Below are 576,716 nucleotides of genomic sequence, written 5' to 3' on the forward strand. Positions count from 1 at the left end.
TTATCGATATCTCGCGATCCGCGCGCAGTCGCCACGTCAAATATCGACCGTTGGCATTAAAAAAATGTGTTTTAAAAATGTTACCAAACGGGAGTGCCTCTTTAATTGATATCATTATTTTCTGCCAAAATCAATAATTCGCTAAATTAAAATATTCACCGTGTACTAATGGTATTAAAGTACTAAGTATGCAATATTTCAGTATTTGCTCAACAAGATGTAATGTCCATGACTTTTCAAATCACAATAATACCTTTCAAGATGTGCACACACACCATATCTTTGAAATGAATGCCCATTGAACACAGTGACCACATAATTCTCACTTTGATTCATCAATTAAGTGTCAGTATTCCTCATCCAGCAAATCGTGTGAACAGCATGGTTAATTCTGTTAGTTTTTGATTTTTTTCAAGTAAAGCAAATGTATTTAACAACTTGTTCATCTATAGGTGTCGTTCCTTAAATAAAAAACCCTGGTATCTGAACTTCGGACTATTTTTAGCATTTTATTCATTGTAACAGATACAGTGTCTTTTTCAATTCCCTGAAGATAATGAAATCCGGAGACTTTTTCTTCACAACATAGTGTGTACAATCAGCACTGGTTCATTACAAATTGAATTGAAATGTGGACTTGAATATGACAACAATAAAAAAGATTATTACTAATATGTTCGCTGTGTTAAGATACTAAAGAATAGGTTTTTCATAGTGCAGTAGGAAATAGAAATCTAAACTTTAAACACTGAACAAAATTACCGAACATCATGGCCAACAATCACAATTAATATTGAATACACTTTAGAGGGGATGGTTGAATTTAGCACTGGTTCTTATAGTGCAAGCAATGGATGCTGCACTCAACAATTAAAAAGTACTCAACATGAAATCTTTGTGAACGTAGGAAATATCCCCTGAAATATCAGCAGTGCATGCCCTTTATTTGTCAGCACAAGAACGAGCTCAGTAAGAAGAGCTAGTTTGAAAAAAATCTACTTGTATGACTGATCTCAGAGTATGTTTTCTTCAATAAATTGCAGAGAGTAAATCATCTTGCTATATCTCTTTTTCCTTAGTCCTTAAATAAAGAGAACTTTTCTTGTAAGGTCTTACTTTGAACTGTATTACTCTCAGTATACGTATGGTCTCGCTCTCCACTTCAGAACATACTCTCACTTATTGCAACTTTAATTTTGTGACTGGCTCAAACAATGTTGGCAGAATGTAGATCTTTTTTGAAGTTTTTAGCTCACTTTTCAGTGTGTATGTACATACCAAAGAGAGCTTATATGGTGAGTTGGTATGTCTCTATGTCTATAATTATGTATGTATGTATGTATGTATGTATGTATGTATGTATGTGTATGTATGTATGTATGTATGTATGTATGTATGTATGTATGTATGTATGTATGTATGTATGTATGTATGTATGTATGTATGTATGTATGTATGTATGTATGTATGTATGTATGTAATTATGTATGTTTGTATGTATGTATGTATGTATGTATGTATGTATGTATGTATGTATGTATGTATGTATGTATGTATGTATGTATGTATGTATGTAGTATGTATGTATGTATGTATGTATGTATGTATGTATGTATGTATGTATGTGTGTATGTACCTATGTATTATAGTATGTGCGGATGAGTGTCCATCTACATCAAAAATTCACAAAAACACAATACCTACCATCTTGTTATTTGGTGCACAGGTGCACGCGGGGGTGGAGATGGGATTGTTCAAATGAACATGAACATGCAAATGAGGTAGAAAAATGGAAATCCTACAAATTGGTAATTAAAAACTTTGGAGCCACACACCAGATTTTGTTCAATCTTGGTATGCAGGTTCTTTAGTGTTACCTTTAGTTAGATTGTTTCGTGGTGAAATTTGCATAGTGGTATTTTTAAGGCAATTTTTTGTCATTTAGGCCGAAAAATCTTTAAAAATATTCTTCTTCAAGACTGCAGGTCAGATAGCATTGATATTGGAATATACGTTCCTGCGAATGGCCTTTTTCAGATTTGTAAAAGTTGTGAGGAAATACAAGTCGCCTGTGGTTTGTAGTGTAGTATTCTACCTACCTCATCGTACTTGCACTTGGTAAAATATACTCGATAAACGTTCTTGTATAAATACGTATATGAAAGTATACGGAACACCACATTAGACTTTAAAGATCCAATAGCTGTAACTTAGGTCATTTTTTTGAAATTTGTTTGTTTTGTATATCATCTGCAGTTTCTGGTTTGAATCCCTAAACAATGGAGAAATTCCTAATATTTAGCTCATAAATATACCCTATATGAGTATAATCGATATCTGCATTGTTATTGTTTAAATTTTGTATTCAGCTTGATCCGGACTAGAATACATTTATCAACAATAACAATGGTCATTTCACATATACAAGCCGTGTTGGCAACCAGGACATCGAGCATTGGTCATGATGATCAGATATATAGTAAAATTCTGTAGTTGATACATCAAAACAGAGTAGTTAAAAATTAGTCAAAAGTTACAGCTAATGTCCCTTTAAAGTAAATTTTGTCAATTTATGTAAAAAAATGTTTCACCAAAAGCACTGTCTGACAGCTGTTATATTTGGTATAAAGGTCCGAAGGGATGGGCAAAATTTGAGATATTCAAATTATAACGAAATCTACAATTTTCAGTTTTTGGGTACTTTTTCATTTTGGTAAAAAAGTGTTTCCCAAAAAGTACTTGTCTGATAGCTTTGGCATTTGGTGTACAATTTTTACCGGGAATATTTTTGCATTGTCAAAATGGATTTTTAAGGTTATTCAAATTTTCCATAACCTAATACCTGAGTAAGCACTTGATACATCATAAGCACAGATTTCTTGGTTAATATCTTAGCTTTAGAATATTAAATGGTTCATATGCTTTCTATATAATTATTTATCAGAGATTCTTAGGGACTGGACATAAATTACAGGGGGTGGGGGTGGGCCGGTGTTTTTTGAAACACTGCTGCATCAAAAAAAATGACCCTTCAAAAGTTCATGCACGAAAATTAATGACCCTCCCCCTTATCCGTGCATGAAAATAAGTGACCCTCCACTGTTATTCAATACCCGCAACAAACCCACAATGTGTTCAAGACCTCCTTCTGACTTGATATACTTTTAAAGTCCCCTCCCAAAGGAAGGCAAAATGTGGCCGATATAATGCTTTGTCAAAAATTATCAAAAAATCTTATATGTGTGATAATGCATGTAAATGTACTTTGCTTGAATTGGCAGGTAAAAAGTGCATGCGCGTACAAACAATGTAACTTTTAGATTTCATTGATAATGTTGATTCACTATACATGGTTGTCGACTATAAGAAAACTATGAACGTGTATTTTCCAATATAAAACTAGCAATATTTGTTCATTTGTAGATGTTTAATAACTGATATGAATATACTTGATGAGCAGGGGTTGTTAACAAGTGCTCATGTGAACTAGAAATTTGATTTTGGAATTTCGCTCAAAATGTTGATCCACCATACATGGGAGTCTATGACAAAACTGTAACGATTTTTTTTCACGATTAAAAATATGCAATATTTGTGCATATATGGACCCTGAATAATTGATATAATTGTACTTGATTAGGAGAGGGTGGTAACACGTGCGTCTGTGTACAAGAAATTAGTTTTTGGAATTTCGCATAAAACGTTGATCCATTATAAATTGTTGTCTATGATGGAATAATTATTTTTAAATACAAAACTTGGCAAATCTGTGTATTTATGTATGCTTGATTATTGACATTTATGGTCTTGTTTACACTAGAGTGGTTACAAGTGCATGTATGTGCAAGCAATGTGATTTTTGAATTTCACCGAAATGCTGATTCATTATACATGGCAGTCTATGATGAAACCCTATGAATAATTTTTATCCAATACGAAAATAGGAAAATCTGTCCATTTATGTACAATCGATTATTCGTATTAATGATCATGATTAAAATAGAGTCGTTTCAAGTCAAATGTTGTGCAAGAAATTTGATTTTGTAATTTCACTGAAATGTTGATTCACTATGCATGGCAGCCTATGATGAGAGTATGAATATTTTTTTCCCAATACAAACAAGGTAAATCTGTGCATTATGTACACCTTATTATAGGGTTTAATGTTTATGACAAGACAAGAGTGGTTTCGAGTCAACAGTTTTGAAAAAAATTTGATTTTGGAATTTCACTGAAATGTCGATCTATTATGCATGGCAGCCTATGAGGAAAGTTTGAATATTGTTTTCAATACAAAACTAGGTAAATCTGTGGATTTATGTACACCCAATTGTTACAAACAAAAGGGTGAACTCATCATTTTCCGTTTAAACAAAATTTATTACGAAAATAAAACTAATTGTTAGTTAAGTCAGGGATAGAATATAAGCTTTAAAAGTGTACAGACTGCTTATCTTAGCTGGGACGGCAAAGCTCCAGTCTCAGAGTTGTAACAGTCAGTCGGATGAATGAACAGTCCTTTGGCTTGCAGGCTTGATTTTGCACAAAGTCCACAGTGTAGATTCAGCGTTGGCAGTGAAGGTCTTGAGAAGTCTTGAAAACTACTACTGCTGGAGTTTTCATAGACTTGAAAACTTTAAAGCTTATATTCTATCCCTGAAGTAACACGCAAGAGACACGATCCCAATAGTCTGACTGGAAGCATCGCACGTCCCTTTTTAAAAACATTGGCTCACAGGGCATATAAGAACAAGCTAGAACTTTTATTGACATGCTAATTACTGTTCTAAAAATAATCTCTCTTACACAGCTAACTAAATTTCCAGAACATTCCAAATGACTAATTGAATTCAAGGTTGTGGTGTCATTAAGGGCAGTGACCTTAAGAATGTTCAAGAGTAATAAACTCGGGTCATTATGAGTGTGGTGGACAATGACCTACATAACACACCCCCTCTTCAAAGAGAAAATTTTAGAAAGGAAAAAAATCTTTTACAAATGTGATATTAAAGTGTGAACAACAATAAACTCTAAATACGAGAGAGACAGTCTGCAATTAAATTGTCTCTGCCTTTATATGTCTAATATCAAGATTAAACTCCTGTTACATTAAACTGCATCTTATCAATCTCTGATTTTTGTCTTTAAATTTCTGCAGAAAAAACAAGAGGGTTATGATCAATATTAACCACTATTGGCTGATTGAAGAAGTAACATAAACTTCAATTTGTTGTAAAGCTTATATCAAAGATAAACACTCTTTTTCAATTGTAGAGTAGTTTCTCTGGGATTGTTAAATATGCGTGAAAAATAGCAAACAGGATGATCTATCCCATGACTATCCTCTTGCAAACAAAACAGCACCAGCAGCCGAATCACTAGCATCTACAGCTAATTGAATGGCAAAGTGAAATCTGGTGCAGACAACACTTGAGCACTTTGCAGTATTGCTTTAAGTGTATCAAATGCCTGTTGGCATTGCTCTGACCAAACAAACTTTACTTTCTTTTTAAGTAAGTTAGTCAAAGGCTCAGTAATTGTTGAGAAATTTAGACAGAATTTTCTGTAGTAACCAGCCATACCAGAAAGCGCATCAGTTGTCGTTTGCAGTTTGGTATTGGAAAACTTGAAATGGCACTGATTTCGGCATCAACAGGTTTTACCTAATCCATGTCCAGGTAAATCGCCCTCGCTCAGCCAAACTCAGATTTGGCAAGGTTGACAGTCAACATTGCTTTGCTCAGTCTCTCAAAGAACTTCCGCATGAGCTTGATATGTTCCTCCCAGGTGTCACTATACAGGAGGACGTCGTCGACGTACGTTTCAAACCCGTCTAGCCCAGATATGACGTCGTTGATCATCTGTTGGAATGTTGCCGGAGAGTTCTTCATTCGGAATGGCATCACCTTGTACTGGAACAATCTGTCTGGTGTAACAAAGGCGGATATTTCACGAGCATGATCCGTCACACTAAATTCGTCACATACTTGGCTTTTCCCACTTGGTCGATGCAATCATCAATCCTCGGGATTGGGAAAGTGTCTGTCTTTGTTAAAGTGTTCACTTTCCTGTAGTCCGTGCACATACGATAACTATGATCTGATTTTGGAACAAGTATGCACGGCGAACTCCAGTTACTTTTACTGGGTTCAATAAAGTCATTGTCCAGCAGGTATTTGACTTCTTCCTGGAGATATTTCGCTTTCGTTGGATTCAGTCTGTATGGATGTTGTTTTACAGGCTTACTGTCCCCAACATCAATGTCGTGATAAATGACGTTTGTCCTCATTGGAACATCTTGAAACAGGTGTTTATATTCATATAACAGTTCTTTCACCTGTTGTTGTTGTTGTTCTGGCTGGAGTTGTGCCAACTTTGTAGACTCCAGCTTCTCCAGAATTTCTGAGTTCTGAAGCTTGACCGAGCCCAGCTTTGAATTTAGAGTATTTTCACTCAAGTCAGTTTCAGTATCACTATCTTCATAATGGCCAGAACTGACTGTACTGACAGGCTGAGTTATAGTAGGATTATCCCTATCCAATATGGCTTAAGCATATTTATGTGACATAGCTGTTTTGTTTCGATGTCAGGTGTTTTTATGATGTAATTTTAATCACTCAATTTCTTATCAATTAGATATGGCCCAAAGTAACGAGCATGGAGTGGTTTGCCAGGAACCGGAAGTAGAACAAGAACTTTTTGACCTGGTTCAAACTTCCGTTTTGAGGTGTTTTTATCATATTTGATTTTCATCGACTGCTGAGATGACTCATGTTTTCTCAGGCTAATTCACATGCTTAAGAGAGTTTTGTACGAAAATCTGATACATATTGTAAAATTTTCAGACAATCATCGTCGTTTGATAGGAATTTCTCTTTAACGAGCTTAAGTGGGCCACGGACTGTATGTCCAAATACAAGCTCAAATTGGCTAAAACCAAGACACTCTTGAATTGACTCTCTAATAGCAAAGAGCAGAAAATGAATTCCTTCATCCCACTGCTTCTCTGTGTCAAAAGAGTGGGTCTTAATCATGTTTTTCAAAGTTTGATGAAATCGCTTAAGAGCACCCTGACTTTCTGGATGATAGGCGGATGACCTATACTGTTTAATGTCTAGCTGATCCCTTACTTGTTGAAAAATTCCAGACATAAAGTTGGAGCCTTGATCGGACGGGACACATTTAGGGAGGCCGAAGAAAGTGAAAAATTGACCAAAGCTATCACTATAGTATTTGTCTTTCTATTTCTCAGGGGTATGGCTTCTGGGAACTGAGAAGATGTACACATGATTGTCAACATGTACTCATTTCCTGATTTTGTTTTGCTAGGGGCCCAACACAATCTATTAGTATCCAACTAAAGGGTTCTTGAAATGCTGGAAACGGCTGTAAAGGGGCCTTTGGAATGGTCTGATTTGGCATTCCTACCATTTGACATGTGTGACAAGTTTTACAGAAATATGCTACATCCTGCCTTAGATTAGGCCAATAAATGTGACTGAGAATTTTATGATAAGTTTTCCTGACTCCTAAGTGACCAGGGTTTTTTTATGGGCCAGGCGCAATATTTCAGCACGATAGGGCTTTGGAACCACAATTTGATGTTATGTTGATGTTATGTGTTTGTTTGATGTCAAACAAACACATGATATCTGGGTCTTTGTGTTGTTCTGCAATGAGATTGATCTAGAAAATGTCTGACTTTGGTCAGCAGAAGTTTTACTGGAAGTTTTAAATCCATGAGGGATAACGGAATGACCATGTCAAACACCTGACTGAGAAAGGTGTCATTTAAGTCAACATCTGTGACATTTTTTTGAGAGTATTTTGATTCTCGGAAGTTTTCTTTGACATGGCTCGAGTAATGCACATGAAGGAAATAATCAGTATGAAGGAAATAAATGGGTATCTCTTGTTCAATTGGCTCTGGATCCTGATCTAAACTAGGATTATCAGTCACAAGTGGATTAGTAATGACCTTGTCCCCAGCAAGGTCGTTTCCAAGAAGAAGGTGAATCCCTTCAAAAGGCAAAAAAGGTCTAATACCTAAAGTCACAGGTCCAGAAACAAAGTTCGAAGACAAATAGACTTATGGAGAGGAACAGGAATGTAGTCATTACAATCTACCCCCTAAGTAAGAACTTTAGAACCTAAAATGACTTTTCAGAAAACGGCAGGGTATCTGCCAACAAAAGAGACTGGGAAGCTCCTGTATCTCTTAAAATTTTGACAGGGGTAGCGGAAGAGAAATCATTAGAAAGTGATATAAAACCATCATGAATAAATGGTTCGAAAATACCCATAATGCTATCTTGAGAAAAATTGACTTTGACCTCATTAATTGGGGATAAGAGGGGTTAAACCTCAGTAAATGTGTTGCACACATTATTAGACTCTAATTGAGATGATAAAGAAATAAAGCCGGTGGGCTTAGATTCGCTTTGACCCCTTTGACCCTCACGTTTTCTTTTCAATTTGAAACAATCTGACACTAAATGACCGTCTTTCTTACAATAATTACAAGAAACTGTACCGTACTGTTTGTCAGAAGGAGATGAGACTTAGGATCTGATGATGTGGGAGTGTTACTTGAACTCTGTGAACTGTTGTCATTTGGTTTTCTACTCTCCTTTGAGAAATTCTTGGATGAAAAGGAGGAGTTACATTTCCCTGCATTGTTTCTGTATGAAAAGGACTGGGATGGTTTGCCTGCCTGTCAATGAATAATCATCGGCCAAACCTGCAGCAACCTCCAATGTATCTGCCTTTTGTTCATTGATATATGTCTTGATGTCACTCCGGATGCACCTTTTAAATTCCTCAATCAAAACAAGCTGTCGTTATTTGTCCTAATTCTGACTGACATTTTCAGAAGAACACCAACGATCAACAGTTGTTCTTTTGTTCGAGCAAATTCAACATAAGTTTGATCCTTCACCGCCTCACAATCCATACATTTCTGACGGTAAGGTTCAGGCACCAACTCATAGCCCTTGAGAATTAATTCCTTCACAGAATAATAATTTGAAGCCTGATCTACTGACAACTGTATATAAATGTCTCTGGCTTTACCCACCCAAGCACTCTGCAAAAGCATAGACCAGGACTCCTTAGGCGAATTCAAACTCTGAGCAATTCTCAAAATGAAGAAAATATTTATTAACATCCTTTTCTTGGAAAGGGGAAACTAACCGAAAATGCTTAGTGATGCCAAAACTGTCGGTAGGGAGAATTTTCCTGACAGTACAAGCTTTAAACGTTTCATTTCTAAGCTTTCTTTCGTTTGGAATTCTCTCTCTTTCTGTCTTTCTTCCATTTCTAATCTTTCCTGCCTATCTTCTCCTCTCTGTCTTTCTTACATTTATAATTCTAGTTTCTTAATCTCAAAATTTGTCTGCATTTCTAATTCTAATTTCTTAGTTTAGAGGTAGGCCCGGGCTCATAATCTTTCAGGGTGGATTCCTCAGATTGGCCTTAATCAACTAGATGTTTGGCAATATGGTACTGTATTTCCCTCTTGCGCATAGATCTTTTGACTTCTACTTTAAGGAAATTGGCCAGTGTTATGAGGTCGTCTTTTCTGAGGGAATCAAATGTGTCCTGATCAAGGTCATTCATTTCCTCTGGTTTAAATTCCGCCACGATTAAATTTCGCTGAGTTCATGGTTAACAGTTGTTTTGAAAAGGCTGGCAAAATGTTGTCAAACGGCTCAAAATGTTCGTATCCCGGACAAGCCCCCAATTTTGTTACGTGAACCAAAAGATGAACTCAGCACTTTCCGTTTAAACAAAATTTATTACGAAAATAAACTAATTGCTAAGTCAGGAATAGAATACAGGCTTTAAAAGTGTACAGACTACATATCTCAGCTGGGACGGCAAAGCTCCAGTTTCAGAGTTGTAACAGTCGGTCTGATGAATGAACAGTCCTTTGGCTTGCAGGTTTGGAGTTGCACAAAGTCCACAGTGTAGATCCAGCTTTGGCAGTGAAGGTCTCGAGAAGTCTTGAAAATTACTACTGCTGGAGTTTCCAAAGACTTGAAGCAACATACACGAGACACGATCCCAAAAGTCTGACTGAAAGCTATGCACGTCCCTTTTTATACACATGTGCTTACATAAGGGCATATAAGAACAATCTAGAACTTTTATTGACATGCTAATTACTGTTCTAAAATTATCTCTCTTACACAGCTAACTAAATTTTCAGAACCTTCCAAACATGACTAATGAATTCAAGGTTGTGAGGTCATTAAGGGCAGTGACCTTGAGAATGTTCTAGACTAATTGAACTCAGGTCATGATGAGTGTGGCGGACAATGACCTACATAACATAATTATAAGTATTAATGCTCATGATTAGACTAGAGTGGTTTCAAATCAATGGTTGTGCAAAAAATGTGTTTTTAGAATTTCACTGAACTGTTGATTTTATTTATTATTTATTTTTTTTATTTTATTTATCCAGATCCAACAGGCGAAAGGCCCACTTATAGGTCTGTCAAAAAGAGCAAGGATAAAAATCTGATACAAACATACACGTATACGAACCTATTACCACAAACATTATCTGTACAAATGTCTTTGATGGTCCGACGAAAGGCAGACCTAGTAGTAAAAATGTCAACAGTATTATAATCGTTATAAGCGGACATGGATCTTGGGAAAAAGGAATACTTCCTAACGTTTAGCCGAGATCTTGCGGGTTTTAAAGACTCAGAGTGACGAAGTGTCCTCATTGGAAAGTTGCAATTAACCTGTTTTACAAGATAGGGTGAGTCGACCTCGGAATGAACGCACTTGTGTAAAAAGTTAAGATCAGCGGCCTTGCAACGAGAGAATAGCTGGAGGAGGTGAAAATATTTACATGTCTGTTCATATTGTTCTGATACATAGGGAATGTTTTGTTTAAAAGAGAGAAATTAATAAATTTCAACTGAACAGTTTCAAGTCTTTCAACGAGATATTTTTGGTTCGGAGACCAAACAGTGGAAGCATATTCAAGATTTGATCGAACTAAGGAAATGTACAAAGTCCGCAAAGCCTGTATATTGGTGAAAGATTTACAGGAGTTAATATGAGTGTTAAAGTTTAAATCGGATGTCAGGGTTATACCTAAATCTTTAACTGAAGACACCCATTGTAGCATAGAGCCGTTCAGTGAATAATCAGCGACTATTTTGTTCTTTTGTTGGTGAATGATATAATATAGCATTTAGAAACATTAAGATTCAGTTTCCATTTTGCACACCAATTCGATATATTGTTCAATTCTTGCTGAAGAAATATACAGTCATCAGCTGAGTCAAGACATTTGAACAATTTTGTATCGTCTGCATAAATAGACAAGGTTGAATGGGAAATAACAGTAGCCACATCGTTTACATAAAGAATAAAAAGAAGAGGGCAAATTAAAGAGCCCTGGGGAACACCAGAAAGAACTGGCTTCCAGGAAGACTGTTTACCATTTAAAAACTACTCTTTGAGATCTACCTGAGAGATAGGATTTCAGCCACATTAGCACTAAACCTGAAAATCCATAATATTTCATTTTATGAGTTAAAAGTTCGTGAGACACAGAGTCAAAGGCCTTACTGAGATCCAGATAAATGGAATCGACTTGCTTAGAGTCAAAAGCTTTGGACAAATGGTCAACATATGAAATGAGGTTAGAAACGGTGTCTCTGTTCTTAATGAAACCGTGTTGCTCAGAGATGAGAGTACTCTTGACATGCTCAAAAAGTTTTGTATATACAGATTTTTCAAAAATCTTGCTTATTAGTGACAGCAGGGATATCGGTCGATAGTTCATAACATCATGACAATCTCCTTACTTAAAAACTGGCATGACATTGGCTGTTTTAAAATGATATGGAAAAACACCAGATGATAAAGATATGTAAAATCCATGGTCAGTGGTAAAGCAAGTTCTTCGGCACAATTTCGTAAAAAGATCCCGGAAATGTTATCCGGCCCACAGGCTTTGTGTATATTAATATCTTTATGGTGGTTTTGTACTGTGTCAACCGTAACAGACAGGTTAGACAGTGCGTCTTGTGTTAAATAGTTCAGTTCAGGAGGGTTTTCGGATTCTGGCGTTGTCAAGACGCTGTAAAAGAATCGTTGAACATTTCTAGTATTCAATCTACATGCCAGAAAATGCTAAGACGTTTTGACCGGTTGACCTCGTTGTTAATTTTATGCATGAAATTACAATAACAGTGCTTGGTCGAATGACGTATTGCCTTGAGGGCGGGATCGCCAGTGGTATAGGGGGAGGAGTACCTTCCCGATGGTGATAAGTGGTGCAGATTACCGTCACCGAGGTGACTGGCATATACGCGTGCCAAAAGACACCTATGGTTGATTTCCTGTTGACCAGTTGGATGGCAGAGTTGCAAATACCTAGACTGAACCATTTGGTTTTTTGTTGGTGTTGGTGGTACTTTGACAATAAAAGTAAAGATGCACAGATATTGAGTTTATTGTCTTGTTTATGAGCGGCCAGTATTTCCAACAGCATGAATCACGTGCATTTGCCTTAGGAGAAATCGAATGTAACCACATTCCTTAAGCTCGACGTACACTTAAGGGCCCCAAAGAACCATGGAATCACCCGACTTTTGATTGAAGAGATGAGTTTTGCCAAACCGCGTATACAGAAAAATTGGCAGATGACTTTATTTTTAGAATCATAGACAGTAGAGCGAGATGTTAAAAATGTGAAAGAGGCTCCCCACCTAACTATTCTAAATGTTTTGGTGTCGAGTTTGTGTTTGATTCATTTCGAAAATGTGTTCCTACATTCTTATCCCATTGTGTGTGTTAATAAAATTGTTTGTTTCGCTTTGGATATTTGTAGAAAAGTTGGATAAGTGTGTACGGTAATGTTTTGTTTGTGTGGGGAAAGCTTATGGCGAGACGCAGCCGGGCTTATGGCGAGACGCAGCCGGACCTATGTTGTTACAAAGTTGATAGAGTCGCCCTTTGACGCTCGCGTTTCGAAACCCGAGTGTGGTTTCTCATCAGTCGCAGTGTGGATTCATTCCTTAGTTTGTGTGTTGTGAAAATTTATTTTAATGCATTTTAGTGGTCTTGCTTTTCGATTAGCGAGGCAAGTATATTAAGGGACTGGTCAGTTTCTTCAGCCTGGGGGGGGCGGTGGATTCATGGGGGGGGTCACCCTGTTTTGACTTTGGTGATAGGGGGGGTCACCGTGTTTTTGAAATGCCCAATAGGGGGGTCAGTGTTTTTGAATTTTGAAACAGGCTCATCATTGCCTAAAATGCTAGTGTCAGCCACAAATTTCATCATTCAGTTGTATTTTTCGGCGCGCCCTTCGGGCGCGTAACTTTAATAATCAGTCATATTTTTCAGCACGCCCAACTTTAACATATCAAGCATACATACATCAGAGATATCTGTATGTTCAATATTTTTCAGCGTGCTCTTCAAGCTCATTACTTTAATACTAGTATATCAGACATTTTCAGCATGCCCTTCAGGTGCATGACTTTAATATACAAGGCATATATATCAGAGATATCAGGATGTTTCATATTTTCGGCGCGCCCTTCGGGCGCAATACTTCAATAAATCAGAGATATCTTGATGTTTGCTGAGTGAAAGTGTACCATTATGAAATCTGCACTTCATATGAAAAGGATGACAAATTCCTGATACTTTTCTGTTCTCTCTATGAGAATTCAGTATGAGAAAGCAACATGCACAATATTTCACAATATATATTTGATACAGTGACTTAATTTAGGGACAGAAAAATGACAAGATATCTTTCCTTCTCATTGATGCAATTATTTTCCTTTGTGTCACAGGTTTTCTGTAGAAAGATGCTTTTTATGAACAAAATAACAGTTAAAAAAGGCAGTTTTTGTCATTATTAGCTGTGCTTTTATGGTTTCAATGTTACAAGAGAAGGTCCTCTCAGACACTGTACACATCAGATTTGGCTAAAAAAGCTCTCTATGGCTCCTCAGGAGATTTAATTGGATGGTTGGCAAGTCTTAACACCCATCAAAGTTTTTGATTCACTGCTTTTTCCTCTTTGATATTAATGATTGTCATCCATTTCTGTACAACAGTTCAGGACATCTGGTTAAGCATAGAAAGTGTGAAATACATTCACAGCTCATTCAAAATGCAGCTCATTCAAAATGTACTGTATTCAAACTTTAAGATTGACACTTTGAAATTCCTATCTTACAACTGACATGTCAACAATGCCATTAAAACATAGAATGACTATTTAAAATATGAATATATGTAAAATGTAAATATAATATATATACGCATATAGATATATGTATATACCAGTATAATATATATATATATATTATATTATATATATATATATATATATATATATATATATATATATATATATATATATATATATATATATATATAATTTATGTCCACCTTTTGTTTTACCTATGTCGGCGCCGGGGGGGGGGGGTCACCCTGTTTTTGAAATTTGGAATAGGGGGGGTCACCCTGTTTTCAAAAATTGGAATAGGGGGTCAGCCACTTTTGACGTCGGCAAAAAATAATCCACCGCCCCCCCCCCCCCAGGCCGAAGAAACTGACCAGTCCCTAATTTTTGGTCACGCTGTGAGTCCGTTTGGTGGTTCGGTTTGTTTGTTCTATGTTTCTTTACTTAGGTAAATTTTGTTTTGACTGATGTGTCTTATAGATTTTTGCGGAGGTTTTTGAATTTTTTGGTAATAAGTACCAATGCGGGGTATGGATTTTATGTTTAGATACTTACAAGTATCCTGGTTGATGTGCTTGTTCTCTTACATTTTGATTAATAGTTCGTTTACTTTGTTTACTGTTTGTTCTGGCTTGTTGTGTATAATACTGAGTGTTGCGTAATTGCCTTTCGCATTCGAGTACGTAATCGTTTGTGTTGACAATGACGAAAACCCGACCCTTGTCCAAGGTTTTTTTTCCCCCCCCGAAATTTGTCTATTGTTTGCAAGCTGGTTTATCGCGATTCTTTTAGCGCGCGACATGTTTTGTTTCCTTGTTTGAAAGGGTATCTCTAGAAGTGCGAGTTTAGAAGCTTCAGATAGCTTTCAAGTTTTTGTTTTTGTTGTTCGTGGAGCCCAATTTGACTTTTCTTTGAATTGGTGTTGTTGCGATTGTTTGTGTCTCACGATGTACCGTAGTTACATTTTACGACTTTTTTTGTTCAAATCCAGAGGTGGTTTTATTCTGTTTGGTTTTGTTGGTGTCTGAATTAATTTTAAGGATTTTGCCTAGTACTATTTTAAGCAGTTTCATAGTTTGAGCATGAGTGATGATAGGTTGTTGTTGAATTTCATGTTGCTGTCGGCTTTTCTTTGGAAATAGCTGATTTATTTCCACGGCCATTTTTTCTGTTACGTTACGGTGTTTGTTTATTTTGTATTTAATGTTGTGTTACAGTTGTTTGTTATGTGTACGTTTTTTGTTATTTCTTTTAAGTGTTTGTGTGTTCCATGTAATTTTATGGGGTTTTTTTGGTAGTTCTCTCTTTGGAGTATTTGGTGGCCCTGAAAAGGGCCGCTTGGTATGAGTTTTTCTTAGCGCTTGGGGCGTTTGTTTTGGCGATAAGCCTAGCTTTTTTATGCTTCTTTTCCCCGATTCGATGTGCTTGGTGAGTAGGTGTTTGCCGCCTTCTTGTCACTGTGTGTGCGTACATGGACGGTCTGCATAGCCCTTGAATGTGGTCTCGATTTTACAATCAAACTTACAATTTAGGAGTATATATCAAAACTGATAAACGATTTATGTTTTCACATGGGTTCACAAAAGTTTCGCCCCGGTGTTCATTTTGGCCTAGGAATTCCATCTACCCACCGGGCCCACCCTTTGCAGAGTAGTAAGCTTATGGGGCAAGTAAACATGGATGCGCCGGTGCGATTCAACGATCAGCCTGTATATCGGATCAAACGTCAACAATTTTATGGCTCGGACTATGATTTTATAAGTTTATACACAGTCCCTCGTGGATAGAGGGACTGTGGTTTACTTAAAAAGTATAAGGCGCGGGGTATTATATATTGACTGTAGATAGGCTACATTCAGGACGGGCAGCGACGGGCATTAGTAGGCAAAACTGATGGTTTTCACCGTGGGCAGAACTCGGTGCAATGATACTGAACATTAATAGTAAGCCTGTCATATTGAAGGTAATACTGTAGGTGAAACAAGGACTTCAAACGCACGATGATACAAACAACGCCACAAGTGAAACGTACACAAAGAAATACACGCCTTCCTACGTTGTGCCCACCCGGCAACGCGATTAAAATATGACTGATACTGCTGGAAGGTGTTAATTGGGTCGGTAAACAGTCAATTAATAGTTTAATTGACTACCTGGGTGATTGGAAGGTCGTGTCCAACGACGCATATGCAAAGCAGGCCAAAAGACAAAAGCCCACAAAGTTATTGACAGCTGGCCAGGGGTCACCATGAATACGTAATGAAGCTTCACTACGCAGAAACTGCGTAGTCAAGCCCTTCTTAACCGGTCATACCTTGGCATTTTCCCTCATGATCACTTGTTTCCTTGTCACAATATTTCATGTGATTCGGGATAGATGTAGAAGAACGCTTCGTTTTGACAAAACTCCAGAAGATGTTTGGGTTAGTTACAGAAGTGGATTCTATGTTCTCGATATATTCAGCATATTTATCGCATTTTGAACGTTTAAAATCTTTCCGCAATGCAGAAAAGTGGTTGTATGCAGTTGTTGACTTGAAACGTTTATAAGCGTTGTACGCTGTTTCCTTGTCTTTTAGGAGTGCTATGAGATCATTGTCGAACCATGGGGGTATTTCCGTTTTCGCGTCCTCGATAGGGGTACGCATTCTTGAATAATTGCATGTATAATGTCGTAGAAGTTGGAGACGCTTATTTCTATATTATTGGTTATGTGGGAATTCCACGCTATTTTCGACAGAAGGCTATTGATATGATCGTAATCAGCTTTGCGAAAATTATATATTTTCCTGTCTTCTTCACGGGGCTTGGAAAGACAGGGTATGTTGAGTAGACAGTGAAGGGCATCGTGCTTTGAAGTTACAGCTTTGTCTGTGACAGAAACCTCACAGTGTACACCTGTCGTACAGACAAGATCGAGTACGTGACTGTTGCATGTGTTATGCGTGTTATATTGCCGCAATCCGTATTCATCGAAAGTGTCGAGACAAACATCCGACAGGTGATGACTCCATCGGCGAGCTGTGGCGTAACCACATTCCTCGCTCCATTGCATGTCTCCACGATTGAAGTCGCCACAGATGACAATGAGCTCCTGGTCAGGGTTGGCTGATTCGTATACCTTTGACAGCGAGAGGTCAAATTCTTTCCAGGTGTCGATGTTGGACCATGGTGGTATGTAGACTGATCCGAGAAAAAGATTTCGGTTTCCGAGATAAATTTGCACCCATACAAGTTCAATATCTGTTTCAAAATCGGCCCTTTTCCTAGTATTAAAGCGTTTATGCACTGCTACCATGGCTCCTCCGCCTCGCAGTTTTCTTGAACTAGCAGTTTCTGTAGAATCTCTGTCCTTTCTGTATACAGTGTAGAGTCCATTTAGGATTTCATTATCGGATATAACCTCAGTGCTTTAACCTCAGTTATTGATGAACTTGCTCCAGTCGTGAAAAAAACAATTCTTAGATAAAGTGCGGGCTCCGTGGTTCACAGTAGAACTGATTGAGTCACGTCAAAATCTGCGCCAATTGGGAGAGACGATGGAGAAAATCCGGACTTGTGGTTCATGAACAAATCTTCAAATCAGCCAGAAGTGAATATACAGTTAAACTTCGTAATGCACACGCGACCTACCATCGTGATCGTATTGTTGGCGCTGACACCAAAAGCCTTTTCGCATCATCGATAGTATCACTGGCACAACAGGCGCCCTGTCTTCGAACGTCCCGGACTTTGATCCATCCACCTTGCCGGACACCTTTGTCAAGTTCTTTCGCGCAAAGATTTTAAAGATCCGTGAGACTTTACTTTATGTTCAACCGACTGATCCTGTCATTAATTCAAGCTTCGGTTTGAGTTCCTTTGATCCACTGACTGTTGAACACATTGAAAAGCTTATTCATTCTCTACCATTAAAATCCTCGAAGTTAGATCCAACCTACGATATGATTAAGCAGTGCTTGCATCAAGTTGCTCCCACTGTTACACTTATAATTAATTCTTCGTTTGCGACAGGTGAATTCCCTCATTCATGTAAATCTGCAATTGTACGTCCACTTTTAAAGAAGCCTGGTCTTGATAAGAATTCTCTTAACAACTACAGACCAGTTTCTAATTTAACAGTTATTTCCAAATTAATTGAAAAGGCAGCACTTCTTCAAATTAATTCATATTTATGTAATAATAATTTATATGCGAAGTGTCAGTCTGCTTACCGAGAGGGTCACAGCACTGAAACTGCTCTCCTTCGAGTGCACAATGATGTGCTGCGTGCTCTAGATCGGCGAAGTGATGTCATTTTAATTCTCTTGGATCTTTTTGCTGCTTTTGACACCATCGACCATAACATTTTAATACAAAGGCTAAGTTGCAGGTTCAGAATTGATGGTAGTGTTTTACAATGGATCACTTCCTATCTAAGTGACAGGACAATGAGGGTGGTGTTGGGTCGGTGGTGTCAACAGCACAGTCGCTTGACTGTGGTGTTCCTCAGGGATCTGTCATTGGACCTGTGCTTTTTAGTTTGTATACAGCACCCCTCGAGGACATCATAGAAAAGCATGGTTTAGAATCCATGTTCTATGCTGACGACTCCCAACTGTACATTACTTGCTCCCGTGTTTCCACACCAACAGCTAAAATGAGAACTGTATCGAAGAAATCAGACAGTGGATGTCTGCCAACTTGTTGGCTCTGAATGATGGCAAGACTGAGGTGATTAGATTCTCGTCGAAATTTAGTGATGGAGGTCAACCACGTGCTTGTGATCTGCGGGTTGGGGGAGTTAGCGTTCATTCATCCCCAGTAGCTCGTGATCTTGGTGTAACAATTAATGCAACAGCATCCATGTCAGCTCATATCACAAATTTATGTAAGTCTGCTTCATTTGCTTTATGGAAAATTGGAAAAATCCGTAATCTTCTTGATACAAGTTCTGCAGAAAAATTAGTACATGCGTTTGTTACATCAAGACTCGATTACTGTAATAGTTTAATGTTTGGCCTTCCGAATTATCAAATCAGGAAGTTACAACTGATACAAAATTCAGCTGCGCGTCTAGTACTAAAAATAAAGAAAGCAGATTCCATTCAACCAGTACTACGTAGTTTACACTGGCTACCTATTTATAAGCGAACAGAGTTTAAAATTTATGCTTAACGTACAAGGCTTTAAACGATACGGCGCCGAGATACATAAAAGAGCTTGTATGCGTTCGTAATTTGGGGCGCTCTCTTCGGTCGACTGCTGATGGTGCAGCGATCAGGTTACACCAGCCGATCGCTAGCACTGTGTTTTACGGTGATAGGTCGTTTTCTGTTTGTGCTCCGCAGCTGTGGAACAGGCTGCCATCGAAACTCCGATGTGTTGATAATTTCAACGTTTTTAAGTCTCATTTAAAAACTTACCTTTTAAAGAGAGTTACTTGTATGATTTTTAACCATTTTCCATTGCTCTATTTTATAACTGAAATGTAATGCGCCTTGAGATGTCTTTTACATGGAAGGCGTTTTTAAAGCAATAAATATTATTACTATTATTACTAGCATGGAGCCAGGTTTCCGTAATTGCAATAAAGTCATATTCAGCACTACTGAAGTGGACATTAAATGTTTCCAGCTTATCAGTACCTGAGAAACTTTCAGCATTTTGATAAAATAAATTGAAGGTTGGTCCAGGACAGCGTTCAATATCACCACTCAGCATAAGTGTGACCATAACAAGATACCAGTAAGCAGTCTTGTTACTTACTATATGAGCCGTAGTACGGTGGTCAGCATTCATCTGCAAAGTGAGATTGCTGTATATTTCAGTGACAGCTGAGATTTCGTCATGAACTGAAGCAGTTGTGGTGTCTATGGGTAGTCTGTTGTTTGCTTGTAGTTTGACATGACGTTTCATAGGGGAGGATGTTAGAAAACTGCAGACAACATAGAGAGCGACGACAGCGAGGTGCCCACGTGGCGGCGCCATTGTGATGCTGGACAATGACACCTGATTCACTATGCATTGCAGCCTATGATGAAACGATGACTATTTTTTTTCCAATGCAAAACTAGGTAAATCTGTGCATTTATGTACACCTGATTATAAGTAATATTATATAGGGCTCAGCCCTTGGTGTCGCGCCAGGGGTTAAGATTGGCAATGTTATTTGTATTGATTCATGATAAAATGTAATTAATTGTTACTTCATAAACGTTTATATGACAACTATGCCCAGTTTCCCTCTGATGAAAGCAGTTCACGATGTCAAACCCTGCAGCAGTGCAGGTAGGCCTATAGATTTTCTGTAACGTGTAAAAATTTTGGACAAAAATTGGCAATTTTTACAATGATAACAGCCTATTGCGTTAAACAAGGGACGTATCATGCAATCATTATCATTGCAATGGTAACCGCACTGCCCAACTTCCACTTGCAAGCTGAAAACTATAGCGTTCCGTCTAAAAACTGGCAATTTTTGAATTTAATTATTGACACAGGGGGCGCTTTTCTAAAATTCAATCCCAGCATTCTTTGCGTATGCCACCGTTCATATACACGACAGTTTTCTCCCTTTATCTATACGGACAATATTTTGTATCAGCGACAAGTGCATAATAACATTTACTGGCTAATAAAAGAGGTATATTTTATAAATGGCATGTTATATAATGATAATTTGTTTCGTATTTGTTTATTTACGAGTACTCAAAAAAAACATGGCGGCGCCCATGAAAGAAGGGTACACTTCCGGTTACTCGCATAGTATATTATGAATAAGCGCATGCGTAGTCAGTAAGCCGCTGGCGCGACTATTAATGTTCATGATTAGACTAGACAGGTTTCAAGTCAATGGTTATGCAAAAATTTTGATTTTTGAATTTCATGGAAATGTTGATTCACTATGTATATTTTTTTCCGATGCAAAACTAGGTGAATTTATGTACACCTAATTATAAGTATTAATGTTCATGATTAGACTAGAGTGGTTTCAAGTCAATGGTTGTGCAAGAAAGTTTATTTTTGAATCTTACTGAAATGTCGATTCACTATGCATTGCAGTCTATGATGAAACTATGAGTATTGTTTTTCCAATACAAAACTAGGTAAATCTGTGCATTTATATACACCTAATTATTATTATTAATTTTAATGATTAGACTAGGGTGGTTACAAGTCCATTTAGATGCAAGAAATTTGATTTTGGAATTTCACCGAAATGTTGATTCACTGTACATTGTAGGCTGTAAGGAAACTACAAATAAAACATAGGTTATCCGCTCCCACATTGTTAATCAAAGGCTGTTCGACCTGAAGCTTTCAGTTGTTATTGGTGACATTTGCATTATTCTGAATAGTTTGTATTCTGTCAAAGTCCTCAAACTATAAAAAATGTACATACAGCGACATGAATATTTGACACCGACCTATACCAAATGTATTGTCAATGGGAGAATTATATAAAATAAGTGATCTCCCAAATTGTTATTGAAAGCGTCATTATAGGGGACAGTTTATTGCTCAATGGAGAATTGAATAAGTAGAAATCATGACAACTTAAATCAATGTGGCTGCTTGGATCATCAATACATTGTTTATTAACCATTCAACTTGCGCCCGAAGAGCGCGCCGAAAATGGAAAGTGCCAGGAGGTATTTTTTCTTTTTTCAGTATTCCGTATGCTTCAATACGTGCACATGCAATGTCAGCTTTGATGCATAAAAAGGTGACCCTCACCAATAGGCTTGCACAACATTTTATGACCCTTCAAAAATTCTTGCGCGAAAAATGGCGACCCAACACCCAAAAAACACCCCCCTGTAATTTGTGTCCAGTCCCTTAGTGTGAAAGGGGGCCGTTTCTCTCAGCGACCCTGAAACATTGAAATACCTCATTGCTTATGTACTCTTATTGTCATGTGTTACAGATCGCTTTTTATCGTGGCATAATCTTCAAGTTTAGAGCTGCGTCTTTAAGTAATTCAACGCTTAGTGTTTCTCGTCCTTAATCGTGGACTACAATTTGTTTCGTCGGGGCGTCATCTATGGTGATCTTTTTTATGTTTGTGTAATAACATGATCCGTTATATCACTGTAGCAGTGATTTCGTCAGTCACAGTCGCAATCTCATTTTTGTCAGTTTGTCCTATCCGTCATGGTGACCTCGAAGACGTCAGTATATTTGGACTTGACCACTCGGCAGATCTCATTCGCGGCTTACAGAACCACCTTGGTATAGTACAAAGGTTTTGATTATACTCGGTTTATTCGAATAGAATAAGAATGGCAACAGATATTTGATGTATAACGTTTGCACCGTGTTACACGAGGCACAACTCTGGTTGCGTGGAAAATAGTGAGACCGTCCCCCAATCTTTTGCATGAAAAATAGTGGCCTTGCCCTAAATTAATGACCCCTACAGTCTCAATTTTAATGCCGGTACAAATAAAGTGTTCATTATGATTTTCTGACAATTATTACTTATTCAATACTGACCCCCCGCCCGGACCATAGTGAAGGAAAAGACACTTTGCACAAAATAATGTCTGGTATGAAGCCGATTAAATTATGGTCGGGGAGGGGGGTTACATAATATATCTTTATAGTTTTGACAGAAATGTCCGACAGCGATCCAATCCTGGCCCATGCTGATCAGTAAATCACCAAATAATGACATAGTAACATGCACAGAGTGATTTTTTAAATAATTGCAAAGTAACTCGGACAGTTTTGGGTTTGCCAAAGTTGTTAGGAACTCGTTACCTGAAGTGACTAACGTGTGAATGACGACATACTGTACTTAGGTGAAACACTTGATTCAGTCAACCAAGCGTACCATGAACCATAGCAACAATAGAAATTACAGCGACGAGTAAGTGTAGGTACAGCGACACTAGAGGTTAGTATAAAGTCATCAGTCCAAAGCACGCGTGCTGGGAATCACCCCCGAAAAACATAAGTGTTTTATAAGCATCTCTGTGTCTTTGAAAAATTTGCATGTTTCCAAAAATTCAATAGGGGGGCGGGGCAGCTGTCCCCCGTCGTCCAAGCCCCTTGCAGGCTACGGCCATGTAGTTTTGTTTGGTAACCTCTCTGCTGCTACAGGAGAAAGATAATTCACACTTTGGTATTGATAATATCTCCGAAAATAAAACTAAGTAAAATAATCGCAATCATACCAATCCATAATCCAATGACATTAGGTCAGAATTCGTAAGACAATAGTTGTAAACATAGACATAAAACAGCACAGAAAAGACAGTAAATAGACAGTACACCAACAAAGTCATATTCATGAAAGAAAGATATATGGACCTCTGGCCAGAAGACAATGAAGTGATGTCAAGTGTTTCGAAAGACTTATATGGAAAGAGCCTAGATTCATCTTTGTAAAGAAACTGACCATGTCATAAAGTATCGGAGATCAAAACCTCATTCAGGAGTTTCAGCTTGCAACTGGACTGAGAAATAAGGTCAAATATTCAGCTTTCTGACAACATTGTGTGTTCGTATAATGGGGAGTCGTGTTCCGGCAAATTTCAATATAGCGTAATACAGGTTTAACTATGCCATGTAAAGAGTGCTGCTCCACCTGTGGAAAGTTACTAAATATCAATTTCTGCAGTTTAAATTGCACTTTGACTTTGAAAAATTACAGCGCTGTATTGCCCAAGCATTGCATAGATGGCCTAATTTTGTAGATACTTAGATTGTGTTTTGGGCTTTTTTTTCCAAAGGTATATTATATAAGCCATATAGCCTTTCCTCCTTTTCCCTAAGAAAGTTTTTTTCGACAGAGCACTGCCTTGGCAACGACCCTAAGTAGGAATGACCATGACCTTCAATGACCTATATTTCGATAGCGATTAACTTTCCAGCTTCAAATACCAACAAATACATATACCTTTAGTGTCATGGCGTTTTCGGAACTGTCAGATTTTCGCTATTGCAGTCTCATGGCAACAGGACCAACACTCATTCCCATCGCCAGATTAATGACAAACAAGCACATTATGATAACCGAATACCCTAGCTAACTGGAAAACATAGTGACGGGAAGTGCCTAGGGGACGATGGTATTTTGGAGATGATAGACTGTGATGGCCAATTGACTATATTGGTTATACCAATAGGTGATCCCACACCATGCTTGGTTTGACAACATTTCTGCGAAGCTTTTAGTCAATGCTGCCGAACATATTGCAGCTTCACTTTGTCATTTTTTCAATCTTTCTTTTGCAAAATGTAAATTTTCAGATGCTCTTAAAGTTGCTAGAGTAGTACCCATCTTTAGAAAGGTCCAAAAGAGATTCCTACAAATTATTGCACTATTTCAGCGTTACCTGTTATTAGCAAAATTCTGGACAAGACTGTCAATAATCGGCTATTAAATTATTTTAACAATCATGACTTTTTTCCTATAGCACGTATTAAAAAGGCTATTTCATTGATTTTAAGTGAAAAGTATATTTATTTGGCATGGGTACACAATTTAGATGTTCTACACAGGCACTTACTTAATTTGCATAAATCCAATATGGCGACCAACATTTATACAAAGTTGTGAAAAATAGACTCTCTTCTTCGGTTTCATTTGCTTCTTTTCGTTCCACTTGCCTTCTTGCTTAATGCGATATTCCTCGATGATATGTTCTATATTCTGTTATTCGGTTTTGTCCGTCTTTAACTACAGTATGTCACTTTCTGTGAAAAGTCATTTTTGTTTTTGCATGTTCTAATGTAAATGTTTCACTATTAATGAATCCCTTCAAAGTTGCCGTAGCGGGACATGGTTTTCTGTGTTTTTACTGGATTGTGTCAATTCCTTTTGTGTATTCCGCTGCCGAGAATTTTCTTTTTTGTGGTGTGACCTTCATAATAGACAATTTGGCCCGAATATGTTATTTCTTGATAAGAGTTTCAACCGAAAATTTAACAGATGTTGTATTTTGTTGAAGATGTTCGATTTAAATTCAATGAACATGTGTTGCATTCGATGAAAAGTTCCATCTCAGAATGTCAGCCAAAATAAAGTTTTTACCCTCGTTGCAGTATTATTCTTATTCCTGTATCGTGAAATGCAATATCAGCTATGTCCAGTGAAGCTTGAGATCCCATACAGCATCGTCCCAAATATTTTTTTTCAGAATTCAATGTTAAATTCTAATCAGTGTTTCTATAATTTATTTCTAGCATGGCTGGCATATAGCTTTTGTGGTTTCCGATCATGCAATCGTTTCGTAACGTTTCCAGATTTAATTCCCTATTGACTGAGTAAAATGCTTCATTTTGTGATGTACTAGTACTTCCATTTACTCTTTGTCTAATGTTACTAAAGTCCCGTTGCTTAGAACTTTGATTTTCTCAATTTTCTATATAATATGTTTGTGAATGTTATGTATTTTTATTAATTTCCATGTTTGTTTCGAAATGTGAAACGTTAAGACTTTAGAGTACACTTATCGAGCGTTGTATGAACTTTACGCTTCGTGATAGAGTTTTTGCGTATTTTTTGCAGGAGGTCTGAAAGTGATGTCTGTATTTACTGTTTACTATATTAAGATATTTATGTGACAATCAATGTGTTTTCATTGTACCTTTTGTCAATTGTTAGATTGTTTTTTTTTTGTTTTTCGTTTTGTGCCTTCTGTTGTTAACTTTGTGTAGTATCACTGCTCTCTCATTTGTTGCTAATATTTCCTTATGTTATCATCAGCATCTAAAGCTGCTGTTTATCAAATCTTTAATTACTATCCTCTTATTCCTAGATATAACTTTTAATGCCATGCATTCTGTAAGCATCATGTGATCCTTGGTTTTAAAGGGGATTTTCACAAGTGCAAGGAACTTAGCTTTCAAGGAGTCTTCTAAACTTTATGTTTTTTGTTGTCCTGTGGTCAATTTTGATTTCAATATGAATGGGAATTTCATGATTTGTTTAAGTCTCATAATATACTTAAGTGTCATTTTTCCGGATTAACATGTTTGCATCGCATGACAGTTGGATTCTGTTGGGCTGATAAGGTGTTTGAATGAATTTTAAGCCTTTGCTTAGCATGCAGTTTTCATTTTTATAAGTTTGACAGTAACATTTTAATGAATCGACATTGTTTGCAACAACGCTAAGTTTAATTTGTGTGTATTGTGGCCTTTGTTATTTTTGATCAAATTATTTTTGTATATGCATTTTTATCAGTGCTTTTTTTATTATTGTAGTTTAGCTATTATATGTGATTACTCCTTGCCTATCATCTAGGGGGTCTTCTAAAGATGCACTCGTCTATAAGAAGGGAGTTCAGTATAAAAAAAACTAAAGATTTTGCAAACGTCTTTGTAAATAAAAATCCATAAAAACATTATATACAGATTACATATTTTGACAAAGTACAATGTTAAGCATTAATACAAATTACAAATAATGCCGTACACAGATGAATTCAATGTTACTTTCAGTAAGAGAATATATTCGGACGGCTAACAACCATTGACTGTTTCGATATATAGAAAAAACATTATTAAAATCGCATTACTTTCTTACGTCTCAATAGTAAAAGCGCATCAGCATATATGTAAATCGATTTTAAGTCGTAAGAGTAAGTCTGTCAATTCAGTTTCACATTGTTTTTTCTCAAAATACATTATATTTATGGAGTATTTCAACACATTTAGGTACCACAAAACACCTATTTAAATAAACGTTAATTCTGAAATTGATAGTTATTATAACTTTATTTATAGCATATTTTTCACATTTCGTAAATAAGAATGTCAGATGATTTAACACTTTCTTCTGATAGATTCGCTGTGCTACAAATTATACCAGAACCTTAATTATATTAAAACCTATTAAACAGTAAGACATTAATTTGGCAGCCATATTTAATTTATACAAATTATCAATGAGCCTTTTTATAACACTGAACCACCACAAGTGTTCCTTCATGAGCAAGAAATATATTTAAACTTTAAAATCACTGCACTAGCTTATTGTACACATAGCGTATGACCTCAAACATACTTTGTAGGTAGGTTGGCCGCCATATTGGATTAATGCAAATTAACAAAGTGCCTACTCAAACATTATATCTCCAAAACTGTTTGTCCGTACTAAAGAAATATACTTTAAATCTAAAAATCACTGATATAGCTTGATATAGCTTGTTTAATACGTACTGTAGGACCAAATCTGTATTTTTAGGAATGTTAGCCGCCATATCGAACCAGATGTACGTAACTGTGGTACAGTCCCCCAAAATGGGAAAGTCCAAACACGCTTGCAAAGGACATGCACCACTTCATATATCATCCCTGGCAATACAAGCCCGGTTGTGTATGGTACCATTTTGAGGCGCGACGTCCTGTATGTAAATCCAGTTGCGACTATAAGTGCGTTTAGAAAGTGACTGATCTTGTTTCGAAATCGAGGATAAATAATGCAAATTAACGAAGTACCTATACACAACATCATATCTCCAAAATGATCCTCGTGCCAAAAAAAGTAGTGTCAGACTTGAAATCACTTAAATAGCTTGTTTAACATGAGATATTTGACCAATTATGTGATTTTGTAGGACGGCTGGCAGCCATGATTTATGCACATTAGACATTTTTATCCAGGGTAGATTCAAGTAAACGTTTGATATGTTGTTTCGGGTACCTCTCAAAACTGCATTCTGAAGAAAACAATTCTGTTGCAATTTGTGGTGGGTTGGGTGCAAAAATCTCGCAGATTGACTGGACTAATAGGTATGTCGCTGAGGCAGTAGTGTCATATGCCACTTTCTTTTGTGTGTTTACAAAACACAAAATGGGAAAAGTCCAAACACGCTTGCAAAGGACATGCACTACTTCATATATTATCCCTGGCAAATATAAGCCCGGTTGTGTATGTGCACCATTTTGAGCGCAACATTCTGTATGGAAATCCAGTTGCGACCAGTTACATTTAGAAAGTGACCATCTTGATTCGAAATCAAGGATATATAATACACAATTTTTACAGTCCATGTATCCTTGTCGAGGCTGAATGTATAATTTTCGAAGTCGAATCTATTTGTAAAACTTACCTGCTGTCACCAGGATGAGTCTGACAATGTAAAATTTTGAAGCTGTATGAAATCGAGGCTGATGGAAACTTTTACAGCTGTATTAATCGAAGCTGAATGTAAACTTTTGCAGCTGTATGAAATCGAAGCAGAATGTAAACTTATGCAGCTTTATGAAATCCATGCCAAATGTAAACTTTTGAAGCTGTTTGAAATCGAGGTTATAGGCCCTATATAAATTTATTTACAGCTGTGTGAAATATGTTGTTTGAAAACGTTTGCAGCAGTTTGAAATCGACGCTGTGTATAATTTTTTGCAGCTGTATGAACTCGTATGTATGTATGTATGTATGTATGTATGTATGTATGTATGTATGTATGTATGTATGTATGTATGTATGTATGTATGTATGTATGTATGTATGTATGTATGTATGTATGTATGTATGTATGTATGTATGTATGTATGTATGTATGTAAATATGTATGTATGTAATATGTATGTATGTATGTATGTATGTATGTATGTATGTATGTATGTATGTATGTATGTATGTATGTATGTATGTATGTATGTATGTATGCATGCATGCATGCATGCATGCATGCATGTATGCAGTATGCATGTATGTATGTATGTATGTATGTATGTATGTATGTATGTATGTATGTATGTATGTATGTATGTATGTATGTATGTATGTATGTATGTATGTATGTATGTATGTATGTATGTATGTATGTATGTATGTATGTATATATGTATGTATGTATGTATGTATGTATGTATGTATGTATCTGCGTACGTGGGTACATATGATGTGTTTACGTATGTATTTTATATGTATGAAATAATACACTATGTCCGTTTGTGAAGTTTATGGGTATGTATCCGTATGCCGAAATATGTGTGGCCAACGTATGTGTATATATCTTTGCATTTGCGCCCCGTAGAGCTCCACTGTACCCCATCTAATGCTAACTTATGCTTGTTCTTTACTATTTTCATGATCATGGTTCATGATGGATGCTTTTCTAAACGACTAGTCATAGCCATCCTTCCCGCCATTACCAGTCTTCGCAAAATGCGCGCATTCTTTGATATATATGGAGTCAATGTGACCGGTTCAGGCTTTGGTCAGCTTTTTGATGTGGAGAGGACAAATCAAGTTATATCATCGCTGACAAATTCTGCTTCTCTGCTTCATCAACGAGCCTTTTGGAGGTAACAAATCGGGAATGAGGAGTTGTTTTTGCCTCTGCCAACCTTTTATGCCTTTAGCGCTGTCTGGTTTCACCCTGTGCTGCGTGGTTTCAGTGCCTGCATCTGAGAGGATACTTTTCCCAGTGCTTCCGATAGAGGGTTGAGCTCAGAGCAGTTGGCCGTGCTTTAAGCCATATATATCGGAGGCTTCCTTTGCTTTATTGAATAACTTCGATTGAGGTGAACTGCTCGTACAGCAGTCCCTAGTTAGTATCATTCACTAAGCCGTGTTCTTTGCACAAGCGAAGGGAGTCTTATGATGGTTCCATTTAGAGGAAAGGTTGCTGAGGATATAAACTGTCTGCTCTAGCACGTATAGCAAGTGATGATGAGGACCACGAGGTAGCCTAGTCCAAGGGTAACAGTAGAGGCATAACTTTTCCCCCGGCTACTCAAATGATAATAAAAACAGGTTGTTACTGTGCACAAAAGGAATTCAATGAATGATTTGTTGACACATACATGAGGGAATACTCATAGTATTCATTGCAAATGTTGTCTTTTATAAAAGTCTCACAATTCGTCCATACTGAATTCAAAGAATAGGCTTTGAGGGATTGCGTTCGTCATGTTCACGGGCAAATGAACTATAGAACATGCTTGCTTTTGTCTTTCCCACTAATAATTTGCAAATCAAATACCCTTTAACACTTGGCAAAATGCTTGATATACAACAATACATACACATATACTGATTCTGCACATTTGTCAAATATGTTAAGTATACGCTTACGTTTATTAATATAATGCATACGTACAGTGTACACAAATTTTGCAAAGATCTGCATTATGTATACTCTTGATCTACATAGATATATGCTATGTATATCAGCGTATTGAATCATTCCATTCACAAAAAATATACGTTACGTATGGAATGAATATTTTGTTCCATATAGTCAATATACGTTAATATACTGAATATATATCAAGCATTTTGTCCGGTGTAAGTGACGTATAGTATTATTTGACCAAAAATTAACTGAAATTATCATCAACTCTTTGTGCACATAAATGTGTACTGCTCATATATACAGGCTTTCCTTTCGAGACTGCTAAATCAATATGTCATTCCGGAGGGATTGATAATACAGTTTAAGTAAATGATTTGTGACTAACCAGTTGCTGTCACTTTATTATCACTACATCGTAACATTAAAGGACTTGTTCTCAGTTGATGATCTCTCGATAAAAATACGTTCAAATTTTGCGAGACACTTTATGCAACAATATCACACGTTGAGTCGTATAGTATTATCAAAACGGAAAGAGAAGGGTGGTTTGGACAAACCAGTTTACTTTGGCTTGTTCATGTAAGGTGATGAATAGGAGCGGCTAAGTGTCGCAACCGTTGCCTTTCCCTACAGTTATTGTTATGTTTTTCATAATAGTCTTTGGCATTTTCGTTATTGGAAAAACTTAGTAAAACGTGTTTATGTTCACAATCCATATTATTGAGAATCGGGGGGAAACAGTTTTTTTCAAATGTGGTTGTGCAATGTACAAAAACCTATATCAACATTTTGAATTTGTTTCTTTGTTTGTTGTTTTCCATTTAGGGCATCAACCACTTCAAGCTCAAAGACCTAAGCAATTCTGTATGCCAGGTAAGCTACTCTTGTATGCAATGATGATATAAATCCGTTTTCTGTGATCCTGTTTCGTCTTTAGGCTGTGCTTACAAAGACTTGGTAAGGAGTTAACGGGAATATTAGACCACATTACGAACGTAAAAAAATAGAGAATGGTAATGGCCCAATGTTAACTTTAAAAATGTTCATAGCTTTGTACATACTTGACATTTTATTTCAAATACGGCAAAAACTAGTTTTCAATCGGGTTTGAACTCACAGCATTTGGCATCCAGTCGCCTATCGAAGAGGCAACAGTGAGAATTGTTCGGCCAAATTACCACTCTCAAGAAGTGGTTAAATAACCGGGCTAACTTAAGTTGTTACATAAAAATACACAAAAATACAGACAAACACAAATTTGATGCAAAGAACAATAACAAAGAACATACAAATCATGAATAAAAATAATTCTTCACACGTGTTTTAAAAAGAGTAAATCTGTTAAAAATGTCAATACTAGAGCGCAATTTTGCAATATCGTTATAAGTGCTTAAAGCACGTGGCAAAAAGGAGTGTTTACGAACAATTATTCTGGAAAAGGGTATCCGAAATGGAAGGTTTACCCGTAGACTACGTTGAATGTTCAGTGGAATTTAAATTAACAAGAACAATTTACCACAGAATGCACACATTTGTTTAGAAGCTTATATCAGAAACCTTCCTACGACGGAATAAAGGAGGCAATATCAAAACTTTACATAATTCTCTGTATCCTGAAGAACAGTAACGCATATTCAGTTTTAAACACAAGTACTTAATAGATTTCTTTTGGACACCTTCAACCTTATCAACAAGATTCTGCTGCCATGGATTCAAATAACAGAACAGTATCGAGGCAGCTGCGTACCAGGGCGATATACAGAGTCTTTAAAGTTTTACATCACAGAAAGCTTTAAAGTAACGCTTTAAAAAGCCAAGGTTACGCATTGTTTTCTTAACTGCATTATTGATATGCTCAGAGAAGTCCATGGGGCTACTACGGATAATGCCCAAGTCCTTTACAGATGTACATCGTGCAATAGGTACTGTATCAATAGAATAATTAAAAGAAAACGTCTTACTTTTATTCGAAAATGTAATGCAACAACATTTCTCAACATTTAGTTTCAGCTTCCATGTTGAGCACCAACAAGTAACCCCTGTCCAAATATCATCCTGCAACAGTGCGCAGTCGGAAATTGACTTGATTGTTTTATAGAGCTTTGAATTATCAGCATATAAAATTACATTCGAAGACTGAGCACATAGTGACAAATGATTAATGTACAAGATAAATAACAGGGGGCCAATTATGGACCCCTCACAAGCGTTTCGTACGTACTGAATGAGATAACTTAGTTGGAGAAACAACATATGAACAATCGAACGCGAACATCTCGCGAGAGAGCCCTGGTTATGCGAGTAAGAACGAGACAGCTTTTGTCAGTCTTCAGAAGCGTGGCGAAGGTCGTGGAAGTTGGAGTGAACAGCACAAAATTCCAAAGTCCCTGATAAGTATCACTGAAATCGCTTGATTTCACATATTTTGAAATGCCTTGTTTTACAATGGATTAGCATTTGATCGTTAGAAAGTCAAAAAATTTGATCGGAATGCATGGGTGTGCATCACGTATGGCGCCATCATTCAATTATTGTTGTCAAGGGCCACGGGTGTATGACGTGAAATTTGCAGCTAAATTTACCATAGTAGATCAATTTTTATCGTACTCAAACCAATTTTCTTACGTTCCTTATTATCGGAAGAGCATTTTTAGTGTAGTCTCAATGTAGGGGTGATTTTTTTGTGCTTTGGGCTTTTTTTTTCTCGATCGTGCTTTACGTGTAAACCTATGGAGAGCCGTATGTTGCACGGCAATAGTGCTGTGAACGCGTCGAACGCGACGGTCGAACATGACGTATGCGCCGTACATACGTTACTACAACGTTGTTCACTTCAAAATTTCTGTCAAATTTACGCTAAAAATCAAAAAATCGAATTGAAATCATAATTTCTCAGGTTTTTGTCGATTTTTTATTGTGTTGAGTGTGGTCGAATTGATCGGAATTTCTTACATTGCTTCAGTCGTATGACGCCTCCCCGTGCAGTCCCGGCCGATCATGAAAACTGGGTCAGATCACAACTGCTATTCAACGTTGTTCAAAAATAACGTGTATCCACTTATAATATATGACCAAGGTGACTGATGTGACAGTGGTACGATGTACAATTGTTTACAATAGCTGTCCGAGTCAGAATCAGGTTGTGGAGTGACCGTGGTTGAATGGACAGCCACAAGTCTAAGACATCGCGGCCGCGAATATAATTTACATGTCTGCCTAAAAATCAGTGGCAATCAGTGGCATGTTTATTCAAGCAAAACAAAGGTCAATTGGTAGGTAACTATGGTAGATCATTCCTTACTTGCCCAATGAGTTGAAGAAAGTGACAGAGTTGAAACACGGTCAATGTGAACAAAAAATTTAAATTTGACCTTTCATATTTTGGTGACTGGCTATGCCCTTTCAAGGTCATTGTGATAATATAGCCTTGCTGTTTCAGTAGTTAACCGAACAGAGGGATGGGAAGTTATGTCACTATATATATTCAAGCTAACGTTTTATTTCATAAGAATATTTTTTGTATTTGTGTCACAGCTGGTACTCTAAAATAATAAACCTAATAATTGGCAGCTGACTATTCGTCCAGTTGTTTGAACTTTTGACCAACATGTAATTTTTTTTTTCAGAATTGTTATAAATTCTTAGAAATTATTCCCTGTTTCACACTGCACAGAGGGGGTTATTTCCAAATTTACTTTGCAATGAATTCAAAAATATTTTGGAGAATGATGGGAATGTGTCCATGCCAACATGTACAGTGTTTTGAGCATGTGATTTTATTTTTTGACAACACAGAGGCTTATATATACTTAGTAAAGGATTTCTTAGACTCACACAATCACATTGTTGGATAAATAACATTTTTGGATAAACACAAATAATAACACGCCATACTGTTGTAATAAACACTTAGTGGGTAGCCAACTGAATGTTCTACAACAGGGCAAACTGATTACTGTATAATTTCACTTTTATTAAAGTGTCGCATCAGGGTTATAATTTTAACACGGTGTAGCCACTGTCTGTTCTTTTATGTTTACTTTTCTGATGGCTACCATGATGTGATGCATATAATTAAGAGACATGTTTATGACATGACACAAACCACGATTACATTAATCCCATACCATTTCAGTTTTTTCAAGTGATATTTCAGAGTTTCATTCCAGAAATGCAAAATTAATACCTAATACTGCAGACACAACAAAGATGTGGTATTAAAAAAAACACTTCAAACATAAGATATCATATCAGTTTATTTCTCAAATGCAAAATATTTTTCCCATAGGTGGGCAATGATACTGTATCATACACACCTAGTTTTTCATAATGATATATCCAACATTCCTCAAAGGTGTTGGTTAATGTTTTTTCTCTTTTGAGGAAATTTCTTTATAATGCAGACACAACACAAATATGCAGTATTTATCCTTGCTGTGATGAATGTCATTTAACTATTTCATTATGGGGTGAAGAATGATATAATATAATATAAATGTATTTTATGAGGAAAATAGTGTGTATAGACATAATGGCTAATATTTACCTCCACGCAAAAAAATCCTAACTGCACATTCCATTTCTTTGCATGTGAAATGCAAAAAACCAGCAATTTAATATTTTAGTTATGTTCACATCTTAGCTGAAGACTGAAATTAAGAATTATTTGAAAAAAGAACTTTTCAAAAAATGGTGTCAAAATGCCAGATTTCACAACAACAGAACAAAACCTCAAAACTATTCCATCATCTTTCAACAGCATTGGAAAATGCTGATTCAGCAGTTTTCCTTTTTTGATAAACATATCATTATGTACCTTCTATGTTTGATATTTAGAATACACTTTTTCCAAACAAACAATAAGTCATTTTTGAAACAATATTTCAGAACCTAACACTGGTGGAAGGAAATGGCAATGCTTCAGTCTCAATTGATATCCAACGTTTCAGGAACCAAATATATCATAACGCAGGTTGAGTACCTATTTTAGTAAAAGACAGTGTATTCTATGCAATTCAATTCAGAAAGTGACAGAGGAACAGTGTTTCTCCTCATCTGATTTCTTGTCTTACTAACTTCTACAAAGTATGCATTTATACAAAATGGAAATATTTGCTCTGAATTTGCACTCAATGCCACTACTTAAAGATTGCTAAAAATACTGTTTAACAGATTCTTTTCAAATTTCTCTTGTGATATATATCATAAATTGCATTGCAATTATAATTTCAACTTTTATTTTAATCATAAGATATATTGTGAATTTATTTAGGGCAATTCTTTTAACAAGTACCATAAAACAATAACTACTGTAACCTCCAGGGCTCTTCTATCTGTTATATGTTACGTTGACCGCTAAGGGCGCTTTTCGACAGAGCGAAATTTTAATTGTTTGGTATTCTTTCCTCCAATTAAGTTACTACAGTTCAAACTCCTGTACTTTGAGCTACATCGGATAAAACGTCCTTCAACAACAGTTTTCTGAGAGCGATCAGACAAATATGACTCAAGCAACTGAATGAAATGTCCGGTGAATCCGAAAAAAGGGGGGTTTATGAATTAGTAATTTATGTGATATTGAATCACAAGCTTTGCTGAAGTCAATTTAAATTGAATGAGATTGTAATTCGTTGTTGAATACAGTTGAAATAAAATCTGTATAAGTGACAAGATTAGTCTCAACACTCCTCCCCAAAACAAAACCATGTTGATCATCTGAAATTGCATTTACGACGTGACTATACAAGCTTTTAAAAACTATCTTCTGAAAAACCTTATTGAATAAAGGTAACAGTAAAAGAGGCCTGTAATTTTATTATCCTGCTTGTTTCCCTTTTTAAAAATTGGTACTACATTACTACGTTTAAAAAACGTTGCAAAAATTCCAGCTCTGAGAGATTTATTAAAAATATAAGTCAGAGGAAATACCAGTTCCTCTTCACATTGTTTCAGAATAACACGTGATATATTATTAAATCCACATGCTTTGTTGACATCAGTAGAAAGTAACAATTTCAATACATCATCATAACATGCATAAATATTACTGAGGATGTCATTTTTAACTGGAATTATGTCAGTAAGTGTGGATTATCACATCTGCTAAAAACTGATTCAAAAATACATTTAAACCTTCAGCAATTAAAACTGGCGAGTCGTACACAGTATCAGAGTGTTTCAGTACTTCTGAATAGAGGCAGACTTTGATTTAGTGTAGTGACAAACCCCCAGAAACGTTTGGGATTGTTCCGTACGGACGATTCAATCTCTCCTATGTACTCGCAATATTTGATGTTTTGTGTCTACTCGATTTGCAAACTTTTTAAATCTACGATGGATATCTGACTTCTCTTTAAGCAGAGCAATCAGATCCGCATCAAACCATGGAGGATATCTGCGCCGTCTAAGCTTTATTTTAGGAACACATTCATCTATTGCACTATAAAAAGTGTCGTAAAAACATCTAACACATTGGTCAAGGTCTTCAATGTCAAGCATTGCTGACCATGGTATGCATGACAAAAGAGATTTCAAATGTGTAAAGTCGGCCTTTCTGAACTTGTACACGGATCTTTCGGATTTTAGTGTATGGCGCTTACCAACAAGTTTGAGTTCACAATGAAGAGCGTCATGATTATATTTGACGGCATTCTCGGTTATAATTGTCGTACATGATCCACCAAAGGAAAACACTAAATCCAAAAAGTGATTGTTGCGAGTTCTTTGAGCGTTGAACTGGGTCAAACTGTACTCATTCGTTATATGAATACAACGTTCCGACTGGTGTTCATTCAAGGATATTGGCCGAACAATGGACCATTCGATGTCACAGCGATTGAAATCACCGCAGAGAAATATACAATCTCTGTCGTTATTGATACAGCCGTAAACCAACTCCAGGGACTATTCAAATTGCTCCCATGTGTATTTGTCGGCCCATGTTGGAATATAGACACATCCAATAAATATGCTACAGTTCTTCATATATACCTGCACCCACACATTTTCTAGATCTGTTTCAAATTCATATCGGCGACGAATCTTGTATATATCTTTCGTGGCAATCAATGCTCCACCTCCGTGTTTTTTCTTAGCCGTCGCAGTAGGTTCTGACTTTCTGTCACAAAGGAAAATGTTGTACCCGCAATTAAGGAGGACTTGTGGTAGATTCGGTGTTTACTAGTAAACAGCAACACAAAGTTTTACAGTGGACAGTTTATTATAAATGAGTCATCGTTTATGTAAGGTTATAAATTGTTTATTAAAATTTTCATTTTCCTGTTGCTCGTTATTATGTAATCACAAAGACTGAATAAAATAGAACTTCCATATTTAGAATCATATATATTGCTTGTTGACTATTGTCCAATATATATTTTCGTCTAGTTTAATCGTTGGTGTTGTTAGTCGATATGTTTAACAATTTTTTTCGATTGAACAATTTAGTTTTACTACCTTAACGTTCGCAAGAAATTTTAATGTACAAAAATACTGTCATTTTAGGTTCAAGGACAAGAAATCGACCATTTTTAGGTAGCAATTCTCTAGTAGTTAATAACGTCAGAACACCAGGTCCTGTAAATTATACATTTTCTATAAGCCAAAGTATAGTAACGTAGAATTATGCTAGTCTATTATTCATTATGTATGTATGCATATATCTGTGATGTATGTATGTATGTATGTATGTATGTATGTATGTATGTATGTATGTATGTATGTATGTATGTATGTATGTATGTATGTATGTATGTATGTATGTATGTATGTATGTATGTATGTATGTATGTATGTATGTATGTATGTATGTAATGTTTATGTATATATGTATGTATGTATGTATGTATGTATGTATGTATGTATGTATATATGTATGTATGTATGTATGTATGTATGTATGTATGTATGTATGTATGTATGTATGTATGTATGTATGTATGTATGTATGTATGTATGTATGTATGTATGTATGTATGTATGTATGTATGTATGTATGTATGTATGTATGTATGTATGTATGTATGTATGTATGTATGTATGTATGTATGTATGTATGTATGTATGTATGTATGTATGTATGTATGTACGTACGTACGTACGTACGTACGTACGTACGTACGTACGTATGTATGTACTAGATTTATGGTCAACTCATATATGTTTCTATTTCTGCCAACAGTAATCCATTGTGATGCAAATCTCCAATTACTTGAAAGAGTAATGACGGTGGAGACTGCATGTCGTGACGAAAGAGATAGGAAACATTTTGCACTGCAGAAGGAGAAAGACCAATTTGAGTTTGATAAAAGAAATTTGGAAATATGTCAGTCTAAAATCACAGAATTATATGAGATTGAGAAAAATGACATTGTTAAAAACAAATCTGGTAAAATATCACTGTTAGAAAATGCCTTCGATAAGTGTCAGACAAGGTTATGTCATATTAGTAGCGTCGGCTCATTTTTGAAGATACGGCCACGTTCAAAGGAGGACATTCACTCTTTCATTCAACAAATTAACTCTGGTAAAGTTGATGACAGTCTAAGTGATATTTTAATAACAACAGAAATGAGATCACTTGCGGGGAAATGTGGTTTTGATGTCAAAATCAAGGCGAAAATTGAAGATAAAGAGTATGAAATATTTCAAGGTGAGTATTATTATTAAGTTTTTTTAAGGAATATTAGCGACTGAGAAAATAATCATTTTAAACACAAAGTTACATAAGTTTCAGGCGTGGTTTTGTCTATCAAATTTCCATAATATCGACTTGAGGGTAACATAGTTATTAAGACATTTTTCCTGCCCATGATGCTAAATATATTTGAAATGTTCAAAGAAAATTATACATAAGGCTTGTTTTTCTTGCATGTATGCCGCAATAATAATCACTGCCTGAATCAAGGCTCTCGTGTTCCACGAGGACCAATGGCGCCCGCTGGTGTGCGTGTCGCTTAGCATATTCCTGCCGTATTTTACCTTTTGACTCTTTCTAAACGCTTGATTATGAGGGGACTGCACCTGTAATACTTGCTAGTCAGCAAGCCTCTTTTTTATTGAAAGACCACGAAGAAAACTTCGTGAACAACCCAACATGTAGACTTATTAACCCGACCAAGATCGCAAAGTAAGTAAACAAAATATACTTTGCGCAATCTGCTATGATATTCGATCACTTACGTGTGTGAACCAATAGAGGGATTCTTCAGTCGTAATTGACTTGTTTAGGGGAATAAGGAACACGTCAAAATTTATATTCATTACATTTGCCTTTACCACATGAACCGCCCGTATCTCCACCTGTGTGACGTATACCAGCACAGATAAGAAATCCGTATTACCACTGTTGTACGTCATCCAGCCGGTACTTTTCAGTCTCCGAGATATGGCACCCCCCTCCCCCAACAACAGTCTTGACTGTGTTCGCTTACCCTGAAAAGCCCTGCATATTTTCATATACACTGCTTGTATTTAATTAAATAACATGAAAATGTGGCGTTGTTTAATCAGCTAGTTCAGAATTTGAAAGTTAAGTGTTCAACTCAAAATTCAACTTTTATTCCATTTTTCCCGGGTAAAAATTAACGCGGGAAGACAGCGACACTTTTTGTCGTCTGCAGCTCCGGAGGTTGCGATAGATCTCATACCAGCGGTAGTGTCCAGACGTCCTTCAAGTCGGACGGAGTGGCCTGCTCACTATGGCTCATCAAACTCAAGTCGAACTGGACGAAGACATTTGCGAAATCTTTCGCTTTGCTGAAGAACTCGGCGTGACGAAAACCGATGGGTTTTTACTGAGAAACACTATTGGAACTTTTTTATGATTACAAGATCTTGAGCATTTTGTTGTAGTCTATTTAAAAATCATCAATCTAACAGTGTTTTTGTGTGAAGACGAGGGCAAATTTTATAAATTGTTGATAATTGCACAATCATCAAATACATCTCTAACAAATTTTACATTTTTGTCTAGCTTTTCGCACTCTCAGAAAAGGAGAACCCAGTAAATGTAACTGATTTGTCAATTTTGTTTAGGTTTAAGTGAAAATACAAATTCCCTTTTTCAAGGTTGATTTGTAGGCATTTGCTTTTCTCACCGAACGATGCATGATAACATTTTAAATTTTCGATGGTTAAATGGCCTTCTACCTCTACCAAATCAATTCTGCTGTAGTGTATGTTTTTTTGGTGATCTCTCTTTCAAATGATTTGGTAGATGGTAAGAAAATGACTTGTACATTTATTTATTTCATATACAAGGAAATGAGACCTCGTAAATTTGATAAAACTACCCTTTTTTGTGTGTGTGCTAATTAATGCTGGAAAATTTTTAAAAATCACTGAACTATTTCAGCCCTTCTATTAAAAATGAACTCTCTTTGGTAGATGCAAAGAAATGCAATCAATATCATCTGTCTGTTGAAACCTTAAAATATTAACGGCAAAAACCACGTTTTTGTCTGGAATTTTTAGGGCCTGTACAGAAATGTCTTTGCAGCTTTCACGGACCACTCCGAGGAGACCCTAAACCTGTTAGAGACCACACTGACATGACCTGGAAAATTTCAGGGACCACCCAGATGAGTCCTTGAAACTTTCAGGGACCACCCAGATGTGACCCTGAATCGTTCAAGGACTATCCTGGTGTGACCTCGAAACTTTCAGGGACCACCCGGATGAGTCCTTGAAACTTTCAGGGACCACCCAGATGAGACCCTGAACCTTTCAAGGACTATCCTGATGTGACCTTCGCTCGTCAGCTTGTGCATTCACAAGCATTACTTGGTAAAGCTGACAGGCAGACCAATCACTGAAATGATTTGGTCCAACATCCTGCACATACAGCGTCAATATTCATGACAGTCAAAGTTAAAATTATGTAATGGCTTAACACAGCGTCCTCATCGCTCCCATATGTGACTGGTCAGCCAGCTCCAAAACACGTCTTTGCATATTTATCACGCGACGAGATCTACAAGGCATGTTCTTCTCAGCATAAATGTGATAAACTGGGCAGTGGCTGAACCTTCAGTCGATTTAGACAAGCAGTCCTTGACGATTAATGGTAATTTACTCGCTGGTTGAAGTATGCTGTCACTAGCCTATGCGCCACTGGTCTGAACAATAAACAATTAATTATTCACAAACGATCAGTTCATGATGGCACATTCCATTTAACCTACAGGGGCATCTAGAATTGTGCGACTGTGTAAGGTTCCGGGTAAGGTACGGTACATGTTGCTCTTTTATGCTGTAAAGTTTTCCCACCATTTAAAATACTATGGTTGTATGTTACAGTCTTCATGATTAATTTGGCGATGTAGTCGATGATACTTTTCTCATTAAGCGAGACACTGAATCGTACACCAACTAATATGGTCCTTGCTAATTTACACAGTAAAGGCCACGGGTCACATTGTTTCAAGTCGAGTGTGTAAACAGCGTGATGTTCGAGTGGACTTTGACTACTGCACTAATTCCTTCGTCGGGAAAGGTTGCCAATTCTGAATGTAGGAAGTCCAGTACCCCAATTATTTAATGACAGGACTACATGGAAAGCAACGGATTACTGGATATCTCCGACGAATTTGATGTCTGTTACCACGGTCCTTTGTGGAGTGACACTGACAGTGCTGTTCCCGATCTCGACAATGATGTCAGCAACTGTGATTGAAGTGTGAACATTACTAAGACTATGAGTCCTTGAAACTTTCAGAGACCAACCTGAGGTGCCCCGAATCTTTCAAGGACTATCCTAATGTGACCTTGAATCTTTCAAAAACTGCCATTGCAAGACGAGTCCTTGAAACATTCAGGGACCACCCTGATGTGTCCCTGGATCTTTTAGAGAACACTCTGATGTGACCTTGAAACTTCCAGGGACCACCCGGCTGAGTCCTTGAAACTTTCAGGGACCACCCGGATGAGTCCTTGAAACTTTCAGGGACCAACCTGAGGTAACCCTGAATTTTTCAAGAACTATCCTAATGTGACCTGGAAACTTTCAGAGACCACCCAGATGAGTCCTTGAAACTTTCGGAGACCACCCTGATGTGTCCCTTAATCTTTTAAAGGGACCACTTAGATATGACCCCCTAAACATTTTTAAGGACTGGCCTAGAGGGCACTTTGAAATAGTAAATAACCAATCAGATATGATCCCGAAACCTTCAAATGCATCCAGGTCCTTCAAGAATGTGTATCAATGAGATGAATTATCCTTAAAAATTTGTCAACAAGGATAAATTTACAATTTTTGAAAAGCAGATGGCTTTAAATACTACAATTTTTTGACACTACTTTAACATTTAATGCAATAATTATAGTTTTGATGTTTTCACTTGAAAAATTGATAATTACTAAATGCTTTGAGTAAACCCTCACTTAGACAGCACATTCTGTGACTTTTACTGTTCATCTTATAATCACAAAATAGTTCCAATTGTGTTCGAGGAGGAGCGAATACAACTGGCTCCGACTGTGACCACAGCTCAGCTTCCGACCACGACCCAAAGTTTGAGATACGTCGATTTTTTGGAAATCGACAAAACATCTCGTCGAGGAACAACGTAAGAAATACACCGTAAGAACTACGAGTTGTGCTGTCAACCAGTTTCAAAAATGGATGACAGCAATGCGACAAACTGAGACGAGACCTGTACACGAAATTCCTCCAGTCGAACTGACGGCTACCTCGGCAGTTTTTGTAGGTGTTCGGCGAAAAGACGGTGCGGAATATGAACCTGACACCTTGACATCATATCAGAGGGGAATAGACCGCTACCTCAGTGAGAACGGATACACGTATTCCATCTGTCACGATCTGCAATTTCGACATTCACAGGAAACACTCAAGGCGAAACGTTCCCAGTTAAAATGGCAAGGTAAGGGAAATAAGCCAAACGCTGCTGAAGAGCTCTCCGAACATGAAGAAGATACTCTGTACGAGAAAGGCGTCATAGACACGCACAGCCCGGAAGCGTTGTTGTTTCTTATTTGGTTGAACAAACAAAAGCACTTCGGCTTCCGGGGATGTCAAAAAAGTTCGCAGATGTTTTGGGGTGACGTTGCCTTAAAGAAGACTGTCGACAACATCGAGTATTAAGAGTTTAATGAACGGGTAAACATAACAAGATCGTCCAGCAAAGTTAACGAACAACCGCGGGCGTATCCACTGAAAGCCTTCGCGGCTCCCGATGACCCCACTCGATGTCCCGTATTTGCATACAAACAGTATGCACTCCATCGGCCTCCATCACACCTCGGTAGAGACGCAGATTTTTATCTAGCGATAAATTACAAGTCTGAAACCAATCTCTGGTACAAGCGTCAGCCGATGGTGCAAATAAACTGGACACCATCCTCAGCGCAATGTGTAACAAGGCGGGCATAGCCGGTAAAAAACAAATCATAGCATTCGGCGTTCTACCTTCCGGCGTTTACACGACAGCGGCATTCCACCAACGAAGTTGATGCAACTTTCAGGCCATAGAAACGTCCAAAGCATAAATCATTACGCTGTCAATTCTATGGACGATCAACATCGTATATCAGAGATTTTATCGCGGCCGAGGGGTTCTCGCCTAAGGGACTGGACACAATTACAGGGGGGTGCGGTGTTTTTTGGGGGTGGATCGCCATTTTTCGCGCAAGCATTTTGAAGGGTCATAAAATTTATGCATCCCTATGGGGGAGGGTCACCTTTTTTATGCGTCAAAGCTGAAATTGCATGTGCACGTATTGAAGAATATGGAATACTGAAAAAAGAAAAAATACCTCCTGGCACTTTCATTTTCTGCCATTTCCCTTTGGGCGCAAGTTTAAGGGTATAATAAACAATGTATTGATGATCCAAGCAGCCACACGGATTTAAGTTGTAATTATTTCTCCTTATCAAACCCCTTCTATTGTGCATAACTGTCCCTATTATGACTCTTTCAATAACAATTTGGGAGATCACTTATTTGATATCATTCTCCCATTGGCAATACATTGGGTATAGGTCGGTGTCAAATGTTCATGTCGCTGTATGTACATTTTTTGTTTTTTGAGGACATTGACAGAATACAAACTATTCAGAATAGTGCAAAATGTCATCAATAACAACTGGAAGCTTCAGGTCGAACAACTTTTGAATAACAATTTAGGATCAGATAACCTATGAGTTATTTGTAGTTTCCTCATAGCCTACGTATAGTGAATCAACATTTTGATGAAATTCCAAAATCAAATTTCTTGCACAACCATGGACTTGAAACCACTCTAGTCTAATCATTAACATTAATACTAATAATTAAGTGTACATAAATGCACAGATTTACTTAGTTTTGTATTGGAAAAAAAATATTCATAGTTTTGTCATAGACTGCTATGCATAGTGAATCGCCATTTCAGTGAAATCCAAAATCAAATTTTTGCACAACTATGGATTTGAAACCACTCTGATCTAATCTGACCATTAATACTAATAATTAGGTGTACATAAATGCACAGATTTACTTAGTTTTATATTGGAAAAAAACTTATGTTTTTCAGATCATATTTCTTTTACTGTAAATAAATCTTTTAGAATGCTGGGTTTATAAAACGAAACTCTCAAAATTTTACTCAGGTTCAAACTTTTAAATCTCTTTATAGTTCTCTTGTAAGGAGCTGTCTCGAGTATGGTTCTGTTGTCTGGAACCCTTGGCAAAAATCAGATATGGAATTACTTGAAAATGTTCAACGTAAATTCATAAAATATTTGTGTTTCAAAACACATATTTCATATCATGCTGACCAGTATGAAGCTCTCTGTACCTTGTTCAACTTACCAACTTTGAAGAAACGTCGCTGTTATCTTGATATGATGTTTTTACACAAGTGTGCAACTGGAGTTTATAATTTACCAGATGTTTTATCAAAGCTATGCTTTAATGCACCTGGCACACTTTTGCGCACCTGTCCCACATTCAGACCACCTAATAGCCGTATCAATGTTTTTAAATTTTCTCCTCTTAACAAATGTATGAGTAATTTTAATGACTTGTTTCATAATAATCATAATATTGATATTTTTAATGACTCATTTAAGTCTGACATTAGACAAGTTATTTTTAATGACTGGTCTTGTGTGTTGTTTGCTTTGCTTTTTGTCTGTGTGTGTCCTACACTTGATTTAGTTTTGTAAATATTTTCTGTTTGGTGCTGTCTTGTTCAGTGTTTTTTAACCGTTTTCTTTTGAGCTTTTGAGAAACCTGTAAATGGGACTTGATCCGTAGGATTTCCGAATAAATAAATAAATAAATAAATAAATAAATAAATAAATAAATAAAATAAATATTTATAGTTTTGTCATAGACTTCTATGCATAGTATATCGCCATTTCAGTGAAATTCCAAAATCAAATATTTGGCACAACCATGGACTTTAAACCACTCTGGTCTAATCATGACCATTAATACTAATAATTAGGTGTACATAAATGCACAGATTTACTTAGTTTTGTATTGGAAAAAAATAATAGTTTTGTCATAGACTGCTATGCATAGCCAATCGACATTTCAGTGAAATTCCAAAATCAAATTTTTGCACAACTATGGACTTTAAACCACTCTAGTCTCATCACGACCATTAATACTAATAATTAGGTGTACATAAATGTACAGATTTACTTAGTTTTCAATTGAAAAAAAATATTCTTAGCTTTGTCATAGACTGCTATGCATAGTGAATCGCCATTTCAGTGACATTCCAAAATCAAATTTCTTGCACAACCATGGACTTTAAACCACTCTGGTCTAATCATCAACATTAATACTAATAATTAGGTGTACATTAATGCACAGATTTACCTAGTTTTGTATTGGAAAAAAATTATTCATAGTTTCATCATAGACTGCCATGTATAGTGAATCAACATTTCAGTGATATGCCAAAATGAAATTTCTTGCACAACCATAGACTTGAAACCACTCCAGTCTAATCATGAACATTTATACCAATAATCGAGTGTACATAAATAGGCAGATTTGCCAAGTTCTGTATTTTAAAAACAATTATTCTTAGTTTTGTCATAGACTACAATATATAATGGATGAATTATGCGAAATTCTAAAAACAAAGTTCTTGTACACAGATGCACGTGTTACCACCCTCTTCTGATCAAGTACAATTATGTCAATTATTCAGGGTCCATATATGCACAAAAAGTGCATACTATTAATTGTGAAAGAATTTTTAACAGTTTTGTCATAGACTCCCATGTATAGTGGATCAACATTTTGAGTGAAATTCCAAAATCAAATATCTTGTTCACATGTGCACTTGTAAACAACCCATGCTAAGCAAGTATATTTATATCAGTTATTAAACATCTATAGATGAACAGATATTGCTAGTTTTATATTGGAAAATACACGTTCATAGTTTTCTTATAGTCACTACCATGTATATAGTGAACATTATCGATGAAATCTAAAAATTACATTGCTTGTACAGGCATGCACTTTTTACCTGCCACTTCAAGCAAAGTACATTTACATGAATTATCACACACATATGATTTGACATTTTTTGGACAAAGCGTTATATCAGCCACATTTTGCCTTCCTTTGGGAGGGGGGATTTCAAAGGTATAGCAAGTCAGAAGGGTGGTCTTGAACACATTGCGAGTTTGTTGGGGGGGTATTGAGTAACAGGGGAGGGTCATTTATTTTCATGCACGGATAAGGGGGAGGGTCATTAATTTTGGTGCATGAACTTTTGAAGGGTCACTATTGTTGATGCAGCGGTGTTTCGAAAAACACCCCCTTCTGTAATTTGTGTACAGTCGCTAATGCCTTCTGCTTCGGCTAGAGCACCACCACCACCTCACCACCACCAAGCCGAGTACATGCATCAGAGCAACAGTGACAGTGTGTTATCGGTCACAGACAATGTCCGCGCAGAAGTTGTCGCTTTGACATCAACTCGAGCCCCGGCCGTCGCCAAAAATATCAACAACGTCGTGTCTGCTAGTGAAAATCGTCTTAAAACAGCTACCGGTGGGGGTTTTGGAGGCGCAACCCTGAACAACTGTAAAATAAACGTTGCAATCAACATAGGTGCATCGAGGTCTCCAGCACGAAAACGCCGAAGAGTTGCTGTCATTTATGACAGTAGCGACGACAGCAGTCAAAGTCAGCCCAGCTAAAATCTCAGTTGGCTGCAAAAACAGTCCTTTTCAGGACTAGCAATCCATACCATAAACGGCCCTTTTCAGGGCCACCAAATCCTCAAGAAAGAGAACTACCGCTACGTTTATTTGTCCCCGTAATATTTATTTTTGATCTTCATTTGCTATGGGCACGTACAGGACCCACAGCGCGACAAAATGATTAACATATTTGTCCTGAAAGTATCATGCCCACATAACTGATCTCGATATTGTGATTGGTAGTAATGACGCAAAAAGTATTAAACTTCCAAATAAATTGGATTTATGAATGAAAGCGCTCATAGTTTATTTGCATATCTCGTCGGCGATGCACTTATCTTATATACAAACAAAGTAGTTCCATTGCAGAAAATTAGCGTTCGCTTGGTCAGTTTAGCAAGCTAATAAAATAATAATATCTCCCATTTTTTAACGAAAAGTAAGAAGACTGTTCATGTGATAAATATATAATCCCATGGTATTTTTCTCTGTTTGACGTCATCGTATACTCGTGTTTTTTTTTGCGGAGCCGCACAACTTTCGCCTTCGACTCGAAGTTGTACGGCTCCGCGAAAAACACGAGTATTAACGATGACGTCAAACAGAGAAAAATACCATGGATTATATATAATTGTCAACTTCTATACACCTAATACGGAAAATATCTTTCGCAAACCCCTTTATTTTATAAGGAATACACTTTGATTTCTTATATAAAGTGGTTCATATCATACTGCACTCAAGAAAGACCCCCTTCTTTGACGACATTACTCACATAGATTAAAAGACAGAATATGAGGTTATTACGAAAATACCACAAAGGATGCACGAGGACATTGGCGCAGCGTATCGCCGACGCGAAGCGGAGGGCGATGCGCTGCGCCAATGTCCGAGTGCATCCTTTGTGGTATTTTCGTGATAACCTTATTATTATACATCTTACATTCGTGACTTGGGCATCAAATTGTCATAGTAGTGACCATATTCATGCAATGTCGACAATTTTTCTTCCGATTTTATCGCACCAGTATGGAACACCATCTCGGACGCGCTTCTGCATTTTTGGAGTGTGTGTACAACACACGTACGTACGTATAGAGCGAGCGCGAGACATGTTCTTGCACTCGTCCAATGGGTCCCTTGAAACCGTTCAACAGTGAACGCGCAGGTACAGCCGTAGGAGATGGGGCGCCTGGAAACCGCTCGTGTTATGGAACGGGCGTTCCGTATGGCTTTTTAACTCACGCAAAATTCTATTGTTCTCGATGGTAGATGTATAATAATATGAGGTTATTAAGAAAATACCGCAAAGGATGCACAAGGACATTGGCGCAGCGTATCGCCCGACGCGAAGCGGAGGGCGATGCGATGCGATGCGGTATTTTCGTAATAAGCTTATTATTATACATCTTACATTCCTGATCGGGACATCAAAATGTCGGAGTAGTGACCTTTTTCGTGCAATGTCAAGAATTTTTCTTCCGATTTTATCGCGCCAGTGTGGAACGCTAACTCGGACGCGCTTCTGCAAGTTTGGAGTGTGTGAACTACACACATACGTACGCACTCTCGGAACCAGAGTTCTTATCACGCGTACGCTAATAAGTATCTCTGGCACAGGCAGATTAATATTCATGTGACCTCGAGGTCATTGGAACGTCAATGAACTACTTTTCACCTGTTGCGCACTGTAACTATGGTATTGCCACAATAACGCGCGGCAGTTCGAATTTGCTCCAGCACGCGCACAGTTATCTACAAATTCAAATAAAAACGCCATTTTGTCTTTTCAGTGTTTATTTATTGTTCTTTCTTGAGTATTCATATATACGGCCTTGATAAATAACTTCGAGTGCAGGAGAGGTCACAATTCAAGAAAATACATCATCAGCAGACGATACAGGGGATTCGCCAAAAGGTCAAACAGGTTCAAAGCTTTGTTTCTTCCCAAATAATTACACTATTTAAAAGTAGTTCCAAAGCTATTATATGTTTCCAGTTCATGTTTTGCTATAAACTTAAAGTAATTAGTTTTCAAACCGATGAACATTTTTGCATGGAGGATGGACTTTGTATTTTGAGCGAGTTCGTCACAGTGTCGGTTTTCGAGCTGACTTCCGGTTTGCGGATCGGTATGTGGTGATTTACCAGGTAAACAAGACACCTGTGGCAGAGTCATTATCGGCGACAGCGCAAGGAATTGTGGGAAATACACGTCTATAAGAACTCTGCGCTGGAGACTGATACGTACGTACAGAGCGCGCTAGACTTGTTCCGGCACTCGTCCCAGGTGTCCATTGAAACCGTTCTACAGTGAACGCGCAGATACAGCCGCAGGGAATGGGGCGCCTTGAAACCGTACATGTTACGGAACGGGCGCGCGTTCCGTACGGCTTTTTTAGCGCACGCTAAATTCTATTGTTCTCGATGGTAGATGTATAATAATAAGGTTTATTTGATGTCGCAATAGGGAGCTTCTACAGTGCTGAGATATGAAAATGGTGGGTCTGTATATCCTTAGCACATTCCCCAAGGAGTGTGATAAAGATGGAATTGGCTTATACCTGGATGACGGGCTTGGTGTACTAAAATATCGGCATTTCTGTTTCTGTTCTTAAGGTAGATTGCGGCTAACAGTGACTTTAATAAGGATTTTTCTTAAACTTTAAGGAGATGTCTGGGATGAGATGAAATGTTAAAAAATAAGAATAAAAGATGGGGTCCCCATGCACATTTTGGAGATATGGCGCCCTTTATGTTGTCCCGCGAAAACATTTAGCTGAAATTGGTTAAAATGTATTATTCGATTAACTAGTGTTATTGAATAATAAAACTGAAATGTAGTAAAAACAATTTGACAGATTTTATACAACACAAGTCCCTGTATTGTAATGTATTAGTTTTGTGATCTACTTTTAAGAATATCAGAAAATATAGCTACGTTTCCATGAATAGTGCTTTTATAGAAGAGCAAAGTTTGGCCAAATTTTGATATTTTCATTACAAATGTCATGATCTGAAATCTGATCTTTAAATTAAGCCCAACAATATATAGATTTCGATTCAAACGAAAAAATCGGGGTCACCACACAATTTTTTGAGATATGGGCATTTCTAGTACAAAAAATGTTACACTGAAGCGCCCTCTAGCGACAGATCCCTTTTTAGTTTGATATATACGAAATTTGTTAATAGGTATTTAATAAAGTTGAGTTCACTTAAATACTGCAAATAATCCCACATTTGTCACACTTAAAACGGGCCTGTTACACAAAGGTTTCTATCTTGGTGTGAACTATTTTTACAAACCAGATTGAAATTCGCACCTCAAAGTAATTGTATGCCATATGGCGACAAAAGACCACTTCCAGAAAGAACGCTCGCGGAAAGAACGTTCGTACACGTGCGCAGATACGATGCGCAGTACGAAAATTCGCATTACCTGCAACCTACTTAACATTTAAATTACCATACCAGCAGACCATGGAAAAGTGCAAATACTTTCAATAAAATATTTATGAAATAACGTCATCAGACACTTATTTACATTCAATCAGTTCAACTTGCTCAGGAAAAACAAACGTTGTTGACCTTTAATACAAATAGCCTCGACATTTTCATCCCAGCATAACTTATTATCCACTGTAGAACCAAGATAGTGGATCTCAATTTCCGAGCCGTCTATGACTTTTGGTTCCGGAGAAGATTTGTCCTTCTGAAATCAATACACAATTCTGTTTTACCAACACTCAATTGTGAAAAGATCTATCACACCATGCAATAAAATCATGTACTATGGGACCGTGGCCGGTCTCACAATTTTTCAATAAACTGGCAATAGCCGAGTTGTCGGCATACTTCAGAATATGTCTATTCACATGTTGACTTCTACAGTCGTCAGTGTACAATATGTATGACATGGGAGATGGAGCACAACCTTGCGGTTAACCCGTAGAAGTAAAGCACATTTGTTGACATACACCTGTTGACCCTCACACACTGAGATCTTGTTAAAAAATCTAAAATCCACCCGACTAATTTAAAATGCAAATTGAAACGTGACATGAGTTTCTCGGCGAGCAGGTGCGGTTGAATGGTGTTAAATGCCAAGGAAAAGTCAACGAAAAGGATGAGTGCATGTGTTTTGTTGCCCTCCAGATGTTGTAAATAAAATTTAACAGGGTAAGGGTGGCATCTTCAACTCCCGTCCTGACCTATATGCAATTTTAAAGGGTCTAGCAAAACTTGGATTTTCTCCAGAATTTTGACTTTGATTAACTTTTCAAACGATATTATGGAAATAGAAGTGAGGGCAACGGGCCTGAAATCATTGAGAACTTCGGGACACTTTTCCTTGCAACAGGAACAATCACAGCCGCTTCCAGAGCTTTAGAAGTATTTGTGAGGTCAAGGGACAGCTGGAAAATGCTTTGAAATATCTCACACAGCTGCTCTGCACAAAATTTCAATACATGGCCACTAATATTATTGGGGCCTGGGCTTTTCCGAATTTTATTGCTCTGCAGAGATTTGAATCACTCTCTTTATTGATCAATATTCTATCATTGGTAACAACTTTATGTCGAATGTTCCTGTGTTCATTTCGGAAATCGGTGGGCATTAAATCTAACATAGAATGTATTTAACTTTTCGGAGAGTTCAGAGTCACTACACTTGATGTTGTCCTATTTGAATCCCCATTTCTACTGGTCTGTTTTTCCAACCAGCCATTGCTTTTGTACAATCTTTCAATGTCACTACAACAGTCTATGAACATATTCCAGTCTTTACAATCAAAACAATCACACTAACAAACACTGTATGCCCACTGGATAAAATCCTTGGTATACGTTCAGTATGTTTACGTATATCTTTGTATGAAACAATATTAATTGCATACTTAACGTATACCTTTGTATATGGAACATCATAATACGTTGATATACGTAGCGTATATCTTAAAAGATCATGAGAATACGTAATGTAGATCTTTGCACACCAAGTGTACACTTTAGCTTTTGCATATTTTAGTGGTATACGTGTGTGTATACTTAACGTATTTTACACATATACAGAATTTGTATAGTGTATATATTGTTGCATATGAAGCATTTTGCCCAGTGGCTGTCAATTGTCCAATCACATAGGTTTCTTCTCTGTGGTTTCATACTCCGTAGTTTTAACTTATAAACTGGTATGAGACAGACAGTGTTATGATACGCTGAGCCGAGGGGAAGTTTAGCAATGAACTTGTAAGCACGAGTAATCGATCCATAACAAAGATCAATAGTCTTGTTGAATCTTGACTTGACTGACTGCATGAAGGTAACGATTACTTCAGGGAACACTGATTAAAGTCCCCAAGTATCAAATTTGGAGCATCTGGGGAGATTGACTGAAGTTTTTGAGTCACATGGAAGATCACGTCTGTAGCTTTGTTAACATTTGCCTTCGGATGAATGTAGACAACAGTGACGAATAGTTGAGGAAATTCGCGGGGAAGGTAGAATGGTCGTAGAGAGACAGATAACAGCTCTATATCAGATGTACAAATACTTTCCCTGATGATAACATTATTGCACCAACGATCATTCACATACAGACAAACACCACCACCCCGTGCCTTGCTGGTCACGTCTTTGTCGCGATCAAGTCGGAACGGATGTCCGAAACCATTTATTACTAGCTCTGAATCGGCTACGTTGTCATTTAGCCATGTTTCTGTGAAAGCCATTAGACAAGCATCTCTGTACTCCGGTTGAAATCGCACCACAGCCTGTAGTTTATCGGTTTCTCTTGTTAATGAAACAATAATGGGCAGAGGAATGCGACGAAGTCCCTGTTTTTTCAATCTCTTGCGGATACCTCCTCTCTTACCTCTCTTTCTCAATCTTGATTTACCGTCTCCAGATTTACTATCTGCATGAAAGTTACTGTTGGCGACTAGTTCCGGAGGGATCAAGTCTACAACATCTGTTTTGGTTCCAAAGTGACGACACTGAAGAACTTCGGAAACTCGCGATTGTATTGTAGTCGGCCATCTTGTTGACTGTATACTGTGTACTGACTGTGTACGCCAAAAACAAACTGGCAGAACATCCCCAAAAGGACTGCAACAGCAAAAATCGACCTTGCAACACTATCCATGATCATTCCGTCAAACACACTGGGGTAATCCAAAACAGGATGGTTGAAGATTAGTATAAAAATACACGATACAAACAAGCACTAGTGACACTGCTGCTGGTCGCCGAAAACAGCGCCCGCCTATGCTGTAGATGTAAACGGTCAATTCTCTCCAATACAAGTTTGTAACCTGTTTCTTTGTCTCTTCACGTTGTACGGTATTGCAACTACTTCACAGGCACAATATTGTTCGTTTCAATGTTATGCTTAAAATAGTCCGTCCTATCTGTCCATTCTATAAATATCAAGTTATCAATGGTTCCCACAGCTAAAGTCATCATGATCTTTTGTCAAACTCTTGACAATCTTGCCCTGTTAATGAGAGGGAGATTCTTGAAATCATAGTGTACAAATCTACCAAGTAATAATGTAGGGTCAAATTTTCCTCATTCACAACCTTTGACCCATTACCACCATATAAACACTTGCACAGTCGCCATAACACCATCTGTACTGGTTCAGAAGATTTGACACCTTTAAAGGATACATTGGTCTCTTCATAGCAAACCAACAAAAGTATCAGCCTTCACGTATACAGTTTCATTACCCCTATTAGCACCCTAACAGGCAAGTTTGTAGATCTAATAGACACTGATGTACCACAGATGACCACACCCATTTCCGGCAATTTTCCCCCTTAAACCGATTCAATGATTGCTACTCTGTTACTCTACCAGTGTCTCTGAGACATGCAGTAGCACCCTTTGCACATGTCGAGTGATTTCTTATCCCCTGTGAATGAATATCCTCAGGTCTTGCAGGCTTATGATACCCAGCCTAACCAACGTTGGTGGCCATGTATATTTGGGTAGGACAATTACCTCATGTCCTGAAGGAATAGCAACGTCTCTTAATATTTTCACCTGACAGACACAGGCTTTAAGGTATTTGTACTGTTAAAATTTAGTTGCTTTCGATCTATTGATATTACCCTGTCCCATCATCAGTAACACAACTAACTGCATGCAAGAAGCTCCTACTAATCATGCCATCAATGTTATACCAGCCGCTAAAACCGGAGCAAAAGTTTAAGGACTCACCCACACGGTAACATCTTAAAACACATTTTTTAATGCCAACGGTCGATATTTGACGTGGCGACTACTCGCGGATCACGAGATATCGATAAAAAAGAGTCATTTCCCCAGCGTATTTTTCACATCCCGAAGTTTTACGATCATTTCTAATTATGACCCGAAATCCCCGAAGGTTTGTTGTTGTGCTGATTGACGTTATTCTAGGGAGTCCATAATAAGTTCGAACGACGCAATTAACTTACCTCCCACTGCAAAGACTTTTTAAGCATCATTATGCCTTTAGCTCAGGTAAGTTTTTAACTACGCTGTTAGTGATGCGTAGCTTATCAAATAGGTTGATTTTCTGTCGTCGTCCGTCGTCGTTCGTCGTCGTCAACTAGTACAGAAATTTGCGAGAAATTTGCGAGAAATGGACACTTTCTCGCTTTTTGCGAGAAGTAAGCGAGAATACATAACTTTCTCGCAATAACTTAGCGAGAATTTAATTTTCTCGCAATCAGCTGGCGAGAACTGTGTTTTCTCGCTCAGCATCTGCGAGAAACTGAATTCTCGCAATCAGTCAGCGAGAAATTTGTTTTCTCGCTTTGCATCTGCGAGAAATTGTATTCTTCTGTGTAAGCATTTCACAAAAATTTCACAATTTCTCGCAGATGCAGAGCGAGAAAACATAGTTCTCGCTGATTGATTGCGAGAATTTAATTTCTCGCAGATGCATGCGAGAAAGCACAGTTCTCGCAGATTGATTGCAAGAAAGTATGTTTTCTCGTTTCTCGCAATACAGCTAGAAAGTGTCCATTTCTCGCAAATTTCTCACAAATTTCTGTACTAGTGGTCGTCGTCTGTTTTCGTCCGTCAACAATTGCGTTCTTCTCTGAAAGCGCATGTCCAATTGCTCTAAATTTTTTTATGCAGTTCACTTGGGGTGCCCTCACTTAAGTTTGTTCAACTCGTGGTGAATTTTGCATATTTGTGTTTTCGAGGCATTGTTTGGTGTTTTTGGTAAAAAAAATCTTCTCTGAAATCGCTTGCCCGATTGCTTTGAAATTTGATGTGCAGTTTACTTAGGGTGACTTCAGTCAGATTTGTTCAAATCGCGGTGAAATTTGAATATTTATATTTTTAAAGCAATTTTTGTCATTTTCAGTAAAAAAAATCATTAAAAATCTTCTTCTTCAAAACTACAAGTAAGATAGCTTTGATATTTGGTTCATATGTCCTTAGGGATGATATATTTCAGATTTGTTCAAATTGTACAGGAATATGCAAATTTGCATTTTAAAAATTGTATTTCTCAAAAAGTACTCGTCTGTTAGTTTTGAAATTTGGTATACAGGTTTCTATAGATGAACTAAATAATATTTATTGAAATAATGATGAAATCTGCAATTTTGAATTTTGGGGCAATTTTTTTCCATTTTTGGTCAAAAAAATTGTTTATCAAAAAGTACTGGTCTAACAGCTTTGAAATTCGGTATACATGTTTTATGATGAACCGAATTTTATCTTTGAAATTTTGATGAAATCTGCAATTTTTATTTTGGGGGCAATAGTTGCCATTTTTTGTCAGAAAATTTTATTGTCAAAAACTACTCATTAGATAGCTTTGGTTGACATGTTCTTAGGGATGATCCGATTTGATATATTCAAAGTATGATGAAATCTTCAATTGTGTATTTTGCAGCTGTTTCAGCTACTTTTTTCTGACAACTGCATTGGCTATCGAAGATTTCCACTTCTTCATCAACATGTGTAAAAATAGTTATTCTCTACATGCACACAGCGGAGCTATATCGGCCGCCAGGTCGATTGTTTTAAAACTTCTTCTTATTTTATCGTTTCATTATTTCAATCGGTTTTATTACCACATAAATATCAGTTTTCACGTGTAAAATATTAGCCTCTTCTGATGACTACAGTTTGTCGTCTGCCACATAGTTACATGTGATTCGCCGCGAGGTTTGCATCGATGCATACTACGCGATGGCCGCTATATATCAACCGCACGTAACTGTGCTAGTCACCTATGCGAATTCTGGTCGAATCAGCAAAACGTGTTTTTCGGGGTTTTTTTTCGCCAAATCAGTAAAACACAGCTTTCTTCCATGGGAGCTTGACCGATCACCAACGCAAGTGGTAGTGTCGCATACAGCGTTGTCAGCGTAGACTCGTACTCCATATCTTTGTTGACAATGGCCCCAGTGCCGAACGTTCGATGTTCGAAAGCTAAATTTAGGTGGGCCACCAGTATTTAAAACTTTTACTTTTTGAGGACCTGTTTTTATTGATATTGATCAGCGCGCAGTCGCCACGTCAAATATCGACCGTTGGCATTAAAAATGTGTTTTAAAAGTGTTACCAAATGGGTGTGCCCTTTTAAGCTCTACCAAGATAGATATTCAACTCTGCCAGGTCTAGTGTTAAAAAATTACTGTTTTAATTGGAAGCTGAACCAAACACAGCGTATTTTGTTCAAATTTCCAATTTTCCAATTTTAACTCAAGTTTAATTAATTTGTCAATTCACGATTAGTGGGCGTTCAGTTATTATGGTCGGGTGTGGGCCGGCAAATTCTTCCTTCGCATCGGTCAAAATAAGTGAACCCCCTACCCATTGAACCAAAAAATTATGAACCCCTTTGAAGATAACAAAAAATTCATGAACCCTCCATCGCTTGAGAAAGCTGCACACACAAACACCTCGTGGGGTGTGAAAAAATGCAAACACAGATTCTCAGATTTTTTTTCAAATGACCCTCCTAACAAGCTCACAAGTTGTTATAAATGTTCAAATTTCCTCTTCTGACTAGCTATAATGTTGAAATGACCCCTCAAAGAGATTTGAAAGAAATTGCTGGTGGATCGCATTATATTTTTGCGCAAGCATATATGTACAAAATTTTATATTTAGATTTAACTGATAATCAGCTGTTGACAACGTTGATTCACTTTACACGGTAGTCAATGAGAAAAGTATGTAATTCTTTTTCAATACAAATCTACGCACCATTTATAGATATTTGATTATTGACCTAATTGTATTTATCCATAATTGGAATAGGGTTTTTACGAGTGATATGTTGACAAAAATTTGTTGTTGACGTTAGAATTCCACAAACACTGTTCATCAACTGTACATAAGAGTCTATGATAAAATTGTGATATTTTTTCCCAATGAAAAACTTGCTATACTTCTGCATATATAGATGTTCTATGATTAACACAATTTTACTTAATTAGAATATGATGGTGTATGTTATGTGTACAAGAAATCTGATTTTAGAATTTCACTAAAATGTTCATCCACAACATAATGGAGTGTATGACGAAACATGAACAATTTTTTCTCTAATACAAAACTATAGGTAAACCTGTGAATTTATGTACACTCCATTGTTAATATTGATGTACTTGATTAGACTAGGTGGTGACAAATGGATTTGTATGCCGGAAATTGGATTTTCGAATTTTACAAAATGTAGATTAACTATACATGCGAGTCTATGAGAAAACTATGAATACTTTTTTCAATAAAAACTATCTCAATCTGTGTATTTATGGATGTTTGATAATTACTTTTCAAATACTTTGCTGGACTAGGATAGTTAAAGGTTGATATGTGTGCAAGAAATCGGATTTTGGAATTTCACTTAAATGTTGAATCACTATACATTGGAGTCTATGAGAAAAATATGAATATTTTTTTACAATGCTAAACTAAATTAATTTGTGGTTTTATAAGTGTTTGATAATTGATACAAATGTACTTATATAAAAGTATTAGTTTTCAGTTTCATGGTACTAGTAGTCTACAGGTAACTGTTAAATACAATTCCCTGACATAACTTGCTTAATCTCTAATATGTAAGTAAGAGAAATTGTTCGTCGCCCTCAGTTAGCTTGATTTACAATAAGACAAGCCTCGGAATTGCCAAGTCAAGATGTTCATGTTACAGATAATTAAACTTTTGTTCAGAGTCAGTTAACTGACTTCAGTGAATGATATCATGCAGCGAATCATTTTTATCTCCAGAATATTTCTGAACACTGAAACTGCTTTTTGACGGGACAGATACTTATGAAAATTAAGTAACATTCTCTGATCTGTTTAAAAATACATGATCCCTTTTGTAGTTTTCAAATTTAAGGTGACCCCCGGATTTTTCCGGCCCGACCCTGGCCGTTATTACTAAACGTTCCCTTAAACTATTTAGATTAGATTAGATTAGATCGGATAACTGTATTGCCACTATATACATTCATGAACATTAGGAAATTGTCTTGCTGTCGTCACCCAAAACAACACAACATCAGATATTACATGTAACTAAAAACACTTTAAAAACCGACTATATAAAAGCCAAAACGTAATACGAAGGAGGCATGAGTAAAAAAGAATATAATCTTATGGATACAGGTAATAAAAAAATACAACTGCAAATTAAAAATTGTGATCTGAAAGTATTTAAGCAGCACGTGGATAAAAACTTTTGCTAAAACGTGCGGTATTCACTTCAAAGGACCGATAGCGCCGTCCAGAGGGGAGTAATTGAAATAAATCCTGAGCTGGATAAGTGTTGTCATCGATGATGTGTGAGGCCCTGTAGCCACACGCCTGCCAATAGATATTGTCAAGTGAGGGTAAATCTGTGCCAGTAATCCTTGATGCAGTAGTAACAATTTTGTTTAATTGTCCTTTCTCTTGCTGAAATAATGAGCCAAACCAAATAGTGATTGAAAAAGTTAATGCACTTTCGATCACAGCCCTGTAAAATTGAATTTATTCTTACTGATTCCAAATTTCTTCAACTGCCTCAAAAATAGAGGCGTAGCTGAAGCTCGTGTTAACAGTGTTTTCTGTGCCATTTAAGTCATTTAAATGGTAGTTCCCAGGAACTTAAAACAATCAACAATCTTTATGGAAGTACCATTAATAACAAGAGGTTTAGGGACAGGTTTTCCGAGTACGTTAAGGTGAGGCTTGAGAAAGTTCTTATGAGTATGCAAATTTGCACCAATAAATATTCATGTTTACACGAGCGCTCAGCATGATTCAACTGGATCGCGGACATGTATGGTGTGCGAGTACTCGCTAGTGTAGCCTTCGAGGCTTCAGCTCACGTTGGCAAAAGACCCAAACGGGACATTTGGAACGTACGGCTATTTACGTCAACCAACTTCACCGTTTTCGGTCTTTGGCATATCAAGAGCCAACGAAGACGTATACATATCAAAATGAACGCAGTTTGACGAAGGACATTGTGGCTACGCCATCATGGTTGCCGCCCGGGGTTGCCGCCATGCATATGTTGATCCCTGATACGGCCCGCCACTTGTTTACGCCATCATTCATTAAGGACGGACAGGGGTGTTTGCAACAACTGGTGGTCACTACTAACGACATGTACAAAAAACCGTCAGAAACAAAAGCGAGGTTAAGTATTTTATCGATCTCCAGAACTGCTCTCGCACCGACGCGATTGCTGAATGCGTGCTGAAATGGACGCGACCCTCTCGCTTACAGTCAGCTGTCTCTACCCATAAAGCATTGTATGTGGTCCCTGGACGGGCTTCCCCAGTGGTCTGCATAGGGAGTACCCGGGCCGACTAGAGTCCCAAATTACGACAAGGAAAATGCCAAAATCCAGCCACTTAACTTGTTTTTTTTTTTTAAATCGCTGATTTGGATATTATATTGACATGTTTGTCAATATCATGCCGACAATTCTTTATCCCAGAAAGCAAGTGCAGGCACAGTCTGACCCAAATTACGCTCGTACTGGAGGTCGTCCGTCAAGGGTCAGCTGATATTTTGTGGCGAGTCTTTAATACAGGGGCGATATTTCTTACAGTATAGGTCGCACTAGTGATGGAAAGCGGGGCCAACGGGGACAGTGTGGTTATTTACAGGATATGGGGGAGTCTACCGGCTGGATTCTGTGCTCGAACAGACAATACCATTTTCGAACCAAAATACCGTTATTTAGTGAAATTAATAATTATTTCGGGGATTTTATCAACATAATACTATTTTGCAGAGTCGTTGTAAGTTTGACTAATACGGAAGGATGTGCCGATTTAGCCAGTAAAACCGAAACGCACTCGTCGATAGATGGCGCCCTTGCGGGAGCCGTGCCTTAACGTACTCGAGTTATTTTTGCGAAAGTCGATGACCATTTCTTTGGTTTTAGAAACATTAATTTCAAGGTGATTTTCTGAACTCCAACTGACAAGACTGTCAACTTGTTTGCGATATGAAGTTTTGTTGGAGATGTTTATGAGCCCTTCAATGGTTGTAACGTCTACAATTTAACCAATGGAGAGGTATCACGAGGAGAAACGAAATCATAAGTATACAGGGAGTAAAAGAACGGTGACAGAACGCATCCCTGAGGTGCGTCTGTATTGAGTACAAGATACGAAGACATGGCATCACCTGTTTTAACAATTTGTGGTGTGTTCAAAAGAAAATCAAGAATCCATATCGACAAAACCGATCTGTTTAAGTTTGCCGAAAAGCTTGTACGGGAGTAGTATCGTATTGAAGGCCGAGCCGAAATCTGCAAACAACATTCTAACATCTATTTAGTTTATCCAAATGTTGAAGTGCGTAATGGATACCTAGAGAGACAGCGTCTTCAACAGATCTGTTTTGACGATAAGCAAATTGAAAGTGGTAGGACAATGAACTGGGACAGGACTTCAAAAATGCCAGAATCAACGCTCAAGGTTTTTCATTACAACTGAAGTCAGTGCGACTGACTATTCGTTGGGTTCATCTTTCAGCTTGTCAAGTCGTCGTATCAATTTATGCAACTGTATGCAAATAACCCGATTCCTGGCTTCTCTTCACTTAATTTTTTTAAGATTTCCAAAGAATTTAAGTCCACTCTGGCTGTGTCGAATCTGAGTAAGAGGCATTTTTATTTCCCTAACTCCCATCCACCCTCTGTCATCAAAAAAAAGACACAAACATACAAATGCAACATTGCTGCTAGGTAGCAGCTCACAAATAAAGAGGACTGTAACTTTGCTTTTCATAGTTAGGCAACTAAAACTCAATAAAGTTCTATGGGATTACTGTCATAGGCCCAAGAGGGTGCCCTTAGCACTTTGCCCGATGTGCGTTTGGATCCGTGGGGGACCCCATACTGCCTTCTAGGCCGCTTTGAACCCTAAACTCCCACATCATCGCAGTCTAGCGTCCTGTGGTAACATGCTGCCCTCCCCCTGAGGCCATTCAAATCTGCGAGTGGCCTCAAAGTTGAAGGGTATTGACGACGCTGGATGTGCCATTGCCCCTTGATTTTTGTGTGACCGTGTCGTTTCTTTGCCTGAAAGACGATATATTTAGTTGAAATAGATATATTGACATATCAGTACTCCACCGATAACAGGATGTCCGATTTTATTTTCATCGATATTTCCGGTGGAACCCAAATATACCGATGTTTTGATATCCTTTTTGACGATCGACATTGGGGATATTCTTGATAGTCATTGCTCCTTAATTGTGAACCAACCTCAATCAGTCTAACTTCTTAGAAATTACAGGCTGTGTAATACATTTTCGCCCCTTCAACAGACGGAATATGAAATCTAGTTATGTAAATTTCAAGTAGTGTGAGAATTGTGAATGTTTCGGTCACATGTTGCAGAATGTTTGATGCTCACTTTGCCATTGATCGATTGTTTGATATTCTAATCAGGGTATCCCTAGAAAATAAAGATTATAGCGAACTAAAGGTACCCACAATGTGATCATGGACATTTTTGAGCAGATAAAGATGAATGATGTCATCATCATAATTTTCATACCGGAAACCATCAAGGCTGCATTTTTACGCTTAATTAGTCACATCCGTGAGCACGTTTTCTAACACATATCTAGAAGTTGCCAGATGTCGCTATTGCAGCTTAGAGACAAGTGGCTACGCCTCTAAATATAAGTTTACATTACCTCTCAGCTATGAAACTAATGACACCTAAATGTCACAAATTTGCTGTTACCTAAGATTTTAACCACAATGACTTTCAGCATACATAATTTTCTGAATAATCAAGAAGCCAATTTGGGCTTACTACTGGAAAATTAGTTACATTTGCTTAGCAAATCGAATTGCACGCGCAACGAGCCACGAGACATACAACCCGTAAACGAAAGTTATGACAATCAAGTTTAGCTTTGATGAATCTGACAGCAAAGGTGTAATGGCAAATCCTAATATCGACCTTTTATACACCATTTCATAAGCATTGTGATTTTGTTCCACCAACATCGAGACATAGTGGAGTTATCGCTGGTTTAGGTGCCACTGATTTCAGGAGAAAATTACTGCCGATCGCCTTTAATTCACGCATGCACAATAGCAAGTTCAGATGTAAAGACAGCGTAGTTCTGAATTTGCTGCGATCAAATATTATAACCATTGCCTCATAACTTGCAGAAATTACTTTATTTAACATAAAACCGCCCTGAACCAAGTCTAGAACACTGTATAACATCTCTTATACTTTTTCACGAGATACAGTAACTTGCTATGGCCATTGGTAAAAATAGGCCATTCCTGCCATCTTCACCACCTTTGTAGGTGACCTGGAAAGGAACGTTGTTATTAAAAGTCTCATTGGCAGTTATAGCAAACACAGGAACCATGACTCATTGAAAATACAATAGGGGAATGTGGCTCCATACATCGTCTATTAAATTATGTCGGGAGATGTGTGGTTTATTGTTTTGTGATATGGTATGAATGTAGTTGTTTAGTGATCTTTTGAGTGTCTTATGTTCATGTTGTGCACTATGTTGCGTGTCGACCCTTTGGCATTAGACATTTGCCGTGGTTAGACGAAGCCTGATCATGGATCGGCTATGTCTAGGACACTGACATCCTTTGATGCTTTCGTTCCGGAACCCAGAGTAGTTCCTTCATCAGTCGCTTAAATATATGTGTTTCATTTGGATCATGTTGATTTCTTTGCTCTTCTTACAGTGTTGTGAAACTCTGTAACAGCGTCGTTTCTGTTAGTTTGTCTGTTTATTTTTGCCTTCACTAATGTGCCATTAATGTTTTTTGTTTCTTTTGTACATGATGAATATTTGTTTCGGAAATATTAGTTTCAGTATTTCGTAGGATATCTGGGCATAATGTCCTAACCCACGCATTGAAGTCAAAGTGATTTTATTGAGCGAGTTAGTAAGTGAGTGAAGTATATTTTCAAAAAGAAGATTTGCATCTTAGTAGCTGTCGTGAACTTCACAATAGAAAGACGTTTATATAGGAAAGTTCAGGTTCGGCTACTCTCGATCTTTTCCGATAATCTTGGGCTACTGTCAACTTAGCTAATACACCATAGATTCGGTACGGTGTGGACCTCTGTGTACATGTTTCGTTCACTGCATTATCCACCACCACAATGGCGGGAAACATATTGAACGAACACAATTCACCGTGCATAGACTTAGGTGGCTGCAAATTTCGCCAGGACTACATGTACAATAAACAAAGGCCCTTGGTAGCTACTCTGGCGTCTGCACGTGCGCTTGTCCGCATTGTGTGGTATGGCTATAATACGGGTACGGTGTAGTTATAGCCGAGCACTCCTTGACTCGTACCAGCCGTACAACTAATAACTCACCATCACGCATCATTTAATACCATGACAAAAAATAACGTTTAGTAAATACTAGTAGTAACCTCCGTTGTTTTATTTTTTCACTGACGCAAACATTAGTCCATGGAGGTAAAACAGTACTATTTACCTTCATGGTTAGTCGCTCGCTACGATTGTACCGCTCTGCACGGTCACTCCACAACCATGCTATAAGGCTAGAATTGTGGAATAGTTTGGACATTACATGGTCAATATGTTTCGAATGCTGTAACAAACGGCTTTGCTTTGTCTGCATAGTTTGCCCTGCTGTTGAACGTTAGTTTTGTATTTATTGGGAAATTTGTGAAATTGACAAATTTATCCTGCTCTATTCGGAATCGTTATGATCTTACAAAGAGTAATCTTAATTCGGTTCCGACACGTGGGGTTTGTCAACCTAATAGTTATTTCCAAAATCTTCAGTCAAGATAAGTGTGCGCGTAATAAAGACGCGTGAACTCAACTGGCTGATCATGGGCCCGGCCAATTCACTGCGAGAAGAGATTATAATACAGAATGTATTGACCCTGTATTTAAGCTGTATTTTCTGCAAATTCAGACAGATACAGGTGAATACAACAATGTATTTATGGTGAATACAGGGAAAGACAGCCTGTATATACCTGTATATATACAGTTCATACATGGTAAATACATTTCCCCTATATTTACTGTAAATAAAGGGCTACATTCGCCTGTATTTACGTGTATTTCTAGCCAATGTACTGGCAGCGCTTCATGACTATTTTTCAGGATTTACATAAATTCCAGTTAACACAGTTCTGTATTCATAGACAAGTCTAGAACATTATCAAGGTCACTGCTTTTAATGACCTCACAACCTTGGATTAAATTAGTCATGTTTGGAATGTTCTGGAAATTTACTGAGTTGTGCAAGAGAGATAATTTTAGAAAAGTAATTAGCATGTCAATAAAAGTTCTAGATTGTTCTTATATGCCCTTATGTTAGCACATGTGTATAAATAGGGACGTGCACAGCTTGCAGTCAGACATTTGGGATTGTGTCTCTTGTGTGTTACTTCAAGTCTTTGGAAACTCCAGCAGTAGTAATTTTCAAGACTTTTCAAGACCTTCACTGCCAACGCTGGATTTATACTGTAGACTTTGTGCAACTTCAAGCCTGCAAGCCAAAGGACTGTTCATTCATCCGACTGACTGTTACAACTCTGAGACTGGAGCTTTGCCGTCCCAGCTGAGATAAGTAGCCTGTACACCTTTAAAGCTTGTATTCTATCCCTGACTTAGCAATTAGTTTTATTTTCGTAATAAATTTCGTTTAAAACGGAAACTGCTGAGTTCACCCTTTTGTTCGTTTTCTCTGCACGTAACACCATATATGGCATCTGTAATTAATCATATTTGGTTTGAGCTTCTCAAAGATTAGAATATAGGCGGTGAACAGCACTGGATTTTCATTGACTAATTTTGACCACTGAATCAATGAAAGCCAACCGAGAGGCGTGTACCAATCTACAAGGCACATTATTTCATTTCATCAGCCTAGGACAGTAATTGTGTTACTGCTGCAAATAAAAACATTGCACCAGATTTTAAAGTCAGGCTGCAAGATCACTTTGGCAATTAAGTATTTAAATCATGTGTGGGCAAAAAGAACTCATCCGGTTAAAAGTTGATTTCTACATATCTTTTACCAACGTGATGACATGATATTTTCTCTTTTAATCACTAAATAGCCAGAAGCAGTGTCACTTATCATACACAATCGACAAATATTTTTCACGGCAAATGTTTACAAAGAAAAACTGAAATTTTATTTCAAAACTGGAATTCAATCAGAGTTTTAAAATAAATCCATAAAGAAGTAAAGAGAACCACTAGAACTGTAAACAATATTTCAAAACAGTTGTATGTTAGTAGTAATAAATAGTTGTTTTCTGAGACAATTTTTTTTTACCAGCTACAGGTGGTAGAGGAAATTCCCCTCCCTGTAGCTCCCTTCCATAACAGGACATGTTGCTACATGTCAGTGCGGTAGCCATAGCAACCCCTGCCGGACTGGGTTCTGATAGGCTTTGGAATTTCCAATGATATATGTAACAGATGGTGATCTAAAAATAATTCAGTGGGGAATTCCGTGGCATGTATAGACATGTACGTGATTGAAATAAAGGGGAATTCCGTGTGAGTCATCAAACTAGTCTATATAAAGGGCTTTTACCCCGTGTTGTCAGTCAACGGAAGCACACTAACGTAAGTAGCTACCTCTTCAGAACCGGAGTCTAGCTGAAGTGAATTTTTCCTACTGCATGACTGAGGTCTGCAGTTTCTATGGAATCGTTCCGGTGGGTTTTTCTGAACTCAGGAGTTAACTAAAATAGTATAGACTTTAATCTACTATTCTCAACGGAGACCATTGCATCACTGATAACATAAACATGAGCAAATATATTATCATCGCGAGCATCGTCGACACTGAAGTATCCATTTTTATTATTTCAAGTTTATACCATCTTTTGTGTTCATTACTCTTAGACCATTTCCATGAAATTCAATATCTTTAAAGCTTCGTAGATCAATAAACAGACAGAATTTATTCTTCAAATAATCGACCTCATCTATATCAATTTCACACCAATCTTTATCTTCAGCAAAATACCGTCTTGTTTCTGTCCAAAATTGTCTTGGTAACATCTTCTGAGCGTATATTTTGTTCGCAATACCCTCAATCATTACAGACACAGATTCAATGGATGGATTAAAGAAAAGTTCACTATTCAGTTCTGACTGATTCTGATTTTTAGTGAAGAGTATAACAATACCTCTCATGCTACGCCGTGGTACATTTATATTTTCATTGATAACAGTGGTTGATTCTTTGAATGGGATTGTTCTAAAATAATGTAAATGTTCGTAAAGATAACTTTTACCGTTGTTGTAATAACTAGCTGTAGACATCGCGAGTGTTTGATCAGAGATTGTTTCATATTCCATTTGAATGTTTTTTAATTTATAATTGGGTGTAACAACATGATTACTAACAAGTAATTGGGAGGCGGGTGCCAACGTAATTTCCCATTCAATATGACTCCCTAACGCTGATGGATATGCAACTCCATGACCTGTTATGAGGGGATGAGACAGACGAATAGCATATTTTGTTTTATATGTGTCAAAAAGTAAAAGATCGTCCACGACAGCGGCATCTGCATTGGCTGCGCCACTTCTCAATTTTCTTAGATTTTCATTCTGAATTCCGTACAGTGTCATGTTTGTTCTCTCCTTTTTATGTTTGAAGAGATCGCGATAACATTCGATAAGATTACATTTATTCAAATTGAAAAGTGCCTGACCCTCAAATGTGAGAACCATATGCTCGATTATATTTTTTGCAACATTTTGTACTACTCGGTTATCTTCATGTCCCGTTACTTCAAGATCAAAAACCAGGTCGAAAGTATCTGGAACTAGTACTACTCCGCTTTCTAACTTTGGACATCGTATGATAAGTGTCTGGCCTGGATCTGCCTCACTTGGATTATGAGCAATCACATGATGAGTTCTTTCTGACTTCGTTCCCTGTGGTATTCTGTTGCTGAAATTCGGTAATAATGATCTATCGTACCCCATTTTCGTGTAATGTATATAGTAGAAGAAAAAATTACAGTTAAAAAGAAAATAAATCACATCTTAAGTTTCACTTCGTGTATATAGTAACTCAGAAGAAAAAATAAATCACATCTTCACATAAATATTTCCATCTGACTGAAAGATAAATCGATTACCTGTGTCGCGAATCAATCGAAGAACCCAATATTCTTGTAGATGCTGACACTCCATGTCATCATCAACCTCCTGAAAGACGTTTATGAATTCTAGTCGCTTAAAGAAGTTAGTCTTTTGACATTCCTTAATGAAAGCTAATATGTTATGATATAGATTATCATCTTTGAGTCGGACACCTGGATTTGCTCGAAGGATATGTCGATTTACTCGTTGGAGTTTGCACCATTCCAATTCGACAGAGAAACCAAACAGGTCTTTATTTTTAGAAAGAAACTTTGTAATATTCTTTTCACCAAACATGCTTGGTCATATATTAATACATAATTTTATTTATTATGACTAATGTTAAACCTGTCAAAAATATCCATAGCTGTTCTCCAATAAATCCGACAACTGATCCTGCTGTTTTTAATAGAAAACTGACAAGGGAGCCGATTAAACCTGGTATTGCAGCAGCACTTTTTGCGGCCAATGTTTTTAACCATTCGCCAAATTGCTTTACAATTTCTTTCGCTTTTGTATATACTTTGGGCGGACCTGCTCTAGAGCCGCCAGTTCCTGCTGATCTTTCTCGTCCTCCTTTAGTCACAGCTAGGGCAATTGTTGATATTGTCATTCCAAGGGCAGTCAGTATTGCAGCGATTGTAATACCATTTCGTTTAAATAATTCTGTCAGCTTCAGCCTGAGTGACAATTCTGGATCGGAAATTACATCACGAAGAGACCTAGTTGACGCCAGACTTTCACGTGCCTCACTTATCTTATCATGTTCACATTCAATTTGATCAACATTTTAGCTTCTCTTGTTATGAGTTCAGCTTGTAGTTTTTCGGCTTTTTCTTTTGCTTTGGGCCGTTCTTCAGGAATTTCCTGTAACTGTTTTTCAACTTCTCTTTTCTCTAGCCTTATTTTATCTTTTTCGTTGTTAAGCTCGCCAAGACGCATATTCGCAATCCTTAATTCGTCATTAATAGCTCTATATTCGGGGTTTAGATTGTTCCATTTTTCGATTTTATTTTCAAAAGCTTGTATTTTATGTGCATTACCACTAGCATCTTGCCGTAAGAATGTCAGTTCATCTTTGTATATACCCATGTCTTCTGGTGTCATCTTCTCAGCTGGTATTTTATCGTTTTTCACATCTTCAGAATGCAATGTAGAACTTACAAAGTCAGGCTCTGCGCTAGAGCAATAGCTGTCCCCCCTCTGACTGTATACTTTAGTTACAATTCATATCCTCCTTCTTCTCTTTTTATTGTCTCGAGTGATCTAAATCCACATCCTGTATTTTTGATAGCCTGAGGTTTTTATAATACAGCATCCACGCTCCCTAATATTAGCATTATGTTGTGTGTTCGAACCCGATTGAAAACAGCCGTATTTTCTACCCAGGGTTGGTAACTCTGCTGGTGGACAGAATTGTCCCCGAGGTTATCATTGCCCAGTTAAAGCGACGAAATTCGTCTTCTTCGCTTCAATAAAGTTTGTATGTGCGATGTATGATAGTGAGCATGCGTGCGTGAGTGCTTCACGAACTCTACAACGTATGGAGCGGTCTCAGTAAGAAAAATGTAACAACTTAGCCGGCTATTGAACCACTCTTTTTTGGGAGTGGAGATTTAGCCGAGTGGTTCTCTCTGTGGCCTCTCAGCTAGGCGACTGATACGGTATGTTGTGGGTTCGATCCCGATTGAAAACTAGCCGTATTATTAATCAATTCAATTTGGGCTGCTTCATCAGTAATATTATTCTCGTCTAAGAATTGTTCAGCCATTTGCTTTACAAGTTCTACTCTCTGTTTAGTTAAAATATCCACCTGTGGGTTATCCACTGAAGGATCGGGGTTTGCAAAGGCATCATAATCGAACAAAGATGTTTCAGAAGTAGCAGCATCATCATCATTTAAATTTGCATCATCGAAATCCTGGAGTGGTATATCTTCTCCTCCTTCTGCCATATTGTCTCTCTATATTACTGCAATCATTTTTTATCATCCTTACATATACAGTAAAAAAATGCACGTCTCAGTTGTTGAAAGCGTTGAACAGTTTACTGACTATATCGAAAGAACTAGCGCTGCATATCGCCACAGTTATAAATTAATTGGCCGAATTGATATGGCTCTTAATGTGAATAAGGGGATTCTTGTAAGTTCTGCTGTCATAGCAGTAATTCCGACAGTTCCAGTTTTTTTAGCTTTAACTCCTATACCAGGTGTTATTATTGATGTAATACAAGGAAAAACAGGAGTATCAAAAAGGCGAGAGAAATATAAACATTATTACGTTCAATATAAACAGCTGCTTACACAAATACAAGAAAAAGGCGCAATAACAGAAAACGCCTCAGAACTTATTCAGGACACATTTCATCAGGCACTAGAAATACAAAAACAAGAAGGATTTAGTCCACCGCTAGAACGATACATGCGATATTACGGATTAAATGGATATGAAAGTTAACTCCGTTAGGAACTCTGTCCTATCGGCCATGTTTCTGCCAGCCATTCGCCCGTGTCTGGATTGTATAACTGTACACGTTTGATATCATTTGGCGCCATCATGATTTTACTACGTTTTTCACTACGGATTTCACCAGGTTTTTTCCGTACAAACTGTACAAATTGTGCCCGCTCGGTCTCCTTCCTTCGGAATGCACCAGTTTCAAACAGATCTTTATAATCTTCAAAGTTCAAATGTTTTCTAACACAAACATCTTTTATCCCTTTATTTTTTTTCGTCTCCGAAGTTGGAGTCCGAAAAGCATACACTTTCGAGCGTATGCCGACAAAATCAAGAATAGGTTCACCATTCAACTCATCTTTAAATTTACCTATCACCTTTTTATTAATCTTTGGAACTCTAATCCCGTCTTTCATCCCACTAGTATCATATATAGACTTCTCACCATTCTGTTCTACATCTTCTTGGACTATATCATTGAAAGTTGTGTCTGCAGAAGGAAGAGGCACACTGTAAATAAAACTATCAGTATCTATGTAGGCTAATCGTATTCCTTTGAACCGCTTTCGAAAGTAATTGTAATGTGTCTCATACCTAGAAAGTTCAAGCACTGCCGCGCCAATAAAAACTGGCTTTTATATTCATATTTATCCCTTTTCAGTTCCAGTAGGGCACTGTTGCAGGAATCGCTATCCTCTTCGGAAGTTATGAGAGTTTATGTTTCATCTTTGGATTATACTTCTGAATAATTTTACGACCACTATCGTACTACTGTGGCCCGAAACAAATTTAAAATCTCTGTACTTTCGAACGTCTTCTATTGTCTTGCCGAACATTGCATTATTCATAAGCTTATAGAAATTCTTTTCAAAATCTGTCTTTCCCTTTGCCCTCATTTTAGTGTTTAAGTCAATATATTGTTTTAGACATGGAGCCTCTTCAATGCGAGCGCCTGATGTATTTGTTTAAGCCGCATTCCCATCTGAAGATATAATTCGAGTAACTTATAATGTAAGACGTATCTCTCTCTGTCCATTAGACTTGTAATCAGTCGACTCCCTCCGGCGGTAGCTCCCTGCCTCGGAAATTTGTAGTGATTTGGTGCGAGAGGTAGATCGGAATGTTCTTCATGTAATTCGGTAGGGTATTCTAAGTCTACTTCTAGAAAACTTGGCGGAAATCTAGCGCTGGGTCCCAAATCCAAGCCTGCTCCACCATTCTGAGCAGACCATTCTAACAATTCTTCCATCGTCATCCAATGAAGTCCCCCCATTGGCATTGGTTGACTCATTGCATATCCGTAAAGATTATTAGCATCGAGATATTTTATTTCGGTTAACGGTTTCTCCGGATCGTAATTCCCGTAAGCCGGATGATTTGTCTGTAAGTAATGAATTTTACACTGACTGATACCACCTCGAATTCCCCTCTGAATGACATTCATCAGCATCTTGAATGAGTTTAAATTTATTACCTGTGTAAAGTAACATAGCATCCCATGTCAAGCCGGGCGCTGACATATAGTGAGCTGGGTCTAACTTATATGCTTCTAAACATGTGTCACGGAAATTTTCGAATATATTCGCAAGAAGGAGAACGTCGTCTCACAATAGAATTCCATATAATCACGATTCCGACGATTCCGACATCCAACTTCGTCCCATACTCGCAATGCATGTTCGTGATCGGACTCCGAAATCCCCTCTTCCGTCAGTTCGCTATGAAATTTTTTTCTTGGTGGGAGCTCCTCTTCTTCCAATCGCTCGGGAGAATCTAAATATTCGTACGGGAAGAAACCTTTCGCCCGCTGAATGTCCGGGTACGAAAGTGGTACTGCCGTCCATCCATCCTCTGGCACAGTCTTTGCCAACTTTGCGAGCGACCCAGACATCAACTGAGCACTGTCCATAAACTTTATAGAAAAGAAACGTTTCTTTGTCTCCCTCTCTCCACCAACAACAATTGTGGCACTAAAGATAAATGTTTTCATAAGACACATAATTCCACCATTACCCGTCTTAGCTATGATATTTGGCTCTGGTCCGGTACCCCCTCCGGTGTCGGTATCAATTTCATGTAACTTTTTCAAAATAAAAGAACCATCGTATCCCTTGAGGTTGTGAAAGTAGATAGGAATGGTTCTCGACGGGCGGCACTTTTCACAATAAAAAGTATCTTTATCCTTCACTATTCAGTATCCGGCTTGATCTCCACATGCAATACAGTCTGGATCGTTGTAATTAGATCTATCTTTCATCAGTTTTATTTTCCAATAATACGATTTCGAATAATTCTCAGCCCTTTTCTTCATATCCTTTAGAAATTCTGTAACACAATCTGTACCTGTGAATGTTCTTTTACTAAAAACTTTCGGCTTACTGCCTGGCCATCGTTCAATCATAACATACGAAATACAAATTGGAATGTGCAGGCCGGTGCCCCGCTCAATAATTGCCTCAGTATCTGCATACACGACGTAGGGACAAGGAACCTTTTTCCGGTGGCCTTCGAATTGGCACACTTCCTTAGGAAAAACTGGCTGAGCCGTGTCTGTTCCACAGTATACCTGATGTATTTCTAATTCTTCTGTTGACGCAAAACCTCGCTTACAAACCATGCACATACACTTCCGGATCCGTCTGTGCACATTCTTACGATTATTTTGAGAATTAAGCAATTTCATTTAGTAATGGTACATAGTGGCTGCCGTCTTCGCCGACTATCAGTAAGATATTTGCTATTTGATCAAAATCGCCTTCGGTTCCGCTACAGCCACTATATAACACAGGTATGTCGGACGGGGCGAGATCATTCTCGTAGATCTGAAATACTTGGAGTTTGATGCCTGGATTTTGCTGCTCGAAGCGCTTGAATACAGTCTCATCGGCGGGCGTAGGAAATGGTATTCCATCAAAAGAGTAATCGGCCATAAATTTGTCATACGTCTTCCAGTTCCTCCTTACCTGACCACATTTCTTTTTGCGAAACGCTTCGTCGCCCAACTTTAAACTTGAAACGACGGCATACTGAAAACAATTCTCGCTGCCGAAAGGAAGAATAAGATCGCTCACACAATGCTTATTTTTTAACCATTGGGGAAGTTGAATCGGGCTGTCATGTGTGCGGCCGGCCCCGAGTAAAACTTCTACTAGAATTACTTCAAAATTAAGTATCTCCTCGAGAACGAGACCAGAACCCTCAACATTTTCAATTGTATCAAGCATATGGTCGTAGCGATCTATTAATTGTTGTTTTATATCCGATCCTCTTACATCTTTTGTGTATGTATCTTTTAATTTAACAGGCAATGTACGAATTTGTGTATTACCGTTTTTCGGATCCAATAATTTGACTTCCATATCTGCATAAACAGAGTACATCTTTCTTATTTTGGTCATACCTTCAATATCGATCGTTTCGATATCCTCGACTCGCTTGACTTCAGGAAATTCTTTTCGTAAAACTGCCCCGTCGAATGCTTTTCGTAAGCGGCGGGAAACGACAATATTCTCTTCCATAATAATCTTTATAATATATACTATCCTAAACATTTTAAAAAAGAAAAATATCTATGATAGAACATCAAAATCCACCATAATATTTCTGCCAGCATTTATTTGTTTATATATCTTACCTAATCTTTCTAAGTCGACTTGTTCTTCCGCGTCTTGATTTTCTGGTTTATAAGGCGTGGCACAAAATAACCTCTCTATAGTGAAAGAAAGATTACTTTTAAATAAGCGCGGTTTAAATGCTAAGAATTCTATCTTACTACCTTTTCGGATATTACGAGGTACAATAGCAGGATTTTCTCTGGCTTTCAATCGGCTCACTGCTTTAAAACCACAGTCGATTTCTTGAACTATATCAATACATGTAGCGAAATCGTCTCCTCTTTTAAACCGAAATTTAAAATACTTTGTCTGTTTGTCGCTCCCTCGCTTCTGATACACTTTAGAAGGATTGTAAAATAATAAATTATTCTTAGAGGAAAGGCTTGCAGCATAACTTTTAGCAGTGGATGCATCAAAACTTTCACCTAAGGTACATGATACTATTAAATCGGTAAACTTTTGAAGACTTTGTTGCCAACGGACACACATTTCATCGCATGTAGCAGGATCTTTTGAACCATATTTAGGTCCGATATTGAAAACCACTTCTAGCTCACTATCTACATATATAATAGGATCTACATATTCACCAAATACTAATTTGCCGTCACTGATTTGGGTATTGTTTTCTCCACTTTCAAGTATTTTTATTGCATCTGAAATAGAAAGGATTGCCTTTGACTTGTGTGACGTGAGCAAATTAAACACGTGCGCATGCGTATTTTGCTATATGTCATTCCGCCATTTTTGTTTTAGTTGGAGTTTGAGTTAGCTCCACATTTACTTTATATCTGAGCCATCTACCATGGTCAGATGCCGTCAGAGTTAATCGATATGCAGATATCTTTGGTAAGATGTTGAACTTTAATCCGATGTGATTTTGTCAGTTGTTTCCAAGTTATTTCTGAGATATTTACAGTTTTCGTACTGTAGTATTTGCCTCAGTGAACTGCCATAATACATAGCGTTTTCCAAACCATGTGACTTTGTATACATCGCTGCTGTGAAACTTATTCAAACTTTTCTAGTTCATTGTTTGAGAGTATTTCAGAGTTTACTGCTAGGTTTTATCGATTCGAGAAGTTCTTATCGACTCCGAGTACTTACCGATTGAGTTTTTATCATGTTTGATGGATTTGAAGAGTTTTATGCAAACACTGTATAGTTTGTGTGTAACCGCGAGTGCCATAGCTTTACACTGCATTTACCATTTGCTTTAGGTAAGACAGTCGATCGATTCAGACTAGAGTTGCTGTCATTCAAAGCCTTACCTGTCACAGTCAGGGTGAGTGTTTGTGAAATGTATTTTTGTATCACATTTTACAAGTATTTAGCAGTGAAGTTTATTCATCTGTATGCCTATAGAGGTTATGCTATACATTTCTATATACCGTGACTCGCCACTGAGGGCGCACAGTCCTTTGCTTGTCCGTATAGTGCATCTACCTGGTGTTTGACTTGTATTGTAAATTTCCTCTATGAGACTGATATCACTGTTGTGCTAGTGTTTCACAGCATGCTATATTGAAGTGATATTTATACAGAGTTTCTTTCTATTTTTCCTTCAGGTTTTTATTGTAGTCTTATGTTATAAACTACTGTGTTTGTAAACAAACCAGTGCTCTGCCTTAGTTTCTGTGGAGTCGGAAATAAAAGAACGTGTTGGATTCAGTGATCGTGTCTGTGTCCAATAAATGAGCGTTACATTTTGGCGTAGTCGGCAGGATTTCCGAAGAATTACAGTGTGATCTCTGCAGCAGGCTCTGCACTGGACAGACTTATGTAACCCTGATTGTGGATGTGAAGTAGATATCAAGCCAAAGTAGATTATAGCTGATTGGTATTCTTGATCAACTGATACTGGATGATTGCAGCATCGGACATACATTTTGAATTGGATATACGGACACTGAAATTCAAATTGTTGGACTATAGTCTCGTTTGCCTGCAGTTATTATACAGTTAGTATGGGATGTGATCCCTGTTACATTGCAGAACTGGCTCATGATTTTTATTTGAATTTTATAGAGACATTGTATGACACTGCCATTGTACATTAAGGTTGTACATGCTTCATTTTTGATGAGTAGCATTAAGGTTGTACATGCTTCATTTTTGATGAGTAGCATTAAGGTTGTACATGCTTCACTTTTGATGAGTAGCATTAAGGTTGTACATGCTTCATTTTTATGAGTAGCATTAAGGCTGCACATGCTTTATGCTGATATAACTGTTCACATAGGTGACTGTTACAGTTGTATGTACTGCATTTTTGACACTATATTGATACTTTTGCATAGACACTTTTAATAGTTGGACACTATTTCAGTGCAAGTGTTTTATCAGTAAGACTTCATGGTGTATTGCTGCCACTGTGCTGTGCCACTGTATTGTGCACTGTTATTGTATTGTGTTACTCAATACTCTTGTGTTGCTCCTGGTGCACTAACCATGTCTGATGAGGAAGAGATTGCACAGTTGAAGCAGGAGTTGGATAACTTGAAAGCAGCTTTCTCCCGTAAAGAAGATGAAGTTGCTGCAGCGACTGCTGATGCCAAGGCAGCTGAGCAAGAGGTCAAGCGACTGATTGACAAGGATAGAGTGAATCATAATGCAAGCAGTAGCAGTGCAGGTGGTACTCAAGGCAAGATGGTGTACATGGCACCAAGTAGAAAACTCGACAGGTTTAAAGGGAAACCAGAGACTTCTACAGAGCTTTCTGTTGATGATTGGATTGAGGATGCCAAGGCTATCATTTTATCCAGGAATTTGACAGAGAGTGAGCAAGCCGCTTTTATCATAGAACACCTTGCTGGTAAGGCGAGACGTGAAATTCTGGAAGGGGAAGAGCATAACTTCAAGCCCACAAGAAATCTTCACTGTGCTTTCCAGAGTGTTCAGTGACAGTGACAGTTTGCCTCAGTTGCAACAACGGTTTTATTCCTATAAGCAAACAGAGAAGGATGACATTATTGCATGTTCACTTGAACTAGTTAATTTGTATGACCGCATCATACAGTTGGACCCTTCATTCAAGCCTGGCCGCGAGACTCAACTGAAGAATCGCCTTGCCGAGGCAGTGCATGAGGAGTCCATGCAAATGGAGTTGCGAAGACTTAATGATGACCAACCAGACCTTTCCTTTTTGACGCGAGAGACCAGATTATACGGCTGATGGGACAGAAAGGGAAATGCCAGAAACAGAAACGGGACGCAACAGTTCGTGAAGCTACAGTGGAGGGTGATGTGTACAGTCTAGTCTTGAAACAAGGGGAGCAGATCGCCGCTCAACAGAAACAGATAGAATCACTCCTCTCTGTGCTTCAGAACAAATCTGGCAAGTCCACTGTCAAGCAACAGGTTGTGGCCACAGATGGGAAGCGTCACTGTTGGATTTGTAACTCTACGGACCACCTACGGAAGAACTGTCCCAAAAGAAGTCACGTAGTGATCTGTCTACGGTTACACTTCCGTCCCAATCTGCACCAAAAGCCCAAGATTTAAACGCAGACAGCCTACTGCTGTGAGCCGCGTGGTAGGCGAGTCGTTGATAGATGGAGGCTCACTCATACGCAAAGCTGTTGGGGATTGTCCTGAGATTATTGTCAAGTTGGGGCATGCTGAAGTTGGATGTTTGGTTGACACAGGTGCGGAGGTTAGCACCGTGACTGAACGTTTCTTCAAAGAGCACCTCGCTCAAGATGGAAAGTTAGTAGATGTCACGTCTTTTATCCAGATCTCAGCATCCCAAGGCTTGGAAATTCCCTTCATCGGATATGTCGAGCTTCCTGTCACAGTATTGAACCACACTTTTCATGATTTAGGATTTTTAGTTGTACGTGATCCTGTAAACACCCCAGTCGAAGCACGCAAGACACGAATGCCAGGTGTTATTGGCTGTAATGTGTTTAGAGATATGAGACAGACACTCATTGACAAGTATGGAAATGACTACATGGACAAGATGTCAAAGCTAGTCAGACCTGATGAGTTTAAACTACTACACGCATTGGAAATATGCAAACCTTTAACAGTAAATGAAGAAGCTGTTGCAACTACCACAAGTTCAAGTGTCAAACCTGTATGCATCGCTGGTAGGAAGCCTGTATTACTCCCTGCCCGTTCTATCAGAGTCATTGAAGGATCTGTTCGATCAGCAGCAGCAGGACAGACATACCACGCACTGATGGAGAGACATGTAGCACATGTTGCAGAACTACAGAATGGTGTAGCTGTAGGAGCAGCATATGTATCTGTGGATGGTAACGGTAGAGTCCCTATGCAGCTGGCAAATTTCAGTGATACTGATGTGTACTTATCGCCACGTACCCCAGTTGGTGTGATCAAACCGGCAGTGATGCAGCCCCTTATCAGGTTTTGCGCTGTGAACGAGAACAAGGTAGAGATCAAGGCAGCTGAGACTACTGAGTTAGCGACACCTATCATAGACAATCTTATTTCTAGGATGGATGTTGGTGACATCAGTGACACCGAATACGACGAATTGTACAAAGTTATTCAGAAACATGAGACTATATTTAGTAAGAACGAAGACGACATTGGTTTCTGTGATGTTGTGGAACATAGGATCATAACAATAGATGACAAACCAGTTAAAGTACCACATCGCAGAGTACCCCCACACCAGTGGAGTGAAGTGAGAGAGTACATTCGCAAGTCATTGGAAAGAGGTATCATTCGCGAGTCGTCAAGCCCATATGCCTCACCCATTGTTCTAGTACGCAAGAAAGATGGCAAGCTGAGACTATGCGTTGATTACCGTTCCCTTAACGCGAAGACCCACAAAGACGCATACCCATTACCGAGAATAGACGAGGCATTAGATGTAATGAAAGGAGCCAAATACTTCTGTAGCCTTGACCTTGCTCATGGATTTAACCAAATCCCCGTGGCAGAACGCGATGTAGAGAAAACCGCATTCAGGACAGGCACAGGAGGATTGTACGAGTATACAAGAATGCCTTTCGGGCTTTGTAATGCCCCGGCGACGTTCATGGGATTGATGGACAAATCTTTCGGAGATTTGAATTTTCAAACTCTCCTGATCTACTTAGACGACATATTGGTTTTCGGATCCACATTCGAGGAAACCTTAGCAAGACTTGACTTGGTTCTTTCACGCCTATCAAGCCTTAACTTGAAGGTCAAGCCTGAGAAATGTCAACTATTCCACACCACTGTTCACTTCTTAGGACATTTGGTGACCAGTGAAGGGACAGGCCCTGATCCAGAGAAGGTACGAGCCGTACAAGAATGGCCTCGACCGGAGTCTGAGCGAGAACTCCGTGGATTCTTAGGTTTGTCCGGATACTATAGGAGGTTTGTGAAAGGATATGCCAACATTGCAGCACCCCTGCAAAACCTGCTGAGGAACCCCTCTGCAGATGAGAAGACCGGCAAGAAAGTCAAGCAGAAGCGTACTGCATGTGTGATTCGAGACCGCTGGGATCTGTCGTGTGAAGATTCCTTTAATACTTTGAAACAAGTCTTGACTACGGCACCTATATTGGGCTACCCGGATTTCAACCTACCTTTCATACTCGAGGTTGATGCAAGCCTCCAAGGTTTAGGAGCAGTGCTTTCACAGAAGCAAGGTGACAGAATTGTTGTCCTAGGGTACGCCAGCCGCAGTTTGAAGCCTAATGAACGCAACATGAACAACTACTCCAGTATGAAGTTGGAGCTGCTAGCATTGAAATGGGCAGTAACCCAGAAGTACCGTGACCTTTTGATTGGATCTGAGTTTGTAGTTTATACAGACAACAATCCTTTGAGTTATCTACAATCAACAGCCAAGTTGGGAGCCACTGAAACACGTTGGGCCGCAGAACTTGCACAGTTTACGTTCACTATCAAGTATCGCTCCGGTAAGAGTAACAGAAATGCTGATGCGCTTAGTAGGAAGGTCAGCCATGGTAATGAACCAACATCTGTACGGTTAGAGGAAACTACAACCATACTGCAACCATTAAACTACCCCAGCCTTTACCAGATGCTGTCAGACTACAGGTTCATCACACAACTACAGATGTGTTACTTGATGAGATACGTACAAGATCTGCTAAGGTGGGACCAATGACTGTTTCTACTTTCCCCACAGTTCAAAGGGACGAACTTGCCAGACTTCAGAAAGCGGATGACCACATATGAAGACTATGTTACTATTGGGAGAACAAACACCCGCCAACAAACAGACAGCTGATGAAAGAGACCAAATCAACACGTAAACTACTCAGAGGTTGGAAGAGAATCAAAGAAGATAATGGTGTTTTGTACCGCATTGTACATGAAACCGGACGTGAAGTTAGACAGCTATTACTTCCTGACTCACTCAAGAGTAAAGTATTGTTTGCTGTACACGACCAGGTTGGACACCAGGCGTCTGAGAAGACGATTGCCCTTCTCCGGAGTAGGTGTTATTGGCCCAGCATGGTCTCTGATGCAACCGATTATTGTCACAGATGTAAACGCTGTACCTTGGCCAAAGCAGGGAAGAGACTCCACCCAACTATGGGATCCCTCACTGCTACGAAGCCTTTGGAGGTACTAGCCATGGATTTTACCGTTTTAGAACCTGGTACCAACGGTATCGAGAACGTTCTTGTGCTTACAGATGTATTTACGAAATTCACTCAAGCCATCCCCACGCGAGACCAGAAAGCCACAACGGTAGCGCGAGTCCTGGTTCGTGATTGGTTTGTGAGGTTTGGAGTGCCACGTAGAATACACAGCGACCAAGGTCGGAATTTTGAGAGCAACATCATCAGTGAACTCTGTAAGGTGTATGGCATTGTGAAGAGTCGCACGACCCCATACCACCCAGAAGGGAACGGGCAATGCGAACGATTTAATCGCACCCTGCACGAGCGTTTACGCACTCTACCCCCCGAGAAGAAGCGTAAATGGCCAGAGTTGCTGCCAGAGTTGGTATATGCATATAACAGTACACCCCATTCGTCTACTGGGTATTCGCCGCATTACTTATTCTTTGGTAGAGAACCTTCACTCCCTGTGGATCATTTACTAGGAATTGAGGTGGATGCCGACGACAATAGTCAGGTGGAAGAGTGGATTGCTGAGCATCACCAGAAGTTGATGGATGCATATGATATGGCCTCAAAGAAAACAGAGCGTGAAGCCCTGAGGAGGAGAGCCAGAAATGACCGTAAGGCTGATAAGACAGACTTACCAGTCGGTGCTCGAGTGTTTCTGCGGAATAGAAATACAAGAGGACGGAACAAAATACAAGATGTATGGAGTCCGGAACCATATATAGTGGTTGATCGACTTGACACAGGTGGGAATACCTACGTTGTTGAGCCCGCCGATGGAGGACGACCTAAGAAGACTGTTCATCGTGGAGAGATGTTGGATTCCAGAAGCCTTGCAAAAGACATGGAACTTGACAGTACTCCCACTGATGTGGTTAAGTCTGAAGATACGTCCTGTAGTGAGTCAGATAATGATGAATTTGACTATGGCGTTGATTGTATGCGCTGGGAGCAGTTATGTTCCGCATCACCAGAAGCAGTACCTGATCAGACCGGAAATCCAGAGGAGAAAGTAATTTCAACCTGTGGTAGTGAGCCTAGTACTTCAGTCAAAGCAGGGAAGCAGCCCTCTGACATGAATACTCATAGCTCTGCACAACCTGGTACTGAGAAAGTGGTGAAGAATCTTACAGACAAGGTGGATATCAGACAGAGTCCAGAGCCCTTGCCGACAGAAGAAGAAACTGTAAGACTTCGACATACAAGTCGTGAGAATGCTGGATGTCATTCTAACCCTTTTCATTTGCCCAGATCTGCTGTGAAGGAATCTACTGTTGCTTTTCAGATTGACTCGCAAGTGTTGACTAATATAGCACAGTCAAATCTTTTGATTATGCAGATGATTTCTCAAACTAAATGTAATTAGCTTGTAGCTTTTGCTTGGTTGTTGAGACACCAACCATCAAGCAGGGAAGTGTGTGACGTGAGCAAATTAAACACGTGCGCATGCGTATTTGCTATATGACATTCCGCCATTTTTGTTTTAGTTGGAGTTTGAGTTAGCTCCACATTTACTTTTTATCTGAGCCATCTACCATGGTCAGATGCCATCAGAGTTTAATCGATATGCAGATATCTTTGGTAAGATGTTGAACTTTAATCCGATGTGATTTTGTCAGTTGTTTCCAAGTTATTTCTGAGATATTTACAGTTTTCCGTACTGTAGTATTTGCCTCGGTGAACAGCCATAAAAATACATAGCGTTTTCCAAACCATGTGACTTTGTATACATCGCTGCTGTGAAACTTATTCAAACTTTTCTAGTTCATTGTTTGAGAGTATTTCAGAGTTTACTGCTAGGTTTATCGATTCGAGAAGTTCTTATTGACTCCGAGTACTTGCCGATTTGAGTTTTTATCATGTTTGATGGATTTGAAGAGTTCTATGCAAACACTGTATAGTTTGTGTGTAACCGCGAGTGCCATAGCTTTACACTGCATTTACCATTTGCTTTAGGTAAGACAGTCGATTGATTCAGACTAGAGTTGCTGTCATTCAAAGCCTTACCTGTCACAGTCAGGGTGAGTGTTTGTGAAATGTATTTTTGTATCACATTTTTACGAGTATTTAGCAGTGAAGTTTATTCATCTGTATGCCTATAGAGGTTATGCTATACATTTCCATATACCGTGACTCGCCACTGAGGGCGCACAGTCCTTTGCTTGTCCGTATAGTGCATCTACCTGGTGTTTGACTTGTATTGTAAATTTCCTCTATGAGACTAATATCACTGTTGTGCTAGTGTTTCACAGCATGCTATATTGAAGTGATATTTATACAGAGTATCTTTCTATTTTTCCTTCAGGTTTTTATTGTAGTCTTATGTTATAAACTACTGTGTTTGTAAACAAACCAGTGCTCTGCCTTAGTTTTCTGTGGAGTCGGAAATAAAAGAACATGTTGGATTCAGTGATCGTGTCTGTGTCCAATAAATGAGCGTTACACTTATCATAATATATCTTTACGAAAAAATAATTAAAAAAAAATTTCTATGATATAGATAGCACAAAAATGTCATACATATTCATAAATGGGCCAACTGGAAGTGGTAAGAGTTACGATGCAGTAAATTTGGCGGCGACTCACGTACCAGAATTTGACACTAGTTTTTCTGGCAACATTGCCGACTTTTATAATGGGAAAGTTTCGATTGCCGATTTTCAGAACCAGTTTATAGAACATACTCTTAGTTTACAATGTCGGGCTGGTACAGACTCCGCTGGGAAAGCCAACTACATTATTTGTGACTCTTCCATAATTCAACATCTGACTTTTTCTCGAATCCGGGGTGTTTCTGTTTCGTCGCAAGAAAAAAAGATTGTTTCTAGAGCATTTGACCATTTACATAGTTTCATTATCATATTCAAAGATATGAAATTTGATTATTGCAGGCGGAATATTCTGACTCGAGCAAGACAATATGAAATAACCGAGTCCGCCTTAAAAGAACTAGAAGAGATTCATGATAAGTTCAAAAAAGTTTTCTTAGAAATTTTCGACGACTACAGACTTTCATGTTTGGTAATTAGTCAGCCACTCACGCCTGAAGTTCTCAAGAATATACTTAATCCAACAATTGATACAGAGACAGTCGGGCCAGTAGATTTTCCACGAGCTTTTGACTTTGGAATTGCCTGGGGCGGCCCTTCGGTACATGATGGCGGCAGCCAGGGATTTTTAATAGACGGTTTTTCCGAAGATGAACTTGAAAAAGCATATTATCCACCTAACCAAGAACAACTAGAACAACCTCGAATCTCACTCAAGAACCTACACAAACTTCTTAATGTTTGTGAATCAGTGCACGCTTACAATGCTCCGTTTGACTTACAGGCACTTGATATGATGCCAAAGGAGCCCTATGGTTACGAGCAAGACTTTAAAGTTACTTGTCTATGGCTCATGTCAGTTGTGTACATTATACTTCAGCCAGAACTTATCGATAAAGCTGAACATTTTGGACTCGAAAGAACAGATCATGGCAACATGAGAAGTCGCTTTGAAGATCTTGCAAACTTAATATGTGAAGGATCCGGAGGGAACATACCACCTCATCCACATACAGCCAAAAAAGATGCAATAAGTGAACATTACTTACGACAATACATGATAAATACTTTGCCGGGCGGATGGAAGAATAATGGTAAACTGACACTTTCTTCTTTCAAGAAATTAAGACTTCTTCCATGGTACTTATTGAATAACTTTCGTAATTACTTACGTTAGTACTTATGTTAGTACTTGACAAGTACCTGCACAGGAACTACAGAGAGAAGTTACGAAGTTCTTATAACATTTTCCTCTGGCTCCCAACTATTGAAACTTTCTGGATAACCTTTCCATTTTATCAGATAGTATTTCTTTCCTCTAATTTTTTTCGTCTTCAAAATTCATTCTACTCTGTACAGCTCGTCGGCACCAGCAGCACTCTGCAGTTCATAGGAATAGAAAGTGCCAAGTATTTTCTCTCCATTCAGATCTTTTATTTTGTAAACAGGCGAAGTACCCAGTCCAGCTGCGTACACCACTTTTGAAACTATGAAAATCTCCTCTGTGCACTTTGGTAAATATCCTTTCCTGCATGTGGTCTTGTATTTTGTAATTCGGGCCCATTCTCCCGGCTTGAATTCAGGGTTAGCTTCCATGGCTGCCAACTCAGGGTAAAGTGTATAAAATGCCTGCCAATTGTTGTCCTCTGTTACATCACGGGTTTCATTTTGATACTTCCGTGAACGGTGTTATTATAATTCTCAAGAAGAAGTTGTGGTAGAATATGTGAATGTGAAGTATTTCCACATCATCGTTTTAAGTGTCCGATTAAAACGTTCAACGACGCTAGCTATTTTGTCACTGTAGGTGTGAAACCAGTGAATTCCCGACTCCTCCAACCATTTCTGCATTTTTCGGTTAGTAAATTCCCGCCCCTCATCTGTCTGAAGTTTGTCGGGTTGCCTCCTGGATTTCTTAATTATGTCTTGTAGTGCCTGCAGAGTATCATCAGCCGTTTTTGACTGTATCGGCCTGGCCCATGCATATTTGCTGAGCACATCGATTACTGTTAGCATGTATCGAATGTTTTTATTCTCTTTTGCGAACGGTAAAGGAAACTCCACAAGATCCGTCTGCCAAAACTCGTCTATCGATGATACGAAAACGCGCCTCCCGCCCGTAGCACCGCGAGTACGAGGTACCGGTTTATGTAGATTATAAGTTAGCTGAGTTTTTAACCAGTCCTCTACCTCTTTCTTAGTAACTTTTAGTCCGCTGGCATGTGCTGAAAAATATAATTTTTGTACACCTCCAAAACCAGTTTTCGGGTTGTAATATAATTCTCTAAGAGTTCCTTCGGGATTCCTATCAGTGAAACCTTCGGGCGAAGCCATGATTAGCTATATTATACGAAAAAATGAAAGTCGTACAGATGCCGTAGATGAAATACTAGTTTACTGAATGGTGTATTTTTCATTGTCTGATTAAGGAAGTGGATTCCGTTCTGACACCTCCATTCAATATTCTTTTATAATAGTCTTGTTGTCTGTCTTGCTCGGTGTGTAAAAAAGTACTAACATCTGTATGTTTTCCCTAAATGGTTTACTAATACGAGTATATTAAGTCAGAACCCTGACAGATAATCCGTCGTGTCTTGCGCTGAAACCAAGTTTGACTAAAACGTCACTGCGCTTCTTCATATCATTGGACGAGGCGCAGTCGTCAAGTATTATTAAAGTCTTCGTGCCTGAAAATTCCTTATGTACGAAGGCTAGTGTATCATCCACAGCATCGAGTCCGACCAGAAATATAACACATTATCATCGGCGAAAATGAATATTTTATTATACGTTTTATTGTTCATGAATGTCGGGCAAATGAAAACTATATATTCAAATTTTCCTAGGTACGGACCGGTGAGGAGATCCATTACATTTTCTGTTTTGCCAGAATTTGTCGGTCCAGTTATAATCATGTTGAATGATATGGTTGCATACATAGGATCTATATACTGTTCATAAATGCAGTGAATATGGCTAAAGGTAACAAACAAATTTTGCTGTATTCGTGAATAGGATCCGCGCCGGCGGCGACTGTATCTGCTGCCTTCGGAATCCGACTCGTGTCAGCAGCATCTGCCGTATTAGGTGGCTCATCCTGCCACTTCACAGCATCCTTGTCCCCTTCCATCTCATATTTAGCACTTTCTTTAATTTCCGTGTTTATATCGAAATTCACCCCGAAGGTCATAGATTCTGTTGCGTATTGCAATTCATTATTATAACCTGCGATTCCCGGGCCCGAAAGAATAACCATTTTAGACGGCAAGAGAAGTAAATTGGGCGAAACGGCCATATCAAGTTTGACACCAGTATTTGTTATTGTGTCTTGATATCGCCTATAACTGATTACTTTGTCGGTATTACGAATTTCATCTTCGAGGAGAACGCCGAATTCTTTTCTTACTTGCTCTGCACTGCCAGTATCACCCACTATGGTACTACGAATATTTGCTTGCGTGCCAGTATGCAATATACGTAGGCTTCAAGGCTTTCATTGAGGCGGGCGAGACCGGCCTTTGTTAGACCCCTGTCTCCTTCAGAGGGATGAAACTATTATATTGCCCCTCCGATCCGTCATTTCGGAAGAAATAACCCTTACGGAAAATTGAGATCTACATCTAGTCCACATTAGATCTACAGTAGACTTTATTTTAATTGGGCAGTAGATGAACTGCTTCATCTACTTTTGTGCATACTAATGAGGTCATAGTTCAGAGAGTAGATGAAATGTAGACAAAATGTGGATGAAAAATTAGATGAAATGTAGATCTCAGGTAGATGACATGTAGACAAGATGTAGATCTATTGCTTCGTCTACTTTTGTGCATATTAATCATCAGGTCATAGTTTAGAGAGTAGATAAAATGTAGATGAAAGGCAGACAAGATGTAGATGGAATAAATTACGTATAAGATGTAGCTAAGACAAAGAACAAGAAATTAGTGAGGCATGGAGATCTTGCAAAAGTGTTGAAAATGAAAATGTAAGTATGTTAACATGTCAATCAATTTTTAGACTTTAAAAATTGACCAATGGTCATGGTGTAGCACAGGCTAGGGCTGCAGTTCATGATGAGTATCACAATATTGCATATCACAACAACATCCTCTTGATGTAATTTGGTGGCAACTTCACTGAGCACCATGGTATCGATGGACCTTTGCATAAGATATCTCACGCTGGAAAAATCAATCATTCAATGACCGATCATGAGTGGTATTCAGGTCGAAATAGAGAGTAGAACATTGTGCATGCTTAGGCCTACTCAAATTTTTCAAAATCTTTCTCAACTGTACATACATCATTACATGATTAACAGAATAAACTGCATACAAAGCATTTCAGTACATTCAACGACGCTTTATTAAAAATTTAGAACTGAAATATTCTACATGTTACACAATCAAAATTCATATGGTCGTGGTATTAAAACAGGCGATCAACAAACCTTGCCTACCTCAAGCTCACGGGCCTACCTTACAAGTTGCATTACAATTACCGCAGTACCAGTACAGCTATATACTGGCAGTGTAGAGGCACTGCCATCGTCGTCAAGTTATCGATGCAAACCTATGTCTCAACCCGATGTAATTCTCGATCGGAACACTTTCTATGCATATCAGAATTGATGTCACATTGTTTCCAAGGTGTACAGATGACGAAAATGTGCTTGAAAAATAAGATTTGTTGAAGTACGAATGGTGAGCAGGCTGGCTTCTCTCCCCGATATGCATTGATATGATGAACCGTTGAAAACATGGCGCCTTCTGATTGCGCATGCGCATAAGGTCAACTCTCACAGTTGACCCGGAAATCGAAGCCAGTTACAAGGTCATTTGCTCTAAAAGAGCAAGAGGTGGAGGCTGAAAGGTGGTGGGGAGATCAGTCCATGCGCGAACTCTTCATGAAAATGCAAGAAAATACGTCGCTCAGGTGAAGAAATTACTTAAAGCAGTACTGGTAATTTTAAAGCTGACTCGTGTTATGCATGTGTACTGAAATGCCATTGCCAAAATAACACTGTAACGTAGTCTTATCTGTTACGTGGCAATGATAACAATGTCAATACAATTATTTGTTAGTTGACTGAGAGATAGGGCCGTGGCTGCTGATTTTCACACGATTCAGAAGTGACTTAATGATACTCAGAAAGTTTTATACGAGGATAGTTTTGATTTTATTTTTTACAATTAAAAGCAGCTGGGATATCAAACAGGTTCGTTTGATTGTTTGTTGGATATGAAGCCGAGGAAATAACGTTGCAGTTAACAAATAGCTCACTTGCATATTTATGAAGTTTTGTAATAGTCACATAACTAAAAAAACAACTTATGAATTAGATCAGTGTCCGGCCCGCGGTTAGATGCTACTGTATTGACCAATCTGAAGAAAGTATCAATGAAAACATTGATTTTTTTATTCTTTTTATTGTGATTCACTTTAAAGTCACTTTTTCAAAAATTAATTACTGGATAATCTTTCATTTTTAACTTTACCACAAAATTGTAGTTTGATCCTGTGATATTTTGCATTTGTGTTTCTCGAGTTAAACAGGAGTGCCTTAGGATGAAATGAAAATTAATTCACTAATTTCTTCTCTCTATTGTTGTACAGTATATATTCAAATGTAAGGTAAAATGTCTTGTCTTTTACTCATGCCTTCTCGCATGGAGCCTGCAGTTTGCCAATCATAGAATTTGAAGAGATTGGATTGTTGGACATAGTATACAGCAAGAAACAATACATTAGATTAAATGTAGACAAGATGGTGATACGTAGATGAGTCTATGTTTGCTTAAGTGAATTTTGTAGATGAAACTCCCTTAGATTGGATGGTAGATCAGTGTAGATCAAGCGTAGACGAAGTTAGTGCGAAATGTAGACATAGTCATGTCTGGTGTGGACAATATCTGTAGACAAAGCTTCATGTAGACAAACTGCTGTGGCTGTTCATCTACAAAACCCTGATGTAGATCTACATAAAGTCTACTGCAGACGGTCCGTAGATCTACTCTCATCTACTGTGGACATAGGTTTTCCGTAAGGGAATAGTGTGGTCTGTCTTTGTCGGGCAGTACATGTTTTTTATTTCCAAAAATTGTATGTGTATAGAAAACGCCTCCGTCGGGGGAGAGGAAAAAGTCATGTCCATTGTATATTGCTTTTGGCTGACGAACGGGCCCACGATTAGTATAATATTCATAGCCATAACCAAGACCTTTATTTTGGCCTTTTTGATATCGAAAGTCGGACTTCATTGGGCTTCCAAATTCTGCACAGAGAAGTTCATATTGGACGAGATTGTACGGATTGTCGCCGGCTTTGAAGACAGTATCGTCTGGAAGTGCAACGGAAATTTCATGGAGGATACGACGTATTGTAAAATATACATGAAAACGGCAGAATGATCGTATTTGCGGCGGAAATTTCTTATCGAAGAGATGGGCGAATGATATACCACAGCCAGTAGTGCTGCACCATACAGCGAAATTTAATTGCTGGTCCCAGTATTTCATGTCGGGCCGCCCAGCCATATATTACTTTCTTTAGCTGTTCGATGAGTGATTACATTATCTTTAAATATATCCCGCGGATGAAAAGTAAATTTTTCTGTCGGCGTTACATATATTTCTAAGGAAATGAGAATAGGTTTTATGTCGTCCGGTTTGGAAGGAATATCAGCATGCTGTACTGTCGGTATATGTTTTTTATTCAGTTGAAAAGCAACCGGGAATAGGTCTGTACTCATGATTCATGTTTCTATATACAGATAGATTTTAATGGAGGAGAATTTTCCATAGTTTCTTGTCATATTCCAGACCATGTTAATACTATATTTCGGATTCAGGTTTAAACGAATTTTTTATTTTTTACTAAGAATAGATAACATACTAAAAACAATGGAGAATTTAATAAAGTCATCGGCAGCGGCAAATACGACAGCGGCACTACCAACCGCAGCGTCGGACGCTCGATCCATAATAGAGACGAAACGTGAAAAAATACTCTGTGTCATCGCAAGTGGTCAAAGCAAGTTATTTTTTGGCAAGGAGATTTCAGTTGCGGACGTGGAAAAATGGGGAGATGAGACGGTAAATAAAGCCTTCAAAATGTACGAAGCGAAATACAGTTCTCTTATAAGTGATAATATCACTCAAAGTTTCATAGATCTAGGAGCAAGAGCAATAAGTCAGGTAGTTCCAATCGATGACCGAGATAACTATGCCACTGATCTTAAAAAGGATTTTATTCTAAACAGTGAAATAAAACGATTATCAGGATGGATAGCCTACACTTTTGGGCCCATACTTGCTCTAGTTTCCACCGGTTTAATTACGGGTAAACATTTAGATTTTAAAAAATCGGGTTTAATATAATACCTGAAATAAATGGATTCAACTTTGAAAGCACCACGTCCCGAAGGGACTCAGCAAACGGAAATGACACAGGAAACGGAAACGACTCCGTCACCACAAGCTCCGACGACTACCATTCGGAACAAGCCACAGCGCAACATAGAGAAAATTACATTACCGACGAAGCATCCAGGGAGAGTGGCTGCCGGCAAGAGATTAGCAGAATGGAACAGGCAAAACAAGAAGAAGAAGAAGCGTCAAGCTATAGTGCAGCATCAATCGATAGCAATGACTGAGGTAGACTGTGACAGCTTACCCAGCCCACCACAACAGTGTGATGGATGGTATAATAAATGTTATCTTGTTTTAGGAATTATAGGAGTTTCATTGACTGCATTAGGGCTATATTTTGGGCGTGCTCGACATATTTGTCCTCTTAAGCAACCAAGTTCCCTCCGGAACGCGCCTACATGTAAGCCAAATCAGAAAGCAACAAAAACAGAGCCTGGAACAGTAGCGGAAAGTAAGTTTTCCCAACCAAGTCAAGGTCCCTCTACATTGTATGAGATGGATTAATTCTGTAATTATTTTATTTTTCTATTTTATATACTTGTCAGCAATCATGGATACTAAAACAGTTGTAAACACAATGTATGATGGCATTGTAATCCTGGACTTACGATGGGATATCTTATGATCTCCAGCAAATTTCTGAAAATGGATATTGGCGATCCAAGCCGACCAAATTTAACTCGATTAGCAAAATTAGGTGGTGCGACTGCTGCCGCGGTTGCGACTAAAGATCTCCTTGAACAGAAAAATATTATTCCTGCAGAACCTTATACTTTGTAATGTATATACAACACGGAGATGATCATTTGGATTGAAAGCAAAACAGGCAAACCGGTTATTGTTAATTTTAACCCTTGCATTGACATAGCACAGTTTACTGAAATAAGACTGCTAGAGTGTGGACTATATAATTCATGGCATAACATAACATCGACAAATAATGTAATAAAGTATCAAGAAGGCACGACCCAAAAAATAAGACGACAAAATCAATACGTCCAGGTCACTACAATATCGATACACTCCACAAAGCAATCTGGTTGCAGCAGAAAATAATTTCGAAAAACATCTCCCACAAGCCGCGTTATCTAACTTTGGCTAAAAATGTTAAGTTTATTTTAATGCCACAGGTAGACTTTGCTAACCTCGTCGGCTTTTCAGATAGACCAGATGACAACCCCGTAACAAAAAGTACTATGAGTCCAGGTCGAGCAGATTTCTTAACAGTCACTAAATACATAGTTCATTCAGATGTCGTTGATGTTACTGGAAATTATGTTTAATTTGACTCCGGTGAATACATACAGGGGAAAGTATCGGACTGTTTACAAATACTTCCCATCCGGGATACAAAACAAATAAGTGAAAAGGTCACCTATGACTTAAAAAACGGGGGCTCAATTTCCATGCCATTGAGAAAAGGCTCAGATTGGATGAGTTCAATGCGTATTTGGATAACAGATCAGGATGGAAACATAGTCAATTTCAATAACTGGCCAACTAGCTTTTGTATTGAATTGCTGTAGCTAACGCATCAGCAAAGCTAGCGAAGCATAAACCATCCCACGACCAATCCTCCAGCAATATAAATCATTTCATATTTCTTTTGCCTCTGACTGGGCTGATAATAATCTGAGAATTGAAACTGCCTGATTTTCTCTTTCCCAATCAGCCTGGAGTAATCTTTTTCTGACCAGACATTTTTGTCATGTTCAAATTTTTCTAATGCTTTATCATGTCTAATTTTCTCTTCAATAAGAGCCTCACAATTCCCGGAAAAGCTTTTGTCCTGTGAATGCCGTTGCATTTAATACAGCACCGAGAACTGTCATTCCTATAGCTGAAGCCATGATTGTATATTATTACAAGGTATTATTTTAATTTTCACTGTATATATGATAATTATGTCTGGCCCAAGTAACTACGGTCTAGGTGCAATTCACAGACAAAATCTCGAGCTCGAAGATCTGAGTGATGTTAAAATTAACAATAATACTAAGATAGCAGGTAATCATAATAAGGATTACGTCCTTCATTACAAAGACCATGAAAAAACATTTCGTTTTATCGGCCGCAACAGTGCAGAAGCACGAACATGCTGTAGAATTTACCGAACTGAAAGATGTCGATGAGTCCATAATAGACGCTACAAAGGCTTCAAATGATCCTACTCCTTTTGCTCTGACATGGGATAAGGCTAGTCAGCAATTTAGGCCTTATAATGTACCGCGTAACATCTTAGACATATTAGATAGTGAAATAGCAGGTGGGGTTGATGAACCGCCAGGAACTCCAAATGTGATTTATTTTGATAGCAATGTTAACAAATATAAATTGTCCGATTTTCGCCTTTATCTTAAACCTAATAACCCATACATTACACTACTCGGTATACCGGTTCACCTTAAAATTAGTCCTCTTAATACAATAATGTCTTCAGATAATACACTGTGAAGGTGGATAAATAATGGGGAGAATTATTGTTCATATACAGCTAGCGGAGTTCCAGTAAGATTATTTTGGGACACAACTTTAAAGAAACTGGGTCTGAAAAGTGTGGGGGAGGGGACAGCTGAATTAACTTTACAGACTGCCACTCAACAGATGACTGATAATATGAAAATAATTGAACATAGTACATTTTTTATCAAATGCATAAAGTTAAGTACAGGAACAGATTTTGACGATTTAATTGGAAATATCGCTTTAAAAACAGATTCAAGAACACCTTGTAATATTATCATAACTATAGATAAAGATCAAAAAGATTTAGATATTTTTACTCGTACCATTCCGACAGGGGAAGAAAGTCGTTCCGGCAACATTTCATTTGTTAAAAAAGATACAACTACTTACACTTTAGATATCAGTACCATTTATCTAAAACGTCTCATTTTGTTTGAAGTAATGGTCTTCCGACACATTTTAAGTTCAGAGGAAATTTCTAAAATTTTATCTATCGCGTGAGCAAGTTAACTCCCGAGTTCAGAAAAAATTCCGTAGCGTTCCGAAGGGAAACTGTAGAATGTCAGACCTCAGTCATGCCGTAGGAAAAAATTCACATCTTACTTACATCAGCGTTCCAAAAGAGGTAGCAGAAGCCCACTTACTTCCACCTCCAATTGATGGTAGAAACTGTGTGGGGATCTGGATTTGGGTTTAGTCCGTGGGCTGGAGGGCCCACCGTGCACCCCCCCCCCATAAACCTACTACATGGATATTTTTTTCTTCTTTGGGATCTGCTGAACAGAAAAAAAAATGTTAACATTGGATATTTTGGGATGCACTACCTGTCTGCACTGGTTTTTGATTTGTATGTACCGCAAAAAATGGCGAAAAATGGGTAGGGGTAGGGGTACTATATCCTCCCCTAAATTGAGTAAACTAGCATGAAATAGCACAAACCTTACATTTTTGGAAAACTCAGATACTGCTCTTTCTGAGGTAATACCAACTTTAGCAATATTAATTTGTGTACACAGAATAGGACGGCTTTAAAATGATTTTTTTTGACAATTTTGAATTTTTTACCCAGAATACCATGTAACAATTGTGATTTACTTTTATTAAGCAAATTTTCACAACTTTTTGTGTTTAAATTATTTATTCCGACATATTAAACAAGAAAAAAGTGGTTAACATCAGATATTTAACTTTACCCTACTTCTCCAGAGTCAATTTACAATTGCGTTTATCTGTATGGGGTGTACAAAAGCTGTGGGTAGGGTAAAACATTCTTTCCTTGATGAAGTAAACTGGCTTGAAATGCCATATACCTTATAGTTTTAGAAAGCTTAAATACTGGTCTTTCTAAATGCATAAGTTTTAGTAAAAAAATATGACGTCATAGAATTGGATAACTTTAAATCGATTTTTTCCGGTAATTCAGCATTTTTAACCGGAAGAAATACGATAACTATTGTTTCCTCCGAAAGAAGCAAATCGAACAGATTTATGGATGTTATTTACTAATTCTAATGAGCTGAAGAAGAAAATTAATGTCAAAATTGGGAATTTACAATGCATTATTGTCTCTACTCACTAAAATTGCAAGTTTTGCTACATTGGTATATCGTGAATGGGCATGTTATTGTTATGTAATGAACTAATGCAAAACCTTAAAAAGAAGACTTTAAAACGCGCACACATAGTGATATTGCCATTTTCTCCTTAAAAAAGTAAATAGATTGTTGATGAACTGTCTATTTTTATAATTACCTTTTTTAATATTTTTTATAAAATGATTTTGATAAGACGTATTTGGAAATTGTCTATGCTTCCTTGTCTTACTTATACAGCAAGCATTACTAACGATCTATTAGGTCATGGGCTAGAGGGGCGTCAACGTGCATCCCCCCAACCGCACAGGATAACAAACCTGTATTTTTCAGAAGCCTTGGGATCCCTAGAATAAGAAATAGGATTTTAACAGACAAAATATAGGGACTCAATAGCTGTTACGGTCATGTTTTGAAGAGTACCGCAAAATCACGATTTTGTGACCCACGTGGATTTTTGTCAAACCTGTCTTCATGTACGTCATTTGCTGAGCTTACTGTTAAACATGACCTAGCTTATGGGGTATCATTAGAAAGGTGATTTATTCTTCTTGAAAATGGTATATATTAATATGCAATATCGTCTATAGTTTTTATGAAATAGGGCCATAATTTACCCCTTACCCCAAAGTTTATGTCACAAATTACTGTCAAAACTAATCTAAATTTTAACAATTATTTACCTAGACATAATACAAAGGCAATGCTGTGTATTAACTTTATGTCATTTGCTACAGGTACATGTTAAGAAACCTAAAAAAAACTTTTGACAGAAAAAATATTGGGATCCTGCAGCTGTAACAGTCATGTTTTGAAGGGTCCCGCAAAATTACAGTATTACTGAATCACATTCGTTTTTGTTAAACCTGTCTTTCTTGTAAGTCTTCTGCTGAGCCTATTTTGAACATAACGAGGCATATGCGGTATTATTTGAAAGTTATTTACTTTTCTTTAAAATGATATATTGCAATATGCAATATCTTCTATAGTTTTCATGAAATGAGACCAAAACTTACCCCATACCCCAAAGTTTTATGTCGCAAGTTACAGTCAAAACTAATGTCAATTCTACCAATTAGAATTACCGTTTGATATTTGAATAAGAAATATATCAAGCATTTTCATGGCTGAAAAGGCTTAAAATCATTGGATTACACCATGCATTCATGCAGTATCTCAGAGCTGGTAGACTGTTAGACCATTGATGAAAAATTACTCTTTTTACATCCATGGTCATGTAAATATCCAAAATGTGCATGTGAAAGTAACACACATTTCATTTTCATCAGAAACAGAAATAATTTAGAAAGTTAAAAAATGAATTGATGCAAAATAAAATGACATATCATGTTTTAGGTAAGATCAGAATTAATCTAATGTTAACCCAAAGCCACCATGGCTGTATTTTCTAGCATTGTTTTTATGATTTTACTTTAAAGCCGAAATAAGTCTTTGAGAATGTTCTCATTTGGTGATGTATACACTTATTATTACTACACACTGGGACTGTACATGCAATTTTCGACAAGATAAAGATTGTGCTGTGATTAAATATTTGCCGAAATATTAAACCCATCACGATGCATACAAGCAAAACCCCTGGTTACTGTGCATATCTGCACTAAAATCTTCACACAAAACTGCACAATGTAGTCCAATGAAATGCACAGAGCATTGTGAAATTCATGCGATAAAATGTTGAATGGCCCTTACTTCACCGCTTGACACGCCACTCAGGGCGCAACATCTCTGAATTGTTTGGTCACACAGAGTTCATGCAATTACATGTAGTTCATACATTCGCGCAGTAAAGTTGGGCTCACTCATAGTGTGAATGTTAAACAATTTTAATACACAACACTGCATATAAGGTGTTACTCAGGAAATTGGGTAGAAAGGACTATTGTAGGGGCAACGGTGTAGTGGAGCCGTGCGTATGTGGTACGGCCGATGAATGTAAACAACAGCACTAGCTGCTGCGTATTGGCGAAAAGCTAGTCACACTTGGATTTTAACGCCAGTATATATGTATAGTTGATGAACCCCTTGTTTAGAAAAAGATGATCGGCAGTCCTTAAATCGAAGCGTTTGCAAATTCAACAGTCCATTAAAACGAAACATTGAACACTTCAAGGTACGCATCCATGATTGGCCTGGTGATCGTTTGAAGAGCAACATTTTAGGTCATGACGCGTCGGACACTATGTCTTTGCCTTTTTCTAGCGTAGCCCGTTCTATGCATAAAAAAACAACAACACTACTGTGTAAAACCCTTTGGTAAGAACAAATCGTAGTAAATTTGCTAATACATACAAGTTATCTTTAAAAGTTGATGTATCGATCACTTAATGTAGGTTGTACGCACAGGTCCGTGGAGTTGCTGTGTAGTATACATAGAAAGAAGGGCTATATGTATACTTCACGGCAACCCACGTATTTGTGGTTTTAGGGTAAGACTAATAAACGTGCCCCAAGCCACGAACCACAATCTGCGTGCCGGGAGCCAAAGTTTATAATGCATAGTAGCATGTTAAGCTAGAAATAGGTGCATTTTCGCTCTAATTTAATTCATTGATACATTTTCATGGATAAATAAACATTCGGGCTTCAACGTCGCCTTCTAAATGCATGAACCGGTAACCAGCAAATGTGTTTTTACGAATCCTACATCAAGGGGCATATGTGGAAGGGAATCGAGAGAAATTATAGGCAGAGAGGCCTGTATTTTTTTCAAAATCACACTGCCTGTAAAATTGTAGCATTAAAAATTGATCAATCAAATTTCTGTACATTAGTTATGTAGACCATATAGTAAGGTTGCTATATTTCAAATATCTAGGTCTTAAGCCATGATAGTATTAAGAAGATTTTTAGAATATTTTTTTAGAATTTATTTCCTTTGACCTGCCCTATCCCCCTGCAACTAAGCTACATGACTTATCCTATGAAAGAGTCAAAGACCGGTGGTGTCTATCGAACTGTGACTGGTATTGCACACCATACTTCGACTCTCAATTCATCCTGTACCTCACTAAATATGCACATCTATAAATTACTGGTAATAAACGGCAATCGAGGGTATTTGGTTGCAGATATAAGACCTCGGGGGTGAAAATTAGCATATTTGGCGGGAAATAATCACCTTGCTTTGTTCGGTGATTATTTCACCCAAATATGCTAATTTTCACCCCAGAGATCTTATATCCGCAACCAAATACCCGAGCGCACCGTTTTCTAACCTCATTATAATATGCTTAAGTTCAAAACAAGTGGGCAGTTTCGTTATTTAGGACCGAAGTTGGAACATGAGTTCAGGAGCGCCCAGCGTCATACAAACTCTAAAAAAGAACGTTTCAGAACGCGCGCGCGTGCACAGTTGAATTCATAAAATACCGTTACGCAACGCATCGATATCGCGATTAGACATTGAACTTGAAGAATTTTACTTTAAAAAACGCTCAAAAAACTTTAAAAAATTATGTTGTTACATAGCCTCCACTCCTTACAGAACTGTTCATTTGTTGGTTCGTCAAGCTGCGCTAGACTAAAATTTAACCATCAAAATCAATCTGAAGCCATAGACTTGTTCAACATTTTGGCGCGTTGAGCTCTCAAGTTGGCGTTCAAAATTTGCGCGAGCTTAAAAATGTTACGTGGCGCGCAGGTCTCTTGTTGAGAATATAAACCCCGGCTCAAGCCAATCAGATTGCCGTATTCCAGCTAAGCATATTATAATAATAGTCTAGCTAAGAGAAATAGCGGTTTTAAGTTTAGTGGAAAGAGATGATTATGTTAACTTAGCTTTCTGCTAAAATATCAAGCGGCAAAGATGACATTTGACCTTGCCAATATGCTATAGGTCTGATTTTTGCTGGACGGCCATCATGGGAGGAAAGTGTACAGCAAAAGTACCAAATAACCACGATGACCTGTGACCTGAATTTAACTTATTTGCCAGTATTAGTGCAACAGCCTTCATATTTGGTGGATGAGGCGTCACATTGTGAATTAGTAAAGATCTGTAAATAAAATATTCTTGATGTTGACTATAGCACGTACAGGGACAGCATAACGATTGGGGAGAGTCACTTTTCTCAGCATCATTTTGAAAAAACTTGCCCTCCTCGCCTGTAATTTTTTTCAGTTCCTTACCGGCAGCACAGTTGAATTCGTGAACACACATATCACAGGTCACCACTTTATGCACATACAAGGCCTCATAAATGTGATTTAACAGTGAAGATGAATCGTATCGATAACTTGAATTCGAGTGAAAATGCACCTATCTAATCGTGCATCCTGAACTTTGCTCGCTGACTGCTGGCTCATGGCATGTGAATAAGGCTTATCCGTGGTCGTACAGGTAACTTTCCTGTGCTGCAGTGTATGAGTAATTGCCAATGTGTGAAAATCGGGGGCACTCTCGGGGATATCCTACCGGTGCGCTAAGCTTTTATTGTGATCGTTTGCACAGTCAAAATCACAGTACTTAGCAATTTGTAGAGTTGTTCAAGTCAAGCATATTAATAATTTGTCACATAAGTTACATAAACAATAGAATCAAATCAAACGGTTAGTTTGCTATTGTTAGCCTGTTGTGTACATACAGTGGAGAACTTTGCAGGAGGCTTGGCTGGTTACAGGGGCCCGATCTCTAGTATTCTCCTTTTCTTTACTTGGCCATTAGTTTTTTACATCCTAGAATGAACTCTGTATGTTGATGATGGCCGCCCTGGTTTCTTAAATTAACCCCATTGGGACAGGAGTACAGGCCCACATGCCCCCCCTATTTTGACATTCCAGATTGAATACTGACAGTGTTGAATGTTTTCAAATGTGACATTGTATGTTCTCTTTCCTTGGTAATATTACCATTTTTGAAAATGGGCGAAAATCAAAGACTGTTAAAATTTGAGTATACTTTTAATTTTTTTTCTCAAAAAAATGTTTCTTAATGCAGTAAAAGCCAATATCTCTTCAGAGGGTAGAATTCAGAGAAAACCCGGACAAAATTGGGAGATTTTTTGAGGTCAACAAATTTCAAGACCTACAACTAGTTGGGCTTTAAACATGCTACGTCATGTAACCTTGCATTATTTATAACCCTCTAAATTAATACTATTGTTGTGATAAAGTAAACAAATTGACAGCATGGATATAATGTCTCCAATGACTATAGAAAAAAAAGGTCAAAAAATATCAATCGGCTCTATTCTGTCCTTGAGCCATAGTACATACATAAATTCGAGCTGGAATTAGTGGACTTGTGGAATTGAATTCAAAATCTACCACATATTCAACTGATTAAAGTTTCAAAAAAAACTAGAAAGCATTTGCAAGCAAAAGCGAAGTTCCAGAGACCGAGCATCTGAAGAAAAGAGAATGTGTGACGAAGATTGTGCAGAATGAAAGAGTGCTTGGTATTTTAATATGCATGCACGTACCTATAGTGAGGGCTTAAGTTCGTAGAGCAGTGCATCATGGTAACTGTAGTATGTCTGTATGATATGGACATTGTAGAGGGCAAGTGTGGTAGACTTGACATACATATGGTCTAGGAGGCTGCCTTTGAGTGTGGTTGTTTGGTGATAACTTGAACAAAATAATCGCAATCATACCAATCCATAATCCAATAACACTAGGTCAAAATTTGTAAGACAATAGTTGTAAACATAGACACAAAACAGCACAGAACAGACAGTAAATAGACGGTACAAACAAAGTCAAATTCATGAAAGAAAGATATATGGACCTCTGGCCAAAAGACCAAGAAGTGATGTCAGGTGTTTCGAAAATAGTAAGCGCATCCTGCCCCACATGTGGCACCCGCCATATATCAATCTGTAAGTCAGATAGGTAGTGGTCACTAACTAAGGCCCAATGTCACCGATGCCATCAGTGATCATTTGTCGAAGAGAGATATTGTATTTATCTACCAGCTTGCGATACCTGCCAAAAAGCGTTTGAATGTAGAGACAAGTCTTGCTCTGGTGTAACCTTGATTTAACAGTTTGAAAGAGAGATGGCCATGTCTCTCTACAAAATCACCATATGAACTGCATGCTCTTGCATATCGATAAGCTGGGAAATGTATACCCCATAAGCAGGTGAGAGTGAAATATTACTGATGAGGTGTGGAAAATTAATTATACTAAAGTTGAAATCATCTCTCTTGTCATATAGCCTAGTAGAAAGGTGACCATTGGAGTCAAATTCAAGTAAAATGTCCAGATATGAAGCAGAAGAGGCCGTTTCTGTAGTTTCTTTAATCTCCAATTCTGGAGGATAAATCATAGCGAGATATTTACTGAATTCAGAGTTATTCAATGAAATAACATCGTCTATGTATCTAAATGTTAGGTTGAAAGTACGAGCTACAGAGACCTTTTTCTGCTTGATAAGGTTCTGGATAAATTCTGCCTCGTATGAGAACAGAAATAAGTCGGCAAGTAAGGGAGCACAGTTAGTGCCCATGGGAATTCTATACACTGTTGGAAAATGTGTCCTCCAAATTCAACAAATATGTTGTCAATGAGGAAATCAAGCATACTGATAATGTCTTTCTCGGTATAAAACACTTTAGCATTAGTTGTATTTTTAACAAAATATGTAGAATTATACCCTAATACCACATATTTGTAACGGCGTGAACCGTTTTTGTAGAAAAATGCTTGGTTGATGATGTTTTTCAAGCGTTCTTTTCAATTATCATGTGGTATTGTGGTATACAATGTGGAAAAATCGAAAGTTTTAATAGATGTTATTTTTGAAACAGATCTTGATTTCAAATTTTTCTTTTTTTATCTATTTGTTATTGTGGTCAATGTGAAAAATCGAAAGTTTTAATAGATGTTATTTTTGAAACAGATCTTGATTTCAAATTTTCCAAGAGTTCCTTCGAATTTTTTAATATCCACATTTGATTTATACCACTCCGAGAAAAGACAACATCACAGTATGATTGAAGTCCCCGTTTAACAGTACAAAGAACAGAAGTCAGTATCTTCGATAACTCTGTTGTTGAACATTTTGAAGATCCTGCGATAAACCTAGCTTTGTAAGGTGTTTTGTGGAGCTTTGGTATCCAGTATAAGCTAGGCAACTTATTATGGTCATCCTTTGTTGTAATATTAAAATTATCCATGAATGACTTATGGTTTGCCAAAATTTCAGATTTGTTGAACATTGATGTCTGTAAGTGGAGTTGGTTGAGGTCTTAGTTACACCAAGTTCGTCTATAAGACATTCAAAATAATACTTCTTACAGACAAATACAATGTTATTGGCAGCTTTATCAGCAGGGACGACAACATATTTGTCATGGATATCATTCAAACACTTAACAGCATCAGGATCTTTAAATACAGAATAGGGTCTTCTGCAAACATGTGATCTTAGTCGACCAATACGGCCACGCACTATTTTCCTCACAGATTTGACCCATTCTGACAGTGTGTCCAACTCTACATCCTCCCTTTTAGTCCATTTCCTGGCATAATCTTCAACTGAGTCCATAATGATCTTAAAATTATGGTTCCAGTTGATCCTGTGAGGTTCTCTGAACTTGGGTCCACAAGATAATATCTTACGAAGGTGGTGATGTTCAACCAAGTTCAGATCACCAGTGATGACATGGCCAACTGGAGTATATTTGAAGGGAGATGTAGAGCAGTCACAGGATGCTGGTGTTTGAAGGAATTCATCAATTTTTAAGTGCCGCAATGCCTTATTGTAATTGAATATTTTATTGGAGATTGTCTTGGTGTATTGATATGACAGAATAGGTACAGACTGGTTCTTAAAGTATACAGGTATAGTTGATGTAACCTATTTGTTGTGTAGTATATTGCTGATATTAATGGCATCAATTCCTTTGTTAGTAAATGGAAGATGTATGAAATGACGATGATCATCAGTCATAGGTTCAGCACGAACAGGCTTGTATAGTCTGTATAGTGCAATGTCAGCAATAATATTAACCAGTCTGTACGGTTGTTTGTTCGGATTTGTCAAAGACAATCCCAATGCATAGACATGCAACCTTCTCAAGTCCTTGATGGAAAGAGTTGAAAGTTGAACTTTGACATAACCTATTGATAGGGTGAACTTGTTGTACAAGGGGATTTTCATTGAAGTCTCCACAAACTATGATGTGGTTGACTTTGATAATGCTGATAAAACGAAGTAGTTGAGTCAAATTGTTTAGAAAGGAGCATATTTGGTATGTAGGTGGCCGGTACAAACATATCACGATGATAGATATGTTAGGGATACATAAAGCAACATACTCTATGTTTGTGGAGGTAGTGGGCTTGATAACGTCACCTGTTATGTTATCTTTGATATAGCTAAGATCTCGTCCATGTGTAACTTCAATGAATTGAATTCAGAAGCTTGATACGAGTCAACTCTGTCTTGGCGGAACATTTTATATCCAGGTATTTGAATATTGGTACTTGGAATTTGTGGTTGTAGTTAAGTTTCAGCGATACAAATGACAGTGGTGTTGTGAGTTTTTGCATTTATAAGTATATCTTTGAAGTGTGAGTGCAGACTTTCAATATTGTGATAGAACAGAGTGAAATCTTCAGAAATGGCAGGAACATTTGTGAAGTTTAGTTGTAACATCTTTTCACATGCCTGTATAACAAGAGTATTGCAATAGATGGCTTTGGGATTATAGTCAGTGATATATAAACCAGACAATGAGATGACACGACTGAGTGCAACATATGCCATTCCAGGTTTTAAAATGCTCTTTAGTGACACTACCAGCTTTATCCATGGTCATTCCTTGTACTTTATAGTTGTGCATGCCCATGCCAATTTTACTGCGTACTGAGATCTTGTAGCATTATTATCAAGCAATGGCTCTTGAAATGGGTGTATCACTGTTAATGATCTGGGTACATGTAGTGTTGTCTGTTTTTGTCTGTGGTGTACACCGATGCTTTTGTTGTCAAACTGAATGGCTATACCTGAAGGGAGTTGGTTAGGACTAGGATTGTCAATGATAACAGTAGTGGTGCCAATAGCACCATTAACTAATTCATCCTCAGTATCAATATTATGGGTGAGAATAACTCTTGCTCCTACTGCAACAGAGATGATAGGTGGGAGACGGTTTTGTGATGATGGGAAAGGTGTCTTCCTATGGTAGGTGAGTTTGGTTTGGGAATGGACTTGGTGGTCTATGGCTGTTAACTGCTTGATGTTTGTGCACTTCAATTTAAGCATGTTGTCGTTGTGGGCCTTAGCCATTTGGTTGGTTGCATATATGTGTAGAGCTTCATTTGGGAAAACTAGGGTTGTATTGTCAGTGGACCCTGACGTGAGAATAGCGGAATCTTCTGGTGTAAGAGGTGTTGTCTTGGGCTTTACACGGAGTCTGTTTAGGAGAGTGGTAAAGGATGCATCGTCTTTTTGCCTCATTGTTTGTGTAAGCAGAACACTCTGAAAATGGTGCCAGAGGTTAGCAAAATCTCACCGGTCTTCCTTGTATAATGGATCTCCTCTAACTGGGGGTATTTGATTGAAATCCCAACAGTAAGAATAGAGACATTTCCAAAGATGGAGGCTGGGTTATTGATTTGTTTGAGCTGATTAAGGCGGCAATTGATATATGCTATCAGCCTCTTATTGACCATTGATATTTCATCAATGATTAAGATGTGAAGATTTGATAGGTTAGAGCGTAAAGTGTTCAGATTGTCCTCACTGAGTGGTATATATGGTAGAGTTTGTCTTGGGTCAATACGTAATGCACCATGTACTGTATGTGCCCCAATGTTAAACACAGCAGTACCAGTTAGTGCTGTTAGCATCACTGTTATATCCTCTTGGTTGGCAGTTGTTGAGGCAAGTATTATAGTGGCTTCGTATTGAATACATTTAATGACATGGCTCTTTCCTGTGTCTGCTCCTCCTGTGAGAAAGAGATGGAATGGAGGTGGTGAAAGGTTCTGAGCTTTCTGCATACACCACTGTCTGACATAGTAAAACACTGTGGACTGAGTTGTGTTCATGGATTGCAGTAGTGGAAGAGTAGTAGAATGTGATAGCTTTGCAGGTCGTATTTCAATGTATGTTTTCGAAGACTTTGGAGATTGATGTGCTTGTTTATTAGGAAGGAGATCAGGTGACTGATCTAGCTAGAAGTCATCAAGGTTCACATCAGCTTTGTCTATTTCAGCGTCAAGTCTTCTGCTCAACTTAAGGTGCTATTTGAGCCCATGTGTCTTCTTGTAGCACACCTTCTTGATATGACTCCATGGCATCATCAATGATATCTTCTTGAGGGTCAAAGTGGCATTTGTTGGATTGTACTGTCTCATGTACTTTGTGTGAAACACCAGACACAGTAACAATACCATATCTGAAAAAGACTTCATATTTGTTGTATGGGGATGGCAACAAGTGTGTGTCAGTACGGTGTGGTAGATATAATCTGAGTTGAGTTTTGAAGTACTCTTCTGGATCTTTATTGTGAGGTTCTCTGTGGTATCTAATAACAGCAGGATTGCTTTTGGTACGTTTTTGTATCTTGCCCACGTTGTTTTGTAGTTTATGTATTTTGTCACCCTTTTGGGTGTGAGATGAAGCTAGGACTCGGTAATGAGATACAGAGACTGCAAGGCACATGGTTTCAAATTCAGGTGAATTTGGTCTCGCCTTATACTTCTCTATGATACTTGGCATCCATATATCTAGGCTACCAGTGGGTTTGGCTTATAGAACAGCTAATGGGAGACTGAGTTTACCTTTATCATCATCAGTAGGAATAGGGATTACTTCTCTGCTGCAAGCTTTAAGATTCAGACTTGCAACTCGGTATATAGCTTCCTGTGCACTTATTTCACGATGATGGAGATAGATAATGCCTAGTTTGCGCATTTCACCATGGATACTTTGATTACCTTGACGAGCCTCTTCTTGTGCATGTTGTAAGAGATTTCCCATTACTTGTTCAGATTTGCTGATATAAGATAATAAGTATCTGGCACAGCTGTAGGGATCAGTGATATATTGTATGTCCATATTTGCATTCCATGCTAGCAGTAAATGCTTGGGATAGTTGTTAACCCAGCAGTCTTGTGTTCCTGCTTTAATGCAATTGTTGTTCTTTTGGTAACTGTACCAATACTGTCAATGTAGCTTTCATAGGTTAGCTTTGCTTGTTCAAGCAGTTGGTCAATGGTAAGTAGTTCTCGATCTCGAGTGGTATTCATGATATTCCATATTTCTTTAAGTATTGCTTTGGCCAGTTTAATTGCTTCCTTTGCATTTTGGGGTTATCTGGAAGTGGTTTTTGTCTGGATACATATGTATCCGTATTGATGGCTTTTGGAACAAAAATCGGCATGTATTGCCTCCTTTCCTGCATGACTTTGTATGTGTTTAACTGTGTATCTGTATCTCACTGACGATTTATGCAAAACAGGGTCTTCATCAGCATTTGGTAGCTGACATGAAACATACTGATCAATGTATGAGCAGACTTCCTCATCAGTGTTGATCTCCAACTTTGGGGCATCTTTTATTCAGAAAAGAGAATGGATATGGGGGATCCACGCCGTTGGAATTCTGTTCGCTAAAAGAAGTCAATTACGTGACCTATTGGTTGAGCTGGAGAACATATTAGATTTTGTATGAGTAATTGTACTCTGTGATCGAACAAACAGCACATTGTGACAGGGTTGCTACGCAAGATAATGACACTTTTCAGTATATGTCAGGTCATGTGAATGCTGTATGTCTTGTTGTGCTTTGATTTATCAAGAAACTCTGGCCAGTGTAGTTCAGCTGCTGAAAATGTTGCAAACCAAGTGGGTATGCCAAGTTGCCTTATCACAGCAAAGAGGTCTTTGAGTGTGCACTGCCAGTATGGAGGTGTGCCACGGACCGGTTGTCAAAACCGGTATCCTTGGTCTAACTTTAACAATGTAGTTCTTTGGTCTGGGTTGGTTAGCATTCTCTGTGATTGTGTGACCTGTTGAGGTTTTACAGCTACCCTTTCTTAAGGCGATAGATATACTTGAACTAACAGAGTGTATCTCTGTTAAATATTGTGCAAAGAATATGTAAGATGTATCATTAGCAAATCTTGCGTCAGCACCAAATAACGTTGCATTGAAGTATTTTGGTAATCCAAGCTTTACTTGTCGCTCATCTGTAAATGAACCTTTGTCTGTTGGAAATTGAATTGGAAATGATTTACATTCAACTTCCTTGTCTTGAAAGAGGCTAACAGGAGACTGGTGCTCTGAAGGTGCCAGTGAAAATATTTTGTAATCATAGTGATCTAACATAGTTTGAGCTATGTCTACAGGCTGGAGGCAGGTATCTAATACAGTTGATGAAATTTGACCGTCAGTGGAATTATGGTCAGTGTTTGCATCATGATGATCTGCAGTAACATGTGAGTTCTCATTAACAGCATTCAATCAATCAATCAATCAATCAATTCAAATTTATTCATCCCTTAAGGGCAATTCGGATTGGCGGACAACACACAAAATATCACAATAAAACAATAAAACAAGACTGAAACTAAAATAGTGAAAACACACAACGACCGTTAAGATACATCATTTAGCAGTAGGAATAAAGGAATTCTTGAGCCGGTTTGTCTTGCAAACTGGACACTTAAAACGTCTTCCCGAAGGAAGCAGTTGGAATCTGAATTTAAAATATGCTCTGATGAATTTAAAATGGAACATGCTTTCCTCAGACATTGTTACTTGTAAAATTACAAAATGCTCCTCTGTGGTGCGCCAATAATCTTTGAACTTAAAGTGACAATATTTTCTATGGAAATCTTGTGTTTTAAACTTAAATTCTGGAACAAGCAGATAAATGAGAAAGTTATGATGCTTTCGATAAAAGACTTATAAAAGAGATATAAAATTGTCCTGTCCACTGAAAAGGATTCCAATTTCCGTAAAACATACATTCGTTGTTTCCCCTTCTTTAAAATCGCTTCAGAATTCGCATCCCAACTCAATTTATCATCAAAAATCGAGCCAAGATAAGTGTAAATATGAACAATTTTAAATTCCTGATCATGAATAATGCTCTCCACAGGTTTGTGTTTTTGTCTAAACAATTTCCTTGGTTTTGACTACGTTCAGATTATGGTATGAATTGTCAACCAATTAACAAATTCGTCTAGGACGGGACCATGTTTTTCATCAGGCCCTACAAGAAGCGAGAGGAGAGCCGAGTCATCTGCAAATTTTACAATGTGGCGACCTTCGTAGTTACTTCTACAGTCATCTGTATAGAGGATATAGAGCAGAGGAGACAAAACACAACCCTGTGGAGAACCGGTAGATGTTTGTAAAGAATCAGACAGCCGGCCATTAACAAGCACACGCTGAGATCTGTTAGTTAGAAATTCAATAACCCATAATATCAACTGACTGTCGAGTCTAAACTTCGAGATAAGTTTGTTCGCAAGAATATGTGGCTGTATCGTGTTAAAGGCAGATGAAAATCTGCAAAAAGAATTCTAGCATGGACACCAGGTTTCTCAAGATGTTTATACAACTCATTCAAAATAAAAAGCTTGGCATCTTCAACACACTTTCCAGTTCTATATGCAAATTGAAGAGGATCCAACATATTTTCAGTCTTTGATAGAATGAAATGTTTGATAATTTTCTCGGATGTTTTCATTACAAGAGAAGTGAGGGCAACAGAATGAAAATCGTTTTGCCGCTTTGGATTGTTGCACTTGGGAATTTGAATAACTGTTGAGGTTTTCCATAAGGCCGGAATAGAAACATTATATAATGAAAGTTGAAATAGGTGTTGAAGTACGCTGCTCAGTTGATTGGCACACAATTTAAGCGTTCTGTCACATATACCATCAGGACCTGGACATTTCCTCACATTGATCGTTCTCAATGACTTAGCCACTCGATCCTTACTGATAATTGGTAGTTGAAGCAGTATTGGAAGTGGAAACACGACAACTATAGTCTTTAGTATTATGTGGTTGTGATATGTTATCTGGACTATCACTGTGTGTTGGACGGGTATGTACTTGTGACATCCCTTACGAAACCTGCAGATCTGAAAAGAGCTGATTAACAGCTTAGGCAGATCTGCACAACAGACTCACTGCAGCTTTCCTGGACAGAGCTGCAGTAAGCTGATTCTGTGAATATATAATTAGTTATTGCAGCTCTGAGACAGACCATTGCAGACCACCCACAGCTCTGAGACAAACCTCTTGCAGACAACCCACAGCTCTTGGACAGACCTTGCAGACATCTTGCAGCTCTGAGACAGACCTCTCACAGACAACCTGCAGCTTGGGGGAAGGGGATAGACATCAAAGGTCAAGGAAGCTAACAGGCCGAGCTCATGACAATGAGGTCACAAGTAGTTAGCTAGATGGGATTAAACATGGCTCTACGGCAAATCAGTGTACACCCACTGCAGCCAACAACAATTTGTTGGCTTTGTGTGGTGGCATATGTATAATGCCCTACAAAGAGGCTCCAAAAATGGTGCATGGGGAAATGCAATTTTATTGGGCCATTTTCTTTACTGATAAAGCTGATGCAATGGATTTCATATTTGTACTTTTAGGATTCAGCATACAAAAAATAACCCAGTGCATTCAGCCTTTGATAAAATGTACCTTAACTTTTTTATCCAGTGATTTGATCAAAGTCCATATTCTCTCTGGTACAGTTGGACCTCTACAGAGGAGAAAGAAGCAATACAAGTGTGGTAAAATCAGCAGACAACACCTTCATACACAAATAAAACAAGTTGAGAGCTATATGAATTTTAAACAAAGTTTGTATTAATAAAATAACATATATTTTTAAAAAAAGTGTTTACATAAAATGTATCTTTCTGAGATAACTGAGCCGAGTTGACTTATGAAAAATATTGCATTAAAGGCCAATTACTTCTAGTAAATACTGATATGTACTTTAAAAGTAGCTGTAACAATTGGTTTCTGCCCTATTTCTGTTCTTTGTATTAACTACATTTCTTGTTCTATTGCCAAAAGCAAGTTGAAATGTCTACTATTATCATGTTAACAGTCTATTACCTTTATAGTCAAAATTGTACTAGTTGACCGATGCATTGTATGAAGTCTGGATCTATATGATAATATACAGATCATGCTGATAGGCTAACAAGTGGATATTTCAACAAAATTCAGGGAGCTGAGCAAGAAAGTGCAGTTGACAAACTGAACAACAATAGTAGCAAAGTCATGAAAGGACAATATTACTGTCATTTCAAATATTGCAATACAGAAATATGTTACAACTATTATCTTTTACAGTTTAAAATTATTAAATGCAAGTACTACATTATGATTAAAGAATAAAATAATTTTAAAAATATATTTTTCAACTGAGAAGTCCTTCTTTAATGTACCTAAAAGCAATGAATATTTAATGAGGCTGTACTGTGGACAATATGAATGGCAAAATTGAAAGAACAAGTTGGCATAATAAATAGGAAAACGGTACAGTTGGGTAAAATGTTGAAAATGTCATAAATAATGCAATGTATCTCTTGATTTTGTTGTCATGAATGAATGACAGTAGTTGAAATTCCTCTGGTGAAAATTCTCAATATTGCAAAAAATGTAATGTGGTTTGTAACTTAGTCTTTATGACAGAAAGATGTGGTAATCCATTAGAGTGTACTCAATATTACCATTTCTTCTTTCTTAACATGACCATGTCCTCAAAAATATTAAAATTGAAGTACCAAATTTTGACAGGGGTGTAATTATGGTGTGATCAGAACATCCAATGGCTTTGCAATAGACACAATCTGTGGACCTTTTATATCGAACATACCTGGGTATCTTATAATGAAAATTTATCCGATTACTCTTTGTACTAATCAACTTTGTAACTTGAAGTCTATATAACATGCTAACAGTAACCATCTTTACTATAATTATCTTAAAGGGGAAGGTTACCCAGAGATTGTATGTTCAGCAATAAAAAATCTATGAAAAAATGGTGCGACACCTGTCTTTGTTATCAACTTTCACTTACCAATGGCGTGATGGCACCCATTTGAAAACTATAGGTATAGGTAGAAGTGACGTAAGAGCCTAGGACTGCACGGGCACTTACAGGGGTTCCCCGTAGTCTTCAGCCGAGGAAGCCCCACAAGTGTCAGTGCAGTTGTATGCTCTTACGTCACTTCCACCTATAACTAAAGGTTTTCAAATGGATGCCATCGTGCTATCAGTAAGTGAAAATTAAGAACAAAAACAGATTTCACACCAGTTTGTTATAGATTTCTTAGTGCTGAATACATAATCACTGGGTAACCTTCCCCTTTAAACGATATCAAAGTAGGTGCATGCCAATCAGTTGCATCGTAACTATAAATCTCACAAAGGTGAGAACTGAATTTCTATGCCTTTCACTAAATGAATCCTATCATGTATGAAAATCACTGAAAAGTAGAAAAATCAGTATAAATTTCATCTATAGAAAATTAGCATATTTTCAGCAACAAGCTACAACGGGATTAAACACATTTGAACACAAACTATATTTAATATCAAAACATCAAAACATGTTTCCCTTAAAGGACAATAAAATCTACTGCAATAGTTCTGAGCAAAAATCTAAAGTTTAGTTAATAATTATCAGTATACTTAATCATCGTCTCTGAATTAAAATTCTATTGAAAAATTACATGAGGTGCTATACTGCAGGAAATTTTTGACAAAAATTATTATAGTGAAGTAAGGAAGCATCTATCTCAATATTCATGCAGATGTACATGCAAAAAGATTTCTTTTTTTTGAATTGCTGAATGATATGAAATTGGCCATAGCAATTATTTTCTGAAACTTTGTTTTTGAATGACTTGGTTTCTGAACAATCTGATAATGGAATACACAAAAAAATTGTAAAATCTGTCCTTTGAAAGACCCACGGTAAGATCAACAGATCACAATATTTAAAATGTGTATCAAATAGAAACTGTTCAGTTAAAAATATTATGTTAAATTCACATATATATAAAGAAATTTAACCATGAAAAACTTATTCAAAAACTTTGAAATTATTGTTATATGTACTTTGTTGACAAATAAAATTCACTTTATATATTTCAAAATGCCTTTCCTTAAAGTGAAGTGTACATGGAAAACATGAGAACTTTGATTTATGTTTTATCATTAGATGTTGAGTTTCAGCCAAAATAAACATCATGGTAAACAATGTTCAATGGCTACATGTAAAAATCAGGATTAAGGCTGAATCTGTGGTATGTGTCCTTCATGATAAGAGCGATAATGAACAATAAAACATGCAAAAGAAATGAATCACAGTACAAACCAAGCCACTACTGGCACTACTTGGAGAGAGAAGTTGTATCAAGTCCGAAAACATTTCTTCCATCATTAAGACATCGAATGGTTGGCAACTAAGACGATAAAACTGTATCATGTCCGATTTATACTATGTTATTCCTATGCACTGCATGCAGTAGAGTTGCTATCATAAGTACTAATCCATAACGATCGAAATGAACATAGATCACTTCTTGTCGCCATATGTTCTCAACTTCTCAAAGAACAGTGGTTGGTTTGAAATAGTCCCCTACGATGTGGAAAGTGTCGAAGTAGCAAACTCTCAGTTCAAACCTCACTAAAAGGCTGAAAAATTCAAATGTCCACGGCCATTACACTGTAAATAACGGACATCCACTGATCGAAGTTTAACTTACATAAACTCTAAGTGTCTAACGCAGGCAACGTCCTTCAAACATTACAGTTGTTCTCCTAAACCTCGTCTGTGTTCCCTTCATCGTCCACTGAGAGAGGTAATCGACGATTTCTCCCAAAAACCGTGGCTTAATGGAGTGAATGATACCTGCAGACTCACACATTCAACTGTTCAACACTGGAATTCAAAATGGCAGCCTTGACAAAATTGGCCAATCAAAAGTCTTGTTTTACAACATGTGATGTTGTAATGACAAAGTTCGAATACATGATGATCTGTTTGACCTGTGACCTCCTGGCTGCTGCCATAGCCTTTCAACATTAGTTTTGCGAGAATGGGAAGTATATTACTTTTACTCCAATTTTACACACTATAAATCGGTCAGTGTATCTCTATGGCCTTCCGACATGTATGATTATGCAAGTAACGATCGTGAGTAGTCAGATTTTAAGCCAATTACCCTTCTAAATGTGTTTGCATGTAGATTCAACGTAGGACTCACTTTCTGATCGCCACATGACTGAGGGCAATGGCCTTATTTAGTGCACAGTGCTACACGGCAACACAGAAAAACCTTGAACAGGGCCCATGGGCTACATTGCAGCTATTCGGTGGTATGACTTGTAAACCAAACCAAAAAAATTGTAGTTTCTTTTCCAGAAATTCGTCATGGCTTTTTTGAAACTTATCATTTCAAAACAATGTCCAGAGAAATAACCTTCATGCATTGATGTTTTTCAGTACATTTATTTCATAAGGTAATGTTGCATGGTTTGATAAATTTGCGCATTCCACACACTATTTGACCTATCTAATTTTTTTTTTCAAAAAATAGTATTTCTCAAATCATTAATCCTTTGACTTTTCTTTTTCTTAAGGATTATGTGGTATTTACAGTACATACCACATATAACTTACCATGTAGATTTTTGTTTATGTATTGAGTGATTATGATATTTGGTATCCTGTTGTTTTCATCATTGGACGACTGTGTTAAATTCTGCCTGAAAATATTCTTTATGACTTGTTGAAGAGAATTTTGCAATATTACAATTTAACCAAAATAAAAATTTAAAACTAAAAAAATCATGTATCATTTTGTACGAACATACTGGGGTTTCTAAGCTTTCTTTCATTGTAATATACTATAGGGTTATTCACAAAATACGGCCCTGTATGGACGAGGGCTCAGTGAGTGACGTATTGGACGAGCCGAAGGCGAGTCCAATACGTCACTCACTGAGCCCGAGTCCATACAGGGCCGTATTTTGTGTATAACCCTATTATTATACACCTCCCTCCATTAATCGTCCGTATAAACTAATTCTATGGTAAATTTTGAGGGATGCGGCACGCGCGATATGAGTGGAACGCGCGAGATCTACTGCTCCGTAGTACAAGTCCCTTGCGTTGGCACGAAGCCAATTAATTTTCAGTGCAGCTCAAGCTAACTTCGCTGAATATTTTCAATTTAATTTGTTTTTTGAAATAAAAATCAATTGCATTTAGACTCAGTTTTGTGTTTAGCGTGTTTTAAACCTTATACTACGAATACATTTTGGTGGAAGATGTTATTATGTCTATAACTCTCCGTAAAATAGTTTGTTTACATCCGATAATCGCTAGGTCAAAGGTCAAACAGGTGCGTCGCGCGTCTCCTGTATTCGGGACTCCGCGTACTATACAAAATACGGAAAGTTATTGGACGGTCAAACTCCCATAGGTTACGGCAGAAGGTGTATAATAATGTACATTATACACTTAGGACAGTAAAAAATCTGGTTAGTACCAAACAAGATATATATTTCACATATATCTACATGTTCAGGGTGCAAATTTCACCATTATCATTGCGATATTCCCATTAGTGTTTACCAAACTAGAACAAACTTGGTGCAGATTAAAAATGATCCAGCAGAGTTTGCTTTGAATACCAGTATCAGTCCAACCAGGTATAGCAACACCAGCGGGTCTGGAGACTTGGACTTGAATAGGTCATAATCGAGTTTGTTAAATAAACAAGTCACTCTTAGTCTCTGGTTGTACTTTGACTCCTTTTATTTCTAAAGCCAACGTTTCGAACCCACACGGGGGTCCTTCTTCAGGGCACTAAACAAATGAAAGAAAACATATTCAAAGCGTATATACAACGATAACAAAGCTATTTGTGAAAAACGTACAGAAGTGGTAAAAATGAATACAGTATAGTGGTTGCCAAATTAATGGATACAATATGCAATATAATAGTTGCAAAAAATAAAGAAGATGAACTGATAAGGAATACACTATTTACAGTGGTAAACTTACATTGTAGGAGCGTAGAGCCGGTAGTGTGTGGCTCAGACTCTAGGTGGAACAGAGTGTAAATGAGAGGGCTCCCTAGTAGCTAATACAACGGTGAAAATTGATATGGAGTTAGGGGGTCACCAGTCTTTTTTGTTGAAACCATAAGGGTGTAGGGTATTAAGTTGGGATATGATTTTCAGTTCGAGTGATTTTCTTATTTTATCTTGTTTCGAGTAAACTTTGCAAATACCGATGAAAGTGAAATGATTATGTGTGATCCGGGCTATTGAAATGTTGGGCGATTAGGGTGAGTTTATTTGGACGTATGCTGTACAGGTGTTCATAGATTCTTTTCCGGAGTTCGCGTTTTGTTTCTCCAACATACAGAAGGTGATATTTGGAGCATTGTATTGTGTAGATGACATTCCGGGTGCTGCATGATAATTGGCCAGTTATTTTGTATGAGTTATCAGTGGTGTGGTTGATAATGACATCATGGTCCTGAATTAACATAAATTTGCATTGATTGCATTGTGTGCATGGCTGACATTTTCCTGGGGATGGGGTGTTAATAGTGGTGTGCAATTTTGATCTCACAAGTGTTTTTCTGAGATTAGGCGGTTGGCGATAGGCTACAACGGGAACAGTTGGGAAGGCTTCTTTTGTTATTTTGTTTGACTGAATGATGGGTCAATGTTTTCTTATGATGTTAGATATTTTTGGTAGCGCTGGGTTGTAAGTGGTGATGAATGGTATGCGATTTTGGCCGGTTTTTGTAGGTTTGGAAAATGTGATGAGATCTGGGCGTTTTATGTTTTTGGCTTCTTTAATGGCGGTGTTGATTAGAGGGGCTTTGTAATTTCTGTTGAGGAGGTGTTTTTTTCAGGTTTATGACTTCGGAATCATAAGATGATCTGTGGAACAAATTCTCCTGTATCTTAGGGCCTGGCTCCAGGGGATTGAACGAAAGATATGGTGTGGATGGCAGGAAGTTGTTAGAAGATACATATGTTTATCTGTGGGTTTGTTGTATATAGTGGTTTCAATTTTGTTACCTTGCAAGATCATAAGTGTGTCCAGAAATGGTAATTGGGATGAGCTATGCTCTATTGTAAACTTTAGGGTGGGATGGGCCGCGTTACTGTACTGGTGAAATTCAATGAGCTTTTCCAGCCCGTGTGACCAAATAAACGGATGTCGTCTATGAAACGTTTCCAGTGGGCTGGTTTAGGGTTATAGTTGGCTAGAATGTCATCTTCCAGTCTACCCATGGTGATGTTGGCATATGATGGAGCAACTTTAGAAATAAAAGGAATCAAAGTACAACCAGAGACTGAGAGTGACTTGTTTATTTAACAAACCCAAGTAGAGTGTTTATCAAATTCGTCACGAAGATAATGCTTATATTGTAAGTTTTGATTTAACTGTGGTCATCAACAATGTTTGTTGGCCAACAGAGATATACTTACAATTTGACATGGCATCCTTCTTTGAGCTGCAAGCAGTCTTCAGAATGATCCATTTATACAAATGTAAACGAAGTACATTAGGGAGAGCTTAATTAGGTCTGCACAGAGCTGACAGTTGTCTGCATTGACTTAGTAGACAGCTCAAATTATCAGTTTTGTCTGCTGCCAACAAACTACAGCTAAAGACAACCAAAACAGATCTGCAGTTGAGCTGCACAGAGCTGTGGCAGACTGAAATCAGAGCTGGGGCAGAACAATACAGATCTGAAGGTTTGGTAAGGGATATTGTTCGGATCATCACTGTGTGGAAGAGTGGTATGTAGTTGTGACGTGTTGTCAGGATGACTACTGTGTGTATCACTGGTATGTGCCTGTGACAAGTAGTCTAGATCACTGGTATGTAGTGTAGTGAGTTTTCTGGATTGCCGCTGTATGGAGCACTGGTATGTGGGAGTGATGTGTTGTCTGGATCAGCACTGTGTGGATCACTGGTATGTGGCAGTGATGAGTTTTTTGATCACCGATGTGTTGATCACAGGTACGTACCTGTGATAACTTATACGGATTACCACTGTGTGGATCACTGGTATGTGGCAGTGATGTGTTGTCTGGACCACCACTGTGCAGATCACTGGTGTGTGGCAGTGATGAGTTGCCTGGATCACCACTGTGAGGATAACTGGTATGTGCCTGTGTTGACTTCTCTGGATTACCACTGTGTGGATCACTGGTATGTGGCAGTGATGTGTTATGTGGATCAGCAGTGTGTGGATCAGTGAAATGTGCTTGTGATGACTTCTCTGGACCACCACTGTATGGATCACTGGTACGTCGCAGTGATGTGTTGTCTGGACCACCACTGTGTGGATCACTGGTGTGTGGCAGTAATGAGTCCTCTGGATCACCACTGTGTGGACCACTGGTATGTGGCAGTGATGTGTTATGTGGATCAGCACTGTGTGGATCACTGGTATGTGCCTGTAATGACTTCTCTGGATTACCAGACTGGTTTTTTGTCACTGTACTGTGTGACAGTGTCATTGTCATCACACATATTGTCATGGACATCATGAGAATAATCAATATTTATATGTTTGTAATATTCATTATTGCTATTTAGATAATGTAATGCTTGTTAAAGATGATTGGGATTGACAGTTTGAAATTTATAATGCCCTCTATACTCTAGTTTTCTCTTTAATTTGACATTTATAATGTCATGCGAATGCACTGGCCAGGGAAGCTTGGTGGTAGTATGAGCAATATTTGCAGGAACACAGATTACAGGGCCGTGAATGCCATACTGTCCACCTTTCGGTAGCGAATGAATCTTCATGAATGGTATTGAAGGGCTGACAAGATGGCGTTCAAGTGTGTTTATTGAAGATAGCTGAGTTGGTATAGGTGGTAACTGCATTGAATTGTACTGGGCCTGAGGAGGAATCCTGGAAGCCAAAATTAACCGGTCACAGTTGTGACAAATCCATTCAGTTGTGTGGGGTGTATTTCTGTGATGGCATGTAGCTTTGCAAGTTTTGTCACATTTATGACAGTACGTTCCTGTGAGGCAAACAGAGGCTATGTGCTGTACATTGTTACTTTTTGATGCATATTTTCCTCGGTTGCACATTTTGACTTGATTTTTGAATAGAAGTCTATGGCAACATGTACATATGTATTTGGGTGCAAGTTTGCAGTTGTGTGCAAATTCTTTGACAGCATAATTTATATCTGCAAGTCTTTTTTGTTTCAAAGAAGCTGTAACTGCCGCTTTCTTACGCTTTGTAGCTTGGTACTGCTTATTATGATGATACTTTGTTGTGCTTTGTTTCTGTACTTTTTTCCTTTTAATTTCTCTTAGTTCCTTTTGACTGTATTTTTGTTTTTGATATTGAGCAGACTGTTTCTTTTTAGCCTCTCTATATTCCTTTTGACTGTATTTTTCCTTTTGACATTGAGCAGACTGTTTCTTTTTAGCCTCTCTATATTCCTTTTGACTGTATTTTTCCTTTTGATATTGAGCAGACTAGATTTCTTTATAGCCTCTTTATATTCCTTTTGACTGTATTTTTCCTTTTGATATTGAGCAGACTGTTTCTTTTTTAGCCTCTCTATATTCCTTTTGACTGTATTTTTGTGTTTGATATTGAGCAGACTGTTTCTTTTTAGATTCTCTACATTCCTTTTGACTGTATTTTTGTTTTGCATATTGACGTCATCGCTTCTTTATAATTTTTTTGTCCTCACTTTGGCTATACTTGCGTTTGAGGTAAAGACATGACTGCTCCTCTTTCTTAGGTCTTACATCTGTCTGGACATAACTCTGTTTCTGATATTCTCTGTCTGTGGCTTGTAGATTTTTGTTTGTTCTGTTTGGGCACTTTGTTGCTTACACTGAAGGGGATCTTGTGTTGTGTGTTTTTGCTGGTGTGTTTGGGTTGAACTTCGGTTTTTAGTTGCTTTGGGGGATTTCTGCAAATTTTGGCTACTGGTTCTTTCTATATCTGAGTGTGTGTGAAGCCTTCTGGTTTTGTTGCTTACTGTGAGATCATCACTGAGTGTAGTCTCTTTCTAGTCTTACAGTATTGTACAGATTGTGTAGTTTTGGGTTTAACAGGATCACTTGAGCTGTCAAGTGTAACATTTCTATTTCTTTTGAGCTTTGCACGTCTTTCATTGTCAATAAGGTACTGATAAAACCAGATTTGGGCTTGTGTACCTGGACTTGAGATTACAGTACTACCTGTACACAATATTGGTTGGTTTGGCAAATAAGATGAACCATGAGAAGTGTTGATCAGTGGTGGATTTTTTAGTTGGTGGTTAGCACCTGTGCAGAAAAATACAATGAAAAGAAACTATAGATACATACAGGTACTAAAATAAAAAAATATAAATACTTTATTAACACAATGACAATAATATGTGGTTACTGATGACGTAATAACAGTAAAAGGTCATCATTGGTAGTAAAATAACAGTAACAAGTTACGATTGAAGACATAACAGTTCGAAAATGATCATTGATGTATAATACGAACAAGTAATGATTTATAAGTCATGACTGATCAGAATAACTGCGAATGTTAACAATGACGTTATCATTAATGTTAACAGTAAAAGTCAAATCCCTGCCATAACAGGAACAAGTCACGATTGGTGACATAACAGTAACAGGATATCTTTAATCTTTATTTTGATGTCAAAGTTGCAATCTGATCAGTTTTTTTTGGTGAGAGCCATGTAGATTCGAAAGAAATATCGCAGTGCTTTCGGTATGCTGACATACTGCCAAGGTGTTACACTGTGCTTATTGGTATACCGGTACTGAGACATATTGTCAAAAGATATGACAGAGATAGGAGACTGTGACACAGACAGTGCAAAGGGCACAAAGTTGCAAAGTGTAATTCAAAGAAATGTTCGTGTTGCAATCTGATACATTTGTGATATCAGCCATGTAGATTTGAAAGAAATATTGCAGTACTTTCAATATGTTGACATACTGACAAAGTGTTACACTGTGCTTGTTATACTGAGATATATTGTCAAAAGATATGACAGAGATAGTAAACTTTGTCACAGATAGTGCAAAAGGTACAAAGTTGCTAGAATAGTAATTTTTTGTGGCTTTACTAAACAAACAAATTTGCAGACTGCAAAATGTGTAACTGTAGCACAAAGTGTAATCATTGGCAGAATATGGTCATGTTGGTTCATAGGGGCAATACAATGAGCTCACGGTCACAATGGAAAGTGACTGGCTCAAAAATTCACAATACGTGGGCTAGAATGTCTTCTTGAGTGTTTGACTGAAACTCCTCAGTGGAAACATTCAGCAGTTTCGGCAATATATCTGTATCAACATAAATTAGTTTGTCAGCTGAATTGGTACTGATTAACAAAGAGGTTGTCATCTTAAAGGCACAAAATGTCGGGGAAAAACATTTGACAACGACTGCAGTGTACAAACTTTGGGCAGTCATCAGAAATCGGGATTTGAAAATTGCAACGGCGGCAGAGGTATTTCTGGTTGATATTTTCACAGTCAACGATTTTACCTGTTACAGATATGTCAGCATACTGAGCACTCAGTTCTGGCAAATCAGTGAGGTCATCAATAATATTGACGGTGGTTTCTTTCGTTGTGTTAAAGCACTTGACCGGGTAGGCATCTTTAACGCGAACTGCAGTGAATGCATATGATTTACCAAGCTCTGCATTGGTAGCTTCTTCCCAAAGTGTACGTTTAATATCAGCAGTCATGTCCTGTAAAACAACAATTTTTGCTTTAGTTGTTTTGATCCCCTGGGTACAGTGTGACAGTCCTTGATGACTTTAGCAATCTTGCCTTTAACACTAACAATGTTATTAGACTCGATAGAGCTAACGTCCTATATGTTTTCAGCGCGGACACTTTTGTAGCTGCAGACTGGTATTCGATATGCACATCACACAGGGAGACTTTAGTTTTCTTCGTAAGCTTGATTTCCAATGGACTGGTGCTTTTAGTCCAGAAATTTTCGCTTCTGAGTATTAAAGGTGCTTATTGTACAAGTCTTTTTAGGACTGTCTATCACCCGTTGAAGTTCTTGATGCTTTTCTCATGAAAACGAGACACTTCTTACAACTTCTGTGATGTCACACATGTGACAAGTGAAATATTTGTAATCTCCTTTCTGCTTTACGGGTGAGAGATTTCGGACGCCAATCTGGAGCTGCTTGTGCTCCTCTGAAGTCTCTTGAAGGTCAGCAATATGTATGGCATCTGTAACAATGTAAATGAATAATTCAGAAAAGCGCTTCATACTATCTGCAGTGTGTGTAGAGACAAATGAATGAACTTTTTTCTCCTAGGTAGTAATTTCTGTCATGATTTCGAAAAATGTTTGACCCAATATGGGAAATGCACTGCCAAAGATAGAATCTTGCATGTAACATCACTATTTGATTAGTCTTACTAATATTATTCCTAGGAACTTTCATATGTAAGTTCAAAGCAATTTGACAAGCCCTTTCAGAGGAAATGGACAATGTTTAACCAAAAATGAAAGATGCCTCAGAAATGCAACTTTAACCACAATTTGAACAAATGTGACTAAAGTAATGTCTAGGAACCTGTAGGTAGTGGTTTAAGGGGATAAGTTTTTATGTTTTTACCCTAACTTGAGAAACTTACCCAAACATGCAATCTTGCCTTTATCAGCAATACTTGATGATATCTTACAGAGATGGTGGCTATTTTCGATACTCAAATATCACTAATCAGCCAGCCATATCACTGAGTGTTTAGCAATATACCCAGGCAGTATGAACTTGTGCTTTGCCAAGAGTAAACATTACCCAGACACGAGCACACTAGAGTACTGGGACCAAAAGTGATACTTGGGATAAACTTTAAATTCTGGGGATGATCAAGGAATAGTTAAGTTTGAAAGAATGGAAAAATCATTTTACACCACAATATATTGTACTTAATTTGTGCTTTTTCCATTTGACAACAATGCCAATTATCAAACTCACCTTTGGAAGCCATTTTGATAAGTTCTGCAGGCAATATATTTTTCTACGCGATCAAACTTTGAAATCTGCAAAGGAAATGCGCAAAAGCTGCTTTGGCAAACTTTGAAAAATAAGTTTTTTTTACATGTGGCATACTGAGAATATCATCATATATACCTGATTTTTGATTACCTTTGACATGAAAGGACAAATTATCCTACTGTGTAAAGATGGAAACAGTTGTGAAACTCAAATAAATTTACAAGTTTCATTTCCCTAAACCAAGTTAGAATTGCCTGTGAGAGCGAGACAATATACCCAAGTCGCGGTACTGACACTTCATTACACAGCGACAGCATGTTAGCACTGGGAAAAGCAATGCTTGCATCAGTCACAGAACTGATACGAGACGACAACACGTTAAAGCGATAATTGAACAGTTCTAAAGGTCTGTAAGAAATTAGGCAATCTAGTGTATGAGATACAACGTTCGCAACTCTAAAATCTGACCAGGAATACTTGGTACACTAGGAAGCACTAGGAAAAAATTCAGAAAAGGACATATCTTTACCTACCAGAGCAAAATAATTTGACCTTACAGCATTGATGTATCTTTTCACATTCATGCTTACAGATGGCTGTTGTACCGATTTACTTATATGGAAACTAAGACTATGGTAGGTTCGCTTTGAGCGTATTTCAAATTACGGGTGCCATCAGCTACAGCAAAGTATTTTCAGTATTGTCGATTCTGTGTTCAGCATTTAATTTTACTCAGCATTTTAAAACATTCCTTGTTCGATTTTGAAAGGAAGTCGATTCGCCAGATTATTGCTATGCACCAGGGCACAGACGACTTCATAGTAACTATGCGAAACCCCCACGATGCAAGTGAAAAGTTGTATCATAGCGTTTTCGTCAAGCCACAGACCCTCTGCCCACAAACAACGATTGAAGCATTCATGCACCGGAGTGTTCATAACATTATGCCATACACGTAATGTGGGAGGACATCAGGCAGCCTCTCCACATTCTGATATTGAGTCCACGTAATTAGGGAAGTCCCTGCCCTGACAATGCTTGTTGCTCACAAAAACAAATAATTCCCTTTGTCTGTGTTGCACACTTCACCTTGACTGTACTGCATATGCATTGTGGCTACAGAGCGCATACAAGGGGTCCTGGTTCGACCACTTAATATCGTAAAGGACACCGAATCATCTGGATAAAATGACCGATACATTTACAAGTTTCATTGCCGGACGACCGAACTGCATCAAAGAACTGTAGTTTACAAAAAAAAAGTGTAATTCCAAATAAAATTTTTAGCTCGCATTTGGTATATGCATATATACAAAATAGAGGTTATCGTAATAGGGAATCAGTTCATTTGCATACCGTTTGCATGTCTATATGTATGTATGTATGTATGTATGTATGTATGATACATGTATGTATGTATGTATGTATGTATGTATGTATGTATGTATGTATGTATGTATGTTTGCATGTATGTATGTATGTATGTATGTATGTATGTATGTATGTATGTATGTATGTATGTATGTATGTATGTATACGGCTAGTTTTCAATAGGGTTGGAATCACAGGTGTACGGAACGTTTCGTAGATCGTCGTCGGATGGGAAGTGACTGACACTGTGAGGCCGAAGGCCGAACCTCGGTACTGTATAACATTACAAGGTATGACGCGGAAAAATCGACCGGTGGCCCGAAACAAACGAAATAAAGCATCTACCTCAAAAAAATTACATCGACCGGTCGGAAATACCTTCAAACTTTCAAATCTTTACTCTGGTTACAGCATTTCTTTCAAATCTGCCAGTTATGGGCGATAATTAACTGTCCGGCGAGTACTCGCACTTGCATTGCCACTTCGCCATTTTGAATAGCTTTTTCACTCCCGTAAGCCTTTGCGAGTGGAAGAGTGACCCCGTGACCCCACAACCGTTAAATTCAACCGTTAACCATTAGGTAAATTTTATACTGTCAGTGAATACAACTTCAGCTATCTGGCAACAAGGCAATCAACGCAAACGATGGGAAAGTTTATGCTTGTGAATCCCGCTATCTGACATTTGTAAACAAACTCTTCACAGGGTCACTCGTCCACTCGCAAAGGCTTTCGGGAGTAAAAAAGCTATTTAAAATGGCGAAGTGGCAATGCAAGTGCGAGTACTCGCCGGACAGTTAATTATCGCCCATAACTGGCAGATTTGAAAGAAATGCAGTAACCAGAGTAAAGATTTGAAAGTTTGAAGGTATTTCCGACCGGTCGATGTAATTTTTTTGAGGTAGATGCTTTATTTCGTTTGTTTCGGGCCACCGGTCGATTTTTCCGCGTCATACCTTGTAATGTTATACAGTATCGAGGTTCGGCCTTCGGCCTCACAGTGTCGATGTCATGTCAGTCACTTCCCATCCGACGACGATCTACGAAACGTTCCGTACGCCTGTGGTTTGAACCCACAACATACGGCATCAGTCGCCTAGCGGAGAGGCCACAGAAAGAACCGCTCGGCTAAATCTCCATTCCCATAAAAGAGTAGTACAATAGTACTAATTTGTTACATTTTTTGACTGAGACCGCTCCTCATGTTGCTGAGTTCATGAAGCACTCACGCACGCATGCTCACTATCACACATCGCACATACAAACTTTATCGAAGCGAAGCAACGAATACATCCCTTTAACTGGACGAACGATAACCTCGGAACAATTCTGTCCACCAGCAGAGCTACCAACCCTGGGTAGAAAAGATTTCCTCCTTCAGCAACACATGTGTCACAAAAAGCTATTCTCTACATAACACACTTAGTTAGTTAATATTTTATTATAGTGACACAGTTTCACATACCTTAATACATACATAGAATTAAATCCTTCAGAATATATCAAAAGTAAATAATGTGAAACTCCAGCTGAGTATTGGCTTATGAGTCACTTTTCACATAAGTATAGCTTCCAGTGTGCATGGTGTTCTCTCAGGGAACTGAAGTTACATTTTTCCTTTAGATAAATATTTCATAAATACATTTAGAAAATGTATTAATGTGATTAATGGAAAAAAGTTTTGCAAGCTTCTCACTTGGTGGTAAATTAGTGACTGCGTTTGCAAATCGTGATCGAATATCATTATACAATCTACACTCAAAGACAAAATGGAGTTCATCTTCTCCAACATTTTTCTTTCTTCAACTTGTAAGTTAGAGTATCGACCAGTTTCGATTCTCAGAGGAAATGTTCCCTTGCGTAGTCTTGCGATCACTGACTAATATAGCTGACTAATATAGCTATGTTTAAAATTGCAGTAAGTCCTCAATTTTGTTTTTTTTTTAAGCAGTAACATCTCCGATTAACATTTTTTTTGCTTTCCATTTCTGTTTAACTTGCTCTAGAATATCATTGATATTGACACAAAGGAATATTTTCAGCTGCTAGGTCACTAATTTTAAATTTTCAAAGAAATATCTTCAAATTTGTGTTTTGGTAAACTTTTTTCCTAATTGTTGATGGAAAAAAGTTAAAGAAATAGTCTGCTGTACAGTATTAATTTGAAATTTGGTTTGTCAATCCCTAAAAATGATCTCATACATATATATTGCCATGTCAGAATGAGATGAACAAATGGAAATTGTTGTTATTTTTCTTTGTTAGTGTTGGTAAAAAATATCTTTATGTAAGCATTTGTTTCATACATGGTTTGAGTAAGGCAAATGCTCAGCAAAAATTTCTGTACAGAGATTGGGGCCGTTTGGATCAGACTGACATAGTTAATTTTGATAATAGAGGTCACTTGGGTAAGCATAGATGGAAATCACTCACAACACACACTGAGATGTTCTGTTGAATTCTTATATTAAAATAAAACAACAATCATGAAATTTGTCTAAGGACAATACAAATGCTCGAACTCGAGTGCAAAACAACTTAACTTAGAAAAGCTAACCCTATACTAGACAGTACTTTGTATGATGATCAGTGCTGATGAAGTTTTACTGTCCGATCAGCAAGTGTAGGCACTTAATGTTCTGTTCCAGCTGATTAGTGTCCGTTATGCAATCAGCCACTTAAACGTTACTGATACACGCAGGACAGCCTTGTACATTCTCCACTAGAAACTTCTTTGACATAAAGTAGTTATCCAAATGCTGCAGCAGAGCATCCGACAGTTCTATCGTACTGTGGTTCACAACCTACAACACCTTTTGCTTCATTGTTTTGGAATGCATCGAGTCCGTATAACACAAAAAAAACTCTGTATGGCCACTTCCACGGCTAGCGATAGCGAGCCCAGTCACTGAGGGCGCCTATTCTGGAGCAATGTAAACATAAGTGAAATGGTTGTATGCAATCCTCGGTGTCTTTGTCCAAAAACGTAAATCCAACTTAGAAATAGTTCCTTAAACATACCAACATCCACTGGATGAAAACCTGTATAGTAAAATGCGCTTGTACACAAAGCTTGGTCAGTAAATATCGAACGGCAAACGCACCAATCGTACATGGAAGCTGCCATATTGGGAAATTACGACATCTCTGAAGGAAATCGCGCGAGATTGGAATGACCAGTGGAGGTGCGTGACAGCAAGTAAACGACGTCATTTGATCTCCCGCAAGCGATGGAAGCGGAATTTCGCCCAACGGAGCCAATTGCCGTTGTTTTTTAGGTAAGTCTGCAAATGATGATATAGTGACTCATTTATCTATCGATATGTAACCGTAGACGAACGTCAGACGCTATGTAAAGGACAAATTAGGTTATTCCCCTTCCATTGACATCAAAAAAAGCGCTATCGGTGATTGCGCATTTCAGCGCCAGTCAAATTTCCGGCGATGGAACACTTTGCGAACAAAAGAACATCGGTAGGGCAGGCAGAACTTTCTGATTTAAATGACAATGCCATCTGAAGTACAGCGTGGAAAGTTGTATAGATGTACCCAAAAATTAAAGATGTGCAAGCAGGTGTGAAGTGTTGGCACCAAATTTTATGTTAATATTTGCAAATGATATGCAAATGAAGTCATGATAAATACAATGATGCAGAAATTGTTTTCTCACATTATATGAAGACAGCTACATGTATGCATGCATGTGCACTGGTGAGTGTTGTATTGTACGTTACACACACACTCTTACAGAGACACACAACCCAACTAACAAAAGCATTTTCTTTTTAAAACACAGTAAAATAATGTAATAGTTATAGGACAAAGGTTTTTGTGTCATAAGTATGAAGTGGTAGGTGTAGAAATGTTTTTTATGATTTTTTAGGTTTAAAACACAATTTCATACTTCAAAAGTGTTATTTTTGTACTTCACCAGGTTAAGCACCTTCACAGTTACAAATTGACTCTGAACAAGACTTGATAGGTGGTAATGAATACTTCCTAATATGTAAATTTTTACACGCTCATTTGCATATCAAAAGACAGCCATTTTGGAAATTTGTCAGAATGTTCAGCCCAAATACCACGTTTTAAATCAGCGTTTCTCACTCATTATACCTCAAAATGCTTTCTTTTTTTCAGATCCCAGTACTTTTGGGACCACACTTCCAGAAGAAGTTGTCTGATCCTGTAAAACTTCAATAAAAAATTTCCAGTGGGATAGCTACTAGCGACTTCCCCGTGAAATGCACTGAGCGTTTTCACTCACAAGTGTCAAATACGCTCAAAGTTACTTGCTTAGAAAAAGGTCGAATTGTGGAGCTTCCGTCCTGACACTCTAGCTTTAACATGGATCGCCTTACATGAACTGCTTGTCAATGTCTCTGTGTTTGACAACGGCAGACTGTCTCTCAATATGAGTGTTCGTGAATCGCTCAACTGATCACATGGCAAACACAGTGACTATGGGCGCCGTAGACAGTGTACATGCTTTTCCTACCTCCTTGGATAAAATCGAGCGAACAGCCGTTATCTGTGTTCAGTCTCTCTGTCGTCGATCCCACACAATCTTGGAATGTTACTCTAATATAATTTTACTATCATGTTGTAATCTGGAATATTTCTTGACTCGGCGATCCATTTGTTTGGGAGCTAAACCTCAGGACGGCCAAATTTTTTCAAGCCTCCACGCTTCTTCTTCTCACTTACTTGTATATTAATACACTACTGTAAATAAGCGTAGCAAACAATAAAGTGTCATATTAAATGTAACAGTAATCACTCAAAAAAGTACATTTAAATCTAATAGATGACTCTACCAAGAATGAAAATCAGATTACGTAGCTTGGATGATAAACAAGTCGCGTAAAAATGCACTACTTCAATATGGGCGGATAACCACATATGAAAGGCAATGTGTGATACTGGCTCAACCTTGGAGAGTTGTCTTACACGCGAACATTACTATAAAACACAACACACAGTTAAACGACAGTGTGTCCTATATGAAAGGCTTTGAATTCTCTAAACAGGTAATGCAAAATTTCACCTGGTTACACCCTCCCCCGGTTTGGAAAAGGTTGTCCCAACTAAATAAAATAATCATTTACTAAAACTTATGGCAAACACAAAACAAAATGCATCAAACCTGTTGCACTGACCGAGCCATATTGCTATGACATGTAGGCAATTGGGAATACAATTGTCTAGATGTAATGAAACGGGATATAGAGGCGGACGAAGCCACTCCAAAGTGAAACATGTTGTCTTACAATACACCCTCAATACAGTGATGGGGGTCATACGGATCAAGTTGACAAATTCCTTTCAAAATCCTTTGATAAATTACGTTTAAACAATACCCCAAGGCCGAGAAGTTGTTTAACTTAGTATCACTCCACAGCTTAACGAGCTATCACTGAAGATAATGCTCCTTCCATCCAGCAAGGTTTGTGTCCATCATAGTTGGGAGTCTGGCATGAGGTCATCTCCATGGAAGATAATTATCATAAGAAGCAACTATTAAGTAGCAACTATTAAGTTAGGGCGCGCTTCGGACCGTAACATCGTGTCCACAAAACCTGCACGTTACGCAGCTGAAAACCCACGCAGATGAGTATGCCGGTAATGACAATTACCCTGAGATGTCTGTAAACTACCTGGGTAAGATTTGTGCCACTCTATATTTACTACAACGGTCTTAACGTGGAAAAAAACGGACATTTTCACGTCAAGGGTGACGGCTGTCAAAAGTCACACAACTCTTTGTTTGCGAGCTATTGTATTAATGCTAATGTAGGACACGAAGCCATCATCACAATGCCGAAGTGTCATGATTGCAGTAGAACGCGAAATGTGAGTTTCTCGCAAGGTGATCTGTTCTTTGCCCAAGATGCAAGGAGAAACGCTTCTCGACTCCACGTACAGAAAATCATTTAGAACCTGCTGATAAGAACCTCAACCTTCTCTCACGGCTATAGCCGCACAACTTCAAGATATACAACGACAACTGGTATGTCTGCCATCTGTATTGACGGCTGTACAGGAGATCAAAACAACTCAGAATGCCATGTCAACATCGTTAGATTCATAAACGAACTTGTTGAAGAAATGAAGAACTCAATCAAAATGCTACAAATTGAAAATAATGGATTAAAGAAAACGAATGAAGAACTACAGAAGAGAGTGGGATGAACTAGAGAGAACACAGGAAGAACAGAACAAGTACAGTAGACGGGAAAATCTTGAAATCCATGGAATTCCTGAATTACCCGCCGAAAATACTGATGAAATATCGCTAATGGTGCTGAAAAGAATAATTGAGGACACAACATCTGAAGATATTGAAGTGACTCATAGAATTGGAAAACAAGACCCACAAGCGATGCATTCTGCTAGCAAATCAAGACCGCGACCAATTATCATCAAGTTCACCATCGAACAAACGCGATAAAGTCTACAAGGAGAGAAAGAAGATCAGAACGACGACAACGGACATACTGGGGTTTGCAACAAAGAACAATGTATATGTAAATGAGAACTTGACACCCTTCAGACGAAGCCTGATGCGACATGCCAATGAAAAGCGCAAATCCTGTAAGTACAGATTCCTGTGGACGTTCAATGGCAGTATATATGTCAGAAAAGAACAAGGCTCACGACCTATTGTCATCCGCAATGAAGCGGACCTTGCAAAGATTGTGTAAATTGTATTTGACTGAGCTTTATATCAATATCTCTATCAATATCTTTTCATGGAATCTCCTGTAAACACAGATTTATTTGATGTCACCTGTACCAGTGGTGCCATCACGCCTTCTGAATTCATCAACGTGTACAACCCTTTCATTAAAAATCGTTCACAGTGTCCCATGTAAATGTTCGTTCATTAAAAAAGAATTTTGATGATTTTGCTGTGATGTATGACGATATTTTGCATGAAAAGTTCAAAATCATTGGAGTGTCCGAAATCTGGAACGTAGGTTGTAGTAATTTGTTTAATTTGGACTCATATTCATTGGAGTTAAATTGTCGTGAAGTCGGAAGGGGTGGTGGTGTTGCCGCCTATATCCACAACTCTGTTAAGTGCAAAGTAATATCATGTAATGTTGTACATTCAGAATCTCTTTGGCTAGAAGTAATCGATAGAAAACAAACATTTGTCCCAGGAATACTGTACAGGAAGCCAAATACAAATGTACCAGAATTTAGAAATAGTCTTTTAGAGGTCCTAAAAGATATCAAACTTGATAGGAAGCAGTGCATCCTTCTTGGCGATTTCAATATTGACCAGTCAAAACGAGATGATATTGTAGAAGATTACTTTGACACTGTAATGAGATGTATGAAGCAGTTGGTATAAAACCCGACTCAAGTCACAAATGTTTCACAAATTAACCCTTATAGATCATATTTATACAAACATAAATAAGTGTTCCATTTATACAGGTACAATTGCTGGTGATATTTCAGATCACCTGCCAGTCTTTGCTATATTCAATAATTTGTTTTCAAATGGAAGTCTATATGGCAAAATTTTTTACAGGGATTACAAACATTTCAGATTGGAAGATTTCAAACATGATTTATCACAGCAATCATGGAACGATGTTTATTCATGTACAGATGTTAATGATGCATATAACTGTTTTATTCAACCTTTAACTATTTCTGTAATAGACATGCACCTGTTTGCTCACGATCTGTAAAAAATGTCATGAAACGCAAACCATGGATTACCCGTTCCATCAAAAATTCAATTCACAGTAAACACATCTTATTTGCTGATATGGTGCATTCGAATTACGAAGCTAGAACTGTGGTCAAGCATAAAAAATTCAGAAATATCTTGACAACCGTGCTAAGAGTTTCCAAGCGTAATTATTATGAGTCCTTGTTTATTGAAAATAGTAAAAATTCCACAAGAACATGGACGATCATCAATGAATTACTTGGTAAACGTAACAGGAAACCTGGTATGTCTCTACCAGAACATTATCATGTTCTGCAGGCGATAATGAAAATACGGTTACTTATAGTACAAAAAATGAAATTCTTAATGGGTTCAATAAGTTTTTCACTAGCGTTGGACCGGATCTTGCCAGAAAAATACATACACCTCACTCTTCCTTTGCAGATTATCTGTCAAATCCCCTAGAAAATTTGTTCTTTTGTATCCCACCACAGAAACGGAAATTGTTAATTTGTTGACAAGTCTTGATGTGAAGAAGGCAACCGGTTATGACGACTTACCTGCAAAACTTATTCTCCATGCAGCAGAGTATATTGCTCAACCTCTTTGTTATATTTTTAATCTTTCTTTTAAATATTGTAAGTTTCCTGAAGCATTAAAAATAGCAAGAGTGGTTCCTATCTTTAAAAAGGGTTCGAGGGACATACCAGGAAACTATCGTCCAATCTCGGTATTGCCGCTCATAAGTAAAATTCTTGAACAAACTGTGAATAACCGATTGGTTGGCTATTTGAATAATCACGGTGTTTTCTATAAGCATCAGTATGGTTTCCGAGAAAAATATAGTGCCAAACTTTCTCTTATTAGTTTAAATGAATAATTTACTTGAACAAGTCGACCAAGGGAATTCTACCATTGGGATTTTTATTGATTTCGCCAAGGCATTCGATACCATAGATCATTCTATTCTTCTCTCAAAACTTCAACATTATGGTGTTAGAGGAATTCCACTACTTTTGTTTACAGACTACTTAAATAACAGGTCACAGTATGTTTTTGTTGACGGATGTATGTCTCAACATTTACCATTACATGTGGAGTACCCCAGGGCTCTGTACTTGGCCCTACACTATTTTTGATGTACATCAATGACCTTCCTAATTCTTCAAATTTTTTGACTTTAGGCTTTTTGCCGACGATTCCAACCTTTTCCACGCTTTTTCACGTGAAACACGCTCTGTAAATCTTTCTTTTGTGGATGTACATTTACAAGACGTTGTTAAATAATGCGATGCTAACAAGCTGACAATTAATATAAGTAAAACAAAGTATGTACTTTTTCACAGCAATCGTAACTCTGTAACACTACAAGGCAATTTATCTGTAAAGAATGTTATCATAGAAGAAGTTCTACAAGCATCTTTTGTTGGGGTTGTTTTTGATAAACATTTGACATGGAAATTTCATATTATGAGATAAACAATAGTATAAGAAAAAAAAGTAGGAATCATATTTAGGCTAAGAAACTGTGTACCACAGCAAATTCTAGTACTGCTCTACAAAGCTTTTATTGAACCAAATATTACGTATGGTCTTGAGGTATGGGGAAGTACATATCCATCATATTAACATCAGATTTTTATCACCCAAAAAATGCTGGTACGACTAATTACGTTTTCAAGATTTCGAGAATCTACTGCACCTTTATTCTTCAGACTAGGTATACTGGATGTCTATAAACTTCATAAATTACTTTTGGGAAAATTCATGTTTGATTTGCATCATAAAAATATACCACATAATTTGAGTGATTACTTTAGATTAGCTGATCATGCTATGACACTCGATTTAAACTGGGTCAAAACTTGCCTTTACCAAAAGTACGTACAACTGCAGGACAGTTTGCAATTTCATATATGGGTGCCAAAGTCTGGAACAGCCTACCCAATATTATCAAACAAAGTGCAACAAGAGATTTATTTATAAACTCATTAAGACAGCATCTCTTAAGTGAATACCAAGATGTGTGAATATCTATCTATTTTTTTTCATTTAAAATATAGAATTTTGATTAACAATTGACATAATTAGCCCTTAAAACAATATTGCAATGTAAATTTCATGAAAATGGGTCAGGCTCGATTAGCTTTAAGCTATTATTCCTGGCTCCAACTTGCCTCTTTCCTCGTCATTGTATACTTTGTATACCTTGTATACTTATACTTATATTTGGAATTGGCAATAAAGTAAAGTAAAGTAAAGTAAACAATTAAGACACACTGTTCCCAATGCCATAACAATGTGGAAGATAATCTTGAAAAACGGAAGATGGTAACGTAGAATGTTCTTCCACTTCCCGATGAAAGATGTTTCCACTACAATACACAGTGCTTGTCACTTAAACTCAATCAAGGTGCAAAAGTTAAAATGCCACTCCTCTATCAGCTGTACTTGCTTCTGACATCTGGTGATCAAACCGGCTGTATGCCCGACCACTCCTGGAAACACAGCCATTAATCCAGGTTTTCGATACAACAAAGGGCTAGTTTTGGTTGATATGATATGATGCTCTAGCAAAGTTTCTGATGAGTATTCCTCTCGCTCACTGTACTCTACACACACAGTCAATGAATTCTCTTCCTTACTTCTTCGATGAGCACTACTTTGAGCTCATCCCACCTCCTATCAGATACAGACAACATATCTGGTATCTTCAGTGGCCTGTATTTCCGTCTATTTGCGCGAGTCATCTGGCTCCATCCATACCTCCGAGGGGGCCTTATTGTTCTCTTTGAACGCCTAAGAGGTTGGGCACCAGATTCTTCTCCTGACAAAGATGATTCAACTTCTTCATTGTCCACGGAAATACCAGGATGCTCTGAATTGTCCTCTCCAGACGCATCTCCTTGAGGTAAGGACTCATCATTGACTTCTGTAGTATTTATATCCATATCTTGTGCACTGCAAGTATCGAGGACTTCTGAGGATATTTCTTTACTACCCCTCTCCGGCACAGCAATGTAAGTTTCACCGGTGATACTTTCAACAGTTTCAACACTACGATCTGGGTGTGATCGCATTGAATTCTTACATGACTCAGATCTCTTCAGCCTAAAGGGTAATCTATGTGGGTTCAGACCGATTTCATACTCCTCTTCTGTATCTGACTCACTCTCGCTTTGAAGAGTTGATCTATCTTGTGATGGATCTTCCTCACATTTGGCAAGTTTCGGTCTTCATGAGGTTCTTCTGCTGGAAGGCTGTGGCATACGCGTAGTAAATTGCAATGCAGCATTCTCTTCTTTTTGCTTTACTCGCCCTCAACGACATAAACGGGCAAGCTGTCATCAAGTTTCTTAACTACTCTGTATGGTTCTGCCTCCCAACGATCAGCAATTTTGATCTTGCCTCGTAGATTAACGTTCTTCACTAGCACTCTGTCTCCTTTGTGTAGTACTGCATCATGTACATGCTGGTCATATCTCTTTTGTTTTCTTCTGCACATCTACTGGCAGCTTTTGTGGCTTGATCATAAGCAAACTCAAGACGATTTCTTAAGCCATTTACATATGACCCTGGAGATTCTAGAGTAGTGTCTTCTGGTTGCACACCAAGGTAAACATCCATAGGTAGACGCGGATGTCTGCCGAACATTAAATAGTATGGTGAAAATCCTGTACTGTCATGTCTTGTGCAATTGTAGGCATGCACCAGGGAGAAACGTAGTCTTTCCAATTACTTTTCTTCTCGTTCTCCAATGTTCCTAACATCTCAAGGAGCGTGCGGTAAATCGTTCACAAAGCCCATTGCCCTGGGGTGATAAGGCGATGTTCTAGATTTCTCCACACCTGTTATCTTACATAATTCCCTGATAATGCGTCTTCAAACTTACGACCTTGGTCGGAGTGTAGTCTGCATGGGAATCCATAGTGTACCATAAACTGCTCAAACAAATGTTTCGCAGTGGTCTTTGCAGTTGGTTACGTGGTGGGTATTGCGACAGCATACTTGGTGAAGTGATCCGTTATGACGAGAATGTCCTTGATACCTCCTTTGGATTCCTCTAATGACAAGAAGTCCATACAGACCAACTCCAGAGGCTGATTGGTTTGTATATTCACTAGTGGGGCTCTTGTCTTGGCGCCAGCTGGATTTTTCCTTCTGGTACACCTTTCACACGTCAGAACTTTGTTCTTCACATCTTTGGACATCTGGGGCCAGTAAAATCTCTGACGCAGCAGATCCAGTGTACGTTCCTGTCCAAGGTGTCCAGTATCATCATGAGCTCCTGCCAATGCAATCTTGTGGTAGGCTGAGGGCAAAACAAGTTGATAGTGCCTTTTACCATCTACCCCAGTTCTGCTTCTGTACAACACACCTTTCCTGAAGGAAAGTCGATCACACTCCTTCAGAGCAAGTCGTACTTCAACATCTTCCATTTTCCTTCTCTTTTAGATGAAAGTTGTCCTCTCCTCTTAAAGTATATCAATCAACTCACTACAGGATCCTCTCCTTGTAGTTGAATCAAACCATTCATTGTTCAGGTAGGGAAGTGAGAATGCCCTGGCTTCTCTGGTGGGTCATCTAATGTCGTGGGCACAGCCGTAGCCGAGGCAGCAATAGCTTCTATCCATGGATTATGCTGATCCAGACAGTTCTGACCCACGGCTTTGACTTCCTCAGGACTCATCCTGATCAAAGTATCCACCACTGCGTCCCCTTTTTTTGTCAGAGCCAATACACCGGGTCTTCTAGACAGTCCATCGGCGTCTTTAATATGGCTACCAGGCTTGTATTCAAGTTAATATCATAGTTTGGCAGGGCAGCCAACCATCTAAGGCCGGTGGCATCCAGCTTCGCTGACATTAAAATGTATGTGAGTGGATTATTATCTGTCATTACTTCCACATGATTACCTGCCAGGTAATTGTGAAATTTTTCAGTGATAGCCCACTTGAGTGCCAAGAACTCCAATTTGTGGGCAGGATAGTTCTTCTCACTTATACACAAACCATGGATTGCATAGGCTACCGGTCTAATGACTCGTTTTCCCTAGACAGTGTCTGCTTGATACAGCGCTGCATCTAAACCTCCCAAACTTGCATCTGTATGCAGCTCGAATGGTCTGTTGTAGTCTGGGTAAGCCGGAACTGGAGCTGTAGTCAGTTTCTTGATAATATTATTGAATGCTTGGCTGCACTCATGTGTCCAGACATATGGTGGGGGTTTCTTCTTGGATCGATTTTGACTCCTTTCTTTCGTTTCAAGGACTGGCCTACAGTGAGCTCATTCAGCGGCTTTGCAATTGCTGAGTATCCTGGCACAAACCGTCTGTAGTACCCTGCAAAGCCGAGAAAAGTTCTCAACTCTTTGACGTTCCTTGGCTCAGGCCATTTCTTGAGTGCGGCAGTCTTTTCAGGATCTGTTTCCACTCCCTCCTCAGACACGATGTGGCCAAGGTATTTAAATCTGTTCCTAAACAGTTGACATTTGGTGTGTTTGATCTTCAAACCAAATTCACGTAGTCTCCTGAATACTTTCTCGAGTCGATCTAAGTGCTCTTCAAAGGTGTCAGAGAACACAATAATGTCATCCAAATAGGCTAAACATATCTTCATATTATAATCACCAAGGCAACGCTCAATGGTCCTCTGGAAAGTTGCTCCTGCACACTTTAAACCCATTGGCATGGCGACGCACTCATAAAGCCAAGAGGTGTTGCCTCTAAAGCCAAGAGGTGTTACGAAAGCAGTCTTTTCGATGTCTTTTTCTGCCATGGCAATTTGCCAATATCCGCTCTTCAGATCGATTGATGTAAACCAACGAGAGCCTCTCAAGATATCCAATCCTTCCTCTATCCGTGGGATGGGGTAGGAGTCGCGAACGGTAACATTGTTTAGTTTGCGATAGTCCACGCACAGTCTAACTCCTCCTTTTTTTTAACAAGTACGACTGGAGAAGCATACGGGCTCTGTGACTCGCGTATAATTCCGCTACTCAACATGTCCTTCAGGAGAAGTCTCACTTCCTCATAGTGTGCTGGAGGTATCATACGATACGGTTGGCGTATCGGCTCTTCACTGGTCAAGCGAATTTCATGCTTTACTGTGGTGCATCTACCAAAGTCATTTTCAGCCTTGGAGAAGACTTCACTGTTACGGTCAAACATTTCTTTGACATGATACATCTGTTTTTTGGTCAAGATCGAGTCACTCATATCAAAATTTGGGCTCCGCTGGTCATAACCCTACGCTCGGGTTTTGTATCCCCAGCCTGCTGAGACTGTGTAGCTGAGATAGAGTCTGGGTCAATTCGTCTGACTGCTTTGGCATATCCAACCACCTCTCCAGGTCGAATCATTACTGGATCCGGAGAGTCGTTGTGTATCATCAATGGCACTTTTGACTTTTTACGCCCACACTCAACAGTAACTATCATTGGGTCGATCATCCATCCACCAGACTCACTCCATTTCCCCTCCGGTTCCACTGTGACATAAACTTTGTCCCCAATTGGTCCTGGTTTCATCCTTCCAGTAACCCAAGCTGACTGATAGTGCTCCACGACAAGTGGAGTTTCCAATGAAGTATGGACCATTCACAGACTGCCTGTCTTCCCAATAAATATGTCTCCTGCGTGTAGCGTGTGTAAAACACTGTGACCTGTAGGGGTAATCCTGCAACTCCTGCCGACTTTGTGTTTTTCAGATTTGTATGGGGTCTTCTCATATGAGTTCAGCCAATTAGTGCCAGCTGTTATCGGTACTCTGTGATTATATGTATTATCGGGTACCACTAATGCCAAAATCAGCTTTTCTTCTGGATCTCCAAAAACTTGGACTGGAAAAGACACTTTGACTTCCGACTCCTAAATATTGCAGTATATGATCAGTAGCACCTCTAATCCCCAATAGTTCATCTAAAGAGGAAAATGGGGGCGAACCCAACTCTCTTCCCAGAAGGTTTGGCTGACTGTGGTCACTTGAGAACCTGTGTCTACTAAACATTTGCAAGTCACTCCATTCACACTGGCAGTTTCCTCATTCAAGGGACCTAAGACCGCACTGTTGATAGGTCTAGCCTGTCCATTTCACTTTTGGTTTTTGTTGCGATGAGGTCTTGCCTTGCTTGGTGTCGTCTGGACTGTGTCAAGTCATTTTTGTTTGCTTTTTATTGTGACCTTTTGAGGTAATTTGGCTGTCACCATCCTGCTGGCTGTCAGTAGGTGAATTGCTCTTTGGGATGGTACAGTCTCTTGCTCTGTGACCTGGTTCACCACAGTTGAAACAATTAAATGGTTTCTTGTTCTTGTTATTGCCAACTCTCTTATCAGATCGTCGCGAATTTGATATTTTGGTTTTTGCCTCAGATAAGTCTCTTCTGGTCTCATCTAACTTTCTTCGCTCTTCACTCAATTCTCTGCGCAACCTCTCAACTTCACTTCCACTCCTGTTGTTGCGATGACCTTCAATCTCTCTTGTTGACAATTTTGTATTCAGATCATTGACCATCTTTTGTAGAGACTCTACTGTGCTGTGGTCTGACTTGTGCTGTTCTTGAATCAAGCGCAGTGTCTTTGCCATTTGTCCCATCAACCCCATGTTTACTGAACTCTGAGCGTTTTCAGTTTTTGTGCTGTCAGCCTCAGAATCATCGTCAGGGTTGGTGGACTGGTGAACTCTACCCGCTGGCAACCTTTCACCCTCGTGCTGGTTATCTTCTCTGTCCTTTATTTCTTGTTCCGCATTTCTGGCTACTCGAAATAGTTGCATGTAAGTTTCGCATCTATGTAATTCATGTCTGGTTATGTCAGCAACTCTTTCATCTCTCAGTCCTCTGAAGAAAGTTTCTCTCAACATCCCGTCCAGTGCGTCCCTGTTCACTGCACCTCTACCGCACGTGGCATGTATTAAATGTTCTAAACGAGGCCCATATACAGCTACTGGTTCATTTTCTTCTTGGCGACTATTGTAGAACTTGCGAAGCAGTGATTGCCCTGTCTCAACTTGACCGTAGATACTTTCGAGCTTTTCAATTATCTCTGGGATCATTGTATGGTCAAGGTAGAGTACCGCAGCTCGTGCTTCACCCTTTAAAGATCTTTCTACTGCCTGTGTAAGGACCCTATCATCATATGTACTTGATTCCACCGTTCTCTCAACTTCGCGCTTCCACACTTCAAAGCTTACAACGTCTTTACTTTGGGGTTCACCGGTGAAAGTCGACACACGTGGGAGGTGAAAAGCATGTGGGGTGAAATGGCTAAAATCAGACTCCCCCCCCCCGCCCACTGAAGGGATATTAATAATAGGTTCCTAAGGTCCCAAATCATATCCTTTTGTTTCATTTTGAACCGGTTGGGAAGGTCCCTTACGTTCATACCTCTTTGCCTCTGCTAAAGACATGGCCAATCTTTCCCGCATACTGACACTTTTTTTTGGTAGTGTATTAGGGGTCAATTTAGACTCTAATTTAACTTTGACGGGGTCAATGAGAGGCGGGATATCGGTATTACTGTCCCTTGGGGTCTGAAACTGCATACCCTTGTGGTCTGTCCATGCTGACTACTATATATGATATCAAACAATAAATGTAGTATAGCAGTAAAGCTCATCAGATGCAACTTAAATGTACACTGCGTACTATTACTACACTTTTCTTACACAGAAAATTCAAAATTATTTTCCATTTAAGTACTTGTATGTGTGTATGATTTCCAAGCACAAGTGTCCTCTTAATCTCAGTAAAAACTGTCAATACATCTGTAGGGTATCAAATCCAACAGCCCCACGTCTGGCGCCATTTTGTAAGCATTTTGTTTCAAACATGGTTTGAGTAAGGCAAATGCTCAGCAAAAATTTATCTACAGAGAACGGGCCGGTTGGATCAGACTGACATAGTTAATTTTGATAATAGAGGTCACTTGGGTAAGCATAGATGGAAATCACTCACAACACACACTGAGATGTTTTGTTGAATTCTTGTATTAAAATAAAACAACAATCATGAAATTTGTCTAAGGACAATACAAATGCTCGAACTCGTATGCAAAACAACTTAACTTAGAAAAGCTAACCCGTTACTAGACAGTACTTCGTATGATGATCAGTGCTGATAAAGTTTTACTGTCCGATCAGCAAGTGTAGGCACTTAGTGTTCTGTTCCAGCTGATTAGTGTCCGTTATTCAATCAGCCAGTCAAACGTTACTGATACACGCAGGACAGCCTTGTACATTCTCCACTGGAAACTTCTTTGACATGAAGTAGTTCTCCACGTGCAGCAGCAGAACATCCGACAGTTCTATCGTACTGTGGTTCACAACCTACAACACCTTTTGCTTCATTGTTTTGGAATGCATTGAGTCCGTATAACACAAAAAAACTCTGTATGGCCACTTCCACGGCTAGCGACTTCCCCGTGAAATGTACTGAGCGTTTTCACTCACAAGTGTCAAATACGCTCAGAGTTACTTGCTTAGAAAAAGGTCGAATTGTGGAGCTTCCGTTCTGACACTCTAGCTTTAACATGGATCGCCTTACATGAACTGCTTGTCAATGTCTCTGTGTTTGACAACCGCAGACTGTCTCTCAATATGAGTGTTCGTGAATCGCTCAACTGATCACATGGCAAACACAGCGACTATCGGCGCCGTAGACAGTGTACATGCTTTTCCTACCTCCTTGGATAAAATCGAGCGAAACAGCCGTGATCTGTGTTCAGTCTCTCTGTGGTCGATCCCACACAATCTTGGAATGTTACTCTAATATAATTTTACTATCATGTTGTAATCTGGAATGTTTCTTGGCTCTGCGATCCATTTGTTTGGGAGCTAAACCTCAGGACGGCCAAACTTTCTCAAGCCTCCACGCTTCTTCTTCTCACTTACTTGTGTATTAATACACTAGTGTAAATACGCGTAGCAAACAATAAAGTGTCATATTAAATGTAACAGTAATCACTCAAAAAAGTACATTTAAATCTAATAGATGACTCTACCAAGAATGAAAATCAGATTACGTAGCTTGGATGATAAACAAGTCGTGTAAAAATGCACTACTTCAATATGGGCGGATAACCACATATGAAAGGCAATGTGTGATACTGGCTCAACCTTGATAGTTGTCGTACACACGAACGTTACTATAAAACACAACACATAAGTTAAACGACAGTGTGTCCTCTATGAACGGCTTTGAATTCTCTAAACAGGTAATGCATAATTTCACCTGGTTACATTTACAACAAGCACTTGTAATGCTTGTTTGAAGTTTGGCACGAAGGTTTCAGTCAGTGGTAGTACCATAACTTTTTCAGATAATGTTGATATATATAAAATTAATAAATTTTGAGAAGAGATTTTCTTAATTTTGATGATTTTATACCAACAGAAACTTATGTGGTGATTTAGTTAGTAGGTAAACTGTAGGTTGAGTTGAAATTCAGTAAACAATTCACTAGTAAGCAAAGGTGAATGTGATTTTAGCTGGTTTGTCTCCAACAAAAATAGTCCATAATTTTTTCATCGTTGAAGAGTATCAAGGTTGTAAATAGTCACTTCCTGCCATCTGGCCATGGAAGCCAAAATGTTTACTTTTCCCTGTAGGGTTTCTGAGTTAATGGTTGTAACTTGAAACTTCTCCATATGTCTGGTATATAGGCAAAGTGTAAACATTGGTTGCAAGCTATGTATTTCAGTCTATGTCAAATATTGTTCATGAGAAATCAAGGAAAGTTTGCTGTGTGCCTGTAAAAGATAAAATATTCGTCAATGCATATAAACTGCCTTGCAGGTTTATTGCCTTAAAAATAATCACATAAGTGGAAAGAGGACAAGAAACTAATGCAAACTGATGTAATACATTCACCCTGAGTGCCTGTATACCAGCTGGTTTTTTTATATCTTTATTACTGCCGATTGGTCAAGGCACACTAGGCGGCCAAGAAGAAGCTTTTGGAACTTATGACTTCATAATTTCCGCATTATGTGGTCAGCTTCAAAATGTGGAATGCTTAGATGGTGATTTATAACAGAATGGAATCTTGTAGATGTGGATAAAAGAATAAGAAGAAAAAATAGTTTTTCAAAATCTGCAATATTTCTCTTGTTGAGAGAATTATTACTTATTATTGGGTTCATATCTTTGGAGGGATAATGTATGTGATATGTAAGCATAAAATTGGTATATGTGTATTTTCGAGGGAATTACATATCAGGTAGCAGGTATCAACTTTGGATTTTTAAGTTCAAAATATTTGGCTAACTAAATATGAGCAAATTAGAACACAGAAGTCTGTTATTGTTACATGTAATATTAACCAATGTAGCTGACAGACTGTTTTACAAAAGATGATCGTGGAAATATCTATATTTTGTGTTTAAAAGAATTTTGGGGTACAGATGTTGTAAAGATTGCCTGTTTTAGTTTAGCAGGCTGCCAACACACCACATCTTACAAAAAGTGTTGCATTGAAGTCACCATGAGTGAATATACAATAAGTTGTATATGGATCTTGTAAACAACAAGTATTTCATTTACAAGGTCCAGGATAACATACGTATATTCACAAAATGAGTCATCAGACAGTAAACTTTTCTGTTTTATCCAACAAGTCAGGTTACTAATCACAAACTCTTACAACTGGAGATGTAATATGACAACTTTGTATGAAAAAGTGCTTTGAAATTTGGTTTGACAGTTTTGTCTTTCCAATGTCATATATTTATGGAATTGTTGTCTCTGTAAGTCAAGTAACGGCTTCTATAAAAATTCCTGGCTTGATGCTTTAAAATTTGGATTGACGTGGGCTTTAAATAGATCTACATATGTGATGACACAGGCTCCTTGATAGGTTTGTGCTTGGAAGTTTCCCCATTTGTCTATGATACTGCAACACTTGTTCAACGTGCTGGCAGTTTGGGATATACCATTATCATGAAAGTGTGGCAGCATCATTACCAGTGGAAATCTTCAGAACTTAGACAGTTTGATATTGAAAGAGGCATATCAATGTCAAATGTATCAGAATAGTAATAAAATACCAACCTAAAGTCTTTTTTTGCAATAATTTCAGGTGCTGAAACGAAAATACCAAAGGCCAATTCTGAGGAGGAAATAGTCCATGGTGATGACATTAAGGTAATTGTAAACATTTAAATTCATGAAGCTACGAAAGATGAAATGTCTTGCATCTCTTTGTATAAAAATGCTGAGTGACACCTTTCATATTTTGTCTGGAATGTTTCTTCTTTTTCCTACAGGTTTGTTTGTCCATTTTTAGCTCCTCTGTCAGCGACGCGGAGCTTATCAAATAGGTTGATTTTCCGTCGTTTTCCGTAGTTGTCCATTGTCCATTGTCGTCCGTCGTCCATCAACAATTGCTTTGTCCTCTTAAAGCGCGGGTCCGATTGCTTTGAAATTTTGAATGCAGTTGACTCTGGTTACCTCACTTAAGGATGTTCAAATCTTGGTGAACTTTGCATATTTCTATATTTGGGGCATATTTTGCTGTTTTTGGTAAAAAAAAACATCTTCTCTGAAAGCGCTTGTCCGATTGCTTTGAAATTTGATATGCAGTTTACTTGGGGTGAGTTCATCTATATTTATCCAAATTGTGGTTAAATTTGCATATTTGTATTTCTAAGGCAATTTTTGTCATTTTTTGAAAAAAATCTTTAAAATCTTCTTCAAAACTACCAGTCAGATAGCTTTGATATTTGGTACATAGGTCCCTAGGGATGATTTATTTCAGATTTGTTCAAGCTGTGTGCAGAAATATTAAAATTTCCAATTTTAAGGCAATTTTTGTCATTTTTGGTCAAAAATGAGTCCTCAAAAAGTACTGGTCTGATAGCTTTGAAATTTGATATTCAGGTTTCTACAGATGAACTAAGTAATATATTGAATTTTTATTGAAATCTGTCATTTTGTATTTTTGGGCAATTTTTGCCATTTTTGGTCAAAAATATGTTTCTTAAAAACTACTGGTCTGATAGCTTTTAAATTTGATATGCAGGTTAACTATATGTGATATTTTGAAACTATGACGAAATCTGTAATTTTGTATTTAGGGCAATTTTTGCCATTTTTGGGTAAAAAATGTGTTTCTTAAAAAGCACTGGTCTGATAGCTTTGACATTTGGTATACAGGTTTCTTCAGATGAACTAAATGTGATATATTGAATTTCTGATGAAATCTGTAATTTTGTATTTTGGGGGCAATTTTTTCCCATTTTTGGTCAAAAAATGTGTATTTCCAAAAACTACTCTCTGATAGCTTTGAAATTTGGTATAAAGGTTTCGACAGATGAGAAGTAAATGATATTTATTGAAATTGCAATGAAATCTGCTATTTTGTAATTTTGGTGCAGTTTTGCGACTTTTGGTCAAAATATGTGTTTCTCAAAAAGTATGGTCTGATAGCTTCGAACTTGTTATACAGGTTTCTACAGATGAACTAAGTAATATATATTGAATTTTTGATGTATTTTTATTTGTATTTTAAGACAATTTTTGCCATTTTTGGTAAAAGAATGTGTATTTCCAAAACTACTCGTCTGACACAAGCGTTTCGTACGTACGAGATGAGATAACTTAGTTGGAGAAACGACATATGAACAATCGAACGCGAACATCTCGCGAGAGGGCCCTAGTTATGCGAGAAAGAATGAGACAGCTTTTTTCAGTCTTCAGAAAAGTGGCGAAGGTCGTGGAAGTTTGAGTGAACTGCACAAAATTCCAAATTTCCTGATAAGTATCACTGAAATGGCTTGATTTCACATATTTTGAAATGCCTTGTTTTACAATGGTTTTCATTTGATCGTTAGAAAGTCAAAAAAACTCGATCGGAATGCTCGGGTATGCATCGCGTATGGCGCCATTGTTCGATTATTGTTATCAAGGCCACGGGTGTGTGACGTGAAATTTGCAGCTAAATTTACCATAGTAGATCAATTTTTATCGTACTCAAACCATTTTTTTACGTTCCTATTATCTGAAGAGCATTTTAGTGTAGTCTCAATGTAGGGGTGATTTTTTTTGTGCTTGAGGCTTTTTTTTCTCGATCGTGCTTTACGTGTAAACCTACGGAGAGCCGTATGTTGCACGGCAATAGTGCTGTGAACGCGTCGAACGCGACGGTCGAATATGACGTATGCGCCGTACATACATTACTACAACGTTGTTCACTTCAAAATTTTCAGTCAAATTTATGCTCAAAATCAAATAAATCTTATTGAAATCGTAATTTCTCAGGTTTTTGTCGATTTTTTATCGTGTTGAGTATGGTCGATTGATCGGAATTTCTTACATTGCTTTAGTCGTATGACGCCTTCCCGTGCAGTCCCGGCTGATCATGAAACCTGGGTCAGATCATAACTGCTATATTCAACGTTGCTCAAAAATAACGTGTATCCACTTATAATATGACCAAGGTAACTGATGTGACAGTGGTACGATGTACAATTGTTTACAATAATAGCTGTCCGAGTCAGAATCAGGTTGTGGAGTGAACGTGGTTGAATGGACGGCCACAAGTCTAAGACATCGCGGCCGCGAATATAATTTACATGTCTGCCTAAAACTCAGTGGCAATCAGTGGCATGTTTATTCAAGCAAAACAAAGGACAATTGGCAGGTAACTTTGGTACATGTAGATCATTCCTTACTTGCCAATTGCGTTGAAGAAAGTGACAAAGTTAAAAACACGGTCAATGTTAATTCAAACATTTAAATTAATCTTCCATATTTTGGTGACTGGCTATGGCCTTTTCAAGGTCATTATGATAATATAAGCCTTGCTGTTTTAGTAGTTTATCAAACAGAGGGTTGGGAAGTTATGTCACCTATATATATTCAATAATCGCAATCATACCAATCCATAATCCAATAACACTAGGTCAAAACTTGTAAGACAATAGTTGTAAACATAGACACAAAACAGCACAGAACAGACAGTAAATAAACGGTACAAAACAAACAAAGTCAAATTCATGAAAGAAAGATATATGGACCTCTGGCCAAAGACCGAGAAGTGATGTCAGGTGTTTCGAAAATAGTAAGCGCATCCTGCCCCACATGTGGCACCCGCCATATATCAATCTGTAAGTCAGATAGGTAGTGGTCACTAACTAAGGCCCCATGTCACCGATGATATCAGTGATCATTTGTCGAAGAGAGATATTGTATTTATCTACCAGCTTGCGATACCTGCCAAAAAAAGCATTTGAATGTAGAGACAAGTCTTGCTCTGGTGTAACCTTGATTTAACAGTTTGTAAGAGAGATGGCCATGTCTCTCTACAAATCACCATATGAACTGCATGCTCTTGCATATCGAATAAGCTGGGAAATGTATACCCCATAAGCGATTAACACAATTGGAACTATTTTGTGATTATAAGATGAACAGTAAAAGTCACAGAATGTGCTCTCTAAGAGAGGGTCTACTCAAAGCATTTAGTAATTATCAATTTTTCTAGTGAAAACATCAGATCTGTAATTATTGAATTAAATGTTAAAGTAGCATTTAAAAAATTGTAGTATTTAAAGCCATCTGCTTTTCAAAAATTGTAAATTTATCCTTTTTGACAATTTTTTAAGGATAATTCATCTCATTGATACACATTCTTGAAAATGTCAAGATTAGAGGTCAAAACTTGATGATTGCTGTATTGTTTAGAGGACCTGGATGCATTTGAAGGTTTCGGGATCATATCTGATTGGTTCTTTACTATTTCAAAGTGCCTCTTTAGGCCAGTCCTTAAAAATGTTTAGGGTCATATCTGAGTGGTCCCTTAAAAAGATTAAGGGACACATCAGGGTGTCCCCGAAAGTTTGAAGGACTCATCTGGGTGGTCCCTGAAAGTTTCAAGGTCACATTAGGATAGTCCTTGAAAAATTCAGGGGCACCTCAGGTTGGTCCCTGAAAGTTTCAAGGACTCATCCGGGTGGTCCCTCAAAGTTTCAAGGACTCATCCGGGTGGTCCCTGGAAGTTTCAAGGTCACATCAGAGTGGTCTCTAAAAGATCCAGGGACACATCAGGGTGGTCCTTGAATGTTTCAAAGACTCGTCTTGCAATGGCGGTATTTGAAAGATTCAAAGTCACATTAGGATAGTCCTTGAAAGATTCGGGGACATCTCAGGTTGGTCTCTGAAAGTTTCAAGGACTCATAGTCTTAGTCATGTTCACGCTACAATCACAGTTGCTGACATCATTGTCGAGATCGGGAACAGCACTGTCAGTGTCACTCCACAAAGGACCGTGGTAACAGACATCAAATTCGTCGGAGATATCCAGTATTCCGTTGCTTTCCATGTAGTCCTGTCATTAAATAATTAAGGTAATGGACGTCCTACATTCAGAATCGGCAACCTTTCCCGACGAAGGAATTAGTGCAGTAGTCAAAATCCATTCGAACATCACGCCGTTTACACACTCGACTTGAAACAATGCAGAGCCTCACAACAATGTGACCCGTGACCTTTACTATGTAAATTAGCAGGGACCATATTAGTTTGTGTACGATTCAGTGTCTCGCTTAATGAGAAAAGTATCATTGACTATATCTCCAAATTAATCATGAAGACTGTATAGTGGGGAAACTTTACAGCATAAAAGAGCAACATGTACCTTACCCGGGACCTTACTCAATCGCACACTCCTAGATGCCCCTGTAGGTTAAAATGGAATGTGCCATTATGAACTGATTGTTTGCGAATAATTAATTGTTTACTGTTCAGACCATCGGCGCGTCGGCTAGTAACAGCATACTTCAACCAGCGAGTAAATTACCATTAATCGTCAAGGCTTGCTCGTCTAAGTCGACTGAAGGTTCAGCCACTGCCCAGTTTATCACATTTATGCCAGGAAGAACATGCCTTGTAGATCTCGTCGCGTGATAAATATGCAAAGACTGTTTTGGAGCCGGCGGACCAGTCACACATGGGAGCGATGAGGACGCTGTGTTAAGCCATTACATAATCTTAGCTTCGACCGTCATGAATATTGACGCTGTATGTGCAGGAAGTTGGACCAAATCTTTTCAGTGATTCGTCTGCCTGTCAGCTTTACCAAGTAATGCTTGTGAATGCACAAGCTGACGAGCAAAGGTCACATCAGGATAGTCCTTGAAAGGTTCAGGGTCTCATCTGGGTGGTCCCTGAAAGTTTGAAGGACTCATCCGGGTGGTCCCTGAAAGTTTCGAGGTCACACCAGAATGGTCAATGAACGATTCAGGGTCACACCTTGGTGGTCCCTGAAAGTTTCAAGGACTCATCTGGGTGGTCCCTGAAAGTTTCAAGGACTCATCCGGGTGGTCCCTGAAAGTTTCGAGGTCACACCAGGATAGTCCTTGAACGATTCAGGGTCACATCCGGGTGGTCCCTGAAAGTTTCAAGGACTCATCTGGGTGGTCCCTGAAAGTTTTAAGGACTCATCTGGGTGGTCCCTGAAAGTTTCAATGTCATATCAGGATAGTCCTTGAAAGATTCAGGGTCACATCTGGGTGGTCCCTGAAAGTTTCAAGGACTCATCTGGGTGGTCCCTGAAAGTTTTAAGGACTCATCTGGGTGGTCCCTGAAAGTTTCAAGGTCATGTCAGTGTGGTCTCTAAAAGATTTAGGGTCTCCTCGGAAAGCTGCAAAGACATCTCTGCACAGTCCCTAAAGATTCCTGACAAAAACTGTTGGTTTTTGCCGTTAATATTTAAGGTTTCAACAGACAGATGATATTGATTACATTTCTTTGCATCTACCAAAAGAGTTCATTTTTAATAGCAGGGCTGAAATAGTTCAGTGATTTTTTAAATTTTCAGCATTAATTAGCACAAGCACAAGAAAAGGGTAGTTTATCAAATTTACCAGGTCTCATTTCTTTGTATATGAAATAAATAAATGTACAAGTCATTTTCTAACATCTACCAAATCATTTCAAAGAGAGATCACCAAAAAAACATACACTACAGCAGAACTGATTTGGGTAGAGGTAGAAGGCCATTTTACCATCGAAAATTTAAAATTTTATCATGCATCGTTCGGTGAGAAAAGAAAATGCCTACAAATCAGCCTTGGAAAGGAAATTTGTATTTTCACTTAAACATAAACAAAATTGTAATTCAGTTACATTTAATGGGTTCTCTTTCCTGAGAGTGCGAAAAGCTAGACAAAAATGTAAAATTTGTTATAGATGTATTTGATGATCGTGCAATTATCAATAATTTATAAATTTGCCCTCGTCTTCACACAAAAACACTGTTCGATTCGTGATTTTTAAATAGATTACAACAAAATGCTCAAGATCTTATAATCACAAAATAGTTCCAATTGTGTTAGATGAGAGTGGAATATTACTGATGAGGTGTGGAAAATTGATTATGCTAAAGTTGAAATCATCTCTCTTGTCGTATAGCCTAGTAGAAAGGTGACCATTAGAGTCAAATTCAAGTAAAATGTCCAGATATGAAGCAGAAGAGGCCGTTTCTGTAGTTTCGTTAATCTCCAATTCTGGAGGATAAATCATAGCGAGATATTAACTGAATTCAGTTATTCAATGAAATAACATCGTCTATGTATCTAGATGTAAGGTTGAAAGTACGAGCTACAGAGATCTTTTTTTCTGCTTGATAAGGTTCTGGATAAATTCCACCTCGTATGAGAACAGAAATAAGTCGCAAATAAGGGAGCACAGTTAGTGCCCACGGGAGTTCCTATACACTGTTGGAAAATGTGCCCTCCTAATTCAACAAATATGTTGTCAATGAGGAAATCAAGCATACTGATAATGTCTGTCTCGGCATAAAACACTTTAAAGCTAACGTTTTATTCTCATAAGAATATTTTTGTATTTTGTGTCACAGCTGGTACTCTAAAATAATTACCTCATAATTGTCAGCTGACTATTCGTCCAGTTGTTTGAACTTTCGACCAACATGTAATTTTTTTTCACAACTGTTTATAAATTCTTAGAAATTATTCCATGTTTCACACTGCACAAAGGGGTTATTTCCAAATCTACTTTGCAATGAATTCAAAAATGTTTGGAGAAGGATGGGAATGTATCCATGCCAACATGTACAGTGTTTTTGAGCATGTGATTTTATTTTTGACAACACAGAGGCTTATATATACTTAGTAAAGGATTTCTTAGACTCACACAATCACATTTTTGGATGAATTACATTTTTGGATAAACACAAATAATAACACGCCATACTGTTGTAATAAACCCTTATTGGGTAGCCAACTGAATGTTCTACAACAGGGCAAACTGAGTACTGTATAATTTCACTTTTATTAAAGTGTAGCATCAGGGTTATAATTTTAACATATTGTAGCCACTGTCTGTTCTTTTTATGTTTACTTTTCTAAAGGCTACCATGATGTGATGCATATAATTAAGAGACATGTTTATGACATGACACAAACCGCGATTACATTAAACACATACCGTTTCAGTTTTTTCAAGTGATATTTCAGAGTTTCATTCCAGAAATGCATAATTAATACCTAATACTGCAGACACAACAAAGATGTGGTATTGAAAATAACACTTCAAACATAAGGTATCTTATCAGTTTATTTCTCAAATGCAATTTTTTCCCCCATAGGTGAGCATTAATACTGTATCATACACACCTGGTTTTTCATAATTATATATCCAACATTCCTCAAAGGTGTTGGTTAATGTTTTTCTCTTTTGAGGAAATGTCTTTAAAATGCAGACACAACACAAATATGCATTATTTATCCATGCTGTGATGAAATGTCATTTAACTATTTCATTATGGGGTGAAGAGTGATATAATATAATATAAATGTATTTTATGAGGAAAATAGTGTGTACAGAGATAATGGCAAATATTTACCTCAAAGCGAAAAATACTAACTGCACATTCCATTTCTTTGCATGTAGAAATGCACAAAACCAGCAATTAATATTTTAGTTATGTTCACATCTTAGCTGAAGACTGAAATTAAGAATTATTTAAAAAAATTCAAAAAATGGTGTCAAAATTTCACAACAACAGAACAAAATCTCAAAACTGTTCCTTCATCTTTTAACAGCATATGTGGGAAATGCAGATTCAGCACTTTTCCTTTTTGATAAACACATATTGTGTACCTTCTATGTTTTATATTTAAATACACTTTTTTCCAAACAAACAATAAGTCATTTTTGAAACAATATTTCAGAACCTAACACTGCCTTAAGGAAATAGCAATACTTCAGTCTCAATTGATACCCAACGTTTCAGGACCCAAATATATCATAACGCATGTTGAAATTCCTACTTTAGTAGAAGAAAGTGTATTCTATGCAATTCAATTCAGAAAGTGACAGAGGAAGTGTTTTCTCCTCATCTCATTTCTTGTCTTACTAACTTCTACAAAGTATGCATTTATACAAAAAATGGAAATATTTGCTCTGAATTTGCACTCAATGCAACTACTTAAAGTATGCTAAAAATACTGTTTAACAGATTCTTTTCAAATTTCCCTTGTGATATATATCATAAATTGCATTGTAATGATAATGTCAATTTTTATTTTAATCATGAGCCAAGATATATTGTGAATTTCTTCAGGGCAATTATTTTAACACGTACCATAAAACAATAACTACTGTAACCTCAAGGACTCTTATTATCTGTTATATGTTACGTTTGACCGCTAGATGGCGCTGTTCGACAGAGCGGGATTTTTATTGTTTGGTATTCTTTCTTCAATTAAGTTACTACAGTTGAAACGCCTGTGCTGATAGCTTTGAAATTTGGTATACAGGTTCCTACGGATGATCTTAATAATATTCCCGATGTAATGATGAAATCTGCAATTTTGTATTTTGGGGACATTTTCCCATTTTCGGTCAAAGAATGTGTATTTCCCAAACTACTCGTGATACCATTGAAATTTGGTGTACAGGTTCCTATAGATTAACTTAATGATATTTGTTGAAATTAAGCTGAAATCTGCAATTTTGTATTTTTAGGACAATTTTGGGGGCAAAAAATGTGTTTCTTAAAGCTACTGGTCTGATAGCTTGATATTCGATATGCAGTTTCCTACAGATGAACTTAATGTGATATTTTGAAATTATCATATACCTATGCCCTGTATTATGTTCAGTGACATGATTTATAATGTTGATTTACGTGTCAATAATGTGATACGCCTTGTTTATTTGCATATGAAAGGAATGATCAGCGCGTCTTTCTTTCATTCAATTGAATATTTGCATATGAAAAAGTGATACGACCTGTTGATTTACATAACAAAGCCTGATACGGCCTGTTGATTTGCATACCGGACTACTTACATGGTGGCGCCCTAATCAAAACAAACCATGGTGCCCGTCTATGATTTTGACTTTGACTACGATTATCATGTCCGATCTCCAAAAGTGGCAGGGTTTTGAAGCATAGGGAAATGCGGGGTAACTAAATAAAACACATGTGTCGATATCGGATTAACCTGCTAGTAGTGCTACCAATTTGAACAAATTAAAGAGCAGAGCATCACACCGTACGGGCACTGACAGATCGATGGCAGACCAGCTGTCCGTCCGTGCCAAGCACAGACGCGCAGACGACGAGCAAAAGTGCTATCGGACATGTCGGAGGACCGGAAAAATTCAAAAGCACAACTTTCAAAAATATCATGTATTCATGGTAAATGCATTCTGGAAAATAATACCAAACATAACACTTGCATGTACCGTACGGATTCGGTAGATATCCTACATGTTTTATGACAGAGTTCAAGCATTTCTCTGCTCAACAGTAAAATAATTGTCAATGAGCCAGCTGATAGATTACGTCAGACGCTAGTATATCACTCCACCGTAGCAAGATGACGCAAACAAATGTAGTCCATCAAGAAAAACCACAGTGAAACGTATAATATTTTATATACGAGATTTATTCATTAAATAACGTGGGTATAGGTATATGATAAAGAGGTATCCCTCGATATCACCTCTAGGTAGGGTCGTATTGCTGTTCGTGCGGTTGTGGGCCGCATCACACGAGTCGAAGACGAGTGTGATGCGGCCCACAACTGCACTCGCAGCAATACGACCCCACGAAGAGGTGATATCAAGGGATAACCTCATAATATGATGAAATCTGTAGTTTTGTATCTTTTGGGCCATTTTAGCTACTATAGACTATAATGTGTAGAAGCTATTGTGATGAAATATGTAAATCTGTATTTTTAAGGAGTTTTTTTTGTCATTTTTGATCAAAAGTTTATGTCATCAAAACCGCTCGTCTGACAACTTTGATATTTGGTATGAAGGTTTCTACATATGAACTAAATATGATATATTGAATATGTGATGAAATCTGCAATTTCGTATTTTTGGTGCAATTTTTGCCAATTTTGATCAAAAATTTGTTTCTCAAAAACTACTTGTTTGATGCCTTTGATATTTGGTATACAGGTTCCTAGGGGTTGTCTTAGTGTGATATATATTGAAATTCGATGAAATCTTCAAGTTTTGTATTTTTGGATCAATTTTTGCCATTTTTGGTCTGAATATTTGTTTCTCAAAAGTATTCATCAGATAGTTTTGATACGTGTATACAGGCTCCTAGGCTTTATCTTAATGTAATATATTGAAATTATGATGAAATCTTCAATTTTGTATTTTTGCAGATAATTTTGCCATGTTTGGTCAGGCCATCCTATAATGAGCTATCAAAGATATCCACCTTCTTCATCAATACATGTGTCACAAACAGTTTTTTGCCATTTTTGGTCAAAAAAATGTTTTTCAAAAACTGCAAGTTGATAGCTTTGATATTGGTATACAGGTTCCAAGGGATTGTTCGAATATATGATACATTGAAATTATCTTGAAATCTGCCATTTTTATTTCGGGGGCAATATTTGCCTTCTTTGGTCAGAAAATTTCATTCTCAAAAAACTACTTGTCAGATAGCTTTGGTTGACATATTCTTAGGGATGATCCAATATGATATATTCAATTACGATGAAATCTTCAATTGTGTATTTTTGCAACCAATTTAGCTACTTATTTCTGGCCACTAAAGTGAGCTATCAAAGATTTCCACCTCCTTCGTCATGTGTCAAAATAGTTATTCGCTACATAAACACAGCAGAGATATATCAGCCGTTAGAGCGCTTGTAGAAATATATTTTGTCAAAACATCATTGCAATATAAGTAAAGCTAATTGCAAATAGCTGAACATTCACTCACGGGTGCTGTTGTTTCAAGTCAATTCAAGACTGAATTGAGCAATCTTTACTTTTTCCAAAGTGATATCAATCACATTGTTACTCATTTACTTTCACCATCTTGATAATATCACTATGGTATCATGAAACCATTGCCTGAATTTTCCTCATCAGTGTATGTCTGGATCACACTACAGTCTTATTAGCTCTGCTGTCAGCAACGCGGAGCTTATCAACTAGGCTGATCTTTCTTTGTCATCATTTGTCATCATCAGTCGTCATTGTCCGTCAACAATTACTCTAAAACCGCAAGTCCAATTGCTTGAAATTTGATATGCAGTTCATTTGGGATGACATCATTTTAGTTTGTTCAAATGTGTTGAAATTCGAATATTTTAATTCTGGGCAATTTTTTGTGTTTTTGGTAAAAGATCTTCTCTAAAACCACATGTTTGATTGCTTTGAAATTTGATATACTGTTTACTTAGCATGACTTCAGTCAGATTTGTTCAAATTATGGTGAAATTTGCATATTTGTATTTCTAAGGAAATATTTGTCATTTTTGGTCAAAAATTCTTTAAATATAGTCTACTTGATAACTAAAGGTCAGACAGCCGTGACATTTGGTACATAGGTCCCTACTAATGATTTATTTCAGATTTGTTCAAATTGTGCAGAAATACAGAATTTTTTAGTGTTAAGGCAATTTTTGTCATTTTAGGTAAAAAAAAATTGTTTCAGCAAAACCGCTTGTATGACAGCTTTGATATTTGGTATACAGGTTTATAAATATGAGCAACACATGATGTATTTAAATTATGATGAAATCTACAACTTTGTCATTTTGGGGCAATTTTTGCCATTTGTGGACAAAACATTGTTTCTCAAAAAGTACTGGTCTGATGGCTTTGAAATTTGGTATACATGTTCCCACACATAAAAAAAATATGACATATTGAAATAATGGTGAAATTTGCAATTTTGCATTTTTAAGGCAATTATTGCCATTTTTGGTAAAAAAAAAGAAATGTTTCTTCAAAACTACTTGTCTGAAGGCTTTGAATTTAAAATACAGCACCTGCAGATAAACTAAATGTAATATATTTAAGGTGAAGTACTACGAATTACGTCAAAATAAGTTGTGGTGTCATTTTCTTGAAACTTTGCACAAATATTTTTGGAAGTTGTGCAAGTGAAAAAATAAAATAAAAAATGGGGGTCACCACGCTCGTTTCCATGGAAACGGACGTTAAAATGGCGTCGTTAGAAATAAATAAAAATGATATAATTCACTTAAACTAAAGAAAGCAATTATAAAAAGCTTAGCAAATGAGTTAATTTTAATAAATACGAAGACTTAAGATCCATATCTATCGAATGTATAGTTTTCATGATGTTTGTAAAGAAATTTTACATATGTATCGATTACAAAATGACGATATCGAAATTATATCACTACATAATTTTCAAACTTTCTTCCTGTCGCTTTGAATGGTGTCATTTTGACCAAACTTGGCGAATAAAATCCTGACATAATACCATTTAGTTTACACTTTTAATAAAGGGTGTCACCACGCTACTTTTTACAATATCTCTACGTGAATGGGTAATATGCGCCATGTAAATGGAAGAGAAATATTTTTTTCGCTCATATTGAATAAAAACCAGCTTCCTAGGGGGTCAAATATGACAAGGTTATAGGTAACATGTATTTCTAAGAGACTGGGTCAAAAAATTAGGTAAAAGCGCAATTTCAACAATGACAGGTGTGATGTTAAATACATGCGCTACAAAGTAACCCATTTGCGACAGGCTGGAGTTAAATCTGCGCAGAAACCGTTCTAAAGCGTGTGCGCGTCCGAATTCGTCGCCCTTTACCTTAAATTATGATGAAATCTCCAATTATGTTTTAAGGGGCAATTTTTGCCATTTTCTGTCAAATTTTTCTTTAATACTACTTGTCTGGTAGCTTTGAAAGTATGTATACAGGCTCCCACAGATAAATTCAATATAATTTGACGAAATTATGATGAAATCTGCAATAATTTTGCAGGGACAATTTATGCCATTGTTGGTCAAAAATGTGATGCTCAAAAAACTACTCACCACGTAGCTTCGTTGACATGTTCTTAGAGATGATCTTAATGTGGTGTGTAAAAATGATGATGAAATCTCCAATTTTGTATTTTTTGCAGCTATTTGTGCCACTTTTTCTGGCCACTGAAATGAGCTATCAAAGATTACAACCTTCTTCATCTACAGTACACGTTTGTCAAAAATAGTTCTTCTAAACATAACACAGTGATGCTATATTGGCTGCTTGGTCGCTTGTTAGCATATACATATGATATCTATGTGTTTTCAAGGATGATGCTTTCTCTCTTGATATCTCGAAAAGAGAATTTGTTCAAAGCTATGAATGTATCGTTCTATATTTAGTAATGTATGGAAAATGGTCAATGTACATTAAGATGAAAACTGTATAAGTCATAATTTTACGGCTAAATTAATGTTTCACTTTTGCAGATGCCTGTCAACATGGCCGCAGCATCATCAGTTGTCAGTAAGAAAGTTTTGATGGACATCAATGACCAGATACTGCTGTGTACAATTTGCTTGGAAAGATTCAAGTCACCAAAGATACTTCCATGTTATCACACTTATTGTGAACCCTGCCTGACAGAATGGGTTAAAACCAACAATGATAAGCTGATCTGTCCAACGTGCAAAGAATTGTTCCCTTTGCCCTCTGGAGGAGTGTCTGCTATTGATAATAATCGATTTATAAATGATTTGCAGCAGATTTTAAGTGATGTCAATCCTGATTCTGAGAAATCATTTTGTAAAGTTTGTCAAAAAGATGCAAACTTTTGGTGTCAAGACTGCGGAGAGTTCTATTGTAATTATTGTGTGAAAACACACAATAATATAGATTAGGCAAAAATCATAATCTGATTACTGTTGATGAATATACAGAGAAAATGTCATCTGAACATTTCAGACTGATTCAGCCTAGATTCTGTGAAAAGCATCACAACACACAGTTAGAATTCTACTGTACTCTTGTCAAGTGCCGACATGTATTAAATGTACTGTTGTTGAACATGTACCACCTGAACACATAACAATATCAGTAGAAGCAGCTCTGGAGAAGTACATGCCAACCATGAAAGAGTATGAAGAGAAAGCTGGTCAGAAAGTGAGTGATTTAAAACAGGCAAGAGATGGAGTTCTTGATGTAGGGAAATGCTTTGAGGAGAACAAAACAACAATTGAAGCACAAATTAAAGACCTGTCGAAAACTCTAGTTGTTAAAATCAAGGAGGAGGAAAACAGATTGTTATATGAAGTTGCTGATACATATTCACCAAAGCGCAAACAAATTGATTCCAAGGTGGAACGATTGGAACATAGACTTATTGGTGCAGAAAGCATGCATTCATATCTGAATCATCTTTTGAGGTATGGTGGTGCAGTGGATATAATGGCAGCAAAGACTGAAATATGCCTGAGACTACAACAGGATGATATGACACAAGAAGGCAGTGATGACAATGACAGCAACATTGTTTTCACTGAATCTCAACCATGCAGACTGGTTTATCTTGGCAGTGTTGGGTCAAAAGTAATTCATGCTGATGTGGTGAGTTAATATAGTATTGTTTCCTCCAGGTTTATCTTACAAGAGAGAATGCCAACCCATGCTTCCAAATTCAGGGCGCATTTGGTGTTGATGGAGGGGGGCATCTAGGAAATTATGCACATTCAACTTTTGCAAATGAAGATTTTTTCACCACCATAAAGCATTTGTCAAAAATCAAATAAAAGACACACATTTTTCTTTTATTTCTTTCATCCTGTAAATATTCATTAAATTAGAAGCCTACATACTCATTCACACTTCATTCATTTCAGTGCCAATTAAGACAGTTTTGTAATTTTGAGGCAAATTCTTGTTGATAGTCTGTTAGCTGTATCACATCCTTCTGCAGATATGAAGCTCATATCACTTGACTGTGCTACAGATAATGTCACGCCTGCGGCGCCCCACTACAAAAAACTGACTGTAGTAATACCCCATGACCATGTTAACGGCCGGAGGCCTTCAGCGGCCCCGCCCAGTCAAGTTTACTTTATGCAATGGTCATGATCGACCCTCTTTACCGGCGGGCCACCTTTGGTGGCCCACTAGAATAAGTTGACTTTACGTAATGGCCCACGACCCTCTGAACCGGAGGGCTGCCTTTGGCGAACCACTCCAATAAAGTTTACTTTATACAATGTCCATGGACATAAGTCTTCTATGAAAATGAAGTTATAAATTGCCTTACAGTTTTCCTAATTGACAGACGTTTGCATGGATGTGGCTTAAAAGTTTGTGCACTGGCATCTCTGCTACACGAATACAGTGTGCTGGTACTGGAGTTCAAATCCAAACCGTTCGGGTAAATTTGACATATGTGTTTTGGTTATTTTTCAAAGGGGGGGGTCATCAATTTTTTTCGTCTGACAAAGGGGGGGTCGTCTTTTTGTCACAAAAATTGCAGGGGGGTCTATATTTTTTTGAACATCGGCGACAAGATTTTTGCTTTCCCCCAGGCCGTAATAACTGAACGGTCCCTTAAAATCAAGAGATGCGGTCGATGATTGGTTGCTTGTGATGTTCACGTAGACACAGTCTGACCTTGATCTAGTATTGTAGCTAAGTCGCCATTTTAATCTGAACAGCGTTCTGTCATAAATATTCTTACATAGTTATCTGTCATCATCAAAGTTTTTATTTTCTTATAAGCTTAGTATATTCAGACTATCAATTCAGAACAACAGAGTGCCCGTGATAGTGAATGATGTTTCATCATAAACAGTAATGATTAAGTGCAATGCCACTGTGTAAATATAACTCTGTGTAATCATAATCTCAAACCTCAGCGTAGAAGGGGGTGACATGTCAATGCTGTTGTGATTCTTTGAAGGGTGATTTTATTTAGCTAGAGGAGATTTTGAAAATTGTGTGTCAAAATGTTATGCAATTTGGTATAATAGCATCATTTTGAAAAGAGCAAATCCTGATAAGATATAAGTGGATATGGTAGATGCATCATTTGCATAATTTATCAATGTATGCATCAGGCTACTGCATATCTGAAGTATTACCAACCCAAATTTGATGTAACAGTACAGGCACTCATATTGTTCTTCATGTTGAATGAATTATTGAACATTAGGCATTACATCATTGCACTGAATTTCATCAAGTGTGTTGGCCGTGCATAGGTCAAGTCATGCTGAAAGTTTGAAAAGTGTGACATTCTGATTATAAGCTCATTTGCATATTTAATGATTTTGTGTAGGTCAGAGCTAAATGCACTGGCTTGATTGGTTCTCTGCTTTTCCTTGATTTTAGGTGTACTTAAGTTGACAATTTTGATGAGCATGACATTTTGATTATTTGTGCATTTGCATGTTAAATTTATTTCCGAATTAAAACTGAATGAGCTGAATGTTATTGAACTTTTAAAGTTTATTGTATATACTTAGATTTACATGCTGACAGTTTGGTGAATATCCTACGTATCTTTAATTTTTGATAAGGCCATATGTGGATTTTCAATGCACTGAAATTGACAAAGCTAAAATCTAAAAAGTCGACTTCTTCGATTTTAGCTTAGTTTAATTATGCCCGTAATGTAATAGCCATGACATTCTGATTAATCCTCTTTCTACCCAGCTCCATACAGGCCTCCAATTTTTTCAAATTTACTAGCCGTGGGACGAGTGAATTTTCGGTTTTACCTGCCCAAGCAAAAAAATTACTTGCCCTCAATGTCAAATAACTGCACCAGTGATTTTTAATAAAGAGCAACAGTTAGGGCATATCAAGTGAATTCAAAGAGGGAAAAAGCAGATTAAAACATGAACTACATTTTGAAAGAATGAAGGACTATTATCAAATCTGAAATGTAGCAGAAGAAATTGAGACCATATACTTTTGTCTTTGCTGTATACTTTGACCATCTCAAAAACATCTTTGAATTGCAATTTTTCCACAACCTCATCCAAATTAAAATCATTACATAAAAAGATTGTATGCCTTTTGAATTTTCTCCATAAAATAATGTCTATAATTTGTAATGAGCATGACTGGCTGCCACTCTTTGTTATCAAGCTCAGATCACAAACAACTGCTTACTATAGTGTTTATATGCCCATGGCATATGCACATGTACATCTGAAACCCTTTACCTGTTTACAACATGTGCGACACTTTTTTTCTCTTTTTGGCCTTTGTGTCGTGAGTTGGGTTCGTACGGGGGGCTTTACACAGTGAGTATATCTTAACAGGAAAGTGGTAGCCGGCCTGAGTAATACTACACTGCTTAGAGGCCCCTTAGGGTTTCTGACTTAATGGTACCTGCCGGCGAAGTTCTGCTGGGGTTAACGGCCCAACCCAGGCCAATAAAACACTGGGAGTCGTGTATTACAGCTCTCTGCCATTTGGCTTATATTCTTTAATGGTTAAATACAGCATTCAACAGGAACTACAGCAACAGCTTACTGGAACTAAAGCGACGGCTTTACTGCTGAACTTCCTGCTCTCTAAACTCTCTGCTTACTTTACTCAGGATCGTACGTAGCTCCACTCAGCGGAATGAATGTTGGAATGCCACGTATGCCCACTGAAACTAACGACAGCAACAGAGTACTGTTACGAACTGTCTTCTGTTAAAACAGTCTAGCAAGGCTAGAGCAGCAAAATAAGAGTTTAAGGTGATACTCTGGGAACAGGAACGAGCAGCATACAGCCATTAACCAAGTCCTTAACTGGACTTACCCCTCCGCTCGCTCAGCAAGAATCTGGTCTCAGTGGGGTTGGCTGCCGTCACACTGGCCGCCGGTTCAATGCTGAAGCCCCTCAAGGCTAAGTCAGCAGCTGCTCAGGATATCTGCAAGCCTTGCCGTCGATACGTCTGAGATGTCTCGTAAACATATCGTTCTATCAGCAACTCCGTTCTATCTGCTTAGAAAACTCTAATTCCAGAGCTTAGAGATTTCCGCTAGTACTGCTAGGCATAACAGCTCTCTTCCCCAGTGCGTGGAGTAGCGCCGGATGCTACCTCAACAAATCACACAAAACACTGGCTTAAGTATGACTTCTCTGCCAATCAGAAGCTACTTTTGCACACAAACAAAGCCTTAGGCCAATGACATACAATATTAGCATTGTCTTATCTGTATAATAACATCCCTACTGAATATCATCTTAATACTAATACTGCCACGTTGGCAAAAATAATTGTCAGAAGAAGTGATAAATTACTACACACGCTAAGACAAAGCGACGAATTGAATGCAGTCCAGTCATGTCATCGGATATGTCTACTGACCTCTTAAGTGCATGTACCAAGGACAGTACGCTACTCGCTACTATAATTAAACGTAAACACAACAATTAAAAGACACTTTACCAATTAAGAAGCTATTAAAAAGATGTTTACACATCCAGAAACGTCACATTACCCCCTCCTTAGAGTTCTATAACTCCCGTTGGAACTTTCTTTTGTTAGGCAATACACAAATGGAACATGTGTCCACTAAAATTTAAAAGTCAGTCTACTCAGTAGTAAATGTTTCTCTACATAAAGTACCAAAGTTAAACGTAACACAAAAAAACACTCAAACTCTTAAAGTCTTAAATGTCCACTAAATACTGTTCAATGAAAGTTCAAAAAAACAAAAAACAAACAATTGTCATAAAACACAATGTTAAACACTGAATACACGATTGTGACTCTTCCAGGCTCACACAAAAAAGCCTATCACGATAAATATCGACGGATTCCCTCTCAGCTGGGAAAGTTCACGCGAGGTCAAAATGTTCAACGTACAACCGTTCACTGCAAATAGTTTCTAAATGAAGTCAAACAGCGATTACCTACTTCTATGCCAGGGTTGAAAACCTAATGCTTTCCTGGTAGAAGGAGCCGGTGCTGGTGAATCCCTCGAGTTATGGTTTGGTCGACGCAGATGAAAGTGCGTTGTACAATTACTTCTTGTACTTAAGGTAGCTTTCCGCCTTAGGTTTGGTATTTTGAGTCAAAAACACGATTTTTTTTATCCCTGAAAAGTATTCCTATAATATTGATCTTCCTGTGTGTAGAATATCTTGGTCGTGAAGTTCCTGTTTTGGGCTGAATTTTTGGAATAAAATGTACGAGGGGCACAGGTGTACATTTGGCGTTTGAGACGACCGTTAAGTCTTGATTGACAAGGGATTACGCTAAGCAAGCAGCGTCACAGTATTCACATGCACTTAGACAACATCCGCTGTGAAAATCCCATTAACACCTACCGTTCACTGCGTGGGTCAAGACCATAGTGTGTACCTGGCAATTAGGCGTCGAAAGGTGGGTCTTACCGTTTTTTTCATAGGGGTGGCCGCTCCAAAAGATCACAATTTATTGACACAATCGGACAAGGTCAGACTTATGACATTGTTGACGGTACAATTTCAGATTACACAAATGGCCCACACACTAAATGTTTTATCTTGGACATTTTTGTGCTTTTGTAAATGGTATGTTCCACTGGCGGCCTTAGTGACAGCGGGAACACTTGAATACCGCAACAGACACCCTTCACATCTTCAACATTCAAGCAACATTCGGCCTCTTTCGGCCGAAGTTTCGGCTTCTTTTGGCCCCAAGACATTTCGACACCCCCGTTACGATTTATTTTTTTCCCTTCAAACTTATTAGAAACTGACAGACCAGTCATATTCATAAGAGTGACCTTTGCGTTCTGACCGGTATGCCTTTTACAGTGCCGTTCAGGCGCCGCTTTTCAAACTTTGACAGTGTCGGCGGCTATTTCTATTGAAAATGATATGAAACCTTTTTCTCACGGTTTTTCACCATGTTCTCACAAACTTTAAAGCATGTGAATGCTGACACTATACTTCTCAGTGTTTTGATTTGTAATATTTGGCATGAGTTCCCCCAACCAGGTAGGTATTACCCAATAATCGTACAATGCAACCACCCTACCACTAAATGAGAACCGACCTTGACAAGGTAAAAACATACGTCGACTAACAAATGTTCATCGTACACCGGATGTGAATCAAACGATTTATGGGAATGGACACGACCACATTGTTATCAGTTATTATGGCAGTAGCCAAAATGCTGCAGGACCGAAGACAAATTTCAATATGAATTTGATCGTCACAACGTAATAATGTAATCGCCCTGAGTTTTCATCAACATGTCATCATTGGTCGGTAAACCATTGAATAAGACGCTTATGGGCTAACTACTTGAATACAGTGCAAAACACCATCCTAATCCTGAGATTTTCTTGTAATGAAGACGGGTCTGATATCATATTCGCCTGGAATCGATGGTAATCATGTTGGATACGAACAACAGCAGAGATATATCTATCTGTGACGTATGACGCTTGACGAGCGGTCTATCGCATGCAACTTGCGCTTGATGAAATGACGTACTTTTCTCTATGTTCATGTTTTCTAAACTTCTCTCCTTTGACTTTAATGCTGCCGACAGGCGATTGTTCATTTTAGCATAAATGACTCCAGAAACGGTCTTCACCCACAGAAATGCTGTACAGAGTGAGGACGAACTATTGTCTCAGAAATGCTCATAGTTTGATTAGTGTTAATCGGTTTTCAAGGCGCGTGAAGATCTAAAAAATGACTGCTCACTGAATCCTCGGTTACCCTAACCATAATGAATTACAGCATGAGCTGTTCTTTATTATCTCCATGATCACAGACACCGCAAATGTACATCCACATACAAACGCAGATATTTTTATAGTCAGCCAATATTGTTTTCCCTATATCACTCATCGGGCTCTCTTTCACTCCGCAGCCGTCAGTCGTTTCCGAGGTCGAATCGAATGCTGCCATAAACTTAAACTGTAGTGTACGCTTGTCATGAAGGTAATTAGTCCAAGCACTTGGAGATGCCATAGCAGTTCCGACAGTTAGGTCGAACAGTTAATACTCTATTTAAACCTTACAACTAATCAGTCAACAGATTATGCATAATCCCTTCCCTGGCACTCTCCAAGTTTATTTACTCATCAGCTACTACCGGTATGTAAATTCTCTCTGGAAATAGTACAATCCCGGAGTACAACGCTCCCAAAATTCACCATTTTAGCCTCATTTCGACTGTTGACACTGATTTCAATGAGTGAATATACTGTTGAAGTTGAAAACTTTGATTTCACTATCTGGTTTTAGTGTTTTGTCGGTTGAGTACATTGTTTATTGCCATTCAAAAGTAAAAAACCGAACCAGTTTACTAAATCGCTTTTCTCAGTTCGGCATTTTGTCACATTGCAGCATGTTCAAAAGAGTTTAACTCGAGAATGCATGAACGGAAGTTCACCAGATTTTCACAGACGTTTGTCAAGTAGGTTGTTTCCAAAACTGTGTCTCAGTTTTTTAATAAAGATTTTAAAGTCGAGTTATTGCTGCTTAATTAGGCGGCATTGTTAGACTAATCCGTGGATAAACTTTGACTCAACGATGTGTAAAAACTAAAGCCTTTTTCAAAAATATGAGACAAGGTTTTGTAGCCAGTATTCTGAAGACCAATTGCCCCTTAACACCTAAACAATAGCCCCTCTCCACTCAGACTTAAACTTTTTACGTGAGACCACCCATTTTCTTTACACTTTCACTAAGATCTTCAAAAAAATTCATCAAACACTAATTTTCTTCATAAAACAAAAAAAAATCATAGAAATAGCTTTCAGGTGATATATAATACTTGGGTAAAAGTACCCATCTTGATGGCAAAATTCACGTTTGAAAATAGGTCGTCGCAAAGGCGGAAAGATACCTTAAGTCACTCTTTCTACCAGGTCCGGAGTCAGATGCAGTAGACTCTCTTTAGGGGAGGTGAATCTACTACCGGCAACTGAGGCCGCCTCAGGCATTTTTGTATCGCTACTACATGTCCTCGGATCAGGGCCACTTATCTCCATGGAGATCAGCTTATACTCTCGTCTCTGCTCTGCACTGACAAACACTGCTTTGTCCTCAGATGACCTCTCTCCGCAACAAGTTGTCGAGCACACTGTATCAGACTCACCCCCACACCCAGGTCTCTCAACTTCAGCTGGGATTTCCCTGGGTGACTTTTACACCGCTGGTCTGTCCACTGGAGTGTATTTTCATCTCAGCCTCCATAGCTTTGCTGTCCCTCACCACCGCCGTCTTTGATTTCACAGCTCTGCTATCTATGTCAGACTGCTTGCTATCGTTCAACACTCCACTCCGCCCGACATTACCCGCTGTGTGCCTAAGCTGCCCGTTGCCATGGGCACGCCTATGATGCACATCCAGGCCTCTCTGACTCGCCCATTGAGTCCCCTGGTCGACTCAGTGCATCTCTTATAGCGTCCACCCTCTCTCCAGTCTCGTTTACAGATCGACTCGTGCTTTCTCAGTTTTCTCCAGTCATGAAAAACACAGGCCACATTGCCTACATGAGAAGCGAGTTTGGGCATGTTTTCAGCTCAGCAACATCAACTTGAATAAAAACTGTCGTCCACAGGCTCGTTCAACCATGACTTCAGATGGCAGGAAGTCAGATGAAAAATCCCTGTCATTACCATGGTGACATCTACTGGAATCAGAATCCTGGCCAGCTGGTTCTTTTTGTAACACATGACAAGATTGTCATAGGTATACTTTAAGTCCACTATCTATCATCAAACAATTAAAGTCTACTCACAGAAGTTCAAAGTCTGTCATCAGTTCGTCATAAATCTGGTTAGTTGTTTGTTTGTGTCCTATTTCACTTTAACTTCTGGGGTGAAATAAGGTCACAGCTGAGTGTCAGTCCTGTTAAATTGGAGGCATAATGCCAGTCGCCATAGCGATCAAGCACCTTCCTGTTTCTCCTTGTTGCATACTGATGATTTCTTTCTCAGTATGATCAGGGTCAAAGTCGATGTTTACATCTGTGTCCTCTGCCTGGTAAAGGTCATCTAAGGACATACTACCAGGGAATGTTTCAGAGTCACCAAGATGGTTGTCTTTTTTGCATGGTATTGTCTATCAGCTCAGGTGAGGCAAATTTCTCACCATTGGGTTGTTTCTGGTCCTGCTGACGCCAATCAACTGCTTGTGTCCCCTCATAGGGTTTGGAGTGCTGACTCCACTGAATACGGAAAGTGACATCAGAAAGTTTGTCGATAATCAGAAACGGTCCTTCCCATCGATTTGCCGCTAATTTCTTTGATTTTCCTCTCTTGCAGGTTTCAGCATGCAGCAATACAAAATGACCAGTTGTCAATTCACTTCCATGCTGCCCTGGTTCATAATGTCGTTTCTGGGCGATTGCACTTTTCTGCAATGCAATTCTAGCTCTGCGATGTGCTGATTGTAATTTCTCTCTCAGCTGCAAGGCATAATCAGTACGCTTGGCTCGGTCTGTCGGTAGGGGTTCAACCATCAAGTCTACAGGCAGATCTACCTGACCATATTCAGTGTCTTGCCCATTACTTTCTTGGGGTGAACTTCTGTATGCCATCATAGCATAGAGTATCACCTCATCCCAGTTCGATTGATCAGGATCCACTAGTACTGACACTGTCTGGGCTAGGGTTTTAATTTATCGTTCAATGAAGCCATCAGACTTTGGATTGTGTGGGGTTGTTCTCGTCTTGTCAACGCCCATAAGTCGACATACCTAAGCTATCACTGCAGACTCAAAATTTCTGCCTTGGTCAGAGTGGAGTTGCCTGGGCACTCAAAACGGCTTACAAACTCGTCGGTGAGTTTTGCTGCAACTGTCGTGGCTTCCTGGTTCGGGATAGCATAGGCTTCTACCCACTTTGTAAAAAAGTCACCTATGACTAGTGCCCATTTGTTTCCATGTTCAGTCTCTGGAAATGGACCTATGATGTCATAAGGCACTCTCTCCATCGGGACGTCAATATATTGTTGTAATTGTGCACGCCGTGTCTTACTTGGTGCTTTTCATGCAGCACAAACATCACACTGTCATATCATGGATTTTATATCGCCTGTCAGACCATACCACCCTTACGAAAAAGTCCTATAGGACCAAGTGGGATTGACCGTGGTCCAATAGGAGTACCACAGGAACGGTGTAGGACCAGGCTGGTCCTATAGGAATGATGATTTTAAGTCCTATTGGACAATCCCATTGTAATGAAATTCCAATAGGAACTATGTGGGACAATTCTTGTCCTATGGGAACAATTCCTGAATGTCCTACAGGACAATCCTTTTGTAAATGACATTCAAATAGGATTTATTCAATTCTGTCAGAATCATTAGCTTTTGCTATTGCTCTGACAAAATTATTCTTACCATTCTCAGAGAGCAAAATATTTTGCAAATTAATTTGCAATTAATCTTTGGACTGGTACTGAAGGAAACATGGTTTGTAAAAATATTGCATTTTGCTATTCTAGAATTAAATGAAAAAAAGTATACAAGCAAGCAAAATACATAAATAAATAAACAAACACTTAAATCAATAAAATAAATCAATAAATAGGCCCAGCAATCAAGTTTACATGCTGGCTCATGCATACATATGAGTAACACATAGTTACAATATCATTGAGTTTCCACAGACTGAAGACTATTACAACTACCAGCACTTCAAATTCATAAATGAGAATCAATATCACCTCATTATCTTAGCTATAATGTCTGATCAACACATATTTTGTACACCTTTTTAAAGTCCTATTAGACTGTCCTATTGGAAAACCTAATGCCCAGAATGCATTTGGGTGGCTGCAGTGCATTATGGGCTAGCATCATCAAAACAAGATGGCCACTGCAGAACAGACAAAAGGGGTCAGTTGTAGCTCTGAAAAAGGACTGTGTGGCAGCATAACCGGGTGTTTACAGCTTTTATATCACTGTAGTACAGCAAAGTTAGGTAGGAAAGATTATTATATGTCAGTGTTTTCCTTTTGAAGACTGAATAGTTACGGAAATAGCCAGGTTTACAATAGTCCTTTGTCTACTTGCCTGCTCATGATCCAGTGTATACCCATTGTGTGACTTCTAGCTTGTTGACTAGGCATTTCAGTCCACACAAAGAATATAAACAGGAGTGAAGTTAAAGCCAAGGTAGTAATGTAGTTAGTGATTGGATACATATGGTCAAAATGCATTGATATTTATGTGAGACAAAGGAGCAATGGAACAACGGGGTTGGACCCCTGTTACATAACAAACAGGAAGTTGATATCTCAACGATTTCTACTCATGTATTGCCATCATGAAACCTTAATTCTTTCTATGCTGATAGAGCTCATTTGGCTTTTGAATTATTAAAATTATGATACTGAAATTAAATGTTTTGTGTAACTTTTGGATACATTACATAGCAGCATCAAATTAACTTATCACCTAAAACAAGAGCCAGCCATATAAAGCTACAACTCAAAATTTCATGAAGGCAGACCTTAATTTCTATGTGGATATGCTTCTGTAGTCTCAGCCATAATAGTTTAATTAGATAATGTTACACACAGCTTTGTATAATATTTTTCTGATTATAGAAATAAAGCTTCTTTGTTCAAAAGTATATCCATTGTAAGTTCTTCTTTGCTCCCTAATGAACATTGAAACACCCACTATATAGTTTGTCTTCTTAGCGTCTGTATGTGTTAAATGCAAATGTTATTGTTTACATTTTAATTCTAGTCCAGACCAGAATTCATTCCTCAACAATAACAATGTCTACACATGTACAGGCTGAGTTCAAGGAAACGTTCTAATGTTCAAATTGGATTACCATAGGACTGTCTAATAGGACATATTATTATTAGACTACCATAGGACTGTCTAATAGGACATGTCTAATGTTCCTATTGGACTACTATGGGACAGTCTCGTAGGACAGGTGTCGCATTCCTATTGGACTACTATGGGACTGTCTCATAGGACAGGTGTCACATTCCTATTGGACTACTATGGGACTGTCTCATAGGACAGGTGTCGCATTCCTATTGGACTACTATGGGACTGTCTCATAGGACAGGTGTCGCATTCCTATTGGACTACTATGGGACTGTCTAATAGGATATGTCTCAAAATACTATTGGACAATCCTATCAGACTGATTCCTATTGGAGTCCAATAGGACTTTTTTGTAAGGGCAATAATACTGCTGCTTTATTTTCTCCTTGGTTTTGAACATGCCAAAGTTGACCGCATTCTTTGCGGAGTGTAACTCTGCAAACACTTCTTGCCGGAATGTTCATGGCAAAAGTAGCTGCCATTTACAGGTGTTTCCATTGACAGACTCATATCTGCGATGCAGCACTCCATCTCTCAGTTCAAGCTGCCTCAATTGACTCCTATATGCTTTGGTTGCCAATGATTGTGGTGATATTTTCTTCCAATGTGGTGGATCTGCACTCAGCTCTTGTGTGTTAATGATCGGGCCAATATCAGGATCGTCAAGCTGTAATTGACGAAATTGTGTTGTTGTCCATTCTGGAACTAGACTGATGCTCTTTCTGCTACCACTGGTGTGCTGGTATGCCCGGGTAAGTCTCTGTCCTGAGTACTGGCATTTTCAGGGTCAACGACCTGTGCAACTAAGGATGATGCAACAGGTGGTTGTAGTTTTTCTACAGAGATGCTGCTCTCCTCTGTTTGTGTAGCAATGGTACACTGTGTCTCTTCTATGTTGATACACTGGCAGTAACTGCTCCCACAGTGTGATTGTATGGTCCTGTTGATCTGTGTGTGACTGTCCACATTGTCTGCATGGCCTCTGGGACAGGCTATCAGCATTTGGTGTTTTCTGCTGGGCCAGTGGAGGATTTTAAAGTCGTACTCACTGAATACTTCTAGCCATCGTGCTAGCTGTCCCTCTGGATCTTTGAAGCTCAGCAGCCAGCGTAATGAGCTATGGCCAGTACGCAAGGTGAATGGCTGCCAATACAGGTATGGACGGAAATACCCCATAAAGTGGACAACTGCTAACAGCTCCCCCCTCGTCACACAGTAATTTCGTTCAGGTTTACTTAGACTTCAGCTGGCATAAACAATAACCCGCTCTTCTCCATCAGTATTTGAGACAGGACTCCGCCTATAGCGTATAGGCTTGCATCTGTGTCCAGGATCAGTGGTGCACCTGGTATCGGGTATGCCAGGACAGGTGAGTTAACAAGTCTGTTTTTCAGCGTCTCAAATGCTGTGTTGCATTCGTCATCCCACTGAAAAGGCCGGTTCTTTTCGATGAGTTGTACCATGGGTCTGGCGATAGCTGCAAAATTCTGCACAAATCGTCGGTAGTAAGATGCCAGGCTGTATTTCCAGCAGGAAAAACACCCTCTCTGTAGCTACCTTCATAGGCTGCTTTATTCATACAGCTTAGCCAGGGGTCTCCCTGGTGACCCCCTCCTAATATTCGGTAATCTTAGATAGTCACTGCTTTCCTTGGTCTAGCCCAAGACATATAGTGATTTTTGCCCCAAAGTGCGCCCTCTCTGATCTGTCTCAGGAAACCGCTTTCTGGTCTGTATGGAGACTGCATTCCATACTCATTCTCACTATGCAGCCGGTTTCCTAAATTTAACCATGGCCGCACATTAGGGGTGCTTGTGCCTAGAGCACTCCCTAAAAAATGCTGCCAGGGAAACGATAGTCAGGGCCTTTTATTTCTCCCTTTCTGTAGTTTCTCTGCTCATTCTGCCCCAGTCGCACCAAAATCTAACGTGTCATATCCACTTTCGCCTACTACAGCCTTCCACTGTGCTCTAGTTTCCCCTGTGATCTGACGTTCTGCTATTGGACTGTTGACCTTGCGTTGGGGTCGGTCCTGTTCACTTCCAGTGAACTTAATGACTCCCTCAGTTTTATCAGACTGCTCAATTACCACTGCCGTAGCCATTACTCATATGTCTGCACGTGACCTCAGTTAACCCTTTCTTTTGTCTGCATCAATTTCTCTAAAACTCCTTAGTTTTTCGCCCAGTGTTACTCTGTACCATTTATTCGCCTAAGTCAGAGTATCATCCCTCCGCTGCTACCGATACGACTCTTTTTTCTCTTTCTGGCCTTTGTGTCGTGAGTCGGGCTCGTACAGGGCTTTACACAGTGAGTATATCTTAACAGGAAAGTGGTAGCCGGCGTGAGTAACACTACACTGCTTAGAGGCCCCGTAGGGGTTTCTGACTTAATGGTACCTGCTGGCGAAGTTCTGCTGGGGTTAACGGCATAACCCAGGCCAATAAAACACTGGAAGTCGTGTATTACAGCTCTCTGCCATTCGGCTTATATTCTTTAATGGTTAAATACAGCATTCAACAGGAACTACAGCAACAGCTTACTAGAACTAAAGCGACAGCTTTACTGCTTAACTCTCTGTTCTCTTAACTCTCTGCTTACTTTATTCAGGATCGCACGTAGCTCTACAGCGAAGGAATGTCTTGAATGCCAAGTTTGCCCACTGGAACTAAACGACAGCAAGGGAGTACTGGAACGAACTGTCTTTCTGTTAAGACAGTCTAGCAAGGCAACAGCAGCAACACCAGAGTTTAGGGTGATGCTCTGGGAACAGGATAGAGCAGCATACAGCCATAAGCAAAGTCCGTGACTGGACTTACCCCTCCGTTCGCTCAGCGGGAATCTGGTCTCAGTGGGGTTTGCTGTTGGCTCTCTGGCCTCTGGATGCTGAAGACCTTCAAGGCTAAGTCAGCAGCTGCTCAAGTTTCTGCAAGCCCTGCCACCGAGACATCTGAGATGTCTCGTACACATACAGCAACTCCGTTCTATCGGCAACTCTGTTCTATCTGCTTACAAAACTCTAAGTCCAGAGCTTAGAGGTTTCTGTTACTACTGCTGGGCATAACAGCATCCTTCTCCTGTGCGTGGAGTAGCGCCCGATGCTAACTCAACAAAATCACACAAAACACTGGCTTGAGTATGACTTCTCTGCCAATCAGAAGCTACTTTAGCACACAAACAAAGCCTTAAGCCAATGACATACAATAGTTTGCTAATTATGATTGCCTACTCTGTATATCAACATCCCTACTTATATCATCTTAATACTAATACTGCCACGTTGGCAAAAACAACTGTCAGAAGAAGTGACAAATTACTCCACACTCTAAGACAAAGAGATGCATTGGAATGCAGTCCAGTCATGTCATCGGATATGTCTACTGACCTCTTAAGTGCACGTACCAAGGACAGTGCGCTAGTCGATACTATAATTAAACGTAAACACAACAATTAAAAGACACTTTACTTATTAAGAAACTATTACAAAGACGTTTACACATCCAGAAACGCCACACATGTTTGCTCACTGAGCACGGCCGTGTTTCAAGGTTTTATTTTGATACATGAATTTGTGAAGAAAGAGTTAGTTTTCGTCACTCTTACGCACAGATTTCCCTCGACAGTTGATTTTTTTGACGTGAGAGCCGATCCCTAACAACAAAGGTCACGTAATTTGAAACTATATCTGTATCTCGCACACCACATGCAGTAGCTGAAATATGTAGCCTCCTTGGTTCACTTTGCCCATCCCAACTATAATCCAAGCTTTACTTTTTCAAAAGGTGGTTGATTAATGCATTTAACGTAAGCATTGCCGAGATCCATGGCTCCGATTAAGTTAACATTCATTTACCAAGCACACAGTGCAATTACATTGTCGAGTGAAGCTGACCATTATACACTTGCGAAAAGAAAATGGCAACCACTATCAAGGGCTTACAACCTATGGCACACATAGAAAAGAGTGAGTGAACTCTGCGTACGTCAGAGAGAACATGTCACAAATCTCTATTTTAATGACATTTCTTGTTAGCTCCTCTGTAAGTGATACAGAGCTTATCAAAAAGGTTGATTTTCCGTCGTTGTCCTTCGTCCGTCGTCTGTCGTCGTCGTCCTTCAATAATTGCCTTCTCCTCTGAAACCACACGTCCAATTGCTTTGAAATTTTATATGCAGTTCACTTGGGATGACCTTACTTAAGTTCATTCAAATCGTGGTGAAATTGAAACCGCTTGTCCGATTGCTTTGATATTTAATATGCAGTTTACTTAGGGTGACTTCAGTCAGATTTGTTCAAGTCGTGGTGAAATTTCATATATTTATTTTTAAGGCAATTTTTGTCATTTTTGGTAAAAAAATCTTTAAAAATCTTATTTACTTAAAACTACCAGTCAGATAGCTTTGATATTTAGTACATATGTCCCTAGGGATGATCTATTTCAGATTTCTCGAAATTGTCCAGAAATATGCAAATTTGCATTTTTAATTCATTTTTTTCCATTTTTGGTTAAAAAACAGTATCTTTCAAAAAGTACTGGTCTGATAGTTTTGAAATTGGTATACACGTTTCTATAGACGAACTAAGTAATATATGTTAATTTTCTGATGTGATCTGTAATTTTGTATTCTTTGGGCAATTTTTGCCATTTTTGGTCAAAAATGTGTATTTTCAAAACTACTCATCTGATAGCTTTGAAATTCGGCATACAGGTTCCTATAGATGAATTGAATGATATCAATAAAATTATGAAGTCTGCAATTTTGTATTTTTGGGGGCAATTTTTGCCATTTTTTGTCCAAAAAATTGTATTTCCAAAATTATATATTGGCCGTTATTGTCGCTTGTTTCTAGTGTAATAAAGGGAAAGTGCCTTCACACATCACTCATCTCGTCTTTGGACGTGCTTTGGTGTGTTTAGTGTCTGAAATGTTTTGGCTGTTAGTGTAAAATTAATAAACGAATCGTTAATTTTAAAATAAGCCATGGCGAGACATGGGCGTAGTCAGATGTGTCTTTGACAACCATGAATCTCTTTTATCCCCACATTTCGAAACCAGAGTGGTCTCTTCCTCAGTCGCCTAAGATATATGTATATCTTTTTTGTTTCATGTCACGTCGACATTGTTGATCTCCTGTTCTTCTTGCAATGAAGCCAGAATACTTATGTTTGGATCATCATGTGATCGTTCGTTCATTGACTTGTGTTTTAATACAAAGGACCTTGGCCTTAATCAATGTGTCACTGATGTTCGTATTTCTTTCGTAAGCGACGATCGGTTGTTTGGGAAATAAATTCCTTAATGTTTCGTCCTTTTCTATATGCTCCCAGTTTTCACACAGAGCTAGTTTAATAGCTTGTGTCTTTATATATGGGCTATATCTTGTTGTGAACACGTGTGTTTTTCGTTCTGTTTTTTGTTCGCTGGTGTTCTAGTTGCGTAATTCTGGTGGCGAACTTTGTCTGTGATGTAATTCTAGAGATTTCTTCCTGTTTGTAGCCACGTTCAACTAATCTTGTATTGAATGAATTGACTTTAGCACTAAAGTCATTCTCATTGTTGCAAGTTCTGATGTATCTTAGTGTTTCGGCTTTGATCAGGACTTTAGAGGTAGATTTTGGGTTGCATGATGTTCTACGTAGGAATTGAAACGTATCTGTGATTTTCGTGTACGTTCTTATGTCCAGTATTTTCTCACTGTTATGTCGTTGACCTTTGTAAACCACGAGGTCGAGATATGTTATCTCATGTGTCGAGCTTTCGAACGAAAATTTGAAGGAAGGGGGCATTTTGTTGATGCCTGATGTGATTTCGTTCAGTTCGTGTTCTGTTCCCATAAAGATCATGAAAATATCATCTCTGAATCTAAGCCCAAGTAATGTTTTCGATCTGTATTCACGTATTATTTTCATTTCCGTTTCAAGGAATGTGATATCTGCTACTTCCGGCGAGACGGAGAACCAATTGACACACCTAGGATTCGTTTATAAAATTCGTTATCGAATTCGAATGTGTTGTTTTTGAGAAAAAGTGTTAGCATGGCTAACACATATTCTGTTGGTGGCATTTTCATTGTTGTTACCTGATAGCTGTTCTGGGATCGTTCTGCGTCTAATGCTTCGCCTATAAGTTGCCTGGCTTCGTCATGTTGTGTGTCGGTGTACAAAGACACTACATCTAATGTGACTAATATTGCATTATCCGGAATTCTGATAGTTTCAATTTTCCAAATAAATTCAGTGGTGTCTCTGATGTATGTTGGTTTTTTATCACGACTTGTTTAAGGAAATGATCGACGAATACTGATATGTGGAATGTTGGCTTGAGCATCCACTTATGATAGGGCGACCTGCGAATTTCGTCTTTGGTGATGCCGGTTTGTGAATCTTAGGTAATAGATACCATCGTGGTGTTGGTATTTTGAAGTTAAAACGGATCAAGATATTTGAATGTATGATAATCTATATATTTGTAACATACATTTCTGCTGTCAGACTATGTACTTGTTCGATAGTTCTTGGTGTGTCGTCCGCTAGCAGTTTTTGTAAAGTATTGTTATGGAAATGCTAATGTGATACGTGATCAGTATATCGCTTCATTTCAGCTTCACTTCGTCACTTGTCGGCCGTGAGTGACCGGTTTCCTTACATGCTGGACAGGGAGATTGTGGCCAATCAGTAGTGCATTAGTGGCCAATCAGTAGTGCGTTAGGAGTCATGTGATTCGTGGAATGTTAGCATGCTTTTAGAGAGAAGATATTTTCATGGCGTTGTGTTGCCATCGTTGTCGCTCAGCTCTGTTGAGTTTTAGTTAATTTCAACCCTTCCTTGCTGTGGTAGCCAGTCCGAAGTTCAGCGATCACAAGATCTTTATGTTATTTAGCTTAGGACGTTGGTTGTAGTCGCTATTTCTACCTGGGACGTTTTTCCGGGTCTTTACCAGGTGGCATAGCCAGACAGGACATTTAAAACAATGTGTATGTGGAACAGTTGTGGAGCGGGATTACCTTGGTTGGATCAAAGCCACGTTACCAGATATTGATCTGATCCTGAGCGGAGTCCTGTCCACCGCATAGGTTGCAACACAGGGATTGTCATTGTTATATCAGCTACAGCTAGAGACGACATCTCGAGACTTTCAACTTGCTGTCGAACATTCGAGAACGGGCGCATTTACAGGTTGGTCGGATGATCGTACACATTGGGCACGGTACTCCTCACGGGTTTGAATTTAATCAGCCAGTGTCGATCATCTGACTTTTGTTGTCTGATTTAATTATTTTCTCAGTGTTTGAATGCTTTAAGTTTGAAGATGCGGTCGTCAGGCTGGACGTTTTTGCGCAAAAAGATAGAGTGAATTACACATTAGCTTACGTTGTTGGTGTTTTAATTAAAACATTAGTCTTGTACACAATGGCTACGCCTATAAGGGAAACGATGCTATCGCAGTCTGAAAACAGGGAGGTTGTTTTTAACACCAAATTCGACAGTGGGATCAACAACATGTCTAAGCAAACAGCTATAAATTCTACTGTTAGTTCTGATCAGGGTTTTAGTACTCCGCCAGTGTATGTGCGTAGAAAAAGTTTCTTCCGGGCACAGGGCGGGGTCAGAATGTGTCGCTTAGAGTGGTAGGCAAAAGTAAGAATGATTTAGAAATGAGTAGACGGTAATAGATACCATGGAAAGATCGGTTTGTGATATTGCAAATGAAGTGCAGAAATTCAAAGGGGAAGCCGATCAGCTTCAGCAAATGATGCAGACGTTTGTTGGGTTGGGTTCAATGTCACAGCATAGTACACCTATTAGGCCGGTTGGGGAGGACAGCGCCCTCACACGCCAATTAGTGGCAACGCCTATAGTTATGACAGGAAGTGCTTTGGGTGGACCTTCTCATGCCTGGTGAAATGAATAGTAGCTCGTTGGCTTTAAATAAACAACTAGAAGTTCGTTCAGTTACAGCTGCCACAGAGCAGTTAGGGATGACGAGGTCGGTTAGTTCCCAGGGAATGGATTGGATGCCATTGGCAACACAGCCAATATTTTCATCAGTATCAGCGAGTACTAGGTAACAACCGTCTCTTGTCCTATCCCTATCGTTACAACTGATAGGGTTCGGTTGCCCTTAACATGTCACAGTCAAGACCAAATTACACAGCTTTGAACGTATCAAATACGGGTACAGGGAAATTTAATTTTGTGAAGCCAGAAACCTATGATGGCAGTGTTGATTTCTGTGAGTTCCAAACGCACTTTGACATTTGTGCAGAACTCAGTGTTTGGTCGCCAGAACAGAAATATAATGTTCTTATGTCTCGTCTTTGAGACAGGGCTTTACGTTTTGTTACTCACGCTTGCGGTAATGCGAAAACTCACAAAGAACTCTGTTCGATTCTCAGTCAGCGGATTGGCAGCACAAACATGCAAGATGTATACAGGCTTTCAGCAAAAACAATTGTACGTGGTAAGAACCAGCTTTTGCGTGAGTTGGCACAACAGGTCAATGAAATCATAATAAAAGCTTACGCTGGTATGACAGGCTCAATTTTTGAACTATTGTTTATTGCGGCATTTTTTGAAGCAATTCCAGATATGTCCTTGCAGAGAAAGATTCATGAAGCTGGTGGGTTGCCCAATGCTACACTAGAAAGTGTCCTCAAGGCTGCCTTGTTAGAGGAAATTTTCAGGCTCTATAGAGGCAAAGTAGGTCAAAGGGTAAAGTGTCACAGGCAACTGATGATGATATAGGTCAGTCTTATGAAAAACAAAATGATGTACAGGAGATGTTTTCAAAGGCCATGAAACGACTAGACAAGTTAGAAAATGGCAAATCTAGGAAAGAGGCAAAAGTTGACAAAAAGAAAAGCTCTGCCGGCTTTGTAATAGCCTGATCATTTGAAAAGGGACTGTCCAGATTTTCAACCTAAACAAAAAGGAAAGTCTATGAATAAGCAGTTAAACATAAGCGGGCTGTTTGGGCGGACCAACGAACAGTCCCAGCGAGTCAACCTGGAAATATAGAATCCCAGGCAGGGTCGAAGTTCAATAACAAGGGCAAAGGTCAAATTGGTTTGCATACTGTTATGGCAAATGACAAAGGCAATGGCTCTGCAAGACCCATGCCTTGTAATTCTGAAACAAGTGATATGAATAAAATAAAACAAGTTGGTAACAGAAGTAGGGATTCTGTCAGCAGTATGATGCTTGATGTGAAATTTCAAGGTATGTCAGAGAAAATGCTTGTTGAAACTTGGTGTACACATACATTGATATCGCTTGACTTTTACAACACTATCCCAGACAACGTGCGTCCCACTTTGTTTGAAATGAGTCATCATTTGGTCCAGGCAGATGGATCTCAACTTGATATACCAGGCAGTATTTCGGTTCAAATTGAAATTGGTTCCAGAAATTGACATTTCTGTTCTTGTCGGGAATGATCTTAATGGGTCAGCAGGTATTCTCGGTATGGATGTATTGAGTCAGTTTGGCTCTAAATTAAATTTGCAGAACGGTACAGTGATTGTTGGTAATAAAGTTTTGAAAACCAACCCTGAAAGTTTGAAACCATTCTCGTGTAGGCTACAGGCTGTCTCTCATGAAATTATTCCGGCAGGACATGAGTCAATTATACCAGCTAGAAGATGAAGAGATTGACAGACAAGTTCAATCATTGATAGACAAGGGTATGTTGGTTGAGTCAGGATCACCTTGGAGTTCGCCATTTCTCTTGGTGGGCAAAAGGATGGAAGTCAAAGGTTCGTTGTGGACTATAGGCATCTGAATGCAGTCACTATTCAAAATGCACAACCTATTCCTAGGATACAAGATAATTTAGAAGCAATGTACAGAGCTTGTTGGTTTTCCACCTTAGATTTGAATATGGGATTTCATCAGGTTAAACTTGACAAAGATAGTAGGGAAAAGTCTGCAATAGTAACTTCCTCGGGCAAACTGTTAGAATGGACTACAATGCCCATGGGTTCATGTGGTGCGCCTGGTACTTTTGAAGATTGATGGAAAAGGTTTTCCAAGGATTGCAGTGGGAAATTTTATTACCCTATTTAGATGACCTCATCGTGTTTGGTGAATCCTTTGAGCAGGAATTAGAACGGTTGCAATTTTTTTTCGACAAATGCGTTCGACTTGATTGAAGTTAAAGGCCAAGAAATATACTTTGTTTGCAGTTCAGGTAGAATTCCTAGAGCATATTGTGTCAGAAAAGGGTATGTCAACTGATCCAAAGAAAATAGAAACACTAAAGAATTGGCCCGTGCCGATAACATTGTCTGAGGTACGAAGTTTCTTTGGACTTGCTTCTTTTATAGGAGGTTTATACAAGATTTTGCAGAAATTGCAAGACCGCTTACAAACTTGACAAAGAAAAATGAAATCTTTGTGTGGAGTGATGAATGCCGGCAAGTCTTTGACAATTTGAAAGAACTACTGATATCTCACCCTGTGTTGGCCTTCCCGTCTGAGAAGGGGGAATTCGTTTTGGATACAGATGCATCACAGTCCTCAATCTGTGCTTTCTTAGTCAAATTCAGGATGGTGTGGAGTGTCCATATGTTTTGCAGATCATGTATTGAGTCCACCGGAACGGAATTACTGTGTTGCACGGAAAGAATTGTTGGCAGTTGTGTATTTCACAAGGTATTTCAGACATCACTTGTTAGGGAGACCATTTACCATCAGGACAGATCATGCATCCCTAGTTTGGTTACTATGGTTTAAAAATCCTGAAGGTCAGCTAGCCCGTTGGCTAGAGTCCTTAAGTCAGTTTGATTTTAAGATTGTCCATCGTCCAGGCAACAAGCATACAAATGCTGATTCGTTGAGTAGAGTACCATTTCGTCCAGTGTGGTAGACAGCACTGTGGAAATTGTTCTATGCAAGTCATAGGTCAAGATGCTGAGAACAAACAGTTTGACTTACTGTTGGACCAAGAAATTGGTCAGTTACCGGTAATTGATGGTGATGTTTCTGGTGATTATAGGTCTTTTGATGGAGCAAAAGATCCTGTCCTTAAGGGAGTGGGAACTCGGAAAAGTCAGGATAATGACGAGTTGAGGTTGGGGGACGCCTCGTCCAAAAAAGTTTTGTGCACAGGTCATCAACTCAGGAAAATCATCTCAATGATGAGAGAATGTGCAGTGATGCCATGTTCAAGCATGACCCGTTGAGGTCACGGGAAGAATTACGGAAGCAACAAACGAGTGACCCGAACATTGGTTTTCTTATGCAAGGTGTTGAACTGGCTAAAGAAAGGCCGTTGTGGTCTGACATATCATCCCGCTCGCCTGCATTGAAGTCATACTGGTCTATGTATGAGCTCTTGCCTGTTCATGATGGCATTCTGTACAAATTATAGGAATCACCAGATGGAAAATAGTCAGGTGGCAGATAGTTTTGCCACAGTTTTTGTAGGGCTAGTCCTGCAGACTCTCCTTGATTCGTTGTTTCGGGGACACAGCAGCACAAGTCGTACTCTGAGCAAAATGAGATTGAAGTATCACCGGTTCTGCATGTCAGTAGATGTGCATCCCAATTTGAGTATGTGACTTGGGTGCTCAAAACAAAACACAGAAGGTTAAGAAGTATGCACCCTTGCAGTCATTGTAGTGTTGGTGCTCCGATGGAAAGGATAGCGATTGATGTGTTGGGACCTTTCCCAGAATCAAGTTCAGGAAATAGGAAAATTCCTGTAGTTGGAGATTATTTCTCTAACTGGATGGAGGCATATGCTCTGCCGAATGAGGAAGCTTCTATGGTTGCAAGGGTACCGTTGGACAACTTTTCGAGTCGGCTTTGTATGCCACTAGAGTGTTATAGCGACTGGGGTAGGAATTTTGTGTCACATGTATTCCAGGAGGTGTGCCGACTGCCAGGGGTAAATAACACATACACAATCCCTGGACACCCTCAATCTGATGGCTTGTGTGAGTGTTTAACCAGTGTATTGTTAGTTATATTCGTACATATATGGATCACGAGAAAATCAGTCAGATCGGGATAAGAATTTGAGTCTTGTAACCTTTGCATAACCTGTGCCACCGGATAGGTCAAAGGAGACAGACTATATCACCGATTTAAGGGAAAGATTGCATGAGGCATATGAACATGCCAGGGCTAATGTGCAAACTACAGCTCGTAGGCAGAAGATTCATTATGATCGTTTTTCTGCAAAGCACGGGTTTGAGGTGGGAGCTTTGTGTGGATGAAGGATGAAAGGAGGAGAAAGGGCTATTCTCCAAAGCTTCAGTTGTCATATGATGGTCCATACTTGGTTAATCAGTAAATTGACTGACGTTGTTTACCGCATACAGAAAAGCCCATGAGCTAAACCTAAGATTGTACATTATGAGAAATTAAAGGCTTATCAGGGAAAAGATATCACTTCATGGTTAGACCGGGTGAAATTGTTGCCAGTTTATCAAAGACAGCAGATCGGTAAACGATCCAGTGGGGTATTACCAACAGTTAAAATTAAGGATAGTAAATCAGATGTAGTCATTTCCAAGAGTTTTGAACCTGAAAGAGAGATGGTGAGAACAAAACTGAAGATGACACTGGTCATTTTGCTGAGTCAAAACCTATGGTTTATCTTGCTCAGTGGTGGAAGAGTCCGTTGAGGTGTTTGGAAAAAGTGAAACTCCAGATTTAGCTGAAGTAGATAGCGAAAGTTGTAGTCATGTTAATCCTGTGGTTGAGAGTCAGAAATCCACAGAGCAGACTAGGTATCCAAGACGACAAAAAAGTCACCTAAGTACTATGGATACAGTGCAAAGTCGTTGTATGTGTTGAGATGAGAATTTAGAAGTTGAATAAGAATTCCTTATGTTTCAAAGATTTGTGAATTCAGGGAATTGGTGTGAAAAAAAGGAAAAAAAAAAGATGAGGAACCATTTTTAAAGTTTTGACGCCAGTCTTAATGTTTTTGAGCTTTGACAGATTTGTATCAGAGAGGTTTCATTACTTGTTCAGCGAGGGTTTTGCTGGTGATTTTTCACACAGATTGTGTGACCAAACCTTGTAGTTAGCGACTGCTCTTAGAAGCATTTCTTGTGAATTTTTCTGAGATGAAGATTTTCACGGTTGAAATTTTGACTGACCGTGTAAACATTTGTGGTGTGGCAGTTCACAGAGATTTTTACACTTGATACAGTTGGTCTGAAACAAAGTAAATGTAGTTTACTGTTTTTGACAGTCATTTTTGCTGACTGTTTTCTGGTGTTGTAATGTTTTCCAAGTTTTTGTAGGTAGTGTAGGACCTATGACAGGGCAGCAGTTGTTGGTTAGCTGCCCAGACAGACTACAGACAGGTGACAAGGTACGCATTTTGCACATGGCAGCGGATTTTAGTTGTGTTACTATGACGATGGTTTTTGTTATTGACAGACGATAGGGACCTTGCAGATATCGCAAGGCTTTCCCTGATTTGCAGGACTTCGGGACGGCTATCCTCTTTTCTTCTAGTCTTTGCTGTCTTTTTGTTATTCCGTATTCTAAAGGGACTTCGAATGCTAAGGTCAGGGGAGATGTTATGGAAATGCTAATGTGATACGTGATTGGTATATCGCTTCATTTCAGCTTCACTTCGTCACTTGTCGGCCGTGAGTGACCGGTTTCCTTACCTGCTGGACAGGGAGATTGTGGCCAATCAGAAGTGCGTTAGGAGTCATGTGATTCGTGGAATGTTAGCATGCTTTTAGAGAGAAGAGATTTTATGGCGTTGTATTGCCATCGTTGTCGCTCAGCTCTGTTGAGTTTTAGTTAATTTAACCTTTCCTTGTTGTGGTAGCCAGTCCGGAGTTCAGCGATCACAAGATCCTTATGTTATTTAGTTAGGACGTTGGTTGTAGTCGCTATTCCTACCTGCGACGTTTTTTTCGGGTCTTTACCCGGTGGCGTAGCCAGACAGGACATTTAAAAGAACGTGTGTGTGTGGAACAGTTGGGGAGCGGGATTCCCTTGGTTGGATGGAAGCCACGTTACCAGATATTGATCTGATCCTGATTTGAGTCCTGTCCACCACAGTATTGTGTGTCGCTGAGTTGCCGTTCACACTCATTGATGTAATCTATTGTGTCAATAATGGCTGTCCCTCTTCCTTATTAAAGGGCTTAATTGTCATGTTTTGCCCAGTGTTATTGATGGGAATATTCACTAGAGCTAATTTTGTAGCTTATAGGTAATTCTCTTGCTTTGTGTTTTCACTTCTGTGTGGAGTCCACATGGACTTAATTTTAAATTTGTGATTTTCAGTTACTTTGTGTCGGATTATGTATTGGAGCCTGATTCTCCTAATGAATTTGTTTGCGTCTTGTGCGAGATGAATTCTATGAGGACGTTTTGGTGTAGGGATGAATTTCAAACCTTTGCAAAGTGCATTGGATTCTGCGGGTGTTAACTTGTGTGATGATAGATTCATGATGAATCTAAGATTCAAGTTGTTATTTATGTTTCTCTGCTTGGCTTTTGTACGGCGTTTAATTATGTTTGAGACCTTATGGTGTCTTCTTTTGTACCGTGTTTTTGGGCTTTTTTCTTTTTGTCGTATTTTCTGTTTCTGTGTTTGGTGACACTATTTTGTGTGTGTTTGAGTTTTGCCATGATAATTGTGTTATGGTTGTTCTCTTTTCGGAGAGTGTGGTGGCCTTGAAAAAGGCCGCTTGGTATGGGTTTTTAAAAGACGGACCGATTATGTTCGTTTCCTGGAACGTTTGTGTTTCGGGTTTTGTTTTGCCTTCTTTTTAGCCAATTCAATATATTGGCTTAAAAGGTTCTTGGCCGTCTTTTGTGTTACTTGATCTTGACTACTGTTAATTTCTGTGCGCAGTTCGGTGATGAAGGTCTCTATGGATTGGTTATGCTGTGTCTGATGTTGTTGAATGTGCTCCAAGTACAAGGTGACAAATAAATTGCCACACTTGCGCTCGAGATGTTGCCACTTCTTGATGAAATCAGTACTCGGTTTTGGACCTGGTAGATACGCTTTAAGGCGTACTTGTAGGCTCCTCGGTGTAGTATTCGTGTTAGAGAAGCGTTCGAAAACTTCTCTTTGCCTGGTTATTGCTATCTGCGTTGAGTAGAGTGAGTCGAGCTTGTGTGGAGACTTCTTGATTTTCAGTATTACGTCTGGCTTTCCTGTGCTTGTTAATTGGCTGAGTGGACTCGACGGGGGTGTCAGGTCGATGTTGTCCAGCTGTTGTGGTTGTGCCGATGGAATACTGTCATCCATGAAGAAAGCCTCTAGATCAAAGTCGTTCGTATATTGTGGTTCGTTGTGTTTGAAGGCTATTGTCTGGTGTTGAGTCGTTATGATTGATCTCGCATCATTTTGATTGGTCGTCTTGTCTGTTTTATTAGCCTTCTGATTGGTTGATATTGAACGTTTGTGATTGATTATTTTGTTGTTGGCTTTAGCTCGTTTGTGCTGTCGTACGATCCTCGTGTCTCATATAAAAGCTCTGAGGTGGTGATGTCTCCATATGTGATAATATGGATAGTCTGGTTCTGTAATACCACAGCCGAGTGTGTAAAGCACGGTGTTTTATTGTGCCACCGTCCCCGTGGATCGTCATGTGTTCGTTCGTTCGAAATTAATGAGAATTCCAGCACCAGCGAACACCAGCGAACAAAAATCAGAACGAAAAACACAATTGTGTTCACAACAAGATATAGCCCATAGCTTTACACAAGCTATTAAACTTGCTCTTGTGTGAAAACTGCGTGCATATAGAAAAGGACGAAACATTAAGGAATTTATTTCCTAAAAACCAATCGTCGCTTACAAAAGAAATACGAACATCAGCGACACATTGATTAAGGCCAAGGTCCATTGTATCAGGAACAAGTCAATGAACGAACGAACACATTACTATCCAAACATAAGTATTCTGGCTTCATTGCTAGAAGAACAGGAGATCAACAATATGGACGTGACATAAAACAAAAAAAATATACATATATCTTAGGCGACTGAGGAAGAGACCGCTCTGGTTTCAAAACGTAGGGAGAAAAAAAGAGTCACGGTTGTCAAAGACACATCTGACTACGCCCACGTCTCGCCATGTCTTATTTTAAAATTAACGATACGTTTGTTAATTTTCACACTAACAGCCAAAACATTTCAGACACTAAACACACCAAAGCACATACAAGATGAGATGAGTGATGTGTGAAGCGACTTTCCTTTATTACAGAGCAAGAACGATTAGTTTGCAATGTCGGGCCGATTTTCAAGGGTTTTCAGAATAAACTTGTTAGATTTGAAGGACTTACAATGACTTTAAGGCGTGAACTGAGCTAATAAAATACGTTTTCACGCTTGAATTTTCCAGAGCTTAGTTAAGTCAACTGCTGGCATTTGCCTGTCGGATGGGAAGAATATGAATTTTCTTGCCCGAACACAAAATTTACTAGCCACAGGCGTCTGGATAGGAATTTTGAGCCCAGTCCATAGACAAACCACAGAAAAAAATACAACTTGAAAGACACAGGATTATAAGCTATTAATTACATATACCTGTATTCAGTAAAATTCTATAGCAAGACCTTTTACACTAAAAAGTCCGTTTTTAGCTCACATTAGGTATAGTATATATACCACAGAGAGCTTAAAAGATGAGTCAGCAGCGTCTCTAGGTATGAACATGTTCCAAAATATACAAATGAGGTAAAAAGGGGGAAATCCTGCAAAATGCTAAAATTCTGTACCCACAGGCCAGATTTGGTTGTAACTTGGTATGTAGGTTCTTATAGTTACTTTAAATACATTTGTTCAAATTATGGTGATATTTTGAAAGTTGTTTTTTCGGAGCAATTTTTTTCCGTTTTTAGTTCCCGCGGACACTGTCCAGGGGGACTTATAGGTTTGGTCATGTCCGTGCGTGCGTCCGTTAACGCAGATATCTCAGAGATGCTTGGAGCGGTTTCATCAAAGTTGGTACAAGGATTACTCCTTATAACTTACATATGCATGTCAATTTGTTTTGTAATACAATTGAATATGGCCACCATGCGGCCATTTTGTTACAATTTTTTTCATGTACGGAGCCATAACTCAGGCAGATCTCAACTGATTTTATTATAAGTTGGTACAAAGCCATCAATCTTTGTCATACATATGTACGCCATTTTGTTACACAATACTATTAAATTTGGCCGCAGGGCGGCCACTTTGTAAGATTTTTTTATGTACAGAGTCATAACTTAGGCATATCTCAACCAATTATATTGTAGGTTGGTACAAGGACATTGACTAATGCCATACATATGCACTTTGATTTGTTTCATGATACGATTCAATATGTTGTTTACTGCAATATGTTGGTAAGATTTTTCCATGTGTTAAGCCATAACTCAGGCATATCTGAACCAATTTTATTTTAAGTTGGTACAAGGACATCTACCTTTGTCATACATATGCATGCCAATTTGTTTCACAATACTATTCAATATCACCGCGTAGTGGCCATTTTATTACGATTTTTCAGTCCCGCGAAGCGAGGACTAGTAGGTTAGGTTTCGTCGGGCGTTCACATGTCATCATCAATTCCGGAGTCGTCTTTGAAGCGATCATTGTATAACTGATCAGAAATATAGTACCCTATTGCCTCTTGATGCACGCTACTTATTTTCATGAAACATCCTAATTTGGTGGTAAAGATTCACTTTTTTTGGATATTCACAGCTACATTTTCTAAATCTGAATCCAAAATTATACTTTGATTTGTGGTATTCAAAGCTAAATCTGAATCTGAAGTCACTCTAAAGTAGCTGATGACGTAATTTTTTAGGACTGTATCATTATCAAAAGGGGCGACTGTCAACAAAACGACTTTTAACAAAAGTGTTATTGACGTTTTTCTCGAGGGTCTATGTACTGACCCACTTTACCCCACGGTGGCATGTGCCCACTCTAGCCTGTACATACATGGATGTGTGAAGGACATTTTACCCCCGCATTATTGTGACAGATAAAAAGGTGGGTACATTTTCATTTCACTAATATTCCCTTCACTATATATACATCATATCATTCTGTTATTTAATTTTGAGACATGAATGGCGACAATGCGTGTGGGAAATTGTACCGCACGAGTTAAACCTAGTATCGTGTTAAAAATAAATATGAATCCAACAGAGTTACTGTTCTGTGGTGTCTTTAGGAACACATAACTATGCCGACATTCTTGACATGTTCAAGAATGTAGTCTGCCGCGCCAAGCTATCGCCTACATCAGTACATGTACCGCTTAAATGCCGTGCACTTGACATCAGAAAGTAAACATTGTAAATACGATTGCATCGCGATGAGCTTGCTAAACGAGATGGCGTTCGTAAAATGCACAGTTTATCAGTCAGGTTGTAATTATTTATGGTCCAGCGGGTTTTATGTAAGAATTATTCATTTTTTGCTCTCATTGTACGATTTTGCCGACATGAAGTCAGGGGTCGCGTCGTTTCAAAGTATGCTGCATGTACATGTACTATCGGACTCGACTGCGCTGTACGTGTAAATCATTTCAATGTTTACATATAGGCAGTGTCTGAAAGGCGATCGATCGCCGGTTGAATTCATGGATTAAATTTCTCCTTTGTCTTACTTTCATCCTATCAAAAAGTTTAATTTCTTGCGCTCAGAGCGATTCTCGTGCAGAGAATTTAGCCAGTTCCGGTTGCTGCCCTTGAATGCAATTGTAAATTTTTTTCATTTTCACCAACATCGATGTTCAACGTCTTGTTATTGTCCTGTTTTTGTTGTATAATGCGGCACATTTACACCCTGTTTTTGTTGTACAGTAGTTCAATTTCAAAGGATGTGAATTTCGAAGGTGTTAATAGACGTAATTTGTTGTTGGTAGTAGTAGTGGTAGTAGTAGTAGGTGTTCTTTTTTCTGTATTTCCTAGGCCATCGGCCCAATATACAAAACATAACTCAGATAACATTATTAAAGGACAGGAAAAGAAGAAAAACAACAATTCTTGCGGGAAAAAAAATTATTTTACATTTCGATATCTTTTCTGCATATCATAGCATGAAATGTAAAGGATGCTAATCTCTGTAATAAATTACTATTACTCGAAGACATCAAATCTACAAATTTCCTTCCTGATGGTGATGTGATATCAATAGGTGGTAAATATTTTCTTCTTAAAGTATCAAAAAATGAACAAATAAAAACAAAATGATACTCATTTTCAATCTCATTTCTTTCACATAATACATAAATTCTGTCTGTTCTATCAAATTTAGTTTTCTGTCTGTTTCTTTTTTTAAGTACTGAGAAGAGCACCTTAATCGTGCCAACATTTTCATATGCGTTTGAACTTTAACAGCTGAAAGGTATTTTTCTGGAACAAGTAATGTCTTAAATTCCCTGTAAGTTGGAAGTTTATCAATTGTACAAATTTGGCTAAACCAATTACAATACAAAAATATTTAAGATTTTCCACAAATAAATTAAAAAAATATTTCTCATTAACTATTTCTTGTCGTTCTTACACATCTTGGAGATTACATTAAAAGAGCATGTTTTTAATGTGATGTATCCATTTAGGTTTTGTTCTTATTCCTGATTTATCAATTTGATAAAGCATTTCATAACACTTTCTTGGGTATCTACTACCTGGCATTTTTAAAAGTGTTACCCAATATTTTATACATCTCTTAGCTGTGTAAAAATAGCTGGGATACCGCCCACATTCTCCAAGAACAGCAGCATTTGGAGTGTTGCAGGATACACCTAAAAACATGTTACAGGCCAAGTATTGTACACGTTCTGGACTTTCATATGTTGTGTAACCCCACACTTCGGAACCGTACGTTATAATAGGCAAGACCATAGCATCAAAAATTTAAAAAAAAAAACATCATAAATAAAGTAACAAGTCTATTTACCAGCTCTGGTGATGCCCATTAACACTTTTTTGGCTTGCTGGGCAAGAGTTTTTGTTGCAACAGACCATTTCAATCTGGTAGAAAAAATAACCCCGAGATACAATAGGTGTTCAAACAATTCAGAAGGCGCTATAAACCAATGACAGTATCAGCAAAAAGAACTACGTCATCTGCAAACAATATATTACTATATCTGATAAAAGTTGAATACCACGGAGACCGCTATTTTGTATATCTTGGATCAGCTCGTTAATAAAAAATGAAAACAAGAAGGGGCTTAACATACACCCTTGTCTAACTCCTATTGGACAACTAAAATAATCTGAATAACTGTTATTTGTGCGTACACATGATTTGACATCAACATACATAGCATGGATAACCTTTGCCGCTCCACAGTATCGAACGCTTTCGAAAAATCAACAAAAGCACAATAAAACTTACCCCTTTTTTGAGAAAGATATTTCTGAATAATAGATTATAAAATAAAAATATTATCCACGGTGGAATACCCTCTCCGAAAGCCTGCTTTGGTTTCATCGATTTTTGCGAGTGTATTTGCCCAAAAAGACAGGCGGTTATTCAAAACAGAAGTGAAAATTTTACTAAATATGTCGAACAGGGATATACCTCTATAGTTACAAGGAGAATCAGTCGGACCACTTTTATGAAGTGGAATGATGATTGCTTTAGACCATTCCTTTGAGAAAATACTATTAAAGTCTATTAAACAAAACATTCAGAAAAGGAAGAATAAAGTGGCTCGTAGATTTCAAAAAATTAACCCAAAATGTCATCTTGAACGGCTGATTAACCATTCTGAGTTTTCGTATGGCTATTTCTATCTCGTTATTTCTGATTGGAGCATTTAAAATATCACAACCTATCTCACACTCTCCCCCAAATAATTCGTCTACACAAGCTGAAAGCTCTTGCGAAAAACTTGAAAAATTGGGATCGTCATCCATAGTAACATTTTGTTTGAATAAATTACTGAAATAATCATAAAAAAATCTGGGGTGGAACATTATTTTGAAATCGGCGTGTTGTAACTAAACGCCTTACACTTGCCAGAAGCTCTTTCGATCTGTTGATGAGCAAATTGAAAGTTTATCCCTTGCGTCATTTAAAAATAACGTTTTTTGCGACAAAGTTTTCTAAAATCAGCTCTAGCCTTTTTATATAAAGTTAACTCTGTAGTGCCACTAATGTTTCTAAACCGTCTCAGTAAATCATACTTTTTCTGTTTCAATAAAACACACTTCCTGTCAAACCATGGTGGTTGCTCTCTATGACATGACTTAGTTGGTGCAACTATTTTACACATATTACACTGATCGGCTACTTGTATTAACATATCACTGAAATCAACAACTACATCATTTACATCCGAAAAAGGACTGACAATTTCATCTTCAAGGCCATGACTTGACAGTTTTTTTTAACAAGCTTAGAAAACTGAATGTCTTTCTCGGGACACCACACATATTTATGAAATACATCAGTGTAATTTTGCAGGTGGTTTGACAAGTTGGTTTTACCGAAGTGTTTACTTTGAAAGAAAATGACAGAGGAAAATGATCTGATTCGCAACGCATATCCTTAGAAAATGACATGACATTTGGAAACAGATCAGTTGATGCCAATGTGTAGTCGACAGCAATAAAACCAGCATTTGCAATGCAAGTAAATTCACCTTTGTTTGCGTCATCGCCAATTCTACCATTTAAAAGATGTATATTATATGTACAGCGAAGTGAAAGAAGGAACAGCCGTGGCTATTAACAACTTTATCTTTAGATACACGGGGCATGTGAAAGGAATCATTAGCATAACAATAGGAAGAATCAACTGTGTACTCTGTACTGCCATCGATGAAGTAGTCAGGATCTTCACCCGTGCGTGCATTCATATCACCGTAATGATTACGTAAACGTCATGTAAATCTGCAAGAATACTGAAAAATTAATTTTCTAATAATTCTATGCCATCTGCCGAAGGCAGACTATCATATGTGGAGGAGTACTTCGGTGAAATGTATGTGCTACAGAACAGAACATGTTTTCTAATGAAAATAAACAACCCTTAAGAAGTAAGCAAATACAATCATAAAGATTTGATTTATCTTGAGTTACATTCGGCATCAACCTATTACGTATAATGGTACAAACGCCACCAGGATAGCGGCAATGTTCAGATTTTTCGTTACGTGTAGTATTGAACAAATGAAAGTCTGGAAAACACTTATCAAACAGTAAGTCTTTATCAACCCACGTCTCTAGAAAAGTAATAATGTCATAATTTAAAACAAAGTTGGCAAAATCAAAGGAATGCAACTTGTTTTCATTCCTTGCACATTCCAAGTTAAAATGTTACAGCGTCTGGGCGGTGGCCGAATCCCTAGTCTCTAGGATTGAGACGACTTTGTAAACGAGTCCTAGGACGATGTGAGTTTCTGTCAGCGACACTTGCTTCTTAAATACTTCCTTAGTTTTCGAAACCAGTCATGTCTATGATCACAAACTTGCCGTTTTTGTAATAAGCATTTTTCCCTTGTCTTTTAAGATGAGATATATTTCTTCGTTTGCGTTTGGTGAAATCATTTCCAATACCTATACCGGCCTCCTTTAATTGTTGTCTTGCTTTCAGGGCAGAAAATTTGTCTTCAAAGTGATGAAACTTAACAACAATCGGACGGGGCTTGTCTTTCACGATTGATGGCACTCGGTGGGCTCTGACAATGTGTCTACTCACCCATAATTGAATTTTCACATTCTGGTTTAAAATTTCCACAACTTTCTCCTTACATCGTTCAAAATTCTCTCCCTCTTCTTCTTTCACTCCATACAATCGAACGTTATCTCTCCTCGAAAATGATTCCAGTCTATCGGTATCATCTTCCAGATCATCCAGGCGACTGACAATTTCATCCAGTTTCTGAGATACGGCTGCCATATCATAATTTGCCTCACGATTTTCTTCTTTCAGCATATTTACTTCTTCCTGCACTGAGTCAACTGATCTCTTTATATCTCGAAATTCGTTTTTCAAATCAGTGCATGAGGATTTCAGTTCTGCTTGGATAGTTTTCAGATCTTGAAGTTCTTCTCTCACCTCATTTCTAGTAGCTTTCATCTCTTTAAGTAATTCAGACTTTAAGGATTCCATAGCTTCAAGACGTTCGTGTTGTGGTCCTGGATTTAATTCAACATCTCCTGCTAATTGTAACAAACGAGTCACAAAGGGACCAGCAATGACCGTGTCGAGGAGATCTGAAGTTGTACACGTCGATAGCCGCATACCAAAGTCAAGCACCTGTGGTCCGTCACATTCCGACGCTGTGTACTGACCGTTGACGTGGACCATGTTAGAAAAGCATTTCTCGTTATCCACAAACAAGTCGTCACCATTTTGCACTGATAATCTACCAGAATCTTCTAGCAATTGCCACCAACAAGCTGTTGCAGACATTAACAAGTTCGCACCAGCAAAAGTATACAAACATACCATTAGACAGGCCATAAGTCGATACGCCAGCTCATTACCATATCCCCACGTTGTTGTTGGGTTGTAGAACTCAACGGAGATATTTTTCCAGTTTTTGGGAAGCACAAAACAACCAATGCGGCATCTCCAGCAGGATATATCTACACCCATCTTTGGAAATCTTAGCGTAACAAGTTGGTAACAAAAAATGAAAATATTTCACCAAAAAAGAAACTTTTCTCCACAGCGACGTCAACGTGTGTCCTGTCACTTTGACTGCAATCACGTGACCCCTAATTTGTTGGTTCACAGCAAAGTTTTAGCGGGCACGAAACGCGCTCAAATTCTCACATCCTGAATTGCTGTGTATGATCGATCGAAAGTAAGTCTGGCTTTGACCCTAAATAGCAGTCCCACCTAAATGGAATCTTCCAGCCTTTACCAATCAGCGATCTTGTACTACACGTAACTATTTGTTTACGCTCATAATGCTAAGGTTTCGTTGCTGCGTCTGCTTTCGCTATGAAATACACCTTTCTATTGGACAAAGGTACTCTCGCCTATAAGCCGTGCAGCGATGTCGAGCTTGCTACTGTCGCGGCTATCGATAGCAGTTCGATCATCTGCGAAAATATTTCAGCACTGGAAGTTAAGGTTATACAGACTAGGTAGGAGACGGTGTGGTTTGAACTGCTAAAACTTGAAAACTTTGAAATCGCGGTAGACGTTTCCGAAAACCATGCCTCGGGTAGGAGATGTTGTTTCCTTGCACAGTCACTTGAGATCTATTCTGCTCTCGGACTATACGCTCATACACGTGCGTATATATGCTTAGAAATTGACTCAGGGACCAGACCTGTATGAAGAGCGTTTTAGCTTTACATTTTTGCAAATCGACTGCGATGCACAATTACCATGGACGATGGGATACATGCTCAGGATACATGCGTTTTGCTTACCGAATTAATGTCCATGCCCCAGATTTGGAGATCGGAAAGTTCATTCGCCTGTTATCAAACGATATGGATGTTGATATGGCACAAGAAATAGGCAATATTGCGTAATGACTTATTACTGACACACACACTTACTGACTTTTTCAAATGATTGAGGAAACCTCAAATTTGGGGGCTTTATTTTCATTGTGCCATGCATCTATACATGGAAATATTTCATATCTGTAAATAGGTTTTATTCATAAACTATATGACATATCCATAGGAGTCAATACACAGCAGTTCCTCTATGTCTCACCAAACACCACGAGAACAGTTAAAGGCTAGGGCCGGGTATAAATAGCTAGCTGCCCCCCTTGGAGTTAGTTCATGCAAAGCGTGGCTTGGGTGGCGTCACGCTCGATCGCTCCGTAAAAACCATGCCAAAATGGTCACAGGTGAAGAATTTCAGGCGCCCATGCACCTATACCTAACTATGAATGTCTAGTGATTGAATGTATCGATAAAATTTTATGATTTGAGCATAAATAAAGCTGATTTTGATCGATGAAGGTATTTCTCTTTGTCTTCAACTAGCGTGGCAAGCGGCCGTAACAAAGGTCTGCAAGCTGTCACTCAAAAAAGGACGCGATAAAGGTGTGAATCGGTAAACGTTTGCGACGTCAACATGTTAGATACGGCACAGCATTGTAATTAGATGGAGCGACCGCAGTGCAGGCATTTAGGTAACAGTGCAGGCATGTCGACTACGGGAACGATAGACCGAGCCGAAAAAAAAGATCTATTTAGCAGACTACCCAGCTCGAGCGCCTGTGCCCGCTAGTATGTCACTCAAGCCATAGCGCGTTCTTGCATAGACGCCGTACCACGACACGCCGCTATTTCCAATCGTTTCTTCCACAGAACTGTCATGTAAAGTTCAGATTCAAGTTCTTTTAGATTTTGCTGTCGTACGGTGAAAAGTATTATTATTATCGTCTTGCCGTATTAAAAGATTTCTGAGGACCTAAACGACATCGTGTGTTGCTCCATTGCCATGGAATCCGATGTCAAGGAAAAGCGGTGACTTTTTCAAGTTAATATAATTTCCTTTCTGTTTGCATTAGTCAATTCATCGAAATACTTTTGTTCACAATTGAGTAAACTATAGACAGTGGACTGTCTCGATTCTCCCGTCTATGATTCGATATTCACTGACTCATTCTTTCTCTTCTTGTCAATCGATGAAAGTAATTTCATCAATACTCTGTCCTAATATGACAGATGTAATATCCAAACCTATATTGTCATTTATTTTTGATTAACGTACAAAACTTGGTCCGTTCGCCAAAGCATATACGAGATGTTTGCGAAACAGTGAAAAATATATTGGATGAACAGCCGTACTCTATGATTAGGGGATATTCATGTTGCAGTCTCTCCGAAAAAAACCCGGGGATGTTTAGGCGATAACAAAGGCGATGACTCAGTATATAGTTGAATAAAAAAAATTTCGGACATCATATTTTTATCTATTAAAAGCGTACACTTGTCGGTTTGATGTGCTAAACTTTTGTTGTTAGTTTACATGTACATAACCCAGTACACGGGGTAAAGCTTAATGCAAAGCTTAATGCAAAGCTTCGCCCAGTTAAAGCGATGAAATTCGTTTTTTCGCTTCGATAAAGTGTGTATGTGCGATGTATGATAGTGAGCATGCGTGCGTGAGTGCTTCACGAACTCGACAACGTGTTGAGCGGTCTCAGTCAGAAAAATGTAACAACTTTATAGCCGGCTATTGAACCACTCTTTTTTGGGAGTGGAGATTTAGCCGAGCGGTTCTGTCTGTGGCCTCTCAGCTAGGCGACTGATGCCGTATGTTGTGGGTTCGAATCCGATTGAAAACTATCCGTACTTAATACTTACCAGGTTGGAAAATTTCTGCGAGTCGTTCTCATCAGCGGTCGCGAGGAAAAAATAAGTCGATATCATCGATCCGCCATGTTTATTGTTGTTTGTACGTCTAGTTTGAAAGTCATAGACTTTCTCAACTGTAAAATTCATATTGCAATTCAATATTTTACGCACGAAGTCACCTGTGCATTTAAATACGTCCATTCGGGAGCAGAAACGTTTACAGACTTTCGATGGTGACATCTAGCTCCATGTCGTGACAAGTCTCCAGTTAGGAAGTTTATCCGGTAAACTTCGTCAAATCGAAATCGACATTCACATTGAGCGGTGATCGTGAAGCTTAAATAAATGTCAGTGAAATAAAACATCAAATGGCTAGACTTGGAAGAGAGAGAGAGAGAGAGAGAGAGAGAGAGAGGAGAGAGAGAGAGAGAGAGAGAGGTGGTTATGCACTCGCGAACTGATCATGGTCTATAGGATGGATGGATGCAGTGTCGGTTTACACATTTGCGCTGCACAGATATCGAAAATGTACAGATACTTTCCCGAAATTTGACTTATTTTATAACAAGAGTAGAACAAAACCAAAAGTGTTGAAGATACTCTTCAGATACTTGATTCGCAAGTTTGCTTAAGTTATAATATACTTACTGAAAATAGTCGCTACAGTCTTCTCTTCAAAGAAATATGTTCTTCAACACCACGTTTCTTATGATCGGTGATGTTACATTTTATTATTTCTGTTAATAATCTTTATAGATTAATGCACCACGGTGTCAATTTCAGATTAATTCAACTATTTCAAACCGTAATTATTTTTTTTAGTGCGAGGGCTTTTAGTAGTTCTGTGGACAAAACGATCGGTAATAGCAGAGTATCTTGGCTATGGCACAACGTCTACGCTATCGTTTAGCTGCAGCGAGATTGTACTGTGGCAGCCCGCGCCCGGGCCCCGGGTTGGCCTAATTCAGCGGCGTCGTGCTGTACCTTTGTCATTACTGTTGAAGTACACCTGTTATTGCTACAAGCAACGCGGGCCGCTTCATGAAACTTTTCTCAGTCTGCTCAGTGTGCTGGTCTCGCCGTTATATTCAGTTACGTATAATCTGTTGTTTGCATGTCAACACATTGGTTGTTTACAACCTCCTGTGCACACTAATGGTGACCGTAATTTACAAAGACATAAACATTCGATCCCGCCCGTGAATGTCAAAGGTGAACGGGATTAAATTGATCCCGGGTATCAAGTCCCTGGCCTTTAAACATATTTGACTTCTGTTGATAAAAAAATATCCTGCGCTTAAGGGTGATTGAGTCACTTCCTATGTCGTCATAGCTGCAAAAAATAGAACGTGCACTCTACGATGCGCGCGTCCACTGCTCACTCACTATAAAAACATAAATTTTTACTATAACCCAAACGGAATTGGAACCCCCACACACTCACAGCAACATCGCCTAGCTGCTAGGCCTCACACAAAACCAGTCGGCCACCGCTTCCAACCCAAAAGAGTTGGTCGCAGTAACCGACTTAGATGTTACAATTCTGTGCGCGACCGAGCAACACAGTGTGCGTGGAGCAGACGACACACAGACACAGTACACACACATAGTAATCGGAAAAGCACGAAGCTTTTTACTGAGCTATCAGACAGACTCGGGGACAAGTAAATATCCACCAGCAATACTGTCCACTCAGGTTAAAGAAACATAAATTTTTACTATAACACCATGGTTTTCATGGGAACTTGTCTTCATACAACTTATTGTCAGAGCTTTTAGCATGAAAGCAGAGTTTGTTAGTGATAATTGAATGATCATTATATTATCTTCGAGTTGTAAGATTAAATGTTTGAATGTCGATAAGTAGTAAGAAATACTTGGTCTTTGGGATGAATCTTTTTTTTTTCTACAAAACATCTTGTTTTTCCTACAAAACATCTTGTTTTTTAACACAGGGAACTCCCTCTTACGCACATGCGCGTAAAGAGGGAGTTCCTGAGTCAGCGCTAGCTATGACTGCACCTAACATCAATATATACTAAAAATAATTCCCCAGAACTGCTCCAATATGCGGAAACCCCCGGAGACGGAACGGGCTTTGTCATTGATATAGCTAACAGATGGTTATCTAAAAATAATCCACTGAGACATGAAAGCTGCTGGTAGGTACCCTACATGAAGTGAGGGTGACCTCACGTACGTGGACAGTTGGCACTGACGTCACTCATTGACAGATTACTCATTGTAATAGCTACCGGAAACTGACGTCAGTGTTTTCCTGATATTTCAACATCTGTATAGAAAGAAATAGCCACATTTCAGGACGGAGACTCTTCAACACAGACTGGCACTTTCAAGATCTACAGACGGAGTCCAGCAGCTCTGAATGAGCGAATTAGGCGTGTGTGATATAGTTATTGGAACCAACACTGAAAGAACCGGTAGAATTTGAATGGTTGTTATATTTGATGACCAGTGGATCCATCCTCTACAGTGTACATGTAATTTATGTGCAGCTACATACCCTACCGGAACCGTAGGGATGTTGCGCAATACCCCTATCGGGACGTTTCCAGAAGGACTTTCCAGTGGGACTTTCGCAATACCGTTCCGGTTGCTTAGTAACTTGTGATGTCATGATTGAGATGAAACATTCTAGGTTTCATATCCATTTAATCCATAATATCGTAGGTATCGTTCCAGCGGCGGACTAAATCCTTCTTGTTTTTGTATTTCTAATGCCTGCTTGAAAATGTTCTGAATAAGTTCTGACCCGTTTCTGTTGTTGCGCCTTTTTCTTGTATTTGTGTAAGCAGCTGTTTATATTGCACATAATAATGTTTATATTTCTCTCGTCTCTTTGCTACACCTGTTTTCCCTTGTATCACATCAATAATAACACCTGGTATAGGAGTTAAAGCTAAAAGAACTGGAACTGTCGGAATTGCTGCTATTACAGCAGAACTTACAAGAATTCCTTAGTAATATTAAGAGCCATATCAATTCGACCCATTAATTTATAACTTCGTCGATATGCAGCACTTGTTCTTTCTATGTAATCAGCCAATTGTTCAACGCTTTCAACAACTGAGATGTGCATTTTTTACTGTATATGTAAGGGATGATAAAAAATAATTGTAGTAATATAGAAATACAATATGGCAGAAGGAGGAGAAGATATACCACTCCAGGATTTCGATGATGCAAATTTAAATGATGATGACGCTACTGCTGAAACATTCTTTATAGAAGATGATAATGCCCTTGCAGAAGTCGATCCTTACCGGGATAGCTCAAGCGCGCGGAGCCCGAAGGTGGATCGTGTGATTGGACAGAGAGTAGAACTTGAAATACTAATGGCTAAAGAATTCTTAGATGAGAATAATATTACTGATGAAGCAGCACGAAATGAATTAATTTTGTATGCTAAGATTAGGGATGGAAAGCTGTATTATAAAAACCTCAGGCTATCAAAAACTACAGGACGTGGATTTAGATCACTCGAGACAGTAAAAAGAGAAGAAGGAGGATATGAATTTGTAAGTAAAGTATACAGTTTGAGGGGGAGCAGCGCAGAGCCCGAATTTGTTAGTTCAACATTGTATTCTGAAGATGTGAAAAATGATAAAATACCGGCTGAGAAGATGACGCCAGAAGACATGGGTGTATACAAAGATGAACTGACATTCTTACGGCAAGATGCTTCTGGTAATGCAGACAAAATACAAGCTTTTGAAAATAAAATCGAACAATGGAACAATCTAAACCCTGAATATAGAGCTATTAATGATGAATTAAGGATTGCGAATATGCGTATTAGCGACCTTAACAATGAAAAAGTTAAAATAAGGCTAGAGAAAAGAGAAGTTGAAAAACAGTTAAAGGAAATTCCTGAAGATCACACCCAAGGAAAAGAAAAAGCCGAGAAACTACTAGCTGAACTCATAACAAGAGAAGCTAAAATTGACAATCGAATTGAATACGAATATGGTAAGATTAGCGGGGCACGTGAAAGTCTGGCTACGACTAGGTCTCTTCGTGATGTAATTTCCGATCCAGAATTGTCACTCAGGCTGAAGCTGACAGAGTTATTTAAACGAAATGGTATTACAATAGCTGCAATACTGACTGCCCTTGGAATGGCAATATCAACAATTGCCTTGGCTGTGACTAGAGGAGGAGGGGGAGGAGGAGCGGGAGCAGGAACTGGCGGGTCTGGTTCAGGTCCGCCCAAAGTATATACAAAAGCGAAAGAAAATTGTAAAGCAATTTGGCGAATGGTTAAAAACCTTGGCCGCAAAAAGTGCTGCTGCAATACCAGGTTTAATCGGTTCACTTGTCAGTTTTCTATTAAAAACAGCAGGATCGGTTGTCGGATTTGTTGGAGAACAGCTATGGATATTTTTAACTGGTTTAACATTAGTCATTATAAATAAAATTATGTACTAATATATGGCCGCGCATGTTTGGTGAAAAGAATATTGCAAAGTTTCTTTCTAAAAATAAAGACCTGTTTGGTTTCTCTGTCGAATTGGAATGGTGCAAACTTCGGCGGGTAAATCGCCATATCCTTCGAGCAAATCCAGGTGTCCGACTCAAAGATGATAATCTATATCATAACATTTTAGCTTTCATTAAAGAATGTCAAAAGACTAACTTCTTTAAGCGACTAGAATTCATAAACGTCTTTCAGGAGATTGACGTCGACGATGAAATGGAAGTCCAACATCTCCAAGAATATTGGGTTCTTCGATTGATTCGCGACACAGGCAATCGATTTATCTTTCAGGCAGACGGAAATATTTACGTAAAGATGTGATTTGAATTTTTTCTTCTAAGTCATTATATACACGAAGTGAAACTTAAGATGTGATTAATTTTCTTTTCAACTGTAATTTCTTTTTTTCTTCTACTATATACATTACACAAAAATGGGGTACGATAGATCATTATTACCGACTTTCAGCAACCGAATACCGAAGGGAACGAAGTCAGAAAGAACTCATCACGTGATTGCTCATAATCCAAGTGAGGCAGATCCAGGTCAGATGCTTATCATACGATGTCCAAAGTTAGAAAGCGGAGTAGTACTAGTTCCAGATACTTTCGACCTGGTTTTTGATCTCGAAGTAACAGGACATGAAGATAACCGAGTAGTACAAAATGTTGCAAAAAATTTGGTGGAGCGTATGGAACTCAAATTTGAGGGTCAGACACTTTTCAATTTGAATAAATATAACCTCATTGAATGTTATCGCGATCTCTTCAAACATAAAAAGGAGAGAACGAACATGACACTGTACGGAATTCAGAACGAAAATCTAAGAAAATTGAGAAGTGGCGCGGCCGATGCAAATGCCGACAGGCTTTCAAAATGGGACGATATTTTACTTTTCGACACATATAAAACAAAATATGCTATTCGTCTCACTCACCCCCTCATAACAGGCCATGGAGTTGCATATCCATCAGCGTTAGGGAGTCATATCGAATGGGAAATTACGCTTGCACCTGCCTCCCAATTACTTGTCAGTAATAATGTTGTTACAGCCAATTATAAATTAAAAAACATTCAAATGGAATACGAAACAATAACTGACCCCGAACTCGCGGGGTCAACTGCTGGTTATTACAACGGTGGAAAAAGTTACCTTTACGAGCATATACATTATTCTAGAATGATCCCATTCAAAGAATCGGACACGGTTATCAATGAAAATATAAATGTACCACGACGTAGCATTAGAGGTATCGCTATACTCTTCACTAAAAATCAGAATCAGACAGAACTGAACAGTGAACTTTTCTTTAACCCATCCATTGAATCTGTGTCTGTATCAATCGAAGGCATTGCAAATAAAGTGTACGCTCAGAAGATGATACCAAGACAATTTTGGAAAGAAACACGACGGTATTTTGCTGAAGATAAAGATTGGTGTGAAATTGATATAGATGAGGTCGATTATTTGAAGAATAAATTCTGTCTGTTTATCGATCTGCGTAGTTTTAAAGATATTGAGTTTCATGGAAATGGTCTTAAAGTAATGAACACAAAGGACGGAATTCAACTTGAAATTCTGAAGAAAGATACTTCAGTTAAGGGTGCCGACGACGCTCGCGATGATAATATATTTGCCCACGTTTATGTTATTAGCGATGCCCAGGTCACTGTTGAAAATAGTAGATTAAAGTCTTTACAATATTAAACCGTAACTCATTCCTATCGGCCGTGTTTCTGCCAGCCATTCGCCCGTGTTCAGATTATATAACTGCACACGTTTGATATCATTTGGCGCCATCATGATTTTACTACGCTTTTCACTACGGATTTCTCCAGCCTTTTTCCGTACAAACTGTACAAATTGTGCCGGCTCCGGCTTCTTCCCAGTTTCAAATAGATCTTTATAATCTTCAAAGTTCAAATGTTTTCTAACACAAACATCTTTAACCCCTTTATTTTTTTTCGTCTCGGAAACGGGAGTTCGAAAAGCATACACTTTCGAGCGTATGCCGACAAAATCAAGAATAGGTTCACCATTCAACTCATCTTTAAATTTACCTATCACTTTTTTATTAATCTTCGGAAAGTTGGGCCCACTCATCCCACTAGTATCGTAGATCGACTCCTTACCATTCTTTTCCACATCTTCCCGAACTATATCATTGAAAGTTACGTCCGGGGAGGGTATCGGCACACTGTAAACAAAACTGTCAGTATCCATGTAGGCTAATCGTATTCCAGGGAACCGTACGAAAGTAATTGTAATGCATCTCATACATTAGCAGCTTAGAAAGTTCCAGTACTGCGGCGCCGATGAAAACTGGTTTTACATATCTGTGCTCATCCGTTTTCAGTTCCAGTAGGGCACTGTCGCAGGAATCGCCATCCTCTTCGGAAGTTATGAAAGTTATATGTTTCGTCTTTGGATTATACTTCTGAATCTTTTTACGGCCACTATCCGTACCGTTCCAGTCCAAAACAAATTTAAAGTCTCTGTACTTTCGAACATCTTCTATTGTCTTACCGAACATTGCATTATTCATCAGCTTATAGAAATTCTTTTCAAAATCTGTCTTCCCGTTTGCCCTCATTTTAGTGTTAAAGTCGATATATTTCGCGAGACATGCCCTCTCATCGAAAGCAAGCACCCGATAAATCTTTTTCAATCTCATTCCCATTCGAAGATAGAATTCCAGCAACTTGTAGTGTAAGACGTATCTCTCTCTGTCCAACACACTTGTAATCAGTCGAGTGCCCTGCCTCGGAAATTCATAGTGATGCGGCGCTAATGGCAAATCGCTGTGTTCTTCATGTAATTCGACCGGATATTCTAAGTCTACTTCTAGAAAACTTGGTGGAAAGGTGGCGCCGGGTCCCCACGCCCCGCCAGCTCCGCCGGCTCCGCCTCGGCCCCATTCCTCCCACTCTTCCATCGTCATCCAATGAAGTCCGCCCGTAGGCATTGCCTGACTCATTGCCCAGCCGTAGAGATTGTTTGCATCGAGATATTTTATTTCGGTCACCGGCTTCTCTGGATCCCAGTTCCCGCCAGCTCCGTCAACATAAGCTGGATGATTTGTCTGTAAATAATGAATATTACACTGGCTGATGCCGCCTCTAATTCCTCTCTGTACGAAATTCATCTGCTCAGCATCTTGAATGAGCCCAAACTTATTACCTGTGTAAAGTAACATAGCATCCCATGTCAAGCCGGGCGCTGACATGTAATGGGCCGGATCTAACTTGTACGCTTCTAAACATGTGTCACGGAAATTTTCGAATATATTTGCAAGAAGTAGAACGTCAGTCTCACAATAGAATTCCATATAATCACGAATCGTCTTACATCCAACTTCGTCCCACACCTTCAATGCATGTTCGTAATCGGACTCTGAAATCCCCTCTTCCGTCAATTCGCTATAAAATTTACCCCTCTCCGGGAGCTCCTCCTCTCCCAGTCTGTCAACCGAGTCTAAATATTCGTATGGGAAGAAACCTTTCGCCCTTTGAATGTCCGGGTACGAAAGTGGTACCGTCCACCCATCCTCCGGCACAGTTTTTGCCAACTTCGCGAGCGACCCCATCATCAACTGAGCACTATCCATAAACTTTATAGAAAAGAAACGTTTCTTTATCTCCCTCTTCCCATCAACAACAATTGAGGCACTAAAAATAAATGTTTTCGAGAGACCCATAATTCCTCCATTGCTCGTCTTAGCTATGATTTTAGGCTCTGGTCCGGTACCCCCATCATCTCCTTCGGTAACGATTTCATGTAATTCTTTCAAAATAAAAGAACCATCGTATCCCTTGAGGTTGTGAAAGTAGATAGGAATGGTTCTCGACGGCCGGCATCCCTCGCAATAAAAAGTCGCCTCCTCCTTCACTACTCGGTATCCTGCCGGCTCTCCACATGCAATACAGACTGGATCGTTGTAATTAGAAGGATCTTTCATCGGTATTATTTTCCAATAATACGATTTCGAATAATACTCGGCCCGTTTTTTCATATCCTTTAGAAATTCTGTATACACAGGAGAGACCTGTGAATGTTCTTTTACCTGTGAATGTTCTTTTACCATAAACTTTGAAAGACAAATTGGAATATGTCGACCGGTCCCCTTCTCAATAATTGCCTCAGTATCTGCATAGACGACGTAGGGGGAAAGGACCTTCTTCCGATGTCCTTCGAATTGACATATTTCTTAGGAAAATCTGGCTGGGCGTCGTCTGTTCCACAGTATACCTGATGTTTTTCTAATTCTTCTGTTGACTTAAAACCTCTTTTACAAACCGGGCAAATACACTTCCGTCTGTGCTCATTCTTACGATTAGTATGAGAATTAAGAAGACGATTTAACGAAGTAATTGGCACGAAGTGACCCCCGCCCTCCCCACCAACTATCAGTAATATATTTGCTACCCGATCCGCTCCCGGAACGGGTCCCGCTCCCCCCTCGGCTCCGCTATATAACACAGTTATGTCTGACGGGTCGGGATCGGACTCGTGGATCTGAAACACTTGAAGTTTCGTGCTCGGATTTTGCTGCTCGAAGCGCCTGAACACAGTCAGATCAGCGGGCGTGGGCGTGGGTATTCCCTCCCAACAGTAGTCAGCAATAAATTTGTAAAACGTATTCCATTTTCTCCTTACCTGGCCACCCCTCTTTTTGCGAAACTCGGGATCGCTCAACTTTATACTTGCTACGACGGCATACTGAAAACAATTCTCGACCCCCACCGGTAGAATAAGATCGCTAACACAATGCTTATTTTTTAACCATCCGGGAAGTTGGACTGCGCCAGCCCCGAGTAAAACTTCTACTAGAATTACTTCAAAATTAAGTATCTCCTCGAGAACGAGACCAGAACCCTCAACAGCTTCAATTGTATCAAGCATACGATCGTAGCGATCTATTAATTGTTGCCCCACATCCGACCCTCCTACATCTTTTGTGTATGTATCTTTTAATTTAACAGGCAATGTACGATTTTGTGTATTACCAGTTTTCGGATCCGATAATTTGACTTCCATTTCAGTATAAACAGAGTACATCTTTCTTTCTTTGGCCATACCTTCAATATCCACCAGCTCCCCGATATCCTCGACTCGATTGACTTCAGGAAATTCTTTTCGTAAAACTGCTCCCTTGAATGCTGTATGTAATCGACGGGCCATCTTTATGATATATACTATCCTAAAAATTTTTAAAATGAAAAATAATTATTCTATGATAGGTCATCAAAATCCACTATAATATTTTTGTCAGCATTTATTTGTTTATATATCTCACCTAATCTTTCTAAGTCGACTAGTTCTTCCGCATCTTGAATTTCTGGTTTATTAGGCGCAGCACAAAATAACCTCTCAACAGTGAAAGAAAGGCCACGCTTACTTAATCGCGGTTTAAATGCTAAGAATTCTATCTTACTACCTTTCCTGATATTACGAGGTACAATAGCAGGATTTTCTCGGACTGGCAATGGGCTCACTGTTTTAAAAGCACAGTCAATTTCTTGAACCATATCAATACATGTAGCGAAATCATGAGGCCCTCTTTTAAACCGAAATTTAAAATACGCCACTGGCTCGCTCCCTCGCTTCTGATACACTTTAGATGGATTGTAAAATCTGCAGGTATTCCCTTCGGTGACGGTTCCGATAGTATTCTTGGAGTGAGCGGCCAGGCTTGCAGCATAACTTTTAGCAGTGCTTGCATCGAAACTTTCACCTAGGGTACGGAATATTATTAAATCAGTAAACTTTTGAAGACTCGGTTGCCAACGGACACACATTTCATCGCATGTAGCAGGATCTTTAGAACCGTACTTAGGTCCGATGGGGAAAACTACTTCTAGCTCACTGTCTACGTATATGAAAGGATCTACCAAATATTCACCAAATATGAGTTTGCCGTCACTGATTTGAATATTCTCTTCTCCGGTTTCAAGTATTTTTATTGCAGTTGAAATAGAAAGGATTGTCATTGTCTTATCGTATATATCTTAATAAAAATAATTTAAAAAAAATTTTTTCTATGATATAGTATCACCAAAATGTCATACATATTCATAAATGGACCAACTGGAAGTGGTAAGAGTTACGATGCAGTAAATTTGGCGGAGACTCACGTACCAGAATTTGACACTAGTTTTTCCAGCAACATTGCCGACTTTTATAATGGGCGCCACGTTTCGATTGCCGATTTTCAGAAACAGTTTATAGAACATACTCTTAGTTTACAATATCAGGCTTGGGTGGAGGGGGGGGAGGTGGGAGGGGTACCCCTCCCTTCGGAACGCTACATTATTTGTGACTCTTCCATAATTCAACATCTAACTTTTTCTCGAATCCGAGGCGTGGCAGCGGAAGAAAAAAAGATTGTTTCTAGAGCATTTGACCATTTACACAGTTTCATTATCATATTCAAAGATATGCCCTGGGATTATTGCAGGCGGAATGTGTTGACTCGAGCCAGACAATATGAAATAGCCGCCTTAGAAGAACTAGAAGAGATTCACAACAAGTTCAAACAGACTTTCTTAGAAATTTGCCACGACTACAGGCTTCCATGTTTGGTAATTCGGAACGCTCTTACGCCTGCCCTTCTCAAGAATATACTTAATCCAACAATTGATACCGAGACAGTCGGACCAGTAGAATTTCCACGAGCTTTTGACTTTGGAATTGCATGGAGCGGCCCGTCACACGCAGCGATAGCGGCAGCCAGGGATTTTTAATAGACGGTTTCAGCGAGGAGGAACTTGAAAAAGCGTACTTCCCACCTAATCAAGAACAACTAGAACAACCTCGAGTCTCACTCAAGAACCTACACAAACTTCTTAATGCTTGTGAAACAGTGTGTGCTTATAATGCTCCGTTTGACTTACAGGCACTTGATATGATGCCGAAGGAACCTACGTTCTGTAAGGGCTTTGAAGTTACTTGTCTATGGTTCATGTCAGTTGTGTATATTATACTTCAACCAGAACTTATAGATAAAGCTGAAAAAGGGGGACTCGAAAGAACGGACTATGGCAACATGAGAAGTCGCTTTGAAGATCTTGCAAACTTAATATGTGCCTCCGGATCCGGATCCTCCCCCTCCCCTGTACCACCTCATCCACATACTGCCGAAAAAGATGCAATAAGTGAACATTACTTACGACAGTACATGATAAATACTTGGCCAGGTGGGGGGTGGAAGCGAGGTGGTAAACTGACACTTTCGGCTTTCAAGAAATTAAGACTTCGTCCATGGTACTTATTGAATAACTTTCGTAAATACTTGCGTTAGTACTTACGTAGTACTTACGTTAGTACTTGACAAGTACCAGCACAGGAACTTACGAAGTACTCCTTCGGAACGTTACGAAGTTCTAATAACATTTTCCTCTGGCTCCCAACTATTGAAACTTTCTGGATAACCTTTCCATTTTATCAGATAATATTTCTTTCCTCTAATTTTTTTCGTCTTCAAAATTCGTTCTACTCTGTACAGCTCGTCGGCTCCCCGTTCCGAAAGGGCGCTCTGAAGTTCATCGGAGTAGAAAGTGCCGAGTATTTCCTCTCCGTTCAGATCTTTTATTTTGTAAACTGGTGGCGTTCCCAGTCCAGCTGCTTACACAACTTTTGAAACTACGAAAATCTCCTCTGTCCAATTTGGTAAATATCCTTTCTTAAAAGTGGTCTTGTATTTTGTAATTCGAACCCGTTCTCCCGGCTTGAATTCAGGGTTAACTCCCCCGGCTGCCAACTCAGGACCGAATAGTGTATAAAATGCCTGCCAATCGTTCTCCTCTGTTACGTCCCTGGGTTTCATTTTGATACTTCCGTGTACGGTGTTATTGTAATTCTCAAGAAGTTCTGGTAGAATGGGGAGCCAGGAACGTGTCTGTTTATATGTAAAGTATTTCCACATCATCGTCTTAAGAGTCCGATTAAAACGTTCAACGACGCTAGCTTTTTTGTCACTGTAGGTGTGAAACCAATGAATGGAAGACTCCTGGAGCCACCCCTGCATTTTTCGGTTAGTAAATTCCCGCCCCTCATCTGTCTGAAGTTTGTCGGGCCTTCTCCCGGATTTCTTAATCACGTCTTGTAGCGCCTGTAACGTATCATCAGCCGTTTTTGACTGTATCGGTCTGGCCCATGCGTATTTACTGAGTACATCGATTACTGTTAGCATGTATCGAATGTTATGATTCTCTTTTGCGAACGGGGGAGGGAATTCCACGAGGTCAGCCTGCCAAAACTCGTCCACCGATGTTACGAAAATGCGCCGGCCGCCCGAACCACCCCCGCGAGTACGAGGTACCGGTTTATGTAGATTATAAGTTAGCTGAGTTTTTAACCAGTCCTGTACCTCTTTCTTAGTGACGTGGAGTCCGCTGGCCCGTGCTGCGTCATATAATTTTGTACACCTCCAAATCCAGTTTTCGGGTTGTAATATAATTCTCTAAGAGTTCCTTCGGGATTTCCTTCAGCTTCCATAATTGCTATATTATACGAAAAATTTTATGCCGTACGAATGCCGTAAACGAAATACTAGTTTACTGAATGGTATCCTTTTCAATTGCTTGATTAGGCCCACGGCTTCCCGTTCTGACACCTCCATTCCATATTCTTTTATAATAGTTTTGTTGTCTATCTTGTTCGGTGTGTAAAATAGTACTAACATCTTTATGTTTTCCTGAATGGTTTACTAATACTAGTATATTGTTGAGTCAGAACCCAGACAGATAGTCCGTAGTGTCTTGCGCTAAAACCAAGTTGGACTAAAACATCACTGCGCTTCTTCATATCTTTGGACCAGGAGCAGTCGTCGAGTACTATTAAAGTGTTCGTGCTGACCCATTGGTCCCGTACGTAGGTTAGTGTATCACTCACAGCATCGGGTCCGACCGGAAACACGAATACGTTGTCATCGGTCGAAAATGAATCTTTTATTATACGTTTTATTAATCATGAATGTTGGGCAAATGAATATCACATATTCGAATTTCCTTAAGTACGGACCAGTGAGGAGATCCATTACATATTCTGTTTTGCCAGAATATGTCGGTCCAGTTATAATCATGTTGAATGGCGGGTCTATGTATATTGACATTTCCTCTGGATCTATATACTGTAAATTAATGAACTGATTCTCTCTTCTAGTTCTTTTAAGGTACTGGCTCGAGTTTTTGAAACATAATTTCCAGTCACATCGACAGCATCTGAATGAACTATATATTTAGTGACTTTATTCCAGTACCTACAATAGTAATGAATATTGCTAAAGATAACAAACCAATTTTGCCGAATTCGTGAATAGGGTCTGCAGATGCTGCCCGTTCCGAAGGCGGGGGAGGTGAGGGGAGGGAGGACCCCCGACTCGTATCAGTCGCTCCGGGCTCGTCCTGTCACTTCACGGATCCGGACCCCCTCCTTCCATCTCATGTATAGCACTTTCTCGAACTTCCGTGTTTATATCACCATTCACCCCGAACACCATAGATTCTGTTGCGTATTGCAATTCATTATTATAACCTGAGATTGCCGGGCCCGAAAGATGACCATCTCAGACGGTAAGAGAAGTAAATTTGGTGAGACTGCCATATCAAGTTTGACACCAGTATTCATTATTGTGTCTTGATATCGCCTATAACTGATTACTTTGTCGGTATTGCGAATTTCATCTTCGAGGAGAACGCCGAATTCTTTTCGGACTTGCTCTGCACTGCCAGTATCGCCCACTATGGTACTGCGAATATTTGCTTGTGCGCCGAGTATGCAATAAACGTAGGCTTCAAGGCTTTCATTGAGGCGGGCTAGGCCAGCCTTTGTTAGTCCCGAGTCTCCCTTCAGAGGAATGAAACTATTATATTGCCCCTCCGATCCATCATTTCGGAAGAAATAATAGTGTGGTCGTTCTTTGTCGGACAGTACATGTTTTTTCTTTCCAAAAATTGTATGTGTATAGAAAACGCCTCCGTCGGCGGAGAGGAAAAAGTCGTGTCCATTGTATACAGCGGCAGGCTGTCGAACGGGCCCACGATTAGTGTAATATTCATAACCATAACCAAGACCCTTATTTTGGCCTTTTCGATAACGAAAGTCGGACTTCGTTGGACTTATATTTCCAAATTCTGTACATAGAAGTTCATATTGGACGAGATTGTATGGATTGTCGCCCGCTTTGAAGGTGGGGAGGGGGTCGTCTGGAAGTGCAACGCCCATTTCATGAAGGATCCTACGTATTGTAAAATATACATGGAAACGGCAGAATGATCGTATTTGCGGAGGAAATTTCTTATCGACGAGATGGGCGAATGATATACCGCAACCAGTAGTGCTACACCATACAGCGAAATTCAGTTGCTGGTCCCAATATTTCATATGCGGGCTGCCCAGCCAGACATTACTTTCTTTAGCTGATCGATGAGTGATTACATTATCTTTAAATATATCCCGAGGATGAAAAGTAAATTTTTCTGTCGGCGTTACATATATTTCTAAGTCCATGAGAATAGGTTTTATTCCTCCATTCGGTTTGGAAGGAATATCAGCATGCTGTACTGTCGGTACGCTCGTCTTATTCAATTGAAAAGCAACTGGGAATAAGTCTGTACTCATTATTCGTGTTTCTATATACATATAGATTTAAATGGAGGAGAATTTTCCCGGAATCCCTGTCGGTACGTTAGGGGTACTAACATTCCAGACTATGTTAATACTTTATTTCGGATTCAGGTTTAAACGAATTTTTTATTTTTTACTAAGAATAGATAACATACTGCAAACAATGGAGAATTTAATAAAGTCATCGGCAGCGGCAAATACGACAGTGCCCTATCTGAACGGTTCTGAAGGGCCAACCTCAGCGTCGGACGCTCAATCCATAATAGAGACAAAACGTGAAAAAATACTCTGTGTCATCGCAAGTGGTCAAAGTAAGTTATTTTTGGTAAGGAGTTTACAGTTAGAGAAGTGGAAAGGTGGAACGATGAATCCATAACACGAGTCTTTAAAGTCTATGAAGCGAAATACAGTTCTCTTATAAGTGATACCATCACTCAAAGTTTCATAGATCTAGGAGCCCGGCAATAAGTCAGGTAGTTCCAATCGATGATCGAGATAACTATGCCACTGATCTTAAAAAGGATTTTATTCTAAACAGTGAAATAAAACGATTATCAGGACGGATAGCCTACACGTGGGGACCCCTACTTGCTCTAGTTTCCACCGGTTTAATTACGGGTAAACATTTAAATTTTAAAAAAATCGGGTTTAATATAGTACCTGAAATAAATGGATTCAACTTCGCAAACGGTTCCGACTCAGCAAACGGAAACGACGACGGGGCCCACACCGCAAACGGAAACGACTCCGGCTACGCCACAGCGCAACATAGAGAAAGTGACGTTACCGACGAAGCATCCAGGGAGAGTTGCTGCTGGCAAGAAATTAGTGGAATGGAACAGGGAAAACAAGTGGAAGAAACGCCAAGCAATGGAGGGGGAGGGGAGTGATGCGGTAGCGAGTCCCTTTCGAGACCCCTCACGGAACGGTTCCGGGGGGAGGGTACCGCCACAACAGTGTGATAGCTCACGCGATAATAAATGGTATAATAAATGTTATCTTGTTTTAGGAATTGTGGGAGTTTCATTGACTGCATTAGGGCTATATTGGGGGCGTGCTCGGCATAATTGTCCCGTTCGGAAAGATCCTCCCCAGAAAGCGGAAAAAACAGAGCCCGTAGCAGCTCCCTCCAGAACAGTTCCGACAGGGGTGCCGAGGGGAGGGGAGGGGGGACCCAGCTCCTCTACATTGTATGAGATGGATTAACTCCGTAATTATTTTATTTTTTATTTTATATACTAGTCAGCAATCATGGATACTAAAACAGTTGTAAACACAATGTACGATGGTATTGTAATCGCAGGACTTGCGATGGGATATCTTATGATCTCCAGCAAATTTCTGAAAATAGAGGTTGGCGATCCAAGTCGACCAAATTTAATTCGATTGGCAAAATTAGGCGGTGCGACTGCTGCCGCTGTTGCGACCAAAGATCTTCTTGAACAGAAAAATATTATTCCTGCAGAACCTTATACTTTGTAATGGACACCTTCGGAATGGAGAGTCGAATAATAATAATAATAATAATAATAATAATAATAATAATAATATTCATCGAACACTTATACTTAGTAATATATACATACAACGTACAACGATGATCATTTGGATTGTAAGCGAAACGGGCGAACCGGTTACTGTTAATTTTAACCCTTGCATAGATATGGCACAGTTTACTAAAATAAGACTTTTACAGTGTTCACTTTTTAATTCATGGCATAACATAACGAGGGCGAATAATGTACTAAAATATCAAGAAGGAAACGACCCAAAAAATAAGACAACAAAATCAATACGTCCGGGTAACTACAATATTGATACGTTAAACAAAGCAATCGGGTTGAAGCAAAAAATTAATTTTGAAAAAAATCTACCGTCAGGCCATGTTTATCTAACACTGGCTGAAGATGTTAAAGTCTATTTCAATGCCACAGGTAGCTTCGCCAACGTAGTTGGTTTTTCAGATAAACCTGAGGACAACCCAGTTATAAAAAGTACTATTAGTCCGAAGAGAGTGGATTTCTTAACAGTCACTAAATATATAGTTCATTCAGATGTAGTCGATGTTACTGGAAATTATGTTTCATTTGGTTCGGGTGAATACATACAGGGGAAAGTATCGAACTGTTTACAAATACTTCCCATCCGGGATACGAGAGAAATAAGTGAAAAGGTTACTTACGATTTTAAAGACGGAGCAATTTCTATACCATTGAGAAAAGGGGGAGATTACATGAATTCAATTCGTATCTGGATAACGGATCAGGATGGAAACATGATCAATTTCAATAACTTTCCAATTGACTTTTGTATTGAATTATTGTAGTCGTTCCGCCTACCGGTGTAACATAAACCATCCCACGACCAATCCTCCAGCAATATAGATCATCTCATATTTTTTTTGCTCTTGACTTGGCTGATAATAATCTGAGAATTGAACTGCTTTGCTTTGCACCGCTTCTGCTTCTTCCAAGATTTCTGCATCTGTATCTCTTAATTCAGCCGCAGCATGCGCGTCCTTTGCCCGATTTTCTCTTTCCCAGTCAGCCTGTAGTAATCTTTTTTCTGACCAGACGTTGCGATCATGTTCAAATTTTTCTAATGCTTTATCATGTCGGACTTTCTCTTCAATAAGAGCGTCACCATTCCCGGAAAGCTTTTGTCCGATAATATTTCCACCTGTGAATGCTGTTGCATTTAATACAGCACCAAGAACTGTCATTCCTATAGCTGAAGCCATGGTTGTGTATATTACAAGGTATTATTTTAATTTTCACTGTATATAGTATAATTATGTCTGATCCAAGTGGCTTCGGTCTAGGTACAATTCATGTACAAAATCTTGAGCTTGAAGATTTAAGTGATGTTAAAATTAACAATAATACTAAGATAGCAGGTAATCATAATAAGGATTATGTCTTTCGTTATAAAGACCGCGAGAAACATTTCGTGTTATCGCCAGCGACAGCACAGAAAACACATACATTCTGTAGAATTTTCTGAACTTAAAGACGTCAATGAAAACTGTAATTGACGCTACAAAGGCTTCGAATGATCCTACTCCTTTTGCACTGACGTGGGATTCGGTTAGTCAGAAATTCAGACCTTATAATGTACCACGTAACATCTTGGATATCTTGGATAGTGAAATTGCGGGTGGAGTTGCTGAACTGCCAGGAACTCCAAATGTTATTTATTTCGATAGCAATGTTAACAAGTACAAGTTGTTAGATTTTCGTAGTTGGCTTACTCCTACGAATCCATACATTGCACTTCTTGGTATACCGATTCACCTTAAAATTAGTCCTCTTAATACAATAATGAAGGCAGATAATACACTAAGAAGGTGGATAAACGAGGGGGAGAATTATTGCTCGTATACAGCTAGCGGAGTTCCAGTAAGATTATTTTGGGACACAACTTTAAAGAAACTGGGTCTTAAAGTGTCGGTGATGAGGCAGCTGAATTAACTTTACAGACAGTAAATCAACAGATGACAGACAATATGAAAATACTTCAACATGGTACAGTTCTCATTAGATGTGTAAAGTTAGCTACTGGAGATGAATTTGACGATTTGGTTGGATATTATGCTATGAAAACAGATAACAGAACAACTTGTGATATTATCATAAGTATTGATAAAGATCGCAATGAAATGAGTATTGAATGTTTTGTTGGTGGGAATAGAGTAGAGAACGACTTAGGAACTACATTTGTACGTAGAGATAAAAGAGTGAACACTTTAGATATCAGTACCATTCATCTGAAACGTCTCATTTTGTTTGAAGTAATGGTCTTCCGACATATTTTAAGTTCAGAGGAAATTACTAAAATTTTATCTATCGGGTGAACAAGTTCGCACCGATAGGTAGCCCGTTCCGTCTCCACGGTTACCGCATATTGGAGCAGTTCTGGGGAATTATTTTTAGTATAGTATATATTGATGTTAGGTGCAGTCATAGCTAGCGCTGACTCAGGAACTCCCTCTTTACGCGCATGTGTGTAAGAGGGAGTTCCCTGTGTTAAAAAACAAGATGTTTTGTAGGAAAAACAAGATGTTTTGTAGAAAAACAAGATTCATCCCAAAGACCAAGTATTTCTTACTACTTCGATATATTTAAAAAGTATTTTAAAATCACAAAAAAATAATTTAAAAGGACATATTTCTCATCAAATTTTTAATCAAATTTTTCCCACTTCACATATGGGGAGGGGATGATGTTAGCGATGTGGCATTGTAAATAGGTGGGTGACACCATATTGAACCAAAATCTCAAAGAAGTCCTAAAGGATTCTCCATCTCCAGCATTTGGCATTGATCCTCAAAATAATGTTATTTTAAGGCACTTTTACAAATATAAAATCACAATTGACTGGAAACAAGAGCACCCATCTTTGTTTTGATCATGAAAAACTCCTAAGGGACTGGACACAAATTACAGGGGGGGGGGTGGGCCGGTGTTTTTTGGGGGTGGGTCGCCATTTTTCGCGCAAGCATTTTTGAAGGGTCATAAAATTTTGTGCAAGCCTATGGGGGAGGGTCACCTTTTTTCATGCATCAAAGCTGAAATTGCATGTGCACGTTATGGAATACTGAAAAAAGAAAAAATACCTCCTGGCACTTTCATTTTCTGCCATTACCATTTTCGGCGCGCCCTTCGGGCGCAAATTTCAGGTATAATAAACAATGTATTGATGATCCAAGCAGCCACATTGATTTAAGTTGTCATGATTTCTACTTATTCAACACTATTGTGCATAACTGTCCCCTATAATGACTCTTTCAATAACAATTTGGGAGATTACTTATTTGACATCATTCTCCCATTGACAATACATTGGGTATAGGTCGGTGTCAAACGTTCATGTCGCTGTATGTACATTTTTTAATTTTTGAGGACATTGACAGAATACAAACTGTTCAGAATAGTGCATAGTGTCATCAATAACAACTGGAAGCTTCAGGTCGAACGTACAACTTTTGAATAACAATTTAGGATCAGATAACCTATGAGTTATTTGTAGTTTCCTCATAGCATAGTGAATCAATATTTTGGTGAAATTCCAAAATCAAATTTCTTGCACAACCATGGACTTGAAACCACTCTAGTCTAATCATGAATATTAATACTAATAATTAGGTGTACATAAATGCACAGGTTTACCAAGTTTTGTATTGGAAAAAAATTATTCATAATTTCATCATAGACTGCCATGTATAGTGAATGGACATTTCAGTGAAATTCCAAAATCAAATTTCTTGCACACCCATTGACTTGAAACTACTCTAGTCTAATCATGAACATTAATACCAATAATCAAGTGTACATAAATGCACAGATTTTCCTATTTTTGTATTGGAAAAAAATTATTCATAGTTTCATCATAGACTGCCATGTATAGTAAATCGACATTTAAGTGATATGCCAAAATCAAATTTCTTGCACAACCATTGACTTGAAACCACTCTAGTCTAATCATGAACATTAGTACCAATAATATATTGAGTGTACATAAATGCACAGATTTACCTATTTTTGTATTGGAAAAAATTATTCATAGTTTCATCATAGACTGCCATGTATAGTAAATCGACATTTAAGTGATATGCCAAAATCAAATTTCTTGCACAACCATTGACTTGAAACCACTCTAGTCTAATCATGAACATTAGTACCAATAATTGAGTGTACATAAATGCACAGATTTACCTATTTTTGTATTGCAAAAAAATTATTCATAGCGTTTCACCATAGACTGCCATGTATAGTGAATCAACATTTCGGTGAAATTCCAAAATCAAATTTCTTGCACACACATGGACTCTAGTCTAATCAAGAACATAAATATCAATAATCAAGCATACATAAATACACAGATTTGCCAAGTTTTGTATTTAAAAAAAATTCTTCATAGTTTCTACAATGTATAATGGATCCACATTTCATGCGAAATTCCAAAAGCAAAGTTATTGTACACAGATGCACGTGTTACCACCCTCTTCTAATCAAGCACAATTATGTCAATTATTCAGGGTCATATATACACAAATAGTGCATATTTTTAATTCTGAAATTTTTTTTTTACAGTTTTGTCATAGACTCCCATGTATAGTTTTGTCATAGACTCCCATGTATAGTGGATCAACATTTTGACAGAAATTCCAAAATCAAATATCTTGTTCACATGTGCACTTGTAAACAACCCATGCTAATCAAGTATATCTATATCAGTTATTAAACATCTGTATATGAACAGATATAGCTAGTTTTATACTGGAAAATACACGTTCGTAGTTTTCTTATAGTCGACTACATGTATAGTGAATCAACATTATCAATAAAATTTAAAAATTACATTTTTTGTACAGGCATGCACTTTTTACCTGCCACTTCAAGCAAAGTACATTTACATGAATAACACACATATGATTTGATATTTTTTGGACAACACGTTATAACGGCCACATTTTGCCTTCCTTTCGGGAGGGCGACTTAAAAAGTATAGCAAGTCAGAAGAGGGTCTTTAACACATTGCGGGTTTTTTGGGGGGTATTGAGTAACAGGGGAGGGTCACTTATTTTCATGCACGGATAAGGGGGAGGGTCACTAATTTTTGTGCATGAACTTTTGAAGGGTCACTATTTTTTACGCAGCGGTTTTTCGAAAAACACCGGCCCACCCCCCCCCCTGTAATTTATGTCCAGTCCCTAACAAATACAAAAGTTCATTGAAACACCGTCTTTGACAATGTTTTGTGTTTTGATATGTTTGGAAAGCAAAATGTTTTTCAAATAACCATTGGCTATTGATATGTTTTGAAAATATATAATTGTACAATCGTGACCAGTTACTAACAACCTGAAGAACCTCTACCACAAGTATTTTTGAGGGGCTCTATTTTGGTAATGTCAATGAATTGGCTAAGATAAGGCTTCTGTTCTTGCCTACTTCATTTATTTGCATTGCAGTGAGTTACATTTTAATGTGCCTACTTTGCTTCAAGTGTCTTATGAAGAGAATCTTCGATTTTGCTCATAGATGCCTCACTTTTCATTCACTCCACCATTTTTACTACAAAACAGTTTTGCACACAGAACAATAATATTGTTCATATCTGTGAATACACATTAGCAAATGATAAGAAGTATTTACAGCACTATTAAAGGCTTAATTTGAACTATTCTGCTTCTCTGTTCTCATTTCAGTTGCCGTTGATTTTGCATTACATTTCATAAAGTAATGAATGGTCTTGTTTCAGATTAGCCATCTGGGATTGCCATTTTACGCCGTGTGTTCATTACACTAGAAACCAAATTAACTCACAGAGCCAATGGCATATTTGAAAACAATTTTGCTTTCCGTACCATTTAAAATGCCTGAAGAAGTTACTCCCATGACGGGTAGAAATGATTGAATTTAAGAGTAGCTTTTTAAATGGCCTCTGAAAACCAAAGTACTTTCCATAGTAATAACAGGTTGCAGCTCACCTACATCTGAAGCACTGCTTGAAGATAGTACTACACATAGTGTAAGGCAGCTAATCTATATCTAAAACATTGATGTACAGCCCTACCTTAGTGTAAGGCACCAATTTACTTTTTATTTAGGTACTGAGTTCAAGATCAAATATTTAATGCCTTTTCTGTTATCTTTATGTCTAAAGAAATCAACTTTACTTTTCCTAACAGCTCTATATTTCATTTTTACAGAAACTGGATTCTAGGTTTACCAGTCCAGAGAAAAAGGAAGATTTCAGTACAGTAGATGAGGTAGTGTACCTACCGTCAAAATATTTACATCATTTTGAACAAACATTTTTTTTAAATTAAGCATGTTTAGCAATGTTTTAAGCAACTTTATAAATGACTCACACTGCCTTAGGGAAAAAAAGTTGTCGGAAAGTGGCTTTGTTGACTCTTAAACAGTAAATCAAATGTAGCATATGTCATCGATATGGAAATATACCGGTACGTAGTGGGACTAAGTAATACCTCGCAAACTACATTCCCACTGTGGCTAGTTGACTAATTTTTATTTCCATGCTATGCCCAAGTTTTTAATGCTTTTGGTTTGCCAAGCATGGTGGCATAACACTACTGTTATGACAGTTGCAAGAATAAATCATGCTACAGTGACAAAGCCTACATGAAAGGTATAGAATGTTATTCATTCACCAAGCTGTGAAAATGCCATCTCTTTTCACCCCATCTGTCAGTTCAATGAGAAATATCATAAAATAAATACTTTTCTATAGAAGTTTTGACAAGAACGATAAATAACAACACAACAGAAAATAATAATACACAGTTGCACCAATGTGGCTTCTACTTTTGTGTTCCAATGGGCACTTATAGATCACAGGGGCCATTCTGATGTCCAAACAGATAAATTGCAAGAGTGACAACAAAATTACTGTAATTTCAGACATTGTGTAAATGTTTGTCAGTATGTTTCGCACAGATAGGATTTAGTAGACTATCGACAGTCCCTTGTACCTTTTCTGTCATGATGTTGTGTCTTGAACGTGACAGTGTGGGGAATTGTAAGCGTAGCGCTGGGCGTTCTGAAAGCATATATTTACAAAGGGGACTGTTGTCTGTTGCAGGACTTTGGTTGCCATTAATCATTCATGAGATATGACTTCGAGAACAGGGCAGAAGCAAGGGAAAAAAATGCATAGAGTTCATATGTGCAAGTGAGGTCATACAGTATGCTAGCCCTACGTACGATGCTGCGTGTTCCCGGCATTATAGAGCAGGAGGCCAAATAACATTGGGAAAACACAGCATTGTATCCAGGGCTTAACAGTTAAATGCATGTCATACATTCACAATTCCATTAAAATTTTTTGAACAACCTTTACAACAATGGCTATCAGATTTGAACATTTTGTTTTTCCTCTAATGTGTTTGCTGTGTTGTAAATTTGATATTAACAAGTAATATAAATCTTATATTTCAGGACGGCAATACATATCTACACATTGCTGCAGGATCTGGTGACATCAACAAAGTAAATGCTGCTATCAAGGCGGGAGTTGATGTGGAATGTAAAAACAAGGTAAGAGAAAAATATTCAAGAGAATATTGTAAATAATGAAAGCTATTTAAACAAAGTTAATTAAGGAGCTAAATGCAATAGTAAAAATTATAAATGGCAATGATTGAGATTGCTGGCTATTTTTAGGGATAGTGCGATCTAACATTATTGTTAATGTTTTTTCTGTAATTCATTTTGACCATGCCCATAGTGTTCATTTACACAAAATAAGAACTAACAAATGCAGTAAAATATTAAACCTTTTCCCTACCCCAGGTTACAAATCCTTCAGCGTACAAGACAATGTATCATCAAATTTATATTGTTTTGGTAATTGATTAAGTTACATTTAAAGGATTACATTAGTCATGGTAATCATACAGCCTGCTTGTTCTAGACATAAATTTAAAGAATTAGTCAAAATTGCATAGAAATTTGCATATACCATTATCATAGAAACATTTTGATGTGATTAGCTCTTGGTGAATTTTTCAATCTTTAATTTCTATTTACATGTATAATGAATGAACATATCTCAAGAGAATTACTGAACCAAATATGATATTACTCAAATACTCAAACTGCTTTATGTATAGGTGAGTTGGGCTTACAGATGTGGACTCATCTGTTTATGTAAAAAATAGATGTTACATGACTGTACATAAATATTGAAGTCACTGAATGTCACCAGACCTCTGATGTAGTTTGGCTTTTTTTGGTCAAATGATGCTGCTGGTAAGATAAGTGTGCCATACCACGTATAATGGCTGTTTTACATGTTCAACAACCTTATGTCATGTATCAAAAACTGAATGTCCTGATTTTGATTGGCCCTGAGAGGTACATTAGTCACACTAAAGTTAAGCATGAAATTTATATGTGCAACCTATTTGCATATTTTAATGATTTTCTGGAACTAGGCAATTTATGAATGCCGGCAGAATGTACTAAATTTAATGGATCCAAACAGGTCATACTCAGACTAAATCATGAAGAACACAATTACTCATTTTACAAGAACCTCAGAGACATATTAGCTCTAAGTAGGATAGGTTAGGTCAATAGGTAAATGAATATGGCATTTGAATTACTAGCTTATTTCTATATTTAATGAAATTATGTAATATGGCCAGACATCAAACTTGAATGTACTGAAATTTATCAGATTTCTCAGTCTAACAGGCCATACGTGGTAACACTAGCTGAAAGTTTTATGATCAAGACAGATAATAATGTAATTTGCATATTTTGATGACTTTATGTAATGGAGTCATGTATAAAACTGAATGCCTAGATTTAGATCACACTTCTCTAGGTTTTGCTAAGAGTAAAATATATGTGACACTGCATAGTAATTTGGTAACATAATTAATGCTTTCTCATGATTAAGCCATAAATAAAACCTGAGTTTGGAATTTAAGGAGACTTGCAGAGACTGACCTCCTGATAAGTCATTTGACGATTTGATGAGTATTTGTGATAGCCACATAACAACACAAAGAGGGCTCCCTTTGACTTTATATAGCAGATAAACTGCCGCACAAGTGATAGTTGAGTTGAAATTTTTGATAACCTTTAAATACTGATCAATAGCTCATTTGCATATGAATATGTTATGTAATAAAGTTAAAGCAACTCCATATGTCCGTCATACCTAAATTGCTTGTATTTAGTGTTAGATAGTGTGTATCTCAGTCCACCCCAGAACTTCTCATTTGGAGCAGGATGTGTCTGGTATTATGAATTTGATTAGACCATGGGCGATTTTACCTGAGATTCAAGTGTCACTCAACTACTCGTTACACCTGAAATTTTAGCAATCATGCAATGGACATTGGTTATGGTATCTATGTGACACAATGATGACAAAATTGATTTCGTTTCTGACAAAAAGTACAAGCATGCAAAATTGTGCTTGATTGTAACCCCTGGAAATTGTGCTACAGATTTTATTGTCAACATGCCAGTAAACTGACATACGCCACAGATGACTTTGTTTTAAATGTAGTATGTTAACTGTGATCTTATTTTTAGATTAGATGTTACATCAATGCTCTGATGAGACTAGATCATATCATCAAGTACCTTTGAAATTGGCAAATATGACCAAAATATGGCCCTGGCTTATGGCAAGGAAATGAAACATTAGACTGTGTCACTGACAGAGCTGACCCTGTAACAGGTAGTAAGAAAGCTGCAGATTAAATTTGAAGACTTATGTTGGCATCTTTACTTTTTGACAAAATACACATTTTTGAACTTGTTTGTTTACAAAATATGCATTTTCAGTGACGGTGATTAAAAGATAGGTCATGCCAATACAAGTCCATAATTTTGTCTTATTGACTTCAGGCATACTCTTCTGAACTTAAACCAAACTTAAATGTATAAAGTATGGATCACTGAATGATGTAGCTTAGTGTGGACGTACTGAGTTGAACAAGTTGTTCAGTATTCTTCAAAGTGTTTGCTCTCGTTCACTGGCGAATACCATAAAAGGGCCAGATTACCCATGATGCAATTGTACTGCAATTTGGGGATTTGTGGTAGACTGTCGTGTAAGTGTGTTTCATATTATTCTTAGACTACTGGTTAGCCACTGCAAGAAACAGATCTAAGCTGCATGTCATTGCACAATCTCTATAACACTGTAACCATTTACAATGATTTGTTTACCATTGACAAGCACAATGAAGTCGCAGGCAAGAGAGTTCAAACACAACAAATTCAATGACAGTTAGATGCAGGTTGTCATATGAAAATATGGATGTGGGTGTTTCTGCAACAACATTATAATGCTAATATCTGCATTCCTTTTGACATGACAGCATGCACTAGATTATTATAGGGAACCCTATATGACCTACAGACCTTGTATTGGTTTCCCATGGGGACTCTATCCAGTAGTGGAATGTATAACATAAGCACTCACAAATTCTACACAAAAATAATATAATTGTTACATGTTGTCGAGGTAACAGGATTACAGTGTCTTTGTGTTGTACGTTTAACATTTACCACTTTCTGTATGATGGGAAAGACAATTGGTCCTTAATGTCCTATTGATCAAGGTATCCCAAGTTGGACTCATTTATGGAAGAATGCAATTGCTGATTGACTCATGCCACTTGAATAACTTGGGTTTTTAACCCAACCAGCCTTTAGTGTTTGACTCCGTGGATTGGTATTGCAATGATATAAGGATATATTTAAAATCCTTATTTAAATATGAAGCAAGCAATTGCAGTACAATTTTCTGATGTCAGTGGTAATTGTAAAGTTTTTTGTGGTAAAAAGGACAACTACTGCATGCTTACCAAATGGTAACAAGAAAATTTGACTCTTACAGGATGGGGACACAGCCATTATTTTAGCAGCACTATGGGAGCATGTGGACATTGTGAAATGTCTCATTGATGAAGGAGCCAATGTTAATGCAAGTGGTGAGGTAAGTTTTTGTTACGGATATACTTCAATGCCTTGGGAGGTCAGAGTACATGTTTAAGGGTAATATTTCAGTCTTGTTTCCAAAGCTTATATGCTTTCTTGTTATTATTATGTAAATACATATCAATGTCAGGAGCCACTGGCTGCTTAAATGGCACACCCTCATACAGGAACATTTTAGTAGGACCTATATTTCTGAATTACAGTTTCATATGAGGAATGATAAAATCAACTCATCTCTTGTGCTACCTTCAATTTCATGTATATGTTTAAAATGTAGTCATTACTTATTTGATCTGTCATTTATAGATCACATTTATATGTACCAAAGAGAGCTTATATGATAAGTCAACAGGTCATCTGTATGTCTGTATGTACAGTATGTATGTATGAATGTCTATCCACATCAAAATCCACAAAAACCGCAGCACCTAGAATCGTAGTATCTGGTGTACAGTTGAACCCAGGGTTGGAGTTGGGAATTTTTTCAAATGAACAAGCCAGTGTCAAACATATGCAAATGAGGTAAAAAATAAGCAAATTGCTAAAACTACATGACAGCAGGACAGATCAGATTGAAACTTGGTATGCAGGTTTCTTTAGGCATGCTAATTTTGTATGTTTGTATTTGTTGGGTAATCTTTTCCTTTTCTGGTCAAAAATCCCCTGAAATGGCTATCGAATTGCATTGAAACATGGTATGCATAATCCATGGAGTGGCCTCAGTAAGTACATGAATCTTATCAGAATCTTATAACATTCTTGTATGTAAGAAGCATGGTGGGGAGCTTGTGGGAAAAATACTTATCCACAACATGTACTTTTGATAAACATGATGTACCTTCTTTGGTTAGTATTTAGCATACTCATTTTTCAAATAAACAATTAACATGTAATGTAATACTTCATTTTCACTGAAAGGAAATAGCAATGCTCCAGTCTTATTTGATACCTTACATGTTTGATGAATCAAGTTTATCATAATGCAGTTTGAACTATTCTGCAGAAGGGCACTGCATATTCTGTAGAACTTAATTCAGAAAGTGGAATAGGAACACTACTTCTTCTCATCATATTTCTTGTTTACTAACTCGCACCTACATTGTGTTTTTTCATGGAGAAAATAATATTCGGAACATCATTGTGCTTTTAGTAACCTACTCGGTGTATGCTAAACTACTGTTTTACTCATTCATTTCAGATTTCCTCACTTACGTATGTTTAAATTTTTTTTACAATGATACTTTCAATTTCATTCCAATCATAGGTCAAACTTATTGTTAATTTGTTAAGGTCTATACTTAAACGACTATTTTGAAACAAAATCAGATCTTGTACGTCTCAAATGTTATATGTTTTTACATTTCAAGGGACTGTGCAGCAGAGTAGAATTTTGCTTTCTCTAACATAGTGTAGAGCGTGTTTTAAAGCAAACTAAAAAGCTAATCTGCAACATTAATAATTACACCAAATATACGTATTTTGTCTTTGTTGCAATGACACAGCCTTGGTAATTATGATATTTTGGAAAGATTTGATTAGTGGTTTTTGAGCTATCTGTGCCAATTGTATATGTCTCAATGTTGCTTTTGCTTTGCGTTATCACTAATTGTTATGATGTGTTGTGAATCTTCTGTAGAAAATTGATGAATTGTAAATTTATGTAATTTTGTAATTGGTTAAACAGGATAAGTCTTTCTTTGTAAACAAACTGATTTAAATTTGTGTTTTGTTACCGGTATGCTTTTGACACAGGGAGGATTAGTCATTTTGAGTTGCAAGTGAGTAGAAATACTTGGTAATGTGTGCATCTGGTACTAAGATTTGCACTGTTACCACTTAGTTTTATTAGCGCTGTTGACAATGACATGGAGCTACAAGAAACTACTGTTAAATTGCTTTGAAATTCAGTATGCAGTCTCTTAGGGGTGACCTTAGTAATTTTGGCAGCATTTGCATACTTTGCCCACTTTTGGTAAAAAAATCTCTAAAACTGCATGTACCGTTGCTCTAATATTTGGTATGCTGCAGGGATTACCTAAGTAAGGTTTGTTCCAATTTGACAAAAAACAATCATAATATGAACTTGTTGGGCAATTTTTCCCATAATAAAAGGTTTCTTTTCTGAATACCACTGCTTAGCACCATTCAGGTGAGTTTTAGATTGGTATGTGGAGTTTTAATATTTGAATTTTTGCACAATGTTTCCTGTTTTGGTCAAAACATCTTCCCTGAAACCATTATTTAACTTCTTCAAAACTTAGTTTTGAAGTTCTTTGGATTGTTTTCAGTATGATTTGTGCAAAACATGGTAAAACAAGTCATCGTTGATGACACAGTCCCGCTGGATTAAGGTGTTTGAATTGTATCTGAATTAATTATTAATCTTACTGTTAAAACGGTTCACAGAGAACTTGGTGAAAGATATCGAGTTTCATGGATTCATTACTTACATAATGATGTGAGGACTCAATAGTGCTGATAAAAATTAAAACTGAGAATGTATAGTCAATTTAACTTTCTTTTCTTGTGAAAGGTATTTGATGGATATAAAGAATGTAAACTGCAGGATATTGATTACAAAGCTCTGTATTTCTGATCGCATTATAAGAACTTTGAGAGAAATTCCTGTACACAATGAGTTTTGGGGACAAGAAGCCTCTTAAGGTACATTTCTTTCACTACAGATTCAGACTCTCAATTAGAGGAATTTTTGGAGATCTTGTTTGAGTTTCTATGATACATTTTGTTGCATCACCTTTTAAATCAGAATCTCTATTGACGTCACCAGGTATGAATGATGCACAAGTTATAAATTCTGTACACAAATTAAGATAGTCACGAGGTAAACTGTCAGGGGCATGAAGAGCAAGTGATGTAATTTCAAAGGGCACAGCTTCAAGAGGTTTGTCTGTTAATGTGCAAACTAAATGGTGTAAATGGCTACAAAGCCCAGTCACAGAATCAACAATAACTAGGACTGCATGTCCATTGTACTGGAGGTACCCTTCATCATTTCGACTATGAGAATCAAACAGATAAAAAGACCATTCTGCTTAAATAATGCAATACCATATTCTTTGATAATAAGAATTGCTTGTGAAGAAGTTTGAAAAGCAGTATGAGCAGATTCTAATGAATAGATAACATTATCAATCGTACAGAAATTATCCCCAAAATAAGCTTAACTAAACATGGACATGGTGGTACTACAAGTAAAATGGCACAGTCCAAATGAAAAACTTGTTTTCACATCCGTTGCCTGTAAGTATGCACATGAATCTTTATTATGCCTGTGTGGATACAATTTGTCATACAATGACTTTCCAAGATAAAGAATTGAATCAATGACAGTACTGTCCCAAAAATGTATGTCCAAAATTTTTAAATACGCCAGAGCTATAAGGCTATTTGTCATGCATGTACTGGTACTAGTTGCACTGAGTGAAAATATAGGTGAACCCTGGTGAAGGTTACCAGTAGTAACTTTTTTCATGACTTCCCTTGGAAGTACTGGTGCAGTCTCAGGCACTGGATTTGTTTCAATATCACCTCCCAAAACCAGTAGTAACTTCATATATTGATTACATAATCAAAGTTGGATGATCCATGTTATAGAAAAATACTGTTCCTTTACCATTTTTAAATTTACAGTGAACACAATGAAAACAGCCAATTGATATTCTGTACTGCTGCAGAGAAAGACTCATGAATTTGAGAAGTTGGTCTTGTATCAAAGAACTTTCAAGTTTTTGAAGGAAAATAGATATTTTGTTACAAAAGTAACAGCCCACACTGTGTATTTTACTTTATGACAGTTATTAAGCAGGCAGTTTATCTGTATGTCTTTTTGTCTTTTCTACTCTGTTGGCGAAATAAGTCAGTAACTTGTGCTTGGCAAGTGACAAATTATATTACTCCTTGTTTTTTACTCCATACACCTTACTGATGACTCCTTTATGTGTTACTTTTTAGCTCTTTTTATGCTTTGTTTTAGACTTCTTGTTTTTAGCCTTATCTGGCCAGTGACTGGCTTGGCGCGATTGCCAAGTCTCAATCTTATCCCTTATGAAGGGAGGAACTCACGCTTGAGTCTGTTTTTTGTAGTGGTGTCTGTGCTGTAGAATGTATGTGGTATATAATGTTTGTATGTATGTGAAGCCAGACCAGTTACCAATCACAGAAATTTACACCTGCAAAAAATAAAAATAGAAGCATATTGAAATGGCAACTATTTCGAAAATTCATTGTGTCTGCAATTCACACAGTGTGTTGCCATTTAAAGTACTGAACTAAAATTACTATTGACAATTCTTGAGCCCAACTGGGGAAAAGAAGGGTTTATGTATTATTGGATTTTACACAGAAAAACCTACAAATTGTTCAGAAAATATCACAGAGAATTTCCAACACAAAAAGGACAAACGTAATATTATATAATAGAGAGAAACTGTGTCACTGACATTTGTTGCTGATAAGGAATATAAATATTGTTATGTGTATCAAATACGTCATGTAATTTTAGCACGTCAGCCATGCCGGAAATCAGACTTGATTAAATTTCCCCATACAGATTGACAGGTAAAATCTTGCAGTCAGAGCACAAAAATGAATCACTTTTTCAGAAACTTGCAGCACTTTAAAAATTACAAGATTGCTGATGAAATTTCGTCTAGTCTAGTAACGCAATCTGGTTTGGGCTAGCTCATCGCAATCCGATGGCAAGTTGTATTCATACTCGTATGGCCTTAGAAATGCAATCGCCTCTTATGAAAACGAAGATGGAGAGTGCAAAATCACGACTGGAAAAGAATTGAAAACTACCAACTACACATATTTTTTTCTGTATGGGTCATTCTGAAATCCGAAGTTTGTACAGATCACTATATACTGCAGACAGGACCGGTATTTTTGTGATCAGTTTGTTATTAGAAGGAACTCTGCACACCGTCATCACAATCCATTGCGAGCTAGTCTACAGAATAAAAATGAACCAATCACAGCATCCGGTAGGTACGTCAAATGTATGCAGACCAATCACAGGATCCAATAGATAGAACAGTGTATCTCCCCTGAAATTTTTGCCAGTGGTGGCTTATTAGCATAATATTTTACGTAAGTTAACCTATAACCTTCAGATTATTGTAGACACAATACAGTGTTAATGAGAAATGTAACATTCAATTGCAACAGCCTTTCACATATCCACAGACTAAATACCATGGCAATGCTATTGGATCTTGTTAATAAAGTAGTTGCCTTTCTGTCAGAAAAATCAAGTAAAAAGGTACCCACCACAAGAAGCAATGCTGGTAAGATTATTCAGGGATTCTTATCAGGATGAATGAGGACTGCAAACTACTTCAAAACAATCGTCTTTATTTTTTCGTTGGAAAATGTATTCTCTAACTATTGAACAAAGACAAGTAATATCTTTTTCTCAACTTGCTGACCCTCCGTTTCAAGTGATTATAGTTTAAACAAATAAGACTTTGAAACATTGAAGGAAATCAGTCTTCCGCTTGACTGTTTATGCTCACAGGCGAATGAACTTTCCGATCTCCAAAGTCTGGGGCATGGACGTTCGGTAAGCAAAACGCATGATGTATCCTGGGCATGTATCCCATCGTCCATGGTAACCGTGCATCGTCAGCCGATTTGCAAACAGTTGGAAAGAGTAATGGAAAGGGCTAAATGTAAAGCTAAAACCCTTTTTATACAATTCTGGTCCCTGTGCCATAGAGCTAGTACCGAGTTACGAGTAAGAGTTGAAATATACCGGTGAACTCGCTCCCTATTGCAAACGTTCGCACCGAGCTGTGCACAACTTTCTAACACGAAAACAACATCTCCTGCCCGAGGCATGGTTATTCAGAAAAGTCTACCGCGATTTCACAGTTTACAAGTATTAGCAGTTCAAACCACATCGTCTCCTACCTAGTCTGTGTAAGCTTAACTTCCAGTGCTGAAATATTTTCGCGGATCGGACCGCTATACGATAGCCGCGACAGCAGCAAGCTTGAAACAGCCGCCATTTTTTACATCTCTGTACAGGGTATAGGAGTACCTTTGTCCACGGTCCAGACCGTGCTTTGTCCAATAGAAAGGTGGATTTCATAGCGAAAGTAGACTCAGCAACGAAACCTTAGCATTATGAGCGTAGACAAATAGTTGTATAGTACAAGATCGCTGATTGGTACAGACTGGAAGATTCCATTTAGATGAGACTGCATCTAGCTGATCAATTCTGGATACGTTGGAGAAGAGAATATCTACAAAGCCGTCAGCCAAGACCAAAATGGAACAAATCTACAATCAACGTCAAAGAAGGAGACATGGTTCTTTTGAGAGAGAAAGAATACGCAAGAGACAGCTGGCCCCTCGCTCGCATAGTGAAGGCCAACCCAAGCGACGACAACAAAGTACGCAAAGTAGACGTCATGATCTACAAAGATGGCGAACATCGAACCTACCTCAGACCTATTAGACTAGTGAATTAGTTTTGATTGAAAGCACAATTTGAACTCTGTGATTGAATTCAATGAACACTATATACGGAACCTCTCAGTATGAACCCTTTCGTATATACTCTTAGCTTTTAGCATTTATTTAGACCTAAAATATTAGTAGGAATTTATTCTATTTGAAATTTATGATTAGTAAAAATTCAGCTTACCACGCATTTTTAGCCGGGGAGTGTGTTGAATTGACCCTTCGTAACCATTACTAGATTTTCAGAAGATCGCCCTCTATCTTTCTTAGGGCCTCTGACACAGAGGTCAAGAAACTTCTTGGTAAAACATTTAAAAGGTTAACGATTAAATTACACCCAGGCAGACACGTTTTTCTTCCACTGTCTTAAAGCAAGTAGACATGCCACGTGGATCTCACAAACACTCCAGCCAAAAGTAGGACTGTAGGCGCAACGATGTAAGTTGATTTCCTTTTATGACTTTCCAATTATTTAGAGGACCATTTTGAATGCAGTGCTTAGATATTTTTTGTAGAATTTAGTTCTTTTCTTCCGTTTACTTTGAACTTGATTTGCCTCGACTCTCCGATGTAGACAATGAATGACCTTGTATTTTTAATCTCTTTATTTACCAGTTTTCACCGCTTCCTGAATAAATCTACTCTAAACTAAAGCAACGGAGGGTGGATATTTCTTGGAGTGGATGGCAATTAGCGGATACAAAGTAACTGGACTCCACCACAATCATATTTAGAATGTTTACTTTCTGATGTCAAGTGCATAAGTGCACGGCCGGTACTGATGTAGGCGATAGCTTGGCAGACTACATGCTTCGAAACGTGTCAAGAATGTCGGCATTGTTAAACATGTGTTCCGATAGACACCACAGAAACAGTAACTCTGTTGGATTCATATTTATTTAACACGATACTAGATTTTACTCGTGCAGTACAATTTCTATGCGGTTAAGTACATGTTATTGAAATCTTTTCCAAAACCAGTCTGTCTCAAAAAAAGGTCAGGATTTCCCACACGCATTGTCGCCATTCATGTCTCAAAATTAAATAACAGAATTATATGATGTGAAGGAATATTAGTCAAATGAAAATATACCCACCTTTTTATCTGTCACGATTATGTGGCGGTTAAATGTCCTTCACGCATCCATGTATGTACAAGATAGAGTGGGCACATGCCACGTGGGGTAAAATGGGTCAGTATATAGACCTTCGAGGAAAACGTCAGTAACACTTGTTAAAAGTCTTTTTGTTGACAGTCGCCCCCGTAAATATAAAGTCTAAAATCGCCCCTATAAATAATGGTACAGTCCGAAAATTACATCATCAACTACTTTACAGTGACTTCAGATTCGGATTTAGCTCTGAATACCAGACAATGAAGAGTAATTTTGGATTCAGATTTAGAAAATGTAGCTGTGAATATCCAAAAAACGTGAATCTTTGGCCACCAAATTAAGATGTTTCGTGAAAATAAGTAGCGTGCATCAAGAGGCAATAGGGTACTATACTTCTGCTCAGTTATACAATGATCGCTTCAAAGACGACTCTGGAATCGCTGATGACATGTGCACGGACGGACGGAACCTAACCTACTAGTCCTCGCTTCGCGGGACTAACTAGCATAAATGTGAAAAAAGAGGAAATTCTTAGTATTTCATAGGTGAAAGATATTATCTGAGCCTGCTTGTCCTTTTGGTTTGGAATTTGATATGCAGGTTACAATGATTGACCTAAGTCAATTTTATCAAATTGTAGTGAAATTTACATATTTGTATTTTTGGGCAATTCTTCTGTTTTTTAACAAAAAATCTTCCTCTCTGACATTACTTGTCATTTTCTGAATCTTGACTTCAGTAAGTTTGGTACTATTTATAGGTAAAATTTGCAGTTTGGTGGGTTGGGGGGGGGGGTAATCAGTTCCATGTTTTAAATCTGGATTTTGAAATTTCAAAGTAAGTTCTGTGTGGATCATCTATCTGTTTTGTGCAGAAAGTGACGTAATGTACTAAATTGTACTTATGGGCAATTTTTGCTGTTTTGGTACAAAAATTCTAATAATTCTCCTTATCCAAATGCTTTTGTGTGCAGGTTTGTTGAGAATATGATAAAACCTACCAACTATATATATTTTGGGTGACTTTTTCCCGGTTTTGATCAAACTTTACACTTGACAGTTGAGCTATGGCCAGCTGTTTGTACTCAGATAGAGTATGCCAACAGTCACATCAAATACTGTGTGCAAATGATCAGAGGCTGGACTTTCCCGTCTTTATCCCATGTTCATCAGTATTTCCTTAATTGATAAACAATCCACATGTATTTCAATGTGATTGTCTAGAAATACTGTAGCAAAACTAGGAAACTAGGTCCAGATGAGGGTCATACAATGTTATGGGACGATGCAAAAATGTTTGGCCCCATCCTGTCAATTTAGTACAAATTGAGCTACAACCTTTCATGTTCAGCGTCGCTGTCCAAATTGGCTTAACATTTTCACCACCATGTTATAGACCAACCCCATTGTTTTCTGTAGTAAACTTTGGCATGAAACCAGAGAAACAATGTTTGTTCCTAGCAATCTGTATCCTAAATGACTGCATTAAAACTGAAGGCAATAGCTGCAGATGTTGATCCTACAAAAAATAACAATCAAGAGAGGCATTAAGCAATATCAATACCTAATCATAGTAAGTATATTCTGTAATGAACATGCAAGCATTTTTGGTTCATGTATGGCAATGTGATATTTTCATGTAAAGAGCCATTACTCTGATATGTGATACCAGTTTCTTGCAGATCAGTTGAATTTTGACATTTCAAGAGCCAGTACATGGTAAACCTAATTCTAAAGAGCATAACATTCATACTTATGTCTCCTCGTTTATAATACAATCCAATATGGGCATCAGTCACAGACAGGTCTTTGGTACCTTCTTTTTATAATGTTCGTCATATTGACTTCAATTTAGTTACTTCCTCTGACAAGTTCCCAATTGCAAGTGGGGAATATGTCATTGTCAATGACCAAAGTTTTACATACACTCTGGTTTCAAATTAGGTATTACATTTCATGAAGTATCATATTTTGACTGATATTAACTTTTTTCATTGATATCAAAATTTTGGTTTTCTAAAATTCATACCAACATACTTGTGATCATCCTAAAGTTTAGATTCTATGCCATTAGGAACAGACTGCATTAACTTGCATGGTACCTGAAACCCGGGTCCTTGTCTGACCAACTCGGGTGACAAACAGAAGACTTTTAATCCCCAAAGTGTGAATGTTCCATTGTTATGTTTATCTAATCCAGCTGGTGCTATTGTAGTGCCATTATAGGAAAGGCAGGTCTGTGAAATTGATCCTCTGATAACGAAGTAGGTAAGTTGGGTATTCCTAAGTTAATGGAGCTTTCCCGTAATGCTTTTTGATAACATATATTTTAGGTGGTTTATCATGCTATCTTGATAATGAATATTTAAGTTTGAATGTTAAAAACTTAAATAATTCTAATTTACAATCAGGTAAGACTTGTAATCTGACCAAAACAATGTCTTCATCAGTTTTAAGTTTCCATGACCTCCTGGAGCAGCAAACCCGCTAATGTATGTGTAAAGGGCCATTGTGACAGGTTCTGCAAAGTGATTGGATGCAAAGTGATTGGATACATATTTCAATGTAGTAAAGACTACATGTGTTGATTGCTTACAGAAATATGAAAGCTATATTATATAGTTGTTTTATGCATCATGGTGACATTTCATGAACCAAGTCCTAAACTGTTTAGCAGTATGCATCCTTCTAAAATTCTTGGAATGTTTTTTCTCTCTTGGAATCTCCTAGTAACTCATGGCAGTATTATCCAAAGATATTCATCAGCTTGTGCAGATTAAATGTAGAATGAAGTTTCTATAACACAAGCAGTCAATATTTTCAGCGTATTGAGCTTGCGATCTGTCATTGACAACAATGTTCATCAGAATGACAAGAACATAATAATATTGAAAATAAGGAACTTGACGAAGCACTGGCCACTTGTGGTTATCATCATGGACACTTAAACAACAACAGCCTATGATTACTTCATCCTCCCAAACAGGGGATAGTCAAAAAGTCAAGAAATCAACAAAAGGCATGATACACTGCCTTATGCACAAGGTATCTCACAGAAACTCTGCAGATTCTATAGAAAACACAGCATATCCGTTGCTTTCAAACTCCATCAAACTTTACGACACCTTCTGTCTCCAAAGAACAAAACAGCCCCTGAACAGTGATGTGGTACAAATTACAGTGTAAGGATAATGACCAAATTTACATTGGTGACAAAGGTAGCCAACTTAAAACAAGAATAGACGAACATCGGAAATCTGTCAGACATAAGACAATTTCATCAACCTTATCCCAACTTGCACAGCAATTCCATCACGATATCAATTTGAATTCCATTACTTAATCATTGATTCAGCACAGTATGACTTGCCAAAGTAGATCAGAGAAGCCATTAACATTAGACGTCACAATCCACAAATAAACAGGGATGGGGGTCTTGAAATACCCCATATTAACAATCAGTTGATCACACCGCCATCTAGTGGTCAACTATAAATTATTCATTTCTTTTTTGTCATTCTGATAAAGATCGTCGTCAATGAAAGATCAAAAGCTCAATACGCTGAAAAACATTGACTGCTTGTGTTATAGAAACGTTTTTCTACATTGCAGTATTGTTGGGTTCATATCAGAAGTGAACATCCTGAACAGCTTGTGATAGCATATCTGGTCATCACAGCAGTACAGGTTTAAATAGTAGTGGAAGAGCCTGATGCAGCTGTTGGTGATTATGAATATGAAAAGGAACATATTCACATAGAAAAGATCTTCATAAAAGGGTGCAAAATAAAAGCATTCTCATTGTACATGATTTTAGTAATTGATGGATTTGGCATTATTACTTTCAGATGGAATTCACTGCCCTCCACTGTGCTGCTCAAGAAGGGCATGCAGATCTTGTGAAGATTCTTATCAATGCAACAGCAAACTTAGAAGCTCTTACAGAGGTAAGCAAAATCTTACACTGAATTATATCATATGTGTGGAAAGGTAATTTAAACGGGAATTTTAAAATTAGTTTCAAATGCATGTTGTCCATGACATCTGTGTTTTTGAAGCATTATCAATCTCATTATCTGATGGATACTACCATACAGATGTACTGTGAAGCATCTATTTATGGTTAAGTATTCAAATAATTAGATCTCAAAGCAGTCATACATTTTCAATTTTTCTAAAAGCAGTGCCATGGTTTCAGGGACAACTTCAAAAGATTCATGTCCGATAAAAATGTTAATTTTTTAAGTTTTGCACAGCCCCCAGCCCATCCCAATGAAACTCAATTATTGAATGTTGATTACAGGTTCTCATTATTTCCTTACTGTGACACTTCCAAACATATTTATAAATACTCAGGATGGGAGATATTGAAAAAGACAACATTATTCAAATGAAAAACATTGTAAACTTGTAAACTTTCACTGTAAATATATATCACCAATATCAAAGTATCGTCTGCCGCAAAAGGAACAAACATGGGTAATTACTACGCAATTTTATAGAATTCTTAACCAAAACACATTTAAGAGACAATGAATTAAACACGACACTAATGGTACAATTGGAACAAAATAGCAAAACTTAGTATACCTAATTGAGAGCCTTTTGTTTGCAGTGTTTGTTGTTAAGAAATTTGACATTTTAGATTTAAAAGATGAAATGTATCAGACAGATCCCAAACTGTACAAGCTAAAGAAATATTCAGGGTAAAAGAATATTAATAAACTGGAAGTCATGATTTGATATCAAAATCCTTAGAAAGCCAACAAAAATTTTGGAGGGAGATTGAAAGGTTAAAGATAAAATATATTTGAATTAAAACCATACATCAAAACTTGCTCTTTAATTTATCAGGTTTTAATTTTTTCTGTAAAGACGCCCATTCATTGTAAATATCGGACTAAAAGAAAGGACACACACTATGCAAAGAGACGCCATACAAGTAACATGAACGAACAACACAAAGATTGTGGCGTTTTGATTTTTTAATGAAAAATTATGAAATGGCAATGCTTTATAAATCAGGTTGAATACCTTGTCAATGTGTAATGACTCCAGATCTTTCAAGCCGATAAATTGTTGAGGTAATTTTAGTGATTGTGTGAGGCCAGCGAGAAAGGTGATTTTAATATCACTGTCAATCAAACCTGTGCAAGTTAAGTTTTACACAAATCAGCCAGATGAGTTCATCATATGGATTTAGCTTTGCCCTCATCTGCTAAAGTTGACAAAACATTAATGTAATAAAACACATTTCATTTGTCCAAAGATATGTGCAACAGTTTCCTTCTCAATTCATCGTTGGCCAACACTTTTACCTTCCTGCCATAATTTTAGTGACAAAAACTGTAGCCACAGACTACATGTTAGTATAATCGTGAAGAAGAAAATGTATTGTTATCCGGTATTCCATTTTTGGAAATTTTGTCGGCGCCGAAAAGGACCGTTTAGTTCTTTGTTTGGTGGTGGCTCTTACCCTACACCCAACAATGGCAAACTTACATGGTGTAGCAGGCAAATTGGGATACAGTGATTGGACGAGAGAAATCGTTGGACCACAACAGTTTCTTTGCCTCTAAAACTTTGTTTGTCCATGGACCACAGCAATAATAGACTCAGGTGTTTTGACATACTGTAGGATTATTTTATTTTGTCACAGTCATTTAATCTCCAGTACAGAGAAGGGACCATGCTATGGTGAGTACCTTAGCAGCCTCAAGTCACTATCCTGGCAGTGAGTGGTTACTTTGTTTCAGACCCAGCATACTTCTCCTATTTTTTCTGCATGCAATGATCCGTCAAATTGGTAGCTTTTGTCCAAGGAACAAAATGTTCTACTAGTCGAGTCATTTCATTAACAAAAGTCCCTCTCATCATGTTTGTACTCAAAAATGTTATTTAATCTATTTCTATCGAACAGTTCACACTTATATTCAAAATACCCGATCATACAAGTGATGCTAGCTCTTCTTTCAACGCATTTTGTTCATGATTCACATAGCAAATGTATGACATTGCTATGGCTGCAAATGTAATCAACAGTTGCCCACAAATATCATTTCTCAAGCTTATCTCAAATTTATGACTGAAACAAATAGTGCATGAAGCAGCTGCAATAATTGTTGTTGTTGGCCCCTGTGATACTGATGATGTCAGCAACATATTCCCATTAATGTGTGCAAGAGCCATTGACAACCGATGCACTTCCAATGTGCATGTTGCTCAAAGTTCACATGTTTGACAGCAAATCCATGCCTACTTTTGAGAAATGTATCTGTAATTTCTTGTCCAGCTTTTTGCAGTGCATCCAACTTTTCTATTTCCAAACCAAACAAAATACTGTTATACACGAAAATTCTGGTTTGTTTTCTAACTTTCTTCCACCATCTTCTTGGCCACATAAAATTTACATATACTGGTTAGTATGTCAAAATCACAATTAAAAGATGCTTCAAACACCAATATGCAACATACCTGCCCTATTGAATTTTCCCAGATGAGGATCATCTCAATATTTCTAAACCATTTTGCAGTTATTAACAGCTAAACCATTATAAGTGTATTGCTTGATGAGAAGCTCTCTTAAGATGGACGCTGTTGTCAACTTAAAAGTCTACATAATAACTAAATAAACAGAATGCTTGGGACATCAAGGAATTTAAAGTTGACATTTCAGACTTTAGACTCATGAACTGACATGATAGCATTTTTGTGGCAATATTAAGTTTAAGTTTAAGTTTATTTGCAAAGCAATGCTGGGCCTTAGCCCATCGCACAAATAAATTACAAAAATTGACATACAATGAGACGGTTCACAACCACAAAGTTTAGACAGAAACGATTCAAAAAATAGCAAAGACAATTACAATGTGTTTAAATCAGCAAGGAAAATCAAAACACAAAAGTACATGCAACTAGGAAGCTGCCAGACCTAGAAAGTCTTCTCGTTTCTTAAATGCTTTTAAAAGATAGAGTGATAGACAGGATAGAATTTGCTTATTTTGTGAAGCTAGTATTTCTGAAAGTCTGTTCACATAAATATTTAACCTCCATGGTAAAGGAAAGTAAGTAGTTCTGATGTCTTGATAAAGCGGGCAGATAAACACAAAGTGAAATTCATCTTCTAATGCAGTATATTTTCCTCAACTCTACAGTATTCCCAAATTCTTTGTTGAATTGGCAAATTAAGGTGACGACCTTTTTCAATATTAAGTTTATGAGAGAACAACGAAAGTTGGCTAAAATTCTCTTTCTTTCATAGCTCAGAAAATTCAAATACCTCTCTGGTTCAAGTAAGGATTTAAAAGTACAATACAAATTTAGACGCGAAGAACTAGTTATACTAGTATGCCATTCTTGATAACAACAATCCTTCACCCTTTGTGAAAAATTTAACAAAAATAATTCTGTGTTACCAACTTGTTGTTCAAACCATACAATTCCAAAACCATATTTAAAAAGTAAATTTTTAACACGTGTAGCCCATGTAACTTTACCAGATTCATCCAGTTGTTTTAACATAAGGTAACAAGCTTTAGGGTACCTATTATTTCCATTTCAATCAATTTTAACCAATAAGCAATACATCTTTTAAAATAAAAACAACACAATGGATTCCTGCCACATTCACCTAGTACAGCCGCAGTGTTAACACTACTGTTTACACCAGTTAAAAATTTACAAAACTTGATTTGAACACGTTCAATATTCTCCGAGTACTCAAAACCCCATACTTCACTGCCGTAACAAATTGCAGGTACAATGATGGCATCAAATAACTTAAAGGCGCTTTTAATTGACATCCCACCAAGTTTCCTGATTACTAATTGAACAGAAATAAAGCTTTCATGGCCTTGGACACTAAATTCGATTTTGCAGGCGACCATGACAATCTAGAGGATATAAGTAAACCTAAATAGTTGTAATGTTTTACAGTTTCAATTTTTTGCCCACTAAAGAGCCATTTTTCGTACTTTCTCAGTACCACCCATTGCGAAATACAACGATACTTGTTTTCGAAAGATTGACCTCCATTTGCCAATGTAAACAAAATTTCTCCAGTTGATTTATTTTACGTTGTAAATGGATTTGAAGATCAGCCGCATCGGCAATATCATCAGCATACATTAGTAAGCTGACTGACTGAGCATCCTCATTTACATAAATACCACGTGTTTGTTCACTACTCATGTAAGTTTGACAATTCATTAATAAATAAAGAAAACAAAAGTGGGCTTAGCATGCACCCTTGTCTCGTTCCTATAGTGCAATTAAAATACTCTGTCAAACCTTCACTGCATCTCACACAGGATTTCAATTGAGAGTACATTGACCTCAACACTTTCAAGATGTTACCATGAATTCCATATGAAATCAATCTGTGCCACAAGAGGTCGTGGTTGATTCTGTCAAAAGCTTTTGAAAAATCTATAAAAATTACATACAGTCGACCACCCTTTACAGAAAGATATTTTTGTACTAAAGATTGGAGGGTAAAAATATTGTCAATGGTACAATAACCCTTCCTAAAACCAGCTTGGGCTTCTACAATTACATTATTTTCTTTTGTCCACTCAACTAGTCTTTGATTTAATCGTCCAACCATGGCTTATCAAAATTTACAGCATTCGAATGTTTGTTACCTCCAACGTTGGTCTTCAAACATATACAAGCTTTAGCAATAATATCATTGAACAAACGCAGGGACTCATTAACATTAAAATGTGTAATTGCTACCTTGAATTCATCAAACATTCTACCATCTTGTGGCAATATTTATAATCTGGTGAAGGCATAAAAACCGAATACATTCTTTCGTCAATCAAGTTTGGAGATACAGTAAATTTCAACATGTATCTCTGGTTAACTCAATAACTTTGCTCAACGATACTGTGATGTCAGCATATTAACTGTATGTTGCACGAATTCCTCCAAGTCGCCCGGATTATTCAGTCTCTGACGAACTGACTTTGATTGTCTTGACACAAAGTGTAAATTGATTACTTCAGAGTTGAACACAACTGAAAACTGTTAGAGACTACTTTATTTGGAAATGCTGATTATTTTATTGACCATAAGCTTCTATGTAAGTTTCTCAAGAGTGCTGAAAAGGCTCTGTTTTATCTACCTTTTTTTAGAAGACAGGTGTCAAATTATATACTTGTGTGCTTCCTTAACAGCTTGAACGTGTTATTAACAACAATTTATAATGAAATTTTATTTCTATTTATGTTAGGTTTCTTCATGATATTTTAAAATTTAATAAATGCATTGAATGATGTTGAATACTTGTGAATTACATAAAAAAGTTGCATGTTTTCAATTGATTCAATGGAAATATTTTCTTGTTTTTAGAAGGCTCCAAGTTCATGCAACTATTTCTGTAAACAAAGCATGCAGCGAATTATATATAGACTTTCACATTGGAGAGTATAAATGCTTCTAAATTGCAGCTATATCATGAGTTATATAGTCCAATAGTGCCCTAAATCAAACCATGCATTTCATTAAGTATTATCACATGCATAAGTCGGTCATTCCACTTCACCACAGCCTGTGTCTGTGACATTAATTTTAGTGTGTTGGGACATTTTTACGTTGATATTCGATGTGCCTGTCAATAGAACAAGGAACATGGAAGCCAGTATTTCTCCTATGATTGAAATTTGTGTCGTGATGTAAAATGTCGGAAAAATTTCATAAAAATTATTGATGTCTAACAAATTACATCCACTTGGCAAATTTGCAGATTCCTTAAGTTTAAGTTTTGTTGCCAAATAAGGTTCATATTTGCATACATAGACTCAACTGCCTGAATTACCAATTTACGCATGAGCTATAGCTAGTATTTGCATGCTGTAGACCATATACAGATACTGCATAGTTTCCTCTACAACAACAGGGATCAAGGCGTTGCATCTAAGGTGCACGCTGAGACCTAAAAAGTCAAGTTGTAAAATCAGTATTTCTATGGACTGTGGGATTAACCATCCAAACAGATGAAAATTAACACACAAGTGTAACGTCTGTATAGTCAGATGGGATTACGCAAATAACTTTTATAAACACGGGCTCAAAGTCAGTTGAATTAGTGTTGAGCCAGTGCGTGTCTATGCAGTCTTTGTAATTCATCTGAAACTTTGTGGAAGGTATAAATGTGTAGACTGAGTGATCATTCAGTATTTGCCTCTTACTTAAGCGGGAATGCTGTTCCTCACAAAGTGAGCAAAGAAAATAAATTATTGGCAATTAGCTTGCAGGGTAATGATATTATTCCAAAAGTAGTTCAACGGTTTCAACGTATTCCCAAAGTAGTTCAACGGTTTCAACGTAGGTTCATTTAGGATTTTTTGTTTGCGAGAAAAAAATGAATTTCGAGCGTAAAGAAATATTAAGAAGAGAATAAAGACAAAAATACCAGATTAGGGAAAAATTACATCTCATTATTGGTGTAGATCAGTGCAATATGGTAGCAGACTATGCTGTGCCATACCAGGCAGTCTGTGACACAGTAATGATATTATGGCAAAGTAGTGCTACCGGTACCGGTATGACACAAGTAAAATCAGAGGGCATTCTTTACCAATAAAACTTAGTTAGTTGAATACGCAATGCATAACATAGGAAGTTCAAAGAATAGGTTAAGTTTAGATGCATAAATTCCAGTTATTTTAGGTAAATGAAATGGTGTGTATGAACCTAATGAATACAATATTCACTTATTAGTACTTTTAATAACCAGCACCAATGTTTAATCAAATATGTGAAGTATAGATGACATGTAAGCAAAGGGTTTGCTCACTGATTTTGACTGGATAGAGATAGAGTTGCTCAAAAATTGGTCTGATTTAGAAAGAATACTGATGTGTGCAGATTTTGTCCTGGTAAAATAATGAGTTTCCCACATTAAAAGTATGTTGCGAGGTCAACAATTTGGAACATCCTACAGTCTGCATTTTGTAAAAAAATACTGGTGACTGGTATAGCCACTTGTATCATTAGTAAGACAGGCAATGAAATCAAAGTCTACAGCACATTGAATGTGAACAATTTTAATTTTAGCAAAATTCAGTCAAATTAAAATAAAATCTGCTATTTCTATCATTTATTTCAATTCACCAAAAATTATCCCTTCTCATTCCCTGTGTGTGCATGGAGGCACAAAAAGCTTTCAAAACGTTGGTCATTGAGAGAGTTGCTTAGTCTGATAATTTAAAAATGTTCACAATAAAATTGCTGACTTTGTTTCATTTGAAATTTTACTTAAACTATTTGACTTTTCCCTAATTAGAGTAAATATATTATCATTGTCGTTCTCACATGCAATAACATTGGGTTCATTGAGTAGGAGATTGAATAATTTGTCAAGTGACTTTGTTAACATCAGAAATTGAACAATTGCCTAAGGGGACATTTGGCAATAAACAAATATGTTTAAGCATGGCAAATGTATGTAAAAGAGGAATTTGACGTATACCCTGGTACACTTAGATTTGTAAGTGAATGTTGAGAGTTTAACCACGGTCCCTCCACAAACGGTCAAGAAACGCTTTTGTTCAAAGGTGCTAATCACCTACACAGTTGCAACAGTCCGAATTGCGGTGGACACAGGAAGCGAATGACGTCATAGGCATGTCAGCGTCTTGTTTCAGTGGCGTCTTGTGACACGGTCCCGCTCCGGTATTTTACGATTTTCAGTCAATCAAGCTACTTTATTTTCATCTTTCTGCACGATTTCGCATGTATTTGAAGACTTTTGTGGCTACGTGAGAAGATGAGTTAAAACAGTTTCTTAAAGATCTAGGTCACTATCGAGAAATCTTGGATGATATTTATGGCGGAGATCAGCCTAGCTGCACTACAGTAGCTCGAGGTTTTGCCTAGGTATTTGGGTTGGACAGCAAAACCAGAGCTACAGATCAGACCGTCCAGAGAGAGCGCAGGTGCCGAACGTCTGGCCGTTGCAAAGTTTATTCGGTGAATCACAGTCCTCCACAAAACGGTCAAGAAACGCTTTTGTTCAAAGGTGCTAATCACCTACACAGTTGCAACAGTCCGCGTTGCGGTAGACGCAGGAAGCGAATGACGTCATAGGGAAGTTAGCGTCTTGTTTCAGTGGCGTCTTGTGACACGGTCCCGCTCCGGTATCCTACGATTTTCAGTCAATCAAGCTACTTTATTTTCATCTTTCTGCACTGTTTCGCATGTATTTGAAGACTGGTGAGAAGATGAGTAAAACAGTTTCTTAAAGATCTCGGTCACTATCGAGAAATCTTGGATGATATTTTATGGCTGAGTTCAGCCATGAGGTGATCTTGACCGACGCCATGCATTTCGGAAACACTGTGAATTTTACTCCCCCATTTGTTTTTCACCTTCATCAAAAAAGTAAGTCATGCACCTCCTAACAAGGCAAAGACTTCGAAAAAATAGGGAATCGTGTTGTGTTGTTATTTTGAAACCTAATTCGACAAGAAAACTAGTCTTTTTTGCCGCGTTTATATTTTCAACTGAAAACAAAATGGCGTCGCTTGGGATCGACGAGTCGTATCTGCATTACATGGGAAATCCTAAAATGTCTTCCTTAACTCCTTTTGATATCGATTTAACATGATAATTCCTCAGTTGCAAACTTTGAGAGTTCGATTTGAAATTTTTGATCGTTTTCAACAAAATTCAATGCACGAAATCAAGGAACTCTTACGATGACCTTGTTTTTGCAAGGTGCTCCCGTCGACCGTGCGTCGACCCATTGAGAGTTGGCGTTATGGTAATAGTGCAACGTTTTTTCCGACCCTTTTTTTCTCCTTTATCGATCGTTCAGAAGTGTCAAATGCGGCCCTACCGATCGTTCAGTCTTCTCAAAAGTAGGCAATCAGGTTCATGACGGAATCTGTTCTTTCTTAAAGACACAAGTTACTGCCGAACCCAATGTTTTGATTTTGTCGATCTTTCGAATTCTCAGACCGCCAAATTTAGAGAATCTAGAAACCCTACAAGTGTCGCGACATTTTGGTGACATGACCTCCCCAAGCCTGGGTGCCAAACTCTCATGCCATGGATTTTCCTGATTGAGGATCAAGTGAGATACAAATCATGTCGTGTATGGGTTTCGTATGTTACCACGAGAGACCGTGGTCAATCCATCGATGGGTATTTATATACAAACTGATTGTATCGGTTGCTACACTGTGGACATTGGAAGACCACGCAAGGCTTTGGTTTTGCAGCAGTACGTGTCGACGCAGGATTTTTATCTTCCAAAATGAAGTCCCAATCAACATGGGAGTCGTCAAAATTGACGAAATCGTCTCCGAACTTGTACATAGTTCACGCTGCATGACTCCACGGCAGGCAGATGTAAACAAACTTTGGCCTTTAGACTCATGCGCAGACAATAATCAGAATGCATTCTGGGAGAATAAAGTTTCTGCTTACGATAATTTTATGCACGTAACTGTTAACACCTCCCGCCGCACGCGTGATAATCCGGGATTATCCCCATCAGTAAAATCAACAGAAAGCCCATCGAAACCCGGACCATAACAAAAGAAACTGGTGGCGTTTCTTGACCGTTTTGTGGAGGGACTGTGGGTGAATCCGGCGTTCTTCTCCTTACCGGTTTACCTTCTGATACTATTTTGCACCTACCCGCTCAAGGATGTCTCGCTATTTATCCAAAGTACTGCCGTTCGGCAGGTTTTGTGTGCCGATCGCGGGTTACTCACTGAATGGGACGCCATGTTTGAAAGGGATGACGTCACAGTCTCGCACATCCACGTTCCTGCTATTAGCATAACAATTGCGATATCAACAAAACTCCATCAGATAGTTACTGCGCTATAAAAAGTTACGCCAGATTGACTTAATGTTCGTGAATAAAAAATCTTTGTATAAGCAAAACTATGCTAAAATAAACAAAACATAAGTAAAAATCAAACGAAATAAATACCGGACGGTTCGGTAGTGCATCTCTTACATAGTTGCTTTTATGTACATAACAGAAAGGAAAGTATTTGTACATCTGATATAGAGCTGTTATCTGTCTCTCTACGACCATTCTACCTTCCCTGCGAATTTCCTCAACTATTCGTCACTGTTGTCTACATTCATCCGAAGGCAAATGTTAACAAAGCTACAGACGTGATCTTCCATGTGACGCAAAAACTTCAGTCAATCTCCCCAGATGCTCCAAATTTGATACTTGGGGACTTTAATCGGTGTTCCCTGAAGAAATCATTGCCTTCATTCAGTCAGTATGTGACATGTCCTACAAGATACAACAAGACCATTGATCTTTGTTATGGATCGATCACTCGTGCTTACAAATCCATTGCTAAACCTCCCCTCGGCTCAGCGGATCATAACACTGTCTATCTCATACCAGTTTATAAGTCAAAACTACGGAGTGTGAAACCACAGAAAAGAACCATACGTGATTGGACAAATGACAGTATACAGTGTTTGCGGGACTGCTTTGATTCTACAGACTGGGATATGTTCATAGACTGTTGTAGTGACATTGACGAACTAACGGAGGTTATTTGTAGTTATATTTCTTTCTGTGAAGATTCTATTATACCAAAAAAATATCACAAAGTCTTTGCAAATAACAAGCCATGGGTAACTAAATCACTGAAATTCTCCTTGAACAAAAAGAAAATTGCGTTTCAAGAAGGTAACATGGCGGAATATCATGAAGCCAAAAAAGAAGTGAGACGGGAAATCAGAAAAGCAAAACATGCTTACAAAGAAAGAATGGAGCGGAATTTAAGCTCAGGGTCATCAGCTTCAGCATGGGATTGTATAAAAGTAATGGCTGGTTTGAAAAACAGAACAAGTGGAAAAGGGGAGTTCAAATTGGACAACATCAAGTATAGTGACTGTGAACTCGCCGAAAAGTTAAATACATTCTATGTTAGATTTGATGTCCATGATTTCCGAAATGAACACAGGAACATTCGACATAAAGTTGTTACCAATGATAGAATATTGATCGATAAAGAGAGTGTTTTTAAATCACTGAGAAGCAACAAAATTCGGAAAAGCCCAGGCCCCGATAATATTAGTGGCCATGTGTTGAAATTTTGTGCAGGGCAGCTGTGTGAGATATTTCAAAGCATTTTCCAGCAGTCCCTTGACCTCCAGAAAGTTCCAAAGCTCCGGAAGGGGCTGTAATTGTTCCTGTTGCAAAGAAAAGTGTCCCGAAAGTTCTCAATGATTTCAGGCCAGTTGCCCTCACTTCTCTTGCTATGAAATCATTTGAAAAGTTAATCAAAGCCAAAATTCTGGAGAAACCCAACTTTTGCTAGACCCTTTACAATTTGCATATAGGTCAGGACGGGGAGTTGAAGACGCCACCCTTACCCTTCTAAATTTTATTTACAAACATCTGGAAGGCAACAAAACACATGCACGCATCCTTTTCGTTGACTTTTCCTCGGCATTTAACACCATTCAACCGCACCTGCTCGCCGAGAAACTCATGTCACGTTTCAATTTGCATTTTAAATTAGTCGGGTGGATTTTAGATTTTTTAACAAATAGATCTCAGTGTGTGAGGGTCAACAGGTGTATGTCAAAAATGCGTTTTACTTCTACGGGTTCACCTCAAGGTTGTATTCTATCTCCCTGCTATACATATTGTACACTGACGACTGTAGAAGTCAGACACGTGAATAGACATATTCTGAAGTTTGCCGACGACTCGGCTATTGTCAGTTTATTGAATAACTGTGAGACCGGCCACGGTCCCATAGTAGATGATTTTATCGAATGGTGTAATAGATCATTTCTACAATGAATGTTGGTAAAACAAAAGACATGTGTATTGATTTCAGAAGGAGCAAATCTTCTCCGGAGCCAACAGTTATAGACGGCTCCGAAATTGAGATAGTCAGCAAGTACAATTATCTTGGCTCTACAGTGGATGATAAGTTATGCTGGGATGACAATGTCGATGCTATTTGCAGTAAAGGTCAACAACGTGTGTTTTTCCTGAGGAAGTTGAACGAATTTAATGTAAATAAGTCTCTGATGACGTTATTTTATAAATCTTTTATTGAGAGTATTTGCACTTTTTCAATGGTCTGCTGGTATGGCAATTTAAATGTTAAGAACAGAAACAGAATTAGTAAGATAGTTAAAGTCTGCAGCAATATTATCGGAGAACAACAAGTTGGCCCCACTGACTTGTACGAGAAACATGTTTTACGTAAGGGGAATTCCATCATACATTCCAAGTTTCAGCACCCTCTACAAAACGAGTTTGACTTGCTACCATCCGGCTGCCGTTTCAGAGTACAGGCTTTTAAAACCAATAGAACCAAAAAACTTTTTTTATCAACAGAGCTATTGGTCAACTGAATAGATTGTTTAAATATACTTCTTTTATCTCTCTGTGATTTTACTTGTTGGATGTGCTGTTGGTATTTTAACCTTTTTTAGTTTGTCATGTTTTTGATTGATGTACTGTGTTTGTCACTGCTGCAATGTCAATTGCCCAGTCATGGGATAATAAAGATTATTGATTGATTGATTGATTGTAACTTCATTGTTACTAAATATAGCTGCACACGCGATATCGGACACAGCTGCCTGAAATTATAACAATTTTTATTGATGCATGCTCGCCTTGTTGCTGTTGCAGTTTGTAGTCTCGGCTATTAATTCGTTTGACTTTTCGTAGTATCCATTGTAACACTGTAGATTTTATTTTTGTCGTTTTTGCGGAAAATGCGGACAAGCATTTAATTTTGTGCAATGGAAAGTTATGCGCGCGCGAGGACTTAATTTTCGGGAAATAAAACTCCGCGTATCAATAAAACGAAGTTACACATATGAAATACACTGAAGCAAAATTCAATTAAAAATACACCGAAAATTAATGTCGGGCGTTCTTGCTCGGTCATATCTCCGACCACTGAGTCAATGTACGAGATTTTGTCGATAGAATGTTCAAATATAAATTTGAAGTAAGGTACATGGCCCTTTCCAGCGTAAATCATAGAAATGTTGTGTCTTAAACATTTACATCGGAATATTTGACCGGAGTGGAGATTTAACATAATTTTTTCCGTTTCACGGAATGTTATGCCAGCTATTTCTGTTGAGGCTGCTTGTGAGCGCACGTTCCATTCACAGATGTGTTTATACTGTATTCTCCGTTGAATTTAAAAAAAATATAGAAAAAAATACCAGGATTTGATATGTTTGACTGGAACAACCAGTAACTTGGGAACGTTGTGATAATAGAGTGTCCGATAAAGATTGTTCATTTCGTTATTTGTATAACGTATTATTTTCATTACGGGATTGGAGAAACTGCAACTTACCTCATCATAATTTTGTCCCCATATCCATCGTGTACTTAAGTCGCGCTGCGTTGGTTTACAGTAATACATGTGTAGTTTGAATTTTCAGCGGTCTATTATTTTCTTACAATGTAATCTTTCGCATTCATAATTGCTATACCCCTTCCTATATTGAAGGGGTTTTATTGTTTTCCTTGTTTTTGATTAGCTTCTACGTGTTCCGTGTCGTTTAATACGTTGTTTATTTTTTTTGCTCTCTTCGTTAGAGAAACTTCGGTTTTTTTTCCTTTGTTGAAATTTTCTGTTGTGTTGGTCTTTACGTCGTCTTGTTTGCGGTGATGGGTAATGGTTTTGTTCAACGGTAGTTTGCTTTAAATATGACGTGGGAGCCTTTGAAAAAGGCCGTCGGGTTTGGGCTTTATTCAGTTCAATTCAACTCAGTACAACTTTATTCATCCTAAACATGGGCAATTAAAAAGTGCGAATAAAAAACAATACCTCAAAATATTGAATATACAAAAAGTACATAGATACAGAACGGTGAACAAAACCAAACACATGAAACAGTTTACAAATCATTTAAAAGCCGCAAAGTAATGGAGGAAATGAATAAAAACTTGGGCCGGTTTGACCTGCAAGCAGGTTCCCGCGTGTAAAACGCCTACCGGAGGGTCGAACTCCGAACAGAATATGATGACTATGACAGAATATGATAGTAGTAAGATTTTATTGACCTCCAGGACAAAATAAGAATTTTACACCCCATTTTATTCATTTATCTACATGGAGCGAAGGAAAAATTAACCATCCATGTAACTAAAGTATGACCCTGACCTATATATGAACTCACGCGCAGCAGTGCATTGTCCTGAACTAAGCAGGGAAATTTCCCGCTGAGTCATTCACATTCCAAATGGAACTTGCGCAATACAGTAGCTATGACTCACCCCCACTGGGCAAAACAGAACGACATTCTATTCTCTCTCATTTGTTAGATAGATTCTGACTGAGCCGTACCGGAGCTCTTACAAAGACCCGTATCGGAGCTGATTCTCGTTTATGGATGTGAATTTTATCTGCTGGCTGGTCCTTTTCACTATGTTGGAGTCGTCGGAACGAGATTTTCCCCTACCGGAACCATAGGGATGTTGCGCAATACCCCTATCGGAACGTTTTCAGGCAGGGGACTTTCAAGTAGGGAATTTCGCAATACCGCTTTCGCAATACCCTTCCAGTTGCTTAGCAACTTGTGATGTCATGTTCAATGTCTGTCATTCTACAGTTTTCAGAAAATTTTCTGTGGAATTTTTTCTGAATCTAACTTTCATATCCATTCAATCCATAATATCGTAGATATCGCTCCAGCGGCGGACTAAATCCTTCTTGTTTTGTATTTCTAGCGCCTGATGAAATATGTTCTGAATAAGTTCTGACCCCGGAGCCTCTGTTGTTGCACCTTTTTCTTGTATTTGTGTAAGCAGCTGTTTATATTGAACGTAATAATGTTTATACTTCTCTCTTCTTTTTGATACTCCCGTTTTTCCTTGTATTACATCAATAATAACACCTGGTATAGGAGTTAAAGCTAAAAGAACTGGAACTGTCGGAATTGCTGCTATTACAGCAGAACTTACAAGAATTCCCTTAGTAATATTGAGAGCCATATCAATTCGACCCATTAATTTATAACTTCGTCGATATGCAGCGCTTGTTCTTTCGATATAATCAGCCAATTGTTCAACGCTTTCAACAACTGAGATGTGCATTTTTTACTGTATATGTAAGGGATGATAAAAAATAATTGTAGTAATATAGAAATACAATATGGCAGAAGGAGGAGAAGATATAACACTCCGGGGTTTAGATGATGCAAATGTAAATGATGATGATGACGCTACTGCTGAAACATTCTTTATAGACGATGATAATGCCCTTGCAGAAGCCGATCCTTTCCAGGCTGGCTCACGCGATAGCCCGCAGGTGGGTCGTTTGGATGAACTTAGAGTAGGAAGCAAAATATATAAGGTTAGACAATTCTTAGACTATAATAAAATTACTGATCCGGATGCACTAAATATATTGGCTACGGAATCTGAGATTAGGGATGGAAAGCTGTATTATAAAAACCTCAAGCTGTCTAAAGATAGAGGAGGTGGATTTTATAAGCTGTCCACATTAATGAGAGAAAAAGGAGGACATGAATTTATGAGAGATGTACTCGGAGGTCGATCTAGCGCAGAGCCCGAAAATGTGAGTCGTACATTGTATTCTGAAGATGTGAAAAACGATAAAATACCGGCTGAGAAGATGACGCCAGAAGACATGGGTGTATATAAAGATGAACTGACATTCTTACGGCAAGATGCTTCTGGTAATGCAGACAAATACAAGCTTTTGAAAATAAAATCGAACAATGGAACAATCTAAACCCTGAATATAGAGCTTTTGTTGATGAATTAAAGATGGCAAATATGCGTCTTGATGAGCTTTACAGTGAAAAGATAAAATTATGTCAGGGCAGACAGAACTTACACCTGAACTAAGAACAAGACTAGCTAAAATTAATGATCGAATTGAAGTGCAACATGATATGATCAGTGGGGCACGTGAAAGACTGGCGCCGACTAGGTCTCTTCGTGATGTAATTTCTGATCCAGAATTGTCACTGAGACTGAAGCTGACAGAGTTATTTAAACGAAATGGTATTACAATCGCTGCAATACTGACTGCCCTTGGAATGACAATATCAACAATTGCCCTGGCTGTAACTAGAGGAGGAGGGGAGGAGGGGGAGCAGGAACTGGAGCAAACGCAGGAGGTTCAGGTCCGCCCAAAGTATATACAAAAGCGAAAGAAATTGTAAAGCAATTTGGCGAATGGTTAAAAACCTTGGCCGCAAAAAGTGCTGCTGCAATACCAGGTTTAATCGGCTCCCTTGTCAGTTTTCTATTAAAAACAGCAGGATCGGTGGTCGGATTTGTCGGAGAACAGCTATGGATATTTTTAACTGGATTAACATTAGTCATTATAAATAAAATTATGTATTAATATATGACACCCCTACGGCATCGACATGTTTGGTGAAAAGAATATTGCAAAGTTTCTTTCTAAAAATAAAGACCTGTTTGGTTTCTCTGTCGAATTGGAATGGTGCAAACTTCGGCGGGTAAATCGACATATCCTTCGAGCAAATCCAGGTGTCCGACTCAAAGATGATAATCTGTATCATAACATATTAGCTTTCGTGAAGGAATGTCAAAAGACTAACTTCTTTAAGCGACTAGAATTCATAAACGTCTTTCAGGAGATTGACAATGATGAAATGGAAGTCCAACATCTCCAAGAATATTGGGTTCTTCGATTGATTTGCGACACAGGCAATCGATTTATCTTTCAGGCAGACGGAAATATTTACGTAAAGATTGATTGAATTTTTTCTTCTAAGTAATTTATATACACGAAGTGAAACTTAAGATGTGATTAATTTTCTTTTTTCTTCTACTATATACATTACACGAAATGGGGTACGATAGAACATTATCACCGACTTTCACCAACCGAATACCGAATGGAACGAAGTCAGAAAGAACTCATCATGTGATTGCTCATAATCCAAGTGAGGCAGATCCAGGCCAGACACTTATCATACGATGTCCGAAGTTAGAAAGCGGAGTACTCTTAGTTCCAGATACTTTCGACCTGGTTTTTGATCTCGAAGTAATCGGGAGATGAAATATAACCGAGTAGTACAAAATGTTGCAAAAAATTTGGTGGAGCGTATGAATCTCACATTGAGGGGCAGGCACTTTTCAATTTGAATAAATATAACCTTATTGAATGTTATCGCGATCTCTTCAAACATAAAAAGGAGAGAACGAACATGACACTGTACGGAATTCAGAACGAAAATCTAAGAAAATTGAGAAGTGGCGCGACCGATGCAGATGCCGCCGTCGTGGGCGATAAGTTACTTTTCGACACATATAAAACAAAATATGCTATTCGTCTCACTCATCCCCTCATGACAGGTCATGGAGTTGCATATCCAAAAGCGTTAGGGAGTCATATTCGAATGGGAAATTACATTGGCACCCGCCTCCCCAATTACTTGTCAGTAATCAGGTTGTTACAGCCAATTATAAATTAAAAAACATTCAAATGGAATACGAAACAATTTCTGACCTCGATCTCGCGAGGTCAACTGCTGGTTATTACAACAGTGGAAAAAGTTACCTTTACGAGCATATACATTATTTTAGAACAATCCCATTCAAAGAATCGGACACGGTTATCAATGAAAATATAAATGTACCACGACGTAGCATTAGAGGTATCTTATACTCTTCACTAAAAATCAGAATCAGACAGAACTGAACAGTGAACTTTTCTTTAACCCATCCATTGAATCTGTGTCTGTATCAATCGAAGGCATTGCAAATAAAGTGTACGCTCAGAAGATGATACCAAGACAATTTTGGCGAGAGGTGCGACGGTATTTTGCTGAAGATAAAGATTGGTGTGAAATTGATATAGATGAGGCCGATTATTTGAAGAATAAATTCTGTCTGTTTATCGATCTGCGTAGCTTTAAAGATATTGAGTTTCATGGAAATGGTTTAAAAGTAATGAACACAAAGGACGGAATACAGCTTCAGATCCTGAAGAAAGATGCCTCGTGGGGTGGCGATGACGCTCACAATGATAATATATTTGCCCACGTTTATGTTATTAGCGATGCCCTGGTCTCTATTGAAAATAGTAGATTAAAGTCTTTACAATTTTAAACCGTACCTGCCCGTCATTCCTATCGGCCATGTTTCTGCCAACCATTCGCCGTGTCTGGATTGTATAACTGCACACGTTTGATATCATTTGGCGCCATCATAATTTTACTACGCTTTTCACTACGGATTTCTCCAGCCTTTTTCCGTACAAACTGTACAAATTGTGCCGGCTCGGCTCTCTTCCCAGTTTCAAACAGATCTTTATAATCTTCAAAGTTCAAATGTTTTCTAACACAACATCTTTCACCCCTTTATTTTTTTTCGTCTCCGAAGTTGGAGTTCGAAAAGCATACACTTTCGAGCGTTATGCCGACAAAATCAAGAATAGGTTACACCATTCAACTCATCTTTAAATTTACCTATCACTTTTTATTAATCTTCGGAAAGTTGGCCCCACTCATCCCACTAGTATCGTATGATCGACTTCTCACCATTCTTTTCAACATCTTCTCGGACTATATCATTGAAAGTTACGTCCGGTCCGGGATCGGTACACTGTAAACAAAACTGTCAGTATCCATGTAGGCTAATCGTATTCCAGGGAACCGTGCTAGAAAGTAATTGTAATGCGTCTCATACATAAGCAGCTTAGAAAGTTCCAGTACTGCGGCGCCGATGAAACTGGTTTTACATATCTATGCTCATCCGTTTTCAGTTCCAGTAGGGCACTGTCGCAGGAATCACCATCCTCTTCGGAAGTTATGAAAGTTATATGTTTCATCTTTGGATTATACTTCTGAATCTTTTTACGTCCACTATCCGTGCCGTTCCAGTCCGAAACAAATTTAAAGTCTCTGTACTTTCGAACATCCTCTATTGTCTTACCGAACATTGCATTATTCATCAGCTTATAGAAATTCTTTTCGAAATCTGTCCTCCCCTTTGTCCTCATTTTAGTGTTAAAGTCAATATATTTCGCGAGACATGGAGCCTCATCGAAAGCAAGCACCCGATAAATCTTTTTCAATCTCATTCCCATCCGAAGATAGAATTCCAGCAACTTGTAGTGTAAGACGTATCTCTCTCTGTCCATCACACTTGTAATCAGTCGACCGCCCTGCCTCGGAAATTCATAGTGATGCGGCGCTAATGGCAAATCGCTGTGTTTCTAATGTAATTCGGGGGGATATTCTAAGTCTACTTCTAGAAAACTTGGTGGAAAGGTGGAACCAGGTCCCACCCTCCGCAACCCCGCTCCCCATTCTTCCCACTCTTCATCGTCATCCAATGAAGTCCGCCCGTAGGCATTGCCTGACTCATTGCCCAGCCGTAGAGATTGTTTGCATCGAGATATTTTATTTCGGTCACCGGTTTCTCCGGATCGTAATTCCCGTAAGCAGGATGATTTGTCTGTAAATAATGAATATTACACTGGCTGATACCGCCTCGAATTCCCCTCTTGTACGAAATTCATCTGCTCAGCATCTTGAATGAGCCCAAATTTATTACCCGTGTAAAGTAACATAGCATCCCATGTCAAGCCGGGCGCCGACATGTAATGGGCCGGATCTAACTTGTACGCTTCTAAACATGTGTCGCGGAAATTTTCGAATATATTTGCAAGAAGGAGAACGTCCGTCTCACAATAGAATTCCATATAATCTTTAATCGTCTTACATCCAACTTCATCCCACACCTTCAATGCATGCTCATAATCAGATTCTGAAATCCCCGCTTCCGTCAATTCGCTATAAAATTTGTGCCTCGGTGGTAGCTCCTCTTCTTCCAATCGCTCTGGAGAATCTAAATATTCATACGGAAAGAAACCTTTCGCTCTTTGAATGTCCGGGTACGAAAGTGGACTGCCGTCCATCCGTGGTCCGGCACAGTTTTTGCCAACTTCGCCAATGACCCAGACATCAACTGAGCACTATCCATAAACTTTATAGAAAAGTGGCGTCTCTTTATCTCCATCTCCCCATCGACAACAATTGAGGCGTGAAAAATAAATGTTTTCGAGAGACCCATAATTCCACCATTGCCCGTCTTAGCTATGATTTTAGGCTCTGGTCCCCCTCCGGCGTCGATTTCATGTAATTCTTTCAAAATAAAAGAACCATCGTATCCCTTGAGGTTGTGAAAGTAGATAGGAATGGTTCTCAACGGACGGCACTTTTCACAATAAAAAGTATCATCACCGTCTAGGTATCCTGCCGGCTCTCCACATGCAATACAGACTGGATTGCCGTAATTAGAAGGATCTTTCATTGGTTTTATTTTCAAATAATACGATTTCGAATAATTCTCAGCCCGTTCTTTCATATCCTTCAGAAAGTCTGTAACACAGGAGAGCCCCGTGAATGTTCTTTTACCATAAACTTTTGGCCTCGTTCCGAAGGAGCCGCCCATCCCCCGTTCCACCATAACATACGAAAGACAAATTGGAATATGTCGACCGGTCCCCTTCTCAATAATTGCCTCAGTATCTGCATAGACGACGTAGGGGGCGGGGACCTTCTTCCGATGTCCTTCGAATTGACATACTTCCTTAGGAAAACCTGGCTGGGCAGTGTCTGTTCCACAATAATTCTCATGTTCTTCCAACTCTCCTGTTGACGCAAATCCTTTTCCACAAACCGTACAAATACACTTCCGTCTGTGCACATTCTTACGATTTTATTAGAATTAAGAAGGCGATTTTCCGCAGTAATTGGTACATAGTGACTCGAAGGGTTGCCATCGGCGCCGACTATTAGTAAAATCTTCGCTGTCTGGACGGTTCCTGGGACGGGTTCCACCTTCCCTACGGAACCGTTCCGTTAGGGGCTCCGTAAAACACAGTTATACCGGACGGATCGGGATCGGACTCGCAGATCTGAAATACTTTGAGTCTGATGCCTGGATTTTGTCGCTCAAAACGCCTCGAACACAGTCAGATCGGCGGGTGTAGGAAAGGGAATACCTTCCCAACAGTAATCGGCTATAAATGGAGAGTACGTATTCCAATTTTTTCTGGTATTACCAGCCTTCTTTTTACGAAACTCGGGGTCGGCTAACTTTAAACTTGCTACGACGGCATACTGGAAGCAGTCCTCGGCGCCTCTGAGTAGGACCAGATCGCTCACACATTTCTTATTTTTCAACCATTCCGGCAGTTGGGGGCCGGGGCCAGCCCCAAGTAGTAATTCTACCAGTCTTACTTTAAAATTAAGTATCTCCTCGAGAACTAGACCAGAGACCCTCAACAGCTTCAGTTTTATCAAGCCATTCTTTGTAGTCTTTTACTAATTGTTCTTTCACTGCCGCCCCTCCCTTATCTTTTGTGTATATACCCCCTTATAGTTAACATAGTGTGTACGATTTTGCACACTTTGATCTTTTGGATTTTTGAATTTGACTTCCATTTCTGTAAAAACACGGTACATCTTTCTTTCTTTGGCCATACCTTCAATATCAATCTGCGCGATATCCTCGACTCGCTTGACTTCGTAGGAAAAATCTTTTTCTATAACTACATCTTTGAATGCTCTCCGTAAGCGACGTTTTTTTATGCTGTAATGCACAGTAAGTCTCCTTGGAATAAACTGCGGCGGCACCTTCTCCCATTTCTTCACCAATTCTTCTCTAAGATCATTGAAATCTATCCATGGTTTTTTACCGAAAGGATTTTCTAGAGTAAAACCTTTACCTGAAGAATCTGTTAAATCTGTGTGAGTCATGGTATACAGATAATTCTGAGTGTCTAGCCCTCTATTTAAATCGAGGTCAAGTATATCGGCCAATGGTTTATCTTATATTCATTCACGATTGGATCCATTGTACTGTCCTATATATATCATAAAAAATTTTCTTAAAAGAAATATCTATTCTAATTCATCAAAATCCACTATAATATTTTTGGCAGCATTTATTTGTTTATATATCTCGCCTAATCTTTCTAAGTCGACTAGTTCTTCCGCATCTTGAATTTCTGGTTTATTAGGCGCAGCACAAATATAATCTCTCAACAGTGAAAGAAAGAGCACGCTTACTTAATCGCGGTTTAAATGCTAAGAATTCTATCTTACTACCTTTCCTGATATTACGAGGTACAATAGCAGGATTTTCTCGGACTGGCAATGGGCTCACTGTTTTAAAAGCACAGTCAATTTCTTGAACCATATCAATACATGTAGCGAAATTGGAAGCTCCTCTTTTAAACCGAAATTTAAAAATACGCAACTGGCTGCGCCCCGCTCCCTCGCTTCTGATACACTTTAGATGGATTGTAAAATCCGCAGTATTCTTGGAGTGAGCGGCTAGGCTTGCAGCATAACTTTTAGCAGTGCTTGCATCGAAACTTTCACCTAAGGTACGGAATACTATTAAATCAGTAAACTTTTGAAGACTCGGTTGCCAACGGACACACATTCCATCACATGTAGCAGGATCTTTAGAACCATATTTAGGTCCGATGTTGAAAACTACTTCTAGCTCACTGTCTACGTATATGAAAGGATCTACATATTCACCAAATACTAATTTGCCTCCATCATCAATTTTGATGTTTTCTCCGGTTTCAAGTATTTTTATTGCATCTGAAATAGAAAGGATTGTCATTGTATTATCGTATATATCTTAATAAAATAATTTTAAAAAAATTTTTCTATGATATAGTATCCCCAAAATGTCATACATATTCATAAATGGACCAACTGGAAGTGGTAAGAGTTACGATGCAATAAATTTGAAAGAAGAGGGAGTTGCTACGATGACTCACGTACCAGAATTTGACACTAGTTTTTCCAGCAACATTGCCGACTTTTATAATGGGCGTGTCCCCCGTTTCGATTGCCGATTTTCAGAAACAGTTTATAGAACATACTCTTAATTTACAATATCAGGCTTGGGTGAGGGAGGAGTGGGAGGGGGAGGGCCTCCCTTCAGAACACTACATTATTTGTGACTCTTCCATAATTCAACATCTGACTTTTTCTCGAATCCGGGGCGTTTCCGTGGCAGCGGAAGAAAAAAAGATTGTTTCTAGAGCATTTGACCATTTACCCAGTTTCATTATCATATTCAAAGATATGCCTTGGGATTATTGCAGGCGGAATGTGTTGACTCGAGCCAGGTCGTACGAAATAGCCGCCTTAGAAGAACTAGAAGAGATTCACAACAAGTTCAAACAGACTTTCTTAGAAATTTGCCACGACTACAGGCTTCCATGTTTGGTAATTCGGAACGCTCTTACCCCCCTCGTTCTCAAAAATATACTTAATCCAACAATTGATACCGAGACAGTCGGACCAGTAGAATATCCACAAGCTTTTGACTTTGGAATTGCATGGAGGGCGGCCTTCGGCACGCGATAGCGGTAGCCAAGGATTTTTAATAGACGGTTTCAAGGAGGAGGAACTTGAAAAAGCGTACTTCCCACCTGGTCAAGAACAACTAGAACAACCTCGAGTCTCACTAAAGAACCTACACAAACTTCTTAACGCTTGTGAATCTGTGTGTGCTTATAATGCTTCGTTTGACCTACGAGCACTTGACATTATGAAAAGGGGGGACTTTGAAGTTACTTGTCTATGGCTCATGTCAGTTGTGTACATTATACTTCAACCAGAACTTATCGATAAAGCTGAAAAAGGGGGACTCGAAAGAACGGACTGTGGTAACATGAGAAGTCGTTTTGAAGATCTTGCAAACTTAATATGTTCAGGAACTGAGATACCACCTCATCCACATACTGCCGAAAAAGATGCAGTAAGTGAACATTACTTACGACAGTACATGATAAATAATTGGCCAGGTGGGGGGTGGAAGTGGGGTGGTAAACTGACACTTTCGGCTTTCAAGAAATTAAGACTTTTTCCATGGTACTTATTGAATAACTTTCGTAAATACTTACGTTAGTACTTACGTTAGTACTTACGTAGTACTTACGTAGTACTTGACAAGTACCAGCACAGGAACTTACGAAGTACTTACGAAGTTCTAATAACATTTTCCTCTGGCTCCCAACTATTGAAACTTTCTGGATAACCTTTCCATTTTATCAGATAATATTTCTTTCCTCTAATTTTTTTCGTCTTCAAAATTCGTTCTACTCTGTACAGCTCGTCGGCTCCCCGTTCCGAAAGGGCGCTCTGAAGTTCATCGGAGTAGAAAGTGCCGAGTATTTCCTCTCCATTCAGATCTTTTATTTTGTAAACTGGTGGCGTTCCCAGTCCAGCCGCATACACAACTTTTGAAACCACGAAAATCTCCTCGGTCCAATTTGGTAAATATCCTTTCCTGAAAGTGGTCTTATATTTTGTAATTCGGACCCTTTCTCCCGGCTTGAATTCAGGGTTAACTCCCCCGGCTGCCAACTCAGGACCGAATAGTGTATAAAATGCCTGCCAATCGTTCTCCTCTGTTACGTCCCTGGGTTTCATTTTGATACTTCCGTGTACGGTGTTATTGTAATTCTCGAGAAGTTGTGGTAGAATGGGGAGCCAGGAACGTGTCTGTTTATATGTAAAGTATTTCCACATCATCGTCTTGAGGGTCCGATTAAAACGTTCAACGACGCTAGCTTTTTTGTCACTGTAGGTGTGAAACCAGTGAATTCCCACCTCCTGGAGCCACCCTGCATTTTTCGGTTAGTAAATTCCCGCCCCTCATCTGTCTGAAGTTTGTCGGGCCTTCTCCCGGATTTCTTAATCACGTCTTGTAGCGCCTGTAACGTATCATCAGCCGTTTTTGACTGTATCGGTCTAATAGTACTAACATCTTTATGTTTTCCCTGAATGGTTTACTAATACTAGTATATTGCTGAGTCAGAACCCAGACAGATAGTCCGTAGTGTCTTGCGTTGAAACCAAGTTGGACTAAAACATCACTGCGCTTCTTCATATCTTTGGACCAGGCGCAGTCATCGAGTACTATTAGAGTGTTTGTGCCGGCCCATTCGTCCCGTACGTAGGTTAGTGTATCATTCACAGCATCGGGTCCGACCGGAAACACGAATACGTTGTCATCGGTGAAAATGAATCTTCTATTATACGTTTTATTAATCATGAATGTTGGGCAAATGAATATCACATATTCGAATTTCCTTAAGTACGGACCAGTGAGGAGATCCAACATAAATTCTGTTTTGCCAGAATCTGTCGGTCCATTTATAATCATGTTGAATGGCGGGGTAGCGAATATTGACATTTCCTCTGGATCTATATATTGTACATAAATGTAATGAATATTGCTAAAGATAACAAACCAATTTTGCCGAATTCGTGAATAGGGTCTGCGCCGAGTGTTGCAGATGCTGCCCGTTCTGGGGAGGGGAGGCCCCCCAGAGTCGTGTCATTGTGAGGTGACTCTCCGGGCTCGTCCTGCCACTTCACGGGATCCCCCTCCTCCCCTCCTTCCATCTCATGTACAGCACTTTCTCGAACTTCCGTGTTTATATCACCGTTCACTCCGAAGGACATAGATTCTGTTGCGTATTGCAATTCATTATTATAACCTGAGATTGCCGGGCCTGAAAGAATGACCATCTCAGACGGTAAGAGAAGTAAATTGGGTGAGACTGCCATATCAAGTTTGACACCAGTATTCATTATTGTGTCTTGATATCGCCTATAACTGATTACTTTGTCAGTATTACGAATTTCATCTTCGAGGAGAACGCCGAATTCTTTTCGGACTTGCTCTGCACTGCCAGTATCGCCCACAATGGTACTGCGAATATTCGCTTGTGCGCCGAGTATGCAATATACGTAGGCTTCAAGGCTTTCATTGAGGCGGGCTAGGCCAGCCTTTGTCAATCCAGAGTCTCCTGTCAGAGGAATGAAACTATTGTATTGTCCCTCCGATCCATCATTTCGAAAGAAATAGTAGTGTGGTCGGTCTTTGTCGGGCAGTACATGTTTTTTCTTTCCAAAAATGGTATGTGTATAGAAAACACCACTGTCGGCGGATAGGAAAAAGTCATGACCATTGTATATTGCTTTTGGCTGTCGAACAGGGCCACGATTAGTATAATATTCATAACCATAACCAAGACCCTTATTTTGACCTTTTCGATAACGAAAGTCGGACTTCGTTGGACTTATATTTCCAAATTCTGTACAGAGAAGTTCATATTGGACGAGATTGTACGGATTGTCGCCCGCTTTGAAGTGGGGAGGGGGTATCGTCTGGAAGTGCAACGCCCATTTCATGAAGGATCCTACGTATTGTAAAATATACATGGAAACGGCAGAATGATCGTATTTGCTGAGGAAATTTCTTATCAAAGAGATGGGCGAATGATATACCACAACCAGTAGTGCTACACCATACAGCGAAATTCAGTTGCTGGTCCCAGTATTTCATCTTTGGGCTGCCCAGCCAGACATTACTTTCTTTAGCTGATCGATGAGTGATTACGTTATCTTTGAACACATCCCGAGGATGAAAAGTAAATTTTTCTGTCGGCGTTACATATATTTCTAAGTCCATGAGAATAGGTTTTATTCCTCCATTCGGTTTGGAAGGAATATCAGCATGCTGTACTGTTGGTATGCTCGTCTTATTCAATTGAAAAGCAACTGGGAATAAGTCTGTACTCATTATTCGTGTTTCTATATACATATAGATTTAAATGGAGGAGAATTTTCCCGGAATCCCTGTCGGTACGTTAGGGGTACTAACATTCCAGACTATGTTAATACTTTATTTCGGATTCAGGTTTAAACGAATTTTTTATTTTTTACTAAGAATAGATAACATACTGCAAACAAAGGAGAATTTAATAAGTCATCGGCAGCGGCAAATACGACAGCGCATTCCGAAGGGCCAACCGCAGCGTCGGACAATAATCGATCCATAATAGAGACAAAACGTGAAAAAATACTCTGTGTCATCGCAAGTGGTCAAAGTAAGTTATTTTTTGGTAAGGAGTTTACAGTTAAAGAAGTGGAAACGTGGAAAGATGAATTCATAACACGAGCCTTTAAAGTCTATGAAGCGAAATACAGTTCTCTTATAATGATACCATCACTCAAGTTTCATAGATCTAGGAGCCCGCGCAATAAGTCAGGTAGTTCCAATCGATGATCGAGATAACTATGCCACTGATCTTAAAAAGGATTCTAAACAGTGAAATAAAACGATTATCAGGGCGGATAGCGTACACGTGGGGGCCCCTGATTGCTCTAATTTCCACCAGTTATTTACGGGTAAACATTTAAATTTTAAAAAAATCGGGTTTAATATAGTACCTGAAATAAATGGATTCAACTTCGCCGACTCAGCAAACGGAAACGGGGCCACACCGGAAACGGAAACGACTCCGTCAGGGACGATCCTACCACCAACACCGGAACCTCCGACACAGCGCAACATAGAGAAAATGACGTTACCGCCGAAGCATCCAGGAGAGTTGCTGCGGGCAAGCGACTAGCGGAATGGAACAGGCAAAACAGGGAGAAGAAACGCCAAGCAATGATTAATGATAGCGATGCGGTAGCGACTGAAGCAGACCTACCGCCTACAATGAAAGAACAGTGTGATAATAATCACGCTGGTATAATAAATGTTATCTTGTTTTAGGAATTGTGGGAGTTTCATTGACTGCATTAGGGCTATATTGGGGGCGTGCTCGGCATATTTGTCCTCCCCCGGAAAGATCCTCCTCAGAAAGCGGCTCCGGGGGCCAGCTCCTCTACATTGTATGAGATGGATTAACTCCCCATATTTTTTATTTTTATTTTTCTATTTTATATACTAGTCAGCAATAATGGATACTAAAACAGTTGTAAACACAATGTACGATGGTATTGTAATCGCAGGACTTGCGATGGGATATCTTATGATCTCCAGCAAATTTCTGAAAATAGAGGTGGGCGATCCAAGTCGTCCAAATTTGACTCGCTTGGCAAAATTAGGCGGTGCGACTGCTGCCGCGGTTGCGACCAAAGATCTCCTTGAACAGAAAAATATTATTCCTGCAGAACCTTATACTTTGTAATGGGCACCTTCGGAATAATAATAATAATAATATTCATCGAACACTTATACTTAGTAATATATACATATAACGTACAACGATGATCATTTGGATTGAAAGCGAAACAGGCAAACCGGTTACTATGTATTTTAACCCTTGTATTGACATATCAAAGTTTACGAAGATAAGACTGCTCGAGTGTTCACTCTTTAACTCATGGTATAACATAACGAGGACGAATAGTATATTAAAATATCAAGAAGGTGGACAACCGAAGAAGTCTATAACAATACGTCCAGGTAACTACAATATCAATACACTCAACAAAGCCATCGGGTTGAAGCAAAAAATTAATTTTGAAGAACATCTGCCGACAAACCGCGTTCTTCTAACTTTGGCTAAAGATGTTAGAGTATTTTTTAATGCCACAGGTAACTTCGCTAACCTCGTCGGCTTTTCAGAAAAAATGAGGACAACCCCGTCGAAAAAGTACTATGAGTCCAGGTCAAGCGGATTTCTTAACAGTCACTAAATACATAGTTCATTCAGATGTAGTCGATGTTACTGGAAATTATGTTTCATTTGGTTCGGGTGCCTCCGGAGGATACATACAGGGGAAAGTATCGAACTGTTTACAAATACTTCCCATTCGGGAAACAAAACGAATAAGTGAAAAGGTCACCTATGATTTTAAAAACGGCTCAATTTCCGTGCCACTGAGAAGGGGGGAGGCTTGATGGATTCAATGCGTATTTGGATAACAGATCAGGATGGGAAGATGATCGATTTCAATAACTGGCCCGTCACCTTTTGTATTGAATAATTGTAGCCGTTCCAAAGCGTTCCAAAGGGGGCCTACCGGAAGATAAACCATCCCACGACCAATCCTCCAGCAATATAAATCATTTCATATTTCTTTTGCTCAGGACTGGGCTGATAATAATCTGAGAATTGAACTGCTCCTTCGGAACCGTTCCGAAAGGGGCCTGACGTAGAGTTGCTTTGCACCGCTTCTGCTTCTTCCAGGATTTCTGCATCTGTATCTCTTAATTCTACCGCGGCATGTGCATCCTTTGCCTGATTTTCTCTTTCCCAGTCAGCCTGTAGTAATCTTTTTTCTGACCAGACGTTGCGATCATGTTCAAATTTTTCTAATGCTTTATCATGTCGGACTTTCTCTTCAATAAGAGCGTCACCATTACCAGAAAGCTTTTGTCCGATAATATTTCCTCCTGTGAATGCCGTTGCATTTAATACAGCACCGAGAACTGTCATTCCTATAGCTGAAGCCATGGTTGTGTATATTACAAGGTATTATTTTAATTTTCACTGTATATAGGTTAATTATGTCTGGTCCAGGTCTAGGTGCAATTCGTGTACAAAATCTTGAGCTTGAAGATCTGAGTGATGTTAAAGTTAACAATAATACTAAGATGGCTGCTAATCATAATAAGGATTACGTCCTTTGTTATAAAGACCGCGAAAAATATTTCGTTTTAGCCAATGCCGCGGCGCCACCCCACGAACATGCTGTAGAATTTTCCGAACTTAAAGACATTGATGAAACTGTAATTGACGCCACAAAGGCTTCAAACGATCCTACTCCTTTTGCTCTGACATGGGATTCGGCTAGTCAGAAATTCATGCCTTATAATGTGCCGCGTAACATCTTAGATATATTGGATAGTGAAATTAGTGGTGGAGTTGCTGAACTGCCAGGAACTCCAAATGTTATTTATTTCGATAGCAATGTTAACAAGTACAAGTTGCTAGATTTTCGTCGTTGGCTTACTCCTAAGAATCCATACATTGCACTTCTTGGTATACCGATTCACCTTAAAATTAGTCCTCTTAATACAATAATGAAGGCAGATAATACACTAAGAAGGTGGATAAACGAGGGGGAGAATTATTGCTCGTATACAGCTAGCGGAGTTCCAGTAAGATTATTTTGGGACACAACTTTAAAGAAACTGGGTCTGAAAAGTGTGGGGGAGGAGGTGGCTGAATTAAATTTACAGACTGTAAATCAACAGATGACTGATAATATGAAAATAATTGAGCATGGTACAGTTGTTATCAAATGTATAAATTAGGTACAGGAGACGAGTTTGATGATTTAGTTGGAAATATTGCTATAAAAACAGATTCAAGAACACCTTGCACTATTATCATAACTATTGATAAAGATAAAAAAGATTTAGATATTTTTACTCGTACTCCGGAAGAAAGTCGTTCCGGCAACATTTCATTTGTTAAAAAAGATACAACTACTTACACTTTAGATATCAGTACCATTTATCTAAAACGTCTCATTTTGTTTGAAGTAATGGTCTTCCGACATATTTTAAGTTCGGAGGAAATTTCTAAAATTTTATCTATCGGGTGAACAAGTTCGTACCGATAGGAACTAGAGTCGTTCAGAAAAAATTCTGTAGAAAATTTTCTGAAAACTGTAGAATGACAGACATTGAACATGACATCACAAGTTGCTAAGCAACTGAAGTCCGGTATTGCGAAAGCGGTATTGCGAAATTCCCTACTGGAAAGTCCCTGCCTGAAAACGTTCCGATAGGGGTATTGCGCAACATCCCTATGGTTCCGGTAGGGGAAAATCTCGTTCCGACGACTCCAAACATAGTGAAAAGGGACCAGCCAGCAGATAAAATTCACATCCATAAACGAGAATCAGCTCCGATACGGTCTTTGGAAGAGCGGTACGGCTGAAGAGCTCCGGTACGGCTCAGTCAGAATCTATCTAACAAATGAGAGAGAGAATAGAATGTCGTTCTGTTTTGCCCAGTGGGGGTGAGTCATAGCTACTGTATTGCGCAAGTTCCATTTGGAATGTGAATGACTCAGCGGGGAATTTCCCCGCTTAGTTCAGGACAATGCACTGCTGCACGTGAGTTCATATATAGGTCAGGGTCGCACTTTAGTTACATGAATGGTTAAATTTTCCTTCACTCCCTTTAGATAAATGAATAAAATGGGTGTAAAATTCTTATTTTGTCCTGGAGGTCAATAAAATCTTACTACTTATGATTACTAGAGTTAACAATTGATCGGGCTTTTCCTAAGTACTTACTGATCATAAAATGACAGACTTCTCTTGATATTCTAATTTTGAGGTAGGCCTAAGTGATAAAATTCTGTGAAGTTATGTAGTTGATTGTCAGATGAAGCCAGCAGATGAGCGAGAATGAAACAACGCTTTCACTGTAATGGATAAGATTTATCTATCAAACCTGAAGGAAAGCAGTTTCCTTAAAAATACAATCGCTGTTGCCCTTCCTTCAAGATGGCAGTGTTTAAATCCATCTAATTTTTTTATAAGAATTCAACCAAAGGTGGGTACACTTAGAAACAATTTCGATTTCTTGATCGCGTACAAAGGTTGTCGGAGGGTTTCGTTCTTGCTCCTCGGACATCGATAAGGAATATCACACACAAACACCACTTAGGAAACAACAGATGACTTTATTTTTGTGCCTTTGAAAAGTAGCTTACCTTGTTCTTGGCGACTTCCCTCACTTTTATGAAAACCTTGTTTGCTTTTCGTTTTCCGCCTGCTTTTGCTGTTTCGTCGATGCTGTCGTTTGTATTGTGGCTTTAGGCCCTAATAGCTTGATCAAATAATCATTTACAATCACTTTCATGAATAACATGCACGTACGTATTTACACATTATAACATTTCTCTGTAATTTTGTTCATAAAATATTAACATATTATGTCAATCGTCTTCATTTCGGAGTTCGGCCGGTCAATAGTTATGAACCAGCGCAGCGTACGCGTACAACGTAAATGTGTGCATTGTTATGCTAATAGATAGGAACGTGGATGTGCGAGATTGTGACGTCATCCCTTTCAAACACGGCGTCCCATTCAGAGAAAAACCCGTAATCGGCACACAAAAACCTGCCGAACGGCAGTACTTTGGATAAATAGCGAGACATCCTTGAGCGGGTAGGTGCAAAATAGTATTAGAAGATAAACCGGTAAGGAGAAGAACGCCGGATTTGCCGAATAACTTTGCAAGGCGCGCCGAACGGCCAGACGTTCGGCACCTGCACTCTCTCTGGACGGTTGGATCTGTAGCTCTGGTTTTGCCGTCCAACCCGAATACCCAGGCAAAACCTCGAGCTACTGTACTGCAGCTAAGTTCAGCCTTGAGTGATCTGACCGACGCCATGCATTTCGGAAACACTGTGAATTTTACTCCCCCGTTTGTTTTTTCACCTTTCATCAAAAAAGTAAGTCATGCACCTCCTAACAAGGCAAAGACTTCGAAAAAATAGGGAATCGTGTTGTGTTGTTATTTTGAAACCTAATTCGACAAGAGAACTAGTCTTTTTTGCCGCGTTTATATTTTCAACTGAAAACAAAATGGCGTCGCTTGGGATCGACGAGTCGTATCTGCATTACATGGGAAAATCCTAAAATGTCTTCCTTAACTTCCTTTTGATATCGATTTAACATGATAATTCCTCAGTTCAAAACTTTGTGAGTTCGATTTGAAATTTTCAATCGTTTTCAACAAAATTCAATGCACGAAATCAAGGAACTCTTACGATGACCTTGTTTTTGCAAGGTGCTCCTGTCGACCGTGCGTCGACCCATTGAGAGTTGGCATTATGGTAATAGTGCAACGTTTTTCCCCCTTTTTTCTCCTTTATCGATCGTTCAGAGGTGTCAAGTGCGTCCCTATCGATCGTTCAGTCTTCTCAAAAGTAGGCAATCAGGTTCATGATGGAATCTGTTCTTTCTTATAGACACAAGTTACTGCCAAACCCAATGTTTTGATTTTGTCGACCTTTCGAAATCTCAGACCGCCAAATTTAGAGAATCTAGAAACCCTACAAGTGTCGCGACATTTTGGTGACATGACCTCCCCAAGCCGGGCGCCAAACTCTCTGCCATGGATTTTCCTGATTGAGGATCAAGTGAGATACAAATCATGTCGTGTATGGGTTTCGAATGTTACCCACGAGAGACAGCCCATCGATATACAAACTGATTGTATCGGTTGCTACACTGTGGACATTGGAAGACCATGCAAGGCTTGGGTTTCGCAGCAGTACGTGTCGACGCAGGATTTTTATCTTCCAAAATGAAGTCCCAATCAACATGGGAGTCGTCAAAATTGACGAAATCGTCTCCGAACTTGTACATAGTTCACGCTGCGTGATCTCTCTTGGAAGATATGGCAGGCAGATGTAAACAAACTTTGGCCTTTAGACGCATGCGCAGACAATAATCAGAATGCATTCTGGGAGAATTAGGTTTCTGCTTACGATAATTTTATGCACGTAACTGTTAACACCTCCCGCCGCGCACGTGATAATCTGGGATTATCCCCATCAGTAAAATCAACAGAAAGCCCAATCGAAACCCGGACAATAACAAAAGGAAATGGTGGCGTTTCTTGACCGTTTTGTGGAGGGACCGTGGTTTAACAGGCATTGCAGTGTGAACTGTATCACATCCAGCTAAACTCATCATTTAGAGAAGGCAATACTTTTGGGAGTATTTTCTCAGAATTGTATATCAATGCCTAAAATATTCTGCAAAAAACACTGCTTATTTTCTCTTACATTTTTATAATTTTCATTCCCATAAAAACAGACAAATGAGTGCCTTTTGTTGTACTATTTTATCACTTTTTTCAAATATCAAAATAGAAAGCTGGTTGAACTACGAGGAGTGCTTTTCTAGAGTTCAACAAAAATGCCAAATAATATTTTCAAGAATGTAATATTGCCAATTTTGTGTATTTGATAATTTAATAAAAACCATTCAAACTATTTTTGTTTGCTTCTGATAACATTATTCAGAAAGCAAAGTCCCATTACAATAACCCTGGCTGAATTTCATTTTCTCATCATTCAAATTACGAGAGATTATGAACATTCTGTGTAGAACAGTAAACATACTGTCATCTTTCCACCCACCACTAAGATAAAACAACAGTAAAATTGTTCAATCTGATAATGGTTTGTTTAAATAGTAAATGTTTGATACTAGCAAAGTGCATAGCAGTCCAAACTAAAATAATACCCATATAAGGAAGATAAAGTATCCTTGACGCAAAATATCTTTTAAGATACCATGTTCAACAAAATAAACTTGTTTGTCGTCTTGATCCATCATAATGTATTTTTGCTATCTCTCTTGACTCATCAAGAAAATATTTGTAGGCTATTTTTTCTGGCCAAAGGGAAATGAGTTGCTGTGTATCTTTGTTTTGTTTTCCAATTATTTTTTCAACAGATAGAAATGTTCTTGAATAAAAACTAATCCCAATGTAAGAGCATATCTTTTATTACACAGGGGGATTGTGCCTACTCAAGTAATGTTTAAAGAGTTCAAAAAGACTAGTTCTTATATAGTCATGCTATATAATTTCATTTGTGAGAATTTTTGTCCCTCAGATCTACCAATAATGCCAGTAATCTTTTCAAAGAATATATATTATTTGTATTATCGAAGGGTTCTGAATTTATTTTCATAATTGTATACAGATACGTGTACTTCATTGTTTTCATATTTCACTCTTCAGGAAGGTTATACTCCACTGCACGTGGCTGCCCACGAAGGCCATAAAGATGTTGCAGAGATTCTCATTGGTGCTAAGGCAAACATAGAAGCTGTCACAAAGGTAAGTGAACTATCACCTTAAAGTCCTTTATTACCTCTGAAAACATTTTTTTTTACTATAAACTCTTATTGGAGTCGTGTGTCAAATGCTGGTGTCATTTTATTCATTTCTGTTGATAATTGCGATAAATTCACGGCTTGAGAAAAAAAAATCTCTGTTTGAACCACGCCATCACCTGTGACGTCACGTGAGGCAATCGTTGTGCAAATCAATCTATGCCTCTTGCTGTACATACACAAGCAACAATGGCGTCAAATTTAAACTCGGCGAGCGCGAATGAAGAGATAGTTTTTGGACTCGGAGTGTATGATTCAGATGATAATGGGGAGTCTTGGGCTCTACGGTACATGACTATTGTTCAGGAAATTCAGAGCCACGGCCGTATAGGTTTTGAGCCAGCGAGGTGCGAGTATCTCCCCAACCTGCGGATCAATGGGCCAAGCGACGAAATACCTTCAGACCCATGTTCACCCGAGCCTTCACGAGTGGGAAACACAGATAGGTAGTAATAAGAATCATTTAGGCCTTCGATTTTATGATAAATATACCCAAACGAAATATTCTGAAAGCGGCTGTGTGAAACTCGAATTCATAACTCTGTCTGTCATCAGATGCCGATACGAGTCTGACTAACAAGCCTGGGTAACGAGAAGAGAGCACCCGGTATACGCGCCACGTTGAACTCAGCATCGCACTAAAATGTCTTGCGTATGCCCACTTTTTTACAAACGCTTAAAAAATCATTTTTGACATTTATGTAGTAAACAACGAGATGAAACCACAATTATTTATTTCCCTTGTTGTTGTCCACTGTGCCATGGACGTAAAATAAACCTACACTGCTGTATGCACAGAACATACACGCTATTTGTGTCGGAAGTTTACCGGTACAATTAGTCATCATCACCTTCCCTGCAGCTGTAGTGGCCCGGGGCCGTTTTGTCCGTGATGTACCTGAATATAATCATCGTTGCTGGAGTTTTGATCTGCTTCTCCAAAGTTATCAGACGGTACTGGCACAGCAAACGACCTTCCCGCGTTCCGGAAATAATTACTGATATTCGCGCTGCGTTAGTTCCTTGAACCTTCATTTCTTGTTGAAAGACCAACAAAACGATCTGTGAAAGTTTTTTTTCTCTTGACCATATTTGTTTGTATCGCAGGATTACTAATTTTGTAATGGAGTCAGGTTGATTCGTGTATCTCCACCGATCTTACAGTATAGTTGAGCCTAGCTGGACCAGGTACGCGGGCTCTCCGACTCATTGATACCTACCAGACACTGTACACCGTCGTACGCATTTCGTGACATCGACACAGCCTTGATTTAATCGTGTCTCGCAGTCCTACCGTGTTAGTCAATCTGTTTTCAAAGTTGGATCACGTATTTTGACAAGCATACCAAAAGTAGTCATCCCATACGAAACAGATTTTTGCGGTAAACATACTGCAAGCTCTGGGTAAACATACCACGCACAAGTTTGTTTGTCACAACACTATATTCATCCTGCGCCGATAGTCACCACTAGTGGTGCACTTGTGGTGATTACCAATCTTTCTCTTGGTATGTATACCACAAAACTAAAGTAACAAGGTTGCAGATTGCGTTGTGGTATGTTCGCCATGAAAGGCTTACGTAAATACAACGGTCACAGCACTGTACAGAATGGCCTAAGAATTCAAGGCTGCACGGTTACAGGGCAAAGTTAACTTGTGCAGCCAAATGACATCTATGAACATGTGATGGTAAAACGTGTATACACATTCGCAAGACAAATCTTAGTCAGTTTCCAAGATATTAGGAAATTCACATACAAAAGTAGGCCTACCTGACTCTCCAAATGATACTTCTATACACAGTGACAAGATTTTACGAATGCAGATTACATCAACAATAGCACATAAAGGTGCGTGATCGCTGGATTGCCAAAATAGCTTAATTTGAGCTATTTAGCAGCTAATAATATTGTGTGGTCGAGGCGAGAAAAGTGACGAATTTGATATAAGACGGGTATTCTGTTGATAACAATGTTGTTCCATACTTAGGCCTACACTGTAGGCAGCCACATAAAAAATCCCATGACACCATTTTCCCTGTCCATCGGAAACGTTTTGAGCCAATGATCGGCACGAATCACGGCAGCAACGACAATCTCTCGAAAATCGGCCGTAATCCACGAAGGAAAAGAACTTTGCAACAGTTTGGGTAGGCCTTATAATGAGCCGACAGGCATGTCAGTCACCGCGGTCGTAGAAAACACACATTCTATTGGCGTCTTTCGGCAGTTATTTTCCGAGGCCATCATATGATCAGTATAGTTACTCAATCGCTGACTTAGAAAGACAAGGGAATTATTAGTCGTATTGTCATCCACTTTACAAATGATTGACATCTCAACCTGCCGATGGACGTCCCTGCACACGTACGTACGTGTTTCAAGAGAAACGCGCCCGAACAAAACTTTGGACATTGTTGAACTGGTATGTTGGATTTTTTGTATCTCGCGCCTGTCGTGTAGAACACAGTTTTCATCGAAATTGAAGTCCCGTATCTCTGGGAATGCACACTATAAAAAATTCTACTGTAGTGCCTATGAAGGGTTTGCACGGTTAGCCCTGAGGCGCCACTGCTGTGCTAACTGCTATGTAGTACATAGTGTGGGGCTATGTCGGGTCATAGCCACTGGTGCTCTCAATACACTTTTGCTTGGATAGTCCGTCGAAAGCTGCAACTTTTCAATGAATTGCTTTTCAATGGACTTCCACAACATCATGCTATATAATTTTATAATAATAATTTTTTATTTATTATAATAATTTTATTGAGCTCTACGACCCCTTTCGAGGTATGAGAGTACATTGACATCAAAATCTCTAAACAGGAGATAAATACATTGAAAAAATTCTGATAAAAGACTTTAAAATGTATTTAAAATAGCACAAGAAGTAGAACAATTACATGCACATATGGAAAAATACATAGATAAAGCAGAAAAAAACTACTAAAACTTGTTCATAATGAGGTTGGCGAATTTCGCTAATTTTGAGAGATCATGCAAATTCTTACTTTTGAAGAGATTCTCGAACATGAGTGTTAGGACTTGTATAGTAATAACTTTTTACATAATTTTTTCTTTCATTATTTAAAGCAGGACATTCTAATATATAATGAATTTCATCACCAATTTTGCCTGAATTACACAAAGTACAAATATTACTAATATTATTTTGGTAACGGTTGGAAACAGGAAGTTTGTGGCTACCAAATCGAAATTTAGTGAAATTAATTCTGTCCGTTGCGTTGAGCTTAGATAGGTAGTATTCAAAGACGCACTCATTCTTGAAGATACGATGCTATGTTACGTACGCGTACAGGGATCGCGATTGCGAGGACTTTGTACCGGAAGTAATAGTATCACACCTGATGACATCATAGAACATGTGAAGACTTCGTTGTGATTGGTCAGCTTGGCGTGTCACAGGTCAAATCTCAGCGGCAAATTGATATCCGAACGGCAGTTACGACCCTTTTGAATTGCGTAGTGCATTGTCGCTGTTTTTTCACTCGATTTTTGACAAAATTTCACTGAAATTTGCCGTCGGACATCGTCGTGACAGCTTCACATACGCTGGTATGAATGTACAACCTATAGGCAATGTTCAAGACGCGTTAATTTTTATGTCACCGTCGTCACGATCAGCGTGTGGAGATCGGCTTTGAACAATGGTCACCATTTATAATATACTAGTAACACCTGCACCCTGTGGATCAAGGCGATCGTTTAAATTTCGGTAAGTAAATTTTGATTTCGATTATCCTTCTCTGGAACGTAACGACGAATTTTATCTGTTTTTGTTCTGTGCAATTCTCGAGTAACACTGTCCAATTGTCTGAATAACTCCCGAGGTTGAAAGTTGAGTGAACAGTGTAGACAATTACAAACAGTGGCCTTCATCTGTTCATGCCGATAACATGTATTGATAGTGTCTATGTCTGGGGAATAAATACTTTGAGACACTCTCTTGCTTTGGCGAGGCACAGTCTCTCGGGGACTGTGGCCAGGGTTAAACTTTTGCTTATATGTATACAAATTTCCCTCGATGTACGATATAAAACAATGAAAAAACAATACATTTAGGAATTGTTGGTAAGAATTAAGTTCTTAAACTCTGACCTAGTATAGTATTGTTTGTACATGTCTTTGATGTCATGAAATTAAGTATACGTCATCTATTTATAAGATCATGCTGGAGGATGCAGGACGTCTCTGTCTCTGACACTTAAGTTTCTTTTGAAGTCTTCATTAATGTATTTTGACATTTGTTCAACGTTACCCGTTATATTTTGCTGGCATTATATCGAAAGGCGAAATCCGAATCAATGATTGATTTACGATATTTCATTGAAGTTCTACATGAAATTTGCAACACAAAACATGCATACAATATTTTCAGTCCTAATTTTCTGTAGCTGTGGGTCACTGGTAGAATTGCCCTCACCCATCTAAAATTAATTTGAATTCACAGATGTAGTATTAGTTAACTAGTTTTCATGTCACGTGTACATGATATGTGAAAATTACCAAACATTATTGCTAGGACTTTTTCCTTTACATTCCTTTTTATTCCATAGCATTTTCTTATTTGTAGCCGGAAGTGATGACATGTCTTTGTGGCAACGGATGCTGAGAAAAAGCAATGCTGATGACAACTCTACATCACCAATCTCATAAACCAACATTGGTCAAAAAGAGTAACCAAAATTGCCACGGCCTTCAACTATATAAGTGTAAGTACCATTTGAAATATTTTAGTGACCTGGACTCCATTTCATGATATGTGCAAGACTAATTGTGAAAGGTATGTCAAGGCAGTTGCAATTACATACTGACTAGCAGATTGTTCTCTTGGCATTTTGTCTACTGTACTGTGCTAGTATACAGTTCGTGTTCACTCTTAATTTAGAGATGTATTTTGGAGCATTGCGCATGCGCAGTTCTACATTTGCATAAGCGACCCGTTCAACACGAAAATGGATTTTTCTCAGGGTACGCACACCGCACCGGTGCTTTCGGCTCTTGTGTAAAGGCGATGGAGAGACATATTCGGGTCAAGCTTGGAAGCAGAAACAGTTTGGACTTTCAGTTAACGTCATGGCTACCAGCGAGGGTGGAAAGTTAGGATTTCCGGTAGATTTTATGCAATACTTTCAGCGATCCTCTCAGGGTTTCCGCCATGTTGTTTCTGTCAGAATATCCATGATTTCATTCAGCTATATTCAAATCCATCGTACAGTGTCTTTTCGGCCGATTTTTTCATCCCACGTGAACAACACTGTCGATGAACAATTGGTGGACACAAAGGCCAGCATTTTATGGCCGTTGCGCCTTGGGGGACATTGGGGGACACTCGGCATTTCCGTACATGCATCGCGGCCTACTTCTATTTTTGAAATTCCGACGTTTTAGCTTTGTATACGTACCAAGAATATAACGATCTCATGCATGGCGACTTATAGAACAGCCCGCGAAGGAATTCTTTTAGTGAAAAAAATACAGCCTTCAATTGTCCATAGTTTAATCCAAGTGTTCAGCTGCGTCAAGTGGTAGCCCTGCGTACAATAGTGTGTGTTCCCGGCGCTATACGTCCTCCCATCCGTGTAACGCCAGGAACATACAGCGTTGTACGCAGGGCCGGCTACGTCTAGTGGCAGTATACGAATTGAATCAAGTCATTGGTACGTACCGCACTTTAGATGGGTTCAAACTTAAACTGAGTTCGATGTTAAGTGATAAGAGGGGAAATACACCATTATAAATATTTAGGATTTTGATCTCGTTTGAAAATAAATATTGCATGTATCAGATATTGTAGAGTACAATAACAAATTGTCTTCTGGAGAGTCAAAACATTTTGATGTTAGGTTGCCAAGCAAAGTTTTTGTTTTTTAGATGATATATGTATGGGGTCACATGGATAAGTAACCTGGCCCTGTGATTAGTCAATTTGGTGATGCATCTTCAAGGTCTGCAGTTTGGGTATTTCTACAAGAGATACCTGAACTTAGTATTGTTATTACAGTAATTTTGTATTGCTTTTCATGACTGAGGATCTGAATTAAAAAACACTAAAAAGACACTACTTAATCATATTGCAGTATCTTTATTATATTTCACAACACGATGAACATGTATAACAATATAAGTATTATAATTTTCAAATAAATACTCTTGCAGTAAATAAATGTTTCTCTGTCTTGTTTTTGTAGTACTTTATAGTGCTGCATGGACAGTCCTGTTGAGTAACTAACTATGAGTGATATTCTGCTGACATGTGTCTTTTATATTAACCTTATAAGAACAATGCTTTCATTGCACTGTGCAAAAAATATGACGAGAAAAAAATAAGAACAAAACCGAAAGAAAACCCTCAAACTAGGTTTTTGGAGGAAATGGTTTTCCCTAAAACAAGAGCAAAATCAAAACAACCTGAAAATCAGCCTATAAGCTTGACTAGACAAACGTTATAATGCACATGAAGCAAATTTTATTTAGGCAAATTTTATCATCCTGGTGTCGTACATCTGACTAAAATTCCCCTTCAATTGGTTTCCTTCCATTAGTCCAGATCCTCCCAACCGCTTCATGGCGAGACTCCTTTGGCGTCGTTGGCGTGTAGCAAAAGACTGAGGGGAAGGGAAATTAAATACAGTTTTAGAAACCTATGTCAGTTATGGAAGCCTAGCCCCCGAGGGTCATTGCGGAAGCTTTAGGTTTTGACGATCACCTGAGACGTACCTCTGCAGACTAGAGTGCAGTCGTCCATCGGAGCATCAACGTACGTTCACCGTGGCGATGGCGGAAGAAGTTTCTACCTCCATGCAGCATCATATTTATTATAAGCCATACACAGCCCCATGGCAATATATTCGAAATGATCAACATTAACAGGCAGGGAGGGACAAACAGTCGACGGTACAATGGCGAAGTTTAACACCAAAAGAAATACAACTGCCGTGCATGCAAACATGAAATACAAGTCCGGGCAGCGGGCTCTGCGTCGCAGGGTACCGGCGTTTTGTGGCCCCAACGCCGGTAAAACACACAGCCCTGCCACGCAGGCCTTGCATCGTGCTCCCAGGAAAGTTAAAAATTAAGCGCTGGTTCCACAAATTTATCATGGGATCACTGTAAAGAGGTTTATTAACCGTTGATTCCTGATCAATTGTAACTGTGGACCTGATTCGGCAAGTTTACCGTATACAGCAGAAGCTTCCGAAGGAGTACACACGGTGTAGACAGTCAGGCAGAAAACTTAGCGCGATCCGCGCGATCGGAAGCTAGCTCTGACCTCTGACATTTAGGTACGATCAACTTCCTGCTCTACGCACGCGCAGCAAAGGGTCAACGGGTCAAAACGTTACTGCGAGTGCGCATAATACATCTCTAAATTAAGACTGAACACGAACTGGTATATGCGATTACATTGATGTTTCTTTTCTTGTTTTTCTTTTTTTAGCCCTTTTGTAGTCAACGGAAAGTAAACCAAGACACTGAACAATCAACTGGATCAAAAGTAACTGTTTCCAATATATGGTTGGATATGCTAAAACTTTGTTATGAAGATGCTATTGACTAAGGAAGATATCCTGTGAAAGAACTGTTGATGAACTTTTGATTTCTTTTGTTTTAAATGTGTCGTTTGTTAGCATTCCATCTGCAATAAATGTAAGGTAGGAATTCAATGAAAAACCTGGTAAGATTTCTTTTGTTTGTGAATGTGTGTGAGTGTTTGTACCTGTGGCTACATTCCGAAAACTTACATGAGCACAAGAATGAATAGCTAGAGTGTTAGTGGTCGTTGCAAAGTGTGAAGGGTAGGGGTATGCTACTGGGGGCTACCCATGGGGTCAGCTTCAAGAGCGGTATGTATACCGTAAATCCTGTTTGTGGCAAGTATACCGCAAAAAAATCTGCAAAGCCTAAACTTTTGTGGCAAACATACCAGGACATGCATGAATGTCGTGGTAAGAATACACAATGTGCGCGCCGCAAAATCCATCAACATGCGAATATCTCAAGCTATGCGTAAGTTTACCACAACTTGTTGTGGTAAACTTACCAGGCAATTATGAAGACTTTACCAGAACTGTTCGCCGCAAGGCTTTAATTTTCGTAAGGGATCAGATAGAAAGAAACCACAAAGTATCAGAGATAAAAGTTTCATGCCCAGTTTATTTAAGTTAAACAAAATGTTTTCAATTGGCTTCGAACACACACTTTACTGTTTCCAGTCACCTTGTGGAGATGCAAGAGACACACGGCAGACGCGACCCAACGTAGGAAATGTGTCAGTTGTCACGATGTCAACAGTAACAACACATAAATTTGTAAACGAAGTAGGTCACGGCTCTCTCGCTACAGGCTGGATAAGGCACGATATCAACAGTTTGCATGAGCTTATCGATTGCAAGTCACTTGAAAATCAACAGAATACACTTCAGTATAACTAAAATCTTACAAATTTTTTCATCATGCACATTGAAAGAAAACCTCAACCACGGGGACCGGAGCATTCAGCATCACGCAATGCAATGGCCATGCTGCCATCCAACACTAAGTTCAATCGCAATCAACTTGGCTAGCAAATCGCTCGATTTTTCCATAGAATATTATCAAAAAAGAGGTAAAAGCTACCGTTTCTATCACTCAGAGAGCAATAGCTGTACATGATATAATCGTCTTCTGTGTCTGAGTTGTAGAAAGGCCATCATAAAGTCTCTCGACTCTCGTTGAGTGCACGGCATGGCAGCGGGGCAGCCGATCTGATTAAATATTCAGGTAAACCACTAGCACTGACCCCTTCTCGGAAAGTTCGCATAAATTACTGGATCTCTCTGCTGTAAGGGTGGATGATGTCATTCTTTTAGTCCTTATTGGTGCTAAACTGGGTTCAAAGGGTAAACAAAAAGTTTTATGGCTTGCCGAGTTCTGCAATGCGTACCTAAGATGGACAGAACGCATAGTACGCACCATTGTCGGGTATCGTAAATTAACGTGGCGCTTAGAGCGAGAGTATTGTCACATTGATTTCATCACCTGATAGTATCGCATCGTCCACCGTGAATTCGACCAGGGTCTTTTAGTTTGAGGCCAGTTCGCCACACTTTCATGAGCGTGGCGAACCAAGAAGACATTTTATTCGCCACCCAGCACTTTCTGTCGCATTTTGCGAATGTGGCGAGCGCTAGTCCGACCGTGTCACTGCACACTGCACTGATGGCCTCGCATGACGTCATGTCACGTGAGCATTTTGCGGCCAATATGAATTCAGATTTTTTCTGAGGACCGGTATTTCGAGTGTTTTATGTATGAAATATAATATTTTAGAAATGAATACCAAAAAAAATTAATTATTTGAGTATTGTTTACTAAACAATAGTATTAAGTTCAAATTAAACAAAATCAGGTAATATATGGACTTTAAGCAGAAATCAATGTGTGTAATTCAATTGTTTGCCACTTTGTTTACATGCTGACATTTAGTATTTTATTCAAATACGCTGTAAACAATTGGGATAACTTTACCTAGGGTCTCAAATAGAGTATGATTTACTATATCCAAATAATTAAAGTTGAAGTGACACATGAACTATCACAAAGTTTGTCATTTTTTGAATATTTTTGTTGATAAATTATGGCCTTCTCAGAGTCAAACTTTTATTTATATTGTCTGTGAAAAGAAACCACTGTATTTTCAGATAAGCTGTAAGATCATTGGTAAAGGTGTGTCAAAGAATTGCACACAAAGAAGATTTGTTACATTCAACAGAAACGGCATAATATTGCAGTTATTTAGTGTAAATGGAAAATATCTTAAAATATCACTGGTTAAGCATTTGGAATATGAGTTGATGTGTCAATCTGCATCGTAGAGCTAAATACGGTATATGCATTGACTCACAAGTTGTTTGTTGTGTCAAAGCATCACTTTTAATCTGTATCACAAGATGGCAGTGTCGTAAATGTTCCTGGTCTTGATTCTCATTTTACCCTTTAGTCAAGGCATACAACTGTATGTCAGTTTGTTTTATGATCTAATATGGTCATTTATCAGTACGTAACACTGGCAATTGGTTCTTTAGGAAAAAACATTTTTACCGAAAAATGAAGAACAATTCGACAACATAAATAAATGCTATCTTACAAACTCAATGAGCCAACAATAAGTACACAAAAAACATGGCTGCATCGCAACAACATGATTGTCTCTTATGTAGTTTACAAAAATGATTATCTTTAAAAAGAACCCTTTCAGTTTTGCTGTCTCTTATTTTTTGTACATTATACCAACTAAATGAGGTTGTCAAGAAATATGCCATAGAGTTTGAAATGTGCTCAATCGTGAATTTCTGGTACTTCACATGTAACATTGAAATGAAAATAGTGTCAGTGAACTAATGACAATATTTTAGCTATTACAGTTTCTTAAAGATTGAGGTCACTTGGATAGTACTTTACGGCTAAGTTCAGCAATGAGGTGATCTTGACTGACGCCATGCATTTCGGAAATACTGTGAATTTTACTCCCGTTAGTTTTTTTGCTTCTCATCAAAAGTAAGTCATGCATTTCCTAACAAGGCAAAGACTTCGAAAAAATAGGATATCGTGTTGTGTACTTATTTTGAAACCTAATTCGACAAGACAACTCATCTTTTTTGCGGCGTTTGTACGTTCAACTGAAAACAAAATGGCGTCGCTTGGGATCGACGAGTCATATCTGCATTGCATAGGAAAATCCTGAAATGTCCTCCTTAACTCCCTTTTGATATTGATTTAACATGATAATTCCTCAGTTCCAAACTTTGATAGTTCGATTAGAAATTTTAATCGCTCTCAACAAAATTCAATACAGTAAATCAAGGAACTCTTACGATGACCTTGTTTTTGCAAAGTGCTCCCGTCGGCCGTGCATCGACACATTGAGAGTTAGCGTTATGGTAATAGTGCAATGTTTTTTTCCCCTTTTTCTCCTTTATCGATCGTTCAGAGGTGTCAAGTGCATCCCTATTGATCATTAAGTCTTCTCAAAAATAGGCAATCATGTTCATTACGGAATCTGTTCTTTCCTATAAACGCATGTTACTGCCAAACTCAATGTTTTAATTTTGTCAACTTTCAAATTCTCAGACCGCCAAATTTAGAGAACGTAGAAACCATACAAGTGTTGAGATGTTTTGATGACACAGGTAACCTCCCCATGCCTGGGCGCCAAACTCTCTGTCATGGATTTTCATCTTCCAAAATGAAGTTCCAATCAACATGGGAGTAGTCAAAATTGACAAAATCGTCTGCGAACTTGTATATAATGTCACTCCCGCTGCGTCATTCCACATGATCTCTCTCAGAAGACGCATACGTAAATAAACTTTGACCTTTTAGACGCATGCGCAGACAATAATCAGAATGCATTTTGGGAGAATTAAGTTTCTGCTACGATATATTATGCACCTAACTGTTAACACCTTTCGCCACACACATGATAATCAGGGATTATCCCCATCAGGAAAATCAACAGACAGCCCAATCAAAACCCGGACTATAACAAAAGAAAGTAGTGGCGCTTCTTGACTGTGGAGGGACAATGTTTTACAACGGCTGCAGTTCTGGCACCACAAATTACAAATTACTACAAGTTATGGCCAAAGGAAACAAAGTTAGCATTTAGTTTTAGAATCGATATGAAGTTACATAGTGAACAATTGTCTATAACATCTGCACACAGAGATAGAAATGTAAGTGTACCTAACTTATGATTCATTGAGTCCCTTTTGCATTAATGATACAATACTGACAATTCTAACACATTTGTGCTACATATAACTGCAATCTCATGTAGACTGTTGCAATAGTTGTTGTCTTTAGCCCATTATATGCTCTTTGTCAGTAATTCATGGTACTTGAGCTTTACCATAAAGCTTGTAAATTTAAACACTGCTTTTAAGCATGCATGCAAATGTATAGTTGTGTATCTTCTAACTAAAAGAGCTGGTTACAGAATATTGAAAAGACCAACAGCAAAACTGAAAAATGATGCTTTACATAACAGGTTAATTAGCAGTGAATGAAATATCATTGTAAGTGTGTCACTAGTAAAATGCACATAGGTCCTTTGAAAAATGAACTGATTTTTTTTTTCAAATTTGATCGCTGTGATACTTTGTGCATTACAATACGGTAATGTTCTACAATTTGTGCATTGAAAGTAAAATACAAATATGAGCTCTTCTTGTAAGATTTGCATTAAATTTTGAATAGCTTTGATGATGTAGGATATTTTTAGCGACTTGTGAATATAAATTTATATTAAATCTTACGCCATATTGTGTGACACCTACTGTATCATAGAATTTTAAAGAGAAGTACGGTAAGCAACTGCAAAAAAGGAGACTAGCAGTAAATAAGAGTCTACAAAGAATACCTGATAGTCCTAGGTTGCGTCAATGGTTTTACTCAGGAATAAAAAGGACGCGATCTGTTCTACAGACTGAGTACGCCCAAAAGATCACGTGATTGCGGTACAAACAAACCCTTATGTGCACTAAGGCGTGTGGAAATACACGTTTGTCTATGTGTGTTTACACACGTGAGTTTGTTTGTACCATGGTCCATTCGAATTCCGGGTTTGACCTATTTGCTTCAGTAATGTCTGCAGACTAAACTATACATAAATGCAATGGTGTGCACTTACACTATGTTATCTGATATATCCGTCGTATGAAAAACACCAATGCTGCAAAACTTGGCTTAACACCGTTCATTTTACAGTAATAGGTGTGTTTTCTCACAAGTAAACTAATAAAGTTAACTAACAGAGATTCATTCGGATCTGAAATAACCAAGCACAGTTTGTTTGGTGGTGAGCTCAACTCTAGAGCGTCTCCCCTATAAAGTAATAGATTCTCCAAAGGGACACTGAAAATGAGCATGCATAAAATAAATGTTCATAGCTTTCATCTTCGTTCATGCAGAATGTACACAGAGGGGTTGGAAATTTATTGGGATTTAGTTTGTGAAGTTTTTCTTTGGTATAAAGAATATTATGTAGTAATTTAAATTGGAATTCCCTCATTTGCTGTCGATGGTCATCTTCATAATTAATTTATACATTTTTTTCCAATCCAGAGTACCTGAATTAAAAACTTCTTCCAGTTTTGCTTGGCTAACCGGTGCGGTAAAGATCCTGCTTGTCAATTCATTCTTGATAATGTGTCTTGATAGGCCCTCTAATACATTTGGTGTCTCGTTTATCAGAATGTGAATATCGTCTACTCCATTTTCTTTTTGTTGAAGGTCGCCGGAATGGTGGAGATTAGACCGATCCACTGAAGTTTGTGTAACAAGGAGAAATGTGCCCCTTCAATTATTGGCCATGGTTTTACTTTGTCCATATCGAAGAGATCAGAGATTCTCAAAATTCCTTTCGAAGCAAATTCTCTGAAATAGACTGATTTACCCCTAAGAGTATATTTTTGTTGTTCCACACAATCTGATTTTTTCTTCATTTTGCGTTGCAGTTTCCTCGGACCAAAACATCAAGACATTCTGTGACAAAATCTGTAAACCGCACCGGTAGCCTATGTGTGTTAAAGTTACATTTAAATAAGATATTTCCTCCCAAGTCTTCCAATTTCTTTTCTATGGAAAGCTTCCATGGGTGTGAAATCTCTTGGTTGATCAAACGTTGTATCCATATGATTCTTTGTTGTTTTTTTCATTATATTTAGATTTGGCATGTTTAAGCCCCTTGCCCACGGACCCTATCATTGTTTTCCTTGCTATCTTATCTTTTCCATTCCATAGAAAGTCATACATTATTTTGTGCACTTCATGAATGGTGTTTTCTCAACAGCAGTGGAATTTAGAATATATGTGAATTGTGAAATTCCGAACGTTTTTATCAGTTGGACTTTGCCAAATAATGAGAGCTTTCTGCTCTCTTATGAGTTGAGAATAGTTTTCAAAGCCCGGTATAATTTCTATTTGTTGGTTACATTCTGTAATTCATCTGAAATGATAAAAAAGTATATTCTACTTTGTTGAATAAAGGGGCGTCTCCTTCGCCATGTATAATGTCGTTTGTTTTCATTTCTTACACGCCAGATGTCCACTAGACTAAATTGCTCATGTATATCATCAAAAATGTCTAGCGATTTTTTCCATGGCCGTGAGTTGCTGTACGACCTGTTAAGGTCATTGTTTAAAGTAAAATTAAAATCCCCTCCCCAAATAACAGTACAATCCGGGTCTGGAATTTGATCTGTGAGTCTATTACCAACATTCCTTAAATAATGATGGTTCTTCGATTCTTTGTTTGGGGCATAAGTATTAATAAGAATGCATGGGGACCCATCAAGTTCAGTCTGGAGTATTGATAACCTCCCTTCATCATCCTGTACTATATTAGTGATTTTTAGACCTGTATTTCTTACAATAATCATTACATCCTTACTGTCGTTAGAGCCGTATGAAACCAGCACCTGCCCCTGAATTGGGAGGCCCAAAAGGGTTCGTCTGCCGGAGTGCTATGTGTTTATTGTAGATAAATGACATCAATATTTTTATCATTTATCCAGTTAGCTATTTTTTTTCCTTTTTTTGAAATCTCTGAGTCCCCTTGTATTGAAAGTCATTAACGATAATTGTGTGTCCATATTATGTTCGTACTATGGTCCTTGTTTGTACACGTTAATAAGACATTGGTACCCATTTTTTAAAAAACACTATCGAAAGAACAAAAATAAAGTAATAATGAGGAAAAAAAAACAAAAAAAAAGCAAAACCTAAGTCAAAAGCGGGAAAAAGGAACTATAAAAGACAAAGACTGAGCTCAAAGGTACTGATCTGCTACATGGACGGCTCCATTTATCACTGTGTTAACCTTATTTTACCCTGAGGTTGTATCAGGGCCTCTAGAAGTGTCACACTTCCAGCGGCCGTGTCTGTGTACGTGTAATACGGTACAGCTAGACAGTTACGTCATTTATACACAATGTTATGGATCGTATTACCCTAGTAGTATAATAAAGGTGGTCAACTGTGATAAATTTTGTTTTATTTAACTACAGGGAATTCCCCCTTACGCGTTTGCCTATTGTGCATGCGTGGAAGAGGGAATTCCCCACTGAGTCAGAAGGGGTATTCCCCCTTACGCGTTTGCGCATGCGTGGAAGAGGGAATTCCCACTGAGTCATTCAGCGCTAGCTATGACTCACTGGGTAATCCCCCTAACAGAACAGTATTCTATTACCGGATGGAAGGGAGATCATTTGCTAGATAGATTCTGGCTGCAGCTCTGTACCGTTCCATAAGGGTTCCAGTGCCCGTTCCGGAGGTGCTTCTGGATGTAAGTATATACTCGTTTTCTGGTTGTGTGAATTTACTATGTTTTTCCTACGCCTATCGGAACAAGATTTTCACCTATTTTAGTCCCTACCCTACAGTAACCGTTCCGATCTTGAACACTGTTGCGCAATACCTTTTCAGGCAGGGACTTTCCGGTAGGCTTTGCGGAACAGTTGCTTAGCAGCCTATGATGTCATGACAGAGGTCTGTCATTCTACAGTTTTCATGAAAATTTTCTGTGGAATTTTTTCTGAACGACTCCAGTTAACTAAAATAGTATAGACTTTGATCTACTATTTTCAACAGAGACCTGGGCATCGCTAATAACATAAACGTGGGCAAATATATTATCATCTCGGCCTTCAATTCTATTATCATCACGAGAGTTGACACCTTTCACTGAAGTATCCATTTTTATTATTTCAAGCTGTATTCCATCCTTTGTGTTCATTACTCTAAGACCACTTCCATGAAACTCAATATCTTTAAAGCTACGCAGATTGATAAACAGATAGAATTTATTCTTCAAATAATCGACTTCATCTATATCAATTTCACACCAATCTTTATCTTCAGCAAAATACCGTCGTGCCTCTCGCTAAATTGTCTTGGTAACATCTTCTGAGCATATATTTTATTTGCAATGCCTTCGATTGATACAGATACAGATTCAATGGATGGACTAAAGAAAAGTTCACTATTAAGTTCTGACTGATTCTGATTTTCAGTGAAGAGTATCGCAATACCTCTAATGCTTCATTGATAACCATGGTTGATTCTTTGAATGGGATTGTTCTAAAATAATGTATATGCTCGTAAAGGTAACTTTTCCCACTGTTGTAATAACCAGCAGTTGACCTCGCGAGTACGGGGTCAGAAATTGTTTCGTATTCCATTTGAATGTTTTTTAATTTATAATTGGGTGTAACAACATTATTACTAACAAGTAATTGGGAGGCGGGTGCAAGCGTAATTTCCCATTCAATATGACTCCCTAACTCTTTTGGATATGCAACCCCATGGCCTGTTATGAGGGGATGATTCAGATGAATAGCATATTTTGTTTTGTACACGTCAAAAAGTAAATTATCGTCATGGACAGCGTGATCTGCATTGGCCGCGCCACTTCTCAATTTTCTTAGATTTTCGTTCTGAATTCCGTACAGTGTCATGTTCGTTCTCTCCTTTTTATGTTTGAAGAGATCGCGATAACATTCAATAAGGTTATATTTATTCAAATTGAAAAGTGCCTGACCCTGAAATGTGAGAACCATACGCTCCATCAAATTTTTTGCAACATTTTGTACTACTCGGTTGTCCTGTTACTTTGAGATCAAAACCAGGTCGAAACTATCTGGAACTAGTACTACTCCGCTTTCTAACTTTGGACATTGTAAGATAAGTGTCTGACCTGGATCTGCCTCACTGGATTATGAGCAATCACATGATGAGTTCTTTCTGACTTTGTTCCCTTCGGTATTCGGTTGGTGAATTCCGGTAATAATGATCTATCGTACCCCATTTTCGTGTAATGTATATAGTAGTGAAGAAGAAAAAAATTACAGTTAAAAAGAAAATAAAGCACATCTTTACATATATATTTCCGTCTGACTGAAATATGCGATTACCTGTGTCGCGAATCAATCAAAGAACCCAATATTCTTGTAAATGTTGGACTTCCATTTCATCATTGTCAATCTCCTGAAAGACGTATATGAATTCTAGTTGCTTAAAGAAGTTAGTCTTTTGACATTCCTTCACGAAAGCTAATATGTTATGATATAGATTATCATCTTTGAGTCGGACACCTGGATTTGCTCGAAGGATATGTCGATTTACTCGTCGGAGTTTACACAATTCCAATTCAACAGAGAAACCAAACAGGTCTTTATTTTAGAAAGAAACTTTGCAATATTCTTCTCACCAAACATGTCGATTCCGTAGGGGTCATATATATATATAATATACATAATTTTATTTATTATGACTAATGTTAAACCAGTTAAAAATATCCATAGCTGTTCTCCAACAATCCAACAACCGATCCTGCTGTCTTTAATAGAAAACTAACAAGTGAACTGATTAAACCTGGTATTGCAGCAGCACTTTTTGCAGCCAAGGATTTTAACGATTCGCCAAATTGCTTTACAATTTCTTTCGCTTTTGTATATACTTTGGGCGGACTGCTCCCCCTGTGTTTGCTCCAGTTCCTGCTGCTCCTCCTCCTCCTTTAGTTACAGCCAGGGCAATTGTTGATATTGTCATTCCAAGTGCAGTGTATTGCAGCGATTGTAATACCATTTCGTTTAAACAATTCTGTCAGCTTCAGCCTGAGTGACAACAGTGTTCAAGATTGGAACCCGTTCGGTTATGGTTCTGGTAGGGTAGGAACTAAAATCTCGTTCCGATAGGTAACATAAGTCGTTCCGATAGGCGCAGGAAAATACATAGTGAATTCACACAACCAGAAAACGAGTATATACTTACATCCAGAAGCACCTCCGGAACGGGCACTGGAACCCCTTACGGAATGGTACAGAGCTGCAGCCAGAATCTATCGAACAAATGATCTCCCTTCCATCCGATAATAGAATGCTGTTCTGTTAGGGGATTACCCAGTGAGTTATAGCTAGCGCATTCCCTATTCCACGCATGCGCAAATACGTAAGGGGGATTACCCCTTCTGACTCAGTGGGAATTCCCTTTTCCACGCATGTACAATAGGCAAACGCATAAGAGGGGAATTCCCTGTAGTTAAATAAAACAAAATTTATCACAGTTGACCACCTTTATTATACTACTTACCCTGTAATGTCTTTCACTGTGACTGGCTTCATCCGACCGTCCTCGGTCTCTATCATACAAGTAGCGGGAACTTTCCATGCGATGTAACTTTTTCTGCCTGGTTTTTCAGATTGGTAATGCTTCCGGTACGCCATCAGCCATTTTCTTTCATCCAGGATTTTCCTGCTGACATCGTCGGTGACGAAGATGTCTTTCCCTTCGAATTTGTTTCTTCTCAGGCATCCCAGAGCAGCAAATAGCACTGTTCTGGCTATATTGGCATCCACAAAAGCGACTTTTATGGGTCTCGGTTTTCCCGTATGTAGTGGTTGCGTTAGCACTCTGTGTGCGCGTTGTATGGCCATACGCCCGGTAATCCTTTTCACTTTCATTTGGCTCGTGATGAAATGCTGTATAAAGTCCGAGCATGACCCGTTATGGTATTAAATCATCAATGGGCACAGTCAATGACATTTGTAAAAATAGTGATGTGTGTCTTCTTCAGGAACATTGGCTGAATAAATCTGAACTCAGCTTATTGTCACAGATAAACAGTGATTTTTATGCTGTTGGAGAAACTGCCATGGATGAGGAAGCCGGTCTCCACTGAGGTCGTCAATACAGAGATGTCGCATTGTTGTGGAGGAAAGTTAAACAGTTTAATGAAAGTCGCTTGATTGGCCTCGAGATTTCACATTCTGGTGGTATTCTTACAATTTTAAATGTTTACATGCCGACCTCTATTGTGATAATCTTCATCTATTTGTTGAATATTTAGCCAAAATTTATACTTGTATCGATCTAATAGTGTGTTTGTCATAGGCGATTGGAATGCCGATATCAACTCTGAATTTGGTAATGAGATGAAAGCTTTCTGTGATGCAAATGATTTAATTTGTTCAGATGTTAAACTTTTAGATGAAAAACAGAGTAATTTTACTTATTATAGCGAGGCTCACCATACAACATCTTGGCTTGATCATTGTATTTCCACTCATAGAGCGCATAGTAGTATTCATGAGATCAAGATTCTTCAAGAGTATCTTGAGTTAAACCATTTTCCACTGAATGTGCCTTGTAATATGAATTTTCTTCAAAAATATGATTTTTCATCCAGTGAGCAAGCCTTCTCCAGGCCCATTGATTGGTCAAAAATCGATAATGAGCCTTTGCATTGTTACTTTAATTGTTCAAACAAGTATCTGAGCAATATTGATATAAACAGAGACGCTTTTATCTGTCATAACCCGCATTGTAAAGACCCTGTTCATATTTCGTCTATTGCTAAACTTTATGATGATATTAAGCATGCTTTATCTTTGGCTTCATCACACTCCATCATCTGTAAGTCTTATTCTAAATGCAGAGAGAAATCTATCCCTGGTTGGAATCAGCATGTTAAAGAGTATCATTCCATTGCCCAGGATGCCTTCCTTTTGTGGAGAGAAAGTGGCAGCCCTCGGTACGGTCCAATTTTCGATCTTATGAGAAAGACTCCTGCTAAGTTCAAATTTATGTGTAAGATGTGCAGAGATAACGAGTCGGATGAGAGCGGATGCTCTGGCTGACAATCTTTCAAACAAAAATGTTAAGCAATTTGGGAAAAAATGCTAGTTGCAAAAATAAGTCTGCACCTTTGTCTTCTTCTATTGGAGGTTGCAATTGGCACAATGATATAGCCAAAAATGTGGCGTGATCATTTTGCAGAGCTACTATCGTCTGTTTCAAACTGTAGTAATGAATCCTATGTAAAAGGTAGTTTTTCATAACTACTGTTGATGATGAAATGATTACTTCTCCAACTGCCATCAGTGAGTGTGTTTTTAGGCTAGCAAGTGGCAAAACTTCTGGACCCGATGGTTTAATGGCGGAGCATCTGAAATATGCACATCATCATCTTCATGTTCTCTTTTCTATCTTGTTCACTGCTTCACATGTTCATGGGTATTTACCTTCCCGTATGCTTGATACCACTTTGATCCCTCTTGTTTAAAACAAAAATGGTCATGTGACTGACCAGTATATTATCGTCTAATTGCCTTGCTACAGTTATTTCTAAGGTGTATTAAATATATTTATTCTTAAAAAATGTGACAGGTTGCTTGATACCACTGATCACCACTTTGGGTTCAAAGAAAGTCACTCAACTGACATGTGTGTTTTCCTCTTGAAAGAATTGTTGATTTTTACAATCGGCAAAATAGCCCTGTGTTTCTTTGCTTTGTAGACGCCACTAAGGCAGTGTGCGAAATTAACGTCGGTCCGACGGTCCGAGACGACAGATTTCTGGTCGGGCTGAAAGTTTTTAGCTACACGTCGGTCCTTATGACCTACTAGAATTGGAATAAATTATGACAATGTCTCAGTCAAGACCTGTAACAGCTTCTAATGCAGACGATGACCACGATTCTGACAGGGGTGAGCAAATCCAATCGCATTTTTACCGCCGCCAAGTGATTTTTGGTGCTTACTGATTTGACAGGCTTATGTAAAGTAGGAGAGTATCAAAGTAAATCGGCATTCAACCATATAGAGATCCGAAATGCATAAAGGCAAAACAAACACAATTCTTCAGCCTGGTTCATATTTAAAGAACGTGTGCAAGTCTTGAATGTAGGAACACGTATTTCTGAGAAATTATAGCTAGAACTTTTTCTTGCATGAAAACATCATGCGTCTTAGTAAAAAATTCAACTGATGTGGGTCCAGTACCAGTGCATGTACTATGCAGTGTAAGCTTTTGTAGCATGGAAAAACACAGACCTTTCAAAGATCAAAATAAAAACAATATGGCAGTAAAATTTCTGTAGTCACTAGTGAATAAGAAAAATTTTGACCGTACTGTGAGAGATGAAATCGCCCGTGTGAAGAATGCATAAATACCCGTCGTGACGTTGAGTTATAGCTACACTGGCATGGAGGATATGACATCAAAATGACTCTTCTAGTAGGGAAAGGGGACAGAGGATTAAAAATAATGCAAAGAAATTTGACTGTACTAGCAGTTCGGTCACTTGAACTTCCGTTCTACATCATTATTATCATCCTTCATTGCTTCATTTCATCAATAAGGTAATCTTATCAAACGTTATGAGTTTGTAAATCTGCCTGATGATATACGCTCACCTCTTTTCAACAAAAAGTCTCCTTATCATAGCCTGCAACACTTTTCATAAAACACTTTGAGGATTGAAAAGTCAACTACCAAAGGACATCGTGATCGATACCACTTGGAAGCATGTGCATGCAATGCTATTTTGTTTTTCGCTGTAATATCATTCCTTTCCGCAATTATTACATGGGTATCCAGGAGCAGAATGCTTCTAAAGCATCGGGTCATTGAGGTCACCTAGATATTCACATGGCAATAGCAGGGATCACAAAAGGATCACAGTACTTTCATATCATATATGCTCAAAGAATGGTCATGCACTACGCTAAAAAGAAGTGATTGACATCATGCTATATTTTTGGTTCAAAAGTTTCGTTAATTTAGGTAAACTCCTTATGTCAAACGCATTTTTCCCGTACACTCAGCCACAGTCCCGCCACACACACTGGACTGTGTGATTTTGCAATTTGTAAATAGCCCGGGGGCTAGAGATTCAATAAATAATTTGCTCACTCTTGATCTGTTTCTGACTATCAATCACATGATTCATACTTCAATTACAGTGAAGAAGATGACGGCATGATCTTTTTGAGATTACAGATAATGTAAATGAATGATTCATGATCATTAATTACACTATCTGCAATTCATATAAACAATAGTCTTTTTGAGTGAATACTTGCTGACTCTATTGATAAGGGACTGGACACAAATTACAGGGGAGGGGTGGGCCGGTGTTTTTTGGGGGTGGGTCACCATTTTTCGCGCAAGCATTTTTGAAGGGTCATAAAATTTGTGCAAGCCTATGGGGGAGGGTCACCTTTTTTATGCATCAAAGCTTAAATTGCATGGGCACGTATTAAAGAATATGGAATACTGAAAAAAGTAAAAATGCCTCCTGGCACTTTCATTTTCTGTCATTTCCATTTTCGGCGCGCCCTTCGGGCGCAAGTTTAAGAGTATAATAAACAATGTATTGATGATCCAAGCAGCCACATTGATTTAAGTTGTCATGATTTCTACTCCTCTATAGTACATATAAACTGTCCCCTATAATGACGCTTTCAACAACAATTTGGGAGATCACTTATTTGATATCATTCTCCCATTGACAATACATTGGGTATAGGTCGGTGTCAAATGTTAATGAAGCCGTATGAACATTTTTCATTTTTTGAGGACATTGACAGAATACAAACTATTCAGAATACTGCAAAATGTCATCAATAACAACTGGAAGCTTCAGGTCGAACAACTTTTGAATAACAATTTACGATAAGATAACCTTTGGTTATTTGTAGTTTCCTCATAGCCTACAATAGTGAATCAACATTCGGTGAAATTCCAAAATCAAATTTCTTGCACAATCATAGACTAGGAACCACTGTAGTCTAGTCATGAACATTAATGCTAATAATTAGGTGTACATAAATGCACAGATTTACCTAGTTTTGTATTGGAAAAAATATTCATAGTTTCATCATAGGCTGCCATGCATAGTGAATCGACATTATACATAAATATCTAAAAATTACATTTTTGTACATGCATGCACTTTTTACCTGCTTCTTCAAGCAAAGTACATTTAATTAATTATCACACACATATGATTTGATATTTTTTGGACAAAGCGTTAAATCGGCTGCATTTTGCCTTCCTTTCGGGAGGGGACTTCAAAGTATAGCAAGTCAGAAGGAGGTCTTGAACACATTGCGGGTTTGTTGGGGGGTATTGAGTAACAGGGGAGGGTCACTTATTTTCATGCACGGATAAGGGGGAGGGTCACTAATTTTTGTGCATGAACTTTTGAAGGGTCACTATTTTTGATGCAGCGGTGTTTCGAAAAACACCGGCCCACCCCCCCCACCCCCCTGTAATTTATGTCCAGTCCCTAAAATGACATGAACAATTAAAGATTAGTTCCAAACTCTATTATTGCCGTATGTTTAAAAGAATTATATATTTTCATACAACCTTCAAAAGCATACTATCGAGGTAGAGAGGGTTGACTTTGAGTATACAGGTCGTTAACAACAGTATATAGTAAGGACCTGAAGCTTTGGCTTGGTACAGGTCCTTATGACCTGAAGCTATTTTCTCTTAATTCCGCACACTGCACTAAGGCGTTCGATATAGTGAATCACTGGACATTATTTCGAAAATTGATTGATAGAGGCGTACCTATTGTCATAGTTAGAATCTTAACTTATTGGTACAGACATCAAGAGTTTCGTGTTAAATGGGGGTCTGTTTTATCAGAATGTTTCCCAGTTCGCAATGGTGTTAGACAGGGTGGTATTCTATCTCCCAGTCTCTTTCTATATACATTGATAACCTAAGTAATTTGCTCATCAATACAAAAGTTTGTTGCCACGTTGGTGGTATGTGCATTAACCATCTGTTATATGCTGAGGATATTGTTTTGATTTGTCCAACTGTTAAGGTCTCAATAGCCTTTTGAAAACGTGTTCTAGTTATGCTGTTATTCACGATATTATATTTGATCCGAAAAAATCGAAATGCCTTGCCGTTATTCCAGATCGACTTAAAATCGTCCATATATCCAGTATTTACCTTAATAATACCATTTTGTCTTTTGTTGATAAGCATTCATACCTTGGAGTAATTTTGAATTGTATGGGTAATGATATTTACGACATGAAGCGTCAGTTGAGGTCGTTTTATATTAATGACAATTCTCTTGTTCGTCAATTGTCTACCTGTTCCTATTTAGTCAAATAACTTTGTTTCAAGCATATTGTACTATGTATTGTTCGCATTTATGGCGTCTCTTCACGAAAAATGCATAAATGATGTCCGAGTTGCATACAACAACGTTTTCAGTATCCTGTTATGGGTTGACCGAAAATTGAGTATAATGGGTACTTTTGTAAATAATAATATCATGACCTTTGAAAGCAAGCAACGCACCTTGCGTTCCAGGTTTTATTTAAGATTGGTAAAAAGTGAAAATTCATTAATTGCTGCTGCGTTGTCTATGTATGTGCGTCTAAATAGTGCTTTTTGGAAAATATTGTACAGAGATTGCTTTAAAATTGTCGCTCTGTTGGTTTGTTTTAGTCTTTTTTTTAGTTTTTTTAGTGTGTCATATGAGCTGGTTCTCGAAATAAAGTTTATTATTATTATTATTATTATTATTATTATTACAAGTTTAGGGGCTATAAGTATTATATAGAAATCTAATAACAGTTCATTGAAGCTGTGGGAATTCTGAAAAAGAGGTGTTGTTTATTTTAATTTTGTCAATAGGGGTGACTTCTAATTGTCGTACGTATATTCTCTCCGCCCAGTTAGGTGTTCCTTTTGACATCACTACCCTTATGAATATTCATATACTTGCAAAAACTGACAGTCGCTGTGTCTGGCAGCGCGTGCTCACAGCTGCTGAGCTGCACAGCGTAGCCTTCGAACGCAGGCCCATCGTGGCAGTCGTGGGCGTGCACAAAACAAGGCACAGCGACTGTGGAGAGTCTATGCCGGTGTAATTGGCCTTGTAAACGTATCTTCATTTGTAGGCGTGGCATTTGTAGTTGTGGCGAAAACCATAAACCCTTTCCCTATGCTGACGTTGTTGGTTTTATTTGTTCATGTGCATTAACTGTCAGCAATCAAGGAAGTTTTGGGAAGGATATAGAGCAAATGCATGAGTTTCCGCGAGATCTGTGCTACAAATATAACTTTACGCATGCGCACTCTTTTGCCAGTGTAATCTGCCAATATGAGCATGCGCAATTGAGTGAACGTGCTCGTGAATGTGTAGTCTGCACACTACGTCTCGTGCTATAATCATGTCGTTCAGCTTTGCATGTTGACAGAAACTGGAATTACTGCAGAGAATACTTTTCAGGACATCATATGTGAGTCTCTAAGGTAACAAGTAGGACGTTTAGGAAATCCTTTCAGAAAGTTCACGCCGCCTGTGGCCATTTTGTGGAGTATAAGCTTATAGTTATACGTACCTGGAGCGTATACAGTATTTCTACTGTACAGTGTACATATTGCCGGATAATATGCGATGGAATTTTGCGTTTCACGTCGTTCAATCATTCAGATGGAAATGCTGCCCTTCTCCAAACTTTGAATAACAGGGGGACAGATTTGGAATGCTAACTCTTGTATATCAAGAATGACGTATTTAATGAGAAGACATTTGTATTCGAGCACGGCTACAGTTTTTGATTCGAGAACTCTCATCATGTTGGACCGTGGTTGTATTCAACAATCGAGAGGGCAAGGGTGAGTCGAACTTTTTCCGTTGTCCATGTAGCACTTGTGCAAAAATAAGCGAATCCACAGGCCTTTGGCGAATCAATAAATGCGTTTTCACCATGCTGAAAGGTTGAAAGATCCGTCTGTCACTTTGGGACGAGGTAGATAAATGTAGTAAAACCAAGCGGGGCATATAATGTGACTTTGTTCTGGAGATTACGAAGACGACCGGCCGTGCGGTGGAACTTTGCAACAAAGTTTCAATATCTGAACTGACGTACTTGAATGACAGGCACAGGAAACGATGGCCAATAAAAACGCATTCTCGTTGCATTTTGATAATAATGTATCAATCACAATGACACAGAAATTATGCCTCCTCCTGGCAGAAGGGCCATGGCCAATTTTTAGCCCTGCTACAGTATGTCTCAGTGCTGAAAAGGCCATGTTGTTGTCAGGTTGTCATGGCGACTTTTAAAATTTGCATACAACTCTGAGAGTGAAACGGGTTGTTAATAGGTCACAGAACTTTGAGTCCCACTGTCGTCCATTATACCTTTTTCCTTGGGTATTAAAGGTGTGCAAGTATACACATCAAAAGACTAGAAAATTCACTTCATGGGCAGAATATCGCAAAGGCTTTTCTTGTCTGGTTAACGAAAAAAGATACCCCTGATCTAAAATATGCATGATTTTAATAAAAAAAACTGTGGTTGACTAAATGGTTACCATGGCAACATGCAATGAAACAAAAATGAACATGGAGTTCATGCTGTGATAAATACACTTAGGAGAGCATTTGTATAGTAACTGGGATTACTTTTAATGGAATTTCGAAAAAAAATTGAAATTTTAAAATGCAAATAGGTTACTATGGAAACACAGGGCAGTAAAAATGAATATCATGTTTTGTCTTTCTAACCCAAAATAACCCTTTGGTATAATTTTCTGTGGATTACTGAATTTTTAATGGATATTTGGTCTTTCTAACCCAAAATATCCCTTTGATATAACATATTCTGTTGGTTACTTGATTTTAGGTGGAATCTTTGAAAAACTGGTAATTTTTACTCCTGAATGGTTGCCATGGAAACATCTCACATTAAAATGAGTGTGATTTTTTTGGTGTGCTAACAAGAAAAACCCTTATTATCAATTTTTTTACATCAATCAATAGTTCTTTAATAGGAATTAGGGAAAAGTAACATTTTCAATCCCAAAATAGTTACCATGGCAACTCGAAACATTAAAATAAGTCTTGTTTTTGTGTTCTCTTACCGAACTCCCCCACTAGGTAATTTTCAAGTCAATAAAAGTAACTTTTCAAGGGATATTAGAAAAACTGAAATTTTCAACCCCTAAAATGGTTATCATGGAAACATGGGGCACTAAAATCGATATCATATTTGGTCTTTTCGACCCAAAATACCTTTATAGAGTGACAGATATGTATACAGTATAAGTGGCTTAGGAAATAAATTACTTAGTGTACAAGAAAAATCAATATGAGGGTAATAATAAATATCTGACAAACATGTACACATGGAAGGATTGTGATAAATATTGTGATTTATAAAGTGACATGTCACGCTTTTTGAAACAAAAATTAAAAAAAACATTGACAAACCTAAGTACTTTGTAGCAGCTAGTACAACGTCAATAAACAGACTATAATGTATACCATTCATTGCAACACATGCTGCAAAATGAAAGGACTCAGATGATTCAACTATTGCTTGATTGTAATTGTGCATTGGACACTCCTGTATTTGGTATCACTTTGATTAATACTTTCACACACTGCTTCATTTTATAGCAAAAGTGGTGTGCACATAATTAAAGATGCCATGTGCAATATGCTGCAACTGGTAACTTACTGAATTTTCCTTAGCTGTACCATACATCTGTAAGTTTACATTGTTTTTAGTTTAGGTTCAGAGACAATGAAGTATCCAGTCTTCAGACTGAGAGTGCAAGGCAGGTGTGTATATTATCATTTATAGGATATTAAAAATTCTCTGTCGTGGCAACATGACTGATTTGCCTTTGGAATTTATCATGTACAATAATGGATACATGCAGCATGTGATATGTGAACAACAACCTACACATCGCCTGTTCTGATTACCTAATGATCAGTTGATTACTGTAATTACACAGTTTCTTCCTGTTTCCAAATCTGCACAAAGTCATTAGATGACCTGTCAATGGATGATGTGATTTGACCTATTTGTATTAGCCAGTCACTGACTTTCTCATGCAGTTATATTATGGATACTTGTTTAATGCGGGGATTTTGCTGCTTGAAGTAAACGAATATGACCATTAAGGTTTCCCGAATCGCCTCTCCACTTATCTTATATCATGAGTAAGGCAGGCACTGACACTAAAGCTAACATTAAATAATCTTGTATAATGATTTTTTTGATATTGACCCACATTTCATCGTTGCTATTACCTTGAAAAAGCCCATACAGGAAACTTAAATTCACAATTGTTATGTTACACCTCAATCTGATGTTGAATTCCTCCAAATTAGTTTAAATTGGAGAAGACCCTCTCAATGTATACAAGTGTACATATAAACTTGATTAACTTAGATGATGCTATAAATTTGAATAGCTTTAATGATTTAGGGTAGTTTGTGTGACTTGTAAATATCCACTTTATGTTGAATCTGCCATGGTGTCGTTGAGAGTTACAATCCTTGTGTCATTGAACTTTTGAAGAGAAGTAAGCAGCTGCATAAAGGAGACATGGAGTAAATAACAGTCTATTAAGAATACTTGAAAGTGCAGGTGACATCAATTTGCTTCTGTAATGTCTGCAGACTAAAAAAATACAAATGCGCTGGTGTGCACTGGCACTTTGTTCTTCGCACTTGTTAAAGGTATGACAATCGATCCCCTTGGGCCTAGGAGTGGCACATGTAAAACAGTGTGCATCTTTGCGTCAGAGGCGGAATAAACTATTGAGTGTATCTATTTATCCAGGAAATCTTAATCCTGACAGCTATGTGTGTACGCAACATAGAGCATAGAGCCAGTCGACGTTGGGGACATACACACACACACACACACACAAAAACAAAAACACGAGGAGCAAACAGGTAGAGGTTTTGAACACAACCAATGTACCCGGTACTTCACCAATGTCTGTAACTCTGCGCTTTGAAAATGGCTCGTAACAAGGAACAGTGGAAAGCAGGTGGGACGTGTAGACCTATAAACAGCCACTAATGTAGTTTGTGCACAGTAAAGATTTTGCAGATCAACAACTTTGACGGAAAATTGACCGACCTTAACCGTAACTTTTAACTCCTTCAATTTAGCACAAGATTTTCGTATGGAATATTGATGAGGGATTACAGTCGTTACGTGGTGGCAAATCCTAGTCGTATTGATGACTTTACTGGGTAAACAGTCGCTGAATAAACTTTGCACGCATTTACGAGGACTGAATTTTTTCACCGTTTTTAATTTAAAGCCGTCCGTATACGCGTATTAAGGTGGCAAAGACAACACAAGGAATCTGGCATACATTATTACGGAATTACTTTGTCCAAAAAATTTGAGTGAAAACACCCAAATACCGAACGATGATCCTACAGAACTTTGCAGATTTCTGGACAAAACGACCCCAAACCGACCGGACCTCAGTCAACGGGCCCGACGTCTACTCTATCAGCGTCAACCCAACCTTTCACTCTAGACAACTTTATCCCACAAACTGGGAATATACTAAATTTACCTCGAAAAAAATCAGCTGTGTATCATATGGAAAAGATTTTACCGGGGCCACGGGGCAAGTCATAAAATCAACAAACCCCAACAGAAACAGTGGAATGATCATTAGTGTGCAAGGTCACTGTGTTATATGTCACGGTAAAATTTCTAGCTTTGAAATTTCTAGGCCGTACAAAAGACGGGGCAGAATAAGAAAAGATTACGACCATTGTGTAACTGCCGATGCCACAGCTGACTCTATAACTTTCAGGGGCGTACATTGGTACATAACGTAATGTTGATAGCAAGGTAGTTCTACGTCCAGTGATAAACTAGATTCCCCATAAACCATGGCTGTTGATTTGAGCTGCTGCCTTCAATCGAAATTTTCAACACAAAGACATAACTTCAATAATTTTGCGAGGTTATAAGAGCCCGCTGTATACTCGCCTAATAGCTGCGATCAAGACTATTATAATACAAGCAATTGACTGCCGAACACCTTGCTTTCTTATACACAATGCGTAAAATGGGTTATTCCTGTTGAGAAATACGACAGCAAATATCGCAATGTCAATTCCTTACTATCTTCCTCGCAATGATTTTTGCACACAAGTCTATTTTATCACGGCCACTGGACCATTTCTGATGATTTTTACTAGCAAAAAATCAGTTTACACTCATCGTGAGAACACATTGAAAAGAGGTTCACAAAATTTTCATCACAGGAAAGATTACCGTTAATCCCCGTTTCAAAGATGTAGGAAATGTATAATGGGTTTTTTATCTTGAGAAATCCCGGGCTGCAGCGGCTAAATGCAAATGCTTTTTCTTCTGAACAACTTCCCGACAACTTTACAAGGACACACCGGTGATCACATGACGGTTGTAACTGTACATGTGCTGCCGCCAATGGAGAATCAAAAGACTTCAAATCAAAAGTAAAAAAATATAGAAAAAATGTCGATATCCAAGCAATGTAAAAAATCTTGATAGGGTTAATTTATTGTATATTATAAAAATTGCCCAGGCCACTCGGAACAGCGTAAGATTATGATCTCAGTTGTTCGAATACTACACCACACTGTAGGGTAAAAATGGGAACTCAGATCGTTATACCGTATACTGCTTCCGCCAAGCGAACCCGCTTAGGCTAAAGAGGATAAAATTACCATACATGTAATTATTGTTGCTTGTTTCTGTAAATTTTGCAGACTATTCGTTAGTAGCTGTCAAATTTCATGAGTTTGACCGAAAACTATTTCAGGGAATAACGTAAGTTTCAAGACACGTGAGTGCAAACGCAATATCGATATTGGGATAGTAAAGTCAGTTACAGAACAGAAGAACAGAAGAGTCTATCAATCAGCGAATTAAATGAATCCTAGGTTACTATGAAAGTAAAAAAGGTAATGTTGTGCCCTGGTCCGGAAAGAAAAGCTGATAACGATTTCAAACAAATGTCAGATAATATTAGAGCAATTTAGTCAAAAACAAGCTAAGAAAAACGTATAGAGAAGAACGAATCACAGCGATCTTCAGACGTTTCATCATGTTTCAGTCTGAACGGTCAACATTTGATGCTATAATCTATGGCAAGTGTCTCTTTTTTGACAACTCCAACAGAGATGAATGGATCGCGATTTAGTTTCATTGCCCCGACCTGACAGCCGGGAAATAATGCAGCTCATGGGCACCTATATAATCGTCGCATGAACGTATCCAATGGCTAGCCACTGCATTGGCCTTTGACCGTGCATCGCCAGCAAACAACGGTTTTGGACGGCACGAGAGCAATGTTTCACCGTCTGTGAACGGTCGAGTGATTTGGGTAGGCCATGGAGCTACTACTTTGGTAGCTTCATGTGAAGGCATAGATCGGACTAGAGCTAATTTCGGCTGAAAGTAGTTAGAAAAGTAGTTCTTCGTGCTCGATCCAAAATGAGTCCGCATGTCGCCGGTTTTGTCCATAGAATTAACCGTCAAGTATTTTTTCTCAGTATATAGTAAGAATCGTTTATTCATTGTTGACATCGTAGTTGATCCGATGTACACAACAAATGTTTGATCGTTTGCACCTTTGCACATCCCCTCGTGATTGGCAGCTGTTTAAATACTTTCATCTTTTGTTCTTTAGACGCTTCGAAAACAGCATCGAAGTAGTTTTGGTATCAAAAACCAACTTAAAATGGAAAAAATGAAAGAATTTCGCCAACAAGGTGACTGCACAAGTATTTACAAAACGTAATATGTTGGAACAGTGCTTTAATTTACACCATGGTTCTTGAAAGATCCACATTTTCGGGAGCATTCGTTGACGCTGCTACCATGTGCCACCCATGTTGGATCAAGAATGCCCACGGAGATAGGGGGTATTTATAGGTTCCCCTGCCTTTAATATAGTACAATATTTTAAACCAGGAAATTGAAGCACAATTACATGGACATTTTTATGGATATAATGCCCTATTGACCTTGAATAGCTCTATCTTTATTTTCATGCTGTAAAGTAAGATACATGAATTCACAGTGGCATTCTAGTTTTGTAACACATAGATCTTGTTTACCATCATATTAATGCACATTTAACATTCTTGCCTGACTGCATGATAAATCAGTTATTACCTAGTATAACATTTTTCTTATATAGAAAAGTAGTATTTTCTTCGTTAGACATCTGCCTCGTTGATTCAGGAGTCAGAAATGAATACAAGTCTTTGGCTTATGGTCAGTATAACACTTTGGCAACCTATTAGGGTGAGATTCTGGCAGCTTTTTCTTTTTCTTTTCCAGAATACTTCAGTGACTAAAAAGGAAATATTTAATGCTCTAAAAGATTGTTGTTTAAAAGAATAAAATTTTGATCATTAATCATTATACATATACATAATAAACAATACTAAAAGTTAAGTGAAATTGCTCAGCCACGTGAATATGTTTGAAAACTTAAATTATGGCTGTCTGATCACTGTCTGATTTGTTCTCTGTATGATTTACTTCAACAAAAATTGACTACATACACATACTTTTCCAGATTTCATTCAATGCATCGATACAAATAGAGTGCCAGAATAGTAGACTGTAATGAGGAAAGCCAATATCGTGGTAATTCTCAGACAATTAAGTCTGATCCTTTGAAGAGTGATTGTTAGTAATAAGTAAGCATGAAAAATATGTGACACTTAGCACATATATATGAAAGTATTTATATAGATAGTATAATTTTTTTACTATAACCCAAACGGGATTCGAACCCCCACACACTCACGGCAACATCGCCTAGCTGACATGACAGCTTTTTGCCATACAAATTTCTGCGAGAGCGTTTGCCAGCTTAATGAGTTAGTGGGTGTGTGTATGTGTCAATATGTATTGACTGATAACAATGAATTTTAAATTTCACGCCTAAACCAAGCATGGCCAGTGACAGGACAGAAACGCCGTTCCACTTATCACGAACACCCCCACCAAGTGTAACATTTTGTTTATCGGGTCCTAAACGCTATTTTCTAAGTTTTCTAGACAAAGCATAAAGAAAATTTTCACTGGCGCTTTACACAGTGTTGCATGACTATGCTTTCTCAAAGAAGCAGGTCTTTGATGCTGAAGGAATATGACTAGAAAGTCTATTCCATAAGGAAGCAGCGGCTTTCATCTGTGTAGTCGTAGCTCTCGTTTTTCTCGGACGAATATGGATTGCAAAGGGAAACTCCGAGTCGTGCAACGGAAAAAAAGAGTTTTTCCGTCGCAACGTACGAGAGCTAGCTATGGCTGCTGCTACGGCGACATATGAGATAGAAAGATCATCATAATTTGAGTCTTGTTGGTTGAGTTTTAAGAGAAACTTCGTCACTTAAACAGAGGGATCTGAATTCTGGTTTATGAAATCGAAAACTTTAGTGTATACACAGTTCCTCATAACAAGACTGGTTATTAATAGCGTAATACTGTCAGTAAAATTGTCTCGGGTTTATTGGAGGAGAAAGGAAAAAATTGAGCCATGATTTTTGAAGTTGACCGGCAATGTTAGCCGTAAGTTGCGTACAGCCTCTGTGTGTTCCCGGCGTTACAAGGGCTAGCCGGCATGTGAGCATTTTTTCAGTTTGTATGTGAATAAGTCAGCATATCAAAATTAGACTACAGTATATCAAAATTTGACCACATATATATCTCACATGGATTAATATTAGGCTTACATTAGATAAAAGATAAAAAAGTTAACCGCCACTAAGTAAAAAGCATGCAGGGATCGAGGTACTGGCCCGATACTGGCTGAGCGACTCCTTGTCCCCAGGAATGCTAGTGCTTACAAACAGGCGAAATTGGTCAGTTTTTGTTTTATTGTTATGTCCCATTAGCCGAAATGTTCTGTGTCTTTGAATGCCGGACCCTTGTCCATAACAACGGAGAAAACATCAGTTTTGTAGTCATTCAAGTCACTTGAACTGGACCATTGATACATGTCATAAGAGTAGTAGAGAAAAGGTGGTCAACTGGGATTAATAAGAATTTTACACCCATTTTATTCATTTATCTACATGAAGCGAAGGAAAAATTAACCATCCATGTAACTAAAGTATGACCCTGACCTATATATGAACTCACGCGCAGCAGTGCATTGTCCTGAACTAAGCAGGGAAATTCCCTGCTGAGTCAGGTCCTGGACTTGCGCAATACAGTAGCTATGACTCACAGGTAATCCACTATCAGTACAATATTACCGGATGGAAGGGAGATCATTTGTTAGATAGATTCCGACTGTGCTGCAGCTCTGTACAGCTCCTTAAGGATTCCAGTGCCCGTTCCAGTGCTGATTTTTGTCTTCTGGATGTAAGTATATACTCGTTTTCTAGTTGTGTGAATTTACTATGTTTTTCCTACACCTATCGGAACGAGATTTTCACCTATTTTAGTCCCTACCGGAACCATAGGGATGTTGCGCAATACCCCTATCGGGACGTTTCCAGTAGGGACTTTCGCAATACCCTTCCAGTTGCTTAGCAACTTGTCACGTGGTTTCAGAGGTCTGAAAGTCTACAGTTTTCAGAAACATTTTCTACAGAATTTTTTCTGAACCTAACTTTCATATCCATTCAATCCATAATGTCTTAGGTATCTTTCCAGAGGAGGACTAAATCCTTCTTGTTTTTGTATTTCTAGTGCCTGTTTGAATATGTTCTGAATAAGTTCTGACTCGTTTTCTGTTGTTGCACCTTTTTCTTGTATTTGAGTAAACAACTGCTTATATTGAACGTAATAATGTTTATACTTCTCTCTTCTTTTTGATACTCCCGTTTTCCCTTGTATTACATCAATAACAACACCAGGTATAGGAGTTAAGGCTAACAGTACCGGAACTGTTGGAATTGCTGCTATTACAGCAGAGCTTACAAGAATTCCCTTAGTAATATTGAGAGCCATATCAATTCGACCCATTAATTTATAACTTCGTCGATATGCAGCACTTGTTCTTTCTATGTAATCAGCCAATTGTTCAACGCTTTCAACAACTGAGATGTGCATTTTTTTTACTGTATATGTAGGGGGGATAAAAAATAATTGTAGTAATATAGAAAGACAATATGGCAGAAGGAGGAGAAGATATACCACTCCAGGATTTCGATGATGCAAATTTGAATGATGATGATGCTGATATTACTGAAACATCCTTTATAGACGATGATAATACCCTTGCGGAAGCCGATCCTTCCCAGGCTGGCTCACGAGATAGTCCGTATATAGATCGTGCGACTAAACAGAGAGTAGAACTTACAAAGCAAGAGGCTGAACGACTCTTAGACAAATATAGGATTACTAATCCAGATGCACGAAACGAATTGATTTTAAATGCTGAGATTATTGGTGGTGATCTGTATTATAAAGAAATCAGAGTTACAACAGATAAAGGAAGTAGATTTTTAGAGAAATCAACATTAAGGGGGAGGAAAGGAGGACCTGAATTTATAAATAAAGTATACACATGGAGTGGAGTCGAATATCACTCAAGCGCAGAGCCCGAAAATGTGAGTCATACATCGCATTCTAAAGATGTGATAGCTGATAAAATACCGGCTGAGAAGATGACGCCAGAAGACATGGGTGTATACAAAGATGAACTGACATTCTTACGGCAAGATGCTTCTGGTAATGCAGATAAAATACAAGCTTTTGAAAATAAAATCGAACAATGGAACAATCTAAACCCCGAATATAGAGCTTTTGTTGATGAATTAAAGATGGCAAATATGCGTCTTGATGAGCTTTACAGTGAAAGAGATAAAATTATGTCAGAGCAGACAGAGCCTGCGGCAGCTCTTACACCTGAACTCAGAACAAGACTAGCTAAAATTAATAATCGAATTGAAGTACAACATGATATGATCAGTGGGGCACGTGAAAGACTGGCGTCGACTAGGTCTCTTCGTGATGTAATTTCTGATCCAGAATTATCACTGAGACTGAAGCTGACAGAATTATTTAAACGAAATGGTATAACAATCGCTGCAATACTGACTGCCCTTGGAATGACAATATCAACAATTGCCCTGGCTGTGACTAGAGGAGGAGGAGGAGGAGGGGAGCAGGAACTGGAGCAAACGCAGGAGGTTCAGGTCCGCCCAAAGTATATACAAAAGCGAAAGAAATTGTAAAGCAATTTGGCGAATGGTTAAAAACCTTGGCTGCAAAAAGTGCTGCTGCAATACCAGGTTTAATCGGCTCCCTTGTCAGTTTTCTATTAAAAACAGCAGGATCGGTTGTCGGATTTGTTGGAGAACAGCTATGGATATTTTTAACTGGTTAACATTAGTCATTATAAATAAAATTATGTATTAATATATGACACCCCTACGGCATCGACATGTTTGGTGAAAAGAATATTGCAAAGTTTCTTTCTAAAAATAAAGACCTGTTTGGTTTCTCTGTCGAATTGGAATGGTGCAAACTTCGGCGGGTAAATCGACATATCCTTCGAGCAAATCCAGGTGTCCGACTAAAGGATGATAATCTGTATCATAACATATTAGCTTTCGTGAAGGAATGTCAAAAGACCAACTTCTTTAAGCGACTAGAATTCATAAACGTCTTTCAGGAGATTGACAATGATGAAATGGAAGTCCAACATCTCCAAGAATATTGGGTTCTTCGATTGATTCGCGACACAGGCAATCGATTTATCTTTCAGGCAGACGGAAATATTTACGTAAAGATGTGATTTGAATTTTTTTCTTCTAAGTAATTTATATACACGAAGTGAAACTTAAGATGTGATTAATTTTCTTTTCAACTGTAATTTCTTTTTTTCTTCTACTATATACATTACACGAAAAATGGGGTACGATAGAACATTATCACCGACTTTCACCAACCGAATACCGAATGGAACGAAGTCAGAAAGAACTCATCACGTGATTGCTCATAATCCAAGTGAGGCAGATCCAGGCCAGACACTTATCATACGATGCCCGAAGTTAGAAAGCGGAGTAGTACTAGTTCCAGATACTTTCGACCTGGTTTTTGATCTCGAAGTAATGGGAGATGAATATAACCGAGTAGTACAAAATGTTGCAAAAAATTTGGTGGAGCGTATGGTTCTCACATTTGAGGGGCAGGCACTTTTCAATTTGAATAAATATAATCTCATTGAATGTTATCGCGATCTCTTCAAACATAAAAGGAGAGAACAAACATGACACTGTACGGAATTCAGAACGAAAATCTAAGAAAATTGAGAAGTGGCGCGACCGATGCAGATGCTGCCGTCGTGGGCGATAAGTTACTTTTCGACACATATAAAACAAAATATGCTATTCGTCTCACTCACCCCCTCATAACAGGCCATGGAGTTGCATACCCATCAGCGTTGGGGAGTCATATTGAATGGGAAATTACATTGGCACCCGCCTCCCAATTACTTGTCAGTAATCAGGTTGTTACAGCCAATTATAAATTAAAAAACATTCGAATGGAATACGAAACAATTTCTGACCTCAAACTCGCGGGGTCAACTGCTGGTTATTACAACAGTGGGAAAAGTTTTCTCTACGAGCATATACATTATTTTAGAACAATCCCATTCAAAGAATCGGACACGGTTATCAATGAAAATATAAATGTACCACGACGTAGCATTAGAGGTATCTTATTACTCTTCACTAAAAATCAGAATCAGACAGAACTGAACAGTGAACTTTTCTTTAACCCCTCCATTGAATCTGTGTCTGTATCAATCGAAGGCATTGCAAATAAAGTGTACGCTCAGAAGATGATACCAAGACAATTTTGGCGAGAGGTGCGACGGTATTTTGCTGAAGATAAAGATTGGTGTGAAATTGATATAGATGAAGTTGATTATTTGAAGAATAAATTCTGTCTGTTTATCGATCTGCGTAGTTTTAAAGATATTGAGTTTCATGGAAATGGTCTTAGAGTAATGAACACAAAGGACGGAATTCAACTTGAAATTCTGAAGAAAGACACCTCAGTTAAGGGTGCCGACGACGCTCGCGATGACAATATATTTGCCCACGTTTATGTTATTAGCGATGCCCTGGTCTCTATTGAAAATAGTAGATTAAAGTCTTTACAATTTTAACCATGACCCGTCATTCCTATCGGCCATGTTTCTGCCAGCCATTCGCCCGTGTCTGGATTGTATAGCTGCACACGTTTGATATCATTTGGCGCCATCATAATTTTACTACGCTTTTCACTACGGATTTCTCCAGCCTTTTTCCGTACAAACTGTACAAACTGTGCCGGCTCCGGCTCCTTCCCAGTTTCAAATAGATCTTTATAATCTTCAAAGTTCAAATGTTTTCTAACACAAACATCTTTCACCCCTTTATTTTTTTTCGTCTCCGAAGTTGGAGTTCGAAAAGCATACACTTTCGAGCGTATGCCGACAAAATCAAGAATAGGTACACCATTCAACTCATCTTTAAATTTACCTATCACTTTTTTATTAATCTTCGGAAAGTTGGGGGCTATTGCGGAGCTCATCCCACTAGTATCATATATAGACTTCTCACCATTCTTTTCAACATCTTCTCGACTATATCATTGAAAGTGACGTCCGGGTCCGGGATCGGTACACTGTAAACAAAACTGTCAGTATCCATGTAGGCTAATCGTATTCCAGGGAACCGTGCTAGAAAGTAATTGTAATGCGTTCTCATACATAAGCAGCTTAGAAAGTTCAAGCCTGCCGCGCCAATGAAAACTGTTTTACATATTTATGCTCATCCGTTTTCAGTTCCAGTAGGGCACTGTCGCAGAATCACCATCCTCTTCGGAAGTTATGAAAGTTATATGTTTCATCTTTGGATTATACTTCTGAATCTTTTTACGTCCACTATCCGTACCGTTCCAGTCCGAAACAAATTTAAAGTCTCTGTACTTTCGAACATCTTCTATTGTCTTACCGAACATTGCATTATTCATCAGCTTATAGAAATTCTTTTCAAAATCTGTCCTCCCCTTTGTCCTCATTTTAGTGTTAAAGTCAATATATTTCGCGAGACATGCCCTCTCATCGAAAGCAAGCACCCGATAAATCTTTTTCAATCTCATTCCCATCCGAAGATAGAATTCCAGCAACTTGTAGTGTAAGACGTATCTCTCTCTATCCATCACACTTGTAATCAGTCGACCGCCCTGCCTCGGAAATTCATAGTGATGCGGCGCTAATGGCAAATCGCTGTGTTCTTCATGTAATTCGGGGGGATATTCTAAGTCTACTTCTAGAAAACTTGGTGGAAAGGTGGTGCCAGGTCCCCACGCTCCGCCAGCTCCACCGGCTCGGCCCCCTTCTTCCCATTCCTCCCACTCTTCCATCGTCATCCAATGAAGTCCGCCCGTGGGCATGCATTGCCTGACTCATTGCCCAGCCGTAGAGATTGTTTGCATCGAGATATTTTATTTCGGTCACCGGTTTCTCTGGATCGTAATTCCCGTAAGCAGGATGATTTGTCTGTAAGTAATGAATATTACACTGGCTGATACCGCCTCGAATTCCCCTCTGTACGAAATTCATCTGCTCAGCATCTTGAATGAGCTCAAATTTATTACCCGTGTAAAGTAACATAGCATCCCATGTCAAGCCGGGCGCTGACATGTAATGGGCCGGATCTAACTTATATGCTTCTAAACATGTGTCACGGAAATTTTCGAATATATTCGCAAGAAGGAGAACGTCAGTCTCGCAATAGAATTCCATATAATCACGAATCGTCTTACACTCAACTTCGTCCCATACTCGCAAAGCATGTTCGTAATCGGACTCTGAAATCCCCTCTTCCGTCAATTCGCTATAAAATTCCCCCCTCTCCGGGAGCTGGTTCTCTCCCAGTCTGTCAACCGAGTCTAAATATTCGTAGGGGAAGAAACCTTTCGCCCTTTGAATGTCCGGGTACGAAAGTGGGGCCGCCGTCCACCCATCCTCCGGCACAGTTTTTGCCAACTTCGCCAATGACCCCATCATCAGCTGAGCACTGTCCATAAACTTTATAGAAAAGTGGCGTCTCTTTATCTCCCTCTTCCCTCCGGCAACAACAATTGAGGCGTGAAAAATAAATGTTTTCGAGAGGCCCATAATTCCACCATTGCTCGTCTTAGCTATTATATTTGGCTCTTGTCCGGAACCCCCTCCATCTATTTCATGTAATTCTTTCAAAATAAAAGAACCATCGTATCCCTTGAGGTTGTGAAAGTAGATAGGAATGGTTCTCGACGGGCGACATCCCTCGCAATAAAAAGTCGCCTCCTCCTTCACTACTCGGTATCCTGCCGGCTCTCCACATGCAATACAGACTGGATCACATCCGTCACGCTGGTAATTAGATCTATCTTTCATCGGTATTATTTTCCAATAATACGATTTCGAATAATACTCGGCCCGTTCTTTCATATCCTTTAGAAAGTCTGTAACACAGGAGAGACCCGTGAATGTTCTTTTACCATAAACGGTGGGTCGCCGTTCCGAAGGATTCGATCCTCCGCCCCACCGTTCCACCATAACATACGAAAGACAAATTGGAATATGTCGACCGGTCCCCTTCTCAATAATTGCCTCAGTATCTGCATAGACGACGTAGGGGGCGGGGACCTTCTTCCGATGTCCTTCAAATTGACATACTTCCTTAGGAAAAACTGGCTGAGCCGTGTCTGTCCCACAGTATACCTGATGTATTTCTAATTCTTCTGTTGACTTAAAACCTCGCTTACAAACCATACAAATACACTTCTGTCTGCGCTCATTCTTTCGATTAGTACGAGAATTACGAAGGCGATTTAACGCAGTAATTGGTACAAAGTGATCCCCGGACCCGTCTTCGCCAACTATCAGTAAGATATTTGCTATTTGATTCCTATCGGCTTCGCCTTCGGAACTGGCACTATATAACACAGTTATGTCGGACGGGGGAGTGGGATCATTTTCGTAGATCTGAAATATTTGAAGTTTGACCCCTGGATTTTGCTGCTCGAAGCGCCTGAATACAGTCATATCGGCGGGCGTAGGAAAGGGAATACCTTCCCAACAGTAGTCAGCAATAAATGGGGCGTACGTATTCCATTTTCTCCTTACCTGACCACATTTCTTTTCACGAAACTCGGGGTCGGTCAACTTTAAACTTGCTACGATGGCGTATTGAAAACAATTCTCGCTGCCCGAAGGTAGCACCAGATCGCTAACACAATGCTTATTTTTTAACCATCCGGGAAGTTGAATCCCAGCCCCCGGGCCAGCCCCGAGTAAAACTTCTACTAGAATTACTTTAAAATTAAGTATCTCCCCGAGAACGAGACCAGAACCCTCAACATTTTCAATTGTATCAAGCATAAGGTCGTAGCGATCTATTAATTGTTGCCCCACATCCGCCCCTCTTACATCTTTTGTGTATGTATCTTTTAATTTAACATACAATGTACGCGGTTGTGTATTACCAGTTTTCGGATCCGATAATTTGACTTCCATTTCGGTATAAACAGAGTACATCTTTCGTTCCGAATGGCTTTCTTTGACCATACCTTCAATATCCACCAGCTCCCCGATATCCTTGACTCGCTTGACTTCAGGAAATTTTTTTTGTAAAACTGCTCCCTTGAATGCTGTATGTAATTGACTGGCCATCTTTATGATATATACTATCCTAAAATTTTTTAAAATGAAAAAATAATTATTCTATGATAGGTCATCAAAATCCACTATAATATTTTTGTCAGCATTTATTTGTTTATATATCTCACCTAATCTTTCTAAGTCGACTAGTTCTTCCGCATCTTGAATTTCTGGTTTATTAGGCGCAGCACAAAATAACCTCTCAACAGTGAAAGAAAGAGCACGTTTATTTAAGCGCGGTTTAAATGCTAAGAATTCTATCTTACTACCTTTCCGGATATTACGAGGTACAATAGCAGGATTTTCTCGGACTGGCAATGGGCTCACTGTTTTAAAAGCACAGTCAATTTCTTGAACCATATCAATACATGTAGCGAAATCGTGAGCTCCTCTTTTAAACTGAAATTTAAAATACGCAACTGGCTGTGCCTCGCTCCCTCGCTTCTGATACACTTTAGATGGATTGTAAAATCCGCAGGAATTATTCTTGGAGTGAGCGGTCAGGCTTGCAGCATAACTTTTAGCAGTAGATGCATCGAAACTTTCACCTAGGGTACGGAATATTATTAAATCAGTAAACTTTTGAAGACTCGGTTGCCAACGGACACACACCCCATCGCATGTAGCAGGATCTCTAGAGCCGTACTTAGGTCCGATGTTGAAAACCACTTCTAGCTCACTGTCTACGTATATGAAAGGATCTACCAAATATTCACCAAATATGAGTTTGCCGTCACTGATTTGAATATTCTCTTCTCCGGTTTCAAGTATTTTTATTGCAGTTGAAATAGAAAGGATTGTCATTGTCTTATCGTATATATCTTAATAAAAATAATTTAAAAAAAATTTTTTCTATGATATAGTATCCTAAAATGTCATACATATTCATAAATGGACCAACTGGAAGTGGTAAGAGTTACGATGCAGTAAATTTGAAAGAAGAGGGAGTTGCTACAGTGACTCACGTGCCAGAATTTGACACTAGTTTTTCCAGCAACATTGCCGACTTTTATAATGGGCGTGTCGTTGTTTCGATTGCCGATTTTCAGAAACAGTTTATAGAACATACTCTTAATTTACAATATCAGGCTTGGGTGAGGGAGGAGTGGGAGGGGGAGGACCTCCCTTCAGAACACTACATTATTTGTGACTCTTCCATAATTCAACATCTGACTTTTTCTCGAATCCGGGGCGTGGCAGCGGAAGAAAAAAAGATTGTTTCTAGAGCATTTGACCATTTACCCAGTTTCATTATCATATTCAAAGATATGCCTTGGGATTATTGCAGGCAGAATGTGTTGACTCGAGCCAGGTCGTACGAAATAGCCGCCTTAGAAGAACTAGAAGAGATTCACAACAAGTTCAAACAGACTTTCTTAGAAATTTGCCACGACTATAGGCTTCCATGTTTGGTAATTCGGAACGCTCTTACCCCCCTCGTTCTCAAGAATATACTTAATCCAACAATTGATACCGAGACAGTCGGACCAGTAGAATATCCACGAGCTTTTGACTTTGGAATTGCATGGAGCGGCGGCAGCCAGGGATTTTTAATAGACGGTTTCAAGGAGGAGGAACTTGAAAAAGCGTACTTCCCACCTGGACAAGAACAACTAGAACAACCACGAGTCTCACTCAAGAACATACACAAACTTCTTAACGCTTGTGAATCTGTGTGTGCTTATAATGCTTCGTTTGACCTACGAGCACTTGACATTATGAAACCCTACGGTTCTGAAAGGGACTTTGAAGTTACTTGTCTATGGCTCATGTCAGTTGTGTACATTATACTTCAACCAGAACTTATCGATAAAGCTGAAAAAGGGGGACTCGAAAGAACGGACTGTGGTAACATGCACAGTCGTTTTGAAGATCTTGCAAACTTAATATGTTCAGGAACTGAGATACCACCTCATCCACATACTGCCGAAAAAGATGCAGTAAGTGAACATTACTTACGACAGTACATGATAAATACTTGGCCAGGTGGTTGGAAGAATAATGGTAAGCTGTCACTTTCTTCTTTCAAGAAATTAAGACTTCGTCCATGGTACTTATTGAATAACTTTCGTAAATACTTACGTTAGTACTTACGTAGTACTTACGTTAGTACTTGACAAGTACCAGCACAGGAACTTACGTAGTACTTGACAAGTACCAGCACAGGAACTTACGAAGTTCTAATAACATTTTCCTCTGGCTCCCAACTATTGAAACTTTCTGGATAACCTTTCCATTTTATCAGATAGTATTTCTTTCCTCTAATTTTTTTCGTCTTCAAAATTCGTTCTACTCTGTACAGCTCGTCGGCTCCCCGTTCCGAAAGGGCGCTCTGAAGTTCATCAGAATAGAAAGTGCCAAGTATTTCCTCTCCATTCAGATCTTTTATTTTGTAAACTGGCGGCGTTCCCAGTCCAGCCGCATACACAACTTTTGAAACCACGAAAATCTCCTCTGTCCAATTTGGTAAATATCCTTTCTTAAAAGTGGTCTTGTATTTTGTAATTCGGACCCGTTCTCCCGGCTTGAATTCAGGGTTAGCTCCCCCGGCTGCCAACTCAGGACCGAATAGTGTATAAAATGCCTGCCAATCGTTCTCCTCTGTTACGTCCCTGGGTTTCATTTTGATACTTCCGTGTACGGTGTTATTGTAATTCTCAAGAAGTTCTGGTAAAATAGAAAGCCATTCTCGTGTCTGTTTATATGTAAAGTATTTCCACATCATCGTCTTAAGAGTCCGATTAAAACGTTCAACGACGCTAGCTTTTTTGTCACTGTAGGTGTGAAACCAATGAATTCCCGCCTCCTGGAGCCACCCCTGCATTTTTCGGTTCGTAAATTCCCGCCCCTCATCTGTCTGAAGTTTGTCGGGCCTTCTCCCGGATTTCTTAATCACGTCTTGTAGCGCCTGTAACGTATCATCAGCCGTTTTTGACTGTATCGGCCTGGCCCATGCGTATTTGCTTAGCACATCGATTACTGTTAGCATGTATCGAATGTTACGATTCTCTTTTGCGAACGGGGGAGGGAATTCCACGAGGTCTGCTTGCCATTGAGAGTCTATCGATGTTACAAAAACGCGCCGGCCGCCCGTAGCACGAGTACGAGGTACCGGTTTATGTAGATTATAAGTTAGCTGAGTTTTTAACCAGTCCTGCACCTCTTTCTTAGTAACGTGGAGTCCGCTGGCCCGTGCTGCGTCATACAATTTTTGTACACCTCCAAAACCAGTTTTCGGGTTGTAATATAATTCTCTAAGAGTGCCTTCAGCTTCCATAATTGCTATATTATACGAATAATTTTATGTCGTACGGATTCCGTAAACGAAATACTAGTTTACTGAATGGCCTACTTTTCAATTGCTTGATTAGGCCCACGGCTTCCCGTTCTGACACCTCAATTCCATATTCTTTTATAATAGTTTTGTTGTCTATCTTGTTCGGTGTGTAAAATAGTACTAACATCTGTATGTTTTCCCTGAATGGTTTACTAATACTAGTATATTGTTGAGTCAGAACCAGACAGATAATCCGTCATGTCTTGCGCTGAAACCAAGTTGGACTAAAACGTTACTGCGCTTCTTCATATCTTTGGACGAGGCGCAGTCGTCGAGTACTATTAAAGTGTTCGTTCCAGCCCATTCTTTATGCACGTAGGCTAGTGTATCATCCACAGCATCGAGTCCGACCGGAAATATAAACATGTTGTCATCGGTGAAAATGAATCTTCTATTATACGCTTTATTATTCATGAATGTTGGGCAAATGAATATCACATATTCGAATTTCCTTAAGTACGGACCGGTGAGGAGGTCCAACATAAATTCTGTTTTGCCAGAATATGTCGGTCCAGTTATAATCATGTTGAATGGTGGGGTTGCGAACATTGCCATCGGATCGGATCTATATACTGTACATTAATGAATCTCTTCTAGTTCTTTTAAGTTACTGGCTCGAGTTAGAGTATTCCAGTACCTACAATAGTAATGAATATTGCTAAAGATAACAAACCAATTTTACCATATTCGTGAATAGGGTCTGCGCCGGTCACGGCTGCTGCCTTAGGAATCCGAGTCGTGTCATTGTGAGGTGACTCTCCGGGCTCGTCCTGCCACTTCACAGGATCCGCCTCCCCTTCCATCTCGTGTACAGCACTTTCTCGAACTTCCGTGTTTATATCTCCATTCACCCCGAAGACCATAGATTCAGTTGCGTATTGCAATTCATTATTATAACCCGAGATTGCCGGGCCCGAAAGAATGACCATTTCAGATGGCAAGAGAAGTAAATTGGGCGAAATTGCCATATCAAGTTTGACACCAGTATTCATTATTGTGTCTTGGTATCGCCTATAACTAATTACTTTGTCAGTATTACGAATTTCATCTTCGAGGAGAACGCTGAATTCTTTTCGGACTTGCTCTGCACTGCCAGTATCGCCTACTATGGTACTGCGAATATTTGCTTGTGCGCCGAGTATGCAATATACGTAGGCTTCAAGGCTTTCATTGAGGCGGGCTAGGCCAGCCTTTGTCAATCCTGAGTCTCCTTCAGAGGGATGAAACTATTGTATTGTCCCTCCGATCCATCATTTCGGAAGAAATAATAATGTGGTCTGTCTTTGTCGGGCAGTACATGTTTTTTCTTTCCAAAAATTGTATGTGTATAGAAAACACCTCCGTCAGCGGAGAGGAAAAAGTCCCGACCGTTGTATATCGCTTTTGGCTGTCTAACGGGCCCACGATTAGTGTAATATTCATAACCATAACCAAGACCCTTATTTTGACCTTTTCGATATCGAAAGTCGGAATTCGTGGGACTTATATTTCCAAATTCTGTACATAGAAGTTCATATTGGACGAGATTGTATGGATTGTCGCCGGCTTTGAAGATCCCCCCAGCATCGTCTGGAAGTGCAACCCTCATTTCATGAAGAATACGACGTACTGTAAAATATACATGGAAACGGCAGAATGATCGTATTTGTGGTGGATATTTCTTATCGACGAGATGGGCGAACGATATACCACAACCAGTAGTGCTGCACCATACGGCGAAATTTAATTGCTGGTCCCAGTATTTCATGTTTGGACCGCCCAGCCAGACATTACTTTCTTTCGCTGATCGATGAGTGATTACGTTATCTTTAAATATATCCCGTGGATGAAAAGTAAATTTTTCTGTCGGCGTTACATATATTTCTAAGTCCATGAGAATAGGTTTTATTCCCCCATTCGGTTTGGAAGGGGGGGTATCAGCATGCTGTACTGTCGGTACGCTCGTCTTATTCAATTGAAAAGCAACTGGGAATAGGTCTGTACTCATTATTCGTGTTTCTATATACAGATAGATTTTAATGGAGGAGAATTTTCCCGGAATCCCTGTCGGAATCATACTAACATTCCAGACTATGTTAATACTTTATTTCGGATTCAGGTTTAAACGAATTTTTTATTTTTTACTAAGAATAGATAACATACTGCAAACAATGGAGAATTTAATAAAGTCATCGGCAAATACAACTGTGGCACTACCAACCGCAGCGTCGGACAATAATCGATCCATAATAGAGACTAAACGTGAAAAAATACTCTGTGTCATCGCAAGTGGTCAAAGTAAGTTATTTTTTGGTAAGGAGATTTCAGTTGCTGACGTAGAAAAATGGAAAGATGAAACGGTGGTTAAAGCCTTCAAAATGTACGAAGCGAAATACAGTTCTCTTATAAGTGATAATATCACTCAAAGTTTCATAGATCTAGGAGCCCGTGCAATAAGTCAGGTAGTTCCAATCGATGATCGAGATAACTATGCCACTGATCTTAAAAAGGATTTTATTCTAAACAGTGAAATAAAACGATTATCAGGACGGATAGGGTACACGTGGGGGCCCGTGATTGCTCTAATTTCCACCGGTTTAATTACGGGTAAACATTTAAATTTTAAAAAAATTGGGTTTAATATAGTACCCGAAATAAATGGATTCAACTTCGCAAACGGTTCCGACTCAGCAAACGACTCCGTCAGAAGCCCCGCCGACGGAGCCCACACCGCAAACGACTCCGTCAGGGACGACCTTACCTACGCCACAGCGCAACATAGAGAAAGTGACGTTACCGCCGAAGCATCCAGGGAGAGTTGCTGCGGGCAAGAAATTAGCGGAATGGAACAGGAAAAACAAGGAGAAGAAACTAAAAGCAATGGAGGGGGAGGGGGAGGGGATTGATGCGGTAGCGAGTCCCTTTCGGGACCTACCGCCTACAATGAAAGAACAGTGTGATAGCTCACGCTGGTATAATAAATGTTATCTTGTTTTAGGAATTGTGGGAGTTTCATTGACTGCATTAGGGCTATATTGGGGGCGTGCTCGGCATATTTGTCCTCCCCGGAAAGATCCTCCTCAGAAAGCGGCTCCGGGGGCCAGCTCCTCTACATTGTATGAGATGGATTAACTCCCCATATTTTTTATTTTTTATTTTATATACTAGTCAGCAATCATGGATATTAAAACAGTTGTAAACACAATGTACGATGGTATTGTAATCGCAGGACTTGCGATGGGATATCTTATGATCTCCAGCAAATTTTTGAAAATAGAGGTTGGCGATCCAAGTCGTCCAAATTTGACTCGCTTGGCAAAATTAGGCGGTGCGACTGCTGCCGCGGTTGCAACCAAAGATCTCCTTGAACAGAAAAATATTATTCCTGCAGAACCTTATACTTTGTAATGTATATATAACGTGCAACGATGATCATTTGGATTGAAAGCGAAACAGGCAAACCGGTTACTATGTATTTTAACCCTTGCATTGACATATCAAAGTTTACGAAGATAAGACTGCTCGAGTGTTCACTCTTTAACTCATGGTATAACATAACGAGGACGAATAGTATATTAAAATATCAAGAAGGTGGACAACCGAAGAAGTCTATAACAATACGTCCAGGTAACTACAATATCAATACACTCAACAAAGCCATCGGGTTGAAGCAAAAAATTAATTTTGAAGAACATATGCCGACAAACCGCGTTCTTCTAACTTTGGCTAAAGATGTTAGAGTATTTTTTAATGCCACAGGTAACTTCGCTAACCTCGTCGGCTTTTCAGAAAAAAATGAGGACAACCCCGTCGAAAAAAGTACTATGAGTCCAGGTCAAGCAGATTTCTTAACAGTCACTAAATACATAGTTCATTCAGATGTTGTTGATGTTACTGGAAATTATGTTTCATTTGGCTCTGGCGAATACATACAGGGGAAAGTATCGGACCGTTTACAAATACTTCCCATTCGGGAAACAAAACGAATAAGTGAAAAGGTCACCTATGATTTTAAAAACGGCTCAATTTCCGTGCCACTGAGAAGGGGGGGAGGCTTGATGGATTCAATGCGTATTTGGATAACAGATCAGGATGGGAAGATGATCGATTTCAATAACTGGCCGTCACCTTTTGTATTGAATTATTGTAGCCGTTCCAAAGCCCTGTCGGAACGGTTCCGAAGCGTTCCGAAGGGGCCTACCGGAAGATAAACCATCCACGACCAATCCTCCAGCAATATAAATCATTTCATATTTCTTTTGCTCAGGACTGGGCTGATAATAATCTGAGAATTGAACTGCTTCGCCTGACGTAGAGTTGCTTTGCACCGCTTCTGCTTCTTCCAGGATTTCTGCATCTGTATCTCTTAATTCTACCGCGGCATGCGCGTCCTTTGCTTGATTTTCTCTTTCCCAGTCAGCCTGTAGTAATCTTTTTTCTGACCAGACGTTGCGATCATGTTCAAATTTTTCTAATGCTTTATCATGTCGGACTTTCTCTTCAATAAGAGCCTCACCATTCCCAGAAAGCTTTTGTCCGATAATATTTCCTCCTGTAAATGCCGTTGCATTTAATACAGCACCGAGAACTGTCATTCCTATAGCTGAAGCCATGGTTGTGTATATTACAAGGTATTATTTTAATTTTCACTGTATATAGGTTAATTATGTCTGGTCCAGGTCTAGGTGCAATTCGTGTACAAAATCTTGAGCTTGAAGATCTGAGTGATGTTAAAGTTAACAATAATACTAAGATGGCTGCTAATCATAATAAGGATTACGTCCTTCGTTATAAAGACCGCGAAAAATATTTCGTTTTAGCCAATGCCGCGGCGCCACCCCACGAACATGCTGTAGAATTTTCCGAACTTAAAGACATTGATGAAACTGTAATTGACGCCACAAAGGCTTCGAATGATCCTACTCCTTTTGCTCTGACATGGGATTCGGCTAGTCAGAAATTCATGCCTTATAATGTGCCGCGTAACATCTTAGATTATTGGATAGTGAAATTAGTGGTGGAGTTACTGAACTGCCAGGAACTCCAAATGTTATTTATTTCGATAGCAATGTTACCCCGGCGAAAGTGTCGGTGGTCTAACATGGACTACCATGTTAGTTCATGGTCATATGATCATGGTCAACCTTGGTAGTTCATGGTCGACCATGTTTGTTAAATGGCACAAATTACCATGGTTGTCCATGGTCACCAACCATGGTCAACCACGGTAAACCAAGGTAGTTAACCATGGTTAACCATGGTTAACCATGGTTGACCATGGGCATCAAACGTGGTTGACCATGTTATTACCATGATCACCGACCAATGGTATTTGATGGTTTTTGAACCAAACCCTGGGTGGAAAATTGTCAGAACGGAAAAAATCTTGGTATAAACCTCACCAAAACTCTGCAAAACACCAGTGATCCCTGACTGGTGTCATTATAACTTGACAGACTCGCTTAAGGATCAGCAAACTTAGCCTCCATTATAGTGTCCACTTCAATAACAGCCAAGCCCTTCAGATTCTATCAAAGATCATCCTCCAACATCTTCTGAGTGTTTCCCTGAATGTTCGATGAGCAAAAAACCCCAAAATTCCTCCCAAAATCAATGTTAAAAGCACAGCTACTTTACCAGTTGTTCACAGAACAGACAATCTGTTTGAAGTGAATTTTGAAGATGGCTGCTTCAAATGAGCCAATCAAATGCATTGCTTTATGACATGTGACAGCATGGTAAAGGGTCAAAGGTCGAATGACAATGGACCTATGACCTAGCCTATGTTGATATCATGTTTCGAGGCAAACATTGAGTGAGACTGAGATAGTCTTAACTTCCTGCCATTGTAGCAGTGCTTTGATGCCCTCCATGTCAATAATTCCAAGAAATTCAGCTCGATATTTGTCCACAGTCTTCTGACATGAACAAGAATACAGCAAATTGGTCTAAGCTTCCCGGGCAACTACATTAATTCTCTCTAACAACTGTGAATGATGTCAAGAGACTCATCTATGTAAATTAGAAGTGTATATACATACAGCCTATTATCAATATGATCATCAAGAAAATTGGGCATCAATATTAAACTCATGAGTCATCAAATATCATGGTCAACCACAGTTGACCATTGATAACCATGGTCATAAATACAATCAGTCATCAAATACCATGGTCAACCATGGTAGCTGATATCCATAAACAGGTCAGCCATGATAGACTGTGGTTAACTGTGGTAGACCATAGTATTGGAATGCCTACTGTGGTCTCATATCATAGCCGACCATGGTAGTTCACGGTCAAACATCAAAAACCATCAAATACCTTGTTGACCATGGTACACCACAGTTGACATTTCGCCGGGGATAACAAGTACAAGTTGCTAGATTTTCGTCGTTGGCTTACTCCTAAGAATCCATACATTGCACTTCTTGGTATACCGATTCACCTTAAAATTAGTCCTCTTAATACAATAATGAAGGCAGATAATACACTAAGAAGGTGGATAAACGAGGGGGAGAATTATTGCTCATATATAGCTAACGGAGTTCCAGTAAGATTATTTTGGGATACCACTTTAAAGAAACTGGGCTTGAAAAGTGTTGGTGAGGAGGTGGCTGAATTAAATTTACAGACTATGAATCAACAGATGACTGATAATATGAAAATAATTGAGCATGGTACAGTTGTTATCAAATGTATAAAATTAGGTACAGGAGATGAGTTTGATGATTTAGTTGGAAATATTGCTTTAAAAACAGATTCAAGAACGCCTTGCACTATTTTCATAACTATTGATAAAGATAAAAAAGATTTAGATATTTTTACTCGTACTCCGGAAGAAAGTAGTTCCGGCAACATTTCATTTGTTAAAAAAGATACAACTACTTACACTTTAGATATCAGTACCATTTATCTAAAACGTCTCATATTGTTTGAAGTAATGGTCTTCAGACATATTTTAAGTTCGGAGGAAAATTCTAAAATTTTATCTATCGGGTGAACAAGTTCGTACCGATAGGAACTAGAGTCGTTCAGAAAAAATTCCGCAGAAAATTTTTCTGAAAACTGTAGAGTTTCAGACCTCTGAAACCACGTGACAAGTTGCTAAGCAACTTAAGTCCGGTATTGCGAAAGCGATATTGCGAAATTCCCTACTGGAAAGTTCCTGCCTGAAAACGTTCCGTAGGGGTATTGCGCAACATCCCTATGGTTCCGGTAGGGACTAAAATCTCGTTCCGATAGGCGTAGGAAAAACACATAGAAAACAAGTATATACTTACCTCCAGAAGACGAGAATCAGCACTGGAATCCTTAAGGAGCTGTACAGAGCTGCAGCACAGTCGGAATCTATCTAACAAATGATCCGATAATGTTGTTCCGACAGATGTACTGATAGTGAGTCATAGCTACTGTATTGCGCAAGTTCCATTTGGAATGTGAATGACTCAGCAGGGAATTTCCTTGCTTAGTTCAGGACAATGCACTGCGCGTGAGTTCATATATAGGTCAGGGTCACACTTTAGTTACATGGATGGTTAAATTTTCCTTCGCTTCATGTAGATAAATGAATAAAATGGGTGTAAAATTCTTACTTAATCCCAGTTGACCACCTTTTCTTTACTACTCATAAGCTTACCGTCATACAGATCGACACGGTTGCAAGCGTAGCACTTGGAGCTTACGGACATAAGCGAGCGCGTTCATCTATGCCGTGGTTTGAGGGACTGTGGGGCTTAAATACTGGAAATTATCGTGTGTCGCAGCGCATTTCTTTTTATTTTCGACCAAATATGGTGACTTTGGTATTTTACAACAAAAAATGCGCTTTTAATAATTTGCTAGTATCCGTTTCAACTCACATCGTTTGGTGTCGCCGTTCTCAGCTACCGAAAATCCAGTCGTTGTGGACTGGCCAGGTGGGAATGCAGAGAAATACCTAAAAGAACCAAGTGTAGAATTCGGGACTCAGTGGAGATAATTTGTTTGCGTTCCTGCCAGCCTTATCCGAAGCAGTCTTTGTAGTTTTATCGCCCTCGTTCACGCTGAATATTCATAGACGTGGGCACTATACGGTTCTAATGTGTTTTGGTAAAGTGAACTTACTGAATATTTCATAGCTGTGTTATACATCTGTAAGGTTGCATTATGTTAGTGTACCGGTATGTTCAGAGACAATTAATATGCAGTTTTCAGACTCAGGGTACAAGAGGGGCATCGTATGTGTATCACTCAGTTGATATGGAAATACTCTGTCATGGCAAGATACCGTTGTACTCACTCAGTATTTGTACTATCATGATTGGCCTGTTCTCAACTATTATTACCAGCAAATTATGCCTGTGTGGGAACTATTCCGCGAAGCTCATGTCCTATCTGCAAGCGCTTTCAGTCAGTTGCCATTGACGACAGAGAACATTGTATCAATTTATTTTCATTAAAATATCGATCGAAATCTGCATGCACATGTTGCTCGAGTGTTCAGGTCACGTCGAGAATATTTCAACGATAACCCCTACATTGACTTATATGCCAATAACGTCAACGACTTAGTCGGTTTCTTGTACTTAAATTAAATCGACAACTTTATTCAATTTTTAGTTATACTTTCAGCATGTTTTAGCAGACTTTAGCCCCGGACTTTAGCTAAGTTTGGCGCCATTGTGAGCTTGGAACGACATGCAAGCGTGCAAGACAACACTGTACCAATTTACGATAAAAGAATATCGATCGATAATGTTAACTACACGATTACAGCAGAGACTCTGCACTGTGTTTGCCTCTGTTCTGTGATTTTTCCCTTTTTCTGCAATTTTCATCGTTCATATTCACCCAAATTGCGTATACATTAAAACAACATGACAGGTATTTGGTCTGTACGACTTGCGAGATGCTTGCTGATTAAAATGCATTGATTTCAGACCCATGTTCTGTATATGCAAAAACTATCAGATCGCCATTTTATTAGGGGCAGGAGTATATTTCAGTGATTGGAATAAATTCCATGCAAATAACATAAGTTTCGTCACGAAATTCAAAAATTTAAAACCATAGGAATTTTGCATGTCAATCAAAGGATTGAAGAATTTGAACCAGCAAGAAGTGTGCAATGTGTTCAGTACATTAGACGCCATTGTTTTCAATGGGAACTCGAGCTTATTCGCCCTGATGATTAAGTAAAACTTACATTGTTATAATGGATTGGCTAGTGGGTCTAATTTTGGGAGTCATCATCAACAAAGTTATAAATGTATATTAAGCATAGTATGTATCATTAAAATTGAGTGTTTGCATGTGTGTGATTTTTCTTAACCACTAAAGAGGTTTGTTGTGTTGATTTTTTTCCAAAAGTTTAATTATTAAGATAACATGGCATTGGTGTTTAAAACCTTGTAAATGTTGCATGATCAATCGAAATCCAAACATTTAATTCTTGCATGTTCATACTTTATCGTATCAAAACAACTTTAATGTCTACACGACACAACACCTGCAGAAACGATGCATGTGCAGATTGAAATATGTGCTCTATTTGTGGCAACTTGCATTGATCGTGGACAAATTTCAGATGACCATATTTGAAGTCATTTCTATAAGACAACATTAACCAGTCCTTATTATTTAAGACTTGTGCCGTGTAAATTGATTTTTCTCTTGGAAATATCTTTTCAACAAAACCCTCTCTTGTCACTTTTGTCGACTCAGTGAGGACTAGTCGTATCTATTTTCTCGTCATGTGACATATTCTAGCAAATTTTCAGTTGATCCCATGACAGCTATAGTTGTGTTTTCTTCATGTTAATAATACTTTGCAATTTCACCACTGAATTGAAAAAAATAATAAATAGAGGTAATAATGCAAACAATCACATTTATTGTAAAGTTATATGATTGTTAATTGATTTATGCCATTGACTTACTGCTTGAGGCAAGTGAATTAGGAGTAGGTCGATATCAACTTTATGCCACACTGACAGCCGACAAGGGTGGGCCGCGGTTTCTAGTTAGCTTACAACTCAGGTATGTAATGGTGCCGGAAATCGACAAGTGCGTGGCCAAAGTGAGGGCTAGCCCAATCAAAGTGCGAGCGAATGTGAGGGCTTGAAGTGAGGGCTCTCACAATCGAAGTGCGAGCAAATGTGAGGGTTTGAAGTGAGGGCTCTCACAATTGAAGTGAGAGCGTATTTGAGGGTTGAGACTTGCGAAAATCTGTACTAAATTCACCTTGATCGAATGAAGACTTGTGATCAAAGTCATTTCTAAAAGCGCGATACAATCTCCACTGAAGTGTAAACGGCGCAGCCCTGTGTATGAGCATGCATGGAGCTACAGCATCGACCGAAGCTTCACGATATGAGCGAACGGCTATTAAGTACATGACGTCCCTGATGGAAAAAAATTGTCAAACACCGTAAAAATATGAATGAGGCATTTTGTAATCTTTACATCGTTGAGTTTATTTAAGAATATAATGTCTGTCTGGCTGATTTTTAAAAAATGGCGACTGACTGATCTGGCAGGGATCGCACATTCAAAGTGCTTGTCAAAGTGAAATCGAACGCTATATGTGCGACAGGCAGAAATATTAAAACATCAGTCATCGCCATGATTAGGTTATACACTGTCAGGACTGAAAAACACTTTCCTGTATAACTTTTAAACTTGAGACAAGCCCATCGGGCGATTATCGTTATTGAAATTAATGCCATGACAATGACACATGACTGATCACGTCGTTCAAAATCTCAAGTGTCTCTCGACTCACATGAAGGCACGACTTTGCACAATTTTTAAATAACGGATATTTACAATCTAGTATCAAAGTTTGACATATCGACGATTTCGGGACTATAAAATCGATACTAGACGGTACTAGAATGAACTGCAGTTGTCCCATGGGAAGCCTCCTCTGTGTAACCGCCGATATTCACCGGCGTTTTTTGGGACTGTAATATCGATACTACACGATACCAGGATAAATTGCTTGGTGCCATGGCACGCCCGGTGTGTTAAATCGATGATATTTACCCGATATTTATCAGCGATTTGGGGATTCTAATATGTCGGGAATGGAAATCCGACAGAAATAATGCAAAACAGATAGTATATTTTCTGTTTATTATCCAAGGTTTGTCATCCGTTTTTAAAGTCTATGGTTCTGTACACATACTAATGACGATTTCACAGCGTAAGTTTATCTACTAGTTTGTGTAGTTGTTGTCGTGTGGTGCTGAGCAGAATTGACGTGCTGGCGAAAACGGGAGTGTTTTGAGCTTCAGAAAAGTGAGTTTTACTGTTTTAAAAATTCCTCTCATATTTTTATGAATATATAATGAGTGTGTTTGAACCAAATTTGAAAGTCTTTCATCGATACTGTCTGGTTTTACTCAATGGTTTACGGTCAGTCATACCCTCTTTTACACGTGCGTCAAGGAAGGACATGTTTATGAAACTGCTGGCGTGTTATGTTTTGATTGGCGTGAAGCAGTGTTTCTGGCCTGAGAGCTCACAAAGTAACTATGGTTGCTACACGACTGGCAGTACGTTGCCACCTCGTCGTATTTTTCGCATAATCTCGTGTAATTATCAACCACAAACAAAGCCTCCTAAAAGTGTAACACCTTTGAAGCTCATTTTAATATGAAAAGCCAATAGTCTACTGAGACGACCATGGAACAAAAGGCATGCAAGTGTTGCGACTCTGTCTATGTTTCTCTGTGGTTAAATGAAGCCATAATATGCAAATCTGACCTTTCCGTTGTTTTTTTTTATTTTATGTCAACTTTGACATTTAACTTTGGTCATAGACCCTCGAGAAAAACTGTGATCTTCATCGTTACCAGAACATTCACCATGACTGGTATCAAAAAACCCTCAAAATTCTGTGTCATTACTTGGAACGTGCCATGCAAGAGCAAAGTGTACATATTCAGAACGTCAGATTGATCGTAATGAGATTCAGTGTTAAGTACAAGGTATTGTTGTTGGGGACCGCTTGGCAAAAAAAAACATAATATAGTCCACGATAGATCACACAAAAAAACACAGCAGTTGCCTGTCCCATTTTTCTCGAGGGTCTATGCTTTGATGTATATATAGAAGAAGAAGCACGGAATAAAATGTGTATATCGTAGCAGAATTACAGAACACATCGTGTCTGCTTGTCTGTCCATCAGTCACACCAAGACGAATTTCCCTTCACCACAAATATCGATACTAGAATGACTTGCCCTATGCCTTACAGTTCTGGCCAAACCCGACTTCAAAGAACTGACTCTAGCTTTGATACTAGACGATACTGGATTCTGTCAAATCGCAAGTAAATATCCGAATGTATCAGAGATTTCACCATCTCACACTTATTGCCAAACCCGACTTCCAAGGACTGAGAGTCTAGCTTCGATACTAGAGGATACTAGATTTTGTCAAATCGCAAGTAAATATCCGATATATATCGGAGATTTCACCACCTTACGTACAGTTCTGGTCAAACCCGACTTCCAAGGACTGACTCTAGCTTCTATACTAGACGATACTAGATTCTGTCAATCGCGGATAAATATCCGATATATACAGGGCTTGACAATTCATATCGCCCGATGCCCGGGACAAGTGAAATTTACGTTCGGGCATGTCAAAAATAAAATCTGGTCGCCCGCCGGACAAGTTGTTTATACAACTTCTGGTGCAATCAACGCGAACCTAAGTTGGGGTTTGTGCACGTGTCGCCCGATTTGCGTTGTCATTCATAAAAAATAAATGTCAATCACTGAATTTTTTAGATACAATTGTGACAGTCTTCTGCGATTCACTTGCCGACTCACACAATATTGCAATTTTCGATGATCGACATGACATTGTTTCATCGTCCAATTAAAAAGTCGCTTAAAATTTCGCGTAAACAGCATTTCTTTGTTGTATGCTGACTGCTCCGCCTAATAAATTAGGTAAAAATTGCAAAACCCAATCATATTATTTATCGGCGATCGACCGTGCAGTACTTCAAAATTATTTATGCGGCCTCGCGAGGTAGACGCACATTGTTGGCAGATAGTTTGTGGAGTGATCGCTGAAAATATGAGCATTTTACGGTAATATTTCCACTAATGCAAACAAGGCATTGTGCATTTTCGCAAGCCAGAGCATAACTTCCGCTCCGCAGACCTACGCAAAAATCAAGCAAAGCTGTTGCTGTAAAGAGGCATGTAGTTTACGACGATTGGCAATGTGTAACTCTGAAAAACGACGTTGTGATGATTTACGTCGGCGCCACGAGGGCCAGCGTGTGTGGTATCGTCTGAGAATCGACGACTTGATGTGATGATTAGAACGATGTTTCTGACAAAAGATCTAAACATAAGCGTTATGATGAGGAATATGTTTTATCTCCCAAAATGGAAAGCACAGTGGCCTTGATTGAAATATGACGGTTCAAAAATGTTCTGTTCGTGGTGTCTCAAATACTCCACTATTCCAAAACCATGGAGGTAGAAAGAGACTATACCTCCATGACCAAACCAAGCGAAATGCTTTCTTGACAGATTCGACATGTTTCGCGTTGAATCGATAAGGTCTCACGAGTTTAGTCAACCGCATTTAGACTGTTTGGCGCATCCCAGATGAGATTGTGACGGGGAGAATGATTGTGGTTTGTGGGTCCTGCTGATTTCACTTGCCAACACTGCGATCGCATGCACTCCATGGATGTAACATCCATGTGCACTCGTAATGCGTGAACCGAATGACAACGACCAGCGACAGAAACTGAGCAATCTTTTTACGACGGCATTTATGCTTGCCAAACACGGGAAGCCGATGTATGATATGTACCTTCAAATTCAATGTTAGCCCTGCATAGAGGTCTGTGTGGGCAAAGTGAAAAACCCAGGCCTAGTCGGCCTAGCCGGGCCTAGCCGGGCCCTCTAGGTTGGCGATCTAAAATTTAGAGCGAATTCATGTGTGCTCGTGCTCCCTCGCTAGTTGATCGCCCAGCTACACGGTTACACACGTAAACATATCAATACGCCTGTCTGAACGTATCCCGAGAACGGCCCACGCTACATAGGTTCGAGAAACAGTCCCGGACATAGAGCATGTCGACCACACATGAATCGTCGCCACGCGAAGTCTGCTTTTACCCGGAAGAGAATTATCTGAAAAACCGTATCAATTTGACCAACCTTTTACGACCACCCTATTTTTTGCTCAAATCATATAATTTTATTTTGCCCATATCAATTAGACCACCGAGGGAAACTGTGACTTTCTCAATCCCTATTAATTCTACTGAATGACATAGCTTGCAAAAAAAACCTTCAGTTGGTGAATGAACGACATTTCAAGACATCGAAAACAACAGCGTTACGAATATAGACTCTTTCTGTGTGTGAATCAATTCCTTCCTAGTTTGACAGATATTATTTTCTAAACCACATGTTGCTTGTTCCTAAAACACGTAGATAGATATGCCCCCCTTTATCATATTTTATCGTTTTTCACATATTCAGAATACAATGAACGACTCACATATTCAGGCTCTGCGCTAGAGCGGCCTCCAAATACATCTCTCATAAATTCATGTCCTCCTTTTTTTCTCTCATTAATGTGGTGAGCTTATAAAATCCACCTCCTCTATCTTTAGACAGCTTGAGGTTTTTATAATACAGCTTTCCATCCCTAATCTCAGAATCCGTAGCCAATACATTTAGTGCATCCGGATCAGTAATTTTATTATAGTCTAAGAATTGATTAATCATACTTAATTTTTTATCTACTCTAAGTTCAGTCAAACGACCCACCTGCGGGCTATCGCTTGAGCTGACCTGGAAAGGATCAGCTTCTGCAAGGGCATTATCATCGTCTATAAAGTATGTTTCAGCAGTAGCATCATCATCATCATTTAAATTTGCATTATCGAAATCCTGGAGTTCTATATCTTCTCCTCCTTCTGCCATATTGTCTTTCTATATTATTACAATTATTTTTATAATTCCTTACATATACAGTAAAAAATGCACTTCTCAGTTGTTGAAAGTGTTGAACAATTGGCCGACTATATCCAAAGAACTAGTGCCGCATATCGGCAAAGTTACAAATTAATGGGCCAAATTGATATGGCTCTTAATGTGACTAAGGGAATTCTTGTAAGTTCAGCTGTCATAGCAGCAATTCCGGCAGTTCCAGTTCTTTTAGCTTTAACTCCTATACCAGGTTATTGATGTGATACAAGGAAAATAGGAGTATCAGAAAGGCGAGAGAAATATAAACATTATTACGTTCAATATAAACAGCTGCTTACACAAATACAAGAAAAAGGCGCAACAACAGAAAACGCCTCAGAACTTATTCAGGACATATTTCATCAGGCACTAGAAATACAAAAACAAGAAGGATTTAGTCCCCCTTTAAAACGATACATGCGATATTACGGACTAAATGGATATGAAAGTTAACTCCGTTTCTGATCCATATATCCTATCGACCTAGTCTTTTCCAGCCATCTTTTTGTGTCTGGATTATATAGCTGTATACGTTTGATATCATTGGCCGCCATCATGATTTTATCACAGTCTTTGCTCTTAATCTGCTCCGGCTCCTCCAGTGTCAAACAGATTCTTATAGTCTTCAAAGTTTATATGTTTACGAACACAGACATCTTTTATCCCCTTATTTTTTTCGTCTCCGAAGTTGGGGTACGAAAAGCATATACTTTGGAACGAATGCTGACAAATTCAAGAATAGGTACTCAATTCAACTCATCTTTAAATTTACCTATCACCTTTTTTTAATCTTCGGAATTCTTATCTCTCCGCCGACAACGATTGAAGCACTAAAGATAAATGTTTTCATAAGACCCATGATTCCATTGGCAGTTTTAGCTATGATATTTGGCTCTGGGCACCGGTATCATATTCATTTAACTTTTTTATAATAAAACTGCTATCATACCCCTTTAAGTTGTGAAAGTAGATAGGAATGGTTCTTGATGGACGACACATTTCACAGTAAAAACTATTTCATACTTTGCAATTCGGTATCCGGCTTGATCTTTACATGCAATATAGACTGGATCGCGACCGTCATTGCTGTATATGGTAGGATCTTTCATCGGTTTTATTTTCAAATAATATATTCTCGAATAATACCCAGCCATTTCCTTCATTTCCTTGAGAAATTCTGTAACACAATCTGTACCTGTGAATGTTTTTTATCAAAAATTTCGGCAGATTGCCTGGCCATCGCTCAATAATAACATACGAAAGACAAATTGGAATGTGTCGGCCGGTTGTCCTTCTCAATAATTGCCTCAGTATCTGCATACACGATGTAGGGACAAGGAACCTTCGAATTGACACACTTCCTGAGGACAACTGCCTTTGCCATTTCTGTCCCACAATACACCTGGTGTATTTCCAATTCTTCTATTGCTGCAAAACCTTTCCCACAACTTATACAAATACACTTCCGTCTGTGCTCATTCTTACAATCATTACGAGAATTAAGAAGACGATTTAATGAAGTAATTGGCATAAAGTGGCCATCTCCGCCCGTGGCACTTACTGTTAGCAAGATATTGGCTATTTGCGCCTTTTCGGAACATGCATCATTGTTACCATGATATATGATTGGTATGTCGCACAATTCAGTATCATTTTCGTGAATCAACCATACTTGTAACCTAACTCTCGGATTTTGCTGCTCGATCTTCTCGAATATGGATATATCTTCTATATGTGTAGGAAATGGAATACCATCCCAACAGTAATCGTAATTCACAGTTTACTACAATAAGACTATTACAGTGTTCACTCTTTAATTCATGGTAAAACATAACGAGGACAAATACTATAATAAAATATCAAGAAAATGGGCAACCGAAGAAGACTAAATCAATACGTCCAGGTAACTACAATATTGATACACTCAATAAAGAAATCGGGTTGCAGCCGAAAATCAATTGAAAACCATCTGCCGACAAACCGCGTTCTTCTAACTTTGGCTAAAGATATTAAAGTATTTTTTAATGCTACAGGTAACTTCGCTAACCTCGTCGGCTTTTCAGATAGAGGAGATGACAACCCCGTGAAAAAAGGACTATGAGTCCGAAGACAGCAGATTTCTTAACAGTTCATTCAGATGTCGATGATGTTACTGGAAATTATGTTTCATTTGGCTCTGGCGAATACATACAGGGGAAAGTATCGGACTGTTTACAAATACTTCCCATCCGGGATACAAAACAAATAAGTGAAAAGGTCACCTATGACTTAAAAAAACGGGGGCTCAATTTCCATGCCATTGAGAAAAGGCTCAGATTGGATGAGTTCAATGCGTATTTGGATAACAGATCAGGATGGAAACATAGTCAATTTCAATAACTGGCCAACTAGCTTTTGTATTGAATTGCTGTAGCTAACGCATCAGCACGTTCAGAAGGAGCTAGCGAAGCATAAACCATCCCACGACCAATCCTCCAGCAATATAAATCATTTCATATTTCTTTTGTTCAGGACTGGGCTGATAATAATCTGAGAATTGAACTGCTTGTGCTGACTTAGTTGCCGCTGCTTCTTCAAGGATTTCTGCATCTGTATCTCTTAATTCAGCCGCAGCATGAATATCTTTAGCTTGATTTTCTCTTTCCCAATCAGCCTGGAGTAATCTTTTTTCTGACCAGACATTTTTGTCATGTTCAAATTTTTCTAATGCTTTATCATGTCTAATTTTCTCTTCAATAAGAGCCTCACCATTCCCGGAAAGCTTTTGTCCGATAATATTTCCTCCTGTGAATGCCGTTGCATTTAATACAGCACCGAGAACTGTCATTCCTATAGCTGAAGCCATGATTGTATATTATTACAAGGTATTATTTTAATTTTCACTGTATATAGGATAATTTTGCCTGGCCCAAGTAACTACGGTCTAGGTGCAATTCAAGGACAAAATAGCAGGTAATCATAATAAGGATTACGTCCTTCATTACAAAGACCGTGAAAAACATTTCGTTTTATCGGCCGCAACAGTGCAGAAGCACGAACACGCTGTAGAGTTTTCCAAACTCAAAGATATCGATGAAACCGTAATAGACGCTACAAAGGCTTCAAATGATCCTACTCCTTTTGCTCTGACATGGGATTTGGCTAGTCAGCAATTTAGGCCTTATAATGTACCGCGTAACATTTTGGATATATTAGATAGTGAAATTCTAGGTGGGGTTGATGAACCACCAGGAACTCCAAATGTGATTTATTTTGATAGCAATGTTAACAAATATAAATTGTCCGATTTTCGCCTTTATCTTAAGCCTAATAACCCATACATTACACTACTTGGTATACGGTTCACCTTAAAATTAGTCCTCTTAATACAATAATGTCTTCAGATAATATACTGCGAAGGTTGATAAATGATGGGGAGAATTATTGTTCATATACAGCTAGCGGAGTTCCAGTAAGATTATTTTGGGACACAACTTTAAAGAAACTGGGTCTGAAAAGTGTGGGGGAGGGGACAGCTGAATTAACTTTACAGACTGCAAATCAACAGATGACTGATAATATGAAAATACTTCAACATGGTACAGTTTTTATCAAATGTATAAAATTAGGTACAGGAGACGAGTTTGATGATTTAGTTGGAAATATCGCTATAAAAACAGATTCAAGAACACCTTGCAATATTATCATAACTATAGATAAAGATCAAAAAGATTTAGATATTTTTACTCGTACCGTTCCGACAGGGGAAGAAAGTCGTTCCGGCAACATTTCATTTGTTAAAAAAGATACAACTACTTACACTTTAGATATCAGTACCATTTATCTAAAACGTCTCATTTTGTTTGAAGTAATGGTCTTCCGACACATTTTAAGTTCAGAGGAAATTTCTAAAATTTTATCTAACTCCTGAGTTCAGAAAAAAAACGTAGCGGAACGATTCCACAGAAAATTTTCATGAAAACTGTAGAATTTCAGACCTGTGTTATGACATCACTGGCTGCTAAGCAACATTCGAAGCCTATCGGAACGGTATTGTGAAAGTCCTACTGGAAAGCCCCTGCTGGAAAGGTATTGCACAACAGCGTTCCCTTCGGAACCGTTCCGGTAGGGTAGGGAAAATCTAACATAAGTGTTGCTCCGTAGGAAAAAACATAGTGAAAAGGGACACAACCAGAAGACAAGTAAGGTATAAAATTTTATCTATATACTTACATCCAGAAGATAAAAATCGACCTGGCTCCCCTGTCGCCTTCGGAACGGGAACGGAAGAGCTGCAGCGCAGTCAGAATCTATCGAACAAATGAACTCCCTTCCATCCGCTGTTGTAATGGGGGAATTCCCCACTGAGTGCTGACCTAAATATCTATTATTATCAGTGAGTCATCTGTAAACGGGAGTGACGTCAGTGCCAGCTGTCGCGGAGGGAATATATAGGTCAACTCACTTCATGTTATTTTTAACTACAGGGAGGGGAATTTTTCCTTCCCTCCCCTGTAGTTATTTTTGAATAAAATGGTGTAAAAATTATGTCATTGTATCCATATATATCTAACTACTTCTCTCCCATAAAATTTCAAAACTAAAGGCCAGCACTTGTCGTTTCGATGCACAGCGGTACACAGATGACCAAATATTGTATGTTCTTAAAACTAGTCTAAGCAATTTTACGACTGTCTTTGTCATCGTGTCTCCCCATGAATGTCCTTGAACCTGTGGCTGTGACAATTGTTTTACTGTATCTGTTAGAGTGTAAACCCCTGCTCGTCCCAAGCAGAGGACTTTTTTAAAACATTATGCTGTACATCCGTGTACACTGTGTGCATAAGCCCCTAAACCTAGTTTAATTCTATTATGGAAAGGTAACTTAAAAGTAACTTTAAGACTAAAGGGTCGTTACAGTTGCTAAAATCGCGTAGCTTTATAGTTCTGTGCTTTCCGTCCCCGTCACTAGAATAGAAAAGTCCCATTCCCGAGCGCTAATTGTTTTAAAAGACGTCCACGATGTGCTGTTGATTTTCATTCTTTCGTTGTGCAATTTCATTTGTTGAAGCAATTAGCCTTTCATTTGACTGCTCTGTGGGACTCCTCTGAAAATATGTTTTAGATAAAAACAACTCTACAATGAAAGACATAAACTTCAACGGTGATAGGCATACAACATCGGTTCGATCTGCGAAGAGTACACAGATTTTAGAAGTTCTCAAAATAGTAAAAACAATTCTGCGCGCCACTCATCATTGATAGTGTCTCCTGTGTGAACGTCCTTGAATCCGTGGCCGCGACCATTGTTTTTGATGTGTTCGATGGTTGATGATTGGTAGATTAATGTATCAAAATTGAAGACTGAACACTTTTGTGATTGATTGTTGGCATGGTTAGGTAATAGACGGTGTAGAAGCGAGACGGCGAAAGTCAACGGGCCAAGGGAGCTCGAGCAAGAGCAGTACATCGCATGCTTTCTTACAATGAATGACCATCGGTTTCCATAGCTACTACGTGAAACCCGGCAACTTTCAAACTCCCTGTTGAGGTTAAGATGTCCGATTTTTTCATATTCAAAAGGCTTATTGATCTACAGAGAACGCCTTTCTTGATTTTACATGTAGCTGTATTTATCACATGTGGGCAATTGAAAATTCAAAGCCAAATAGCCATAGGGAAAAAATTCGATGATTTGGTCTCACCATATTGATTGCTTTCTTAGGTCACGTTACAAGCACGGACACTCCATTTTATGAAAAGACCGTGTGTGATCTAAGTCGAGGGCTAACAAACACAAGAATACCCGCCGGGGTATCCATCGACTACCTCATATGTAACGCAGTAAGAATCAGCAAAAACATGGATCATTTCAACCATTATCTTTGTGTAAAAAAAATACATATTTTAACCGTGGCTCTTACACCGAAACCATTGGGACAAAATAAACTTCATCAAAGTTGGTGCCTGAAACCACCATTACAAAAAAGTCCTATTGGACTCCAGTAGGAATCAGTCTGATAGGATTGTCCAATAGTATTTTGAGACAATGTCCTATGAGACAGTCCCATAGTAGTCCAATAGGAAAGCGACACCTGTCCTATGAGACAGTCCATAGAAGTCCAATGGGAATGCGACACCTGTCCTATGAGACAGTCCCATAGTAGTCCAATAGGAATGCGACACCTGTCCTACGAGACTGTCCCATAGTAGTCCAATAGGAACATTAGACATGTCCTATTAGACAGTCCTATGGTAGTCTAATAATAATATGTCTATTAGACAGTCACATGTGGTAATCCAATTGGAATATTAGAATGTTGCATTGAACTCAGCCTGTACATGTGTACACATTGCTATTGTTGACAAATGAATTCTGGTCTGGACTAGAAATTAAAATGTAAACAATAACAATTGCATTTTACACATGTAGACGCTAAGAAGACAAGCTATATAGCGGGTGTTTCAATGTTCATTAGGGAGCAAAGAAGAACTTGCAATGGATATACTTTGAACAAAGAAAATTTATTTCTATAATCAGAAAGAATGACAGGAAATTGAAGAGACGTATTAGATATTATACAAAGCTGTATGTAACAATTATCTAATTAACTATTATAGCTGAGACTACAGAAGCATATTACACAGAGAAATTAAGGTCTGCCTTCATGAAATTTTTGAGTTGCAGTATATGGCTCTTGTTTTAGGTGATAAGTTAATTTGATGCTGCTATGTAATGTATCCAAAAGTTATGACACAAAACATTCAATTTCAGTATTATAATTTTAATAATTCAATAGCCAAATGAGCTCTATCAGCATAGAAAGAATTCAGGTTTCATGATGGCAATACATGAGCAGAAATCATTGAGAATCATTGAGATATCAACTTCCTGTTTGTTATGTAACAGGGGGTCCAACCCTTTAGTTCCATTGCTCCTTTCTCTCACATAACTATCAATGCATTTTGACCATATGTATCCAATCACTAACTACATTACTACCTTGGCTTTAAACTTCACTCCTGTTTATATTCTTTGTGTGGACTGAAATGCCATAGTCAACAAGCTAGAAGTCACACAATGGTATACACTATGATCATGAGCAGGCAAGTAGACAAAGGACTATTGTAAACCTGGCTATTTCCGTAACTATCAGTCTTCAAAAGGAAAACACTGACATATAACAATCTGAAAGCTGTAAAACATCCGATTATGCTGCCACACAGTCATTTTTCAGAGCTACAAATGCCATTTGTCTGTTCTGCAGCGGCCATCTTGTTTTGATGATGCTAGCCCATAATGCACTAAGCAACCGCTCGAATGCATTCTGGGCTTAGACTTTCCAATTGGACAGTCTAGTAGGACTTGAAAAAGGTGTTCAAAATATGTGTTGATCAGACATAGATAAGTAATGGGGTGATATTGATTCTCACTTATGAATTTGAAGTGCTGGTAGTTGTAATAGTCCTCAGTCTGTGGAAACTCAATTATGTTGTAACTGTGTGTTACTTATATGTATGCATGAGCCAGCATGTAAACTTGACTGCTGGGCCTATTTATTGATTTATTTTATTGATTTAAGTGTTTGTTTATTTATTTATGTATTTGCTTGCTCATATATTTTTTTTCATTTAATTCTAGAAATAGCAAAATGCGACATTTTTACAAACCATGTTTCCTTTAGTACCAGTCCAAAGATTAAGTGCAAATTAATTTGCAAAATATTTTGCTCTCTGAGAATGGTAAGAATAATTTTGTCAGAGCAACAGTAAAAGGTAATGATTCTGACAAAATTGAATAAATCCTATTTGAGTGTCATTTACAAAAGGTTGTCCTGTAGGACATTCAGGAATTGTTCCCATCGGACAAGCATGGTGCCACAAAGTTCCTATTGGAATGTCATTACAATGGGATTGTCCAATAGGACTTAACATCATCATTCCTATAGGACCAGCCTGGTCCTACACCGTTCCTGTGGTACTCCTATTGGATCACGGTCAATCCCACTTGGGTCCTATAGGACTTTTTCGTAAGGGCAATTAACCTATCAAATAACGGTCTACTTTTACGTTGACGTAATGTAAATATATTCAAACCAGTAGTCACATCATGGCATGCTACAAATAGAACAAGCTCAAAGTCTCATCAAACCAGTCTGAGACGAGCACAGATAGGGATGTCTCCGTATACATTACAGTCTGCTCGCTTAAACTGAGCACATACGGGAGGACTCTATCATAACAGGAGAGGACTCTATCAACACAGGAGAGTTTTTTCAGCAAATTCTGTTTTTCATGAAAATTGGTTTTACAATATCTTGAGACTTTACATACCAGATAATCAACACAGGAGAGTGAACAAAAAATCACTGCAACTGAGCTTACTTCTTGGATCAACTCTCAAGTCGTTTTCCAACAACACTCCTCATGGTCTATAAAACTAGCATCTGAAACATCCTTCTTACAAAATCATAGCTCGCTTATATATAACTTTTACCAACATGAGAAGGAGTACTAAGCATTCCGTCGATATCAGGAACGACAACCGAAAAATCGACCCAAATCCGGTGAGTTAATTCAAACACACTTTGTCCACATCGCTCAAACAGTTAAAAGGTTAACAATAGCGGTTTTAACAACGGGGACTCTGAATTTTTTTTTTGCTTGTCTCAATTTTATGCCAAAACTTATCGTATGTCATCGAATTGGTACTACAATCAACCAAAATAAAAATATTGCTGAGCAATACAAAGAACATCATCTGGCAAAGAAAATCAAGAACTGAGAAAGCTGCCATATTACTAATTAAGTTGGCGGCATGAATTAAATAAAGCAATACTCTCCTCAGACCAAACCGATTTCAAAGGCCGTTTACAGCAAGTATTGTTTACGAAACCATGAAACCTGGGAATGGCTAAACACAGAGAAATAAGAATAATATTTTTGACACAGCCCTTCACAACATGCTTTTCAAACACCGGAAAGCAGGCACCAATATCAACCAAAAATCTATTAAAAGTCCATGAAAAATTGACACAAAACCAAAAGTTCGGATAATCGATTTAAATGCCTAAGAAAAACACGTGTTGTCAGATAAGTACAACATTTACTCTTAACATAACGAGCACTAGCAACACTCAAAATATGCCCTACAACAAATATCCTTATAAGCGTCCAGAAACTCCGGTCGATACTGGGTCATGTTGATTATAAATAATATGACTCACACACCGTATTGGTCACTATAGAGTCAGTCAATAGTGGCTAACTCTGTAAATAATGAATCTGGCTTCTCCTCTTCGAGGACGAAGATGACTTTATCACGCAACCAAGCAGAGGGATACAGAACAAGAGAGCGACTGATGAAGAAATCCCATTTTTGGTTCCGAAACACCGTTAAGACGAATTACTCAATCAACAAAGCGGTTTACCGGGGACCCAAAACACATGACTAGGGTCAAAGCACTATCGATTCACTGGTGTCTCGCCATGTATTCCACACAAAATAAATGCAATGATCATATTATTCACCATATCGTAATATTAAACAAACTTGGTGGAGTTGCCCTCATTTTCCTTTATGTCGACCACTAAATTATTTCGGCAGTTTATAATAATTTCCTATTATTTCTACGATTTCAAATCGTAATTATTTTTTCTGGTCGAATTGATAGGGTTTTTACGGTAATCAACCCCGCGCTCGCAGAGGCATGGCAGGCTGCGATCGATGAAAATTGCAAGTGGCTATTTCGCCGCACGAATTCAATAAAACCAAGAATAGCAATAAGCAAAATCGAACCTGCACAAACTGTATTCTGTGTTCGGTGGCAAAAAAGTAATCATCAATCGAGGGTACGCAAAATGCTTGATTTTGGCAGCGATCCCTGGCGTCGCGACAGGGCCAGCTGATGCACAATGTAGCTTTGCGAAACTCAGTCTCTGCTGCGGGAATTTCCAACGTGTTGAATTCGCGCTAAATTTTAGATCGCCAACCTAGAGGGCCCGGCTAGGCCCGACTAGGCCCGACTAGGCCAGGGTTTTTCACTTTGCCGTCTGTGTGTTCCCGGCGTTATACAGCCTCTTGTGGTGGAGGCCGTATAACGCCGGGAACACACAGACCGTACGCAGGCCTACTTCCATGTAAACTTTTGAGAAAAATCGGCGTCAACATCGGCGAAAATTACCAAAATAAGAAAGCCCTACGCAAGTATTTTGGTCCTTGTTATTAAATGAAGGACAAGTAAAATTTTTGTTAGGACAAGTGAAATTGAAAATCCACTTGTCCGACGGACAAGTGAACTGAAAAAAAAATTGTCAAGCCCTGATATATCGGAGATTTCACCACCTTACAGTTCTCGTCAAACCTGACTTTCAAGGACTGACTCGAATGTAAAGAATGTGAAAGAGGCTCCCCACCTAACTATCCAAAATGTTTTTGTGTCGAGTTTGTGTTTGATTCGTTTTGAAAATGTGTTCCTACATTCTTATTCGATTGTTTGTGTTATTGAAATATTTGTTTCGCTTCCGATGTTCGTAGGGAAGTTTAGATTGGTGTGTACGGTAACGTTTTGTTTGTGTGGGGAAAGCTTATGGTGACACACAGCCGGGCCTATGGTGTTACAAAGTTGATAGAGTGGTCCTTTGACGCTTGCGTTTCAAAACCCGAGTGACGTGGTTTCTCATCGGTCGCTGGCTTAGGGGGCAAACACTGCAAACCTAACTACAACTAATTAACAGACAACTAACCTATGGACTAAAGTCCCCAAGACCCAAGATTCCTGTAGACATTGGGTGTATTAAGAAGTAGGTAGGTTTTTTTGCAAAAATACTGATTGCCTCAATGCCGAGGGGAAGGGAAAGGTGTAAATAGTTTCTAAAAGGATCACATTTACGCTGACCTATGTCTCTTGTCCGGTCAGCCTGATGCTCCTGAAATGGGAGACTGTAGTTGAACTGTTACGACCTGTGCAAGGGGACGATGAGCAGCGTGCAGCACATCGCATGCTCTTCTCGGAAAAAAGGTTGTTGGTGTCCATGGTTACAATACCGTTCTGTCGTACAATGTCCAGTCTAGACCGATAATATAGCTAGCTGCATAGCTAGTAGCGTCAGGCTTCAGGTGTCCGAATTTAACATGTTCATCGGGTCGATGGCATATTCAAGCAAATACCGTGATGTAATATTTTTAGACTCATACTCTCGCCATTGCTGCATTGGTAAGGTTGAAAAAATACGCGGAGTTATCGTTGACAGTACAATTTGAAAGTCAGAAAATTTTCAACGGTGTTTAGTTACACGTTCAGTATTTACGCGTGCGCCCCTTCGGAAGCAAAAACTTTCGACTTTTATACAAGCTGATAACTTGCTCCAGACGATGACAAGTGTCTAGTTATGACATTTGGCCACTTTCAAGATTAAACTGCAATGATCATTCCATCTAACACAAATTAGAATGACGGTATGCTGAGAGACCACACCCGATATTGACACAGAGAGAGAGAGAGAGAGAGAGAGAGAGAGAGAGAGGAGAGAGAGAGAGAGAGAGAGAGAGAGGGAGAGAGAGAGAGTTACGTATTTTACTGGGAAATAGTAGCAATGCGTTCAGTTGAAATATGTTTCAACACCACCTTTCTTACGATCGACTAAGTCTTTTATTAAGTTGTAAACGTAAATGCACAAAATTTCTTTGGCATCCTACATGCCTGTCACAGAGTTAATGTTTATTTCAAGGCTGATACACGATGCATACATACACTGTCCCTCCACCCACGGGAGGGACGGTGATGCATATTCGTTTTACAGCAAGTGATTCGGTCGCGATGTGTTGCTCACCGATAGATTGCTTGTTCTAATCATCCAGTCGTTGGCTTAAAAGTTTCAGAGCCGGAGACGGCACAATCATTTCCGCTACAGACAAACAACGTATGAATGTTATGCAAGGTCGCAGAGCTTTCCGATTATATAGTATGAAACAAAGGTGACAGTCAAATTTCTATTTACTGACTGGTCAATCGCTGACTACACAGAGATTATAGCTATGATTTCTGTGACAATATAATTGACCATGGGATTGATTCAGTGAACAATATTCAAGGGCTCCGTTGACCAAATGGCATACTTTATTGAGGTTAGAATTATCCAACATTGTTAACAAAATGTAAAGGTTACAAGCATTCATGACCCTGATATTCTGATGCAATTTATCTTTTGAAATTATTATCAAACTTTGTGTACAGAGAAAATAAAAAGCATACTGTAAGTACAAACGTAAAAAAGAATTGTCATTTGCTGTTGTCTGATTTCTCAGAGTTTTAGTAGCTATTGAGTCTTTTTTATCCTCAAAAATCGATCATAGAGAACCAGACAAGTCTCCAAAATACATTTTCATTTATCTTACTTATCTGGTGAACAAGCCACTCTAAAATTTCTTCAAAAAATTTCCTCTTTCTTCGAAAATTCTCCGGCAAAAACTCGCATACGACGCCATGTCGGATAAACAGTACCAGAGTTCACGTGCCCAGGTTGTGAACTGGTTTGACTGAAGTGACATTTATCAGTCGCGCTATAGTCGTACAATGGTACCAGAAGAAGTATCGCTCGCTTGAGTTGCATGTATTATAATAAAAAGGATATCTGTGATATTTGAGATGCAATGACTAAAAAACACGAAAGGTTAACGAAAAAGACGGAAGTGATGTAATGGTTCACGATCTGTACGGAGGTCATTGTGCGCTCAACCGTTCAACTGTTCACAGACCTATGCCGCGCCGCCGCGACTGTGTTCTGGAGATAGATAAGTTTTCATTCAATGTTGAAAACGACTTTGACTCTCATTTTTCGTATGCCTGATCCCAAATTTGATCGGTTCAAGGCGCTCCTCACTTCAAGCCCTCGCATTCGCTTGCATTTCGATTGTGAGAGCCCTCACTTTAAGCTCTCACATTCGCTCGCACTTTGATTGTGCTGGCCCTCACTTTGGCCCCGCACTTGTCGATTTCTGGCACTCTTACATACCTCTACAACTAGTTGAGTTGTACTGAGAGGAAATTTTTAGTGTTTTTAGCTACTATAGACTATAGTCTATAGAAGCTATTGGGATGGGTATCCGTCCGGCGTCCGTCGTCAGTCTGTATGTCTGTATGTATGTATGTATGTCTGTATGTATGTATGTATGTATGTATGTATGTATGTATGTATGTATGTATGTATGTATGTATGTATGTATGTATGTATGTATGTATGTATGTATGTATGTATGTATGTATGTATGTATGTATGTATGTCCGTTTGTGAGGCGTCCGTCCACTCAAATATCTTGAGAACCGCAGTACTTACTGATTTGATATTTGTTGTGTTGATGAAAAATATGATTTTGAGAAACTGTTTTTTTTTTAATTTTTTGATATTGTTGAAAATAGGCAAATTAATGCCAAAAAAGGCGTTTTTGGTAAAAATCTTCTCTTCATAACCGCTGGTCAGACAGCTTTGTTATTTGGTATACAGGTCCCTAGGGACAACCCAACTTAGATTTGTTCAAATCGTGATGAAATATGCAAGTCTGTATTTTTAAGAATTTTCATTTTTGATCAAAATTTGACTTACATTGTATGTAATTCTTGTACTGTATAAACCCTATCAATTCACCCAGAAAAAATAATTAATATGAATTTAAATTAAGCAATAACCCCCGCCGCAGGAGGGTATACACGAGATTTTGGTACAATGCGCGACATATAGCACGAGCCGATAGGCGAGTGCTATATGGAGCGAATTGTACCAAAATCGAGTGTATACCCGACTGCGAAGGGGGTTATTGCTATTATATTATATCAACTTGCGTGTATTTGTTGTCTTACTTGGGTATTTTCGTCACTCTAAGCGCCAAATGCAGAAAACGGACGTCTGGGAGATCGAACGTCGGAAATTCTGCGCCCGAGACCCAGCATTTTTATAAGTTGGGATTCCGTACAGGCACACAGTATCCTACGATAAATACGCATTACGTCCATATCGACATTGCATTTTATTGGCATGCAACACGAACGATACTTGTCGAAAATACCCGCTGCACTCACACAGAAAATGGGTCAAGAGTTCAAATCAAGAGAAAAAAGTAACAATTTCTTTCGTAAATTTACATAAAAACAATAGTCCTGGCTTTTTGGCATACTAAAACTAGATTTGTCTCATTCTGTACCGCATACCGTCGCGACATTCAGTGGTGGCACAGTGAAGTTACAGGATCTATTTTTGGTGGATAATTTGGACGTTAATTGTACCAGAAAACAAGCACTTTTAAAATAACCCAGACTTGCGATGACTGCAACTGTGATGAACAGTTGTGCAGATTCTGAGTTGCCCGATGCAGGGACAGCTGGACGCTGACACTGCTCGTTGCATATCGTCGCAGTCGCCAGGAGTCATCCCATTGTTATTTTGAACTTCTTGGTCTACATCGTTAGGAAATCCCGATCTGTTATAGCCCAAACTTCGGTAAATAATATCTGACATACCGTTACTGTGAGGAAGTGTCAATTTATTTGTATATGAACGAATACTATCTTCATTTTAAAGAGCGGTACTAGGATATATCGCGTCTCGACTCCCGCAAAGTGTACGGTGCGCTGTCGCCCTAATATTTGTGTGCATCATACCCCAAACGTGCTGCTTCAGAGATGTCTCTCATCATCGATCCCAACTTATTTACGCCAAGAGGTGAGTTACAGACCCACACTTTATCTGTGTATCAAAATTCTGTCTTTGGTCTTTGAAACAAAGTGGACTGTTTCGGTCTTTCTCGAGGGTCTATGGTTGATAGGTACGTTCAAATGCACAGACCAGGCAGTTTTCGAAAATGCTGGTTTAGGGGCCCGTTTTAGCACTGCTAGCAGTGCTAAAACAGTATTTTAGCATCGGTGGAATGAGCTCTCGTCCAATCAGAATGGCGCATGGTAGCATGATATAATATAATAATTGTTTTAATTAAGAAATCATCAAAGCCAAAATAATTTTAGTGTAGAATTATCAGAAAGTTCAACTTTTTTTGACAGTTCATAGTGAAATGCTTTCCATCTTGGAGGATTAAAACATGTCAAGCAACTTTCCTGGATCCCAACTTTGACATATTCTGAACTGTCATTTATTGTGCCCTGTATGTTATCTAAAAGAAATTGTTCAAAATAGTTTGTCATTATAGGGTGGTGAAATAAATAGGATAGTAGAAAGTTCTAATTTCCATTTATGGTTGACTTGGTAAGGATAAAATAAAATTACTTTTTGAGGAAAAAATAGAGTGGTCAATTGAAAGAGTGGTCAAAGTGAAAGGCTTTTTATGGTAAAGCTGGGCTGTAAGATTCCTCATGTGCTATTTATAGCAATTATGCAATCTGTGTAAACAGTTGTAATGAAAGTGTTACATGATGCTTTTGATGACCTTGAACTTCTTAAGTTTCAAACATTTGTCTCTTAAGTGTGCTTTCTCTGAGTACGTACAGTCTCAAACTTATTCAACAGAACTTACTTACAATGTTAATTTGAAAGTTAAAATGTGCTTTGTTAATAGGATGAACTACTGATAAAAAGATAACCAGCTTAAGATTCTTATAACCTGACAGATATGTAGTTTTTTATGACGAAAATCTTGATTTAAGCAAGTCTTGTTTACTTTAATTAGAATGTAATTAACTCTTCTTTATTAGGTACTATAGACTAATATAGTCTATAGAAGCTATTGGGATGGGTATTGTATGTATGTATGTATGTATGTATGTCCATTTGTGAGGTGTCCGTCCACTCAAAATATCTTAAGAACTGCAGTACTTACTTATTTGATATTTGGTGTGTGATATGATTTTGAGAAACTCTTTTTATTAATTTTTGATATTGTTGAAAATATGCAAATTGGCACCAAAAAGGCGTTTTTGTAAAAAATCTTCTTCATAAAAACTGGTCAGACAGCTTTATTTGGTATACAGGTCCCCAGGGATAACCCAACTTAGATTTGTTAAAGTTGTGATGAAATATGCAAATCTGTATTTTTACGGATTTTTTTTTTCCATTTTTGTCAGGCCATCCTGGAAAAAGCTATCAAAAGATATCCACCTCCTTCATCAATACATGTGTCACAAAAGGTTGTTTTCTACTTAACACAGCAGAGCTCTGTCTACTGTTGAGTCACTTGTTTTTTTTCAAAACCGCTGGTCAGGCAGTTTTAATATTTGGTTTACAGGTCCCTAGGATGACCTTAGTGAGATAATTTCATACAGTCAGGAATACTTAATTTTGTATCCATATCTATAGTAGCTTCAGGGACTTTGGCCCTATGTTTTATATCTGCATTTGAATAGTCTGCATGTTGAAAAGACCAAATCAACGTTAATTTAGTGACCTGAGAACAATAAAATGTGAATTAATAATAAATGTTCTATTCAGCTTGATTACAGACACTCCATTTAGAGTTGACATGTCAACTTTTTCCAGTAATCATAATTGTCTCTCAAATTTCAGCCCCATATGGCCATGGGGAAACTGTGCTTGAATATAACTTAAAAACTATCTACTGTTGATTGACCAATCAGAGTGCTCAATTCAGGGTGTTTTATTTACTCGTAAAGCCTTGGTCACCAAATTCCAGAAACGAATGACAGCGCCGTAGTAAAGTACTGTCCAATCAAAGTGAACATGTCATATTCTGTAGACATCTGGTACGTTTTAATATTCAAATTGGTAACACAGCGGAAACCAGCGGAAACCAGCTGCAACACAGCTGTGCCCTAGGGCATTTATATAATGTGCCCTGGGGCATTTATAGGATGTTCCATTACATTGGAAGGCTATTTCACAAATAAAGTTTTAATTCATATCCTAAACATGTTACATTGACAAAGGGGACGGTTGACGTAAACACATTGAAAACGAAATATATCAGTTAGGGACAATAGTTTTTAAGTCGGATAAAACCCTCGTACTCGGGCTCTTCTGGAAGATAAAGTCCAACCCCCGGTCCAACCCTACGATAAATGTCTCGGTCTGCGGCCTCGACATTTTATCATTTGGTTGGACTTTATATACCAGAAGAGCCCTCGTACTTGGGCTTTATCCTATACTCATAAATCCGTCATTCTATTTCCCTTTACTATATCATTTGTTTGAAATATCAGGTTTTAACTCCTGGAGTATATAAGCGCTGAATTCTGGCCCAAAGCTGTAGGCTTTAAGGTAAAATCTGCCTATTGTGCAGTAACTGCATACAAATGCCTATTAACAATGCTGTATGAGGGTACTTATCTGATCCCAAAGGGCATAAATTCCTCAAATAAACAGGAACACTTTTTGTCAGTAAAGGTGAAGCCAGTACTGAGTGAGGAATTCTGATAGGTGGCATTTAAATATGGTGAAAATGGCCTATAACTTTACAGTTAATGGAAAAAAACTGTAATTTATCATAAAATAAACTCTAATTTCTCATCTTCTTTTACCATAGATGTGCCATAAGAAAATGTATTGTTGAGTCTATCACATCAATCTGTAGATATTGAAACAGGATTTTGAATGGTTATATGTAATCTCATTGGAGTACAATATAATGCATCTGTTATATTTGTGACCATGGCGAATACTTTTACTTTTTGTCACACTGGGAAAATGTGAAATCTATGTCACAGCATACTGTCAGTGTGCATGAATATGTAATTATGTTGTGTTCTTTCAGTTGGTGGAGCTAGTAAGTGACTTACCTCCTTGTATCTATACTCAATGCATATTACTGAATTCCATTGTATGTACCAATTTCATCATGTATCAAGACTGTGTATTTCGCCACACTGTGCACAGCAAAGGCTCATCAAACCGTCCTCACGTGTGCAATCACTGTAGACATGACAGATACTTCAAAGATATTTGGATCTTAGGTTCCAAGGAAGAGCCATAATTTGGTTAACTTTGAAGTAAAGGTTTCTGGAGACATTTCTTATTTTAACAACGTGTCATATTCATCTTTTCAAAAATAAGCAGCAGACTTATCTTAGCAAATGGTCACCATCACACTTTGTTTGAAAACACTGCCATATACAGTATGGAATGTTCAATCTACTTAATATAACATATTGAAATGAAAAACAGATGTTTGATATCCATTACCTATTATATTGATGATAGTACTTGCAAGTAAAAATAAAACTGTGAAAACTAAAGGTCATTAGATTCATGGAGAAGAAACTTTTATTCCATTTCTTTTGTGCATGTACCAGTAGAGGCAGAATATCTACAAAATGTATGGATATATTTCTTCATTTTATCAGTTCAAAGACTGCTGGTGCCTAACCACTTCTTTTTGAAATTTGTTTTTTCCAAAAGTCCATCTTGGTAATGCTTCTCACCAAAGCTGCTTGACGATGTCATTATAAGTCATCTAAATTAGAATTGTTTTGCATTGTGCTGATGGCATAGTAAACATGATATAATCACAAACAACCATCAGGGACTAGACTCTTAGCCTCATCATCAGCTTGTATTTTGATAGGCACAAAATTAACTTGTAAATCTAAAAGGAGGAAAAAGGTACATTTTCTGTTTAAAAAGAAATAAATTGAATAATAACTAAAAATTACACGACTGCCCCTTTAAGGTAATTTAAGTTGCAGATGTGATCTGTTCGGTGTTTTAATGAAGAACTGTATAAGTCATTCAGGGGGGTACTGTTTCCTTTTTATTATTAGTCCTTTGGGCCTTTGGCCCAAAGTACTAATGTGATGACGCGCGCGGCCTCTGTTGTTGCATACAGTGGGCCGTATGCTGTGGACGCAGGTATCTCAGAAACGCTTCAGTAACTTTTTCTGAAATTTGGTCTGGTGGTCACTTTGGCATGTATCTCAAACGGTCTTTTTCTTTTTTGATTGAATCATTTTAAAGTCACTTTTTTAGCTTTTTTGTGAAAACCACTATTTTCAATTTTTCCTCAAAACCACTGATTTGATTATTGTGATATTTGGCATGGGTGTTCGTATAGTTGAAATGCCGTCAGAAATGTTCAAAATTTGGTGATACATGCCTTGTATTATTTTTAAACAATATTTTTATCCATTTTTATTTAATTTACTTGATTTTGACTCGCTTTCGTTAAAGCTACCGTCTGCGCATGCGCACAACTCTAGGACAAAATCTGAGTTGAGAATCGAATCGGACGCCATCTTGTTTCTCGGTGTGGGCACATTTTTACTTTGTGAACGTTTCACTGTGCATTGCAATATATTCTATAGTTATGACGTTGACAGTGATGCACTTTTGCGGCTGTCGTGTATTTTTTGGTACGAAAGGCGCCTTTGATCGACTGAAGAATGATGGTACCGGCAGGCATATCAGTTCTACTGAGGAAGTAATCCACTGGCCCGCATAGGTCAGGGACTCACTTAGGGGAGAACCACTTGATTTGTGGGGGGGGTATGGAGGATTTTGAGAAAAAAAATTGTCACCAGGTGAAATAAAAGAAAAAAATAAGCCTGTAATGGCTTGAGAAAAAAAATTCTCATAACAGACAGAAATAAATAAAAAAGGAATTGTCATAATGCAGTTGAAATGAGCAAAATTTTGGAAATTCATTCTCATGTGTTCTTTGCTAGCATGCTGCCATAGGCAGCGCAAATGTTTTACCACAAGCAATTCTCATGTGTTTTTTTTTCCCAGCACTTATGATATAAGCATTCACTACTTTACACCTCAGTGCACTCGATGTTTTCCTTCCCTTTTCTGACCCAAGAAATCATATTTCTGGATTTCTGTTGCAATATCTCAATGGTACAGGCAATATCTAGATGGGAATATTTGACTTCTGTACATTGTGAAAATTGAAAACACAAGACAGGAGTCAATAAACTAGTGTAAAAACCAATATATTATTCTCTCAACATAAATATGTTAGAAAGATTACACGTTGTCAAAGAAAAATTGAGGAACAACAAATATAATGAAATACAATGTGTGAGCTTTGTTTCTCTGACCACAAAAGATGACATCTCCCCTGAGAACTTAAAAGGAATTGACCGTTATAAAGAAAAGCAGGTATAGTACTGATCACTGTTGATTTGCCAAAAAAGTGTTCTATAATTTAAAGTTGTATATATACTAGACTTTCCATTTTGTTTTCATTCGTTGGAATGTAAAATGAATATATAAAACCATCCTGTGATATGTGAAACACTGGTTTAAATTTGAAAAATTGCACTGCTACTCCATTTGATAAAAAAATTGATGCAGGTGTGACAGTTGAAATTAAAAAATGCTGTCTCTCTGACAAAAAAAGTTCCCATACCCACTTCCAGCATACCCCCCCCCGAAATCAAATGGGTCTCTCCTTAATATGCGCATGCGCATATGACAAGTTAGCGTTGTTTTGCAAGGACCAGCTCCTGGGAAGGACTTTGAAAAATCATAGACTTTAAAAACGGACCGACGCTGTCTTGTTTCTCGGTCTTGTGCGAATTTTGACGTTTTGAAGCTTTTAGCATTTATTTGATGATGTTTTGTAAATATGAAGTTCACGGTGATTGTATTTTTGTTGCTGTCATGTATTTTTTTGGCACGAAACGCTCCTTCGTTACCGGCGAATCCATTGCTTTAGCGAGGCAATCCCACCGGCGGCCAGTTAGTAATAGCTGGGTGAGAGCGAGAGAATTCGCTCTGTCCTTCCATGGATGTAAAAAATAGACATCCATGTTTAGACTGTCGACAGTCCTCGTGCCTTCTTTTGACCGGATCCGGAGTCACTTGCGGTAGTAATCCAACGTAGGCGATCGAGCGCCGAAGCATCATTGTTGAAGACAGTGTGTGCTTTAGACTGTCGACAGTCCTCGTGCCTTCTTTTGACCGGATCCGGAGTCACTTGCGGTAGTAATCCAACGTAGGCGATCGAGCGCCGAAGGCGCAAGGTCGAGTGCCGAAGGCACGAGCTTGTATAAATACCGAAAGCTACGCGAGACCAAGCAGTACAAGCGACTGGCGAGAGTCTATGTGTGCTTATGTTGACCGATTTACGCGCACTTCAGAATCACGGGCATAATCCGACATGGTAATTTGGCATGATCATCAGATCATACATGATCCGAGATTGCACTTTAGCAAGGTCACGATAACTAATGTTGTTTGTTTCACTGTGTTTATGTGTTATACCTATAGGGCCTATTTCCACTAAAAGACTATTAGAATTTCCTCCTGGCTACTTTGAAATCGTGCACATGCATGCATGTAGTTGTCAAAATCACTATGCTTGAATGTAGTAGACTCTTACTATGAATATATCGACTGTCACTGCATATTGCATATGTGTGCAAGTCACTCCATATCATTTCAAAAAATGTAGTATTGCGACGTTTGAGCTGCCACAAGCCAGACTTTACAGTTTATGATAAGTAAAGGCCAAAACCTTTGAGTCTTTTTTCATCTGACCAGCATCGAAAGTCCGCAAAGTTAGTGTATCGCTGCCACCATCGAAGCGCGTTCTCATTTTCGAGACCGTGGAAAATGCCCGGTCCTAAACAATCGCCGTTTCCAGAGACGATGTCCTGTAACTCTGCCAACCTGGCCGTGACATCGCGCTGCCATTCAGCCACATTTATACCTTCGTTCTCGGCTGCATCCATCGTGCTGTACGTATTTTTCGTTCGGTGTTAACTTTTCCAACTGGAGCTTGCTCTGTATGTTCGGATTCTGCCACCATGTGTTGCCATCGACAATTATCCTCCTCGGGGAATCGCCATGCGAGAGGATATCGGGATACAGAAACAGCGTAGAGACTCCAAATCTTCAAAGATAACACCGTTTATTTCTTATAAATGGATGTTACATATTGCCAGATAGGTCCTTCTCTCAAGATGTTGTCCCTTCGTCTGAGCTGGTGTACGTAAAGACACCGTGTATATACAATTCATTGAAAACAATCCTTATCTACATACAAATAAAATGCAATCTTTCCCTGACGTATTTGGTGCCAAGGTACCTACGTGTATCAATCGCCAAGACCATAAACACGAGAACAGTATGTACTTGTTAGATTTCTCACATTAGGTAACAGTATGTACTTGTTAGATTTCTCACCTAAGGTATAATCATCGCACTTAATTAATAAAGTCTGAACCTGTCTGAACCCATTCTCGCAGGCCAGAGCAATAATTTCCGCTCCGGTGACCTTCGCAAAAATCAAGCTCTGGCATATTACGCCGGGAAACTGCGGAAGTATGAATGGGGGTTAATTAATTATTCATGAGAACATATCATCAGAATTAGCCAATCACGAATACGTTTTACAAAGTCATGTCGGGTCGTAAGCTCCTCATTGTCTGTGTGTACACAATCGAGCTTTCAGGGCCTGAGATCTAGATCCTCTGTTTCTGTAGCACCTCTTCCGATATATGTTGCATTAAATCCGACAGATTTCAAAATTTTGACTGTTTTTCTGTCATGATCGAGAGCAACGGCGACACCATGTGAATACTATGGCTTCGATAGGTACACAGACTACGGCCATCAACGAACCCTACCCGGTCCCACTGCAAGGTCGTCCCCGTACACTCAGTGGTGACTATTTTCGGACGATCTCGGTTCGGACATTCAAAGACATGCTGTTCGTTGTACTCACTTTGCTCCGTATTGATAGCGTTTAACAAGTCATGATACCGCATATTAAGTCAGGTGACGCTGCTGTCCCGTTTGAATAGTTAGTTTTTTCGGTAGAAGCTATTCGGGCGCTATAAACTTACGATCTAAAGCAACACACAGAGACAGCCCATATCCGATGTAAGCACCATACACGTCGAAATATAGTTGCGCCGTCAATGGGTTGAACGTAACTAATTTATCACAAAATTTTTACAAACAGTTTTCTCAAGACATCGAAATTGAAAATCGATGGTTTGAAGTTTCAAAATATCAATATTTAGCCCCTATTCACATTCCAAATACGACGTCCGATTACTACGCACTCACTATGGAGTCAACAATTTGGCAACTTTGACCCCCCAAATACCACTTCCGTCCTGTTAACAGTTTTAGGATAAACACAATAAAGTTTCGAAGGGTATGGTAAAAGATTTCGTACTGCACGTTATTTGTGAAACGGCTTTGGGCGAAATTCACTATACTCTGTCCGAAAATTGTCACCAGCATAAGCTTATACGTGGTTCGTACCCCGCTGAACTGCAAACCCATGGAACAAACTAAACCTCTCTTGGTTTGATTCTGTTGTAAGCGTAACTTTTGTGATGAATTAATGAAACATAATCGGACTTGAACAACTACGCAATTTCCCGAGATCTGTGATTTAGGCAGTGTTGAGACGATCGGGAGCCGAGCGTACATTTGTGATTTGTATCGCGGAGCACCAGCTCGAATGAAAGGGCCCAATCAATAATGCAATATGCCATTCATACGTTTCTAGCTCCATGTATACCCACAGCACGATAAGAAAGTTTTAAGTGTGAACCTTAATGAAGAGATCGATACATAAACGTTTATACATAACTTGTGGTAAAGTAAATTTATGATCAATAGTTTTGACCAACGGGTTTTACACAGCGGTGTTGTTCTACGTCTGGGTCAGACACAGTGCATAGCGAGGCGTGGGGCCAGCTGCTCCAGTTATGCGATACCCTTCGATATAACGCCCGTGAAACACGGATGGGCTGGACGGCCTGTCATGCCTGGTAGCATACAGACTTGCCACCGCACCGCTGGTCCTTGTGCAAAGAAACCCATCTTTTCCTTGTAAAATAATTATCAATGGCGTCTTTTTGGTGTGAATAGAGCGGTTGAGTCCAAAAACATTAAACATTTACACATTGCGCGCTCTTCGTCGACAGTGAACGCTGTGTGGTAAGCACCAAGGTCAGCTCTGTAACGTGCAATCTTATTGGCTCGTATGTTTTTCCTCGACTATCATAGAGCCTTGCAGCAATGCGTGAACGCTAAACGTGGCCAGTGATACCACGGCCTTTTCGGCGTTGGGTGATAAGACTCGCCGAAGAGGGCGTGGTTTACGACGATGGTCTGAACCTGATAATTAACCTTTATGCAGAATTGACGTCAGAGTCAATGAACTCTGTAACAAATGTTTTTTAGTCAATGGCCCAAAATAATTTTCTATTTGATGGACAATAAATACATGTGTAATCATGCCAACATTCCAGTTTAAGTAATTTGGTTTAGATTAGCCATTGTCATAATAAATTGCAATAGTTTGTGGCTAAATTCTCTCCCCTTCTGTATCATATAAGTTCACCGTTTCCTGTTTTAGATATTGTTGATCCTATTGAGTTCCATCTCTTATTCTTGATTCACTTTCACATTAACTTTCATTTATGTCCAAACAATTTGACTTTTTGCCAGATTTCACATTTATGGCAAATAATAAACAGTAAGGAGGCACAAAGGACGTCGGTGCCCCCGGGCCCCATGTTTACACTCATGAACCAATGACTTTCTTGTAACTAAGTCATTCAAGTATTTGGATTAAGGATATGGACACAATCTTGAAATCATGGCAATATACAAATGTTTTTAAGTTTATATAATTTATTTTTACGAGCTTCCTTGACAATTTGTGACATGGTTCAATCAACCTGATGTCAATTTTAAATGAAACTTTGTACACCTGAAAGGATGAAGACAAAAATGTACTTCTCAAAATGTAATGATTTTGATATCAGACTGCGTTGTGTATGCAAACAATTTATAAATAATTTTTGTTACCTGTTTAAAACAACTTCTGATCAACATATCAAATTTCAATATTTTGCTCAGAATATAAGTCACACATAATTTGAAAATCAAATCGGAAAAAACACGATGAGGATGTCAGACATCAGCTATCCATTTTTAGCTCACGTGTGTAATGTCATAGCGATGTCTGTCTGTCTGTCCGTGTGGTTGTGTGTGTTAGTGTGTGTGTGTGTCTGTCTGTCTGTCTGTTTACACGATAACTCAAAAACGCCTGAACGGATTCAAATCAGATTTTCTACACATGTTTCATATGTTACTTGCAAGAACTGATTAGATTTTGGTTAGTGTGGCTTGTATATTAATGAAGTTATGCAATATCGTTTTTTTCCGTACAATGGTTTCCTATGGAGACGGTAATGCAGTGTAGACATATATCAAGAAATACTGCACAAAATTTCATGGCACTTTTCACAGATGACCATCTCAGAACATTGTGATGATACTCTGAGTGTCATGTCGATTACTTCTCATTTGCATATTTAATGAACTTTTGTTATTAGTGACATAACTCTGAAATTCCTGCACCAAACTTGATGATACTTGCAACAAATATTGATCTGATATATATGTAATTATACTTTGAAGCATTGGGCAGTGTCAAGTTATAAAGAGTCCAATTGCATATTTTACGAAGTTGTGTTGTAATTAGTCATATAACTCCAATATAATACACCAAATATGATGAAATCTGCTGCAGATACTGATCCGACTGATATCTAACTGTAGTGTAAAGCATTTAGTAATGTGAAATTAATTAAGGGTTCATTAGCATATTTAATGAACTTTGAAATTAGGTATATAACTCTGAAATTACGGTACCCAAGTCTTTGAAATAGGGTACAGATATTGTTTTGACAAATATCTAATTGTATTGAGAAGCATTTGGCAGTGTCAAGTTAACACATAGGTCATTTGCATATTTATGAAGTTTTGTAATTAGTTGACATAACTCCAAAATAACTGCACCAAAGTGATGAAATCTCTTGCAGATACTGGTCCGACAGATATCTAATTGTGGTGTAGAGCATTTACTTGTGTGAAGTTAATTAAGGGTTTATTTGCATATTTAATGAACTTTGAAATTAGTAATATTACTCTAAAATTACAGCGTTAAATTTGATGAAACTTGCTACAGTCTACATATGTTGATCTGATAAATATCAAATTGTACTGAGAAGCATGGAACAGTGTCAAGTTAATAATTAGCTAATTTGCATATTTCATGAAGTTTTATAATTAGTCATATAACTCCGAAGTAACTGCATTATATCTGATGAAAATGCTGCATATACTGATCTGACAGATATCTTACTGTGTTGTAAAGCATTTAGTAGTGTAAAGTTAATTAAGGGTTCATTTGCATATTTAATACACTTTTAATCAGGTATATAACTCTGAAATTACGGCACCAAAGTTTGTGAAATGTGTTTACAGATATTGATTTGATAAATATTTAATTGTGCTATGAATCATTGAACAGTGTCAAGTTAATTTAGGGTTTATTTGCATATTTAATGAACTTTGTAATTAATGACATTACTCTAAAATTACAGCATTAAATTAAATAAAACGTGCTACAAATGTTGATCTGATGGATATCTAATTGTCCCATGAAGCATTGAGCAGTGTTAAGTTAATTAACAGCTCATTTGCACATTAAATAAAGTTTTGTAGTTAGTGATTAAAATCTGAGAGTACTGTGCGATGTTGAAAAACCTGCTTCATATAGTGATAACAATATCTTATTGTTCTATGAAATGTACTACTATTAATGAACCTGTTGTAAAACACGTGAGCATATTCAGTTCATATCTGGTTTACAAAAAGGGTTCAGAGCAGATTTGAATCATCTCTGAACTCTGAAAGTTCATTCTTGAGTATAATGATCTTGACTCTAAAAATATTTATGCTACCAATACATAACAAGTGATAAGTTCAATTATGATACCTACATGAATATCAGTTGTTTAAGATCCGCTTAAGCTCTGTCTTTCTTGAGTTTGGTGGCATTACGTTCATTCATCACCTTAAAATAATTTATTACCAATGCCCTACCCTGCTACACAATGCATTCACCCTGCCTGATAAAAAAATATTGAGTTCAATGAATATTTGTTTCAATGCAATCTTCCATGTATGTAAACAATTTCTTTAACAGTTACTTTAATGGGGACTAAATATATATCAATGATTTTTCATTTTCACTTGTAGGACATGCAATGCCAGTGCATCTTGCTGCTTTGAATGGACACCTTGATATTGTGAAGTATTTTATTGAAACTCTTGATATGGACAAAGAAGTCAAAGGACAGGTATGTAAAATATTCATTGATATCATTGTTTTTTTCAGAAAGGGAAAATGCTTTGGTAATTCTATACCATTATATGACCATCTTAAATATTTGAACACCTAATTTTACAAAACAATCTTATTCTTCTCAAGTCGATGATACCTATATTTCCAGTACATGAAATGCTCAGATTTTGTAAGAAGTTTTGTGTCCTATTTTTTGATATGTAGATGAGAATAATTGTCTGACTGTCCATCTGCCTGCCTATCTGTCTGACTGTCTATCTGTCGGCCTGTCCGTATGTAGTATGTGTGTTTCTGTGCGCGTATTGATAGGTCGATCGATGTCCGTCCACTGCAGTTCAATGTATTCATCATGGCGCTGCAAACATCTGGCCTTCAATTAGTCTATGGGTTATGTAAACATGGTAAAAGGCCTTTGAGTATCTCCAATCTGTAGAACAACATAGTGTCTAAAAACCATTATAGCGTCCAACCACAATGATATCAAAGAACTTCATTTCAAGATGCATTTGGTTTTGGTCATGTGAAGGGCTGCATGATGATTGTATTTTGTGAACAAGTGTTTCCACAAAAACATTGGTATCCCTATTTCATAAAATATGTGTAGTTTAAATTTGTTTGAGGTTGGAAGAAGCATGACCCAAATTATTTTTTTACTATTATAATGCATGCTCCCTTCCACCCCCAGAACTTTCAAATCCCACCACCCTGAATTATTACAGCTACTCTAGGTATTGTGAATGCAGGCAAAGTATTACACTCTCTTTGTTTTTCCAACACAACATGAATTGGCCAGTTTCATAAAGTTTCAGACTGAAATAGCTTGATATAAGCAGTGGTCTTAGCCTCATCCAACAATTGACAGTGATCAACACAGGACTATAGTCCTTTAACAAGGAGTTAAACTGTCAAAAGCATTTTTCAGTCCCAGCAAGACCTGCTGAATTTAAATATTAAATGTACTTATAGTCTTTACTGATTTTAATATTCTGAACACAAGTTAAGTGAAAATTAAGATAATATGAAAATAAAGATACATCATTCAAGGTGTTGACAGAAACATAACCTTGGTTGCTCAAACTTGACATAAATGCAACAGAAAAAGCTGACAATAATATCAAAACATGATGGCTTCAGGAAGTCACAGCAAAATGAACATAGCGCCTATATTTTTTGAAACAGATATGAGCTGTTTCAAGTTTAGCTGTTATGAAAACAAACCAAAGTTACATCTCTCATGAACTAAATATACGTATGTCTACAGTACATTCAGATCAGACATTTATGCCTCACTTGGATGACATTCTTGTTTTTGTTGAAATGATTAGAATGCATTATGATCGAGCTATGCAGATGTCTATTACATCAAGACCATTAGTTAACATATTTTAAGTATTCAATATATTTCCTCCCTAAAATCTAGTCTGTGAAATCTGACATACCTGAACATTTGTGTTTTAACATATACCTCATGCATTGAACACACATCTATCTGCTTAACTCTCAACTGTAGATCAATAAAACAAGTGTCTCTTTGTTTAACTTTTCGATTAAAGGACAATATAACACCTCTAATAAATGCTGCTGAGGGTGGTCACAGTGAAGTGGTAAAATATCTACTTGGTATCGGTGCTGACATTGAAGCTGTTACATCAGTAAGTGTTTGATAAGATATCATTGAACATTGAGTTTGTTATCTCTGATATTTCAAGGTAAATTATTAACATTAATGTTGATTTCAGATGTTGTGTCAAATCGAAATGTGATATTCACAGGTAAAACCAAACCTATGAATTGTGTTAAATTGTAAAGCCTGGTCATATCAGTCAAGAATGAGGGAAATTGTCTACCATTGCAACCATTGCAGTACGGTAATGTGAATAGCATGACAAGCAAAGGGGAAATCAATTACAAAGTAGTGCCGCATCATGGCAGTTATGTGTGATGTCATCTATGTCAGAATCACTGTGAATCAAACAATTGTCTTTACATGCATCACTTTTAATTGTTAAATAAATTGCTAAACTAGTTATGAGTTGTTGTGTGGGTCAGAGACAGAGAGTTAATTATGAATTCTAGCAGTAATTAAAATCCTAATAACAACGATATTTGCATGTTAATGCTTTCAAATACCAGCCCCAATAAGCTGTAGTTGACATGTAAGCAAAACGTTTGATCACATATTTGACTGGCTATAGATAGATTTGTGATCGAAATTTTGTCTTACTTAGAAAACGAATGTACGCCGATTCATCCTGGAAAAACAAAGATTTTCCCATATTAGAAATATGTTGATTTGGTTAACAGTGAGGAACATCCTACTGTCTGCATTTTGTCTGCATGGTATTGCCAACTTGCATTATAAGTAGGGTGAGACACTGACATCAAAGTTTACATAACATAATATTCACTTATTAACAGTTAGTCATTTCAATATTAACCAATTCAGTCGAATTTAGGAAATAAATAAAATAATCAAAAACCTGTTGTTTCTATTGTTTATTACAAATCAGACAAATAGTATTTCCTATGTGTGACACAAATAATCTATGAAACTTCTGTTATTGAGCTGACAGTTGCTAAGTCTAATAAAATTTTTACAATGCAGATAGCGGTCTTTTGTCTTAACAAAATTGCCTGAACAGTTAGACTGTTTCATGATTATAGTACAAAATACAATTATTTCAGTTGTAATATGCTATTGCATTTGGTCCTGGAGTAGCAAATTGAAATATTTGTCACATGACTTTGTTAACACCAGAAATTGATGATTTCCCTTACCAAAACTCACTCAACATTTTGTGATACTTTATGTAGCCCATGAAGTGTACATATGTCTCGAGACTATGTATTATTTTTGTACAGAATCAGTAGAGAAAAAAGGTACATGTTTTACACATAGAGTGTACCTATATAGTAAAAAGAAACCAACGTGATGCTACTTACAGCTATCCAATATTGGAACGCTTTTGTATACGTAGAGCGTACTTAATTTGAGGAAAACTCTGTGGAAAAAGTATGCATGGAGTACACTTGCTGTGGAGGATAAAAAAGTGTACACGGGGCGTCCTTGCTTTCGTCGAACATAAACAAGTACACATAATGTATATGCTAGTCATCCATCATCACATTAGCTGCGAGGGGGGGGGTGTTTGATGGATAGGGGTTACTCTTTCATACAGTATTGGTAAGTTACCTAAGTCTCTTGATGTTGATTGTCAACAGCAACACTCACCTTGTTTCTTGTCTCTTATTCAAAACACACACTGAAACAATCATGTTGCTCTATTAACAACAGTGATCATACTTTAATAACAGTGTGAAAGATATAAACAACAACAAAGCATATTTTGAAAGATGAAAATACCATTACTGTTGTGTGCGTTCAACTATTTGTGTCCTAAAAATTCTAACTCTTGTATTTTTAGAAAATTTGTGATGAGCAATTTTGGATATTGTAAGTGACAGACTAACTAATAAACCTATACATTTTAATATGTGTCATTATTTTAGCACTTATTGGCACTTGTGTAATAAAAAATCTTAAAATAAGCATGCATATTTAAAACAGCAGAGTTAAACACATTATAAATGAAAATTTCAGCAAAAAACTTGAATGTAAGAAATTATGTGAATAAATCAGTGTGGCACTGTTGGAGCTGCAGCAAGAAATAAAATGTTTGTGTTCAATTTTAAAGAAAGAGGCGAATACGGTTTCTCACAGGTTTGTTATATCAGCATGAGTACTGTATTTTGACTTCATACATTATCAAAAATTAAGCAAGCTATCGGAAGTGAAAGGGTTTAACAAAATATCCAAACATGCATTGTTGAGCATGTTGACGAATAGTAAAATTGCCTATTGTACTGTCCTGAGTGATATCACACTTCATTATAAGGTAAATGTACATACCTTTTCAGTAAAATAGTGAAATGTGAAAACAGCAGTCCAGAAAAAAATGATTGCACAGTTTGAGATGATTTGTTCTAAGGACAGGTTTCACTGTAATTGCATTGTGAAAAAATTAATGATAAAATGTTCTCTGAGTATGAAGTCTCTGTTGTGATGAAACAAGTTTGACAGATTCATGGAATGCTTCACTCACTGTTGGTTATATCAATCAATACCAGTACCCATTTGTACACCAGAATGCTGAGGAACTGTATTGCCATGGATACTGCAATCTCCATCGTCACTTCTGCTTCCATCAGTATCTGTTGATCAATAGTTAGATAACAATAGTCAACATGGACTTCATGTGAGCAGAATTACGAAATACGTTAATTTCACATAATGTTACATCATTGCACTCTGTGAGGTGCTTGCAGGGAAAGAGGAAGGAATATATGAAACTTACCAATAATTGCAGAAACAGTATTAGGATCAATACTTTCACGACAGTTAGCTCCCTTCAAGTTTTTTTCCAACCAAATCCTTTGTTTTGTAGAAGCATTGCAGCAGGAAGAGTGCTGCTTTGGTCCCAGATTCTTTCAGTGTATTCCTTGCATTGTTCATCTGCTGTTCATAAGTAAATACTCTTGAACCAGGTATAACTGCCAGCATCTTCATTGTAAGAAATATTAAATGCAATAAAAATAAAATTAGTATGTGACCTCGTTTATTACAATATTTATGTAATCAAAGTACTTAACAACTTTCACAAACATGCAGTTTTTAAAAAAATGTAAAACACATTCACTATGAAGAACTTCATCAGTAAACCTGTACTGCTCAGAATGACACAGGCAGGTAAAATGTTTGCTACCAAATAGAAAAATAAGTACTGTCTTTAAAAGCAATTACAGTATTTGCAGTGTACTCTTTCATAATTTTCACATTTATTATTGAAGATGGGCATGCAGCAGCCACTTTTCCTGCTGTGGCCATGCACTCCACCGGAACTGTCACAAATGATAGATGGGCTAGCTCGGAATTAACGGACAATCACTGATACCGTGGAATTTGAATGGTCTGTCATTACGTAACCCTTCCTTACATTTTGGAGACAATGATACAAATTTTCTAACTTATAATCACTCGAGTATGTTAAGGCTAGGCTCTAAAAATTTCTCATGAATATGCAAAATAGTGCTAATAAATATTCATGACTTCACGAGTGCGCTCAGCCGGCGTGGATCAACTGGCTCGCTGACATGCGTTTGGTGTTCGAGTGTAGCCTTCAAGGCTTCGGCTCACGTGGGCAAAAGACCCAAACTGGAGGTTTGGAACGGCTATTTATGACAACCAACCTCACCGTTTCGGTCTTTAGCATATCCAGAGCCCACTAAGTTAAGACTTATACATATCAAAATCGCGAAATGGACTCAGACGAAGGATATTGTGGCTACGCCATCATGGTCGATCGCGGCCATCAGCACATGTTTCATGATGTTGATTCGCCATCATTCATCAAGCCAGGCCAGGGACAGACTCAGGTGCCGCTTTTGAAACTACATAATGAAGGTAAGTATATATCAAATATTTTCAAAACGAATTCCAGGGGTCACACGCATACGATAACAACATGTTTTGCCGTGTGTCTTTTAACGGGGGGGAGACTTCGAACTGCAGATCATGCAAGAAATTTTAGAAACATGTGATCAGTTTTTACTAAATTCCTTCGGCTAAAGGCTGCCAGGTTATCGATATTTTGAAACGAATGTACTCGTAGGGCTTCTATTACCATGTAAGCATTAAACTAATACAAGCTGACGAAGCATACAGCTTTCGTTAGATGTAGAGGACGTCGTTTAACATTTACTTGTTCCAAGTTGTCTCACTGACGTTTTTATGTTTGCATAATGTAATGACCTTCAAATTCCAATGTCGTCTAGAAATCACTTACGTCGTCTAGAAATCGCCTAGAATCGTCTAGAAATCACGTTTACGTCCCTACTGTCTAATAATTTGTAGTCTTGTCGTATCTTATGAAGTGCATCTTTTTTTCCATTTCTATCTCGGTTTTAAATGTTGGGTTAGACAATATTTACTGACAGTGATTGGTTGTAGTGGTAAGGAAGGGGGTAGTTCATTCCATGTGAAGAGGGGTATTTTATATGGCAATGAAACAGGAAGGGGAAGAATATTACTCATGCCAGTTGTGTGTAGATATTAAATGGCTTTCTCCTTATGGAATACAGGAAACAACCAGTGCATTGCAGTGGCAGTTTAAAACATTTTGCTTCATATTTGCTATTGCGGAAACGAATGAAAGCAGTATTCAGGTAAGATCATGATACCCCATGAACAAGTTCAATACATATTTATTAGTCAGTATTCTCAAAGACTGTATACAGCACTACAGGAGTTGGTTGTTTTTTCCCAACAAAATTCAATATTCCAAGAATATAAGAACAGTGCAACTTTAAATGCATTAATTAAACATTATATTGCCAAGATTATGTATTGTGCAATTTAACAAAATAGCAGCTCTAATATTGCTGCATGGAAATGCAAATATATATTTTGGATGAAAATTGATAAAACCATTTCGCCAATTGCCCATGCAAAAAAAAATGCACAAGGCTCTTTACGTCTCTCTTATTATGCAGTAAGCTTTAAAATGCAATAATATGTAGGCCTAAATGTACAATTGTAAACACAGTATTTGCCTTCATTAAAATAAAGATTCTAGCAATAATTCCATGGTTTTAGGAATTGAGCAGCTAATTTTGTTTGTTTGTACAATGTCAGTATATGTTTATTCTTTTCATAATCTTCCAAATTCGGAGCACTGCCCCCATGATTTACACAATATTTTTGTTCCAACTCCTTGATTGACTGTCTGGCTATTCTTTATGATTTTAACAGCTTCGTTCCTACTTGCATTTTAGCCTCTATGTATTCGTCATTATTTTCTGATTGTTGGGATAGGCCCTCAAACGATTACGTGTTTGTCAAATTTGTCTACTTCTTTTGTCTGTCCTAGCACAAATATTAGACTGTCAATCGTGGCGGAGTTGTTGTTAACCTTCTTTGATCGTTCTTCTTGCATGGCCATGCTTGAATTTGTGGTTTCTTTCGACATGAGGTATACTTGACTGATCTGCATGCAAATAACATTTTTATGTTCAGTATTAGAAAGTACAAATTATAAGTGTATACCAAAATTTAATAAATTATTAAGCAGTTTCATTTGATATTGGAAAATCATATAATAGATATAAATTTCATGACAAGAAATTCAGTGCCATACTTTGACAGCTCTGATGCTGCTTCCATAATTTCAGATGCTATTTGATTTTTTGACAAGTAAATGCCCTCAGTGTGGATTGTAAATAAGCTCAGAGATATCATAGCACACTTGCTTAGCATTTGCAAGATCATTTTTTTAACATGATTCAGGTCCACACCAGTTGAGTAGCATTAACTTTAATAGTCACAAACAGGTAAGTCATTGGTGATCCTGTCGTAAACCATGTCTGTGCAATTAATCTATGAAATAATGTCAAACTGCATACATATTTCACATGAAAGGTAGCATATGGATCAGTTTCTGTTGTGTAGATGAAAGCTGTGAAACACAGCTACATGTACATGTGGTGGGGAAGGCTAGGCTATATGAAGTCAACTCCAACATTCATATTGACCTTTTGATTACCCTCATAGACACAGCCTTTCCTGTCACAGATAGCTGCATTTCCTTAGCTATGTAACTGACTGAGAATTATTTGCACTGCTATCTGGTGACACAGCCAAGTGTTAGGAACATCTACTGCTTTAACATGTCAAGTAATGTATTTGCCTTTCAGGTGAAACTGATTACTTTCTTGATGTTTCTACTACAAATGATTACCCTGTTGAGTGTAGCCATTGTCCATATCATCTGTTTCCATGTCTTTAACTTCAATTTTCTTCTTCTCAGGTACACCAGTAGGTTCAGGATCGTCAGAGGTCATTGTTATTCCAGGAGCAAGTACATCATCCTCAACTGATACGACATGTTCATGGATACCATCAAACACGGAATCATCATCATCATCTGCTTTTGGAGAGGGCATGTGCTCTGGAGTTTCCTCTGTATCTGCAAGGTATATGTAAAAAATACCCATATTAATGTGTAGAACATATTTCTTCAATATATGTTATTATGCATAATGAGCAATTGGTACTAACAGTCAGAAAATCATTACCTTAGTTAGCTATTTTACACTGTTGTTGTGTCTTTCATGCCGTATGTTGTGGGTTCGAATCCGATTTAAAAACTATCCGTATTTTCAACTTCATGGATTCAAGAAATACATTGCAGTTGATACACACGACAAAATCCCTCAAAATAGCCGAAAGTTACACAATGTATGGCTAATTTAGGTTAAAGTGTGATATAAACCACTGATTCATTCACATATATACTCTTACCTCTTATGTCATCATCTTCAAAGTTTGTGGTAATGCTGCTATTTTTTCACCATTGCTATCATAGAGCTTCTTTGGTAGAGTGGAATGGTAATTGCACCATTTCTTACTCCATTCAAACAATCCAACCAACATCTGTTGATATACTGTTGTTCCATTTGCAGGCAAGATGAACGGAAATGATGCAGATGTGGTCCTGAATCCTATGGGAGTATAAAGGTAAGCATGACGGGATGCTCGCATCTAAAAAACAGTACACTTTTTTGGGCTCTTTCTCCACTGATAATATGCAATCTAACGTAGTTATATCAGATATAATCAGACATTACATAACGCTTAGTCAACAACTTCAGATACCAATAGCTTGGCCGGTACTACTTTATGCCAAGGTATTGTACAGTGAAGCGGCACAAACTCAATCTCGTGTAAACCTGAAACAGTATTATCATTTCAGGACATCGGAATTTGTTCCTACTTTTATTAATTTGAACTAAAATATGGCTTGTAGTATATTTATAGGTCCCAATCTGTGAAAATTAGGGTACAATGTTCAAAGAAGTTCAAGGCGAACGATTATCTGTATGAGTGAAGTGTGTAAGGCAAAATCTCTCCCCGCACACTGGCTTTAATCGCTATATCTAATCACATTTTGCAAACAGCTTACGAGATGGCAAATAACTTTAATTAGAAGCTCCATACCCGTTGAAAAGCCCATTTGCCGGGGTGAATATGCCTTGAAAGTGCAATGTTATTTAGATGGGAACGTCCCGTCATGGTATAGATTATTCAAGCATGTTTAGCTTTAAAACAGCTGTAACATTTTCAGTGTAAGGCCAGTGTAAAAGTTAGTTCCTGATACTGTATATATGTGATTACTGTGCTCTGGGATAATCGTGTACGTTAGAAATTTATTCGTGATTATAATGTTCCTAAAGTAAGTGATAATTCTGAAAAGTCATAATTATAAACACAAGTTCCAATACCCAATCAAGGAGTGAAATAAATGCAGCAATGATAGTGATCCAGCAGCTATGTGTGTGATGACAATCATCACAAATATATCAGGAAGACTGCATGACAGTATATATATGAAGCTGTAACTTTTGGAGATATAATTTCAACATGTTCTCTTTATTAAACAGTGTTTTCTCAAATTTCCCAAGGAACACTGCAAGCCTGGTATCCATCTTATCAACACAGCCTGTTTGTTTGTTGTCAACATTGGTCAATATCATGGACAATGATTATACAGGTAAACCTTGTAATTTTTTTGAAAAATAAAAGAAAAACTTTACGTACCTTGAAATCATCCTCAGTATCAAAAAATTCAACACCAATGTCATTCCACTGCCACCAGACACCTTCACCTTGCATCAAGAAATCTGCTATTCTTCATAGTGGCTTTGCAACAGTGTTGGTCTTCGTCTTATTGTTTCTGCTGGGATAATGGTGTTTGGTCTTTTGGGAAGTTGTTTTTGCAATTTTACTGATGTCTGATTCAGTAATTTGAGATGGATCTCTCTCCCTTGTAATTTCCTCTTCAGTATCCAGGCGTACCATGGGCGTTTCCTATGATGCCTCCAGGCCGCTTCGATGATTTTGCTTTGGTAACTCTTCTAATTCTGTTGTACACTCTCTCCTTGTTTTCAGCATTGGTTGATCAAAGAGAAACCACTTGAAGTTGATCCGGCTGATGAAAGTTATATTGTGGAAGTACCTTCTGAACATCTTTTGTTTGGTAAGTTTCTTAGGATAACTGAAGATCGCTTTACACATGATTCAAAGTAGAAAGGCAATATTATACAGTCGAAGAATCAAGCGAAGCACCTTTCATGATCATGTCCATAAGCTTTTTCACTTATTTCAGCAAGCGTGTCTATAAGCTGACTGTGTTGACTACTTACACTACTTTGACCACCCTTACCGAAATGACACCCATTTACATTGTGTTTCTTACTTGTAAGAAACATGTGTCATATACATGCTACCTACAGGTTTCAAACATGTGTCTGACCATATTGATTTTAACTTTCCGTTATGTATTGACAACATGAACAATACATGTTAGAAGCATGTATGGCTTGAAATCCAGGCAGCTACACCAAAAATCTGTGCTGTTCAATGCAACATGTTTGTCACATGAACACAACACCTCTCTGACATGTTGGCAATCAAGAATCTATCCTCTTCCATGAAGGTCCCTCAAGGGCACAAGAGCTCCTGGAAAATCTTTCCCGAGAGCCCAGGATTAGATTTTCTGGATCTCTTCTGGAAAGATTAACAGGTAAGCTGCCACTCGGCCTGGCAATTAGCTGCCTCTCTGCTGGGTAGATTTCCTAATGCTGTGCTTTATAAAATCAACCTACCTTCTGCACTCTGAATTATAGTCACCCAAACAACTTGAAACTTTTTTATCACTGCTGCTGAGAAACTGCCATCACCTTACCACTTCAGAACACTCTTCTGCACAAACAAAAATAATGCGAGAGCTAAAAAATTTGGTAGGAATTAAATTTAATCCACCAGACTTTAAAAGCCGATCAACATAATCAACATCAAACTGTTAAGTTGAAAAAATGTTCAAGTGTCCATAAAGTCAAGAACTTCATATTGCCATGACCATGAGCTCTGTTTAAAAGTGTAAGCTGTGATTGTCTGTTATGGTTTCAGTTATTGCTTGACCTGTCATCTTGAGGTTGTCCTATGCATAAGCTGGAAAAAATAAAAAAACATCAAGTAAGATATAAAGCTTATTAAGTTTATAACAAAAATATGTAATATGTTAGAATTGCTAAAAGCTGACAATTTTGACTCTTTCAACAGCTATTAAACATTGAAGAATGAAATTTGCATGTAGTCAGAAAATAAAGAAACTATTATATACCCTCAATTTGCGAATGATCCAATGTGATTTGTTGTACAAGTATAAATCTGTTCATATTGCAAATACCTTCAAACTAGTATATCCGTAGACAGTAGAATCAATGACATAAAACAAAATTTATTTTTTCAGATGATTTATCCCGCGGGAAAAAATGTTAATTTCCCTCTTTATTAAGTCAATGAATCTTTAAAGGTATTCATGTACGGAATAAGACAGAAACGTTGCCATAAAAATTGATCTGTACTTGATCTTAATGTATATATGTCAGAACACTTTATCCAAGTATACCTCATTTAAACTTCATGAGTCAATATTGTATGATTTGCAAAGGTTCAAGCAAAGTAAATGTTTATTGGTATAATTCAATTAAAATTATACAGTCTACTATGTAACGTCCACTCATTTGGTTTGAGTACACTTCATTGTATGTACATGAACGTTCTCAAGTCAAATTGGAACGCAGCATAGGAAAAAGGTAGGTTTTTGTATTAAAGGCGAGTTCACCAAAGAAGATTTTTAATATTTGTTTTTGGTCACTTATTCAAGAATTGCCATTTTTGCCATTTATAACTTGATAATTTTTACAAAAATGGATAAAAATAGTGGCAGAAGTTGCATTTTTGGGCTTCATCAACTAAATTTATTTTGAATGATGAGAAAAATAGACCAAGCTTGGCGCTTTCATCAAATGATATGGCAGGGTGCATCTTCTGATTGGTATGGCATTGTGCACTCTCTCACATTCATGCAAGGCTGTGAGTATTTGCATAGTAAATGTGGTAAATGAAATGAAAAGTGACCCAGCAGGGACTTGCACAGAAGCCGCCAACTTAGGAATTGACTTTTTGGTAATGAGGATCAGTCATACAAATGATGCAGCCAGAGAAATGCAATTTTAGGGGTTAAAAGTTGTGACTCACACCAATATACAAATAATAAACAAAATAATTAAAATAATCGTATAGTGGGGTGAGTCACAATTTCAAAATAAAAAAAATACACGATAGTTATGTAAATACACAAAGCCTGGTGTAAACGTTACTGACAATGCCATACCCATTGGAAGATGGTCCCTGCCATATGACCTGATTGAAGCACCAATCTTGGCAGCTTTTCCCATGATGAAGCCCTATAATGCAACTTCTGCCAAAGAGTTTATCTTATTTGTAAAAATCTGCGCAAGTTATAAATGGCTTTTCCGATATAATTGACCTTCAAGCGAGAACATATGTAAATATCACCCCTGGAAACACTCCCTCTTTAAGGCTATTGTAGGGGCTATTTTTAAACACTAACCGTGTAGTACCTTGTTTTCAGAGTTTGTCATCTTTTTGTTGCAGTAAATGGTAAAATGCAGTGCAGGGGGAAAACCGGATATTCGGTTGCCGTGGCGACAATTTCAGGGTTAAAAATATGAGGAAATTTGTGGCAAAGATATCTATTGAACGAAAAGTCATACAACAACCGAATTTTTTCTGTAGCATTCAGATGTATATGTATTACAATATGAACCTTAATCTATGACTGTATAAGATGTCAATATAAATTAAATCATAGTCATCTCGGTAAGATTGAAAAATTAATAAATTTCACAACTTTCCGTCAAGTTTCTACTATGACTTGATTGGATGACCTTGTTTTTTGAAGTTTGTTTTGTAAAGTATTTAATTTCACATATGTTGGCTGATTTTCATTGCATTCCAACCATTCTTTCAAGAGTTATTACTGCCACAAGAAACGAATGCAGTACAAAACACAATTGTTAGGAGTATTGGATTGAAATGTTTACAACATAAAGGTGATACTCATACTTCATGCAAAGTTTACGACCTCAAAATAGGGTATTGGACAAGTTTAAATTGTCAGTTAGAATTCTATTTACAAAAGCCTGGTTGTAATTGCTTTCTAAGTGAAAAATGAACTGTTAATTATCAAAAAAACATTGATTTTATAATCAGCATGATAATGAAATTCATGTGAGATTCTTTACTTGTTATGTATATGGACACCATAACGTCTAATATGGTTTGTTTTCTGGTTTAATTGCTATACCTGAATGAAAATCTTCATATGCCTTACAGTAATATCCACACAAAATATAAAACAGATTCATTTGTTGCAAATTTCTTCCCGATTACTCTTTGATCTGGCTTTTTAAGACTGCAATTAGTCTCAAACTCACAATTTCCACAACGCCATATTTTTACCTCTGAAAAAGCTGCTTCAATAAGCAAGCAAATGGTCACTACTTCATACATGATGCCATAACTCAACAAAGTTTTTAGGCAACCAAAAATAGCGATTTACCTGTTTTGAATATATAATTAGACTAAATAAAATTTGACCAGGGGTCAGTGGGAAAAAAACGCGATTTTTCTCGATTTTAGTTAATATTTTTTGAAGAATGATATAGCTTATTTGAAAGTATACATGTCGAGGGTGACAATGAAGGAAAAAAATAAAATTAGATTTTTTGAGCATTTTTACCGACATTAGCCCAGACGATGGCCTTAAGCCAAGCTCGAGTTGCACAGACTCACTGAGAGTACTATTCATTTAGGACTCCTAAGGTTGAATTTTACTTACCATTTAATGCTTCAAGGTTATGGATCAGTCTTTGATACCCAGCTCGTAGTTACTTTTGTGAAACAAAGCTCTGTTTAAGAAAAAAGGTGAAGTACATTATTATAAACACATGATTAGTAATAGTGCCATTTGATGTTTATATTCTGCTCCCCACAGAATCCTTAAAAAGTACTGTACATTGTTTGAAATATATTATAGCTTTGTCAATACCAGTGAATTTTGTGACGTCATATCCATACATTATTACTGATAATGTATTCCATTATTCAGCATTGCGGCCCCACAGCGAGCAAGTTTTTCTTTTGAAAACAAAAAAAGGACTGCATATTTCAAAGGAGGGAAAGTATTGGATAAACCATGTAATACACAAAACTATAAAAATCTTGATAATGGTGCACAATATTGATAATAATGTCTTACTGTACGATTTATCACAATTTTTGAGTCCTAACGCATGCACTTGTCGTCTGTCTGGCTGGCGCTCAGCATGCAGTCCCCGTCCGATACGCTGGTTGTACTATTATGTTTGTTTACAACATGGTTCGCTTCGTTGTCGTAAAGGTGAAACAGAACTCAGTACGTTTGCAAACTCCTAGACGATACTGGGTTTGACACATGGCATATTATGTATGTCAGTGGCCATGTAAACTATGCAAGCGTGAAAGGCTACTCGAACCAGCCGTAAACGGGCCAACAACGGCAGCTTGCTGTCATCAACCTTGACCGGAAGTGTCTACGGAAATTACTACGGAGCCATTCAAAGTCTCGGTCCAAGGTCAGCTACTACCAACAATCATGACGACCGTGGACTCTCCGTTGACTTACATCTCGGCCACCTAATTCTGATGCACTGACTGTAATCGGAGACAACTTTCATTCATCGTTTTTTTCTCCTTGTCTGTGGTTTTACCTTGCCTTGTTCTCGATATCGCGACGGTACGGAAACCCTCCAGTATGTTTGTAAACTGTACCTTTCAAGCACCCGTTTACGTCAAGTTTTCTCGTTCGCCGAAATAAAATAGCTCTTCTCAAGAAGCCATCGAAAATTAAATTTATAGACACCATTATTATTGAAATATAAACATTAGAATAACAATGTTGAACTCTGTTGATATCGTTTGCAATGAATGCTGTACTACTAGCGACATAATAATGATCGTATTGATCAGCTGATACCATGGCATGCAGCTCGCTGATCATGCTGATGTCGATGCATGAACATTCCGTTTTCTTCATCTCTGGCATTTCACCGTGTCGGCTTTTTGAATGGCATGATATTTAAAGGTGATGTTTCAAGTTTTATATAGACGGTAGGGATGCAGTTCCTTTTCATTTCCTTCGAAAATATATCGTTTTTTTTATTCAAAATTGAACCGTGAGTGTTGGTCATTTTTTGTGCTGAACGTGCGTGTTCAGTGCAGTGCACTGTGGAGTGCATGTGATGTGTGCAGAGTCAGGACGCTCACTGGCTTCAAAACCAGTTTAAATTTCCTTTTTTTATTCGTTTTCTACAACTACAAATTCACTGGCATTACCAAAACTATAAAATAATAGCAACCCGGGGGTAACTCCATAGATATGGCTATACGGGGAGGGTCCGCGCGAAAGGGGTCGTTTTTTTGCACTGTTTGGTATCAGAAAGGGTATACTTTTCACGAGGTGTTGGTATGAGAAGGGTCCGGTTTTAAACACAAACTGACATTTGTTAAAAAATCATGCTGTCAACACTGGAAACCCATGTATCTACATCCCAGATCTACCATCAAAATTTCCGATCTGTCGGTTGGACTGTTGGTACCCCTGGTACGCAAGGCGAGTGAGTCGTATCTGTATACGTAAGATAAACGTTCCATTTGTAAGCAGAGGAAAACGCTCTCAAGTGGTCTCGCGGTATTCTATGAGATTTTACATGTAAGCATGGCAGATTAAAGGTATACAGTCACCTGTAATTTAAATATGCCCATATATAGTCAAAGGGGCGTTCTTGGTATTCAAAATGTCCATGTGAGAGCGTTGTTTTTAAAAAGCGGCCACCCGCTTAAAATCTGTGATTGGTTAGATTTTCTCTTTCCGTGGTAACTGTGGCGAAATTGGAACAGGTGACAGTATACCTTTATTAAGAACAGTCCGACTGTTCTTAGACTGATTAGATTATTATATTGTATGGTATCACAAGGGTAGGTTTTTTTGCTCGAAACTGGTATCACAACAGTTTGGGTTTCCATGTTCGTGCGGAGCCCCCCCCCCCCCCGTACTATTAGCCATGGAGTTACCCCCCCCCCCGGGAATAGCAATAATGCACCCCCTCCCGGCCCATAATGGACTCAATCAAACTTTGCACTCCATAATGTACTCGGCTTCGCCTCGTACATTATGTCGTGCAAAGTTTGCTTTCGTCCATTATGGGCCGGGAGGGTGCATTATTGCTTAAACATGTCCTTCACACGTGTAATCACTATTGTTACTGTTGATAAATGAAATTTGTCCAGGTTATACATTAGTATATTGAAATAATCTGCTTGATCTAATGAAATATTTCGTCTACAAAAAAACCTATCATCTGTGCTGTCGCTGTCGCTCATAATGTTCATAAATTGAGAACAAATATAAAAATTTACGGGAAAAAGTAAATGCATGATTGGCCATTTACAATTTTGTTATTTTTGTAGCCTGATTTATTGTTAAGTTTATGAATTCTCAGGAAATATTCTGTCATATCTTGTCTTTCAAAAACTACTCTGCCCCTATCATCAGCCTTTGATCGACACACATGGTGATAGCACAGCCCCTCTACTGTGGTGATAGCCAGCTTTGGAATTTGACTTTGCCTGCATGAGCAGTGAAGTCATGCCAAGTGAATAATTATCAAATTTCTAAGCAATCGATTTACGGTTTCAGAGGAGAAGGCAATTGTTGACGGACGACAGATGGACAGATGACAACTGAGAAAGTAGCCTGTTTGATAAGCATTGAATTTAGGCAGCAGAACAAAAAAATAAGAGAAATTGCTAAAAGCACAGATAAATAAACATTACCACAATTTTAATAAATCTGACAGAGGTCAACCCAAGGATCATGCATATAACTTTTCAAAACAAAATGATTTTTTGACCAAAACGCTAAAAATTGCCCCCAAGTTACAACCATAGAAAAATTAACCACAATTCTTGGCTTGGCTGTCTGACTGAATTTAATTTTGCAAATGCATTTTATAACAACACAGAAATACAAATGATTTAGCTACACTAGCCCTGCGTACAGGTCTGTGTGTTCTTGGCGTTATATGGCTTCCACCACAGCCTTGCAACGGTCTATGGAGATAACTGGGGCTGATCTGGACCGCAACGAAAAAACACTTTTTTGCCAAAATTCTGCTCTATCGTTGCAAAATTCTTTCCCTGCCTATCATCTTTACCTCCTAACCGATCCAAGAGAAGATGCGATACACTTCTCCTAACGTCCAAAACCGTTCGTTTTCTGAAACATAACGTACTCGACAGGTTGTTTACGACTTTACCCATGGAGGTCGCCATTTTGAATCTCGCTGCAAGACCACAGTTCTCTTCATAGACCGTTGCAGGGCTGTGGCTGTTGCCATATAACGCCAGGAACACACAAACCTGTCCGCAGGGCTAAAGCTACACTTACCCTGAGTAAATGTAGATGGCATCAAGGTGGTTTTGTCATCATTCTGCTGCTATTACATGGCAACATTTGAATTCGTGTCAACCACTGGTGGTACAAACTCATGCAGTGACGCCGTCTCGAGAGTCAAATCGCCATTGAATCGCCAGTCTTCCAGGACATGCAGAGGAATCCGCTACAATGGTATTTTACAGACTCAACTCATTTTCTGACCTCTGAATCGTTCTCACAACACACCAAAGTCACGATTTCTTGTGTAAAAAAGACAGCGATTACACAGCAACGGAGCTGACACCGGCAGCTGCAAGCTGTCGACGTGGCAGCCTTGAACAGTTCAAATTGACTGTTGATTTCAAATTGACGTTCAAACTGATCAAGCCTCGTTCTGGTTCATAACGGAAGTCAAGCGTCGACACCGTTTTACTTGCGATCAGAAGATTCGATTCGCTGGGATTTTTTGGCAACTAATTGAAATGTCTGTGCACACAATTTATACGACAATTACGGTTACGATTCTTTGTTTAGAACAAAAACAAGCGTTTTTAAGGTGTTCATTAAATGACCTCTGACATCACATGACTTACCTTTGACACGGAGTCAGCTGTTTACCCCATACTATTGATAGACTCATCCAATCGCGCAGAGCTGTACTGTGAGCATAGAGTAAGTACAAATCTAATGTATTTCGTGCGTCCATCCTTGAAATATTTCGTGAAAGTTACTCAAGATGCTTTTAAAGACTACTAGAAACTAATTCTTCGTTAAGGGAATATGATTTAAGCAAACTTTAGTTTTGCAGCGAGGCATTCTTGTAAACCCGGAAGTAAGCCCCCTCTTTCTACCTCCATGCTATAACGTAGAGTGACCGTGGCTCTATCGACGACTGAATATCACTACTGAAACTCAATTTGTTTGTGTCGTAGGGCTGACAATTAACCATATGGTATTTTCGACTCTGACAGTAACTGCTTTCAAGTTACTCGATGTTGAAAAAAAAACAACAATCTACATGAAGATCTTATTGGTCCAGTGCTCGTGAATAATATGTGTCGTAAATTTAAACAATAAATGTTTACAAACAAAGATGACATTTTTTGTTACCACTCAAAATTATCAATGTTATGTGATTAATTTTGGTCAAACTTTGGTCAAACTATTATTTTCGCCAAAACTACTTGCCTTATAGCTTTGATATTTGGTATGCAGGTTAATGGGGAGATATAACATAGGGCCAAAGTCCCTGAAGCTACTATAGACATGGATACAAAATTAAGTATTTCCTGACTGTATGAAATTATCTCACCTAGGTCATCCTAGGGACCTGTAAACCAAATATTAAAGCTGTCTGACCAGCGGTTTTGAAAGAACAAGCAACTCAACAGTTGACAGAGCTCTGCTGTGTTATGTTATGTCACCTTTTGTGACACATGTATTGATGAAGAAGTGGATATCTGTGATTAACAGTGTAAGTGAGTTCTGTTGAATATGTTGAGACTGTTCATACTCAGAGAAAGCACACTGAAGAGACAAATGTTTGAAACTTAAGAAGTTCAAGGTCATCAAAAGCATCATAATGAATCATGTAACTTTCATTGCACTGTTTACACAGATTGCATAATTGCTATAAATAGCACATGAGGAATCTTACAGCCCAGCTTTACCATAAAAACCCTATCACTTTGACCACTCTTTTAATTGACCACTCTATTTTTTTCCTAAAAAAGTAATTTATTTTATCCTTACCAAGTCAACCATAAATGGAAATAGAACTTTCTCTATCTTTATCTCTATCTCTATTGACTATTTTGAGCAATTTCTTTTAGATAACATACAGGGCACAATAAATGACGGTTCAGAATATGTCAAAGTTGGGATTCAGGAAAGTTGCCTTTACATGTTTTGTTCCTCCAAGATGGTAAGCATTTCACAATGAACTGTCAAAAAAAGTTGAACTTTCTGATAATTCTACACTAAATTATTTTGGCTTTGATGATTTCCTAATTAATTCAAATATTTAATTATATTAATTATTTTTTACTGGGTGAATTGATAGGGTTTATACAGTACAAGAATTGCATACAATGTAAGTCAAATTTTGACCAAAAATGACAAAAAATTCCTTAAAATACAGATTTGCATATTTCATCACAATTTGAACAAATCTAAGTAGGGTTACCCCTAGGGACCTGTATACGAAATAACAAAGCTGTCTGACTGCGGTTATGAAGAAGAAGATTTTTTACCAAAAACACCTTTTTGGCATTAATTTGCCTATTTTCAACAATATCAAAAAATTAAAAAAAATAGTTTCTCAAAATCATATTTTTCATCTACACAACAAATATCAAATCAGTATGTACTGCGGTTCTCAAGATATTTGAGTGGACGGACGCCTCACAAACGGACATACATACATACATACATACATACATACATACATACATACATACATACATACATACATACAGACTGACGACGGACGCTGGACGGATACCCATCCCAATAGCTTCTATAGACTATAGTCTATAGTAGCTAAAAATGTGATGGAGTCTTTCAAACGATGACGAAATCTACAATTTTGTAATTTGGGGAATTTTTACAATTTTTTCGTCGAAAAAGGGTTTCTCAAAAATTACGAGTCTGATAGCTATGATATTTGGTATGCAGGTTTCTACAGATATGATGTGCTTTATTTTATAAAACTGCCCTTCAGAAAAAACTAAGTCAGCAATATGCATATATTAAACATATTTATCTCATGTAAACAGTGCATGACCTGAAATCCGCTCTCAGACTTACCCGTTTCAAACATGAATGCAAAAAAAATAACATGTATGGTATGTGTATACACAGCACCAACAGAAGTGTCCCTGGTTTAAACACTTCAGTAGCTATTTGTAAACACCTTCTAGGCATATTGATTTCCAACTATCATGAACTGTTTATGAATCTGGCATGCTAGAAGCTAGTTTTCACTTTGTCATTTCGGTAACGGCACTGACCTTTTCATGTAGGTACTGTGACACCAAAAGGATTGCCTTGCGTGCATCGATCACATCCCCGAATTTCGTCTTTGTCACCATATGTTGCCTGAATAAAGGTTTGTAAACTGACCGCTTCATCCTTGTCTTCAATGTGTGATGGTAGCTCTCTAGTACATTGTGTATGTGACCTTTTATATCATGAAGAGGCTCTGATGGTAAAATTTCATATCTGGAGCAGTTGATGTCAGCAAGGTTTGCTTTTGGAGATAGATGAAGCAATGATGGTACTCTCTGAATACCGTGTAAGATTTCAGAGAGTTTAACTGGCAATTCAGGCTTCTTTAAACCTTCTGTTTCTTCACCTCTAGCCTCCAGCTCTCTTCTTAAGTCAGCCACTGTTAGGTTTGCAAACGGATGGATTGTTTGCCCTGACCTCTGTCTCCATATGGGACTTCCCTGGATCAGCAAGTCACGCTTCTTTCCATGGAGAGAAACTTCAACCTGTAACATGAAGAGAGATTGTCATGCTTTTTTGATTCCGCTCCACAGATACACTGGTAGTGACCACCCTTTTGGTGGTGTCCATCTTCAAATTCCTGTGCTGGTCCGTCACCATGGAAGAATCTATGTACATCTTCATACTGCTGTCTTCCATCGTTGGATTTTATTGGTTTGACCGCACTTTTTAGATCTTCAACTCTTGTTTTGATGTAGGACAGCTGATCAGAATCGTTAGAGTTCGATCTGCCCAATATATATAAGTGAGGCTTCTCAACAAGACTATCAACATTTACTTAATTGTTTCCCATATTTGTTCAGGTACTCTTCATTAGTGAGATAGGTAGCGCTGTCATACACCCAGCTTACCATAAACACAATATGGGAGTGGTTAGCTACTGTGCTATGGTCATGCCATACTTTGAAGTGACGTGTATGATGTAGTTTCTTCAGTTTTCTTCGCATTTCATCCAATGTTTCTCCTTGTTCGTACTCGTGAATTCTTCTTAACTCATCCTTCATTTCTTTTTCTTCTAAGTTCTTATAGTAGGCGTCATCATCCTTCATTTCTTTTTCTTCTAGGTTCTGATAGTAGACGTCATCATCCTTCATTTCTTTTTCTTCTAGGTTCTGATAGTAGGCGTCATCATCCTTCATTTCTTTTTCTTCTAGGTTCTGATAGTAGGCGTCATCATCCTTCATTTCTTTTTCTTCTAGGTTCTGATAGTAGGCGTCATCACATCCATACACATGACTTCTTAGAATGCCCAGTTTAACTTGTCTGTCAAGTTCTTGTTTTCTGATAGTTTCTAAATTTATTTTCCGAGCATAGATTGTGTAGCTTTCTTCTTTTAATTTGCCATCTTTTCCAATTATCTGCCTTTTAAACTCTTTAGGTGCTATTAATTCATCATTATCAATTTCTCCATTTTTAATTTTTCTTTTCAGTATTTCCTGCAGGGTCCTTGCTGGCCTGCCCTGGGGTAGTGACATCTCCCCTCCAAGACCTTTCAGTGTTTTCCGACGAAATCGTCTATCAAAGTCACGACCTTGAACTTGCTTGTGAAAATTGAACTTGTCAATATTGATGCCAGCTGATTTTGCATATTCTTCAGGAATTGACCTCCATTTGCAGCTGCAACCCCATACTTTCTTGCTAGGCTACTCCAGTTTACTTCCTTACCTTCCTCATAATTTGATATTTCACTTATGTAACTGCTCTTGTTCCAATCCACAGATGACGGTTTTCCGATGTGGTCTTCTGGAATCAACGTGTTCGTGGACTCTAACTGAAAACGACGATTTACTCTTCTTGGCTGAATCAACAGACTCGAACTCAACAGATCAACGACATGTTTCATAGCTTGAAAATGACTGACCAGAACCGAGTACAGTCTTCAAATCTCTGTCATTTTCAGTGTGTGATTTTTCAATGCTTTTTTCATACTGGTGTATATCACTCGTCTTTTTTTCTTTTTTCTTGTTTGCTATTTTTTTCTGCAAACCGATATCCTGAACTTTTAAAAGGGCTTCATCAAATGGTGTTGAATAAACATTATTATATGACTCTTCCAGTCGATGGTATAACTGTCCAGCTGCTCTGACAGCACATTTAACAGGCACATTGAGCCTTGTCTCATTAGAATTTTGCAATTTTCCCATCTATCTCATTGTATCTTCTATGACATCGATTGTAGAGAAAGGTAGACTCTGAACATGATTCTGATAGTATTTGTTCAACAGCAGAATGTCAGCATTGCTTCTTTGACACTCATTACAATCTAATGCTGTGTGCAGAGTTTGGATTGATAAAGGCAGTTTTTGCCAACTGGCTAGGAAAAATGTTGTAGAAATGTCGTCTTTTCATGTTCCCTGTTCAGATGCAACCACTGAGCTTTAGTACTGAGTGTCTTCTCAAATTTTGAGAGTTTGAGTTTAAACAGATCACTGTCAACTTGCATTTTACTGCTGGTTGCCATAACAGCCTGATAGGTAGCATACCTGTGTCGTAAGGATGTGTTGTACACTGGCATAAATCTTGTTTTGTTGACATTTTCGCCTTTATCCTGTGTAGAATTTCCAGGTTTAGGTAGCTCTTTTGTTGCTCTTGCTGCAATTGTCATAAAATAACCACAAAACGCCATATCACACTCTAAATGATTCAGTAAAAACTTTGGTGAAAGAAGCCAGCTTTCGGCTGCTGCAAAATTGAATATGGCGCCAATTTTTTGTCCGATCATTTGAGCGAAGTTGAACTTTGACCTTTCAAGGTGTACGTTTTTTCAGAGCGAAAGTGGGTGAAACGCATATCATGCATATTGCGGCATCAGCACTTTCTTGAATGTAAATGTGGTACACAGACACGTTGACCGTTGACAGTCAAAATAAAGCTTTATTTCTAAGAAACGTTTGATCATTTTTCTGTTTTTGCAACATCTTGTTGTCAATACTCACGACATGTACAAAAAATACCGTTGGAGACAAAAGCAAGGTTGAGTATTTCTCGATCTCCAGAACTGCTCTCACACCGACGCTATCGCTGAATGCGACAGCTGAAATGGGGACAGTGAGCGAGCTGAAATGGACGCGACCGTCTCGTTGCTTGGATATAATCAGCTGTCTCTACCCAGAAAGCATTGCATGTTGGCTACACGAAGGCTCATTCTGGTCCCTGGATGGGCTTCCCCAGGGGTCTCCCCGGGCGGCTGGAGTCTCAAATTACGAAGAGAAAAATGCAAAAATCCAGCCGCTAAACATGTTTATATTTCTAAAATCGCTGATTTGAATATAATATTGAAATGTTTGTCAATATCATGCTGACAATTCTTTTCCCCGGAAAGCAAGTGCTGGCACAGTTTGCCCCCGATTACGCTCGTATCGGAGGTCGTCCGTCAAGGGTCAGCTGATATTTTGTGGCGAGTCATTAGTACGGGGCGAAATTTCTTACAGTATAAGTGACACTAGTGATGGTAAGTGGGGCCAAAGCGGACAATGGGTCATTTACAGGATCTGGGGAAGTCTACTGGCTGGATTTTGTTCTCGAGCTGACAATACAATTTTCGAACCAAAATACCGTTATTTAGTCAAATTAAGAATTATCTCAGGGATTTCATCAACATAATACTATTTTGCGGAGTCGCTTTTTATAAAATACGTATACACAGTTTGACTAGTACAGAAGGTTGCGCCGATTTAGCCAGTAAAACCGAAACGCACTTGTCGATAGAGGGCGCCATTTACGGAGCCGTGCCTTAACATACTCGAGCATGGGTCAGTGCGGATATTATACCTCGATGTTTTTAAAAATGTATGGGAATTAGGTCTGATCATAGTTAAGATACAAAGATTGTCGGTTTTGGCTGGTTTTGTGTATCCATGAACCAAGGTCAAATGCAAATACCTACCAGTGCATACGATGAATAACGATGGGTGATTCGAAATATTGCACGACTGAAAACCATAAAACTTCATACTGAATACTTACCGTTGTTACCAAAGTGAGTAGATACTTTCTTGCCTCTTGATTCTCCCATTGTTAGACAATTTATAGTTCCCTAGAATGAGTTTTTGCAGACGGTACGGTTACACTGCTCTCAGCTGCTGTTGACTGAAATCCAGTCTCCAAATCTACCCGCTCCGGGGCGAAGATCAATTTGCGCGTGCGCAGTACCACCAGAATTAAAACATTGCGTGTCATTGGTTAGATTCGTAATGCAGTGATAAGGTCTTTAGATAATATATATATATTATATTTTACATTTTACATATATTTATATTTTATATAGTCATTCTATGTTTTAATGACATTGTTGACATGTCAGTTGTAAGATAGGAATTTCAAAGTGTCAATCTTAAAGTCTGAATACAGTACATTTTGAATGAGCTGTATTTTGAATGAGCTGTGAATATATCACACTTTCTATACTTAACCAGATGTCCTGAACTGTTGTACAGAAATGGATGTCAATCATTAATATCAAAGAGGAAAAAGCAGTGAATCAAAAACTTTGATGGGTGTTAAAACTTGCCAACCATCCAATTAAATCTCCTGAGGAGCCTTAGAGAGCTTTTTTTAGCCAAATTTGATGTGTACAGTGTCTGAGAGGACCTTTTCTTGTAACATTGAAACCATAAAAGCACAGCTAATAATGACAAAAACTGCTTTTTTGACTGTTATTTTGTTCATAAAAAACACCTTTCTACAGAAAACCTGTGAAACAAAGGAAAATAATTGCATCAATGAAGGAAAGATATCTTGTCATTTTTCTATCTCTAAAATAAGTCACTGTATCAAATATATATTATGAAATATTTGTGCATGTTGCTTTCTCATACTGAATTCTCATAGAGAGAACAGAAAAGTATCAGGAATTTGTCATCCTTTTCATATGAAATGCAGATTTCATAATGGTACACTTTCACTTAGCAAACATAAAGATATCTCTGATTTATTAAAGTATGGCGCCAGAAGGGCGCGCCGAAAAATATGAAACAACCTGATATATATGCCTTGTATATTAAAGTCATGCACCTGAAGGGCATGCTGAAAAATGTCTGATATATTAAAGTATTAAGCTTGAAGAGCACGCTGAAAAATATTGAACATACAGATATCTCTGATGTATGTATGCTTGATATGTTAAAGTTAGGCGTGCTGAAAAATATGACTTGATTAATAAAGTTACGCGCCCGAAGGGCGCGACGAAAAATACAACTGAATGATGAAATTTGTGGCTGACACTAGCATTTTAGGCAATGATGAGCCTGTGTCAAAATTCAAAAACACACTGACCTCCCCTATTGGGCATTTCAAAAACATGGTGACCCCCCCTATCACCAAAGTCAAAACAGGGTGACCCCCCCCCCATGTATCCACCGCCCCCCCCCCCAGGCTGAAGAAACTGACCAGTCCCTAAAACTACAAACTTCATATAAGTCACCCCGGACAGCACCAGGATAGCACAAAAAATAAATAGCCATTGCCGTGCTCTATATCAGGTTTTAATCAGATTGATTTTACATTCGTGTCTTTCTAAACTCTAATGATCGCGAAGGGAAAGTTTTCTCTGTTTGACTAATGCTGGAATAAGTTGGTGGAGAAAAACACGGACAACACATTTTTAGAAAGAGAGTATTTTGCAGTTTAATTCCATTCTTCGAGTCATATAGACTGATCTGTACATAGTAATAGTTGGTTAATGTTAAATAAAAGAAAGTAAATATTAATTAAACCAAATTCACATTCTGTTGAAATTGTTGTTTTTTCTGATTATAATATAAGGAAAACCTCCATATTATTACACAATAGCAGAATGCACGCTTTGTATCCAAGTGGCATTCCAACAAAATACAAGTTCATGTACACAACTTTGGATAAAGGTTACAGATAGCAGCACATATTACAACGTCATCAGCTTTATCTAGCAAAGTAATCGGCATTTCATTTTTTAATATCCGAAACGTTTTAAGTCTACGAATTGCTTTACAATAAATATACGCAAATTAGCAATTTCCTTTGTTTTTGTGATCTCTTGTTTGGTCATCTGAGAACTGCCGCGTTTCCCAGGGGTATAGATAAACGACAGTTACGAACAAGGAGATCTTCTGCAATTGTAAACCCCCTATCTGCCATCACTTCGTCATTATATTCAAGCATATCGTAAAACCCTGACTCTCTTGTGAGGTGAACGTCCGATGTACGACCACCCCAACCCGATAGACAAAGTTAAACGTGCCACAAGGCATAATGGAAAGTAGAAATTTGATGGTTTGATGATGCTTGTACTCTGAAAATGCTGCAGCACGTGAGAGAGGGTCACTTGGGGTTTCAATGAAAACCTCAGTAAAATCGATAATGTGTCTGGTATTTCCGTATTTAGGTGACTTGAATTTGATTGGTAAATGTTGAACTGCAATTTCTTTAGGAGGATTGTGGATGAGAAACTTAAGTTCTCTTGACAAAATCTAACCCAAGTATTAAATATTTTGCTGACACTTCCTACACTGATACCAAAACGGTCAACCAAATCATTATTGACACTACCAAGTTTCAGTTTCATGAGGGTTAATAGGAACTCGTCCCTTGGTTTCAATACACGGTGTGGGCCTGATTTTTTGGGTGTTCGACTGAACCTCCGAACTTTTGATGAATGTATGCGTGGTCCATGCCAATATGTAATTTTTGAAACGTTCTCACCGAGAACCTCATCAAACAAAAAGTCAAACGTTTTGCGGTTGTGTAGACCTGTGAACGCCTTTACTTTACTATCGCTTTGTAACTTTGTGTGACTGAATGGACGACGTTCTTTATATGAGCGTTTCTGTTTCAACGTTTTGATTTCTTTTTTGAGAATACCATTTCATTGTTCTAAAGTTTTTATTTGAACGTTCCTATTGTAAGTGTCCTGCTTACAAAGTTCGTTGTCGCACCTAGTACTGTTGACATCTTCTGAACAGCAGTAGTCGTGTCCATGCACTGTGTGTTGTTCAGGCAGTTGTTCACCGGCATTGTCTCGGTAGTTGGAATTTCGGCGCCGGCCACTGCAAATGGCAAATGTACTCGACACATGTAAGGTGGCTTCGTCAGAGGCAGGCTCGGGTTTCATAAAGTCCCTCGATCGTGCATCCCCGCAAAGTCTTGATCTCTTGGCGGGCAATGGGTCATTTATCATGTGCATTGGAGACTTTCTCATTGACTGTGGCTTTGCACTGAGTCGTATCCAAGATACAATACTGGATCTGGGTTTTCATTTGTTGGTCTTTTATCGGGAAATGATTCGAACAAACTCTCGAATAGCGGTTTGGTGTCCAATTATTCCCCTTCTGATCCTGTCGATTTACTGGCTTTTGCCACCTGAGCCTTCCTGCCATGTCATCAACCTCTGTTGGAAATGGATAGAGGACAAATGGTGGCGGACAAACACAGCGGCTATGACCCAGCTCGCATTGGTGTATGGTGCAAATTTCACGCATCCATTTCTCTAATTTAGCGCCGCTATTGGCGCAGCTGATGACAGCACAATTCCTGTGACCTGGCATTCTGAAAACAACAACAGAGAAATAAATAACATTAAAATAAAAATACACAATCACAATCAAGTCTTTGAAATTAATAATGACTTGTATATTTATAAAAATAATTATCAAGGAATTCGTTTTTATTATCAAAGCACTGACCGTTACTTTACAAACAACAAGTACCCCAGGGCCTTATTATCTCTCCTGCCTAGACCGCATTTGCTGCAAATCGTATGCGTTTGCCATAGCCACGGTCCAGAGACTGTGCCATAGCAGATAACGCCGGCCGTACTTTGTTTTTAGCAAAATATCTACGTCTTTTTTTATCGTTGTTCTCTCGGTGCTTTTCCTTGACCGGATCGAAGAGTTTCCTCGTGACATCGACGAGGGGTCTGACTGCATCTATATTTCCAAGAAAAACGACAATTTTAAGCAATGAAGGGAATTTTACAGTCATGACTCGCTATAATGTACAGGCATCAAGAAAGCTAAAAAATAGTCACTTGACTTTAATCATATCGTGAATTTTTCTCTGACAGTTAATCAATTGATCATACATTAGACTGTGAGTGTGAGACAGTCGTGTGCGGATGCTCCATACCTCCGCAAGGTGGTTGGCGGTGGAGGTATTGACACGACTGTGTCTCGCAGTCTAATCATGTATCTCTGTAGATCCATAGACAGTAGAGGGGGACCCTCTATTATATGGTAGATCTTACAATATAGGAAATTACCTTTGTTAAATTTAGCAGCCTTGAAGTTCATATCCCGAACTCGCATTGGCTTGATCTTTGTTTTCCCTTTGGGTATGTTCCACTGGCATAGTTTTGATGTGCAGGCAAAGTTGGTTTGACCAGTTCTCACTGCAGCTTCTATACGAAAGAACATAGCTGTGATGTGTATGCACGAGCAACCAAGTCTGGAAAACAAACGTAGTGTTTATTTTATTCACACTATATATTAAGGCTATTCCAAGTAAACCATGAAGAGTAGACTCTGCAGAAAAATAGGTGAAGGTCGATATCTGTATCTTTATTTTAAATAAAATGATTTTCAATTTCGTATGTCTAATTAGGCCCGAGCCTGTCCACTCAACGTTTTTTATTAGTTTTCAATTTATGCATTATATGATTAGGTCGTGCCAAAATTTAAGTTACAAATTAACTACTACTACAACTTAATGTTAAGTTGTAATGGCAAAAGGAATGGATTCATGAGATAAAGAATAGAGGAGAACAAGACACACAAGAACACACACACACACACACACACACACACACACACACATATATATATATATATATATATATATATATCGAAGTATACAGATGTCCTCGTGGGAATTTACAGTGCTCAATGCAAAAGCAGAGCGTTATAAATAAACAGATTACTTCAAGTACAAAGTAATGAAATCTATTACTTAAGTTAGCATCTAGCAATTCTCTATCTGAGGATTGCAAGATGCATGAAACTTAAGTAATAGATTTCATTACTTTGTACTTGTGTACTTGAAGTAATCTGTTTATTTATTATATATATATATATATATTATATATATATATATATATATATATGTATATAATTGCTGGCATGACATATTTTAGCGTAGCTTACCCTGCGGTACAGGAGCAGTATGCACTTTTAATGTCACCAGAGTCCTTGTGGGCGCATATCCAGACAGTATGAAGCGTATCGTTGATCTACATTGTGTGGCAACACTTTGCTTTCATGAAACAGTATTCTGAGTCTTCAGAAATGTTATTTAAATAATTTTCTTTTAGCCAACCTCCTTCATACAGTCGATAAGCCTTGCCCTCTTTATACTCATTTAAAAGGTGCTTTTGCAAAGTGACATCGTTGCCTGGATGATCGGCCATTATATACATGGTGATATCACTGAGGAAAATAGGAGGCCACATTTCCATGCCAGCAGCTTCTCCAATTCAACCACCACACAGTGTCAAAGGATCAGGCAAGACGCCTCTCGATTCAGGAAGAGTTAAGAGTGACTGCACATACTTGTCATTTTCTGATGCCAGTTCAGAGGCTGTCGGAGCAATAGGAAATTTTTGTTCAGTAGCAGAAAAGACACGGGCAACCAGTTCAACCTTCCGTCTGGCTATTTTCAGGTTTCGCTTTCTGAGGAAGTCCTTCAATGCGTCAACACGCCACATGCTGATGGTTTCATAAGTTATTTCATCCATTATTCCTGAGAGAGAGAGAGAGAGAGAGAGAGAGAGAGAGAGAGAGAGAGAGAGAGAGAGAGAGAGAGAGAGAGAGCGTTTTAATGTCAGTTTGTCATTTGCCATAGGAGATAACGCCGGCCGTATTTAGTTTCAGCTAAATATCGTGAAAAGAAATTAGGTAAAACTGTGTATATAGGCCTCCTGTATAACAAACTAAACGTTAAAATGCCCGTTTGGTAATACGTAACTATAGGGCCACCAATAATTTCATGCCGCGGAGACTACAAATATTCCCGCCACGGCGATATCGGCAGCCGCGGTCGGCTAAATTTTTTGGATCGGAGATTTTTTGTTATTTTTAGCTGAAAATTATCGCTTTGTAAGTTATGAGTGAACTGCACTATCAAGAATAAGTGCTACAAAGTTAAATGGTGAAGGAAATCTGGAAAATAATCGATACTTACGAAGCAGAGCCGACTGAACTTCCGTATTATTGTTTACGTTCTATTGTGTCAACAGCTATGGTTACGCAATGGGTTTATGCCCACTTGACCTTTGGCCCAGCCCACAATACATCGCTCACAGCGGGGTAACCTGACTTTTGAAACTCTTGTATTGTTAAATGTTGCCTTAAGGAGGCACACCAATTCAGTCCCCCTTGTCTTGGCAACAGCTATGGCAACATCCCCTATTAAGGCTAAGGTGTTGATGGTAGTGCTCCCGAGATACGGAGAATCGGTTTCTATCAATAACCGATCACTGGGCACTTCTTTCAATGCTCTCCGTTGCCATTGATCAAAATTGGCCGTCATGATGGAAAACCCGAAGTAGCAGTTTTTGAAAGCTTTTGTCCACTGCCTTACTGTGTTGACGGTACCTGGAAAGTTGTGGATATGAATGCATTGCCATGGCGAACACCATTCCTTTACCATTTGGAGGGCCTGACAATGGACATCTGACCCATAGTGATCCCCATGGGGCCCCCTAATGTGCAGGATTAAGGGCTTCTCTGACACACACATAGCGAATGCACGAGCCAGGACCTTTCTTTGACGCTCAAGAACTTTGCTGGCTCTGTTCGGTCTAGGCCCACTTCTCCCAGGGCTGAAACTTGTGATGATGAGACATACTGCTTCAGGGTCTTATATACTTACTCATCAGCGCTAGGGGCTTTCCTTGGGTGTATCCCTACTGCAATTTTCCACCCCCTAGGTCGCTCCAAGTTTGATGGAAAATACCCTGGGTCACAATAAACTTCTACGCCCCCAATGACTTTAACTGGGAATTCTGCCTTAGGGCCACTTGGCCATTCGGTCAATTCCCATGCTGTGGAAGGGCAGTTTTGACCACGAAGTTTATTCAGCACTCGGTCAAGGTGGAAGTGAGAATCAGGTGCTTCTAAGAGATGGTTGTAATGTTGACCATGTGAAACTGACTCCTGTCTCACTGGTTTAACAGGTTGGTCAGTTTGCTGGTCTGTTTCAACAGCTAATTCTACCTGATCTCCCAAGGTCATACTTTCCCTATTGTCCATGTCAGTTACATCAATTTGCACGTCCCCCTCTTGGGTTGGACTGTTAACAATTTGCACATCCCCCTCTTGGGTTGGACTGTTACCCTCCATAGTAATTTGTACGTTCCCCTCATGGGTTGGACTGTTAACCTCTACTGTGAGTGAGTCCCCCATCAGGGCTGAACTACACTCGCTTCCTCCATTGTTCTTGTTCTATCAATGTGTCCCCCATTTGGGCTGGACTACAAAGGTTGGCTGGAGCTTTATACTCACCCACTGATGTTTCCTCTATGGGGCCTTCCAGGACAGGCATTTCTCTGGTTGGGTCTTCTTCTCTGGCCTCCGCCCCTGTCACCTTGGAATCCACCTGTCAAAATTCAGCCCGTTGTTCTTCTGTTAACCAGCCGAGAAGGATGACGAGGATCCTCCCGTGCATCAACACGGACGGTGAATTGGGCGGATGTAGCTTGAAATTCGATGGTGTAGCCCATCCATTGGCCTGGCACAGTTTCTTCATCATGAGGCAGTTGGCCTTGGACAGCACCGAGGTCTGAGGAATTTTCCTCAGGCAGTGCTTCCTAACATACTTCAGTAGGTCGAGGATGGTCTTCTCTGGTCCAAGGATCCAGCCCACTATTTTGAGCAGGGCATTTGTTACCTCAACTGCCTTCATGATACGGGGGTTCTCCTGTAGGCTCGGATGGATGTGAGCCCCTAAGCAGTGACGCTTTAGCTTTCTTGATTCCTTACCACACCCAGGAACTGGACATGCACAGGTACGCTTGGCTGGGTGTGGTTGCTGACAGGAGACCTTTGATGTTGGTAGTTGCCCCCGCTGATCCTGTCCAAACCAATTTACCACGCGCCTCGTCTGCTTTCCTCCTCGCTGGATAGTCCCTCCAAAGTACTTTCCTCATACTTCCTCTTTATCTTCTTGGACGGTTCCTCCATTACAGAGGATTTCCCTCTACCCTTCCTGGGATGCTCAAGACGGCTAGATTTTTTCCCAGGTCGAGTTGCTGACGATGATGTTGTTGCAGCTGCAGGTCTGATGTTTTGACGCTGCCTTTCTTGGGAAGTATGAGCCAAGGGTGCAGGTGGATTCACCCGTTCGCCGTCCTTAGCTGGGGGTTGATCCCTCCTTCTACATTTGGGCAAAGCTGGTCTTGTTGGTGAGACTCCCCTGGGTGTAGATGATATTCCTCTGGAGGGAGAGTCCTTCTTGGTGCCGTGATGTTCTGATGGCTCGATGACCTCCCCCGACGATCAATGCATGTGCTTGACAACTGTCAAGTCAGGTTGGGTCTTCAAGCGGACATCACGGCTAGACTCATGCGTGGAAGAACTTGGTGGATGAGCTCTATGCCTTTTCGGGATCCTGTTCTTCTTTGGATCCCAATGGAGAAGATGCCGATATAGCCACTCTTCAGGAAACACGACATCTGCTTCCCTCCGAGTGTCTTCTACCCAGCGCCAGTGATTACGCTGGACAGCCAGTTGGTATTGGCAGATCAGCATCCTCTCCTTCCGGTGATAAGGGACGTTGGCCATACCGATCCCGTACACTTAACCTCTTGGGCGGCAGGAGGATACGTTCCTGGTCGGCTTCCTCCACCTCAGCCCAAGATAGGTTACGTGTCTCACTCCCACGATGTCGCCGGGAGTGCTCCATTGTTTCTGTGAAAAGAGAAGTAATTCGGAGTGCATGTTAGTTACACCTTAACGTTTTGCCAATTTGAGTGCATGCCGGGTGTTCTTACCTGCAGTTTGGACATGTAAAGATGTCATGTGTCTGTACAAACAACGCTTCAAAACGTACTGCGCATGTGCGAGATTACTCCTGACATGTGGGAACAAACATACACATACGAAAGTGCGTGATACTTCCACGATGAGCTCAAGACTGGTCTGTTTACGTTTGTGAAAGCGCAATTTAGTGAAATGTAAGAGTCGTTCAACCTTGCAAGATGACTTAAAGTTTGTTAGAGGTTATTAATCGGCCAAAAAATCGCTGGCTGTACGGATCAACGTGTTGTTACTCAGACCATGGAGGTAGTAGAGACCTCCATGCTCAGACAGTATCTACCAAAGAAAGAGAATTGCACTTGCAGGTGCCGTATGCTATGCGTACCACTGCAGTACAAACAACTGAAGAAATGAAGGTAAGTGGATGGCTTTGGTGAGGTCACAGGTGTTATGTGGACCGGGTAGCTTGTAAAAGTGTAGTTTCTGCTGTGAGTTTATGCTATGTTCCGACGTTCTGATACGTAGTCTTACCATAAAGGCTACGTTACGTATAAATAACGCAGCTTAAACTCACAGCATAACTACACTTTTACAAACTACCCGGTCCACATAACACCTGTGGGTAAGGCATCAGTTTACAAGTGGTGAAGCCACAAACTGATGACGTCGAATCGCCTTACACAAAACATACACACCTTGTAATTTGATTCTGTGTATTGTGTATGGCGATTTGACATTATCAGTCTGTGGCTATACACATGTAAAATGTTGCCCTTTGGTAATTGCTCGGGTATTTGATGATGCTGCCCGACTAGTGAACTTGTGCATTGTATGTATATTAGAGTACCTTTTTCCTAAAGATACAAATTATAATTTTTCCTATGCTACATTGTAGGAACATTTTAAGTTTTGTGAATGACTAAAACCTTAGTGACAATGATACGACATTGTCATTCATTCATACATTAAACATCAATATGTCAACCATGTTTCAGGGACAACAACAACCCCACCCCCAAATATAATAATAAAAAGATAAATAAAATAAAGTGATTGTCAGTTGTACGAAAAAAAACCAAACAGATGGTGACTTTGTTAAATGTATCTAATACTCAGAAGCTTTTATTGATCATAAATAATGGGTGAACTATAAAATTGTCAAGATAGCAATCATACATTAAGTTGATTAATAAGTTTTATTCGGATAGTCATGATCCTGCAAAATAAAAATGACATCGATCACTGCATGTATTTCATGTAATGTTACATAAGATGTATACATTATGATTTATGTTAATACTACAAATTCATGTTATATAATTGTTCAATATTGACTAAAGATAAATTCATTGAAAGACAAAAAAGATGAGCAAATTTCAATTGTTTATACTACATTGTATTTACACAATCAAAGTGTCCTACTGTATTTGTGAAGACTATCAATCATATATGGCCCAAAGACAAGCTATGGAGTCATTTCCACTGTACTGCCATTGGTGAACAGGATCAATTATTAATTGCTAAATAAGAGCTGTGTCGACATGTCCTCGAAGTCTTTTGTCAAATTTTGCCAAAATTCTTGATACCTAAAATACAATTTACAACCTAGGTGTGTGATAAAAACCTTATGTAGTCGACCATATTTTCAAGATGGCAGATTTCTAATAGCTAAACAAATGCACTTGCAAGAGCTAAAACAAAGTGTTGAGAGATGGAGAAGGTTTGTGCGAGGTAAAGCAGAAACAGCTGAAAAAATGCACAAGTTTCGTTAGTTGACAGGACAGACCAAAGTTTCAGGTAGACAAAACGTAAACTTGAAATACATCTACTAAGCCAATGTCCCAAACTCTTACCACATGTATGGTTTTGATAAACTTTTCTCTATTAATGCAATTCAAGATCCTGTGATTTTACCTCTCAGCATTTCATTTAGTAAAGAAGTATTTGAGGTAGCGAGCATTGCCGATGCCATCTGATGCTAAAAACACTTGCATGTCTCCAAGAAAGATATTTACAAATTGAAATCTTCTATGTTCTATTGAATCATAATTTTGAAAGAAAGGGTTTCTAAACTTTCCTTGAGTAAAAGGAGACTCATTATTAAACAATACACTTTGTACAATTTAATTCAGAGTTTGACATATTTACAGAATGGTGTACATATAGACAGAGTGGTGGTAATTATGTGTATTTTACAACAGTTAATGATCCAAGAGTATATGGAGTTGCATTCGAAAATGAATTAAAATACAGTAACATTTGATCAATTAATTCTTGCCTATTCAAACAGGAAAGCATTATGGCTCCAACATTCCCATGTGTATGACTGTCAAACAGAATTGCATGACCATCAGGACTGACTATTAACAAGATTGATTTCCCTTGAAGAATGAAGATGCCTGCTGATTTGACTGGCAAAGATACCAACAGGTGAGTTAGTGTTTGTGACACATTAGTACTATCACTTGCATTATTGACGATATCAATAGCTGTCTCATGTCCTATATCTTGTATGTTGAGGTATGTGGCAATGTTGGCAGCTTCTACAACAGACAGATTTCTTCCCTGGCTTGTGACATATAAATCATATAATCTATTACCTTCTCTTAATGATGTTAATACTGTGTCTATTAAAATGGTAGGTAAGTTATTGGCGGTAGATATAGTGATATTGTTAAATATATGATTCCAAAAGGAATTGCCAAGAATTAAACAGATTAGAGTGCAAGCATTGCTCCCATTACGACCATCAATATTTGACTGTGAAATATGTAAGGGGAAGGCCCATAGTTTGATTTCACCTTCATGGTATACAAGATTAGCTGGTTGGATTTGAATGTTCCCACAACTGGTGGTAACTGAATGGTCTTTCTGTTGGAAGATTCTTTCATTTCTTTTTTTCAGTAATTGGGGGCAAGTTATTTTACCCCTGGTTGTTTTTGTGTGGCCCGTCTGCTTGCAGTGAGCACAGCTCCTGTTTACCGGTATTTGCTGATATGAATCTACTCGTTGACTTTGTTGTGTTGATAACTGAACCTGATGCTGTTTATTGTGAGTTGGTTGTTGTACTGGAGGGAATTTATCAACTTGATTTTTGAGACATTCCTTGAAATGTTGTGATCTGTAATGATCTTTGTCCTTTGTGGTTGATACATTTGGTTCATCATTTTGCATGTCATATTCATTTCGGTTTGGGTGCTGCTCTCGATGTTGTGTTGGTTGTAACAGACTTGCATTGAAATTTTCACTGATAGTTCGCACACTTTCTAACAGTAATGGGGTACATATCATACATTTGTTATCAGAAGAAGCTAGACAGTGTAGATGACAACTGTGACCACAGGGTAACACTGTCATTTCCAAATTGATAACTCCAGGACTGGCAAATGAACATGATTGAAAATCACATTTCAAGTCAGCATTTGGAACATTGGATGGTCCAAAACTGAATGCAAGTGGTAACAATTTGCTTGGAATTTCAGCCTGTAAGGTTGGTAGGCTGTATGTTAATGTCCTTGTGGTCTGTTCAACAAGCATTGACCGTCCACAGTTTATAGCAACACTCTCAAACAGCTGGACGAGATACTCGGCAGTTCTACCTGCTACCATTGTGTAGTCATGGGCCATATCTCCTCTGCCATACCCATGTAAGAAGTGAAGAGGATAGTCAGTGTTAAGTCTGGAGGAGGCAGGCTGTGTGCTGTTTTGTTGATCATCTCTGCAGATGTATGGGGTTGTATGTGGTTACGAAGAATAGAATGCCATATTTCAACCTTTTTCTCAGAAAGCACAGATGAGTAGCTGTCGTAAAGTTCATAAAGATCAGGGATGTTGTCAGTGTGGTATAAGTTGTCGGAAAGCATAGATAGTGTAGATCTGTCATAGTGATGCCTTTTCCAGATAATGAAGAGAATAGCAATCCTGCGCATAACCTGTAGATAGAGAGAGTGATTCCCAGAGCGGAAGATCGCATTATAATGAAAGATGAAGATTGGTATCTGTTCTTCCAAGATGTGTTTAAGACATAGGTATTCAGGATCTTTACAGTGATTGAAGTGAGGAAGGATTAGGTTACGCACAAGCTGCCAACCAGAAATGCAGCAGTGATAACAAGAGAAGCACGGTATGGTTTGGGTCTTGATGCCAACTTGCCTCCAAAGACAAAAGAGTATAGCTTGCTGTAGAAGAAGTGATAAAGTTTGACATGATCATCATGAAGATTGAGTGAAACATGGAATGGGCCTTGAAGAGGAATGATGTTATGTGTTAGTTTGTTGTGTGCAATCAATTTCTTAATAAAGTAGAAGGTAGGCCAGTCTCCTGGTGCAGCTATTAAGAAATTTTCAGAATAAGAGGAAAGAGGTGGTGATTTTTGAAATACATGGGTATAGGCATTGAGATAATCTTCCATTGAGTGAAGAGGCTGCTCAAATTCATCAACAAGGTGTGTTGTGTGTAGTGTTGCTAGTTCTCTCTGGTCTGCCTGTTGGTACACCCTGAAAAAAGAGGAATGGTCATATTGTTATACAATATTGTACGTACTTGTAATAAAAAAAAATATTGTTATATTTACGCTGTGATAAGTGTACTTGTTAGCAGGCTTATTTGTCACTTTTTAACATTTTTGAATCAAACTTATTACAACAGTATGGTTACGGTGGGTCTGCCAGTTTGCTTAGCTCTACATGTGCTGATCTGCTCTAGAGGGTTGTCATTCTGTGTGCAGAAGGCCTATCTTTTGTTGTTGTTTACTTTCAAAACAGAGATTTGATTACTTACAGAAAATTTCATACCTGAATTGTGCCGAAGAACTGTTGAGCATTAAATTATCCATCTTCTGCATATGTTCTGGAAGGCTGTTGATGAATGGCTTGGTATATTCTACCATGCCTGCTTGCATGATGGTTTCAATGTCATCCAGACCTATCCCTCCATAACATTCTTTAGGCCCATCTCTTGTGTTCACCATCACCACTCGATGAACAGACTGGGGTTTCTTTATTGCCAGAATTGTAGGATGGATGTCCACCAATGATGTTGCCATCTTTGTAACTTTGAATGTTTTCAGATCTGTGGCTTGGCGAATAGTCTGGATGTTTGTAAATCATCCAGCAGATGAATGACAAAATGTCTAGCCTGCAGAATGATAGACGTAAACCTGTATTGGCAGTACTGTAAATATATTTTCAATTAAAGCAGAACGCTAAGGCTGGTCATTTTACAAATGCCATATCATTTTAGACTATTCTTTTGATTTTCCAGTGAATTGTATGCCTTGATTAAGTTCATTTTATGAATAACTTTTAGGAGACAAGGTAATTGGATGTGCAACAGGTAAGTACAATCACAGCAGAAATAGTGAATGCATATTGAAAACTCAGATCAAAATCCTATCATGATTTTCATAGGAAAATAGGAAATGATACTTGGAACTTAAAGGGACAAAGTTTGCCAATTTTTCATAAATTTTGTTTGATACAAGACACCATTTATATTGTTGGACATGTTGAACGATACTGAATGAATGTGTGACCATGTGGGTATTCGACCTAGGTTTTAGACACAATACATGAAACCATCGTGAAAATGAATAAATGGTCATGACCATTAATTTATTTCGGGATGGTTGCATTTAATTTGTCTAAAACCTAGGTTGAATACACCCATAGTCACCCATTCATTATCTTTCAACATGTCAAACAATATAAATACTGGTAGTGTCTCGTATCAAACAAAATTCATGACAAAATGGCCGACTTTGTCCCTTTAATGATTTCCTACATTGTTACTTATTTTGCTGGCAGTAAAAAATTATTAGTAATTTTATTAACATTATTTACCATCTTTGCTTTTGTCAGCAATGAAGAGACAGATGAGGCATTCTCTGTAGCAGTCTTTGCTCTGTGAAGTGTGATGGTGTTGGGTGCAGCACTGAATCCCATGATTGGGCCAGCCATCAAACTGTCATATGAAATCCCATGCTGCATTAAATTTAGGCCACAGTCCTTCTGGAGTTGGTTTGTTTTCTGAGATCTGCAAGGGTAAGTAAGAGAGTTTGATCATTATTACAATGGTCAAAGTTTTGGCACATCAAAGATGTAATATACATGTATTTTGGAAATAGCCGGAAATATTACAGTATTCCTGCAAAATCAATTAAGCCTACGGTAGTATAAGTGCCATTTCACAATTTAACTTACCGTTATGATTGTTGATGATATAAATTCACTTTAATAAGAAGGAATGTACTCCACTAAACTAAATGTGGGAATACAGGAACATTTCTGCAGCATACAAGATGTATAGGAAAGTTTTGCGAATTAACGACTAATTTTGTGAAAGTAATGAAATAGACAAAGTACAAATACATGTACCGTGCACGTAATTATTCAAGTTAAAATCATACCTAATTCAGAATTTTATTGACTATCACAACATATTTACCTCATGTAAGCAAGAACATGAAGTGCAGCAGTGGCCCTCTGTCTTATTACTCCAGATCTTGCAAAAGATAGTCTTGAGTCATCTCTTGACAAAGCACAGACCATCATTTTGAAGAGACCTGGACATTTACTTTCACAGAAATCTTCCATGTGCTTTGGATCATATAATTTATTTTTAGTATTTATCTGTTGGTGTCGGTACAGCTCTACTTGAAATTTGGCCATGAGTTCCGGGAAAGTTGGTAGGAGTTCTGAAAAGAAAATTGTCATTGTTTGTCAATACTAATTCCAAAATGCAGACAAGAAACAATTGCATGGGAGATTAGAGCAAATTTTCTTCAAGACATGCACACCCTCAAATTCATATTGTCAAATTTAGAGTTTAATAATCAATCAATCAATCAGTCAAAGAATTTGTAGTGCAAAGCCTGAGAAAATTATCATACATCTGCCATCTTGTACCTTGCATACAAGTGGTAATTACTATGTGGTTGAGAGGATATTTGACCATCTGAAATCCCCTGCTAGGTGTTGGTAGATGGAATTGCCTGCTTAAGTTGTTTGAAACTGTTACAAAAGTTACACACACTCACCTTTTTCAGCACAACACCTTATCACACTTTGGATTTTGTCCCAAAATCTAAAGATACCTCAACCTTGTCATGAAGTAATTTTACATGAGTTATCGTATCATCTTTGTCACTTTGTACCTGAAATGTATATTAAAGAAATTGGCATATATAGAGATAAGAAACAAAATGTAAGATAGAGACAAAATATTCATATTACAGGTACATGTACCGTTTTTCACATATTTGCTGCCAAACAAATTTACAGGTAACATTGATTGCCTTTTTTCATATATGCAGGTTTCCATGAACAAAATGGATCTACAATGAAGAAACAATTTTTTTCACAAAAGATTCAAACTAAATTCTCACTGTAGATTCTGAACAAAGACTGAGATACTTGAATCTAAGGCTAAGAGAGATGTGTTAAAGGAGACCTGTCCACTGATTTAGTGATATTTTTGAGAAGGTCAATTGTCATCACTTGGTGTACTTCAATTTTTTAAAGATCTTTGCTGATATGGCCTACAATAGCTTTGATTATTTTGCGAGCACATCAGAAACAGATGCAAAATTTGAAATGTTCAACTACATATATGTACAATGACTTACATGTAGGCATACAAAATTTACCGGTATGTGGGAATAGTGACAATTAACAGTTATATTTTCTCCATTTACAATTTTACGCTTTACTTATTAATGTTATCATTTTAAATTCCTGGCATTTAGTCAGTATAATTCATTAGATAAAGGCATACTTTGTAGTATTCTGGTCGGAATAAAAGTATGTTTGTTGAAAGATATATGAACTTGTCAACCACACTTTACTGGTGCAATTAATTTGATATAATATTGACAATATAATAGTGCAGTATCTTGATTCATTCTTGCTCACTACTTTCTGACTGACACATGCAACTTGACGTCATAGTGTATATAATTTTCCAAGGTGTTGAGACTTCAACCACATCAGTCTCCAGTGTCAATAAAACATGGGATGCAAGTAACATGGCTCCAACTGTTACTTTCCAGACTTTGACCAATGTAACTACTATTTTCACCAGATGATATATTTAACTTAGGGAGGAATATCACATGTTAGCAATAAAGAGAAAATTGGAGGCTAAAATTCAGATCAATAATAATACAAAGAATTACCACTATCATGAAAATTAACATATTGGTTGATATGCTGACTACTGACTAATTCATATGTCAGATGCCAGAGTCAGATGAATCGACTCCCAAAATGATTGCACTCACCTTGGTCTGATTCTCGTCATTACTTTCATCTTCTGTAATGTCCTTGATTCTTCTGTAACACTTTGCACAGATATATGAGCTGGGTTTATAGTTTGGAATGTTTTCACCAATTTTATCAAAAACACTGTAATATTTACGTGGAAGTTCAACGAATGACGACGAGTGAAGTCCTGATTTTATATTTGAGCAAACGCGACGTCGTGAGGAACTAGTGTAATGCCTCTTACATAGATATTCGCCAAACTTGCAATTTGCATTCCTTGCAATAACAACATTTGAGATTTTGAACAATTTACCACTGCAGGTGTTGCCATAAACTGACCTTGTTCGCGGTCCTTGGGCACATACGGGAGTTGACATGTTGACGTGATGCAATGTTGATGCAAAGTATTGACAATGACGTCACAATTTCTGACTAGACTTCGATGGGATGCAAATTTGTTCAGATCATTTTAAAAAACACCAGATTATCATATATAGTTTATTAGGCGTCTTTCCGAGGATGTTGACCTCAAAGTTAATCTTGGATGCACGAACTCAAAGCAGGAATTCCCAGGGAAACCCCTTTATTGTTATGCAGATCTTGAAATTGCCGGCAGATCTCTAGTGTGTCGCCGACTGATTTCGCGGGCAAAGAAAGTTGTCGAAAGTGAGAAAAAATTATCAGTTTGAGAGCGCTTTTCACCACCGTCACAAGTGTGGATATTTTGTCACAAGAAGTATGTCAAAATACATTAAAAACGGGCTAAAATGCCAAAATATTTTTATCTAACATTCAGCGGAACAAAATTGCCGTAGGGGGTAACGAAAGGTCATCGTTTTCAGCATTCATATGCAAATTTATAGTTCAGAGCAGTCATGTTTATTGATCAAGTGATGTAATGTAGTGTACCCAAGCGTGGCATTTTTAGCATGGTCAAGTAACTAGGGACCCTGTGTTAATATTGATGTAAACACTTTCTAGAATTTTTCCATGTATTTATTTCAAAACAGAACTAAAGATTTTGAAGACAAAAAGCTAAGAAGGCATGACTTTTCCCGCGAAATCTTTGCTGTGAATGTAAGCTCGCGCATGCGCACTCGTTCTGAAGCGGTGTTGTCTGTACATCCCTTTGTGTAACATTCACACACGCTCCGTGGAACCATTCATAGCAAAAGTCACATTGCACCATAAATTGACCATCATATGGCTGTCTGCAGATGCAATACAGTTCCCAATCTGCAGTACAGTTCCCCAGTGTCACCCATGCAACTTTTTAGGACTTTCTGGTAGGATATCAACCATTTTGGAAGTTCTTTATCCTCACAAGCGTTTCAGGCGATCATGGTGGATGGTCAATATGTCTCTTTGCAGTTTGATGCGGAATAGGTAGGGTGTGAGCTTAGCAATGATGATTCCTGGACCTTTCCAAGGTGGACAAAGTTTGCGACACTTCTCTTTGGCAGATCCTGTGTCCAATAGATAGATAGGATCACCAACTTCATAGGAATGCATTTTCACTCAAAGGTCGTAGTCTCTTTTCATCCGTTCTTGTGTTGTTTTTAAAGTTTCTCTAGCTGCTTCATGTGCTTTCCAAATGGCTTCTTCCAATTCGTCTACATACCCCTCAAAAGATGGGTTCAGGTGTCTTGTGGGTGGACGGAAGACAAGATCAGCTGGTAGGTTTACCTCTCGTCCAAGCATCAACCTGTTTGGTGTAAAGCCTGTGTTGCGGTTGACTGAGGCTCGTAAGGCATCTGCGATGTGTGATAGGTATTTATCCTACTCTTTTTTGTGATTTGTCTAAATAACATTGTACGGCATCCATCAGGTTCGGTTCTGGCGTTCTGCCTGTTCGTTAGATGATAGGCGATACGCGGTTATTCTTTTTTGTGAATGTTGAGCAGGTCTCAAAGTTACGGCCTTGGTATGTATGGATTTCAAACGGATAACCAAACCTTGTAAAGAACTCACGTATGGCTGCTTGTGCAGTCTCCTCAGCTGTTTGTGTTGGTAGAGGTATGCATTCAACCTATTTGGTAAATTGGTTGACCATAATAAGGATATACTCATTTCCTTGTGAGGTCCTTGGAAGTGCATGGTCCCAGGAAGTCCAAGTGTACACGCTCAGTTGGCAAACCCGCGTGATACAGAGTTAGCCTGTGTTTAGCGCGTCTTTGTGGCTTGTTACTTTGGTTGCGTGCTGTACACTGGTTGATAAATCTACGAATGTCGGCAGACATACGATACCAATAATATCTTTTCCTGATTCTGGCCTTGGTTTGTTTAATCCCTTGGTGCCCACCGGAAGAATATCATGATTTAACCGCATTACCTCTTCCGTCAGAGTGTTGTGAATTACCAGACATTGGGTACCTTCACAGGTCTCTGCCTTTCTCCATATCACCCCATTTTCAATCAGGAATTGGTCTGGTTTATCCAGTAATTCTTTATGGCTGGGCTAGAAAGTCTAAGGTCTTCTTGTGATGGGATCTTCTCATTTTCAAGCCATTCTATCAGGATTCACAGTGTTTTATCACTTTTTGGGCCTTCCTGTAGTCTACATTGGTGTAGCTCAGAACTGCAGTACTATGCTTTGTTGCTCTGGTTACTACACGTATGTTAGGCCCTGGATCATTTAGAGCATATATCTCTAAATCTGAATGTGGCACACTATGAAGTGAAGCCTCTGTACTATTGGTCATGATGTCGGACAGGCCACCTGGATCCCTAGGCCAATCCCTCTCGTCTCTGGTCATCACTTGATCTGCTGCCCCTGTAATTTGAGTACTCCAGATCCGTCTAGCCCACTTACCAGCCGAGCTTTAGGATTCTTACCTTTAGGACTGCCAGTTGGTAATCGGACGACATCATCCACTTTCTCTATGAAGGAACTCCAGTTTCGATATGCTCGAGTACAATAATGACATCCGCCACATGGCAGGACGTCTAGTGCTACTCCGTATTTGAAGTATGCACATTGTTCTCTCGAGTCCTTTCTGGATAGGGCATCTGTGTTGGCATGTTTCGTACCCAGTCTATGTTGTACGGTCATATTATACTGGCTGAGTTCTTCTAGCCAACGTGCCAACTGGCCCTGTGGTTCCTTAAACCGAAGTAACAAAGGAGACTGTGATGATCAGTTCTTACCAAGAAGTGGTTGCCCAGCAAATAATGCCGAAACTGTCTAGTGAATCTAATGACCGCTAGTAGTTCCTTCCTAGTAGTGCAGTACCGTCTCTGCTCCGGAGTGAGGGCGTAGCTTCCGTAGGAGATTGTTCTTTCCGTACCATTTTGTACCTGTGACAGTTCTGCCCAATTGCATAGTCTGAGGCATCTGTGTCAAGTATGAAGACATCTTTGGTATTGGGTAATGCCAGCAATGGTGCAGTGCATGCCTTCTGTTGTTCTTCTCCCCATTGGAATGGCTTCTTACCTGTTATACTGTAGAGTGGTACTGCCATCTTTGCATAATCCTTTATAAAGGCCCGATGATAGTTTGAAAAGCCTAGGAATCTTTCCACTTCTTTGGTATTCTTGGGTATAGGCCAGTCTTCCATCACCCTTATAGATTCGTCTTCAAGAGAGATATTGCCCTTGCTGACTTTTCTCCCCAAAAAGCTAACCTCTTGGCAGAAGATTTCACATTTTCGGGGCTTCAACTTTAGCTGGTATTGTCGCAAGCGGTCAAATACTTTCCGAAGATTCTCTAGGTGGTGTTCGAAGCTTGTGCCTAGTACCATTATATCATCTAGAAATGCCAACACTATATCCCAGGTGAGACCATGTAGAACTAGGCTCATCACTCTTGAGAATGTTGCCGGTGCATTGCATAAACCAAATGGCATGCGGGTGAACTCATATAGGCTGTATTTGGCTGTGAAACCTGTCTTTTTTGCATCTAGTGGGTTGATATGTACCTGCCAGTAAGCGGAGTTGGCGTCTAGCTCGGAGAACCATATGCATTCTGATAAAGTATCCATACAGTCCTCTACTAAGGGCAGGGGAAAGACATCCTTCACGGGGATGTTGTTCAAGGCCTGATAGTCCACATACCAACATACACTTCTATCTCGTTTCCGCACCAGGACTGAAGCAGAGGCCCATTCAGATGTTGATGGTCTTATTACGCCAGTTTCCAACATTTTCTTTAGATTGGTCTCTTCTTCATCTGCAAATGCATTGGTGTTCTTCGCATTCGTTGTTTGATCGGCTGGCTATCTTTGGTATCGATGCTGTGAGTGATTGCGGTGAAGTTTCCAAGGTCAAAATCGTCTTTGGCGAAAACGTCAGCGTATTCCTGTAGAAGTGACTTCAGCTGTTGGCATTGCTTTTCTTGTAAGTTCTTACAGGATTTTTCAAACAGGTCCTCTAGATGAAGGGGTAGCCCACCACTTGGCTTAGGGCTTTGGTCCACTTCCTGTTCAGTTTCATGTGTGTGTCTTACCTGTACACTGTTGGATAGAGATCACACTGGCTTCAACTGCTGATGCATTTGGAATCTTCTTTTTGAGAACTACATACCGATCTGTAGGGTTAAGTAAACAAACCTTCGGCGATTGTTTCCCCGGATGTATTGTTCTCATCATCATCACCCCCAAGTTTGGTACTGCATCGACTATGTAGTCAGACATTCCCACAGTAAGAGTGCAGGGAACTCTGACCTCTGAGTTTGGTGGGACAACTGTTCGTTTCCTTACCATAACCTTTACAATTTTCGGAGTCTTGTGCAGATGTCCAAAAGTCATGGGTATATTTTCTTTACCTATGTGGAGTCAGTTTGTGTCCATGTTCATAAACTCTATGGGTTTGGTAGAAAATTGATTCCAAGTAGCATCTCATCTCCGATAGGGGCGACATAGATTTTCTCTAGGAAACTGGTGCCTCCCAGTTGTATTTTTCACTGGTCGCACCAAGCTTCCTGTCATTGTCTTTTGTCTGCAAGCCATCTGCATGGTGACTTGATGGAGTATTGGAGGTTTATAAACCAGATTGTTGTACACTTTGTCAGAAATTATAGCAACTTCTGCGGCAGAGTCGATGATTGCGGTGATCGGTTGTCCTTCAATCATCACTGGAATGCTATACATGGAACTGGATACCAATTGATTGACAACAACCTCTAGTACAGGCTTGTTATCTGTTGAGGTAAAAGAATCTTCTGGCTCCTTTGCCAATGGAACATGTGAGTTTAGTTGTTCTTATTCAATGTGTCACTTACCTGCATGGCATGTTCGGTGTTGTCCCGTGTGTCTGTTGAGTTGATAACAACCTTTTCTGTAGGTTTGTTATCTGCTTCAATAGTTTGGATGACCTCTTGCTCTTTGGAGTTCGCCTCTTCCAGTGAAGCTTCCGAAGTTTGATGTTCAACCTTTGTTGTTGCTTCCTTGGCTTGTTTGGTTTCATCCCTTGCATCAGAGCTTGGAGGTACTTCAGTTGTTAGTCTGTCTTTATTACCTCGTGTCACCCCTGTTAAGGTTGGTGACACACTTTTCTCACAGACTTTTTCCAGCTCACTAGGTGGTGTTGTTTCAGTGAAACTCTTCTCTTCCTTAGAAGCATTGAGGCCCTTGGTATCGCCATGGCCAAACTCAGGCCTCCGGGTTTGACCCTTTGGTGTTTAACGGCTTGGACAATGTTTTCTTTTCAGAAGCTTCTGCCCTCTATGGACTTTGTTGTGGGCAGTCCCTTTTGAAATGTCCCATTTCTCCGCAACCATAGCAGCCTCGATTCGTCGGAGAGGGTGATTGGCTTCTAGGAGCTTGTTTTTGACTTGCCACCTTTGTAGTTCTGCTAATTAGGACGTTACTGTCTGTAGTGTCGCACTCATAGCAGACATCTGGCTTTCCATGCTTGACATCCTCCCCTCCATTGCACTTGTTCCACCTGTTTCACTAGTTTGGAACTTCATGCATTGTTCTGGAGAAGGTGACCTCCTTCGTTCTTGGTCATATCGGGATGTTAACCACACTTCATAAGTGTCCCTCGTCCGGTCTGGCTCTTGACTGACAAACCGCACTTCTCTTCTGCTGGTTCTCCCTTACCAAATTCTCGCCACAAAAGGTATAGCTTAGGTATCTCTCTGGTATACCAAAGCAATTCTGGTATACTCCTGGTATACCAGATGAGTACCTATTTTCAAGGTCGATTTTTGATACAGTGTACCAAAGCTGTACCTCAGTAATCAGGTATAAATCAGGTATACCTAACATGTACCAGTTCATTTTAGGTAGGAAACAGGTAGTACCTATTATGTACCTCTTCTACTATGTATGGTCAAGTTGAAGACTGGTATACCAGAAATATACCAATCCATGACTTAGTATTTTTTTTTGCCATGCCAGTCTGCTTGTACAGTGCATGTCGATGAAAAATCTTGTGATATATACCTGAAATGTCTCTGCCTGTTTGACTGATTCCTATATTATTGCTGCAAATATGAAGAAACTGTATTTCATTACAAGGCAGTACAGTGTGTGACCGGTCATATTCAAGCAATGCAAAATTTATCTTTCATTTATATTCATTTATTTTTAAAAACCCAATGAACCTATTATTAATTAAATTGTAAACGCAAATCTGCTCCTAAAAATCGATAAAACTCAGCAACATTGCTATTTTAGGATGGGTATTGCATGTGTATAGTGACATTAACTATGTCATTTAATTTGGTTGGGTAAATCATGGTTTGATCAACAGCAGAATTTTTTGGGAAACAAATTATTAAAACAGGGACTTGGTCTGTCTGGCAAGTCTCGCCCTGTAGTTTTCTCATAATATTTTCACACCAAAATTATAATGCAGTTTCAAACGAAAAGTTGTTTAATTACGTTTATCTGTACGTACAACTCTTTGTAAATGAGCAGCAAGGACAGGTCGTAGAGTTTTAATCAAAACTGCAAATTTGTACCTTACAAATGTCGACAGACGAGAACTTTTCATTTAAGAAACAGACAAGTTAATGTCAATGCATTCAATGTCTAAAGCAAGGACCCATTACCTCCAAGCACAGCATGTGACCGCGGTCGTATTACAACTCTGAGCAAAAGATCCGTACAGTCATTTTAGGATGCCCTTCATGGTAGTCTGCTGTCTCCCTGCAGCGATGTCCCTAACAAAATCTAGCCATCTGATGACATGGATTAAGGTGAAGGCTTTTATCTATGTTTTCAGCATCAGAGCTATTGCCGATCACACATTTGAGGTTTAGGATACTACATCCCGAGCTGCTAAACAAAAATCTAGTATGCTGCTTTGCCAATGTCCAACGCGTTTTGTTTTGCCGGCCCAGCTGTGAGCAGCCATCATGTTTACTCTCAACGGGTTCATCGAGTTCACTTCGAGCATTGATATTGATTCTTCGTGCTGAAAGAATTTTACTCTCTTCGTAGTCTTTCTATCATTCAAATCAACCATTTTTATTCATGTAATAAATTGATTGCTATATTTAATATGAAACATAACATATTTGTGCAGATGTAGAGTCAAGTCCATGAGTTTAAAAATGGAACTATTTATCGATCGCGTAATGATTTATAAATAGCACTTCCGTGAATGTCATGAGGCTCAATCGGCGCGAATTTAGATTTTAGTGTTGTCGGTTGTATTTGTGATCAGGGAGTTATCTGATGGACAATTTTGTGATCTTTCTATGGAATTACCACCCAAATGATATCATAGTGTCGCAAAAACGTGTATACAGTATCAGGGACAGACAGAGTTCAAAATTTGTGCACGCGAAAAGCAGTAAAACTTCCGACTACATTTTCTCATATATGACACACAACGGAGACTCGGAGAGACCTCGCTGCAAATGGGAAACGTCCAGGGTCTATCCTCCAGCCGATCAGAATGTAAGTCAATGTGCTGTCTATTTACACATCGCTATTATGTTCTGTATCCGTTGTTTTGGTATGTTAAACAACAGATGCCTTTTGTTGAGTACGGATTTATACAGAATTCATTTGTTTCACAACAGTTGTACATTATGGCCATTGTGTATCACTGTATGTAAACATGGTGCTCCTCCGTTTCTAGCTCCTTGTAAACAGCATACTGCGAGTTGTTAGCTGTCCATTTTAATCATTATTTATAAATGATCATAATTATTTATGCATTTGGTTTCTCCGCTTCAATTTTCCAACTTGTTTTTTTTTCTCATTTTCAAATAATTACAGATTTCTTTCATCAAATTACGATGTTCACAGGTTTTGGTCAAACAAGAAAGATTACGTTACACTCTATCCTCAATGATTTGTATTTTGCAGAATGCATTGCTGGTGCTGTAAACGGACAAGAAATACAGAGAGCAAGAAAGCCAAATTACAGCCTTTGACAATATTATAAGTGTTACATGAAACTTCATATGTCAAATGAATGTCTTTTGAAGACACTTTTCCTCATGAAATGAGCATGGCATTCGAAAATAAATCATACCACAAATTGAATTTAACCTTTTTTTCTGTGTTGTCTTTTTAATACTACCTTTATTTGCTAATAGCATGGTTTCTTGTGATGCTGGTATTTCAAAGCTTAGTTGGATAAACATATCTTGTGCTGTCAACAATCTGTTAAATTTGTCAGCTTCTCATTCTCTATCATGTCATTATCGTTGGCATTGGCCAATTGTCTACAAAAGTGTTTTTATAACTTCTATGTGCTTATCATCTGAACTGAATTTAATTGTAAGAGAAGAGAAAAATGAAGAAGCTTATGGTACAATGCCTAATTTTTGCTGTCACCTGAGTATGTTGTTACTTTGGTTTTCAGCATCTCTGGTTTTTCTTGTAAAGAGTCAGATCCGATCCATCTCAGGACACTTGTATACCAAAGTAGGTAATACCAGAAGTAAACCTTACAAAAACAAATGGGTATAATCAGATAAATACCTGAAATTTACCTATTTTGTTTACATAGTTCAGATGTCTGAACAACTATGTAAACAAAATAGGTACATTGCAGGTATAACACCTAAATTATGCCTATTTGTTTTGGTAAGGTATATTTCTGGTATACCTATTTTGGGACGCACGTGACCGAATCTGGACAACTGCAGGTATACCTACATTGTACCTATTTGGTATACCTGAGGTATACCTGTGGTTTAAAAAAGAGCCTACCTCAGGTAGTCCAGATTTGGACACTTTTGCCAAAAATAGCTATATCTGAGCATAGACCTTAAAAACGGAAGGACAGGCAACTGCCGGAAAAGACAAAGAAACTTGCGTGTTTACCCATACGATCCGGGTTATAATCCTCTGCGCAGTTATGTAAACGCAAAACACGTCACGTGATGACACAGTGACGTCTTGGCAGCACTGGAGCTACACAGACATGAGAAGACGCTATACCTGTGCTGCTGTCGAGTCTTAAGTCGCGTTCTGTTCCGGGGTCTAGTTCACGTTGTTTTCAAGCATTGTATTACCCATTGATTTTTACAGACAATTTTGCTACCATTTTCGACAGATGAGTCACTATTAGGTATATTTATTGTTGTTGTTTTTTGTAATTCCAGTCAATCATGATCGAGTCGGCAAAGTTAATTTTGCAATCTAATCATTGTACACCCCTGATAACTCTTCCGTTTATTTCTGATTCATGTGTAATGCTGTAAACTTTCTTTTACTTCATTATGTACTTCCTGCACTTCGGCACTGTAGTATTTTTAAAAACTCGTGCGTCTTCAGCCCGATCGGCCATTGTTGTTTACGAAGTGACTTCATGTTTCAACTGAAAATTTCATACCCTGTCATATTTCTCTGCTGTAATGATAATGCATGTCAATGATAGTAAACGTTTCAACGTTAGGTATTTCGTCAACTGACTAGTATTTTGCGGGGTAAATCATGTTTACATTGTAAAACTTGTACCAAATTCACCAAATTTGTACCAAATTCACGTGCAGGCATTTCCAGCTCGATCGGCCATCATGATTGCTGTTGATGGACGACCTTTTTGTGCGTTTCAACTAAGTAATTTTTTTACCCTCTTAATATGCATGACAGTGCTAATGTACGTTTCTACGTGTCTTATTTCGTGGATTGAACTAGTATTTTTAGGAGGAAGTCATGCGTACATTTGTAAAACTAGGACTATTCACGCGTCACCGACTCAGTCGGCCATTGTTGTTTACAACACGACATTTTGTGCATTTCCTCTGAGTAATTTTTCGTACCGTCTCATGTTTCTCTGTTGTAATAATAATGCATGACAGTGCTAATGTACGTGTCTACGTGTCTTATTTCGTGGATTGAACTAGTATTTTTAGGAGGAAGTCATACGTACATTTGTAAAACTAGGACTAAATTCACGCGTCACTGACTCAATCGGCCATTGTTGTTTACAACACGACATTTTGTGCGTTTCCTCTGAGTAATTTCTCTTGCCGTCTCATGTTTCTCTGTTGTAATAATTATTCTTTTATTATTATTCTTCTTTATTTCAGGCCACAAGCCCATACAGTAAAATGTACAAAAAATACAACATTACATCTAATAATGCATGACAGTGCTAATGTACGTTTCTACGTGTCTTATTTCGTGGATTGAACTAGTATTTTTGGGAGGAAGTCATACGTACATTTGTAAAACTACGACTAAATTCACGCGTCTCCGACTCAATCGGCCATTGTTGTTTACAACACGACACTTTGAAATTAGACGCGAAAGCTTGAGCATGCGCTGATCGCAATGTTGTAGTGATTAACATAATCTCGCGTCTGACAAGTCTCTATAATCACGGGAATTTCCGTGAGCTTGCGATACGAGAGATAAACAGTTACGTTTGTTTATGTTAATGAGTGTTCAAGTTTTTCACGGATTATACCAGGATTACATGAAAAAAAATAGCTAGTTGCCTGTCCTTCCGTTTTTAAGGTCTATGATCTGAGGTATACCTATTTTTGGCAAAAGTGTCCAAATCTGGACTACCGAGGTAGGCTCTTTTTAAACCAAAGGTATACCTCTGGTATACCAATCATGTACCTACTTGGTCGGAAAAAGTATATCGCAGGTATGTTTTTATTGTACTAGAATTTGGTAAGGGCTGGCACCAAATATTTCCCTATGTTTGTATTGGTACCATTTGATACTGTCCAAGGCCGTCTCGATGCTCGGAGGTCTTTGGGTGGCTACTGACTCACCTGCTTCACGATCGTAACATCCTTGACAGAACTTCATTACAGCCTGTTGCTCCAAGGTAGCGTCACTGTAATCCCGGAAGGCACGTGCTGCAAGAGAATATACCCTACCTGCCCATTCTTCTAAAGTTTCGTCAGGATGTTGTCTAGACAGGGCGAATTGAAGCTGGGTTGATTCGGGAAGATCTCGTGAACCGAATCGCTTCTCCATCTTCTTTATCAACCCATGGTAGATGATCTCCTGATTATGCTCGGTGATCATGGTGTAATAATCACTTGCCTTACCATCCAGACACCAGCACAGATAATTTTTGCAGTCACTGAAGGACAGGTCTTGCGTCTCAGCAAACTTGGTGAACTTCAGCTGAAACGCTCGCCAATTACCAGACCCATCATATACCAAAGTCTTGGGAACTGATACTGGAATAGATGGTGGATATCGATCTGTCCTTCTGCGATGCTGGTAGCATGCTGGCTATCTTGGTACTTCTGTTTCATAGCCCCCATAATACTCTCCAGCGGTTGGAGGGTATCAGTCGGGTGTCGGCTGATGAGACATTGGAAACTCCCAATGGTCTGGTGGATAATCACAAAAATCTGACCCCTCTTGCCTTCTCCGACTTGAATAACGTTTTCGCCAACTCTCCCGTGCTTGTTCACCATAGTACGGTCTCTGGGGTTGTACTGTTGGTTGGCTGGCATAGTCGGAGGGTCTGGTACCTACCTGTGAAAGTTCCCGCCATGTACTTCTTCGGGTAGCTCCATGTTGTCGGGTGATCAGTTTATCTACTCTTTCCATCCACTCTTCAATGCTGTCCTTTTCACTCCCTTCGGATTCACTGTCCCATTCCCCCTGAGTAGGTGGGATGATGGCATGTGCGCCTTTAATTTGTGTTGCTGGTGAAGATTGGGGTTTCCGTTTAGTTTCGAAAACAGCCATCTCCATAAATTTATCTGAAGGGGTGAACCAAGGTATCGAGCAGACCATTGCATATGTAATCTTACCGTATTTCTGACGCAATTTGTCCATCTTCTTTGCAATCTTCCTTCCAACACCAGGTAAGTATTGCATGTCTTCAACAGTGCAGGTGTTGAGATCAATCTTCATAATTGCGACAGATGCAATATTTAGTTCCAAAATATAAAGTTACAGACAATACTTTCTTTCAACACAAGCAATTATGTGCGTAATGCCAACAATAATTGCCTAGCAATGATTTGTGTTGCTTTATTAAAATTACACACTAGTATTCTATTTCAATACAAGCAATAATATGCGATATGCCAACAGTAATTGCCTGGCAATAAATTGTGTTGTTCTATTGTTGAACTGGTGCTAATAATAAAAAATAGCGTCAATAACACTGTCGCTCTCATATGGATGGTAACAAGAGTGTCAAGGGAGTGAGAAAATTTGTGAGCAATGCTTGGTTTGTGTGCGGGTGCCTCATGTTCACAAATGCATAAAAGGAATTCTCAAAGCTATTAAGCGTTCCTCTAATTGGTGTAAATGTAATTCTGATGGTATATTGGGAAAATTCATTCTATTGGCTATAGACAAATTTGGGACTTTGCCTGCAGATATAGATCTATAGCATGTAGTACAAACCCATTCTGTATTGTTGACAGAGATATAGCCAGTCAGGTATTGGGATGCATTGGCAGAATGTGTGGCTAATTTGGCAGCTTGAATTACAGACTTTCTGAACCATGTTTGGTGACATGATGAACAGACATAAATGGCTCCTTGAGATGTGTTTCTGGAAACTATCAATGCAGTCTTTCAATAATTCACCATGACGGTTGTCTGGCAAGCTTGCATTCAGTACAGTAATTTCTGAACCGTCCATTGCTTCACTACTGCTTTCAATTACATATCTTTCTTTGTTTCTTAAGCGCTTTATGTCTTGTGCTTTTCGTTTCAAATGTTTCTCTTTCTGTTGGAAAACAACACTGCCTTTGGGAGCTTTTATAACTTTGTTGTTGCTGTCTCTCAGTGTTTTTATATTCAGTACATTTGCGAAGAGATCTCATGGAGATTTTGGTCATTAATTTCTCGTTAGTCTAAATGTGGGATTCTTTCGCAAATTTTGAATGTATATTTTATGCCTCTCCTTTTCTGGCTGTCTGAAGTTAGGATTTAGACGCAAGTATTTCATTTGTGAGCGCAATCTCAGTTTCTCTTTCTCTTTGAACACTGGATTTTGTCGAAGTTCATTTATGTATGACTATAATTTTGTTTTTCATTTTCTTTGAACACTGGATTTTGTCTGAGTTCAGTTATATGTGACCGCAGTTTCAGTCTCTCTCTCTCTCTCTCTCTCTTTGAATTCTGGATTTTGTTGGAGTTTTGTTATATGTGACCGTAGTTTCAGTTTCTCTCTTGAATTCTGGATTTTGTCGAAGTTCAGTTATGTGTGACCGTAATTTTTTTATTTCTTTCTCTTTGAACACTTGATTTTGTCGCAGCGGTTTTTTGTTTGTATTTGTTGTTGACAATGTTCTTTGTGTTTGAATTGAGGATTTAGTCTCTGTTGTTGCATATGCAAATTTCAACTGAACTTTTTCAGTCTTTCTAAAATCTTGGTTTTGCCTCTTCAGAGCTTTCCTTAATTTATCTTTTTCACGTTCACCAGCCAAAAATGAGTGGTTTTGTCTTCTTTTCTGTTTATATTCTCTTTCATACTGTTTATTTGAAACCATTTTAGGTATACATGACACAGTACTGTTCACATTACCTTCACAGCTGTCTAACCTCTGAGCATTCTTTTTAGAAGATAGTTGTTGTTTGTCTGGAAATTAAAATAATTAAACATAATTCCTCATGTCTATCATGTTGCTGTCGAGCCTGATGTGCTGAATTATTAGCATGAATGATCACTTCTTGAAGCTCATACGCTGTCATTTTATTCAAATTCAAATTATCAAACAAAGAATACAAATAATTAATTAGAGCATATTGTGTGTCAAAGAATATTACAATACTTGAGCCATCAATGTGTTGCAAGCCATGTGAGTTACGGCTATGTGAATCAAATATACAATATTTACCACTGTGGTGTTTGGAAAGAGCCATACAATAGCCACCTGTCATCAACACAAAGTGTTACTAGAATTGAAAGCTTTGATAATGGCGTCCTTGAAATGTAAACAGTCTGGTACAACTATATCTGTGAAATGATCTAACAACCCAAAATACTGCTTGCGTTTCTCTATATTGTACTGCAACAGACTTCATGTGTACAATATTTGGTATTCATTAAACATTAAAATATCTGAATGAAATTCATTGCTGGCCTGCAGGTAACTGACCGTTTCCCTGTATAAACTGTCACCATTATGTAAAATGCAATTCAAGTCCTCAGATGTTAATGAACGCTTGTCTTGAGATACACATAAGTATACAAGGGCATTACAAGTGCATTGTTTACCTCTTAAAGATTCATGAAAAACAGGACTCCATTGATGAAAACTAGCTTGGATAACATGGCCTATAATGTAACTTTCCCTTCAAGCTTCTGACAGTTGCTTTTCTGAGTCTGAATAGTTTTACTTTGTAGTAAAAAAGGATCTGTAGGCAGTATACTACTGTTGGATTGTATTTGTGCACTGTTTTGTGGTACATGACATTTTTTGCTGTAAAGGTTGCTTATGGATGGTTCACTTATAAATAGGTTGCTTGAGTGTAAGTTGCTTAAGGTACTTTCATATAGAATACTATCGTATGGTAGCAAACTCTTATTGTATGATCACTGTCGACAGATATATCACATGGTAATGGGTGTTTTGCCTCACTGGAACCACCCAAACCAGCATTGTCAGCTGACGTACGCCGATTATCAGCATGGCTCTTGCCAGCACCAGGCTGTAAAAGAAACAAAAAAATGCATTTAGTTTAACAAGCATATCATTCAAGTGTCATATTCATGCTATTTTCATATCACCTTGATATACTTAATTTTCATGTGATTTATAAAGAGTACATTTGTATCAATAAAATGTATGTACATTAGTAGCACGATAAAAAACTTCAAAAAACAAGTATTTGAAACATTTGTATGTGTAAGGGGGGCAGCTTACAAATGTTTTTAATAATAATTAAAATGTCACCTACTTACTGGATAATGTAACTCATCTTCAAGTAACATTCATTGGCAGAAATTTGATTTTTGCTAATTTCATATTTAACATTATTTTGATATCTGATCACCTGGCCAAGAATTCAGAGAACAGCCATGCTTCACATCAATATTTGTACTTACTAATAAGTATACACCCCGACTTATCGGTTTCATAAAATTTGATGAAACTTAATTTCAACTAATAATTTATCTAATTGAATTTTTAGTTGTCTGTTCAAGTGAACACTAGTTCACTACCTGTGGCTGAGTTATTCCTCAGTGACCATGTTTACATTCAAGCAATGTGGTGTTGAAAACAAAAAAATAGGCAACAAAGTACCACACATAGGAGCTTTTACTTTCCAAAGCCCACATATAATTATCGCAACATATCAATAACCACTGCATGGCCTTGCATTCTCGTAATTTTCCATGGTCTTTGGTAAATAAATATTAACCATGCATTCTGTTATGCTAATATTGCCGATAACTCTGCTGAAATTGTTTACTTAATGCATAAGGTGTCTACTGAGGCTGAACAATCATATAATTGAATTATGGTTGTAAGCTTACACAAACGTACCAGGATGTTGAGACACACAGACTAATTAAATGTAAAATCACTAACACCAGACTAGACTTAAAACCGATGATCTAGCTCTTTAATCCTACTTGATTGCTCACCCGTGAGCAGAATTTTGTACACACTTATTGTTGTTTCACAACTGATTTTCGCCAATATTTCTTCTTTGGCATGCTGTATTTTCAACCTATGTATTAAAAACAAAATATAATCTTCAAAACTATTTACAGACTGGTAGAGATAAAGTATATTTTTTTAAAAAAATCATAAATTAGTTATGCTAACTCCACGTCAATAGGGAATATTTTAATTGATACCAAAGCATCCTACAATTCAATGTTTTTTTGAATAAAAGAGGTGTACATAATTAACAATTCAAAACACCCTGAAAGCAAATATTGTGCAACACATTGCATCATAATTGTTGTTGTGTAGTCAACCAGAAGTCCTCACAAACATGATACAATAAAACCGCAAGAGAAGAAACAATAAAACAAATCTTTTGTTTGTAGATACCCTTTTAATTCAAATCATCTCTCCAAGAGGATAAGATTTAAATAAAGAGTCACATTAAATAAATTAAAAGGGTTCGAAATTCCCGGTATCTCTGTGCTAACAGATTGGTATACCAGGGTTGGTCCTTTTGCAACTATATACATCTTGTACTACATGAAGTCGTAGCCCACATGGGAAACTGTTTTTTTAGACAATGAAACGTCAAATTTGATATATTTTTTCCATTGCTACCTACTACACACTAAGGGAAAAATACTGTCTTTGTTAAAACAAGAACTTATCACAAATATGATAATGAAATTAAGCAAGCAAACTTATTTATAACCAATGAACCATGAGCAAACTTGAACTTGAAGTTGAGTTGAAAACGAAACAGGTCACATGTACCATGCATGTACCTACTACTACAACTGCCACGCAACTAACGCTGTACTCTCCGACATAACTGATATAACCCACTCACACACCTACAAATTATGAACCTTTAATTGTACGAACTATGCCACGACTAATGCCACAGTACACCTACGTTCGAATTAACTGATACCCGATCGACTTCACACGACCGACACGAGTCGATATTAAACGAAAACGCATTTACCGTTTTAGGTTCGTCCTTTTGAAATGCACTGTATACAAAAGCGCATCCTACAGCGCGGCCCATTCAGATATATTTACGGGGATCGCCACGTGCGGCGATGACACTTGAAACCGAAGTGGCAAGGAAAATCGTCCAAGGCAAAGTTGATTTTTATCTCGACGAAGTGGAAAACAAGATTAGAATACTGGTCTGTTTAGTCGTTGTCGACTTTCGTTTCTCTCTCAATGACCCGCTCAAACTACATTTACTTCCGCATTCATTGCAGCTGGTGCATGCTTTCTCACACACCCTAGTCTCGCGAGAGTTATGACGTCACGTGTATACTAGTACAGTATGCTCAAGGCAGTCTCGTGTGAAAATGACGATTGACTGTAACGTCGCCTACCTACAAACGCGATGCATGCACATTGCGGCCGTGGCCCACGCAGCGGCAAAATCGAATCGTCATGCACGACAGTTGTTGCTGGTCTCGATCAATTTCTTCCTATTTCGGCGGAAATTGCTCAGTTGAGGAAGGGTTCAAACTGCGTAACGTTGAACGTCAAGTGAAAAAAGCTTCACTTGAACAGCACGACAAACACGCAAGCTCATTTAGAAACGGCTTTTCTGTCTTTCGTATACGGTATAGCTCTGCATGGCAGGGCTGTGTGTTACCGGCGTTATACGGCCTCCACCACAGCCCTGCAGACTGATATAGAAAAAAACCGCTGGTCCTCCTGCAGAAAATACGGCGGGCAGTTTCTCCGCCGAAAACAGCCGATTTGAATCCAAAACTTGCATCGATCTTCGTTTTCTAGCACACACCGCCTCGCCAAAGTACATGATGTGCCCAGCGTATTATTAAATACAGAACACGTCTTTCAAAGTCCACACAGTTTGACGTATATAGTACCGCGGAATATCTCTGGAACAGACTGTTTGAAACCTCTACTTTAAACAATACACGTGTATGTGTTCAACTGATTTGGTTTTTTTAAAGAAAGGTTTTGCTGTTGTTTCAGCGGTTCGAACAGACACCAACGCTTGGCTTGGGCTGAACCGCCGTATATATATCGATGAACCACACAGTCCGTAAACTCAGCTCCGTGCACTGTAGCTGAACGGATGAAAATCGACAACTGATCGCGTGACCATGCAGTTTCAAATTCATATCAAAATGCATGCTACGCAACACTCTATATCTCAAAGTAACCTCACAACATTTAATCCCCATTGTCACTTCGGAGTATTTTGACTCGGCAATGCCATCTTAACAATTTAACAAGCGCTAAAGTTCAAGTACCCGTTCACACACTACAATCCACTATACACAACTTCTCCATGTAAAAATATGCATAAATATAATAGACCATACATTTTAAAACAGGTATTGATAGACATAGAGAATAGCTTACCTTCTGACTCGTGAAGTGCACCCAAAAATCTTGCAAAACGCAGGAAATATCCCGAAGTCCAGAGTAGTAGCGAGTTCAAGCTTCAACTTTTCTTTACGCACAATGGCATGTATTGCGTCACAATTTGGCTATTACATCAATTGTTACTATTCCCTAATTACATGTCTTTCTTCAGCGTGCAACAACAGGGTGCTACACTATAACCGTAACAGCAATGACGCGTTGAAATAGGTGGAGCTGGCTCTGCAGCAGTGACGCAGTTGAAAATAAATTGACCTTGAACATTGACTTTCAATGCGTGTTAAAAAAAAAAGTCTACAATAAAACAACCAAAACATCACCATTCAAATACATACAAAATGCATGGATAATCCATAGTAATGTGGACACCAAGTTTTGAGATTCTCAAACAAATATTTGTGAAGAACAAAGATATTCAACCTAAAAATGAAAAAAAATTCTTAAAAATATAAAATTAATAATATCCCTCTAAAATTAACAGTTTTTTAAAGGATTGACGCTACCTACCTACACACAAAATATCGACACATTCTGCCCGGTGGTTACCGAGTTGCAGCATCTTCACCAATTTTCACTTTTTGTACCTCATTTGAATATTTTTGACACATACATCTTCATTTGAACAAATTCACATCTCCAACCTAGGATGCCTCTAATTACCAAATATGAAGACATATCGTCTTGTAGTTTTTGTGTTTTTGATCCGGACGGACTAACAGACATACATACATACATACATACATACATACATACACACAGACGCCATTTTGCCACCTTATACGAATACCTCCCATTTGCATATATACATATGCATATATGGGAGCGTAAAAACGTTTATTACCCGCAGTACAGCACAGAGTAGTAAAGAAAGAAGATTTAAAATACTCAAATATTACCCGCAATGAAATACAGAGTAATATATAGTAAATAAAAACGTTTGCTGCCCGCAATACAGTACACAAATACAGTACAATAGAATACAGGGCAATATATAATATATAGTAATTGGCACTGTAAAATACAATTACTCGTAATTAAATACAGAGTAATAATAATGTAATACAGTCGGAGTGTTCCTCAAATTTCCAACAATATGTCAGCAAAACGTTACGTGACTTTGCAGAGAAATTGACGGAAAGTGCTTTCTTTATTTAATAAAAATGTACAATAGCTAGGTCGGAACACAACAAAAATTCATTTCCTTATAAAACGACCTTTAAAAATGTCTTGAAACTCGCAAATAAAAAAAGTGTTTTACAACAAAGACGGGAAACGAAGCACAAAAACACAAACTGCTCAAAATTCTAAAAAATGATGTCTCGAAAGAATGGAAACGAGACACGAAAATACAAACTGCACAAAATTCATAATAACGATGTCTCGAAAGAATGGAAACGAGACACGAAAAGGGAAAAATAAATGTCCCTTAAAATGACCAAAGTACTGTGCGTCACCGGTCTATAATTGATGTTTCGTGAGCACAGAATGAAAAAAGAACTTGAGATGTTAATGTTCCCCTATTACGCTATTTTTGCTCTACTGAATGGTAGAATTCCGAAACTGATGGTGAATATTTCGTTGACCGCACAAAAATGCGCAGTGCAAACGTGGTGTGCGTAATTCGCTATTGTCAGCAAGAAAAAGGTGCGAGGAAATCTGGCTGCCACCACAGAAATACCACACAAAAATTTCCCGCCAACAAATTGTTTCACCCAAACATGAGCAAATATGAACTTACACCCAGATGAGAAACTTACTTAAAACAGTTACAGCGAGGTTGCCCTCCCCTGTTCCGTCGCAAGATTTACAGCAACACCTGGAAGCTTGTTCTTGATTTTCTCTTAGCCGTCACTAGCTTCTAAGTCTCTCACCCGAAGAAACTGTGCTATAGCTAATTTATTTGGGGCAAGTGTTGAAAATCAAAAAAGCACTTGGGCGTCCCAACTCTACTCGTAAAACTTTCCAAGCACTTTGACGTATTCTACCTACTCGTAAACTCGTACTTTCATTATGAATATGCCACGTAACTCTACTCGTATCACTTTCAAGTGGAAGGCCACTTGACGAGTTTTTCCGTGAGGTACTCCGACTTCTACTAAGAGAAATAAAACTCTAAGTTTTCTCGCCTTTTCCCACAAAGGTTCAGAAAAGTCGCAGCGCCAATTACAGTGTTACCCAGTGATATAAACTCGGTGGACTTACCAAGTCTTTGTTGCACTGGACCCACAGAAGGCTTTACGTGAGACGTCTGCTCAGTTTGGCGGTTGATATCGTTCTGCTGTTTCATGGAGGGGAAACGCGTAATGTACATGCGAGGCATTCCATGAATACAACGGCGGAGCAGCACCTGTGCAAGAGGGTGCCGCCAACGGCCGAAAGCCCGCATTTCACTACAATGCCATTGATTCTCACGTAAGTAGTCCAATGTTTGATATGTTGCATATTCTTTTGCGTGATTAAAAATAACTATTCACACACTAAATTCTTAAATCAATTGCTCAGTCACCCCTCACTTTTAATACTTTCCATACACTCTGGTTTTTTTGGCAAAATTAAAATGGTATTGAACTGTAGATGCGTGTGTTATTTTCCCTAAGTTATTTCTGCTCGAACAGCATAGTTTGTTTCTAAATGCGTGAATGGACTGAATTTGATAGAGCAAGTTGCACAAATCAACCATCTACTGCACAGGGTATTGATTGACATAATTCCATAGGTTGGCTTTTACATGACATACATGCTTCTTTGAAACCATGTTGCTTTGTCAGTATGTAGCTCAAAATTACACAACCAATGATGGAAGATTTTCAATTTAGACATTTTTATTTGCCAATGTACAGAATGTAGAAATAGGAAAATCTGCCTTACAGTAGACTACAAGGGGGAAACAATTTAAGGGAAGTCATATTTTGTTTAATAGTGTTATTGTAAAGCTTGAATTACACAATTGTACATGCATATTAAAATATATACAACTATTGCATACAGTGAACCTAGGATACTATTATGGGGAGGGGGCATTTATGATAATATGAAGATTTGCAGGACATGTAGTATACAGATAATTGCTTTATATTCTTTATTTGTAGAGGAGAAGGCAAACATAGTGGTCTGCAATAAAGACACAACAGAATCATACCAAACACATACAAGATGTTCTGGACGGAAAGCTGTAAAAGAAGCATTTTCAACCAGATGGATTCTTCATCCAAACTGACAATGAAAAGAAAAACCAGGAGCTACAGGTCTCTTTTCTAATCAACTTTGATGGTGTAGCACTTTTCTGTTCATAAAAATTCAGTGTTTGGCCTGTTCACATTATTGTGAATGATCTCCCTTAATAAAGGTACGGAATGCTACTGAATTTACAGGTAATGTCCTAAGTATGGGCTATTTCTGCTTGACCACGTTACTTACAAAATTGTTTCATTGTGTACAACAAGTATGAAGGTAAAGTGCATACTTTATTGTCCCAATCCAGTTTTCTGTTCAGATGTGTGTGTTTGCAAAAGGGTAGAACATCTTGCTGTCATAAATCAATTTGAAGAGTTGAAAGAAAAAATTGTGACTTACAGTCTTTTCACCGTTCCATTCCACATATTTAACTTTTACATAAAGAAAAACAAGCAGTTGTGGCCATCCCTGTAAGCCAAATTTTATGAGGTAATGGTTTCCGTTGCTACACTCAACAAAGAATGTAACTTTATTTGTCCCGTTCCTAATACATTTGAAAAAGACTGATTTGGACCATGCAATGTGCCTGATTTAAAATTAAATAAAGATGAATTTACTGTATATTAAATATTTTGTAGATGCAGTTTTATTTAATATTAGTGTTTCATCCAGGGTGGCATCAACAGGGGGTTCCCCCTTTACCAGAAAATTTAGGGGGGATTTCACCAGTTAATTCATGCATCTGTTCTACCTGTATCTCTAAGGTGTGACTGGCGCCATTTCATGGGGGGCTGGTCCCCCCTTTACAAATTACTAGGGGGTGCCAACATGTCAGCTGAGGGGAATCCCCCTGTCCCCCTCTCTAGATGAAACACTGTAATATATAAGCATTCATGCATGATTGCAAACAATGATATAGTTTTTGGAAGTGCAGTTCTTGTGTAAGAAGAACACAAATTTAGACCACTTTGTCATCATGCTATTTCATAGTCATGCGAAGGCAAGTTGTGTCAGCTAGCTCTATATGTAGTCTCCTGGATGAAATGGTTGAGCATTAAAGGACATGTGAATACCACAAGTTAGCACAAGCAACGTGTGAAATAGATGTTGCTGTCTCAATCTGTGGCGATTTCACTCCCTGATTTCAGAATTCAGTTAGCCATCCAGTCAGAGTGTACAGTTGAAGCGTACCCACACTATACATATATCTGACTTAGACTCTGCTGTAAATTTTCTTCGCAATTTCTGACTTTGACTGCAGTTATCTGCTTAGAGTGCACAGTTAAGTTAGACTCTGTAATGATGAACTCTGGCAAAGACCATGGCTATTGTAAAGTTATGTAGGTTTTGCATAGCCTTTGAACTGTCGACTATTCTAACCTTGCACTCTCATGAAGATTTTTGGCAAAATTGTAGGGACTGAGCGTGCTCGGACACTACAAACTGTTTCTTAGGGCAGCTTCATTCAATTTTTTTCTTCCCTTAGGCATGTGCAGTAGGATTCAAGTATATGCATTTACTACATTTTTTCCAAAATGATACTTTTTACAGGGTCTGAGTATACATTAAATCTACTTTCCGGTATTTTTTGGTAAGGGTTAACTTTGGCTAAGGGGACCTCTGGAATATGTGTAAGAGGAGTTGTCATGTACCCAGGGACGCATAAATTTGTAAATGAAGGCTGAGGGTTTAACAGAAATTGCAGCCTGAACTGTATCACATACATCTATAACTCATCATTGTAAAATACTCGATTTTAGGAAGGCCATTGCTTTTAGGAGTTCCTTCAAGGAATTTTACATCAATGACTAAACTACTCTCAAAACCAACATTGCTTCGTTCTTTCCACTTTTGATAACTTTCATTCACAAATTTTGATAGTTTCCATTCAACGGGCATTACCGTTCAATTTCAAAGCAAAACCGAGGAAATGTGCTAATTTGCATACTGTCAGTAATATCACTGTAAACTTTTCAATATCTCATGAAACACTGGTTTATTTGAAATTATTGATTGAGCTTTAATTACAACTATGAACACAGTACATCTGTAGCACTACGAACCATGTTTTTGGCATCCTAACCAAGGACAAGGTGCATTATCAGAGTCCACTGAACTTAACTCAATCTGTTTAATTATTTGTATAAATCTTTGAGTTGACCATCATAATAATCTACATCCATAGTGTATGATGCATCACGTCACATCACCTTTGTGCACTGATCTGTTTTCAGATAAGTTTACTGATAATATAAGCATTTGTGACATCTTACACACATCAAGGGATTGAACTTTTTCATTAGGGTTTGGGTAAGATGATTATGATGGTAAAATATTTCTGAGTGTTACTTCAATTTTTTTGTCTGCTTTGGGCAAGGCAAGGTGTTTGGTCAAAAAACAAACAAATCAGCAAAACACTGCCATATCATATTACATCGTCACTGTGCATTGAAAATGTGAATTGTTCTGCCCTTTGTGCTATGCAAAGAACAACTTAAATTTCCGTTTACTAGCTCTCTCAAATATTGAAAATGGAGAAATACTCATTTTACGCCTGATAGTATCAAGAAGAGCCAATATTATAATTTTCTTTCTTTGAGAATTATACAGAAAATAACAAATCATATATACTACTGTTTTCAAAAGAAGAATAAGTTAATCAGATTTTGATAGGCATTGTCTTTGTAATGTTGGCAGCCATGCGTGGTAGTATTATTTTAGCACACTTTTTTATAGTTCAAGCGTATCACATGATTTTTGTATGTATATTTTATATGCAACTTTGTTAATGCATTGTTTTAAAATATAAACACAAGACATTGCATCTTATCGCATGACAATAGTATCCCTTCACCTGCATTTTTGCTGGTTTATATTATATTTCATCTATTATCCATACCCTAGTGTATTTCTGTCTCTCTAACCATGTATAAGAATGACAATATTTTTGAGAGTGTGGGTTAATTAAAATTATGCAAGCTCTGCTTTCTTGCAAAGAAAAAAAATTGTAACTTCTTTATCTAGGCCTAGTGTATTCAGGTTGGTTTTCTAAAACCATATCTAATTTCTGTAAAGTTTTTTTGTCTGTACTGCACTATATGTGACTCATTTGACAAGGAAACATTTTTAAGGTGTAAGGATCTAATACTATACCGAATTATGTTGCAAATCGTTATGAATGAAATGTATTTATATAGAAGTAATTGCCCTAATATGTTAGCTTGTACAAGATTTGTTCTCCTCTTATGTACAGATGTGTTTGCTGATGCAAACAAAATGTGTATATGTATAGTTAAGTTGATTCAGATATACTAGCTTATTCATTTTTTCCTTTCCCTAGTACAAGGATACTCCCCTAATCTGGGCAGCAAGACAAGGCCATTCAGATGTGGTGAGGATTCTGATTAATGCTGGTGCAAACAAAGAGGCATGTAATCGGGTAAGTTACTACTGTTTAGAGTATTCTGTACATGGATACAGTGTGTCATGTACTCTGTATTAATGCAAAGTTTGATGTAAGGTGGTATTTTCCTTTTTTATTTTTTCCGATCTGTGATACTTGCATTGAAATATGATGTAAGTTATTGATAGGATACTCGTCTCCTATCAGAAATAAAAACAAAAGAACTTCCTTGGATTCTTTGCTGTCAGTCTTCTCAATAAATATCACCACTGAGTCTTTGTGTCACTACATTATTCAGATTTTGAACTTTTTCATTAACAGAAGAATGTACCATCATTTCAGATAATATGCACATCTTCAGAATACTCATACATATAGAGTTTTGCATTGTTGATGCTACAAAAACTTAGGGATGTGGAATAAACCCCCGTTGAAATATGAGACGAATGTAATTAGTCCCCACGGACACCGTCCGGGGGGACTTATAGGTTTGGTCATGTCCGCGCGTGCGTGCGTGCGTCCATGCTTCCGTGCGTCCGTCCGTCCGTTCACGCAGATATCTCAGACATGCCCTGGTCAATTTCTTTCAAACTTTGCACAAGGATAGTACCCTACCCCATACAGATGCACGTCGATTTGTTTCACGATGCGATCAAATTTGGCCGTGTAAGAGGACTTTTTAGTTTTCACCTCCATAGACTCCCATGTATAAGGCCAAGAAAAATAAAAATTTAGTTTCTCATCGTATTCATATCGCAAAAAGGCATGCAGTGACACAGTTTTTAGTCCCCACGGATGAGTCCAGGGGCCTTATAGATTGGGTCATGTCCGTCCGTGAGTCCATCCGTGAGTCCATCCGTTCACACAGATATCTCAGGTATTTTGACAAAATATCATGTGACCTTGGTGACCTTTGACCTCAAATATATATTTGTCCATAACTCAGTAACCACTAGTGCTACACCCTTCATATATGGTATGATGGGACAGCTTATGACGCCACATATTATACCTCATTAATTATGCGCATATCTAATTTTGAGCGAGCCAATAGAGCTACAGGTCTGATTTTTGGTATATAGGGATAACTTAGCAATACAATTTTTTTTTTTCAAAATGTCACATGACCTCGGTGACCTTTGACATCAATATACATATTTGTCCATAACTCAGTAACCACAAGTGCTACACCCTTCATGTATCAGTCTGCCACAGAACCCCTGATTTGGGGTGTGTCCGGTACCAGCAATTTGATTGGATCTAAAGTGATGACATCATGCATGGTACTTCTAACTATGGAACGGGGATATTGCCAGTTACATGTGATCCAAAAATAATTATTAAGTGCTTCTAAACTATATTATTTCTCGCTTTCTCAGCTGCTAATTTATCTGAAACTCCTACTAAGTAATTGAATCGCAAATATTAGAAATATCTGTGCAAATACAAGCCAACCGTACTGACATTAGCATCTACTTCGGCCCCACAATAAAAATGGTTTCCGCCAGCGCAGACTGTGGCGATGACCCGAATGACCCAAGCGCATTCGATATATGCCACAAGTACCGCTGCGATATCACAACTAGACAGCAACAATGATGAACTAGATTCAAATAGGTAGCGTTTTAGATAGCCACATGCCGAATCAAATGTTGAAACATTTTTGACAGCATGTTGATTAATTATCAACGTAATTATCAATGCCCTCGAAAGCAACTGTGTTGTCTTTTGCACGTTTCGCTCAAGACTTTAGTGATACAATACAATTTTCGTTAAAAGAAGAATTTTGTGATCGCTAGTGTTGCCAAGGGCTTTTGACACGTTTGCTAACAATGAACTGTATCAAATTATATCACAGCGTGTGGCTTGGCCACGCTTCATAAATTCAGAGCTCAGTAATCATACAAAGCGTTCACCTACTGACTACTGTAAAATATACAATAATATTTCACCGACTTTTCAACACACACTGTTGAACGTGATAAACTACTTGATTATTAATTGAAAAATACGATGAAAATACTCCAACTCGGCATGAAGGTATTTAATCAGTACCAGTCACTCACCAACAACTGGACTAGTTTGCACCCGGTGGCACTACTAAAGCGCTCAAACAAACAGGAGCCTACGTTATGTAGATATAATTCGTGCAAAAAACATCAAAACTTTCAGAATACAGTATTGAAAGTGATTTCTACAGTAAAATGAAGACGGCAATGAAATGTTCAGCAGAGATGAAGACGAGCTGGTGTTTCGTTCGGGGCTACTTGCGCGTAAATGATGAGTGACCTTGGTTAGTAATATATTCATTTACGTCGCCTTGTGTCAATAATGAAAGTAGCTAACCAATGGCGGTTGCCAAAATATGTCATGTGACATTATTGTTGGGCGTGTCCTTAGGACCTGCCAGAATTTCCCGCCAAATGCAATATGCCAAAAAAGAAGCATGTACTGCCCATTTTACCTTATATAGAGGGTGACCATGCAAAATTTGAGTGTCAGAGTTTAGTAGGAGGAGACCAGACTGTGTTGCATATGCTATGATTGGATAGAACAGTGTTTACTGCCCTCAATTTGAGGAATTTGACATGTGTCACTTTACAATTTTATGACTGTCATCACGATCCGATGACGTTCTAAAGTTTGACTAGGGTACAGCCTAGATATTGATGGGCAGCTTGAAAGAGCATGTTGTCCGGACTAACCCACTGGAAATTCAACGGCATCGCTGTGTGTGTTTTCGTATTTCAGTGGTGTGTTGAAGTGGTTGAAATTGTACAGAATTTTACGTTTTTACTCGAAATTCGAGTGTCTTCAAACCAGTCGTCGCGTCAGAATTCCACCCAATTTTACAACGTAGGTTTTTAATGTCAACGGTATTACACGCTGATGACAATATTGTGCGTATTTCATTTTTGGACACAAAAGTACACGCTCGCGAAAATGTACTGCTCCAACCCCCGGAAATAGTGCATGTTGGATTCTACTGTTGACAGGCCAGTAAAAGTATGCAAGCATGACCACCAATAGGTTACTTCCATTGGCGGCATGTTACTGTACATGATTCTAGTCTCTGGTTCAAAACTAAATAAACGCTGTGATCTGTACGACCTCTTAAAAATCCTTAAAATCAACGATTTTGACAATTTACCACCTGTGGTTTCTGGCGGTTTACGAGACAATGACCCATGCGATCACCATCTGATCCATTCATCATTAGTCAGGAAGGTATCAATCGTAATCGTACACGTGTCTTCGCATATCGTTCTTTGGACACAAAAGTACACGTTTTTGAAGTTGTTTATTGCAAAATAAGCTATTTTTAGCTACCGGATTTAAAAAAAATGATAATTGCAATAAAACTGGGTAATTTTGTGACATATGGCTTTGATGGTATTCTTTCGAACTTGGCCACAACGTCGAAATAAAAATAAACACGGAGCATCGCGAACTCGTGTTGAAATGCCGAGTTGAGAGAGTTGTTGTTTTCCACTGATCAGCGAGTCCCGCCGAGAACGCCATTTTGGCCCAAATTACCCTTGATACAATGGTATCGGAAATCAGGGGTTCTGTGGCAGACTGTATGGTATAATGGGACAGCTTATGACGCCACATATTGTACCTCATTCATTATGCGCATATCTTATTTTGAGCAAGCCAATAGAGCTAGAGGTCTGATTTTTGGTACATAGGGATAACTTAGCAATAAATTTTTTTGACAAAATGTCACGTGACCTCGGTGACCTTTGACCTCAAATATACATATTTGTCCATAACTCAGTAACCACAAGTGCTACACCCTTCATATATGGTATGATGGGACAGCTTATGACGCCACATATTGTATCTCATTCATTATGCACATATCTAATTCTGAGCGAGTCAATAGAGGTGCCTAGGTGACCTTTGATCTGAAATATACATATTTGTCCACAACTTAGTAACCACAAATGCTACATCCTTCATGTATTGTATGATGGGACAGCTTATGACGCCACATATTGTACCTCATTCATTATGCGCATATCTAATTTTGAGCGAGTCAATAGAGCTAGAGGTCTGATTTTTTGGTATGTAGGGATAACTTAGCAATACAATTTTTTTTCAAAATGTCACGTGACCTCGGTGACCTTTGACCTCAAATATACATATGTGTCCATAACTCAGTAACCACAAGTGCTACATCCTTCATATATGGTATGATGGGACAGCTTATGACGCCACATATTGTATCTCATTCATTATGCACATATCTAATTCTGAGCGAGTCAATAGAGCTAGAGGTGTGATTTTTGGTATATAGGGATAACTTAGCAATACAATTTTTTTGACAAAATGTCACGTGACCTCGGTGACCTTTGACCTCAAATATACATATTTGTCCATAACTCAGTAACCACCAGTGCTACACCCTTCATATATGGTATGATGGGACAGCTTATTACGCCACCATATTGTACCTCATTCATTATGCGCATATCTAATTTTGAGCGAGTCAATAGAGCTAGAAGTCTGATTTTTGGTATAAAGGTATAATCTAGCAAAACGATTTTTTTGACCAAATGTCATATGACCTGGGTGACCTTTGACCTCAAATATACATATGTGTCCATAACTCAGTAACCAAAAGTGGTACACCCTTCATATATGGTATGATGGGAGACCTTATGATGCTTCATACTGTACCTAATTAATTATGCGTATATCTAATTCTGAGCAAGCCCATAGAGCTGGATGTCTGATTTGTGGTATATAGGGATAACTATAGATATAAATTTTTTGACGTTTTGACGTTTATGTCGATAAATACGTAACCAGAAGTGCTATGTCCTTTATATCTATACCCTCCAATTCTGACAGGATATTAGACTTAAGATGTCACATCTTGTACCTCATTATTATGCGCATATGTATTTCTTGGCTGGCCAATACAGTTAGAGGTCTGATCTATTTCCCTGATTTGGAACCACAACTTAGACAGCCTCATGTGTTTCAAATTGGGAACAACGACTTAGACCTATGTGCCCATAGATCTCAACATATACGCTCCAGTGATACTTCTTAATGACCACAAATCCCTGCCCCATCAAGACTAATACTCCTATTACAAGTGGGGACTGTGTCATTGTCAATGACTTGTTTATATATAAAATGTTGTTGTTCAGGTGAAAATTGTGAAGACACAATTTGTTAATGTGTTGTTCAAACTTCAAACCTACGAATTATGCCATCATTCTAGTCAGGGGAAACCTTTTTGTATTTACACTATAGAAAGGATGACCCTGTAGCTAATTTATTGTTTCCGTTTCCCCTAGTACAAGGATTATACTCCTCTAATCTGGGCGGCAGAGGAAGGCCATCCAGATGTGGTGAGGATTCTGATTGATGCCGGTGCCAAACAAAGATGTATGTAATCAGGTAAGATAGCACATATTTGGTATATGATGTACATGTGATACATTGCACCCAGACTAAACACAAAGTTGGGTGTTAGAAGGATTTCTTAGTTTCATTTTTTTCCAGTTAATAAAAATTCTTTGCAATGAAATAAAATGTTTGCTATGATTACATGCTATTTTACTAGCAGAAATAAATTAAATGAATAAAACAAATAAAGAACTCCCGTGTATTATTTGCCATCAATTTTCTCAACAAATATTTCCACCTTATCTTTGTTACACTTTAATCAGACTGTGAAATTTTAAATTTAATAAGAATAATATGTTAACACTTGTATGAAAATCATGTTCAGCTAATATGCACATCTTTTGAACGCCCAAGTGTACAAAGTGGTACTGCATTTGTAGTGTGGATGCTACCTACCAATTATGGATGTAGAAAAAAATCCCTGTTGAAATATTCTATGATTGTGTAATGTATAATATATATTTCTTAATGTCAACATTACTGGCACAACATGAAGTTATGTTTACATTCATCGGTAGATCTATACATACTTGTTACTCAGCTTGTTTGTCCATATTACATTCCCCTTTCTTTCACAGGATGGAAAGACAGCACTGATGTTGGCTCTTGATAATGGTCATACTGAGGTGGCAAAGCTGTTGAATGCAAGTACACCAGCAAAGTGAATGAAATCCGAGTAGCTGAATGAAATGCAAGTAGGTGAGCATCCATACATACATAATAATGTTATTTTACTTTAATTGAAGATAGCGTTGATAAGTGCTCCTTCCTAGAACCTTTGTTACTTCAACTCAATTGAAGGGACATAGCTAACCATTAGTATGTATATGTGTTAATAAAATCGGATTGCCATTTTGTTCACTTCTATATCTCCGGTAACTCTATTGAAAGTTTGATCTGTAGCAAGATGTTTGCACAAATGGATATTAAAATTGCCAGCCAGTTCCATTGACATGCATGTAGAGATGCATGAAAATATTATTGTCATAAAGATAATTTGCTCGAAATGTGCAGTAACATATCTTATTATCAAATGCCAAATATATAATTCGGAAAGTGGAGTCCCTTTGATAGATGTCTTAGTCAAGTTGCAAAATTCTGCTTTCATTACAAAACAATCAGGAGAAAAATTGCCCACTCTGTAGTCTTTCTTTAAAAAGGCATTGGCATCATCATTGCTTTGCAATCAACCCACGTATTTCTCTATACATTTTAAAATAACTTCTCAATAAACTTTTTCTATTTACACTTTCAAGGAATGACAGTGCTCCCTACTACTCTTTGAAGCCTGGATGAGCTAGCTGTGTACATTTTAAGGCTGTGATGTATTTCCACGAGATATCTTCTCATTGTTACGGACAATATATTCAATATGTGAAATGAAAATATTCCTGTACTCCCAAATGGTTGACTTACTTGAATTCATTACTTATTTCACTCTTAAAGAAATTTCCTTGACCTATTGGAAATGAAACTATTGGCACACAAACTTGGTCTCTGTTACCTTATTAGATGAATGGAAGAATCCAGTCACTACAAGGACAATGTCATGAAGATGTAATGGCATGGGTGATACAACTTTAAGATAGCTTACAATATGCATAAAATCAAATACCCTTCGATGATTAGAATTATATCATATTTGTATAACTTCGGTCCCTGTGTGTTTATATTTCTGAAAAGTATAGCTTTAAAGTTTTCCATGTTTTGTAGTCAGTTGTGTTGTATAATAAACTGTGTACTTGACTGAAGCAAAGATAGGCATTACTTTAATTGTGTTTAGTCTATGTGATAACAAATGTATTGGTCACAGTGCAAATCTATTGCATTGGTAAGTGATAACAAATGATAATGACGTTTCAGTACAATCGCTTAGCTGTAAATGATTTTGCAGAGGATTGTTTTTCTCCAGAAGCATTAGTTGTCACCATTTTTTTGTTGATGGAAACATTATTTTCACCCTGCAATAGGTGACTATTTCAGAGTGTACTCATTCTCACTTATTAGAAAATTCATTTCTTTCATATCAGCCATCATTCCCTTATGATGACACAAACAAACGTTACGTTGCAGTCTGGAGAACAGTTACAAAATGAGTATTTGTGCTGCCTACGGGTTTTAGTCTGTAAATATCATATTATGACAGTACTTTGTTTTCAATTTTATGTAGAAAATTAGTTAACAAACCTTGAATAAATGATATAAGGATGTATGCATCATGATCGACTGTAGCAATATTGCTGTTTAGCATTTCTATTTTTATACCACTCCAGGTTATGTGATCTATTGTTCTTTCCATCCATTTATTCCTGAAAACACGACTGACACCTATTGTTCTTATGCAAAATAAGTAATCAGTCATACTTTAATTCATATGTAAATAAGTAATCACCATACTTTAATTAAAGAAAATCATTATCATATCAATAAAAGTGTAGTGATTACTTATTTAAATATGAAAAAAAATATGACTGATTACTAATTGCAAGAGAACAATAGGTCAAGTCGAGATGTCTAAAGATTCATACACATTCAATAACAAAATGAAGACAATTTGTTCAACTGATATGTTATAGCATCATATTTTATAATTCAATTTTAACTTTCTTTGGACCATGCTCAATGTAAGCAACATGATTTGTTGATGAAGAATGTCCATCTTCAGATTCGGCGTCTTCTTGTGTTGGACCAATCTTGTCTGTTTTGTTACATTGTTTTGTCGTAACTTGAGAAACTGGTTTACTTACAGATTCCTCTGATTTAACACAAGATGGAGGTGGTAGTAATATATTCGACACATGCTTTTGTTGTGCGGTAGACATACATTTGAGGCGCGTAAACCGTCATCTGATCTGTGACCTGTTTGTTAGTCCCCACGGACACCGTCCGGGGGGACTTATAGGTTTGGTCATGTCTGTGTGTGTGCGTGCGTGTGTCCGTGCGTGCGTGCGTCCGTTCAGGCAGATATCTCAGACAAGCCCAGGTCAATTTCTTTCAAACTTTGCACAAGGATAGTACCCTACCTCATACAGATGCACGTCGATTTGTTTCACAATGCGATCAAATTTGGCCGTGTTAGAGGACTTTTTAGTTTTCACCTCCATAGACTCCCATGTATAAGGCAGTCTCCATAGACTCCCATGTATAAGGCAGTCCATAGACTCCATGTATAAGGCCAAGAAAAATAAAAATTTAGTTTCTCATCGTATTCATATTGCAAAAAGGATGCAGTGACACAGTTTTTAGTCCCCATGGATGAAGTCCAGGGGGCTTATAGATTGGGTCATGTCCATCCGTGAGTCCATCCGTTAACGCAGATATCTCAGATATTTTGACAAAATGTCATGTGACCTGATGACCTTTGACCTCAAATATACATATTTGTCCATAACTCAGTAACCACAAGTGCTACACCCTTCATATATGGTATGATGGACAGCTTATGACACCACATATTGTACCTCATTAACTATGCGCATATCTAATTTTGAGCAAGCCAATAGAGCTAGAGGTCTGAATTTTGGTATATAGGGATAACTTAGCAATACTATTTTTTGACAAATGTCACGTGCCTCGGTGACCTTTGACCTCAAATAGACATATTTGTCCATAACTCAGTAACAACAAGTGCTACACCCTTCATATATGGTATGATGGGACAGCTTATGACGCCACATATTTTACCTCATTAATTATGCGCATATATAATTTTGAGCGAGTCAATAGCGCTAGAGGTCTGATTTTTGGTATATAGGGATAATAGACATCAAATCAGGTCCAATAATCGTTATCATTCAAGGTAACTAAGAAAGTTACCAGGTCCAAGGAACATATTGAAAATGACAAAGGCAATGGGGTCATCTTGAACCACAAAGTAGTGGTGGTACCAGGTGTCCGGAATGGGTAAACGTACCCTGCCAGCTAGCCGCACCCGTCAAGATTGACCCAAAGCGACAAATCCATTGTTATTTGGTGAATTCACCAAATTACTTTTTTTAGTCAAAATTTGGTATGCTGTCACTCATCATTTGAGTAACAGACAGGTCATATTTTGATACAACATCTCCGTATCTACCGTAGAACTTCTGAAATGATTTCACTAATCTACTTTCTGAGAATCCTTGCCTCACTAACTTTTGAGCTAATAGGCTGTGTCTAACTCGAAAGTCTTCATATGAATTGCATGTTCTACTGTATCTAAGAAGTTGTGAAATATACACACCATAAGCTGGAGATGATGGTATATTGCTCGACAAAAAGGGAAAGTTTATGATTTCAAAATTGAAATCGTCTCTTTTGTCATACAGCTTAGTATATAGTGTATTTTGTCTAATTTCAAACAATATGTCTAGGTATGAAGCCAGGTCCACACTTTCAGTTGTTTCTTTTATTTCTAAATCATCTAGGTAGATGTGGTGTAGATAATTGGATATACCAGGATTGTTTAAACTGATGAGATCATTGATATATCTGTGGGTGTTGTTAAATCGCTTGGCAATCCTTTTACACCCAGATTTCTGAAGTGATTGTATGAACTCTGCTTCATACGAATACAAAAATAAGTCTGCAAGAAGTGGGGCGCAGTTTGTGCCCATGGGAATGCCTATGGTTTGCCTGAATGTCATGCCAGCAAACTTGATAAATATGTTGTCAATAAGGAAATATAGCTTTGAATCACCTCAACATCACTGTATTTGAGTTTGGCATCGCTGTTGTTGGTGAAATAGCCCAAGTTGCACATGATGGCAATGTATTCATACCTACGACTACCATTCTTGTAAAAGAAGGCTTTCTTCACGAGAGATGATAGCCTGTCTTTAAGTTTGTTATGTGGGATGGTTGTGTACAACGTTGAAAAATCAAACTTAACAATACAGAAAACTTAGCAATACAGTTTTTTGACCTTTGACCCAAAATATACATATTTGTCCATAACTCAGTAACCACAAGTGCTACACCCTTCATATATGGTATGATGGGACAGCTTATGACGCCACATATTTACCTCATTAATTATGCGCATATATAATTTGAGCGAGTCAATAGCGCTAGAGGTCTGATTTTTGGTATATAGAGATAACTTAGCAATACAATTTTTTTTGACAAAATGTCACGTGACCTCAATGACCTTTGACCTCAAATATACATATTTGTCCATAACTCAGTAACCACGAGTGGTACACCCTTCATATATGGTATAATGGGACACCTTATGGCCCCACATATAGTACCTCATTAATTATGCGCATATCTAATTTTGAGCGAGTCAATAGAGCTAGAGGTCTGATTTTTGGTGTATAGGGATTTAGCAAGACAATTTTGTTGAAAAAATGTCACATGACCTCGATGACCTTTGACCCCAAATATACATATTTGTCCATAACTCAGTAACCACGAGTGGTACACCCTTCATATATGGTATAATGGGACAGCTTATGACGCCACATTAGTACCTCATGACCTTATGATGCTTCATACTGTACCTCATTAATTATGCGTATATCTAATTCTGAGCAAGCCCATAGAGCTGGATGTCTGATTTTTGGTATATAGGGATAACTATAGGATAGAAATCTTTTGACCAAATGTCATGTGACCTCGATGACCTTTGACCTGAAATATACGTTTATGTCGATAAATACGTAACCACAAGTGCTATGTCCTTTATATCTATACCCTCCAATTCTGATAGGATATTAGGCCTTAAGATGTCACATCTTGTACCTCATTATTATGTGCATATGTATTTCTTGGCTGGCCAATACAGTAGAGGTCTGATCTTTTTTCCCGATTCAGCACCATAACTTAGACATGCCTCATGTGTTTCAAATTGGGAACAACGACATAGACCTATGTGCCCATAGATCTCAACATATACACTCCAGTGATACTTCTTAATGACCACATTTCCCTGCCCCATCAAGACTAATACTCCTATTACAAGTGAGGACTATGTCATTGTCAATGACTTGTTCTTTGATAAGCTGCTCATCGAATTCGTGATGGTACAGAGATGTTGCCACATTCTCCTGAAATTATCAAACAAAAGACATAAGTGACAAATATCAAGGAAATAAGTACAGCCTTTTTGTAAGGTTTGTGGAATAGGTGAAAGAAATTCTGTGATACTGCCACACACAACAAATTGTTTTGGTCAATGAATTTAATTGTATAACTTTACAGAATTCGTTCTGTGTATAAATATTTTAGTAAAAGAATAAATTACCTTGCCAGAATATCCGGTGTGCTGGCAGTCTGGCCAAGCCGTCTTGCACATTTGCTTTGTGTAAAGATGTATATTTCCTGGCAGGAGAACTTGATGACCCCTTGGCAAGGGTCATCGATAGTACTATCCCGTCCGGTGTTATCATCGCCAAGTACTTTTTTATAAGTTGAAGTACTCATCGTGTATTTATGCACTCCGTAGTAGCGGCTGCTCTTATAGGGCAGTTTGCCCGTGTAAAATCAACTTTGGTTGTTTTTACATGGCCATCCATGGAACTCTGGGGAGTCTCATGGGTCATCAGATCAGACAAGTTGACAAAGTCCATCTTGTCCAGTCGAAAACACGAAAATGGTATTGAAAGCGTGATGCGTCCACGAGGCAATCACATGCATCTACAGATTGAATTCCTTCTCGCTAGCAAATAGCCAACAAGATAGAGTAAGATACTGTGTATGTTCATCATGGAAACATTAACATTGAAACACAGAACAGTTCTCTTCATCCACTGTAAATTATCAAAACAGACATGTTTCGAACAAATCTCTTGTAACAAGAGATTTGTTCGAAACATGTCTGTTTTGCTAATTCACAGTGGAAGAAGAGTACTGTTCTGTGTTTCAAAATAGAGTAAGGCAAGCCATTTTATTTAACCAATTAGACTTAAACAGTTTCCTTCTCCACAGGTGAATTATACCACTCTGTAACCCTTATTCAAATGCAGATTTGCAGTTGACCAGAGCCCTTGTCCTACTTGTCTGGGATAGGTCATTCTCCCGGACTCGCATGCCAGGTCCATGATGACCTCTGTGAACCTTCGACGTACAATGGGTCACTCCATTCAATTGTGGGTATTCAAATCAAAAGTAGACGATTTTAACGAGAGTAATTTTCAAATTTTAGAGAAGATTGGCCTGTTTTTCGTGGTATAACTCGTTCATAGCACCTACTCGTGCAATTAACTATACGAATCTTCAAACTACAGGGGTATTACATAATGCAGAAAATCTAAACTAATGTCAATTGGGAAAATACAAACAGTATTACTGAGCTCACCAAATGGTATAAATCTTAGAAATATTTAAGAAAAAACATTGTAAAAAATGATATTAATTAGTATGCATAGAAAAGATAGATTGTAGTAGGTTGTAGTATTTTTAGCAACTGTGTTCAAGCGTTTTTCATGTTTGGGTTATAGTATGCTGTAAAAATATAATACTATAAAATCAAGATATTCATTTTCAGTATTTTCTATATGTGAAGGATTGTCGGTGATATTTTTATCAATGAAAAATGCAATTACGTCTGTATGTAGATAAATTGCTAGATGTTTGTCAAATAAAAGAACATTGCATACAATACACGTTATGTCACATCACGTTTTCATTTTTGCATTGCAGTTTAACAGGGCTTCATATTGAGATATGCATGTTGTTCATGTTATTTTAAATATACATATAGGCCTACAGATTATGTGTCCCTTGTGATGACAACAGTGTAAATGTTTTTTGAGAGTTAAGAGTATCCTTTGCTTAATGGTGAATTTAGTCTTTTAAATCTTTACGATTTTGTGTTTTGTTTGTTTTTGTCAATATGAGAGTGATTCACTAATTCACCCTCTCTTCGTTTTTTAACTTACAACAAGGATTTGATGGCAATCCTTGTAATTGCTTGGTTTCTATTGCATTCCTTGTAGCACTGGAAGCAGCGATATCTGTAACATTTTTGTCACACCCAATTCCTCCATTTGTGTCAGAAATCAAGCTTGTTTAAAGTGATATCTGAGGTTAGTAGCATCAAAATGAGCCTAGTATTTACGCTTTTCTTTTAATGTTTTGCTTCTGCACAATATACTGTAGTTATTAGACCCAACGGACACCATCCGGGGGGACTTATAGGTTTGGTCATGTCCGTCCGTCCGTCCGTCCGTTCACGCAGATATCTCAGACATGCCCAGGTCAATTTCTTTCAAACTTTGCTCAAGGATAGTATCCTACCCCATACGGATGCACGTCGATTTGTTTCACAATGCGATCAATTTTGGCTGTGTTAGAGGACTTTTTAGTTTACACCACGATAGACTCCCAGGTATAGGTCACTTCTCCATACACTCCCATGTATAAGACCAAGAAAAATAAAAATTTAGTTTCTAATCGTATTCATATTGCAAAAAGGATGCAGTGACACAGTTTTTAGTCTCCACGGATGAAGTCCAGGGGGCTTATAGATTGTGTCATGTCCGTCAATGAGTTCATCCGTTAACGCAGATATCTCAGATATTTTGACAAAATGTCACGTGACCTCGGTGACCTTTGACACCAATATACATATTTGTCCATAACTCAGTAACCACAAGTGGTACATCCTTTATATATGGTATGATGGGAGACCTTATGAAGCTACATACTGTACCTCATTAATACGCGCATATCTAATTCTGAGCAAGCCAATAGAGCTGGGTGTCTGATTTTTGGTATATAAGGATTACTATAGAATAGAAATTTTTTGACCAATGTCATGTGACCTCGATGACCTTTGACCTATAATATATGTTTATGTCAATAAATAAGTAACCACAAGTGCTATGTCCTTTATATTTAGGAGGATGGGAACCTTGTGACAACACACGCTTTACCTCATTAATTATGCACACATCTAATTCTGGGCAAGCGAATAATACTAGAGGTCTGATTTTGGCATATAGGGATTAATTGCAATACAATTTTTATTAATGTCACGTGATCTTGATGAACTTTGACCTTGATTATACATATATGCATAACTCAGTAACCACAAGTTCTATACCCTCCAATTTTGATAGGATATTAGACCTTAGAATGTCACATCTTGTGCCACATTTATTATGCGCATATGAATTTCTTGGCTGAACAATACAGTTAGAGGTCTGATCTTTTTTCCGATTTAGAACCATAACTTAGACATGCCTCATGTGTTTCAAATTGGGAACAACGACATAGACCTATGTGCCCATAGCTCTCAACATATACACTCCAGTGATACTTCTTAATGACCACATTTCCCTGCCCCTCAAGACTAGTACTCCTGTTACAAGTGGGGACTATGTCATTGTCAATGACTTGTTGGATGTAGTTTGTACTGCATACTCTGTCAAAGAAGTGTACCATATTGTAAAATATAGATGCCCTAATTGCTAACATGTAACATTTGACGATTTCTCAATTATTTTTTGACCTAACAAAGTATTTTGATAAGACACTTTCAAAAAAAGAATCCTATCAGAAACTATGGTGTTTCTGAAATACCTATTTGATACTTTAATTTATGATGAAGACAAAAATCTGATGTATAATGCACTTATCAAAGTTTTAGAACAACCAAGGCCAAAGGCTAACGGCTTTGGTTGTAATCTCTTTTTCATGGATAGCATTGAAGTATATTGTACAGTTGAGAATTTGTGTAGTATAGAATGTCTAAGTCTTGTGTTCAAGAATACAATATCTGGATTAATTCAAAATGTATTACGTTTCATGGACATTAGAATTCCATTTACCAGAGTAGAATATGCTTTCATTATCCTTTGTTAGTGTTCTGTTAGAATCACTAAATTGAAACATCAACATTTTATATAAAACAGCCAAACATGATGTACACTTACAATAGACACAATATCATACACAAAATTCACCAACGCTCTTAATATCAGCTACTACTGCTTTTGAGAAATCTAAATGCTTTGTAACATCTATAGTTTGTGTTAAGTTGCTTTGAAGTAAAGCTTTCAAGTAGTCAACAAATGAAACTTAAGAGCACGTATTATTACTTTGCTATATATTCCTTAATGTTTGGTGACTTTGTAGATGTAGATTTTCAGTAACATTATTGAAATTATTTCTTACGACGTTTTAAGGTCTTTTCAAATAGATTTATCTTACTTCGCAATTACTTGATCAGAAACCTATTATTTGATTTGTATTGTATCTATTAGTCAATACAAAGTTTATTTTTATGTGTTTTCAATAGTTGACTCATTCATCATTATGTCAAAACCAGATTGGTTGATTTTATATTTGTAGCATACTGCAGTGAACCTTATACTCTTACTCCCTTTTGAAAGAAAAACACATGTAATGACTTGTAGAACCGGCGATACTTGTTGTTCAAACATTCATTTCGTAATCTCCTCTCTATACTATTAGATTATATTAACATGATTGATCTTTTTTACAAATCTATCACTATCAAAGCATATGCCATCACATGATTGTGATGCAAAGATGAAATATGTAGAAGCTATACGTATATACAGATAAGAATGCATGTTTAGAGGCATTCTTTGAATAGAAATGATAGCTGACATATTACGCGATGGGTACCTGTGACTGACTGTAGAAGGCTAAAGTGTAATGTTTACTTTTTTCGTTAAAAAATATTTCACAATAAATGAGATATCCCATAATTCAGTCTGATGAGTATACTCTTGCATCAAATCTTGAAGTGCGGCAAACGTTGCACAACAAAGAAAATAATTTTTTAAACACGGTGATTTGACTACTTTTCATGAGCATAGCAAAATTGTAGAATTTTTGGAAGGACATTTTTACAAGTCATTTGCATTATTTTTCAGTAAAATAGGAAATGTGGCTGAATCTTTGTTGTCAAAGAAAAATATTTTTAATAGATTTGATGAAAGAATCTACATGCTAAGCAGTTGTAATTTTGTTACTCCCTCATTGCTACCTTTTAATCGACATTAAGATTGTGATCATGCAGAAATGTGATTGTAACTGTTTAAAGTGGTACAAATGAGAGACATTGTTTTCATATTTCACTTTTCTGAGTGGTGCTTCTTGTTTCATACCAACTACAGTGCTGTTTGTAAGATTGTATGTGAGGGATTTTTATGGTGTATCTTTGAGAGATGATATTCAATGAAACATTTCATGGTAAAGGGATAAAAATGTTGTTGGGTATCTTTAATTCACTCATGTACATATGCATTGAGTGATATGCTGTGAGATACCTCGTACAATGGGACAGCGTAGAATCCTTATCAGAAAAGCTGTAATTAGGGTGAAATGAACCTACCGTATAGTGCTTTATGTAACCCACACGTTCCTCATTGAAATTTCAAAGCAACATTTGTTTTTATCCAAGAATAAAAATCAGGGTATAAAATGCAATGACAAAGTATTGATAAGAAAAATAATAACTTAATAATATCTGGTGTTGATTTCTCAGATATATTTTGCCACATGAAATATCTTAAAGTGACAGTGAATGTCGCGATTAAATTCATAAATATATATGAAAATATTCGAAGGCCATTAAGGCACATTTTCAAATTCTATGATTATAATCCATCTCGACCACAAACAAAAAAATACCAATGAGAGACCTGTTTTCGTGGTTTTCAATAGCAGGCAATGTGTATTAAGATTTAGTGTGTATCTTTGAACAATCTGAAATGCAAAAGTTCGTTTTTATGTTTTATCTCAGAGAAGTATATTACATTTGAGTGGAGGTTCTCCTTCATTGATGTTTCATACCTATGATACCATGGATCTGTTTTATTTTTATTTCAATCATTAAAACGAACCAATCCCTCCATACTCAGTCTGGCTTTTCCTTAATAACCAAGGGTATATCATTTCCAGATAGAATTCAGTTGTATCAATGTATGTACAGCAAACAGAGATAGTAGACATAGGTGGGTATCAGTAGATCATCCAATGCTTGTACGTCATGAATAATTCTACACGTGAATCTTTCTACAAGTATATCAGTCGTTTCTGTTTTGTTTTTGTTTTCTACAAAGCTACAATATGTATAAATGTCCGCTATGTTCACTTTAGGTTTCAATTAACAAATATCATGTCATTATAATCGTTTTCATCATCTGAAGTAATCATGTTTGTAAGACACTTCGAGAAGTCAATGATTTTTAAACATCGTTTTATAAATCAAAACACAAACGAAAGGAATGAAAAGCAGAAGGAAAAAAAAGCAATAAGGAATATAAAATTTTAAAAGTCAATTTTAAAAATCATATTTAAGTCCAAATGAATATAATTCTGCAAGCACAAAGCGAAATCAATCTTGAAATTGAAACGCAACGTATGGCCGCAGATCCGACTGTCTGTTGTTCCTGACGAAGAGGGTCAGTAACTTTCAACAAACATCTTTACCTGCACGTTTTACTCAAGTAATCGACAATATTATTCAAAGATACCATATCTTATGTTCAGGTGGTTTGCCAAGCGCGTAAAATTCGCAAATAAAACTCGGCAGACTGATCGGCACTGTCTGCCCGCCAAAAACCTTATGAAACCGCCACTTAATGAGGAAAGTCATTTATTTCGTTTATATAGAGCCAATGACCTTTTAAATACAAAACGATATACAGTAATGCATTATACCATCTTGATAGTTGAGCAGGAATCTATCCAGGTTTGTTACAAAATTTTCTCTTTTTGAAAAGCAAAACCATATACTTACTCAACTGGTTCAGTAAATAAATTTCTTTTGGTTTACATAGGCTGACAAAACTCAAATTCTTCAGGGCGTCAAAGAAAATACTAGGAATGTATTTATCTCGCAGTTTTCTATTTACATGACAAATAAGACGCAGTGCTGTTCGTCCTCGACTTGCTGACAAGTACATACTAAGCATTTTCTTTCGGTTTTGGGAATTTTATCCTTTCCAATCTAAATTGTTCAATGCGCAATACATGACTGGATAGTTTAAAGCGAGTCAAAACACCTCTGTAAATCGTCTTTGCTATTGCAGACGAATGTGTTTTCGAGGTTGGAGCAACATTTAACCAACAATATGTACTCAACTTCCTACCAGATTTGAGGCCAGACATGATATATTGCATCAGTACATCTTGAAAACGCTCTTTAAATGTTTGTAAAAAGACGTTCTCATTTAAAACACCTTGCAGCAACCAAACGTTTGCAAATCCCGGGTTACATAACATAATTTAACTTGCAGTTCCAAGCATTGTATATTCTTTTCTGCTCTTTCACATTGTAAATTTTAGCAAACTGACAAAATACTGCCTATTTTAGCATGCATCAATTTCAGCCCGTATTTCAGTATTTGACGATAAACGTATCTCTCCCTTGTCATTAATCAACGTGCTTCCACATAGGTATCAGGCTGGCTGAAGAAGACGTGGATAGAGTAATAGGATACTACAAAATGAGGGAAGGAGTGAAGATAGTAAAAATTGGGACCCTTCTTTTCAATCATTTCCCCAAAGTTTCCAAGCCCACATTCCTAACTCTTACCCCAAAAATAATTTATCGACCTTTGACCTCATTTCCATAAGTACGCCGTCTTTGACGTCATCAGTTTGTGGCTATACCACTTGTAAAATGGTGCCAAAAGTGGTCAAATTATGGAACCTTGTTGTAGACCACACTTACAATAGAAAAGGTCAGTTAAACCATGTGGCGAACGAACATGTGCTTGAAAGTTTGTATAAATTGACTACAAACAACTAAAGAAATTTCCCTTGATGCCCTCTCCCACAATACCATCAAACCAGGATGACTTATTATTTTTAAGATTGTTAGAAACTACTTTATCTATTGTAAATAGGGTCACCTAGTAAACTACAGTCAATCTTTGATCGATTTGTACGTCTAGTTCTCGACTTTCAACAACACACTTTGCCAAAATGTTGAGTTTTTGTTGATTACATCGTTTCTACGGATAAAAGTATTTTCAGGAAATTCACCTGAAATGGCAACGGAGATATCATTCAAACAAAAGATGGCAGAGTCGCTATTTCAGTTTGCAATGTGACGGTTAATGCTATCGATATGACTTCGCACTAAATTCGACTCCCAAAGATCATGATAAGGTTTTAATTTTTTATCACATGCACAAGCCAAGTTTGTCGTCTCCGAACAAAAAATACGGGATTTATTCTCTGGTCGTTCTACGTCACGACAACCCGCGTCTATGTCATCAATTTTGGTGCGTCGGACCTTTTTTTTTGTCGATCTTCGGTGTGCTCGTAAACTGGTAAATATGTAAACAAACAACATGGCGGCCAATGTTTCTCCCACGATCAAAAGTCATGTAATGAAATCGATATTTTCACAGATCACGACATTACTAATCCGAACAATGTAAACACAAGAGTGTACCGCCTGTATATTCCGAAGGAATTACGTGAATAATTTGCGGAAACAACGAACTCGAAGCTGGTCGCGTATACCGTGGGTTCCGTACGCATTGCAAAACACGGTCAGGCGCGACGTTTACAGTGTTCGCGCTGTCGAGATTTGTTCCCGAAAAATAGCGTATCTTCGTCTGAGATAAATTTCTAGGACTATGCTATCTTTGAAATAGAGTATAACTTTGCGGAAGGTAGCCTACGTGTAGACCAAGAGCTGTCATTTGCTCCACACACGGACGAACGATTAGCGCTAATGCACATGACGGACGACTGGAAATGATTGACAACTTGTGCACAGCATATTGATATTATTCCTAAAGTAGTTCAAAAGTTTAAACGCGGAATCGTCACGGAAAACTTCTTTTATTTGCAAAAAATAACGAATTCTTGGCTTGTGCATGTGATAAGTATATTATTCCCTAATATTTTTCTTCGTTCAGCTCGGAAAATACTCGTGACGTAATGACCGTGTCACCAATCGTCTTCGACTCGTGGATTACGTCACTTGTATTTTCCTTCGCTGAACGAAGAAAAATATAAGGGAATAATATCTAATTATTTACAGTTATCGCAGTATGTTCTGTGATAGTAACTTTTCCTAGGCTATCAGTTCCAATTATTTTTTGTCATTCACTTCTGATTTATCTCTATGTACACCAAGTATAGCGAAAATCAACGGCATCTGATCAGACTCTGTACGACGACTACAATTTCGAAATTCCTTACACAGAACACGATCGGATTGAACTTATTTGGGATAATTGGATGGTGACGTAGTGTCGACTTGATGTGCACATATACCTCATGTACTTTTCTTTTTAAGTTACACACTTGTTTTTATGAATAATTTGAAAACTTACAACATTAAGCTATAAGGCACCTAACAATTTTGATAAATTTGAAAAATATGAAGATTAAATTTTCCCAAATTAGTTCCAATCGTGTTACAGGTAAAATTGTTTTGGTGTACACGGATATAGTCTACAATGCTGCAGTCGTGTAGGGTAATACATGTGTAGAAATAGCTTGAGTCGCCTTTTCGACCATTCACAATTCTAAATCCGCAGAAATACAAAAACAAAGTAGAAGCCTTTCATGGGAGTTCACAACATTATTGATCTTCATTCAAGATGATATGTTACTATCAGTATCATAGTCGTCACCGACCGGAATGTGACAATTATCGTCATACTCAATGAAAGCAAGCATTTAGGTCTCTGCAAATAATAAACTTGCATGACGGATACAATTTTTAATATTTAACAAGTTCATTCCGATGAATGAAATGCCACTGGATCGTATAGTAATTTGACTTCGACTATTTGCTTTGGTCACCAGGTCTTGTGAAGTATTATTTTTGTGATTCGTCTTAATGTGAGTTTCGGGACCTTAGTATTTTGTCTTTTTATCAGTTGCATGCTTTCTGCATTCCCTTCTTTTAGTTTAATTATAGTCATCTTCTCTCGAAGAGGAGAAGCCAGAGTTATTCTTGGACGAGACAAATGTTGTATTGACTCCATTTGTGCGCGATCCGTTGTTTGTTACGTCATAACTTACCCCTCCCATCGCTTGGATTTTGCCGTGTTGCGACATTATGTAAAACCAATGAAAGTGCTCGTTTTTGCAGCATGAGAAAAGTTTGCTGTGAAAGACTGTTTCAAGGAATAAAATCTTTTATGTCTTTGCTTTGCAACTCTTCGCTGGTTTCATGTGTTTTAACACCCGAAAATCAATCTTTAGAACTTTTGATTTTTTGATAAACAGCCGTTCATGTGTTTTAGGTATCGCTCATTTAGGATTTGTTGAGTCGTTTGACGTTAAAGTTTTATTGAAAGGTAAAAAAATTATGTAAAATTTTAACAGTATATTTGCTTGACTTATAGTGAGTAGAACTGAAACATACAAATACAATGAAAACTAACATAACCTGTTACAGCTAAGTGCAAAATATGTGATTGTTTTGCATTTTTTTTTGTATTGGGTTCAGTCGTAAAGCATATGTCATGCCTCATACGTACAACACAACTGGAATTAATTTGGGATAATTTAATAGTGAAGTTATGTCGGTTTTTATATTCAAATATAAGGCTAGCTCTTCTGCTTTTTGTAAGTGACACACTTGTTTTTTATGAATACACAACTCGTAACGGATAGAACAATAGATTTAGTGGCTGAAATTTAGAGAGCAACCTTATTTCGAGTTGATATTTTGGAAGGGGTGATATTAATCGGTGAACTCTCAGCATGATAGCAAAAATTTCACTCGACTTTATCTTGTGAATTTACTGCCATCATGCCTCGAAAAACAATATTTATCGGCACGGTCGTGATATTGCCCCTCGGCTACGCCTGGAGACAATATCACGACCTACCTCCAAATAAAATTGTAGACATAACTACAAAGTGCAATATTCAGACATGTTTATTTAATTTTATTCAAATCTCTATTTATGAATATTGAAAATACAATTGTTGTAAATCACACCAGATTTATTCTATTCGCGGTGACGATCTTGACATTGTCAGGACTGATTGAATGGCCTGAAAATGTCAAGATCATCTAATGTGAAGATCATTGCATCAAACGCAGAGTGGAAGAGGCTAAACACAACGGCGCGGTCAGCCCTCAATAGGGATGAGGGGATGGGAATTCCAGCAGTTTACAACGCCTCCTGCGGTCAATCGAGCGGTTACGTCATCCTACTATCACAATGACACAACAGCTGATGAAGGCTGAGTGATTCAGTCGAAATATTCTACCGAAAGCAAAATCGCTGTGAGTTATAGGAATTACCGCGAATAGAATATGATTCCAGAGCGAGGAAACATATTTTTAGTTGCATACCAGATTTGACATTGCTGGACATTTCACGGTCTTTGACGTCGGTATTTTCAATTTTAATTGATGTTGTGACCTACAGGCTGTTTTTTGAACCACGCCTTTGATGATCCTTCGTATTTGCACAGCGGCTGCAGATAAAATCCATTCTTTTCCCCATAAGATGGACACAGCGAAACTTTTTTTTTAATATAGCCGGACATGACATGTTATTCTCACTAGATTATCGGTATGTACATGAGTTTCACTTCCTTGCGACCACACTTCATGTGTTTCAGTACGCCTAGATTGCTCTTTGACACGTCTTCGTCGTATAGCAGATACGGGGTGTCGCTATCAGGTTCATTCAAAGTAATCGCAGGTTTGTCAAAGCGAAGCGCGTCGTGTTCCTGACCATTTCTGAGGGCAATTTTTTTTCCCATTCAAGAATACCATTGTGCGAACAAGAATCAGGGGAATGGTCACCTAGTAGTTTCATTTTTCCACAGTATATCGATTTGCTCAGTCGATATTGCTCCTAAGCCTGTTTATTGTTGTTTCAATACAATACAAATGCTAAAGTCTCTTCATCTCTGCATCAAGAACCTGACGGAAACCGACGAATTCTTTGTCGGCAAGAAAGTTTATCAATCTATTTCCAATAATGCGAATCGTCCGTGGCCATCGTTTCTATACTATGAGTTATCATAAGTCCGCAGTGCCCACATATTACGGCGTTGAATATTCCTGGGAATGGAATATTTTCAACTCCTTGTACGTAGAAGTCCGACACTGGGTCAGCAAACCGCCCTCTCGGAATATCCTTTAATGAAATAAAACAAATATTCAACACATTTTCACTTGCATGTTCAATGCCATGGTACGTATAAAAAGGTGGAAATGGCGGAAATTACTAATTAATGACTCACCGAAGGGATGTTGGTAACTGCTACATCAATAGTTTCGAAGCCAAGCTCGTTCAGATATGCTGCTTGTGAGGCTTCAAGTAACTCTACATCAGAGATATCAGAACAATCTGGATACACTTCCTGTGCCATGCTGCCACTATGACACGTTGCCTCGTGGCCGTGCATTTATAGTAGTCCACATGCCACTGTACACGTGTAAAACATGCACAGCCAATAAAATCAGAAGAAACATTGCGCATGAGCTCATTACTAGGCAATAATTGGTTGAGTTCGGTAATGTATACAATACTTCTGTAAGTAGGATAATACCATTTTGAAAGTTAGGCCGATATCAACCCCTTCGGGTCTGCTCAAATGATTTTCGAACAGCGTATTGTCGTTTAAGGGATGGTAAGATGTAGAAGGACTTGCATTACTCACTCGTTGTGTATGTCAAATATCGGCCATGTCAAATATCGGCCATGTCCATGATATCAACCTCGGACTTCGTCCTCGGTTGATATCATTGACATCGCCTCAGTAGTCGTACGATATTTATAGGTAATTTGCCAAATTGCAACATTCAGCTATAGGGCACGAACACTTTTGAGAAGTTTAAAAATATGAAGATCTATTTCTGCCAAATTATTTCCAATCGTGTTTAAGTAAACACTTCTGATTTTCTACTAGAAAGCACTTCATGTTGAAAATTTAAATGAATTTAGTGCAATCAATGTATTATCCCAAATAGATCTCAAATTTAATGCAAATTAAGAATGAAGTTATAATCTCGGTCAACTATCGCATTTTTTTGTTAATATGTGGGTCCAAATATAGGCTTTTCCATGTCCCATAGGCAAACATTTTCCAAAACAATTAGAATGCTACTAATTTAGAATCATCAAATAAATTTAGTGTACTAAATATAGTGGTGTAAATAGACATCTTTGATAGACATCATAGGCTGTGCAGTAAAAATAATTTGTGTAAACTATCATATGTTTTACAGGATACGAGCCACAGTGTATGAGGTGCTCGCTGAACCATGCCTCATTGGTAAACACTTCTTACAAGCTGCTGATGCAGCTATCTCTTTCCGTAAAAAAATATCCGATCTGCGGTCGTGTTTATGGTGGCTTTTTAACTCTTTGAGCGCGAGAGTCAATTTTCGTTGCTGTTATAAAATATAATTCAGTTACTTTTATTCAGATTTTTCCGCAAAAATTTGATCAAAAACTTTGGCTAATGAAAACGGATGCCCATTTAGACAAAAATTATACAAAATAAACAAACAAAATCATAAAAATTGGTGAAATATTGCTTAAAAATTTCTTATTAAAATTCACTGAACAAGTCACTGAAGTAAAGACCACATACTCGTTACATACTCTCCTTTTATCCAATATCTAACCACAAAATAAGAACGCTACCTCTTTCGCAAATTAAATTCTTAAAATACCCTATCTGAGCTATTTTTAATTGCGGCCTTGTAATACAACGACAATTGGGCATCAAAGTTGTCACTTTGTTTCCTCACGGGATTCAAAGAGATCACTGAATTAAACAGCGTATTTTTATTGTCAATAAAATTCGCTATATACTCGTCATTTATCCATTAACTACCACATGAGACAGCTATCTCCATCCGTATATAAGATCTGCGGTAGCTGTTATCGCCACCTTGTAACACGAGGACATTTAGGCATTAAAGTTTTCATATCCCTTTCCTCACGGGATTTATTTATTCGATATCTAGCTACAAAAGAAGACAGCTATCCTTTTTACTAAATAAAATTCAAAAGTGTTTCTTTTTCTCGCTAGCGAGTATTACTATAACAACAGTTATAGGCATCAAAGTTTTCAGTTTTGTTTCATTTTGGATTAAGAGTTATCACTGAATTAAAGTAGATCTCGCTTTGGGGACAGATATTCGGACTCTCGAACTTTTACAATTTTTTTCTGATCTACCACTTGTGGGTTCATTTTAAAGCATAGGGATGGTGGCCATTTTGGATTTGAAATATCAGTAAATATTGGGTTATTTGTTTTTCTAGTTGAAAAAATTCACGGTGACCCTCGATTTCGTCTTTGATTTTGAAAGAGAGTTGTTGAAAGATTTCTTAAGGAGAGTTTGGAAAAAAGTTGAAGTCTTTCGCGTTCAAGGCGCATACTACCTTAAACATCGTACGGTGGTTGGCAAAATAAAACTCTCTGTCCGTACACTAAGAATGAATTACCAGATTACGTCCAGCTCATCTTTGCTTAATCTGCAAAACGGAAATAGGGGTCAGGGACTTTCAGACGGCCAATACAGGCACCACGAACGTGTCAGGGAAGTGCAAGCCGCAATTGCCAAAGTTTTATAAAAAAGAATTTCATAACAAAATGTTGAGAGTCCTGTTATTTAGTCATGGTGGATAAAATAGTAAATATAGCGGTAAATAAAAAGATCATTATATATTATTCGGATAGCAAAGAACGGAGTAGCTGGAGCTATAACTTTACTTTTAGGAAATGTAACCATTACTGCCGGTAACACCGAGACTGTCACCGAGGCGATATTATGAAAGTTTGGGAGCGAGGATATTATGAAATACAATGTCATTGGACTTTGATTAGACTGTGCGTCTTTCATGACTTGCCGTCTAAACGGAATCGGAGTACGCCCTCAGACGTAAGTCTGGCGGCAGGTCCCTGATTTGAACAATGCAGCGAAAATGAAGTCAGGATACAAATTTCAGCAATGACGATAGTGGCATTCACACAAAGAGCAGATCTTATACTTTGTTTGCTATACCTTTGTCATGTTTCAAATCGATGCTGAGCTGTTTGTTGTCTTTTCCCATGATATAATTGTAATTTTCTGTTTCCTCGTTTTTGATAATCTTGTGAAATTCTCTGTCACGTTTGAAGGCTAGTTTAAATAGAATGTATGCATGACTAACCTAACCAATGACTGAACAGTTAAACTCCGGCATCATTCCTTTTCACAATCTTCTCTGCAACGGATTGTGACATATTGTGTCCTCTGTTCTTACTCCTTATACCTTTGCTAATGTATAATATATCATTCATTTTCAAGCATAAAATCTTCTTCAACAACACAACAGATTCTTTACTGTAACAGTAATCGGATATCATAAATCAAGTTTTTGTCCAGATTTCGAATCATTTCATTAATAGCAGAATCGTTCTTGTCAAAACGATAATCAAATTCAAAACCATCAGACAAACCATTTCTCAACAGACAACTCGCACCCCCTTTTGATTTCTTCAAATATTTGTCCGGATTTGTAATAACTTTTCCCGTGGTGTTTTACTTTTAATTCGAATAAATATGCTCAGGAATCTGTAAAAACCAAATGCTGACTCGAATCTTATGGTCATATAGGTTGCAGTAGGCACAACTTGACCAAGCTTCAGCCTGTTGTACCTCAAATGGTTTGCTATTATTTTGAAATAGATGATTTTATAGCCCGATGGTCTTTGATGCATTAGAAGTCTTGCGTGGGGAAGGATATCTCTCGGCCAATATGTTACCCTCCTTTGGCAGAGCAAATGTCGACTCACGGTTATAGCCAAATCGCTGAATGATATAATTGGTTGTAGAACTGGCTGTTGTATGAGTTATGGTAAAAACAATTTGTCTTCTTCTTGGCATAATATTTCTGCCCTCGGGCGTTTTTTAATTGATTCTCAAAGCAGACGGATCAACCTAAAATAATGGTAGCAATATTGGATGTCTTTCGCATCGCAACCGTTTCATGAAGTTAAGTATGTAATTTAGCTCTTAAAGTGGTATAAGTGATCTGATACATGAATATAATTGACAATACTACAAGCCACTTTCACTATGAAAAAAATGTTCTCAATATGATAACAATAATAAATGAAATAGACCTATATTATAATAAGTGAAATAGACTTATTACTATAATGAGACTTCTGTACACTAATAACATTGTATACCTATCGCAGCCTGAGACGTGTAATATTTAGCACCATGTTAAACTATTTGTCTGAGACATGTAATATTTAGCACCATGTTAACTATTTGTCTGTGACAACGTTAAGATGGCTATGTAGGTTATGTTTGAAAAAAACATTTGCAGATTTCCATCTGCCAAGATAAAGTACAACACTGGCATTCGCATCAGCACGGAAGTTGACGTTTATACACCTTTAGGTCTTCAGGAATTTTCGTAAAATCGGTTAGCCTGCTACGTGAAACGCCTTAGTGAGGTGTGCAGCAATTGGACTGGTATACATTTGATAATAAGGTATATTTATGGTTATAAACACTGGTCCATTGTTCCCCTTTTGACTGATTTATTTTTAGGTCATCATATTAATGTAGGGCTCTAACGTGACACTTTTGTATCAGCACAAACTTAAATCAAAACTGATAGGTCACCCATTTGATAAACATTGTTTGTCCCTAACAGAGTGATACGAACTGCAAGGACGACTATCTGGTTGGAATACCACGTAACGTCCTTGAAAGAATGGCTAAATCGATTTAAACTGAAACACCAGAATTAGTGACACTTGGAATGAAATGGTATCTGGGGGAAATATCAGGTGGCTTCGATAATCAATTTACTTCAGTGACGCTAGTGTTTTCTGGCGAAAATGCGTAGGCTTATCAGATCTTTGTAATCAAGGTAGCCAACGTTAGTGATATACTCAGAGGTTGTACAGGCTCAGGATCATATGACCTCAATTTGCATGTCGTTTTCATTGAAACAAGGGCTTTCTTAAGTAGCGTAAGAAGTGGATTGATTAGATGTTTGACTTTTTGCTTATTAATAAATAAGAAAAACTTACATTGCAGCAAGCATAATTTTACTGTCGATGATTGCCTGTCATATCAACGTGTTTGTTGTTCAAGTAAGGTAGCAATAGATGGCGAATATAACAAAGGTTTTGCCAATCCTTGGTTTACATCACTCAAGTCACGCAGTAATAAGCTATATTTCTTCAAAGGCGATAATTTGGCCATTTCTACGGTAAGATAAAGTTCTACTGTATATTATAATGCTGGAGTCAACTCACTGCAAGATATTTCTTTCGAGATATAATTATCAACATTTTAGAAGCAAAATCGCAACAACATCAGACACAATACATCGTAAAAGATGTTTTGACAAACCTAATGAGACAAAAAGGCACTCAGCGTAATGCTATGACTGTAAAAAAAGAGTTGGCTTTTGACCATATGCTGTGATTTGATATTTTTGATAATGTTGACAGACTCTGAAGGTTTACCATGATATTATATTGCTGTAGTTTCAGAGAATGAAATTATTCTTCTGACACAGTAAGTCTAGTCCTACAAAAGCATCTATTTTGTAGTCCCTGTGTATCAGACCGTCTTTTTATATTATTTAAGAAAACGTTAAATACAGCAAATGTTTCGAGCACGATGAGATCAGTTTGATTCTTGCAAAGGAAATTTACCATCTTTTTAACTGCAATGACCAAAGGGATACCCGAACCAAACCCGGTATCCATTTGCGACAGTCTGGCTTCATTTTCCCAGCCGACGCCATGTTTAATCTCTGTTTCGAACGGAATCTCAGAGTGAGTTGACGTTTAACGTTTGATATACGAAAATAAAAATTTAAGTTACATACATGTAGGTTACCTTTAAGTCACATACTTAAGTCTTAAAATAAGAGAACGATGCTGCTGGTACTTTCTATCAATTTGATACTTTACCAGATTTAAGAGTAATGAGCTGTCAGTTACTGTATTGAAGATTATGAGAGAACCTCGTGGCCTCGGAGGGCGTTTTGCCGTCAGTACTTTGCTCGGAAATGCACTGGCTAGAGAATATACCCTATCCCTTGGGAAATACCTTTGGAATGCCTCAGAAAGCCTTCCGAGGCTTCAGAGTTCTGATGTCATTCCATAAGTCTCTAAGTTTTGTCGATAGCCATCGAAAGAAATAGCTGATCGCGACACGGCCTGATTGCATAGAAATTCTATATTGTGACCGTTTCATCAGCTGTGAGCTCACTGATTAGCTAAGGGAAACTTTCTACTGTTCATATGCCAATATATTTTATGCAGAGTTAACTCTATCACAGTATTTTCATCTCGACTAAGACGACAAAAACAGACACAAACAAACACGTCTCAGGACAGAAATCTTAAATATTTTTTCATAGATGTGAACAAAATTGGCATTTAGAGAAACGAGATCATGTGTAATAAAAATTCGAATGACTGAAACTTCAAAAATTTGCTCGAATTGAATCAGAGACTAATTAATTGGAGCAGAGTCCGAGTGCGGTATGGCTAAACTGCATGCGGCGGTTGATAGACGCGCGTTGCACGGACATCATCTGGCGAAGAAAGACGCAGTGAAGAGTTGTTTTCAGTGGTCGCAATACTGAATGTGAAGACTCCTCCGGTGATTTGAGTATTGGAGAATAGCCTTAGCAACTGGTTTTTAACTTGCTGGCTACACCATGCACCATTGCAAGGATTGCGAACTAATGATCGCGATCGCCGCGTTGTTTTCAGGAGCCGATCAATCGTTCGCGTTGCTGGCCATGCATGACGACAGACATTGTTGTCTGTGCCATGGCCGACATTGGTACTACACAATCGTTAGGCGATGTGCTCGGTCGTGGTACAGTCACTCTATCAACGTGGATAGAGGGACTGTGGTCGCAGGTTTAATTTGTTATTAACCCCTCTCAATATGTTACTCATTTGCCGTTGTTGATCTTCGTTCGCGACTGATTTATGGTAAATGGATACCGCATCTAGCTCACACTTTTTGTCGCTGTGTTTCGGTACGTTTAAGTAAAATCTTGCAAGTAGTGGGTCAAGCTCGACTCGCTGGTGGAACACGGCTACGAGTTTCCGTTGTTATTGTCCGACGCCAGTCGTCGAAAACAGTAACTTCGCGACGCGTATTCATAACGGTGTTTTCGTTTTTATTTCCAAACCGACGAGAGCGTTGGCGTCTTTGATCGAGACCGCAGCAAATCTTGCAGATGTTGACAGCTTTACCGTAGATTTCGCCAGTACTGCTTCGTGATCCTAGTCACAGATTTATGTGCCGTCTGTGCAAAGATAATAAATTCTGATTCAAAATGTTCTAAATAAATAAAGTTCTGCCAATCGTAATATTTATTTTCCTCCACAGATAAACTAAGAAACTTTTTCCTACACGTGAAATAAGAATTATATGGACTGATTTAGTCCAAAATAAAGAGAAATATACAATCCGCTTAAATATTTATTGTTGTTCAGGAGCAGGCGACAATATTTACTAAAAGAAACTAATACCGGATAATAAGTAATTTTCATAATTTAGCGTGAAAACGTTTCTTAATTATGGTTTCTTTGACATTTAATGTCACATGACCTCTTTTCAAAGGCTTTGCAGTTGGCAAAACACGTGATATATTTTTTGAAGGTAAGTAATGAGTACAATATTTAAATACAGTGATAATTAACTCAATCTAAAGCTAAAATACTTAGAAAAGTGTTACAGTTTTTTTAGAAAATGCAAAAATATTGAGGGACTATATCAACTCTGACTGTGCCAGCTTCCGGTTTGATGGCGCAGGGTAAGCACGCATTTGTGACGCTCCGCCAAAGTCAACTGCCTTTGAAAAATTTCAAGTACAGAACGCCTAGAAAGTTGTATTTGTTCCACCTTTTGAAAGAAGGAAGAGATTCATCGAATTAACCGTGCAAGCAGGTGCCAGAATGATGAAAAACTCACAAAAATCAGCGAAAACTCGTCGACATCCACAAGGCCAACAACTGAACACGAAGGCTTCAGCGTAACCGCCAGTAAGGAACCAGATGTTGTCGAAGAAGACCGCAAATTCCGGAAGTTCATAAAGACAGCGGTCCAGAATCTACTGGCCAAGTTGGAAACGAACAACGATATTCAAATAAAAATGCTTGAAGGACTTGGCAAAGCAGAAGCGAATTTGAAAAGACGCTAAATTTCTCTGAAGCCGAGGGAAGAGACGTCAAAACCGAAAATGTCGATATGAGAAAGAAACTTATCAAACTAAATACTAAATTACAGGTTGCTCAACAACAATTGAAAGACTTGAAAGAAGATCAACTGAGGCAGGAAAGATATTCCAGAAGCTACAATTTAAGAATAGGAGGAGTAAATGAGCGAAGACGAAAATCCGCTTGAAATCGTCAGAACCATACTGTCGGACAAATTTAAAATGTCAGACAATGTTAGAGAAAATGCTCATCGAGTTGGACTACGAAGAAACGGGAAACCTCGACACATCGTTGTGAAATTATACAGTCGACCACATGGATTCAATATCCTCAGAGACGCGAGAATGGTTTTACAAGACACCGGACTTTTCGTCAATGAAGATTTGTCCCGAGAAGACATTGAAAGATGAGACAACTGAACGAATCATAGATGCCACCCGTGCAAATGACAAGAAAGTCAGGTATAGAAATGGGAACTTGCTTATAGACGGCAAACTTTAGAGAGACTGAATCCCATTTTCTTGAGTTAACAATTTTCAATATCTAAAATCCATCGAGCATTTCAGCAAAATTTATAATTATTTGCCCTTGTAAGTGCACATTTGAATTGCAGAATTACTTTCTCCGGCACCCGGGAAAAAAAGGGGGAAAAAAATTCAGCAGTTATGTAACACAGGATTTTTTTTTGCATTATTTAGAAGTTGCCACACTCCATCAAGTTGTCCAGTACTGACAACTATCTGTAAAATCGATTAAATGTAAATTGCGAAAGGTGTTACCATTTGGCCTTTCAGTACAACCAGCGTGCTTGAATCTAGAACTGACCAATCTAACAATCAGTCAGAATCAGTGTATACAGCGGAATGTCACACCTTCCACCTTTTCTTGAACCCACCCGACTCCGCTACTCACCCCACTCTTTGTTTTTTGTGTGTGTCGTTTTTGTTTCTCCTTTCTTTGATGTTCTTATTGTTATCTTTAAATGTTAGAGGACTAAGATAACTGAAAAAAGACGATCAATTTTTAGGTACTTAACGAATCAGAAAGCTAATATTATATTGTTACAGGAAACCTACATTAGCCCGGAAATAGAAAACAAATGGCGTAACGAATGGGGAGGTCCAATACTTTATGCACATGGTACCCATCACAGCTGTGGCACAGCAATACTGATAAATAGAAAATCATCAATGATAAATATTGGCTCAGTTTTTAAGAGTGACCAAGGGAGATATGTCATTGCTGAAATAACAGTTTCTGATTTCAATTTCACATTGGCCAACATATACCTACCCAACGACGAAAAAAACCAAATTCCCCTCTTGCTTTCACTAAAACAAATTCTCACTTCTCAATTTCCACATTCAAATATTTGTATTGGAGGAGACTTTAATCTAGCCCTAGATCCATCAACTGATAGAAGAGGCACAGCAAAAGATACTAAAAACAGATCGAGAAATGAACTCCGTTCTTTAATACAGTCCGTACATCTCTTTGATGCTTTTAGACAGCTTCACCCAGGTTTACATAGATACACTTGGCGAAGGCAAGAAAGTAGTTCAAGATTAGATTATTTTTTAGTTTCAAAAGAAATATGGAAAGAAACAAAGAAAGCTGAAATCATAGGGAGCGTCCAAACAGATCATAGTGCTGTAACTTTGACATTTGATTTACCTAACACAAATCAAAAAGGCCCGGGTTTCTGGAAATTTAATGTTAGTCTTCTAGATGATTCGGATTACATACAAACAATGAACACCTTTATTGATGATACCCTGAAAGAAATTCATATGTTACATTTAAATCCCCAGGCAGCTTTTGAATACCTTAAATTTAAAATGAGGGAAAAAACTGTTTGTTATAGTAAAAGTAAACAACGCAGGATAAGAAACAAAGAAAAAGAACTGCAAAATCATATCAACGATTTAGAACAACAAATAGATGAAACCCTCGATGAAAATGTTTTAGTCGATTATGAAAGAACTAAACAAGAGTTAGAAACAATTACCTTAGATAAAGTTCATGGATCGGCCATAAGGTCAATAATTAGGTGGTATCAATATGGTGAAAAGAGTAGTAAATATTTTCTAAATCTTGAAAGACGAAATTATGAAAAGAAAACGATAAACAAATTTTTGACCCAAAGATAATATTAGCAGAAATTAAACAGTTTTACAAAAGGCTTTACACAACAACAAACCCTGTCATAGATGAACAGATTCAACCCTTTTTAATCCTGACAATATACCAACATTAAAACAAATGAAATTGAACAATGCGAAGGAGGACTCACAGAAAAGGAAATATTCGAAGCTTTAAAGTCATCGCCCAAAAATAAAACCCAGTAGCGACGGATTACCCCCAGAATTTTACCTAGCATTTTGGAATAAATTAGGACCCCACATGGTAAACAGTTTAAATTACGCCTATACAGTTGGCAAGCTCTCCAATACTCAGAGACAAGCAGTTATTACACTTCTTCCCAAGCCAAATAAAGACACGCTCTATCTACAAAATTGGCGTCCAATCTCGCTATTAAACTCTGATTACAAAGCAGCAAGCAGATGTATGGCCATAAGAATATCTAAAGTTCTTCCATCCATAATACATCAAGACCAAACAGCTTTCATTAAAGGCAGGAGTATAATGGAAAATATTAGATTAATATCAGACTTAATAGAATATATGGAAAATGAAGATTTATCAGGAGCAATATTATTCATAGATTTCAAGAAAGCTTTTGACAGCCTTGAGTGGGACATAATGCATAAGGCTTTGGAACTATGGTTTCGGGCAAGTTTTCTGTAATTGGATAAAAGTATTTTATAATAGTGTACAAAGTTGTGTTGTTAATAATGGCTTCTCCACAGGATGGTTTACTTTAGAGAGAGGTATAAGACAAGGCTGTCCTCTGTCAACAGCCCTTTTTGTTATTTCAATAGAACTTTTAGCGATTGCTTTTAGAAAATCAGACAATTTGAAAGGAATTACTATTCCCCCAATGTATGAAAAAAAGAATTTCTGGCTTTGCAGATGATACGACCTTGTTTTTAGAAAATGAAAAAGATATTAAACAAGTATATTAATTCTTAATAAATTCACCATTTGTTCAAGTTTGGAAATAAATTATAAAAAAACAGATCTTTTATTGTTTGGACGGTTAAAGCGATTATGGAAATACTCAGGTGATTTTCCACCCTTTTCACAGAAACTAATGATCCTATCAGGCTTCTTGGAATTTATGTTGGGCACGATAAAATACAAAACGAGAATTTAAATTGCTGGAATACCTTAAAACAACTGAAAGATAGATTAGACATATGGAAAGCCAGAGATCTAACATTAGCGGGGAAAGTCACACTTGCAAAATGTTTGGAATTTCAAAACTTATTTACACATTGAAGGCCTTATCCGTACCAGACGACTTTGTAAAAGAAGCCAATTCAGTACTTTTTAGTTTCTTATGGAAAGGTAAAAAAACACATATTAAAAACGCAATAATTATGGGTGACCTGGAAAATGGAGGGCTGAAAATGAGAAATGTCATAGAAATGAATAAAGCTTTAAAGTTATCTTATATAAATCAACTATTAAAAAACGACTCCCCGTGGACACACCTACCAAATTTCTATTTTCAAAAGTTGGGGGGACTACATTTCGTACTAAATTGCAATTACGATATAAAAAAATTGAATATTAAGCTACCTAGATTTTATTTCAATCTTATGGCATACTTTATGGAACTTAAAATAGCAACTATACAATCAGCCCAAGAAGCATCCCTACAGATACTTTGGAATAACCAACACATTATAGTCGGGGAACTTCCATATTTTATAAGTCATGGCTAGACCATGGTATTAAATATGTTAGTGATTTATTTGATGAATATGGAACCCCGCTCCCCTGGAAAATATTTCAGGACAAATACAATATTAAAGTAAATTACGTAACTTACATTGGTTTCTTAAAGGCTATACCAAATATGTGGAAAAATTTATTGAAAAATGAGACGTTTACACACGTAACTGAAAGAGATGATGGGGATTGTCTCAGACAAATTAATATTAATAAAGCCTCCACAAAGGAATTTTATGAACTATTCAAAAACCGTAAGTGCCAGCCTCCATCATCAGAGATTGCATATACTAAACAAAATTATGCAAACAATGTAGAATGGAAAAAAATCATGGTTCCTTAATTTATTCAACAACAAAAGAGACCAAACTGAGAATCTTCCAATTTAAAGTTATGCACCGCATTTTAGCTACTGACTCGTTTCTACATAAAAATAAGATTAAGGATACCCCACTTTGTTCATACTGTAATTCAGAAGAAAATATAGAACACTTGTTTTGGAATTGTCAAGAAGCTAGCAACTTTTGGGCCTCTTTCCAGTTATTCTTTCACAAAAAGACAAATCATGCTTTAGATTTGACATGTAAAGATGTTGTTTTTGGAGTACTACCACAAAAGGGGAACGAACTTTTAAACCACTTGTTGTTAATAGCAAAATATTATCTGTATTCCAACCGTTTTTTGTTCAAAACACCATCCTTTCCCATCTTCCTAGAAAAAGTAAGAAATGTCCTTTTCACAGAAAGAAGTATTGCTAAAAAGACTGGGAAGATGGAAAGCTTTAGATTGAAATGGAAAATTCTTTTTCCCTTTTTTGAAGTGACTCTTTAAATTCCTTGGTACATTTTTGTAAAGACAGTCTCTCTTGTCGGTTTTATGTTTTTCCTTCCTATTGTCTTCTGCTTTTGTAATTTCTCTGTTTTGTATTTTTCTTGTGTCTTGTTGTTTTGCAATAAAAAATTATTAAAAAAAAAAAAAAACTCTGACTGCGAAAATTCTAACTTCTTTCCTCTGTCAACAAATTGGTAATCTGTGTTACATATGTGATAATATTAAATACCTTATATATACTCATATATCTTTTACACATCGATCGTTAGAATATCACAAGCTTCATACAGAGGTTTTGTCATATACGGAGAGATTCTGTTTTATACCCCTAAGGGTTTCGATAATAATAAGAATAAAGGTCTTGTCACTGTTTAACTTCATTTGTATTTTTATCCTATCATACAATCCTAGTAGTTGTGTCCGAAATATTAGGTTACAACTTTGTAATTTTTCAAAAGTGAAAATAAACAAAACGTTTGCACTTGATTGTGATCTGCTATAAACACCAATTTAAACCATTGTCATACCACAAAGAAAGCAACCAGAAGAGTTAAGAGGAACTTGTAACTAACACTCGTTACTTAAAAATAATTTTAAAAGGTTAGATACATAAGTGGTGGTCGTGAAGAAGTCGGACATTTTCCAAGCTATTACCCAAACATTTCTGTGTAGTTCAAACTTGAAATGAGTAACAGGCTTATCTGACTCCTATTACCTGCAAGCTACAATCCAGTATGTCTTCTGTCTGGCAATGATTACCTGCAAGCTACAATCCAGTATGTCTTCTGTCTGGCAATGATTACCTGCAAGCTACAATCCAGTATGTCTTCTGTCTGGCAATGATTACATTACTGAATGCACGGCAATAATGCATACACATAGTATGCAGGACAATAAAAAACATTTCAATCGGGGCAGCTTTTTCAATTTTTTTTCAAGAGACAGGTCATTGTACGACACAGCCTTATAGTAGTCATGCTTTTAGCTTATGTCGGTCTGTCTGACTTTGTGTGAATGAGTATATCTATTGATATAACAGAACGTCTTATCAAGTCTAACATCAATATGGTGAACGGGTGTATGTACTAACCAAGTATGAGGAACTAGAAATATTTTACTCTGACGGAGCATATTCAGCCCATATATCTTACGTTAAAATGATAAGTCGAGAGCAATTACAGCCAGCTGTGCCGATTTCCTTTTGGATATCCTATTGGAATGTGCAATGTATTGTAATGTTGGCAAGAGTCTGAAAGGTAAAAATGTAGAGTAAATTCAAGGATTTTCTTCAAGTTGTAATAAATAATTAATATACACTCAACATCTGAAAGGTTCAGTTCTACAATTAAAATAATATGTTTACAGCCATAAAGGAACTCCAACAATGAAAAGGTTATACTTAGCATAGCACAGCGCCTCCTGTGAAGTTATACAATGACAAGCAGACCAAAGTTCACGTTCACATGACAGTCAGAGAGTTCCACTAAGTAAAATCCTAACCATGAGTTCAGACTAAGTCTGAACGATTCACTGATGAACACTGGTGACAGGTAGAACAACCTTATTAGAATGTAGTACCACTACAACTACGGAATCATAATAAGACAACACTTCTAGAATGTTCTGAAGGAAACATCAATTTCTGGAATTTCTAAATTAATTCATCAAATATACAAATTAGCAATTAATTGAAACTATACTGACAGAATATTTTTGTGTACTACTATAGCTCTATGTGACCAACACATGCACAAAGTTTCATCACATAAGGTGCAGTCTCTGAAGAACCAGTGCTCTTTCCCAAAATCACTTATTATGCAAATTAGCACCAATTATATATGCCACACCCATAACAATGGACGCGCATTTGCATACTTTAGTGTGTTATCCTGCTTCCAAGTTTGAAAGGAGTTGGCTAAGGCATTCTGAGATAGCTGCGTGGTCGGACGGGCGGACAGGCTGACTCACAGACGGACGTATGGACGGACGCAGCCAAAATCATAAGTGCCCTGGACTTCGTCTGCGGGGACTAAAATGGACAAACAGTGGTCAACAAAATAATACCACACTTGTTTCATTGTAGACTTTTTTAATACACATCATAGGCTCCAAAAGGCACCGTTGGATTCATTGAAAGAGATTCTGAGTACAATACGGTTTATGTCCCTCGTGAATATGTTATTTTCAACTGCTACCCTATTCATTTAAGTAGCGCAAAATTAACATTTAAATTTATGTTAGCTCAGTGTGTACTTTTTGACAACACTATAATGAAACAGTCTTTATGTGGTTACACATTGTATAATTTCCAGTACTCACCATTGGTTTCACTTTTTAGCAAATGGTGTTAATGCTAACTCTGTACATACATCAAGAAATCCTCTATCTGAGTCTTCCGGATGTTTATCCCATGTGGGCATTTACGATGACTCGACCAACGTATATTTTATCCTTGTTCTCACCAGTACGTTCACTATTTGAATGTTAAAGTGTGTGACTTGAATAAGTTGTTCTTTAATTTTGTTCTAATTCGTTCTTTTCCCTTACGGCGTAAGACGCGAAAGTCTTCCAGGGCCACAGAGCCACACCTAATTCCCCAGAAAACAAAGAAAACAGCTGTCTACTATCTATCCATTTTTTCATCATAAAAATGATACAACACTATACCTTAGTCTACATTTTAACATCTGGTGCTACCGAATTGCAACCAGTGGCAAATGAATCTTTGGTTTGACTGGCCCTCTAGGATAATAACTTCTTATAAGAACGAGAGAGTGGTACTTAAGTCACTGTTCATATAGAAATGTTAGCCGTTTCCACGAGTACTGTGTATAAGTAATCGAAGAGTATACAATCTAAAAGTGCAGCGAAAAAGTTTTTATTCCAAACGAATAATCCACTACATGTAAGTTGTCAATGTCTCATGATTTGTAACAGACGTATTCAAGGCTGTAATATAATCACAGAAGGCATGTTGCTATTATTGGTACGTGCGACAATCATTTGAAACAGGACTGCTGATGATGTTTCGGTATATTGTTCCCTTTATCGCAGCTTTTACCTGAAATCAAATGACTTCTTACAGGTGTATGCTTAAAATAACGCAAAGTATCGTACCTCCAGCTCCTTATCCATTTTTTGTCATGTGTTCGATGAATGCAATTTATATAATTTTCTAGTTTACACTCACAGATAGAACAATTTGATCAGGAGTCAAAAGTAATTCGCTCGCAAAATCATATAACACTGGTTGATGTTATTATAGATTTACCGTACTTATATTTCCTTTGTTACCACACACAGACATAAATCATGCACGTTATCTCAGCTCTGATGCTCATGGTTTTCAATGCTGCGACATTCATTGTAGATGCTGAACATGCAATAGTTCCCAAAAATTGGAGGAATTTGAAAGGTAAGGCGAATGGACAATTCCCTTCAACGGGCAAGATTGTTTTAAACTTGACAAGGTTGTTCGTTTTTAAGTTTTTCTTTAATTTCTTTTTTCAGAGTTCCTTGGCAAAAATGCCTCTTGTACTTTATTTTTCCCCACGCTAGTTAGCAACATGAACAAAATAGATTTTAAGGTTAAGCTCTTTCTATGTTTTAATGTGTTTCCCTGTTGCTAAATGCTGTGGCTTTTTTGATATTGAAAAAACAGCATTGATACGCTTGATACTGCAGAGTATAATTGTTAAGATGCCGCTGTTTCACCTCAACTGTCATTGGTGGAGAATGAATTTATCGTCAATGCAAAGGAAAAAGAATTTATAGGGTCAAAAGTAGAATATCGTTAAGGCGATTTTCAATCGCAGTATTTCGCAATACCCATATTGAAGTTGTTTACTGATCGACAGAAATAAAATAATAATCGTTTTCAAGTGTAAAGTAATAATATCTGTTACTTAAGTTCCATGCATCCTGCAACCTTCATTTCTTCTGTTTGAAGATTGCAGGAATCATGAAATTTAAGTAACATATATCATTACTTTGTATTTGAGTTATATATATATATATTATATATATATATATATATATATATATATATATATATATATATATATATATATATTCCTTCTCTCTTTCTTTCTTTCTTTCTTCTTTCTTTCTTTCTTTCTTTCTTTATGCATTCATTCATTTATTTAGTTCCTCTGTTAGATGACTCACACTCTCTAGTGCAAGCTCGGATGCTCCACAATAGAGAAGTTCGATCAACTGGACATGATGTTCTGCCCAACAATTTTGACCTTATTTTAGTGACATCTGACTTGTACTTAGCAGTTGGAAGTACGACTGATTATGCAGTATACGGCCCTTTGGGAGGTACTTTTGCGACAAAAGATGTTGATGTCGGCAATGGTATGTTGCTTGGAGTAAGTGAAACAAACGGACTTCAGATCAAACCATCGATGCTTAATGACGGTTGGGATTCTGTACCAAACAGTTGTTGTGTGATTCGTGTTGCATGGTATGGGCACCAAATTATTGGAGTGAACGACCAGAAAATGCTTGTTTTGCGAGAAGATGTATCAGCTAGTTGGAAGGCGATTGAAAACAGTGGAGGTGTCCTATCGGTCGTCTACACAAATGAGTTTGGCATTCTTGGTCTTTCATTAGATGGTGAACAAGTATTTCAAGCCAAAATTCACCCGTTTGAGTGGATTAATGGAAGTGCTCTCGGATTGCAAACACATACACTTGATTTTACGATGGTTCAAGGTAAACTGGTCCTCTTGCCAGATACATACCTGGCTCTTTGTGCCGGAGTTTTACCGACATCTACGTCAAGTGAAAATGTTAACAGAGGTAATGCAGCATTCATCAGTGTATGGTGAGAGTCTTGCCTTAGAACACGGTGGTTGTAACTTCTCATTCAGTTAGTCACTGTAATAAATTACTAAATGTAAGATAAAAGAGAAATTACGACAATTCGCACACGAATCACAAAACCTGAGACCTTGAAAAATTTTAAATTTAAAAGGGTCACCTACATGACTCTGAGTTGTTGTGTACTAGTATAAATGCATTTTGATATTAGTAAGTAAGTAATTTATTGCGTTTCAAGGCCTTGGGCCCAAATGCAAGGAGAACACCTAGCTCTCAATAAAGTTATCCATCACACAAATACAGACAGGAAATAAATGATACAATATTTACAAAATACTCACAAAAATAAATTGAAGATTAAATTCTTCATACTAATAGTTGCAAATGGCTGCTGTTTTCACAGCCATGGCTTTGTATATATATTTACAAATATTCATTAATACCTGGGGATCTTTAGAACTCATAAGCCTTTTGAATTTATCATAGTTTGGATCAAGAAAGGTACATGGTGGTAAAAACTTAACTCTAATACTGTCGTAAAGTGAACAAATTAACAAAAAGTGATACTCGTCCTCAACGTCACCGGAGTTACAGATCTTACAAAATCTACGTTTCGGTTCTATTCCTTGATGACGACCAACTTCTACCTCTAGAGGGAGAGACGAGCATCGAAAACGAGCTAGTGCGTGTATAAATTTTACATTACAAGTCAAAGTTAAATACTTTTCAGGTTCAAGAAGACTTTTAAATGTGCAGTAAGTACGTAATTTAGGTTTGCCTGTTTCATTGACTGACCAATGTTGTTTACAAATATCAACCACCTTGGAGTGAAAACAACTGAGAAAAACGTTCTTATTCCCTACTTCCTGAGCAATCCAGGCATAACCAAATCCATATGAATAAAGAATATTTTTAACTGAAGTGATCCATGTGTGCCTCCCTAGGTTATCTAGAATTCTTAGCATATTGTAAGCATGTCTTGGGAGTCTATTTGTAGGCATTTCGATAAGCTTTAGCCAGTAACTTATACATTTGCGTAAAGTATGTGAAAATATCGGCAAACGTCCACATTCCCCTATAACTGCTTCATTAGGAGTATTATTTTGAACCGCCAGTAGTCGTCTGCACCATTTTCTTTGAATTTTTTCAATACTGTCATAGTATTGGAATCCCCAGATTTCTGCACCATAAGTCAAAATTGGTATAATCATCGAATCAAATATTCTGAAGTGAACCTTAAAAAAAAAACTGTCAAATTTTCTACTTGCTATTGAGAGAACATTCATTGCTTTGTTTGCTTGGCTAGCTAGGGTCGAGACTGCTTTCGACCATACATTCGTAGATGATAATAACAACCCTAGATATTTGTAATAGGGAACGACATCGATTGCAGTATTACCAAAATACCATTTCTCTAGGGGCGACTTCCTACCAGCCTTACGGAAGATAACAACTTTCGTTTTGTTTAAATTAACTTTCATCTGCCAGTGCTTACAGAACTCGTACAAAATGTTAATAAGGTGTTGTAAATTGGCAATCGAATCTGCAAAAATTACAACGTCATCTGCGTAAAAAAGTGCAAATAAGTCGTACATATCTTGTGTCAGTTGTATTCCTATCCGCCCGGCAGAAAACAACATTGAATTGAGTTCTTCTATAAAGAGTGAAAATAAGATCGGACTAAGGATACATCCTTGTCTAACACCGTTAGGGCAGTGAAAATAATCTGAAGTGACATTATTTGATCTGACACACGCTTTGACTCCACTGTACATGGACTGTAATATACGGTACATTTTGTCATTTACACCGAGATATTTCAATTTATACAACAACAAAGAATGGTTAATTGTATCAAACGCCTTTGCAAAGTCAACAAACAAGCAATAAAGTTTCCCTCTTCTGACACTGAGATATTTCTGAATAATGGCATGGAGGACAAATAAATTGTCGACTGTGCTGTGATTTTTACGGAAGCCAGCCTGGCAATCTGAGAGAAGATTCGCGTCTTCTACCCAATTTGTAATTCTCTGATTTAAAACAGCAGTGAAAATTTTACCTAATGCATTCAAAAGAGAGATTCCCCTATAATTGTTGACATCGCTTTTGCAACCTTTTTGAAGAGTGGAATAATTATTGAGATAGACCACTCATATGGAAAAGTACCGGAGTCAGAAATGAAATTGAACAGTTCAGTTAAAAGAGGCAAAATTACATCCGTAGAAAACTTGTAAAACTCGTTGGGGATCCCGTCTGGTCCCGGGGCTTTACCGTCTTTTAGACTCTTCAGGCATTTCAAGACTTCTTCCTCTGTAAATCTAGAATTAAGAGATTCATTGAGGCCTGTATCGGAATTTACTGAATCATCAATATTGTTAAATTCCTCTTCAAGAGAGGTTGACAGAATATGTTCAGTTACTGTGTTATCTATGCTATTAAGTAAAGAACTGAAGTGATTGTACCATGTCTGAATATCAATACTCTCATCTCGGCCACGTCTATGATTTAGCACTGATTTCAAAGCTGACCAAAAGTCGTTCGCTCCTTTAGAGCAAGCTTCATTTAATTGGCTCCTAATACGGGCCTGGTATTCTCTTTTACTGTCTCTACAAATCTGTCTAAATCTGGCTTTAGCTGTCATATAATCATTTAAAACAGCATTTGAACCAACATCTCTGAAAAGTTTTAGTTTCGCATACATGACACGTTTCGACTCAGTACACGCCCTATCAAACCATTGTGGCTGACTGCCAGTATGTTTGAATGGTTTACTTTTGCAGAGACCTTCAGAGCCAGCGGACATTAGCGCTTCATTCAGCTTACCAATGGTGTCTTGAAAATTGGGTAAAGAATTTTTCGCTTCTTGCAATAATGACTGGACGCTTGCAGACATAATATTTGGCCGAAAAGAACTTTTACAATTTTCTGTCCAGCGAAAGCGGACAGATCCAGAAGTTGAAGTGGACGGATGTTTTTTATTCTGATGCAAATGAGTGTTGGCTGCCTCCAGTCTGCAAATGAGTGGAAAATGGTCAGATTCAACCCGTGGCAATACATTAAAATAAGTGACGTAACTAAACATTTCAGATGACGAAATTATATAATCAACCACGCTACAGCCATTGGATGTCACACAAGTGACATTCCCAGCTTTATCGTCGTGTAAGCGACCATTCAAAACGTGGATGTCAAAACACTTGCATAAATTTAACATATCTCTTCCTGCTTCATTAACATGCTCGTCTTTGGAATTTCTTTCCATCTGGAAAGTATCTGGTTCATAGTCTAAAATATTGATTGGTACATGTCTGATTGAGTCATCAACGATAAAATCTGAGAGTGACCCAGTTCTGGCGTTAAAATCACCACCCAACAAAACCAGTGATTCTGGATTGAAAGAACGAAAATCAGTTATAAACGCTTCAAGTGCATCGAATTTGCCTGCCTTATCGCCCTGTTTAAAGTAACAGCAGCCATAAAGAACGTCTTTGTTGAAAGGGAAGAGCGTTTTATTGAGATGAAGAAAAATGCAATTTTCATTAGAACTCTTTATTTCCTTGACTTCGTTTGCAATATTGTGGTGAACGTAAACCGCACTTCCCCCACTCTGACGTCCTCTCTGGCTGCGTCTAAGAGCTGGAAATTTATAAGAAACATAACTATCTAAGAAGTCGACAGAGTCTGTATCGCAACAGAAAGTTTCTACCAACCGAATTATGTCAAAATGTTTACAAAATACAAGAAATTCTGAAATTGAGCATTTAGCCTTTAAACCCCTGATATTCAAGAACAGAAATGAAATGTCAGTTTTCTGTAGGCCCTGGCTGTATCCCTATGGTGTGAGCGTGTGTGACTTCACGACTTGCCCCGTTGATTCATCGACTTTATAAGTGGTCTTCTGGCCGTTAGCTGCAGTATGAATCAGTTTATCAAAACGGACGAGCGCTTTAGAACCAACATGTTCGTCTACCAGGATTTTACGGTGGGTCAGCAATTTGGCGCGAATATTACGGACTCTCTTCGTGAAGTCTTCGCCAATACTGATACCAGAGTTGCGTAATTTACTTGCCTTCGAAAGAATAAGGACTTTGTCTTTGAACTTTGTCAGCATTGCTATGATCGGCTTTGCTAGGTCAAGCAACACTACAGCGTTAACGTCTCTCTATTCAAAACTCATATTAAAAAATGAAAGCGTGCGTTAAATGAGTGTAGCGTGGAATATGTACTGGCTATGAAAATGGATTGCGGAAAAGCTACTTATTTTATATTCATTATTGTGACGAATAGACTTGAGATAGGAATATATACAGTAAAGTAGAGACTTAAGGTTTCAAGGTTGACAAGAGATACTATTCCTGCGTGTTGAATCTTTATAAGATTAAAACCCCACTTTCTTTGGTTTTGCTTTGCTACGCTTCAATAATCACAAGTGTCCCTGGCAACGAATGTGACTACGAAATAGAATTATTGAAAAACCATTAGCACTAGCTCAGCTTCCTTCATTCACATGTAAAATAATTTCAATTGTTGGCTAAAATCATAATGATTATTGTTTTCCTCTGAACCCAACACAAATTTTAGACTTTGTGATGTAATGTTAGAGTGGAATTAAATTCAGTTCCAAGATCAAAGAAATATATTTGTATAGTATATTATCACATGAACTGGCCCGAATTCCCACCTGTGTGACGTAGAACAGGACGGATAAGAAATCCGAATTACCCCTGTTGTACGTCATCAACCGGAACTTTTTTCTTGCATGGTACCGTTCATTCATGCGGGTCGCGACGTGAACACAGACCGATTTGTCGTGATCGATGCCGTGCTCTCATGACACTTTTTCAAAAAGGTGACCCGATAGATCCACACATGGAAACATAGAAGGCATGTCCAGCGAAATTTTGAGTCGCTAAAACTATAGCTGTTCCCGAGAATCGAATGGGGATACCGCCGATCCAGTATAGTCGCCTCGTAAGGCTCAATGTGGACGTCGTACCTGGCGATCCGGTTGGCGATAAACCTGAAATCCTCACCTCAACGGTAGTTCAACTGAATAAATGAGTACAGCATAATCTTCGGGAAAGCGACATTCAGGCACAAGCATAAAGTTATTCGAATAACAATGATAAATTTCCTTCATCATACAAAAAATTCGTAAATTCTTGCTCGGAATCAAACCTGTAGCGGCGTAAGGCTGTAGCGCTATCGAAGACATCAGCTGTTGAGCTGTATCTGCAGTGCAGCGCTGTGGAATCCGATGTACTTCGAAAGTTGACTCAGACAACACTCAAAACAGAGTTTCCGTAGAGTAAAATTAGGATGTATCTACGGGTGAGATATATGTCACTGCAAACATCAAAGTCCTTTAATAAGACAAAAACATTGACGACCGAGATCGGGATTAACGAGTTGACACCGGCATAGCAGAGACCGGTGACGGCAGCGTTGTGGGCATAAACATGCAATGCGGTACACTCAGAGTGTCATCGAACGGAATCTTTCGCGCTTGCCACGGTCGTAAACTTGTGTGATATTTTGAAAAGCCACGGAATTTCTGAGAATGAGAATTACTGTTTCGATCGTGTCGTTTCATTTACTTCATAAATCTATTTGTAAATATTCTGAATAACTCTGAATACTATGGCTATCCGTCGCTAGCACGATTATGTCCACCGTACCGATTGCCGACTTGCCTTGGCATCGGTACAGCGCGAGACAATGATTGACAGGTTCACGTGACAGAATCCGTACGTCTGGTTGGTGGAGACACCATTTTCATGTAGCAAATTTCACCTTGATGGGATTTATGAATGAAAGTATCTCCTGGGTGACGGGCCGCTTTACTCTTTAAATGAAAGTAATCCGCGTAAGTAAAACACAAATCGCGACGAAATTCATGCAATTTGTTACGATAATTTTGATCCATTCAGGTCAAAAGAAAAATAAGAAGACTGTTCATGTGATAAATATATAATCCCATGGTATTTTTCTCTGTTTGACGTCATCGTATACTCGTGTTTTTCGCGGAGCCGCACAACTTCTCGCCTTCGGCTCGAAGTTGTACGGCTTCGCGAAAAACACTCGTATACGATGACGTCAAACAGAGAAAAATACCATGGGATTATATATAATTATCACATACATAGACCCAGTTATCCCTATAGTATGACGTCACACTATAGGTATATGACTACGATGAATCCATATTCCACATGTGGTGGATATGGGACCCGGACTACTTTTAAAACGTAAACAAAAAATCAGCTGTTCAGTTCAGAACTTATTTTCAAATCCCTGAAATGCAAAAGTGGGAGGGTAATGAAACATAAGGAAATATGGAATATTAAAATATATGTGTAGAACACAAAATACCGTCGATACTAGAATTTTTATGAATTTGTGTTTCTTCGTCGTTGATTTCGATTGAAACGTTTGATTTGTACACCGCTGATAATATTTTAACGGTATGTTACCGGCATTTTGTGTTGTTTACCTCGTCAAAATTGCCCTTCTCGATGTCCATCAAACAACATAATAAGCATAGCCGATAACCCAAGACACGTACCAATCATCCCTACAGCAGTAAGAATGTTTTCTGAAGCAACATTGACGGGTTTCAAGTTCAACATCACGATCAATGCTGCCGCGGCAGTCAACCAGTCGAGCCCCAGGGGCGAGTCGATGAAGCAAAGAGCGTACATTATTTCTGACAGCATTGACGACACTCCGAACTTGAGACTCATCAGAAGAAACGCTATTATATTTTTCAAGAGCGACGAGTTCACAATGTTATCAGTGCATTTAAAGGTGCAAGCTATTGTTTTGTCCATGCATATTGTGCATCACGTTTCCTGTATTGTACCTTGTTGTTGAACTTCCGTCGTCTCGCGTCTGAGCTAAGAAAGACTCGTTGCCTGTATGTTGTCTTACCGATTGAGTCAGAGCCGAACACTGTTCTTCATTATATTTAAACACGCTCATTTTATTCGTAAAATATTAAACATACAATTGAAAATTTCGTAAAACATAATAATTGTTAATTTTGAAAATTTCATACAAACTTTGCAAAGAAGAATTATTTGAATGATGTTCGAATATTGACAAAAATAACCCGTTCTCGTCAGCCGCGGCTGAGTGTCGCGACGTCCCGCTTGTACGTCCAATAATTTTATGAATGAATATTCACTAAAATTGATGTTATAGTAAGTACCAAATAAATACCTTGCATTAAAAATCCATAGTCTTTCCTATTCCGCTTGATTCGCACAGAAAAAGCCCTACGAGAGACGCTAATTACCCATAGGAGCAGCCCCGACATGTTGAGCTGACCGCAGTCAAGTCAGCTGTGACCCAGCCACGACCGCATAACACACGTATGAATTTTTGTAAAATACTCCCTCTCGTTTTTACCGGTAATTATCATTCCTTGAAGGTTTATTCACGGAAAACTGGGTCTATGCATGTGATAAATATATAATCCCCCCGTATTCCTCACTCGTGTGTCTGCGTCGCTGACTCGTGATTCCCCGTGTAGCGGCCGTATCCCCCCTCGCCTATGGCTCGTAGGGATACGGCCGCTACACGGGGAATCACTCGTCCGCGACGCAGCCACACTCGTTCGGAATACGGGGGGATTATATATAAGTATTGTATTGTATTGTATTGTATTGTATTGTATTGTATTGTATTGTATTGTATTGTAGGGTTATTCACAAAATACGGTCGTGTATGGACGAGGGCTCAGTGAGTGACGTATTGGACGAGCCGAAGGCGAGTCCAATACGTCACTCACTGAGCCCGAGTCCATACAGGGCCGTATTTTGTGTATAACCCTATTATTATACACCTCTCTTCATTAATCGTCCGTTTAAACTAATTCTATAGTAAATTTTGAGGGATGCAGCACGCGCGATATGAGTGGAACGCGCGCGATTGTTGAAATAAAATATTGCTACAAACCCTAAACAGGCGCGTCGCGCGTCTCCCGTATTTGGGACTCCGCGTACTATACAAAATACGGAAAGTTATTGGACGGTCAAACTCCCATAGGTTACGGCAATAGGTGTATAATAATGTATTGTATTGTAGTGTTGTATTGTATTGTATTGTATTGGATTGTATTCTATTGTATTGTATTCTATTGTATGCTATTGTATCTAATGTATTCTATTGTTGTGTATTCTAATGTATCTAAACTATTGTATTGTACTGTTCCGTTTTAATTACTATGTAATTTGTGTAGTTTGAAATGTTATGCAAATTACCTGTTACGTGATACCTATGTAAAACAATAATGACTTTATGGTGTACAAAATGCTCCTCTACATATAGGGTTACCAAAAATATATAATTTATGGGGGTTCTGAGCTTATTGACCAAGAGGGCATTGTTAGCTTCAAAAAATCAAAATTTTGTCTTGGAATCTTTAACTACGAAAGTCGATGAACAGGCAAGACCACATCTTCAGGTAAACAGGCTCATCCAATTCAATTATGCACGTGCTTCTTCCTTTCCTTCCATAAAGCAATGGCGAGCCTCACTCACGTAGTATGCTACAACCCTTTTTCGTGTGAGATCTTCATCCTAAATGGTTTCATATTTCATCTGGAAGTTTGTTTAATGGCGTTAACCACTGAAAGGTCTGAGCACCACTTAAAGACCTGAGCTCGAAATCAATCTATCTATTGGACACATTTTCATCTCCCACCCAGGGTGACTGCAAGATAGACTGCTTCGTTGTCAGTTATATAGGGATGCCACATGCAATGGCATATTTCCCGCCATATACCAGAAACAATAAGCTATTGCCTCTCTTGTCCCAGATTGCATATTATGTAAAGCAGGCCACATAGAATCACGTAGTTCTTTCCTTGTTATGCCTTGAAGTATCTCGGATTCCATTACATCTACCCCATGTAAGTACTTTTCAATTCACAAAAGATTTGTCGACATTTGGTATGACTCTATTATATTAGTGGCCAGTAATTTCAAGGTGAAAGACCAAGAGTTAAATATGCACATGAATCCTTAATGATATTGACACTGCTAAATGCTGTATAGGACAATTAGGTATGGCAGAACAATATCCGCAGCAGGTTTCTTCTTTCTCCCTTAATTAGGTACACACTACCAAATGCTTTACAACACAGATAGATTTCCGTTGGATTAATATGTATCTAGTTGTAGTTCAAGATCTAGTAGTAGTTTACGTTCAAAGTTAACAGATAATATAACTGGAAAAAAAAAACAAAACTCTTATTCATTTTTGTCTGCGGGCTAAAAGATAAACACATAATCTGGTGAAAATAAGTTTTCAGTACTGTTGAATAAAAAGGCGTTAAAATTTCTGTGGTCCGCAGATGCAGTAAATAGATCAATAACCTCTTTACTCAGTTCCTTGTTCTGAAGAGATATGTTTTAGTTTTTCAGTATTGTTTCAACCCTGTTAAAGGTAGTGTGTCCTGCCTTGAAACATTTAAATTCATCTTGAAAGAATGTATCTAGTTTATATTTATCATGCAAGTTCTCCATACTGTACACCTGTCAGATGGCTCTGAGTAAAGCACTGGTGAATCACAATACTCTCTTCTTTCCAGTGTGAAAAGTACCCTTTCTCGAAAACACCATGTGCTTTTGTTAACTGAACTTTCTCACCGATTTTATACTTTTGCTTTCTTCCCAGACTAGCCAGAGCGTGGCCATAATTTGCTTCAAATGCCGGGTGGTCGTAGCTGTCAAATATCTTTTGTTGCAAAGGAATGTTGTGCGCTCTGTTCTGTTGTTGTGCAAACTGTTTTCCAGTCTTTGTGAATTTAAATATTCTCACATCTTAGATTCATTTAACTCTCGTTTCAAACCTATTCCAATCCTAAAATAGCTTGACATGTTTCCAATGACAAGAAAAAATATTTCGTCAACAGTACTCCCTTGAAGCTATAGTATTGTTTTTGTTCACATAGTGCGCACCAGGACACTGTAGCAACGTAATTGCCTGCTTAGTGTGTGAAACCAAGTGGAACTGCTGTTACATAAAATATCATGAAAAATAGGGAAACCAGCTACACAGAATATCATGAGAATTAAACTAAAACGGTCATTCTATACTACTTATAGAGCTAGTTGCAATCCCTTCTGTTTGTGTTCATTAGCCAAACAGTTTGAGTTGCGTAAGCGCCATTTACTATTTATTGTCGTATGAATGAAAGTATTTGAGTCAGATTTTAATTTACATATAATACTGCTCAGTTCGATTTGTTAACGTGTAATCTTAAGCCCGAGAGTAATCTGGTATGAGAGAAGCTCATCGCATCTTGCAGAATTTTATACAAATGGATATCATATAGTTATTATGTGTATTATGGGTCTTCATCATTAGAGTTCCTTTTGTGCAGCTCTCTTTTGAAACAAGACGTATTTGATAAAAACTCTGATGACGATTATTCCTTTATTACTATATTTAGAAACTGGCAGTGGCACCCTCATTATGGAGGATTTGGAAGACAATGAAGGTTTGTATACTATTGAGGTTTGTTCTCATTTGTTATGCCTTCTCGCTAAACTCTCGTCATGAACTAATATTGCAAGTGGAGAAGGAAAATAATATCGGCACATTATATTACGTCTCGTGTTATCGGGTGATATTGGAGCAGATTTTTATAGTTCTAACTTCTCTTTTCCACTGGTAGCAAAAACATAATGAAAACAACTTTAAATCTGCATGTCTATACATTAGTCGCTGTGTATGAAAAATACATTCGATGCAATGATTTAGAATAGTAGCTTATTAACATATTGATATTGTTAGTTATATGAACGTCAAGGTTTTGTTTTCAAAGGTTGGTGTGATTGTAGAGAGGCATTCAAAGAATAATCCAGCTCCTTATCTTTCGTACACAGAAAATCGTATCCTGCTGGTTGGAATTGACAATTATTTGTACAGATCACATGCTTGGGAAATCTCTGTACACCTTCTAGATAATAGACAGCCAATAACTGATGTCGAAATGTTGAGTAATGACAGTCTAATCGCTTTAGACAAAGAAGGGAAAATTATTTGTAGGTTTCTTGGTGCGTGGACGGATGCAATACACACATCTTGCTGTATGGAATGTATCAGTGTCGGTGTGAATAACACCATATTTGGAGTTGCAGACGACTATTTCGTGCACGTGTGGTCGAGTAACGATTCTACCTGGAAGTATATCATTCCAAACAGTGGTGATGTGTCGAGAATAACATTTTCACCTGATAAATCAACACTATTTGGTCTCGCCGTTGAAGGCGATGTAATATACGTAGCTTCTCTTGGCGATGTATTTTGGATTGAAGTCAAAAGAGTACGTCCACGTACCACAGTTGTCGACTTTGTTTTACTTGCAAATAATCTTATTCATGCAATAGAAGAAGGACCTGAGAGGCTATATGTTGCTGTTGCTGCAGATCATTTACAATATGATACAGACAAAACTGGTAAAGTTATACATTCATGTCATTTCATTCAAGACCATATAATTTACTGGTAATGTTTTTTTTCCTGGGTACTACCGGGTCTACGCATAGAAATACGATAACAAGAATACTTAATAATATGGTTAGATACATTCGAATTTAAAATCATTAACAACAATATCAAAAAGTACCTGATTGTAAACGTTTAAATGCAAAGTGCATGTCATTATCACTTCAACTTTCAATTGTGCAATTGCCACGCAAATTCTTTAATAGTAATTCAACAATTCAAGCGTTGCTTTGCAACTTTAAAACAATTTTAAGACTATATTTATCTTGCAATATTCTTAAATCTCAAGTTGTTTTAGTTGAAATGAATTTACCGGGAGTCTACATTAAAGCGTCTCTGTCTGTCTCTGTCTGTCTGTTCTACTCCCTCTCTCTCTCTCTCTCTCTCTCTCTCTCTCTCTCTCTCTCTCTCTCTCTCTCTCTCTCTCTCTCTCTCTCTCTCTCTCTCTCTCATACACACATTACATGTATGCATGCATGCATGCTTGCATACATACCTTTCCATGCATGGATTAATGCATGCTTGAAGGAGGTAAGACTCCAAATATTTGACTGTCAAAACATTTTGTATATGCTTAATATGCATATATATATATATATATATATATATATATATATATATATATATATATATATATATATATATATATATATATATATATATATATATATATATATATATATGGAAGTATACGACCGTACTCGTTGGAAATTACAGTGCTCGATGCGGAAAGCAAATCGTTGTTAATAATTATATTATATATATTTTATTTAAGTTTCTTGCATCCTGCTGTCATTAGACGGAATGGAAAGGATTCTTAGCTCTACACATTTACATTTACACATTTACCATTCTATTTACACATTTACCCATTTACCATACACATTTACCATTCTATATTGTAGGTTGTGTTAAAATTTGATAAATAATATCTTTTGGTGGCGACATTTTGAAACCAACTTAAAGCGTTTGTTTAAGGGTGATCGAGTCACTTGCTACGTCATCATAGCTGCACGCGTCCACTGTCCAGGGTCGTGCTCACTGTAAAATTACACAGCGGGAACCTATCGTAGGATTTAACGCTCTGGTTTCCGCTTTAAGCAGTGTGATTTCCCAGTGCGGAAACCAAAGCGTTACAAATAATAGCACAGATTACTTCAAATACAAAGTAATAAAAATACCCGTTACTTAAGTTTAATGTGCAATCTTCAGACAGATGAAGATTGCAGAATGCATTACACTAAAGCAACATTGTATTGTACTGGAAGTAATTTGTGTGTATATATAAAACACACACAAACACACACACAAATATATATATATAATATATATATATATATATATATATATATATATATATATATATATATTTATATATAATCTCCCAGTATTTCGAACGAGTGTGACGTCATCGAAGACGAGGGTTTCCCCCAACATAGCGGCAGTATCCCTCCGAGCCGGTAGGCGAGGAGGGATACAGCTATGTTGGGGAAACCCGAGTCTTCGATGACGTCACATGAGTGAGAAATACTGGGAGATTATATATTTATCACATGCATAGACCCACTTTTTTTATTTTCACTTTCCCGCGCGATGTAATTTGGACCTTTATTATGTCGGCGTGGCGGATGAAGTGGTACGGCTCCAGCTGATTCCGTTCACATTCGGACGCACGTTCCTCTCGATGCGTAAGAGTAGTCTCGCGCTGTCGGATTTTCCGCGCAAATTTGAATGGATATAGCCGTTATCAGCGAGGACAGGTGAAAGGAGGATGATGTAGTATCTTCAGATATATTATTTCGTTTGAAGGTAAAGTAATAATGTAAATAATGCATCGAAATTTAACCTTGTCTTGCTGTTCATAGCGGTGCTTACACGTTGTTTACACTGTACGATTCGAACGAACACGCTGTGCAATGCTGCAGTCGTCATTTTTACTGCTGTCAGTTCCTGACTTCGGTCATAATATATGAATAAAACCACAATTGAACTGTATCACATCGTTCTTGTTGGTCATTTATGCAACCACACTGTACCTAGGAAAGTTATATTGCTCGAAACTGGCGAGGACTGGAGGAGTACGATGCCCTATGAAGATCGTACGTTCGCATATTCTCAACGCCTTGGACGTTGTTCGAAATGAGAGGAAAAGTGTATCATCGTTCGTTGTAATTATGAATGAAACTAAAATCATACACAATCACAGTAAACAAAGCGCAAAAAGAAACTTTTAACATTTGCATGTAATGCATAATGTTCATTCGATCTCGATTTACTGGGTCTTATGAAAACACTTCATTGTGGCCGCGGCTCCTATCGAGCTGTCGACGAAGTGGCACAAGCTTCTGAAAACTGCGTTTGCCGTACGTTACTGCAGTAAACATTCTCGCATTATTACAGCCTACCGCAGAAGTTCAACAGCAATACAACACTTTGCCGATGCTAAAAATTTAACCCGTCACCTGACAGGATGAGATGTTGATTTTGATACATCATATGTTGGATTCTTGTTCGGTGATAAATTGGTCGATTTTGAGCGATTTTTGATGACTCGGCTGTTACAGCTCGTGACGAGATAGCAAAGTACAGTGGGTATAGTAGCAAACGTAGGGAGCAGACGACAGTGAACGCTCTCGTTTTCCCAGTAGAAAAAAAAAACAGACAAACTTTCACAATCGCTACCAAAAGCCTTGACGTTTTCGCTATTTATTACCTTTACCGCATTTTTCAGTAAACACCTTTGTGCCCACTCAATTTTCATCTGCACGAGAATGCTTACAAACAGTTTCAGTAGTAAAAAATAGTGCCGACCCCGTATACCCCTACTTCTGACGTCAGAAGTAGGGGTATACGGAAATCCTGTAAACCGTATACCTATAGTGTGATGTCACACTATAGGGATAACTGGGTCTATGTATGTGATAAATATATATATATATATTATATATATATATATATTATATATATATATATATATATATATATATATATATATATATATATATATATATAATATTCAAATATAAGGTTAGTGACCAACTTTTTGAAATATCAAATCATGCGAGAGAATAAATATTGTTAGGCTTCTTAAGGTGGTTGCTATTGCAAAGGAATACATTATTATCAACCTGCGTCTCTAACCTTTAGAGTTTCATCGTACAGTAAGTTTAGGTATCATAAAACGAAGTCAAATCGGAGTACAATAACTTAATGTGTTATCTGACGTAATTTGATCTTGACCCAAAACAGCTTTACGTCAACGAGGGGTAAAAGGGTAGATAATTTTAGAAACTTCTTAACATCCAGAATTTCACGAAGTTAATAATGGTGAGTCCGAAACCTGTTATTTTAAGTGACATTTGCTGCTGACCTACAATTTTTAACCCGTGCACTGCGTTGCGCAGAATGTTTCTGTGCACTTGGCGGATGTGCTGAACGCGTTAGCAATCTTTTCGTGATCGCTCAGTGTAGTCCCAGGAGTGCAGTAAGCAACGGACATCCTAAAAACGCTTCAATTGTTACTTTTTCCCGGTAAAACTGGACAAAAACGGTCTATAGCCTAATAAGGTTATTCATAAAATACATGGATTGATGTCCTCGTACATCGTATTGCTATTGTCCTCGACGTTTTACGTCTAGATGACAATACTTCCTCGGCACAATGTACTCGGACATAAATCTCGGTATTTTGTTAATAACCATATATTATAACTTCACTTGATCTTATCATCTAAACATATTTCCGCGCTAATTTTCTTAATCCTATCTAGATATCGACAACACAAGAAGTGAAAGAATGTTGGTGGATTTCACTAAGGGAGGTAAGAAGACGATAAAAATGAGAGTCAAGTAATTTAGAAGCCCACGATATTCAGTCTTATGTGCAATAGTTAATGTAAACTTTATGATTCGAAATTAATTTCCAGCTACTGCTTGCATGCCTATGTGTGTTTTCGAAAATATATGTTCGCGTATAGTCATCCAAATGCTTACATAGTTGACGCCAATCATACATAATCATTTGCCATTCAATTTAGATAAAAGACAGACTCCGAACTAATTTCTGAATTCCGAAGTCCGCAAAATAATACCACTCTTACTTGAATCCATATTATGTCATGAGTGTATGTTGGTAGGAGGTTTACAAATATGACCCTAGATTTAAATTTTTATTCATAGAATTTGTACCCACCGTTCCTAAAGTATGTGATCAGCGAAAAGTGCAGCTGAATTTTCTGGGATCACATAAATCTGTCAGATATTCAGCTGAAGTTTTAGCTGATTTTCCATGGCTGAAAAGTTATGGTGAATGTTTCTTTATTAACAAAATAATCAGGTGGAGTTTTAGATATTATCGAAAAATAAGCTGCATATCTTTCTTTAGACAAACATTAGCTGATATTTTAAAAATTGTTTGAAAATTCAATTCAGATTAAAATTTCAGCCGATTTTTAAAACTGTTGCTAATTTCTACTGTACAATATGCTGGTCTGAAAATTCAGCTGAATTTTATATTGAATAAAATGTTCATCCAGAATTCAGCTGAATTTTTAGTGAATATGAATTTTAAAAAGGCATTTTTAGGATATGAAATATCTTATGTTTAAAGTTATGGTACTATTATATTCAGTATTATAGTAACATTAATATCTGGTAAGAAAATTTGAAATTAAAAGGAAATTCCGATATTTGGTCGGATTTTCCGAAATTAGTTCGGAATACGTTACAAATACTATTATAGTGACTAATTTCTAGTAGAGAAACCATCATTGGCAGCAAAACAATTTTGAATGGGAGCTTTGCTGTTGATATTTACGATGTGATTTTAATTGATCAAGAAACTTGATCTAGACGTGATGTTCATTATTGTTATAGTTTACTTTCATTGTCAAAATCCTGCATAGAGTTTACTGAATTGAACAGCACTGGACTAATCTCTAGGGAATTAGTTCATGAAGGTAAGATGGAGATAATGATCGATAGTTAGGAAAACTCATGAATTAATAGCGTGTTAATACTGATAGATGAAAATATAAAACCATATTTTAGATCAATAGCATAAGTATATATGTCGCACTCTTATTTAGCGAAATTACTAGTTGAGGTACCAGTCTGGATCGTAATACTTTCAGTAAATGACGCTGACAAACCAAGATGTAGATTGTAACATAACCTTGTACTTTATTACAAGATGGCGACCGTGTCGTGCACTATCAAAGGTCTGATCTCAAGTCCTCTAGTCTAAGTTCTCTACAGAGTTAAAGTTCTCTACAAAGTTAAATAAATCTCAAGACTTATATAATTACACAAGTTATCACGTGGAAATTTTCCCACTTATTAAATATGATCACACCACGGAATATCCCGTTCTCGATTGTTCTCATTGACATCGTAGCCAATAATTATTTAACTATAACACTATCTTTTATCTGCTTCTCGTACGATCTGAGTCAATGAACTTCACACGCCTAGCCACATGAGGGACGCTTAACGATAAAATCTCTACAGGGGGGGGGGGCGTTACAGTCTCCCACCATTTTAATAACCAGCGTCTTCGCTAGTCAAAACGAGTGATGAAGCATGGCGATAGCTGCCAAAAAAAATCACATTAATCGTAAGGCAGTGTGGTAAAACCTCTACAGGGAAGGGCGTTACATAAATACACTCCCATTTTTTGAATTTGCTAATTTTCGAGGTCAAGCTACCCGTACAACAACAGACGAATTTCACGTTATATATGTTAGAATCAACAAAATTTGCATGCGTGGTCCTATGGATCATCGATGTAGGTCAACTCGTAAGCTGAAGTAAATGCAGAGTCTGTGAAAACCTGTTCCTTCCCTGGCTGTATAATTTACCTCAATACACAGCCGTGATTTGCTAGGTTCAAATATAACGGCATTATCTACTGAAGAAATGTGTTGTGAGTTCTTGTTAAGAAATTTTATGGCTACGAGCGTGACCGCCATTTAGCTACTTATTCACCTTGAAAAAAACTAATAGAACGATTTCAAATATGTCTGCATTGTTATTTACTTTAAGCTGAGAAGGACAATGTGGAATTAAGTACTGACGGAGATATTCCTCTAGCCAAGACAATTGGTCAACCTGACGCTAAGTCGGGAAGGAATTCTGTGAAAGGCGAATCAGACTTTGGTGAGTGATTTGTTTGACCAGATCCGTCTTTGACATCATCAATACTGTTAATATTTATTCATATTAACATTTTTTTATATTTTAATCAGAGTTTTTGGAATACAAACAATGAAAGAGGGGTATGCATGAAAGTGTAGTTTATAGGCAAGCGTATGAACTCTGAATTTCAGAAGTTAGAGTAGGTGTTATCAAAAACATAGTCACCCAATCTATGAGAGAAAGGGCTCCAGCGTTATCGAGAACAGATTCAGCATACTTCAGGTAAACAAATCATCAGTCATGTCTCTCTTTTAATCCAGTCAAATCTAAAGTATATCATTGTCATCAGTCGATCGCCGAAGTCACTTATAAACAATGTCAATATGACCGACGTGTTTCTAAAATATCGTCGCTTTTGATAAGCTTTGTAAGTTTCTTAAATTTTCTTATCGCCAATGGTTTTATCCTTTATTACGATGACAACAATGAACTAGATTTTTTAGAGCTTTCTGCTTTACTGTTTACTCCTTAGTCAATGTAATGAAAGTTTTATTACAATGCAATGTTAAATATGCAGTCAAGGGAAAGTTTTGCTCCTTGCGACGTAGTCATGGTGTCAGCAGAATCTGCCTGGCTTTATCATAAAGGGACACTCTTATTACAAAATTGACTTATCAGGAGCTTACATCAAAATTAGGATTGAGATCCTTTCACCGCTCATCGTAGTCTTTGGTCAATATTTTTGAAAGTTTTACGTCCATCACTACAAGACGTAATTTTCGTAAGTTGAATATTTAGGCAAAAATCACCTTCGGTTTATACAACAGACCGTTCAATTTTACAGAGGGTCAAAATCTGAGGGGTCATTCATCTTCATGTAAGACCCCAAATGTTTGTTTAGCATACATGTTTTTCACTGGTTTAGTTTGCGAATTTTATGTCAAATGACCTGTACAACTACAGCAGACAAATTTCACGTTAATATATAAAGTTTGCAAACGCTGTCCTGTGAATCATGAATGTACCTCAACTAGTAAGCTGAAGTGAATGCAGATTCTGTGAAAGACAGTTTCTTCAGTGTCTATACAAGTTACCTCAATGCACAGCCGTGATCTGATAGATTCAAATATAATCGCTTTGTCTACGGAGGGATTGTCTTGTGATTTATTGCGAGCGTGACCGCATTTAGCATTTTCTTCACCTTGCAAAACGAATTGAATAATTTCAAATATGTCTACATTGTCATTTTCTTTAAGCTGAGAACAAAACTCTAGAATTAACTACTAACGGAGATATTCCTAAAGTAAAGACCATTGGTCAACCTGACGCTAAGTCAGTAAGGAATTCTGTGAAGGGAGAATCAGTCTCTGGTAAGCGATTTTTTTGTTTGACCAAAGATATTTTTGACGTCATTAGCCCTGTAAATATTTATTCATATTAAAATTTTACATTTTAATAACATTTTTTGAATACAAACATTTACTAAAGGATTTAAGAAGGCGATAAAAATGAGAGTCCAGTAATTTGGATAATATAATATTCAAAGCCATATTACTCCGCTCATGAATATAGCCTATTGTTAAGGATTGGAAATGCGGGTATTGTTGAGGCTCATTCCAAACGAAAAACGTAACACGTTCACTAGTCACAGGGTGGGCGGGTGGGGATATGGCGCTACTGTGCATAGGCCTACCAAATCTGACATGAGGGAACACCTAGTGAGCTGCCTTCGAACTGTAACCTGTCCTTCGTGTTCGAGGAGCAGCAGATTGACAGGAACTTATTCTTGGTTTTATGCTATTTCAATAATATGAATAATTATTTATTCTTAACAGCTGGCGTGGTAATATCGCTATGTGATTGGGCTTTGAATATAGTCCACGATATTCAGTCTTAGGGAGCCGTCATTATTTACGACCTGGGGGTTAGAGGAATGTGAGGTCACTCAACAAATTGAAAACTTCAAAGGGGTCATTCATAATGTGGAGAGGAAGAGAGGGAATTACTCATTTTCGGGGGTGAAATAAATTCAAACCTCTCATATTGCACCATTGCACACATCAATTTTTCAAAATTTTCGCAGGATTCAAGGACAGAACTGAACTGAATTCATCCTTTATTATCACAGAACATATGTTTTAATTCAACTCGTTCAATGATCATTTTCACAGTTAAGCATGTCACATTCAGGCTTGCCATTATAATCTGGCAGCTGGAGAAATGACACAAGAAGGTCACAGATTTACCATTGCGGCATATTCATTCGTCTCCAATATCTGGCAAACAGAACTTTTTTTACAAAATGTATAGTCATTGTTTCGTTATTGAATAGTGTTACTCAAACACAGGACATGCAAAAAATGTAAGAAAATACCAGTTGTCAAAGTCATTTTCATACAGTATTACCGACTGCAAAATGAATTTGAAACAACCCTCAGATTATATTGCGTCATAACACACATCAATTTCTCAAAATTTTCAGTACAAGAGGGGAAACCCCTATCGTGCCCCCATCATGCTCTCCCCCTTGTGGTGTTTTACCAGTTTCATTTAGTAAAAAAATTAAAAAAACACTATTCAGATCGCACTTGACTGCACCATTTTACACATCAATATCTTAAAGTTTTCGATGCAAGATAGGTGAAAGCCACCTGTAACACTTTCCCCCTTAGCCTCTCGCGTATTCTTCCACTGTACTTTAAAACTCTGCCCAGTGAGATATCCTAGTGAAAAGCCTGTCGTGATACCCATCCGAATTTAAAATGTACTGTATGGTTAGATATTGGTAATAGCGTGAGATTTTATATCTTTATTTTGTTGTGACTTTGACTTTCATTTTGATGGTTTCGTCTTTTTCAACCATCATGAGATAACTGATAATAAACTAGCAGGGAATGTCAGGATTTGAATGGTCTTTATCGTTGCTGTATATTGTGAATTTTACAATTACATGTATTGGTGTTTAACTTTTCTAAGTAGGGTCGGTCAAAATTCAATAGTTAGAGAGGTGGGGCTACTCCAATTCATCATGTTTGGCGGGGTCACTCGAAATTTTGGGTCTACCAATGAAATTCCTCCGACCCCTCAGGCCGTAAATAGTGATAACTGCCTCATGTGCAATAGATAATGTAAAATTTATGATACGAAATTAATTTCCAGCTACTGCTTGCATGCATTTGTCTGATTCCGAAAAAGGAAGATCGCGTATCCATTCAAATGCTTACATACTTGAGGCGAATCACACATAATCATTTGTCATTCAATTTAGACATAGTGACTTGTTTCTAGCAGAGAAACCATCATTGGCAGCAGAACAATTTTGAATAGGAGCTTTGTTGTTGATACTATTACGATGTGATTTGAATTGATCAAGAAACTTGATGCAGACGTGATGTTCATTATTGTTATAGTTTACTTTCTTTGTCAAAATCCTGCATAGAGTTTACTGATCTGGAAAGAACTGGACTAACATCTGGGGATTTAGTTCATGAAGGTAAGATGTTGATAATATTTGATAGTCAGGTAAACTCATGAAACAGCGTGATAATAATGATAGATAATTACATATAAAGATTTTTGTTTATTATACATTGTTATTACTTGTGAGAAATTTCGGAGGTCAAACGACATGTACAACAGCAGACAAATTTCATGTTACATATGTTAGAATCAGCAAAGTATGCATACACGATTCTGTTGATCTTCAACTGGTAAGTTGAAGTGAATGCAGAGTCTGTGAAAGACAGTTTCTTTCCTGGCTGTACAACTTACCTCAATTCACAGCCGTGATTAGCTACGTTCAAATATATTGGCATTATCTACGGAGAAAATGTCTTGTGAGTTCTTGCTAAGAAATTTCATGGCTACGAGCGTGACTGCGATTTAGCTAATTCTTCACCTTGCAAAAGTAATAGAATGATTTCAAATATGTCTACATTGTCATTTACTTTAAGCTGAGAAGAAAATTCTAGAATTAAGTACTGACGGAGATATTCCTCTAGTCAAGACCAAAGGTCAACCTGACGCTAAGTCGGGAAGGCATTTCGTGAAAGGCGAATCAGACTCTGGTAAGCGATTTTTTTGTTTGACTTGATATCTATTTCATATCATCAACACTGTAAACATTTATTCATATTAAAATTTCTACATTTTAATCAGAGTTTTTGAATACAAACAATGAACGAGGGGTCTGCATAAATAAGCCTATGAACTCTGAATTTAAGGAATTGGAGTAGGTGTTAACAAAAACATAATACACCATGTCTATGAAATAAAGACTTCCCGCGTTGTAAAGAAAAGATTCAGCATACTGCAGGTAAACAAAACATCAGTCATATCTCTCCGTTAATCCATTCAAATCTTAAGTATATCATTGTCATCAATCGATTCAATGTACCAGGCAACAGTCATCGTGAAATGCTGTCAGCGCTTTGTTAAATATAAATGGTCAGAACGTAGATTCTGAACACGTTCAATATAAGCAAAGTTGTGCCGAAATTAACTTCCATATTCCAGGCGTTGAGTGTACATATACAATGGTGAACACACATAATGAGACGCTTTGACAGGCAGAAGCGCAGCTAAATTCGTAAGTTCAACAGATTTTTGAGAGATGAAATCTCTTATGTTGAATTTGGTACCTGCTAGAGCCGGCTCTTCTTTAGAAGTTGAACTTCAATTTCAAAAGCTCATTACTAACGGACGTACGTTGCTGATATACAATGTTTTACTCATTAACAGCGTGGTTATGATTGAAATTAATGATTAAAATGTTAAATTTCAGACATGGCTGCAAAAATATTTGTCGTTGTTGGGATAACTATATCAGTACAAGTCGGAATGTTATTAATACTATTAATGATAAGGAAACGGCGCAAGGAATCCGGAAAACAAAGGACGGACGTTCAGCAGAGTACCAGAGAAGACCAGACTCCCATCTAGTCGAAAATATGTAACATGCGGCATCTAAAGAAAGTGACATTGAATATCCAACCGGACTAGAACTTCATAATTTCGTTGCTGGATAATTAACATTCTCTTCTTGAACAACAGGAATAAACAATAGTCCGAAATATTTATTTCACTAAAACAACAAACAGACAACAAACAAGAAAGATACAAATAAACAAGTAAACGCATATCACAAAAGGAGTTAAAACCTGAAAAGCGACAACATTGCTGTAATCACTGTAATTCAGTAAAGTCTCCTTGGTTATTTATAAAAACAATGCAAATTTAGGAAATATCGCAAAAAAACAACTTTCTTCCCGCGACATTGATTTGAATGCTATCCACAAACGTTCATGTTCAACGACGAGGAGTATGCAGATATTTTGTTTATTGACTCCTCTTTGTGATGCATTTCACGTGGTTGTATCACATGTGTAATTATTGTTGCGTTTAATTTTAAGGCAGCGTATGCTAACATTTTCCAATTCTTACTGTTCGAGTAGGCGATCATTATTCACAGGGCTCGTTATATAAACTGAGTAAATTAACATGTTTTAGTGACTCAATGCGTATGTACACAGGACTATGTACAGTTCCGAATTACAGCAATCGATGGGTTTAAATGAAAATCTGCAATCCATTGTCAATTAAGTGTTTATTGCAGTGGTGACAGTTATTCTTCGAATCTATCAATTTTCTGCATTTGCTTGAATATAAGCCTATGCTTTCTTTTATCTAAAGGATTATTGGGGATTATTTTATACCATGCTACCATGCGCCATTCTCATTGGACGACAGCACATTCCACCGATGCTTAAATGTTGTTTTAGCAGTGCTAAACCGGGACCCTAAACTAGCATAGAGAGTTACTGTTGAAACCAATAAAAGAAGGGTATTTAGCTGGCAGAGAAATTTTGGGGGTAATAAATAAATAAATAAATACGTAAATACATAAATAAAAAAAATGGTCAATTCAATAACTAGTAGTTTGCATAGTTACACGAGTGTAGATATTTCATCTTTGCTTGTGAAAGGCCTCACTGTACTTTTGGCGGTTTGCCAATCTTGCACTGTCACTTTTTGTCGTCTGTTTCAATAAACATACAATATGGCCGAATACACTTCAGAGCTTACTCTTTAGCCATTTTCTATGTTTCCATTTAGACGTCTAAAACATGTCTGCGTTGGCACTGTAATGCCACAATGCGTGTGTTGTCGTTGAATACTGTATGCGTGTGTTGTCAACGTAGTCCCAACTTACAAAAATGCTTGGTCACGGGCACCGAATTTCCGTCTTTCAGAAATCTGAATTCTGTATTTTAGGACCTGATATGATACGATACGATATGATGCCAAATGGGACGACATAGACACATAAGTTAATGTGATAAAATCGGCGTTTTCTATATGTCGCAAATTGTTCCATAATTTCGAGTATAGCCGCCTGCAGCGGGAGTTACAGCTAAATGTTAATATGGTTATAAAAAGGAAATGCTCCATATTGCAATAAATCATGTCAGTAGCAATAGGTAAACTTTATCCATCCTTAAAAGTATAAACGTTCCTTTATGAAATATTGTGTTGCTTTAGGGTGAAGTAAGATATACAGAGATTTGTGGTTTGCAATGAAACTAAAATGCTTGAAGTTTAAACAAAAACTATTAATAATAAGCTTGTAATAATTTATAATACCTTTAATAAGCTTTGTGCTGACCACTTTACGTTTTTCATACTTTTCCACAGAGTGCATAATACATTAGTTAAGCACATGATGAATTTCTTTAGATTGCAAATTAGTGTGCAGCCAAAAGATGTACCATTTTATAAAGAAAAGACTCAAGTTTCCCATTTGCTGTCATCAACTGTGCTTCAGCAAAGCTGAACAAATAACTCATGAAAGATAGAACAGATAAATCCTTTACTTTTACACTTATAACGTTTGTATCATACTAGCCGTAAAATGGTCTATCTTTATAATTCCTTTGTTTTATCACAAACATAATTGCTGTCTCGTGTACAGCTTCCTAATCCTCAAACATTGTCTTGAAGCTGGGTAGTAATTACCTAGCCATTATTTTTCCTATTAAAAATAAAAATAAAAACATTAAATTACATTAATCCTCCACATGGCGTAAGTGCATCCTTCTTCAGATAACTTAGTATAATAGCCATCTATGATAAACTGGATATTCGATGCCGGAAGTTTATTTGTTTATGTCATTTCTGGTAGTCTCCCCAACAAAAGGAGCGGATACATCTCCCTTAGTGAAAAATGTGTAATAACGTAAGCTGTTTAGGAGCAGTTTGAGGTGGCCAGGGCAGTTTTATGTTAATTGTACTGACCTGTATGATATGAGAAAGTGACGGTCTATAATTACTATGTACTTTACTCAACATTTAATTTGATATGATGTGACTTGATCTGGCGTAATTCGGACCGACACTGGCACTAATGACGATGTACTCAACATGAAACATTGCTGCTAAAGTTACCTTTGAGTACCTTTGAGTTACTTGTCTTTAGAAATTTTCCAGTATGGTAATTCAAATCAGCGTTTTGTTTTTAACTCCATCATTTCAGTCCTATAGTCATTTCAATTTCGAACTTATGTATCCTCAAATTTTCACAGTCCCCCATAAATCTCCCCAATCAAGATGTGTTGTTTGTGAACGAAGACTGACGGGATGTTAAGGCTTGCAATGATACCTGGCAATTAAAGAGTGTAAACTAGAGACCCTGCAGTCTTTTATGACTTGTAATATCCACATAAAGAATAATTGAAGTGTCAGCTTCACAATCAAACTTTGATTGTTAACATTCTTACACTTCTGACTTATACGCCTCTGCTTTCCAGGAAGAAGAACTCAGTAAAAACAGTAATCACAAAACTGGCCCTCATTCATAAAAGCTTTTAATTGAAGAGAGTAGTAAAGAATAATGAACATTTCTGATCAAACCATTGGTAAAAATTCTCGAAAAACCATTTTCTTCTAATAACCTATGTATCATCGCTTCAGTATTATTGATGCCTGCAATTCGAAAAAAAACATACGCAAGAAAGATGTGAAAGATGTCGATCCTAAAATATTTGTATAGAATGTAATTCCTCGGTAAACTGTCTTCAAGAACACGGTGAATCATTACCATGTGTAAAGTGTAAAGAAATTGGGTTCAGGATTCTCTGTATACTTTGGTCCGCCCGGACTAAGATATTAAAGCAGACAAATCTTTTTTTCAGACCAATTATTGCCACGAGATGTAGTGCTTTGTTCGGTAAAGTTAATCCTTTCAGAACCGCCTGGGAGCCTCCCGGATTGATAGTAGCTTGTTAAAAGCTCAAGTTCAAACCAAATTTGATTAGATTTGTGTATACAAAGGGTATTCATTTATAAAATATGGACAGGATTTTTATTTCATAAAGGACAACATTCCAGCTTAAGGAGCAAAATTGTCAGTGCTACACCGAAAGTAATTGGGGATTGTGTGATGGTATTTCTGAATGATTTTGTACATTAAAATAAGCATTTTGCATTTTGCTTTATCCCGATGGTAAACATAATGGCTCAACCTCTATTTACCAGTTTACGATAATGTCATCCTCAACAGTAGTGTTTCAGCAGTCTCAGGTCGATTGCACAAAAAAGCAATGTTAAGAAAATTAAAATTATTTGTGACATCCCTCTTGCTATCTTACAGAAACATTTTATTATTTTATTTTTCCAGCAACACGAAAATTTTCTGCAGAGTTTGTATCATTTACGAAATACTTTCATTCCTCAGAATTTTATCTGGATCATCTGTAAATAAAGACACTCGTCAGCAATTATCCTCTTTTCATTTCCAGTCGATGGACGGGAGGGCCTCATATATTATATTGGTCTTTAGGCGACACACTGAGCAATTCATATACTGGACTGATTCATGATGGGGATCCAGAAGCATAATATCTGTGACAATTTTCAGTCAACGTTTAAATGTTGGCTATGAAATTGAATATCTGACTGAGATGCGCTCGTTAAAGGGCATTCTAAACTTGACTACAACAAGTGCTTTATCATATTCAAGATAAAATCCATCATTAATGAATAGCCTGAGGGAAAAGAGCGCCTTCATAACAATATCTCTACCCGTGACAAATAAAGAAAACCTGTCATGTTTAATCACCGTGTTCAGTAAACCTCTGAAAGTGACATACCTGATGTACGTTTCCTTCTATGAAATTGAAATTAATTACCTAAATATCTGAATAATGACTCCAGATGTTAAGAATAGGATAATAGTAATCAGCAAGCTATGTTGACCAAATGCAAGGGGGAATACATTTAATACATTTAATATATTTGGTTGTACCAGTGTATGACAAAATTGATCAAATCCGTGTTCAGGTATTTACTTCGGACATGAAATCTGCCTGGTTAAGTCATTACATTTGAATATATCGTGAGAAATCAACAAAAGATTATTAATGAGCATTAGAAACATTAATATAAGGAAGGTATCTTGAAGCAATTTCCATTACGATAATACCATAGGAACACAAGTTCCAAAAGTATTAGTCGATAGCTTTCTTACTGTGCAAACATCATCCGCGAAAATGTGAGATGTTCTAGCCTATGCAGATTTTGTTTGATACGATGAACTGTTCTTGAGATGTCAACACACCATCGCACACATGTTGACACTTAGACATAAGTAAGGCGGCAGGTCCCTGATTTGAACAATGCGGCGAAAATAAAGTGAGGATACAAATGTTAGCTATGACCACAGTGGCATTCACACAAAGAGAAGATCTTATGTTTTGTTTGCTATACCTCTGTCATGTTTCCAATCGATTCTGAGCTGTTTGTTGTCTTTTCTCCCATGATATTGTAATTTTCTGTTGCCTCGTTTTTGAGAATCTTGTAAAATTCTGTGTCACGTTTGAAGGTTAATTTACATAGAATGTTTGCATGAACCTTCATGAGCTTCACGGCCGCTAATTGTTTTTGCTTTATTCATGTCAACACATTGTTCATGAAACTGTTGCAGACATGCACGAAACTCACGAAGGTGTTCAAAGGAGTTTTTCAATACCTGTTCTCTTTTTTATAAAACGTGGCATTAAAATTACTGAAAAGTTAAACTTCAGCTTAATTCCTTTTCACAATCTTCTCTGCAACGGATTTTGACATATTGTGTCGTCTGTTCTTACTCCTATACCTTTGCTTATGTATTACATATCATCCATTTCCTTCGTAAAATCTTCTTCAACAACACAACATTAATAGCAGAATCGTTCTTGTAAAAACGATAATCAAATCAAAACTATCAGACAAACTATTTCTCAACAGACAATTCGCACCCCCTTTTGATTTCTTCAAATATTTGTCCGGCTTTGTAATAAGTTTTCCAGTGGTGTTTTACTTTTAGTTCGATTAAATATGCTCAGGAAATTGTAAAAACCAAATGCCGACTCGTATCTTTTTGTAGAATTGCGCAATATCGTCATATAGATTGCGTTAGACACAACTTGATCAAACTCCAGCCTGTTGTAGCTGAAACGGTTTGCTATTATGTTGAAATAGATTATTTTAATCCCGATTGTCTTTGATGCATTAGAAGTCTGCGTTGGAAAGGGATATCACTCGGCGAATATGTTACCATCCTTTGGCAGAGCGAATGTTGATTCGCGGTCATAGCCAAATCGCTGAATGATATAATTGGTTGTAGAACTGGCTGTTGTATGAGTTATGGTAGAAACAATTTGTCTTCTTCTTGGCATAATATTTCTGCCCCCCGGTGTTTTTTAATTGATTCTCACAACAAACGGATCAGCCTTATATAATGGAAAATGGTCATAGTTGCAATATTGATGCCTTTAGCATCGCAACCGTTTCATGAAGTTAAGTAATAATTTAGCTCTTAAAGTGGTATAAATGATCTGATACATGAATGTAATTGACAGTACTGCAAGCCACTATCAATCTTTAAAAAATGCCCTCAATATAATGATAATAATAATTGAAACAGACCTATCATTATAGTAAGTGAAATAGACTTATTACTATAATTGAGACTTATGTTCACTAAGAGCATTGTATACCTATCGCAGCCTGAGACATGGAATATTAATCACCATGTTAAACTGTATTTTGTCTGTGACAACGCTATGATGGCTATGTAGGTTATGTTTGAAAAAACATTTGCAGATTTCCATATGCCATGATAAAGTACAATACTGGCATTCGCACCAGCGCGGAAGTTTGTGTTTGTAAACCTTTAGGTCTTTAGAATTTTCGTATAATCAGTTACGCCTGCTGCGTGTAACGCCTTAGTCAGGTGTGCAGAAATTGGACTGGTAAACATTTCAAAATAAGGTATATTTATGGTTAGAAATACTGGTCCATTGATCCCCTTATGACTGATTTATTTTTAAGGTCATCATATGAAAGTGCTATCTGGAGGAAATATCAAGTGGCTTCAATGATCCACAACTACAAGTGACGCTAGTGTTTTTTGGCGAAAATTGCGTAGACCTATCGGATCGTTGTAACCAAGGTAACCAAAATAAGTGAAATACTCAGACATTGTACCAGCGCAGGATCATATGACCTCCATTGCATGTCGTCTTCATTGAAAAAAAGGGCTTTCTTAAGTCGCGTAAGAAGTGGATAATTAAACATTTGACTTCTTGCTTAAGCCAAACTGACATTGCAGCATGCATTATTTTACTGTCGATGATTGCCTGTCATATCAACGTGTTTGTTGTTCAAGTAAGTTGCAATACATGCCGAATTTAACAAAGATTTTGCCAATTCTTGGTTACATCACTGAAGTCACAAAGTAATAGGCTGTATTTCTTCAAAGGTGTATGGTGGTAATTTGGCTATGTCTACAGTTAGAAAATGTTTAACTGTTTATTGAAAATGCTGGAGTCAGCTCACTGCAAGATATTTCTTTTGAGATATAATTATTCAACATTTTTATAAGCAAAATCGCAACATCAGATGCAATACATCGTGAAAGATGTGTTGACAAACCTAATGATACAAAAAAGCGCTCAGCGTAATGATATGACAAATAAAGAGTTGGCTTTTGACCATATGCTGTGATTTGATATTTTTGATAATGTTCACAGACTCTGAAGGTTTACCATCATATCACATTGCTGTAATTTCAGAGAATGAAATTATTCTTCTGACACAATAAGTCTAGCCCTACAAAAGCATCTATTTTGTAGCCCCTCTATTAGACCGTCTTTTTATATTATTTGTGAAAACGTTAAATACAGCAAATGTTTGGATCACGATGAGAATCAGTTTGATTCTTGCAAAGGAAATCTACCATCTGTTTAACTGTAATGACCAAAGGGATACCCAAACCACACCCCGTATCCATTTGCGACAGTCTGGCTTCATCTTCCCTGTAGATGCCATGTTAATCTCTGTTTTTGAAAAGAATCCTAGAGTGAGTTGGTGTTCAATGCTTGAATCGAAAATAAAAATTTAAATTACATGTATACGTGTACATTACCTTTAAGTAGCATACTAAAGTCTTGAAATAAGAGAACGATGCTGCTAGTACATACTATCAATTTTTTACTTTACCAGATTTGATCTGTCAGTTATTGTATGAAAATTATGACAGAACCTCGTGGCCTCGGATGGCGTTCTGCCAATACTTTGCTCGGAAAAGCACTGGCTACAGAATACACCGTATCCCTCTGGAAATACCTTTGGAATGCCACAGAGTTCTGTTATCATTACATATGTCCCCAAATTTTGTCGATAGCCGTCTGGTATGGGGTACTTGGGCCGGCCCTACGTGACTCCTGAATAAGGTTTACCACAAAAACAGACATACTGCCCCTGTGTCATCTAAAGGTATTCATGTTCAACTAACATGAAGAATAGAGATGTCAATGACTACGCAGACATGTTCCTGGCTTTCCTTTTGTATGCCCTGTAGAGGGCAGTATAAAACATGATGACCTGAACGCAGAATGACTTTGATCTGACAAGTGACTAATTAGCCTAATGTTTGTAACATTGAAAAATGAAATTCAACTCTGACTCAGGTCACAGTACCATATAGTATAACATGTAACGTTCATTTGACATTTGAGCTAAAAATACCAGAGACAAACGAATCAGAAATTTGCATCATATCACAAAGTTAGTGGCTTGTTTCAAATTTCATTTCTGAATAAAATATATGAATGGAAAATAACAAAACATAGCGCAAATGACACTTGGCTCACGCTGGGTTCAATGTGGGAGGCCAAAGTGAGTATACTTGAATTTTACCCCTTGGAACATGCATACCACGTTTCAAAGCAATCAGATAAGCGATTTCAGAGAAATAGTTTCTTACCAAAAATGGGAAAAAATTGCCCAAAAATACAAATATGAACATTCCACCACAATTTGAAGACACTCAACAAATGTTGCCTCTAGGTACATACATACAATGTTCAAAGCAATCAGAATTGTTAATACAGATAATTTTTAGACCAAAAATGCAAAAAAAATGTCCCAAAAATACAAATCCGACAGAAGACATCTCTAGGATCAAGAATGCAAAGTGTAAAAGCAATCCAAGCTGAACTTTGGGAGAAAATGATTTTTTGACCAATAACAGGAAACGTTTCCCCAAAAATACAACTATCAAAATTTCACCACAATTTGAACAAATGTAGCTATATCTATTATAAAGAACCTGCATACAAAGTTCCAACCAAATCTGGCTTTTGGTTCTAGAGTAATAGCAATTTTGCAGGATTTTCCCTTGATTATCCCATTTGCATATTTTTGACACTGACATTATTCATTTTAACAAATTCACATTTCCATCCCTGGGTGTACCTGTACACCAAGTACTAAGATGGAAGGTGCTGCGGTTTTGGAGTTATTGATGTGGATGGACATACATCTGCACATACTAACATACATATGTACATAGATACAGACATGCATACAGATGCCACAAACCTACCATATAAGCTCTTTTTGGTATATATACATATACCATTTGTGTGCTACAAATGCAAAGGAAATACAATGTTTTTGTTCTTTCCATAGGGTTTCAAGAGAGTATACTTTATTCTCAAACAAAAATGGTAAAAAAAATGTAATCAACATTGAACTCACTATATTCTGAAATGCTGAAAATCAACATCTTTGATGATATTCAATTAAAATTCCACAGATCATGGGCCACTATGCCAATATATTTGGAATTTCAACATATTATTGACTTCTACACTGGCAATCTTGGAATCTCCACAAATTATGCACGTGTATGCTGACAATCTTTGAAATTTCCCACAATATTGACTTCCATGCCAATATTTTTTTATTCTCTGCAGCAACTGACCTCTTTGTAGATAAGCTTTGAAATTTCCACAAGTTATTGACCTTTATGCCGATTATCATGGGAATGTCCAAAGGTTAGTTACATCTATGCTGATAATTTTTGGAATGTCCACATGTTATACAGAATACAGGTAATTGACCTTGTGTTAAAGGTCTGGTGAAATGGTCCCGTTCGTGTGACTGAATTCTTCCAGGGGGTCAATACTATTACACTCGCAACAGAATTGCAACCTAAAAGTACGCGCAAGTGTTAATTTTTTTGATATTTCTATGCGCGCTTTCATGGGGTCATTTTGCAACACTCAGGTCACGCCCATAGCGGGGATAATGGTTGGCCGTCTGTGACGTCACTGGTGTGTTCATTACATCGAATAGCGGTCCAACGCCGCCTTATCTCGCCCGGTATCCGCTAACAAAACACTGTTCGCGCTGCCCATTTGCCACGTTCGCCAATGCGAATCGAAATCCGAAGTGGCGAAAAAAAAAATCGATCCTAATTCGCCACAGCGGCGACACTGATTTTTGTTTAAAAAATATGGTAAAATAAAGAAAACACGTGGGTTTTTTAGTCTTTTGTTTAATCTGCGCTTCTCTCTCGGCGATTCCCAAAAACTGTGTCTACTTCCGTATATCATTGCGTTCTTTCCGTCGTACGTATTTGCAATCGAGCCAAGTCTCGCGAGAGATTTGACGTCATTTAGTCTAGTGGTGTACAGCATGCATAAATAGCTCTCGCGAGAAGTGAAACTTACACACACGCAATCGAGCCCTCGCGATAAATTTGACGTCATTTTGTCTAGTGTACAGCGGGCATAGGAACGCTCGCTCGCGAGAATTAAAACTTTTGCTATACATAGCAGACATACGCATTTTAATCGAGGCAACAAGGTTCGGTGTTGCAGTTGATTTACATTGCGGTCTAGATGTTCTGTGTTGTGCATTTTAATCACGGTCTTCAACATTCCATGTTGCGGTCGATTTGCATCGCGGTCCTCGTGGTCCGGCATTCCCCGGTTGTTCTTCAATTTAATTGCCGTCCAACGACGCGTTCCGTGTTGCTGTCGATTTGTATCATGGAGGACTCTACCTCCACGATTTGTATCGCGATCTCAACGTTCCGTGTTGTTGTTCGTTTTAATGGTAGTCTCAACATTCAGTGTTGCTGTTCATGCTGTTGATTTGCATTGCGGTCCCAACCTTCTGTGTAGCGAGTAGCGAGGCAGGCTCAGCCGAGGGACCGTGGCCGATCGTACGAACCAGCAGAGACAAGCACATTATGGTTCAAACACTCAACACTTGACGGAAACTTGAAAAAGTTTACAGTTGAGCCGTTCATGTTCTTGCCGCTGTGACAGCCACCCATAGTGAAGGAGGACACTGTCCTGATCATGTAAGCGGAAACTCAAGAAGTTACCCCCGTAGGGAGCTTACGGAGGTGTGAATTACTTTTCTTCCCGTTATGAGATACGGCGTCGGGCAAACTCGGAAAGCCGAAAAAAGTCGACTGGAGAGGCTCGGGGGACACGCCCACATTGCATTTTTCTTTTGCCATATTTCATAATCACGCGCGCTAAACGAAAAAAGAAATGAATGTAACTGTTTTATAGACCATCAACTGTATTTCTGTGATTTTGCAACATGGGCATTTCACCAGACCTTTAATATTCTTTGGAATTGCCATAGGTTTCAACCTCTATGTTGATATTTTGTACAATTTCGACAAGTCATTCCTTCAACTCACATTCAGTGTGAATCAGTGTGAAGCAGTAAATTACAAATGATTACGTCAACCGTTATCCTGGAAAGTAATGCATGCTGAAGCTTGATGGAGTGAAGCATCTGACATTTCAGTGTACATTTGTCCAGCTTTGTTGCACATGGTGACCACCCTTCTTTACAGATTATCACAGGTGAGTTTTCAGCAAACACAGAGAATACCGGTAACACCTTTACATTAAGCCATATTACAGTTCAATATTATCTTAAGTATTTTCTATATTTAATAAAGGACCCTGAACAGAAGCAGATTATAATGATAAGATTGGACCCACTATATTTCAAGTGCACAGATGTTTTATTGATGGTTAGCATGTGAAAAACATGGAACACAGGTATAATGAGGCTTTAATGTCGAGAGATTCTTAGGGACAGATATTCAAACTCACTTTTTTACAATACTTGACTGATCTGCTGAATGTGAGACTTGTCTGGAAGCTTGTAGAGTATATCAACTTTCTATGTTATGGTAGGGAAGAAAATCAAAAATTTAAGTTTCTCCACAAGGTTATATCTTAGAAAAAGTGGTCGCTTTGAATTTGATAGATTGGTAAACATGAGTAGTTTTTTCCCTTTTACTTAAATTTGCACATTTACCCTTGTTTTTAATCAATTTTTAGAGAGATAATTTTAAAGTTCGCTTGAGGAAAATTACACAGAAGTTTAACTGACTGTTTCTGTGTAGAGGCATGTACAACTTTATCTAGGTTAGCATGTGAAAGATTGTTATCATTGAATTATACACAACAGACTCCCCAAGTTGCTGTAAATAGTGACAATCCACCGATCTGATATAACCTTCTGAGCCAGCTACACATCAGCAGAAAACATGGGACACAGTATGATACAAACTCTCTTGACGGAATTCTAAATAAATCTGTCATAATGTATAGTGCCATGGTATGCATTCTGTTAGCATTTTACATTGGCTACCACAGTCAGTCACTTTAGCTGTACACCGGGCGTCATTCCCTGTCTATAGATACACAGACAATCTGTCATGACAACTTAGCAAAACATACCCTGCGATAAAACCATAACACAACATTTGGAAGGGTCATTATATTTTGCCATTTTGCAAACAGTTCACATCATGAACTACAAACAGACACCTACCATCATAATGGTAAGTTATCTGCCTTCTTCTCTGATAATTATTAGGACTATTTACATTCAAGACATATTTTAACATCTGATTGTTTGATAATGATAGACTAATCAGCTAATTGATTGATTGGTATTTGTATCAATATTAGTTTCTGTATCTGATGTGCTCATATCGCTGTCTAAATCAGATAATTTATCTCCTAATTTCTCTTCTATCTTTTTCTTGATAACTTCCAGTCTTGTTTTTAATGTTGCATATTCAAAGCGACCTCTTTTTTCACCAAACGGATCCTGAAGAGAAAATGTACAATAAAGTTTAACTTTGTGAAGAATCTAGCATTTACTTCCACAGGGAAGAGACAGTGCTAAAGGTCATTAAAAGGGAAGTTACAGGACCGTGGGCACACAATAGGGGGATTACTGATGACACAGTCATTTGCATACACTGGGCGGGAGTTTTTGAATTCTCATAGCATTGCTTTGACTGTATAAATTTGAATAATCATGATGTGCACTTTCGTAACATATGCAAAGAGGGGTTAAATGATCGTACAGGGAACACATTTTGAAACATATGTGTTCTCCAACGAAAGACAGAACATTTTTTCAGTTTATTTTTCGACTCAGGTTTAGTCGCTATATATGCACAGACATCGTATGGAAGATTCACTGATAATAAACACCTGAAGCATGGCAAAATTATAGGATTCTGGGGCAAAACACAGCACGTCCAATCAGTAGCGTGACTTTTTTTTACATTTGCATAGATTTACGATAATCCGGCTTTTATAGGGCAAGTTCCTGTTCAAAGAAGATTCAATGCCAACTACAATATGCTAATTTGCATTGTATACATACCTGCATTGTTTGCCCTGATAGATACAACCTGTCATTGACAGTTGATGTGTAATAATCATAAAATTCTGGAAATGATTTCTCCATCACATCTCTGAAACACATAACAATAAAATATCTATTAGAGTCATGAAAACAACAATAATGCACACATGGATTTGATATCTGTTACCTGAATTTTTATTGCTTCGGTCATCTGCTGGCAAAGATATTTAAATGACTCTCCTTATGTACTATAGTGGTTGGCCTCTTTTGCCTTGAAAACATCACATTTATTTCCTTCAAGTTGAAACTATTGATAATTTTGAAAACTATATACATTGTAAATAAACTATCAATAATTATAACAAATATATATGCATCATAAATATTCTTTTCTTAAAATGAAAGGGACTTTCTCAGGCAACATTCAATAAGTGTTACTCACAATACATTGCAGTGAGTGTGTCACCATTATTGGCTACTGTGCTTTGTCTATGACCGGTATAACCATCATCAGTTTGTGGCGACACCACTTCTTGAATGGTGCTGTTTCTAAACATGAAAGTCCTGTGCAAAAGATTTGGCAAAATGGTTGGATTGCTATGTCTACAGCTTCTTGGCAAATGCTGATTTTGTTTCTTGTTTATTCACTTTGTTTTCCAGCATTTAATGATTCAATTTCATTTACAAGAACTTTTCAAGGAGAAACTAATTTATTCATGGAATTCCTAAAACTTTCCTGGCACATAGTGACTCTATTACAACAGTCTAACCAAATCAGTATGTGCTGGGAAAGCTAGACATTCCTTAAACCAGAAAAAAAAAGAATGACAAAAGCAAGTAAGGTCTCCAACTTAGTACTGGAGGTCATCTTTAAAATGTCAACAACAAAAGATAGCCAGAGAAGGCTTGATAAAAAGAAAAGGTGGGAGTGGGGGAAAAGTGTACAAAGGATCTGGTAAAAAGTAATGCTACATCATCAATCTTCTAGACCCTACCCCCTCCTGATTATCAAATGCTCCACCCCTTGGTATTGACCATGTTTACATAAGGCCAGATACCAGGAAATGTATTTACAACCTTGGGATTTTTTAATTAATGCTATGAGTGCTACCCTTCAAATAGTAGAGCAGATAAACAGCACTTAAGTTAGTTACAGACAGTGCAATGCCTTCCACTCTTGGGGGATTATTACAACATCTTGAATTATCCTGGATCAAAATTTCTCAACAGTTCTTGTGTGTCGAACATAGAAAAATTGCAAAAATTGGTCCGCAATGAAAAAATGCACCTCAGCTTTGTTTTCTCGATCAAATTTTTCTACAAATTGATACCAAATATGACAAAATTATGTTCACGGCCTTCCAAACTGTCTCACAACATATCCTGGGTTGGAGTAGGTCATTTAAGGTCACAAACTGAGAAAATTAACTGAAATATACAAATTTAGGGATTCCCAACACTTTGAGCAGAAAATTTATTTAATAACATCCCTTTGGGGCTTTTGTACCAATTGCAAATTTTGAGAACAAGTTTTCTTGACCTAAAATGACAAAGTTGTCTTTAAAATACAAATGTGTATACTTCAGGACAGTTTCCACATTTCTAAGTATTGTCATCTCTGGACATTGGTGTGCCAAATATAAAAGCTGTCTGTCCAGGGGCTTTAAAAAGAAAATACATTTTAAGATTTTTTGACCAAAATGACAAAAATTGCCCCAAAATAGTAATTTTCCCAATTTTGTCACAATTTCAACAAATTAGAAGAGTAACACCCTTGAAAACATCCAACCCAAATTCGAGAGCGATTTCGCTTGCCGTTTCAGAGAAGAAAAGTGTTAACTTAAAACAAGAAAAATAACCAAAAAATTCAGCAAAAATAAAAAATCAAGATATCTCCACGATATTCAGAAAACTGTATAGGGTTCACCTAAGGTACTTGAACACTAATTTCAAAGCAATCAAAACAGCAGTTCTTGAGTTAATAATTCTTGACCATTTTCTCATTTTTAAGCTCATTGCATAATTTTGGCAATGCAGACTCAATTTGAACAAAATCCTATCTATAGCCCAGGATACATCAACACACCAAATACCAAGCTGAACAGTGCAGCGGTTTGTGAGTTTTTGATGTTGACGGACATACTATATGTACACACATACATACAGACGCAGCCACCTTTAGCTTATGCGATTACCTTACATTGGTATACCAAATGTGAGCTAAAAAACATTTGAGCTGCACTAACTTCCAACTGTTTCATAAACAAAATAACAGCCATAGCAGCACAAGTCACTGTCTACAGTCTAGTAAGAACTTTATGAACACCATGTTTGAGGTAAACAGCGCCCTCAAACAATCAAATAGAACAGCTGACTGTAGTTGATTGGATGACTGTACGGTACCTGAAAAAAGCATTCATTTTTTTCTCCACTCTTTCTACTAACGCTGTGGTAAATGTTTTCAAAACTAAGATGGGACTGTGCAGTAACTGCAATGACTTTACTTACCTAAGTTCATCTGGAACTTTGTCTGAGGTATTTTCTAACATTTCACAAACTGCTACCCGTATCGTTTCATGTCTGATACAGTCATTATATCTCTGTGCGTCACCACTCTGTCTCTCCTAGAAACAAAGTTTAAGAGTCGATTATTAATGGCTGTTGATTGATAATCATTGTTATGGAACTACAGTATATGAATAAACCTTGGCATATTTACTTTGGTCTGATCTCTATGGATGGTAACTATAACTTGAAATTTGGAATTCATAAGTCTGGAAATTTTGAAATTCATAAGAGTCTGAGACCCACTGTGTGAGTGGCCACGTAATACAATAAATCATACAAATGTTGTATGTCAAGCAATATGCAATTAAGATTAGTTACAAACCTGACTTTTGCATTCTAAAATATTGTCAATGTTCTGTCAAAGTATTGGACACAGATTTAACCCTTTGAGTGCTGTAATTTTTTCCCACCAAAATTTGAGTACAACATTTTACAAATTTTATTAATTTTTCTGCAGTTGTTCGATAATTTTGGAATAAATGGACATAAAATTTCATTGGCTACAGTTTTTTATCAAAATTTTGGCAAAATTCTGAAAAAAAAATTGACTGGGTTACATTTTATAAAGCCTAGGTGACAAAAATTGATTTTGGCACTCAAAGGGTTGAGCAAGCAACACTTTTTCATATGGTGGCGTTTGAACAATAAGTTTTAGCCTTTTTAAATCTAATGCCCATACTTCAGTTCAATTGTCAGTACCGTTTTACTAAAACATTCTTTCTGGTGGTTTACAAATAAGCTCTTTGCCAAGTTATGCCTGTTCTGAGGTACCAAAAGAAATATACAAATCTGCCACTGAGGGCGCCATTCAGGGTCCCACACTTTGACTGAAGGAGTAACTTTCATAAAGGCACTACTTTATTATCAATGTTTACAATTGAAAACGTATTGATAAAGATTGATAAACATTTCATTTGAAAGAAACGATTGACAGTGTTAATTAGCATTTCACGCATTACTTTTGAAAGTACCAGAGATTGAGATGGGCACATTAGATAGACTTAATGCAACATTGATTGCTAGCATGCTTGTTGTACACTTGCTTTTTGTTGTCCTTGTTAGTAGCTGTAACTGATGTCTTTTCCACCATTTTGTTTTCTATATCAACTACCTTTCTTGTTCTACTCAAAGCAGGTTCAAATACAATTTTCAATTTGTCAACTCAGCCTGTATATGGGTAGACTTCATTGATATCATTAGCAGAACATTCTTCACATATAGACATTGTGTTGGCAAGCTACTTAACACGATTTAGGGAGAACATTAACTTTTTGTTGTACAAAAACAAAGCTTGTGAAACACCATTAAGCAGGGTTCTCAAAAATTTTTGAAGTAGGCGGAAATTTCAGAAAAGTAGGCGGTTAGCTTCTGTGTGCAACCAGGTTCCCGGGGGGGGGGGTGTTTAAGTATTTTTTTAAATTGAAGACATTTCTGAGCAATTTCATGCATTCTTATACAGTGTATAAAAGGCTATTCCAACATACACACAGGGGCAGGGTTTCAGGGACGGGGTCCCCCGTCTCTGTGGGCAAGAAATTTTTTAATTTTGAAGACATTTTGGAGTAATTTTATGCATTCTTGTAGAGTATTAAAGACCATTTCAGCATACAGAATATGAGGTTATTACGAAAATACCGCAAAGGATGCACGAGGACATTGGCGCAGCGTATCGCCCAACGCGAAGCGGAGGGCGATGCGCGGCGCCAATGTCCGAGTGCATCCTTTGCGGTATTTTCGTAATAACCTTATTATTATACATCTTACATTCCTTATCGGGGCATCAAAATGTCGGAGTAGTGACCGTTTTCGTGCAATGTCAACAATTTTTCTTCCGATTTTATCGCGCCAGTGTGGAACGCTACCTCGGACGCGCTTCTGCAAGTGTTTGAGTGTGTGCACTACACACTGACATACAGAGCGCGCGCGGAGACTTGTTCTGGCACTCGTCCAAGGGGTCCCTTGAAACCGTTCTACAGTGAACGCGCAGATACAGCCGCAGGGAATGGGGCGCCTTGAAACCGTGCCGTACGGAACGGACGCGAGTTCCGTACGGCTTTTTTAGCGCACGCTAAATTCTATTGTTCTCGATGGCAGATGTATAATAATAATCATTATCATTGTCAATTACAACATGTTTCAAGGGATAAAGTTTTTAAAAAACGTCAGAAAAATTAATTTGATATCACTCAGGCCTGTCATCAACTGCATTCAGTTGACAAGGATAATAGCAAAATTTCACCAGACTGTTGTGTAGAATTATGTTTAGCTCATGACTTGAACAAACATTTTGAAATACCTCATAGAATAGGGGTTTTCACAACCTAGAAAACGATCCGCTAGAATCCTGACCAGCCTGGCTGTACAAAGTTTTTTACTGATTTAAATGAACTTGATTGAAGATGCAGTAAAATCAAAACAGTTTATTCAATTCAATGAATTATAGGAACACAATTTTCAGTGATTTTAATTCACTGTACTAATTTTACAATAAAGCGAATCCGCGAGCTGATTATTGATTTTTTGGTGATGTTGAATATAATTGAAAAAGAGAGCTACATTTCAGTGCTCATGTTTGATAAAACCTCAAACTAACGACACCGAACGCAAGCCTGTACTACACCGTGTGTGTACAAAGCACCGGCAGTCAATTGTAACATAGTACACACAACTCGATATCGGTCGACTTGAAATTTGACACTGTGATCGACGTAGCGTTTCAAAAGTACGAAAAGTGAGACCAAGTAATTTTTTGTTTATTTAGATTTGATCTAAACCTCCCAAAACCAACAGACAAAGTCCTACTCTTACGCAGAAAATCAAAGTTTTCAAGCGTCGACTTTCTCTTCCGCGATGCACACAACCACGGCCCCTCCACAAAACGCGATGTCGATCGACTTGAATATTGGCATCGTGATTGACCATGGATGGATTGACATGGCGTTTCAAAGTATGAAAAATGAGACTCAGTAACTTTTGGTCGCTTTAGATTTGATCAAAAACCTATCAAGCCCATCAGACAAGGCCCTACTCTTACGCAGAAAACCAAAGCTCTCATGCGTCGACTTTCTCTTCCGCGATTGAGACACAAAAGTCGGCTTCATTCGGAAATGGTCGGCTATTCGTGGGCATAACGTAATTGTATGTTAGTCCAATTTTCGGCTATACCCGACATGCCCGATGTGGACGTCGGAATAATTCGGCCTGTGATCGGGCAAGCAAGGTTGACCTCGAGAGCGGCCCAGTATGAGTACAACACGTTCGCTGATCGCGGTACTACAGTGATAGCAACAAGTTCACCGCGTAAATTGCTAGAATACATGATATAGCCACATCGGCACTTCTGAAATATTATCTCCGGCTTGCAAGACCACCAAAAAAATCAAAATATTGTTATCAAAACCAGAATTTCCGGGCCAGAGAGCGAAACAGTGCTGAAAAGTAGCCGGCCGAAATATGAAAGTAGCCGGTCAATTTGGCCGGCATCCGGCTAAAAATGAACACGCTGATTAAGAGTTTCTGCTGCATGCCTTTTTAAGTATGATTATTTTTTTAATCAACGAAAGATAGTAGACACTAAATTAAAAGTAAAAACTTTTAGTAAACACTTACTTGTTCAAAGCCTGGTTCATTGTGGTAGGGTTTTTCATTCATTAATGACTGTATTGATATAAGAACACTGGATAAACTTTGTGCTGGACTCCATGCTGGTCCTGACCAGGTTCTGTTATGTATAATCAAATATATTATGAAATAAATATGTATTTCTAATTACTGAAGTCAATATTTACAGTACATTTGCTCTCTCCCTCTCTCCCTCCCTCCCTCCCTCCCTCCCCCCTCTCTCTCTCTCTCTCTCTCTCTCTCTCTCTCTCTCTCTCTCTCTCTCTGTATTGGCATACCCTACCTAAATGTTCATACAAAGATGAACAGGTGTATTTATGTGTGCATGCAAGCATTGCATGTACCGGTATGTATGTATATGTACGTATGTACCGGTATGCATGCATGCATGCATGCATGTATTTATGTGTATGTATGAATATTTACCGGTATGTACCGGTATGTATGAATGTATGTGTGTGTGATAAAGTCAATGTATACATACGGTACGTGTAATTTATATGTGTATGTAACTACTAAACAGTACAGCATTGGATTCTGTGTAGCATTTCCATTTCAGAGTCAATCATTCGACTGTGTACATGCTTTGTCAAATATTTATCATACACTGACATCTTTCTATCGGTAGGCGGTAGATGCACCCGACTCCCAATTATTTTTTTTCTTGAGAATTGCAAGTAAAAGCTCTCTTTGTCCATGCATGATTTTCAATGCGCACGACTGTGCACTTTTCCAATCGACTGAACCATAGCCCCCACTGCATCCACACAACCAGCCAGGGAGTGGCAGGGCTACGGAACCGCAGCAAGGTATAAAGTAGGACCAGTGTGCGAAATTAAGAGAAAATAGCTTCAGGTCTTGAGGGCCTGCACCAAGCCAAAGCTTCAGGTCCTTACAGAAAACTGCCAGTCCTCAATAAATGAAGTTGTTAAGGACCATTAAAGTCAACTTCTCCACGAATACTGTGCTTTTGAATGTTGTAATATTTAATTTTTCATGTCATTTTATCAATAAAGTCAGTAATTATTCACTCAAAAGGACTATTGTTCACATAGATTGCAGAATAGTTTAGGTGAATGATCATGAATCATTTATCTACATGATCTGGAATCTGAAAAAGATCACAGCCCTCATCTTCCTCATTGTCATGCGCACACATTTATCAATGTTTTCCACCACGGGGGGGGGGGGGGACTATGGGACTAACAGGAGAATTTGACATTTTTTCTAGCCATGTAAAATCCCCACTCTCGGACTATAAAATGATGTCAAACACCCAGGGGCCGGGGAATACAGGCTCATGCACTGGCTACATGTGGCTGATGAAAGCGAGAAAATTTGTCTCTCATGACTTTCTATGGGGAATGGTGTTCTCTACATTGCTGTGTACAAATGTACACTACACCAGGGCATGTGATATTGTGATTTGAAAATGGTTGGCGAGCTGAAAATCACTGAAATTAGCCAACGCGAGTGGTAGAAGAGTGAGTGAATAACTTAGTACCTTGAAATCCTTAAAGATAAATGAGGTTTACATTTCCTACCAATTTCAACACGCAAATTATGATCACTCAATCTATATTAAACTTCTACGTAACCCAAAATCTGACTTATCTCTTAAATATTTTTCAAAACCAAACTTGGTCTTGAAGATTCTATAAGTGCGCAATTTGTTACCACTTCCATTCTTCCTTGAATCATTGAAAAGGGTTCTCTTCAAAGTTATTTTCATACTCATGTTTACCTCTTACATAACTTAGAATAAGAATTTACTCTACATGCACTGTGATTGTAACTTCCCAAAACGTAATGAACAAATTTTGCCCATGGAGAATTGATTTTTATATTTTCTCTAAGTGCATTTTCAAAATATGGTCTCCTGGTAAATTATTTAATCTACACTAATATCTTATCACAGACATATTGAGCTTAATTTTACAAGGCAATCTACCTAGCTCAGATCTAATACCCTCAAAAGGGGTGCGTTTACTTACTCCTACAATAAACCTAAGATATGATATACAAAGACTTCCAAGGCAGTTATCAACACTTGTAAATGCAAAAGGTCGCCCTGGCCAAAATTTCTATGTTGCGACATTGTCAACCCCCACCCGGCCCGCTCCCGTCTGGCGTACCATAGAGATGGAATTCCCAACTACCAGGACTCGAAGTGCGATCAATATCCCCTGTTGCCCCGCACTCCCACGGTGGAAATGATAGATGCATGACATTCAAGTCTGAATCTCATGGTTAAAAGTCAGTCATCATCTGCATCTGTTACAGGTCTTGACGGAGAAATTTCATCATTTATTCCAAATTAAGTCGGTCATCAGGACCGACATGTTGCTAAAAACTTTCGGCCCGACGAGAAATCTGTCGAGTCCCGGACGTTAATTTCGCACACTGAGTAGGACATGCAATGGAGAAAATTACTTACCCTAGAATACTGAGACAGACTTTGCCATTTCGATAGAGGTTTGGATTAAACCGAACTTTACCATCACCTGTGGTAATTAACTTGACTCTAGGGGGTCTGATTGGATAATCTGGAGGAAACCTAATAAGGAAGTGGAAGAAACCACCCTCATAAGGGGTGTCAAAGGGTCCCGTAATAAGTGCATGCACCTGTAAAGAAACAGAAGTAAGCGGTATTACATGTATACATAATACAAATCATGGAATTTCTCTGTATCAGAAATTATAATATCATTCGCAGGGAATGGTACAAAGAAAAGAACGCTTTTGTCTTCTCATTATATATACAGTGCATTTCACCTAGGTACCGCAACTCAGCGTTTGAGACAGACAAAATCCATGTACGAAACAAACGATAAGCTTGGGTATCACGACGCATTTGAAAGTCATCGACTCATTGATTAATTACAGTAAACCAGCATGGGGCAGCTGCTCTGTCTAGATTGAGAGATACACTTGATCTACGTGTGGCTTTTTAGTTAGTTTCTGTTGAGAATACTATCACCTCTTGAACTCTTTGCTGAAATTGTAAAGAAACATTTACATTGTAGATCAAGTCTAGTCAACTGTTTATCTCTCAGTCTAGACAGCGGCTGCCCAATGCTGTTTTACTGTAATTAATCGACGAGTCGGTGGCTTTGAAATGTGTCTGTGATCCCCAAGCTAATCGTGTGTTTTGTACGTGGATTGTGTCGGTCTCATATGCTGAGTTGCGGTACCTATTGGTAGGTGAAACGCACTTTATGCTTCTAAGGTATGTGTATGTACCACAACAAATCAAAAGCAAAATTGTTGCTTAGAAGTAATTTGTGATTATTGCTAATGGAATAATTACAAACAAGAATTGATTTTATGACCAGTGGTAGGGTACTTGACAAGATATTAAGTTTCAGTGACATGGAGGGTGATTAGATAAATTGTATGACTGACCTTTGTGATATCGTCTTTATCAGGAACTACACACATGCCTGGTGGTGGCTCATTGTATATACTCATTATGTCCCTGATACAAAGAAACAAACAGAATTTAGAAAACAATTAATGATATACAGGGCTCGAAAATTCTCGCCGCCCGACGCCCGTGACAAGTGAATTTTGAGTCCGGGCAAGTGAAAACAACATTCTCCCAGCCCGACGGACAAGTGAATTTCAATGAGGCCACTGTACGTACGCGCTGCCACTCTCTAGTTCTTTGAGTGTGCCGCTTTCGATATGGCCGGCCGATAAAATAGCTCTGTTCTGCTTGGTTACAAAATGGCAAAATATTGACGTCTTTGCACGCTTTTAATGTTTTTTTCTTCTAATGAAATCATGTCACGATGCCTCCTCAATAGAAAACTACAGCTTTACAATAAAATGTTGTAAGGTGTTGAAACAATTTACCCTCCTTCCTACAAAGTTGCAATGTATTGAAACACTTTACTCTCCTTTCTACAAAGTTACAAATTCCCTGGTACGTGAAGCAAACATTGTTGCTGTTCAATACTGCAATCAGTCCCTCTCAGTCCCTCATGGACGGACCGTGCTACATCATGGACGTATACATGAATACACTGAGGCTTGGCTTTGCCTGTGTGACTCCCGCGTACCGGCCGTCCTTTTCAGTCCAAGTTTTACCTACTTTGCTTGAATCAAAATTTGGCCTGCAATTACTCAGTTTGATAGTAAAAACCATTATTTCAAAGGAAACTTTCACAAACAGAGTCAGAATACAAGGGAAAAAGAGAAAAACTTGAGGTTTTCTGAAAGGTCAAATCTGGGTCATCTTAGGTGATGTCATGAATGAAGACCCTTTAAGTACACAATTATGGTTCAAAAGAAACCACCTAGGGAGGTCTAATAGGTACAATCTTATGATAAAAGGTAATTTCTTGCTTTCCAATTTAATGGCATTTAGCTTGACTGTCAGTTTTAAATTAAATTTTATTAACAGCGATGGCAAAGGGAAATTGTCAACAGTAGTTGCAGTAAGCATATCCATTTCAAATCATCACATTAATATTTCTGCAGATTCCTCCAGTTTAATGATGTAATAGTGAACATCACCAGACATTTCTTGATGATATCAACATATCAAATGAAAATGTTCCTGGGCTACAATGTTATCATTATCATTAAAACTATTACTACTCTTTAAAACATTGGGAAATGAATTGAACAATATCATTGTGTCTTGTTTTAAAGGATTTTGACCTGACCCTTTTTGTCTCAAGAAAAATACTTATGCTGAAGATGCTATTGAGCCTGCTTGATCACAACAATGACACAATACCACAATACTTGTATCTACACTGTCACTATGCTACCGAATGCTTTCTTCTGCATGGAAAATTTGTATTTGTGTGGCTAACAAAACCACATAAGGAGCTTGTAGTGTATATGTATGATAAGTTGTCATACTATGAACACTGACTCAATGCTGCAGAAGTATTCTGTATCTGTGGTAATATACACTTCACATTGCTACCTGATTTTTAGAATTGCCACCTAATTATTTCTTGAGGCAAAAGTTTACCACTAGAAATGAAAAAGTATTTCAATCCCTTCAATGTCATCAAAAATACAGATAATTAATGTAATAAAAACTAAACAAATATTTCTTTAATGTAAAAACTATCATGAACAACATACAAAACATCTTGATTTGTAAAATTAGGAACTCCTGAATGCCGAGAAAGCTGTTGCTACACTTGAGATCATAAACTGTTTAAAAGTTGCTCAAAGTGGCTACAAGATTTTTGATTTGGCTAATGAGTTGGCTAATCATTTTGGTGACTCAGGGACACCCTGCAGTTTATGCACATACCACGTGGTAGCAGTAAACTAAATGATACTCAAAGTTTCATATGGGCACAATTTGACACCAATTTTCCCTCCTGGCGTAGGGCAAATTGTCACCTGTTCTCGGGCACATAAACCCATGTACCGGTATTCAGGCAATAATATATAATATTGACCACTTTCTTAGTGTGATTTTCACTATTTTTGTTTTCTTCTACGTAAATTGCAAATTCTTGCTCTATTCTGCAAAGCATGTATCAACAAAAAATTGAATTCTTCCATCGGTCTATCTGATACAGCTTTTGAACCACATTGAAAGATCATGTATTCAAAATGTAGCACAATTTTCTGTCCCCATCATACTACAGTACAGTGTATCAGAGGTACTATGTATTGGTGATTTTTCTTCTTTACTCATTGCCTGACCAAGCTTTGATATTAAGGCAATTATGTAACCCCTTAAGGATCATATTAGACAAAAGGAAACTGCACAAGGTACAGGCAAAGGCTTGTTCACTACAGAGTATAAAATTTGCTTGAGTCCATTATGGGCCAGGAGGGGGTATGTTATTGGTATTATTTTGTTTTGGCAATGCCAGGGAATTCTTAGATCAAGAAAACATCTGAGGCCACAATGCTGGATAATCAGCAGTGTGCCAACTAAGCCGAATTGACATGCAAGGACGCAGGCCAAACCCGCCTGATTGATGCCTTGAATTACAAGTAATCTGACACATCACTGACATAGCTGTGAAAAGCCTGCTGATAACTAGAAATGCTCAGCAGATTCATAACTTACACAGAGAACATGTTTCCCTGAAGTTTTTGGGCAAAAAAATATCTGAATTTGTCATTTCTATAAGTTCCGTGGTGATACTACCGGGTACGTACTGATAGTTAACTTATCCTGCCGACCGATTGACGGGGAAGGAGGCAACCATTGTTGTTTATATCGTCTTCTCATTGACTAATGCAAGAGTACCAGGAATCATGACCAGGAATCGAGAAAGACAAATGTCCATAGAGGGCGCTATACTTACAACTGCTGATTTTTAGTTTGTAACTATTTTCATGCATACAGTGAGGCAGAGCTAGTCAGGTTTTCTTCAACTTGACACCAAAACATTTTGTTTTCACCTCCCCCAGAGGGCACACTGATAATCTGATACATTATCAGTTATAATCTGGGATGATGACTTCGTCATCACAAAGTCACTGGTATTGATAAGGCCGTGATACAATACTGGGTGTCTGTCATATAAGAGTAGGGCAAAACACCAGTGCAAGTGCAACCTACATGGGGCATTTGCACAAGGGGTTGCTGTGTAGCCAAGGCCATCCTCCACAGAAGCAAAACACTGGAGTGAGCAAGCCTGAGTGCAAGCACTCCAAGTATGAAGCATATGCACTCTCACCATGGGTTTCTGTTATTAACCCTTTGAGTGCCAATGTCAACTTTTGTTGCCTTTATAATATATGACATAGCAAACAACTTTTTTCAGATCTGGAAAAGTTTTTGTTCAGATTTTTCCCAAAATTTTGGTCAAAAATTGCAGCCATTGAAATGTTATGTCTATTTGGTCCAAAATTTTCAAAAATTACGGAAAAAATAAAAAAAATTGGTAAAACTTTACACTGAAATTTTGGTGGGAAATATTACAGCACTCAAACGGTTAAATATGTTAAGCAGAAAACAAGAACAGATTGATACTCAGTATGACAAGTTTCGATCTCTTTAAGTTTTGCAAAACAATATGTACCGGGTGTCAACATCTGTGATCAGGTTTGGCATAGGTACAATGATGCAGTGATTTTGCTATTAAAGGCCAGTACCCCAATTAATGTTACCGGGGTTCCCCAGTCATTTTATTGGGGTTTCCCTTTGTGTATCAATGCAATCAGATTAGGGAACAGCAGCAATGTTACTGGGTTGCCAAAATTATTTACCGATAATACTCCCCAACCTTTGCAACAACACTGTACTCATTGGCTTCTGATTAGCTACTTCTGCCACAGCCTCATTCTGATTGGGTAAAGTTGTTTACATGTTTACGGGTTAAAGGTTTGAGTACTTGCATAACATGTCTCGTTCAAGCCTTTCACTGAAACCACGGCAGAAAAGAACATAACGGTAGCTACTCATTTTTTAATTTACATTGTCCATACTAAATTATTTACAAACAGGTAGAAATATAAGCAACAGTAACACAGTTGAACTATTATTATTTCAAAAATTACTGTGAGGGAAAGAAATAAGGGATAACGCTGTGGTCTAAATGTGTCAAAACAAATGTGGTGTTGTCTCTTGGATAAATCATACATGTATAGTCAGCTTAGTCAAATGCGTAGCTATTTGCTCTGTAGAAATACCGGTATTAAGCGACAAAGAAACAAAGTTGACCTTTTATTATTTCACGAAAGAGCAAGAGCTAGCAATCCATCAAGCTGGAGCCTTTCAGAGCTAGCTGGCATGAACATAAAAGAAATATAAGGGATAACACTGTGACCTAAAGATATTAAACACTTTCAGCAATGAGATTTCTCTTTGATTGAAACATTCAGTGAAATTAGCTTTTTCATAGAATCATGTTTGAAATCTTCCATGCTGATGGACGCTTCTCTTGCGAAGTAGTAGAGGTTGCAGATGACCATTTTCAGTCTGTTTATAGCAGTAGCTTTTGGCACTTATAAATACAAACAAAATCCGAGTCACGAGTGCTCATTATTACACAGATATGGGAAAATGTCCTTGATATCAATACTGATGGTACACACACGCCCTGATGCAAGTAAACTGTGGTATAGTGTGTAACAATCCTCATTATTGAAATAGTTGGCAATTAAGAGACAGAATGACTGGAGACGGGGAGTTTTTTTACCATCAAGGTGTTACAGAACTAGATTTCTGACACCACTATGGTCTCTATAGCTGTTAATCACCAGTGAAATAGGTGGTCCATCAAAATTGGGAGTCTCGATAATTAGTACTGACTGGAAAGCTAGACGTGCTAAAGGAATAAAATCTTTCTGTTCATATCTAGAGTGATATCTTCCAATCTTTAACTTGTTTTAATCTGTTCGTCCCACAAAAAATCCCAATAATCAGGTGAGGTCCACATCATAAAACCAAGTATCTATTTCCACACTCAGAATTTATAGTAAAACTGGGTTTGGGCTTAACCGAGGTTGTGAAAGGGGTTGAATAAGGACAACGACTGATCTATATGGTTTCTACATTCTACCATTGACGGTATAGGGAGCTATGGGTATATGGGATGAGTTTACTTTCTATGGCTAGCTATTGTTTGTCTACAAGAAGTCTGTCATTCCCTATAAGCTCAATTACATACCACCTCTACTTGGCATTTTGCATCGTGGAGTCTGCTTCCACAGAGTGGCATTTGTACGAGTGTAAGCATGAACGTAAAAAATAGACTATTGTTTACGTACATATAAATAGACTAATTTTTACGTCCATGGTGTATGGTGCATTCTACCGACCAGGGGATATATAATTATAAACCTTTCACAGACAAACAACAAGGGTTTTCCTAAGAGGCCCTGGCTGCGTTCTCTATCCCTAACCCTCAAAAACTCAGTAGTTTAAATGTGATTCATGCGAAACACTGTCTTTTTGTTCACTGTGATCTACGCACTATACCTGCCAACAGCTTTGTACAACTACCGCTGCTGAAAGACCTGGTTTTGTCAGCATCGGACGACCACCGACTGCATTTTCAAATTTGACATTTTCACTGACATGACACGGTGACGTCCACCACTTCCGTGTCAATTACCACTCTCTTAAAGGACACCCTGATCGATTCAACGTTTATACCATGGACATAAAACCCACTACAACACTGGCCTCGTCTTCAGAAATTATCACGACTGTTTCAGAAAACATAAAACAGATACAGTTCGAGTTTGGACTAAAACATGAAGAGCGACTTGTCTGCAGACTACAAGGACGACATCAAGAACTCTCCGACAAACCCGTCATAGACCCTGTCATTTCTAGTGTCATGGCAGCGAATGAAAATGATAAAATTCCATGTTAGTTATCGCTTGGTAAGTTCAGTATCTTCTTCGTTTGTAAATTTTCGCTACGGTAGAGTCACTTCGACCGAACCTGTCAAAATTATCGAAACCGGAAGCACAAACTCTCGTGCACACGATCGAAACACCGCATTCTTCGATGGCGACAGCGTTGAAGTGATAAAAATAATCCCATTAAAGATATCATACCTTTTAATTCTAAGTATACACTGTTGTGTGGGAACTTCCTTGTCCCAATCTTTACTTTGAAATGGATCCCACTGGGTCGTCACTCCAGACGTCCCTCCCAACATTTCCAGTGCTGCCTCCGCCATCTTGAATGTCAGCCTGACTTGTTTTTGTTTACTGCGGACTGTTCCAATATTTTTACGGGGGTGGTGGGTTTGTGGCTGGCGTGATCCAATGCTTTGCTGGTTCTAGCGTAACCACGCACGCGCACCTAACGCTCGATATTCGTCGAAATACTGTTGATCTTGCCGTTATGGATACAAATATTGATAAGTTCATTTTTCCATCTGGCTACGAAAACAGACAATGACCGACATCGATGCAGGCAGCTCTGCCTGCGCCTGCGCGTACCAACCTCAGACGCGCACGGGATGTGGGACACGCAGAGAATAGACTGCGACGCTTGCACGCGCGCAGCCTGTTCGCTGCCGCGCACGCGACGCAACATTGGACTGCTGCATGCTGTTTGAAATGCTGACAAATTTGTCAGTGTTGCATGTGTGGCAGCTTGTAGTCTGAGCCGTTATTATGCTCTTTTTAGTGTTCACTGTGACCCATTTAGTTGTATTTTCGTCGTTCTCAGGGCTATAAGCGTAGCCTATATCAGGAAAAGAGTATTTCCTTTTTTTTGCATGTAATGAAACAACAATAACATCATTAGCTCATCTAACAAGCGCGACAAACTCCCTTTTCTTACTAAATAAATTGCAGACTGTGACATACCATACTCGCGTAAACTTGACGTGACGCAGCCCCTTTTCTAGGAAAGGGGTCAGCAGTATCCGATGTGCATTAGTGTGGCGTGTAAATTGTAACTTAATCAAAAGAGCCTTATGATGTTGACGAGTAATATCGCGGTTTCACGAGGATTCGGCAAATTCTGTATTAAGGTAGAGTTGAACGTGTTAGGCTTTTGATTTTATTAAGATTTTATAAAGTTCTACCTTTCTTCAATTTTTGACGCCCCCCCCCAACAAATTAGGGATAGTTTGAAGGGCCCCAATTAAAAACCAATAAATATTTGAGCTTCCCCTACATAAACTATATCTTCGCACAAGGCCTTCATTCTATGATCTTCGTAAGTATCTTCGGTTCATAGAAGTGTGGTGGCAGGCTGAAAATAACGATGTTTTGCTTATGGCAAAATACTGCTGGTTTGGGAGTTGCGCGGGAAGTGGGTATCCCCTAGGCCACTGTGGATGAAAAATGTTTGTAAATCAACACATTTCGAAATTGATCAATGGATTTTCATACCTTGAAAACTGAGAAAAGAGAGCTACATGTGATGTATGGATACAATCACAGAAAACTGCAGGCCATGGTGATAAACTGAATATTAGATTTTCCGAAATGGCGGAGGGAACATGAAATATCACAAGTACTTTGGTCCATGAACCCCAGAAAATTTCCTTTAGTTTGACTGCAGTTTAGAGTTTTACATAACCTAGGTAGACTGGGCAAACAGTGAGTAAGTGCTGTATGTACACGGCGTATGTGAACAGACTTGAAGTGCAGATGCTAAAATTTAACTGATAGCCTGTCATTTTGGCCTTTGGCTGGCAAAAATAAGCACTGCTTTAATGTCACTTAAATATAGCGCATACATATTCACTGGATTAGGAAATATTTTCACGTCTTGTTCCGAAGTTCGTCGTTCGCCGGTAACTTTGAGACTCAAAAGTTACTGCACTGCCATTTATACAAGTAAGAACTCAGTTGTATATATCTCAATAAACTCAGATTTTTAATTCAATTGAACGTTCTGGTAGCATTGTAGGAATGTAATATATTCTCAGTAGGCCTAGTCTTTTTATCATTTTTTAAAAATTGTTTTATTTATTTCTCTCTGTAACGTCTATCATTTTAGGTATATTTTTCTTTAGTAATGACTAAAGGCCTGAAATAAAAATAATAAATAATACAATTTAATTTTCAATTCTGGTATGGTCCGAAATAATGTAACAATAATGACAATAACAGATAATGTGAGTACCTCAGGCCAAAAGGGATTAAAATATGCAATTCAAGGTGAACACACTCGGCGACGACACAGCGCCTGACATTTGCCCAATATGTAGGTCAACTGTTGAATACGCGCGATGTGATCGGTTTTAGCTTGAGACTGATTTTCTATACCTTCTACGGTGAACGGGTCAAACGTGAGCACGGAGCATAATAGCTTGCCAGTCTATACCACGTGACATGCGCTGTACAAAATGACCTCATTTGACCAGACAGGCAGACTTTCACATAGAGAACACAACCATGTCAGTACTAAACAAGTGTTTGGTGTGTCTGTGTAGAAACCAAGGTAGACTGTTTCCGTTTTTTGTGACGAGAATGGCGTCATTATCGAACGTAGCGGCGAGAAAACTGGAAGGCAAAGTTGCTGTGGTAACCGGATCGACCGATGGGTAAGGAATTCGTCTTTTTTAGTTTTCACCATTTTGAAGGTCAAACAAATAAAGGAAATTTAACCCGGCGTGGGGGCAAGGCAATAAATAAACAGCATGGCTGTACAGAAAAGATATCTTTATTTCGTCAATCGAAGACTAGACTATCAAAAATATGTGAATTAGCAAAAATTTACGTAGTACTCACAAAGCATGTAGGTTCATTGAAAGTATTTTCAGCTTTCTCACAGTGATATTTTTATAAGTTTCAGGTCCTGTCACACCTTGACGATTTAGCCAGCGTATGCCAACGTATGAACAATTTGGCGAATACGCTGAACGTACGTTGAATACGTCCGAAACTGACTCACAAGAAACGTAATTCCTTCGTTTTACTTGAAACCCCCTCCCCCCCCTCAAAACGAAAGTTCTTATGCGAAATCAATATCGTATTTTGATGCCGTTTCTGACAATCCCACACGCACCTCTCCGATCCGCACGCCCATGAAAAAAATACCGGAAGGGCACATAAATTAATAACCTCCACTTTACGCGTTTCACTTTGTAAGACAGAACATTTTCATATCTATCTCGCACGTAGGAAAATGTTTCAGATACATGTTTCAAGTTGAAAAAGCATGCAAGTTTTTTGTTGTCTCTTCCGTCTCCGTATTTTGTGGTCATTCTGTTCTCGATGAACGCGAAGGTAGTTTTGCGTTCTCGGTGCAAAGTCGCACTTCTAAAACAACTTAAATCCTTATGCGATTTTGACACATACAAAACGAAATATTAAGCTTTTACCCCCCCCCCCCCCCCAACGAAAGAATTACGTTTGTCGTGCGTCAGCTTTTATTATCAACGGCCCCTTATGGGTAAGTTTTATAAATGCACGCTGGTATACGTCGTAATACGCCGAAAACTTTTGTGCATGCACAAAACTTTTTTGACGTCTGCCAGCGTATTGCTCATACGACCCGCACAAGCGGGCCAAGAGTTGTAGGTAGGTTACGCGCTCGTTACTTGTAAGTTACTCATAAGTTAAAATACGTCGAGATAATTGTCTAGAGCATCAAAAACGTATTTTTACCAATGAGTACGTTATGAATACGCTATGTATACACCGAACAATGGAAAATACATCGTTGGTTCAGCAGGCCAGCGTTTTAGAGAACTTTTGATGCGTCGGCATACGCTGGCTAAATCGTCAAGGTTTGATGTAGGGCCCAAACGAGTATATAAACGAAAAAATTGCAAAATATGATTCCATGCAATAGAGACTGACCTCAGCGTGTTGAATATAATAAGTCTTAATTGACAAGTATATTTTTTCATTAAGGCAGGCCCTGAATGAACTCAAAACAGAAATTGATATATTTCTCACTGCATCAAAACACAATAATACAGATAAATTCACATTAATTACTGTTTGTTTTGATGGCGATGTTTTCAAACCAACTCAGAGCGTTTTTTTAACAATGTAGATAATGTGCAGCTTTTCTGATATACAAAGATTACATCGCTTGTTTATATATATATATATATATATATATATATATATATATGTATATGTATGTATGTATATACATTGAAAATAAATCATTTTGGTGATTATGATTTGCATTATGTGCATTTTAAAATTTATCGTTTGCTGCAATAAATTTTACACTGCATATTCTCAAGAAGAGCTTGTTCATTTTTTTTCCTTTAACCACAGTTCTTTTCCACGTATAAACAGTGCATTTAGCACATTGTGAATATATTCCTGGCGATTAAAATTTCAAAAGAATTGATATTGTGTCTTCTAGGATTGGATTGGCCATCGCGCGGAGATTGGCGGAAGACGGTGCACAGGTGGTTGTTAGCAGTCGAAGACAAGAAAACGTAGATAGGGCAGTGAAGACACTAACATCTGAAAACCTGGATGTGTCTGGCATGATCTGTCATATAGGAAATGCAGAACAAAGGGAGCATTTATTAGCAACTGTAAGTGAATTTGTTTGATTTTGGAACATACATTCAAAATGAAGTCTTCCGCATTATGTGAATGCTTATTCTAACAAATATCAGGGATTTTCATATATGCGTCCACTGATTTTTAATTTACCAAATTTCGTCGATTTTTGGCGTTTTTAAGATAAATTCTGAGAGTCTGGAACGGCTCACGAAGCAACTAGACAATTCCTTGTGAACCATTGACTTTGTAAAATTTTAAAGGGACAGCAGAAAAAAAAATAATACTTTTCATTAAGATACTTGCCTTAAACGAAAAACTTACACTTTTGCTCGAACTTTCCCCCATGAAATTTGCAAACATTCCCTTACCCTAATCAATAATAAAAAATACGGGTCACCATACAAAATTTATACCAGAGAAATACAGTACCTTATATTTACCGATATTTGTAATTCAAAATGTTCGCCATTCCTTTGTCCACTCTTGGGAAAACAAAACGTTCAATTTTTGATGAGCTAAGACTCTGAAAGTTTTTCTTGCTCCGAGAGCTTTAAAAATGAACTTAACAAGTAAATGTTTGAGAGTCAGAATGTCTGTCCCCGATGTGCATTCTAGCTTAAATCTGTTCAAGGAAAACTGGCTAACTTGTTCTTGTTTGTAATTAATTCATCCGGTTGCTAGAAAATACATCGTACAGTGGTACCTTCACAACTAGTTGACATTTAAACACTAGTAAATCGCCAGTAAGCTGTGAAATTCTCACGGGGAGGGGACTTTCTATTACTTGCCACTTAATACACGTGCCCAATGCATCTTGGTCTAAAGTGGGGTATCAGTTACACTGTAACCAAGGGTCTGAAATGAGGTCGAGTTTTCAGCGCCAGTTCGTAACATACACAAAGGAATTTCAACCGTACTTTCCCCTATCGATAGCTAGCTAGCCACGACTGGCTCTGGGCTGCACTCAATAGGCATCGATATCATTTTCTGTCGCAGGGAAACCATGAAAGAGACCCCCTAGCTTCGGCCAAAGTAAATCTCAAATTTGTTAAAAAACACCGTCAATAATTGGTTAGAACTCCTCATACGGAAGACTTTTGGCCAATAGAACACACCCAAACAAAGGGGCTTCAGTACTTCTAGTATTTGCCATGACAGCTCCACCATAGCAGCATGAGCGAGTTCTTTACGGACGAATGGCCGGACTTCTTGTGGTTCGGAATGTTAAAAACACCAGACAGTCTGTAACTTGTGATAACGGGTAGTTTTCAGAAGTTGGACCAAAATTTGGTTGGAGTGAAAGATATGTTCTTTCACCAAAAGTTTTAGTATTTCCAGATTTTGGGTTTTTTTTTTGGGGGGGGGGGGGCAAATCATGGCCTGGCCAGCAACACTGTACAACAGTACAGGCTTTGCGGCCGATCACCCGTCCATGTAAATGCTTATTTTTTACCCTATAACATTTTGACGCTATGTCTTTTGACCTGGGTCAAAGAACATAGAGGTCTAAAATTAGGCCCTAAAAGTACGAGACTTTAGGTCTAAAATGGGCCCTCGATTTTTTTATGTGCGGCCGCACACCCCTACCACTTCTCTGAACAAGTACCCCCCCGGGGAAATTCTTTCCCAGAGATATGGAAACAGTACTAGTATTACCACTGTCAGTGATGGTTGCAGCTATGAAGAGATTAACACGATTCCTTCATGGCAATGGAGGGGACTATCTTCGTCATAGTAGAAATCTGCTAGTCGAGGGATCTTGTGACTCAGTTCGAGCTAAACACACAAGATAATCTTGAATTATACCCGGGATGTTGTCTGAGCATATGTCTACAGCCTTGATTTGCTGGTGCTCACCACTGCTATCACGCTTGAATTTCACGCGTCCATTGAATAACTAACCGCTTTGCATTGAATAATTTTGTCTCAATGATGAATTGCACTCGCATTCGCTGACCCATACTACCCTTGGAAAAAGATTACGCGAATATTTTAATGAAAAGAGAACCATGTTGTTTCGTGTTTTTTTTTGCAATGTAAGACTAGCTGACTTTTATGAGAAGATTTAAGAACTACTATAAAATATTAAATGTCACATGCAGAGGATCCTCAATAATTCAGTCTGTTTGGTTAGTTTTTAGTTGTCATCGATGTCAGTAAAGGATATAGACCCACCTCTCCCAGTATATCTATAAACATACACATCCATTGTGGCTAAGGCGTTTTGTTTTACAAGCCTATGACACCTTAACGGATCGGTACCACTCTGCAAACAAAGTGCATTTTGCTTTGTATATTATTCATCTGAAAATGTGGGTTTTTTTGCAAATAATACCGAGGAACATTAAGTCTGTGCTGTCGCAATCCAGTGAAGTCTACATCAATTTTTTTGTCAGATCTTTCGTTTCTTTCTGGTTCTTTTTCATTATTCTAGCAAAAAAAAAATATGATTTTAGTAATAAAAGATATTATCATTAAAGCGATGTCTACAGTCAGGCGAATGGTGGATGTTCTCCTGAGCCTATTAAGCTCTACTTGCAAAAACAACTTTCTGTACAATCACATTTGACTTTGTGCATTGTGTTATCGCCCTGTGTGACGTTCACAATAACAAACAGCACTAATGTGCTCTCTCTCTCTCTCTCTCTCTCTCTCTCTCTCTCTCTCTCTCTCTCTCTCTCTCTCTCTCTCTCTCTCTCTCTCTCTCTCCAGACAGCAGAACGACATGGTGGTATTGATATCTTAGTTCAGAATGCTGGAGTAAACCCACACGTCGGACCAATGCTAGAGGTAAGTCTATCAAAGTTGATCAAACCATTCATTTGGTACTGTCGGTATATGAGTTAAAACATCTTCACTTTCAATTCTGTACAACGCCATATACAATACTTTACTACAGTCTTAGGGGGACATATCAGACGCCCTGATAGGACTAGACACAAACATCAGAGGAAAATATATTTAAGTGCAAACCGCTTCTTAAGAAGAACAGGTGGTTGATGTAGCGAGTTACATCAATCAGAGGAAAAATAATGCCAGTATGAAAACACTTACCGCTTTTGTTTTGATAAGTGTTTCTCACACGGGTCACAGCGCAGAACATGTTACAAGAGAAGCTGTAAGACAAGAGCTTTATATCGCATGGCAATTAACAGAGCAAGAACATAATATCATCATGAGACAACAATACGTTGCATTTAAGAACCACGAATATAGCGGTAACACCTAGATGATGCAAAACACGTTTAACACCAGGCAACAAACGTACAAAAATAAAAACACAATTTTTCTTTGTTTTGTTTTGTTTTTTTGTTTTTTGTTGACATTTCTCAATTTTGATCAGTATTTTCAATGTTTCCTTCCAGACCACTGAGTCACAGTGGGAAAAGGTAAGATGAAAAGACACAAATGTTCTCTCTCTTAATGACAGAAGTTACTCTCCTTTAAGTTATCTCACACTTTAGTTTGTCTATTTTCAGAGCAGACGCAATGCGCTTAGTCACGAGTCTTTGCAAGTTTTTCGCAACGCTGTCCAACCTTGCCAGGTTCACTAAGCTATGAAGAGAAACTGTTAGTAACTTAGATTAAAAATGTTCACCACTCCGATTGTCTATTTTAATTGTGTGATGTATTCTATAATATGGGCCTACGTCCATGAATGTATATATGCATATGCTTGCGTTCGACTGTACACATAGTACAGATGACATTACGTAGATACACTATGTCATCAGCTAATACCAATAGTACAGAGACAATTTGCCATATGTGCAATTTCAGGGTAACTCGTCTTAACACTTTGAGCGCCAAAGTCAATTTTTGTCATCTTTACAATATGTTCAATATGTTCCCCAGTCAAATTCTTTTCAGATTTTTGCCAAAACTTTTGGTGAAAAACTGTAGCCAATGAAACATGATGTCCATTTGATTCAAAATTATCAAAAGAACTACAGAAAAATTCAGAAAAATTGGTAAAATGTTGCACTGAAATTTTAGTGGGAAAAATTACAGCACTCAAAGGGTTAACCAGTTATATCATTTTCATATTGATAAATTCGTGTTTTTGTCTTATAGATACTGATTTACATTATTCTCTCACAGGTTTTCCATATTAATGTGCATAGTACGTTTTTCCTTACAAAAAAAGCCATACCTTATATGGAGGCCAGAGGGTAAGTCAAGTCATTTCGTCCCAGATGTTGCTGTAATTATGCAAAAAGTAAAGCACCCACCAAGAAGTCCAAAAAGAGAAACAAATGTAAAAAAAAAAAACAATTAAAGGATAATACACAAGAAAATAAAAATATCACAAAAATATTGCATACACTAAGCTTATTTGCTGTAGTTTTTGATGCTCGACCAAACTAAATCGTGTGAATTTGTGTAAGTTTAATACTTATAAGTTTAATCATTAGTATTCCGAGGTTAATGTTTGTGTTTGGGGATCGATTTCCTCACAGTGTATTTGTGTTGGCATGATTTGGAGTGTGTGTGCATGCATGTGATTTACATGCACGGAGATATTACGGGAAGGGAACGCCCGCGGACTTGTGAAGAGGTCAAACCATGTAGTTTTGCCATAGCGTAAACGATTGACTATATTGTATGAAAACGACCATTAAACCAAAGAAAAAATGTAAGCCCTAACAAACTTTAAGTGGATTTAGATACACTACATCGTGTCCTCTATTAAAGCCAGTCTTTTTTTTCCATTTTTAACAGTGGAGGTTCGATTTTGTATATGGCAAGTATAACTGCGTACGTACCGTTTCAGGTAAGGGTACTGCACAACATGTTCTACCGAGAGAGAGAGAGAGAGAGAGGAGAGAGAGAGAGAGAGAGAGAGAGAGAGAGAGAGAGAGAGAGAGAGAGAGAGAGAGAGAGAGAGAGAGAGAGAGAGAGAGAGAGAGACAGACAGACAGACAGACAGACAGACAGACAGACAGACAGACAAAGTACAATAATAGTAAGGGAAATCAAATCACAGTTTATTTATTTATTTATTTATTTATTTGTTTATTTATTTATATTTTCGAGTTCAGCGTTACATAGTAGATTTAACATTATTTGTAAATAGCCCTTCAGGAGCAAGGTGGGTTGGTCAATCGTTAGCCAGAATGACGTAGAAGTGAACGAAATGATAGCCAGTGCCACAATAGAGGAACACGTAAAATCAACACGAATCATCGGAATAACATCGGCGTCATTTCTGAGGTTCTGCAGTTTAATTTGCCAGTCTTATATGCATTCTTTCTTGTCCACATTATCTAGTATTCACTGATCCGCATGGCCAGAAGAATAGAATTATAGTCTGAGCGATTTTTCACGGATTACTGGATTTGCTCAACCGACGATACAAGTACTATTGAAATTTGATTGGAAATACACGAAAATAACTTCATAACTATTGTATTAACACGATGCTTAAGGTAGTTTGCGCGTCAAAAGTGAAAGATTTAGACTGTTGCTAGAACTTTGCTAAAACATATTTCAACCATACTCTCACCAAATAAGTGATTAACAAAAATGATAAGGGGTTACTATGCAATGTTTGATTCTAGAGAAACAAAACATTTAATATTTACCGATAAAATGGCATTCAAAAAGGCCGCCATTCCTATGTTACCTCTATGGGAGAAAATAAATTTGTCAATTTAACAAAAGCTTGGACGATGAATTTTTTTCTTACTCAAACAGCTTTAAAATAAACCAATCAAGCGATTGACAAGAAGAGTATTCCATTGCCCACAGCCTAAGCAAAAGCGCAGTGCAATAGTGTCACTTTCCCAGAATACCCTCTGGGCGCCGTACCTTTATTTTTAGCCAAGATATATGTGAAACATCGCTGAAAAAATTAACATAGATTGCAGAATTAGTGTTTGCGGTCATGCATGTCGGTCAACACGATAGCTTACTTTGCAAGCAATCTGTTCCTAACCAGACCTTCGACATTCATAATCTCTTTGTAATCATCAACATTAAAATTTCGTTTGATTTAGTAGCTTCGAATTCGGCGTGTGTGTGTCGTTCTGTATTTCTGTATGGACCATTCTGAATATTTTACAGAACTATGTGGAGATGAACTACTTATTTGACGTCCATTCTACGTTCACTAATATTGAGGACCGCAAGCGTAACCGTTTAACCCTCCGAGCACTGTAATTTTCTCCCGCCAAAATTTTAGTCCAAAATTTTACCAATTTTTCGTAATTTTTCTGTAATTTTTTTGATAATTTTTGACCAAATAGACATCACATTTCATTGGCAACAGTTTTCTCTCAAAATTTTGGCAAAAATCTGAGAAAAATTGACAGGGGTCTATTTTATGTTGCGGACAAAAATATACTTTGCCGCTCAAAGGGTTAAGCTGTGTAATTCGAAACACATGGTATCATATGATGCGTTGTAAATAATGGAATTATTGCGTGATTTGTACTTTTCAGTTATTTGGCGCATACAGTATATCCAAGACAGCGTTGGTGGGCTTAACCAAGGCACTGGCCCCACCACTAGCAGAGAGGAACATACGGGTGAACTGCCTTGCTCCTGGAATTATCAAAACAAAATTCACCAGTTTTGTGAGTATTTTCAGTCTTTTTAGTTTGCAGAGAATACTTGTGCTCAGACTGAGCGAACATATTCTGACTAGAGAATTTTTTGAACAAAATCATTGCGCGTCATCTGAAGCAACTCAGCCTTTGTGATCCCTAATGTACGCATGCGCAGAAAAGGCTTTTGCCTCCCCAGGCAGCTTTCGCGTTCCTAAGTAAACCGCAGCAAGCATTGGCCCGCGCAGATTAAAGCAGCCCGTCTTTAGATTTGCAGTGGCAGAGTTGGTGGTGAATTGAATCCACGCATACCTGACATGAGATAAAAGCAATATTTCTTTTGCATCATATAATGATCGAACTTTGACATCCATACAAATACGTCATGTATACGTCAGAGTTGATGATAAAACAACGGTAGACAAACATCGTTCTGTTAAAATATTTCGTAAACTGCCCTCTCCTGGCAGTTTTGGAAAATTGAAATGAGAACAATTACACACTGACGTAATCATCGTGGTTGTGATGAGAATTGGATGGAGGTAGTACGCGCTTCAAAAAATTGTGCCACCTGGGCGCAAAAATGTAGGTTTAGTCATGGCAGGTCACTTACTGTGCCCACGTCGCCTGGAGAATTTCACTGCCTCAAACTTTCTAAGTTCCTAGCTCACATGTCGCATTGGTTTGTACTTTCATTATTTCTAGATCACAGACGATGATGGCATGCTGCATAATTATGGCCTAAGCAAGACTCCCATGAAGAGGTAGGCGGTTTTACACTTGTCAACAAAGATAAACACTGGTCAATGCATAGGGATAGGGAGCCCAGAAATCTGGTTGTTGTTGTTATTGTTGTTGTTGTTTATATTTGTCATGTTTTGTTGTTGTTGACCAATAGAATTCAACGAACATAACTTTCGTGCGTTTTTTTAAATCTCAATGTAGATGTCATAAGAAACACTACAAGGTCACTATCATTATTATCACTATCATTGTTGTTGTTGTTGTTGTTGTTGTTGTTGTTGTTGTTGTTTATATTTGTCATGTTTCGTTGTTGTTCACCAATAAAATTCAACGAGCATAACTTTCGTGCGTTTTTTTAATCTCAATGTAGATATCATAAGAAACACTACAAGGACACTATCATCATTTTACACAATACAACTCTCTCTCCAATGTACACTCTCTTCCTATAATGGCTTATAGAAGAAGATATTGCGTTGGTAAGAGAGCTGCGGTGGGTCAAATGATGAAAATAATCTTGTCGTGTTTCTTATGACATCAACATTACGTTTGAAACAACAACACATTAGTTATGTTCGTTGAATTTATTGGTCCACAACAACAACGACAACAGCAACGCAACTAATATGAAAAATAAGCAAGATGCCTACACGAACCTTACAGTTGGACTTTTCACCAATACCACACACACTGAAAGCTGGAACAGATTTCAGGCCGGTTTTCCCTCCACTGATAAAGTGGAGTACACAATCTATAGGCAATTTTTTTGCATAATCTGTCCAATCGCGACGGTGACTCTATTTGCACAACAATGTTTGAGATTTCAATCTGCAGATTTAATCTTTACCCCCTTTCAGGTTTGGCGAGCCTAGTGACTGTGCAGGCGCTGCAGCTTTTCTGTGTTCGGATGACGCGTCGTTCATCACTGGGGAAACTATCGTCATTGCAGGAGGTATTGATTCCAGACTGTGATGGAAGATACCATTATTGAGGCAGGGGCCATGACTCACTACAAGGGCAAACTGCTTTCATAAATTTTATAGAAAATCTAAATTTTCGTGATATTGACATACTGTTTGAAGCATTTGTGGTCAGCAAAGTTACAACATTATACATTGTTTTCGGTTGAATTTGTATGAATTTATAAAAATACGATTGGAACTAATTTGGGATAGTTGGATCTTTATATTTTTCAAATTTCTCAAACGTGTTAGGTGCCATATAGCTGAATATTACAAATTACTCATAAAAACAAGTGTATAACTTAAAAAGAAAAGCAGATGAGCTTACATTTGCAGATTAAACGGACATTACTTCACCATCCAATTATCCCAAATTAGTTCCAATCGTGTTAAAATCAGATTGCCGATTAGAATCTTATATGACGTCGCTTTGTAAGTGCCTTCTATAACCCATTTGTCGCTCGGAGCCGCGGTCAGCTATGGTGCCATTTGAAGCTTTACCAACAAGCACGGGGCAAAAGGTTAAGAGGAGAAAAAATAAAACTTATTTTGATTATTTTTGTTGTACGTTTGCATTTAATAAAAATTAACAAACAAAGGTAATAGGAAAATGGGGTATCATATATATATAAACATATATGTATATATATATATATATATATATATATATATATATATATATATATATATATATATATATATATATATATATATATACTGAGAATCTAGGAACTTGTAGTTGTCACTCTACAGGCTGTTTCATGCGCTAAGCAATCATCAGGAGTGAGGATATGGCGGGAATGAGACTGTTTATATTGTGTTGCAGGTGAATATGCATATTCAAATAAGCGGTTGTGGCCAATGTCAAGTCACCACAAGCAACGATCAGAAACATTACATTGGACTCACCGACTCAACCTTCAAACAAAGATACACGTATCACAAGTACACATTAAAAACACCCAAGCACAGAAATAGCACAGAACTCTCAAAATTCATATGGAAACTCAGAGACAACAACATAAACTACGATATCAAATGGTCTATTGTCGACAGAGCTTCTATTCCCCCTATTCAAATAAAACCAAACGCTGCAACCTTTGCAGAATGAAAAACTCCATATATTTATTCAGATAGCAAATCCACCCATAACAAACGAGCAGAACTCCTCTCAAAGTGCAGACACCGCAGCAATTTCCTCCTCATTAATAACTGACTTGCCATTGGCCACAACCACTTATTTGAATATGCATACTCACCTGCAACACAATATAAACAGTCCCATTCCCGCCATATCCTCACTCCTGATGATTGCTTAGCGCATGAAACAGCCTGTAGAGTGACAACTACAAGTTCCTAGATTCTCAGTATTACCGCCCTGCAGAAATGCATTGAGCACTATACTTTGCCTGCATTGACAAGCAAACCATTTTCGTATATATATATATATATATATATATATATATATATATATATATATATATATATATATATATATATATATATATATATATATATATGGCAGAGAATAAAAGCGTTACAACAACTCAGAAAAAGAATATACTATATCTCAGAAATCACCCCAAAATACAAGGGAGAAAGTTTAAGGGAAAACCTTCACTATCTTACTTTTTCGAATATTTAGAATGTTATTTTTCCTCGTAGAGTTAACACAGGGGTGCCGGCTATTTTGATTTCAAATATTGCAAAAGTTTGATAATTTGTTTCCCTAGTTCCAAACTTTGAACGGTGACCCCGGATTCTTTGTGTTGATTTGGTAAGAAAATGGTTAAAAGCTTCATTCAGGAAAGTTTGAGTAAAAGTGTAAGTCTTTTACTTTCGAGGCGCACACTACCTTAAAATGGCCAGTTAATGTGGAATTTAAGATTCTGTAAAGAACTCTCCTAGGCATCTGGAAATGGCAATCAGTCTATAACTGAATGGATCTACTTTGGAAGCAGATTTATGTACATGTAATATTAAGCTCTTATTCAATGAACTGCGCATCTTACCTGAAGCAAATGCCATATAAAATCATTTCAAAAGTGCCTCGAGGGCGAATATTCAGACTTTAAATTTTTCACAATTATTTTCTGTCTAACCACTAGTGGGACTTTGAAGCTTTAGTTTCCGAAAATCAGAATTTTTTTCTTAATTAGTTAACACAGGGGTGGCAGTCGATTTGAAATTATCTAGTACCAAACTTTGGACTGTCAGCCAAAATTTGTATTCTTGATTTGGTAAGAGAATAGTTGAAAGTTGCATTGAGGAAAGTAACATTTTAAGTCCTTTACTTCCGAGATGTATACTACCGTAATCAGACGACAATCTCAAGCAGTTCGCAATAGTGTTTCAAATTAAATCGCTGGAGGCGTTGTCCAACGTGTATGCCATCTATTAAGTGAAGCAACGCAAGGGGTTACCGCGGCACTTGTATAAGGAATGCAAGTTTTGAAAGTATCAACATCAATATTTCAAATTGAGACTACCGAAATAATGATAGTCCTAGTTTATAACAACGACTAGTGTACATTCTCTACAAAATATATACCTTTTCTAAACTTACACAACTACAATTTCTCGCCAGTCTTTCGATTACATCATGGGATATCCCGTACTCGATCGTTCTCACTCAACGTCGTCTACAAATGATTAATTAAAAGTATCACACTATCTCCCATGTCTTTCTCGTACGACCTTGAACCACAACCTTCTTACGCGTTGGCCACGTTAGGGACGCGTACGCCATGGAAGAGCGTTACACTCTCACACCTTTTTTATAACCAGTGTCCTCGCTGGTCAAAACGAGTGACGAAACATGGAGATAGCTGACGATTGCAATCTACTTAAAATAAAAAGATACATTAATTGTAAGGCAGTGTGGTTAAAATACGCATAAATCACATATTTTACAAGTAAGCATGAAGTGTGCTGATAAATTCGTGTCCATTGAAAATTACAGACTGACATTAACGCATCTCAAATACTTAGAGAAATACTAATACAGTTACTTAGAATACATCTAATGACAAACTCAAAGTGCGGCTATTCAACCTATAAGAACAAAAGAAAATCGGCTGAAATCAATCAAAATGCGACATATCATTGATAGTTTTCTTTAATTTGTCTGAAAGGTGAGGATGTTTTGAACTGGAAGGTGGTGGACGTTGAGAAGGGTGATGTAATTTTGTCTCATGTATTCTGATATCATCTCCAAAAACTCATTGGGTCAAATCTAAGTACCATTGTATCACTTTCGAATCACTATAGCACTGGTATTTCTAGCCAAATGAGTAGATAAAAAAACAAAACAACCAAACTCCTGTACACGAACAACATGAACAACAAAATACAACAACACTTCATCAACAAAACAAAACAAAACAACTTCCAAGAAAGAATAGCCTTCTTTGCATACAAGTCCAGAATATTAACCTATGAAAAGGGTAGTTTCCGAAGTACCAGAAAATACAGTCAACAAAACTGAAAAGTCATGCATCTTGCACGTTGTTGTCGAACCTTATGAGTGGGTGTCTTCCGAATTACTGCTCGTCATTATCAGTTCATTCGTCAGGTAATCTCGTACAATTCAAACTTCTTCAGCCATTTCTATAGACAACCATTCTCTCGTCCGGTGCATCTTCGTGGCATGACGTTAGTATCAAATTGTAAAGGAATGTTCATGCTGTTCCGAATCAGGAATCAGGATTAAGGGGAACTTCAGACCACAGTACGCGTAGATGGAGTAACTGGCGACACGGGAATTAACGTTGCGCTCGAAACTTTATTTCCCCAGGTCAGCCTGATGGCTGCCTGGGGCAACTCTAGCTCCGAGAGCCTGGAGATATGCTCACTCCAAGGCCCCCAAAGTCCGACCCTAAATTTACAATACTTTGTCAACAAGAAAACTTGCAACGCTAGTTTCACGATGATTAATACGTGTATGCATGAGTCATGTCACAACACCATTGTTTTAAATCCAAGCTGTGAAAATATGAAAAGCGATACTTGACAGCTACAGTTCTGATAAAAGTTCGACTACTTTGTCTTTCTATTGTCCAACCTTGCGTGAGACATTTCATGCATAATCATAGGAATTCACGAGACACGCGGGTGCCTGGAATGGCGCTGCCATTGAATTTAAACAAAAGAGACTTGAAAATGTAATTTGCCGCGAATTTTGAAGAATTACACCTCCGGTAAATCGTGGGAATTCAAGCCCGAGTGGCGAAATGTTGAAATTTGGCGAATTACTAGAATGAAGATTTACAGTAACCGGTACAAATTATAGAAACATGACATTAGCACCAACATTAATAATGTCACATTGCCTACCTCGGACGTCCATGCCCGCCAGCCGCCCTCCTCTCGCCGGTCATAGTTCACCTCAATCCGCTGCGGTGCATCTTCGATCAACCGCTACATATCACCATACAGTCGACGTCGCTCGTGCTGCTGGTTCACTGGTACTTCAGCCGACCCTGCCATCTCTCGTAAACGCCCATCGTTGACTCTACCACCAGATCCTGCGGATTTCAGAATCATACAATCCTCTGAATCATGTTGCTTCAGCGAGTTGAGGTAACAGTCTGGATAATAATGCTTTCAGTAACTGAAGCTGACACACCAAGATGTAGATTTTAACACAACTATAGATCTTTATTCAAGATGGCTCCTAATCTGTATGTCGCCCTAGTGTTCATTCTCCACAAACTTATACACCGTTTCTAAACTAGCATAACTAATAACTACAAAATTATCATCATATCGCACGCCTTGGCCACGTGAGGGACGCCATTGGACGGCGTTACAATTACACGTCCTCATTGTGTAAAGAAAATTGCGTGGGGACAAGGTCGTTCGATGTGCGGCGAACCCAAAACCTATTACAAGGTGTCCGAAGGTTACCTTACGTTCTGCCAAGTCGTATTGCTTCAAAACACGGTAAGGGGTTGACCATTGGCTGGGGGAGTGGGGGGGGGGCTTGGAAGACCGACCTTGTCTTCCTGATTCACCTGGTATATTTTGACGTAAATTGTAGCATGTTTTTTTAACTCTTCCCCTCTCACGGGAATCTTTCTTTCCGCTTGTAATACGCGCAGAAATTCCAATATTCGTTGTTCTCTTTGCGAAGATGCTTTCTTTCACACATGACATGACAAAACTGAATAAGGAAAGAAAGTCAAACAGCACAGATTGTACATTGAAATATTTGCAATGCTGTAAAGTTGGATCCAGGAAATAGAAGCATCCTTTACTGCAGTAGAATTACTGATTGAGAAAAATAAGAACCCATCGAGGTCTCAATCAGTAAGAAAACCACTACCACTGTCAGTTCTTAAGTTCTTCTAGGTAGTTAGAGGCATGATGAAATTACAAAAATAACCCAGTTAGTTAGGGTGGTTAAGGTAGAACGCACCTCGGGGACAGACATTCGGACTCTCAAACGTTTACAATTCTGATATACCACATGTAGGGGTTCATTTTAAAGCTCTTGGTGAAAGAAAACTTTTTACCGACCTAGTTTTTCGAAATTCAATTTTTTTTTATTTTTCTCCATAGAATTAACACAGGGATGGCGGCCAATTTGAATTTCTAATATCGGTAAATCTTGGGTAATTTGTTTCTCTATTACCAAAATTTGCACGTTGACCCCTATTTTTATTCTTGATTTTGAAAGAGAATGATTGAAAGATTCCTTGAGAAAAGTTGAAGCAAAGTTTAAGTCTTTCACTTTCGAGGTGCATACTATCTTAAGACGAAATTCAAGCTCCTGATACAGGAAAAATTCAATTTTACATATTAAATTGGGTTATTTGTTGGCCAATTTGAGTGTTAAAAATAGTTTTCATGAAGACTCAAAATATATTGGACATAAAATGATTTCCCATTATTATCGTGTCAACAGAGATAAGTGGACATCCCGATTAGAATGTTTTTACTTTTTTTTTCATTACTTAATGCAAAGAAATGCAAACTAATACCAAAAAATCAAAATGCAGCTTCTGCATATATATATATATGCAACAGACATGTCGGCATTTCTAATGTATCAAAAGCTTCATTTTCATCGCTTTTCGTGCTTCATTGCTTCATTGCAGCTTCGTTTTTCTTATTAACAGGTGTATCCTAAATATGCATTGAAAGACAAAATAAGAAATCTGGTACAGGCTATGTGGACATGCTGAATTGAGAATTCAAGGTGACATCTGTTGCTGGGCTTAACCAAGGCACTGGTCCCACAACTAACAGAGAAGAATATACGAGTAAACTGCATCGCTCCTGGAATTTTCAAAACAAGATTCGCCAATGTTGTGAGTATTTCAATCTTTTTATAAATTTGCAGAGAATACTCCTGTTCAGACAGAAAGAAAACAGCCTGACCAAACAAACTATAGAAAGAATCATCGCGCGTCCGAGTCTAAAGAAACGATTGAGCCTTTGCGATCTCTAATGTACGCATGCGCATTAAAGAGATGACTCAGCAGATAGCTGTACAAAACAAACTGCAGCAAATATTGGCCAGTGCATATGATTAAGAGAGCCTGTCGTTAGATATGTAGTGGCAGGAATTGTTGGTGAAGTGAATCCACGCGAATTCGACATTAGACAAAAATCTCACATTTACTGGACACTCGCAGCTAAGAAGGTTGACGGTGATGACACTGCATAGCGTATATAACGATCGCAGTTTGCTCACTATAAACTATGAGTAAAAACTCAAAACATTGGCACTTACCGAAAAAAACAGTCTACCATATGTTGTTATTTGTGCAGCTGTTTCAAACTAATTGTCGTCGCCATTGGCGTGTGATGCATACTATTTTAGTGATAACTGACAGTACACATAAGTAAATAATTCGTAATACATAATGATATTTTACCTATGTTTCATCAAAAAAATATATATCGCACCGTAATGATCGAGCTTGGACATCAATGCCTTGTTAGATTGTATGAATACAACAACTGTAGTCGAATATTGTTCTGCCTAAAACATTTAGTCAACTCGTCGAGTACACAGACACGCACAATAAATCTATGAAATGGCACAGCTTACACAGGTCTGTCACTTGCTCTTTCCGCGGAGCCCTCTCTCGGCAGTTTTGGGAAATTAAAATGAGAACAAAATCACGCTGACGTAATCATCATGGTGGTGATGATAAGTTCGCCGCATCAATGTTCCATAATATCAAGCATTTAAGCTGCACTGATTTACATTTTCGTTAATTCTAGATCACAAGCAATGACACGCTGCATAATCTTGGCCTCAGCCGGACTCCAATGAAAAGGTAAGCAGGTTTACACAACAAAGAGAAAATCTGATGAAGGCTTGCCGCCTATCCAAACCTTGCACCCGGATATTTCACCAAAACCATACACTTCAAAAGCCGGCGACGAACAACTCTGAGATGGGTTGTCCTCCAATTATTGTAATGGAATACTCGGCACTAGCTATAGACCAGTTTTTTGCATAATTTGTCCTATCATGACTCATTTGTAACATATTTTGATAATCTACTGATTTAATTATAATTCCATTTCAGGTTTGCTGAGCCTAGCGAATGCGCAGGCGCAGCATCCTTTCTCTGTTCTGATGACGCGTCGTTCATCACCGGGGAAACTGTCGTAGTTGCAGGAGGTATGGATTCCAGACTGTGATGGGAGGTACCATTTATTGAGGCCGGGCTATTCACTGGCGGCGTTGGAAGGGAAAACTGCTTTTCATAAATTTTATAGTGAACGGAAATTGTCGCGATATTCACATTCTGTGTGACGCATGTGTGGTTAGGGGAGCTACACCATTACCCGTTAAACTGTACTCCGTTCACTGTGCAGGGATTTATCAATTACGTTGCCGACTGAAATCTGATAAGACATCGCTTTTCAAGTGCCTTCTTTATAACCCATTTATCCATGGAAGCTGTGGTAAGCTGTGGCGTCATTTGAAGTTATACCACCATGCACGGTCCAAAGGGATACGAGGAGAAAATCACCGAAAGAATAATTTTTATAACTTTTCATCTATACCTCATCCAGGCTGCAGAATTCTTGAGGTTTTACACCGTGTCCAAGGGTCCAAAAACAGTTCAAAAGTCAAGAGTCGCGAGCAAATTTGTTATCGATAACATATCTGACAATAAACTATGTGTATTTTAACAAATGCTGCATTTAATACCAATAAATGACATAGAAACTAGAAAACCACAAAATCAGTTTGTGCTGAGCTACTTAAAGGTTACGTAGCATGTGCCTCGGGGGCAAATATTTGGACTCTAAAGTTTTTACAATTCTTTCCTTGTGTATTCACTCTTTGGGCTCATTTTGAAGCTCTTGGTGTAAGAAATATTTTCACTGTCTGAGTTTTTACGATAATCGAAATTTTTATTTTCCCCCATAGAAATTAACACAGGGATGGTTGCCATTTTGAATTCAAATCTCCTTTAATGTCTGGTTATTTGTTTTCTCTACCACCAAACGATGTACGGTAACCCAAAATTGCTATCCTTCATTTGGTAAGAGAATGGTTGAAAGCTTCATTGAGGAAAGTTTGAGTTTTTATTAAAGTCTTTCACTTCCGAGGTGCATACTGCCTTAATCAGATGATAGTCTCATGCAATTCTCAATGGTGTTTCAAAACAACTTGGACGCTGGTCAACGACTAAGTCATCTTTTAGGTGAGCCACAGTCCCTCCATTCAGAGCGGGTGGAGGGACTGTGGGTGAACTAACGTCCAAGGATCGTCACGGCACTAACCAGTCACCCAGTCACACTTTCTGTGAACAATGAAAGCATTTTTAACCTATCACCACAAATATTTGAAATTGGGTCGACCACAGCAATGATAGTCCAAGTTAATCAACAACAGCGACAACTTCGACATCAACAACTGCTCCCATTATAAAATAATTGTCACGTCCCGAGTGTCTAACAATAAAACAGCGTTAGGGGGAAGGCCGTTCGAAGTCCAGCGTACCCTGAACCGTCACAGGGTATCCGAAGGCAATCTCACGTTTCTGCCACGTCGCATTGCTCCGAAAACGTTAAGGAATGGACCACTTGATTTTCGGTTGGGTCGTCGGGAGATTGACGCATGAGTACCATTTTTCTCCGTGTCTACCGGATTTTTTTCTCAACTGTGTGAACACTGGGATCGTTTTTTTTTCTCTTCCCCTGTTAGAATGGCACGCCGAAAATAAAATAAAGAAAGACTTTAAGTAACTGTCCGTGCATTATTTTTTACTTCATATCTGCTGGCAATCTTTTTATTTTTGGTGACCTCTCGAAAATCTTTTTTGCGAAATCTTCCAAAGCCCCACCCCAGGATATCAAATGGTCCACCCCTAACGCGAGGCTGTAATGGACCGGGTTTGATGAGTCCCAAATGTAGACACAACCTTGGAATTACGAGAGTTCTTTACAGCTTCTTTGCAGTTCACGGTACGTTATGTATAAAATATCAAACAATGTCAATGAGATTTGTCAATAACAGCCACAATAAAACTGCCTGTACTTTTACAAGTGTTGTATCAAATAAGGCTTCAATGTTTTTATTACTGCTCACTGCGCAGACGTAGTGTTACAGTTTTGATGCTAAAGATTAATAATTAGAACTCGTTTCAAGCTGTAGAATTAGGAAGGGCGTTCCTCCATTTCCCAATTCGACCAGTAGATAAAAAAAATGTTGCAGCTTACAGTGAGCCGACAAAATACTCTCTTAATAAGGGAATTAACTCTCACACCAGAAGCGAACATTGCTTTCTTTTACTTAAGCTCCAGATACTCTAAGCTTCGAAATTTTGAAAAAAATTCTTTTTCCGATGAAACAAAAATTCGCTATTCTCCATGCAATTTGTGATTATCACATAAGCGATTTACCGCAAATTACCAGAAAACTGCAATTTTAAAATAATCGAAAGGTGTTCTCTGTGGTATGTCCATGGAAATTTAAACTCCATGTCACAAAAATTAGCCGGTGAATACTTGACCTTTGTACATTATGTTGTGCAATAAGTTAACATCAGTGTTTGTTCGGTAGACATCATCTTCGGAGAATGAATCGGAAAAATAAGTCCCTGGTGAAGGATTTGGACGTATTAAGGTACTATGCGCCTCGCTTGTAAAAGACGAACTTTTGCTCAAACTTTCCTTGGGGAATCTTTCAGCTGTTCGCTTTCGAAATCAAGAATAAAAATCGAGGTCATCATTAGTAAGGGACAGCAACTCCACACATCGTTCATATATTAGTTATTTGCGTTTTAATGTATAGTAGTGTGTGTTTTCTGTTTCACTGTCTTGTGTATAGAACCGATTAGGCACAGAGAGACACAGTGGCTGTAATCTGCGTGTTAGGGAAGTCTTAGCCTAGATTCTATTCGTCGCTTACGGCCTCCATGCCTCCGACCCCTAAAGAATAGGCTACCCAGGATTTCCAGTGAAATTCAAAATGGCCGCCAATGCGGTAACTCTATGGAAAAGGACTTCTTTTCGAATTTCGAAAAACTAAAACGTTGAAAATTTTTATTTCACCGAGACCTTCAGATAGTCCCACAAGATCAAAAACATGTGAAAGTTTGAGAGTCAGAATTTTGTCCCTAAGGTGTATTCTACCTTACTGTAAAATTCCGAATGCATTTACTTATATTTACTGAAGATAAACTCAATATAAAACGGTAATTTTAATGACTTTATTAAATAAACCAAATAAGCACGCCGTGTCATAGGCTTGCAAAACCTTGCAGAAATAATCAGGTATTTGGGTCAATAAGGCGAAGGCACGTACAGTACACCACGCACACCACTTCAAATATTAGGAATGTGAAACCTTGTAAAAATAATCAGGTATTGAGGTCAAAATATGAAGGCACGGTCCCCTAACACCGATGAATCATGGTAAATGGAAATGTCATATGGTACAAACTCCGATAATGAGGTTTGAAATTTACTTCAGGAAGCTAGATAAGAAAATGTGTCTTCTTCTTGTACCATCTCCTTGATGAAGGGTCAGTGATGTTAACGGTACATTGTCATTTCAATAAGCTGTCGTCTGGCACAGCCTCTCATGTGGATAGATAACAGCAATGAGAGCGCGTGACTTAACTCACACGATGGTTCAACTCGGTGATAACGGCCACTGTACTGTACCCCTGGTATGGGTCAAAAGTGTAAAAAAACCACAGTTACAGTTATAAATCACACTTCAGAATGTGTACCTTGTAGTTGGTTTATCTGATACACATTTTCAAAACCTGGAACCCATCGATCTGAGTGACGCACCACAAAGCCGTAATAACAAGCCAGTTTGTATCACGTGACCTGTGATACACTTAATAATATATATATTACATCATGGGGACAGACAGGTAGTCTTAGTTAGCAGAACCAGTTTGACGTTACGAACACAACCATGTCTGTACTCACAGGTGTCTGGTTTCTCTGTGTAGAAACCAAAGTAGATTTCTTCCAGTCGGGGTGATGAAAATGACGTCATCATCAAAAGTATATGCAAGAAAACTGGAAGGCAAAGTTGCCGTAATAACGGGCTCTACCGATGGGTAAGCAAATTGTTTTCATTTCTAAGCCGGATTTTCGGTGAAAAACAAAGCTTATTCCATCCAACTTATGATTGACTTGACGTAAGCACAAGTGAGTGAAAAAAGGAAAAAAATGCGTATTTAAGCTCACTCCTTCGTCCAATGAGATGCAAGCTGCCAATGACAATAACTAGGTACAGATCATATTCAAGTAAGTAAAACATAAAATAGTTATTCAGTAGATGGTTGTTCATCGTTACCTCCAGCTAGTGGTGAAAAACTTACTACTACACTCAAGCTTGGCGTGGAAATGGTAAGCGCGTTGAAACCCCAGTGTTGGGAGTAGACTAGAGATATGCTCATTGAGGGTTCAATTAGTTGCACTTACGTAAGCATTCACGCTATTGCATGGTATATTTGAGCGCTCCGTAACTTTTGGAAAATTATCGAAGTCTGGCTACTGGTTTACAGCTTAAGATACTTCATGTTGGTTGGTAAAGATACAGTGAACAATATTTGTGAAGATGGGAACGGATTTAGAAAGCTACAGAAGAAATATTGGCTGTTTTTGTGGTGGTGACCCTTCAAGACAGCGTAAACCGGCAAAGATGGCGGTGTTACACATTCCAACGGTCAGGTGTTGTATTACACTGGCCGTAAAGGTATGTCTTGTGTCACTTCTTTTGCTGGCCGGCAACGTGGAACGAAATCCCGGGCCACCTAAATTGAGAAGTAGTGAGTCAGCTACCAAAGAAGATATTAGCGCTCTTCATGAAAAATTGGACGCAATACTGAATGACACCAAAACCATGAACAAAAATTTCGAACTTATGCAGACCAGGCTTGACAACGTAGAAGAGGACATAAATGATATAAAATTGCAAATTCAAGAAGACTCGGTCAGAATAACAGAACTGGAGAGACTGAAAGGTGAAATAGACAAATTAGGAGGGGAATCTGGTCCCGGTTGTGCTATGCTACCTGATGAAAATTTGGTTGGTCGTTTAAAATCAGAAATTGATGAAATGAAGAAGACTATCAGGGTTATTAATAAGGAAAAAGATGACCTGGAGAATAGAGGTAGAAGAAATAACTTAGTTTTTTTCGGGATGTCCCAAGGAAGTGAACATGAGAGCTGGGAAGAATCGGAAGATAAGGTGAAACATCTGATCCGAGACCAACTGGGACTAACGGACAATATCGAAATCGACCGGGCCCATAGAATAACTAGTGCGCCACTAGTCCGCGGATACAGGCCCATAGTTGCGAGGTTTAGCAGCTTTAAAGACCGTGCACAAGTTCTTCGTAAAGCCTTCTTGCTAAAGGACACAAATATTTCCATAAGCGAAGACTTTTCAAGAAGAATTCGAAAAATTCGTGCGAAGTTGTTTGAACATCGTCGTTCGCTGCTGGAAAATAACAAAGATTTAAAGGCGCGCCTCCAATACGACAAACTCGTTGTTACGGACACTACAGGCAAGCGTATATTTAGAGTTCACGAAGAGTCTGGACTGATTTCGGAGCAGTCATTTACATTTGATAGTGATGGACCCCAATAGGGGTGTGGCCAAGGCCCAAATGAAAAAAGTCATGAAGAGGTTTCGTTGCTTGTATGGAATGTACGTGGTTTAAAGAGAAACTTGTGTAATGCAGAGTTTACCTCTTTCTGTCAAAGTTTCGACATTGTTTGTGTTTTGGAAACGTTTTGTACAATTCCAAAAGAAGATACTTGTCATTTTCTTTCCGATTATAAATTGTTTTCCTTCGCAGCCACAAGAAAGTCTCGAAGGGGTAGACCAAGTGGTGGTGTTATGGTATATGTTAAAAAATGGATCGGTAAAGTTAAGCATATTCAGAGTGATCTTGAAAATTGTGTTTTTCCTCGAATTTGACAAATCATTTATTTTCATGTGATAAAAATGTTATTTTGGGCTGTTGCTATATTCGCCCAGAAAATAGCACGAGTGAAATCGAAAAATTAGAGGATTACTTAGTCAATATCCGTTCTTTCAACGCCGATAGTTCTCTCATTCTGTTAGGGGATTTTAACGCCAGAGTTGGTTCACTTGAGGATTACATTATAGACGACTCAATTGATCATGTACCTCTATTGGGTGATATTGGTTATGTGTCAGATACATTCTGTAAACCACGTCAGTCCAGAGATTCGACTGTAAACCCAGCTGGTAAGGTTTTGATTGATTTGTGTAAGAAAGTAGGTATGCATATTGTAAATGGTCGAACAGGTGAAGATCAAGTTGGTCATTTCACATGTTTATCGTATGCTGGGGCAAGTGTTGTAGATTATGTCATCATTTCTTCTGAGTTATTTGACAGCGTGGTGAATTTTGATGTACATCAACGTACTGAGTCAGACCATATGGCGTTAACATGTAAATTTAAATGTAGAAATTACAAATGACCTCAAAAGAGGGATAAAACTGCAGCAAGTGTGAAGGAATACAGTAAAAAATTGGCCGACTAGCGGGAAATACAGTACTCGTTAAAATAAAGAGCAAAGTTAAAACAAATACAGTAAAATACTAACCGACCAGCGGGAGATAAAACACTTGCAAAGCAGAGAATAAAAAGCGCAGACGTTTCGGGTGCAACCCTTCGTCAGTACTAAAAACTCGCTAGAGAAACGTGAAAACACAAGAAAGAAAAACAGCCAATCAAACAAGGGAACGATCAAACGCGTCATTATCGTCAACGTATACAATTCCTGTCTAACAAATTTTCTTGGCAGTATTTTAGAGTTACTCTCGATCACATGCGTCAACGTGTTTCATTTTTTACAACTTCTATTTGTGAAACGAAACGCACTCTTTCCTTTCTTGTAGCACCCACCACTTACAGGAATATCATACAATACATACGTAAGGAAAATGAGTCTCTTCACAAGTTTTTAACATCTCAAAAGTTAAAAAAAATCCAAAACTTGGTTGACAAATTTCCGACAATTACTCGACAAAACACCACGCCGAATTCATCGCAAATCACACCTGTTGTCACCATTCCTCCCGACCTGCCCCTTTCAGATTCCGAACGTTCTGTTCTGTCGAAAGGGTTGAAATTCATCCCTCTCCGTAACTCAACCGACGAATTCACCTCACGTCACGATGTGCATTCTTTCTTTCGCCGTTTACGCTTGAAGGAATTTTTTCATGAACGTCAATCAGATACGACTGATGACTCAGCAGCTAATGGTTCCGACAATGGACCCAACCCATATTCTACCAACATTAATAAACGCGAGTCCTTTTGGACTCCCCCTTCAGGACGTAACCCCACACTTGATCTCTACATCAACATTTGTCAACACAGAATTAACCGCCTGATCAACAACACCAGTAAATCAAAAACACACAATATCTCTAAAGCTGAATACAAGGCTCTGCGCGATTTATCTCGCAACGATAACATAATAATTAAGCCTGCCGATAAGGGAGGGGCTGTGGTAGTATGGCGTAAAGATTTATACATTACTGAGGCACAAAGGCAACTTTCTGACACATCTTTCTATAAACATCTTGACACCGACATCACCAATAAACACAATAATATCGTCAAACGTACAATCAGTGATCTAGTTCTGATAAACTTCTGCCCGACGATGCAAAATCATTGATCATCTCACATCCACGCACGTCCCGTTTTTACTTACTACCCAAAATCCATAAACCGGTAATCCTGGCCGCCCCATTGTCTCTGCTTGTTCCTGCCCTACCGAACTCATCTCAACATTCCTTGACAATATTTTTGCCGGCATCGTTAATACACTCCCCACTTTTGTCAAAGACACATCTCATGCCATCAAGATCTTCAACAGCTTTAAGTTTACGGGTACCCATAGATATATATTCACACTTGATGTTAAGGCCCTCTATACTTCCATCCCTCATAAGGATGTCTCCAGGCCCTTGCATATTTTCTTGACCGACGCGACGTTATGGATCCACCCACAAACGTTTTAATTCGCTTAGCTGAATTAGTATTAACTTTAAATTGCTTCACCTTTAATAGTGAATTCTACACACAAGTTCGCGGTGTTGCCATGGGTACACGCATGGGACCTTCTTACGCTTGTTTATTCGTTGGTTACATCGAAAAACAGATAATACAAACATATACCGGTCACATTCCCGAGCTCTTTAAACGGTATATTGATGACTGCTTTGGTGCAGCATCTTGTTCACGCACAGAATTAGATAATTTTATTGATTTCGTTTCACATTTTCACCCCGCACTGGAATTTACTTCCACTATTTCAGACATATCAGTTGCATTTCTTGACATATCAGTTTATATCAATGAGGACTCGCTGTCTACCTCCATACATTATAAATCCACAGACTCTCATGCATATGTTCTATACAGCTCAGCTCACCCCCGTCGGTGCAAGGAATCCATTCCATTTTCACAGTTTCTACGCGCTCGGCGCATTTGCTCTGACCAAAAGGATTTTGAGCAGCAGCTTGACACTATTAGCACTTGGTTCTCGGCTCGGGGTTATCCCCGCTCTGTAGTGGACAAAGCCAAAGAGGCGCGTTGAACCATTAACGCAGGAGGACGCGTTAAAGTCAACTACCCGTTCTCAATGCGATCGCATTCCTCTTGTATTAACATACCATCCTTTTAATCATAGAATCCGTAAAATCATCTTTGAGGAGTTTTCCATCTTAACCAACTCCCCCAACACACAGAATATTTTTTCCGTACCTCCCATCATGGCATTTCGACGTGACACGAACATCAAGACCGGCTGGTGCGTTCCAGTTTACCTAATCACGATTGTGCTACTGGAACATCATCATGTGGCCGTCGAGTATGTAACCCTGCCCACATACTTTTACAACCAACTTCATTCAGGGCCCGCGTGGTAGAGTCAATGTTTCCGGCGTGTTCACATGCACGTCGGCTAATATCATCTATTGTATCAAATGCAGACGCTGCAGCATGCTATATATTGGCGAAACAAAGCGTCGCCTAGGCGATCGCTTTGCTGAACATCTTCGCACTGTGACCGACAACAAGCTCGCATATCCGGTGGCCAAGCATTTTTGTACACCACCCCACCGCGGTCGGTCCGACATGGCAGTGTCTGCTATAATCTCCACCACAGACTCTACCCGCCATAAACTCGAACAGGCCACTATTTTTAAACTCGGTACTCTGGCACCAGCCGGTATGAATGCATATTTTAACGCGTTTGATCGTTCCCTTGTTTGATTGGCTGTTTTTCTTTCTTGTGTTTTCACGTTTCTCTAGCGAGTTTTTAGTACTGACGAAGGGTTGCACCCGAAACGTCTGCGCTTTTTATTCTCTGCTTTGCAAGTGTTTTATCTCCCGCTGGTCGGTTAGTATTTTACTGTATTTGTTTTAACTTTGCTCTTTATTTTAACGAGTACTGTATTTCCCGCTAGTCGGCCAATTTTTTACTAAATTTAAATGTAATGTATTTAGAAATGTCAGTTGTGTGACAAGTGAAAACGACCACGAGTGTGCAAATGTTGAGTGTTTTAAATGGTGCGAAAATTTCAGAAATACTTTCCTGGAAAATGTATCTTCAACTCAGGTAACAAGTCTCTTCAAAGATTCAATAGACAGCTTGCCGAATATTGACAGCGCTATTGATAAGTTTACCGCGCTCTGAAAACTGCTGGGAAGACATGCAGTGTCAAAAGTTTGTCGCACACAAAACAACTAAGCGTAAACAAGTAGATTGGTTTGATAACATGTGTTTTCTCAAAAAACGCTGTATGTATAACAAACTGAAAGATTTCAGGAAGTCAAATACCAGCTTTGCCTTACAAGAGTACTTTGCAGCAAGAAAAGATTTTAAAGAAACGTGTAGAAGTAAAAAGTTAAATTTTCAAAATGTCATTAGAGAGAAACTTTCAAACGCTTTCAAGGAGGGTTCATCAAACATCTGGGGTATTTTGAAATCATGTATGAATCGTACAACCTACAGCTCAAACAATATTAGTCTAGATGATTGGTACGATTATTTTAAAACATTGTATGAACAGTGTGCGGATACTGGTTCTAGTGATCACTGCTTCTCTAAATCAGTGAGTGAAGTCTTACAAAATTTGACGTTTCTGTAACTGAAACTCAGGATGCTGTAACTCTAAATAGGCCTATTTCTGAACAGGAGATTTTATCAAGTCTCAAAAAGCTGAAATGTTCGAAATCCCCAGGCTTTGATGGAATCCCAAGTGAGTTTTTCAAATATTCATCTGCTGTTGTAACACCTTTCCTTCATATTTTGTTCAATTTATTTTTGAATCTGGGTATTTTCCCGAAGACTGGGCGACTGGTGTAATTGTACCCTTGCTTAAGAAAGGTGATAAGAATAATGTTAACAACTATAGGGGGATTTCACTTTTAAATATTTTTGGAAAGATTTTTACTTCTATTCTTAATGAAAGGCTGACCATCTGGGCTGAAAACAATGATGTAAGATCCGAATGCCAAGCAGGATTTAGAAAAGGCCATAGTACTGTTGATAATATTTTTGTTTTACACGCTGTAATCCAAAAGTATCTCAGTGTTAAAGGAGGGAAATTTTATTGTCTCTTGTGGACTTCTCGAAGGCATTCGATAGAGTTGACCACTCCTTGCTTCTTTATAAGCTTTCTTCTCTCGGTATTTCAGGAAAAATGTTTCAGATTCTTCGTTCAATGTATTTAAATGTTAAGTCTTGTGTGAAATCGGACTCCCGATTGTCAAAGTATTTTAAATGTCCTGTCGGTGTGAGACAGGGATGTATGTTAAGTCCGATACTTTTTACGTTTTTTATAGAGGAATTGAACAATATGCTTGTCAACTCAGATGGAATGGGAATTCAATTAACACAGGAATATTATAATTTGTTTTCTTTACTGTATGCTGATGATGTTGCTATTATAGCGGATTCAATTGTAAATTTACAAAAGTTAATTAATGTGTTGGGACAATTCTGTAGTAAATGGGCAATGCGAGTTAACATTGACAAAACAAAAGTCATGGTTTTCCGCAGGGAGGGCACTTGGCTCGCTCTGAGAGATGGACACTAAATGGTGAATATATTGAAGTTGTTAGTTATTATAAATATTTAGGTCTTCTATTTTCATCAAGAAACGTTTGGGGAAAGGCGGTAGCCACCTTAGCGGACCAAGCTAACAAAGCTCTAACATGTTTGCATATTGCAAGTAAGAAAATTGGCGGTTTTCCTTTTAAAACACATTTTATGCTATTTGACAGAGTTGTTTTACCCATACTTCTTTATGGTTCAGAGATATGGGGATACCAATACTACGGGAAATTGGAAAAAGTGCAAAGAAAATGGTGTAAATTACTTTTAGGTCTTCCACCAAACGCACAAAACGAGGCATTGTAGGTGAATGTGGTCGAGTTCCAGTTTTTGTTTCATCCTTGAAACGTTGTGTAAAGTTTTGGTTAAGACTTATAGAAATGCCATCACACAGGTTGCCTCGTCAAGCGTATGATATGCTTATTAAGTTAGATTCTTTGGGAAGGCAAACATGGGTGACTTCTTTGAAACATGTATTATTTTCATATGGCTTTGGATATACGTGGTTTGCACAAGAAGTTGGAATTAAGGATTTATTTTTATATGAGTTTGAATTAAGAGTAAAAGATGTCTGTAAACAGCAATGGGGGTTAACATAAGTGGAAAACCAAAATTGCGTAATTATGTTAATTTCAAAAGTGCACTTGAACCTGAAAAATACTTGACCCTTCAACTTAATTTAAATTTCTTCAGTTGTTTGCTTGTTTTCGTTGTGGGTGTCTTCCACTAAATATTGAAGAAGGTAGACACACGGGCATAGTATCTAGTGAAAGATTTTGTGCCTTATGCAATCTTAACAAGTCGAGGATGAATTTCACTTCTTATTAGAATGTCCTGCCTATAAAGACCTTCGTGTACTTTATATTTCAAGTGAACTTATATCCATCCAAATTATTGTAAATTTAACCGTTTGCTACAATCATCAAATGAAGGAACGATACGTAAGCTGTGTATATTTATTTATAAGGCATTTAATTTCCGAAACAATGTCTTAGTAATCAATTTTCCTAACGATTGTAAATACTTTGTTTCATACTATATTTATTTCATACCAAATTGTAACTTTTCTTGTGTAATGTAACTCTTTGCAATGGGGCCGGAGGCCTTGAAATGCAAATAAAACATAATCTACTTCCCCAGGATATCAAATGGTCCACCCCTAACGCGAGGCTGTAATGGACCGGGTTTGATGAGTCCCAAATGTAGACACAACCTTGGAATTACGAGAGTTCTTTACAGCTTCTTTGCAGTTCACGGTACGTTATGTATAAAATATCAAACAATGTCAATGAGATTTGTCAATAACAGCCACAATAAAACTGCCTGTACTTTTACAAGTGTTGTATCAAATAAGGCTTCAATGTTTTTATTACTGCTCACTGCGCAGACGTAGTGTTACAGTTTTGATGCTAAAGATTAATAATTAGAACTCGTTTCAAGCTGTAGAATTAGCAAGGGCGTTCCTCCATTTCCCAATTCGACCAGTAGATAAAAAAAATGTTGCAGCTTACAGTGAGCCGACAAAATACTCTCTTAATAAGGGAATTAACTCTCACACCAGAAGCGAACATTGCTTTCTTTTACTTAAGCTCCAGATACTCTAAGCTTCGAAATTTTGAAAAAAATTCTTTTTCCGATGAAACAAAAATTCGCTATTCTCCATGCAATTTGTGATTATTACATAAGCGATATACCGCAAATTACAAAAAACTGAATTTTAAAATAATCGAAAGGTGTTCTCTGTGGTATGTCCATGGAAATTTAAACTCCACGTCACAAAAATTAGCCGGTGAATACTTAACCTTTGTAATTATGTTGTGCAATGAGTTAACATCAGTGTTTGTTCGGCAGACATCATCTTCGGAGAATGAATCGAAAAATAAGTCCCTGGTGAAGGATTTGGACGTATTAAGGTACTATGCGCCTCGCTTGTAAAAGACGAACTTTTGCTCAAACTTTCCTTGGGGAATCTTTCAGCTGTTCGCTTTCGAAATCAAGAATAAAAATCGAGGTCATCATTAGTAAGGGACAGCAACTCCACACATCGTTCATATATTAGTTATTTGCGTTTAATGTATAGTAGTGTGTGTTTTCTGTTTCACTGTCTTGTGTATAGAACCGATTAGGCACAGAGAGACACAGTGGCTGTAATCTGCGTGTTAGGGAAGTCTTAGCCTAGATTCTATTCGTCGCTTACGGCCTCCATGCCTCCGACCCCTAAAGAAATAGGCTACCCAGGATTTCCAGTGAAATTCAAAATGGCCGCCAATGCGGTTAACTCTATGGAAAAGGACTTCTTTTCGAATTTCGAAAAACTAAAACGTTGAAAATTTTATTTCACCGAGACCTTCAGAATAGTCCCACAAGATCAAAAAAATGTGAAAGTTTGAGAGTCAGAATTTTGTCCCTAAGGTGTATTCTACTTACTGTAAAATTCCGAATGCATTTATTTATATTTACTGAAGATAAACTCAATATAAAACCGTAATTTTAATGACTTGATTAAATAAACCAAATAAGCACGCCGTGTTATAGGCTTGCAAAACCTTGCAGAAATAATCAGGTATTTGGGTCAATAAGGCGAAGGTACGTACAGTACACCACGCACACCACTTCAAATATTAGGCATGTGAAACCTTGTAAAAATAATCAGGTATTGAGGTCAAAATATGAAGGCACGGTCTCCTAACACCGATGAATCATGGTAAATGGAAATGTCATATGGTACAAACTCCGATAATGAGGTTTGAAATTTACTTCAGGAAGCTAGATAAGAAAATGTGTCTTCTTCTTGTACCATCTCCTTGATGAAGGGTCAGTGATGTTAACGGTACATTGTCATTTCAATAAGCTGTCGTCTGGCACAGCCTCTCATGTTGGATAGATAACAGCAATGAGAGCGCGTGACTTAACTCACACGATGGTTCAACTCGGTGATAACGGCCACTGTACTGTACCCCTGGTATGGGTCAAAAGTGTAAACAAATACCACAGATACAGTTATAAATCACACTTCAGAATGTGTACCTTGTAGTTGGTTTATCTGATACACATTTTCAAAACCTGGAACCCATCGATCTGAGTGACGCACTGTGATTGCCAAAGCCTTATCGAATAAAACAAGTCTGAGACGAGTTCTTGTATACTGATCTGATGTCACTTCTGGTTTATTACGATGACAAACACTAAGTTGTACATAGACGATTGTACCGTTGAAAGTGATGTCTACACGTTTCGAAGTACCAGAAAATATAAGACCATAAAAGACCGTAAAAACTGAAATACAATGCGAAGAATACAATGTGTCAAAAACATACTAATTAAAGTACAATCAAAGAAAGCGAAGAAGATTTCGTTGAAAACTGATTTGCAAACGAAGTCTTGTAATTTGATCAGACAAAGGATCGAACAGTCAAGTGCATGGATCATATACACTGCACTTGTCTGGCTAATTCACGATGAAGTCAAGACTCAAATCAGTAAATTCTGAGCAAAAATACACTGCAGGTAAAATTCTATTATGACAAATACCACATGAAATGTATATTTACCTCGCTGGCGACCTGTAAGGCCTTGGAATCAGGACAATTCTGATACGAGGAGAAAGTTTGACGAGTACAAAGTTCTTCTGCTTTCTCTGTCCCGTAGTGGCAAAAGCGTAGCAATACAGTACAAATCTGAAGTAAACCACGTGTATCATCTTTGACACGGATTAAGTTACGAAGTACGACAATCTGTTTCGGAAAAATTCTTATTCAAGTTCAAGCATCAATCTCTGAGTAAAAATGAGAATCTGACACATCGAAACCCATATAGAAAATAGAACTAATTTCTTAGAGGCGGCTTTGTCCGCAAGGAAAGAGGTGAAATGGTGCTTGCCTGTGCAGCGCCCTCAACATGACTGCCCTGTTTTCTTTCTTTTTTATTGATGGCAGTCACACTCCCCCCTTGAAAATCACTTTGATTTTCCAACACAAATTTTCAAACTACATGACAGTGAATCTTTTCAAACTTGATGCAGCCAGAGATCTGTCTGGCTCCCACTCACTGTGAGTTAACTTACCTTAAAATTCATCCTGGTCACCGTTCTCAATGAGTAAAACAAGCTTGTGTATGGGTCTTTCTAAAATTACCTCTTTGTTCAATCTCTTACCTTGTTTCGATAGGTGACGATCACCCATGAGAATTTTAACGCGACGGATCAAACCGTCATCATCACATAGAGTTTCATTCACTCTTGCTAACTTCCATTGATTTCTGAAGCATCATCCTCCCTAAGGAGCACTACATCTCCTACCTTAAGATTTCTTTTCGTGTCTTGCCACTTCTTTTTGGCTTGAAGGTTCAACAAATATTCCTTCCGCCATCTTGACCAAAATACCTTTGCGAGATACTGGACTACGCGCCATCTCTTTTTGGCGTACAAGTCTTCTTTGACGAAATTCCCTGGAGGTGGTAGAATCACATCCGATTTCATGGTCAAGAGTTGGTTTGGGGTGAGAGGTGTAGGTCCAGTAGGATCATTCAAGTTCTCCACAGTCAATGGCCGTCTGTTTACAATTACCATGGCTTCGTACAGGAACGTGCAATAGCTGAGGTGTTCAGTCTTGTTCCACTTTGGTCCAAGATTCCTGCTAACACGCTTCTGACTGATTTTATCTGGCGTTCCCAGACACCACCCATGTGGCTAGCATGGGGAGAGTTGAAGATGAAATCACACTGACGTCTGGATAACTCATCCTTAATCTTTCCTTCATCCATGGACTGTAATCCAACTTGAAGCTCATTTTTGGCTCCCACGAAGTTTGATCCTCGATCACAACGTATGTGTCTCACAGGACCTCTGATTGCGATAAAGATACGAAGACAATTCAGAAATGCATCTGTTGTCATTTCTTCTAAGATTTCGGTGTGTATGGCTCTCAGTGATAAACATGTGAAAATGATACCATATCGTTTTACCTCACTACGACGTTCCTTGACGATGAAAGGACCAAAGCAATCCATACCACAGTATGTGAATGGAGGCGAAGGTTCAAGACGATCTTTTGGCAAATCTGCCATTCTTTGAGTGTTTGCCTTTCCTCTGAACTTTCTACATTGAACACATTTGTAGATAAATGATTCGACTGCAGAACTACAACTTACTATCCAGAATCCACTTGATCTGATTTTGTTTACTGTCATGCCGCGACCCTGGTGGGCTACTTGTTCATGACACCATTTGATGATCAGTGTTGTAACATGACTCCTACGAGGAAGGATGACAGGATGCTTGACGTGGTCAGGCATCGGAGATCTGTCAAGTCTCCCTCCAACTCTGAGTATCTGCTTGTCGTCTAAATATGGGCTCAACGGGAGCAAATGACTATTCCTCTTCACTATCTTGGTCTCTTTGCCTTCTAGGGTAGGCTTCTTCAAAGCATGTATTTCTTCAACAAACACTTCTTGTTGAGTCCACTTGACTATTGCCATGGTTGCTTTCTGTTTAGCTTCTCCTGGCGTAGCACTTTCTTGGTTTCTTTTCTTGGCGATGTATCTGTACAATACTGCAACCGCAGTTATTGCTCTATTCCAATTTGAAAATCTTTCTATACGCTCTATCATTGATGAAAATGTTTGCTGTGTAGTCGCTAACGTTCTCGTACTCTTTAACTCTGGATCGTCTGCAGGAATATCCCTACTCGTATGGCTGGGTGCGGGAAATTCCTTGTCCCATAAAAAGGTTGGTCCCTTGAACCAATTCGAATGTATCATGTCGTTTACACCAAGTCCACGAGATGCATGGTCTGCTGGGTTTTCCTTGGTGCTGATATAACGCCATTGCTCTGGCTGAGATGATTCTTTGATTCTTTGTATGCGATTGGCTACAAATATGTGAAAGCGACGTGCATCATTGTTCAGATAGTCGAGAACTATCTTCGAGTCTGTCCAGAAGAAGTTCTCAATGGTTTCGTAATCTAATTCCTTATTCAAGAAGTTACTGACTTGAACTGAGACGAGCGCTGCTTGAAGCTCTAATCTCGGAATTGTTACGGGTTTCAAGGGGGCAACTCTCGACTTCCCCATCACGAGTGAACAATGAATGTTGTCCTTACAATCGACAAGCCTTAAATAGGAGCTTTGCCCATAGCCTGTCAGGCTTGCATCCGAAAAATGGTGAAGCTCAATCTTCTTAACAGTTCCAAAACTGTCTGGTTTGAAACATCTTCTTATCTGAAGTTCATCTAACTCTCGAAGTTCAGAAAGCCATGATTCCCACTTCGGTCGTAAGTCATCTGGTAAGGGGTCATCCCATTCTGTTCCCTTCTTACACATTTCTTGTAGGATTCGTTTTCCTCGAAGTACGAAAGGGGCGAGAAAACCGAGTGGGTCGAATACTGAGGCTACTGCAGATAATATTCCGCGTCGAGTAGAAGTATGCTCCTTAACAACAGGCGAGAAGTGGAATGTGTCTGACTCCGCACACCACTCAATTCCCAGAGCTCTCTCTATGGGAAGTTCATTGAAGGACAAGTCTAGATCCTTGACATTCTTGGCACGTTCTGATATGGGTACAGATTCCATTGTGGTTCTGTCATTCGATATGAATTTGTGTAATCGAAGGTTTCCTTCTGCACACAGGTTGCGAACATTCTTAATTAGTTGAATGGCTTCTTGTGAGGACTCTAAACTTTCGAGTCCATCGTCTACATAGAAATTTCTGGAGACAAAGTTGACTGCTTTCTCTCCGTATTGAGGATTATCCTTTGCCACTTGTTTAAGTCCATAGTTTGCGCATCCTGGCGAGGATACAGCCCGAAAAGGTGAACTTTCATCCTGTATGTGGCTGGTTTAGAGTCGAAATCACTATCTTTCCACCAAAGGAATCGAAGATAGTCTCTATCATCTTCATTTACTCTAAATCTGTGGAACATCCGTTCAATGTCACACATAATAGCCACGTTTTTCCTTTCGAAATCGGCAAAGTACACCAATCAGGGGGTTCATCTGATCTGGTCCCTGCAGTAAGTGGTCATTAAGGCTGGTTCCTCTAAATCGTGCACTGCAGTCAAATACGACGCGAATCTTGCCAGGTTTTTTCGGGTGGTACACACCGTGGTGGGGTATATACCATGTTGATCCATCCTCCTGCTCTTGTTCATTAACTAACTCTGCATCTCCCGCTGTGATGATATCTTGCATGAATTGCATGTAGTCATTTTGGTATTTAGGATTCGACTTGAATCGACGTCTAAGGTACTGCAGTCGTTGTTCTGCCATCGATTTATTGTTCGGAAGTGGTGGTTTGTCTCGTTTAAATGGAAGGGGCATGGTATAGAAACCATCCGTCTCTTTGGAGATGCTATTTTCAATGATCCTCATGAAACGAATGTCCTCCTGTGACATGGTAACATCTTCAGCTCGGGTTTCGTTAAAGTCTGATTCGAGTATTTTCACAATGTCCGAAGGTTCGATGAACTGTTCCCTTGCTGAAGTCTTAAAGGCATAGCAAACGTCCTGCGGAAGATGCCCGTCCATGTTGACACTAGGTTGCATGTTATCTGGTATTGTCTTCGTAAGTATTCGATGAGTTACACCGAAAACATCTTTATCATCCTCAGACTGTGTTAGTTGTCCAACGATGCTCCATCCGAGGTCCGTTTCTACTGCGAATGGCTGATTGCCCTCCCCGGTAATGCAACGGCGAGGTGCCAGGGCCTGTGGGCAATCATAACCGATCAGTAGACCTACTTCGCATTTCTTCAAAGGCTGTACGAGATGAGCAATTTGTCTGAGATGAGGCCATTCGTTGGCAATATCAGGAGTGGGTATGTGTGATTCCTCTACGGGAATATAATCAAGTGAATATGTTGTAGGCAGTGATATCACTGTGTGTGAATCGAATCCACGAACTCTGAGGTACGAATATCGTTGACAAGTTACTGCTCTGTTGCTTGTCGTCATAGTGGTTAATCTGAGATTAGTCGGTTCTGATGCTGTGTTCAGCTGTTGTCCAACGTGATTGAGTACGAATGTAGTATCTGACTGGGTATCCAACAGTGCATATACTAATATTTCTTTATTTGGTTCCTCATGGCTTGATATCCACACAGGAACAATCATTGACGAAATGGGTTTGCCTTGAGGACGAGTGACGCCATAGCAACCGGCTTTCTTTGTTTCACCATGTTCCTCTTTTTCAGGATCTTGCTCTTGAGCAACATCATCTGCTTCGTTCGTGCGGGGCTTCGTCTTTGGAATGGACATTTTCTCTTCACTGTGCAAGCTGGTTGGATGCTTCTTACCGCATTTCTTACACTTGCAGCGAGCAGGGCAGTTCCTTGATATGTGACCTTTACCCAAGCAACCAAAACAATAGCCGCCTTTCTTGACAAAATCTTGCCTTTCTGTCATTGGCTTTGCTTTGAATGCTTCACATTCTTGGATGGGGTGTCCATCTTTCTTACAGAACTGACATGATTCAGTATCTGTTGTCGGCTTTGATGAAGTGGATAAAGTGTGTCCACCTGGTTTTCGCTTTCTGGTCGTGCCATTTGAAGTTCCTTGTTGATCCTTGTCCGTTGATGGTCTCAGAGATCCAAGTGATGTTAATGGATCACATGCAATATCTGCCTCTTCCTGTATGAACCCAACAAAGTTCTCAAATGGCGGGTACGTATTTGTAAGTTTCTTTACCCTTGCGACCACTCGACTCCATCGAGTAACAACCCAATCGGGTAGCTTTTGGAGCATTTTTCTGTTTTCTCTCACATCATTCAAGACTGCTAGGTCTGGTATATCTTTCATGGCTACTTGACACTGCTTGAGAAAGTCTGAAAATTTTCGCAATGCCATGCTGTCCTTGCCTGAAATTCTTGGCCAGGTTTCTATTTTATTTCTGAAAGCTTCTGTTACTGTGAATGGGTTTCCATACCTTTCGTTGAGAATAGCCTTAGCTTCTTCGTATGCCTGTTCACTTCTTAGGAGAAACATCCTCCTACAGCTTCTTTGGCTGGGCCTCCTAGATATTTTTTCAAGTAGTGGATTCTTTCAAGAGGTGGTACGCCGCGTAATTCAACTAAGGTGGTAAAGGATGATAACCAATCTGGATAGGCTAACGGGTCTCCTGTGAATATTGGTGGTTCAGGTGTTGGCAGTCGGCTCAATGATACAGATGAAGCCAAATTCTCAGCCAATACTTGTAGGCTGTCCTTGTTTAGCGTTGTATGTTGTTGTTTCCCTGTTTGATGGAATAAATTGTCCTTACATTTGTCTGAATCAGCAAATGTTGGTTTGGCTGGTTCTGTCTGTATAACTGGTGGAGGTGCTGTGTAAGTTTTTGCTGGTGGGCTCACTGGTTCAGTTTTCACAATGAACGTTGGAATTGTAGCTGCTGGCTGTGGTGGTGGTGGTGGTACCGATGAAATTGGTGGGACTGTCTCCATCACTGGGGTGATATCAAGCAATTCTTCTCTCTCACAGGCTGCTACTTTGGCTTGCTCGACACGAAGTTCTCTCGCTATCCTCTGTCGCTCTAATTCTCATGTTTTGCGCTTTATTTCTGCTTCTGCTTCAGCCTGATATGTCTTCTCTCTGAGTTTCATCTCAGCTTGACGGGCCTTCTCTCTGAGCTCTAGTTGTTGTAACTCTTCTTCTCTGGCAGCTTCCTCTTCTCTCCCTCTCAGTTCTGCTTCAAGAGCAGCTGCTCTGATGGCAGCAGCCTTTCGGATCGATGATGTACTCGATCGGTTTGATGACCTTGAGTGGGAAGACATGTTTGACTCCGTACCAAGACAAAATATTTGACCGATAGAGAGAACACTCTGATTTTCTGCGCGTTCAAGGAGACGTCTTGCATGAACGATGACTTTATCAACACTTGAAGTCATGCGGTCAACAGCTTTCAAAATATCTTCGGCTGGTGTTGCTGATATAGCCCGGATCTGATCGTACTTTTCCAGCATTTTAGTGTGACTTGCCTTAATTTCTTTCAAAAATGCATTGAGGGATTCCACAGACTTCTTATTTAATAGCTCTGGATGAGTGACATGTGGTAACAATTGGTCATGTGATTTCCAGAAACCTCTTGTGAGAACGAGCAACTTACCTTCTTTTGCTTTCATTGAAAGTGTAGGCACCCGTTTTGATCTACGTAATCCAGGATCGCTTGCCGTATCTAATTTTGCAAGTTTAGAATCCATCTCTGGAACCTCTGATAATAAAGAAGTCTGAATAGTTTCAGTGTGCTTACCTTCATCGCCTGTAGGTGGCGCTGTTCCATTATTCTCTGCCATGATTGTATCCAGTTAGTGAGCAAAGAGCCCGATTAAGATCAATGGCTGGAGTGAAATTTGATATACGTTTGTTGCCAAAATCGCAGGGTATGTGCACGCAGGCAGTGATAAATTTTGACAGTGGCCAAATATCAATTTACAGAAAGGGTAAAATTAGAAAATATGGGTTTCAATGAATGAGACACTCAGTAATACAGAAAGATTTGATACAATTGTAAAATCCTGAGAGTGTTCGTCTAATGTCTCAAACGTGAATTTATGTACTGTTTAGTATATCCACTTAAAGGGGCATCATATGGAATGCAACAGAAAATATTTAAAGTTTGCAGTGTCTTAATGTTATCAGTCTTAATGTGCAGAAAAGTTACACTTGTAACTGTGTAAAGCAATAGAGTTCTATGTTACTTTGATGTCAGAGTTCCGAGGTGATCAAATGTCAGTTCACTGGAATGCTTCAGCTGTTAGCTGGTCCTCAACTTCACGGCTGAATGTTCATTTCTTATAAACAATGGATGACTTGTGCAGCCAAAGTGTCCATGGCTACTACCGTAGAAACACACAGTCCTCTGGTACAGCGGATGTAAAACCACTCAGCAATTTAAGGAATCCACTGGCCGTCTTCGGTTTCATATGGATCCAAGTTTACACACAATCCCACGACGAGTTGCATGCTTTCGAGTTGATTCTTTAGGTCCGAGTTTTTACTGTGATTGCCAAAGCCTTATCGAATAAAACAAGTCTGAGACGAGTTCTTGTATACTGATCTGATGTCACTTCTGGTTTATTACGATGACAAACACTAAGTTGTACATAGACGATTGTACCGTTGAAAGTGATGTCTACACGTTTCGAAGTACCAGAAATATAAGACCATAAAAGACCGTAAAAACTGGAATACAATGCGAAAATACGATGTGTCAAAAACATACTAATTAAAGTACAATCAAAGGAAAGCGAAGATGATTTCGTTGAAAACTGATTTGCAAACGAAGTCTTGTAATTTGATCAGACAAAGGATCGAACAGTCAAGTGCATGGATCATATACACTGCACTTGTCTGGCTAATTCACGATGAAGTCAAGACTCAAATCAGTAAATTCTGAGCGAAAATACACTGCAGGTAAAATTCTATTCATGACAAATACCACATGAAATGTATATTTACCTCGCTGGCGACCTGTAAGGCCTTGGAATCAGGACAATTCTGATACGAGGAGAAAGTTTGACGAGTACAAAGTTTCTTCTGCTTTCTCTGTCCCGTAGTGGCAAAAGCGTAGCAATACAGTACAAATCTGAAGTAAACCACGTGTATCATCTTTGACACGGATTAAGTTACGAAGTACGACAATCTGTTTCGGAAAAATTCTTATTCAAGTTCAAGCATCAATCTCTGAGTAAAAATGAGAATCTGACACATCGAAACCCATATAGAAAATAGAACTAATTTCTTAGAGGCGGCTTTGTCCGCAAGGAAAGAGGTGAAATGGTGCTTGCCTGTGCAGCGCCCTCAACATGACTGCCCTGTTTTCTTTCTTTTTTATTGATGGCAGTCACACGCACCACAAAGCCGTAATAACAAGCCAGTTTGTATCACGTGACCTGTGATACACTTAATAATATATATATTACATCATGGGGACAGACAGGTAGTCCAGGTTAGCAGACCAGTTTGACGTTACGAACACAACCATGTCTGTACTCAACAGGTGTCTGGTTTCTCTGTGTAGAAACCAAAGTAGATTTCTTCCAGTCGGGGTGATGAAAATGACGTCATCATCAAAAGTATATGCAAGAAAACTGGAAGGCAAAGTTGCCGTGATAACGGGCTCTACAGATGGGTAAGCAAATTGTTTTCATTTCTAAGCCGGATTTTCGGTGAAAAACAAAGCTTATTCCATGCAACTTATGATTGACTTGACGTAAGCACAAGTGAGTGAAAAAAAGGAAAAAATGCGTATTTAAGCTCACTCCTTCGTCCAATGAGATGCAAGCTGCCAATGACAATAACTAGGTGCAGATCATATTCAGTAAGTAAAACATAAAATAGTTATTTAGTAGATGGTTGTTCATCGTTACCTCCAGCTAGTGGTGAAAACTTACTAATACACTCAAGCTTGGTGTGGAAATGGTAAGCGCGTTGCAACCCCAGTGTTGGGAGTAGACTAGAGATATGCTCATTGAGGGTTCAATTAGTTGCACTGTCGACAGTAGGGTAGCTGTCGACCATTACCAACCAATAATACATATCAGGGATCATCGTACAAAGGTTGGTACCAGAGAAACAAATCACCTAACATTTAACCGATATTTGAGGTTCAAAATGGCCGACATCCGTTTGTTAGCCCTGTGGGGAAAATAACATTTTCGATTTTCGGAAAACCAAGACGGCGAAAAGTTTTCTTGCTCACCGAGCTTTAAAATTAACCCCCACAAGTGGTAGGCCGGAAAACATTGCAAAGGTTTAAAAGTTAGAATAGTTACCCTCGAGGCGCACTCTCCCTTCAGGAGGGTTTCACCTTTTATGGAAATCTTAATTCCATTTGATTATGTTTAAGGTCGATATTTTGTTCATTCGACTTGACCCACAACTCTGTACCGTTCACTTGACGAAGGTTTGAGGAACTTATGAAAATATAAACTTGTACATTACCGAAATTATGAATGATAAAAGGACCTCAAAAAAGCCCGAAAGGATTATTTATTACGTTTAATATCGTACAATAACTCTTCATATGAATATTTTCCAGACCATGAGAATTTTTACGGATTCCTTTATGTCTTGTAGGATTGGATTGGCCATCGCCAAGAGGTTGGCCGAAGACGGTGCACACGTGGTTGTTAGCAGTCGAAGACAAGAGAACGTAGATAGGGCAGTGGAGACATTAACATCAGAAAACCTGGATGTGTCTGGCATGGTATGTCATATAGGAAATGCAGAACATAGGAAGCACTTATTAGCAACTGTAAGTGAATTTGTTGGATTTCGGGACATACATTCCGGATGAGGTATTCCCCATTGTGTGAATGCTTATACTAACAAATGTCAGCGATTTCACATTTACGTCCACTGATTTATGGTGAACATGATTTCATTGATTTTTCTCTCGTTTTTCAAACAATACTTTAAAAAGTGAGAGGCTGTAACAGCTTATGAAGCAGCCAGAAAATTCCTTCTGGTGAACTATTGATATTGCCCAACTTTAATCATTATGATAGTGGGTACCTCGGAAGTGAACGACTTGAACATTTGCTCGAACTTTCAACCATCCTATTCAACCATTCTCGTACCTAAATTAAAGGGACATTAGCTGTAACGTTTGACTAATTTTTCACTACTCTGTTTCAATGTATCAACTACAGAATTTTACTATAATCCGGTCATCATGACCAATGCTTGGTGTCCTGATTGTCAACACAGCCTGTATATGTGAAATGACCATTGTTATTGTTGATAAATGTATTCTAGTCCGGACCTGAATACAAAATTTAAACAATAACAATGCAGATTATACTCATATAGGGTATATTTATGAGCTAAGTATTAGGAATTTCCCCATGGTTTCGGGATTCAAACCAGAAACTGCAGATGATACACAGAACAGACAAAATTTAAAAAATGACCAAAGTTACAGCTAATGGATCTTTAAGAATTAAAAATTGGAAGGGGCGGGTGGTCACCGTGCAAAATTTTTTACTATAGAACAAGATGCTTCGCAAAACCCTGGTGAGTGAAATAGTTCCCGATTATGTTGCGTAAGAGCTTCTGCGCTACCAAAACGATTGAGAAGCGAAGCGTCAGATTCAAAATTGCTGAAGTGCTTTGCCTTGGAATAGTTAGTAATTCAATACCGAATTTAGATTACGTCCTAGTGTTAAGTATCATTATACTCAATTTTTTCTTTGAATTTCTTTTGTATTCCATTTGATTGTGCTAATTTTTGAAGATTGTTCAATGAGTCCGGCTCTGTCTACTAGGTTATAAATTTTCCTCGGGATCTGAACTTCAGCTTAATATCATTAATTCTACTTTGCATGTAGTCAATTAGGACACAAAATTCCAAGTGATATTCACTAAATACCTACGTCTTCAAGCACATATTCGTCTCCAAATCACTTTTTTGAAATTGTTGCCAGTTATTACTGAGCATGCTGAGTGTGCCTCGTACGTCTCTTGGGTTGGATAAAGGTCATGACCTCAGACGCGGTCTATAAACTTGTCTGAGCGAAAAAATACTTTACATATGTACCACAGTTTACTTTCATCGAAGCCCGCTCGTACTACCGGTATTTGCACTGCAGTGCAATACCAAAAACATTATGCCATTCCTTTATGTTAATACCTATTTACCAATTTTGACCCGGAACTATTTTTGTTGGAGTTTGAGTCTCAGATTGGCAATCAGTCATTGATGCTGCAGATTGAATATTTCATTTTTTTTCTGCATTTTGTCATCACAGATAATTGGTAAAGTGTAAAATGTATGATAAAACCAAAATATAACTTCGCTGTAGGGTAATGTGGTTAGTTGATTGAAATTAGTTCAGTGTAGAAAGAAGGTAGAATAAATTCGGACTGGTGAGTAAAAAAAACGATTCAGTACTTTCGATAGGATTTTCTTACTCGATGTGCGGCGTTAGATGTTCGTTGTCTGCTCGCAAAGTGATTCTTTTTCACCCTGGAGTGCGGCTGACAAACATTATGGGACGCCACACTGTTTGATTGACAATCTTGTGAGACGAAAGTTGCAATTTGTGAACCACTCACAGACCTTGTTGTTGATGAACTTCCCCCCACGTGGTATAAAATTGACACAAAATTCGGAAAGGGCCAATAATGGCGCAAGTTTTAGAGAAGACAATCAACCCGAGGGATATGGGAGGGCTTTATTTTTAAAATATCGTCCAATGATAGTTTGGACTTATTTTATAGACATCCTGAAGGAAAGTCATTCATTGATGCCAAGTCACAACTTTGAACAAAACGAGAGCCGGCGTTGGCTTTGATAGATCATACCATGTAAAGCTTTCTTAGGCCTACTACTATCTCGCATTACTTTTTTGCGGATATTTTGAAAATCACACATTTCCAATCGCGTAAATAAGGCCGCGTTCAAAAAAATGGTGAGGGGGGGGGGCTGGAGGAATCGCGATTGAAATCTTATTTTTTTTCAGATCCCCCCTCAATACCCTCAAAAATTTTCAAGTCCCCCCTCGATACCCTCAAAAATTTTCAAGTCCCCCCCCCAAATTACCATACAGCCGCATATTAATTAGGAATGCACGCAGATTAAAAAAAAAACATGTGTCGTTCTGCACGCAAATGTTCAACACTACCTCTTATCAGAAGGTTGTAGAGCCATATACCTAGGGCAAGTTCTTAAATTGATTCATTTTTAAATGCATCAGTGAACTTTTTGGATTTCTCAGTCTAAGCCGACTTGAGTTTATCCAACTGTGGCCAGTTCAATGGCACCAGCTGAAAAGCACACAAAATGACAATCATGAGAGAGTATGAAATTTGTGTATTCCTAGCTACGTTTAACCAAATTGTGAAAAAATGAGCACAGTGACCTACCGAGAATTTTTTTTTCAAAAGTACAAGACATATGTACAACTTAGATGCCACTTATAAAATGTTTTACAAAATTGACAATACTGGAAGGTTAAAATATTCCATGAAATTAATGTTTTAATCTCAGAAATTTTGGGTGTAATAATGGCAAATTTGATAAGAAATAAAAGATTCCATTTAGTCACACATTTTTCCATTTAAATTAGAGTCTTTACTGTTCAAAGTTTTACTTTTGTGTTATTGGTACAATGAGATGTGAAAATTTCATTCACTGCATGAACTTGAAATGAATGGTTTTATATATTGATTTTAAGGTGATTTAGAAAAACTGACTTTTCATCGTACATTTGTATAAGATCAAGTATGGTGACCCCATCTTTTTTCTCTAATATTTGATTCTTCTCATATGCCAGAATTCAAATATTCATGGTAACTGTTAGTCCCCTAGTCTTCTATGCGTTGCTCTCTGGCTGGATCTTGTGTACAAGTAGATGTATGTTTCACTGTCAATTGAGTGTCCTATGACCGAAACTCTTCTTAAACTACATCAGAGTCAGAGCTACATGTATCACTGTCACTGCCAGTATGTAGTAGCAGGGCAGTAGTTGTACTAACTTTTTATTTTGACAATATTTTTGTTCAGTTTATACAATTGTGTTCTTGTTCTACTCCCTACAGAATGTTGAGCTATCCAGTATTCAGCTTGCCAACACAGCCTACGTGTACCGTGCATTTGCATCATTCAATTATCACCAATATTTAGACAAACGGGCTTTGTTGACAAACTGAATATTGTGTTTTTCAGCAGCATGCTGTAGAGAGACACCAAGAAACTGTGTTTGATAATTGCATAGAAATATTGAAAAATTATCAACAGTTGTAGCTCCTGCCCCATTACAAGGCCAACTTGTTCTACGAAAATTTAATGGCATTCATACATTTTTAGACTTTTTTGAGATTTAAAGACATAAAATATGACAAAACGGTTCTAGATTTTGTTTAATTATTACTAACATTAGAACCATTGGACGACATCAAATGTTGGGAGTCAAAATATTTTCAGGTCCCCCCCCTATAGGCAGAGCAAAACTTTCAAGTCCCCCCCCTCGACTACCCCAAAAATTTCGAATCCCCCCTGAATTCCTCCAGCGCCCCCCCCCCCCCACCACTTTTTTTGAACGCGGCCTAATAAGCTTAGGCTCCATGCACTGAGAATAAACCAAGGGACGGACTGCGTCGCATCGGAACATTTCACGTCCTTTCGTGTAATGATCGACCTTCGCCACTTCATCCCGGTGTCAGCCCCGGCCGGACTGGATGTGTTTAATCACGGCAATTTGACAGCAATACTTGGAAAGAAATACACTACATCCCTACTCATTTTAAAACTTTATCTTTCTGACATTATTATCCAAACATCCTTTCACAAACTCCTCACTTTACGCGATATGCACATAAATATACGTTTTACCAGGCCAGGAGATATACGGCGCGCCTTTCATCGGCTTGCAAAATACATAGGAGTTCGTTGACCTCATTGTACGTCTGGGCGACCGACTGCGACTGGGCGACGCGCGCGAATCGAAATATCGTTTAAAAATTGGAAGTTTAATTGAATAGTTCATGTTGTTTAAAGGTTATAATTTTTAAAAGTTCATGGCTCCTTTCATATTCCTATCTATTGATCTAAATCTACGCCTCTTTTACGAGCGTATACCGTTTCGGTCACAGGTTCATGTTTGTCTGCACAGGCGAAACATCGTCAGGGGGTGCGACTTCGCGGCTTGTCCGGAGTGTTTGTTTGATGCAGCTAATTCACATTAAATCAAACCCATTCACAATTTTAAAGACGGGACGAGTAAACAAAGGTATGACTGGAGTAAATTAACATGTTTCGGGACATTATACGCGTAAAGATACTTGAAATTAGCGGTTTTCGTTTGTGCTTAATTTGTTCCGTTAGAACATAGGGGTAAGCGACGGGGGTCACGTATAGCGGTCGGGCGCACTGTACTTACAAACAAAAAGTCGGTCGCGAGCCCCCCCCCCCCACCGGAGACGGGATATTATAATTATTAATCGCAAACACGGAGATAATTTAAGCAAACAAATTGAACCAGGTGAATGTCAGAATAATCCGCAAGAAACATACCAAAATGTACCTCATTAAATGCGATTGTGTTTGTTTATATTTGCCTTTATTATAATTTCTCGCGCGGGGGCACCGTCAATTGTTAGGGTAAGCGAGAGTACACGGGATTTTGCGAGAGATTTTGAAAAATCGCATTTTTTATCAAAATAATGAATTTTTATCAACATATTTCTGTACCACCGTGTTCCTGAATGAGAAGAGAACGTGTGGCCACAAAACAGGTTCTCTTTACGATCTGTGCTTGGAGAACGGGGTGAAAAAAGATCCGGGCGTAAATAGGTCAACCTGAATTCTTTTTACTATATAGTAACAATTTACGAGTCACTTAATTTGCAGAATAAACAATCATCTTCAATACATAGAATTATCACGGACACGATAGTAAGTCTGCGGTCAGCCGTAGGGCGAAATGACCAGCAAAACAGTTCGCCCTGCGTACTACGTTGTGTGTTTCCGGCCTCGGGAGGCCGTATAACGTCGAGAACGCACAGGATATCGTACGCAGGGCTTGCAAAACAGCCAGTCATTTTAGCGAAATCGTAAACAGTTTGGCGATTAACTTAGCTGAGTGCAGGCTTTAAAACTAGACGTCAGGGATATCGGGGGACGCATTGCGATGTAAAAAAACCTCTCAACTAAGGGACTGGTCAGTTTCTTCAGCCTGGGGGGGGGGCGATGGATTCATGGGGGGGGGGTCACCCTGTTTTTGACTTTGGTGATAGGGGGGGTCACCATGTTTTTGAAATGCCCAATAGAGGGGGTCAGTGTGTTTTTGAATTTTGACACAGGCTCATCATTGCCTAAAATGCTAGTGTCAGTCACAAATTTCATCATTCAGTTGTATTTTTCGGCGCGCCCTTTGGGCGCGTAACTATAATAATCAGTCATATTTTTCAGCACGCCCAACTTTAACATATCAAGCATACATACATCAGAGATATCTGTATGTTCAATATTTTTCAGCGTGCTCTTCAAGCGCATTACTTTAATATATCAATATTTTTCAGCGTGCTCTTCAAGCGCATTACTTTAATATACCAGGCATATATATCAGAGATATCAGGATGTTTCATATTTTTCGGCGCGCCCTTCGGGCGCCATACTTGAATAAATCAGAGATATCTTGATGTTTGCTAAGTGAAAGTGTACCATTATGAAATCTGCATTTCATATGAAAAGGATGACAAATTCTGTTCTCTCTATGAGAATTCAGTATGAGAAAGCAACTTGCACAAATATTTCACAATATATATATTTGATACAGTGACTTATTTTAGAGATAGAAAAATGACAAGATATCTTTCCTTCTCATTGATACAATTATTTTCCTTTGTTTCACAGGTTTTCTGTAGAAAGATGCTTTTTTATGAACAAAATAACAGTTAAAAAAGGCAGTTTTTGTCATTATTAGCTGTGCTTTTATGGTTTCAATGTTACAAGAAAAGGTCCTCTCAGACACTGTACACATCAGATTTGGCTAAAAAAGCTCTCTATGGCTCCTCAGGAAATCTAATTGGATGGTTGGCAAGTCTTAACACCCATCAAAGTTTTTGATTCACTGCTTTTTCCTCTTTGATATTAATGATTGACATCCCTTTCTGTACAACAGTTCAGGACATCTGGTTAAGCATAGAAAGTGTGAAATACATTCACCGCTCATTCAAAATACAGCTCATTCAAATGTACTGTATTCAAACTTTAAGATTGACACTTTGAAAGTCCTATCTTACAACTGACATGTCAACAATTTCATTAAAACATAGAATGACTATTTAAAATATAAATATACCGGTATGTAAAATGTAAAATATAATACATACATACATACATATATATATATATATATATATATATATATATATATATATATATATATATATATATATATATATATATATATATATATATATATATATATATATATATATATATATATATATATATATATATATATATATATATATATATATATATATATATATATATATATATATGACGTTATGTCCACCTTTTATTTTACCTATGTCGCGCCCCAGGGGGGTCACCCTGTTTTCGAAATTTGGAATAGGGGGGGTCACCCTGTTTTCAAAATTTGGAATAGGGGGGGTCAGCCACTTTTTGACGTCGGCAAAAAATAATCCACCGCCCCCCCAGGCCGAAGAAACTGACCAGTCCCTAAATGATATGTAACACGGCCATTCGACACATGTCATCACAAATGTATCAAATTTTGATCAGAGATCGTTGAATTATTGACTGGAATGTACTGTTACAAACTGTAAGCCACAAAATTGTTGGTGATTTAGAGTCTGTTTCTTTAAAAAGGGGATTATATCGCTTACAAATTTGTTTCCCAGGTCCTGGATCACCCTCCTCCTAAAATGAACCCATCCAAGTGAAACTAGCGTCGGAAATGTGACAGAAGTTAGCGCAAGTGTACACTGAACTTGAATTTGCCTACTCCATCTCCGGTACATGTCTCATTGCCATGGAGTAAGAAAGCCGTGTATCAAATTCAAATTTCGTATCAAGGAGGGAGAAATCGGCAAGGGTACGTGGAATAGCAGTTAAACGGGGGACCCCAACGTGTAGATTCTATCGCTAAACTGTTCATAATTCCATCAAATGAGTGGCTGTTTCGCTGGGCATTTCGCCATATGGCTAGCCGCAGACTTATTATTGTCCCTGTAATAAATACTGGCAAACCGATTCTTGTTTTAATTAATTCAGCTGACTGTTTTACCTACACAATAGGCTGACTTGTTAAACATTTTGTATTGCGGCAAGATTGTAGGTGGGGAGAAACAAAAAGGAATGATAGAAAGTACATGGAAGGTAGGAGCTAAATTACGGTAGCAGTAAGCTTAATTTGAAAACTTCACATTCTTTCCTAGAGATATGGAAACATTATTACAGTGGTGTTTGCAGCTAACGTAGAGAGTAACACGATTTTCGCATGGCAATAGTGAGAGTAGCTATTATTCATCATAGAAATCTGTCAGGCGAGGGGGCTTGACTCAGTTCGAGCTAACACAGAAGATAATCTTAAATTTTACCAGGGTGTTGTCTACGCCTATGTCTTCAGTCTTGATTTGCTGGTGCTCACCACTGCTAGCATGATTGAATTCCACGCATTCATTGGACAACTAATTGCTTTGCATTTAATGACATTGTCGCGATGATTAATTGCAGTCAAGTCGTTTTCTGACCCTTACTTCCCGGGGACACGGATTAGGCGATCATTTAGATGAAAATAAAAATATTATTTCAGGGTTTTTCACGACGACTTGCTGTCTTTTCAGAGACGATTTAAAAAACGCATTCAAAGGCATTGGACCTTCAAAAGTTCATCGCCCATTCCAAAGTATATTTCAATTTAGTTCAATCGACACGTAGGGGTTAAACTGCAGGGCACTACCAAGTGGACCTAGGGCAAAAATAACAATGCCTCTGTCTATCTCGGAATGATCCCGAATCCCAATAACTAGAACAGATAAAATCTCTTCCCCGGGAAAGTTTGGGATAAAGTTATCTTTGAAACCTCATTTATACCCATAAAATGGCGTTTGTTGCCATATTATTGTAAACTATATTTTCATATGTAGTAAACCATATACACTGTTGACGAATTCTTCCAAACGTCGTGTTTGTCGACCAGAAGGGTATCTTGGTCTTGTTTTAATGCCCTACAATGTTGGCTGAGTATCTATCTTTTAGATCTAGAGGTAATATTCTCTGTTCGGAATCCGGATAAGGCTGGAGAAAAAGTTTAAATAAAATACAGAGATGAAAATTTGCAGATGAAATGTAAAGATTAAACCTTAATGATGCACAGAAGAACTGTAACTATTTGATAACCCACATGTCGTTTACTGTGTAGGCTTTTTTTTACGACAGACATTATGAATATCATTGGGTGTAGATAACAAATACTTAGCCCATGCGATGGAAACTTAGCGGTCTTCTCAAATACAGTAGCTGTGTAAGAGACACCCCTAGGATAATATGAATTTGTAATATTGCAAGCTGTGGGCTTACTATTTTGTAGTCTTGTCGGTGGTTGTGAAATGTTGTCTTGAATTGAATACCATGTTTATCAGTTTTATTTCGGGAGCTTAAGGAGTACCAAAAATACAGCAGTTTTTAATTGGCTCTTCAATAGCAGTATGCCATTAGACTCTAACATATGCTAAACTTACTAAAATTACATCTAAATCACTATTTTTGTTTATATTATCTAGTTGTATGATTTCAATACATAGTTAAATTATTTTAGGTTAAGTCAATTTTCCCTGTCTTTTTTTAATTGAACAATCTGTTTGATTTATTTCGTCTATGTAAAATGCATTCCTTTTTTATCACTATACGTAAATATTTTGCAGGCCAAACTTACCCGAAACATCAATGCTAATGACCCTATGCAACTAACATGACTAACAAGTTTACTACTCACACGCCAGGTACACCTTAAGGGATTATATCACGATGAAAACAAAGTGAAGTATGCTTTGTACATTGTCTGATCGGAAAAATGTGGTTCGCAAACATTTCTAAGGGAACATAAAATCCATGCCGTCGCAAACAAAATCAGCAAAGTCTAGATCAATTTTTTATCAGATCTTTTCTTTCTTTCCTGGTATTTTGTATTATTCTTGCGAACAACACTTTGAGTTATGATTGACTGTGTAAAAGTCATTTATCATTTTTTTCATATATACATCATCAGTCAGAAGAAAGGTAGGTATACGTGTGACATCCATTGAGCCCTAATTACCATAGGGCTATGTCTGTACATCCACATGTGACTTTGTACATTAAGTTATTACCCTGTATCACGTTCCCAATAACAAAAAGCCTCCCTCTGTCTGTCTGTCTGTCTGTCTGTCTGTCTGTCTGTCTGTCTGTCTGTTCTGTCTGTGTCTCTCTCTCTCTCTCTCTCTCTCTCTCTCTCTCTCTCTCTCTCTCTCTCTCTCTCTCTCTCTCTCTCTCTCTCCTCTCTCTCTCTCTCTCTCTCTCTCTCCAGACAGCAGAACGACATGGGGGTATTGATATATTAATTCAGAATGCTGCCGTAAACCCGTACGTCGGACCAATACTTGAGGTGCGTTTATCACAGATGATCAATTCATAAATTGAACAGTACTGTCAGTATATGATTTAGAACATATGCATTTTCTATTCTATTTGTCACCCAATACACCGTGCTTTACCCCTGTCTTATTGGACATATTAGACTCTGGCATATACTCTAGACTAACAAAGGAAAATAGTTTGAATGTGCAAACGCTTCTCAGTCAGAACGAGTGGTTGATATGACAATTGACATAAATCAAAGGGAAAATAATGCCAATATCGGAGGGTTTACACTTCCTTGACATTAGAATGGAACCCTTATCCGTTTTTGACGTAATAAGTGATTCTCACTGGTCTTATTCACATGTGTCACAGTGCACTTTTGGCATTGGGAATACAACAGTTTTACACAGCATGGACATTAATAGATCTAGGGCAAGAATATATTATTACGATACAACAATACGTCGTATTTAAGAAACACGAATTTTGCGGTAACACACAGCGCTACGGTGATGCAAAACACGTTTAACACCACTCGGCAACGTACATTACGTAAGGGGAAAAAACATAAAAGTTTTGTTTTTTTTTTGTTTTTTTTTTGTTTTTGTTGACGTTGCTCAATTTTGATAAGTATTTTAAATGTTTCCTTCCAGACCACTGAGTCACAATGGGAAAAGGTGAGATGAAAAGACACAAATGTTCTCTCTCTTACTGACAGAAGTTACTCTCCTTTAAGATATCTCACATTTTAGTTTGTCTATTGTTGGAGAAGACACAATGAGCTTAGTCAGAAGTCTTCATACGTTTACCACTATGCTGTACGACCTTACCAGATGCATTGAATCTATGCAAAGAAGCCGTTAGTAGCTGAGATTCGCAATGTACGCCATTATGAATAATTGTGTGATATATTCTGTGGTATGGGTCTATGTCCGTGAATGCATTGTGTGTGTGCTTGTGTTCTATCAAATTTTGACAGATATGGTTTCCTACCTGGCGAGATGTCGTTGGGGATGATAAACTGTGAAACGTTTAAATTATTCGACTGTACGAGCAGACAGCACCAACGGCATTACGTAGAAACCTTACGTCATCAGCGCACACCAATATTACAGAGACGATTTTCCATACGCGCAACTCAGTGATCGCTCGTCTTAACTAGTTATTTCACTTTCATGTAGATAAGTTCGTTCTTTTGGTCTTATAGATACTGATTTACATTATTCTCTCACAGGTTTTCCATGTCAATGTCCATAGTACGTTTTTCTTTACGAAAGAAGCCATACCATATATGGAAGCTACAGGGTATGTTAAGTCATTTCGTTCCCGAATGTCGCTATAATTATGCAAAGAACTCATGCAACCACCAAGAAATCCAAAAATAGAAAAAGGAATGGAAAGAACAATAATACCAAAGGAAATAAAAGTAGCGATACAAAATATTGCGTATACTAAGCTTATTTGTTGTGCTTTTTATTACTCGACCAGACTAAATAGTAACAAGTTGTGTCGGTTAATCCTTAGTATTCCAAGGTTAATCTTCGTGTGTGTCGCTTTCCTTACAGTGTATTTGTGTGTGCATGATTTGGAGTGTGTGGGCATGCATATGATTTACATGTACAGAGATATTACATGAAGGAACGCCTGTGTACTAATGAAGGGGTCAGACAATGTAGTTTTGCAATGGCATAGACGATTGACTATATTGTACGACCATGAAACCGAATAAAAAATGTAAGCACTAACAAACCTCTAGCTGGATTTAGGTATGCTAAATTGTGTCCTCTATAAAAACAGTGTTTTTTCCATGTTTTTTTGAACAGTGGAGGTTCGATATTGTATATGGCAAGTGGAACTGCGTACGTACCGTTCGAGGTAAGGGTACTTAACAACGTTTTACTGAGAGAGAGAGAGAGAGAGAGAGAGAGAGAGAGAGAGAGAGAGAGAGAGAGAGAGAGAGAGACAGAGAGAGACAGACAGACAGACAGACAGACAGACAGACAGACAGAGCAATAATAATTAGTGAAATCAAACCAAACCTGATTGATTGATTTATTTATTTATTTATTTATTTATTTATTTATTTATTTATTTATTTATTTATTTATTTCATATTAAAATATTTCCTATTCACAGGCTTAAATCGAGTTGAGTGATACAAATAGCCTTGGTTGGCAATCATGAGCTAGAGTCATGTAGAGTGAACGAAATGTTAGTCAGTGGCGCAATAGAAAAACACGTGAAATCAATATGTTGAATTGTGCCATCGGAATAGCGGCATTGGCGTACTTCCGTGGTTCTGCAGTTAAGTTTGCCCGTCTTAAATGCATTCTTTCTCGTCCATAACATTATTATTTACTGATGGGCGTGTCCAGAGGAATAGCCGCAAATTATATAGTCTGAGCGATGTTTCACGGACCACTGGATTTGCTCAAGCGATGATACAGTTTTTATTGAAATCTGATCGGAAAAAATACGAAAATAACTTCATAATGATCGTATCATCTAACGAGAGGCTTAAGGTAGTATATGTCTCGAAAGTGAAAGACTTAGACTTTTGCTCAAACTTTGCTAAATGAATTTTTCAACCATACTCTCACCAAATCAATAGTTGTAGTTGGGGGGTTACCGTGCAACTTTAGGCATTATAGAAACTAACCATCTAATTTACTGATAAATTGAAATTCAAAATGACCGCGGTCTCTGTATTAACCTTTTGGGAAAAACAAATGTGTTTATTTTAGAAGAAGGAGGACGACGGATTTTTAGCTCCACTGTTAGCGGACAAATTTTAGAAAAAAATCATCGCATGTCAGCAGAACTTTTCAAATTGGTTGTTTTTCTGTTGTCGTATGTTCTTCTGTCTTCCGTCCGTCCGTCATCCGTCGTCCGTCAACAATTGCCTTCCTCTCTGAAACTGCATGTCCGATTGCTTTGAAATTTGAATCGCACTTCACTTGGGTTGATCTCAGTTAGGTTTGTTCGGATTTTAATGAAATTTACATATTTGTATTTTTGGGGCATTTTTTGCTTTGTTTGGTCAAAAAATCTCCTCTGAGCCGCTTGCTCAATTGTGAAATTTGATGTGCTATTCACTTAGTGCGAGCTCAGTGAGGCTTGTTTAAATTGTGGTGATATATGAAAATGTGTATTTTTAAGGATATTTTTGTCAGTTTTGGTCAAGAAATCTTTAAAAACAGGTCAGACAGAGTAGATATTTTGGATATAGGTCCCTCGGGATGACATATTTCAGATTTGTTCAAATTGTGCAGAAATATGTACATTTTCATTTTTAAGAAAATATTTGTCATTTTTGGTCAAAAATGTATTTCACTAACACCGCTTGTCTTACAGCTTTGATATTTGGTGTACTGGTTTTTATGGATTCTCAAAATGTGACATAGTCAAATTGAAAATCGACACTTTTGTATTTTTTTCGTCTTTTTTGTAATTGTTTCTCAAAAAATTGTTTCTCAAAAAGGTACTCGTCTGATAGCTTTGGATATTTGATATACAAATTCCTACAGTTGAAGTAAATTTGAATTATTCAATTATGTTGAAATCTGCTATTCTGTATTTTTTAAACAATTGTCCCATTTTTGGTCAAACAATTGTTTCTCCAAAAACCACTCCTGTCATTATAGCTTTGGTTTACATGTCGTCAGGAATGATCATGAAGTGATTTGTTCAAATTATGATGAAATCTTCAATTGTGTATTTTTGCACCTATTTTTGTCACTTATGGCCAGGCTAACTTGAAATGGGCTATCAAAAATGTCCACCTTCATCAATACATGTGTCACAAATAGTTGTTTTCTACATGACATAGCGGTAGCTCTATCGACCGTTAGTTTGCTTGTTCTCCTACTCTAAGACCTTTAAAATAAACAATCAAGCAGTAGACCAGAAGTGAATTGTAAAGAAACGAGTGACAGAATATCTGTCACCAAGGTGCATTCTACCTGAAAACGATTTTGGTGGAGTAGACCTATGATATTGTTGAACTTATGTACGAGTTTGAGTTGATGTTTATGTCCACATTTTCGCGATGGACTAGTACTAGAAAGTCGAATAGGTACCAAATAGCGTCACTTCACTTGCCCAAAATGCTCTGCGAGCGCAGTCCTTTCACTTTCTTCCAAGACATGTAAAACATCGCTGCAAAAATTAACAAAGATTATAGAATTTATCACATGTGGGCATGCATGTCGGTCAACACGACAGCTAACTTTTCAAGCCATCTGTTTCATAACTAGACTTTCGACATTCATAGTCTATTTGGAATCATCAATTAGAATTCGTTTGATTTTGTGGCTTCAAATTCGGCGTGTTCGTGTCGTTATGCATTTCTGTATGGACAATGTTGCATATTTTACAGAACTAGTACAAGACAAAAAACCGAGTTATTTGATTTCCATTCTAAGATATGACAGAAGCCCATGGCCTTTGAGGGCGCTCTGTGGCGTTCCGAAGGTATTTCCCGAGGGATACGGTGTATTCTGCCGCCTGTACTATTCCGAGAGAAGCGAAAAAAAGTACTGGCGGCATAATACTCCGTATTCCTCGGGAAATACCTTCGGAACGCCACAGAGCGCCCTCCAAGGCCGTAAGGTTCTGTTATTATTACATATGTTCCTCGAGTTTGTCACGACAATGCCTGATTGCATATAGATTCTATATAGTGTGCAAATGCTGTCAATGAACTTTTCATCAGCTGCGAGCTCACTGATTGGCTAGGGGAACTTTCGACAATTCATAATCAAATATGTAAATACAGCGTACCGAGTTCTTTCTATCACTCTATTTCCATCTCGACTAAGACAACAAAATCAGACACAAACAAACACTTTTCAGGGCAGAAATCTAAAATATTTTCAATACATGTAAACAAAATTAGCATAATAGAGTAACAAGATCAACTGTAATTATAACAAAAATTCGAAAAACTGAAACTTCAAACTCGTGCTCGCAATTTAGTCTTATATCTCAGAATTAGAGTCCGCGGTGAAGAGTTGTTTCCTGTGGCCACGATGTTGAATGTAAAAGTTAAAGACTCCTCCGGTGATCTGAGTATTGGAGAATAGCCAAGGTAACTGCTTTTAAACTTGCTGGCAACAACATTTCTAGGATGACGAAGTACTGATCATCGCGTTGTTTTCTGGAGCCGATCTATGGAGACGGGGAGGGGGGTTGATGTCGGGATCTATCGCTCGCGTTGCTGGCCACGACATATTTTGTCTTTGCCACGGCCGACAATGGTACTACACTATCGCCTTTCGATGAGCTCCGTCGAGTGTTGGACTTTTTTTGTTTGATATTTTTTTGCAACCCGATGAGAGCGTTGACATCTTTGGTCGAAACAGCATATCTGTCAGATGTGGACAGCTAAACTGTAGATTTCACCGGTAGGCCTACTGCTGCCATCGTAGTCACAGTTTTTTGTTCCGTTCGTGCCGAGATATTAGTTTCACTTGGAAAATATAATAAATCCTGATTCCAAATGTTCCACATAAATGCATTTCTGCCAATTGTTATACTTAATTTCCTCCACAAATATACAATTTGCTTCAATATTTATTGTTGTTCGGGAGCAGGCGACAATATTTACCAATAGAAAGTAGTACCGGATAACTAATTTGCATAATTTAGCGTAAAATAATTTTACCATGGTTTTCTATTTAAACATTAGTTAATGGCAAGTGACTTGTTTTCAAAATGCTTGGCAGTTGACAAAACACGTGAAATATTTTTTTGAACGCAAGCGATGAGGAAGATATTTAAAAGCAGTGATAATTAGCCTAATCAATCGCTAAAACACTTAGAAAAGTGTCACAGATTTTTAGAAAATACAAAAAATTTAGAGGGACTATATTATCTCTGTCTGTTAAAATACCAAGTTTATTTCTTTGCTACCAGATTGTATGTGGTACATGTAATAATCACAATTATTGAGGACCCAAAGGGTAACTGTTTGAACTGTGTCATTCGAAATACACGATATAAGATTTTGGCCTGTAAATAATAGAATAATTGCACAATTTGTATTATTCAGTTATTGGGTGCATATGGCGTGTCCAAGACAGCGTTGCTAGGCTTAACCAAGGCTGTGGCCCAACAACTTGCAGAGAAGAATATACGGGTGAACTGTCTTGTTCCTGGGATTATCAAAACAAGATTTGCCAATGTTGTGAGTATTTCCATTTGTTTTCAATTTGCAGACAACACACTTGTGCTGAGACTGAGAGGAGAGTACAGTCTGACGAGACAAATTTTACAAAACATCATCGCGCAGAAAAGGATGTTGACTCGGCAGGTAGCTTTCGATTTCCACAGCAAACCGCAGCAAGTATTGGCCTTAGCAGAATAGAGTAAACTAAATCTACGCACGTCCGACATGAGATAAAAATATCACACTGTTACTGAGCACTCACAACTAAGATGATAGCGTATACCACGGTCGCAGATTCGTCTCCAGCTATAGATACTGGCCATATTGGCACCTACCGGAAAAATGTTTATCGTTGTTTTTTTGCGCACCTATTTAAACTTATGGTGATTTCAATTGATGGATGATGTATACCAGGTAAATCATTACGGAAAAGTTACACAAAAATAATATTTCGCAACGCGTAATGGTTATTTAACTGAGTTTCATCAAAAATTTCCGACAATATTTATTGTTGCATTCCAATGATCGAACGTTGACATCAATACAAATAGGTTGTACGTGCGCCAGAGAGTTGTGCCATTTGGGCACAAAATGTGTAATTTGGGTGTAGTCATGGCAGGTCACTTACTATGCCCAAGTAATCCCGAGAATTTCACTGCTTCAAAGTTTCTATAATTCCTAGCGCTCTTGTCGCATTAGTATGCATTTTCATTATTTGTAGATCACAGACAATGACACACTGCATGATCTTGGCCTCAAGGCGACTCCCATGAAGAGGTAAGCAAAAACTGTGGTTAGCGCATAGGAACCAAGAAATCTTGTTGTTGTTGTTGTTTTTTTTGTTGTTGTTTATATCTACATTAGTCATGTTGTTGTTGTTGACCAATAAAATTCAATGAACATAACTATTGTGTTGTTATTTCACACATAATGTAGATGTCATAAGCATCACTACACGGAGACTATAATTATTTGACCAATGGAACTCTGGCAACCTACAATCTTTTCCTATAATGACACATAGGAAGAGAATGTACATTGGGAGAGAGTTGCATTTGGATAATTAATGAATTTACGTAGCGTTTGAAATAACTACAACAGAATAGTTATGTTTGTTAAATGTTATTGGTCAAAAACAACAACAACAAAAACAACAACACGAATAATATAAGCATACACAACAATACAAACAACAACACCAACAGCCAGATTTCTAGGTTCCCTGTGGTTGAGGCTTGATGCTTATACAAACTTTACACTTGGACTTTCCGCAAATACCACACGCTTTGAAAGCTGGAACAAATCTTATGCCAGTTGTCTTCATATGGTAAAGCCAAGTGCTCGGCACAAGCTGTAGCCCAGTTTTGGCATCATTTGTCCGATCGTGACTCTTTTTGCAACAATTTATGATGCTT

At 38.1% G+C, this 576,716-nt stretch overlaps 7 protein-coding genes and 5 long non-coding RNA genes across 12 annotated transcripts in view; 5 read left to right on the forward strand and 7 right to left on the reverse strand.

Moving 5' to 3' along the window:
- The window catches only part of LOC139127632 (uncharacterized), a 237,155-nt gene extending 198,657 nt beyond the window's left edge, over nucleotides 1-38,498 (forward strand). Inside the window, exons 5-6 of the long non-coding RNA XR_011551068.1 lie at nucleotides 31,084-31,131; nucleotides 38,438-38,498. This is a non-coding gene — a long non-coding RNA (uncharacterized lncRNA). The remainder of the gene's footprint in view (nucleotides 1-31,083; nucleotides 31,132-38,437) is intronic.
- A 104,412-nt stretch (nucleotides 38,499-142,910) lies between these two features.
- LOC139127640 (serine/threonine-protein phosphatase 6 regulatory ankyrin repeat subunit C-like) lies at nucleotides 142,911-422,750 on the forward strand. The gene is made up of 9 exons (XM_070693555.1): nucleotides 142,911-142,989; nucleotides 156,575-157,691; nucleotides 217,964-218,023; nucleotides 219,216-219,314; nucleotides 268,905-269,007; nucleotides 355,647-355,747; nucleotides 357,306-357,404; nucleotides 422,310-422,408; nucleotides 422,694-422,750. The coding sequence occupies exons 2-9, from the start codon at nucleotides 157,206-157,208 to the stop codon at nucleotides 422,748-422,750; spliced, it is 1,104 nt and encodes a 367-aa protein (XP_070549656.1). The 5' UTR covers nucleotides 142,911-142,989; nucleotides 156,575-157,205.
- On the reverse strand, nucleotides 359,545-363,769 carry LOC139127675 (uncharacterized). The gene is made up of 3 exons (XR_011551076.1): nucleotides 363,546-363,769; nucleotides 360,108-360,313; nucleotides 359,545-359,964 (listed from the first exon to the last, which is right to left on the reverse strand). It is a non-coding gene; the product is annotated as an uncharacterized lncRNA (long non-coding RNA).
- LOC139127677 (uncharacterized) lies at nucleotides 366,603-370,002 on the reverse strand. The gene is made up of 2 exons (XR_011551078.1): nucleotides 369,576-370,002; nucleotides 366,603-366,817 (listed from the first exon to the last, which is right to left on the reverse strand). It is a non-coding gene; the product is annotated as an uncharacterized lncRNA (long non-coding RNA).
- Nucleotides 389,272-397,003, forward strand: LOC139127696 (uncharacterized). The gene is made up of 5 exons (XR_011551086.1): nucleotides 389,272-389,395; nucleotides 389,494-389,580; nucleotides 391,455-391,594; nucleotides 395,023-395,205; nucleotides 396,477-397,003. It is a non-coding gene; the product is annotated as an uncharacterized lncRNA (long non-coding RNA).
- On the reverse strand, nucleotides 392,800-394,262 carry LOC139127695 (uncharacterized). Its single transcript, XM_070693596.1, has 2 exons — nucleotides 393,958-394,262; nucleotides 392,800-393,660 (listed from the first exon to the last, which is right to left on the reverse strand). The coding sequence occupies exons 1-2, from the start codon at nucleotides 394,206-394,208 to the stop codon at nucleotides 393,231-393,233; spliced, it is 681 nt and encodes a 226-aa protein (XP_070549697.1). The 5' UTR covers nucleotides 394,209-394,262; the 3' UTR covers nucleotides 392,800-393,230.
- Nucleotides 395,070-396,246, reverse strand: LOC139127697 (uncharacterized). The gene is made up of 3 exons (XR_011551087.1): nucleotides 396,201-396,246; nucleotides 395,609-395,858; nucleotides 395,070-395,197 (listed from the first exon to the last, which is right to left on the reverse strand). It is a non-coding gene; the product is annotated as an uncharacterized lncRNA (long non-coding RNA).
- Nucleotides 422,751-495,090: 72,340 nt separating the features above from the next.
- Nucleotides 495,091-514,949, reverse strand: LOC139127686 (ubiquitin-conjugating enzyme E2 Z-like). Its single transcript, XM_070693588.1, has 7 exons — nucleotides 514,804-514,949; nucleotides 508,705-508,777; nucleotides 507,737-507,924; nucleotides 505,288-505,399; nucleotides 501,619-501,734; nucleotides 499,129-499,219; nucleotides 495,091-498,561 (listed from the first exon to the last, which is right to left on the reverse strand). Exons 1-7 carry the CDS (start codon nucleotides 514,926-514,928, stop codon nucleotides 498,382-498,384), a joined length of 885 nt encoding a protein of 294 aa, XP_070549689.1. The 5' UTR covers nucleotides 514,929-514,949; the 3' UTR covers nucleotides 495,091-498,381.
- A 2,119-nt stretch (nucleotides 514,950-517,068) lies between these two features.
- On the forward strand, nucleotides 517,069-535,612 carry LOC139127641 (dehydrogenase/reductase SDR family member 4-like). Its single transcript, XM_070693556.1, has 12 exons — nucleotides 517,069-517,256; nucleotides 519,041-519,218; nucleotides 521,902-521,979; nucleotides 522,555-522,578; nucleotides 523,291-523,361; nucleotides 523,912-523,963; nucleotides 525,633-525,767; nucleotides 526,443-526,501; nucleotides 527,339-527,449; nucleotides 533,655-533,757; nucleotides 534,680-534,735; nucleotides 534,991-535,612. The coding sequence occupies exons 1-12, from the start codon at nucleotides 517,108-517,110 to the stop codon at nucleotides 535,103-535,105; spliced, it is 1,131 nt and encodes a 376-aa protein (XP_070549657.1). The 5' UTR covers nucleotides 517,069-517,107; the 3' UTR covers nucleotides 535,106-535,612.
- A 15,003-nt stretch (nucleotides 535,613-550,615) lies between these two features.
- Nucleotides 550,616-552,622, reverse strand: LOC139127642 (uncharacterized). The gene has a single exon (XM_070693557.1). It carries the CDS (start codon nucleotides 552,620-552,622, stop codon nucleotides 550,616-550,618), a length of 2,007 nt encoding a protein of 668 aa, XP_070549658.1.
- Nucleotides 552,623-552,982: 360 nt separating this feature from the next.
- On the reverse strand, nucleotides 552,983-554,893 carry LOC139127644 (uncharacterized). Its single transcript, XM_070693558.1, has one exon. It carries the CDS (start codon nucleotides 554,891-554,893, stop codon nucleotides 552,983-552,985), a length of 1,911 nt encoding a protein of 636 aa, XP_070549659.1.
- A 3,203-nt stretch (nucleotides 554,894-558,096) lies between these two features.
- The window catches only part of LOC139127645 (dehydrogenase/reductase SDR family member 4-like), an 18,759-nt gene continuing 139 nt past the window's right edge, over nucleotides 558,097-576,716 (forward strand). Inside the window, exons 1-8 of the mRNA XM_070693559.1 lie at nucleotides 558,097-558,170; nucleotides 559,118-559,295; nucleotides 569,080-569,157; nucleotides 569,786-569,809; nucleotides 570,367-570,437; nucleotides 570,956-571,007; nucleotides 575,185-575,319; nucleotides 576,023-576,078. Of these exons, the coding sequence (XP_070549660.1) occupies nucleotides 558,097-558,170; nucleotides 559,118-559,295; nucleotides 569,080-569,157; nucleotides 569,786-569,809; nucleotides 570,367-570,437; nucleotides 570,956-571,007; nucleotides 575,185-575,319; nucleotides 576,023-576,078 (668 nt within the window). The remainder of the gene's footprint in view (nucleotides 558,171-559,117; nucleotides 559,296-569,079; nucleotides 569,158-569,785; nucleotides 569,810-570,366; nucleotides 570,438-570,955; nucleotides 571,008-575,184; nucleotides 575,320-576,022; nucleotides 576,079-576,716) is intronic.

Source organism: Ptychodera flava, unplaced genomic scaffold (assembly GCF_041260155.1).
Source record: "Ptychodera flava strain L36383 unplaced genomic scaffold, AS_Pfla_20210202 Scaffold_34__1_contigs__length_2629520_pilon, whole genome shotgun sequence".
Classification (NCBI taxonomy): domain Eukaryota; kingdom Metazoa; phylum Hemichordata; class Enteropneusta; family Ptychoderidae; genus Ptychodera; species Ptychodera flava.

Bases quoted from the DNA above. Each gene is read 5' to 3' on its own strand.
- LOC139127642 (XM_070693557.1), bottom strand. From the start codon at position 552,622: ATGGAATCTGTACCCATATCAGAACGTGCCAAGAATGTCAAGGATCTA.
- LOC139127640 (XM_070693555.1), top strand. From the start codon at position 157,206: ATGCCAACCATGAAAGAGTATGAAGAGAAAGCTGGTCAGAAAGTGAGT. The intron at 269,008-355,646 runs GTGAACTATCAC...TTTCACTTGTAG, and splicing joins AGAAGCTGTCACAAAGGTAA to GACATGCAATGCCAGTGCAT. The intron at 355,748-357,305 runs GTATGTAAAATA...TTTCGATTAAAG, and splicing joins ACAAAGAAGTCAAAGGACAG to GACAATATAACACCTCTAAT.
- LOC139127644 (XM_070693558.1), bottom strand. From the start codon at position 554,893: ATGGCATTGCGAAAATTTTCAGACTTTCTCAAGCAGTGTCAAGTAGCC.
- LOC139127641 (XM_070693556.1), top strand. From the start codon at position 517,108: ATGTCAGTACTAAACAAGTGTTTGGTGTGTCTGTGTAGAAACCAAGGT. The intron at 521,980-522,554 runs GTAAGTCTATCA...GTTTCCTTCCAG, and splicing joins ACGTCGGACCAATGCTAGAG to ACCACTGAGTCACAGTGGGA. The intron at 534,736-534,990 runs GTAAGCAGGTTT...ATTCCATTTCAG, and splicing joins AGCCGGACTCCAATGAAAAG to GTTTGCTGAGCCTAGCGAAT.
- LOC139127695 (XM_070693596.1), bottom strand. From the start codon at position 394,208: ATGGCAACATCATTGGTGGACATCCATCCTACAATTCTGGCAATAAAG. The intron at 393,661-393,957 runs GTATGAAATTTT...CTCTTTTTTCAG, and splicing joins AGTTCTTCGGCACAATTCAG to GGTGTACCAACAGGCAGACC.
- LOC139127686 (XM_070693588.1), bottom strand. From the start codon at position 514,928: ATGGCGGAGGCAGCACTGGAAATGTTGGGAGGGACGTCTGGAGTGACG. The intron at 501,735-505,287 runs GTAAGTGTTTAC...CTTTGTTTCTAG, and splicing joins ATGAACCAGGCTTTGAACAA to GAGAGACAGAGTGGTGACGC. The intron at 498,562-499,128 runs GTATGTATACAA...TTTTCTCTTCAG, and splicing joins TATCAGGGCAAACAATGCAG to GATCCGTTTGGTGAAAAAAG.